This window comes from Symphalangus syndactylus, chromosome 11, assembly GCF_028878055.3.
Source record: "Symphalangus syndactylus isolate Jambi chromosome 11, NHGRI_mSymSyn1-v2.1_pri, whole genome shotgun sequence".
In the NCBI taxonomy this organism is placed as follows: Eukaryota; Metazoa; Chordata; class Mammalia; order Primates; family Hylobatidae; genus Symphalangus; species Symphalangus syndactylus.
Window position 1 is genome coordinate 105918427 of NC_072433.2, and position 455512 is coordinate 106373938.

The 455512-nt window shown below is 37.9% G+C and overlaps 2 protein-coding genes, 1 long non-coding RNA gene, 3 other non-coding genes and 4 pseudogenes across 16 annotated transcripts; 5 read left to right on the top strand and 5 right to left on the bottom strand.

Annotated features, from left to right (window-relative positions):
* Nucleotides 1–16494: 16494 nt before the first annotated feature.
* DTWD2 (DTW domain containing 2) lies at nucleotides 16495–177941 on the bottom strand. Of its 3 annotated transcripts, XM_055298764.2 has the most exons (7): nucleotides 172585–177939; nucleotides 134752–134842; nucleotides 129403–129497; nucleotides 118800–118992; nucleotides 117249–117308; nucleotides 24911–25039; nucleotides 16495–17886 (listed from the first exon to the last, which is right to left on the bottom strand). In XM_055298764.2, the coding sequence occupies exons 1-7, from the start codon at nucleotides 172977–172979 to the stop codon at nucleotides 17716–17718; spliced, it is 1134 nt and encodes a 377-aa protein (XP_055154739.2). In that variant the 5' UTR covers nucleotides 172980–177939; the 3' UTR covers nucleotides 16495–17715. The 3 variants fall into 3 exon arrangements, with proteins under 3 accessions (XP_055154739.2, XP_055154740.2, XP_063469013.1); XM_055298765.2 differs by lacking the exon at nucleotides 117249–117308 and having other exon boundaries at nucleotides 172585–177937; XM_063612943.1 differs by lacking the exons at nucleotides 16495–17886; nucleotides 24911–25039 and adding an exon at nucleotides 109323–111388 and having other exon boundaries at nucleotides 172585–177941.
* On the bottom strand, nucleotides 88441–88601 carry LOC129457960 (uncharacterized; annotated as a pseudogene).
* Nucleotides 177942–179826: 1885 nt separating the features above from the next.
* On the bottom strand, nucleotides 179827–255564 carry LOC129493080 (uncharacterized). 2 transcript variants are annotated; one of them, XR_010114486.1, is made up of 4 exons: nucleotides 255434–255564; nucleotides 222086–222209; nucleotides 203601–203764; nucleotides 190553–191878 (listed from the first exon to the last, which is right to left on the bottom strand). It is a non-coding gene; the product is annotated as an uncharacterized lncRNA (long non-coding RNA). The 2 variants fall into 2 exon arrangements; XR_010114487.1 differs by lacking the exons at nucleotides 190553–191878; nucleotides 222086–222209 and adding an exon at nucleotides 179827–180283.
* LOC129457875 (U6 spliceosomal RNA) lies at nucleotides 190172–190278 on the top strand. Its single transcript, XR_008649423.1, has one exon. It is a non-coding gene; the product is annotated as a U6 spliceosomal RNA (small nuclear RNA).
* LOC129493079 (N-acylneuraminate-9-phosphatase-like) lies at nucleotides 192439–193230 on the top strand (annotated as a pseudogene).
* On the top strand, nucleotides 194009–194768 carry LOC129492695 (cation channel sperm-associated protein 2-like; annotated as a pseudogene).
* On the bottom strand, nucleotides 253882–253983 carry LOC129457946 (small nucleolar RNA U13). Its single transcript, XR_008649476.1, has one exon. It is a non-coding gene; the product is annotated as a small nucleolar RNA U13 (small nucleolar RNA).
* Nucleotides 255565–255641: 77 nt separating the features above from the next.
* On the top strand, nucleotides 255642–440727 carry DMXL1 (Dmx like 1). Of its 8 annotated transcripts, XM_055298757.2 has the most exons (45): nucleotides 255642–256283; nucleotides 282313–282438; nucleotides 285926–285997; nucleotides 289621–289699; nucleotides 294888–295020; nucleotides 299205–299271; nucleotides 300875–301053; nucleotides 303549–303738; nucleotides 305717–305885; nucleotides 319591–319803; nucleotides 323545–323798; nucleotides 323908–324592; nucleotides 324682–324803; nucleotides 334573–334662; nucleotides 335278–335380; nucleotides 337581–337700; nucleotides 337993–338214; nucleotides 339431–341113; nucleotides 342626–342733; nucleotides 355110–355279; nucleotides 355794–355891; nucleotides 357208–357373; nucleotides 358179–358440; nucleotides 360783–361870; nucleotides 362970–363161; nucleotides 366376–366452; nucleotides 368454–368581; nucleotides 369089–369337; nucleotides 369664–369777; nucleotides 380765–380943; nucleotides 384874–385016; nucleotides 387405–387490; nucleotides 388778–388979; nucleotides 394305–394422; nucleotides 397805–397867; nucleotides 407739–407825; nucleotides 411267–411388; nucleotides 411735–411876; nucleotides 415507–415567; nucleotides 424165–424292; nucleotides 428495–428587; nucleotides 430561–430652; nucleotides 431985–432037; nucleotides 435937–436154; nucleotides 438613–440727. In XM_055298757.2, exons 1-45 carry the CDS (start codon nucleotides 256197–256199, stop codon nucleotides 438835–438837), a joined length of 9258 nt encoding a protein of 3085 aa, XP_055154732.1. In that variant the 5' UTR covers nucleotides 255642–256196; the 3' UTR covers nucleotides 438838–440727. The 8 variants fall into 8 exon arrangements, with proteins under 8 accessions (XP_055154732.1, XP_055154733.1, XP_055154734.1 ...); XM_055298758.2 differs by lacking the exon at nucleotides 397805–397867; XM_055298759.2 differs by lacking the exon at nucleotides 369664–369777.
* LOC129493077 (septin-7-like) lies at nucleotides 317011–318823 on the bottom strand (annotated as a pseudogene).
* On the top strand, nucleotides 329284–329390 carry LOC129457857 (U6 spliceosomal RNA). The gene has a single exon (XR_008649409.1). It is a non-coding gene; the product is annotated as a U6 spliceosomal RNA (small nuclear RNA).
* Nucleotides 440728–455512: the final 14785 nt, after the last annotated feature.

Here is a 455512-nt window from a genome sequence, read left to right on the forward strand (position 1 = left end):
AGACTTCAAGGCCAGCCTGGGCAATATAGCAAGACTCCATCTCTACAAACATTTTTTAAAAAATTAATCAAATGTGGTGGCACACGCCTGTAGTCCCAGCTACTTGGAAAGCTGAGGTGGAAGAATCACTTGATCCCAGAAGTTCAAGGCTGAAGTGAGTCATGATCATGCCACTGGACTCCAGCCTGGGCAACAGAGCAAGACCCTAACTCAAAAAATAAATAAATATAACAATGGAAGGTGAGCTGCCTCTGAATCTGGGATCAATTAGATTCAGTGCTTCATAGAGTTTCACTAACCTGCTGCTTCTGTTGTCCCTTATGATAGTACTAATAAACTCTTACAGTGTATTCATTCTTTAGTTGTTTGCTATACATTCCTTAATGTCTGTTCAAGACAGACACTATCCCTTCAAACCAATTTGTTTATTATTCCTATACAATGGAAATTTTCCTCAAGTACTCCAATTGGAAATAAAAGCATGTAAAATGTTTCAAGTGCAGACAGAAGCAGCAGAATGTCTATACTAACGCTGCCTCAGCCACAAGGAACAGATTCTCAAACAAGCAACTCAGTTCAAATTTAACTATTGAAATATGATTTTTTTTCACCAAAAAGACATGTACATCTAATAAACCTCCAAATTCACAGAAAAACTGAAAAAAACCTTAAACAGATACAATATTATTTTATTCCATTTCTGCACCATTAGATCAGACAGATGTGTTGAGAGTAATACATCAGCATCTATACCTACAACAAACAACCTACAGAATACTGTTGGGAGCATGAAAGTGCCTTTCTTAGCATCTTCTTTGACTAGAAGGACCTCCATCTGACTGTTTCCATGAAGGAATATGGGCCCAGTGAGGCCAAATCTTTTAATTTTTGAAAGAAGCCAGAAATCTGGATTTTTAAGGTGAGATTACCCAACATGAAATGCTAGTAACTCATTTTTAAACAATTAAATAAGTGTGCATGTTGCTTTAAAAAAAAATGTTAGTCGATGAGCTACCAGTCTGTCATATCTACTCTAAATAAATTATTCATCATAGCCCTTCCAACTCTATCATCATGGAGCAACTCTTGAATAAGCCTATGATAAAACCAAAGCAAGAATTATGTCCCATCTATCACCTTCCTTAGGACTAATGATTGCATATTTTAGTAAGAGGAATATGGGACCATAATTAGAAGTGGACTGAGGCAACACTCACTTTCTTCTATTTATGATCAACTTAGTGTGTGAGAGATAAAGGTGAAGTAGGCTGAGAATGCAGTGAAGCTCTATAGAAAGGTAGCTGGCCTCTTGGAGAAAGATGATTTAGCAAACATCTGTATAGAATGATGAGGTGATAGAACACAGCTAAAGGCCAAGGTACCACCATGTCATATATCTGTAACCCTAAGGCTTAGATCCCAACTCCTGGTCTTGCCAGGGGAAGGGCTAGTGTTTCCCCCCAGTAATTCATCTTCTAAACCCCACATTCCAAGAGCTGAGTATCTTGCTAGGAGCCTACCATCCAGCCATGTTACATGCCATGTTATATTTCTGCGCACAGTTCCAGAGGTGAAGGACAATGAGGAACTGCATACCTCCTACTGCTCCTCTCCTCTAAGTTTTCTCCAACAGATGTTATTACAAGCCTAGGTGCACTGTCAGGTGACTCAATCTTGCAAGGCCTTTAAACGACCTAGCAGAGGCTTCGGAAAGGAAGCGAGGAGAAGCTCAATATGCCGTTTGAGGCTTTAAATCAGAATGATGAAAGGAGAGTCTTTGTGGTTTGAATATGATCAAGCCCAGTTCCCTAGGACTGAAGGTTAAATGGTGATTAAGGCAGGCCAGAAATACAGCCACAAATGCATTTACTAGCAATTCCCCTGAGTCAGAACTCTCAGTAATAGGTGACAAAACAAAGTCCAATGAAAGGAAAGTGGGCTGGGATTCACAACTAACAGTGGGAAGCTTATTATTTTTATTGTAGAAAAGAAGACTGCCTAAGGCAAAGAATGCCACAACATCACAACCTGCAGCTACATCATCCGCAAAGATCAGTTAGTAAAGTCTTACTATTGTTCTTCTACATTCCTGCTGTTTCGGGTGAGCATAAAAATGACTGATTATAATACTGGTCAAAAAACAGTAAGTTTTCCTTGAAAGATACTTTGTCCTGTTAAAAGCAGTTTATACAGATAAAGTCATGTCAGTGTAGGGCTCTGAGGCTCTCCAGAAGGTTTAAAGTAAGAAGAAACGATGTCCACCAACTAGACATGAACTGGTAAATTGTCTAATCACTCACAAGATGCTTGAAAAATTTTTCTTAATTCGAAATTTTTATATAGTAAAGATGGGGTTTTGCCATATTACGTAGGCCGGTCTCAAATTCCTGTGCTCAGGCAATCCACCCACTTTGACCTCTCAAAGTGCTGGGATTACAGGCATGAGCCACTGCGCCTGGCTAAGATCTGTGAAAATTTTCAACGTGAAAATGTTGAAAAGGTGACTTAGTTCATTAAGACAGATTGGATTACTGATAAAATGAAAATAAAGATGACCGTGAAATTAAAATTAACATGATAAAGATTGGTAATTCCTTTGTCATAGACATTGAGCAAAAAATGAAGACTTGATTTTTTTTGGCCAAAACATTTAGTGGTACAGTATAGAAATTAATCAGTAAAGAAACAAATCAGAATGAATCCCCAATATTCTGAAGTTTTATAATGTTCAAGTGCTAGACTCGTAGGTAGTGTAAATGTTGACTTTTTATTTCAAATCAGTGGAATCCTTCATAAAGAATTCGTGCTACACAGGTAATTAGGCTTGATAGACAGAAATGGTGAAGTGTTTGGGTTTTCTTAGTAATTCAAAAGAAACAAACTGTAATTTCTTCACCACACTTTCACAGTAAAACTAGGTTGATTTCAATTTTCTTCATATTCTGAGCTAAAATTTTTGAATACTTTAATAAACTAAAATGAACAATCAAGAGATAATTTTCTTACCTTTCAAAATGTGAAAAAAGGGGGGTTTGGTTCTGAGCACAATTCCAGGAGTATTACTAAAATATTGCAGAATACGTGTACAACCTTCCAATCTTATTACTCTGATGAGGACGCTGCTCCTTTGGATGTATAAAAACAGATTTTTAAGAAATCACTTTAGGCCGGGCACGGTGGCTCACGCTTGTAATCCCAGCACTTTGGGAGGCCGAGGCGGGCAGATCACGAGGTCGGGAGATCGAGACCATTGTGAAACCCCATCTCTACTAAAAATACAAAAAATTAGACGGGCGTGGTGGCGTGCGCCTGTAGTCCCAGCTACTCGGAGAGGCTGAGGCAGGAGAATGGCGTGAACCCGGGAGGCGGAGCTTGCAGTGAGCCGAGACTGCGCCACTGCACTCCAGCCTGGGTGACAGAGTGAGACTCCGTCTCCAAAAAAAAATCACTTTAATAATTTTATTTAAGATTTTCTACCATGAGTATTTCATAAAGGAATCTGTATGGCTCAAGGAGGGGATGGATATTCTCGAGACCGATGGCTACAGCACTTTATAAGGCTAGAACTCTTCCTTTTCTGAACTACCTTTACGCCCCTCTTCTCTCCTGCTACGTCCTGTTTACGAAGGTCTCTGTAGACTAGTAAACACTTTTTTCTTCATTTGTCATATATGTTTGGCCCTTTTGAGAAAGCGTATTCATTTTTCATCATGAGCTCTAGAGATGCAATGAGGAAATCCCCCCATCTAGAAAGGCAATCCTGATATCATTCACAGGATGTGAGGATCCTGGGCAGCATACACATGATCCCAAGTACCCTTTCTGCATAGTGGGGATCAGTGTTAGCTGCCTGCTCCAGGATCCATGTTTCCACTGTGTGGTTTAACTGCTAATGTAACTGTCAAGTGCCCCTCAGGGTTTCTCTTCTGCTAGTCACAAGAGTTTTCCTAACAGTTCTCCTTGGCTTAGGTTAACTCCCTGAACTCTAACACCATGACAAATCATTAGCTGGTTAATCTTCAACACTCAGCTGGAGATAGTCATAATACACTGTCAAGGGGGAGCAATTGGGGAATGAACAGTATGGCTTCAAGTGTAAAGTCCGTAAGCAATAAATGTGGCCTTTTTCTCAAAAGGCAGCATACACATCTTAAAATTCAGCACATAGCAAGGGCCATTGTTTCTCTTTGCTATTCCTGACTTTTGATCAAGTCAGACAAGTTAAGAGCACAATAGTTGATATTATGATATAGATTTTATCATTCATTTCCTACTTAAAAGGAGTGGGAAGATCCACTATTGACATTACGTTTAAGATGCTCCCACAGAATCTGTTCCAGAATTTCTATCAGAATTTTAAAATCTGAGAATCAGGAGCCCAGTTTGCAATAAAACCAGGCTAAGTTCTCTACAAATTAGAGAGAACTTTGGGGGAACTTTTTTTAATGCATGAGCAAACAAGTTGAAGAGGAGAAAGAAGTTCTCATTGTAGTCTCAGACTCCTGAGAAAAAAAAACCTATAACTTGTGAAATACTAGAATTGTGTACAGCTGATTGGTGGGATCCTAGCAATGCATAATGAGAATTTTATTTGTAAATTAGAAAACTCGGGTTTCATATTTTTATCGTTTGAGAAAATCCTTTGTAAAAAATAAAAAAGACATTAGAGATCTATGAGCCATTCCTTACCTTACTCCTCTTCTTATATACTCCATGCAGGCCTAAGATAAAAAGTTAAAAGCAGCAGTCAGATGTATAATGCCCCATTAATGAGCAATTATTTTAGGATTCTTCATATATCACCCCATTTTAATTTTCCATATTATAACAATATACTTGAGGGCTCTTTATTCCATAACCTAATTTCAGAAATGTTTTTCTGTATGTTTGATAAATATCTAAATCAATTTAAGAAAAAAGATCTCACTATTAGCTTCAAAAAATATATCACTTCCATTGGCGTGTGTGTGTGTGTGTTCATGAACATGTGTGTTTATGCATAGTGCTGTTCTTATAACCAGAAAAGTTTTACCTTTTGGGAAATCTCTGGATTCACATCAAGGAATGCTGGTACAACTCCAGACAGCAAGCTCTCAAGCTCCTTCGGGTTCTATTTTTAAAGAGATTGTTTTGACAGCTCTAATTAGGGCATACAAAAATGCCAGTTCAGTAGCTGAACTTGCATTTCAAAGACTAACCTTCAGGAATGGATTTATTAAATATGAAATATGAGCATTAAGAATATCATACATTTTACATAGAATATTTTGGTTCCAACATGATTTCTTCTCTGGAATCAGTGGTCAGTCCAATCTCTTGCTACTATCTTACCTGAATTAAGCACTAGGTAAGGCATTTTCCTGCAGAAAGCAACAAGTAACTAGAACAACCTCTGTGCAGGAAGGCCCTAACAACATGTATTACACTCCTTTTTCTGAATCATATTCTGATGGTGATAAACGGAAGTAGGTTAAGAAAATTAATTTTATTATAAGAAACACCTAATGAGGCTTTTATTCACTTATGACAGAGATTTACCACATGGTGAGAACATTCTGGGCTCAAAGGAAAATTCAGATTCTGTTCCCCACTCAGAAAGGAAGTAGATGTGGCATGGTTTTTAAGGTGATAAATTAGGGAATTAATGACTAGATCACAAGGATTGAGACAAACATTTTAATCTAACAGGTATATGTAAAATATTACTGTTGTTATATCCTTCCTTGCAAAGACCAAGACAGGATTAAAGGATTTACTAAAGACTACTGATGCCTACCACTGTGATCAAAAGTAAAAGAAAATAAGTCATTTGCCTGGAATTAACATTATGTTTTTTTCGACTAGACATTTATATCTACCAAAAAAGTATTAACTGGACGGTCAAGTCATACAAGGTGGCTTTCTTCTTTTAATACCAAGGTTTATTTTAGGAACAAATATCTATGTGAAAATATCATAGCCCTATTAATTTTTCCTATCTAAACCCCAAATATTGGAAAATTCAAATAGCTAGATTTTTGCATACATCGTTGCAAAAGTAGCCATTTTGATGACCCGGAAACAGTGCTCCAGCATTTCAAAATACAATTTGAATTAGAAAAATACTGATCATGATCGATAACTTTTTAATGTTAAATACATTTAAATTATTTGAAAACGGATACACTGTATGCATCTTAACTCTTAAATAATTAATGCAAATACCAAGAATAATGTTCTCCAACCATTCTAAATAAATGCAAGTTGTACTGTACTTTCAGAGCTGTCAATAAATCTTCAAGAGTGAAACCCAAGGAATTCTCCTTTTGCAAGATTTGTTTTGATGGCTCCCAGTAGATGCACTAGAGCAAAATCCATCTTATGAGATGAAGGAAGGCAGCCCATTTGTTTTATTATTCAGAATAGTCTCTTCTGTATCTTTATCTTAGATGCAAAAAAGTACTTCTGTATCTTACAGAAGAAATTCAGATAATTATTTCTTTGCAGCAGTAAACATGAACTGGCTTATCGTTTCTAATTCATGCTAAAATAAGTATCCCTATTCCATACTAAACATACATGATGTCAAGATATTTTAAAAACCAAGAACAAAACGTCTTTTTAAAAACCATACTATTCCTTAGTTATTCTTTAATTTGACAACTATTCACATTGAATATTAAGGGCCAAGCAATATGGTAGACACGTGAGGAGACAATGGCAAGCAAAAATTTGGCAGAACTTGTACAGTCAAGATGTATATTAATCAAAGTTACCCAAATAAAAAATACTGTACCTGCAAAATGGTATCTGTATTAGTCCATTCTCATGCTGCTAATAAAGACATATGCAAGACTGGGTAATTTATAAAGGAAAGAGGTTTAATTGACTCTCAATTCAGCATGGTTGGGGAGGCCACAGGAAACTTACAATCCTGGTGGAAGGGGATGCAAACAAGTCCTTCTTCACATGGCAGCAGCAAGGAGAAGAATGAGCAAAGAGGGAAAAGCCCCTTATAAAACCATCAGATCTCATGAGAACTCACTATCACGAGAACAACAGCAGGGGAGTAACTGCACCCATGATTCAATTACCTCCCACCAGGTCCCTCTCATGACACGTGGGGATTATGAGAACTACAATTCAAGATCAGATCTGGGTGGGGACACAGCCAAACCCTATCAGTATCAAAGAGAACATAGCTTTACGTAAATTGTATATAATAGGGCTATGTGACTTGATGAAGTTGGTCAGGAAGGTTCTACCAAGAAAATTGTTAGTTACCCAACATCTGAAGGATGTGAGACACTAATCAGGCCAATAATAAAGCAAAAGCATGAAAGAGAGAAAGATACAACATGTGCAAATGTCTTACAGTGGGACGGAACATGGCAAATATGAGGGCCTAAAAGAAGATATTCTATATCTGGGAGAGAAGGGGTAGCAAAGAAGGGAAGAGGGCACATGAGGCTGTAGATGTAGGCTGACCATATAGAGTATTTTAGCACATACTATGCTTTGACTTTGTTTTTATTCAAAGTGCAATAAGTGCAATAAGAAGCCATTAAAGATGTTAGGAGACATACCTCCACTTTCCATTTTTTTTTTTTTTTTTTTTTTTTTTTTGAGACAGAGTCTCACTCTGTCGCCCAGGCTGGAGTGCAGTGGCGCAATCTCGGCTCACTGCAAGCTCCGCCTCCCGGGTTCACGCCATTCTCCTGCCTCAGCCTCTCCGAGTAGCTGGGACTACAGGCGCCCGCCACCACGCCCGTCTAATTTTTTTTTTGTATTTTTAGTAGAAACGGGGTTTCACCGTGGTCTCGATCTCCTGATGCCATAATTATATGAGTTTTTTGAGATCATGGAAAGGAATTAGTGAGTCTTGAATATGGAAAGATGTGAATTGTTGCCCCAAAAGGCAAACTGAGGTAGGTTGTCTGCAAAAATAGCTGCCAAGAATTCCTACCACTCCCATATGTGTATGCCAATCTTTTTGTCAAGAGATCGAGTTTATATCCTTGTTTGAAACTCAGATCCCCTCATAACTTGTATCAACTGCTAGAATATGGCAGGAATTACGTCGTGTGAATTCCAAGACCTCAGCTACAAGAGGACTGGAAGCTTCTGCTTTCATTCCCTTGAGGGCCTGAGACACCATGTCAAGTAGTCTGGCCATCCTGTTCAATAGATCACATGGAAAAAGGCCAAGAGAGCCTCTTTCAGCCATTCCAGCTGAGGCAAAAGACATGTAAATGAAGCCATCTTGGATCACCTAGCTCTAGTCAAGTCTCCAGATATAAGAGCTATAAGAGCAATCCCATAAGACTAGCAGAGGAACAGCATACTCGAGACTAGTCCAACTGAGCGTAATACAGCTATCAAAATAATGAGCAAATAAATGGTGGTTGCTTTGAAGCATTAAGTTTGAGGTGGTTTGTTATAAAGCAGTAGATAACTAAGTGTGATGGTATTTGTGAGCCATGTAAATAACCGCCAAAGAGCAACCTCAGTAAGAAGAGGATCTTAATAATCAGGTGGACAAGATGACACTATCTATGGATGTTAGTCTTTTTCCCCAACCACCCATGCCCTTGCCCAACTGGCCCATGAACAAAGTGACCATAAAGACAAGGATATAAATTACACATGGGCTCAGTAACATGGATTTTCATTTTCCAAGGTTGATCTGACTACAGTCACTGCTAAGTAACCAAAATGCCAATAGCAGAGACGAACATTTAACTCCATACCATTCCACGACTAGATCAGCCAGTCACTTAGTGCCAGGTTGATTATACTGGCATCACAGGAAGCTCAGTGCTTTGTTCTCATTGAAACAGACATTGACCCTGGACAGAAATTTGTCTTCTCTGCCTGCAATGCTTCTGCCAAAACAACCATCTGTGGACTTCAGAGAAACACATATTCACTGCTGTGGTATTCCACACATCATTGTTACTGACCAGGAAACTTCTTTCATAGCAGACAAAATCTGGCAATTGGCTCTTGCTTGTGGAACTCACTGGTATTACCACATTTCCCATCACCCTGAAGCAGATGCCTTGACAAAATAATGAAACCTTTTGAAAATTCAGTTATAGCACAGTGTAGGACAACTGTATGGCTGAGATAATGTCCTCCAGGAGGTGGTACATGTCCTGAATCAGCAACAAAAATATGGTACCATTTCTCCAATTGCTAGGATCCATGGCTCTGGGAATCACAGGGGTAGAAGTGGGAATGGCTCCTCCTTAACCCTTAACCCCAAAGATCAACTAGCAAAATTTTTGTTTCCTGTCTCTGCAATTCTAGGTCCAGCTGGTTTAGATGTCTTAGTTCCCAAAGGAGTGATGCTTCCATCAGGGCATACAACAGTGGTTCCACTGAACTGGAAGCTGAGACTTCCACCTAGCCATTTCAGTTCCTCATGCCAGAAAACCAACAAGCAAATAAGAAGAAGGTTATAGTACTGACTGAGGTAACTGATCCTGACTATCAAGGGTAACTGGTTGCAAAATACAAAATGTGAGGGAGAAAAAGTATGCCTAGAATGAAGGAGATCCTCTACTGTGTTTCTTAGTTCTCATGTGTCCTGTGATAAAAGTTAATGGAAAAGTGGCATCAGCAAGATGACAAAATAGAAGATCCCCCAGTATCACTCCTCTCAAAAAAACAAAAGCAGAAACTACTTAAAGACAAGAATAGCACTCTAAATTAACAAGAACTTATGGGAGGAGCAGAGAAACTCCCTTGGCCCACAGAATGTAGAGAGGCCACGACCAGTAAGAGAAACAACCATTTGAGATTGTGCAGCCCTCTCCCCAAATCCTGTATAACATCACTCACAAAAAATTTCCCTAGACTCATGATTTCCAAAAATTTGAGGTGAACATACAATCTCCCCAATGGTTTGAGAGTGTTTGTGGGAAGTCCACTCCTGCCCACAGGAACCACTGAGAGTACCACGAGGATACTAATATACATTCTGACCAACAGTATCCTAGCTAGTGTTCCACTTCCTCTGCATCTTTGCCAGCATGTTAGTCTTTTTAATAATAGCCATTTTAACTAGGCTGATATAATATCTCATTGTGGTTTCCATTTCCATTTCCCTGATTAGTGATGTTGAGCATTTTTTTTCATTTACCTGCTGGCCATTTATATGTCTTCTTTCGTGAAATGTCTATTCAGTTATTTTGCCCATTTAGTAATTGAATTATGATTTTTTGCTATTGTTTGAGTTCTGTATATATTCTGGTTATCAATCTCTTCTCCGATGGGTAATTTGCAAATATTTTCTTCCATTCTATAGGTTGCTTCTTCACTCTGTTGATTACTTTGCTGTACAGAAGCTTTTTAGCTTACTGTAATCCCATTTGTCGATTTTTCCTTTTGTTGCCTGTGCTTTGAGGTCTTACTCCAAAAAAAGTTTGCCCCAACAGATGTCCTGAAGTGTTTCTTCAAAGTTTTCTCCTATTAGTTTTATAGCGTGAGGTCTGGGGCCAGGAATGTGGCTCATGTACATAATTCCAGGACTTTGGGAGGCCAAGGTAGGAGCACTGCTTGAGGCCGAGAGTTCAAGACAAGCCTTGGCAACATAGCAAGGCTATGCAGCCCAGCAGTTTCCAGCTTGTCCTGACTCTCCTTTCCTTTTCGTCCTGCCTGCTAGTCCACCTGACCAAGAGCAGCACTAGGCCCACTAGCAGATACCTTGACAGGAACCTACAGAGTCAGTAGCTATTCTGAGGCAACATCTCACATTCCCACTTTGGTGGCCAAAAGGGCTTGGCTTCTCAGAAATTTCCTTTAAGATCTCACTTGCTCACCTATGCCAGTGCTTCAGGAGGACTGAGTAGTGACTCCTTTTCTGATCCTCTAATTCCCCCTTTTGGATCTTCACTTTCCTAGTTCCACTCATAATTGTGTAAGGTCTAATACCTACAGTAAATCCCTTTTCCATAACACTCATATTGGTTCTGTTTCCCAGACTAAACCCTAAGACAAGGCCAAAGCATAGAACATATCTTAGTCTATTTTGAGCTGCTGTAACAGAATACCATAAACCAGGTAGTTTATACAGAACAGAAATTTATTTTCCTCATAGCTCTGGACGCTGGGAAGTCCAAGATTGACGAGCTGGCATCTTGTGAGGGCCTTCTTGCTGCATTATCCCATGATGGAAGGCAAAAGGGCAAGAGTGTAACAGGTGAACAAACTCACCCTTTCATAATGGCACCAATCCGCCCATGAGGGGACATTCAAACCACAGTGGATCACTTATTTTAAACTTACCTTTTAATATAGGCATACCTTAGAGATATTGTGGGTTCAGTTCCAGACCATCACAATAAAGTGAATATCACAATATTGATGATTGATTCCTTTGATCTATTATTTCTCTGAAAAGTCACTTCCTCCAGCAAGGCTTTTCCCAACTACTGTGCCTGAAGTTTCATTATGCTCTCTACTATAGGAGCACTTTCATATCAGTTATCAACACCTGAAATTATTTTATGATCAACCATCAGAACTTCAACTTTTTTAACACAGAAATTGTCTTCTACATAATTGTATTCTCTAGTACCTAAAATTGTGACTGGCACATAGTAAGTGCTAATTAAAATATCTATTGAATAAATGCATGGCTTATTGAACAAATTACTGAGAATTACTAAAGAAACTAAAATCTGTCAACTAAACATAAAAGACAGAAGTTACAGAAAATGCTAATATATACTAAAACCTGATATTTTATGGAACTCCAAACTTATTTCACTACTAACATATTACATTCATTATCCAAATTAATGGTACATGCATGGGGAGATAATATTAACAGACTCTGCTCTTTGCTGCTAAATACTAGATATAATTCATATATTTCAAATTAAATATTATATTTTAATAATAGGATTAATGAGAATCATCAATGAAAAACTATGGCAATTACATTTTTAAAAACAATTCAAATAACTGTTATTAACAAATTAATAGCGCATATAACAAAAAACCATTATTAGTGATTTAACTATTTTTAAATGAAAATGAGGTTTAGCATTATATTAGGAATGTACTATTAGATATGAGAAACCACAGATGTTTAGTTCTAAGTAAACTATTACTATATCCCATCAGCAAAGATATTAATGAACTAAGCTAAATGATGAATACTCTTTAAAGAAATGAAATCAATTAGCACAAGTGAAAAGCCAAAAAGTGACACTATAATTCACTTTCCCTACTTTAACTTACTAAACACTTTACAAATTAAAGAATTAGTCACTTTGTTAATGATGTATTTTACTTTAAAGATACTCATTGTGTCTACTAATCTTTACTTTTACCTTATTCACTAAGTGGATTTTTTTTCTTTTATAGGAGACCATATATGTCTTGGATAAAACTATCTATCACTGCTTGCCACACAGAATTTGAATTTGCAAGAGTTCGGAGAGTTGCCAAAAAAGTAAGTATTAAAATATGATGCTAAAACATTGGTTTCCTTTAAATAACTATAGACAATTCTAGAAACGGAAAAAAGGGAAGTATACATTTTAGACTCAAAATCACGTATATTTAAAAATCTTTCTTCATTGATTTTACTAAGAAGCAGCTTTAGAAATAAAGCTGTTTAATAAAGCTAAAATACTAAACAATAAGTTTATAAAATTAAATGATCATATTGTAAATCACTGCCAGTTTTCCTAACAACTGTTTCCCATAAAATTACATTTATACACAAAAAAAAAATCAGGAAATTTTCCCCTTGCAAATAACACATTTGGAGGCAGAAATGAGTAAATGATATTTGTATGCAAAATCAGTAAGGAGTACTCTGTAATGAAAATAATCCTGAGGCAGGTACACTTTTTAAAAATGTTTTAATTCTTTAATATACTTCTAAGAACAATAACAGTAAGTCATATAGTATAATTTCTTATTCAAATAATTTTTTTTAAAAAAACCTTAGATTAAAAAATTTTCTTTTAAAAATGATTCTTAACGTTCTTAGTTCAAGTGAATCTTATTTTTTTTAATTTTATTTTTTTTGAGACATTGTCTCACTCTGTCGCCCAGGCTAGAGTGCAGTGGTACATCTTAGCTCACTGAAACCTCTGCCTCCCAGGTTCAAGCAATTCTCTGCCTCAGCCTCCTGGGTAGCTGGGATTACAGGTGCCTGCCCCTACGCCTGGCTAATTTTTGTATTTTTAGTAGAGACGAGGGTTCACCATCTTGGCCAGGCTGGTCTTGAACTCCTGACCTCGTGATCCACCCGCCTTGGCCTCCCAAAGTGCTGGAATTACAGATGTGAGCCACCACGCTCGGCTCAAGTGAATAATTCTTAAAAACTGAAAGACAATTACTGATTTCTCTAATATGCATTTTAGTAGAGTACAGGAGTTGCTATGGTCTGAATGTTTGTGTCCCCACAAAACTCACATGTTGAAACCTTAATTCCCAAGGTATAGGATTAGGAAGTGGAACCTTTGGGGGATGATTAGGCAATAAGGGTCCCAGAGAGCTAGTTCGACCCTTCCACTAGGTGAAGACACAGCTAGAATGAATGCACCATCTATGAAGCAGTGAGTGGGCCCCTCACCAGACACCAAACCTGCTGGCACCTTGATATTGTATTTCCCCAGCCTCCAGACTTAGAAGAAATAAATTTCTGTTTTTCATAAGCTACCCAGTCTCTGGTATTCTGAGGTAGCCGCCAGAATGGACTAAGACAGGAGTCAAGTGATCAGCATGGTATAAAAAGTCAGGGATTTCCAGATTTCCTGAATAATTTTTAAATATAAAATTGTAAACTGTTAAGACCACTACAGTATCTTTTGTTTAAAAACATGCTATGCAAGGATGTATGAGTATTTGTATAAATAACAACAGCGAGTACATACGATAAGAATAGTATAAAAGGAAGGGGGACAACGTAGGTGATGAAAGAGGGAGAAGACGACCCTGGGAAGGAGGAAAAAAGTGTGAAGAGAAAAGAAAGAGAATATGCTTTAAGTTAATGTAGCTAATAAAAATCTAGATTGGACAATTTAAGAGATAGTAATTCATTCTACAAAAAGCCTACTTATGGGGCAAATTAAATGCAAAGTTTCATTCCATCTATAATGCAATATTATTTATTCATTAAAACATCCATCCCTACCTATTTTAAAGAAATACATCTACATAGTAAAATACAGTTTTGTAAAACTTTTGAGTTTACTAAGTCAGATCTAATTTTTTACTTGCAGCATCAATAAAATTTACTTCTGAACCAGTAACAACTACATACAAGGGTCAACAATTTAGCTCCCTGAAATTCAGCATCCCTGAAATTCAATGGAAAGGATTTTCTAATAACATGATCACATTTTTAAACCTATTTAGGGCAACAGCTGAAAAAAGGTGATGAAGCAACTGAGTAAATTATACAGAAGTGCTCTTCTATACAGTTTACTGAGAGGCCAAGGCAGAAGAAACGCTTGAGGCCAGGAGTTCAGGACCAGCCTAAACAACACAGCGAGACCTCCATCTCCACAAAAATTAAATGAAATTAGTAAAATTTAAAATTAGCTGAGTGTGGTGGCATGGGGCTGAGGTTCTAGCTACTTGGGAGGCTGAGGTGGGAGGAACACTTGAGCCCAGGAGTTTGAGGCTACAGTAAGCTATGATTACACCACTGCACTCCAAACTGGGTGACAGAAGGAGGCCCTGTCTCTAAAATACATAAATAAATAAATCACTAACTGGTGGTATAGTGAGGAGCTTATTCCTTCCAAAATATTTGAAAAATATTACTGGTCATGACTAAGAAAACTGTCTCTGGAGTCTTAAAGTTAGAGAAAATAATTTTTTCCCAATATAATTCTCCTATTCCACATAAGAAGTCTTGTAATCCAACCTGTAGAAAGTTGCCATGCACTGTGACTTACTACTTCGTATAATCTAGTTCTCAACCTTTTATACTCATGTGTGCGAGAAACTCTCAATACCTCTCATTACACACATTGATTTTTAACATACTATAAACGAGCTGATTAAAAGTGAGATCACTTTATGTATAAGGAAATACTATTCTCTGAGTTACATGGTTCAAATAACTCACAAAACCATCTACACGACATCAAAGTGCAGATGGGGTACACAAGTAAAGCCTACTATCAGCTACAAATTCATAAAACTTGGAACTTCCAGGAAAATCAACCAAATATAAAGAATCTGAATTTAAAAGCCAACTAATACAATAAAAAATAATTTTTAAAAGCCTGATTAATTTTTCAGTTAAAATACTCACATAATACTACACACTTGAGAACTTTTAGTAATTAAAATAATGGCTTTTAAAACTTACTTACAACTGTTTAATGAGAACAGGTGACCAGAGAAGCATTTTATACCACAGATGATTAAATGGACTCGCCTTGTTAAGAGGTCAGGAAAAAATAAGTAAAAAACAAGTAAAGTGAGTTAACAGGTCAGTAAAGTAATTTGGAAAACTATACATACTTCAAGAAAATTTTATACATTTCCAAAAACACTAAATTTTAAGCTTTTTAAGTCTTCAAAAATACTCTAAAATGTTTTATTTAAAAGATAAAAGTAGAAATTACTCTTAAAAGTCAATAAAGTAAAATTTTGAGATACAAAATGGTATATTAGGGGGTAGGGGGAGTTTTCTTTTTAAAAAATAATAATGACGGCTGGGCGCGGTCCCAGCACTTTGGGAGGCCAAGGCAGGCGGATCACAAGTTCAGGAGATGGAGATCATCCTGGCTAATACGGTGAAACCCCGTCTCTACTAAAAATACAAAAAATTAGCCGGGTGTGGTGGTGGGCACCTGTAGTCCCAGCTACTCGCGAGGCTGAGGCAGGAGAATGGCGTGAACCCAGGAGGCAGAGCTTGCATTGAGCCGAGATTGCGCCACTGCACTCCAGCCTGGGCTACAGAGCGAGATTCCATCTCACATAGTAATAATAATAATAATAATAATAATAATAATAATAATGATTAAAAGAAACTCATGAAGTTTAATATCAATGTGAAAAATTACTATAAAATGATTTTAGCCCCACTTGTTAAGAAACTATTATACATTATTATATGCTGTTTCTTTTCTAGTACACCAAATAATCATTTGATATTAGGTGCTTTACATTGTAAATGAGCTAGTTTGTTTATCTATTTATTTATTTTAGACAGGTCTCACTCTGTAACCCAGGCTGGAGTGCAGTGGAATGAACATAGCTCCTTGCAACCTTGATGTCCTGGGCTCCAGTGATCCTCCCACCTTAGCCTCCCAAGTAGCTAGGACTACAGGTGCACACCACCACATCTAGCTAATTATTTTTTTTTAATTTTGTATGGAGATGGGGTCTCACCACATTGCCCAGGCTGGTCTCAAACTCCTGGGCTCAAGCAATTCTCACATCTCAGCCTCCCAAAGTGCTGGGATTACAGGTGTGAGCTAATAGGCCCAGCCCTAATTTGTTTTTAAATCCAAAAATAAATCAACAATAGAAGCTAGCACTCTAACTTTTAATATTTTAAAATATTTTCTGCATAGTTTCCCCAAATATTAGCATTCTAATTGTGACCAGCATTATAGCTTTTAATGAGTCTAATCCAAGTAAATAATAAACAAATGAGCATGAAAACTGTGAGAAATAATCATTGGTCTATGCTCCATAAATAGTTATCAAGTTTACCTTTAAATTGCATGTTTAGTTTTTCCTTACAACTTAACACTAGATACAGGAAACTCTAGAAGTCATGAACAAAGACTAAACAAAATCCCCTCTTCTTGCCAAAATATGTACATAATTGCAGTAGACTTGTGCTGAATACACATATATGTTACATACATGTATCTTATTCTATACAAAATCTCAGCAAATATTTTCCCACAGAGCAGGAAGAATTTTTTCTCTCAAACGGAAAGTTTTTGCCCATTAAAAATGTTATCTTAAATAGCCCTAAAGAAATATGTTCCGAAAATAACAATTGTATCACATTCCACTAACTATTTTCCATATGAAAACATCAATAAAATAAGTTTACCAGAGTCAATAAGCCTGTTCAATGAACACTGAAAAATACAAATTTATCCAGAGTGATTACAAATGAAAGTCTGTGCTATTTCAAAATTACATGCACCTCTTTAAAAATCAGGGCAATTAATAGAGCACTTAAATCATATTAGCTGAGTTCAAATTTAGCCCCTAAACCATACTTAAAATTTCCTTATTCCTTTATACTATTTTACAAAATAATAACTTGATTATCATAATTTTCTTTTGCTACTTATTTCAAACTATAAAGTCAGGACTGCAAACTGATGTAGGAATCTTATATTATTGGTCTACACCTAATTATTTATAAACATTAACGGAAACAACACCGTTCCAATCCACTACAACAATTTCCTTCTATTTTACAAGTAAGAACTTCTAACCCATCTCAACAACAAATCATATTTTAAATTTGGGTTTGAAAACATGTATTAGAGGCACATTTTTAAAAACAAGTACAGTATGAAATCCTGCTTTTCAGTGAGCCAGTGAATTTCTGTTTATTTGTTTTTATGAATATTTGGTTTACTTCCTTCTTCTGGGTAAGATTAGTATGCAATTCTCATTCTTCTTTAGCAAGTCAAAAACCTACAGACCTAAACTATATGAAAACTTAATTTGGTATTGTTAGATGAAGACAGTTAAGCTAGCACCAAAAGAATAACTGTACTAAATTTTAACACTATTCATTAACAATTCCATTTTCCTGAGTTTGCGTTTGTTCTTTGGCATTGGTTTAGGATATAATCCATTTTTCAGAAGGTGTTCCTTGCTGAGGCGAATTTGGGCACCATGCTGAAGTTGAAAAGAGCATAAAGCTTGAAGAGGGCGAAGCAAAGTCTGTTAAGAGAAAAAAGACACTAAAAAAGTATCTGTGACAAATCATGATATTCTATCTACATTTTTCATTCAGAAATAGGAGTTATGTTTCTTTTATTAGGATTGGCTTTTAACTATGAGGAACAATAGGCATTATATATAAATATATAATTATTTCTAGATAAATAATGTCTTTAAAATTCATACCTTAATATCACACTACGGAATTTTAGTAAAAAGATACAAATACTGATTTTCCACATAGGTTATAAAGTCTGATATGAGTTTTATACATTAACTTATTCAAACACCAGGAAATATTGTTGCCATTATAATTGAATCCATAACAAGCAGATTAAATGAGACATTTAAATACAAAGATAAGTACACCAAAATAGTCAATTCAGTTTCTATGACAAATTAATGCAAGCTTACTGACACCTGATAACAATTAGACGATGGCAGCAATGGGTAAACGGTTTGCTATTTCTCTCACAATAGTGCCATGGACCACATACAAGTTAGATACTCAGGTCTTGGTGCATTTGAAATCATTCTAACAATATCTGAACCATCTAAATTCAAATACCTATAGGCCAGCCACGGTAACAGAAACAGGTAAACTGGGTGGTTCTTTACAAGCTAACAGAGAATAGTGGCGGTTGTAATACAACTGGAGTATATGCTCTACCTGAAGTTATCCAAATTCAAAAATTAAAAAAAATAACAACACTATGCCAGTGTTTTAAACATATTTTGGGTGAGATTCCTTCCTTGGGCCTGAGACCCCTGATGAAGATGTTTTCAAAAATAATAGCAAAAAAACTTAATTAAACAGATTGTTAAAGGAGCACAAAACAAACAAAGAAAAAACTGATAGGTTTAACTACAAAAAATTCACAATGTCTACATGAAAATGTATTAACCCACAAAGAAAACCCCACATGAATTAACAAATGCAGTAAGGGTTCTCTTACATGCGGCCAAATACCATTCCTAACTAAAACACACACTCTCACATCTGTAATCCCAGCATTTTGGGAGGCTGATGCACAACACAAGTGGTAGAAAAAGGGCTTAATAGCTTTAATTTACAATGAAATCTTAAAAAATTGTGATAGTCACTAGTAGTTCCTTCTTTGTATTCATTATTTTCTCCCTTATTAAAATAATTCAAATTATATTGAAGGTAGCAATGTGTCCAGCTACTAATATTACATTGACTAATGACCCAATCTATCCAAGAAGATGTAACTAGAAGTCCTTTGATGGGGCTTCTAGAGATACTCTTTAAAGAGGACAAACTTAGCAGGCATAGGTTTTTGTCCTTTTTTCCTGCCTAGAAAATAATTGTTGAAGGTAGGACAAGCATCATGTGACTACTAGGCAATAAACATGAAGATTAAAGCCAAATACATAAGATGATGGACAGAAAGAAAAGAAAACTTGTCCCTGAAGTCTTTTTCAAGCTGCATTCCCAGTCAGGACTGCCCACCTCAGCATTTCTGACTTACAGGAGAAAAAGAAAACCCCATGTGAATTAACCACTGCAGTAAGGGCTCTCTTACATGCAGGCAAATATAATTCCTGACTGTAATACACACCCCTACATCTGTAATCCCAGCATTTTGGGAGGCTGATGCAGGAGGATTGCTTAAGCCCAGCAGATTGAGACCAGCCTAGGCAATATGGCAAGACCCTGTTTCTATTAAAAAAAAAAAGAAAATAGAAAAAATTAGCCAGACATGGTGGTGTGCAGCTGTGGTCCCAGCTACTCAGGAGGCTGAGGCAGGAGGATCGCTAGAGCCTGGGAGGTCAAGGCAGCAGTGAGCCACGATCATATCACTGTGCTCCAGTCTCGGTGACAGAATGAGAAACTTTCTTCTCCTTTTTTTTTTTTTTTTTTTTTTTGAGATGGAGTCTTGCTCTGTCACCCAGGATGGAGTGCAGTGGCACAATCTCAGCTTACTGCAACGTCCGCCTCCTGGGTTCAAGTGATTCTTCTGCCTCAGCCTCCTGAGTAGCTGGGACTACAGGCGCCCACCACCACGCCCAGCTTATTTTTGTATTTTTAGTAGAGACAGGGTTTCACTATATTGGCCAGGCTGGTCTCGAACTCCTGACCTTGTGATCCACCTGCCTCAGCCTCCCAAAGTGCTGGGATTACAGGTGTGAGCCACCGCATCTGGCCCAGAATGAGAACTGAAAGAAAAGAAAGAAAAGGAAGGAAAGAAAAGAAAGGCAAAGGGAAGGGAAAGGGTAGGGACAAGGAAGGAAGGATGGGAGGGAGGGAGGGAGGAAGGGAGGAAGGAAGGAAGGAAGGAAGGAAGGAAGGAAGGAAGGAAGGAAGGAAGGAGAAAGAAAAAAGGTAAACATCTTGGAAAGGCTCTGCACAATACTATTATAGAAAACTCCTTATGCGTGTTCCCATAATTTATTTTAATGAGGAAAACAAGAGAGGGAATGCTAAAATAACTATATATGACTTTACGTACTTTACAGAGTCAGCACAGTGGACTGTATTCTGAAACATTGTACCTAGGAAACATACCTAGGATGACATACACACCAAGACAAATGAAGATTCTATTGATATTTTATGACACTTATTATATTCTTGTATTCAGAAGAAAATTCATATTCTTATGGTCAAAAGATTCCAACTTTTACATCCTGAAGATAAGATTCTATCAATTTACTGAGGTAATGAAGAGAACAAATTTTGGAAACAGGCAGATCTGGATTAGATCCCCGCTCCATCTGTTGGTACTCCCTACAGCTGTTCACAAATAGGCCAGACCTCCTTCTTGATACATGAGCAGACTGGTATTTTCTATCCCTTTTTAAATTTAGGCACAGCTATATAACTTCCTTTGGTTAATGAAATGTGAGTACAACTAATATGTGTCACCTTAGGGCAGAAGCATTAAAAGTGGTATAGGATTCACCACCTTCCTTGCTCCTTCCTTGATGAAAGTGGGATGAATTATCTGGATAGTTCCTCCATCAGGTTGGGCGCCTGAGTGACTGCAATCAGCAGAGGTCGTCAGGGTAATCCCATTAGACAAACAGCATGAGAGATGCATAAACTTTTGTCATCTCACGTGATTTCAACTTTAGAGTTTTAAAGTTGTAGCCTACCCTAGTAAATTCTTTTTGCTGCATGTGAAAAGTGACAGTTTTCAAGGAACCATTACTACCAGCTGCAGATATTGGGTAGAGCTAAAACATGCAGGCTATAGCAGGAGGTTTTGCCACATCTATCTTTAAAAATTCCTATGATAAAACTTCGAAAGCAGAAAAGGTTCTGTAATAAAAAAGAACCCCAAGCTAAAGGCTTCCAAGGTATGAAAACTCCTGGTAAATACTGCAGTAGCTAATGAAAGCCACCACCTTTTAGTTCAGACTTTCTTTTGCCAATCTACAGGCAAAAATTAGAGAGGAAAAGACAGGCAAAAAGATTAACTCTTTTTGAGTGCCTGTGTTGACAACTGTGGCAATTACTCATTATTATCTCAGTTCTTGAAATACTATGAGGTAGCTATTTGTATACTACAGATAAGAACACAAGTACAAAGAAATTATGTGGTCTGCCCACTTGCAAAAAGTTATGATAATAAGTTGTAATTCAAAACTACTTCAAAATCCACATCGTGCTACTTTCATGTAGCCATGCTCTCAGGTGCTTGAAAAACTGCTCTAGAATAAAGAGTGAAGATGAGACAACAGACTAACAAAGCTATTCTGTACCAAGTTCTTTATTTTGAGGAGCCCTGCCTCTATAGAATGAAGCCAAGTGAAAATTTACTCTTCTCTGGCAGGCACGGTAGCTCAGGCCTGTAATTCCAACCTTTTGGCAGGCCAAGGCGGGTGAATCGCTTAAATCCCCTAGGAGTTCAAGACCAATCTGGGCAACATGAGACTTCCCCCCGCCTCTCCCATCTCTATAAAAAATACAAAAATTAGCTGGGCATGGTGGCATGCACCTGTAGTCCCAGCTACTTGGCAGGCTGGGGTGGATCACTTAAACCCAGGAGGGAGAAGTTGCAGTGAATCAAGATCACGCCACTGCACCCCAGCCTGGGTGACAGAGCAAGACTCTGTTGGAAAAGAAAAAGAAAAAAGAAAAGCGAAGGAAAGTGAAGCAAAGAGAAGAGGAAAAAGAAAGGAAAAAGAAAAAGAAAATTTACTATTCTCTCCCACCATCTTAAGGTTTTATTAGAACGCCCCTGATAAAAGGTTATTGGGAAAAAGTGTATGTCATCACTTTCCTCCCCAGGAGGGCAAGAAAACACCTATGTTTAGGGCAGACTGGTACTGCATTTCACAAAGATGCTAATTTATTATCGTAACTAGATGCTAATTTTTTTCTCGTAACTAGATTTGAAAAGGCTAGATGTGGGGTTCCCCCACTAAGAAAACAGCTTTTACTATAAATTGTGGCTGGAGGCAATTTTTGCCATCTGTAATAACAAGTAACTTGAGATGTTTTATTATGTATTTCTTCTGCTCACTCTCCCACCATGTTATCAGTACCTCCCAAATCCCAGGTATGACTGCCAAATATCCTTTTTCTACTCCTGGCCACTGCAGTACAATTACTCCTGGCAACCAAAGCAAGCAGAATGAGGGCTCTAAGACCTCACTATTACTTTGGGACTTTATGTTTAATTTTATCTACAGACAACAATAACAAAAGCTGAAGAGATAATGGGTCCTGTCACCATTCTGTTATCTTAAACTTTGCCGTTTGTTAGATATTACACTCAGAATGTATTTTGCAAGTCTCAAGTTGTCACAATAAGGATTCCTTTTTTCTTTTTTTGTTTTTTAAGATATCACATCACAAAGCACAATCTAGCAAGATTCAAGTCAGCCTGTGGCTTTATGTCATCAATAAATGCCTCGGGTTATATAAAACAATAGAAGTAATGAAAGAATGAAAAAATGCTGATGGAGAAGAGGCCCTAAAACAACAGGAAGAAAGTTGTCCTAACCATATAATGTTATATCATTTTTTCAAAAAGTTTCTCATCAGTTAACTTTGAAAGAATTCATTCTATTACTTTGTAGAGTCTAGAACATTTGTAAAATAAAGCCTGAAACATTCTTAGCTAATAGGGTTCCTAATATAATGGTATATTAATTTTTAAATTTATCTTTTTTTACAAGTAGATGGTACATTAATATAACGTACAAAATAATATAAAACTGGAGAGAAGGGAGCACCAGCAGAATTAGTAGTAGTAGTAGTACAAACCCTATCCTTAACTGTAACCCTATTATTCTACAGCTACTATTACCATAACCACCACCATTACTAACCTTAAAGGTTACATTTAGGATTGCAGTAAAAATCCAATTCCAATCGTGGGAATAAGAGATATAAGTCCATAAAGAATTATTTCCAGAACCCAAAAGGGGAGAAAAGTAAGCTTTAAATCTATAGCTAAGGAATATATTTTTCCCTCAAAATTTGAACTTTCAATGGGTCCTTGTTTGGTCTGATGTTGTCTGATCCCAGAGTTTTACATCAACAAAAAAGAAAACGCAGAGACTGTAGAGAAAGAAAGTTTAAACAACAGCACTGGGTTACATAATTCTATTAAGACACCTGTGAAGAGTGTGTATGTATATATATTTGCTTAAAAATATACAGAGATGATGGTAAATAAAACAGAAAGATACATATGGGGTATATAAAGTACTATGTTCATGGCCAGGGACATGGGAGTAGGTGACATGGTTAGAGGAGATGGAAAGGTGTCTGAGAACACTCCCTGCTCATTTAAAGTAAGAAACTATGGTCCTTCATGAATTTTTTTTCAAAGGCAGAGAAAGTGAAATTGCCTAGACCCTAAACAAAGTCTGCTCAAACACATGCACACACACACACACACACACACACACACACACACAAAGCCTACTTCTTTCAAAAGAAAAAAAAAAGTCTCCAACTCTGACATATTCCACAGCTTAGGGTACAAGAGAGGAAAAAAGTAATTCAATGCCTGCTTCTAACATTCTTTGACACTCCTTGCTTTTGATATCTTTTTGTTCTCTTTAGGATTAACATCTTGGTAGCTAATACATTTACTCTGAACTGAACTTTCATCTATTATTGAAATTTCCTTCGTGTTTAAGGCATACTCATAACTGTAACCATAATGGATAATGAGAAAGAAAGAAGGCGGGAAAGAGTACCTCACGTGCATGTGTGTATGTGCGTGTGTGCATGCATGTGTTCATGTTGTGTTTTGAAGGGGGAGCTATAAATCCCTTTTAGTTGTACTCATTATCCTCTGACTTTCTTCATGAGTTGTATTTATCAAAACTTTTCAATAACTAAAAAACCCTAACAATGTAGGTTTTATTTCACTATTTTTTCTTTTGCTACAAATGCTGTTCCTTATATGTTCCAAAAGACTGAGATGTTAGTAAGCACACTGAAACATTATTCTTTGCTGATGATTATTAATTATATATGAAATCATCATGCTTTCATAGAAATTAAATGAAATAATTGCAGGTTATAACATTTTCATATTCTCTAGGCATTTTTTCAAGAAAAATGTCTTTTTTTACATTCTAAGCAAGGTTAACACGAGAAACAGAAAGTTAGTATACCTACTCAAATAACGGCACCAATGCAAAAATAAAAATGTTGCTATAGAATGTTCTTTTAACTAAAAAGAAGAAAAGGCTGAGCACAAGAGAACACAAAATACCAAAAAGAGAAGAGAAAACACTAAAAGAAAAATCTAGTCAAAAAACTACTTAATGTTGTGCTACTTAAATGTAATTTTGCATATTACAAATGCTGTTTGCACAGCTTAGTATGAATATTTAAATAATGCAATCTGGAATGCTAAACACACACAGAAAAACACCACAGGGGAAAGAAGGTTATAAAAGTACATAAATTTCTATCACAGAAGATTCTACTTGTCACATGAGTTACAAATTTAACAAGCATGTCTACATCTTCTATGTAAAATCGAAGAAAACTCCCACTTTCAAAAACTATAACCTTATAAAGACGTACCTCTTGTATGTAATTATTTTTCTCCAAGATGGAAAGAGCAACAGCTGCACACTCCAGTGTAGAAAGGCATCTATTAGTCGGCTGCATCCGAATTACATACTGACTAGAAATGCTAGTTTTTAATTGCACCTGAAATCAAAAACAAAATAGAATGTAATTTTTGTTTTAAATTTAAAATTACAAAGTTTGCATTTTAAATACTAATTACTTTCCTTCCAAAACTGCCAGCAGCTTAGAAGTATTAAATGGATCAGTATCTTTTATGTATAACATCCTTTTGTTGTTATTGTTAAATAGTAGAAACAAGAAGATAGCTATACAGAAGAAGACATATCCACAATATATACAACCAAAGTAAAAAGACTAATAATTCCCTTGCAGTAAAGAGTGAATATACACTTCACAAAAGAAGTTATAGGAATGGCAAACAGGTACACAAAAAAGTGTTCAACATGATCTAATGTAAATTAAAACCACAATGGCGTAACATTTCACACTCAATAGAGTAGCTAAAATAAAAAAGGCTGCAGCTAAAATCAAAAAGGCTACAAGGCTACAGTAACCAAAATAGCAAGGTACTGGTACCAAAACAGATATATAAACCAATGAAACAGAACAGAGGCCTCAGAAATAATGCCACACATCTACAACCATCTGATCTTTGACAAACCTGACACAAACAAGCAATGGGGAAAGCACTCCCTTTTTAATAAATGGTGTTGGGAAAACTGGCTAGCCATATGTAGAAAACTGAAACTGGACCCCTTCCTTACACCTTATACAGAACATTGATGCAAAAATCCTCAATAAAATACTGGTAAACCGAATCCAGCAGCACATCAAAAAGCTTATACACCATGATCAAGTGGGCTTCATCCCTGGGATGCAAGGCTGGTTCAACATACGCAAATCAATAAATGTAATACAGCATATAAACAGAACCAAAGACAAAAACCACATGATTATCTCAATAGATGCAGAAAAGGCCTTTGACAAAATTCAACAACCCTTCATGCTAAAAACTCTCAATAAATTAGGTATTGATGGGATGTATCTCAAAATAATAAGAGCTATCTATGACAAACCCACAGCCAATATCATACTGAATGGGCAAAAACTGGAAGCATTCCCTCTGAAAACTGGCACAAGACAGGGATGCCCTCTCTCACCACTCCTATTCAACATAGTGCTGGAAGTTCTGGCCAGAGCAATCAGGCAGGAGAAGGAAATAAAGGGTATTCAATTAGGAAAAGAGGAAGTCAAACTGTCCCTGTTTGCAGATGACATGATTGTATATCTAGAAAATCCCATTGTCTCAGCCCAAAATCTCCTTACGCTGATTAGCAACTTCAGCAAACTCTCAGGATACAAAATCAATGTACAAAAATCACAAGCATTCTTGTACACCAATCACAGACAAACAGAGAGCCAAATAATGAGTGAACTCCCATTCACAATTGCTTCAAAGAGAATAAAATACCTAGGAATCCAACTTACAAGGGATGTGAAGGACCTCTTCAAGGAGAACTACAAACTACTGCTCAATGAAATAAAAGAGGATACAAACAAATGGAAGAACATTCCATGCTCATGGGTTGGAAGAATCAATATCGTGAAAATGGCCATACTGCCCAAGGTAATTTATAGATTCAATGCCATCCCCATCAAGCTACCAATGACTTTCTTCACAGAATTGGAAAAAACTACTTTAAAGTTCATATGGAACCAAAAAAGAGCCCGCATCGCCAAGTCAATCCTAAGCCAAAAGAACAAAGCTGGAGGCATCACGCTACCTGACTTCAAACTATACTACAAGGCTACAGTAACCAAAACAGCATGGTACTGGTACCACAACAGAGACATAGATCAATGGAACAGAACAGAGCCCTCAGAAATGATGCCGCATAGCTACAACTATCTGATCTTTGACAAACCTGACAAAAACAAGAAATGGGGAAAGGATTCCCTATTTAATAAATGGTGCTGGGAAAACTGGCTAGCCATATGTAGAAAGCTGAAACTGGATCCCTTCCTTACACCTTATACAAAAATTAATTCAAGATGGATTAAAGACTTAAATGTTAGACCTAAAACCATTAAAATCCTACAAGAACACCTAGGCAATACCATTCAGGCCATAGGCGTGGGCAAGGACTTCATGTCTAAAACACCAAAAGCAATGGCAACAAAAGCCAAAATTGACAAATGGGATCTAATTAAACTAAAGAGCTTCTGCACAGCAAAAGAAACTACCATCAGAGTGAACAGGCAACCTACAGAATGGGAGAACATTTTTGCAACCTACTCACCTGACAAAGGGCTAATATCCAGAATCTACAATGAACTCAAACAAATTTACAAGAAAAAAACAAACAACCCCATCAAAAAGTGGGCAAAGGACATGAACAGACACTTCTCAAAAGAAGACATTTATGCAGCCAAAAAACACATGAAGAAATGCTCATCATCACTGGCCATCAGAGAAATGCAAATCAAAACCACAGTGAGATACCATCTCACACCAGTTAGAATGGCCATCATTAAAAAATCAGGAAACAACAGGTGCTGGAGAGGATGTGGAGAAATAGGAACACTTTTACACTGTTGGTGGGACTGTAAACTAGTTCAACCATTGTGGAAGTCAGTGTGGCGATTCCTCAGGGATCTAGAACTAGAAATACCATTTGACCCAGCCATCCCATTACTGGATATACCCAAAGGTCTATAAATCATGCTGCTATAAAGACACATGCACACGTATGTTTATTGCGGCACTATTCACAATAGCAAAGAGTTGGAACCAACCCAAATGTCCAACAACGATAGACTGGATTAAGAAAATGTGGCACATACACACCATGGAATACTATGCAGCCATAAAAAATGATGAGTTCATGTCCTTTGTAGAGACATGCATGAAACTGGAAAACATCATTCTCAGTAAACTATCGCAAGGACAAAAAACCAAACACTGCATGTTCTCACTCATAGGTGGGAATTGAACAATGAGGATTCATGGACACAGGAAGGGGAACATCACATTCCGGGGACTGTTGGTGGGTGGGGGGAGGGAGGAGGGACAGCATTAGGAGATATACCTAATGCTAAATGACGAGTTAATGGGTACAGGAAATCAACATGGCACATGGATACATATGTAACAAACCTGCACATTGTGCACATGTACCCTAAAACCTAAAGTATAATAAATAAATGAAAAAAAAAAAATTAAGATGGATTAAAGACTTAAGCATAAAACCTAAAACCACAAAAACCCCAGAAGAAAACCTAGGCAATACCATCCAGGACACAAGCATGGGCAAAGACTTTATGACTAAAACACCAAAGTAATGGCAACAAAAGCCAAAATTGACAAATGGGATCTAAATAAACTAAAGAGCTTCTGCACAGCAAATGAAACTATCATCAGAGTGAACAGGCAACCTACAGAATGGGAGAAAAATTTTGCAATCTATCCATCTGACAAAGGGCTAATATCCAGAATCTACAAGGAGCTTAAACAAATTTACAAGAAAAAAGCAAACAACCCCATCAAAAAGTGAGCAAAGGATATGAACAGACACTTCTCAAAAGTATACATTTATGTGGCCAACAAACATAAGAAAAAAATCTCATCATCACTAGTCATTACAGAAATACAAATCAAAACCACAATGAGATACCATCTCACTCCAGTTGGAATGGTGATCATTAAAAAGTCAGGAAACAACATATACTGGAGATCTGGAGAAATAGGAACACTTTTACACCGTTGGTGGGACTGTAAACTAGTTCAACCATTGTAGAAGACAGTGGGGCAATTCCTCAAGGATCTACAACCAGAAACACCATTTGACCCAGCAATCCCATTACTGGGTATATACCCAAAGGATTATAAATCATTCTACTATAAAGATGCATGCACACATATGTTTATTGAAGCATTATTCACAATAGCAAAGACTTGAAACCAACCCAAATGCCTATCAATGATAGACAGGATAAAGAAAATGTGGCACATATACACCCTGGAATACCATGCAGCCATAAAAAAGGATGAGTTCATGTCCTTTGCAGGGACATGGATGAAGCTGGAAACCATCATTCTCTGCAAACTAACACAGGAATCGAAAACCAAACACCACATGTTCTCACTTGTAAGTGGGAGTTGAACAATGAGAACACATGGACACCGGGAGGGGAACATCACACACCAGGGCCTGTTGGGGGGTGTGGGGGCTATGGGAGGGATAGCATTAGGAGAAATACCTAATGTGGATGATGGGTTGAGCAAACCACCATGGCACATGTATACCTATGTAACAAACCTGCACATCCTGGACATGTATCCCAGAACTTAAAGTATAATAATAAAAAAAAAGGAAATGAAAAAAAATAAAATAAAAAATAAAAAATGGGGAAGGAACTCCCTAGTCAATAAATGGTGCTGGGATAACTGGTTAACCATATGCAAAAGAATGAAACTGGATCTCTACATATCACCATACACAAAAATTAATTCAAGATGGCCAGGTGGGGTGGCTCACACCTGTAATCCCAGCACTTTGGGAGGCCGAGGCTGGCAGATCACTTGAGGCCAGGAGTTTGAGACCAGCCTGGCTCACACGGTGAAACCCTGTCTCTACCAAAAATACAAAAAAAAAAAAAAAAAAAAAAAAAAAAAAATGCCCGGTATGGTGGCATGTGCCTATAATCCCAGCTACTTGGGAGCCTGAGACAGGAGAATCACTTGAGCTCTGGAGGCAGAGGTTGCAGCGAGTTAAGATGGTACCACTGCACTCCAGACTGGGTGACAGAGCCAGACTCCACCTCAGAAAAAAAAAAATTAATTCAAGACGGATTAAAGACTAAAATGTAAGGCCAAGGACTATAGAAATCCTAGAAGAAAACCTAGGAAATACCCTCTGGATATCAACCTTGGCAAAGAATTTATTGCTAAGTCCTCAAAAGCAACTGCTACAAAAGCAAGAGTTGGCAAATGGAATCTAATTAAACTAAAAAGCTTCTGCACAGAAAAAGAAACTATCAACACAGCAATCCGAAAACCTACAGAATGGGTGAAATTATTTGCAAACTATGAATCCAACAAAGCTCTAATATCCAGAATCTACAAGGAGCTTAAACAAATTTCAAGCAAAAAACAAAGAACCCCATTAAAATGTGGGCAAAGCATGTGAAAATACATTTTTCAAAAGAGGACATACACGTGGCCAACAAGCAGATGAAAAATGCTCAGTATCATTAATCTTTAGAGAAATGCAAATCAAAACGACAATGAGGCTGAGTGCAGTGGCTCAGGCCTGTAATCCCAGCACTTTCGGAGGCCAAGGTGGGTGGATCACCTGAGGTTGGGAGTTCAAGACCAGCCTGGCCAACATGGTGAAACCCAATCTCTACTAAAAATACAAAAATTAGCCGGGCATGGTGATACATATCTGTGGAGAATCGCTTGAACCCGAGAGGCAGAGATTGTAGTGGGCCAAGATCATGCCACTGCACTCCAGCCTGGGCAAAAGAGTGAGACCCTATCTCAAAAAAAAAAAAAAAGAAAGAAAAAACTATTGGGGTAACCCACCCCCAATATTTCAACATAGGTTCTTTCTATTTTCCTTAAGTGTTGGCCAATCTGAAAAATAAAGAGAAAGAGTACAAAGAGAGGAATTTTACAGCTGGGCCACCGGCGGTGACATCACAAATCAGTAGGACCGTGGTGCCCACCTGAGCCGCAAAACCAGCAAGTTTTATTAAGGATTTCAAAAGGGGAGGGGGTGTACGAACAGGGACTAGGTCACAAAGATCACATGTTTCAAAGGGCAAAAAGAACAAAGATCACGTTTCCGAGGAAACAGGACAAGGACAAAATCAGGAACTCCTGATAAGAGTCTATGTTCAGCTGTGCACATATTGTCTTGATAAACATCTTAACAGAAAACAGGGTTCGACAATGAGAACACATGGACACAGGAAGAGGAACATCAAACACTGGGGCCTGTTGTGGGGTGGGGGGAGGGGACAGCCTAATGTTAAATGATGAGTTACTGGATGCAGCACACCAACATGGCACATGTATACATATGTAACTAACCTGCACATTGTGCACATGTACCCTAAAACTTAAAGTATAATAAAAAAAGAAAAAAGAAAACATGGTTTGAGAGCACAGAACAGGTCTGACCTCAAATTTACCAGGGCTGGGGTCTTCCCAATCCTAGTAAGCCTGAGGGTACTGCAGGAAACAGGGCATATCTCAGTCCTTATCTCAACTGCATAGGACAGACACTCCCAGAGCGGTGGTTTATAGACCTCCCTCCAGAAATGCAATTCTCTTCCTAGAGTATTAATATCAATATTCCTTGCTAGGAAAAGAATTTAGCGAGCCTACTTGCACATCCGTTTATAGGCTCTCTGCAAGTAGAAAAATACAGCTATTTTTGCCCGACCCCATAGGCAGTCAGACCTTACGGTTGTCTTCCCTTGTTCCCTAAAATCACTGTTGTTCTGTTCATTTTCAAGGTGCACTGATTTCATATTGTTCAAACACACGTTTTACAATCAATTTGTACAGTTAACGCAATCATCACAGGGTCCTGAGGTTATGTACATCCTCAGCTTATGAAGATAACAGGATTAAGAGATTAAAGACAGGTGTAAGAAATTATAAGAGTATTATTAAGGAAGTGACAAATGTCCATGAAATCTTCACAATTTATGTTCCTGCGCCACGGCTCCAGCTGGTCCCTCCGTTCAGGGTCTCTGACTTCCCACAACAAAAAATCACAATGAGATACCACCTCACACATGTCAGAAGGGCTATTACGAAAAAGTCAAAAAACAGCAGATGCTAGCAAGAGGTTATGGAGAAAAGAAAATGGTTATACACTGCTTGTGGGAATGTAAATTAATTCAGCCACTGTGGAAAGCGGTGTGGTGATTTCTCAAAGAAATTAAAACAACTATCAATTGACCCAGAAATCTCATTATTGGATATATATATATATATATATATATATATCTAAAGGAATATAAATTGTTCTATCATAATGACACAGGTTGTTCTATCATAATGACATGAGTAATGATACTCGTATGTTGATTGCAGCACTATTCACAATAGCAAAGGCATGGAATCAACCATGATGGATTGAATAAAGAAAACGTGGTACATATACATCATGGAACACTATGCATTCATAAAAAAAATGAAATCATGTCCTTTGCAGCAACATGGATGCAGCTGGACATGATTATCCTATGTGAATTAATGCAGGAACAGAAAACCAAACCACATGTTCTTATATGTAAGTGAAAGTTAAGTACTGGGTACACATGGGCATAAAGACAGGAACACAGACACTGGAGACTACTAGAGAGAGGAGAGAGAAATTGGGGCAAGGGCCAAAAAACTACCTATCAGGTATTATGCTCACTACCTGGGTGACAGTATCATTCATACCCTAAACCTCAGCATCACACAATATACCCATGCAACAAACCTGCAAATGTACCCCCTGATCTAAAATACAAGTTGAAACTATTTTTTTAAGTTAAAAAATAACAGATGTTGGCAATGCTGCAGAGAAAAGGAGATGCTTATACGATGTTGGTGAGAATGTACATTAGTTCAGCCACTATAGAAATTAGTTTAGAGATTTCTCAAAGAAATGAAAGTAGAACCACCATTCAACTCAGCAATCCAATTACTGGCTATACACACAAAGGAAAATAAATCATTCTACCAAAGAGATACATGCACTCATATGTTCATTGCAGCCCTATTCATAATAGCAAAGACATGGAATCAACCTAGGTGCCCATCATTGGTGGATTGGATAAAGAAAATGTGGTACATTTGCATTATAGAATACTACACAGCCATAAAAAGAATGAAATCATGTCCTTTGCAGCAACGTGATGCTGTGGAGGCCATTATCCTAAGCAAATTAACACAGAAAACGAAAATCAAATACTGCATGTTCTCTCTTATAACTGGAAGCTAAACACTGGGTACACACAGACATAAAGATAGGAACCACAGACACAGGAGGGAGGAGGGCAAGGATTGAATAAACTTATGTATTGGGTACTATGCTCACTACCTAGGTGACCCCAAATCTAAAAGTCAGCCAATATACCCTTGTAACAAACCTGCACATGTACCCTCTGAATCTACGAAGTTAAAAATTTTTAATAATTAAGTTTAGGGGGTTTTCTGACTTTACTAGGGAAGAAAATGTGGGGATAAGGAGTGGAGAAAGGGACTGTTTAAAAAGGTTAAGGATTTGTGTCTGAATTCAAGCTTACAAAGTTGATAAACAACTACTTTAATCAAGTATTAACTTTTAGTTGGAAAATTTTAAATTGGTAAACAAGTATTATTAGTCATAATTTATATCTTTGGAGGAACTTTGGTAAGTTTATAAAGTGGAGGTAGCTCACTTACAGCATACAAATATTATAAGAATTACAAATTTAAACATTTTTTCACATTATGAAAAATGGAATACATTTCCATTTAACCTGAGAAATCTATAAAAACTGCTTAGACTTTTGATCCAAATAAGAATTGTGTTTAATTTATAAAATATGTCATGCTTATCTAATCCTTTCCTAGGACTAGTAAAAGGATTGCTTTCTTTTATTCTATGCAACTGTAATCTTTTTTTAATAATGCAAAATCTGAAAACCTTATGTCAAAATATTGTCATTAATTTCTCTTAGGATACAGGAAAAATTCAACCAGAGCAAAACTTAGCATGTTATTGAAATCGACATCAAGAATATAAATAAATTATGTTTTCCAAACATTATGCCTCAATTTAAAGTGACATTTTTAGAGTACTCATTTAGAAAAAAAAAATTCTAAAGAGAATAAACATATAATTTTTTAAATTATACAGTCATATAAGAAAAGTGGATGTTAAAAAGACCTTTTCTACAACCATTATATTTGTCTAATCACATACACACAAAAGCAAACACACACAAAAACATCAAAATGGAGATTTATTCTCCCATAAAAATGGAGATATACCATAATCTTCAAGGTAGTCAACTCAAGAAATAGGTGTAAACTTGATACTATGGGAAACTAGTGTTTCATTATCAATTACATCATTGATATGTTTCTAAAATATTTCACATTCTATATAAAGTACTTTTTTAAAGATTTTAAATTAATCATAGAAATATGGTTTTAATAACCATATAATTTATATTTTGTTCCTTTAAAATTAAAATGTTGACTGGGCACAGTGGCTCACACCTGTAATCTCATTAACAGGAGGACAAGGTGGGAAGAGTTTGAGACTAGCCTGGGCAACAGCCCAGTGCCCAGGTATTAGCCATGGTTAGCCAAGTGTGGTGGCATGCACCTGTAGTCCTAGTTACTCGGGAGTCTGTGGCAAGAAGATCACCGGCGCCTGGGAGGTTAAGGCTGCAGTGAGCCATGACTGCACTACTACACTCCAGCCTGGATAACAGAGCAAAACTCTGTCTCAAAAAAAATAATCATCATCATCATTTTCGGACCTATAACTAAGTGTAAATATGTGATTACAAGAAGTTGTGGTAAAAAGTTTTACCACAACTTCTTGTAATCACATATTTACACCAAGTTACAGGTCCTAAAAGAAATTCTAAAAAAAGACTGTCTTGCAGAGGGAGGGTCTTGCAGGCAAGGGATATTTATCGCATAGCTTTTAAAATTAACTTTTACTTAAAGCAAGTGATATGGGACTTTTTAAAATTTTATTTATTTTATTTAGCCCATTCCTGTTGAATGCAGGCAACTATTTAATAATACTGCATATAAACAGATACCAAGTATATTATACCAATAAAGAAAACGCTAACCTAAATTTAGACTTATTAAAATACTGATGAAAGATACAGATGTTCATCTGAAAGTCTGCAATGGGAGTAAATATTGGGCCTGGTGATTGGCAAGAATATCTTCAGTATCAAGACTGACATGACAGCTTAATAGGATAGCATATAACTCAAGGTTACCACCCTTGTTAGAAATATATTGTAAATATTTTGCATTTGTTATTTTACTTTCTATAATTATCTTTTCTAAACATAAAAAAATGCATGTTAATTATTGACCTATAAGATTTAAAAATGCATAATATAAAAAGTGAAGTGCCCTGTATTATCACCAGCCAAAGAAAACAACTATTTACTTCAAGGTATTTACTTTTCCAACACCTTAATTTTCAAAATATGATTATAAAATTTTTAATATTTATAAAATAGAAGAGGTAATAGTTGAGTCAGGAAGTATAAGACTAAAACTGACATCCTTGAATCTTCTAATAACCATTTAAGAAACTGAATATATCCAAAATGATTGACACTGTCAGTATGCTCCTCCCAGTATACTCCAGAGAAAGAGAATCAAGATCCATCCAAGTTCACTTATGAATGTCCATAATAAAACAGTAAAAGTTCTCCTAATAAACCCCACCTTTTCTGAAATAGCCATTACTCTAAATTTTTAATAATTCTCTTACTTTTTGGTATCCTAAATAAGACATGTTCAATTTTGCCTATTTTTGAACTTTATAAAAAGGTTATATATTCTTCTATAACTCGTCTTTTTAACACTGTTATCTCAGGTATTCATCCGTATTATTCCTATAGCTGCAGTATATTTATTTTATTTCTATCTTACAGTATCCCTGTCTATGAATTTGCCACAATTTATGTATTCATTGACATATTTGGGATCTTTAAAGTTATTTGCTATTATAAACAAGGTAATAAAAATTAACATATCTTGGTCTAGAAGTACAAGATTGTCACTAGAGTACACGCCTAGGAGTGGAACTGATTTAAGTACTAGGTTAAGCACATTTGCAATATCATGAAACAATGACAAACTGTGTTCCAAAGTAGTTATATTATATACACCCTTCAGTTCTGAATAAGAGTTCCGTCTGTTCCATGTCATCTCCTACATTTAGTATTAGCAGACTTTTAAAAATGTCTGCCATATTTTGTATTTTTCTTTACTAAATTATTCATCAGTTTATAAAGCTATTTTATATCCTTTACCTTCACTCCAAAGAGGCTTAGATTTTTTTTTTTTTTTTTTTTTGAGATGGAGTTTCGCTCTTGTTGCCCAGGCTGGAGTACAATGGCGCAAACTCAGCTCACTGCAACCTCTGCCTCCTGGGTTCAAGGGACTCTCCTGCTCAGCCTCCCAGGTAGCTGGGATTACAGGCACCTGCCACCACGCCCAGCTAATTGTTTTTTGTGTTTTTAGAAGAGACGGGGTTTCACCATGTTGGCCAGGCTGGTCTCAAACACCTGATCTCAGGTGATCTGCCCACCTCAGCCTCCCAAAGTGATGGGATTACAGGGGTGAGCCGCCGTGCCCGGCAGCTTAGATTTTTACTGTTCATGTTATGAACGAAGAAATGTAGATGCACATGTATACTTCCATTAAAAAAAAGTTTGAAAACTGTAAGCGATCTTAATAGCAGTCTCTACTCGGCCACTAACTAGATGAGTGAACTTTCCTATTCATGTGTGTGGGGGTGTGTATATGTGTGTGCTAAGCTTTTGTGGTTTTTTAAATTAAGTAAAACCTCTATGTGTACATACGTATACATATATAATATAGCGTGTATAAGTCTTAATATGTGTCGCGGTTGATATATTTTACAAAATGAAAATTTTTACTTTGGCCATATGTTGGGGGTTTTTTGCAGTTTCCTAATGACAAATGCTATTAAGACTTTTGTCATATGCTCATTGGCCATATATCGTTTTTTGTGAAATGTCTGTTTAAGTCTTTTACCCATTTTACAAAAATTGGGCTGTCTTCTTATTAATTTTTAGGAGTCTTTATATATTACAAATATCTTCTCACTGTGAATTATGTTTTCACTCTAGCGTCTTTTGATGACTAGAAGTTATTGATTTTAATGAAACATAATTTATAAATATTTTACTTTACGGTTACTGCTGCTTTTCATATTGTGTTTAAGGAATCTTAAACACCAAAGTCAGCTAAAAGAAAAGGAAACAGTAACTAGCAGATACACAGTGCTGGCCATGTGCCTGTTCCCACTAGCCAGAGTAGAAAATCTGATGATTCACATAGTATTGAGTGAAGTACACAGAAGTCTTTCCTCTATAGTAGAGAATAGGTAGCTCTAGAATGAACACTTGAAAAGTGGTTGTGCAACTGGACCTACTGCTTCCTCTTACATATCTGCCATCATCAAGCGACTACGCCTGGGATAGTTTACAGACGTATGAACAGCAAGCAGAACAGAATTGAATCTTATCAGTGGCCTAACCAGCCTGTGCTCGTTATAACAGTAAACCAACCAAGATTAGCAGAACTGCGTAGAAGACACCCAACTGACCCCAATGTGGGAGCAATAAGCTTATTGTTATAATGCTACTAAGATTTTGTGGTTATTTGTCACACAAAAGTATTGTGGCAATGTGTAACTGATACTTTCACGTGGCAAAAAAGAAAGATTTCTGGCCTTACAGCGACTGCAGAGCTTTGCAATACTTCAAAATGAGATTTTCTGTCATTTAAAATAAGAGGGTTGATTTAGAGAAAAGGTACTCAATGGAATTTAAACGTTTCGGAAAAGAATATCTATATTCAGATAAGCTATATAATTTCAATAAAAACTTTCCCCACCCAAGTTTCTAATGTTGACACAGACCAGTACTTTAATAACACAAGAACTGTTTGAGCTGGTGAGAAGTCTCTCAGGAGAAAAGTGTGGTTGTCTTTTCGGTGTCTGTTTTAGAAAATCATGTGAGTTAGAGGTTTTTCACCAACTCTTAAAAACTTTGTATTATTGAACTTTTCAAACATACCCAAGAGGAAAATAATATAATGAAGATCTATGTATGTATTATGCAGCTTCCAGAATTATCAACATTTTGCCAATCCTGCCTGTTGTAACCCCCAGTTCCTTACTATCTTTTTTTAAAACTGTATTAAAGCAAATTACAAACTTCTTGCTCTTTTATTCCTATAAGCTTCTGTATACAAGCATAGGTGATTACTATTTAAAATCATTACCACACTTTTATTAAACCTAACAGAATTAGCAATTATACTCTAGTATCATCAAACAAATTTCTCAACTGTCTCAAAACAAATACAGCTGGTATTTTCAAACTATGTTCCAAACAAGGTCCACACATTGCAGTTAGCTGTTAGGTTTCTTAAGCCTCCTTTATACCATCCAATTCCTTCTTTTAAGCAAGAAAATTTCAAAGGTGATGTGCTGAGTATTTACCATTGTATCACATAATGAGGTACATAACGTCTGGTCATCCCACCTTTAGTGGTGCTAAAATTCATCATTAGTTTGCGTCAACACCCTGACTCCTCCATAATAAAGTTTTCCACTCACTCCACTAATGGTTGCGCATCTATTGATAATCTCTTCCTAAAACTATTATTTCAGTGGAGGACTGCATGACTATAATTTTTCTAAGTCTAGATTTCCTCGGTATCTAGCTGGAATTCTTGAAGGAAAAAAAAAAAAAAAAACCTCTTCAAGTACCTGGTAACCCTGAAGTACAGTTTCTGTAGAAAAGGCAGGATAAATAAAGGGAAAGAATCACATATTCATTATCTTCAGATTAATGAGTTAATAATCTCATAAATGTTAATGAAGATCAATATTTGATTTTTCACTTATTTTTAAAGTATCATTATGAATTCATGGCATATGTTTTACATGTTGCATACAGTATACATTTTTGAAATGTTTTGATCCATTCCAGACATTAACATTTTAGATACTCAAATTATCCCATCTTATGGATCCCTTCAATTGGCTCCTGCAGCCTTTTGCTATAATATCATTAGTTTTGATGTCATCTTTGCCCCAGCACCAATAGTTAGGTTCATCTGTTTCCTTTTATTTTTAATGACTGCCATTTTTATGCAATTATTTATTAATATGAAATAGTCACACAGTTGCATAGTCAAACTGTGTAATAAGATAAGCTTACAGAAGTTTGGTTTCAAGGTCTGTCCCCTCTACTTATTGCTTTCCTCCCTCATAGGTAACATTTTTGGTTTGCCTGTCTACTACTTTTTTCTAAAAATATGAATAAATAATATATACAAATATAGGCCAGATACCATGGCTCACACTTGTAATCTCACCACTTTGGGAGGCCGAGACAGGAGGATCACTTGAGCCCAGGAGTTCAAAACCAGCCTAGGCAACATGATAAATCCCTATCTCTACAAAAAACACAAAAATTAGCCATGTGTGATAGCATGCACCTGCAGTCCCAGATACTTGAGGAGCTGAGGTGGGAGGATAGCTTGAGCCCAGGAATGCACCTGCAGTACCAGCTACTTGGGGAGCTGAGGTGGGAGGATGGCTTGAGCCCAGGAAGTTGAGGCTGTGGTGAGCCACGATCATGCCACTGTACTCCAGCCAGACTACTACAGAGTGAGACCCTGTCTCAAAAAATAAATAAAAATATATATAAATACGTTATATTAGTTATACTGCTATAACTCATTATATGTTATATAAAAGCATAGTATGGTTATATTGTATTTATTAATATTATAATCTTAAATGAATATATAACATATAAATTAATATTCTTTCCTTTCTTAGACAAAATGTATGCTATAAACATTGTTCTGTACCTTGCACTTTTCATTTAAATTACTCTTAAAAGTATCTAAATATCATTCCTTTTCATATTTTTTATATTTCTTTTTATAACAGTATAATACTTGATTGTACAGCTATACCACAGCTTATTCAAGCAGTCCACTTTTTTGATATTTGGGTTATTTTTCTAGTCATTTGCTATTTTAAGAAAAATAATAAATAGCTTTGTGTTAATCTTCCTGCTGTAATCCTAGGGATGGCTGGGTCAAAGGGAAAATCTATGTAAATATTCATTAAATATTATCAAGTTACCCTCAATAGAGTGGTAACATTTTGCATTCCTACAAACAATACATGAAAGCACAAGTTTCCCCATAAGTTCATAATAGAGCATATTGTTTAGGATTTTTGACAATCTGATAGGTCAGAAATGGTATCTCAGTATAATTTCAATATGCAGTATTCTTGTTAGGACAGAGGTTGAACCTCCTTGCCATATGTCTAAAGGCCCATTTAAACTAATTTTTTTCTTTGTCTATTAATATCTTCTGCCTATTCTTTTATAAGATTAATGGTCTTTTCACTTTTAGAAATGATTGCATTATATAAGTCGCAAATTTTTTCCTGGTTTATCTCTTGTCTTTTGACTTTAAATCCACATCCATTTTGGGGTAAGCTAAATGCAAACTGCCTCCATTTCTCAATAGTTAAGTCAGGATGAGAATTCATTTGTAACCATGACTTCATTGCTTTACACTAGAACTGGGCTTTAAAGGACAATTTTCTCTAATTACTAATTAATGTTTGAAAATGCCTTCACATAAAAGGGTTCTAAAAACGAAATGATGGTTGTTGCTAAATGTCTCCCAATGGTTACCTGGATTACAGTTAAATCATTTAAGCAGACATTGTGCAATGCAGTTTTTATTGGTGGGTTCACCTGGAAGTTGCTTAGCCTAAAGTTTGATGTTCTAATGATACCATGAGATTGAAGTTTATGATTAGAGTAAACATTTGGTGAAGTCCACTTAAAAGATTTCCAAACTAAAATAATTTCATTCTTGGGGTTTCATCTACCCATTTCAACAGTTCTGAAAGCAGGTACAGAAATTTAAAAATTTTCCCTGAGGCAAATGTTGGCCCTGCTCAAAGGTAATTAAAGTATTATCTTCATTTGTCCTACTTATAGAGGTAGCATAGCCTTCTACTGCAATAGCTGCCCTATAAGATCCTCAATCTCACCCTCCGTTTGGCTGATAACTCAAATACATAGGTTTTAACTAAACTGATTTTTTTTAAAAAAGAATACTTTCAAACTCACTATTTCTCAGTATTTTTTTCTTTCAATAAACATTTATTGAGTACCAACTATGTGCCTGGTACCTAGAAAAGAGACTGGGATAAGGCAGAGACAACAGGGGAGAAGTTCCCTGTGTCATGGGTCAGTATAGCCAAAAGAGCAGAAAATGAACATAAACGCAAGTAAATAATAGTACTTAGCAGTAGGTCCCAAAAAGAAAATAAAACGGACTGACAGAAAGCAACTGGAGAGGCTCATTTAGCATGAGTAATCAGGGGAAAGACCCTGCTGAGGGAGGTACCAATTGAGCTGAAAGCTGAAGAGCCAAAACCACAGGGATATGGAGAAGCAAGTTCCAGGCAGAGTGAGTAACAACAGTAAAGGGGCTAAGCCAGGGGTCCCCAGCCCCCAGGCCATGGACCGGTACCATTCTGTGGTCTCGCAGGATGTGAGTGGCAGCAGGTGGGTAAGCGGGCATTACTGCCTGAGCTTTGCCTTCTGTCAGATCCACCACAGCACTAGATTCTCATAGAAGCGCCAACCCTATTATGAATTGCACCTGACAGGGATCTAGGCTGCACATTCCTTATGAGGATCTAACTAATGCCTGATGATCTGATGATCTGAAGTGGAACAGTTTCATCCCAAAACCATTGCTCCATTTGTGGAAAAACTGTCTTCCAGGAAACCAATCCCTGGGTGCCAAAAAGGTTGGGGACTACAGGGCTAAGCGATAGTGGCATGTACAAGGAACAGCTAGAAAACTGGAGTGTCTGGAGCATAGTGAGTAAAGGAAGGCATCCTTTTACATCCAGGGAGTTTTAGATATCTATTCCTAGGGTAAAGCAAAAAGAATGTTAGAAATCAGGCAGATATAAATGAGAAGGTATCAAAGCAGCTTTGGTTACTTTATTGTCTTTGTTTATACACAGGTCTTTAGTGTGATTTAAAAATTTTTAAAAAGTGAAGATCTTGAATTTGCATCTCAAAACAGGGAATCCACTTAAAATATTATTTACTTTGAAGAAACACAACATACTATACATATATACTAATTTATACCATTATACTTCTTAGTTGGGAAAACAGTGTTGGTTTCCTACCTAACAATCATTTATCCAACCTTCCTTGCCACCAGAACCCCCAATTTGTTCAGATGTTCAATTAAAAAAGTACTCAGAGAAGGTGGGGCTAGCCTCGGGGAATGAACTGTAAGTAGAAGCAAACTGTGACTATCCCATTATTCTTTCCCAGTGATTAGTTTAGGGGTCATCATATGAGCCAATTTTGGTTAATGAGACATAACAGGAAGTCTGATGTGGCACTTTTGGAAAAGTTTTATCTGATAAAAGGAGAGAGAGATATTGAAAAGGGTATATCCCTTATTCTTCTTGCTTTGGACATTCTCATGTGAAAAGCTGATCCAGAGCCCTGATCTTGCTGAACTGCTGACTTAGCCAACCCTGAACTACCTACCTCTGGACTTTTTATGAGAAAGCCCATATTTTTTCAAACCACGTTTAGTAACATATTCTGTTATATATAGGCAATGGCAACCTCAATAACACAAGTGGACACTGCGTTACGTTTTTCAGTTCATAGTTTTTACTTTAGGTTATTTAACTTTATACTTTGTATTCCCCTAAATGTTCCAAATTGTAAAAACAAATAGTTGTCCCCAGAAAAGGCAGAAGTTCCACAGACTCCACAAGGGAATGCATACTATAAATCAAGTATGCATATATTATATGCTGCCTATATTCTTCTGAATCCTTTCCACTGTGCATTCTGTCTTTAAATTAATTACATGTCATCATGCATCAAACCAAGTAGGCACTAAACCATAGAGGAAAACATCTTATTCAAGAAGTCCTTTCCTATAAGAAGGAATACACATTTCAAAGCACTTCCATTCTTTTGAGTCAACTGTATACCTACTGCATAAAGAAGTCCTTAATAGCAGATACAGTTACTATAATTTCTGTGGGTGAGTAATGTATGTGTGACTTCATATGGAAAAAAGCAATGACTTATAAGTTAATAAAAAAATTTCCATTTCAAAAAGGTTTTGAGTCATTGTATTATAGCATTTTTGGACATAGAAGACAAGCAGCTTGACACGAAAAGGTAATTCTGGACATTCTCATGGAAGGAGCAGATCCAGAGCCCTAATATTGTACATTTACAAAGTACCTAATAGGCCTTTTATAAATACTATTATCTCATGTAATTAGTTTCCAAGTAAATATAATTGTTCCTGTGTCCAAATTAGGAGCCTAAGGCTCAAACACAGACTACACAATATGCCCAAAGCCATCAGCTAATAAAAGGGTTGAACCCATGTCTGTCCAGCCAAGGATCTTTCCCTTACACAATATCGGGCATTAATACCAAAGATGGCATTAAATGGTCCTCCATAATCGGGGCCCTACCTTACTCTCTGGCCTCTTTTCTTGCCATTTCCTTAGCTGCACCTTATTTTGCAAGAACCCTGATCTGCCTGTAGTTTCTTACATATATGATGCTCTTTCTCTCCTCTAAGACTTTGCTCCTACCCTGTCCTCTTTATATAAGTGTCCTCTTTCTCTGCTCATCTTCCCCTGGAAGACTTTTACATATTCTTTAAGTGGGTAACACCCCTCTATTAGGAAACATTCCATAATTTCCCCTGCCAAGATACATAATATTTCTCTTCTCCCAAAATATCTACTACCATTGTTCTTGGCATACTGCATCATAATTATATTCGTGCATTTGTCGCCCTCAACTTGACTGTGATCCTTCAGAATGGAAATGTTCCTTTCCCCCATCTTTGTATTTGCACCTAACAAAGGGACTGGCACATAAAATATGCTGAATAAAATTTGCCTGATAAACACATGTGTAACCAAACAGACTAGCCAACAAGTCACATTCCTTTCACAGGAAAGGCAGAAGCTTTACTTTTTAATTCTTTCTATTTTTTTCCTTGACTCAGAGGAAAGTACCCTGGAATAGGATCTCCTTTATATTGACAGAAAAATACTCAAGATTTATGAAGAATACATCAAATTGGGAAGTACTTTCTGAACTAAAATACTTACTGATAATTATGAAAAGAATGCATATAATAGCATAGCTCTCCAGAAGTGCTTTTAATCATAAAATAATGCATGGCTCCAAACATGTTTCCTATCTCTGTTTCAAGAGTTACTATTAAAAGTAAGAAACATACAAGGAAGCTGGCCTCGTACCAGTCACTAAATTCTGAAATGCAATTTCAACAAGATTTGCTTCAAAATGTTTTACTATAATAGTAAAATAATTTTTTTCTTTTTTTTCCCTTGCTCTATCTTCCGCCGAATAAAATAATTTTTTTTAAGTAAAAGTACTACACAGCTAAAGAAAACATAGAACTGCTTTCCACATTGGTGCTATATTTAATGATCTACCAGAGTTTATATTTTGTGTCCAAGCTTTTATTTGCCTTCTAAATGACTGCTATGCATGAAGAGAAATAAATGAAGTAGAAAAAAAATCAGTTTGAAATGGTTGGTTAAGAGGCTGGTGAAATGGTAACTACTGTGATTTATTTATATTTGGCTCATTTTTAAAGAACTTTTAGCATTAGAACTATGACATGTTCCAAAGTACAGGACAATAAAGCAAAACAAAGTTCCCTAGCTGGATTAGGAAATTACTTTCCGTTAATTAAAAATATGTACTTTTCCTCATCCATAGACTTTAGCATACTATCTCCTTTGCCGTAAGTCAGCCAAGATTAAACAGATAAAGAAGCAGAAAAAAAATGAAAACTACAAAAAGTTACTTCTCTTATTTTTCTGCTTATATTTCATAAACAGTTTATCATGTACTATGTCATTATTTTATGCAGCACTATAATTTTAATAATAATTAATGATTAAAAGCAAGTAAATAACATCCCTGAAGGCGATGAGGAAGAATGGAGATGGTAGAAGCTACTTTGGAAAATGATATCTTAACTGGATACTGTTAGGCTAAAGACACAAATAACTATATATAAACATAGCACTCTAGTGGGTAAATTTGTTTCTTGTGGGGGTAGGCGTTAACAATTCTGAGACTAATTTATATGTATACTCAGTTTGAACACATAAATTATAGAGAATGAGAACCAGGTTTCTCAATGACAGAGAAAGAAATTACACATAAGCAAAGAGAAAAGGCTAGAATGAACCCTGTGGTGCTGGATTAGAGTTTGAGATACCAGTATAAACTCATTTATCTTAATATATGGAAAATATTAATTAAAATTAATAAATTAAATATTAATATTTTAATATATTAATATTTTAACATGTGGACAGCTAGACACAGAAACATTATACATGTATGTATACATGGGTTAGTATACATAGACATATTTCCTAGGACTGTCAACTGAGAGAATGTAGAAGCAGTGACACTCTACATAGCAAGGAAGACACCTAGAGCCCATACCTTGGTTTCTAAATACAATTCATCAACAAAAGGAACCCAGGCTCCTTGGAGAAATGAGTGGTTTTTGGGCTAAAGCAAGAAAATACCAGATAAGCCTGGAGAACCTGGTAGTGACAGAAGGTAAGAAAGTGCTTAAGAAAAGAAACAAGGGGTGGGGCATGTCAAAAGGATCCAGGAACCAACCTGAAAGACCTCCCAGTGACCAAAGCTAAAACAAGTTGAGCAAAAAAAAATATAAAGATACAATTGGATTATAAACCAAAGAATAAAACAAATATCCCTGAGTCAATACTGACATAAATAAATGTTTAAACAATAACAATCGGTTAGATGGAAAGAATTGTTGTAGATACTCCTTAACAAAAAATTCCAAGTAATATATTTACATATTCCTGTTTCCAGGAGGTAGATCTTAATTCTCTCCACCTTGAATGTGGGCTGAATTAAGTGACTTAATTCCAATAAATAGGGAACAGAAATGAAAAATAGTAACTTTACAGTGGAGAAAGATGACAGATATCACCTTAAGCAAGTGATTCAGGTTAACAACACCAGTGACAAGTCATGTTGATACCATGCACCCGAGATGATGAAAAGCACACTTCTGTATTCTTTTATCTTTTCTTTTTTTTTTGAGGCAGAACTCATTATGTTGCCCAGGCTGGAATGCAATGGCATGATCTCAGTTCACTGCAACCTCAGCCTCCCAGGTTCAAGTGATTCTCCTGCCTCAGCCTCCCAAGTAGCTCAGACTATAGACACCTGCCATCAAGCCTAGCTAATTTTTGTATTTTTAGTGGAGACAGGGTTTCACCATGTTGGCCAGGCTGATTTCGAACTGACCTCAAGTGATCCACCCGCCTTGGCCTCCCAAACTGCTGGGATTAGAGGCATGAGCCACCACGCCCGGCCACTTCTGTATTCTGTGTCAAGATCTATAACCCCAATATCATGAGAAGATAGCAGATAAACCAAAATTGAGTACAAAATACTTGACTAGTACTCTTCGTAAGTGTCAAAGTCATGAGAAACTAGAACTATGTAAAACAGTAACTACAAAACTGTCAAAAGTAGAGGAGACTAAAGAAACGTGACTGAATACAACATGCTGTGCTGGGTTGGTCCTGAAATAGAAAAAGAACATTACTGGAAAAACTGGTGATATCTAAATAAAGTCTGTAGTTTAGTTAATAATACTGTACCAGTGTTAATTTGTTAGTTTTGACAAATGTACCATGGTTATTTTAGATGTTAACATTGATACATCTCTGATGAGTGGAGGGACACCAGGGCTCTTGTCTGACGCCTAATCAGATAAAACAACACAGACACATGTGGAGTGGTTTTAAAGAGCAGAGAGTTTAATAGGCAAGAAAGAAGGGAGATGAAAGAAGGAAGAAACTCCCCTATATAGAGACAGAGGGAGGCGGGGGGCTCCAAAGCCAAGAGAGGAAACCCGGAGTGCCAGGCAGATAACAGCCAGTTATATGAGGAGGCTGGAAGAGGTAGTGTCTGATTTGCACAGGGCTCAGGGGATTGGTTTGACCGGGCATGTCACTCACTTAGCCTGAAAAAACTGGCCCTCCCACCCTAGCCTTTTAATAGGCAAATGAAGGGCACCATGATGTTCTACACACGTGGGGATATGTGGGAGCAGCCATGATGCCAGGCACATGTGGAGGCAAGGGCAAGAGGACAACCATGGGAATTGCCATGTTTGCGTGGACCCAGTTTCTAATGGCCTACATTTGCATATCAAAGGTTGCTGGCAAGCTCTAAGAGCCAGGGCTTTCCCACTAGAAAGAAACGTTTCTGGAGCTGCTTTAAAAGAGACAAGAACTTTCCAAGGACCCCTTTTCCTCTCTTAACTGGCTAAAATAATTTCTTAATAACTCCTATAACAACATCAGGGAAAACTGGGTGAGAGATATATAGAAAAGCCCTGTACTGCGTCTGCAGATTTTCAGTGAAATATTCCAAACCAAGAAGGCTTTTTTTTAAGGTGATATAAAAATCAGTGAAATAAATAAGGATAAAGAAAGTCACAGCATTAAAAAAGAAAATGTGGCCGGGTGTGGTGGCTCACCCCTATAATCCTAGCACTTTGGGAGACCAAGGAGGGCAGATTACTTGAGCCCAGGAGTTCGAGACCAGCCTGCACAACAGGGTGAAACCACAGTTCTTCAAAAAATACAAAAATTAGCCAGGTATGGTGGCACAAGCCTGTAATCCCAGCTACACAGGAAGCTGGGGCAGGATGATCAATTGAGCCTGGGAGGTAGAGGCTGCAGTGAGCCGTGATCGCACCACTGCACTCCAACCTGAGCAACAGAACAAGACCCTGTCTCAAAAAACAACAACAACAAAAGAAAATGTAATTACATATGCTGTCATGTCACAAAAAAACTAAATCCATTAAGTCCTTAAGGAAATTAAACTATTTCAATGTCAAAAACTAAGTCTATGTATTGGCACCATTTTTTGAAGCCTTTCCCACTTTCCCCTACAATGGCTTTCTTTTAGTGTTAATTTTACATTTGTTTCAATTTAATAATGCTTCCAGAGATACTCTATACCTAAAGCAAACACATACATATATGGTGTCTCTCCCATCCTCATTTCTACCTAAATGTCACTACACTATACACACTGTACCACAACCTTATTTTTTGTTTTTTTCCCATTCACAATATAGCTTAGGGACCATTCTACAGCTTTTAGTAACTGTCAACTGTATTGAATGCTACTGTTGATGAAGTAATTCTTCAAAATAAATTATGCTCTAAAAATATACAAAAAGACACAGGACTGGGTGGAACTAGCTTATGCAAAAATTAATTGTATGTTAGCAAAACCAAAGAGAATTTCATAAAAATTACTTTAAAAAATTAATACCAAAATAAAAACATTCAAATCTAAAGTGATGTCTCTGCCACCTTTTCCACTTTATTGAATGTGGAAACAAGGTGCTTCAGACCTTTTAAACTACAAAGAAAACATCGCCAGTTAGAGAAAATAAATATTTCCATGAATCTCACAAAGCAAGTAGGTAAATGTTTTTGGATTAATAAAATGTAGACTTGTTTATTGCCAAGCGTAAGAATCTGCAAGAGTTTGAATCATCAACGACAAACTAAACAGATTTTTCTCAACACTGAGGTTACAAATTATATGCTAAAAACATACTCAAATTAACAGAATTTTCTTAATTTACCTAGTTAAAAATCAAAGAAACTGGAAAACACAAATATCATTTGCAATAAACTGTGTGTGTGTGTGTGTGTGTGTGTGTGTACACTGGAAATACAGTAAGGAAAACTTGGAATATGCATAAACACATTTTAGTTCTTTGGCTAAATTGAAAATATACTAGTAACATTAAATGTGAAAAAATATATACTTAACTGAATATGTCCACATTTAAACAAAGAAGAAGGTTTACTTGCTCTAATTACATTTTAATTATGCAGCCCTATTCAGAAGAGGGAAAACGCAAGATACTATTCATTAAGATTTTAATTTTGTATGGGAGAGAACTTCTTTCATGGAAAAAATATAGCAATATTTACATTCATAACTTTGTGAAGACTGTATTTGAGAACTAAAACACCTCTGTTTCAGGTAACACATCCTGCTGCCTCGGCTTACATATATGTGCTTCATGTTTATGTTTACGTTTACATGTTAAAAAATAATTTTTTTCAAATAAGGGCTCAATGCTTTCACTGCTCAGTCTTTAAGTTTCACTACAGGCCTACTAGGCAAAAGATTTAAACCATTTCCTATGTTGCTTTATTTCAAATATAACCAACAGGAACAAAAGATTCAAAAATAATATAATAAATAACATTCTCAAATTATTACAAAGCAAAGAGCTATAATTTAAAATTTTCTATCAATGAGTATTTTTTTATGTTTACTGACCAGTCTCCAAAAGTACAAGTTAACTGCCTATGTTATTTAAAATGTTCCACACTACTGGAGAAGTAAGTATATTAAAAAGAGCTTAAGTCATGTTGAAGAAAAATATAAACAGGTAGGGAGAAAAAAAGGGAATAACCAAGTGTTTAATGGGTCTCATATATACTCTAAGTACAAGAGGAATTGGAAATAAAGAGAAACCAGAAGACTACATGGAAGTAAGGGATATAAAGTTTTATTAGAGGAATCTTTCTAAGAACTAGAGGAATAGACAAAACAAGTAGCTCAAGTCTTAAGCTTATTTCTTAAATACCTATTTGAACTTTTGCTCACCCAGCTTGTAACTAAAAGCATCGAGAGATTATTAGGGCCCATTCTTCTTCATTATATTTTCTGGTATTTAGGCAGTTCAACAGTATGAACCAGTATCTGCAAGGACTCACAGCCTTGCCTCTTATAACATAATCAACTTTAAATCTAAGAACCAAAAATATTTAAACCTTAGTAAAAACTGTAATTTAAAAAAAACACACACACAATTCTTAGTGGCCTATCTACTTCCAACTGAATAAGATTAACAAATATACATGATGTTTTAACTAAACAAATTGTTTTTAAAATACAAACTATAAAAAGAATCACTTAAAATACTAGTGGCAAAACAGAAACGGATGCTATTAAAAATATCAAAGAAGATAAAGCTATATGTTTTTCACCTATTCCTAATTCAAAAATTCTAGCAGACTTATTATGTGTAAAAACTGCACAGTGCTGTTACCACATATCATAATGCTCACTTACAGAACTTTTCTTTTTAATTGCTAGGTTGCCAAAGCCGTATTGCATATTATCTCATAAACATAGAATAGCAGCCCTCCCTCCTCTTAAATGCAAATAAAATCCTTTTTGCCTACAGAAAGTGTTAATGAAAGCAAATATTGTCTGAAAAATTTAAACACACACATACCAACACAAACACACACTGAGCATATAATGTACATGCCTTTCCAATCTCATGACTAATTATTTACTTCATAACCTTACGATATACCCACAAGTGAGTACTTATAATTTCTGAAATACATCTGAATTTGAATTTGAGAAAAAGCATTCCTTCACAACTGGTAACCTTCAATCTAGGCTGATTCTAGCTTCACTAATGATAATCACTTTAAAATGAGATACAAAGCAATGTAAAACATGTTAAATGACATTACAACTGTCTTACACTTAATGCAAATACAGCATAAAGGAATAAAGCACTTGCTGACTCAACTACCACTGCTTTGGACTCATGAGTATAAATAAGTACTTCTATCTTTAATTTCCTTTCAGTTTGTTCCTAAATATACTATATACCAAAAATATGGTCTGTGTAAAAAAAAAACAAAAATATTAGAGAAAAAGAATCATACATATAAATACATACATATTTGAAAAGTGAGCGAAAATAAAGCTTAAAATTTGAAACTTTACATTTTGGCATGGCCATGTTTTCTCAAACTTCCTTTGAAGTTAATTTTTAAAAACTGTCTAAACACATACAAATGAAAAATTTAAGAAAGACAAGAGTAGATGAATAGTGACTATATCTCAAGGAAAAATTACGCTCCTTATTTTGCCTTATTTTAGCCTCATCTTTTAAAGCTAGCAAACTGATGAGAGCAAAAGTGTCCTCATTTTATCTCACTGATTCACAATAAACACTTCAAAAATGGAAATAATGAATTTTCATTTTTTTCATAAAGAATATAACCTACCTCCTTAGGCGTCAATAAATCTAAAAAATAAGAACCACTTTTGATTTGCAACACATACTTAAGCAAGGACCTTACCTCTCTTGTAGACCTTAATATCATCAAAGCTTGCTCCAGAGCAGCTGACAAGCAGTAAAAGTGTATGAAATGTACCAAACGTCTAAAAGAGGTACGTGTGTCTGTGTGTGTGTGTGCGTGTGTGTATGTGTGTCTGTTAGTGATTTCTGGGAAGGAGAGTAACTGATGACCCTTAGAACCAAAATGACTTAACATATTCCATTTTAGAACAACCAGGCATGAAAGTTATGAATCTAAAAACTGCTAAATTGTAACCTGCCTTTAAAAAAGTCTCTCCCACTTAAAATTAATTAGTTGTTTAACGCCAGAGAAGTCACTTAAAGTTCTTGAATTAGTTTCCTCAAAGAGAAATTTGTGAAAGTACCAAAGACCTTACAGTTTAAAAATTTTATGATTCTTTAAAAGAAAAAAAAGATCATCAAAAGCATCCAAACTTTCAAATCGTTTCTACAGACAGCATACTAGTGATTACAGAATCAGACACACAGTATTTCCCATGAGAAAGCCATGGGTCAATTACACTCATAATAACACTGATGCAAAAATTCTGGAGTCTTCATAAGCAAACTGAATCCAGCAGTGTGACAAAAATGGAGTTCAAAAGACGGGAAAACATAAATGAATGTTAATACTCTACAAGGAAACACAAAAGACTTGAAATAAATTGAAAGGTAAAATATGTAAGGAAAGGAAGAATTTTATGTTTTAAAAATATAAATTCTTCTTCAATTAAACTACAAATTCAGGCCGGGAGCAGTGGCTCATGGCTGTAATCCCAGCACTTTGGGAGCCCGAGACGGGTGAATCACGAGGTCAGGAGTTCGAGACCAGCCTGACCAACGTGGTGAAACCCCATCTCTACTAAAAATACAAATATTAGCCAGGCGTGGTGGCACACGCCTGTAATCCCAGCTACTCAGGAGGCTAAGGCAGGAGAATCACTTGAACCTGGGAGGCGGAGATTGCAGTGAGCCAAGATCATGCCACTGCACTCCAGCCTCGGTGACACAGTGAGACTCTGTCTCAAAAAAAAAATAAAAATAAAAACTACAAATTCAATATGATTTCAAAGAAACACCAATAAATACATTATAATTGTTGTTGTTATAATTAGAGTTGAAAAGACATTTTTAGGCTGAAAAAAACCAGGAAAATTCTAACAAATGTAGTAATGACTAATTTACTAAATATTCTACTAATCTACAAAAATATGTTAAAAACTTACAGTTAAAGGAAACTAAATTTATATTGGCCTGAAATGGACAAGCATATTACAAAATGGAATAATGGAATGAGGTAATGATTTATAAACTTTACAGGCAGAATATGTAATATCTTAGTTTAAAATTGAACAGCATACATAATCTAATTTACCTCAAATTAACTGATCAAAAGGAAAAAATTCATTCTATGGATCCAAGATAGAATTACTTACTCCAAAAGACTTTAAAGAATTCCACAGGAGAAAAACAAAATTCCTTACAACTATACTCCAGCTAAACATCTGTTCTCTAATTAATAATTTACATTATCTATCCTCCACCTTTTTAGAAAGACAATTTTTCAAGACAGCAGAATGATTAAAAACTCTTTTGAGCCAGACTGTCTTCGAAACCAGGACTCTCACTTTCTAACAGCATGTCCTTGAGCAAGTTACCTAACCTCTCTAGTCTTCCATTTTCTTAACTAAATATTATGGAAGCATCTCAAAGAAATACATATAGTTAAATCAGGTTGTCAGATTGAGCCCAAGAATGCATTCCCTCCCACCTAAAATGTCTTAAATTGATAGAAAAGAAAAATATACATGAACATGCAGTCATCTATAACACTTAAAACCATAAACCACACTGCTGAAAGAAATTAAGGAAGACACCAATAAATGGAAAAATACCCCATGTTCATGGGTTAAAAGACATAATATTGTTAAAATGTCAATACTACCCAAAGAAATCTACAAACCAATGCAATTCCTATCAAAATCCCAAGTCTTTTTTGCAGAAGTAAAAAACAAAACAAAACAACCCTAAAATTCATATGGAATCTCAATAAACTACAAATAGTCAAAACAATCTTGAAAAAGAACTAAGATGGATATCCCATACTTTCTGATTTCACAACTTAAGCTATGGTAATCAAATAGTGTAGTACTGGAATAAAAGCTGATTAAAACCAATGAAACAGAATAAAGAGCCCAAAAATAAATTCTGGCATAATGGTAAAATGATTTTCAGTACAGGTTACAAGACCAGTCAATGGGAAAAGAACAATCTTTTCAACAAATGGTGTCAGAAATATGAGATACCCACTACGCAAAAGAACGTTGTTGGGCCCTTAGCTTACACCATACACAAAAAATTCACTCGAAATGAATCACGGACTAAAACATAAATGCTAAAACTATAAAATTCTTAGAAAAAAAAAAGGGGGAAATCTTTACAACATTGGACTTGGGATTGCTTTCTTGGATATGACACCAAACGTACAGGCAACAATAACAAAAAACATAAATTATACAACCTCAAATTTTAAAAATGCATCAAAGAACACAATCAAGAAAGTGAAAAGGCAACTCACAGAATGGGAGAAAATATTTGCAAATCATACATCTAATAAGAGGTTAATCTCCAGAACATATAAAAATTCCTACGACTCAACAACAAACAAATAACGCCTCTAATCCCAACACTTTGGGAGGCTGAGGCAGAAGGATCACTTGAATCCAGGAGTTCGAGACCAGCCTGGGCAAGACAGTGAGACTCTGTCTCTACCAAAATAATTAAAAATTAGCCAGTTGTGGTGGCATGTACCTGTAGCCCCAGCTACTCAGGAGGCTGAGGCAGAAGGATCACTTCAGCCTGGGAAGTCGAGGCTGCAGTGAACCGTAATTGCCACTGCATTCCAGCCTGAATGAGAGATCAAGACCCTGTCTCTAGAAAAAAAAAAAAAAAAAAAAGAGGGGGTGGGAGGGGAGGAGATTTTGGCTATGCTACAGCACGGAAAATCTTGGAGAATATTACGCTAAGCAAAAGAAGCTAGTCAAAAAAAGACTAATATTGTAAAATTCTACTCATATGAGGTAATTAGAGGAGTCAAAGTTATAGAGAAAAGAGGCAGAATGGTGGTTCCCAGGCGTTGGAGCACAAAAAAAAGGAAAGTTATTATTTAATGCATACAGTTAGTTTTGCAAGAGAAAAAGAGTTGTGAAAATGGATGGTGGTGGTGGTGGTGGTTGTACAATATGAGTGTACCTAATTCCACTGAACTATATATTTAAAAATGGTTAAGACTGTAAATTGTATAGGTGTATTTTATCACAACCTTTTTTTTACAAAACATTAAAAGAGATATCAGTTGATCAGAAATTGTTGGGACAGAAAATAGCTGGTGAGTGGATGGGATCTGATTGGTAGAAATGAAGTCAACCACAACACAAAACTGCTAGAGAAAACTACAGCAGATCCACAAAAACTCGATGCTCAGAAGAAATAATACAAAGATTGCGGAGGGGTTCCTACTGCAATCTTTAGGATAATAAAACAACACTAAGGAATCTAGACCACCCATACCCATACTAAAACCCTCCCCCATATCCTAAGCTTCAAGGAACACAGAAATTTTTGTTGCCAACCTAAAAAACAAGAGCTGCTCTCTTTAAATATAATAAATAAATAAGAGCATACCATAACATAATGTTCATCCCCCCCAGCAAATCATGAAATGCAAAGTCAGTGAGATCTCTTTCCACAATCAATTTGGTCAGATTTTAATCATTAATTCTGTAGCTATGGAAAAACAGATACTCCAATATGTTAACATAGCCTTTGTTATGGTAACTTTATAGTCTCTATATCAATTTAAATACAAATACTCTTCAACTGAGCCATTTTACTTCTAATTATCTTTTATGGCCTGGATGTGTGTCTCTCCAAATCTCATGCTGAAATGTCTCATGCTCCAGTGTTGGAGGTGGGGACCTAGTAAGACGTGTTGGATCATGGAAGCAGATACCTCAAGAAAAGCTTAGAACCATCCCCTTGATGATGAGTGATTCTTGCTTTCTCACCACTTCGCACAAGAGCTGGTTGTTTAAAAGGAGCCTGGCACCTCCTCCTCTCCCTCTTGCTCCCTCTCTTGCTATGTGACCTACTAGCTTCCCTTCCACCATGACTGTAAGCTTCCTGAAGCTTGCCCTCACCAGAAGCAGATGCCAACACTGTGCTTTGTGTACAGCCTGAAGAACCACGAGCCAAATAAATCTCTTTTCTTTATAAATTACCCAGCCTTAGGTATTCCACATAGCAATGCAAAGAGCCTAATACATTATGTATCACAGATAAAATACTCACATACACATATGCATAATGACGTTTACTATAGCACTGCTTACAGAATAGTAATGAACTAGACATAAACTAAACATACATCAGAATGGCTGAATAAACTACAGTACAACCATTCAATGGAATGTCATGAAACACTTGTTTGGCTGGTTATTTCTTTGTATATTTTAATTTGTCCCAGCATTCTTCAGAGATACAGCAGGTTTAAGTTCCAGACAATGGCAATGAAGCAAATACCATAAACAAATAAGTCACACAAATTTTTTGGTTTCCCAGCACATATAAAAGTTTTGTAGTCTATTAAGTATGCAACAGCATTTTATCAAAAAAATTATATATCCTAATTTTAAAATACTTTATGGCTAAAAAATGCTTACAATCATCTGAGCCTTCAGTGAGTCATCCTCCTTTGGTGGAGGGTCTTGTCTCAATGTTGATGTCTGCTGACTGATCAGAGTGGAGGTTGCTAAAGGTTGGGTAGGCTGTGGCAATTTCATAGAATAAGACAATAATGAAGTTTGCTGCATCAATAGACTCTTCCTTCCATGAAGGACTTCTCTGTAGCATGTGATACTGTTTGACAGCATTTTACACACAGGAGAACTTCTTTTTTTCCACAGTAAACTTTTTTCAAAACTGGAGTCAATCCTCTCAACCCCTACTGCTGCTTATATAATATTCTAAATCTTATATAATAACTTATATAATATATAATGTATATATTATATAATATATAAGATATAACTAAGCTTATATAATATTCTAAATCTTATATAATATTCTAAATTTTAATATTCTAAATCTTACATAATATTCTAAATCTTTTGTAGTCATCTCAACAATGTTCACAGCATCTTCACCAGGAGTAGATTCCATCTCAAGAAACTATGTTCTTTGCTCATTCCTAAGAAGCAAATCCTCATCTGTTCAAGTTAAATTATGAGATTTCAACAATTCATTTGCATCTTTAGGTTCCACTTCTAATTTTAGTTCTCTTGTTATTTTCACTATATCTGCAATTACATCCTCACTGAAGTCTTGAACCCCTCAAAGTCATCCATGAGGGTTGGAATCAACTTCTTCCAAACTCCTGTTATTACTATTTTGACCTCCTCCCATGAATCACGAATGTTCTTAATGACATCTAGAATGGTGAATCCTTTCTAGAAGGTTTTGAACTTACTTTTTCCAGATCCATCAGAGGAATCACTATTTATGGCAACTATAGCCTTATGAAATGTATTTCTTAAATTATAAGACTTGAAAGTCAAATTTACTCCTTGATCCACGGGCTGCAGAAAAGACGTTGTATCAGCAGGAGTGAAAATAACATGAATCTCCTTTATACATCTTCATCAGATCTCTTGCGTGAACAGTAATATTTTGAAAGACATCTTTTTCTCTGAGAAATAGGTGTCAAAAAGGAGCTAAAAATATTCAACAATCCATGCTGTAAACAGATGAGCCTTCATCCAGGCTTTCTTTTTCCAGTTGCAAAGCACAGAGTAGATTTTGCATAAATTTTAAGGACCCTAGGTTTTTCAGAATGGTAAATGACCACTGGCATCAACCTGAAACTCACCAGCCACATTATCCCCTAACAAGCAAGTTGGCCTATATTTTGAAGCTCTGAAACCCAGGCACTGATTTCTCTCTTGCTATCAAAGTCTTTCTAATAGAAGGCTATTTTGTCTACATTTAAAACCTACTGTTTAGTGTAGACACCTGCATCAATAATATTAGCTATTCTGAATAGCTTGATGCAACTTCTACATCAGCACTTGACGATTCACCTTGCACTTTTTTGTTAAAGAGATAGCTTCTCAAACCTCATGAACCAACCACTGCTAGCTTCAAACTTTTCTCCTGTAGCTTCGTCACCTCTCTCAATCTTAACAGAATTTAACAATCTAACTCTCTCAATCTGAACAGAATTGAAGACAGTTAGAGCCTTGCTCTGGATTAAGCTTTGCCTAAGGGAATGTTACAGCTGGTTTGACCTTCTATCCAGACCACTCAAATTTTCTCCCTATCAGCAATAAGGTTATTTTCACTTTTTTATCATTTATGTGTTCACTGGAGTAACACTTTTAATTTCCTTCAATAAATTTTCTTTTGCATTCACAACTTGGCTATCTAGCTTGGTACAAGAGGCCTAGCTTTCAGCCTATCTCTGCTTTTGTCAGGCTGTCCTCAGTAGGGTTAATCATTTCTAGCCTTTGATTTAAAGTAAGTGACATGTGACTCTTCCTTTCACTTGAACACTTGGAGGCCATTCTAGGATATTAATTGGCCTAATTTCAAAATTGTTGTATCTCAGAAAATAGGACAGCCTGAGAAGAGGAAGAAAGAGAAAGGCTAGTAGGTGGAACAATTAAAAGACACAAAACATTGATTAAGTTTGCCATCTTCTGCAGGTGAGGTTTGTGGCACCCCAAAACAATCACAAAAGTAACATCAAATATCACTGATGACAGACCAACACCATAACAGAAATAACACCAACGAAAAGGTTTGAAACATTGTAAGAATTATCAAAATGTGATACAGACATGATGTGAGCACATGCTATTGGAAAAATGGTGCTGACAGATTTACATGAAGCAGAGTTGCTACAAATCTTCAATTTGTAAAAATCACACTAGAAGATGGCCAACTAGACAGAAGCAAGTGGAATAGCTCCCACGGAGGGACTGAAATGACTGGCATGCTTGAAACAGATCTTCAGAGGGATGGCGCTGAGAGTGAACGGAGGGAAGACACAGAAGCTGGGCAGAAGGAGGAGAAAGACAGGAACACTGAAAGGACTCACATGCACTGGGACTCATTTTTGAGCCACAACAGCTCCAGGGAAGCAGGTGAGTTGAAAAGGCAAGGAGCAATCTGCTCTCACCATGGACCTCTGGATCCCTGGCAGGAGGGGACACCTTGATCACCATGGACACTGAAGTAGCAGGAAAAGCTGCTTAGAGAACCTAGAGTGTTTGGTGCAGGAGTGTCTATAGTGGAGCACAGCCCGGAACAGCCATTCTGCTAGGCTCAACTTGCTCCCATACGAGACTTTAGCCCTAGGGGAAATGTCACACCTGAACTCTGCAAGGCAGTCTTGCACACCAGATGAGGCTGGTCTGACCTGAGCAGCCCTCAGTTGGCTGGCCTCTCCCAGGGCCCCAGCCTAGTCACACTTGCTTAAAGAGCAGTCTCCTGTGCCCTGGGGGCCTATACCATACCTTCTGCACAGACAGACTATGCCTGTCTGGTAGAGAGCTTCAGCAAGGCGGCTCCTACAGCCATACATCAGCCTGCATGTGGCTTCTTCATACTGCAGCATACCTGCAAGCCCACAGCAACTCCCCACCTCACTTTGCTGGTACATGTCTGCACGGTGAGTTTTGCTTTACTTGCACCACCAACATGTGAGAGTGCAGGGCGCCCACCGCCCCTGCCAATCCCCATTGATGGCTCCCTTGGCGGGCACACAGCCAGTACAGCCCGCTTTCACCAGCAGCTCACCCTTGCACTAACCCTGATAGAGAACAAGGAATTCTCCCACAACCTGAGAGACACTCCATCTTGAGGCGCACAGAGAAGGCACCTAGACCTGTACCAACCAGCATCCTGCCCCAAGCCAACTCCATCTCAACTGCAACAGAGCAGAGTCTCCAGGAGGAAGCCCCCTCTACTCACCCCACACAACTTGCCTTCACCACTGTGGTGAATGCCAGCAGGGAGGCAGGCACTCCTGCATCCACTAGCACTCTGCTGCAGCTGCTGCACCTCGGACCCCCAAGTGCAGTGGATTCCAAGGCTTGAGGAGCCAGAGAACAAAGTCTGGGTGCAATACAAGTCCCCAGGAGTTACAGCACTCAGTCTAAGAGGTGAGAGTTGAGCACTGGCCCTGTAAAATCTTCCAGAAACAAAACCAGTCGACTGAATCCACCTTATTCCACAAAAAAACCCTCAAGGTCATCAAACAAGATAAAAGAAAAAGAAAACCCATCCAAGGGTGAGCAACCTCAAAGACTGAACATAGATTAGCCCACAAAGATGGGAAAGAATCAGTGCAAGAATGCTGAAAACTCATAAAGCCAGAGTATGTTCTTTCCTCCAAAAGACCACATCACCTTTCCAAAAATGGTTTGGAACCAGGGTGAGGCTGAGATGGCTGAAATCAGAGAAATATAATTTAGAATATGAATACGAACAAAGTTTGTTATCTACAGAAGTACATTAAAACCCAATGAAAGGAAGCTAAAAATCATCATAACACAATGCAGGTGGTGACAGACAAAAGAGCCAATATAGAGAAGACTGTAAGCAACATGATAGAGCTGAAAAACACACCATAAGATTTCACGATGCAATCAAAAGTATTAACAGCAGAATAGACCAAGTGGAGGAAAGAATCTCAGAGCTTGAAGACAGGCTTTCTAAAATAAAACAGGCCGACAAGAATAGAGAAAAAAGAAAAGAAAAGGAATGAACAAAACCTCCAAAAAATATGGGATTACAAAAAGACAACAAATCTATGAATGATTGGCGTAACTGAAAGAAACGAGTAGAAAGGAACCAACTTGGAAAACATATTTCAGGATATCATCCAGGAGAACTTCCCAAAGCTAGCTAGAGAGGCCAACATTCAAATTCCAGAAATGGAGAGAGCCCCAGTAAGATACTCCATAAGAAGATCAACCACAAGACACATAATCATCAGATTCTCCAACATCAAAATAAAAGAAAAAAAATGTTAAAGGCAGTCAGAGAGAAAGGTCAGGTCACCTATAAACAGAAACCCATCAGACAGTGAACCTCTCAGCAGAAACTGTACAAGCCAGAAGAAATTGTAGGCCAATATTTAATAGTTCTTAAAGAAAAGAAATCCAACCCAGAATTTCATAACTACCAAACTAAGATTCATAAGGAGAAAAAAGTAAGATCATTTTCAAACAAGCAAATGCTGAGGGAAATTGTTACCAACTGCCTTATGAGAGTTCCTGAAGGAAGCACTAAATATAGAAAGGAAAGGCCACTACAGCCACTACAAAAACAAACTGAAGTATGCAAACCAGTGACACTATAAAGCAACCCCATAAACAAGTCTGCAAAATAACCAGCTAGCATCATGATGACAGGAACAAATCCATATATATCAATACTATCCTTAGATGTAAATGGGCTAAATGCCCCAATAAAAAGACACAGCATGGCAACCTGGATAAAGAACCAAGATCTATTGGTATGTTGTCTTCAACAGACCATCTCACATGCAGTGATATACATAGGCTCAAAATAAAGGGATGGAGAAAAATCTACCAAGCAAATAAAAAATAGAAAAAAGGAAGAGGTTGCATATCCTAGTTTCTGAAAAAAAAAAAAAAAAAAAAAAAAAAAAGACTTTAAACCAACAAAGATCATAAAAGACAAAAAGGTGCATTACATAATGGTAAAGGGTTCAATTAAACAAGAGCTAACTATCCTAAATATGTATGTGCCTAACACAGGAGCATCTAGATTTATAAAGCAAGTTCTTAGAGACCTTCGAGGAGACTTAGACTTCCACACAATAATAGTGGAGACTTTAACACTCCACAGACAATCTTACACAGACCAAGACAGAAAACTAACAAAAATATTAAGGACCTGAACTCAGCACTGGATCTAATGGACCTAATAGGTGTCTACTCTCTGTGAAAAACAACAGAATATATATTCTTTTCTTCGCCACATAACACATACTCTAAAACTATCACATAATCAGAAGTAAAACACTCTTCAGCAAATGCAAAAGAACTAAAATTACAACAAATAGTCTCCTGGACCACAACACAATCAAAATTAAAATCAAGACAAAGGAAATTCACTCTAAACCATACAATTACATGGAAATTAAATAACCTGCTCCTGAATGTCTTTTGTGTAAATAAGGACATTAAGGCAGAAATCAAGAAGTTCTTTGAAACTAATCAGAACAAAGCTACAACATACCAGAACCTCTGGGACACAGGTAAGGCAGTGTTAAAAGGAAAATATATAGCACTAAATGCCCACATCAAAAAGTTAGAAAGATCTCAAATTAACAACCTAACATCTCAACTAAAAGAACTAGAGAACCAAGAGCAAACAAATTCCAAAGCCAGCAGAAGACAAGAAATAACCACAATCAGAGCTGAAGGAGGCTAAGACATGAAAAACCGTGAACTGAAGGAGACTAAGACATGAAAAAGCATTCAAAAGATCAAGGAATCCAGGAGTTGATGTTCTGAAAAAATTTAAAAAAAACATAGACCACTAGCTAGGCTTATAAACAAGAAGAGAGCTATGATTCAACTAAATACAGTCAGAAATGACAAGAGGGGTACTACCACTGATGCCACAGAAATACAAACAACTATCACAGAGTAGTATGAACACCTCCATGCACATAAACTAGAAAATCTAAAAGAAATGGATACATTCCTGGACACATACGCCCTCCCAAGACTGAAACAGGAAGAAGTCCTTAAATAGACCAATAATCAGCTCTGAAATTGAGGCAGTGATCAACAGCCTACCAACCAAAAAAAGCCAAGAACCAGATGGATTCACAGCTGAATTCTGCCAAATGTACAAGAAGAGCTGGTATTATTCCAACTAAAACTATTCCAAAAGATTGAGGAGGAGGGACTCCTCCCAAACTCATTCTGTAAGGCCGGCATCATCCTGATACCAAAACCTGGCAGAGACACAATAAGAAAAGAAAACTCCAGGCAACTATTCTTGATGAACATCAATGCAAAAATGCCTGACACAATACTGGAAAACCAACTTCAACAGCACATCAAAAAGCTTATCCACCATAATCAAGTAGGCTTTATCCCTGGAATGCAAGGTTAGTTCAACATATGCAAATCAATAAATGTGAAAACAGAACTAAAGGCAAATATACTCACTATCTCAATAGATGCAGAAAAGGCTTTCAGTAAAATTCAACATCCATTCATGTTAAAAACTCTCAAGAGGCCGGGCACAGTGGCTCATGCCTACAATCACAGCATTTTGGGAGACCAAGGCAGGTGGATCACAAGGTCAGGAGATCGAGATCATCCTGGCTAACATGATGAAACCCCACCTCTACTAAAAGTACAAAAAATTAGCCAGGCGTGGTGATGGGTGCCTGTAGTACCAGGTACTTGGGAGGCTGAGGCAGGAGAATGGCATGAACCCGGGAGATGGAGCTTGCAGTAGGCGGAGATCACACCACTGCAATCCAGCCTGGGCAACAGAGCAAGACTCTGTCTCAAAAAAAAAAAAAAAAAGCTCTCAAGAAACCAGTCAATGAAGAAACATACCTCAAAATAATAAGAGCCATATATGACAAACCAGCAGCCAACATCATACTGAATGGGCAAAAGAGGGAAATATACCCCTTGAAAACCAGCACAAGACAAGGATGCCCTCTTTCACTACTCCTATTCAACACAGTATTTGACATCCTGGCCAGGGCAATCGAGCAAGAGAAAGAAATAAAGGGCATCCAAAAAGGAAGAGAGAAAGTCAAACAATCCATGTTTGTAGACAACATATAATATGATCCTGTAGCTAGAAAACCCCAGAGTCTCATCCTAAAAGCTTCTTAAGCTCATAAACAACTTAAGCAAAGTTTCAGGATACAAAATAAATATGCAAAAATCACTAGCATTCCTATACACCAACAGCAGTTAAGCTGAGAGCCAATTCAGAAACCCACTCCCATTCACAACTGCTACAAAAAGAATAAAACACCTAGGAATACAACTAACTAGGGAGGTGAAAGATCTCTACAAGGCGAACTACAAAACATTGCTCAAAGAAATCAGAGATCTCACAAACAAATGGAAAAACATTAAAATGGGCATACTACCCAAAGTAATTTATAGATTCAATGCTATTCCTATTAAATTCTCATTGAGATTCTTCACAGAACTAGAAAAAAACTAATTTCAAGTGCATATGGAACCAAAAAAGAGCCCAAATAGCCAAGGCAATCCTAAGCAAAAAGGACAAAGCTGGAAGCATCACACTACTCGGCTTTGAACTATACTACAGGGCTACAGTAACCAAAACAGCATGGTACTGGTATGAAAACAGACACATAAACCAATGGAACAGAGTAAATAACCCAGAAGTAAGCCCACATACTTACAACTATCCGATCTTTGTCAAACCTGGCAAAAACAAGCAATGGGGAAAGCAGTCCCTCTATTCAATAAATGGTGCTAGGATAACTGGCTAGTTATATGCAGAAGATTGATACTGGACCCCTTCATTATACCACATAAAAAATTAACTCAAGATGAATTAAAAACTTAACTGTAAAACTCAAAACTATAAAAACCCTGAAAGACAACCTAGGTAAAACCATTCAGGACAAAGGCACAGGCAGAGATTTCATGACAAAAATCTTTGTTGACAATGTCAAAAGCAATTGCAACAAAAGCAAAAATTGACAAATAGGATCTAATTAAACTGAAGAGTTTCTGCATAGTAAAAGAAACTATCATCAGAGCAAACAGACAACCCACAGAATGTGAAAAAATTTTTGCAAACTATACATCCAAAAAAGGAATACTATCTATCATCTATAAAGAACTTAAACAAATTCACAAGAAAAAAAATCCTATTAAAACGTGGATAAAGGATATGCACACTTTTCAAAAAAGGACATACATGTGGCCAACAGTCATATGAAAAAAAGCTCAATATCACTGACCATTAGAGAAATGCAAATCAAAAGCACAATGAGACACCATCTCACACCAATCAAAATAGTTATTATTAAAAAGTCAAAAAACAGATGCTGGCAAGGTTGCAGAGGAAAAGGAACACTTATACACTGTTAGTGGGACTGTAAATCAGCTCAATCACTGTGAAAGGCAGTTTCGAGATTACTCAAAGACCTAAAGTCAGAAATATCATTTGACCCAAAGGTCCCATTACTGGCTATATACCCAAAGGAATATAAATCATTCTATTATAAAGATACATGCACATGTATCTTCACTGCAGCACTGTTCACAATAGCAAAGTCATGGAATCAACCTAAATGCCTATTAGTGATAGAGTGAATAAGGAAAATGTGGTACATATACACCATGGAATATTATGCAGCCATAAAAAAGAACAAGAAGGGCCAAGTGAGGTGGCTCATGCCTGTAATCTCAGTGCTTTGGGAGGCTGAGGTGGGCGATCACAAGGTCAAGAGTTCGAGACCAGCCTGGCCAGCATGGTGAAACCTGTCTCTACTAAAAATACAAAAATTAGCTGGGCATGGTGGCGCACACCTGTAGTCCCAGCTACTTGGTAGGCTGAGGCAGGAGAATCACTTGAGCTCAGGAGGCAGAGGTTGCAGTGAGCCGAGATCGCACCACTGCACTCCAGCCTGGGTGACAAAGCGAAACTCCAGCTCAAAAAAAAAAAAAGAATGAGATCATGTCCTTTTCAGGGACATGGATGGAGCTAGAGGCCCTTATCCTTAGTAAACTAACACAGGATTAGAATATCAAATACTGCATGTTCTTACTTATACGTAGAGCTAAGTGATGAGAACACATGAATACATAGAGGGAAACAACACACACTGGGGCCTATCGGAGGGTAGAGAGTGGGAGGAGGGAGGAGATTAGGAAAAATAACTAATGAATACTAGGATTAATACCTGGGTGATGAAATAATCTGTACAAAGAAACCCCATGACACACATTTATCTTTGTAACAAACCTGCCCATGTACCCCTAAACTTAAAATACAAGTTAAAGAACACTTTTAGTCACACTATCTGCAAAGTGCAGTAGAGTGAATACAATACAAAACGGGTATGCCTCTTATGCACCGACACAGAAAGATAACTACAAATAAAGAATTACATTTTGGCAGTTAAAAGAGAGTTTTAAAGTTGAACTAGTGCTCAATTCACATCCAGACTGCAGTATTTTTGTCATTTTAAATAAGCTATTTGACATTTTTCTGTTGCGAACAATAATCTTGTATCTGTCTAATTCTTAGACCCACATTTTCCTCCACATTTTACCATCTCTAAAATTAGGACATGTCTTATAATAAACAGAATTTTAGATTCCCAAACATCAAATACAACCTGTTTTAAAAATTAATGAGCTCAAAAACACTTATCAATCAGATGTGTGTAACAGTTGGGATTCCCTTTGGAATTTTAAAAACTCTCTTTAAAGCATGCCACCTGATTTTCAAGTGGAATGGGGTTTTGTTTTGTTTTTTAATTAGATTCTGGGCACAACAAAACCGTTATTATATTTACTTATTTCCTTTTAGAAAACACATCTCAGCTTTTTTCCATTTACAGATTATCTCAATTCTCATATATTTGTTGGGCTATAGCATCTCTAAAAACACATACCACTGGAAAATACATACTAAAATGCATTTAAATGGTGTTACTCTTCATGTAAAGTGTATTCATTATTCTGAAAACAAAAGGCTATTGAACTAGTTATTTATTTTTTACATATAAAAATAATATTATCTTTCTCATACATTTCATACTCTTTCCTAGCAGGCTAGTCTAAAATGATTAAACATTCAAATAACCATCAAAAGTCATGGCTAAACTTATACATGAACCAAGACCTTAAGCTCTTTAGTTTGAAGAAGTATTTTGTTTGAGGGTTTCTTTAACAATTAAAACAAATACGTTTCTCAATATTTTTATACAGTTTTTTGGAACTCCCTGAAAACTATTTCAATCACCTTAAAGCTCTAATGCTATCAGCAAAACGTGTTGCATGCAAATGATTTGATCTTAACTGATTAGTAACTTCATCCAACAGAATTAAACTCATAGTTTTAGTTTTAGTATTATATATTAGATTTTGAATGCATTCTAATATACATCTATTTTGGAGAAAAATACTTTATTTCTGCAACAAAATACTTAACGTTAGCTACCTTGTGTTTCTCATACTATGTTTAAATTCATACAGAAAAAGCAAATACAGTACTAAAGGTGTAGGTACCACTTTTAAAATATCTATTAAGTAACATGAATTTCACAAGAATTTGATTCAACTGATACCTTTGCTTTCTGTTTTACCATAGGTTAATATGACTCTAAATACCATAATCTAAGATATAATTTTTAAAAATCTTCATTGTTATTTTCAAAAAAATATAATTTGAGTATTTGAAAAGTTCATACACCTAAAAAATAATATGGCTTATATGAGTATTAATAATTTGTAAGTATTATTTCTTTCTAATAGCTATCAGAATTATTTGAAACTGATACATTTCTAGAACCTCAATATTTCTTTTAATAAAGAAATGAAAAACAAATACTACTGGTCTTAGAGGATGTATGAGTCTGTTTACATACTGCTATAAAGATACTACCTGAGACTGGGTAATATATAAAGGAAAAAGGTTTCATTGACTCAGAGTTCCACATGGCTGGGGAGCCCTCAGGAAACTTACAATGATGGCAGAAGGTGAAGGGGAAGCAGGCACCTCTTACATGACAGCAGGAGAGGGAGAGGGCGCACAGGAGAAAACCGCCACTTTTAAAACGATCAGATCTCGTAAGAAATCCCTCACTATCATGAGAATGGCAAGGGAAAAACCAGCCCCATTATTCGATCACTTCCCAACAGGTCCGTCCTCCAACACTGGGAATTAAAATTTGACATAAGATTTGGGTGGGGACACAGAGTCAAACTATATCATTCCGTCCCTGCCCCCTTGCAAATCTCATGTAATTTGCACATTTCAAAGCCAATCATGCCTTCATAACAGTCCCCCAAAGTCTTAACTCATTCCCACATTAACCCAAAAATCAAGCTCAAACCCTCATCTGAGACAAGTCCCTTCCGTCTATGAGCCAGTACAATCAAAAACAAGTTAATTACTTCCAAGATACAATGGGAGTACAGGCATTGGATAAATGTTCCCATCCCAAATGGGAGAAATTGGCCAAAACAAAGGGACCACAGGCCGCATTCAAGTCCAAAGCCCAGCTGGGCAGTCATTAAATCTTAAAGCTCCAAAATATCCTTTGACTCCACGTCTCACATGCAGGGCAAGTTGATACAACAGGAGGGCTTCCAAAGCCTTGGGCATCTCGGTCCCTGTGGCTCTGCAGGGCACAGCCCCTATGGCTGCTTTCATGGGCTGGCATTGAGTATCTGTGGCTCTTCCAGGTGCATGGTGCAAGCTGCCAGTGGATCTACATTCTGGGGTCTTGAGGACAGTGGCCCTCTTTTCAGAGCTCCACTAGGCAGTACTCCAGTGGGGACTCTGTGTGGGGGCTCCAACCCCACATTTCCCTTCTGCACTGCCTTAGCAGAGGTTCTCCATGAGGGCTCTGCACCTGCAGCAGACTTCTGCCTGTACATCCAGTCATTTCCATGCATCCTTTGAAATCTAGGCTCCCAAAACTCAACTCTTGACTTCTGCACACCTGCAGGCCCAAGACCACATGGAAACTGCCAAAGCTTGGGGCTTGTACCCTCTGAAACAATGTTCTGAGCTGTACCTTAGCCTACCCTTTAGCAATGGCTGGGGATGGAGCTACCGGGTGCAGGGCACCAAGTCCTGAGGCTGCACAGAGCAGCAGGGCCCTGGGGCCAGCCCACAAAACCATTCATAGGAAAGTCTGCCACAAAGGTATCTGACATGCCCTGGAGACACTTTCCCCATTGTCTTGCCTACTAACATTCAGCTCCTCATTACTTATGCAAATTTCTGCAGCCAGCTTGAATTCCTCCCCAGAAAATGGGTTTTTTTTTCTACCTCATGGTCAGGCTGCAAATTTTCCAAACCTTTATGTTCTGCTTCTCTTTCAAACATAAGTTAACAAAAGTTCCAATATCAAACCATCTCTTTATGAATACATACATCCTGAATGCTTTGCTGCTTAGAAATTTGTTCTGCCAAGTACCCTAAATCATCTCTTTCAAGTTGAAAGTTCCACAGATCTCTAGGGCAGGGACAAAATTCAGCCAGTCTCTTCGCTAAAGCATAGCAACAGTGACCTTTGCTCCAGTTCCCAATAAGTTCCTCATCTCCATTTGAGACCACCTCAGCCTGGACTTCATTGTCTATTTCATTACCAGCATTTTGGTCAAAACCATTCAACAAGTCTCTAGGAAGTTCCAAATTTTTCCACATCTTCCTGTCTTTTTCTGAGCCCTCCAAACTGTTCCAACCTCTGCCTGTTACCAAATTCCAAGCTGCTTTCACGTTTTCAGATTATCTTTATAGCAGTACCCACTCTGCCAGTACCAATTTCCTGTATTAGTCCGTTTTCACACTGCTATAAAGACACTACCTGAGACTGAGTAATTTATAAACAAAAGCAATTTAATTGACTCACAGTTCCCCGCATGGCTGAGGAGGCCTCAGGAAACTTACAATCATGGTAGAGGACAAAGGGGAAGTAGGCACCTCTTACATGGCTGCAAGAGAGAGAGCACACAAGGGGAGACTGACACTTTTATAAACATCAGATTTCATGAGAATTCCCTCACTATCACAAAAACAGCACCCCCATGATCCAATCACCTCCCACCAGGTCCCTCCCTCAACACATGGGAGTTACAATTGGAGATGAGATTTGGGTGGAGACAAAGAGCCAAACCATATCACAGGATAAAACTTATTTCAAAATCTTTTTACAAGAGAGAGAAAATAAATAAAGCTAACAAAAATGACACTTGAAAATGGCGGGGCTATGAACTTCACAAATATTTATAGCTCTGTAAGTAATGAGCAGAAGAGACAGAATAGTGTAGTTCAAAATTAGCAGATTTTTGTAAATTTGTAAAAGCTCTTTTTCTGTAGATACAATTTTGCAGTTACTAGATTAGAAAGGAACAGGCAAAAAGAAACATGAAGACTATGATGAACATTTCTCATCTCTGTTTAATCAAATCTAGAATGTTCTTAATAAAATTTTTCCAGAAGCACTAACATTTGAGAGTAATGTACACTTCTCACTTCACTAATAGATCTGTGCTTTTACATACATATATACATGTAGTTCCTTTTGTATGTTTTTCAAAAACTCACCCACAGAACCTGAACAATACTAAATTCTTCATTCTCATTGGCTACTTCAAGAAATATTAAGCTGTCTTACTTATCCTGAGTTCTAGAAATGTTAACTTCGTAACATACTATTAACCTCCTACTCTCCTTCAGAAATCATTGTCTATGAACCACATCAGTAACGCTAGAAAATAATTCCATGTCACGTAAGTTTGCTGTAACTAAAGGTGAACTAAATTATCGACACACTCATACACAAAGTTCATCAAATACATATTTAAATTTATCTTAGTACAGGGTACTGTACTACTTTACCTGACTCAAAAAAATTTATCTTCTGAAAATATTTCACACTTTAGCAGATTAAAATTTTTTTTAATCATATGCATAGCTTTTTCCTTTCACAAAAATTATTTCTTCAAATATCCTCTAACACTTTGTATCCTATTTCTCCGGACAGTTAAAATAAGCTTTTAAAAACCTTCCAGGTTGGGGCCGGGCATGGTGGCTCATGCCTGTAATCCCAGCACTTTGGGAGGCCGAGGCAGGAGGATCACAAGGTCAGAAGATCCAGACCATCCTGGCTAGCACGATGAAGCCCCGCCTCTACTTAAAATACAAAAAATTAGCCGGGCATGGTGGCAGTCCCAGCTACTTGGGAGGCTGAGGCAGGAGAATGGCATGAACCCAGGAGGTGGAGCTTGCAGTGAGCCGAGACTGCAACACTGCACTCCAGCCTGGGGGACAGAGCGAGACTCCACCTCTAAAAAAAAAAAAAAAAAAAAAAAAAAAAAAAAAAAAAAACACATCATCCAGCTTGGGTATAGTGGCTCATGCCTGTGATCTCAACACTTTGGGAAGCCAAGGCAGGAGGACTGCTTAAGCCCAAGAGTTCAAGACCAGCCTGGGCAACATAGGGAGATGAAGTCTCTACAAAAAAATTCAAAAAAAAAAAAAAAGATTGGCCGGGTGCGGTGTCTCACGTCGGTAATCCCAACACTTTGGGAGGCTGAGGTGGGCAGATCACGAGGTCAAGAGATTGAGACCATCCTGGCTAACACAATGGAACCCTATCTCTACTAAAAATACAAAAAATTAGCCGGGTGTAGTGGCAGGCACCTGCAGTCTCAGCTATCGGGAGGCTGTGGCAGAAGAATCGCTTGAACCCGGGAGGTGGGGGTGGCAGCAAGCCGAGATCACACCACTGCACTGCACTCCAGCCTGGGCGACAGAGCGAGACTCCATCTCAAAAAAAAAAAAAAAAAAGAAAAACTGGCCAGGCGCAGTGGCTCACACCTGCAATCCCAGCACTTCGGGAGGCCGAGGTGGGCGGATCACCTGAGGTCAGGAGTTTGAGACCAGCCTGGCCAACAGGGTGAAATCTCGTCTCTACTCAAAATACAAAATAAGCCAGGCGTGGTGGCACACACCTGTAATCCCAGCTACTCAGGAGGCTGTGGGCAGGAGAGTTTCTTGAACTCGGGAGGCAGAGGTTACAGTGAGCCAAGATTGTGCCACTGCACTCCGGGCTGGGCAAAAAGTGAAACTCTATTTAAAAAAAATAAAAATAATAAAAAATAAATAAATTAGCCAGGCATGGTGGCATGCAACTGTAGTCCCAGCTACTTAGGGGGCTGAGGTGTAAGGATCCCTTATACCTGGCAGGCTGAGGCTGCAACAAGCTGTGATCACACCACTACACCCCAGCCTAGATGACAGAGTGAGACCCCTGTCGCAAAGAAACACACACACACAAAAAAAACTTTCCTAATCACCACCTGTGAAAAGAATGCGGACTTGGGGGGAACTACCTAATAAGCCAGACCCATAGAGAAACCACTATCCACTTTAATCTGGTTTATGTTTTATTATAAATTGTGCTTATTCACTGGAATTATTATTTAATTAACATACTGTCTATTCATCTCTGTACAATAATTTCTCATCTATCCATCCACCTATCCTCTAATATTTACCAAGTCTCTGTATGTAACAGGCACTGTTCTAGGGCACTGGAAAAAAATAAGTGAAATGTGTGCCTTCAAAGAGTTTATGGTTATTAGAGATTGAGGATGATCAAGAGAGAATTCCTTTCTCAGTTATCTTGTAGTCTACAAAGAAATGCAGGCAACTCAATGGACAATTATTAAAGCATGAAATAAATCCCTGTGAAGGAATATGTTGTGTGTACTATGGAAACAGTGGGAAGAAAAGTCTAACCTTATAATAGCATATCAAGGACATCAAGTAGAGGAAATGCAGTTGAAACCTGGGCTTATGGGACAAATATAAGTTAATCCAAGAAATATGTTTGAGACTTCTAGATATACAGGGAATGGCAGGTAAAGCCAAGAGGTAAGAAAATTCATATAGAAGTGAGGGAATTACACAGTCTATTATTAATGGACATAGAATTTAGGTGGCTAATGGAGAGAGAATGCTGTATACTACATTGTTTAATACAAGTTCTATTATTTATCCATTATTATTTCATCTATATTCACTTTATATTTAAATTATAAAGCTTAAAAAGCTGAATGCTTCTACGAAATATTTCTTACAACTGCATGTGAATCTACAATTATCTCAAAATAAAAAGTTTAATTTTAAAAAGCTAGATGGGGATTTTTCAAAATAGATTAGGATTTCATTTTTAAGCATAATTTCAGTAAGAAAATGTAATCATTTGATTTCATAACTCCAATAATTTTATAAAGGTAGAAAATTTGGGTAAGAAATTATGTCAATAAAGAAACCCAAATTAACAATAGGAAAAATACTGTGTTTATCTATTTTATAATGTGTTGATCCATTCAGGATGCTCTCCCAAAAAGAAGTTAGAAGAAAGCAATTTGAAATTGCTATTACTAGTAAAAAAATTTTTCTGAGTGGTTTGGGTGGCTAGAAACTGTATGGTATAGTGGATATAACGAGTGGTTTATGTCAGTTTCAAATCCTGGATCTGCCACTTTCTTAACTTCCTCGGGGGTCTTTTAATTTAAAATTCATGATAAAAATATTCTATCCTCTAAAAGTCTGTGCAAGAATATCAGATACAAGGATATACCCTAATAAAGCTAGTCCACAGCTCTATAGAGTGATTCACAGAGATTCCCAGTTCATTTGACATTTGTTCTAGATAATTGGCACTATGTTTGGACATGTGCTTGGACCAGGTTTTGATTGTTTGGGAAGGCTAAGGGTGATCAATAAAGACTGTGTACATGTCCAGATGTAAAGATCTACACTATTACAATAAATACTGCTTATCCCTAAGACAGGTGGAGTACACCCAGCCACATGAGATGGTTCCCTCCAAATATCAAAATCAGTATCTTGCCCTAGCCTTCTGTATACAAAAGCGTGGGTCTGAAGGGGAATGGTTGAACTTCTAGATGTTTTCGTTTGGTTGGCTAGTGTTTTGTTTTGTTTAAGACAGGGACTCGCTGTTTTACACAGGATGAAGGGCAGGAGTGCAGTCATGGCTCACCACAGCCTCAAACTCTTGGGCTCAAGCAATTCTCCTGCCTCAGCCTCCCGAGTAGCTAGGACCACAGACATGTGCCACCACACTTGACTAATTGTTTTTTTGTTTGTTTGTTTGTTTTTTAGAAGAGACGAGGTCTCTCTCTATGCTGCCCAGGCTCGTCTCAAACTCCTAAGCTCAAGTGATCCTCCTGCCTTGGCCTCCCAAAGTTGTGGGATTATAGGCATGAGTTACCATGCCTAGCCAGTTCTAGATGTCTTAATGCAACCCTTACTCACCGGACAATACCATCTGCAACTGTGCACACTCCAGCAAGAATTCTGAGGCTGGGGACTATTCCTGATCTCTTTAGCTATGACACACTTTCATCTGTTTCATTTATTTTTTTTAGTACTTTACTAAAATAAAATTGACATAAACTGCATATATTTCAAGTATCTAATTTGATAAGATTTGACATACATACATACCTGTGAAATCATCACTACCATCAAGATAATGAACATAAGCATGGCACACCTAACCCTTTGTAATCTCTACTTCTTGCATCTCTCCTTCTCCTTCCTTCTTCCTTCATCCATCAACGCTAGCAATGATCTGCTTCCTGACTATACATTAGTTTGAATTTCCTACAATTTTATATAAATGAAATTATACATTAGGTACTCATGTTTATCTGGATTCTTTCACTGAGTATAATTATTTTCATATTCACCTGTGTTATAGTGTGTATCAACTGTTTTTTACTACTTAGTAGTTTTTCATTATATGGATATGCCACACTGTTTATCCATGCACCTGTTGATGGACATTTGGGTTGTTCCTAGTTTGGGGCTATTACAATTAAAGCTGTTATGAGCATTTACATGCAAGTCTTTGTATGGACATATACTTTTCATTTCTCTTGGTTAAATATCTAGGAGTGAAATGGCTGGATCACATGTTACCTGTATATTTAACTTTTCAAGAAACTGCCAAAATATGTTTCAGAGTGATACTATCATTTTACATTACCACTAGCTATGTTTGAGAGTTTCAGTTACTCTCCACAGCTTTGCCAACACATGGCATGACAGTTCTTAATTTTAACCATTCTAACAGGGGTGTGATGGTACCTCGTGTGGTTTTATTTGCATTTCTCTAACGACTAATGTTACTAATATCTTTTCGTGTGTATTTGTTTTTCATATATCTTCACTGATAAAGTGTATGTTCAAAACTTTTATGCATTTTTAAATGAGATGTTTACTTACAACTAAGTATGGAAAGTTAATTATACCTTCTGAATACAAGTTTTTTCTCAGATAATTCCTTGAAGACATTTCGCAATATGTGATTTGTCTTTTCATTCTCTTAATGTATGACCTTTGTGTCTTTTGAAGAGATTTTTAATTTTAATGAAAGTCCAAGTCAATTTGTTCTTTTATGGCTCATGCTTTTGGTGAAATCATAGACAAACCCAAGGTTACAGTGAAAATTCCTCTTAGGGCCCTGGCCTGGTCCTTCCCTCACAGGTACTTCCTGCAAATAACAAGCCAAGAAATATTCATCTCATACAAGGATGAGTACTCAATCAATAAATAAAACAGCAAAGAATCCATATAAAGCTAATACCAGCAAATAAGGAGAAAAATAAACTGGAAAAACAAATGGCTAAGGCAGAATAATTTAACATCAAGCAATAAATTACATTCAGACATGAAATTCAAGGCAGCTATAAAAATGAATAAAAAAGCTCTTCATATACAGATACAGAAGAGGCCCTAAAATCCATTATAAATTGAAAAAAGCAAAACAGCAGATACTTATCACATATCTAACAAGGGGGATATGCGTGTATATTTACGTGTATATAAATAAAATAATTTTGAAAAATAAACAAGAGTCTTGATATATAGTTTGTCCCTAAGAAGGAGAACGGGGTAGATGAAGCATAACAGTCAGAGAAAGACTCTTCACTGTATACTCTCTCTTATCTTCCGATTTTTCAGCCATGTAAATATATTACTTTCACAAAAAATTTTAAATCTCAAAAAACTGAATTTTGTTCAATAATTATTTCATTATTGTGATGTAAGAAAGTGATTAAGTCACTGCTTTCTAAGACTAAAATGTATCTCTTAAGAAATACAATTTTTCATCAAAGAATGAAAATCTACTTAGCTATCCCTTGAAACTCAAGATCCTCTGGCTTCAAAAATGTATGCACCATTCTGTTACAATTTGGAAATAATATAATACAAAGTAAAATCTATTAACCAAGAAAAAATAAATTGAAGTGGGTAAGTCCATTTTCTGACAAAAGAAAGTAAATGTCATTATATAAAATATCAATAAATAATACTTGGTGAGTACTCAGTACATCAGAAGCCATCTGAAGTGTTTTGCACGTATTATCTCACAACCATCTGTTAAGTAAATGCTATATTATTAGCATTTTACAAATGAGGAAAATAAGGGCAGAGAGGTAATTTGCCATGTCAAAAAGCAGATAAGCTGAGGAGACAGGAATAAAGTCAGTCTGACATCAAAGCCTGGGCTCCTAAGTATTAAGTCATATTGTTTGTCCTACACATTTCATTACACTAGGTACAATAAAGTTCTAAACAAATAGTCTTATATATACTTCAGTAATTCACATTTTATACATTTTAAGGTTCTTAGATTTTAAATTAATTCATGTAAATTTCTACATATCTTTGAAAACAAGTGGACTTTATTTTAGACAGAATGCAATCCTAAGGACGCAAATTAAAGCAATCAAACTCCTGATTTCATGAGTTTTGTGCTCTAATTACATAAATTCCTCTCTTTATTTCAGAAGTCAAATAAATGTATACGTAAAAAAGTGGGGCTTTTAGGTTTTCCTTTTTTTTTTTTTTTTTTGAGACAGAGTCTCCCTCTGTTACCAGGCTGGAATGCAGTGGCACAATCTCGGCTCACTGCAACCTCCGCCTCCCAGGTTCAAGCGATTCTTCTGCCTCAGCCTCCAAAGTAGCTTGGGACTACAGGCGCATGCCACCACGCCCAGCTAATTTTTGTATTTTTAGTAGAGACGGGGTTTCGCCATGTTGGCCAGGATGGTCTCGATCTCTTGACCTTGTGATCCACCCACCTCAACCTCCCAAAGTGCTGGGATTACAGCCATGGGCCACTGCACCCAGCCCAAAAGTGTGTTTTAAAATGTGCGTAGTTCATTTATGTTAAATAGTTTGGAAGCTAAAATTTTTAAATAAATAAAATGTGCATAGTTCCTTAGTAAGCAGATAGAAGAATAGAGCAGGAATATGATGAGAGCTAAATATAAAATTCTGTAAGGTGAAAAATACGTACATATTTATATAACAACTTTACCAATAAAGAGATTTCATTAGTAATTTCCAGACGCAATGGAAGAGATTTTTTACTATAACTTCTTTCCTCTGATTAAATTTGGCTAAATTTTTCCATTCGTATTTAGGTTGTTTTCAAAATCTATAAGAAAATTATCCTGGTTTTTTAGAAAAAAAAAATATTTCATTATTAGTATGGCAATGTACTAGAAGGTCAAGTTTTTTTTTTAGCCATCTGTTCCCACTATGCAATCCACATCACTCATAAACAGAGGCAGTTTTACCCATGATGCCCTGTAATTGAGGCACATAATCATATCAGCTGACTAACTATGCCAAGCACGCCTGCTATGCAAACAGCTCTTCTTTCTCTGAATTAATTATGACTACTGGACCAATTTAATACAGTGCTTCTCCACCATTACCTTTGCCAACTGTGACAGCTGTGGCAAGAAAGTCTACAAGGCATACACTGCTGCTCACAGCCTACTCTCAATTGTGGCTATGCAAAATATCTCTGAATAATGTACTCCTCTGAAAGAATGTAAGCAATTAGAGGCTTAAACACCAGCAGTCTCATAACATAGCTCACTAGAAGTTACAGTAATTGATATATATAAATATAAAGTCATTTCACTTTATTAAATGCTTTCAGATATGATTGCAACACAGTCATACACAGTCTATAGGATACACTGAATGACAGTACTAATATTTAATAAATAAATGAAATGTATTATAAACCTTTACTAACAACGGTTGAAATAATGAAGATAACTAAGAAACTACTAGTGACTGAATTAAGACCAAACTGTCTTTCGGTCTCTTAACCTCAAACATCCAGAAAGAAAACCCATAAACTTTAATACAAGCAAGAAAATAAAATAATCTAGTTCAATGCTAATAAAATATATCACGTAAGCTATATGTGTAATGTTAGATTTTCTAACAGCCATATTTAAAGGAGAAAAAAGGTGAAATTAATTTTAATAATATTTTATTTAACCTAACAGATCCAAAATAAAATATTTTAACATGTAATCACTACAGATTATTAGTAAGAGATTTTATTTTTCTTTTTCAAAATAATCTTTGATATCCAGTGGTATTTTATCTATACAGAGCATTTTCATTAGGAAGCTCAATTTTAATCAAAAATATTTAACCTATATTTAGATTTTATCAAATACAGTTGAAAAAAGTAGTTCACATATCTAAGTTGTGCCAAGCATACCTCAAATTTTACAATAAGATAATCATGTAAACACCTTCAAATAAATACTTTCCTTTAATATTCACAAACACATTGACAAAATTGGTTCATCTTTTTAAAATCACCAATTTAACTCAGAAGCAAAAGTATATCAGTTTAAAAACTATGCCTGTTCACAGTAAGTAAACTCACTAAAACCATAATGAGATATGATAGAAATTGTTCTACATCTTTACTGAGGATTCTACATTTTAATTGTTGTGATGGTTACATGAAATGTATATTTGACAAAAAACATTATACATTTTAAATAAATTCATTTTATTTTATATAAATTATACTTAAATTAATTTGAAATACCATTTCTCACCTGTCCAACTGACAAAAAACATTCAAAATCTTGACAACAAATTTGTGGGAAAGGCTACTGGGAAACACACATTGTCATAAAATGGCAGAAAATCAATGGAAGGAAATTTTATAGTATTTAACAAAACTACATATGTATTTTCCATCTGATCCTACTTCTAAGAGGTAAAAAAAAAAAAAAAACCACCTCCATAAATATGAAACAACATATGTACAAACATTTTTCAATGCAGCATTATTTGTCAGGGCAAACATTAGAAACAATCTAAACACATTTCTATGGAAACTGGTTGAATAACTGTAGTTTATCCACTTACAGAATGTAAGAAAGAACACAGAGGCTATAAAAAGAATAAGGAAGATCTCTGAACAGATATGGGAGTGGTTACTAGGAAAATATTGTTAAGTAAAAAAAAAAATTTATATATATATATATATATATATATATATGCAAAGGAATATATACAATACTGTACTTCTATATTAAAAAAAGTGGAAATGAAGGGCCAAGCGTGGTGGCTCATGCTTGTAATCCCAGCACTTTGGGAGGCCAAGGTGAGCCAATGCTTAAGATCAGGAGTTAGAGACTAGCCTGACCAACATGGTGAAACTCTGTCTCTACTAAAAATACAAAAATTAGTATGCTCCTGTGGTCCATCTACTTGGCAGGCTGAGGCACAAGTATCGCTTGAACCAGGGAAGTGGAGGTTGCAGTGAGCTGAGATCGCACCACTGCACTCTAGCCTGGGCAACACACGAAGACACAGTCTCAAAAAAAAAAAAAGTGGAAAGGAGACTATAAATGTATACATGTGTATGTGTGTCTCTGCTAGTTTTCTGAAAAATGCAATAGAGGAAAAATAAACAAGAAGCCAATGACAATGATTACCCATAGAGGATATGTGGAAATAAGAAAGAAGGGATATAGAAAGAAATGAAACTTCTGAGTATATATTTTTATAGTTTTTCAATTTTTGTAGATGTGATCAAATTAAAGATGATTAGACGGGGAGATTATACTAGATTATGTGAATGGTCCCCATCTAGTCACATGAGTCCTTAAAACCCTTCCCAGAACTTTTACCAGTAGGGTCAGAAAGAGGAGACTGAAAAAGGAGGAGAAAGTGCGAAGGGAATCAACTCACCATTGCTGGCTTTAAAAATGAATGGAGAGGACCACAAGCCAAGGAGCACAGATAGCCTCTAGAATCCGGGAACAGCCTTCAGCTGGACCCAGCAAGAAGACAGAAATCTCAGATCTACAAGCACAAAGAAGTGAATTCTGCCAACAAGCCAAATGACAAGGAAACAGTTTCTATCTCAGATCCTCCGTAAAGGAGCACAGTTGGCCAACAAACCGATTTTAGTCCGGTGAGAAGGGGAGAATAATAAATTTGTGCTGCACCAGGCACCGAACCTGGGTGACAGAGGGAGACTCTGTCTCAAAAAAAAAAAAAAAAAAAAAAAAAAGAACTGACACAGGTTTCAAAAGTATCTATACTCCCCTATATAACATACCACCAGTGCCTTTCTTCTAGTCTTCACCATCTATTACTTAAACTCTGGCAAACTGCTCTGACTTCAATCCTGCTCTCTTCTAATCCACTTTTAAACTCTGACAGAAGAGCAACCCTTCTAAAATGTAAATCTGATTAGAAAAGGCCACTTCACTCTCTATCCATCCGCACCTGTAATTCAGTATGTACAATCCCAATCCAACTCCTAGTAAGAATTTTGTTGGAAAACAAAAAACTGATTCTAAAATTTATACACAGAAGTGCGGAATAAAATACAGAACAATTTTGATCAAAAAAAGAGAAAGAATAGAGCTTAAGGGACATACTACCTGATTTCAACTCTTCCCACAAAGCTACAATAATCATAGCAGTGTGGTATTGGTATTTAAAGACAGATATACAAATAAATAGAACAGGAAAAAGAACCCAAAAATATACTCACACATATTTCTTCAAGGTATTTTCAAAAAATGAATCAAGGTATCCCTGATGAACACAAATGTAAAAAGTCTCAACAAAATACTAGCAAACAGAATTTAACAACACATTAAAAAGACCATTTACCATGAGCAAGTGGGATTCATCCAAGGAATACAAGCATGTTCAACATATGCAAATCAACAAACATAATACATCACATTATGTTTCAACAGATGCTAAAAAAGATTTCAACAAAATTCAACATCCTTTCATGATAAAAACCCTCAAAACACCTGGTATAGAAAAAACATACCTCAACATGATAAGGGCCATACATCACAAAACCACAGCTATTATCGCACTGAATGGGGGACAACTGAAAGCCCTTCCAGTAAGAACTGGAACAAGACAAGAAAGCACATTTTCACCACTGTTATGCAACATAGTACTGAAAGTCCTGGCCAGAACAATTAGGCAAAGGAAGAAATAAAGAACATCCAAACTGGAAAGGAAAAAGTCAAGTCAAATTAGCCTTGTTTGCAAGACTACATGTCCTTATATTTAAGAAAAATCTAAAGACTCCACAGAAAACACTTAGAATTGATACATTAAGTAAAGTTGCAAGATGGGTACAAAATCAACAAGCAAAAATGATCAGCATTTCCATACACTAGCAGTGATCAACCTGAAAAAATCAAGAAAGCAATGCCATTTATAATAGCTACAAAGAAAAAAACATCGATGAACAAATTACATCAAGGATGTTACAGATCTATATAAGGAAACCTGTAAATCACTGAGGAAAGTCATTGAAGAGGGCATACAAAAAAATGGAAAGATATCCCATGCTCATGGATTGGAAGAATTAGTATTGTCAAAATGATCATACTGCCCTAAGCAATCTTCAGATTCAATGCAATCCTTACCAAATACTAACGACATTCTTCATAGAAACAGAAAAAGGAAATCAATCCTGCAATTCATATGGAACCGCAAAAGATGCTGACTAGCTAAAGCAATTCTGAGCAAAAAGAACAAAGCTGAAGGCATCACATTATCTGATTCCAAATTACACTATAAAGCTACAGCAACCAAAATAGTATGGCACTAGCATAAAAGGACACATAGACCAGTGGAACAGAATACAGTACCCAGAAATATGTCCACACACTTACTTACATACAACTCCTTTTCAACAAAGGCACCAAAAACATACACTGGGGAGAGGGCAGTCTCTTTAATAAATGGTAATGGGAAAACTGGATATCCACATGTAGAAGGATAGAACTATTATATATCCCTATTTTTCACTACACCACCAAGCCTCAGTTCCTCATATAACATGGAACCATTAATAATACTCATTCAAACCACCTTACAATTTGTTTAAGGAATAAAATTATATAATTCATACAAAACTATTTTCTTTTCTAATATGCAGTAATATCCCATGAAGATGTCATTTACTGCTATCAATACCCAAAAATAAACATGATTACTGAATATAAAAAAAATGGTTGAATAACATTCACTCAGGAGTTCTGAACATACTCAAATGTAAAATTATCAAACTATGAGCTAAAATGTGAAACAGCCACTGACAGGATTCAAGGATTTTTCATGTTATTCATAAAGAAGGCTCCAAGGGCTCTTAGGAACTACAAACCAGTGAATAAACAAGAAACATTTCTAATCACAGGATGCAAACTTTCCATATTAAGATTTCCAGTAATAAAAAGCAATAATATTTTCTACAAACAGAATTCATGCTTCCATAGTTCTTCTGGAGAATAAAAATTACAGTACATCCAAGCCTGTAATAAATACTACATGTAGGTCAGATTTTTCATTTGCAAATGAAAAACATGAGTCCGAAAAAGGTTAAGATAAAAACAACTAGAACACACACTCTCTGAGGATAGAAAAGAAAAAATTAATTCTCTTAGAAACGTAAGAGCCAAAAAAAGACGTTACATGTTAATAAAACCAGAGAAGGTATAGATAACATGAGCACAGAATTATTCAAGGAATGAAAAAGAAATTCCTTAACACTTGAAAAAGATGGTTAAGGGAAAAATTCTAAAAACTAACTTAAAATATTTATAAAATATGTGGCCAAATAGGGAGTTCATTACATCAATTAATACAGCTAAGAATAAAAATATGAGCTATTCAGAAGTATAAGATTATTGAACAAATGATCTGCCTAGTCAGGGTAATCTGATTTCTTAAATGGCATTTCAGGGCTCCAATACTGGAGAGGCCACATGTAGGCATTCCAGTTAACGACCCCAGCTGAGTACAACCTTTCACCCATCCCTGCCAAAGTGCCAGGTATGTGCCTAAAGCTGTCTTGGATTCTCTTGCCCAGTCTAACCATTAGACGAAAACCACCAAGTAACCTCTATGGACACCAGATCAAACCATGACTAAACTCTTAACAAATTCATAAGATACAATTAAATGGTTGTTGCTTTAAGACAACATTTTGTGGGAGTTTGTTATGCAATATTTCGGGGGACCCAAGACCACAGTCAGGTTTAGTGATTCTCTGGGACTCACAGAACTCAGTATATAGTGGAACTCATGGTTAATATTTATTACAGTGAAAGAATACAAAGCAAAATCAGCCAGAAGAAAACACACATGGGACACAGCTCAGAGGAAACCAAGCACAGGTTTCCAAGTGTCTTCTCCCAGTGAAATCACGTAAGATGTATTTACTTAAATCTTCTAGTACTGAATTTTAACATGTGTGAAGTGTTATCTACTGAAGAAGCTCATTAGAGACATAGTGTCTCTAATTTGAGGTTTACTGGAGGTTAGTCACCTAGGCACCCTCTGCCTGGCTTGTATCAAAATTTCAGACTCCCAGAAGAAAACTGGTGTTCATATACATAATTCTTTGCACAAATAGTTTAGGCACAGTGAGCCACTCCTATCACTTAGGAAAAGCTTTGTATCAGTGTAGGAAATTTTACCATTCACATTCTCAGATCCCAGACAAAGGTCATCCTTCTAAGCATGTTTCCAAGGAGAGTAGCCTCCAACCTGCTATGTCAATTATTGTGTGCAAATGCAGCAATAGATAACTGCAACAATAGCCACACATCAGTGTTAAAAACAATACAGACCATACAAACCACTGGACAGACCTGATGTAAAATGGCGTATCTCCTGTTCCTTTCGGAAAATTAAATTAAAAGTAATTCAAAGGAATCTTTGTGTAAAACAAATGTACAACGTAATATTATTTTTGAAATAGGTACCACTGCATATAACCTCAGAGTAAAATTAATATTTGAAAATTAAATCATTTCTTTTTTTTTGAGACAGGGTCTCACTCCCACGCCCAGGGTGGAGTGCAGTGTCACAATCATGGCTCAGCCTTGACTTCCTGAGCTCAGGTGATCCTCCCACCTCAGCTTCCCAAGTAGCTGGGACCACAGGCATGTGCCACCATGTCCAGCTAATTTTTTAAACTTTTAGTACAGATGAGTTTTTGCCGTGTTGCCCAAGCTGGTCTCAAACCACTGGACTCAAATAATCCACCTGCCTTGACCTCCCAAAGTCCTGGGATTACAGGCATGAGCCACCACGCCCAGCCGAAAAATTAAATATTAATCCCAGTCTTTTATACTGGTACATTTGAAGTCTTCTAGGTAAAGTTTGATACAATTTTATTCTGAAGAAATTATATTACCCACTTGATATGTAACCATTTAATGGTCACTTGCTATTGGGCAAAAACAAGAAAATTAATGTACAACATTACAATGAATCCCTGATCAGCAAAGAATGAGAAGATAAATTTTATGGCTGAGCGCAGTGGCTCACGCCTGTAATCCCAGCACTTTGGGAGGCTGAGGTAGACAGATCACTTGAGGTTGGGAGTTCAAGACCAGCCTGGCCAACATGGTGAAACCCCGTCGCTACTGAAAAAAAAAAAAAAAATTAGCCGGGCATGGTGGCAGGTGCCTGTAATCTCAACTTCTCAGGAGGCTGAGGCAGGAGAACCGCTTGAACCTGGGAGGTGGAGGTTGCAGTGAGCTGACATTATACCACTGCACTCCAGCCTGGGCAACAAAGTGAGACTCCATCTCAAAAAAAAAAAAAATGAGAATGAGAAGATAAATTTTAAAATCTAATAAAGCTTGGCATCAAAACAGTTACGAAAATCTACAGTATGGTACAAAAAATTTACAAAATTGGCACCCTAGAACTGCTCTAATTTTAATTACAAAAAAATTGTTATTAAAACATTTAGTTTAAGAGGAAAAAGGTTATCCTTAGCCTACTTGCACACTTGATTGAGAAGTAAATATTTACTCAGGTACTGGCAGGTATGTATTTAGATATTATTTGCCAATTCTATATCTGTGAAATCGCCTGCTTACTAAAATTTACATATAACCCCAACATGCACAAGCACAGAACAGCAAAAATTTAGAGTTGCCCAATGCACACATTCCTAGCTGAGGTAGAATTCAGTGATGCTGTGTCTTGTTTCAGCTCTCATACTGTAAATATGGGTCTTTTTCACAGTCTATTTAGTGCCACATTTTTGTACTGTTGTGCTTTTTGTTGGCAATTTCACTACGTGGCCCCCAACTTGTAGCACTGAACTGCTGTCTTGAATTCCTGAGCTCAAGAAGACTGTGATGTGTCTCATGAAGAAACACATGTCAGATAAGCTTAATTCAGACATGAGTTATAGTGCTACTGGGCATAAGTTCAATGTTAATGAATCAATGATATTTATGAAATACAGTGTATGTAAACAGAAACACATGTAAAACAAGGCCATGTTGTACTGCTTGGTTAACTAAAATGCGATCAAAGGCTAGTAGGAACCTACTCCTGTATTTTCCCTAGGGACAATGGTTCAGTATTCACTAACTCAGTGTTCAGAGAAACTTTCTAGAACCTAACTATCACAAATAACAAGCACTGACTGCATACATAAGCTTTTTCTGGAAGTCTAATATATATACCAAAGTGCCGGAATCATAACTGTACAGCTCCATGAATCTACAAAACCAACACACTTGTGTAACTAGTACCCAAGTCAAGAAGCAAAATATAACCACAATCCACAGACCTCCTCATACTCCATTCCTGTCATTATGCCCTCCCTGCAAAAGATACTACCTTGACATCCAAAACCATAGTTTCGTCAGTTTTAAACTTTACATAAATTGAATCATTGAATCATATAAGTCATACTTCTTTTTTTCTTTCTTTTTTTTGAGACGGAGTCTCACTCTGTTGCCCAGGCTTGAGTGCAGTGGCATGATCTCGGCTCACTGCAACCTCCACCTCTCGGGTTCGAGCGATTCTCCTGCTTCAGCCTCCCAAGTAGCTGGGATTACAGGTGCACATCACCACACCCTGAAATTTTTTATATTTTTGGTAGAGAGGGGATTTCACTATGTTGACCAAGTTATCTGGTCTCAAATCCCTGACCCAAATTGATCTGCCCACCTCGTCCTCCCAAAGTGCTGGGATTACAGGCATAAGCCACCATGGACAGCCAAGTCATACTTCTTTATGTCTGGCTTCTTTCGCCAACATTATGTTTATGTAATTCATTCATGTTGTTATCTGCAGTTTAGTTTTTACTGCTGTAGAGCATTCCATTACATATACCACCATTTGTTCATTCTGTTGTTGACAGGAACTGGGGTTATTACAGACAGTGTTGATATGAATAGTGTTAATAACTTGGTAGCTTAATATTTTTAGAAACTTTTTCCCTTAATTACATTAAATGCAAATATTTTCTAAAAAGCTATTTGTCATGTAAACATCCCTAAATAAGTAGATGTAAACACAATAATGCTACAAACCTGCAGGCAAGTTAACAGAGATGGTACAGGAATGAAGAAAAGAAGTGTAAAGTTGTGGCAGTGAGCTAAATAAAAGAGCACTCATTTTATAGAAAAAAAGTATCTAAAACTATAGTCATAATCCTGATATATAAAAAAGATAAAGTATTTTGTCTTAAGATAGACTGGATGACAGAGTTAATAGATTAAACTAAAACCAGTGACGAAAAAATGACTCAAAATCAAGGGCCAGGCGCGGTGGCTCACACCTGTAATCCTAGCACTTTGGGAGGCCGAGATGGGCAGATCACGAGGTCAGGACATCGAGACCATCCTGGCTAACATGGTGAAACCCCGTCTTACTAAAAATACAAAAAATTAGCCAGGCATGGTGGCGGATGTCGTAGTCCCAGCTACTCGGGAGGCTGAGGCAGGAGAATGGGGTGAACCCGGGAGGTGGAGCTTGCAGTGACCTGAGATCACGCCACTGCCCTCCAGCCTGGGCAACAGAGCGCGAGACTCCATCTCAAAAAAAAAAAAAAAAAAAAAAAAAGAAAAAATGACTCAAAATCATATTTCCTGCTCTACTTTTAGTGGAGGTACTCAGTGATAATGATTATCAGAATAATTAGCAATACCCAAATATTTATGTATTCACATATATTTTACATTCTGCAAAGATTCAGCTATATTATAAAATATGTGAATATAATTACATTTATAATTACTTATCACAAAGATTTTTAGAACTTCTAATACCACTCAGTTTATATATTTTATCTAAGATATTTTACCTGTATTTTTTGGTAGTCACAAGACAATCAACACCCTATGATTTCCCTTTACATGATAATATTCTAAATAGTAGAAAAGGGGAGGGGAGAACTCTGAACACACGTAAGTACTTACATTGCACAGTAAGTATGCCTGATAATCCAGGGATTCAACAAACATAATAAAAACAATGAAGCAGCACTGAAACAATCAAATTTGAGAAAAACCAGACAATACAGTTTCACAATCTCTAATTTCATTTTTTAAAATCTGATCTTCTCTACTGAAAATCAAATTAAAACAGATACCAGAATGCCTCTCTGATGATTCTTTTTCTAAAGCTTGCTATCTTGCCTAAGTCACAACTTTCATGTAGTTTAAGAAAATATCATATATATTAGAGTATATTAGAGTATACCACATGGGCTTAAAGGAAAAAGATAATCTCATATCCAGCTAAGAAAGTATCTAGTAAGTGTTACCAGGGGCTACAAGTTAAATCTGAGACCTGTCAATAAAAATTAAAATAATAATTAAATGTGTCCTAACTATCCATAAAGTAGATTATTTCCTCAGATTATCAAAAGATTAAAATTACTTAATTGGCAATTTTTTTATTTTTTAAAGAAATGGTGGTCTCACTATGTTGCTCAGGCTGATCTTGAACTCCCAGGCCCAAGCAATCCTCTTGCCTCAGCCTGCCATGTAGCTGAGATTTCAGGCACAAGCCACTACATCTGGCTCAGAAATGTTTATTTTTAACCCAAGCTAAACTCGTAATTAAATCATTTGATTGACTATAACCTCCAATTCTTTTTAATAATTCATACTTATCTTTTATTAAGTATTTTGAACAATTTACCATTAAACATATTCTAATAATGTGTCTATATAATCACATAACAATCCCTTCTCTCACCTTATATCAACACATATCACTATATCTAGTGATACTGAGAAACAAAATAAGTTATGAAAATATAATTATTTAAACTGAAGTACTGAATAGTGGAAAGCTACAAACGTGCTACTTGAAATATCAGTTATCAAATGTTCAAAGCCAAAAAGAAAAAAATAAGTCCTTGGTGTTAAATAGTACCTGAAACATAGTAGAAACTCAATAAATATGTATAGAATGAGTAAAATATAAGTAGGTACATCTGTGGAAATGTATAGCTAAAATTATAGTGCACATGAATATATAACAACCATAATCTATTTATACTTTAAAATAGATCAAATAATATATCACAAACTGGTAAAAGTACCCAGATTTCTGTAAATCAAATAATTGTATCTTCAGATAAGAGAATCTTTACAGTTAAACTTAGTTATATCCATACATTTATCATAATTATTCTTCAACATAATTATCTCAGTGGGTTTTCTTTACACTTAGAAAATACATATGTTTTTAAAGTTTCTGATCAATGTAAACAGTAAAAGCATGAAAGACATTTTTTCAATTACAACCACCCCTGCAAACACCCATTTGGAAAAAGTAAGCCTGTTACTCTCTATGGTAATCATCATATTATTTACAGTGTTCTTAATAACTACTGGAACTCATATAGCAATTTTTGAGATATCTTCTACAATGTATACACAAATGGTTGCCATATGGATCTTGAGCTGTGGACTATATGCAAAGCTGCTAATGATATCAAAGGACCAGATGCTCTAAGCTTATGAATCATTACAATGTTATTAATATCCTTTTATACCACATAGTTTATACCACATAAATAAATAGATCTTTAAAAATATCTGACATCATATTACCTCCTTTGGGTATATCTATGTTGTATCACATCATAACTAAAACCAGATTTTAGTACTAGTAAATTTCTATGTTTTTAACTTAGTCATTAAAATGATATTGAAAATTACAGTCCCATTGAAAATAATATATCCTAAAATTCCACATTTTTCACCAAAAATTTGTTTATTAATACTCATTGTGCTAAAATGGTAAAAAAAAAAAAAAATTAACTCAGTATGCCTCTAACATAGTGACAATATTGCCTACAAGGTTTTTCTGGGAAAGAAGATAAACATTGAACAGCTGGGAAAACTATAAACTGCTACACAAATGTTAAGCATTATCAATGTGTTTTCCTAAGTACAAAAAATATTGCTATTTCTTTGTCTAAAGAGACAGGGACAGAAATTACACTTGATCTTAGCCAAAAGGCCGAGAAGCGATGCAGAAATTATGAGAGACAAATGGAGAAGGTACACCTTATTAGCTAAGAAGTAATAAATAACCTTCTTCACATAGTTCCACTTCTGCTTTTTCTTGAAATATCAAAACTATAATCCAGTGGGAATATTAATGAGTGTTAAAGAGCTGAAAATATTCCAACTGCACAAAGTGAAAATTAAATTATGCTTGAAGCTGGCTTCAAAATACTATTACAAGTATGATCCAGTCTCCAGAAGCCAAGCAGAATTTTCAAGGAGAATACTGGGATCTCTAAATATCTAGCTAACATGTTAAGCAGATTCTTACCACCCACATATGTTCTTTAAAAGCTCATTAAGTATTACAAACATTATGTTCTGTCATTATGAAGATGAAATCCCATTAAAAATAAAATTGAATTTCCTGGAAATGTAAAAGAAAAAATGTTACAAGGGGCAACAAAAAGGAAATAATAAAATCTCTACCATCTTGATCATCATCATAATCTTGTCTACTTATATATATTTGAAATTCAATCAAATGAAATACAGTTAAAAAGAAATAATAGTTATCCCTAAAAGTAGAGCATTCATATCAGAGAATTTTACATATATATTAGTATGAATTTATGTCAAAAGGATAGAGGATCAAAAGCTCTGTATTTCCTTAATTAGGATTATAACCAACATTTTTAATGTACACTATAGTGTCTGTACTAAATTTAGGGTTACACCAAGATTGGTGATTCAATTAGAAAGACATTTAAAACAATGATCAGATACCACTTCACAAAATTTACAATAATAATAAATACCCAGGGCTATTGAGATTATGAGACCACCTATGCTGTCACAGACTGTTAGTGGACACTGACCTCGCAGAATCCTTCAAGATATAAAATACACACACCTTTTAACCCAAAATTCACTTCTAGAAATCTAATAAAAATACCCACATGTTCAAAAAGTTAATGTTTTCAAAGATATTCACTAATATATACCAATAACATCCTCAGTGTCTAATAAAAAGAATAGCTAAGTGTATTATCATACTTATATACTGGACTGACATAGAAAAATATCCATGACATAGTATAAAAATAAAAAGCAAGTTCCTGAACAATATGTGTAAGAATGGCACCATTTTTTGTATAACATGTGCATGCACACACATGTTTATGTAGCAGGAATAAAACATTTTTTGTCTGTTTTTTAATCGACTGACATTAAGGTTTCTGCCTGTGTTTAGAAAAATTCCTTACATAAGACGGGTATATAGACAGATAATCAAAGACCAGTAGTATCTCTCCTGAATTTGGAAATAGTGGCAAGTTAAGAAGCAAAAGAAAATAAAATAAGAAATTGATAGAAGAAACACACATGCAGAGAAAAAGCGAATATGGCAAGAAACAAGAACTGGTAGCATGTGGATAAAGAACAGGGTTATTAAACATTCAATTTTGAATAGTTCACCTTGTTACAACCCTCTCCTCACCACTTTGGCTACTACAACATTCACTAAAGTCTGCATATACAAACAAAGGCTTTGTGAGAGTGACACTGGGTAAACTGTAGCCAAGGAGCTACATTTCAACTCTGAATAGGCAGGAAGCAGAGAACAGAGAACATTCAGGGAAGGTAAGAGTTTAGCAGCATAAGAACTCCAAGAAAGAGGTGACCCTAACATTTTTCCAAGAAACTTCCAAAGCATATTTGATAAAAACCTTGACACAATTTTATTTAAATCTCAAAAGATAGAGCAACCTCTGCTAACAACTGCATATGTATGTGTATGTGTGGGTATGTGTGTGTGTTATATTAATGTATATGCATAAGCATATGTTTTAAAAATAAAACACTACATTACCCACATTTGATTTGCTAAAATATATTTTCTCTTTTATTTCACATTGTAAATATTTAATGCTCCTTTCTCCAAGGAAGAAATAACTAATGGAATTTCCAGTTTAGCTTTGAGAACACAGGCCCTCCTAATTAGCAACTGGAGGAATTGCTAATTAGGAATTCAGAAAGGAGTCTCAGAAAGATGAGGAGAGATGCTCCTGCTCTCTCCCCTGCAGCTGCAGAGCATAGAACATTCTGAGTAAGAGGGCCTGTCCTGATAAGATATAAAACTGAAAGCATTCACAACATCATAAGTCTAGTATAGAAGCTGTGTGTAAAGTTATAACTCTAATCATCCTGCTCTATTTTCTATGATAAAGCATTTCTTACAAATGTTGTTTCTCAAGCCATCTGGATTCAAAGAATCTTACTACGTCCTGTGATTCTAACCCATATCTAAAAAACTCTGGTTTTTTAATTGGTTGTCTCATTTCAAAAGCGATTGCCCTGGTAAGACTATTTTAATGACATTTCTATTTCTAAAGATAAAAATATCTGTCTTTGGGTAACTATTTTTTTTATAGATATGGCTTTGCTAACCAGAAAGTTTTTAAAATTTTATCTCTTCCCACCCTTCACGCATAAAAGTAAAATGAACTAACTAATCTGGTAGATTCCTTATTTTTTTAAATCATGTATATGACTTTTTAAATTGATTAACTGAATTTCATCAAAATTAAGAAATTCTGCACATCTCAAGAGACTGCTTAGAGGATAGGAAGACAGACTAGGAGAAAACATTTGCAAATCATATACTGAAAACTTGTATCCAGAATATGTAAAGAACTCTCAGGCTCATTAACAAGAAAACAAAACAATATAAAAATGAGCAAAAGATGTGAATGTACACTTCACCAAAGATGACAAATAAGCGCATGAAAAGATGTTCCACATCATTAGTCAATAGCAAATGCAAATTAAAACCACAATGAGATATCTCTACTCAACAATCAGAATAGCAAAAATTTCAACGACCCCCCCATACCAAGTGTTGTTGGAGATAAGAAGAAACAAGATTTCTCATAAACTACTGGTAGAAGTGTAAAATGTTAAATACTACAGCCATTTTGGAAAACAGTTTGGTTTGTTAAAGTTTAAAATGCACCTACCATAGAATTCAGCCGTTCTACACCTGGGTAGTTATCCATAAAAAAAGAAAGCATGCGTCCACACAAATACTTGTATATGAACGTGAATAACCATTTCATTTGTAACAGCCAAAAATAGAAAACAACCCAAACGGTCATTTGCAGATGCCCAGATAAACAAATTGTAGAATATGCAAACAATGGAATACTATTAAGCAATAAAAACAATGAATTTCTGATACACACAACAAAAATTAATTGTCCAATAATTATGCTTAATAAAATGAAGCTATTAAGAATACATAATCTATAATTATATTTATATAAAAGTCTATAAAATTCAAACTAATCGATAGTGACATAAGATCATGGTTGCCTAAAGATAGGGAAAGGGTAGGAAGAAAAGATTACCGAAGGGATAATCCCTTGATAATCATTTAGGGAGCAACAGATACCTTCATTATCTTGACTGCATTAATGGTTTTACAAGTGCGTATGTATGTCAAAACTCAGCAAACTGTACACTTTAAACGTGCAGTTTATTGCATGTGGATTAAAAAAATGGAAAAAGAATTAGAGTCCCAAAATAAATATAAGGCAATGTTACATCACATTTTTAGTAGACTTTATGGAAAGAAAAGGTAATTAAACACTGAATGAGAGGGACAAATTACAATTATCAGGCTTTCCAAAGGCAAAGAAAATGAGACTGGGAATATGATGACAAATTATGCCAACATTTCTTCACCTGGAAATTTTCCTGTTTACTTTAAATGATAATCCACAGAACCATGCTCCAATAGAAACTATGCTTAAAGGTACTCACATCAAATGGACCATGCAGTATGTTACATCATTTCCTACGAATTAGAAAGTTTCCCCACTTCTCCGTTCAAATATAGCTTTGCCATTAACTAGCTGACCCTAATTTAGGAATTCATTTAACTGCACTGGGATTAACTTTTGCTCAACATTTCAAGTGGTTATTTTAGACTTGTATTAGTCAGGGTTCTCCCCAGAAACAGAACTATTAGGATATATATATATAGAGAGAGAAAGAGATTTCTTACAAGGAATTGACACATAATTATGGAGGATGACCAGCCCAAATCTGCAGTGTGAGCCAGGAGGTTCAAGACCCAAGAGGCTGGGCATGGTGGCTCACACCTCTAAACCCAGCACTTTGGGAGGCCAAGGTGGGCGGATCACTTGAGGTCAGCAGTTCAAGACCAGCTGGGCCAACATGGTGAAACTCCATCTCTAAGAAAAACACAAAAATTAGCCAGGTATGGTGGCACATGCCTGCAATCCCAGCTACTCGGGAGGCTGAGGCAGGATAATCACTTGAACCTGAGAGGTAAAGACTGCCGTGAGCCAAGATTGTGCCACTGCACTCAGCCTGGGCAACAGCAAGACTCCATATCAAAAAAAAAAAAAAAAAGTCCAAAGGCCACCCAGGAGTCAGTGGCACAGATAAAGTCCAAAGGCAGTCTGCTGGAGAATTCTTCTCTTACTCAGGGGAAGGTCGGTCTTTATGTTCTATTCAAGCCTTCAACTGACTAGATAAAGCCCACATATATTATGGCAGACAATCTGCTTTACTCTATCAATAAAAATGTTAATCTCCTACAAAATACTTGGAGAAACACTCAGAATAATCTTTAAACAAATATTTGGGCATCCAGTGGCTCACTCAAGTGGACACATAAAACTAACCATCACTGGACCATATAAACTTGCCTTGAAGATGAAGATGCCTTGCACCTCTAAAATTCTTTAATTTCATGTTTATTAAAAATGAGCTCAGGACTTCTGTGTCCATGAAGATGAAACAGATGTAGTTTTCCCTGTTTTTCCTCCTAAGTACAACAAAAAACTCTGGATATTACATAAAAAAAAGACATGAAAAGACTGAAAAGTGACGAGAAGAAAGAAGACCTGCATAGGGACCTCAGGATCCTCAGGACCAAGGAGTGATATGGGTGAGTTCCCTGGATTTTCATTTTGCCTCATATACGCCTGGCTTGGAGCTAAAATAGCTGGCAGCCAGTGTATCTAACACCCTAGATCCATCAATGAGTGCCAAAAACAAAAACAAAAAACCCAAGCTTCATTGCATTTCTGGGTAAACTATGGCTCAGAGAAATTAAATGAGTTGTGTTAGTCAAAGAGCTAGTAATTAAGAAAACAGATTTCAAACGTATATCTTCTAATGTCAAACCATGTCTTATATAGCCTAGAATAAATAACAAATGAGTAAATTCAAATTTGTAGAGACTGAATTATGAACGCAAGATAAACCAACTTCTAGGGAAACCGACAAAACAAATGCACCCCACACCACCACCACCAAAAAAAAAAAAACCCAACTCACTGATACTCATCAAAATGAACAAAAGTAATAGAGAAGAAAACGTAATATGAAGACTGCACCACCCTTCTGGTTAAAACATTTCAGTTGCAGGTGATGAAAAATTAAACTCAAATCACTTAAGCTAAAACACAATTCATCAGGAACAACATCAGTGAGAAGGCAAAGCAGGAGATCCCAACCCACAAAAAACTATTATCCATAAACGAAAATAGCTCTAAAAGAGCTCAGGAGTTAAGGAGCTGCAGCAACACAGTAGAGCAAAAGCCCAAAAATAACTGCCCAAAGATGGTAAAAACAGTCTCATTTCTCCTGAATGAAGCCAACAGTGTTTAGCAATACAAGGAAACTCCCTGACCCAAGTTCCCTTCACAAGAGAAAAGACTAAGGTAAGCACCAGTTTCTCCATCCTTTTAGGGTTCTGCTTCAGTTATACTCCGCCCGGATCAATGGGGAGACCCGCATAGCTGAGTCACCTGGAAACAGCTAGGAACAAAGAAGTGTGTGGCCTACTGGCATCAACCACATGGCAGGTTGTGGCCTTCTCAGCAAAAGACTGTAACACCTTTCAACATGGAGAAACTCAACAGCCCTTGGGGTCACTGCAGATGCCCCACAGCTGTGAGCACTGAGGACCTCAAGTGTTCACAATCATGAACCTCAGAGGCCTGCTTTGCAGAGGACTCAAGAAGCTTTCACCACTGAGGAAACCAATAGCCAGCCAAGCCACTGCAGACCCCTGACAGCTTTTATTATCAAGGGCCTACCAGTTTTTCACTTTCTCAGACTTCACTTGCCTAAGCTACCTTAGTAAGCATCACCATGGGCAACGCAGCCCTGGGAACCAGGGCAGCCACCCCACACATGTCCACTACCACCCCAGGGCCCTGCCAACAGGTTCGGCTTCCACCAGTGTGCACACTGCTGCAATCAGACCCTGCAAGCGCACACATGCAGATTTCAGGGCTGAAGCCACAGTGCCAGATCCACAAGCACAGATAAGAGTCCAAACAGCCCTCACAGCTACCAAAGACCTCCCACAATTCTTGCCACCAATGACTACGTAGCTGACAATAACACAGAGAGCTGCCTGAAATGACGAGACACTATGCCCCTGCCTCAGACCTGGAGCCACTGTATTCCCCCGTACTTAGCACTCCATGCCACTAGACCTGGTTCCATAGCATGCTACAATATGCCCTCCAGTCAGCCCATCTGTGCTCTCCTCCTGCACATAAGATATTCATTTACTGAAGCTTGTCATGGGAGTAGCAGGCCCAGTGGTCTCCAAAATGACTTCAAGGTTATTCTTTCCTTGTCTTGGTGAACAGCACCTGGCTTCTGCCCCTCCATACCGATCTCCTTATAACATGTGAACATTCATTCAGCCATACCCTTGGTGCTCTCTCCCAAACACACTTTTTCATTCTTTAAAACATGGCCAGGGTGACAATTTTCCAAATCTTTAAACGTTCTGCTTCTCTTTTGATTATAAATTCCATCTTTAATTTGTTTCTATCTTTTTGCATTTTACTATAAGCATTTAAGAGAAGTCATGTCTCACCCTCAACACTTTGCTTAGAGATTTTTTCCACCAACTATACTTTTTCACTGCTCAGTAGTACTGCCTTCCACAAATCACTAGGACATGACACAGTTCTGCCAAGGTCTTTATTACTTTATAATAACAATAGGCTTTCCTTTCATTTCCAATAAAATCTTCCCATTTCCATCTGAGACCTCATCAGAATGGCATTTACTACCCGTATTTTTACCAACATTTTAATCATGACCACTTAGGCCACCTCTAAGAAAACTGGGGCTTTCTCTGCAGTTATCTTCTTCTGAGGCCTCACCGCAATTGCTCTTAATGCTCCATTCGTGGCAGTGTAGGCTTTTTCTAGCATGTATGCCAAATTCTTCCAGACTCTCCCCATTACCCAGTTCCAAACCTGCTTCCACATTTTTAGTTATTTGTTACAACAGCACCCCACTTCTTAGCACCAATTTTCATCTCAGTCCATTCAAGCTACTATAACAAAATACCTTAGGCTGGGTAATTAAACAACAGAAGTTTATTGTTCACAGTTCTGGAGCAGAGTCTGAGAAGTCCAAGATCAAGGCGCCAGCAGATCTGGTGTCTGGTAAGGGCTTGTTTCTCAGAGATGGCACCTTCTATGTGCTCTCAAATGTGGGACGGCACACATAAGCTTCCTCAGGCCTCTTTTATAAGGGCACTAATCCAATTCATGAAGGCAGAGGTCTCGTGACCTAACCTCTTCCAAAGATCCCACCTCTTAATACCATCACCTTCGGGGGTTAGCTTTCAAATACAAATTTTGAAGAGACATAAAAATTCGAGCACAGCACCATGTATCTGATCATGACAATCTCCAAAATACATAAGGAACTTATACAACTCAATAGCAAAAACCCAACCCAATTAATAAATCAGCAAATGAACTAAACAGACATTTCTCAAAAGAAGAAATTCATGTAAGTACTACACACTAACTGATTGTGCCACTCGAGCACCCGAAAAGAAGAAATTCAGATGGTCAACGGTATGTAATCTCTAATTATCAAGAAAATATAAAGCAAAACCACAATGAGATATCACCTTACGTCTGTTAGAATAGCTATTAGCAAAGACAAAAGATAACAAGTGTTGGCAAGGATGTGGAGAAAAGTGAATCCTTATACACTGTTGGTGGGAAAGTAAATTGGTATAGTGTATGGAAAACAGTAAGGAAGTTCCTCAAAGAAATAAATATAGAACTACCATATGATCCAGCAATCCTACTTCTGGGTATATATCCAAGGGAATTGAAAACAGAATCATGAAAAGACATCCGCACTCCCATGTTCACAGTAGCATTATTCACAAGAGCGAAGTAATGGAAACAACCTAAATATCCTTCAATGGAAGAAAAGATAAAATGTGGTGTGTGTGTATATATACATGCACACACATACACACACACACACAAATGTAATATTATTCAGCCTTAAAAAAGGATTCTGCCATTTGCGACAACCTGGATGAAACTGGAGAACAACTCAAATAATATCAATAGGACCCAATCTCCTTCTAGCTATTATCTCTGTACTTGGCTCTGCTCTCACAGACCAACTCTCACTAGTGGCAAGATGGCCATCAGCAACTCCAAATTTCTATCCCTACTCAGGGGCATATGTGTGGGTGTGCATTTGGTGCACCACACAAGGTACCACAACAAGTGGGCAAAGGAACTGAATCTAACCAACACGTCACTCAGCTCTGGCATCTATAAGAAAGAGGCATATTTTTCTTCACACCAAGCCATCTTCAGCAAGTTACGCATTAGAGGACACCTTTCTATAATTCATCCATCAGAGGGGCACTGTTTGGTAATTACTCTCACAGAGACATAATGTAAGCTAGCAGAAGCCTGACTCAAACAGAAATCCCAAATTCACTCTGATTAAATGTAATTGTTTTGATTTGGGACACAGATCTATCTCTGAACTAATCACTATAGCCTAGAGCCTAGATTTTAAAAATCTCCACCTGAAGTACTTGGACTGAAAATGGGGTGATTTCCACCCAAAGCAAGATCAGTGTGATGTTTCAAAGGAAGGGAGAACTGTACAGAAGACAGCAAAAACAACAAATGTCCATGGCTTCACAGTACCTTTAGAAAAAAAAATCCAAACTTCTTACTAAGGCCACAAGGCTCTGCATCTGGCTCAAGCCTATCCCTACAAGCCTATCTTGACCCATTCTGTCCCTCTCTCACTAAGCTCCAACCACCCCGGTCTTCATTCAGTTCCTCAAACATGCAAAGCTTTTTCTCACTTCAGGTCCTTTGCCCTTATTGTTTTACTGTACTGGAATGTTTTCCTCAATTTTTTCATGGCTAATTCTGCTTCATCTTTCAAGACTCAGAACAAATGTCAGCTCCTCTGACAGGGCTTCTCTTCTCCAGGTATTCTCCATCTCAGTCCCCTGCTGCTTCCCTTTGAAATATATATGGCAATATTTTATTTATTATGTTTATTTTTGTCTTTTTCCCCAGCTTACTATAAACTCCATGAGAATAACAGTAGAATTCACCAGTAACTTATAGCATTAAAGGAACGTAGCTGAACTGCAAATGAATTGGGTAAATGTATGGATTAATCAGTGAATTAATGGATCTATATTGAAAACAAGAAAAGTCCTAAACACAAACTAAACATACCAAAGCTATCAACAAGATGCAATTTAATTTGATCCACAACTAAAGTCGACAACCAGTGCTGATAACTAGTTTGTAGGTATAGTTAGGGCTCATTACTAAGTGGAAGACATTCTAATTAACCCACTTATGCCTAGCGTTCCATTATTGGGATGCTAAGCAGGTGGGAGTTATTTATATCCTACTGCTGAGGGTCATCGCCAAAGGTCTGATTGCAAAAACTCAAAATATTGCCACCTCAGGTATAAATGGGTTAAACGTTCTTCTAATTGTCCCTAGCTTAGAAGGGTGGGGGCCAGGGACATGGCTCATTAGGGAAGGGTGAAAGTACTCCAACCTGGAGCTCCTTCAACAAGAAGGACTTCTGCCAGCAGATCACCTTTGGACTCAAACAGTAACTCTTCCCTGGGTCTTCAGCCTATTGGTATACTCTGCAAATTTTGATCAAGCTTCCACAATCACATGAACCATATATATACACACACACACACACACACACACACCCGTGTGTGTGTGTGTGTGTGTGTGTCTGTCTCTCTGGAGAACTGACTCATCAGTGAGTACGGTCTATAGAGTTTTAAAATTAAAAAGATGTTAAGTAAGAATCGTATACTAAACCAAACTGTATTTCACTGGTCACAAGAACAAAGATTCCTAAGTATATGAGACTTCAAGAAGTGAATTAAATCTTTGTATCTTCCTGAAGTTTGTGTTAAAAACACAGTCTAGCTAACTGAAGAAGTGAATAACCATAAGAAGTCATAAAAACTGGGAAACTACAGAAAACAGTACCAGTAGTAAGCAATAAGTCAATTTAAACATAATTTAAATAACTGGCAAACATGACTATAAAACCAAACAAAATTGTTTAATCTTTCAAAGAAAGCTGTATCATATGAAAATAATAATGTAATAAACTTGATAAAATACAGCTAACAAAAACTGCTGATTAGGCTGGTAGTATTTTCATTTTATAAGAAGGGAAAAAGCAAAAGAGCATTAAAAAGTGAAAGTTAAACAAAGCATACAATAAAAATAAATGAAATAAATTAATATGTATTAATGTATGACCTTTTCTTTGTATTTTATGTTTATGATTTTGTCTCGCTGACCTTAGATATGCCTTCTTATCAGATATATAAAAGCCTAGGGCAGTTTTGTATCCTTGGTGGTTTCACCTTACTCTGGTTTAAATGTGTCCCCTAGAATTCATGTGTTGGAAACTTAATCTCCAATGTGACAATGTTATGAGGTAGGGTCTAATGTAAGCATTTCTGTCATGAAGCTCCGCGTCATGAATAGATTAAAACCATCATTATTAAAAAGTCTCTAGGAGTGGGTTCTTTCTCCTACTCTCTTTTTGTCCTTCCACCTTTTGCCAGTTGAGGACAAAGCACACCATCTTGGAACCAGAATCACCAAACCTATTAGTGCCTTCATTTTAGAATCCCCAGCCTCCAGAACTGTGAGCCAGAACGCCCAGTCTGTGGTATTCTGCTACAGCAGCACAAACCAACCAAGACACACCTATATCAATTACATTAGTTACTTATTTAAATGTTTATTGAGCACAGGTACAATGCAAAATCCTTGACTACAGTAAATATAATAAGACATTAAAAGTAACAGCAAAAAAGCAATTAATTTTGCACCAACCAATTCCGCTCTCATGGAATTTACAGTCTAATTGGCAAAACATAAAACAAAATATTAGCAAAGATAATCCAGCAATACATTAAAAAGATAACAGTTGCACTCCAGCTTAAGCAGTAAAGCTGGACTCTATCACTTAAAACAAGTAAAATAAAACAAGTAAGGGTGGTTTCTTCCAGGAATGCAGGCACAGTTCAATATTAGGCAGCATTCATATAATTCACTAAATTATTAAATCAAAGGAGTAAGGCCATTTGGCTAGCATCCTGGGTGCTGAATACACATTCTATAAAATTCATCACCATTTCTGGTTTTTAAAAATCCTTATAAAACAAAAATACATTAATATAAATTTAATTTTTCTGGCTCACGCCTATAATCCCAGCACTTTGGGAGGCTAAGGCGGGTGGATCACGTGAGTCCAGGGTTCGAGACAAACATGATAGAATCCCGGCTCTACTAAAAATACAAAAATTAGCTGGGCGTGGTGGCACACGCCTATAATCCCAGCTACTCAGGAGGCTGAGGCACGAGAATCACTTGAACCCAGGAGGCAGGGGTTGCAGTGACCCTACTGCACTCGACCTGGGCTACTACACTCGACCTGGGCTACTGCACTCGACCTGGGCAACACTCTACTGCACTCGACGTGGGCTAATGCACTCGACCTGGGCAACACAGTGAGACTCTGTCTCAAAAAATACATATATTTTTCTTAATATGGAAAAAAAAGCCTGTATCATGTTTAGTGATCAGGTACTAGAAGCCTTTCCATTAAAATCAGAAATAAAAATAAGGATTCCCACTAACCAGGATAAGCCCCCAAAATAACCCATATGTAAGCTAGTCTTTGAACTTTTTTCTTTTTTTTGAGACAGTCTCACTCTGTCGCCCAGGCTGGAGTGCAGTGGTGCAATCTTGGCTTACTGAAAGCTTCACCTCCCAGGTTCACGCCGTTCTCCTGCCTCAGCCTCCCCAGCAGCTGGGAATACAGGCGCACGCCACCACGCCTGGCTAATTTTTTGTATTTTTAGTAGAGATGGGGTTTCACCGTGTTAGCCAGGATGGTCTCGATCTCCTGACCTTGTGATCCACCCGCCTCAGCCTCCCAAAGTGCTGGGATTACAGGCATGAGCCACAACGCCGGGCCTAATCTTTGAAATTTAACTGAATCCAATTAAACTCTTCCCATGTGTAGTGAGTGGAAGCCTACAATTTCAACTAATCACTAAAAATTCCATCTAGGTGTGTGAGTAAAAGAGCAAGAGGCTGATGGTTTTCTAGGTATTTCAGGATCTAGTCCTCTGGTTACCCTTGTCCGTTACCATCACGACTCACTGTGTCTGCATATGGAGGATAATTCTAAAAGTAAGAGGAAGTTCTGATATCCAAATAGGAACTACTCCACAACAGTAATGCAACATGAATGAGCACTCTTAAAGAAGCTGGATATACAACAAAAGGGAAAGTAAATTCCCAATAAGGGATTGGGGTTGAGGGAAGGGTAGCTACTAAGGCCATTAAATGAAGCCACTCACTCACATTTCAAAAACTTGAGAAATTGGTTGAAGATCTGAGCCAACTGGAACACAGACAACCAATATCTCAAGGAAGCATTCAGACCCACAGTATAAAGATTGTTGGATAAAAAGGTTAGCTGTATAAAAATGACAACTCTGTTGCCTGTCTGATTTGCCTGTCACCTTCTAGTGTTTACTCTCACATTTTATCTAAAATCAGAAACAAAGGATATGTGGTCCATGATTATTTTTTTGTTGTTATTTAGTGGCAGTAAATAAAAGAGATCCCATACTCTGATTTATAATTCATCACTAGTCTATTAAAAGACATTAAGGCCAGGCGCAGTGGCTCATGCCTGTAATCCCAGAACTTTGGGAGGCCGAGATGGGTGGATCACATGAGGTCACGAGTTCGAGACCAGCCTGATCAACATGAAGAAACCCAATTTCTAATAAAAATACAAAATTAGCTGGGCGTGGTGGCGCATGCCTGTAATCCCAGCTACTTGGGAGGTTGAGGCAGGAGAATCGCTTGAACCCGGGATGCGGAGGTTGCAGTGAGTGGCGATCGCACCACTGCACTGCAGCCTAGGCAACAAAAGCGAAAATCTGTCCCAAAAAAAAAAAAAAAAAAGACATTAAAAGAAAGTAAATCTAATAAAACAGAAACATAATAGAAATGATTTTGCCTTTCAATTTAATGTGGAAGCTTCCTTACCTATCTAAAATGATACAATTTTAGTCACAGTAATTACTCAGAATAAAATCCAAATAGCCTTTGTCACTAACTTGTCACTAACTCTAGTGTCCAGAGTCTAGTGTCACTAACTCTGGATCAGAAAGATCCAGAGGAATACTTGCTTTTTTTTCTGACCCCATTAGAACTACAACTAATTACAATTATACTCATCAATAAAACTGAACCCCATGAAAATCTATGGAAATTGAGGTTCCTCCCTTCATCCTAACTTGGGTATCACAAAAAGTATTTTAAACTGACAAAAATATAATAATATACTAACCTAGTTTTATTACATTATTTATATGTAGATGCTTATAATTTGACTACCAAACCAAGTAGCAAGATAGTTGAGATAGAGAAGAAATCTCAAATTCGGGTTTAAGTTAACTGCTGATGTGCTATTACCAGACAATGACAGTGCAGGAACTATAATCTTTTTACTTGCATGTCTTAATAACTGAAAGAAAATAAGAAGGACCTTTTACAAAAGGACGTCTTACAAAAAGAGTAGCTCTAACAGGTGATGAGGGTCCCTTTCCCCTAAAATAAAACACATGGAAAGAAACAATAGGGAAGGGAAAAAGAAACAGCCAGGTTTTTGACTCTTAGGTCATATTAAGGATTTATCAAAATAACTGCACCTATGTTCAAATGCAAGAATACAATCCATTTCAGAGACAATATTAGTCCATTCTCACACTGCTATGAAGAAAAACCCAAGACTGGGCAATTTGTAAAGAAAATAGGTTTAATTGACTCATAGTTCCACAGGGCTCGGGAGGCCTTAGGAAACTTACAATCATGGCAGAAGGGGAAGCAAACACGTCCTTCTTCACATGGGGCAGGAGAACAAGTGCCAAGGAAGGGGAGAAAAACCCCTTGTAAAATCATCCAACTGGCCGGGCACAGTGGCTCACGCCTATAATCCCAGCACTTTGGGAGGCCGTGGTGGGTGGATCACTTGAGGTCAAGAGTTCGAGACCAGAGTGCCAAACATGGTGAAACCTTGTCTCTACTAAATTATTAGCCAGGAGTAGTGGTGCGTGACTGTAATCCCAGCTACTCAAGTGTATGAGGCAGGAGAATCGCTTGAACCCAGGCGGCAGAGGTTGTAGTGAGCCGAGATCACACCACTGCACTCCAGCCTGGGTAACGGAGCAAGACTCTCAAAAAAAGGCCGGGCACGGTGGCTCAAGACTGTAATCCCAGCGCTTTGGGAGGCTGAGGCGGGCGGATCACGAGGTCAGGAGATCGAGACCATCCTGGCTAACACGGTGAAACCCCGTCTCTACGAAAAATACAAAAAATTAGCCGGACGTGTTGGCGGCCGCCTGTAGTCCCAGCTACTCGGGAGGCTGAGGCAGGAGAATGGCGTGAACCCGGGAGGCGGAGGTTGCAGTGAGCCCAGATCGCGCCACTGCACCCCAGCCTGGGGGACAGAGCAAGACTCCGTCTCAAAAAAAAAAAAAAAAAAAAAAAGACTCAAAAAAAAAAAAAAAACCATCCAATTTCATGAGAATTCATTCACTATCACAAAAACAGCATGGGGGAACTGCCCCCATTATCTAATCACCTCCCACGAGGTCCCACCCCCAACACATGGGGATTACAATTCAAGATGAGATTTTGGATGGGGACACAGCCAAACCATATCATGGACTAATACATTCATTATTTAGATTTTCAGATGCAGCAGAGAAGTCAGGAAGCCTAAATCCTTTCAGTCTTTTTGTTTGTTCTTCTAAATATACAAGTAATACATTGCTCACTGAAAACGTCTGGAAAATAAAAGAAGGTAAGAAACATCAAATGGATAATCTGACCACCAAGAGATGACATTTTATATCAGTAAAGTTTTTTTGTTTTTTTTTTTTTTTTGAGAAGGAGTCTCGCTCTGTCGCCCAGGCTAGAGTGCAGTGGCACGATCTCGACTCATTGCAAGCTCCGCCTCCTGGGTTCACACCATTCTCTGAACAACAGAGTTAGTGACAAGTTAGTCAGAGTGAGACTCTGTCTCAAGAGAAAAAAAAAAGAACAGGGCTTTATTATGCAGTTCACAAAATCATTGAGAGAATTATAGAAACAGACTCAAACTTAAACTTCCAGAAGCAATATCCAAAGCTACCACAGAAGGCCTGATGAAGATGATGCTTTCTTACTTTTACCATCATCCAATGCCAAGAACCCAACTTTATTGCAACTGCTACTGCCACCAATGCCAACACCACTCTTGCATCAAGAATGTGATCTCAGCCAGGCTTAGTGGCTCACAACTGTAATCCCAGCATTTTCAGAGGCCAAGGCACAAGGATCACTTGAGCCCAGGGGTTCAAGACCAGCCTGGGCAACGTGGTGAGACCCTGTCTCAACCAGGAAAAAAAAAAAGAAAAGGAATGTGACCTCACAACCACTGGAAAACCTATGCTGCTGCTGCTACTCTCATAACCAAAAACAAGACACATTTGCCACCACTCACACATCAAAAATGGAGATTTCACATAGGGCCCCTTCCTGTCACTCGCCAAAGTCTCACTCACAGGTGGCTCTGATCTGAAAAGTAGAGGTCATTTGTCTGATGCCTAGCTGCAAGAGAGACTGAATATTATACACATACATATATTTATTTAATCATCCTCACAGGAAACACAGGTTCTACATCAGAGGCAGACTTTTAATTACTCACAGAGCATCTTATGCCAGTTCCCCCAATTCCCTATGGTGCAAAACAGTGAAAGCAGATGTCATCATCTGCTGGTGCAAGAGTTGGAAACAAAGGAGAGGAACTCTGAAATTATCAAACGCAGAGCTCATATAGGAACTGCCAGCACATGTGCTCCTCCTTTCCTTCACAAAGAATGCAAACAAATCCTTTCTGTGGAGAGAAGAAAATGGTCTCTAGGTTTTTAAAACCCTTGAAGTATGAGCAAATGACTCAGGTTTTATTATCATTAGAATGCAAACTAATGGCTTCTTTAGGCTACCACCTTTAGAATGTGAACAAATGGCTCTGGGTCAACACACAATCTCAAACTTCAAAGGCATGTGTACCATTCATACATCCTTTAATGGAGGGGCCAAGTGTTCCATGCTCAAAAAATCCTGAGTGTGCAGAAACATTCACAGACTATTGTTTCCCAATATGGGAGATTTACAATCTGAGCTGTAATTTGTATCATATATAAGGTTCATAACAAGGGAATTCCCAGAAGATGATTATACTCAGCCATGCATATGACAGCTGTCTACCACACTGCTGTTTAAACATTACGATGTTTATCATTCCTGTTTTTTCTTCTACCATCTACGCTTATATTGAACCAAAGATCATCTCATATTTATACTATATTTGAAATTTTATTCTCATATAACTAAATTGTCCTACAAACAGTGGCATTTCACACTTCAAATAAAATCTTAGGCTTATACATGTAAGATACATTCACCTGAAGATGGATTGTTTGAAACTGTAGTAGAAAACTAGGATCCCCACGAATTAGTCTCCTTTCTTTGTTTCATTGTATATTACAGTGTAATAAAAATAGAAAAAAAGTGCACATTAAATGTAATATGCTTGAATCATCCCAAAACCATCCACCACCCCACCTCCAGTCCATGAAAAAAACTGTCTTCCACAGAACCTGTCCCTGGTGCCAAAAAGACTGGGGACGGCTGGTTTCAGCCACTCAGTCTTTGGTATTTTGTTATAACACCCTGAAAAAACAAAGAGCCCAAGCCAACTAAGACATACCTACATACATTAATTTCAAGGAATGCTCCCATGAAAAGGAAAACTGGGCTATCATATATATTACACTGTCATCCTGTTTCTTTTTTAAAAAAAGAGATAAAGAATACTATATCTGTGAATACATATTATTGTAGTATATACGAACACAGAAAAACTTTTGGAAGCAAACACAACATACTTTTAACACTAAATATCTAAAGGTATGGGTAGGGAAGTACAGGTGTGAGGTTACCTGGAATGGGGGCAGAGATTAACTTTTGCTTTAAACACAGTTCATTTTGTCTCAATGCATAGATTAAGAAAATGCACATCTTCCTAATCCTTTTTTGATTAGGCATTTTTAAATTAAAAATGTACTGTAGATTTTATCTAATTCTTCTTCAGCATCAATCAATGAAATCACAATTTCAAAAATATTGAACTAAATTGTATTTCTATAAAAAATAGTACTAACTCACAAAACATTATGCTTTTATACAGTGATAGATTTTGTGGGCCAGGATACTACTTAGAAATATTACAGCTATATTCATAAGATTAGTCTGTTTATATCTATGTGTTATTGCCAATTTTTGATATTATTATGCTACATTCATAAAGTAAATGGGGGAGCGTTCTTTGTTTTTTCCATGACCTGGGTTAGTAAACTTGGATTCAAGTTTCATATCTGCCACTAATTATCTATGTAACCCAGTAAGAGAAGTGAGTTCACAGTGAAGAATTCAATAAAGAATGGATGGAAGTATGGAGGCAGAGAATTCCATGTCAAGATCTCTGATAACCCTTTTTAAATTATCCTTTTGCATATAGGAAGATCATAGTTCCTATTATATCCTATTCTATCACACAAAATCATACACTCAACGGAAGCAAATGTACCTTCAAGTTAACTCAAGTTCTATTTGTAAATACTATCTACAACCTCAGAGACAAGCCTCCTAGCTGTGAGCACCCTAAAACAGAAGCCAAAACGATCCAGAGGTGTGGATATATTCTGCCAATAAAATTACGAATAATATGCAAAGGTAAAAAAGTAAATCCCTTGAGAGGCTGAGGCAGGGGGATTGCTTGAAGCCAGGAGTTCAAAACCAGCCTAGGCAACATGGCGAGACCCCTTCTGTGAAAAAAAGTGTTTAAAAATTAGTCAGGTGTGGTGGTACACACCTGCTGTCCCACCACTGAGGTCAGAGGCTGAGGTGGGTGGATTGCTTTGAGCCTAGGAGTTGGAAGCTGCAGTGAGCTATAATCACACCCGTGTACTCCAGTCTAGGCAACAGAGCAAGACCCCATCTCTTAAAAAAAAAAAAAAAAAAAAAGAAAGACAAAGAAAAAAAAAAGTAAAAAGTAAATCACTGATTTGTTAGACCATTGGCATTTTGAATTCAACACTCAAGGGTTCTGGCTCTGCCCCAAAGGAGGAAGACATTTCAAAACATGAAATTATTTTGCCGTGGCACTAATTTAAAGCATATTTCCTGGAAGATACAGTAGAAAAGTCACTTAACGAACAGTAAGTAGAATAGCCTATTCAGAATCTACACCTCAATGAGACTGTGTTAAAACGTAAACCAACTCTGAAGGCTGATAGGGATTTAAGAAACTGAAGTTTTGGATAAAATCAAAAGAATAACGATGTGTTTGGCAATAGATCAGATATATAACATAAACCAGTCTGTAAGAGCTCTATGTGGACACAAGAAAAAGTTCTCAGAAAAAGGTTTTACCCAATGAGTGCTCCCAGCAGCGCTCTGCTTACCAAGTGAGAAATTAAACTTTAGTGGACATTTTAACAGCAGTAGAGAAAGGATATGCAACTACTCCATGGAAATATGTTTATGAAGAAAGCCAGGAGCCTCTACAAACATTTCCATATTCACCTTGGATTTATTCCTAGCAAATGTCAAGGGTCTTGTGTGTAAAATTCCTCTGGGAAAGAGATTCACTGCCAAATGGTCTGGATATATTAGAATTCAAGATTAAAAGGAGGCCAAGTTAATGGGTTTGCATTACAATTCTTTCATTCCTCAATTGTATAAGTATGAAGTTCACATATGCTTAGTTATGATTGGGGGGAAAAAACTATATTTCTTCTATAAACACAACACTCTGGACTTTAATTCTGATTTTTGTTTCCTTTCTGCCATTTTTCTCTCATATATTTAGAGCAAAATTTTTACACTATTACAGAAACTGAATGGATCAACTAAGTGATAATAATTCTATGCAAAAAACAGGGGTGGGGGTATATGCATATTGAAGGCATAGTAAGAAAAAATGACACTACATTTAGAAATAAAACCGAATTACTTTAAACAACATTACAGATTTGGGAAACTTATGCAAAAACTGATTTAAATATTCTTTTAACATTTTTACTTTGTAGACAAGACTATAAGAGACAATTGTTAAAACATTTATAAAGAGCCGCTTGAGTAAACAAAAAAAAAATTAGCAAAAGACTATATTTACAAATAAACTATGTATAGTAGACTATAGTATATAGGGAGTTTTTTGTTTGCCTAGTCACACTTTGTTGTTTTTTTTTTTGATGTTAAAAAAAATCCTTTATTTACTGTCATTAGTCAGCATGAATTATGCCTATGCCGAGTGAGTACCTGCCTGGATCCAGGTACTATGAGAGGTGATTTGCATATATCATCCCACTGGTTCTACACATTGAACCCCGGAGGCAGGTATAGCTACCTGAATTCTTTTTTTTTTTTTTTTTTTATACTTTAGGTTTTAGGGTACATGTGCACAATGTGCAGGTTTGTTACATATGTATCCATGTGCCATGTTGGTGTGCTGCACCCATTAACTCGTCATTTAGCATTAGGTAGATCTCCTAATGCTGTCCCTCCCCCCTCCCCCCACCCCACAACAGTCCCCGGAGTGTGATGTTCCCCTTCCTGTGTCCATGAGTTCTCATTGTTCAATTCCCACCTATGAGTGAGAACATGCAGCGTTTGGTTTTTTGTCCTTGCGATAGTTTACTGAGAATGATGTTTTCCAGTTTCATCCATGTCCCTACAAAGGACATGAACTCATCAATTTTTATGGCTGCATAGTATTCCATGGTGTATATGTGCCACATTTTCTTAATCCAGTCTATCGTTGTTGGACATTTGGGTTGGTTCCAACTCTTTGCTATTGTGAATAGTGCCGCAATAAACATACGGGTGCATGTGTCTTTATAGCAGCATGATTTATAGTCCTGTGGGTATATACCCAGTAGTGGGATGGCTGGGTCAAATGGTATTTCTAGTTGTAGATCCCTGAGGAATCGCCACACTGACTTCCACAATGGTTGAACTAGTTTACAGTCCCACCCACAGTGTAAAAGTGTTCCTATTTCTCCACATCCTCTCCAGCACCTGTTGTTTCCTGACTTTTTAATGATGGCCATTCTAACTGGTGTGAAATGGTATCTCACTGTGGTTTTGATTTGCATTTCTCTGATGGCCAGTGATGATGAGCATTTTTTCATGTGTTTTTTGGCTGCATAAATGTCTTCTTTTGAGAAGTGTCTGTTCATGTCCTTTGCCCACTTTTTGACGGGGTTGTTTTTTTCTTGTAAATTTGTTTGAATTCATTGTAGATTCTGGATATTAGCCCTTTGTCAGATGAGTAGGTTGCAAAAATTTTCTCCCATTCTGTAGGTTGCCTGTTCACTCTGATGGTAGTTTCTTTTGCTGTGCAGAAGTTCCTTAGTTTAATTAGATCCCATTTGTCAATTTTGGCTTTTGTTGCCATTGCTTTTGGTGTTTTAGACATGAAGTCCTTGCCCACACCTATGTCCTGAATGGTATTGCCTAGGTTTTCTTGTAGGATTTTAATGGTTTCAGGTCTAACATTTAAGTCTTTAATCCATCTTGAATTAATTTTTGTATAAGGTGTAAGGAAGGGATCCAGTTTCAGCTTTCAACATATGGCTAACCAGTTTTCCCAGCACCATTTATTAAATAGGGAATCCTTTCCCCATTTCTTGTTTTTGTCAGGTTTGTCAAAGATCAGATAGTTGTAGATATGCGGCATCATTTCTGAGGGCTCTGTTCTGTTCCATTGATCTATGTCTCTGTTGTGGTAGCAGTACCATGCTGTTTTGGTTACTATAGCCTTGTAGTATAGTTTGAAGTCAGGTAGCGTGATGCCTCCAGCTTTGTTCTTTTGGCTTAGGATTGACTTGGCAATGCAGGCTCTTTTTTGGTTCCATATGAACTTTAAAGTAGTTTTTTCCAATTCTGTGAAGAAAGTCATTGGTAGCTTGATGGGGATGGCATTGAATCTATAAATTACCTTGGGCAGTATGGCCATTTTCATGATATTGATTCTTCCAACCCATGAGCATGGAATGTTCTTCCATTTGTTTGTATCCTCTTTTATTTCATTGAGCAGTGGTTTGTAGTTCTCCTTGAAGAGGTCCTTCACATCCCTTGTAAGTTGGATTCCCAGGCATTTTATTCTCTTTGAAGCCATTGTGAATGGGAGTTCACTCATGATTTGGCTCTCTGTTTGTCTGTTATTGGTGTACAAGAATGCTTGTGATTTTTGTACATTGATTTTGTATCCTGAGACTTTGCTGAAGTTGCTTATCAGCTTAAGGAGATTTTGGGCTGAGACGATGGGGTTTTCTAGATATACAATCATGTCATCTGCAAACAGGGACAATTTGACTTCCTCTTTTCCTAATTGAATACCCTTTATTTCCTTCTCCTGCCTGATTGCCCTGGCCAGAACTTCCAGCACTATGTTGAATAGGAGCGGTGAGAGAGGGCATCCCTGTCTTGTGCCAGTTTTCAAAGGGAATGCTTCCAGTTTTTGCCCATTCAGTATGATATTGGCTGTGGGTTTGTCATAGATAGCTCTTATTATTTTCAGATACGTCCCATCAATACCTAATTTATTGAGAGTTTTTAGCATGAAGGGTTGTTGAATTTTGTCAAAGGCCTTTTCTGCATCTATTGAGATAATCATGTGGTTTTTGTCTTTGGTTCTGTTTATATGCTGGATTACATTTATCTATTTGCGTATGTTGAACCAGCCTTGCATCTCAGGGATGAAGCCCACTTGATCATGGTGTATAAGCTTTTTGATGTGCTGCTGGATTCGGTTTGCCAGTATTTTATTGAGGATTTTTGCACCAATGTTCATCAAGGATATTGGTCTGAAATTCTCTTTTTTGGTTATGTCTCTGCCAGGCTTTGGTATCAGGACGATGCTGGCTTCATAAAATGTGTTAGGGAGGATTCCCTCTTTTTCTATCGATTGGAATAGTTTCAGAAGGAATGGTACCAGCTCCTCCTTGTACCTCTGGTAGAATTCGGCTATGAATCCATCAGGTCCTGGACTCTTTTTGGTTGGTAAGCTATTGATTATTGCCACAATTTCAGAGCCTGTTATTGGTCTATTCAGAGATTCAACTTCTTCCTGGTTTTTAAATCATCCTTCTGAAAACAACAGCCCATGTCCTCTGAGGAACTTCCTAATTCATGCAGTCTTCTTGTCAATAACGGTATCACTCTCCACCCCAACCTTAATAAAAGGGCCATCCAGGATTCTACTCTGGGAAAGAGAAACCATCTTTCTGTTAGCATAAATAAAACTAAGAGGTTATTTTTCTTCTTTGAGAACTCCTCAAAAGTTTTTATTCTTATTCTTTTTTCTAACCAGCACATTGCCTGGTATATACTGCCCGGTAGGCATTCAATAAGCTTTTTTTTAATAGGCAATTTATAACACTGGGAAAATTTCATTTCAGTGAAATGATAATCATGGTTTTGGAAACACTGAAATGAAATTTCACCTTACTTCACCTTATAAATTGTACCTCATTCTCACCCTGTTACAGGTAGTTAGACAGGCAAGAGCAGGGCAGGAGAGAGCTCTCCCGCTACCCACTAGGAATATCAGGTGAGGTTTGACAATTATCACACTGCCCCCTCTAAAAATGATAATTTGGCAGCTCATTCAGGGCGCCAGAGCAAGGCCATTTCCTGATGATCCACAGCTACTAACATTAAAGTGTTAGTTGAATGCAGATGCCAGGGAGAAAAAACTTCCTGGGCATGCTCACTAAGAGACAAAAAGGCAAAACATGACCTTCCAGGTATACACCACCGGAAAAAAGGGAAGAAAGCCTCAGACAGACATGTATGCAACTTGCTAAACACACTGCATGAGCTCCAAGGGTAAGGGAGGCACTGCGCATGTGGGAAGCCCACCCTAACGGAAGAATCATGGGAAAGAGGTGAGCCTATAAAGCCCTAGGATCAAGGTTAAACATTCTCTTTGACCGTCAGGCACCCTCTTGGATCTCTTCCAAGTAAGCTTTCCTTTCTTTTCTGTTCTAAAGCCTTTTAAATAAACTTCGACTCCTACTCTGAAACGTGCCTCGGTCTCTTTTCCTGCTTTATGTCCTTCAATGTCTTTCTTCTGAGGAGGCAAGGACTGAAGTTGCTGCAGACCCGCACAGATGTGCTGCTGGTAACTCAGGGTAACTTGGATCTCTTCCACCAGTAACAGCCTGACTCTGAATACTAGAAGTTTTGTTCCTGCTTTTCTAAGCCACCTCAGACAGACACTAGAACATGTTAGACAACACTTAAATGCTTCGGAAGGGCATAAAAAATTCTAAAAAAATTCAAGAACTGTCATAATTGCTGGGAAGACTGGCTTCTGCAGCCCAGTGTGGCTTCACACTAGTCAGAAGACACAGATTCTGTATCCCTCCCCTACCTGGGACCTCCAGGAAAACTCCTCTGGTTGATTCTCAAGAGTCTTCCAAAAAGGCAGAGGGCAGACCAACAGACAGGGGCGGTGAACTCCTCTAACAGGCCCAGGTCTCACACACCTGTTTATCAGCAGTTTAGCTACTGAGCATGTCATATCATACTGGAAGTATCTCCTACCAGGAGGATATTAATCTCCTGCTTCCTACAGATCATTTCCAGTACAGGAAAGAAGTCCATTCATAAGAGAAAATCATATCAAAACAAAGAGAAGCATACCCCAAAAACAGAACTGCCTGAGAATCAGATCCAGCAAAGCCTGAAGCCACTCCTACTCACTCTGAACCTCACCGGTACATGATCTATATATGTCCTTAAGTTAGTGTGGGTCGAAATTCTGTCAGTTACCCATGAAAGGGGCATGTTAACTTATTTGTATCCATCTACTAAGGCAGGCCCCTAGGAAAGTCTATTATGTAATTAAATGAATTTATCTTCATCCAGAAAAGCTGGGGAACAGGGTTACTAATTAACTAAATCTTGCAATATACTAAAAATGTGAACAGGCAATTTTTCAAGAATTTAAAAATATATTTAAAAAAAAACTTTTAGTGTTACATAAGGTAGTTTAGAATTCATCATAAAATCACTACAATTGCCACTATCATTTTACAATTTTATAGATGTCTAAAAATAAGCATATACTTTAAAAAATCAATACCTTTCTCAACTCAATTTCTCTATTTATCTGTATATATATATATATATATATATATATATATATATATATTTTAAAGGAGTAAATATACAGATTTCATTGTTTTTGTGCAACAAGTTCCAAAAGCATTTTGTCTGATCAAGCCATACTCATATTTGGGCTTGGTACATGAGACTCTAAAATTCCATAAATAATATTAATTCTAAGATAATCCATATTTCTTAAGTATATTTAGACGAGACTGTACCAAGATATGTAACATTTGGGTTTTTATATATTGGGTGAGGTTTTTAATTACTTTTTTTTTTTATTTCCTACAACTATTTAGGAAAAGACCATCTTGCTGGCCTAGTGCTAGCAAAACATCAATTTCAAAAAAGTGAAATCTCGCCGGATGTGGTGGCTCACGCCTGTTATCCCAGCACTTTGGGAGGCCAAGGCGGGTGGATCACTTGAGGTCAGGAGTTCAAGACCAGCCTGGCCAATATGTGAAACCCTTTCTTTACTAAAAAGTACAAAAATTAGCTGGGCATGGTGGTGTGCACCTATAGTCCCAGCTACTCGGGAGGCTGAGACAGGAGAATCGCTGGAACCCAAGAGGCAGAGGTTGCAGTGAGCTGAGATTGTGCCACTGCACTCCAGCCTGGGAAACAGAGCAAGCCTCCAACTCAAAAAAAAAAAAAAAAAAAGGGAAATAGTCAAATCTGGATATCTATTCCTTGCTCTCAAATGATTCAGAAAAACATAATTATACACATACATACATATATACATAAAGGGAGAGTAAGGCAAATATGGTATGTTAATGCTTGAGGAATCTGGATTAGTGTATTCAAGGGTACTTAGTATTATTCTTGAAACTTTTCTGTAAATTTCAAGTTATTTCATAAAAGTTTACAACTTAGGATCTTGTCATATGATTAATAGGGTAAATGATGATTTTTATAAGAACATTTATTTTCTATCTTGTGAACTTTTTTTCATATCTTTGGCCTTTTTATTTAGATTTTCACGTTTACCTTATTCATTTCTACTAATTCTAAGCTTATGAGGTCTTTATCTTATTTGATAGTTCTTCAGAAAGCCATTTGCCTTTTCACTTGAGTCTATGTGATATTTCGCATGATGTAATCAAATCTGTCCGATGTTTCCATGAAGTATTTTTGCTTTTATCCTATGGCTGTAAAGCATTACCTATCTCAAGTTTAAATATCCACCTGCATTTGCTTCTGGTTTGAAAAAACAAAAAAAGGAGAAGGTGATAGAAATGTATAGTATAGTAGAACTGAGAAATTATTTATATATTTCCTGATCTGCTGCTCAATTTAAATGAGAGAACAATTCTGATGAATTTTGTCTTTTGAAATAGATTTTAACCTTTTTAACGTGACTATGTGCTTCATCTCTGTGATAGCTGTGTAGTTACCACAAAACAAAAGATTAAAGATGTAGACATAACATATGCAGGAAAAAATTTTTTTTCAAATATTTAGACTAAAATGTTTTACAGATGTAACACTTTTGTTAAACTTTCTCTGTATATTGGGTGATATTTAAATGTAATGTGAACGTAAAATTTTATCTGGGATATGCCACAATCTAACAGTATCCATGCCTTTTATGAGTTAGACATAAACTCGTTGTTATGTGGAAGACAACAAATATCAATGAATATTTAGGAAGTCAGAGAAATCTAAAGCTATTCTATGTAAATATCCTGAATCGAAGTTTTCCATTTAGAAACACTATACCACTGTGGTTGAGACTACTGGCTTCAGCTCTAACAAGATGAGTTCAAGTTGCGGCTATGCTGTGAAATAGTTATGAGATCTAAAGCAAGTTATTTAATGTCTCTGTACTTTGGTTTCCTCATCTGTTATCTAAGATACCAATACTTATTACCTCATGGGATTTGGGGAAAGATAATACATGTAAATACATGTAAAACATTTGGAATTGAGCCTGCTCCATCAAAGCACTCAATGCATTAGCTATTTTTTAGAATTGTGTTACATATTTTAGTCTCATCTAAAAACGATGTCTGTGTTTTGGTCAAAGGGAATAAAACTATAAAGAATTTAAGTTTAAAACCTCAGAAGTCAGGGTTCCATTGTTATTTTTCACTAAGTGCATGGCTTGTATGCACCCAACAACAGAGCAGATAACACAAAAACTACTGGGAATGCAGGGATAACATCATTAAAAACACATAAGCACTAAAACTTTTCATAATCCTTTTTCAGTATCAAACAGTCCAAGTATACCAAAAAATAAAAACATAAAGAAAAATACAATTAACAAACTTAAAAGCAATAGTATGAATGTTTACATCCCTAAATAGAGAATGTACATTTTTATGGTAATAGAACATGAACAAAAATCTACCAGGTAACTATTCACACAGAAATCATAAACTTATTCAAAATAGTGTGAGTAATGCTCTTTTATCATGATTCCAAAAATCAGAAATAAAAGTAAAATAATGATGAAAAGTGTTCAAACACTTAAGAATTAAGAACTCATTGACAGTATGGAGATTCCTTAAAGAACTAAAAGTAGGCCAGGCACGGTAGCTCTCGCCTGTAATTCCAGCACTTTGGGAGGCCAAGGCGGGTGGATCACAAAGTCAGGAGATCGAGACCATCCTGGCTAACACAGTGAAACCCTGTCTCTACTAAAAATACAAAAAATTAGCCGGGCACGGTGGTGGGCATCTGTAGTCCCAGCTACTCAGGAGGCTGAGGCAAGAGAATGGCGTGAACCCGGGAGGCGGAGCTGGCAGTGAGCCGAGATCGCGCCACTGCACTCCAGCCTGGGCAACAAAGTGAGACTCCATCTCAAAAAAAAAAAAAGAACTAAAAGTAGATCTACCGTTCAGTCAAGCAATCCCACTACTGGGTATTTACCCAAAGGAAAATAAGTCATTATATGAAAAAGACACATAAACAAAGTGTGATGCCTCATGATTGCAACCCTAGCACTTTGGGAAGCCAAGGTAGGGAGAGGATCACTTAAGCCCAGGAGTTCAAGGCCAGCCTGGACAACACAGTGAGACCTCATTTCAATTTAAAAAGAAAAAAAAAGACACACGCACAGGCATGTTTACAGCAGCACGATTCACAATTGCAAAGACATGGAACCAATCTAAGTGCCCATCAACCAATGAGTAGACAAAGAAAAATGTAGTATATATATACCACGGAATACTACTCAGCCATAAAAATGAACAAACTAAGTTCCTTTTGCAGCAACTTGGATGGAACTGGAGGCCATTATTCTAAGTGAAGTAACCCAGGAATGGAAAACCAAATTCCATTATGTTCTCACTTATAAGTGGGAGCTAAGCTATGAGGATGCAAAGATGTACATAATAAATTTTGGGGACTCTGGGTGGAAGGGGGAGCTGAGGACTAAAAGACTAAATATTCGGTACAGTGTACACTGCTCAGGTGACGGGTGCACTAAAATCTCAGAATTCACCACTACAGAATTCATCCATGTAACCAACAACCACTTGTACCCCAAAAGCTATTGAAATTTAAAAAAAAAGAATTCATTGATAATCCATGGGTAGAAAGAAATCAAAACAACTTATATCAACGTTACTGATAAAAGAACACTTCAACCCAAAATGAGGGGATACAGTGACAGTTATACTAGCAGAAATATTGCATCCATCTCGCCCCTTTTGTTCAAAAAAGAAAGTGATTTTTTTTTTTAGAGACAGGGTCTCTCTCTGGCACCCAGGCTGGAGTGCAGTGGCATAATCACAGCTCACTGTAACCTCAAACTCCTGGGCTCAAGTGATCCTCCCACCTCAGCCTCACAAGTAGCTGGAGTTATAGGTACAAGCCACCAAGCCTAGCAAAACTCAGAAATCTTAATAAAGAAATTTAGTACTTGTTTTAGTCAGCTTAGTCTGTTGTAACATTCATTTCTCACAGTTCTAGAAGCTGGGAAGTCTGAATCAGAGCACCTGCATGGTCACGGTCCTGGTGAGAGCTCTCTTCCTGGCTTGCAAATGGAAGTCTTCTTGCTGTGTCCTCACATGCAGAGAGAGACAGAGAAAGAGAGAGAGAGATAGAGAGACAGAGAGACAGAGAGAACAAAAAGGAAATACCTCTCATGTCTCTTCTTCTAAAGGTACTAATCCCATTATGAGGGCTCTGCCTTCATAATCTAATCACCTCCCATAGGTCCCATCTCCAAATACCATTATACTGGAAGTTAGGGCTCCAATATATGCATGGGGTCGGGGGAGGACAGGGAACACAATTCAGTCTACAGAAGTACTCTTAGTAAAAATCTTATAAAATCAGAAGAATAATGGAAGAAAATAAGCCCAAAAAGATGAAATATAAAATTGGTCAAGAAAAAAGTTCAATGTGATGAAATAAAAATAAACTATAATAGCCAATATAAACAACCTAAAAGCTTATACTTTTAAAAGCTCTATAAAATAGAGAAACCTCTTTTGAATCTGTTTGTGTAAAGAACGTTTGTGTATGTGTGTGTGTGTGTCTACGTCTGTGTGTGTATGATTAAAAACAAGAAAAAATGCATTCCTGAGTAATTAAAATAATTAAGACTGTATATAAGTATATGGCAACCAATCTGCTAACTTAGAGAAAAGAGATAATTCTCTAGAGAAATATAAAAGTTATTAAAAACTGATCTAAACAGAAGTAGAAAGCTTGAATAATTTCCTTAGAAGAGTCTGAAAGAAGGATTTAAAAGCTACCATTTCTAAAGAGAACAGAACCAAGTGATTTCACCAGTGAGTTCCATCTAATTTCTAAGGTGCAAGGAATTCTAGTATTATTTAAACTATTCCAGGTCATAGAAAAATATTAAAATCTCTCCAATTTACTTTGGAACTTAACATTATCTTAATACCCAAACCTGACAGTGGACCAAAAATACACATAATTCAACGCCACTAAATAAAATATAATTTTCAGCAATATATCAAAAATGTTTAATAGTTTACTCAGTCGAGTCCATTATAGGAATATAAGAACGGACCAATATTAAGAAAGGTGTCTTCATAATTAATTACATCAAAAAACTGAAGAATAAACCATATAACTGTAATAAGAAATGACAAAAAGTATTTAATAAAAACTTAGTCATTCCTAGTAAGAACTAGGTAATTCAGTAACCAAATAATAGTATTTAAATAAGATAATGCTTCTTAAAACACATTAATACATATAAAAATCCTTAGACTTCTCTGATTAAATGTCTAAGAGACTCTTAATATAGCCACATGCCTCAACTACAGTAAAATTTGGCAGTAGGAGAGAAAAAATGACAAATTTGTAATTTTATATATATATATATTCAAAATATATACATATTCAAACTCATAAACATAAGCATACGTATATCTAGGTACTATATATTCACACATAGAAATACCACCAAATTCATATATAAAAATGTATGTGTATCCCTTCACAGAAAACATACACAATATACCTAATTATACATTTATATTTATTCTCTGTTAAAATTACTAGTTTACCTGTTTGGGATGTCGGAACAAGGAGTTCTTATAGAAAATATCCTTAGCCTGGCTCCATGTACCATCAATGATGATGATTGTAGAAGGATAAACAGGAGAATCTAATATAAATTCTTCCAAATTAGCAGCTTCAGCCCCTGGATATAATATTAATGTACCAGACTTCCGGCAAACAGTTGAAAGTTCAGGATCTCTGAAAAAGTTTTTTAAAAATATATTTTTATTAGCTTGTGAGGAAAAAAGATTTTATTATGCTTATTGAATTTCCTAATAAAAGTTTCCCTATATCTAGTCATTTGTCTAATCAAATATAGGTATTACTTTACAAAGTATGAATTAAAAAGACTCAAAATTTTGTGTACTCTCTACGGATGTAGTCACCACAATTCTGCCACTCTCCTCTAGGCTTTCCAGTCCTCACTATTCTTCTCTATTAAAGCTTTTCTGTCCAACTGCCAGTGACATAACCTTAGCCCTTCCAAAGAATTCTTCCTTTCCTCACTAATACTTCTTGTGTAATCTGATCCACTTTATCAAAGTAAACAACTGGCACTGCCTAACAATCCTAGCACAAACAATCCTAACAATCCCAAGGCAAAATCTAGTAGCAATGGAAGAACCATAAAGAGAAGTAAGGTTGCACAGGCAAGCCACATGCTCAAATTCACCTTTGTTAAAGCCAACTAAATATGGCCTGAAAAGGACTCCATACTTCTATATTTGAGTCCTTGTGGATGAACCGTAACCTATCTTAATAGACAAGATTGAAAACCTAATTTAGGAGTATCCACCTGTTAACAATGGCTGAGTCTTGGCCACTCACAGACCGCTAAGTGTTCAAACTGTGTTCAAATAAGGTACACCCCAACCTGTAACCAATCCAGCTGTTTCTGTACCTCATTGCTGATTTCTGTACGTCACTTCCCTTTTTTTTTTCTTTTTGTCCACAAATTTGTTCTGACCACGAGGCATCCCTGGAGTCTCTCTGAATCTGCTGTGATTCTGGGGGCTGCCCGATTCACAAATTGTTCATTGCTCAATTAAATTCCTTTAAATTTAATTTGGCTGAAGTTTTTCTTATAACACTGTATATTATCTATTGAAGGAAACCAAAATATTTCACTTCAAAATATACTTATTTGACATATGTTGAGACAGCTGTTTAGAGGGCTTGCAAACAGCAGCAGCCTTGAAAAGCTGTTCCATCTGTAGAGAAAAACACATGGCAGCCAGGCTTTCTCTGAGGACCTTCCCTTGTCCAGATCTAGGAAATAATAACTGAAAGTCTGACAACCTTAATGGTCTGAAAGAAATATTTACCCTGTATTCTCTATGAAGGCTGCTATCAGTGCAGTTTCACTTGCATAACAAGACCACTTTTGCCAGCCAGGCCTCCTCTTCTCCCCGTCCCAGATGTTTTTGCCATAATAAACAGCTTTGCCATGCTCTAAGCCCCTATTCTTTCTGTAAACCTCAAGATGACATAAAAGCACCAACCATCTGGCCATTTCTTTGAGTTCTTATATTTCATAAGACTCCCTTACACGTTAATAAATTTGTATGCCTTTTCTCCCTTTAATTTGCCTTTTGTCAGATGGTTTTCAGCAGACCTTCAGAGGGTGAAGAGGAACGTTTCCCTTGGCCCCTACACCATCATCCAGTTCAGTTACAGAGTTAGTTGATTCAACATTCATTCAAAAATGTGTCAAAGCTTTTTGGTACTGGAGATAAAACAATGAATGAGACACCCTTTGCCCACAAGCAAAAAACAAAACAAAATGCTATTAAGGGGAAAGGAGACAAATTATGATTTTTCTTTGAAATATAATCTGGACTTCCAAATTCAGCTCAGAAATAAAGACTTTGAAAGTCATCAAGCCCATCTTCACAAGAAAAATGCTAACAAACTGAAAATTAACAACTTTTCTTAGATTCATCAGAGAATTGAGGCCCCAGGGCAAACACTCCAAAAACCAGAGGAAAAAAAAAAAAAGTAACCATCTTGAAATAGCCCACAGCATTCTCCATAACAAAGGCCTTTCCCTCAAGGGAAATTACTTACCATAGCTTTTTTGTACCTATTATTTAACCACAAAAAGAAATTAAGTACTAATATATGTTACAAAATACATGCTACAACCTTGAAAACATTAGGCTAAGTGAAAGAAGCCAGTCACAAAAGTCCAAATATATTATTTCATTTATATGGAATATCAGATATCAAATATGGATAACAAATAGGAAAATCAATAGAAACACAGAGTAGACTAGTGTTTGCTTAGGACTGGGAAGGCACAGGGAGTTGGAGAGGATGGAGGGCATAGGGATAGGTAGGTGACAGTTAAAGGTAGAGGGTTTCTTTTTGAGGTGATGACATATTTTAAATTGACTGGTGATGGCTGCAAATATCTTTGGATATACTAGAAACCAATTAATTTGTACATTTTAAATTGGTAAATTAAATGGTAGGTGAATTACATCTCAATAAAGCCCTTTCAAAAAAAGGGGGGGGTGATAAAGATATATGATAATACTAGTCAAAAGATAATTCCAGGCCACGCAGTGGCTCACCCCTGTAATCCCAGCACTTTGGGAGGCCGAGGCAGGAACACTGCTTGAGCCCAAGAGTTCAACATCAGTCTAGGCAACACAGTGAGACTCCCATCTCTCCAAAAATATTTAAAAATTAGCCGAGCATGGTGGCGTGCACCTATGGCCCCAGCTACTCGGGAGGCGGAGGCAGGAGAATCGCTTGAGCCTGGGAGGTCAAGGCTGCAGTGAGTGAACCATGATTGTGCCACTACACTCAAGCTTGGGCAACAGAACGAGACCTTGTCTTAAAAAAAAAAAAAAAAAAAAAAGAAACAAGGTAACTGCAGTCTGCAATAGCCATATTAACTACAGACAAAGCAGACATCAGAAGTAAACTTACCAGGATGATGAGAGGCATTACATAATAACAAAAGAGTCAATTCTCCAAGAAGATGTAACAATCTTTTAACATGTATGTACTTAACAATTCACTGTTCACAACATGTAAGGCAAAAACCAATAGAACTGAAAAGAGAAATAGACAAATACAGTAATACAGTTGGAAATTTCAGTACAACCTTGTCAGTAACTGGTAGATCAAGCAGATAAAAAATCAGTAAGGATATTGTTGGCCTGAACAGCATTATCAATCAACATGATCTAATTCATATTTATAGAATAGTCCACCAACAACAAAATACACATTCTTCTCAAGTTCACATGAAACACTCACCAAAACAGACCACATTCTGGGCCATAAAACATACCCTGACAAATTTAAAATAGAAATCATACAAAGTATGCTGTCAGACTACAATGGAATTAAATTAGAGCCAGAAAACTTGATGGAAAACTCCACAACATTGGAGATTAAACAACATACTTCTAAATAAACCACGGGTCAAGAGATAAGTCCCAAGGGAAATTTTTAAATATTTTGAACTAAACGAAAATGAAAATACAACTTATCAAAATGTGTGGGAAGCAGCAAAAGCACTGCTTAGAGGGATATTCACAGCATTAAAATGCACAATGGGAAAGAGGAAAGACCTGAAAATCAACAGTCTGAGCTTCCTCCTTAAAAACACAACAACAACAAAAACAACAACAACAACAAAAGCTAGATAGGGCCATGCATGGTGGCTCGTGCCTCAAATCCCAGAGGCAGGAGGGTCGCTTGTGGCCAGGAGCTCAAGACCAGCCTGAGCAATGTAGCAAGACTCTGTCTTGACAAAAAAATTAAAAAAAAAAAAAAAAAAAAAAAAAGCTAGAGAAAGAATAGCAATTTAAGTCTAAAGCAAGCACTATAAAAAGAAAAGAAAGAGTAAAACCTAAGATGGAAATCAATGAAGTTCAAAATAGGAAGACAACAGAAAAAAATCAATGAAATCAAAAGCTGATTGTTATAGAAGGAATTGTGTCCTCCCCAAAATTCATATGTTGAAGTCCTAACCCCTAGTAGCTCAGAATATGATGGTATTTAGAGATAGATAAATCACCTTTAAAGAGGTGATTAAGCTAAAATGAAGCCATTAGGGTGGTCCCTATTCTAATCTAACTGGTATGATTATAAGAAGAGGAAATTTGGACACAAAAGAAGAGATGGCAGGGGCACACCTGTTCACAGGGACAACCATATGAACAGGCAATGAGAGGGCAACCAACTGTAAGCCAAGGAGAGGCCTCAGGAGAAACCAAATCTACTGGCCTCTTGATCTTGGAGTTCTAAACTCAAGAACTGTGGAAAATAAACTTCTCTTTGGCCACCCAGTATGTGGTATTTTATTATGGCAGTCCTAGCCAACTAATACAGTGGTTCTTTGAAAAGATCAAGTAAATTGATAAAACTACACCTGAGGTAATTAAAAAAAAAAGAGCAAAGACACAATTACCGATATCAGAAATAAAAACGGTGATCATTACTGATTCCATAGTCATTAAGAAAATAATAAACACTACAAAAAACTCAGTGGCCACAAATTTCATAGTTAGGAGGAAATTAACTAATTCCTTGAAAAACAAACTATCGAAACTCACACAAGGAGAAATAGGAAAACCGAAAAGCTCTAAGTCTATTAAAGAAATTGAATCAATAATTAATAATCTTCTAAAAAAGAAATCACCAGGCCCAGGTGGTTTCAGCAGTGAATTCTCTCAAACATTTCAGGAAGAAATGGTATCAATTCTCTACAATCTCTTCCAGATACTAAAAACAGACAGAACATTGCCTAATTCGTTCTATAAGGCCAGCATTACCCTCATATCAAAACCAAATAAAGGCATTACAAGAAAGGAAAACTACAGATTAATATCCCTTATGAACATAAAGGCAAAAATTCTCAACAAAATATCAGCAAATTAAATCCAATGATGCACAAAAAGTTATCTACCATCACAAATCAGATTTATTACAGGGATGGAAGGTTGGTTTAACATTCAAAATCAATAAATGTAATCACTCACATCAATGGACTAAAGAAGAAACATCAAAGTTTCTTCACAAAGAAAACGCATTTGACAAAACCCAAAGTCTACTCATGATAAAAACTCTCCACAAACTAGGAATAGGGGAGAATGTCCTCTATTTAATAAAGAACATTGGCAAAATACCTATAGCTAGCATTATACGTAATAGTTCTCTAAGACTGAGAACAAAACAAGTATATCCTCTCACCACTGCTATTCAATCCCTAGCTATTGAAATAAGAAAAGGGAACTAAAGATATACAAACTAGAGAGATGAAATAAAACCATATATACTCCTCAGATGACCTAATCATCTATGTAGAAAAGTCCAGGGAACAGACCAAAATAAACAAATAAATAAATAAAAATAACCTCCAAGAACAAGTAAATAAGTACAGCAAGGTCACAAGATATAAGGTTAATATACAAAAGTCAATTGCTTTCCCACATACCAGCAACGAAAAATTCACATTTGTAATTGTTTTAAATACCATTAAAATAGCCCTCCAAAAATGAAATTCTTAGGTGTGAATCTATTAAAATATGTAAAGTACCTGTATGTGAAACACTAAAAAACACTGATAAAAAGTAAAAAGGACCGGGCACAGTGGCTCACATCTGTAATCCCAGCACTTTGGGAGGCCAAAGCAGGTGGATCCCTTGAGCCCAGGAGTTTAAGACTGGCCTGGGCAACATAGTGAGAACTTGTCTCCATTAAAAAAAAAAAAAAAGCAAAGAATATCTAAATAACTGCTTTAGATTTACAGAATTATTGCAAAAATGGTACAGAGAATTCCTATAAACACTACACCCAGTTTCCCTTACTATCTAAAAGTAAAATACATGAAAACAATAACACAAAAAATAGAAAGAGATTGCATGGAATTATATTTTTATAAGGTTCTTATGTTATATACTTAACGTATAACATTATCAATTCAAGGTAAACAGTGATAAAGTAAGAATACATAGTATAATCCAAAGACTAACCACAAAAGGCATACCTAAAAAGCCAACAAAGACATAGAATGGAATGCCAGGAAAAACTTGGTAACCCAGAAGAAAGACATACAAGAGGAACAAAAGATCAAATAACTGATAAGACTAACAGAGGACAAATATCACTATGGTATTCACTGGTAATGTAAAAGAAAACAAATCAATAATTACATCCAGGGAAATGAAATAAACTCTCCAATTAAACAGCAGAGATTGTTTAAATTTCTGCTTAAATTTAAAAACCAAGACCCATACCATATAAACACTAGCACCCACACATAGCAGACTTTAAGACAAAGAGTATTACCAGAGATAAAGACAGACATCTGTGATATTGTGAAATATATATTTGGTCTTCTTTCCGTTTCCTGGCATACAACTCCTAAAATCCTTAGAATCTCCAAAGTGTTGTTTTTTTTGTTTGCTAATATTGACTGACGCTCCAGGGTGGGATTAGTCACTGGAAAGACTAAGGGGAAGGAGAGAGGCTAAAGGTCAAGTTGATCACCAGTGGCCAATGGCTTAATCAATCACGCCTGAATAATGAAGTCTAAATAAAAACCCAAGCAGACAGGGTTCAGAGAGCTGAACATGTGGCCATTCCCGGAGGGTAGTGCACCAGGGAAGGCATGGAAGCTCTGCACCCCTTTCTCTGTACCTTGCATTATGTATCTCATCTGTACCCTTTGTAATATCCTTTATCATAAACTAGTAAACATTAAGTGTTTCTAATTAACTGAACCCAAACCAAGAGTTGTGGAAGCCCCACCTTGAAGCTGATCAGTCAGAAGTTCCTGGGGCCGGACTTGCCAATGGTGTCTGAAGGGGGGAAGGGGAAGTCTTGGGAACTGAGCCCTCATCCTGTGGGATGTGACACTATCCCCAGGTAGGCAGGGTCAGAATTGAACTGGAGGACACCCAACTAGTATTATTGCAAAATTGACTGCTTGCTTGCTTGCTTGTCGGGAGAAATCCTCACATATCTGGGGGTCACAGAAGTCTTCTGTGTTGAAGTTTGTGGTATTGACACCACAGCAGAGGAAAAATGAGAGTTTTTCCAACAACACACAATAATGATAAAAGGACTAGTGCATCAAGTAAACATAATAATACGAAATACATATTCACCTACTTAAAGAGTTTTCAAACAGGAACCAAAAGAACAAAATGTAAAAATAAACAAATCCCTAATCATAGCTGGAGATTTTAACACAATTTCCTTGATATTTGAGAGAAAACATGCTCATAAAATCAGTCAAAATACAGAATATTTGAATAACACTATCAACCATCTTGACCTAATTGATAATTTGTGTAACACTACATCTGACAACTGAGGAATATAGTCTTTTCTTGTGCATATAGAATATTTACCAAAAAACAGGTGACATGCTAGAACACAAAACAAGTATCAATAAAATTTTTAAACCTAAAATCACAGAGTATAAACAAGTAAGAGTAGAAATCAAAATAAACATAATCATGATACATCTAAAACTTCCCCAAATATTTGGAAATTAAGCGACACACCCCTCAACAATCCATGTGTGAAAGAAGAAATCACAAGAGTAATTTTAAAATATTTTGAACTAAACAAACCAAAATCACAATATAACAGAATTGGTGGGATTTATAAAGCAATGGTTAAGAAGAGAAACTTGGCCAGCAATCGTGGCTCTCACCTGTAATCCCAGCACTTTGGGAGGCCAAAGCAGGTAGGTAAGATGCTTTGCAGCCAGAAGTTCGAGACCAGCCTGGGCAACATAGCAAGACCCTGTCTCTACAAAAGAAAACTTTTAATTGAGCCCAAGAGTTCAAGGCTACAGGGAGCTATGAGTGTGCCACTGTACTTCAAGCCTGGAAAACAAAACCCTGCCTCAAAAAAAAAAAAAAAAGGAAAAATTTATAGATCTATTTATAGCTGAAATGTTTATATGCATGGGCCAGGTACAGTAGCTCACATCTGTAATCCTAGCACTTTGGAAGGCCAAGGTGAGAGGATCACTTGAGGCCAGGAGTTTGAGACCAGCCTAGTCAACACAGCAAGACCCCATCTCAATTTATTTTTTAAAAAAATTTATGCTTATATGAATGAACAAAAAGGTTTAAAATCTGTTATCTAATCTTCTACTAAAAAAAGAAAAGAGAGAAATTAAATCCAAAGCAAGAAAACAATTGACAATAAAGAGTAGAAATCAATTAGAAAACCAGAGAAATACACAAAGCCAAATCTTGGTTCTTTAAAGAGATCGACCGAGACAGACTAACAAAAAAGAAAAGACACAAATTACCTAAATCAGGAATTAAAAGAGGTTACCACTACAAATTCTACAGACATGAAAATAACAATAAACAAATGCTACAAGCAACTTTATGACAATAAATTCAACAATTTACATAACTTGTACCATTTCTTCAAAAGGTACAAAATATAAAAACTGACACAAAAATAAATAGAAAATATAAAATGCCTTATGTTTAATAAATGAATTATATTTGTAAGAAAAAAACCTTCCCACAAATTATAATATGACCAGGTGGGCTTTATCTTAGAAATAGAAGGGTTTTAACATGCAGAAATCAATCAATATAATACACTATATTAACAGAATTAAGGAGAGAATCTACATGATCATTTCAATAGATGCATTTCACAAAATTCAACAAACACCCATTCATAGTTAAAACTCTCATCACTTTAGAAACTGATAAATGACATTGTATAACATGGTTATTACAGTTAATGTATTGTATACTTGGAAACAGCCATGAAGGCAGGTCTTAAATGTTATCACTGCAAAAAAAAAAAAAAAAAGTAAAAGTATTGTTATAAATCTGTTTAATACAGTTGTTGCCTTGGCATCCATTTTAGGCCTGACATAAGTTATCTGTAATCCAGCCAATCCTATCATCTTTGGCCTACTTAAAACTTTCCCTCCCTGTGTGGTGTTTGCCATATAGCCTACTTGTTCCTCACTAACCCAAAACCCAACACATCTCATAGCTGCTGACCACAATAAAACCTAAAGGTCAATACCACAGTCATATGAATAAGCTCCCCCTTCACATTGTTCTCTTTAAACTAGCCAGTCTACAACCCACAGGGAAATTCCAAGGGATAATCCCCACAGACCTTAATAAAGGCATAATCCCACAGGTCTCCCCTTCCCACCCACCCAGCGGTTGAATCCCCTGCTGTTTCCAGACTTCCCTTTGGCCTCACATTGGCATCCTAACCTCTCTGGTATCTCTGTGAAATAAACTTCTTTCCTTTCATGCATTTTGGCTTCACTTCCTCATTATGTCTCTCCTGACACAGCCATACTATAGTATTCTCAATATTATTGAACGTTTTGAACAAATCTTAACTATGTGACATGATAAATTTGTTAATTAGCTTGATTGTGCTAATCATTTCACAATGTATACATACATCAAAACATCACACTGTACATGATAAATATAACTTTTATCTATCAATTATACCTCAATAATGCTTGGGGGACAGAAACATACAGCCAATATCATAGTTAATAACATCCACAGAGTTTGGGACCAAGGTAAAGATGTTGGCTTTCACCACTTCTAACAAACATTATACTAAAGGTATCAGTTATTACAATGTGGCAAGGAAAAAAAAAGGATAAGTATCAGAAAAGAAGAAATATAAATGATCTCATTTGCAGATGACAATGCTGCTTACATAGAAAGTTCCAGGGAATCTACAAAACAATTTCTACAACTAACAGATGAATTTAGAAAGTTACTGGATATGGGGTTAATATATAAAAACCAATTGTTTTCTTATATACTAGAGGCAAAAATTTACAAAGGACACCAAAAGCAGTATGTCTCTTAATCATTCCCCCATGATTTCATCATGTACTCTAACAAAAGCCTAAATTAATCATTCAATTACCGCATTTATACTAATAGTTCTAATCTGCTTTAATTTAAAATTCATCAGCAAATAATAATTTACTGGCCAGGCCCAGTGGCTCATGCCTATAGTCCCAGCTGCTCAGGAAGCTGAGGTGGGAGAATCACTTGAGCCCAGGAGGTGGAGTTTGCAGTGAGCCAAAATTGCACCACTGCACTCCAGACTGGGCAACAAAGTGAGATCCTGCCTCAAAACATAATAACAATAATAATTTACTGAGTAAGCACTATATTAGGCACCATAGGGAAAAAAAAAACTGAACTAAATCTAATACAAGAACCCCACCAAAAAAAAAAAAAAAATGTTGTGGAAGATATTTAAGAAAAAAAAAAAAAGAACCCTACCATCTACCAACTGGAAGGCACTTTTAACAAAAATGATATAAACACTAAGTATATTTGCCTTTTAAGTTAAACATACATCACTATGAAATTCAGATAATGCTATCATTCCTTTGCTTATATATTATTTTTGTATTTCTGATTTTGTTTTGTTTTGTTTTGTCTTGTATTATTTTGTGTGGTCAGGGGTTAGCAGAACCTAAATTTTTTGACTAATTTCCACTCTTTAGACTATGAATAAGCTGAAAGAAATAAGCTGAAAGAAACCATTTTTTAAGATCTGTGTAGAAAAGAATTATTTACATTGCCCTAACAGTTAATTTACCTTTCTTCACTGAAGCGACGACCAATCTTTACTTTACACTTGTCCTGGGGGAGGCATGCTGCTAGTAGAGGAACTGTACGCAACACTTTGTTTTCCTTTAATTAAAAAATGAATTGAAACATAGATTTTTACTTAGATATACACACTTTTAAATACTTTATAATGAATATCTGATTCATAACTTTATATATAACTTTCACAAGTCTTTTACTAAAGACTACAGTTTAATAAAAAGAGGTAAAATTTCTCTGACTTATCAGTATTAACCATAACGCAAGCATACATTTTTATTCTATTTGGGTATGTTTACAGGTTTACTGATCAAACAAGATTACATTAATATATATAACGATTAAGATTATTAAAATGTAAACTTGTGCTTAAATTGAATCATTTATTCTGACAAGTTTTTCATTTCACAAGTAATTACATTTTGTACTGTCAGCTTGAAGATAATTGCCTAGATCTTTATGCCCAAAAAGCAAGGAAGTGCTCAGAAAACAAAACAATGGGTTCTTCCCAGCATAGCCTCTTTACTTAAATTAAAACTTTTTTTAAAAAAAGAAAACAAAACAATGGGGTATGTCAAAGGGACACAGAAGCCAATCTTAAAGAGCTCCCAATGGCTAAAATTGAACAATCTGAGCAACAAAATAAATAACACAGTACTGGGTTATAACCCAAAGTACAAATTAGAGTCCAGAATGATAGAAATAAATGACTTAACAAATAAATGGGGGAGAAGAAACAAATCTTCCTTACAAAAGAATTCCAAATAATAAATGTAAATACACCCCCTCCTGAAGGTGGAACTTAATCTCTTCCTCCCACTTCAGTGTGGGCTGGATTTATGGCCTTGCTTCCAAAGAATATAGAGTATGGAAAGAGAACAAAAATAATAACTTTAGAGTGGAGAAATCTGGTGGCCATTTCTGAAAATGCCATTAAGTTAACTGACGTCAGTGGTTTCTTCAATGTCCTAGCTTCCAACACTGGAAACCATCTTTCCTGTTGCCACGAGAATTCTACCTTGAATCCCATAGAGCCAAGTGATTAGTTACTCTGCCTTAGGTGGTTTTAGGACATTTTCCAATGTTTGATATAATGTTCTCTCTTTATCATCACCATGAGACTGTGACACAAACTTAATCAGTTTCTAAACCTTTATCAAAGTAATACATGTATATATGTCAAATTAAGCAGTGCCAAAAGATCTAAAATGCCACAGTTGTTTCCAGATGTACTCCCCAGTACCACGTCCTGGAGGCAATCACTTTAACTCTTTTGGCTATTTCTTCTGGTAGTTATCTCCATATAACCATATAATATATGTTGTTTTTCTATTTCTTGATTTATCAATTTTAGATATTATCCAAAAACTACCAATTATCATCATCATAACAGCTAATATTAAGGCACACAATTCTAAGTACAATACACAGAGAGAGAGAAATATATCTTTTGTCATATCTATTTTACTAATGAGGAAACTGAAACACAGAGATGTTAATTAACTGGCCCAAAGTTCCAGAGTTTATAGAACTATTAAGAATTTGAACTCAGGCAGTCTAGCTCCACAGCCCTTAAGTACTGCCTCTCATAACAGATGAGGATTTAGCTTTCTAACACCACTCCTTCCTCTCACATCTAATATTATTAGTTAAGTCAATAAACAGAGTTTGCATCTTCACGACTAAATACACATTGTTCACAAAGGCCAAATCGTTTAACACAAGATTATTTTCTTGTAAAGCTTTTTGTTATTTTTGAGATAGCTTTTCTATTTTTATCCTTAAGTAATTTTACATATACATATACTTACTCTTTGAAATGCTCCATCACATCACCTCCATATCATCTACTCCACCAAGTCTTCTTTTCCCAAAGCCCCCTCCTAGAGCCTATCTAAATGGTTTTTAATAACATTTTTATGGGAGAGTCAAAAAACTAGCAAATCCTTTTTTCTTTTTTTATTATATATATATTTTTATTATACTTTAAGTTCTAGGGTACATGTGCACAACATGCAGGTTTGTTACATATGTATCCATGTGCCATGTTGCTGTGCTGCACCCATTAAGTCGTCATTTACATTAGGTATATCTCCTAATGCTATCCCTCCCCACATCCCCCACCCCACAACATGCCCCAGGGTGTGATGTTCCCCTTCCTGTGTCCAAGTGTTCTCATTATTTAATTCCCACCTATGAGTGAGAACATGCAGTGTTTGGCTTTTTGTCCTTGCGATAGTTTGCTGAGAACGATGGTTTCCATCATTCAAAGGACATGAACTCATCGTTTTTTATGGCTGCATAGTATTCCATGGTGTATATGTGCCACATTTTCTTAATCCAGTCTATCACTCATGGACATCTGGGTTGGTTCCAAGTCTCTGCTATTGTGAGTAGTGCTGCAATAAACATACGTGTGCATGTGTCTTTATAGCAGCACGATTTATAATCCTTTGGGTATATACCCAGTAATGGGATGGCTGGGTCAAATGGTATTTCTAGTTCTAGATCCCTGAGGAATCACCACACTGACTTCCACAATGGTTGAACTAGTTTACAGTCCCACCAACAGTGTAAAAGTGTTCCTATTTCTCCACATCCTCTTCAGCACCTGTTGTTTCCTGACTTTTTAATGATGGCCATTCTAACTGGTGTGAGACGATACCTCATTGTGGTTTTGATTTGCATTTCTCTGACGGCCAGTGATGATGAGCATTTTTTCATGTGTCTGTTGGCTGCATAAATGTCTTCTTTTGAGAAGTGTCTGTTCATATCCTTTGCCCACTTTTTGATGGGGTTGTTTTTCTCTTGTAAATTTGTTTGAGTTCTTTGTATATTCTGGATATTAGCCCTTTGTCAGATGAGTAGATTGCAAAAATTTTCTCCCATTCTGTAGGTTAGCAAATCCTTTTATTGGAAATGGTGTGCTGAAGTTAAGCGTAGGCAGCCAAGCATTAATAAGTTAGATGAAAACTGGAAAATTCCTTTGCTGAGAATGGCTGGGCACAGTGGTTCACACCTATAGTCCCAGCTCTTAGGGAGGCAGATGTTGGAGGATAACTTGAGCCATGGGTTTGAGACCTGCCTGGGCAATATAGCGAGACCCCGTTCTTAAAAACAGAAAATAATAATAATAGAAAATTCCTTTGCTGAGAAGGAAAAACTGTATCGATGCATTTGTACATGCATAAAATACATCTGTAGCACACACAATGATGAATGAATCATCTAAACCATGGATTAATAATGGTCAAAAATAAATTAAAAATAAGATATTTGAAAACGTTAAAAAAAAAAGGCCAAGCATGATGGCTCGTGCCCGCAATCCTAGCACTGTGGGAGGCTGAGGCAGGAGGATCACTCGAGGCCATGAATTCAAGACCAGCCTGGGCAACATAGTGAGACCCCATCTCTACAAAAAATAGAAAGAAAACATTAATATTGCCACAAATCAATGAAAACACCCACATTAAAAAAGCTGTCTTATATCTGGAACCACACAATAATGAAAAGGCATCATACTGTGTATACTGCAAAACGAACGCAGTATTTGCCATCAAATGTCAAGTGGTTTGGGGTTTTGTTTTGTTTTTTTAAGATAGGGTCTTGCTGTATAGCCCAGGCTGGAGTGCAATGTCACAATCATAGCTCATTGCAGCCTAAAACTCCTGGGCAGAAGGGATCCTCCCACCTCAGCCTCCCAAGTAGCTAGGCCTATAGGCATGCACCACCACACTTGGCTAATTTTTTTATTTGTTTATAGAGATGGCGTCTCGCTATGTTGCCCAGGCTGGTCGCACACTTGTGGGCTCAAGCTATCCTCCTTCTTCAGCCTCCCAAAGTGCTGGAATTACAGGCATGAGCCACTGCTCCCAGCCTCAAAAGTCAGGTTTTAACCAAAATTGCTGTGGCCGGCAAGCTATCATTTTACATAAATCTGAGCTGTACAATGTTTTAAGTTTAACTGAAGTAAAATAGTGCTAGTGACCAAATTGCCATAATCCTGACAAAAACATGATGCTATTAAGACTGAGAAAAAGGTTAGGCTGGGTGCGGTGGCTCAAGCCTGTAATCCCAGCACATTGGGAGGCTTAGGCAGGCGGATCATTAGGTCAGGAGATCGAGACCATCCTGGCTAACACGGTGAAACCCCGTCTCTACTAAAAATACAAAACATTAGCCGGGCATTGTGGTGGGCGCCTGTAGTCCCAGCTACTTGGGAGGCCAAGGCAGGAGAATGGCATGAACCTAGAAGGTGGAGCTTGCAGTGAGCTGAGATTGCGCCACTGCACTCCAGCCTGGGTGACACAGCAAGACTCCGTTTCAAAAAAAAAAAAAAGAAAAGAAAAAAAGGCTGAGGAAAAGGTTGTCTGCCAAATGGAGTAGTTAACAATTTGCAATAAAAGAAAAAATGTTTCAAGGCTGAGGCATGAGAATTGTTTGTACCTGGGAGGCAGAGATTGCAGTGAGCTGAGATTGTACCACTGTACTCCAGCCTGCGTAACAGAGGGAGACTCTGTCTCAAAAAATAAATAAATAAATAAGTGTTTCATCATTTGAAGACAGAAAAGATTAATTTCTTTTATACCTCTGTTAAAGTCTTCAAGTGATCCAGACTTGAGAAATTTAAAAAATAATTATTCCTTCTTAGAAAGCTTGACTGCGTCTATGATGTCCTCAGTTCCTAAATACTGAAAGAGTTTTAACTGCAGTTTACAGTAAATACATCTCATAGTATGCATTGAGTAGTTTTGTATTAATTATAACTTCCTCCCCTCTTCATTATGCAGCTAATCAAGAGTTACAAACACATACACACACTGGCACATATGTATTTTACCTGTACAAGAGAGTGTTAATTTTAAAATCTTTACATATAACATGCATTATAAAATACACGTTTCTTCTATTCATCTAAAATAAACCAAAAATTTATTTATACATTCACTTTGTAAGAGTAAAATGCCAAAGTTACTTCTACTGGAGCAAGAAAAGACATCAAGGAACATAAGCTATGACCAAAATTTAAAAAGCAATGATTTTCTTAGCTCTTTATTCACAAAATCTCACTTTTTCTTCATACAAAATTGTTGGAGTTTTAAATTTCTATACTATTCAATAACATAGATTTTGTGAAATGTTGTCTCTCTCTAGAGCATATGACTCTATACTATCAGATGAAATTAAAAAGAAACTATTTTTTCCAAAAGAGAAAGCATTTATCATCAACTTCTTTTCAGAAATGCTAAAGAGCTGGTAAGGATAAGTATGTTTATCTTTCTGTTTCCTCTTGTGGACTCATATTCTATTTGAAATCCTGTATTTTACAAAATCTTACCTCTGCTGGATGCTGAATTATGTACAAGTGGGTAGAGATATGCAGAGGGTGCGCTGGGAGAAACGGACACAAACACACTTTCTGAGGCCGGCTAAAGGGTAAAAAGAAAAATAAAACTGGTAAGTTTTAAAAATACACTGATATAACAATTTTTTAAAATGACCTTAATCCCACTGCATTTATCCAAAGAGGTTTGCTAAAGCTGCATTCTTTTCAAAATGAAATACCAAGAATGAATTTAATCAATCAGACTTTAGACATGAGAATTTGGAGAAATTCATGTAAATTCTTTACCACTTATATAGATTAAGTACCTCAAAACAAAAATCTTATCTTAGTTATATTTAGAGAAAGAATACCTATAAGTTATCTGGTCCCTTTATTCAAAAAATGACACTTCTGATTTGCATTCCAAATCAAAAAGAGATCTCATATCAAAGAGAAACCTGGCAACTCTTCTATATCACTTTAAGTTGAGTAAACAATAAGATGATAAAATATTAGAATATAATTACCAACTAGAGAAAAATACTAATCAAACTTAGCCATCAATCAATACAGAGAGCTTACCAATTGTGAGAAGAAACTCAAATAGATGCCACCAAATTATATTTGGCTGGAATTATACTAGAAGAGTATTTGCTTTTCCATTTAACTTACCTTTTCTTACTATTTGTCATTTTTATTTTACTTACATTTTAGTGCTTTACTACTGTTTAGGTAACTCTTACACACAATATAAAGTTCAAATAGAATTAAAGGGTATACCTCCTATCTCTGTCCTCCAGCCTACAGTATTCTCTTCCTTTAGGGGCAACCAATGACCGGTTTTTTATGTTCTTCCAAAGGTATTGTATGAATAAACATTTATATTTTACCATTAAATACTATATTTGGTATGTGTACTTACAATATGAAATTCATGACTGGGCACAGTGGCTCATGCCTGTAATCCCAGCACTTTGGGAGGCTGAGGTGGGAAGATCACCTGAGGTCAAGAGTTCAAGACCAGCCTGGCCAATGTGGTAAAACCCCAACTCTAATAAAAATGCAAAAATTAGCTGGGCATGGTGGTGGGTGTCTGTAAACCCAGCTACTAGGGAGGTTGAGGTAGGAGAGTTGCTTGAACCCAGGAGACGGAGGGTGCAGTGAGCCAGGATTGTGCCACTGCATTCCAGCCTGGGCAACAGAGCAAGACTCCATCTCAAAAAAAAAAAAAAAAAAATGAAAGAAATTCATTAAGTGGCCAGATCCCAGATATGGGAGTAAATTTTTCGCAAACAATCACAGGCAGATGTTATATGCCATTACAATAGTATACAAATAAATGTTATATTAAAGGGAATTTCCAATACCATACATACAAGCTGATCACTGTTAACTCTTTCCTCAATTTTACTTATGTGGAATTTTAGACTGAGATTAAGAAATGCTTATTAGTAAACCATACAGTGTGGGTAAATTGGATGAAGAAATTATCTAGATATCTTAGGCAGAAGTAAAATCATATTATACATGACTCCACCTCCTCTTTCCAACCCCACTGAACCTGGAATGGAAGTTTAACCCAAGGAAAATCAATACACCTGATTTCCAGTGACTTCTGAGATGATTTGCTATGATTGTTCTGCCCCACACTGGATTTCCTCTCAGGAATATGAGGAGATTTTTGAGATGCAATGTCTTTTTGTGGTCACAAGAGTAAACACAAAAGAGGGACAGACATCAATTGATGGAACAGGGTGCAATGACAAGCCATGGACTGGGCTGGGTTTTTGTATTTGATGAAAAAAAGCCTAAACACTGACTGATTTGTGAGAGGGTGGATAAAGAAAAAGGAGCATTAACCTTGACTATGCCTTTAGCTCCAGAGACCTCTTTAAGAGGAAATTGTTGGGCAGGTGGGGGAGGGCTACTCACAGAATGAAACTGCAAGCCAGACCGGGTGTGAGGAGTGGAGGTGATAGAAGGATTATAGGGTGGAGGAGCAGAGGCTGAGGAAGAATTGGGACCAGGCTCAGCCTGGCGAGGGGCAGCCTGGGGAGGAGGGGAGAGGTCATACAGGTCTGTAGAAAAGGAGGATTCAAAGGACTCAGAGCTTGGGGTGGAGACTGAAGGAACAGACAGGAGAGAAAGAAGAAAGATTTGGGACGAGTCGCATTGGGAGCAGAGATTAGGAAGGGACTGATGTGAAAAAGAATGCCTCGACGTCAGCCACCTCAGACCACTTGCCCATTTTACGAGAAGAATCATCTAGATCTTGTAGGATGGAGAAATCAAAAGTGCCATTTTCTGGCTACTTGGAAACATTGTCGAGTTTGTGTTGGGGTCAAGTGGTGTTGCATAAGAAAATAAGGCATTTAGGTTTTAGATCAGGTGTGAGTTGAAGAGGTTTTAAGTTTTTGAGAACACAGGCTAAGAGAGAAAGAGGAGGAATGGAGGGTGGAAGATTGCCCATAGTGAAGGAAGCAAGCCCAGAGAAAAGAGAGGGTAGAGACATGGAGAGAAGGGGTGGGAGGGTACTTGCCCCGCCTCGGGGAAGTGGTGCTTGCCACCAACGTGAAGGATCAAGGCAAGCGTCCCCATGGTGATCAGACACCTCTGAAATGTGGGTGAATAATCAGGCAGGCGTCCCCGCAGTGATTAAACACCAAGGGAAGGCTGTCTTCCCAAGTCTGTGGCTGGCACCAGAGTTTTAGGTTCACAGATAAAATGCGTCTTCTCTGTCTCTACCAGAAAAAGAAAGGAACTGAAATTAAGGGAAGGGAGAGATTGAAAGGTGGCGCAGAAATTGAAAGGAGAAAGGGGTTGAGGGATAGTGAGAGAGGACAGAGAAGAAAGTAAAAAGAGGCCGCTTACCCGATTTAAAATTGGTGAGATGTTCCTTGGGCTGGTTGGTCTGAGGACCAGAGGTCATAGATGGATCCTTCTCACGGAGCAAAGAGCAGGAGGACAGGGGACTGATCTCCCAAGGGAGGTCCCCCAATCCGAGTCACGGCACCAAATGTTTCGACACCAAATGTCACGCGCGTCCGTGTGAAGAGACCACCAAAGAGGCTTTGTGTGAGCAATAAAGCTTTTTAATCACCTGGGTGCAGGCGGGCTGAGTCCAAAAAGAGTCAGGGAAGGGAGATAGGGGCGGGGCCATTTTATAGGAGTTGGGTAGGTAGTGGAAAATTACAGACAAAGGGGTTGTTCTCTGGCAGGCAGGCGCCATTTTCACTTGTTGTGTGACTCTTCACTTGCTTCAGGCCATCTGGATGTATACGTGCAGGCTTGGGCTCAAAGACCTGACAGGAACCTTTAAGAACATTTAGAAACTCTATTCCAAAAGTCTATTTAAAAGTTGGTTGTCTGGAACTGGTTAGATTATTAGCCCACAACAGCAAAGCCTTTAACCCATAAATCTGCAATATTTACAATATTATTTTAAGTACAGTATCTAACCAGGACTACATTGTTTATGCTCCAAGACAACGCCTCTCATCTTGTTTGCAAGTCTCTGTTACTCCCAGGGCTGAATTCACTTTCTTTTATTTTAGTCATATGTATTTCCTTTAGATTCCTATTAATACTTCCATTTAAACACTTGAACACATATGACAAAATTTTGTTTTCACATCTTCCTCTGACTTCTAGATGATGAACCCTCTAAGAGCAGGGTTTTCATTTAATTTTTGTATCCCCTAGTAGAGTGATTCCCAAACTTCTGCTGTTATCAGAATCACCTAGAGGACTCATTAAACTAGACAGCTGAGCCACAGCCCTCAGAGCTTTTGATTCAGTAAGCCTGAGAATGTGCATTTCTAACAAATTCCTAGGTGGTGATGATGCTGCTGGTGGGTAAGTAGTGAGAGGGTGAAGAATGTAAGACCACAGTTTGATGTGCAAGGCTCTAGAGGTGTCCGCTCCAGTGGGTTTTATTTTTCAAGTGACTTGAATTCATTCATATCTACATCCTGCCCACTTACCCATTCCTGTCTACATCGGAAGGTTGGCAAAGCTTGATGAACTTTTGTGAGAAGTAGTAATCAAAGAATAATAAACAACAAAGCTATGGACAAAATGGCTTACCTAAAACCCTTCCCCCTGCATGAAAATTTGACCTTCCCTTAATTAATGAGCTCTGTTACCCTGGCAACATGATAACTATATTGCTAAGCAACACAGTATGTGATTTAAATGACAACTGACTGATAGATTGATTGCATATGGACTAGGACCCATAAAGACCCTATGGGGACACCATACTTTGGGCATCCCTAAATTAGAACCCTAGAAACTTGCTAGAGAGTTGTTACAAAAGGTGTTGGCTCCTAAGGGCATAAAGTTATTAGGCTACCATATCTGCCTAGTGTGGAACATATCACCTTCCACCTGAGCTGGACTGCTATGCCAGACTGCCACAAGGACGCCAGCGGAAAAACGTCATCTAAGGTTGCTCTACAATGCCACAAATGCAAGTTTGTGTCTCCTGGCCTATATCTTTCTGGTATTAGGTGTGGCCTAAAGTAGTCTTATGCACCTGAATGTCTAGCAACTGGTGCTCTACCTGGTATCTTATCCCAGATATCTGCGGAGCTTAAAGACTCACTTAGACCAGGTCTTTGCTCCAATGCCCCATTCTAAAATAATCGAAGGCGAGGCATGGTGGCTCATGCCTATAATCTCAGAATTTGGGGAGGCTGAGGAGAAAGGATCCCTTGAGCACAGGAATTCGAGATCAGCCTGGGAAACATAGCAAGACCGCATCTCTACTAAAAACTTAAAAATTAGCCAGACACAGTGGTGCACACCTGAAGTCCCAGCTACGGGGGAGGCTGAAGCAGGAGGAATGCTCAAACCCAGGTGTTTGAGGATGCAGTGAGCTATGATCACACCACTGTACTCCAGCCTGGGCAACAGAGAGAGAAAGACCCTGGCAATCAACCAATCAATCAAATGATCCACCTTTTCTCTCACTATCGCTCTCTATCCCCTTATTCTGACTGATTTTTCTTCACAGAATTTTACTACTATTTGACATTATGTTAGGTGAATGTGGGTTTCCTTCTCTAAAATATAAGCTACAGGGAGGCAAAGACTTAGCCTACCTTTTTCACTACTATATCCCCAGCACCTGGCATAGAAGGCACTCAATAGATAATGCTGAATACATAAAGGAATTTTTTTTTTCAGACAAGTGTCACTCTGTCACCCAGGCTGGAGTGCAGTGGCATGATCTCAGCTCACTGCAACCTCCGCCTCCCGGTTCAAGCAATTCTCATGCCTCAGCCTCGTGAGTAGCTGAGGTTACAGGTGTGCACCACCACACCTGGCTAATTTTTGTATCTGAATAATTAATGTATTTTTGAATTTTTTTTGTAGAGGTGAAGTTTCTCAAATTCCTGGCCTCAAGTGATCCACCCGCTTCGCCCTCCCAAAGCGCTGAAGTTACAGGCGTGAGCCACCGTGCCCAGCCTGAGGGAATATCTTTACGTTCCGTCTTCTCTAAACCTTGGAATGCTTTTCTCCTCCTATACAATTTTCTATCCCATTCGTTCATTTTCTTTTATATATCAAAGTTTGATTTCTTCTTTATGCCCTCTCTGGTACTTAAGTAATTCATTTGTATTACAAATGAAATTCAGAGTGTCAGGTCTTCCTTTATTATACTTTGTGATCATTTTGATAAGTGATCGCACATAAAAGGCAAAAATATTTACTGAAGAAAATAGTTACTAAAAAAATAGCTAAGCAATTTATGTGTAAACACTATAAGCGTGACGTAACCTAAAACTAATTGCTTTAACTCATGATTTTATATGCTCACAAAACATCATTATCTATTTACTTTAAAGCATATTCTCTTTATTAACCTAATTTTAATTACAATTACTTCAAACTAATAAAACTGTAGTTCTTTAAAACATTTCAACTAGCTTTATATTTAGCAAGTTACTTCATAAGACGCATTTCTGCTTACTACCTTACTATCAATCTTTCCTCCCTAACAATGCTCTGCATGTATGGTAATGGTGATTAGCTGACCAACTGTTAAACCACCTCTTCCTAAACTAGTGGGTAAGTGCAGAGTAACTGTTCTCCTCATTCTAAAATCTCTCTAGAAGGTTTAAATATTTAAATTAATAATGAATTGAATAATTTATAAATTCAACAAATTTTTATTCAAATATTTACTGCATACCTAAGTGCCAGATATTAGGCACTTGAGACAATAAAATGAACAAAGATTCCTACCCTCATGGAGCTTATTTGTTCTCACTGTGCCAGAAATAATCTTTTAAAAGTTCCTTGCTTCTCCAGGCATAATAGGGTGCAGCTACTCGGGAGGCTAAGGCAGGAGGATCACTTGAGCCCACTTTGAGGCTGTGGTAGTACACCCAGCGAATAGCCACTATGCTCCAGCCTGGACAACACAGCAAGACCTCCATCTCTTAAAAAAAAAAAAAAAGTTCCTTGCTTCCTATGAACTATTATACTTGACAGGCAAAAAATATCACATAACTATATATCAAAACTGATTATTTGTAAATAATTATTCTTTTTTTTTAAATCAAGCTACTTCTAGAATTTATATAGATATGAGGAATAAAAACTAATAGCTAAAGAAATATAAACTGGTCAACTGGGTATAGGTTTGGGGAATAACTATTATAATGTCACTACCAATGTTATTGTCTTGCTATGTGACTTTGGGCATGTCATAGATTTTCAATTTCCTCCCTTACAAAACTGGTAACAATAAGGCAACAAGAGAGTTCTGGGGAATAACTACTGCATTACAGGCAAACATTCTAGCTATTATTTTGAGCTAATTTATAACAGACTGACCAAAATAGGTGCTGAGATTTTTCCCTTTTCTATATTTATAATGTATTTACAATGTATTTTTCCGCTCAAGGGGGTTTATCTTCTTTAAAACCTATACAACCCAATTAATGTTAATTACATTCTTAAAATATAAATGAAACCTTCAAATCATTTCCCCAAGGAAATTCTGTGAAATAAGCTTTTTCTTCTTCTCTCATTAATGACGTAAAAATAAATACATGGGCTTCCTGTCAGACTACGACTGACTTGCTTCCTAAACAAATGCTGTAATACAAAGGTAATGTGTATCACTCTGGGCATACTATCTCTGACAGCCTGTGGGCTAATAAAATTATATTTGACATATGACTAGAGATGCTAGGACCTACAAAAACATCTTTCAAAGCTTTAATTAAATTTCTTATATAATATTCACTGAAAGCTTTTTTCTCACAGTACTGAGTTTAATCAAGGTAATCTCAAATAAGTAAACTTTAAAGATTAGTGAACAGATTTACAAGAACTCTTTTTAAAGAGTACTAAACAAAAGCAAATGTGGAACCCAGAAAAATAGTTTACCTTAAATTTACCAATACTTAACAAAATTTTTATACTCCTAATACAGTGAAAAAGCAAAGAACAAAAAGTTTCATAGCTTTTCATTCAACTAGTTGAATAGATACACTGCATTACACATAAAAATGGCAACAATTTTCCAATTTTAAAACTGGCTTTGGAAAACTAAATACCATAGTGCCCTCTGCTGTTATTTTAAAGAAACTAAAGTGATCTGTAAGATAAAGTCATTGTCAAATTTCTGAAACTATATATTCAACACAACCAATAAAAGTAGAAACAAGTTTACATTATTAACATTATAATACATTTTCATCTCCAAAATAGAAGTAGGTAACATCTTCCATGTCTGACTGCAAGTACAAATAACAATAATATTCCCATACCCTGCAAAACTGTTTTCCTTACTAGATTCTCTTATAACTGGCTTTAGGAGTGGAGGAAGGATAGATTTAGAAAAAATATACTGTTGTGATTTTTTTTTTCTCGGACATAGTCTTGCTCTGTCACCCAGGCTGGAGTGCAGTGGCATGATCTCGGCTCACTGCAACCTCCGTATCCCGGGTACAAGCAATTCTCCTGCCTCAGCCTCCCGAGTAGCTGGGATTACAGGGGCGTGCCACCATGCCTGGCTAATTTTTGTATTTTTAGTAGAGGTGGGGTTTCACCATGTTGGCAAAGATGGTCTCGAACTCCCAACCTCGTGATCCGCCTACCTCAGCCTCACAAAGTGCTGGGATTACAGGCGTGAGCCACCGCACCCAGCCACTGTTGTGATTTTTAAATCACAGTGTGAAGTTGTCTTATACTACAACAGTGATGTATATAATATATATCTGTTTTAAATATATATATATATGTACATATATATACTTTTTTTTTCTTTTTGCGAATTGGGCAGCCTCCCACAAAGGAATAGATTCAGAGACACTCCCAAGAATAAACGTCTTTAGATGAGTTTCAGAGACCTGTGCCCTGGAGGGCATGCCTAGAGCAGTGAAGAAATTATCAAGTTTATTTAAATTGTGGACTTGCATCTTACTATCCTTAACAGGGAATCTCACCCTAAATATATATTGTGCTTTGAGATAATAAATAATAGTAGTGAGACTCCATTACACTATCGTTACTGACCAAAACATTTTTAACGACTTTATCTCACCAATACTTCTTCCTTTTTTGGTATCTAGTTTTGTGTATGTTTTATGAGGTGCATCATATACTAATATATAATAAGTGTGTGTAATTAGAGAAAAATAAGCCTACCTATTAAAATGCACCCTAATTTTTTTAAATCAACTGCAGTATGTAATCAAAATAATTATATCACTGGCCTAGACATGTTTGTTCCTACTAGATCTATAATTAATATAAGTTTTCATATGAAACCAGAAGTTGGTTATTTGAAAGAATAAATAAGACAGACCACTGGTGGCCAGGCACGGTGGCTCACACCTCTAGTCGCAGCACTTTGGGAGGCCAAGGTGGGCAGATCACGAGGTCAGGAGCTCGAAACCATCCTGGCTAACACAGTGAAACCCCATCTCTACTAAAAATACGAAAAGAAAATTAGCCAGGCGTGGTGGCAGGCGCCTGTAGTCCCAGCTACTCCAGAGGCTGAGGCAGGAGAATGGCATGAATCCGGGAGGCGGAGTTTGCAGTGAGCCGGGATCACGCCACTGCACTCCAGCCTGGGCAACAAAGCAAGACTCGGTCTCAAAAACAAAAAAACAAAAAAAAGACCACTGGCTAGACTAATAAAGAAAAAAAGAAAATCCAAATAAAGAATCAGAAATGACAAAGATAACATTAACACCAACCCCACAGAAAGACAAAAAAAAAAAAGACTATTATGAACACCTCCACGCACATAAACTAGAAAACCTAGAAGAAATGGAAACTATAGGCAAATATCCTTGATGAACATAAATGCAAAAATCCTCAAAAAAATATTAGCAAACCGAATCCAGCAGCACATCAAAAACAAATTCACCGCAATCTGATCAAGTAGGTTTTATCCTTAGGATGCAAGAATGGTTCAATACATGCAAATCAATAAATGTGATTCATCACACAAAGAGAACTAAAAACAAAAACCACATGATCATATCAATAGATGCAGAAAAGGCTTTCAATAAAATCCAGCATCACTTCATGTTAAAAATCTTCAACAAACTAGGCACTAAAGGAACTTACCTCAAAATAATAGGAGCCATCTAAGCCAAACCCACAGCCAACATCATACTGAAAGGGCAAAAGCCAAAAGCATTCCCCTTGAGAACTGGAACATGACAAGTCTGCTCACTCTCACCACTCCTATTTAACATTTTATTGGAAGTCCTGGCCAGAGAAATCAGGCAAGGGAAATAAAAGACATTCAAATAGGAACAAAGAAAGTCAAACTATCTCTGTTTGCAGACAATATTCTTTTTTACCTAGAAAACCCCATAGTCTGCCCAAAAGCTCCTAGATCTGATAAACAACCTCAGCAAAGTTTCGGGATACAAAATCAATGTAAAAAAATCAGTAGCATTTCTATACACCAATAATGTCCAAGCTGAGCGCCAAATCAAGAATACAATCCCACTCACAATAGACACAAAAAGAATAAAAATACTTAGGAATATAGCTAACAAAGGAGGTAAAAAAATCTCTACAACGAGAATTACAAAGCACTGCTCAAAGAAATCAGAGATGACACAAACAAATGGAAAAGCATCCCAAGCTCATTGATAGGAAGAGTCAACATTGTTAAAATGACCATACTACCCAAAGCAATATACAGATTCAATCCTATTTCTATCAAACTACCAATGACATTCTTCACAGAATTAAAAAAAAAAGCTATTCTAAAATTCATATGGAACCAAAAAAGAGCTTAAATGACAATTGCAATTCTAAGCAAAAAGAACAAAGCTGGAGCAAACACATTACCAGACTTTAAACTATACTATAATGCTACAGTAACCAAAACAGCATGGTACTGGTACAAAAACAGACATATAGATTAATGGTACAGAATAGAGTAAAGCCACATACCTACAACCCTCTGATCTTCAACAAAGCTGACAAAAACAAGCAATGGAGAAAGGATTCCCTATTCAATAAATGGTGCTGGGATAAGTAGCAAGCTGTATATAGAAGACTGAAAGTAGACCTCTTCCTTACACCATATACAAAAGTCAACTCAAGATGGATTAAAAACTTCAATGTAAAACCTAAAACTATAAAAATCCTGAAAGATAAACTAGAAAACACCACTATAGATGTAGGCACTGGCAAAGATTTTATGATGAAGATGCTAAAAGCAACTGCAACAAAAATTAAAATTGACAAATGGGACCTAATTAAACTAAAAAGTTTCTGCAAAGCAAAAGATAAGTCAACAGAGTAAACAGACAACTCATAAAATGGGAGAAAATATTTGCAAACTATGCATCTGACAAAGGTCTAATATTCAGAATCTGTAAGAAACTTAAATCTACAAGCAAAAAAAACCCATTAAAACGTGAGCAAAAAACATAAACAGACATTTTTCAAAATAAGACATATACATGGCAAAGAAGCATATGGAAAAATGCTCAGCATCACTAATCACCAGAGAAATGCAAATCAAAATCACAATGAGATACCAGCTCACACCAGTAAGAATGGCTATTATTAAAATGTCAAAAAAACAAGAGATGCTGGCAAGGCTGCAGATAAAAGGGAATACTTATATACTGCTGGTGGGAATGTAAATTAGCTCAGACACTATGGAAAGCGGTTTAGCAATTTCTCAAAGAACTTAAAACAGAATTACCATTCCATCCAGCAATCCCATAAGATCCAAAGGAATATAAACTGTTCTACCATAAAGATCTATGCACATATATGTTCATTGCAGCCCTATTCACCAAAGGAAAGACACGTAATCAACCTAAATGAGCATCAGTGGTAGACTGGATAAAGAAAATGTGGTACATATACACCATGGAATATTATGCAGCCATAAAAAAAGAACAAAATCATGTCCTTCACAGCAACATGGAGCTGGAGGCCATTATCCTAAGTGAACTAACGCAAGAACACAAAACCAAACACTGCATATTCTCACTTATAAGTGGGAGCTAAACATTGAGTACACATGGACGCCAGGAAGGAAACAATAGACATTGAGGCCTAATTGAGGGTAGAGGGTGGGAAGAGGGTGAGGATCAAAAAATTACCTAGTAGATACTATGCTCCTTACCTGGGTGACAAAATAATATGTACATAAAACCTCCATGACACACAATTCATCTATAGATCCAACCTGCACATGTACCCCTGAAACTAAAATAAAAGTTAAAAAAAAAGTTTTATTGAGTGTTATAATTAAGAAAGCTTCAGAGAGGCCAGATGCCTAGAGAACAAACGTCTCGTGTCTAGAGAGATGAATATATACAGCAGCTAGAAAAGCCCCTACTAAAACTGTGATGACAGTTATGGATCAACGAAGACTGAGAATTTTATCATAATCATCTTACTTTCAGTTAACCTATTATTTACTTCCTTTCTTTTTATAGAAATATAAACAAATATAAAATATAGCAAACAGCTTTCTTAACAGGAAATTAATTTAATCACTCTTTCCTCTACAAATTATTATTTTATATTTCCATAGTTTGTCTTAAATATTACTTAGACATGTTTTCTCTCATAATTAATTCACTATATGTTCTAAAGGAAACAATTTCTTAATCATTTTTGTATTATCCCAGCTGTGCCTTTCCTGGGTACTAGATATTGAATAAATAATGATTGGACAAATAAAGAATGTCCACATGATTTATTCAAACTGAACCTCCAGGTCCTCACGCAACAGAATCCTCTGCTCCTTATTCACTGGCTGCATGAACATCCATCCTTATAAGCACGAATCAAAGGTTAAAGTAGAGATATTCTGCATAGAATAGAATGAAAAGACAACGTTATTAGGAAACATACCTATTTTGCTTATTCTCTCATCTCCTTTTCTTATCTAAAAACTGTCTATATTTTAAAACACAGATTTTTGTATACTTGCTTTATTGGGGGGGGCATACTTCCTCATTTTACATCAATGTCCATTTTCTCAAAAAAGCACAAAAAGAGTTAAAAATTTTCTTTGCTACAAAGTAAATATATTAAGATTTAGGTTAGTGTTACCTTACTACATAAGAGAATACAATAGTGCTACGAATAAGCCACTGATTTTGAGAGTTAAAATCTTTGTTGCCGGGCGCGGTGGCTCATGCCTGTAATCCCAGCACTTTGGGAGGCCAAGGAGGGCGGATCACCTGAGGTCAGGAGTTCAAGACCAGCTTCAACATGGAGAAACCCCATCTCTACTAAAAATACAAAATTAGCCGGGCGTGGTGGTGCATGCCTGTAATCCCAGCTACTCAGGAGGCTGAGGCAAGAGAACTGCTTGAACCTGGGAGGCAGAGATTGTGGTGAGCTGAGATCATGCCATTGCACTCCAGCCTGGGCAATAAGAGCGAAACTCCGTCTCAAAAAAAAAAAAAATTCTTTGTTATAAATTAGAGAAAATATATTAAGATTTAGGTTAGTATTACATTACTATATAAGAGAATACAATAGTGCTACAAATAAGCCACTGATTTTGATGTCTTTCCCCTGAAAAAGTGGTTTTCATCAATGCAACACGTATATACAGCTAAGAATTGAGTACAACTGAAAGTACCAGAATGACAAAATTCCCATCACGAGGCAATTTATTTATGGTGACCTGCCGCATTAACACACGAAAAATTATTAATTTGCCCATAACTTCTGACTCTAAAAAAAAATCCTAAAAGAAGCTGGATATTAGCAAAACAGACTAATTTCATAAACAGTAATGATATTTCATGTAGAAGAAAAAGGAAGTGGGATTAGGGAATAAAAACAAAAGAGGGGAGGAAAAGGAGAAGGGAGAGGAAGAGAAGAGACAGATAAAGACAAAGAATTTAACACTTATTGCACACTTTTACGTTTTAGGCACTATGTTACTTTATTTAATTCTCACAAAACCTGTCAGCAGGAGGTAGTATTTTTAGCCTAACTTAAAGATGATGAAACTAAGGCTTAGAGAGGTTAAGCAAATTTTTCAAGAGAAAACAGAGATGGGGCTAGAGCATGGTTTTGTCTGATTCCAAAACGCATGCCTTTAATCAATACATTTGACTGAGTCCATATAAGCAGTTAATGTTCAATGAAAAGTCTTAACACATAGCTCTATCCAGCTGTCCTAGACCCCAGAAGACCTAGCACTAGAATTAAAACATTTGGAGATAAATAAACAAACCTGAGGGTCTAAAGAGGATCCAGAAGCAAAAGATCAAAGCCAAAATATTCATAAAATTCCTCAGTATAAAATGGCTAAAAGCAATTAAGGATAGGTGGTTAAAGATACCGTAAGAAATATGAAGAGGCTGACCCACAGGAAGCTAGCAATATCATAGAGAAAAAAGACAAAGTGAGGAGTTAGAAGAAACTATTCAAACTTGGGAGATAGCTAGAAGGATAAGAAATCGTTTCATGCAAGACATGGAACTTCAGCTGGACCTTGAAATAGATTATGATTGCAGACAGCATAGATGAGGAAGGAGCTTTTCACAGAGAAAGAATAACAGAACAAAGGCATGGAGCCAAGCATTAAAAAGCACCTGTTTTGGGGGAGCAGTTCAGTGTAGCTGGAGAAAGGGGTGTGTGGAGGAGGAAGAGATGAGTGGACAGGCTGAGGACTGACCTGCAGGACTTGAATGTTACACAAAAGATTCTGAACTCCTTTCTCTACCTAAAATATAAGCACTGAAGGTCTCCAGGAAAGGAATAAAATGAGCAGACAGACATGTTAAAAATATAAAGAACTTCATTAAAAGGGAATTGAACAGATGACAAAATGGAGTTTAGAAAACTACTTCAATTAGCACAGGACTGAAAAAATTCATTGCCGAGTGATGGCACAGAGAGAAGCCAGGTACTAAAGAGTAGTTTAAATACTACTTCCCCTGTAAAGTTCCAAGCAGGGGTCCCTCCCACCTCTGCACTTCTAAATCACACTATTCATGTTATATTACAATTATTGGCTTACCTGTGTTTCTTCCCTTAAAGTTCCTTACGGTAATAACCAACTTTCATTCATTTTAATACCCCCAGTACCTAACTTGGTGAAAAAAGACAAATAATAAGCATTCGCAGGCCACGTGCAGTGGCTCACACCTGTAATCCCAGTACTTTGGGAAGCCGAGGCGTGTGGACCACTTGAGGTCAGGTGTTCAAGACCAGCCTGGCCAACATGGTAAAACCTCATCTCTATTAAAAATACAAAAATTAGCCAGGCGTGGTGGCTCACGCTTGTAATTCCAGCTACTTGGGAGGCTGAGGCAGGAGAATCACTTGAACTCGGGAGGTGGAGTTACGGTGGTTGCAGTGAGCCAAGATTGCACCAGTACACTCCAGCCTGAGCAACAGAGCAAGACTCCACCTCAAAAAAAAAAAAAATTTGCAGAATGAAACATCTCAGATGTGTTTACTCATTAATGAGATATGACTGCAGGATGAGATTGGTTCCAAATTATACTTCATATAAGGCACCAAGTTGTGGTCATTTGGTGGCTGAAAGAGATGCCAGGAAGAAGTATCTCTTAATTCCTTGTTTTTCACTTGCCTTGGGCATTATGCATATACCAGTATTTATCTTGAGAAACTCATAAAGATATCAGCTATGGTTTGGGTGCAGTCACGCATTGCCTAGAAAAATACCCTGCCCTAGCTGGGAGCAGTGGCTCACGCCTGTAATCCCAGCACTTTGGGAGGCCAAGGTGGGCAGATCACGAGGTCAGGAGATCGAGACCATCCTGGCTAACACGGTGAAATCCCATCTCTACTAAAAATACAAAAAATTAGCCAGGCGTGGTGGCGGGCGCCTGTAGTCCCAGCTACTCGGGAGGCTGAGGCAGGAGAATGGCGTGAACCCGGGAGGCGGAGCTTGCAGTGAGCCGAGATCGCGCCACTGCACTCTGCCCTGGGCGAAAGAACAAGACTCTGTCTCAAAAAAAAAAAAGAAAAATACCCTGCCCAGAAAAATACCTTAATACTATCAAAATCCCACAATTTCTCCTAACATCTATATTAGTTTCCTAGATGTACAGTGGGATTTGGCCGTTTCTCTATCATTCTGGCAAATTTACAAAAGTAAACCTCAAAAAATATGATAAAATGTTCAAGTTTAAAAAAGCATTCAACAGTTATCTGGTATATGTGGGTGCGCAGTGGTTGTCATAAAGGGTTATGAGGAATTTCTGTATGTTTCATTTATTTCTGTAATGTGTGACTTTTTCTTCTGAGTATACACCTCTTTTGTGTTCAGAAAAAATATATATTTTTAAGAAGCACTGAATAGATGTCACCTCAAAGTTACTCCAACAATCTGTGGTTTTTAGATCTTTTCACCAGAAAAGATGCTTAATATTTTCTTATGATCATACTCAGGCAAATTAGTTGATGATATGCTATAATGCCAGTCTTATATCTTTAGTACAGTACATAAGGCAAAGTAAACTATAGAAGGAAAAGTTGATAGGAATGATACCTAAGTTAATTAAACTGATAAAAGTTATCACTATCGAAATCCATCTCCTGGTATGTTGCTTTCCCTAACAGCTCTCCAGAATTACAAATTAAAAGTCAATCAGAGGCCAGGCACAGTGGCTCACACCTGTAATCCCAGCACTTTGAGTGGCTGGGATGGGGGGATCAACTGAGGTCAGGAATTCAAGAACAGCCTGGCCAATGTGGTGAAACCCCGTCTCTACTAAAAATACAAAAATTAGCCAGGCATGGTGGCAGGTGCCTGTAAGTCCCAGCTACTTGGGAGGCTAAAGCAGCAGAATCTCTTGAACCTGGGAGGTGGAGGTTGCAGTGAGCCAAGATTACGCCACTGCACTCCAGCTGAGCAACAGAGGGGGACTCCATCTCAAAAAAAAAGTCAATCAGTAACTCCATCTCAAAAAAAAAAAAAAGTCGGGTGGGGGGAGGGGGGAGGGACAGCATTAGGAGATACATCTAATGCTAAATGACGAGTTAATGGGTGCAGGAAATCAACATGGCACATGGATACATATGTAACAAACCTGCACATTGTGCACATGTACCCTAAAACCCTAAAGTATAATAAAAAAAAAAATAAAAAAAAAAAAAAAATAAAATAAAATAAAAAAGAATCTAACTCTAAAAAAAAAAAAAAAAGTCAAATAGTAACAGAAGTATGGGTTTGCAATTCCAAAACAACTGTATGGGTAGATTAGGGTTGAATAAATAATCAAACATGTTGTAGATAAAGAGACTCAGGTTTCTTACTGTCAAAGAAATAAACTACAATTAGAGAAGGGAGGAAGGCTAGAATGAACTCTGTGGTATTCGATGAAACTAATGGTTTCTTTACATAAGTGTATGTGTACATACAGATTTAGAAATAGATATAGGTATATGCACGGGTTAGTATATACACAGAAATCCTAGATCTGTCCACTAATAAGATAAACATCTCAGTAGCAATAAGCACACCAAGCACCCGGATCTTGGTTTTGAATATCATTTTACAATAAACCAGGGCTTCCTGAAAAAGTGGTTGATTCTAGGGCTGGGGCAGGGAAAATATAAGATAAGCCTGGATCATCTTACAGCGTCAGAAAGTAAGAAAGTTCTCAAAAAAGGATAAGCATGTCAAAAGGTTCCAGGAACCAACCTGAAAGAGTTCTCAATGACCCAGAAGGGAACAATTTGAGCAATAAAAGAAATAAAAATAGTACTGGATTATAATATAGTAAAAAATAAATATCCATAATTCCATACAAATATAAGCAAATAATTGAATAAATAAATAAATGGGGAGAAAAAGACACAGCTCTTCCATATAGAAACATTCCAATCAATAAATGTGGAAAGAATGGGGAAAACAGAAAATCACTATCAGAGCACCATAGCCATAATTGTTGCCGACAAGATGGATACTAAAATCAGTGGGCAAAAATTTGAGCAGAAACAGTATATTTGCAAAGTCTCAAAGTAAATTCCTCCCCAAGATATTTATTAACTACAAAGGGAACAGGAGTAACTGCATAGAGGAAAAACACAGCAGAGACCACATTAACCAAATGATCTATGTTAATTTCGCCAAGAACAATGCATATTGATATCACGTACCTCTGATATGATATTTGCTAAAAATATAGTATTTTTAGACTAGTAATTTGTAGCTAGTCTTACCAAAAATGTATAACCTTGCTCTAATCATGAGAAATCATAAGTCAAACCCAACTTGAGAGACATTCTACAAAATAACTGACCAGTATTCTTCAAAAGTAACAAGATCGTGGAAAAAAAAAAAAAAAAAACCTAAGGAATCATCACAAACTACAGAGGACTAACAAGACATGAGAATTAATGCAATGTGGGACGCTGAGTTAGATCCTGGACCAGAAAAAATGAACTTGAGTGGAAAAACTGGTGAGTTCTGAACATAGTTAACAGTACTGTACCAGAAGCAGCTGCAGTCAGTGGCTATCACAGAGAAGAATGAAAACAACAAATGAAATTCTGAACCTTCAACTGAGGTATCCAGGTTCTCACCTTGGGACTCACTAGGTGGATGGCTCAATCCACAGACAGTGAGGAAAAGCAGGGTGGGGAGACGGCCCCTTCTGAAGCCAGGGGAGGCCCTACTCCCAGCCAAGGGAGGCAGTGAGTGTGCGACCCCACCCAGGAAACCACGTTTTTCCCATAGATCTTTGCAACCTGCAGATCAGGAGATCCCCCCGTGAGCCCATACCACCAGGACCTTCGGTCCAAAGCATAGAGCTATGCAGAGTATCAACAGAGTGGCTCAGGTATGTACAGAGACCAAGGAATTTTGCATACTCTGGTCCTGGGAATTCCAGCAAGGTGGGAAATCCATCCATGCCTTCCCCTAGGAAGGGCAATGAATCCAGGGGGCCAAGCGGAATCATTCTGCAGGCCCCACTCCCATGGCACCTCACATGTTAACACCCACTGGCTTGAAATTCCAGCTGGCCAGTGGCAGGAGGCTGGAGACTGCCTGAAATGAACCAAGTTCCTGATGGGCTTGGGAGCGGTGGCAGCTGCCATCTCTGTGGTTCCAGCCTGCCAGCTCCTCTGGGGAGTCCAGGAGGTCTGGAATGGGAAGAGTTTTCCACAACACAGCAGACTGCGGTCAGACTGCTCCTCTAACAGGGACCCTGCTTCATCCCTCCTCACTAGGTGGGGCCTCCCTGCAGGAATTTCAGCTACACTAGCCAGAGTTACATGAAGAGATCTCTGATCACTCCCTGGGACTGGGCCACCAAGGGGGGAAGGGCGAGGCGGGGGGAAGCGGTGACCGTATTTGCAGTTCAGCCAACTTAGCCTTTCCAGCCTGCTGGCTCTGGAGAGTCCAGGCAGTCTGCACAAGGAAGATTCCCCTCAGCACAGCACACCCACTCAGCCAAAGGGCAGCCAGACTGCTTCTTTAAGCGGGTCCCTGATCCTGTTCCTCCTGACTGGGTGACAACTCCCAGTAGGGGGCTCCAGACACCTTCTACAGGAGCATTCAGGCCAACATCCGTTCAGTGTGCCCCCGGGACAAAGCTCCAAGAAGAAAGAGGAGGCCGTCACCTTTGCTGTTTTGCAGCCTTCCCTGGTAATATCTCCAGGTGTGGGAGGACCAAGGAGACTAGGGTCTGGAGTGGAACCCCAGCAAACCACAGCAGCCCTATGGAAGAGTGGCCTGTTAAAAGAAAAACAAACAAACAGAAAACAATAACAACAACAATAACATCAACAAAGAAGATCCCACAAAAACACCATTCAAAGGTCAGCAACCTCAAAGATAGAAGGTAGATAAGCCCACAAAGATGAGGAAGAATCAATGCAAAAACGCTGAAAACTCAAAAATCTAGAGTGACTCCAGATGACTGCAACACCTCTCCAGCATGGGTACAGAACTGGACTGAAGCTGAGATGACCGAATTGACAGAAGTAGGCTTCAGAAATTGGGTAATAAAAAGCTTCGCTGAGCTAAAGGAGCATGTTCTAACCCAATGCAAAGAAGCTAAGAATCATGATAAAACAATACAGGAGCTGATAATGAGAACAGCCAGTTTAGAGAGGAACATAAATGACCTGATGGAGCTGAAAAACACAAATTAAGAAATTCACAATACAATCACAAGTATCAACAGCAAAATAGACCAAGCAGAGGAAAGAATCTCGGAGCTGTAAGACTATCTTTCTAAAACAGGACAGAAAGACAAGAATAGAAAGAAAAGAATGAGACTGAGCACAGTGGCTCACGCCTGCAATCCCAGCACTTTGGGAGGCCGAGGCAGGCAGATCACCTGAGGTCAGGAGTTCGAGACCAGCCTGGCCAACATGGCAAAACCCTGTCTCTACTAAAAACACAAAAATTAGCCAAGCATGGTGGTGTGTACCTATAATTCCAGCTACTCAGGAGGCTGAGGCACAAGAATCACTTGAACCCGGGAGGCGGAGATTGCAGTGAAACAAGATTGCACCACAGCACTCCAGCCTGGTAACAAAGCGAGACTCTGTCTCAGAAAAAGAAAAAAGGAAAAAAGAAAAGACAATGAACAAAACCTCTGAGAAACACGGGATTATGGAAAAGGACCAAACCTACAACTGACTGGGGTACCTGAAAGAGACAGGGAAATTGGAAACAAGTTGGAAAACATACTTCAGGATCTCATCCAGGAGAACTTCCCCAACCCAGCAAGACAAGCCAACAGGCAAATTCAGGAAATTCAGGGAACCCCAGTAAGATACTCCATGAGAAGATCAACCCCAAGACACGTAATCATCAGATTCTCCAAGGTCAAAATGAAAGAAAAAATGTTAAGGGCAGTGGGAGAGAAAGGCCAGGTAACCTACAAAGAGAAGTCCATCAGACTAAAAGCAAAACCCTCAGTGGAAACCCAATAAGCCAGCAGAGATTAGGGACCAATATTCAACATTCTTAAAAGAATTTCCAGCCCAGAATTTCATATCTGGCCAAACTAAGCTTAATAAGTAAGGGAGAAATAAGATCCTTTTCAGACAAGCAGATGCTGAGGGACTTCGTCACCACTAGGCCTGCCTTTCAAGAGCTCCTGAAGGAAGCACTAAATATGGAAAGGAAAAATCATTACCAGCCACTACATAAATGCACTGAAGTAGGCAAATCAGTGACACTACGAAGCAACCACATAAACAAGTCTGCAAAACAACCAGCTAGCTTCATGATGACAGGATCAAACTCACACACAACAATATTAACCTTCAGTGTAAATGGCCTAAATGCCCTAACTAAAAGACACAGAATGGCAAGCTGGATAGAGTGAAGATCCATCTGTATGCTATCTTCAAGAGACCCATCTCACATGCAAAGACACATATAAGCTAAAAATAAAGGGATGAAGGAAAATTTACCAAGGAAATGGAAAACAGAAAAATGCAGGGGTCACAATTCTAGTTTCTGACAAAACAGACTTTAAACCAACAAAAATCAAAAAAGACAAAGAAGGGTGTTATCTATGGTAAAGGGTTCAGTTCAACAAGGAGAGCTAACTATCCTAAATATATATGCACCCAATACAGCAGCACCCAGATTCATAAAGCAAGTTCTTAGAGATCTACAAAGAGACTCAGACTCCCACACAATAATAGTGACAGACTTTAACACCCCACTGACAATATTAGACAGATGATCAAGAAAGAAAATTAACAAAGATATTCAGGACCTGAACTCAGCTCTGGATCAAGCAGACCTGATAGACATCTACAGAACTCTCCATCCAAAAATAACAGAATATACATTTTTCTCCTAGACACATAACACTTACTCAAAAATTGATCACATAATTGGAAGTAAATCACACCTCAGCAAATGTAAAAGAACTGAAATGATAACAAATAGTCTCTCAGACCACAGTGCAATCAAATTAGAACTCAGGGTTAAGAAACTCACTCAAAACTACACAACTACATGGAAATTGAACAACCTGTTCCTGAATGACTCCTTGGTAAATTATGACATTAAGGCAGACATCAAGAAGTTCTTTAAAACTAATGAGAACAAAGAGACAATGCACCAGAATCTCTGTAACACTGCTAAAGCAGTGTTTAGAGGAAAATATACAGCACTAAATGCCCACATCAAAAAGCTAGTAAGATCTCAAACCAACTACCTAACATCACAACTAAAAGAACTAGAGAAACAAGAGCAAACAAACGCCAAAGCTAGCAGGATACAAGAAATAACCAAGATCAGAGCATAACTAAAAGAGATAGAGACATGACAACCCCTTCAAAAAATCAACAAATCCAGGAGCTGGGTTTTTTGGAAAAAAATAACAATAAATAGACTGCTAGGTAGACTAATAAGGAATAAAAGGTGGAAGAACCACATAGACACAATCAGAAATGATAAGGGGGATATCACCACTGACCACACAGAAATACAATCATCAGAGAATACTATAAATACCTCAATGCACATAAACTAGAAAATCTAGGATAAATGGATAAATTCCTAGACACATACAACCTGCCAAGACTAACCAGGAAGAAACTGAATACTTGAATAGACCAATAATGAGTCCTGAAACCAAGGCAGTAATTAAATAGCCTATCAGCCCAAAAAGAAAGCACAGGAAAGGACGAACTTACAGCTGAATTCTACCAGAGGTACAGACGAGCTGGTACCATTTCTACTGAAACTATTCCAAACAGTTAAAAAGAAGGAACTCCTCCCGAACTCATTTCATGAAGCCAGCATCATCCTGATACCAAAACCTGGCAGAGATACAAAAACAAAAAAAAAAAACTGCCCTCCAATATCCCTGATGAACATCAATGCAAAAATCCTCAATAAAATACTGGCAAACTGATTCCAGCAGCACATCAAAAAGCTAATCTGTCATGATCAAGATGGCTTCATCCCTGGGATCCAAAGTTGGTTCAACACACACGAATCCATAAATGTAATTCACCACATAAACAAAACTAAAGACAAAAACCACATGATTCTAAGGCCTTGCTTTTGAATCTGGGTGCCCCTGTATTGGGTGCATATATATTTAGGATAGTTAGCTCTTCTTGCTGCTTTGATCCCTTTACCATTATGTAATGCCCTTCGTCTTTTTTTTTATCTTTGTTGGTTTACAGTCTGTTTTATCAGAAACTAGGATTGCAACCCTGCTTTTTTTTTTTTTTTTTTTTTTTGCTTTCCATCTGCTTGGTGAATCTTCCTGCATCCCTTTATTTTGAGCCTATGTGTGTCTTTGCACACGAGATGGGTCTTCTGAATACAACACACCAATGGGTCTTGACTCTTTATCCAATTTGCCAATCTGTGTCTTTTAATTGGGGCATTTAACCCGTTTACATTGAAGGTTAATATTGTTATGTATGAATATGATCCTGTCATTATGATGTTAGCTGGTTATTTTGCCCCTTAGTTGATGCAGTTTCTTCATAGTGTCAATGGTCTTTACAATTTGGTATGTTTTTGCAGTGGCTGGTACTTGTTTTTCCTTTCCATATTTAGTGCTTCCTTGAGGAGCTTCTGTAAGGCAGGCCTGGTGGTGACAAAATCTCTCAGCATTTGCTTATCTGTAAAGGATTTTATTCCTCCTTCACTTATGAAGCTTAGTTTGGCTGCAGATGAAATTCTGGGTTAAAAATTCTTTTATTTAAGAATGTTGAATATTGGCCCCCACTCTCTTCTGCCTTGTAGGGTTTCTGCTGAGACATCCGCTGTTAGTCTGACGGGCTTCCCTTTGTGGGTAACCCGACCTTTCTCTCTGGCTGCCCTTAACATTTTTTCCTTCATTTCCACCTTGGTGAATCTGATGATTATGTGTCTTGGGGTTGCTCTTCTCAAGGAGTATCTTTGTGGTGTTCTCTGTATTTCCTGAATTTGAATGTTGGCCTGTCTTGCTAGGTTGGGGAAGTTCTCCTGGATAATATCCTGAAGAGTGTTTTCCAACTTGGTTCCATTCTCCCCATCACTTTCAGGTACACCAATCAAACAAGTTTCGTCTTTTCACATAGTCCCATATTTCTTGGAGGCTTTGTTCATTCCTTTTCATTCCTTTTTTCTGTAATCTTGTCTTCACGCTTTATTTCATTTATTTCAATTTCTGATATCCTTTCTTCCGCTTGATCGATTTGGCTACTGATACTTGTGTATGCTTCAAGAAGTTCTCATGCTGTGTATTTCAGCTCCATCAGGTCATTTATGTTATTCTCTAAACTGGTTATTCTAGTTAGCAATTCATCTAACCTTTTTTCAAGGTTCTTAGCTTCCTTACATTGGGTTAGAATATGTTCCTTTAGCTCGGAGGAGTTTGATATTACCCACTTTCTGAAGCCTACTTCTGTTAATTCATCAAACTCATTCTCCAACCAGTTTAGTTCCCTTGGTGGTGAAGAGGTGTGATCCTTTGGAGGAGAAGAGGCATTCTAGTTTTTGGGATTTTCAGCCTTTTTGTGCTGGTTTTTCCTCATCTTCATGGATTTATCTACCTTTGGTCTTTGATGCTGGTGACCTTTGGATGGGGTTTCTGTAAGAGACTTACACTCCCACACAATAATAGTGACAGACTTTAACACCCCACCGTCAATACTGGACAGATCAATGAGACAGAAAATTAACAAGGATATGCAGGACTTGAACTCAGCTCTGGACCAAGTAGACCTAATAGACATCTACAGAACTCTCCACCCCAAATCAACAGAATATACATTCTTCTCATCACCACATCACACTTATTCTAAAATTGACCACATAATTAGAAGTAAAACACTCTTCAGCAAATGCAAAAGAATGGAAATCATAACAGTCTCTCAGACCACAATGCAATCAAATTAGAACACAGAATTAAGAAACTCACTCACAACAGCACAACTACATGGAAACTGAACAACCTGCTCCTGAATGACTACTGGGTAAATAATGAAATTAAGGCAGAGATAAATAAGTTCTTTGAAACCAATGACAACAAAGACACAATGTACCAGTACATCTGGGACACAGCTAATGCAGTGTTTAGAGGGAAATTTATAGTACTAAATGCCCACAGGAGAAAGTGGGAAAGATCTAAAATCAACACCCTAATATCACAATTAAAAGAACTAGAGAAGCAAGAGCAAACAAATTCAAAAGCTAGCAACAGACAAGAAATAACTAAGATCAGAGCAGAACTGAAGATAGAGACACAAAAAAACCCTTCAAAAAAATCTATGAATCCAGGAGCTGGTGTTTTGAAAAGATTAACAAAATAGATAGACTGCTAGGCAGACTAATAAAGAAGAAAAAAGAGAAGAATCAAATAGACACAGTAGAAGATGATAAAGGGGATATCACCACTGATCCCACAGAAATACAAACTACCATCAAAGAATACTCTAAACACCTCTACACATATAAACTAGAAAATCTAGAAGAAATGGATAAATTCCTGGACATATACACCCTCCCAACACTAAACCAGGAAGAAGTCAAATCCCTGAATAGACCAATAACAAGTTCTGAAATTGAGGCAGTAATTAATAGCCTACCAACCAAAAACAGCTCAGAACCAGATTCACAGCTGAATTCTACCACAGGTATAAAGAGGAGCTGGTACCATTCCTTCTGAAACCATTTCAAATAATAGAAAAAGAGGGACTCCTCCCTAACTCATTTTATGATGCCAACATCATCCTGATACCAAAACCTGGCAGAGATAAAACAAAAAAAGAACATTTCAGGCCAATATCCCTGATGAACATAGATGAGAAAATCCTCAATGAAATACTGGGAACTGAATACAGTAGCACATCAAAAAGGTTATCCACCATGATCAAGTCAGCTTCATACCTGGGATGCAAGGCTGGTTCAAAATATGCAAATCAATAAATGTAATCCATCACATAAACAGAACCAATGACAAAAACCACATGATTATCTCAAAAAATGCAGAAAAGGCCTTTGATAAAATTCAACACCCTTTCAGGCTAAAACTCTCAATAAACTAGGTATTGATGGAACGTATCTCAAAATAACAAGAGCCATTTATGACAAACCCACAACCAATATCATACTGAATGGGCAAAAGCTGGAAGCATTCCCTTTGAAGACCAGCACAAGACAAGGATCCCCTCTCTCACCACTGCTATTCAAAATAGTATTGGAAGTTCTGGTCAGGGCAATCAGGCAAGAAAAAGAAATAAAGGGTATTCAAACAGGAAGAGAGGAAGTCAAATTGTATGTTTCCAGATGACATGATTCTATATTTAGAAAACCCCATTGTCTCAGCCCAAAATCTCCTTAAGCTGATCAGCAACTTCAGTAAAGTCTCAGGATATAAAATCAATGTGCAAAAATCACAAGCATTCCTATGTACCAACAGCAGGCAAGGAGACAGCCAAATCATGAATGAACTCCCATTTGCAATTGCTACAAAGAGAATAAAATGCCTAGATACAGAGCTAATAACGAAAGTGAAGGACCTGTTTAAGGAGAACTACAAACCACTGCTCAAGGAAATCAGAGAGGACACAAACAAATGGGAAAACATTCCATGCTCATGGATAGGAAGAATCAATATTGTGAAAATGGCCATACTGTCCAATTTATAGATTCCATGCTATTCCAATTAAACTACCATTAACATTCTTCACGGAATTAGGAAAAACTATTTTAAAATTCATATGGAACCAAAAAAGAACCCGAATAGCCAAGACAATCCTAAAGAAAAGAACAAAACTGGAGAGGCATTACATTACCTGACTTCAAACTATACTAAAAGGCTACTGTAATTAAAACAGCATGGTACTGGTACAAAACCAGACACATAGATCAATGGAACAGAATAGAGAACTCAGAAATAAGACTACTCCCCTACAACCATCTGATCCTCTACAAGCCTGACAAAAACAAGCAATGGGGAAAGGATTCCCTACTTTTTTTTTTTAACTTTTTTTTAAGTGGTGCTGGGAGAACTGGCTAGCCATATGCAGCAGAAAGTTGAAACTGGACCTCTTCCTTACACCTTACACAAAAACTAACTCAAGATGGATTAAAGACATAAATGTAAAACCCAAAACTAGAAAAACCCTAGAAGAAAATCTAGACAATACCATTCAGGACGTTGGCATGGGCAAAGATCTCATGACAAAAACACCAAAAGCAATTTTGCAACAAAAGCAAAAATTGATAAATCAGATCTAATTAAACTAAAGACCTCTGCACAGCAAAAGAAACTATCATCAGAGTGAATAGACGACCTACAGAATGGGAGAAAAACTTGGCAATCTATCCATCTGACAAAGGTCTAATATCCAGAGTCCACAAGGAATTTTAAATAAATATATCAGAAAAAAACCAACAACCCCATTAAGAAGTGGGCAAAGGACATGAACAGACACTTCTCAAAAGAAGACATTCATGTGGCCAAAAAACATAAGAAAAAAGCTCAACATCACTGATTATGGAAATCCATACCAAAACCACGGTGAGATTCCATCTCATGACAGTCAGAATGGTGACTATTAAAACGTCAAGAAATGGCCAGGCACGGTGGCTCACGCCTGTAATACCAGCACTTTGGGAGGCCAAGGAGGGTGGATCACTTGAGGTCAGGGGTTAGAGATCAGCCGGGGCAATATGGTGAAACCCCATCTCCAACAAAAATACAAAAAATTAGCTGGGCATGGTGGTGCACACCTGTAGTCCCAGCTACCTGGGAGGCTGAAGCAGGAGGATTGTTTGAGCCAGGAAGACGGAGGTTGCAGTGAGCCAAGATCACATCACTGTGCTCCAGCCTGGGTGACATAGTGGGACTCCATCTCAAAAAATAAAAAATAGAGGCCAGGTGCCATGGCTCATGCCTGTAATCCCAGCAATTTGGGAGGCCAAGGCAGGCGGATCACAAGGTCAGGAAATCAAGACCATCCTGGCTAACATGGTGAAACCCCATCTCTGCTAAAAATACAAAAAATTAGCCAGGCATGGTGGCGGGCGCCTGTAGTCCCAGCTACTCGGGAGGATGAGACAGGAGAATGGTGTGAACCCAGGAGGCAGAGCTTGTAGTGAGCCAAGATTGCGCCAGTGCACTCCAGCCTGGGCGACAGAGCAAGAGTCCATCCCCCAAAAAATAAATAAATAAATAATAAAAAATAAATAAAAGGTCAAGAAACAACAGATGCTGGTGAGGCTGTGGAGAAAAAAGAACACTTTTTTTTTTTTCTTTTTTTTTTTTTATTATACTTTAGGGTTTTAGGGTACATGTGCACAATGTGCAGTTTTGTTACATATGTATCCATGTGCCATGTTGATTTCCTGCACCCATTAACTCGTCATTTAGCATTAGGTGTATCTCCTAATGCTGTCCCTCCCCCCTCCCCCCACCCCACAACAGTCCCCGGAGTGTGATGTTCCCCTTCCTGTGTCCATGAGTTCTCATTGTTCAATTCCCACCTATGAGTGAGAACATGCGGTGTTTGGTTTTTTGAAAAGAACACTTTTATACTATTGGTAGAAGTGTAAATTAGTTCAACCATTGTGGAAGACAAGGGGTCAATTCCTCAAAGATCTAGAAGCAGAAATATCATGTGACCTAGTAGTCCCATTACTGGGTATATTACTAAAGGAATATAAATCATTCTATTATAAAGATATATGCACGTGTATGTTCACTGCAGCACAATTCACAATAGCAAAGACATGGAATCACTCCACATGCCCATCAATAATAGACTGGATAAAGAAAATGCAGCATACATCATGGAATACTATGCAGCCATAAGGAATGAGATCATGTCCTTTGCAGGGACATGGATGAAGCTGGATGCTTTATCCTCAGCAAACTAATACAGGAACAGAAAACAAAACACCGCATGTTCTCACTTGTAAGTGGGAGCTGAACAATGAGAACACACAGACACATCGTGGGGAATAACACACATTGGAGCCTGTCAGGAAGGCAGGGGGCGGGAGAGCATCAGGAAGAATAGCTAACGGATGCTGGGCTTAATACCCAGGGGATGGGTTGATCTGTGCAGCAAACCACCATGGCACATGTTACCTATGTAACAAACCTGCACATCCTGCACATGTACCCTGGAACTTACAAGTTGAAAAGAAAAATAGTACTGTACCAATGTTCATTTCCTCATTTTGGTAACTGAACTTTGGAGGTAATTCTCCATGGGTCTCTTACATTTCTGTATGTTTTGTGACTGAGACAACAACCTTTTGTTCTGGACTAGCTTTTCAAAGGTATCTACATGGTGAACAGCCTTGGAAGACAGATAAGTTCTCCGTCTGGAAAAAGAGCAGGTTTACTTGCAACCCATTATAAAAAATTCAGGAACACACTAAGTTCAAGGTCCTTCAGCCAGGATGCAAACCCACTGTGTGCACAGCATCTACCTAATTGTCTCTGAAATCCCTGTAGGGCTTGGAGTGGGAGGGGACAACAAGAGAAACAACACAAACATGAAGCTCATACTCCCTGTTGTGCCTTCAGTAATAAAGTCCTTTGTCTTTGGCCCAGGAATTTCATGTCTTTTGCCAGTGTCCATGAAACTGTGACAGGCTAACTTGTCCACTTGCAATTCGCCTGCCAAAAGGACTTGAATAGACATTTTTCCAAAGAAGATATGCAAATGGCCAAAAAGCACATGAGAAGATGTTCAACATTATTAGTCAGCAAAATACAAATCAAAATCACAATGAAATATCACTTCGTGCCTCCTAAGATGGGCATAATAAAATTGGTAATAGTAAGTGTTGACAGGAATGTGGAAAAAACAGAAAGCTCATACATCGCTGGTGGGAATGTAGGTGGTGCAGCTACCGTGGAAAATAGCTTGACAATTCCTCAAAAAGTTAAACATAAAACCATATGACCCGTAATTCCACGCCTAGATAGTAATGGCAAAAACCACAATTACTTTTGCACCAACCTAAAATATATATTTTAAAAAAAACTGAGAGCAGGAACTAGAACAGATTATTTGTATACCAATGTTCATTGCATCATTATTGACAATAGCCAAAAGGTAAAACCCACCCAAGTATTCATCAACAGATGAATGGATAACAGATCAACAAAATGTGGTTATATACATAAAATTCAGCCATAGAATTAAGTGAAATTTTCATTCATGTGCTACAATATGGATGGACCTTGAAAACATTATGCTAGCTGAATTTAGCCAGACACAGATAGACAAATAGATGATTCCATTTATATCTAGAATAGGTAAATTCATAGAAACAAAAAGTAGAATAGAGGTTACCAGGGTCTGAGGGGAGGAAAAAACAGGAAATTACAGTATAATGGACAGAGTTTATGTTGGGATGATGAAAAGGTTTGGGGTTTATACCGTTTATATCGTGGGGATGGCTACACAACATTATATATTTAATGTCACTAAACTGTACACTTAAATGATTAAAATGATAAATATTATGTTATGTAAATGTTACCACAATTTTTGAAAAAAGAATTAGACTGCCAAATAAGTTGTCTACATAAACAAACAGATCAGAGACATTTCTATCAGGTCAATTTCTCTACCCTTTGCAAGGTCAACAGGCTCAACACATACCTTTTCAACTAGGTTTCCAACAGTGAAAAATGAAAAACAAGCAAACAAACAATAAACTCAGCAGAAAAAAAAATCCAACCCCTCTCTCTCTCTCTCTTTAAGAGATGGGGTCTTACTCTGTCACCCAGGCAAGAGCGCAGTGGCACCTTCTTACCTTACTGCAGCCTCGAACTCTTGGGCTCAAGTGATCCTCCCATCTCAGCCTCCCCAAATCTGCCTTTCTAACATAAAAGTGAAAAGCTAGCAATAGAAATGAAAATCTCATCACAGACAGACAAAGAATTCAGGAGATGCAGGCTTGACTTTAAAAAATACAATAATTTAAAAATTGCTCACCTCAAAATAATTAAAAATACCCATGGCTAAAGGTAAAGGAAAAGAATCTTTAGATTAGAAGAAGGCAGAGAAACACCTCATGTAAATACTTACTATATGCAAGAAAAACAAATGCAGTCATACTGTTCATTTAAGTATAATTCATTATTATGTGGTGTAGCAATAAAAATATGAAAGCTAAAGCAGCTCTGCCTCTTATTAGTCATCTGACCTTAAGAGTCTATAAAAGAGAATAACACTATTTAAATCATAAAGTTGTCTCATGTATTAAACGAAAATGTAAAAGTACTTTGTAGCCTGTGAACTCTTTTTAAGTGATACCAAATTTTAGGCTAGACTATTTCTGAATATATTATCTAACTACATAAGCACTAATAGAAACTATGAATTATTAATTTTGGGCAAATGAACTCAAGGAATTAATGTGCTTTTACAGTCTTTAAAGAAAACTTCTACCTATCAGAGGGTAAAAATATAATTCCTATTTTTCCTAGGGAAAATAAATCAAACACTTAGAAAGCTCTAATGTGGTTTTTAAAACTGGCCATTCCTCTTTGGAGACTTAATTAAGGTTATGAAAAAATTCCCTCTTGACATATATCATTGCTCAACTTTGGACATACTATTAGCCTGCACAATGATTTGTAAATCAGTAAGCTTTCCACATATATTATGAATGAACTACTTCAGAGAATAAACATATTTTCTATACTAACAGTAAAGAACAAACTAATGTAATAATTTTCTCTTGAGAATATATCTTTGATATATACAAAAATTAAACTTCAGAATACCCAAATTTTTACCCTAAAAATTATCAATAATCTAGCTGATTTTAAATTTACCAAAATAGTTTTTCTTTTTTTTTTTTCAGACGGAGTTTCACTCTGTCACTCAGGCTGGAGTGCAGTGGAGCAATCTTGGCTCACTGCAACCTCTGCCTCCCAAGTTCAACCGATTCTCCTGCCTCAGCCTCCCGAGTAGCTGGGATTACAGGCACTCACCACCACGCCCAGCTTATTTTCATATTTTTAGTAGAGACAGGGAGGGTTTCACCATGTTGGTCAGGCTAGTCTTGATCTCCCTGACCTTGAGATCCACCCGCCTCGGTCTCCCAAAGTGCTGGGACTACAGGCATGAGCCACTGTGCCCAGCTCAAAATAGTTTATTTTCTAAGTGCTGATACTGATTCAACAGTTTCATTTATTCTACATTAACTACCCTAGGAATTACCACTTTTAACTTTTCCCACCAAACTTGAAGACTGATTTACCAGTTGCTCAGTCAGACAACCACAGTCATGTACAGGAGACCCAGAATCAAAACATAAATGCCTATGGGGGGCCAGCAGTTAACCAGAAATGAGTTAAGCAGGAATGACTGGGAGCTACAGTGACCTGGAGAGATCATGCCCAATATACGGGCACAGCCAATAATACTGAGCTTAACCAACTGCTGTTCAGGAAGGTGGTCTCTGAAGCTGTCAGATCTTCCCACTGTCACAAAAGCCAGAAATCTGGATTTTTATATAAAACATCTTGATTTTGGGCCACGCACGGTGGCTCACGCTTGTAATCCCAGCACTTTGGGAGGCCGAGGCGGGCGGATCACGAGGTCAGGAGATCAAGACCACGGTGAAACCCCGTCTTTACTAAAAATACAAAAAATTAGCCAGGCGTGGTGGCGGGCACCTGTAGTCCCAGCTACTCAGAGAGGCTGAGGCAGGAGAATGGCATGAACCCAGGAGGCGCAGCTTGCAGTGAGCCAAGATCGCGCCACTGCACTCCAGCCTGGGTGACAGTGCGAGACTCCGTCTCAAAAAAAAAAAAAAAAAAACTTGATTTTGAACTATTAGCAACTAATTTAAAAGCTGATAAAACACAGTTCAAAGCAAAACATCTGTAGAGTGCCAGTTTCTGGCTCGTGCATTCTTCTTAAACACCTGCACTCTTCCCTTCTCTCTCTCCTTTCCCCACTTTATCTCTCTGTCTCTCTCTTATGATGTTCCCCCCATCACTTTTTCCTCCAGAATATCCAAGCCTAAAGAATAAGGAAAAGGTTATGATACGTGGAATTAAAAAGCCAGAGAAAATACTAAAACTCAACATCCTGTTACTAACTTAAAAAGTTTGGAAATCGGCCAGGCGCAGTGGCTCACGCCTGTAATCCCAGCACTTTGGGAGGCCGAGGCAGGCGGATCACAAGGTCAGGAGATCGAGACCATCCTGGCTAACACAGTGAAACCCCGTCTCTACTAAAAATACAAAAATTAGCCAGGCGTGGTGGCGGGTGCCTGTAGTCCCAGCTGCTGGGGAGGCTGAGGCAGGAGAATGGCGTGAACCCGGGAGGCAGAGCCTGCAGTGAGCCGAGATCCCGCCACTGCACTCCAGTCTGGGCGACAGAGTGAGAGTCCGTCTCATAAAAAAAAAGAAAAAAAAAAAGTTTGAAAATCTTGCAGACTTAGTGATGCCATTTCACCTGGTGATAATACCTACTGTGCAAACAAAATCTTAACGCTTCCTCAGCAAGAAGCCAGGAGTGAGATCAAGTACTTGCATGAGCTAGGGAACCAAGTGGACTGGAGCTAGAGACCCAATTCTGCTACTTGCCTGTTACCTCTATTTCCTCATCATTTAAAAGCAAACAGTAACTGGGCGCAGTGGCTCTCACCTGTAATCCCAGTACCTTGGAAGGCTGAAGCAGGTGGCTCACCTGAGGTCAGGAGTTTGAGACCAGCCTGACCAACAGGGCAGAAACCCTGCTTCTACTAAGAATACAAAATCTAGGATGGCCGCAGTGGCTCACGCCTGTAATCCCAGCACTTCGGGAGGCCAAGGCAGGCGGATCACCCGAGGTCGGAAGCTCGAGATCAGCCTGACCAACATGGAGAAACCCCATCTCTACTAAAAATACAAAATTAGGCGTGGTGGTGCACGCCTGTAATCCCAGTTACTCAGGAGGCTGAGGCAAGAGGATCACTTGAACCTGGGTGGCAGAAGTTGCAGTCAGCCAAGATCACGCCATTGCACTGCAGCCTGGGCTACAAGAGCAAAACTCCATCTCGAAAACAAAATACAAAACTTAGCGAGGCGTGGTGGCAGGCACCTGTAGTCCCAGCTACTCTGGAGGCTGAGGCAGGAGAATGGTTTGAACCTGGGAGGCAGAGGTTGCAGTGAGCCGAGATTGTGCCTCTGCACTCCAGCCTGGGTGACTGAGCAAGACTCCGTTTCAAAAAAAAAAAAAAAGCAGCAATCTAAAAGTTTGTTACAAGAACTAAATAAAATATTATCATATATAAAATATCTAGGCCTGGTATGTGCCTGACAGATGGCCGGTGTTTAGTAAATGGGTGTTAAATATATAGATATGGTTTATTATAATTCTTACAGCTTGTTACTTTTGAAAAGAAAACACTGGAGAGACAAAAACTTCCATCTCAGGGTCTACCTGATTCAGTTTGTGTGCACGGTCTCCCTGCTGTTTCTTCCCTTAAACGGGTTTTAAAACACGCTGTTTTTAGACATTATTCCATTATTCCTATGACCAATGATTTGCAAGTGGTTTATGACTCATCCTCAAATGCATAGCAGTATCTACAGAAGATATAAAAGTACAATTAAGATGCCCAAAATATTTCTGTAATGAGGCCCTAATTCTTCCCAGTCAAGCTTGTACCCTTTTATCACCATCCAGTTGCTTTTTTTATAAAATAAAAAAGTATAAATTATACAGCAAAAGTCACGTACGAAAGTCAAACTTGTCACCACCTTTCAAATATAAAAATATTACAGTGGCTGGCTTGTTGGGTTATAGAGCATTAGGCCCAAACTCCCTGACATAGTTTATTTTGCCCTTCCTGGGGCAACCACCACTAATCTTTGCAGCCTCATCTCTCACCACTCCCTCCCTTCTCCCAAACTCCCCAAATACACTATATATTCTATACACTAAACTCTCGTACATACTGTTTCCTCAACCAGAGCTCACTTTTTCCTCCCTCAAGCCCTCCCTTCATCCCGTCTCTTCCCTAATTAATCCTAAATATTAGAATCCAGATTAAATATTTTGTTATGTCCTTCAGTCTCAGCTTACATGTCACTTCCAAGATTTCCCAGATCTTTTCCTCATCTCCACCATACAAACTTAGGGTTAGGAGAACCTTTTTATATGTTCCTATAACATCTTACATATACCCATCTAAGAAACAAGCTGATGGTATAGAATTCAACAAGAAAAAGACCACATGCTTATGTGCATTATATATATATATATATATATATATATATATATACACACACACACACACACATATACACACATATACACACATATACACATGTACATTTTATTTCCTAACAAAATTAAAGACTCTAGTAAAATCTCAGAAGCACTACTTGGTGAACATGCATCCTTTTGCCTTCTGACTCTTACTCCATGACGGCCTAATTTCGAAGACTGCCAAAGGATATCAAACACATATAAAAAGTGTTTAAATCTTTCCACTCTGATGTCATATAATTTAAATAAGATTGTTTAAATTAGCAAAATGATTTTAACCTGAACAAAGTTATTTTACAAATACTCTTACTTTGAAAAATTCAGAAAACACTTTTTGCTGTTTTCTTCAGAGCTTCAAAAATTTGATGTTTGTCAAACTCTTTTTGAATACATTCTCTATTACATATGAGTGTGCATATAACAAATGTTTCACTGCGGTTCATTACCTATAATTTGAAAAAACTGCTCTACACCATCGGATTTTTAATCTGAGGGCTCCCCATTTAAACAGATACGCCACTTTCCACTAGATCCTGATCTTCAGGAGAACTGAAGTCATCTCTTTTTCATCTTTGTATTTCATAGCCAGACACTGTCTGGAAGTAGGGTCTCCAAAAATATTTGTTGAACAACTGAATTTTACCAAGTAGTTGAACAAATCTCTTTTTTTTTTTTTTTTTTTTTTTGAGACGGAGTCTCGCTCTGTCGCCCAGGCTGGAGTGCAGTGGCGCAATCTCGGCTCACTGCAAGCTCCGCCTCCCGGGTTCACGCCATTCTCCTGCCTCAGCCTCTCCGAGTAGCTGGGACTACAGGCGCCCGCCACCACGCCCAGCTAATTTTTTGTATTTTTAGTAGAGACAGAGTTTCACCGTGGTCTCGATCTCCTGACCTCGTGATCCGCCCGCCTCGGCCTCCCAAAGTGCTGGGATTACAAGCGTGAGCCACCGCGCCAGGCCTCAACAAATCTTTTGTGCACCTACCATGTCCCATGACCCTCAGCCTTCTTATGTTATCTCAAATAATGCTAATGATACATACTCTGGGGAGATCAGCCAAGGTTTTGTCTTTATCTGAAAAAAAATAATTATATACGTTTGGGAATGGGGGATAGGAAAGGTATTCTAAGAGGTAAATGGAATACAGCCAGGTTTTGTAAACAAGACATACATAAAGGACAGAATACATTTATAGAATCTATATCTTGCAATAACAAATTGCAAGTTTGGGATCTTTTAACGAATATTCCATTCATATTTAAGATATGTTATATTTCTAATGAGCAAGACTCTGCTGAAAAGTTAAACTGAGTTTGCACTTCCTGAACAAATCTAATTTCTGGAACTCCCCTAGACTGTGACATTTGTAGTAACGTGTTCAGAGAAATGAATACAGTTTAAGTAAATAGCCAAATAACTGTGACTCAATGATCAATCAAATCTAAGAATGCATTTTTAAAACTATTTTAAGCATAAATGTAAAGAAGTTCACCCAGGGTACTAGCAGAACTCTAATAGCGTAATGAAATAAAATATAAAAAGCCATCAATTCATTTATATTTTATTGACAACACCTAAATATTCTCCATAATTCTAGAATTATATTCTACCTAATTAAAGCAAATAAAATGCATAGCAAGAGGGAGAAGAGTTTTCACAGGTAGCAAATTTCACCAGAAATAAGCAAAGTGTAGAATTATATTCTACCTAATTAAAGCAAATAAAATGCATAGCAAGAGGGAGGAGAGCTTTTCACAGGTAGCAAATTTCACCAGAAATAAGCAAAGTGCAGAAATGTTGGGGAAAATTGTAATACTAAGGTATTAACTAAATGCAACTGAAAAAAAGATAAAATTCAGCAAATCATTTTTTTAAAAAAAGCATCATAAATCTCTGCTAAACAGATTTTTAACTATATATTTATAATTAACAATTCTGAACAGACTAAAAACTACATAATAAAGCTAGCACAGGAATTTAGCCTTTGATTTATATTTGAAACACTTTTCCTCCAGTATCCTACTGAGACCCCTCCAAACATTTTTAAATGTTTCCCCAACCCCCTCAGACGACTTCTTTAAATTAACTGTATTCACAAACCCCTATGTTCAAATTCACAGTCCCTTCTAATCACAAATTTTCCATCCTCCTCAGAGGTTTACACAGTGTCAACTATAGATAGTACATTTAGAAAATATTAAAACATTCTACATTCAAGATCCTTTCCTCTGAAGTCTTACAATCCAGCCCTAGGAAAAGGTCAAAATGTCCAAAGTAAGATACTCCAAGTACTCAAGCAGTAAAGACTTTCAACCGTATTCAGCCCTTCTGTTCCCCTTCTTGGAACGCTTTTCCCCTGGCTGGATTCTTCTCATCTTTCAAATCTCAGATAGTTCATGACACCATCGAGCTATTTTCTACAGTAGCAACCCATTCCTTTCCTTCATTGCTTTTTTCCCAGTTTGTAATTACTTATTTGATTGCTTGTTTGCTGGTTTATTATCCGTGTCCAGTAAAAGAACACTCTACAAAAACATGGACTCCACTGCAGTGTCAGTGATTACCAAAGCACTCAATAAACACCTGATAAATTAATGCATAGGTCTGGCGCTCAGAAGAAAGGTCGGAGCTAGACACACTGGGATATAGATGATAATTTACCATGAAAGCTGATTTTATAAATTACCAGTGGGACGTGTGTAGGGTTTGAAGAGAACTTAGAATGAAGACCTGAAAAGGCCCTATATTTAGAGTTCTGGTAGGATAGGCAAAGGAGACTGTCTCTCTCCTCCAATCCACTTTATGCTTTTTAACTGTGATATGACTACGCCACTTAAGTATGACTGTGTAACTATTTTACAAGTATTATTGTCATCATCCCTTACTTCCCCTATCGGACGCTTAAGTTTCTTGGAAACAGAACTGATGTCTGCTCATCCCATGATACGCTCAGCATATTGCAGGAAGTAAGGTTAAATAATCATGAACCTGGAAAAGGGGCTACTAACTAGGTAGCTGTGCCCGGCATTTCCGAGATTTCCAGCGTGCACCCGCCAACTCCGCCGCCCTAAGCGCAGAGCTGCCCGAGCCGCCGACTCCCCGGCAGGGGGCGTCGCAGCCTCCTCCGACGGCCGCTGCGGGCTGCAGTCCCCGCCCCCAGCCCCGCGGTCACCTGCAGCGGGTGCACTCGGGCCTCCTCTCGGCCGGCTCCACCGGCAGCTCCCACAGCCCGTCCGCACTGTCGTCGTCCGCCTCTGCACCCAAGGCAGCCGCCGCCGGCACTGCGCTGCCCTCCCGCCGCTCCTTGTCGTTCGGCGTCTGAGACCTTGAGGCCCCAGGAGGCCGCGCGACGGGCTTCTGCAGTGTTCGCGCCTCTTTCTGCGACTCCATGGCGGACGCTCCGGTCAGGCCGTGAGCATTGAAGTCTGGCTGCCGCCGGGGGGCGCCACGCGCTGTAGAAACCGGCCCGCGCCGCGTAGCGCCATGCACGCACGCCACGTACGGGGGGCGGTTCTCCGAAGCCCAGGGTGGAGGTCCCACCCTGCCGCTGGGAAGGAACGAGCCCATTGGTCTGTGCCCAGTGGGACCGTTCACCTAGAACCGGGTAGGCAAGTGAGGGCAGTGTGGGAGTGCTGGTGAGGTTAACTAGCGTCATTGGGAGAGGTAAGGGAAACCTCCCCGAGAGTACCAAGCCCGAATTTAACCCCTTTAAAAGTTAAAATAAAATGGAATTCTGCATTTTCTGCCTTGGGATGGCAGTTTAAGAATTTGCAGGATTTCCACGCGTGCATGCATCGCAGGTGCAGCAGCTGATGCACTTATTATTTAAAGGCCAACAAAGGAGAGGTTATATCCACTGGAAACTACTCACAGCTGGTCCATTTCATTATGTGAATTTCCTGCTCTTCTATGTCTTGTGCTAATAAGACATCAAGCACGCTATTTTACATTGGACATCAGATATTTGTTAAATTAGATTTTTAGATCGTCCCGGATCAGGAAGCAATAGGAGAGCTGGCCCCGGGTACCAATAGGTTTTATCTATGAGGAAACAAGCCCTAGAAAGGTAACGTTGCCCAGGTATTTACAACTACTGGATACGGCGTTATATAGCACGGCAGTTGTTTTTTAAAAGCCAAAATGAAATGCATGTTAGAATGAAGGCAGAAATGCTATTTACCCAAAATGGGTGTCGAATTCCTTTTATTTATTAAGGCTTTGTGTTACTTCCAGCAATACACAACATTTAAACAATTAAGCTTGGTTTTCATCAATCATGTGAATTAAATTTAGGAATCACAATTGTCGTAACTCTATGGTTGTAATAGATTAAATGTGAGGCAAAGTAGACAACACAGAGTAACAGCAAATACTGTATTTCTTAAAGTGTTTATTTCATATTAGATTTTTCAGTCATCTTAAAATCAAGTTTGTGAATAAAATACCGTGCTGTTGTTTTCAACTATCCTACATTCTTTCCCCCCGGAAACAGCACCTCTCTTTTCCTTTGGAGCGTCCTGTGTGAGGGATAGAAAAAGGCTGAAACACCCACCTGGTGATGGACGTAGAGTGGGAGAAAGAACTAGCAATTATGCCATTTGGAATTGGAGGATAAACAAAACACAGAAACTGTAGGAAAGGAGATGAATCAGAAAATTCATCTTGGCTGCAGATTTAGGTTGGGGAACCAATTCTTTAACTGCCAAAATTAAATTCTCATGTGACTTATCTTTAAACGAAAGGAAGCTGCTCATCTTTAATTTCAAGAGGTGAAATGTGCTCAAGTCCTGTAAGGTCCCTTGAGACTCCCAGTTGTGTGGTGTTAGAAGACAGATGATAAGGAAAAAAAAAAAACTTTTTATCTAAGGAATGCGAGCAGTCATGTCTTACTCTCCCTTGAGCTAAATAATTACCTCTTGAAGCCACTTGCTATGCAGGCCCTAGACTGACACCAAGTAGCTGTAAAATGCCGTATACCCTATAGTTCAACAATATGTATAGCCAATCACTAGCCAATGTTATTTCTGTAAGTAAATGACACTTCCTGAGACATAGCTTTTGTAATGCCCCCCTCTGCTGATTCGTTCTCTTTTCTTTAAAAACTCCAGCCCGTTTTGTTCTCCAGAGCACTCTCCACAGCAACCTGGAAGTACATCCTAGGCTACAGTCCTCAACGTTGGCCCAAATAAACCCTCTGCTCCTTCCTTTTAGGTTGACGTGAGCCTACTTATTTGGGGCGTCCTTTTTAACACCCCTTATCAGATTGTTGGCTTTACCCTTCAAAGTATTCAAAATCCAAACATTTATCTCACCTACTACTTCTGCCTTGGTTCAAGCCCCCATCATCTCTTGCATAGAATATTGCCAAAGACCTAAGTGCTCTCCTGCTCCATCTCCGCTCCTTATGAAGAAAATCCCCTACAAGTCCATTGTCTCAGAGGTTGACCAAAATCAAAGAAAGCTTCCATCCAGGCAGGACGCAGAGCTGAGAAAGGAGAGCGATTTTCCTCTATAGGAAGCAAGAAATTCACCCAATATCCAGGTTTGTGAACAATGACCTTCAGAAGCCTGAGGAAACATGCAGGTGAGGTTACCACCTTGGGGCAGACCCAGGTATCAGACCATCAGTGACTCAGCTTCTGGGAAGTGCCAAGACACCAGAAAGGGAAGTAAAATATCCTTTATGGGATACAGCCAACTTACCAGTGTCAAGATCATGTATTGAGGTGTTAATGTATGTTTTGTTTATCTCCCAACTTCAGATAGAAAACCAGACTTTTATGCTCCTTTGCCTCAGAGGAGTTTGGGTAGTAAAGACTGAGGACAATCTTAGGTCCACGCCTGGTGTTGTGGGGAAAGGAGATCCTGTTACTGGTAGATGAAAGGGCCTCAATAATGTAAGGGATTGAACATCCTGCCAGGCCTGCAGTATGAGGATTCAGCATTGTATAAGATTTGATTTAAATGAAATAAAAACATGGTATTTTTTGCTATATCCATTTTCTATCACTGTGGAACTAATAACCACAAATTTAGTGGCATTTTCCTTTGTTTTGTTTTTTTTGAGATGGAGTCTCGCTCTGCCGCCCAGGCTGGAGAGTAGTGGCGTGATCTGGGCTCACTGTGACCTCCGCCTCCTGGATTCAAGCAATTCTTCTGCCTCAGCCCCCCGAGTAGCTGGGACTACAGGCTGCGTGCAACCATGCCGGGCTAATTTTGTATTTTTAGTAGAGACAGGGTTTTACTGTGTTGATCATGCTGGTCTTGAACTCCAGACCTCAGGTGATCTGCCCGCCTCAGCCTCCCAAAGTGCTGGGATTACAGGAGTGAGCCGCCACGCCTGGCCACTTATTTTTCTTTTAAGTGAAAACCAAGTTTATGAGGAAAGTAAAGGAATAACAAATGGCTACTCCATAGGCAGAGCAGCAGCTTAGGCTGCTCCATCAAGGATATTTTTTTTTTATTATTATTATACTTTAAGTTCTAGGGTACATGTGCACAACGTACAGTTTTGTTACATATGTATACATGTGCCATGTTGCTGTGCTGCACCCATTAACTCATCATTTACATTAGGTCTATCTCCTAATGCTATCCCTCCCCTCTCCCCCCACCCCACAACAGGCCCCGGTGTGTGATGTTCCCCTTCCTGTGTCCAAGTGTTCTCATTGTTCAATTCCCACCTATGAGTGAGAACATGCGGTGTTTGGTTTTCTGTCCTTGCGATAGTTTGCTGAGAATGATGGTTTCCAGCTTCATCCATGTCCCTACAAAGGACATGAACTCATCATTTTTTATGGCTGCATAGTATTCTATGGTGTATATGTGCCACATTTGCTTAATCCAGTCTATCATTGATGGGCATTTGGGTTGGTTCCAAGTCTTTGCTATCGTGAATAGTGCCACAATAAACATACATGTGCATATGTCGTTATAGCAGCATGATTTATAATCCTTTGGGTATATACCCAGTAATGGGATGGCTGGGTCAAATGGTATTTCTAGTTCTAGATCCTTGAGGAATAGCCACACTGTCTTCCACAGTGGTTGAACTCGTTTACAGTCCCACCAACAATGTAAAAGTGTTCCTGTTTCTCCACATCCTCTCCAGCACCTGTTGTTTCCTGACTTTTTAATGATGGCCATTCTAACTGGTGTGAAATGGTATCTCACTGTGGTTTTGATTTACATTTCTCTGATGACCAGTGATGATGAGCATTTTTTCATGTGTCTGTTGGCTGCATAAATGTCTTCTTTTGAGAAGTGTCTGTTCATATCCTTTGCCCACTTTTTGATGGGGTCGTTTGATTTTTTCTTGTAAATTTGTTTAAGTTCTTTGTAGATTCTGGATATTAGCCCTTTATCAGATGGGTAGGTTGCAAAAATTTTCTCCCATTCTGTAGGTTGCCTGTTCACTCTGATGGTAGTTCCTTTTGCTGTGCAGAAGCTCTTTAGTTCAATTAGATCCCATTTGTCAATTTTGGCTTTTGTTGCCATTGCTTTTGGTGTTTTAGACATGAAGTCCTTGCCCATGCCTAGGTCCTGAATGGTATTGCCTACATTTTCTTCTAGGGTTTTTATGGTTTTAGGTCTAACATTTAAGTCTTTAATCTATCTTGAATTAATTTTTGTATAAGGTGTAAGGAAGGGATCCAGTTTCAGCTTTCTACATATGGCTAGCCAGTTTTCCCAGCACCATTTATTAAATAGAGAATCCTTTCCCCATTTCTTGTTTTTGTCAGGTTTGTCAAAGATCAGATGGTTGTAGCTGTGTGGTATTATTTCTGAGGACTGTGTTCTGTTCCATTGGTCTATTTCTCTGTTTTGGTACCAGTACCATGCTGTTTTGGTTACTGTAGCCTTGTAATATAGTTTGAAGTCAGGTAGCGTGATGTCTCCAACTTTGTTCTTTTTGCTTAGGATTGTCTTGGCAATGCGAGCTCTTTTTTGGTTCCATATGAACTTTAGTTTTTTCCAATTCTGTGAAGAAAGTCATTGGTAGCTTGATGGGGATGGCATTGAATCTATAAATTATCTTGGGCAGTATGGCCATTTTCACGATATTGATTCTTCCTATCCATGAACATGGAATGTTCTTCCATTTGTTTGTGTCCTCTTTTATTTCATTGAGCAATGGTTTGTAGTTCTCCTTGAAGAGGTCCTTCACGTCCCTTGTAAGTTAGATTCCTAGGTATTTTATTCTCTTTGAAGCCATTGTGAATGGGAGTTCACTCAGATTTTTCTCTCTGTTTGTCTGTTATTGGTGTATAGGAATGCTTGTGATTTTTGCACATTGATTTTGTATCCTGAGACTTTGCTGAAGTTGCTTATCAGCTTAAGGAGATTTTGGGCTGAGACAATGGGGTTTTCTAAATATACAATCATGTCATCTGCAAACAGGGACAACTTGACTTCCTCTTTTCCTAATTGAATACCCTTTATTTCTTTCTCCTGCCTAATTGCCCTGGCCAGAACTTCCAACACTATGTTGAATAGGAGTGGTGAGAGAGGGCATCCCTGTCTTGTGCCAGTTTTCAAAGGGAATGCTTCTAGTTTTTACCCATTCAGTATGATATTGGCTGTGGGTTTGTCATAAATAGCTCTTATTATTTTGAGATACGTCCCATCAATACCTAGTTTATTAAGAGGTTTTAGCATGAAGGGCCTTTTCTGCATCTGTTGAGATAATCATGTGGTTTTTGTCTTTGGTTCTGTTTAGATGATGGATTACGTTTATTGATTTGTGTATGTTGAACCAGCCTTGTATCCCAGGGATGAAGCCCAGTTGATCATGGTGGATAAGCTTTTTGATGTGCTGCTGGATTCGGTTTGCCAGTATTTTATTGAGGATTTTTGCATCAATGTTCATCAAGGATATTGGTCTCAAATTCTCTTTTTTTGTTGTGTCTCTGTCAGGCTTTGGTTTCAGGATGATGCTGGCCTCATAAAATGAGTTAGGGAGGATTCCTTCTTTTTCTATCAATTGGAATAGTTTCAAAAGGAATGGTACCAGCTCCTCCTTGTACCTCTGGTAGAATTCGGCTGCAAATCCATCTGTTCCTGGACTTTTTTTCATTGGTAGGCTATTAATTATTGCCTCAGTTTCAGAGCCTGTTATTTGTCTATTCAGGGATTCAGCTTCTTCCTGGTTTAGTGCACCAATAATACTTACAGTTATTTCTTGATTATATGTTAAACAAGGGGTGGATTATTTATGAGTTTTCCAGGAAAGGGGTGAGCAATTTCCAGAACTGAGGGCTCCTCCCGTTTTCAGACCACACAGGATTACTTCCTGACATTGCCTTGGCATTTGCAAACTGTCATGGTGCTGATGGGAGTGTCTTTTAGCATACTAATGCATTATAGTTAGCATATAATGAGTGCTGAGGACAACCAGAGGTCACTTTCTTGGCCATATTGGTTTTGATGCGATTGGCCAGCTTCTTTATCACATCTTTATGACCTGTACCTTGTGCTGACCTCCTGTCTCATCCTGTGACTTAGAATGCCTAACCTCCTGGGAATTCAGCTCAGTAAGTCTCAGCTTTATTTTACCCAGCCCCTATTCAAGATGGAATTGCTCTGGTTCAAACGCCTCTGACATATTTCCCACCTCCCTTTTATACGAGAACCCTTAATGCTAAGGGTTTTAGAGGGACAAAGATCCATCTTCTGTAGCTTCTCCAGGCTGAGTAGGGGTGATGATATTCCTGCCTAACTACTAGGGTCTCTTGTATTTGGGGTAGAGAGGAGCTCAGTCAGAAAGCATCAGTATGGTGAGGGCCATCCATAACTCTGATAAAAGGTGATATCTGGAAGATTAATAGGTGTCAAATTTAAGATAACATTGAGTAAACTTACCCTGAATTCTTACATGGGGAGTACAGCAGCAACATATTCCACAACAGTAAAACAAAATTATCCCAAGTAAACTAGATAAGAAAACTTTCCATTAACTGGGCAATTTGAAACCAAGCTGATATGGTGTCACTACCTGATTCCAATATATTCCCAGAATTACAATATTGATCTATATTTTTACATTATCCATCCCCCTTGTTTCGTTTGAGCAGCAGCCAGAGATCACTGATTGGTTTACAGGGATGAGCAGTCAGTCTAAATTGCAGGAAAAAAATCCCCAAAGACAACTGATGAAGTTAGAATCTAATAACAATTGTACCATAGTTCTTGAAACATAATTTTTCTGTCTTCAATCTCCCATTTTTACTAAATACAAATCATGATAAAACCAATTTGCCTTATTATACTTAGCCTGATCGTTTGTATAAAGTGCAGCAGGAATAATTATTTGCCACGTAGGCTTATTTTAATTAGCTTTGAAGGAACTTTTGTTCCATGAAAGGAATCTTAGATAAGACTTTTTTAAAAGCCCAGCGCAGCTATGAGGTTTTACTGACAAATACCTATGAGTTGGGTAAGTTCCTCTTCTCTTGAGGTCCCAAGATAATTTGGGGCTTCTGGGCCTGTCAAAAACTGACATTGTTTACTTACCACAGGTCTGGAACTCTATACAGGGACTACGTAGACAAGGTATGAGGTGAGGCCAGTTTCCCAAGGGGTTTTTATTGATTTGTGAGTCAAATTTGATTCCTTAAAAGAAAGTGTGCTATTCCAGTCAAAACCTTGGTAAAATAACCGGTGTCTCCAGTTGTGTCCCGTTACAAAAGAAAACAGATTCTTATTGCACTTATGCAAATAACTATATTGCCATAAGTTAAGAATGCTCACAAATAATTTCCAATTCTGGAGAAATCAGGTAGAGAGAAATAAATATGCTCCAAATTTTGTTCACAGGAACAGACTTTACTCAATCGTTAAAAGCTGTAAGTAGCCTGAAAGTTTTCTTGGCTCTGAAAAACAAAACAAAGGATCAGCAATGTTTTAAACAAAAAAGTCAAAGAGATTATTCAGTCTTCTATTAGTTCAGTCTATGCAATTAACTCCTGTTCTGCTTGATATTCATGAACATTTCAGCTCTCCATGAGAGTCCTGAAACTTTTTTCATCTACTCTAATGTTACAATCTCCAAAGCTATTAGAAATGTGCACTTAAGAGCACCTGTCAAAGTCCTGTAGCTGATTATAAACCACCTTTTGAAGAGGATCAAAATAAGACAATTGTCTGTGGATGACAGTCTTAGGACAGCCAGTATTAAGAGCCACAATTGACAAGAAAATTTGGTTACTTCTGTGGCATACAATAATTTTACATAACAATTGTAACTATTAATAACGTACAGTAACTCATATTAGAATTATAAGAGTTTACATGATTTTGGAATACATACCGATTACATTTATACAAATACAGCCCAAAGAAAGCCAAACACCATTTTATATTTGACAACACTTCCTGTATGATTTTTATTTTTATTTCTACTTTTGAGTCAGAGTCTCACTCTGTCACCCAGGCTGGAGTGCAGTGGTGCAATCTCAGCTCACTGCAACCTGTGCCTCCTGGGTTCAAGCGATTCTCCTGCCTCAGCCTCCCAAGTAGCTGGTATTGCAGGCACACACCACCACACCCAGCTAATTTTTGTGTTTTTAGTAGACACAAGGTTTCACCATGTTGGCCAGGCTGGTCTCAAGCTGCTGACCCCAGGTGATCCATCTGCCTCAGCCTCCCAAAGTGTTGGAATTACCAGTGTAAGCCACCATGCCTGGCTCTACATGATTTTTATACCAAATAAGCCAAATATGTCTCTTTTGAACTTTAGGGGACCTAATATCTAAAAGATTAATTAGGTCAGAAAAAGACGTAATTTAGAGTATGATTTTGGAAAGTTTGTCAGACATCAAAGGTTTAAAACACGATATCACAAAATAGAATCCCAGGCCACCATAAGTTATTCATTCAGGCAAAATGATGACTTAAAAATATTTTTAAAGGCAAAAACCTTTATTCATTAAGAGGGAAGACTTAGCTTTCTAAACAATCTGTGTCTTTTTTTTTTCTTTCCTTTCTTTTTCCTATAGTTTATTTAAAAGGCAAACAAAAATCTTTCTTTTTTTTGATAGTACATGAAAATCTTGTTCAAGAGAGAAAGCCAAATTTTACCCTTTGCATTAGTGTACTATTAATGTCAACCCCAATTTTTAATAAAACTTTATAGACAAATCTATCCAATTTTTATGTGTGACCATAAGGTAAGATTCTCATAAACCTTTTACAAATCTTTACAAATTTTTGTTAAAGAACAGATTAGTGCTGTAAGAAAAACCTGTTGTGCTTTTATTCCAATATTCCAAAGGGTATTCCAATGAATAACCTTTTAACTTTAGCCAATATGTTCACACATAGAATTTCTTTTACAAGATTAATTTTTCACAAATCTTCCACAATTTACTCAAACCTCCAGCTTTTTTCTACTTAACTTAAAACAATCCTTTAACCCTTTAGGCACACAAAAAAATCTACATTCTCATGATGTCTTATAATCTTTTACAAAAAACACATTTCACTTTCCTTACACATCTTGCATGTAAAGCTGTTTTTATTTCCAAGATTACTAAGGTCATGTGAACTAAAAGGCATTAAAGTTTTTACTTTTCTGACAAAATATTTGAGTTAAGCATTTATTATTTTTAAAACAAATAAAGCTCCTTCATATGTAAACATCACACACACGGCCAGGCGCGGTGGCTCACACCTGTAATCTCAGCACTTTGGGAGGCCAAGGCAGGTGGATCATGAGGTCAGGAGTTCGAGACCAGCCTGGCCAACATGGTGAAACCCCATCTCTACTAAAAATACAAAAATTAGCCAGGTATGATGGCGGGTGCTTGTAATCCCAGCTACTCAGGAGGCTGAGGCAGGAGAATTGCTTGAACCCGGGAGGTGGAGGTTGCAGTAAGCCAAGATCATGCCACTGCACTCCAGCCTGGGTGACAGCAAGACTCCATCTCAGGGAGAAAAACTAAATAAATAAAAATCACACACACATCACATATAAATATAGACAGAAGAAGATCCAGTAATTTTAAGATTTTTCATTTGCCAAGGTTTTTTAATTACTGACTCCAGGGTGGAGCCCTTGGAGGAACAGGGCCAAGTTTCTATGTCCTAATAGGCAGGCACAGCTGAAAGGCAAAACATCCCTGAAAATTAAGGGTCTCATTTTTTACCAGATCATGGATCCCAAAGAAAGAGAAGTGCTATGGAATAAGACAATGCAGTGATTTTGCCATGCATTTTATTGCAAAGCAATACAAAGCAAATCAGCCCATTCTGTGATTAGCCCATCTTTCGTGAGAGTCTTATCTCTCCGTAGGGGGTAGGGACATTTTCATTTCTTTTAGGTAGCCAAAGGCATGCTTCTCTAATCCAAACATGCAAAGAGCTATCTCCCCATAACTGCCATTAGCCAGCCCCAGAATTACATTTCCTATCTAGTTATTACAACCAAAGCTCTCTCATAGTGTGAAGTAATTTCTGCTAACCCTAAAAGTCAAAACCATGAGATAAGGCAATGCAAAATAGAACAAAGCTTTAGATTTTGAGAAGGATTTATCTGCTTTCAATTCCAGGGGTTTCGTGAGGAAAATAGAGGTCTTTCCCAAAACAGCGTCTGTGGTGCCTCCTCTGTTTTTTCCAAGGAGTCCCGTAAAGCTTGAATATCCACTTTTAAATAAGCTGATGTTTAACCATAGTCCTCTTTAAAAAATCTTTTTAAGTCTCTTATTACATGACTTTAGTCAGGCCAAACAGCCAATACTTTTGTGCTCAGAGAAAGGAAAATTCAAGACAGTTAGTGGAGGGGAAGAGAATCAACAAATAGTGAAGGTCACACAGACAAACCAGAAAGGACTCATTCCCCAAGCCAGGAATTGAACCCTGAACCTGGGCCACCATTAAGAAAAGATAAAGCCTTAGCAACTAAACTATAGCATTGGGCAGTTTCTGATGCTTTTTCCCAGAAGAAGCCTAAAGCAGCCAATTTTATACTTGCAGTGGGTTTTAACTGCTCAAGACAATTTTTAGAGCTAACCATAACATGAACCCTAAAATTCCTGTTCTCTGCAAGGGGGAGACCAAGCAAAAGTACTGCCACATGGTTACAAGGTCAGGCTCCCAAGGACATTTTTCAGTGTGTGGTCTCTGGGAAAGTTGTTTGTCCTGAGTAACAGAAAAGATAAGAAAGGGAAAGGAAAGGGAGAAAAGCATTGCCTGAAGCAGGGTGGGGAAGGCAAGGTGCACAAGGAGGCCAGAGAAAGACCCACCCAATGCAGTGACACTGAATCAAAAGTTCAGGCAGCCACTTGTCAGTTGAGGAGGGATCTTTTCCTGCAGCCCCATCAGCTGTAAAGTTTCCCCCTTTGGGGAGGAAAAAGCTCCCCATGCCCCACAGTCCTGTACATGACTAATCCTGTCACCCATAGCCTTCAGCAAAGAATGCAAGGCAGATTAATCCAAAGAGAATAGTGGTTAACTTCCCATAATACCAAATCTATTTTTAACCAAAAGGGACTTTACTGAGAGGGTGGTATCTAACCCCCTAAATCTTAGGAAGGACTCTAACCTTCCTAAGTTCAGCCTTGACCCTAAGTTTGGTCAAGCATCCTTGCCTTTTATTAAGAGGGGCTTTTAACCCACTCTGTCTTAGGAGAGACTCTAACTCCCCTAAATTGGGCCTCTAACCCAATCCCATCCTTTACCCAGGTACCCCACCATTACCCAAAGTCAGCCAATCAGTGCTGCAGTCTGTTTCCTTTGAGTCCGGGGTCTTCTCAGTATCACCTCTTTGGGATTCGTCAGGAAGATGTTACCGGAAAGGGGTCCTGATCCAGACCCCAAGAGAGGGTTCTTGGACCTCACACAAAGAAGAGTTTGAGGCAAATTCATAAAGTGGAAGCAAGTTTATTAGGAAAGTAAAGGAATAGAGAATGGCTCCTCCATAGGCAGGATAGTCAATTTAGTGGCTTTTTAACAGATACTTTTTCTCGTCCACCCCCTCCTACCAACATACATTATTTATCTTACAGCTCTGTATGTCAGAAATCTGACATAGATCCCACAGGACTAAAATCTAGATGTTGGCAGGCTGGATTCTTTTGGGGGCTCTAAGGGATAATCTGTTTTCTTGCTTATTTAGGTGTTGGCAGAATTCAGTTCCTTGTGGTGGTTATTTTCCTGCTGTCAGCTAAAGGCTAGTCTCAGCTTGTAGAGGTAACCCATGTTCTCTGGCTCATGGCCCCCATCCTCCATCGTGAAGCCAGCAGGGGCATGTTGAGTCATTCTCATGTTCTGAATCTCTCCTGCCTCTTTTTCCATTACATCTTTCTAACCAACTCTCTGCCTTCCTTTTCCACTTCCATTTCTACCCAGATAATCCAGGATAATCTCCCTATTTTAAAATCAAATGGTTAGCAAACCGAATTCCCTTTTGCCGTGAAGTAACATATTCACAAGGCTTTATACCAGAGGACAAAGATCACAGGGGTCAAAATTCTGCCCACCATAAATTTGCTCACCTGAATTCCTGCTTGCAAATTCATACAAACTACATATGAAAAAAATGGAAATATATATACCAAAAAAATCAGTATTTCTATCAAGATACTGAGATTAAAGGTCTGGGTGTGTTTTTCTTATCTCTTACAAATATTCTACACAATGACCATGTAAATACTATTTTTAGAAGAATATGGAACATTAACTAGACATCAACATCTAATAATGGTCTGATTAATACCAAGTTATATAAGTGGAAGATAGTTTGTATTAATTCCATTCTTTGGTTTACTTGCTGACCTTTCCTTAATAATGTATTTCTACTTTTTTTTTCTTTTTTTGAGACGGAGCCTTGCTCTCTTGCCCAGGCTGGAAATGCAGTGGCATGATCTCAGCTCACTGCAACCTCTGCCTCCCAGATTCAAGCCATTCTCCTCCCTCAGCCTCCCAAGTAGCTGGGATTACAGGCGTGTGCCACCACACCTGGCTAATTTTTGTATTTTTAGTAGAGACGGGGTTTCACTGTGCTGTCCAAGCTGGTCTCGAACTCCTGACCTCAGGTGATCTCCCTGCCTCAGCCTCCCAAAGTGCTGGGATTACAGCCATGAGCCACCACACCCAGCCATATTTCTAATTTTTTAATGTGACTTAGTAGTGAGTCCAATGATGCTAATATTTAATGCAAGGTCCTCAAGTACAACTATCATGATTATTTTTATATAAGTTATTCTTAAATGACTTCGTTGATGATACAGAGGTGTCCTTCTTTCTCTCAACTTCCAGGTTGAGATAGTTTTTCTTAGGGCAGGGCCTTCCTTCACAGCTTCATGCCTTTCACCCTTTCACCCAAATTGTCACCAATATGTCCTGAACCATTTCTTTATTAGTTATACCATTGGTATAATGCTTGTCTTTTTGTTTCTTTAAGTTTCCTGACACTAGCTACCTATAAAAATGTCTTTTTCTGCCTGATTTTCCTCAGGGATCTATTCTAATTTTTATATTTTTTGGCTGTGCAGTGTTGCTTTTGTATTTTCTTAAAATTCTAGGTTAATTAAATTGGATATTTATTATTTCTTCTTTTTCACATGTGAAGACCCACTATATTATTTCTTATCCACATATAGAATATATAATCTTAAAATAATCTTAGTCTTCTGCCTGTAGGATTTTTTTTTAGAGGAATGTTGCGTAGGCTGAACTAGAACTCCTGGCCTCAAGCAATCTTTCTACCTCCTGATTAGTGGGAATTATAGGCACCGACTGCAGCAAAGGATTTTTTTTCCTTTTTTTTTTTTTCTCCATCTTGGTGAATACAGGGATTATTTTGTAAAGCACTTTATTTGCTTGGATTTGTTTGTTCGACCAATCAGTTTTGTAACAGGATAGATATATATATATATAAAATATAAATTTATAATTATATGTAATATAAATTTATATATATATATATATTATATATATATATATATATGTATGTATTTCTTTTAGACAGAGTCTCACTCTGTCACCCAGGCTGGAGTGCAGTGGCTCAATTTCCCCTGGGTTCAAGCCATTCTCCTGCCTCAGCCTCCTGAGTAGCTGGGACTATAGGTGCACACCACCATGTCCAGCTAATTTTTGTATTTTTAGTAGAGACAGGGTTTCATCATGTTGGCCGAGTTGGTCTTGAACTGCTGACCTCAAGTGATCTGCCTGCCTTGGCCTCCCAAAGTGCTGGGATTACAGGCGTGAGTCACCACACCCAGCCAATTTTATATTTTGAATTAAATACTCCTACTGGGAGTTAAATAATTAAAATTGTAAAACCCAATTCTGATGACTGGGAATTTAATTTAACTATTTGAATGAAATAAAAATTAACTCTATTACTAGAACCATCTAATTCTCAAGCAAGAATGGAATTTAAAGATTGCGTAGCACAGTACTCCTCTAGCCTGGCTCACATTGGAATCACGTGAGGAACCCGCAGGCCAATTACATTAGAACCTGGTATCAGGGGGAAACTTGCAGGCATCAGTACTCCTAGGAAATCTGTCCTGCAGCTTGAATTGAAAACCGCTGACCTGACCTAAGATTTTACTTCTACAGATGAGAAAGTTAAAGCTTAGAGGAAAACAACCAGGTAAAAAATTCAAGCCTCCTGACTTCAAACCTACTGAGTTTTCTACTCCACAGATTGTTCTCCATCTTTGAGGTGTTCGAAGGCTTCTCTAGAGCCTTCATAACTGTTCATAAAGTCCTAGGTTCTACCTCAAACCTAATGAAACAGAATTTGTCACTCTTTAGGTAATCCAGATGAGTACCAAAGTTGAGAACCATTGCAAGTTACCTAAAGTAATGAGGTTTTTATCATATAAAAACAATATAACTTACATTTCTCTCTTCCATTTTTTAAACTGATGACTCTTTGTTTTTGTTAGATATATTGTTATTGTTTTTTAATGTACCACAATCCAATTTGGGGGATATTTTCACCACAGCAGTAATTCATTACCACAACCACTCTTCTTTCCTTTGTTTTTCCTTCCTTTTTGTAGTCCTAAATTCTACAAGATGTTGAGCTGAGGCAATAAGTAATTGAACTGGAAAAATATGATGCAAAATGATTAAAACTAGAATGTCTAAATAGCTACAAAGGCGTTGGCAGATATAATTGTTTAATTAGTCTAGAAAAATATAATTTAATTAATAGTTCAGTAAGTCTTAGCAAGAAGAACATTTATTGAAAACTCTTCATTTGTCAGGCACTATACTAAGTACTTTACATGTAATCCTAAGACTATCTCATAATCTTAGGATTAACCCTATAAGGTAAATATTATGTTTACCTCTACAAAGAAAAAGACTGAAGCACAGAGAGATTATAACACCAGGCAGAGTGGCTCACACCTGTAATACCAGCACTTTGGGAGGCCGAGGTGGGAGGATCACTAGAGGCCAGGAGTTTGAGACCAGCCTGGCCAACATGGCAAAACCCAGTCTCTACTAAAACTACAAAAATTATCCGGGCATGATGGCAGGCACCTGTAATCCCAGCTACTCGGGAGGCATAGGCAGGAGAATTGCTTGAACCTGGAAGGTAGAGGTTGCAGTGAGCCGAGATCTTGCCACTGCACTCCAGCCTGAGCGACAGAGCGAGACTTCATCTTAAAAAAAAAAAAGAGAGAGAGAGAGATTAAGTAACTTGGTCACGGTCACACAATAGTAACTTTCAGAATTTATAAATTGGAATCATTAACAAAGATGTCCAGTGCCAAGGAACTTGTCTGTCTCCTTAAAAGCACTGAATAGACACAAATAGTTCTAGAAGTTAGCAGTATTGAGTACAAAGAAGAACCACTGAGAAGGCATTGAGCTACTGTCATATCCTATACTTTATATTAACTCAATTTTTCAAGACTGCTGGCTCTCCTCACGATTTTCTGGAAATTTTACCTTCAAAACTTGACAAAGGAACAAAATAGAAGACCTGAATAGACCAATACCATGAAAAATGTGTCAAAGAATTGCCTGCAGTATACTCTAGGCTCAAATAATCATGCAAATGCATAATTTCAAACATTAAAAGATTAAATGTGATTAAAACTGTCATGGAAACATGGAAAGCTCTTCAGTTATTTATTTTATTTTATTTTATTTTTGAGGCAGGGTCTCACTCTATCACCCAGGCTGGAGTACAGTGGCATGATTATAGCTCACTGCAGCCTTAAACTCCTGGATTCAAATGATCCTCCTGCCTCAGCCTACCAAAGTGCTGTGAGTACAGGCATGAGCCACCATGCCTGCCTCAGATCTTGGTTTCTAATATGCTGAAATATATTCGTTTATATTTAATACTGTTTAATTAAAGGAACCAGGGCTCTTTGGAGAAATGGTCAATTCTAAAAACGGGGCAGGAAATAAACAAGATAAATCTTGAGCATCTTGTAGTGCCAGAAAGTAAGGAAGTAAAAAAATAAGCATAATTTTAAATAATTCATAAGCACAATGATGTAGGTACATCAAAGGGACAGAGAAACCAATGGAAAGAGCTCCCAGTGACCAATGCTAGAACAATTTGAGCCACAAAATAGTTTAAAAAATAATGAGTCTGGGCACAGTGGCTCATGCCAGCACTTTGGGAAACCAAGGTAGGAGAATTGTTTGAGCCCAGGCATTCAAGACCAGCCTGGGAAACATAGTGGGACCTTGTCTCTACAAAAAATTTACAAAATTAGCTGGGTGTAATAGCATGCACCTGTAGTCCCAGCTACTTGGGAGGCTGAGGTGGGAGGATTGCTTGAGCCCAGGAGGTTGAGGCTGCAGGGAGCCATGATTGCACCAGTGTACTCCAGCCCGAGCAAGACCCTGTCTCAAAAAAAAAAAAAAGGAAATATTGGATTATAACCCAATGCGTAAAATGAAAACCCATGGGTTTATAGTGGTATAAATAAATACTTGAATAAATAAATGTGGGAGGGAAAACAAACCTCCTATGCAGAAGAATCCCAAGTAATTTATGTAGGTACTCCATTCTCAAGGAGGGGGAACATAATTCCTCACTCTCTAAGAGTGGTCTGTGCATAGTAACTTTCTTCCAAAGAATACAGCATGGAAAGGGGGTGGGAAGAGTGTAATTTTTCAGTGGAAAAATTTGACAAACACTAACTCAAGGTCAATATGAGCAATGTAAGTCATGATGGTAGTGTGTGCCCTTGTACCATGTGATGAAAATGAAAATAACCCCAGCCTAATTATGAGAAAAACACCAGACAAATCCCAGTTGTGGGGTATTTTATAAATTACCTTATCACTACTCCTCAAAACTGTCAAGGTTATTAAGAACAAAGCAAAACAGAAGTCTAAGAAACTGTCACAAACAAGAGAAGCCAAAGAACATGTGATTAGCAAATATAATTTGGTAACTTGGATGGAATCCTGGAACAGAAAGAGGACATTAGGTAAAAACAAAGGACATCTGAATAAAGTATGGATTTTAGTTAACAATAATGTTTTAATATTGGCTCATAAATTATAATGAATGTACAAGACTAACATAAGAGGTTTATAATAGAGAAACTGGATACTGGATATGTAGAAACTTTCTGTACTATCTTCACAATTTTTCTGCAAATCTAAAACCATTCTGAAAAAAATTTATATTTTTAAAGAAGATAATTGTAGGCAGTTAAAACGTGAACTAAAACAAAAGTTGTCTTCCGTAATAGAAACATGAAATACTTAGGACTAATCCTAATATGAAATTAACAAGACCTATGTGATGAAAAGAAATGAAACTTCAGAGTGTGCTCACTTCAGCAGCATATATACTAAAATTGGAATGATGCAGAGAAGATTAACATGGCCTCTGCACAAAGATGACATGAAGGATTAAAAATTTAAAAAAAAGAAAAACCAACTTCACTGGGTAATGTGAACATTTTTAATAACTAAAAATGTATAGCATTTGCCTTTATAGAAAACTGAATATCACTAACATGTTGTTTCTTCCCAAACTATATAATCTTAATTCAAACCTAAAAGGGGCTTATTCACTGCTAGTGAAAATGTAAAATGGTAGTACTATGACAGTTTTTTAGAATTCAAATATATACCTACCTTTGGACCAAGCCCTTTTACTCCTCCTCAAAAGAAATGAAAATATATGTTCACACAAACACTTGTACTTAAATGTTCATAGTAATTTTATTTGCAATATCCTTCTCAGTGGGGGCTGCTATAACAAAAATACCATATACTGCATGGCTTATAAACAACAGAAATTTATTCCTCACAGTTCTGGAGGATGGGAAGTCCAAGATTAAGCCACAGGCAGATTCAGTTTTTGGTGAGGTCCCACTTCCTGGTTCATAGACAGATGGCCATCTTCTCATTGTTTCTTCATACAGCAGAAGAGGCAGAGGAACTCTCTGAGGCCTTTTTTATAAGGACAGTAATCCTATTCAAGAGGCCTCCCACCATATGACCTATCATCTCCAAAGGCCCCACCTCCCAACAACCATGTGACCTATCATCTCCAAAGGCCCCACCTCCAAACACCGTCACATTAAGGATTATTAGTTTTCAACATATGAATTTTGAGAAGACACAAACGTTCAGCTTATAGCAACCTTAAAACTGGGGGAAAAATAAGAAATATTCATCAATAGGTCAGTGGATAAAGAATATGGTATATCTATACAAATGGAATAATACCCGATAACAAAAGAGGAATTAAATACTAATAACTGCAACAATATTGTTGAATCTCAAAATCGTTATGCTGGTGAAAGAAGCCAGACACACCATATAATTCCACACATAAAAAGTTCTAGAAAATGCAAACTAGCATATACTGACAGAGAACAGATCAGTGGTTGCAAAGAGCCAAGGGCAGAAGGGAGGTTATATGCAAAGTGGCTCAAGAAAACAGAGATGACAGAAATGTTCCATACATTGTGTAATACAAGTTTCAAGAGGGTTATACATCTGTCAAATATCACCAAATTTTACCTCTTAAATATATGCAAGTTATACATACATTTGTATGTATGTAAGTTATACCTCCAAAAAGTTTTTTAAAAACCTAAATTGGGTGAGGGCCAGATATGGCAAAATAATTTTTTCTTATTTGAGAATAGGAAAGAAAAAAATTTTAATAAAAGGTAATCAGTGGGTCCTGTCAAATAAAAAGCAAACTCAGACTTAGTAAGGAGAGACTTTGTTGGAAGTTATAAGAGGAAAAGGGTCTCTTTCAATAGGAGAAGGGGAGCTATTGCAATAATAGGAACTCTTTGACCATAATACCTGCAAGCTTCTCAAGAGTTAGGTGAAATGAGTTTTTCTTTTATAGAGACGAGTAAACTAGATTAGAAAGATTTAGATGTGGGCAAGTGGGATAAGAGAATGGAATTAAAGAATGTTTTACCCTGAAGCCAGCCTTCTCTCCAGAGCTGCTGTTGAAGAGGGGTTACATGCTGACTCAGACTGAGGATGGGCCAAGGTTCAGGGACCTGGGGGATAGACAGAATCTTAACCAAAGTGTGATTAACAAGCATTTTGTTCCCACTGATCATTAGTACAAACAAGTTTAGTTAATCATTTATGAAGCAAAGAGTGGGAATTTGGAGTCTGTTTCTGGCCTCGTCATAGGTAAACAAGGCAGTATACATGAGTTTTATCTAAATTATATGGGAAAGGGTGCTTCTTTGCAGCAAGGCCTTTCTGAAACACAAAAGAGTGGGGGATTTCTCTATCTTTGCTCTTTTCCAGGAGCACAGAACTTAGGTAAAATTCAACACTGTCGATTTCTTCTAAAAAAGGCTGCCATGTTGCACAATTCTAGAAGGCATTTTTTCTTTCCCAGATAGGCATGTAAAGATATGATAATTAAGACTAATCAATTGAAAAAATAGATAACTCTTGAAGAGAATTTATTACAGTACATAGAAGAACCTAAAACATGATAAAAAATGTAATACCCATCAATGAAAAAAATCACACATTATTAAAAGTATGACATTGCCGGGACGCCCACCTCACACGTGCGAGGGTGGCAGGAGCCGTCGGGTATATGGGGATGAGCCACATGCTGGCCTCTTTCTTTGACCTGGACAACATGCTCATCAACATGGCCAGGGGGAGCAGGAGAGACCTGTTGGAGGTGAGAAAGCTCTTACAATCACAATATCATTTTAAGAAAAGGCTGAAATCATCTGTGATATAGTTTAAGTTAAACTCAGGGAGGAATGTTTTCATCCTTATAGTACATGCATTACTGATCTAAGGACTTCAGTTGGGAAGATGCAGTCCCGGAAACAAAAGATGGTGCCGCCAATAGAAAATTGACTGAAGAATGTCACTTCCTTTGGAAATCTACATGTTTACAGCTGATGACACTAGCAGAAACTATCAAAGCCATGCTCACCGAACTTAGAAAGGAGGCCTGCCTATTTTTATTAAGGAATGGGGACAGACAGACCCAGAGGGAGAAAATTGAGGCTTGTGCCTGTCGGTCTTATTTCCACGCTATTGGAGGTGGAGAGCAGAGAGAGAAGCCAGCACCATCCATATTTTATTACTGCTGCAATCTTCTCAAAGTACAACCTGAGGACTGTGTGATGGTCAGTGATACGTTAGAAACCGACGTCCAAGGAGGCCTCAATGCAGGATTGAAAGCAACAGTCTGGATCAATAAAAATGGAATAGTGTCACTGAAGTCCTCCCCTGTTCTGCATTACATGGTTTCTTCTGTGCTGGAGTTACCTGCTCTCTTACAAAGTATACACCACAAAGTCAGTATGTCCACTTAAAAGCACATAGAAGGGCATGATTATGAACTTGAGAATCAATTTGCAGAGTTTGAACTAAGAAAAGTTAGGGCATTCCACTTACTATGGTCCAGAATAATTTTACTTATGATTTAATGACCAATATTGCAAAGGTCCTCCCAACCCTATTGCTTTTCAGTTTTAACAAACACCCATGACTGGTATTTATATCTGAAAATTCAGATTGCATTAATACAAGGTAGTATAGCCCAGAAAATGTGAGGAAATATATTATCTGTTAGTCTGTAACAGAAGATTTTTAAAAATAATTTTATTAATCTTTTAATATCTTGGCTGCATGATACCAAGCAGGCTAGCTTACACATGGATACACAAATGCCAGGTTTATCTTCTGGCTTAAAAATAGATATTTTTTAAAAATAGATTTTCTAAAATGCATAATAGATTTATCACAGCAACTGAATCTGGTTAATACGAAATAAGTTCTAAGTCACATGCAAATCAAGGTATTTCATCATGAAATTATTTTGCATGTTTTTAAAACATAAAACGTATTTTTGCCTATTTTGGAGGTATACTTCCTTTTCTATTATGAATCTGATTTTTTTGCATGACCTTTTTTTTTTTTCAGAGGAGGACACAATTTTTTTTGTGGTGTGTGACAGATTCCTCCAGTTAAAAAATAAATAAATAAATAAAAGCTTAAAATCTACACATGGTGGCTGGGTGGAGTGAGGCGGCTCGCCTGAGCGTGGCTGGGCCCAGTCCTGGGCTGCAGCCGGGGCTGGGAATGTGGCACAGTGAGGCTGGGAGCCGGCCCTGAGCCAGCCCTGCGTGGGGGTAGCGGGCCTCAGGGGGTGCCAGAGCTGGAGGCGGAAGCATGAAGTCAGGACTGAGTGGGTGAAGAGAACCTGGGCTGAGCAGACATGGCCACTTATCGCCAAGGAGGGCAGATGCAGCTGCCCCTAGCTGATGCCATTCGTTCATGTCTCATCGATAATTTCTCATCTAGCATTTGCAAGGCTTGAGCCAAGCTGTGCCATGACACACTATCAGGGAGTTACTTGATCCTTCCCACCAGAAGAAACTTATGTAGGGAGATCAACACCAGCTAGTGTGCTTCTCTATAAAGCCTCAAAGTATAGGACAGATTTCACATGCCCAGAGGCTGTTGAGGAGGCTTCGTGTGCGCGGCAGAGGCCACCTCTTTCTTTGTGGGCTGGATGGGTCCTTGAGTGTCCTCTCTTCACAAACTTCGTCATCTTCCTCATCTTTTTGAATACGATCGTATTGATGGTTGAAATAGAATTGCTGGGATCCACAGATACCTAACTGTGGCCATTGAAGCTGACCTTGGAGGTGGCAACTTGGTTTATCTTGTTTATTTTCATCCTGGAGATCCTTCTTATGTGGCTATCCTAGCTTTTCCCTTTTCTAGAAGAGTGTCTGGAATGTCTTTGACTTTGTTGTTACCATGTTGTGCAGGCACTGATGAACTTGGAAGACAAAGCAATGGATGGCTTCAATATCCTTGGGCCCAGCAAAACATAATGAAGGGAATTGTTGGAAATAGAGAATTCAAAACATAAATGTCTGTTCAGATAGAAAAAAATCTACACATGGTCCTCATTTCTCACCTGTGCACAGTGAGCTTGTAGCTTCCTTGTAGTCTTTACCTCTCAAGGAAATGTTTTTACTATCTTTTCCCAGACACACAATGAGGTTGAGAGAGCTAGGCTGTCTTGCTGGAGATAAGTGCAAGCTACATGGCACCAAAAGTCATTTTTCTTCTGTGGATCCATAAAAGCAAAATTTCCTTGGTGCAGCCTAACCATGTAGTCCCCCTTCTGTCCTCTACTGACAGTGGTTTCACCCATATGATGAACTGAATAGAAAATTCGGTTTTGCTATGAGCCATTTCCAGAGTGCCATTTTAATACTTGAGTGACTCTTCTTAGAGTTACCATCTGCCTTAAATCTCCTGTTTTTCACATTTTTGAATATATCGTTGTTTTGCAGATTTCTGTATCTAATTCAGGGTTTACTTGGAGCTTAATTATTAATGGCTCTATAGCAAGGCATCATCTTGCAACCAGAGATTTTTCTCTGGATGATTAGGCTGGACAATCTCATGATTACACTTACCAAACTTGGAGTAAAGTGGTTGATAAAGAATAAAGGAGGTTATTAAAGTGGTTAATAAATATAATTGGATTGGTTTTTGGTGGGTTTTTCTTTTAACTGTTGGATAATAAACTACTAAATAATTACAGCTGTTTGCGGTGGCTCACACCTGTAATCCTACCACTTTGGGAGGCCAAGGTGGGTGGATCACTTGAGGTCAGGAGTTCGAGGCCAGCCTGGCCAACATGGTAAAACCCCGTCGCTAGTAAAAATACAAAAATTAGCCAGAAATCACTTGAACCTGGGAGGCGGAGATTGCAGTGAGCTGAGATCGTGCCACTGCACTCCAGCCTGGGCAACACAGCAAGACTACGTCTCAAAAAATGAAATAAACTCCTAATGGAAAATATTAGATTGTGTGTTTGGATGTATAGCTATGTCTCCAAGATTAATACTCAGAGAATCAAATTGTACATTGTACCTATCTGTGAACTTATTTCTTTAGCCAGTTGTTTTTCTGCCTACTGCCAAGAAACAGGTTTCTCTGCCTTGTGCAAATGCCCTTTTGTGTTTGCTGCGTACTCTTGATTTTTAAAAATGTGATTGTACCCTCGACTGTCCCAAGGTGTTGTTTCTATAACACTGAACATTTGTGAACAGAATATATTTGTAGCTCCAGATACAGTACCTATATGACTTTGATCATATTTTAGCTATTTAAAACTTAAGTTGGAGGATTTTGGCAAAAGTAGTTATATGGATGATTGCTCTAATAGACTGGTTGGCATGTGTGATGCTGTGGGCTCATTCTTTTAGCTGTCCCACAGGATGGATGTAGGCAGTGTCACATTCATTACTCTACGGATAAAGGCTCATCCCTTTTACATAGTGGTGACAAATCTCAACAAGGTAGTTCCTAGGATGTTAAGTGAGCAGTTCTTCAGCAAAAATGATGTAGGAGAAAAAAATGGAATTGTTTAATTTCCTTGTCTTCACAGTTTGTATTCTACATAGTACAGTAAGACAATATTAAATTCCATTTGCACCCTTCCTTATGAAAGAACTTTGTGGTTATCTACCTTCTGAGTGGAATGTTACTGAAGATATTTTTAAATATTGAAATAAACCTATGATTTTATTACTAATTTTTTGTTTTAGACTAAGATCCCTTAAAATTAAAAAACGTTATAACAGTGAAAAAAAAGTATGATGTTGGGAAAATGGAATTTTTTGATAAAAAGTTAGAACTACAAATGACATAAAAAAAAAAAACAGGTCACAGAGAAAAAGTTGAATTTAAAAATGATACCACCAGGCCAAGCATGGTGGCTCAAGCCTGTAATTCTAGCACTTTGCGAGGCCAAGGACAGGGGAATCACTTGAGCTCAAGAGTTCGAGGCCAGTCTGGGCAACAAAGTGAGACCCCTCCATTCTATTTTAAAAATAATAAAAATAAGGGCCGGGCGCGGTGGCTCACGCCTGTAATCCCAGCACTTTGGGAGGCCGAGGCAGGCGGATCACAAGGTCAGGAGATCGAGACCATCCTGGCTAACACGGTGAAACCCCGTCTCTACTAAAAACACAAAAAATTAGGCGGGCACAGTGGCAGGCGCCTGTAGTCCCAGCTACTCGGGAGGCTGAGGCAGGAGACTGGCGTGAACCCGGGAGGCGGAGCTTGCAGTGAGCCGAGATCGCGCCACTGCACTCTGGCCTGGGAGAAATAGCAAGACTCCATTTCAAAAATAAATAAATAAATAAATAAAAATAAAAATAAATAAAAATTTTAAAATGAAAAAAAAAATGGGCTGGGCATGGTGGCTCACACCTGTAATCCCAGCACTTTGGGAGGCCGAGGCGGGCGGATTACGAGGTCTGGAGCTCGAGATCATCCTGGCCAACATGGTGAAACCCCGTCTCTACTAAAAATACAAAAAATGAGCCAGGCATGGTAGCACGCACCTGTAGTCCCAGCTACTCAGGAGGCTGAGGCAGAAGAATTGCTTGAACCCAGGAGACGGAGGTTGCAGTGAGCCCAGATCATGCCACTGCACTCCAGCCTGGTGACAGAGCGAGACTCCATCTCGAAAAGAAAAAAAAACAAAAGTGATATCATCTGTTGTAAATTCAGAGAAAATATACCTTAATATTTGTTTGATATCTCTACAGGAAAGGTCTTTATAAGCCGTAAAGGCAATGCAACAAAAGCATAAATGAAAAATGTTTATTTGATTAATAAAACCATAAAACATTTATATGCCAAGACCAATGTAAACAAAATTTTAAAACACCTAATAAAATCTACTACTAAACCAGGCATTGTGGCTCATATTTGTAATCCCAGCACTTTGGGAGACCGAAGTGGGATGATCACTTGAGCCCAGGAGTTCAAGACAAGCCTGGGCAACAGGGCAAGACCCCATCTCTATTTTTAGTAAATTTTTATTAAAAAGAACTTTTTAAAAATCCACTACTACACTCCCACCCATAGGAGCAGATATATCTTTAACTTGGAAGTGGTTGCTGATATGGAGGAAGAAAAGATTTGGAGAAGTTATATCATGAGACCATTGAGCACAGACCTGATAATCAACGAATGTGCACAGATATGACCAAAAATCCATTAAAATGCTGATTTACAGTATACCCTGCCTGGAGCCCCATTTTTCCTACTTTTGATCCAGCACCAAAGAGGTAGGGTTAGCACAGAAGGAGGCCTCTAGAACCCTGATCCAGCCCTGCTATTTGCATCCATTACAATTGGTCAAATGAGTCCTATGTGATACTGATTCTTAAATATGTTAATATTACTCTTGATTGTATAGCTATCACTCAAGAGCATTTTTAGGACCAGTAGGAAGAACCATCTCCTCCTCCTCTTCCTTCCTCCCACTCGTGCTATGATAGAGCTATGTTAAAGAAGTTTACTTTTGTAAATACCTGGAGGGATGAGAAAGAAAATTATTTACTGAAAATGTTCGGCATTAGGAGACTGGAATAATACTCAATAAAATAATTATCTGTGATGCTAAATAAAACATTTGTCAATAGGGGTGAGAAGTGAGGAGAGAGTGAGAGAAAAGTAAAACTCAAAGACAACGGATGGGAAGGCACCACAAAGAGGTAATCGAAGATAGACTCCTGCTTGTCTGTGGCAACTCACAGTACCTCTCCTCAGGGATTCCAAAGCTGGTATCAATAGTCTAGGCTTATTGATATTGTTCTGTATGTTAAACTATCTAAGGAGATAAAAATCTCAACCTTGGAATTCCTTGAGGAACATCCCCTCCCAAAATTTTGAGCCCCAGGAAGCACCTTGGTCTAACATGTCATCTGTTATCTCCTTATTCTAGCCAATAACTAAAAGTCATAAGCCCTGAACCTATCTCTCCTTTTGAATTATTCTGTTTTGAAATGAAGTGTAGACAGAAGTATAACTTCATTTAAAAGCATCCTGGCAGTTACCTTTTACTCTTTATCCTTAAATCCTTGAGAGAAAATGTTGGAAAATAATTATTAGTAGATTTTGGGCTTTAATGTTCAAGTTCCATAATCAGTATACACAGAGTCAAGATCCTTGAACACAAAGAGGCCACTTTTGCACATCTGCTTCCTCCAGAGCAACAACCCTGTATGTGAGTTTCTGTGGTAGCCTGCAAGAACCTTAAAATTAAGAACTCTCTTCCATCAACCCGCCCTTCATGTAGTGAACCTAACTATTAACAAAGAACCTCAGGATTGTGCTAGAATTCAGTCTGAGACTAAAATATGGGGACACAAACCATCCTTATATAATTATGAAATTCTAGAACCACTGGGCTCCTCAGTGATAATCTTGTATAACCTTATACTTAAAGAAACTAAGAACCAGATATTTGAAGATACTAGTGAAAGATTTGACAGAAGGCAGTGATAGATAGAACCAAGCCCCCACTTCCTTTCATGTATTTTCATAAAGGTACTACATAGGCTGGGCACAGTGGTTCACGCCTGTAACCCCAGCACTTTGGGAGACCGAGGCAGGAGGATCACTTGAGGCCAGGAGTTTGAGACCAGCGTGGCCAACATGGTGAAATCCTGTCTCTACTAAAAATACAAAAATTAGCCAGGCATGATGGTGCACGCCTGTAATCCCAGCTACTCCGGGGGTTGAGGCACAAGAATTGCTTGAACCCAGAAAGCAGAAGTTGCAATGAGCCGAGATCATGCCACTGCACTCCAGCCTGGGCAACAGAGCGAGATTCTGTCTAAAAAAAAAAAAAAGGTATCATATAAATAATTAGGAGAAGTGAAACTATAATGGTGCTATCTTTGAACCAATCATTCTGTGCTACGTATAACACATTGCTTAAGCTTGTTCTGCAGATTTAAGGTAGCTAAAAGTGAGTATATTTTCTTTAGACAATTTGAGATAGCTGAACAAAATCTACAGATTATAGTAGTATATCTATGTATATTTATTTAAAAAATTATAATGGTATAACAGAATGTCCTTGTATTTGGGGATTAAACACTGAAGTATTTAGGGATAATAAAGTATCATGTCTGCAACTTACTCTTAAATGGCAGAAAGTGTGTATGTGTATGTGTGTGTGGAGAGAGAGAGAGAGAGAGACAGACATTGCTTTGTAGTAAGATGATAATAGAGATGGAAAGAAATGCATAGATTAAATATGTTTTAGAGGAAAAGTCAAAAGATTAGCTGATGGTTTACATATATGGGTAAATGAAAAAGAATCATGGGGAACAGATTTTGGACTGGAGTAACTGAGTGTTAATGGTATCATCAAATGAGATAGAGAAGACTGGGGTAATCAACATGTCTGGAGGAGAGGGGTGACAAAATAGGGTACCAAGAATTCTGTTTTGTTCATGCTGTGTTTAAAGTACCACATCAAGATATCAAGTGTTCAGTTGTGTGTGCGTGTGTGTGTGTGTGTTTATATAGAAACATATATGCATGCATATACATATATAAACACGCATACCTATACACATATATCTACATACACACACACACGCACACATATGTGTGTATATATATATGAGAGAGAGAGAGCATGGCTATATTATGAAAAAGTCAGGGATAAAAACAAAGATTTTTAAAAAATGGTAATGTTATTCAATGTGACTTTGATTTTTTTAAAAAACAGGCATTCATCACGCCTGTAATCCCAGCACTTTGGGAGGCCGAGGCGGGCGGATCATGAGGTCAGGAGATCGAGACCATCCTGGCTAACACAGTGAAACCCCGTCTCTACTAAAAATACAAAAAATTAGCCGGGCGAGGTGGCGAGCGCCTGTAGTCCCAGCTACTCAGGAGGCTGAGGCAGGAGAATGGCGTGAACCCTGGGGAGGCGGAGCCTGCAGTGAGCCAAGATCGCGCCACTGCACTCCAGCCTGGGCGACAGCGAGACTCTGTCTCAAAAAAAAAAAAAAAAAAGCAGACATTCAAGTGTATCTTAGAAACACTTACTGTTTGCCTGATTTCAGAAGGGGCAGCAAATAAAATGAGCCATCATTTTCCTATATATAGCCTTTACTAAAGCTAGAATAGCTCCATGAGATCTTTTCAAATCCGTTTGACTGTACTGTAAACTTCTAACACATCTGGAACACAGAAATGACCATTGGTTTTTCTATAAACATCTGTTTTCAGAGCCGGGTGTGGTGGTGCCTGCCTATAATCCCAGCACTTTGGAAAGCGATGGAGGAGGGTCACTTGAGGCTGGGAGTTCGAGACTAGCCTAGGCAACTCAGCAAATCCCTGTCTCTACAAAAACTAAAAAATTAGCTGGGCGTGGTGGCTCGCACCTGTTGTGCCAGCTACTTGGGAGGCTGAGGCAGGAGGATTGCTTGAGCCCAGGAGGTCGAGGCTGCAATAAGCCAAGATTGTGCCACCATACTCCAGCCTGGGTGATAGAGTGAGAGCCTGTCTCGTAAAAGAAAAAGAAGAACATCTGTTTTTAGTTTACTGTTTGAGGGGGTGGGAGTTGGTGGAGAAAGGAATGGAGAACAAATAGGGGAAAATCAAGTAATTCTCAAAACAAAAGTAAATCATTGAAATAGTGTATGTATGAGTTAACAGAAATGAGTCAGAATTCTAAAATAAATATCCTTTGAATTTCATTATATCAACCTAGAAATTCCGGCAAAGATGAATATGATATAGCCTTGCCACTGATGTACCCCTTTCAATAGTCTGAAATAGAGCAGCATTATGTTGAATTCCATGCTGTAGCAAATGGTACCATAGCAAAGCCCTGGTGTTATTTCTGAAATTATAACTTTGCAATTTGTAAAGTCCTTTTACCAACACTATTTAATTTTGTACTTCCCTACAGCCTTAAAATATAAATAAGATATGTATTATCATCTGTATCTGACAGATGAAGACAATGACAGCCTCTGAAAAACGAAATGGCTTGTCTAAAGTAACATGGCAATTTTAAGTGAAAAGAATATATTTAGAAGCCACATCTTCTAATTCCTGGCCAACTTCTCTTTCTGTGACATCATAAAGCCTCTTTCATCCTTCCCACATTGTTGAGTGTAGTTATTTACTAGCAGTTTCCCAAATTTTATGAGGTACAAAATCAAAATAACGTAGAGTAAAACAAATGGCTGACATGACATTACATCAGAAACAGCTAAGATTAAAATTTATATTTCTTGAGTCACTATTTCTTAACCAATCCATTAAATAGTCACTGATGACTCAGCTATAGATGTTTACCATTGTTTCTTTTTTTTTTTTTTTTTTTTTTTGAGACGGAGTCTCGCTCTTTCACCCAGGCTGGAGTGCAGTGGCGCCATCTCGGCTCACTGCAGGCTCCGCCCCCCGGGGTTCTCGCCATCATTCTCCTGCCTCAGCCTCCCGCGTAGCTGGGACTACAGGCGCCCGCCACCTCGCCTGGCTAATTTTTTGTATGTTTAGTAGAGACGGGGTTTCACCGTGTTAGCCAGGATGGTCTCAATCTCCTGACCTCGTGATCCGCCCGCCTCGGCCCCAAAAAGTGCTGGGATTACAGGCGTGAGCCACCGCGCCCAGCCGACCATTGTTTCTTTTGGCAGTAACTATGTAATACCTTGAGCTAAAACTATGGGGAAAATATGCCTGGCATTCCCAGCACTTTGGGAGGCCGAGGCGGGTGGATCACCTGAGGTTGGGAGTTGAAGACCAGCCTGACCAACCGAGAAATCCCATCTGTACTAAAAATACAAAATTAGCCAGGCATGCTGGCACATGCCTGTAATCCCAGCTTCTCGGGAGGCTGAGGCAGGAGAATTGCTTCAACCCCGGAGGCAGAGGTTGCGGTGAGACATTGCACTCCAGCCTGGGCATCAAGAGTAAAACTCCATCTCAAAAAAAAAAAGAAAAGAAAAGAAAAAGAAAGAATGCTTGGGCCAAGGGCGGTGGCTCATATCTGTAATCCCAGTACTTTGGGAGGCTGAGGTAGGCGGATCACCTGATGTCTGGAGTTCAAGATGAGCCTGGCCAACATGGTGAAACTCCTTCTCTACTAAAAATACAAAAATTAGTCGGGTGTGCTGGCGCACACCTGTAATCCCAGCTATTCAGGAGGCTGAGGCAGGAGAATCACTTGAACCCGGGAGGCAGAGGTTGCAATGAACCGAAATTGTGCCACTGCACTCCAGCCTGGGCAACAGAGTGAGACTCCATCAAAAGAAAAAAAAAAAGAATGCTTATAATTCCATTTCCCACCAATTTTACTATATTTTTCCAAGTTTCCAAAGAGATAATGGTTATATTACACAAGCAACATGCATGTTTTTAAAACCTTTTTGCAGGAAGAAGTTTAAAAATCACAAAATTGCTAAAGCAGATGTGACAATTACCAAAAAAACAAAAAAAAAGGAGGAAGTTTAAAGAAAAACTAAATATAGAAATAATGTTAGACTATTAGATGTTAGAGTGCATGAGTGGAGTTATTATGGCAGCCACACATGGGACATCTTAGATTTTACATTTTGGGACATGCTGTGTACAATACCTCTATTCACCGAAAATGCCATTATAGGAGCGTGTGATAGATGATTGATTTTGTTTATTTTAGGAGAGATGTAAGTGTAGGTTAAGAATAGCCCAGAGAATAGTAAGTTGAAATTTTCTCTTCTAGATATCATGTTTCTCTTCTAAAATAATCTTTTTTTGAAAAAAATATCATTTATTCTTATATTCATATAATAGCTTTTGAATACAAGCTCCAAAATTAAAATTAAATACGGTAACAAGTCAGCTGACAACAGTTAATTTTGCCCCAAGTCATATAATTACAGTCTCAATTGACTTGTTATTTACCCTTAGAAAGTCACTCCAAGCTGGCTGTGGTGATTCGTGCCTGTAGTCCCAGGTACTTGGAAGTCTGAGGCAGAAGGATCACGTGAGTCCAGAAGTTGGAAGCTGTGGTGAGCTGTGATTGTGGTACTGTACGCCAGAATGCGCAACAGAACAAGACTCTGTCTCTTAAAAAAAAAAAAAAGTTACTCCTATACTAAAAACACACAGAGTGACCCACAACTGTTACATAAAACAGACTAATAATTGAAGATTGAAAAGATTCATACTCTGCTATACATATATTCAGTTAAACCAGAATTATTCTAAAACAATATAATCCATAATGTGGAAGATCAGTAGTGTATATAATCCAGATAGTCCATAACCCCGAAAGAGAAATTAAGGACATGCATTTTGGTAAGATATGAATATTTGACATCCTGATAGTTCATACCTCCTTAGAAAGATGAAGGTATATTATGAATACTACAGATCTGACTAGATAAGAGCTAAGTTTTATATTCTGGCTACTAAGTACAATATTTCTTTCTTTTCTTTTCTTTTCTTTTTTTTTTTTTGAAGGAGCCTTGCTCTGTCACCCAGGCTGGAGTACAGTGGTGTGATCTAGGCTCACTGCAACCTCCACCTCCCGGGTTCAAGTGCTTCTCCTGCCTCAGCCTCCTGAGTAGCTGGGATTACAGGCCTCACCACCATGCTTGGCTAATTTTTGTATTTTTAGTAGAGACAGGAATTTCATCATGTTGGCCAGGCTGGTCTCGAACTCCTAAACTCAGATGAACCACCTGCCTGGGCCTCCCAAAGTGCTGCGATCACAGGCATGAGCCACCGTGCCCAGCTATCCTAATTACAATATTTTCAAATAAAAAATTATGATAAATAATCTTAAATAGTCTGAAATCAGCTCTGCTATAAATAATTCATAAAGGCTGTCCAGCCCATTTCTGGCTCCTAGTCCAGTTTCCTGCCCCCATACTCCAAAGTCCTCTTCCCAAGACAGAAGTTCTTGATTCCCTGCCTGGCTCCAAGCTTTGGAAACAGTGCTGCCTTTCCTCGGGTAGGACAGCCCAAAAGTTATTTTTTTATTATGCTTTTTTTGTATTTTCTAAGTGTTCTATAATAAACAATTTTAAAACTCAGTTTTTAAGAAGCAATAAAAATATTGTAAGGGATTTACATTGAATATGCCAGTGATTCAGTAATAAGTGATACATGATCTTGCAATTTGTTGCATCCTTGTTCTGATTTCCCATAACAATTACCATACTGATAACCTAGGCCTTCCTGGTTGGAAATTGTCTTGTTCCCTCTGCCACCACAGAGGACTTACAGCCCTTCACTGAGCCCTGCCTCCTGCCACTCTCATCTGTGGAACTGGGACCCTGTTAACTAATGGCTTACTTTTCGCATATTGCATGCCATAACAACACTCACACTCAGGTTAGTCCTGTTACACCTGTGTGAACCTTCCTGCCGGGAACCGCTTTTCTGGCTCACCACTACTACCTGTTGCTGTTTTCCCTAGAGACCAGGTTCTGTAAGTCTTGAGGAGGTTGCAAACTGATGGTGCATAGGGCAAATTTAGCTCACTAACATATTTGGTTTGGCACATTCAATGTTTGAAATGTTTACATATGAATGTCCTTAGGCCAGACATATGTTCCCCAGTTTGCCATAGTCTCCAGTACTCCCTACTGTGTATCTGCCCCTTTACTGGTTTACTTACTTGCCTGGAACATGAAGTCATTTGAGTTAGATCCTTAGGGAGAGAGTCCCTCCACTATCCCTATAGAACTTATCACCTCAGCTGGGCTCTGCTTACCTAGTAACTCAACAGAATGTCTAATTCTAAGTCTCAATTTTGCCTAGTCTCTCTGGCTCCTTTGATGTCAGCAAGTCCGTTGTGTGAAATAACAATACTGCCTCAGTTGCAAGAAATTGAGCCAGGAAGATTATAAGATATTGGATGCTACTCTAGAGTTACTGACTTGTTTACTACATCCCTCCAAATTACAGCTGCTCTCTGAAGAAATCTAAAAAAAAAAAAGAAACTCACCAGAAGAGGGAAGCAAAGAACAGCCCAGATTTGCAGAAGCATACAATTCTGATAACTACTAAAGTGAGCATTACTGCACTTATTGATGACTTTAATCAACTATCACAAGGATGGATGTTCATTGCCCAATCTTTCCATATGTAGTAGGTCCAGAAAATGCACCCAGCCCCAGGCCCACATTCACTATCGATTCAATCCTTTATTCTCTACTGCATATTGAGAATTTGTTGAGTTTGAGAAAACATAGCATATCAGTTAGGGGAAAATTTGGAGGGGGAAAGAGTCCAGACAGGGGGAACGTTGAAGAAGTCAGAATAGAATAAGAAACAAGCAACATGCGTGGAAGTAAAGAGGAAGGGAAGGGCCAGGCATGGTGGCTCACAACTATAATCCCAGCACTTTGGGAGGTCTAGTGGGAGGATTGCTTGGAGCCAGGAATTCGAGACTAGCCAGGGCAACAAAGCAAGACTGTATCTCTACAAAAAGAATTTTTTTAATTAGCCAGGCATGGTGGAGCACACATGTGGTCCCATCTACTCAGGAGGCTGAGGCAGGATGATCCCTTGAGCTCATGAGTTCCCAGGAGTTCAAGGTTACAGTGAGCTATGATCATACCACTGCACTCCAGGCTGGGTCACAAAGTAAGACCCCATCTCTGAAAAAAAAAAAAAAAAAAAAAAAGAGGAAGGGAAGAGGAAAGGCAGGGGAGCAGGAAAGCAAGTTAACAATATATTAAGCATGTACACATGTGTATTTGATCCTTTTATAGATATCATTTCATTTAATGCTCACACCTTACTAAAGGTCACAGGGGCTCAAAGCAACAAAGTTGGAATGTATGTGAAGCCAAATATGTGACTCACAAGTCCATGCTCTTTTGATAACACCGCAACTCTTTCAAAGGTGATTTATTTTAATCTGTGCAGCAAACTTTTACATAAGAGCTAACTCAACAGTACTTCACACGTGAGTTGAATGAATAGATAAATTTAACTTTGAAAACAATCCTGTGAGGTACACTTGGCCCTCCTTATCTATAAGTTTCACATCCACAGAGTCAAACAAACATAGACCAAAAATAGTTTTTAAAATGAAAAATAATATAAATGTTAAAAAATATATATATAGAACAACTATTTACATAGCATTTACATTGCATTACGGATTATAAGTAACCTAGAGATGATTTAAAGTGTACAGGAAGATGTGCATAGGTTATGTGCAAATACTATGCCATTTTATATGAGGGACTTAAGCATCAGTGGCTTTTGGCATCCAAAGGGGTCCTGGAACCAATCCTTCCCCTGATATGAGGGAAGACTGTATCGTGTTTTCCATTTTCACAGATGAGGAAACTAAGGGTCACAAAAGTAAAATATCATGCTGCCTGCCAAGGGCTCTTGCAAACATCTGCAGTATCACTGGGTGTGTATGCTACAGGCAAAAGGTTTACCCCATTCTCTGGGCATCTTGCAAAGAGGTGAGCTAAGTAGGGCCAGGGTGCAGCTGGATGCATAACAGGGCTGTACTTAAAGAGAGGAATCCACCCCTGTTCCTCTCCCCTTTATAGGGCAAGATGAAAGTGGAATTATAAGCAAGGGACATAAAGTCTGTTCTGGGACACTAAATGGTCTGAATTTAGGTGGCAGTCATCTGGCAACACTGCTCATTAGTTCCTATGGAAAGTTGATTTTGGTCACAGCTCTGCCCACTGGGAGAAATGCAGCAACAGGTACCAAGACAAGTTGTTTCAGACATAGCCACTTTCACTGGCAAAAGGAGAGGAGTCCCCAGCTTCAGCTAGTTCATCCAAACAACCTAGAGAGAACTTCTAGTGTCAAGATGTCTTTAATCATTTACCAAAAATAGTGACAGAGCCAGGACTTGAATCCAGGTTTCGTTATCTCAGAATCCAGGTAGGAGCTATAAAGCTATTCCTTCATGAGTGAAGGACAACAGCCAAATCCAATAGCTATAGCAAATTTGAGGTTGTTTCACATGACTTATTTTAGATTTCAGTTGTTCAAATGTCAGGTGAGAGTCAAACAAGGAAATGGTTCCAAGAGAATGATTCAATCATAACACCCCAGCCACGGCTAGGGACATGAAGAGGAAGAAAAGGGTACCTCAGAGATTAACAAAGGAATCACTCAATTTTCTTATTTATTTATTTACTTACTTTATTTTTACTTTAAGTTCTGGGATACATGTGTAAACGTGCAGGTTTGTTACATAGGTATACATGTGCCATGGTAGTTTGCGGCACCTATCAACCCATCATCTAGGTTTTAAGCCCCCCATACATTAGGTATTTTTCCTAATGGTCTCCCTCCCCTTTCCCCTCACCCCCTGACAGACTCCAGTGCGTGATATTCCCCTCCCTGTGTCCACGTGTTCTCAGTGTTCAACTCCCACTTATGAGTGAGAACATGTGGTGTTCGGTTTTCTGTTCCTGTGTTAGTCTGCTGAGGATGATGGTTTCCAGCTTCATCCATGTCCCTGCAAAGGACATGAACTCGTTCTTTTTTATGGCTGCATAGTATTCCTTGGTGTATATGTGCCCCATTTTCTTTATCCAGTCTATCACTGATGGGCATTTGGGTTGGTTCTAAGTCTTTGCTATTGTGAACAGTGCCACAATAAACATACGTATGCATGTGTCTTTATAGTAGAATGATTTATAATCCTTTGGGTATATACTCAGTAATGGTATTGCTGGGTCAAATGGTATTTCTGGTTCTAGATCCTTGAGGAATTGCCACACAGTCTTCCACAATGGTTGAACTAATTTACACTCCCACCAACAGTGTCTTCTTTTGAAAAGTGTCTGTTCATATCCTTTGCCCACTTTTTGATGGAATTGTTTGTTTTTTTCTTGTAAATTTGTTTAAGATCATTTTAGACTCTGGATATTAGACCTTTGTCTGATAGATAGATTGCAAGAATGTTCTCCCAATCTGTAGGCTGTCTGTTCACTCTGATGATAGTTTATTTTGCTGAGAAGCAGCTCTTTAATTTAATTAGATACCATTTGTCAATTTTGGCTTTTGTTGCAATTGCTTTTGGTGTTTTAGTCATAAAGTCTTTGCCCATGCTGATGTCCTGAACGGTACTACCTAGGTTTTCTTCTAGGGTTTTTATGGCTTTAGGTTTTATGTTTAAGTCTTTAATCCATTTTAAGTTAATTTTTGTATAAGGTATAAGGAAGGGGTCCAGTTTCAGTTTTCTGCATATGGCTAGCCAGTTTTCCCAATACCATTTATTACATAGGGAATCCTTTCCCTATTGCTTGTTTTTGTCAGGTTTGTAAAAGACCAGATGGTTGTAGGTGTGTGGTGTTACTTCTGAGGCCTCTGTTCTGTTCCATTGGTCTATATGTTTTGGTACCAGTACCATGCTGTTTTGGTTACTGTAGCCTTGTAGTATAGTTTGAAGTCAGGTAGTGTGATCCCTCCAGCTTTGTTCTTTTTGCTTAGGATTGTCTTGGCTATATGGCCTCTTTTTCGGTTCCATATGAAATTTAAAGTAGTTTTTTCTAGTTCTGTGAAGAAAGTCAATGGTAGCTTGATTGGAATAGCATTGAATCTATAAATTACTTTCGGCAGTATGGCCATTTTCACAATATTGATTCTTCCTATCCATGAGCATGGAATGTTTTTCCATTTGTTTGTGTCCTCTCTTATTTCCTTGAGCAGTAGTTTGTAGTTTTCCTTGAAGAGGTCCTTCACATCCCTTGTAAGTTGTATTCCTTATTTTCTTTGTAGCAATTGTGAATGGGAGTTCATTCATGATATGACTCTCTGTTTGTCTATAATTGGAGTATAGGAATGCTTGTGATTTTTGCACATTGATTTTGTATCCCAAGACTTTGCTGAAGTTGTTTATCAGCCTAAGGAGTTTTGGGGCTGAGATGATGGGGTTTTGTAAATATACAATCATGTCATCTGCAAACAGAGACAATTTGACCTCCCCTCTTCCTATTTGAATACACTTTATTTCTTTCTCTGGCTTGATTGCCCTGGCCAGAACTTCCAGTGCTATGTTGAATAGGAGAGATGAGAAAGGGCATCCTTGTCTTGTGAGTTTTCAAATGCTTCCAGTTTTTGCCTACTCAGTATGATGTTGGCTATGGGTTTTCATAAATAGCTCTTACTATTTTGAGATATATTCCATCAATACCAGTTTATTGAGAGTTTTAGCATGAAAGGGTGTTGAATTTTATCGAAGGCCTTTTCTGTATCTATTGAGATAATTATGTGGATTCTGTTATTGGTTCTGTTTATGTGATGGATTGCGTTTACTGATTTGAGTATGTTGAACCAGCTTTGTATTTTAGGGATGAAGCCAACTTGATTGTGTTGGATAAGCTTTTTGATATGCTGCTGTATTTGGTTTGCCAGTATTTTATTGAGGATTTTCACATTGGTGTTCATCAGGGATATTGGCCTGAAATGTTCTTTTTTTTGTTGTGTCTCAGCCAGGTTTCAGAACCAGGATGATGCTGGCCTCATAAAATGAGTTAGGGAGGAGTTCATCTTTTTCTATTGTTTGGAATAGTTTCAGAAGGAATGGTACCAGCTCCTCTTTGTACCTCTGGTGGAATTTGGCTGTGAATCCGTCTGTTCCTGGGCTTTTTTTGGTGGGTAAGCTATTAATTACTGCCTCAATTTCAGAATTTGTTACTGGTTTATTCCGGGATTCAACTTCTTCCTGGTTTAGGAAATCACTCAATTTTCAACCTTTCAGTTAAACTCATTTTTTGAATTAAAAGACAACTTCATAAATAACTGTACTCACTGTTCTTCACCAAAAGTCTCTTTATGAAGAAAATTTCTATATAAACAAATATAAGAGCTCAAAGAGCATTTCTACTCTACAAGGCTTGGATCTCTCTCACTCATTTATGTCATTTTTGTTTTTAAAATAAAGTTGACTGTATATAAGAAGTCTTATTGTGAATACTCTTGTAAATACCTACTCCATAATTTTTTTTAATTTCCAATACTTTTGCAAATATCTATCCCATAATTTTTTTTTTTTTTTCTTGAGACGGAGTCCCTCTCTGTCACCCAGGCTGGAGTGCAGTGGTGCCTTCTCAGCTCACTAAAACCTCTGCCTCCCAGGTTCAAGCAATTCTCCTGCCTTAGCCTCCTGAATAGCTGGGATTATAGGCACCTGCCACTATGCCCAGCTAGTTTTTGTATTTTTTGTACAGATGGGGTTTCATCATGTTAGGCAGGCTGGTCTTGAACTCCTGACCTCAGGTGATCCACCTGCCTCGGCCTCCCAAATTGCTGAGATTTCAGGTGTGAGCCACCGCACCCAGCCTTCAATTAATTTTGAAATCATAACTGAGCTCTTAAATACAGATTTCTTTATACTATGCTCACAGAGCTCTATGACCATTATATTAGTGTTTTACCTCTGTATAGGTTTGGAACAAAGACTTGCATTGTTTTTTCTTCGAAAGGTTGAGAGGTGTTTTGTTATGTGTTGTGAAGAACTGTTCTTACTAAACTGGTACTGATCTAAGAACGCTCTTGTTTTTATTCCTTTCCATCCCAAAATTGAACCAAAGATGACAGGAAATCAAGTTTTTTCAATTCATTTCTTTATTCACAAACAGCTCATTTGATGAAGTAATATTACCTCCTTTTTGCATGAGATCAAAATGAGGGCCTTAGTGTTCATTTATTCCTACATTTGCTCCTTGGAGGCATGGATCTGTGGATCAAATGACACATTGCTAGTGTTTATGAATCACAAAGGCCATTTAAAAACAGAACATTCACTCTGTATGTAGATTTATTTTTTCTCTCCCTTCTTCTATTTTCTCACCACTTTCTTTCTTGCTTTCATTTTTTTCTTCTTTTAGCTGTACACACTATAATTTAACTCATAAACAAAACTAATATTAATACAGTTGTTTTATGATAAATTGAAATAATTGAGTGTTAAAATATGATCATAAGAAAGTTTTGCTTCCTAGATTTGTACCATATTTTACAGTCTAGATATATCTTATTATATTGCTAATGTAATATTATGCTTTGAATATTTGTAGTTTTTACAAGACCATTTGTATATTTGTAGTTGTTACAAGACCATTTCCTGGTACCTGGGATCAGTAGGTTAGTGAGTGGGGGGTGTGACTTACACGGTGTTTCCCCAGAAGCATATACTGAGACAAGAATTTGAATACAGGTAGTTTACTTCGGAATTGAATCCCAGAAGCACCAGTAGAGGAATAGAGAAGTGATCCAGGCAAGGGAAAAAAGAAAATCAATAATGTTACCTTCATCAGGCAGATTACAGTTGTGGACAATTGAGGCTCAATTCTGTTGATAACTCTGACAGACGGGTAGAAGTGGTAGTTGAGTGATCCCACTGAGAGCCATGGCTCTCCATGAGGGAGAAGAGAGATACAAGTATGGAATGAGGGAGAATAAGAAAGATCCTGTGACATCTGAATGGAATTATTGATATTTGTATGAACTCAACATTTTTTAAAAGCATGTGTGTGAATGTGTGTGTATACGTACACTTACATGTGCACAGAGCGTAACTAGTGGGAGATTGAGGGTTTTGTCAACATTTGGGTCAAAGTTTTAAAGGAAGGCGCCTGTCTCTGAAGGAGACAAGGTAAGTGGTAGTGACCTGAAACAATGAGAAATCCCCAAAGGGGAAACCTAGAGGTAAAAAGTTTCCTCCTCCTTTTTGGAAAATATACTTTAAGAGGTCTCCTCTGCACCGAACAGGAAATACTTTGCATTTTTATTTAATGAGGAGATCACTTAAAAAATAATTTTATTTTCTTTTTTCTTCTTTTTATTTTAATACCACTATACTAATGAGGAAGAAATCACTTTTTTCTTAATCAGTTCAAGAAAGTAGGATAACATTTGCCATAAAATAAGCTTGTCTTCACTTTTATAAAATAAACATAAGTGAATAAGTTTGCAAACTTAATATTTGATTTCTTTTTTTTAAAGAGGGTTGTAGGAAGAGGAGGTGTAGCATTAAGTAAAAGATTTAGGCCAGGTGCAATGGCCCACACCTACAATCCCAGTGCTCTGAGAGGCCAAAACAGAAGGATCACTTGAAGCCAGGAGTTAAAGACCAGCATGGGCAAAACAGCAAGACCCATCTCTACAAAAAACAAATCCGCTGGGCATGGTGGTATGCACCTACAATCCTAGCTACTTGGGAGGCTGAGGCAGGAGGATCACTTGAGTCCAGGATTTCAGCTATGATCTATGATTGCACCACTGCACCCCAGCCTGAGTGACAGAGTGAGTCCACATCTGTTAATAAATCAATCAATTAATTAATTAATTAAAAGATTTGAGTCAGGCATGGTGATTCATGCCTATAATCCCAGCACTTTGAGAGGCTGAGATGGGTGGATCACTTGAGGTCAGGAGTTTGAGACCAGCCTGGCCAACACGGTGAAATCCTGTCTCTACTAAAAATACAAAAATTTGCTGGGCATGGTTGTGTGTGCCTGTAATCACAGCTACTCAGGAGGCTGAGACAGGAGAATCACTTGAACCCAGAAGGCGGAGGTTGCAGTGAGCCGAGATGGTGACACTGCAATCCAGGCTGGGCAAGAGAGCAAGACTCCGTCTCAAAAAAAAAAAAAAAAGATTTGATTCTTTTTTAAAAAAACACACAGTGTGGATATCTGATTCTAATAGTGGCAGACAAAGTGATATAGTTTAAATGTGTCCCCCAAATTTCATGTGTTGAAAACTTAACTCCCAATGCAATAGTGTTGGGAGGTGGGGCCTAATGAGAGGTGTTTAGGTCATGAGGTTGTCAAAACATGCTAGAGAAAATTATCTCTAAATCTGTTGGGTCTACTTGGGAATAGAAATAAGGATTATAGGCCAGGCGCCTGTAATCCCAGGACTTTGGGAGGCCGAAGTGGGCTTATCACGAAGTCAGGAGATTGAGACCATCCTGGCTAACACGGTGAAACCCCGTCTCTACTAAAAATACAAAAAATTAGCCGGGGGTGGTGGTGGGCGCCTGTGGTCCCAACTACTTGGGAGGCTGAGGCAGGAGAATGGTGTGAACCCAGGAGGTGGAGCCAGTAGTGAGCTGAGGTCAAGCCACTGCATTCCAGCCTGAGCGACAGTGCAAGACTCCGTCTCAAAAAAAAAAAAGAAAAAAGAAAAGAAATAAGGATTATAATCTGGAATGTATGGCATGGCAAATCACCAGTGCATTCAGTGAAGAAAGGGTAAGGAGAGCCTTTATTAGCAAAAAAGATTTACATAAGCTGCTTAGAAATCGCTCATTGGTCATGGAGTTTCTAAGCCAGAGTTGCTTTAGTTCATTGATAGAAATGCCATTACTGGGCAAATGTTTTTCCAAAACAGCTTAACTTAATCACTGCAGTCTTGAAGAATGTCTTGTGATAAATCTTTTGGGTTTTTTTGTTTGTTTGTTTGTTTTTTGAGATGGAGCCTCACTCTGTCGCCCAGGCTGGAGTACAGTAGCGCTGTAGTGATCACAGCTCACTGCAACCTTCACCTCCTGGGTTCAAGCAATTCTCTTGCCTCAGCCTCCTGAGTAGCTAGGATTACAGGCGCTTGCCACCACACCTGGCTAATTTTTGTGTTTTTAGTAGAGATGAGGTTTCGCTACATTAACCAGGCTGGTCTCAAACTCCTGACCTCAAGTGATCAGCCCGCCTCAGCCTCCCAAAGTGCTGGGATTATAAGCGTGAGCCACCGTGCCCGGCCATCTTGTGATAAATCTTATCAAATGATGTATGAAAGAAGTGAAAGGATTTTTGGAAAGTTCTTGGAAACAGTTCTTATCTCAGATATGTAAGTATGAGCCTCCTCTCCTTCAGGACTTGCTGTCCCTATTTTGCCCTGTGGAGACACAGAGCTAAACCATATAATTCTACCCCTGGCCTCTCCCAAATCTCATGTCATTCTCACATTTCAACACACAATCATGCCTTCCCAAAAGTCTCGAAAAGAAAAAAAATAAAGAAAATCATTGCCAGTCCCTTGAGCAGATAATATAACTCATACCAATACTTGTATAGAAGAAGCATATTCTGAGTATTTAAAATTGAATCACAGACTCAGAGGTAAAAAGATACAGCTTCAGAAAATGTGGCATACCTAAAATATCCGTGAATCTTCTTACTCATTTAAATAAACTAAATTTGAATTTCAAATTCACTGACTTTTCCTATTACTATGATGTGAGACAGGAAGCATCCTTCAAGATTTATACTTTTTAAAAAATAAATGACTACTATACACTATTTTTCAACAGGACGAATGTTACAGGAAATGAGCATACAAAATAAGAAACAGAAAGTGAGGGCGGTTAGCAATGGCTTTAATTTGGCTCCTTACTTTCACACAGACAAAAACACCTGCAGAGAGCTTCAAATACTATGCATATGCTGATGATTCTCAAATTTACAACTTCTGAAAAAGTCTTTTTTCTTACACCCCCACGTCCTCCTGTTCATTCTTCAAATCTCAGCCTAAAAAAGGTCAATTCCCAGAGAATCCCTTTCCTGAGATCTAAGACTAGGTCAGTTTTAAGACAGGGGTTTTCAATCCTTTTGACCTTGATCTACCATAAGAAATACATTTCATATCATGATCTGGTGCACATACATGCAAATATGCATTCTTTTTTTTTTTTTTTTTTTGAGACAGAGTCTCTCTCTGTCACCCAGGCTGGAGTGCAGTGGCGCAATCTCGGCTCACTGCAAGCTCCGCCTCCCGGGTTCACGCCATTCTCCTGCCTCAGTCTCTCCGAGTAGCTGGGACTACAGGTGCCCGCCACCACGCCCGGCTAATTTTTTGTATTTTTAGTAGAGATGGGGTTTCACCATGGTCTCGATCTCCTGACCTCGTGATCCGCCCGCCTCGGCCTCCCAAAGTGCTGGGATTACAAGCGTGAGCCACCACACCCGGCCACAAATATGCATTCTTAAACAAATGATTACCTATATCTGCCAGTCACTAGTATAAAGCACCAGGGATACAAAGTGAATAAAACATATAAAAACTTTGCTTTAATGGAGTTTACATTCTAGTAATTCTGTTTCTGCCTTTGCCTTCCTTAAAACTATTCTCAATCCTGCAGCCAAAGTGATCCTATTAAAACATAAAACAGATGTCACTCTTTTCCTCAATGCCATCCAATGGCTTCCCATCTCACTCAGAGTCAAAACCAAGGCCCTGCCTACTACGAATCACATAGCCTTACATGATCTGCCCCCCTGACCCTGACTCACCTTCTTTCCTCGTCACCTGCTAGTCCTCCCATTCACTCCCCTTCTGTCATATTGGCCTTGCTTCTCTTCAGAGTGGCCAGCCACACTCAGGGCCTTTGCACGGATTACTCCTTCTGCCTGGAATGTTCCTCCTCCAAGTATCCGTATGGCTAACTCCCTCAATTCTTTGAGATCTTTAACCACAAGGCACTTTCCCAGATAAGTCTTCTCTGGCTACCCTTTTTAAAATTTTAACCCCGACCCTTCACATTTTATATACTCCCCCTTCCTTGCCTTTTGTTTTTCAGCTTCTTGTCATCTTATATATTCTATATTTTACTAATTTATCTTGTTTATTGTCTATCTTTCCTCTTGAAAGCATACTCTGTAAGCCCCTGGATTTATATATTCATTCACTGACAATGTAAGCGGAAATAAAAGTTTCACAAAAGAATACTTATCCTTATTATCTGTGATTTACTAGGACTTTTTATTATTTATTTTGTTAAAAATACTGGTCTTAAGCCACTAGATAGATTTCATGACCCACTCATAGATCATGATCCACAGTTTACACTGTCTTAATGTAAGCTTTCATTGTATCTGACAAATTTGTTTCATAGCACATCACAACTGTGTGTGTGTGTGTGTGTGTTTATTCCCTACCCTACTGTGGGTCCTATGTGGGGCTGAGAAGTCAGGGCTGCCTTACTCACCGCTATGTTTCCAGCACAGAGCATAGTACCATAGCAAGTCCAAGTCATGTGCACACAGAAGTTAAAAGGGAGCAGAAACTGTAAGCAGAAGTTAGCCACCAGGAAGACAATGAACAGAAACACAGAGGGAAGTAGAAACTGACCCATGAAAGAGAGAGATAGAGCTGTAGTTCCAGTTCTCAGTCCATAAGTTTCTTTATCCCCTGTTATTTTAGACTGAGTTTTTGTTTTTTGGAACTAATACTATATTAATAGCAGATGAATTAAACATCTTGATCAATCAGAGCAAACAATCCAAAAACTTCTGTAAAATAAATATCAATAGTTTCTAAATTTTAGGGAAGTGATATTGGGTAAATGGAAGGATTAATTTTGTAGTCTGAGATGCGGAATGCAGAAAACCATGTTTGCTTCTATAGCTTCCATGTCCCTGTACCACCTAGCCAACTTGCTTTGCTCTGCTGCTTAGCTCTGCCACACAAAAGGGCTCCTGACTGGCCCCGGCCCTACAGGAGGAAAGATAACCTATGGTGCTTTAGGAAGATGTTTTCAAAGGTAAATGGAACTCACAGGAGTGATCTCTCACTCGGTGTCTTCTCTTCTAGGAGGCTTAAGTAAAATAGGTCTGATCCTCATTTAGGGAAGTGTCTAGGTTAGTAATGCAGGCCAGCTCAAGTTTAGTTATTTGGACTTGCTCTTTTCCGGTCTAGCACATTTCTCTCTACCTCGTTTTATATAAGAATGGTAGGCCGGTGCGGTGGCTCACACTTGTAATCCCAGCACTTTGGGAGGCCGAGGTGGGCGGATCACAAGGTCAGGAGTTCAAACAGCCTGGCCAATATGGTGAAACCCTATTTCTACTAAAAATACAAAAATCAGCTGGGTGTGGTGGCAGGTGCCTATAGTCCCAGCTGCTTGGGAGGCTGAGGCAGGAGAATCGCTTGAACCCAGGAGGCAGAGGTTACAGTGAGCCGAGATGGCGTCACTGCACTCCAGTCTGGGCGATTGAGCAAGACTCTGTCTCAAAAAAAAAAAAAAGAATTGTAAAATTTGAGATTCAAATTTGACCATTTAGATGGTCCAATCTAACTCACTAGATTCTGTATTGGAGATGGGAGACAAAACCTCACATAGAAATAGTGTTCCTATGAATATGTTGCTTTTTTGTTTCTCATATATATAAATATACATCTATGAAACCACACACACATATACAGGAATATATATTTTTGGTATTATTTTACATTCATTTATTACTTTACTTTCATAAATTTCCTTAGTAGTGGCAGACTTATCCATAAAGCTAACAAACCTTAAGCTTCAGGGCTTTGCATTGCTTGGGCCCCTTCTAAGAAATGAACCTAATTTTGTCTATTATTTTGAAGAGGGCCTCTCAAACTGTATAATCTTCATGCACCATAAAGTCTGGAGCTAACTATACCTTCAGGAATGTTTTTGGCTGTATTGGCTGAGTAGGGTTAAAGGTTTCGGGAACTCAGATTTGACCAGCAGCCCTAGCTCTCATAAGGAAAAAAAAGAGACAATATAATAATAATATATAGGCCAACAACAGAGAATTCCACTCATTTAATGCTTACTATATTTAAGAACCTTCAAATCTGCAAGGCTATATGTTTCTTTCTGAAAGCAAAAATTGGGGTATAAGGTAGGGTTGCTATTTATCCCATCAATTAGAAAATTTTGGTGGCGGGATGAAAAAAAAATCCTTGCCTTTCTCAGGAATGGAAGTGTTCTGTTCACTAAGTTTGCTTCTGGCCACTGCATCTCCAAAGCCTCTGCAGCATATGTGCAGTGAGCAGCCCAGAAGAAGGCTGAGTACAGTGTATGAGACTGCATCGATGCATATAAATTGACTTGAATGATAATTCCAGAGTCTCCCAAGGCAGGCAGATCACCTGAGGTCAGGACTTCGAGACCAGCCTGACCAACATGGAGAAACCCCATCTCTACTAAAAATACAAAATTAGCCGGGTGTGGTAGCGCACGCCTGTAATCCCAGCTACTCAGGAGACTGAGGCAGGAGAATCGCTTGAAACCTGGGAGGCAGAGGTTGCAGGGAACCGAGATCATGCCATTGCACTCCAGCCTGGGTAACAGAGCAAGACTCTGTCTCAAAAAAGAAAAAAAGAAAATAGTACTTCACCTCTGTGGTCTTCTCCGAAAATCGTATAGCTTCAGCACAATCATGAGAAAACAGTCAGAGAAACCTCCATAGAGGGATATGCTACAAACTACTTTACCAGTAGTCAAAATCATCAAAAACAGAATGTATCTGAGAAAGTATCATAGGCAAAAGGAGCCTAAGGACACATAATAACTAAGTGTAATGTGATATGCTTAATGAAATCCTGGGACAGAAAAAGCATATCAAGTCCAAGAAATATAAATAAACCATGGACATTAGTAAAGAACAATGTATCAATATTGGTTCATTAATTTTAACAAATATATCTTTTTTTTTGAGACAGAGTTTTGCTCTTGTTGCCCAGGCTGGAGTGCAATGGCATGATCTCGGCTTACCACAACCTCCGCCTCCCGGGTTCAAGCGATTCTCCTGCCTCAGCCTCCCGAGTAGCTGGGATTACAGGCATGCACCACCACACCCAGATAATTTTGTATTTTTAGTAGAGATGGGGTTTCTCCATGTTGGTCAGGCTGGTCTTGAACCCCCAACCTCAGGTGATCCGCCTGCCTCGGCCTCCCAAAGTGCTGGGATTACAAGCATGAGCCACTGCATCCAGCCTACAAATATACCATATTAATGAATGTGAATAATAGAGAAAGTAGTATGGGGTATATGGGAATGCTGTACTATCTTCTCAATTTTTCTGTAAATCTATAAGTGTTCTTTAAAAAGTCTATCATTTTTAAAAAGTTTTCAGTTATTCTAATAAAAGCATATCATTTACACATTAAATCATACTTTCTGTTTAGTTGAAGTCATTTTAGGAGGCTAATATTTGTGAATCTTTAAAAATTTATGCTACTGATAGGGTTAATTCTACTTTAAAGCGAAATAAGCAACTGATTTAATTAATCTAATTTATGGCATGTTTTTGATATTGTGTAGATGTTTTTAATTAGCTAAAAAACTAAATTAAATTCAACAAGAAATCCTTCTTTCAATTTATTTTATTTAACATAATGACCAGAAACCAACAGAAGCTATAAAATTTCTTAACAAGACATTTCATATGGGAGGAAAAGTTTTTATCCCCTACATAAAAAGGTTATTACAGAATTGATCTGTACCAAAATTAAAACATCTTTTGAAGTTTTATAAAACTATATATTAACGTAAGACTCTCCAACCTTGTAATTTTCTAGCACCTTTTATCCGTGCAGTCAGGCATTTCACAGCACCTTATGATATATTTATAGTGACTTTTCCTAAATGGGAGAAGCAGATGAGTCAAATGACTTACACTAGATTCTCCATGAGTCAGAGGTACAACTGTTCCAATGAGTCATTACCTATCAGTTCTAAAGTAATTGTCAGGAGAATCATTTAAACATAAACCCCAGAAATAATAAAAGGAAAGAACATTTTAAAACATAGCTATTTTCCTACTAGTTTTTAACAATAACTTGTTCGAGAATAAATTTGTAAGGATTCAAATACCTAAAGACATTGTTAAAATGCATTGCAAAGATATAGATTTTTGTTTGCTTGTTTGTTTTGAAACGGAGTCTCACTCTGTCACCCAGGCTGGAGTACAGTGGCATGATCTCGGCTCACTGCAACCTCTGCCTTCCAGGTTGCAGCTATTCTCGTGCCTCAGCCTCCCAAGTAGCTGAGACTACAGGCACATGCCACTACGCCCGGCTAATTTTAGTATTTTTAGTAGAGAAAGGGTTTCGCCATATTGGCCAGACTGGTCTCAAACTCCTGACTTCAGGTGATTCCCAGCCTTGGCCTCCCAAGATACACTGATATCTGTTGCATTTATGATAGTCTAAATAGGAAGTACATTAGACAAGTCAATAGTTTTCTTTTTTCCTTTTTTTTTTTTTTTTTTTTTTGAAAAGGAGTCTTGTTCTGTCGCCCAGGCTGGAGTGCAATGGCATGATCTCGGCTCACTGCAACCTCTGCCTCCCGTGTTCAAGCGATTGTCCTGCCTCAACCTCCTGAGTAGCTGAGATTACAGATGCCCGCCACCACGCCCAGCTGATTTTTGTATTTTTAGTGAAGATGAGGTTTCACCATGTTGGCCAGGCTGGTCACGAACTCCTGACCTCAGGTGATCTGCACGCCTCAGCCTCCCAAAGTGCTGGGATTACAGGGGTGAGACACTACACCCGGTGACAAGTCAATAGTTTTCAACTAATTCATCATTACTATCTGTTATCCTGGTTTGTAAGATAACCACCTTATAAGTAATCTAACAAATAACACTGTGGCAGAAAATATAATTATAAAATTATTAGATGTTATAAAACAAGAATATCTGATCACAGAGTTTTTGCTACTTTGTCCTTTAGTGATAAAGTTTCTTATGAAAACACATACCAGAAATAAAGCACTAATATTTTGTATACAAGTCTGAACTTTTACAATAATTAGTTCTCACATAGACTAAAAAATAGGTTGGGTCCAGATACCCTTATTTTCAAATTATGAAATGTAAGATTGTGCTAGTAAGAGACGTACTTCAGACAACCCATTTAAAGCAGAGTGGTTTTTAAAAGTGAATAATAAGTAGAAAAACACTCGATCTAAAGCTTACTGGGAAAAAGATACGTTAACATAAGAGATCCAATAATTCTAGAACGGTATGATATTGGCATAGGAATCTCTAACCTTGTTGGTGGAGGCCTATGAGGTCAGTAAGATTGTGTGCCAAGCAAACAGCAGATTCTAATCAAATTCCTGGTTGCCTGGTTACAGTACTTAATAATGAAAAATGAAAACCTTGTTCTTTTTAGTTAGTACATGTTCTGTTAGTATGAATTTATAGTGACAGAACTAATAAAACTCTGGGACCTTGCCCTAAGAGTATATGTAACATAATATAAGGTAAGTCCTTGTTGAATCCAGCAAAATGGTATTAACTACAGGAAATACCCAAAAGCCCTCATTAGAAAGGAATCTTGGCCAGGCCCGGTGGCTCACGCCTGTAATCCCAGCACTTTGGGAGGCCGACGCAGGTGGATCATCTGAGGTCAGGAATTTGAGACCAGTCTGACCAACATGGTGAAACCATGTCTCTACTAAAAATACAAAAATTAGCCGGGCGGGGTGGTGGTGCCTGTAATCCCAGCTACTCCAGAGGCCGAGGCTGGAGAATTGCTTGAACCCAGGAGGTGGAGGTTGCAGTGAGCTGAGATCGCGCCATTGCACTCCAGCCTGGGTGACAATAGCGAAACTCCACCTCAAAAAAAGAAAGGAATCTATCTTATTGTGGACCCAATATGTACCCTGAGGACAATACCTTACCTTGTATCTTCACTGTTAATATCCTTTGCAGGGCCCCAGTAGGGAACTCATTGTGGGTGGGACCATGTACCCTCCTTCAGGATCACCTCACAGATAATTTCCCTCGGTAGAGTCTAAAACAGACCTGTATCATCAAGGAAAGTCCAATTTCACTAAATACCTGTACAATTTAAGTTTCTATTTTATGAACCAATTCCCATATCCAAACAAATTACCCATGAATAGTAAGGCAATTTACATGGTTCAACAAATTATACTAAATGGAAAGCGCTATATAAAAGTTTTGTTCCTAAACACCAGAATATCCAACATGACTAGTCTGGAATTAATTCTTTATGCTCTGTGTTTCTATGCTGGGACCTTAATGTGCTGCAAAACAGGAAAGAAGCACAGATAAGTGAGGTAAACAGGAATAGACCCATTGGGCAACTCTAAAAACATGTAAAACACAAATGCTGGCAGGATAGAGGAGCTAGGCTAAGGAAAAGGTTATTGCTTTTTTTTTTTTGAGACTGAGTTTCGCTCTTGTCGCCCAGGCTGGAGTGCAATGGCAGGATCTCGGCTCACTGCAACCTCTGCCTCCTGGGCTCAAACGATTCTCCTGTCTCAGCCTCCCCGGTAGCTGGGATTACAGGCACCCGTCACCACGCCTAGCTAATTTTTGTATTTTTAGTAGAGACAGGGATTTCACTATGTTAGCCAGGCTGGTCTCGATCTTCTGACCTTAGGTGATCCACCTGCCTTGGCCTCCCAAAGTGCTAGGATTACAGGCGTGAGTCATCTCTTCCAACCTACGATGATTGCTTTTAAAGTGCAGGGAGACGTAGAGATAAAAGAAGGGATACTGGGCTGGGTGTGGCGCCACACACCTGTAATCCCAGCACTTTAGGATGCTGATACAGGAGAATCACTTGAGTCTAGGAGTTCCAGACTGGGCTGGGGAACATATTGAAATCCCTGTCTTTACAAAAAATAGAAAAAATTGGCTGGGTGCGTTGGCTCACGCCTGTAATCCCAGCACTGTGGGAGGCCGAGGCGGGTGGATCACCTGAGGTCAGGAGTTCTAGACCAGCCTGGCCAACATGGTAAAATCCCATCTCTACTAAAAATATAAAGATTAGCCAGGCGTGGTGGCAGGCACCTGTAATCCCAGCTACTCGGGGGGCCGAGGCAGGAGAATTGTTTGAACCCAGGAGGCAGAGGTTGAAGTGAGCCCAGATTGTGCCATCACACTCCAGTCTGGGGGCCAAAAGCAAGACTTTGTCTCAAAAAAAAAAAAAAAAAAAAGAAAGAAGAGAAAAAATTAGCTGGGTATGGGCATGGTGGTGCATGCCTGTAGGCCCAGCTACTTGGGAAGCTGAGGGAGGAGGATCACTTGAGCCCAGAAGATTGAGGCTGCACTGAGCTGTGATCATGCCACTGCACTCCAGCCTGGGTGACAGAATGAAATCTTGTCTCAAGAAAAAAAAAAAAAAGAAAGGGCACTGTGCAAATGGATTTGAAGCCTAATCTGACATGAATTTTGTCCCACATGACAAGATTAAAGCAACAACAAAGAATTTCCTGATATAAAAGTCATCCTCTTCACTAACAAACCAACCCAAGAAGACACTTGCTTTATTATATATATATATGTTTTATATGGAGTTTCACTCTTGTTACCCCAGGCTGGAGTGCAATGGCACAATCTCAGCTCACTGCAACCTCTGCCTCCTGGGTTCAAGTGATTATCCTGCCTTAGCCTCCAGAGTAGCTGGGATTACAGGCATGTGCCACCACGCCCAGCTAATTTTGTATTTTCAGTACAGATGGGGTTTCTCCATGTTGTCAAGCTGATCTCGAACTCCTGATCTCAGGTGATCTGCCTGCCTTGGCCTCCCAAAGTGCTGGGATTATAGGCATGAGCCACCACGCCCAGACATTTTATTATTTTTTTAAACCTTTGTGATCTACACTTTTAGCAACTGGCTTCTTTTAAACATTATTTAAAACCAGCAATTTTAACATCCTATTAAGTTTGTTCAAATGGGAGTTTAATTATACTGAATTTTTCCATTTCATAAACTCATTTATAGCAAATGGCCAGTGGGGAGAAACAACTCTTCTAGGAAAAAACTGAATCTGGCATTTAGGGGCTGAGCCAAATGTCTGCTTAGATTAAATGAGATGTGACAACAATCAGTATGAGTCCTTGTCCTTGTAGTGAGAAAAAATAATTAAAAAAAAAATCAATCCAGGCATGATGGCTCATGCCAGTAGTCCCAGTTATTTGGGACGCTAGGATGGGAAGATCTCTTAAGCCCAGGAGTTTGAGTCCAGCTTGGACAAAATGCAAGACCCCATCCATAAAAAAAAAAATAAATCTAAATAAATAAAATGAAAATCAGTATTAGAATATGTCTAGGCCAGGCATGGTGGTTCACGCCTGTAATCCCAGCACTTTGGGAAGCCGAGGCAGGTGGATCACAAGGTCAGGAGCCCAAGACAAGCCTGAACAACATGGTAAAACCCTGTCTCTAGTAAAAATACAAAAATTAGCTGGGTGTGGTGACGCATGCCTGTAATCCCAGCTACTCAGGAGGCTGAGCAGGCAGGAAAATTGCTTGAACCTGGGAGGCAGAGGTTGCAGTGAGCCAGGATTGTGCCACTGCATTCCAGCCTGGGGGATAGAGCAAGACTCTGTCTCATGGAAAAAAAAAAAAAAAAAAAAAAAAAAGAATATTCGAATATGTCTAGAAGAATACCCAAAACAGTGATCACCTCCAGGAACTGGGTGGCTAGAAGACAAGGGCAGGACAAAAACATCTCACTATATACCCTTTTGAATCTTTTGAATTTTAAACCATATGAATGTACTATCTATTCAAAAAAAGGAAATAGAATTTTTTAAATTAAACTAACAGTTTCTTGAAATATTATGAAGACCGATAACATAATCTAGTGGGAAAACCTTATTCTTAAAACAGTAAAATACACAGCAAATGCCATCCTATCCCTCAGGTTAATAAGCTGTGCTATCTTGCAATCAGGAAGAATGCAGTCAATCAAGCGTCTTTTGGAGTCAAAGAACAGTACTCCAAAAAGCCGTATCAACAATTGTATTTCATTGTCTCCCATCATATGTTATTTAATATGCTCCTTAGAGTGGAAAATGGGTGTGGTTCCAAAATTAAATCTTTCACCTTTATGGATAAAAGGGTAAGTTAAAGTACAAAGGGAAAATAATGTTAAGCTTCTTTTTGTTTTTAAACCTCAGAAGGTTTCATTAATCTCAAGGCTGACAGACACAAAAACCAAACTTTGATAAAGGAGATGGACAAGAACATACATAATAGATTATGAATTATTCAGTATAGCCTATTTTAAATCCTGCATTTAAAAATACTTCTGACAGGTGCAGTGGCTCACACCTGTAATCCCAGCATTTTGGAGGCAAGTGGATCACGAGGTCAGGAGTTTGAGACCAGCCTGACCAACACGGTGAAACCCAATCTCTACTAAAAATATATAAAATAGCCAGGCGGGATGGCGAGTGTCTGTTAATCCCAGCTACTCAGGAGGCTAAGGCAGGAGAAGTGCTTGAACCTGGGAGGCGGAGGTTGCAGTGAGCCGAGATCATGCCACTGCACTCCAGCCTGGGCGACAGAACAAGACTGTCTCAAAAAAAAAAAAAATAAATAAATATATATATATACTTTCAGTATTGTTACTTCTGATGGGGATTAAAATGATTGAATCCACTAGTAGCAACAACAAAAAATCCTGGAATTACTTTTCTTTAATACCAGTATCAAGAAATTTGATAGAGACACAAAACTGCAGGCAGCTGGGTGTATGTAAGAGGCAGGAGAACATAATGGCAATATTAGGCCCACTTCTCTGACCCTATCTCTAGCTGTATACCACACACTTTTCATCCCTCCTTCCAATAGATTGCCCCAGGCAGCAGGAATTATATAAACTGTCTCTGGACAGGTATACAAATAACCAAACAAATATCATACAGCTAATAAATGATAAACACCATGAACAAAGCGCTATGGACACACAGAAGCATAGCTGGTGGTATTCTGACCCGGCCACTTTCTAATGCTATGAGTACTGGCGTTGCCATAGCAACATCCTTGACCCACTGTAAATGAAGATAAAGTTTAGCTTAAGGGCTGTGGTAGAGGAAACAAAATTTAATAAACAATCTATTGTAAGTACAGTATATGAATTGGTACATACAACTTTGCTTCCCCTTGGGAATTAATGGCAATTTTTTTTTTTTTTTTGCTAAAATCTATTGTTTTCTCATCTTGGCCCGCATAGAGGAAGTAAAAAAATAAAAGAATATAAAAAAAAGAAAAAAAATTATGTTAACTTATTACAATTTTAAAAAATGTTTCTCTCTTTAAATGATGGGTGGCAATGCTATGAGTATTAGAGGGCAATTCATAATGTAAAACCTCTATTGTGCTTTGGAATGCATTTGAAGAAGAAGGGAGCTAAATACTCACCTTCCTTATTGCATTTTGCTTAAGCTAATACTACAGTTAATTTTAATCTATTAAGACATTAATGATGTTTAAGCTGAGTAAATTGGATGAAGGAAAATGCTAACTAAAATTTCGCAGAGTTGGCCCATACAGAAGGTAATTCAAACTCCAACATACATGTGAGGCATTTAAGTCCAAGAGAAGAATACCTCATTCTTTTCTTTTTTTTTGGACGGAGTCTCACTCTCTCACCGACGCTGGAGTGCAGTGGCATGATCTTGGCTCACGGCAACATCCACCTCCTGGGTTCAAGTGATTATCCTGCCTCAGCCTCCTGAGTAGCTGGGATTACAGGCATGCACCGCCACACCTGGATAACTTTTGTATGTTTAGTAGAGACGGGGTTTCGCCATGTTGGCCAGGCTGGTCTTAAACTCCTGACCTCAGGTGATCCGTCCGCCTCAGCCTCCCAAAGTGCTGGGATTACAGGCGTGAACCACCATGCCTGGCTTCTTTTCTTATTACTATTAAAAATGTTTTCCTAAACCCTCCATACTTTCTCGATGTCTACTCTAATGCCAAATTGCTATACTTCTTTCAGCTGCTTCTAACATTCAGCTCAAGACGAGATTAGATACAGCAGGATCTAGTGATAGCATAAACAACCTCCCTCAGCTAAATTGGCTTGAAACAGTAAGGTAAAACAAAACAAAAATATCTTAGAGACTGAGCTGTGAGGTTCACAGAGAAAAGTTAAACATTCAGTGTACCAACAGGGGAATTCATCAACAATATTTATACGAGTGTCTACTATGGACCAAACTTAGGATTGTTCTAGGATTGTTTATAAATGTCTAAATCTACAATGAGAGGCCCTAATTCTGACTACATTTAAATTTGATAATGATAGTTAAAATGAGAAAATACCAGAAGGGGCTTATATACCTTGTTATTCTATTTATTTGTATTTTTTTTCTTTTGTTAATAGAGAAGAGATCTCACCATATTGCCCAGGCTGGTCTAGAACTCCTGAGCTCAAGTGATCCTCCTGCCTCAGCCTCCCAAAGTACTAGGATTACAGGTGTCAGCCACTGCCTCAGCCACTTTGTTATTTTATTAAAAATAACAATGATAACCATTAACATTTACTATTAATAACATAATATTAAGTATTTACTGTTTCTCAGAAACTGAGCTAATCACTTTACTTATCTAAACCTCTCTTATCTAAATAACTCCATGATGAAGGCACTGGTTTTTGAGACAGTCTTGCTCTGTCACCCAGGCTGGAGTGCAGTGGCACAATCTGGGCTCACTGCAACCTCTGCCACCTGGCCTCAAGTGATTCTCCTGCCTCAGTCTCCTGAGCAGCTGGGATTACAGGCGCTCACCACCACGCCCGGCTAATTTTTGTCGTAGAGACAGGGTTTCCCCACATTGGTCAGGCTGGTCTTGAACTCCTGACCTCAAGTTATTCGCCGACCTCAAGTGTTTTCCGTGCCTCAGCCTCCCAAAGTGCTGGGATTACAGGCGTGAGCCACTGCGCCCAGCCGAAGGCACTGTCTACCATTTTATAGATGGGGAAACCAAGACAAGGACAGATAGTATCATGGCTGACCAAAAAGCCCATGTACTTACCCTGCTGTACAAACTTTTGGGATTTTAGTGATGAAGAGGAACAAATTGGTATGATCTATATGACTATGAAGTGATAAACGCCGGTGGGGGTGGCTCACGCCTGAATCCCAACACTTTGGGAGGCCAAGGTGGGTGGATCACCTGAGGTCAGGAGTTCAAGACCAGCCTGGCCAACATGGTGAACCCTTGTCTCTACTAAATACACAAAATTTAGCCAGGCATCGTGGTGTGTGCCTGTAGTCCAAGCTACTCGGGAGGCTAAGGCGGGAGAACTGCTTGAACCTGGGAGGTGGAGGTTGCAGCGAGCCGAGATTGCACGACTGTGCTCCAGTCTGGGCAAAAGAGTGAGACTCTATCTCAAAAAAAAAAGTAAAAATAAGGTGATACATGTTGGTATCTTAATAGTAACTACACGTATAAATTATTTCAATTTAATTTAATTTTATCTACCAACTTCTACCTTTCAGGTAACCACATTCCAATTAGGCATATAGTTTGGGCTATAAAACTAACAGTTAATATTAATTGAGTCTTTAATATGGTGTAGGTACTGATCTAATTTGTGAGGCAGGTGCTGTTTTAGTCATCCCTAGTAAAGCCCTGAGGGATTAAAGTTACACGGCCAGTGAAGTCCAGAGCCAGGATTCAAACACAGGCAGTCTGGCCCAAGCCTAACCACTGTTCTGTAGAGCCCCTCAACTAAAAGAGGCTAATGAACCAGTAACGATGAATCTTGTGCCTTGAGGAATGAGGGTCAAAGCACAGTTCCTTACAGGAGCCAGGAGTTCCACCATTTTTACAACAAAATCTTTCCTCCTTTGCTTTTAACCCTATGGGGGAGCTAAATTTTAGTCAGAATTAGGCATTGAAAGAGAGAGGAATGGCCGTGGTTATTCAAGTAGCCTAGACACCCCTAATATCAGCTCACCCTGAAAGTCTGGTCATTAGTGCCACCCTCTTCCTAATGGAGCAGCTGGTAATGTTCACTGAGGACTAGTAATTTATTATTAAGGAATAAACATGAACTCCTTCACAAAAGATGAATTTTCTTTCTAGTTGTCCATCGGTTACTTGCTCCTCCTGTCACTGTCTTAACTGAGTCCATAACTTTGGGCGGGTTAAATGCTTTATGCTTGTTCACCTTTGAAATGGCTTATTAATACCTGAGTGGAAGAAACACTATAAACACAAAATATTAATTATACTTACCTTCAGGATTATAAACATAACTAGATTCTTCAGTGAGACGACAAAAATTAACATTGATTTAATGCTTTAAATTTTCACAATCTTATTTATGTACAATTGCAATGCCATTTTCATTCCTCAGTTGCAGAAACAGAGTCACAGTTTTGCAAAGTAACTTGCTTAAAGTTGCATGGCATAATAATAGTTGGGATTCCTAGCCTGGACTACTCTTTGTCCGTATGTCCATACTCAAAGTTCTTTTTTTTTTTTTTTTTCTTTGAGACAGGGTCTTGGTCTGTCACCCAGGCTGGAGTGCAGTGACACAATCAAAGCTCATTGCAGCCTCACCACACTGGACTCAGGCAATCCTCCCACCTCAGCCTCCTGAGTAGCTGGAACTACAGGTGCACACCACCATGCCTAATTTTTTCATAATTTTTGTAGAGGTAGGGTCTCACTATATGCCCGGTTCTGGTCTTGAACTCTTGGGCTCAAGTGATCCACCCATCTTGGCCTCCCAAAGTTCTGGAATTACAGGCATGAGCCACTATATCCAGCTCATATTGAAAATTCAGGGAAAATGAACTCTTAGAGATGTCAAATCATTTTCCTAAGATTATATGTTTATTAAGTGGCACAGAACCTAGTCTCTCTGACTGCAGAGCATTTCTAGGATTTCATTTTGATCTAAACCCTAGGGAATGGGAGAACATATGTAAAATATTTCTCTCACCTAAAACGTAAAACAAATGATAGCAATATGCCATGAACAAAGAACTTAGCTTAAGCCTCTAAACCTGAGATCCAAAACTAATAGGAAAAAAAAGGATATGACATGTTTCTGTTTCCGTCATTAGGTTTTTCATTGCTTATACTCTGAAAATAATATATTTATACTCTTTATAATATTTATATTATTTATAGTAATATGACAATATCTTTATATTACTCAGTAAAAGTACTGAGTAAGGCTGGGTGTGGTGGCTCCCGCCTGTAATCCCAGCACTTTGGGAGGCCAAGGCAGGAGGATCACCTGAGGTCAGGAGTTCTAGACCGGCCTGACCAACAGGGCAAAACCCCAGCTCTACTAAAAATACAAAAATTAGCCAGGCGTGGTGGCAGGTGCCTGTAATTCCAGCTACTCAGGAGGCTGAGGCAGGAGAAGCCCTTAAACCTGGGAAGCAGAGGTTCCAGTGAGCCGAGATTGTGCCATTGCACTCCAGCCTGGGCGACAGAGTGAGACTCTATCTCAAAAAAAAACAAAAACAGTTAAAAAAATACTGAGGAAGGGCATTGAATTATGGTTCAGTTGGCTTACTGTAATGCTTCTCTTCATGTACAGTGTTTACTAACAACAGTGCTACATAACAATAATTAGAAAACCATCCAATGATAGCATGGAATGTTGGGTTTAGGTCACAAAATGATACTACAAAAACAGAAATGATATTTGTGTGTACACATCCACAGATACAAGCACATACCCAGGCACATAAAAAATATGTATTTGTTATTCAAGTATAAGAATACAGGCAGCCAGGCATGGTGGCTCATGTCTGTGATCCCAGCACTTTGGGAGGCGAAAGAAGGCAGATTGCTTGAGTCCAGGAGTTCAAGAACAGCTTGGGCAACATGGCAAAACCCCATTTCTACTAAATATATATAAATTAGCTGGGCATAGTAGCATGAGCCTGTGGTCCCAGCTACTCAGGAAGCTGAAGTGGGAGGATTGCTTGTGCCCAGGAGGCAGAGGTTGCGTTGAGCAACACTGCACTCCAGCCTGGACAACAGAGTGAGAGACCCTGTCTCCAACAACAAAAAAAAAAGAATACAGGCCATCTTTGTAAATATTCTGAATATCAGAACATAACTGCTTTCCAACTGAATAACATCTGGTTAAAAGTAAACACATTCTTATGAATTTATGCTTATCCAGAATCCAGAATGAGGTTTTAAAATATTGCAGCAACTGGGTTATGGTGGGAGAAAGTATGTCATTAGAATTGAATATGTGGCATAATTCTTCAGCTAAGTTTTAGGGCAATTAAGAAATAAGTGAGACTATCAAAATCAAGATATATTTATAATAGTAAAAATCAGAAGCTTTTCAGCTAAAACATTCTATGTACCAATACAAAATTATGCTTTTACCAAATCCTTTCCCTCACTCCAAATTTCTTTATTTATGGTAGGGATCAAGGTACACATATTTTCCACATTTGGAAAATATGTTGTTTGGTAACAAAGAAGAGATAATACAAACTGTTTGTAGATCCCTGGACCTGCCTCACAAACTGTTTGCAGGTCCCTGGACTGGCCGAGCTGCTTCATAAACCTTGCTTATGCTGCCTTTGCTTATGCTACCCACTTGACCTGGAAAGCCTTCCCTTTCCAGAAGAGTCCAGAAGAAACTGTTCCATATCTATTACTATTCCATTCCTTTTCTCAAGAACTGATGGTTTCCTTCATATGGCAAATCCTGTTTGCCTGACAGATTACTTTTGTAAGATTATTTATATTTGTTATTGCATTTACTTGATAAAATGCTTCTCTCACATAGCTGGATTGTGAGCTCTGTTGAATGCTGGCATTTTGCAGACTCCTTGATCCTCTTCAAATATGTAGCTTTTTGAAGTATCATGAGGGCTAAGATCTTAGTTGAGTGCCAGGGCATTCCTACTTTAATAATAGCTACCTCCTTAGGAAACACTAGAATACTCAAAATTATTTAATTAGCTGACCATTCTTTTTGTTTTTGTTAAGACTGGGTCTCATCCTGTTGCCCAGGCTGGAGTGCAGTGACATGATCATAGCTCACTGTAGCCTCAAACTCCTGGACTCAAACACTGTAACCTCAAACTCTTGGACTCAAACAATCCTCCTGCCTCAGCCTCCTGAGTAGCTAGGATTACAGGTGCATGCCACCATGCCCAGCTACTTTTTGAAACATTTTTTTTTTTAGAGACAGGGTCTTACTATGTTGTCCAGGCTGGTCTTGAACTCCTGGTCTCAAGTCATCCTCCCGCCTCAGCCTTCCAAAGTTTTGGGATTATAGGTGTGAGCCACTGCATCCAACCCAGCTGGCCATTCTTAATTGGGCTCCTCCTGAGGTCAAGAACCGTCAGTAGCACTTTAACCCATGTACTATCCCCAAATAGACCTACTTTCTCTGTAAATGTTAACATTCTAATCTAGCTAACAAGCTCTAGTGAGCACAGTGAGTGTAAACCTGTCCTTGTAGGGTTAACAAGAATTCTGGAGAGAAATATAGTTATAATTAAGCATTATTAGGCTGTACTTTGACCCACTTCCTTGTACCCAAAAGTCATCTAACACTAGATACTGACAATTTGCATTCCCGTTTTTCCTGTCAATAGGATTTCTGATGTTAGAATCATAAGGCTTTGTTTAAGAATTGCTTAAGCAGGCCACACGATGGTCACGCCTGTAATCCTAGCACTTTGGGAGGCTGAGGTGGGCGGATCACCTGAGGTCAGGAGCTCAAGACCAGCCTGGCCAACATGGTGAAACCCCGTCTCTACTACAAATACAAAAATTAGCCGGGCGCGATGGTGGGTGCCTGTCATCCCAGCTACTCAGGAGGCTGAGGCAGGAGAATCACTTGAACCCGGGAGGCAGAGGTTGCAGTGAGCGGAGATGGAACCACTGCACTCCAGCCTGGGCAACAGAGAGAGACTCCATCTCAGGAAAAAAAAAAAAAGAATTGCCTAAGGACATCCTGAATTCCAGCAGAACAGCTGATGCCAATGAGTTTAAAGACCCCCCAGGAACCACAGAGGAACTGAATCAGCATGATAATACAGTTTTTTCATCTCTCTGTCACATGACTTCACTCTGCACTCTTTGATCAATCAATGATATCCATACTTCAGCCCAATCTAAAACCCTTAAAATTCCTAGCCCCCTCTTGCCTGCCACCGTGTAAAATGTGACTTTGCCCCTCATTCACCTTCTGCCATGATTGCGAAGCCTCCCCAGCCATGTGGAACTGAGATTGTTTTGTGGGATCAAGCCCTGCTTTTCCCTTTGGTTTCTGAACTGCACCTCCTTGGCAGATTAAAGCAATGAAAGGGATCAGAATCTACTGGTGTTAAGAACTCAGCCTCAGCAGTAAGAGAAGGCAGGCAGGCAGGCAGGCAGGCAGGCAGGCAGGCAGGCAGGCAGGCAGGCAGGTGGGCAGGCCAGCAGGCGGGCAGGCGGGCGGGCATCGTAAGAAATATTTATACGGCAAATGTTGTAGAGAAAAACCTCAAACCAAATTGTATTTCAAAAAATGTTGGAGGAAGTGTTATATATTTTTATGTGCTTAAGAAAACAGTTAAAAAGAATTTCACAGCATTGGGTCTATTAAGTACATTTATTTCAGTGATTTCCCGGATATTTCCAAGTTCCGTTTAAAACAGAAGTCTCAGGCCGGGCGCGGTGGCTCACGCTTGTAATCCCAGCACTTTGGGAGGCCGAGGCAGGTGGATCACGAGGTCAGGAGATCGAGACCACAGTGAAACCCCGTCTCTACTAAAAATACAAAAAATTAGCCGGGCGTGGTGGCGGGCGCCTGTAGTCCCAGCTACTTGGAGAGGCTGAGGCAGGAGAATGGCGTGAACCCGGGAGGCGGAGTTTGCAGTGAGCCGAGACTGCGCCACTGCACTCCAGCCTGGGTGACAGAGCAAGACTCCGACTCAAAAAAAAAATAATAATAAAATAAAATAAAACAGAAGTCTCCTATCAAGCAATCCTTTGAAATTATTTATTCTTTTATGGTTGTAAAGAATGGAAATGTAATGCTTTTAATGGAAACCCTAATAAACAGAAGAAAAAAAATCCTAGCCCCAAGCCCCTTGAGGAGATGGATTGAAGTTTCCTCCAATCTCCTCATTTGGCAGCCTTCTGATTAAACCTCTTTCTCTGCTGCAACATACTGTCTCAGCATATTGACTTGCTGTGTGCATCAGGAAATGGATCTATTATGGTTACAAGTTCTGCCATTTCTGGCAAGGGGTTATATTTTAGGGATGAATTTAGTTATTTTTTTAACAGTGTAGTCTAAGTGACATTTTTCTGTTTTAATGTTAAAATATGAGACACCAACAAACAAGGTTAAGTCTGGATTTTCTAAAGGAATTTCTAATCTATTTAATGCACAGATATTTCATAAACATAGGTTAGACAGTCAAGAGTTTCCTTTTCTTCAGGTGATGGAAGGAAAGTAATAGGATTTTCCAAGATTATAACAATGATTAGAAATATGTAACAGAGAAGGTAATAGGATTTCATAAGAGATAAACTTATTTACTAAGAAATGTTGTATATATTCAGTGAGAACCAAAGATTATACAGCATGAAGGACCATGAAATTTAAAGGGGACTCCAAAAACAAAAACAATTGCTGAAGTCTCTACTAGTTTAGCTGCTGCTGTGGCTACTCAGACAAACCACACAAAGCTACTGAAGGGCTTTTTTTTTTTTTTTATCCTTTGAGACAGAGTCTCACTCTGTCGCCCAGGCTAGAGTGCAGTGGCGTGACCTCGGCTCACTGCAACTTCCAACTCCCAGGTTCACGCCATTCTCCTGCCTCAGCCTCCCGAGTAGTTGGGACTACAGGTGCCCACCACAATGCCCGGCTAATTTTTTGTATTTTTAGTAGAGACGGGGTTTCACCGTGTTAGCCAGGATGGTCTCGATCTCCTGACCTCGTGATCCGCCTGCCTCGACTTCCCAAAGTGCTGGGATTACAGGTGTGAGTAAGGGCTCATTTTTAACTCAAGAAAGACTCGTTCATATTTAGATTCCCAGAAGCGGTTTGTTACAAAGACTGGTTAAGTCATATAGCTTCTTTGAACAGACACTTGTTGGAGCTCACAAAATAATATCTAAGCCAAGAACAATGGCTCACACCTGTAATCCCAGGTCTTTGGGAGGCTTGGGCAAGATGACTACTTGAGCCCAGAAGTTTACAGTTTAAGACCAGACTGGGAAACGTAGTGAAACCTTGTATCTACAAAAAATAAAATAAAAATTTAGCTGGGTGTGGTGGTATGTACCTGTAGTCCCAACTACTTGGGAGGCTAAGGTGGGAGGATTGCTTGAGCCCAGGAATTCGAGGCTGCAGTGAGCAACAGGGCAAGACCCTGTCTCAGAAAAAAAGAAAAAGAAAATGATACCCCAAAATATGGTGCTTTGACATGCTGCAGTGAAGAAGCAGACTTAAAGTCTATCTCTGTGCTACCTCCCTGTCTCCCATTCTCTTTCCCAAAGCACCAAGAGGGACTCTCCTCTGGAATCTTCGTATGGGACTAAGAAAAATTCTTCCAACAGAAATGCAATTGTCCCAGCCTGGCCAACATCTCTACTGAAACCCCGTCCCTACTGAAAATACAAAAATTAGCCAGGCATGGTGGCACTTGCCTGTAATTCCAGCTACTTGGGAAGCTGAGGCAGCAGAACTCTTGAACCTGGGAGGCAGAGATTGCAGTGAGTTGAGATCGTGCCACTGCATTCTAGCCTGGGTGACAGAGTGAGACTCCGTCTCAAAAAAAAAAAAAAAGAAAAGAAATGCAATTGACTTAAGAACCCCTCCCCAGGAATCTCATCAAATAACCAGGAAAAATTAGCCACCTAGAGAGGAGAAGCTACAAGGAATCACCTCACCCAGACAGGCTTTTCGACTATTCATCTGAGTGCAGGGCTCAGAGATTATGTGGAAGACTTTATCTGCATAATGAGACAAGCTTTGTTTCTGTGCCATTCTGTCCCTCACCTTCCCATAGCTTGAAACTCTTGGTCTCATCTACAAAACAGTCTCATTTACAAAATAGTATCTGCCTCCATAAATCTATATAAGCCTCTACCATCTGGCTCCTCTTCTAGTCTCATACTTTGTATATGGTTCCTGTATCCATATGCATGTTAATAAGTTTTGCATGCCTTTTTATCCTATTAATCTGCTTATTGTAAGTTAATTCTCAGTGAAAATGTAGAAGGCAGAGGGGGAGCTTTCCCTTGACTTCTACACACTATTGGGCCCCCACTGCCTGAAAAAGCCAATGTCAACTAGGAGTCCTCTTAATTGTGTCTTAGTTACTGGCTTAGCAAAGTTTCAAATGGCCTCTAATCTGTCAGAAGGATTTATCTCCTTGGGATGTGCTATGGTCTGAATGTTTCTGTACCCCCCAAAAACCTTATATGTTGAAATCCTAAGCCCCAAGGTGATCGTTTTAGAAGATAGGGCCTTTGAAGTCATGAGGTCATGAGGGCTGAGCCCTCATGAATGAGATTAGTGCCTTTTTTTGGCCGGGTGTGGTGGCTCACGCCTGTAATCCCAGCACTTTGGGAGGCCGAGGCGGGCGGATCACAAGGTCAGGAGATCGAGACCATCCTGGCTAATACGGTGAAACCCCGTCTCTACTAAAAATACAAAAAATTAGCCGGGCGAGGTGGCAGGCGTCTGTAGTCCCAGCTATGCGGGAGGCTGAGGCAGGAGAATGGCGTGAACCCCGGGGGGTGGAGCCTGCAGTGAGCTGAGATCGCGCCACTGCACTCCAGCCTGGGTGACAGAGCGAGACTCCGTCTCAAAAAAAAAAAAAAAAAGAGATTAGTGCCTTTTTTTTTTTTTTTGAGATGGAGTCTTGCTCTGTCACCCAGGCTGGAGTACAGTGGGGTGATCTCGGCTCACTGCAACCTCCGCCTCTCAGGTTCAAGTGATTCTCCTGCCTCAGCCACTCGAGTAGCTGGGATTACAGGCACCTGCCACCATGCCTGGCTAATTTTTTTTTGCATTTTTAGCAGAGACAGGGTTTCACTATGTTGGCCAGGCTGGTCTCGAACTCCTGACCTCAGGAGATCCACCCGCCTCGGCCTCCCAAAGTGCTGGGATTACAGGTGTGAGCCACTGCACCTGGCCATTAGTGCCTTTATAAAAGAGACACAAGACAGATGCAGTGTTATGTGCCTGTAGTCCTAGCTATTAGGGAGGCTGAGTCAGGAGGATCCTTGAGCCCTGGAGTTTGAGTCCAGCCTGGGCAAGATAGTGAGACCCCATTTCTAAAAAACTCTATGTAAGGAAAGTTTGGTTTAAAAATAAAAAAAGACACAGAGAGACCCTTACCCCTTCCACCATGTAAAGACACATGGAGAAGGCACTATGAAGTGAAGCGAGAATGAAGGCCCTCAGCAGACACTGAATCTGCCTTAATCCTGGACTTCCCAGTCTCCAGAACTGTGAGAAATAAATTTCTGTTTTTTATAAGCTATCTAGTTTATGATATTTTGTTATAGCAGATTGAACCAGCTAAGGATAAATCATGTCCTTATAGCTAATGAACTTTACTTTTATAAAATTATAACTTCTCTTTCGAAACCTTATGGCATTTCTGAGCTAAAACAGCAAGTAAAGAGACGGAATCAGTCTTAGGATTTACCTCATCTTTAGAACACAACAAAAAGTAATCTACATTTGGGATTTATGTTGTTTATCTTTGTTGTTGTTGTTTATTTGTTTTTTTACTTAGACACAGCATCTTATTATGTTACCCAGGCTGGTCTCGAACTCCTGGTCTCAAGCAATCCTCCTACCTCAGCCTCCAGAGTAGCTGGGACTACCGGCATGCACCACCACACCTGGCTTCTGTTTTGAATATAGGTAGAATCACTGAGAAACTTACATTCTTTGAATTCTTGGTTAAGGAATTGTGAAAAGTAGAACTGTACCTCAATAAAATTCTAGGCGTAATTGCCCAGGACTATTGTTGATTTTCCCAGGAAAAGGCAAACAAATATAAACTCATGATCTAAAATATCAAGGGGCTGGGCATGGTGATTCACACCTGTAATCCCAGTATTTTGGGAGGGTGAGGCAGGAGGATTGCTTGAGGCTAGCAGTTCAAGACCAGCCTGAGCAACCTAGCAAGACCCCCATCTCTATGAAAAAGTTTCAAAAATTAGCCAGGTGTGGTGGCATGTGCCTGTAGTCCCAGCTACTCAGGAGCCTGAGGCAGGAGACTGCTTGAGCCCAGGAGGCTGAGGCTGCAGTGAGCCAAGATTATGCCACTGCATTCCAGCCTGGGTAACACAGTGAGACCCTGTCTCTAAATTAAGTAATTAATTTTAAAAAATAGCGAACAGTGGAATTTCCTGGGAGCACCATCAACTCTTTAATAGAAGTTATCAAATAGCTTACATCCCAAATCTCACCACAAAATTCTTACCTTGCTGTGTCTACCAATTCTAAACTATAAATCCATTTAATCCATGTAATGATCTATATCTAATCCTAATCAACACCATCACACACACTGGAACTAAAAGGCTTGCCTTAAATCAAATTTCAACATCTCAATAAATATCCCAACTCTGTTCTTCCTTCTCTGAGACACTATTAAGACTGTTGAAGTAGTGTTCTCTCTCACTACAGTAAGCAATAAACAACTTTGTCTTATTAACAGGTTGATGAGGTGATTTGGGGGAGCCACCTTTTGACAGTCCCTGGAGATCAAGGATTATTTCTTATTTATTTATGTGTTTTATAACATCTAGTAAAGCATAAGATGCTTACTAAACATTTATTTATTTATTTACTGAGATAGGGTCTCACTCTGTTGCCCATGCTGGAGTGCAGTGGTGTGATCATGGCTCACTGCTGCCACAGCCTCCCAGGCTCAAGTGATCCTCCCACTTTAGCCACCCAAGTAGCTAGGAATACAGACATGTGCCACCATGCCTGGCTAACTTTTTATTTTTTGTAGAGACAGGGTCTCTCTATGTTGCTCAGGCTGGTCTCAAACTCTTGGGCTCAAAAGATCCTCCTATTTTGGCCTCCCAAAGTGCTGGGATTTACAGGCATGCACCAATATGCCCAACCAGTAAACACAGTAAAATGTTGCAAATCAGTATTTGCTGAATGAATGGATGATTGCAACATTTTGAGCTCTAGAATGTTGAGCAAGTTGGCAAGGCTTTCTGAGAGGAGTTGGTTCTCATAAGAGGTGTTACCACTCTAGGAAACCTAAGGATTAGAGCTGTTAGATTTAACATATGAAAATATAGCAAGTTGGAGCAAAGAGGATTTTTAGGGCAGTGACATTACCCTGCATGACGCTGTAACAGTGGGTATATTATCATTATACTGTCGATGAAAAGAGTCAAACTATGTAACATATTTGAAGAGATTTATTCTAAGCCAAGTATGAGTGACCATGGCCCATGGCATAGCCCTTAGGAGATCCTGAGAACATATGCCCCAGGTGTTTGGGGCACAGCTTGGTTTTATACATTTTGGGGAAACATGAGACTTTAATCAAATACATTATAGAATGGCTGGACAGCCTGAAGCAGGGGATCCAGCTTACACGTAGATTTAAAAATTTTCTGGTTGACGCCAGGTGCAGTGGCTCACGCCTGTAATCCCAGTACTTTGGGAGGCCAAGGCTGGTGGGTCACCTGAGGTCAGGAGTTCGAGAGCAGCCTGTCCAACATGGTGAAACCCTGTCTCTACTAAAATTACAAAAATTAACCGTGTGTGGTATCACCCAGCCTGGGTGACAGACCGAGACTACATCTCAAAAAAAAAAAAAAAAAAATTCTGGTTAACAATTTGTTGAGTTTATATAAAGACCTGGGATTAACAGAAAAGAATGTCTGGTTAAGGTAAGAGGTTGTGGAGAGGAAGCCTTCAAATAGTAGGCTTTAGAGAGAATCAGTTGTAAATGCTTCTTATTAGACTTCAAGGTCTGTGTTGTTAATGCCAGAAAGGTATAATGAGGTATGTCCAATCCCCACTTCACATGATGGCCTAAACCAGTGTCTCAGGTTAAATTTTAAGGGTGCCCTGGCTGAGAAGGAAGTCCATTTGGATGGTTGGGGCAACTTAGAATTTTATTTTTGGTCTACAATACATTTGTCCAAACCCGTGGAATGTCTAATACAACACCAAGAATGAACCCTAATGTAAACTATGGTCTCCTGGTGAAAATGATGAATCCAAGAGCATCAGTTGTAATAAATGTACCACTCTGGTTGGGGATATTGATACTGGGGAGGCTGTGCCTGTGTGGGAGAAGGAAATTTACAGCAAATCTCTGTACTTTCCCTTTCAATTTTGCTGTACACCTAAAACTGCTCTAAAAAATACAATATATTTTAAAAATACAGGAGGCCCAGTTAAATCCGAATTTCAGAGGCCGGGCATGGTGACTCACACTTATAATCCCAGCACTTTGGGAGGCCAACATGGTGAAACCCTGTCTCTACTAAAAATACAAAAATTAGCCATTGTGGTGGCGCATGCCTGTAGTCCCACCTACTCGGGAGGCTGAGGCAGGAGAATTGCTTGAACTTGGGAGGCAGAGGTTGCAGTGAGCGGCGATCGCTCCAATGCCCTCCAGCCTGGGTGACAGAGGGAGACTCCGTCTCAAAAAAAAAAAAATTTGAATTTCAGACAAACAACAATTAATTTTTAGTAAGAAGTATATCCCATGCAATATTTAAAACTTATTTAAAAAATTATTCTGGGCGGGGCATGGTGGCTCACGTCTTGTAATCCCAGCACTTTGGAAGCCAGGGTGGGCCGATCACCTAAGATCAGGAGTTTTGAGACTGGCCTGGCCAACATGGCAAAACCTTGTCTCTGCTGAAAATACGAAAATTAGCTTGGTGTGGTGGCATGCACCTCTAGTCCCAGCTACTCAGGATGCTAAAGCAGGAGAATTGTTTGAACCTGGGAGGCAGAGGTTGCAGTGAGTTGAGATCTCACCACTACACTCCATCCTGGGTGACAGAGCAAGACTCCGTCTCAAAAAAAAAATTATTCTGAAATAATCTGAAATTCAAATTTGACTGGGCTTCCTGTATCTTACCTGACAATCTTACTTAGGATATGTGTGGAGCAATTTTGGTGACATATTGTAAGATGGGGGACAGTGGGGTAGTGGAATGTGTGTATGCTACTGGTTATGGACTAGTCCCCACACAGTGAACTGTCCCACCAAAATGCCAGTAGCACCACTTGTGAAAAATGACAAGCTTGTTGAGGAGGATAAAAACTTTTCCTCTATCCTCTTAGGTAAATCAATGGGGACCTTCCTTTGTTTTGTTTGTTTTTGTTTTTACTTTTGCTCCACATGTACAGAGAAGCTTCTCTAGTAATGATCTATAGAAATTATCCCTGATAGCATAGCAATGATCTATAGAAATTAGTAATGATCTATAGAAATTATCCCTGGTAGCATAGTTTTAGGGCCTTTTCATTAGTAATGATCTATAGTAATGATCTCTAGTAATGACCTATAGAAATGATCATTTCTATATTAATGATTTCCAGAAATGATCTATAGAAATTATCCCTGATAGCATATTAATGATCTATATAAATTAGTAATGATCTCTAGTAACGATCTATAGAAATTATCCCTAGTAATGATCTATAGAAATTATCCCTGATAGCATAGTTTTAGGGCCTTTCAATTAAACTGACAAAAGGCAGATTAAGATGGGGAATGAGGCTGGGTACGGTGGCTCACGACTGTAATCCCAGCACTTTGGGAGGCCGAGGCGGGCAAATCACCTGAGATCGGGAGTTCGAGACCAGCCTGACCAACATGGAGAAACCCTGTCTCTACTGAAAATACAAAATTAGCTAGGCGTGGTGGTACATGCCCGTAATCTCAGCTACTCGGGAGGTTGAGGCAGGATTATTGCTTGAACCAGGGAGGCGGAGGTTGCAGCGAGCCGAGATTGCACCACTACACTCCAGCCTGGGTGACAGGGTGAGACTCCGTCTCCAAAAAAAAAAAAAAAAAAAAAGACACATCCCAGGCTAATTTGTTTCAGATGCAGATACCCAGGCTCTTGGCTTCCTGAGCATCTGGGAGAATTCCAGGAAGAGTTAACCACTACTACAAAAAATCTGCAGTCCTCCCAAACTCAGTAGAGCTACCTTAATCAGATTAATTTTCATAACCAGGTTCATGTTTTGGTTTTTGAAGTTTTGCTTGCTATTCAAGTGCGTTACTCAAATCTCAAAGCTTTGTTCTCAGCTTCTGAGCTTTGTGAGTTTAAATGAAATCTGTTCATATGACGTTCCTCAAGCAAATATTTCTTGGTTTTATTATCCTTTTTCCCAATGAATAATACAGCAGACAGTTTGGTTGCCTACCCAACAGCCATTTCCAGCCCCTCCTTTCATGCACTTCTTTTTCTAAGGCTAAAAAACCTAATTTTTCACTTCGCCAGCCACTCTTGAAACTAGGGGTTTGCAATGTGGCCCACTTCTGTCCATTGATGTATAACAGGAAGTTTGCTTAGTAGCTTCCTAGAAAGATTTTTCTTCCTGATAAAAGAAAAGTAGAAAGTGAGAAGCACGCCTTTTTCCTTCCCCACCTTCCTGCTTTTCTGTATGTTGTGTGATGAGAACAAAACATTTAGTGCTTCTATAGCCAATGTGTGCCCATCAGGGGAAAGCCTACACTTTGCTGCTGAACAATTCTGGAACTATCTTTGTTGTATGACTCAATTGTATGTCTTTATTTTTATTTTTCAGAGACGGGGTCTTGCTATGTTGCCCAGGCTGGTCACAAACTCCTGTCCTGGGCTCAAGGGACCCTCCTGCCTCAGCCTCCTCTGTCATACATAGCTGGGAATACAGGCACTTGCCACAGCCTAATAATATTTATAAAATATATATTTAATAATAACATATTATAATAACATATATTTAATAATAAATATTTTTTATTTAAGCCACTGCTACTTGCCTAGTCTGTTATGTACAGCCTAGCACATATAATATAAATATTATTTATGCATTAGAATATTTAGTATAGCCATCATGTTTGCATTTGTTGATTAGTAAACACATGGTTATGCTTCATTTGTTCCTTTTCTGGAATGACTGCTAGAAAGTTGAACAGGTTGTATGGAAACCTTTGGAGCAATCTAATATTTCAATTAAAAAGGAAGAGAGAAACATACAGACTACTACATTCACTCTGTGTAGAAACATCATTAAAGAGATCCATAACCAGGAATTGCCATCGTAATACGAATGTGACTTTTAAACCCAATACTTTCCTAATTCTATTCCATCTCTTATATTCTCTGCTTTTTAAAAATAGCTTTATTGAAAGATAATTCACATACTACACAATTCACAGTTCCTCTTTGAAAAGAATTTGCATCCTACTTTGTAGAATGAATACTATCAAGTTTAACCTTTCTGACTAGATAGTCTCTATCTCTACATTTACCATGTCCGAGACCAATCCCTCCATCCTTGATTCCTTATCTCCTGGGTGTTTACTCCAAGAGTCTTTAATGTCCTTCTATTTATATAAGGAGCTACTTCTTAGATAGGCCTTTCCAAAGGAGGCATAGCAGTGGGGTGTGACACAAATGGGGTTAGCTAAGCCCTGTGGTCAGACAGTAAGAGGTCTGGGCAGGGCAAGATTGCTGACTAGACCCAGGCAGCAGGGCTTGGCAAGTTTAGGAGACCGAGCAGGCTTTAAAGCTTCTTTTAAAGGTAGCAATCAAGGTCAGAGAAGCAAACTAATTAGACTTTTCAAAACAGTGGTCCTGAGCCACTGCTAGAAAGGACTTGTTCTCTGCAGCCTAGGAAGCCACTGCCTTTTTATCTATTATAGTGTAGGTATTCTCCAGTCAGCATCTTTCCCTGTGAGAGCCTTGTAGATATCAGGGCAATTTAAAAACTTCTTAGTCCCTAAAAAACAACCAAACAAATATATTCAAAAAGAAAGATTGAAGGAAAGAAAAAGAAAGATACTGTCTTCATCTATTCAAGAGTTCTCAGACTCCAGGTCAGATTCAAGCCTCCGATTGAGTCCCTCATGGCAAGCTAATTCCTCAGTCTTGTCATTTTCTTCATAGATTTCCTATTTCAGGACCCCGCTTGAGAAAAGGACAAAAAGTAAGTAAGAGGGCAAAGACAATTTACACAGTGAAAGTCTCCTTATGTCTTCATCATCTAATCTAACATTGATAACCTCCACTTTACCAAAGTACATTTCTGACAGTCACTGACTTTCTAAAATCCTAAATGCGATGTTCTCATAGACATCAATTCTTTTTACTCTCTGAGCAGCAACCTTTTTCCCCCCCAGGCACTTCCTAAAACCATTGTTACTCAATGCCCCTCCTATCCACTTGACTACATTAGAAGAGTTGACCCCTTGACTACTAATATTGGGTAGTCACTAAGCTTTAGTTCTTAGTTCTCTACTCCACTTTCTTCACCTTCGACCTTGGAAATCTCCTCCATTCCTGAGGCTAAACTCTTGACAAAAGATAGCTCTTGGTTTTGTATTACCTGCTCTGGCAGCATTCCTGAGCCCCAATCCCACCTGTCCAACTATCTTCTGTAATAGATGCCCCATGATTACTTCAAATTCTAATGCTAAAATTAGTCTTAGCCTTACCTACCCAAAATGGCTTATCCTACTATTTTCTCCCTATCTTATTACATTAGTAAAATACCATTTCCTTAGTCATCCAACCCTGCTAATTAATGGCTAGTTTCCACTACTACTTTTCTTTTCTCTCTTTTTTTTTTTTTTTTGAGACGGAGTTTCACCCTTGTTGCCCAGGCTGGAGTGGAATGGCGCGATCTTGGCTCACTGCAACCTCTGCCTCCCGGATTCAAGCGATTCTCCTGCCTCAGCCTCCCAAGTAACCGGGATTACAGATGCCTGCACCATGCCCTGCTAATTTTTGTATTTTTAGTAGAGACAGGGTTTCACCATGTTGGCTAGGCTGGTCTCAAACTCCTGACCTCAGGTGATCCACCCACCTTGGCCTCCCAAAGTGCTGGGATTTACAGGTATGAGCCACCGCACCCAGCTTCCATTACTTTTCTAAAAGAAATCTTCAAAATGTTTTCCTTCTTTTTTTCCAGGACAAAAACTTTTCTAGAAAAAATATTAAGCAAACAAATGTAATATGTCAGACACGAGACTGCATTATCTATAATAAAAAATTAGAAACATGAAAAAATACCATTATATATTTTAACATTTCATTTTTTAAAAATAGAGACGAGGTCTCTCTCTGTGTTGCCCAGGCTGGTCTTGAACTCCTGGCCTCAAGGTATCCTGCCTTGCCCTTCCAAATTGCTGGGATTATAGGCATGCGCCACTGTGCTTGGTCAAAATATTTCATTTTAAAGAACACAAGCTTGAGGGTGAGATTTTTTTCTCCCAGAAATATATACAGTAGAGCAAAAATTACTTTTTCGCTTATAGCAAAAGACGTGTTTCTTTTATCTACCTTTAGTTCTTTAGATTTAGAGAGCAAAAGACCCTACTTACTAAAAATTATTGTTTAATTAAAGCAGTGTGTGCAAACCTGGAGCTTTCTCTCTTTGGTTGCTTTAAATCCAGGAACTATAATCAAAAGCCTCTGCACAGAGAGTGTGGAAGTGTTCTTCTAGAATACAGGGAAAGGTATTGTGGATATTTGCATTTCTAGCAATTTCAGTGACAGAAACGAGTGTTTTCAGAAAGCTGCTTACTGAATTTCTTTCCTAAGAAAGTTCTCTCTTTTTTTTTCCTTCTGCTGTACAGGGAATGAAAACTCAGCAGGTGAAAGATTAAGCAATTCACCCATTCCTCAACTCTGCTTTCTTCTATTCATTCAGAACTCTGTTACATATTTTTCTGTAGAATTTTCACCTTGTGTCTATACTTTTGTTTTTAAAAATCCTTTTCCGGCCGGGCGCGGTGGCTCATGCCTGTAATCCCAGCACTTTGGGAGGCCGAGGCGGGCGGATCACGAGGTCAGGAGATCAAGACCATCCTGGCTAACACGGTGAAACCCATCTCTACTAAAAATACAAAATACTAGCCGGGCGTTGTGGCGGGCGCCTGTAGTCGCAGCTACTTGGGAGGCTTAGGCAGGAGAATGGCGTGAACCTGGAAGGTGGAGCTTGCGGTGAGCCGAGATGGTGCCACTGCACTCCAGCCTGGGCAACAGAGCAAGAATCTGTCTCAAAAAAAAAAAAAAAAAAAAAAGTTTAAAGATCCTATTGCTGGCAATTAAAGTTAGTTTTGTCAAGTTATGTATTAAGCACCTTTCAGGAATCATATTCTTGCTTTTCTCTAATCTCTGGTGTTCTTCTCTCTGTTAATTCACATGCTTAATACTTTCTAAAGATGCAGGAAAACTGGAACTCTCATGTTGGTGGGAATTTAAGTTATCATGTATTAGTCTTGTGATCCAAAGTGACAGAAATGGAATTCAAGCCAACTTAAGAGAAAAAAAAATATATGTATGTATGTATGTAAAGTAGGTGGGGAGGATTTTGTGCTCACATAATTGGGTAGGATGGACATTCAACAGGACTGGACCAAGAGTTCAAGTGAGGTTGTCATGGCTTCCCTTTACTCCCTGTAGTAAATATCAAAAATGGAGTTCAGCTCTACTTTTCTTTCTTCATTCTTCCTAAAACACTCAGGGGTCATTTATGTTCAGGGACAATGTTTAATTACTTCAAAAATGCAAGAGTTCCCTGCTAGATGCAGCAGAAAATCCTGGAGAAAGATTCTGATTGACCCAGGTGGGGTTCATCCCTGAGTCAATTACAGTAGCCAGGGAAACAGAGGTGAGGCAATATAGACCTGAGTGGGAAAGGGCATGTGGTCTGTGTTGCCGGACATAATGGACTTAAATCCCAGCTAGCTGTGTGACCTTGGGAAATTACTGACCTTTACTGTTTTTGTTTCCTTATCTGTAATCTAGGGATTACACTGTAAAGATTACATTCTGTGTAGAAATACACAGAACAATCCCTGGCAAGCAGAATATATTGCATAAATCTTACCGAGCATTTTTATTATTGGTCATGTGTCTTTCCTTGTGGTTTGAGTGGGAGGGGTTGCTATGAGTAGGAGGCGGTAGTGGAGATGGAGAACAGTGTAGAGTGGTGGGCAACCAAAATAGATTAACTGCTAAATACCTTTCTGAAAGGTAATTTGAAAATATTCATCAAAAATTGTAACAGTGGGGTCAAGCCCAGTGTCTCATGCCTGTAATCCCAGCACTTTAGGGGGCCCAGGAGTTCAAGGCTACAGGGAGCTCTGATAGCAGCACTGCTCTCCAGCCTGAGCAACACAGATCCTGTCTCAAAAAAAGAAAAGAAAAAAATTGTGAAAATATGCATACCCGTTGGAGACTAGTTGCATAGAGTGTGTTATATACACGAAATGGATTACTATTTTGTCATTAAAAATGATGCTAGAGAAGTGTATTTATTTATAGGCAAAGATGTTCACAACAAATTGTTGCATTTTAAAAAAGATTGTAAAATGTCTGTAAGCTATAATCCCATTTTTATTTTTTGGTAAAAAACTGTGTATAAAAGCTTTTTTAAAAATAGAGATGAGGTCTCTCTCCATGTTGCCCAGGCTGGTCTTGAACTTCTAGCCTCAAGCTATCCTGCCTTGCCCTCCCAAATTGCTGGGATTATAGGCATGGACCACTGTGCTTGGTCAAAATATTTCATTTTAAAGAACACAAGCTTGAAGATGAGGTCTCACTATATTGCCCAAGCTGGTCTGGAACTCCTGGCCTCAAGTGATCCTCCTGCCTTGGCCTCCTAAAGTACTAGGATTACAATTGTGAGTCACCATGCCCAAGATTTAAATGAATTTTACCTGCTTTTTTTCTTCTGTATTTTCAGATTTTTCGATAATGCACATTTACATATAGATTTTTTTAAAAATTAAAATAAGTAAATATATTCCATCATTTTAAAGTAATTCTCTTCTTTCCAAGAATTACACTCCCACTTTCCATTTGTAAGACAGATAATACTAATTTTTAAACTCACAATTTACATATTTATTATTGTTCTTCATATTTTATCTTCTTCATTTGCTATCATATTAGTTATCTTTGTAGTTTTACAATTATCGTAAGTTTTCCTTTTACACCAGAAATTTTATTTTCAGCCTGGCACAGTGGTACACGCCTGTAGTCCCAGCTACTTGGGAGGCTGAAATAGGAGGATCACTTGAGCCCAGGAGTTTCAGACCAGCCTAGGCAACATAGCGAGATCCCATCTTAAAGATAGAGATAAAGATAAAGAAAGGAAGAGGTTTGATTTTCAGCCACGCCTGTGTATTTCTTGCTCTAATTTATTAATGTTGTAAAATTATGTCATTGTTTTTTTAGTTCTGAAATCTTCCTTTTCTTCTCATTTTATTATTTTATCATCTCATCTCTGAGGTTTTGTTTAATTGAATTTGTGTTATTACAGTATCATGCAAAGCTACCAGAGGAAATTTTCTTCTTTTGGGAGAGCTATGCTTTGTGTGCTTCTGGATTTTGCATGCTAGATTTTTTTCGTTTTTAACCCTCCTCCTTCCCTTTCTTTTTTTCTCCTGTATAGAGGCAGTATAGCATAACAGTTAAGAACTTCTGCCTCTACCCCTTACTATGTGACTTGGGCTAGCAAATTTACTCTGTCTCAGTTTCCTTACTTGTACAAAGAAGAAAATAATAGGGGAAAATAATGGGGGAGGAGGGAATAATATTATCTATCTTTCAGGTTGACATGAGAATTAAATGAGTCAATACAGAATGCTTAGAATAGTACTTTACTAAATATTCATTTAATGTTAATGATTACAATGATTACATAATTGATATTTCTTTTTAATTTGCCCATGGTATCTAATTGGTGTCTATACTGCTAGACTTGGTTCCCATGTCCCACTTTGTGAAATGTGTAGGATTTATGTAATCTGCTTCTAATGAACTCTCTGATACTTGCCAGACTCATAATCCTCTTCACGTGGGAATTACTACTGGAATTTGGACCATTCCCTTAATTCAGTGTAGGACCCTGGAGCCTATGTGTTTGCTAACGAGAGGTAGCCCAGGTTGCGGTTGTTCATTTCTCTTTTTATTCATCTCTGTTGTCAAACTAAAAGAAAAGAAGCTGAGCCCCAGAATTAATATAGAGTTTATTTGGGCCACAGTAGAGAACAGCTGCCTGGGACACACTTCCAAATTGTCTTGGGAAGTGCTTCGTTCAGACCTTTGCTACAAGCAGATTTTTGACGGCAAAAAGGGGACAAAGAGTGGGCTTATACAAAGTTGTTTGTCAGGAATTCTCATCAGTTCACAGAAATAACATTGCTTAGTGATTGGCTATACATTGTTGAGCTACAGTGTGTGGGTTATACTGTCCAGAATGTGGCATTGTTAGATTAATTTATAGTTACTTGTAGCAACAGCTAATATAGCTAGTAGTTTCTCTTTTTTTTTGAGACGGAGTCTCACTCTGTCGCCCAGGCTGGAGTGCAGTGGTGCCATCTTGGCTAACCACAATCTCCAGCAGGTTCAAGCGATTCTCCTGTCAGCCTCCCCGGTAGCTGGGATCATAGGCGGCCGCCACTACGCCTGGCTAATTTTTGTATTTTTAGTAGAGACAGGTTTCATCATATTGGCCAGGCTGGTCTTCAGCTCCTGATCTCAGGCGATCCACCCACCTTGGCCTCCCAAAGTGGTAGGATTACAGGCGTGAGGCACTGGGCCCAGCCGCGAAAGTGGTTTCAAGAGATTACATAGCTCAAGGAGAGAGATAGGATATGAATGCTGTCTCATTTTAATGCCTTTCTGGGCCTGATATTTTAAAAGGGCTTACATTCCTCATATAAAAAGTGTGTGTGACCAGGCATGGTGGCTCACACCTATAAATCCCAGCACTTTGGGAGGCCGAGGTGGGTGGATCACTTGAGCCCAGGAGTTCAAGACCAGCCTGGGCAACATGCCAAAACCCCATCACTACAAAAAATACAAAAATTTGCTGGGCGTGGTGGCATGTACCTGTGGTCCCAGCTACTTGGGAGGCTGAGGCGGAAGGATCACCTGAGCCTGCTAGGACGTCAAGGCTGCAGTGGATCGTGATGGTGCCACTCCACTCCAGCCTGGGTGACAGAGTGAGATTCTGTCTCAAGAAACCAAAAAAAAGTGTGTGTTTGTGTGTGTGCATGTGTATATAATTCTTCTTTCTTTGTCACTCTCTAGCAGCTATTTCCACTTCCCTCAGGCATAAGAGGGACCCTCATATTATTATTATTATTATTTTTTTTTTTTTTGAGATGGAGTCTCGCTCTGTCGCCCAGGCTGGAGTGCAGTGGTGCCATCTCGGCTCACTGCAAGCTCCGCCCCCTGAGTTCACGCCATTCTGCTGCCTCAGCCTCCCGAGTAGCTGGGAATACAGGCACCCGCCACTATGGCCGGCTAATTTTTTTTGTATATTTAGCAGAGACGGGGTTTCACCGTGTTAGCCAGGATGGAAAAGTTTTTTTTTTTTTTTTTTTTTTGATACAGAGCCTTGCTCAGTCGCCCAAACTGGAGTGCAGTGGCACGATCTCCGCTCACTGCAAGCTCCGCCTCCTGGATTCACGCCATTCTCCTGCCTCAGCCTCCCGAGTAGCTGGGACTACAGGCGCCTGCCACCACGCCCAGCTAACTTTTTTGCATTTTTTTTTTTTTTTTTTTTTTTTTTAGTAGAGACGGGGTTTCACCGTGTTAGCCAGGATGGTCATGATCTCCTGACCTCGTGATCCGCCCTCCTTGGCCTCCCAAAGTGCTGGGATTACCAGCGTGAGCCACCGCGCCCAGCCGAGGGACCCTCATATTATTTTTACGAGATAATGAGGTTGGAATGCTTGTGAAATTCAAGCAACATACTCCCCTTGATTTAGGCTTAGTTATGAGACTAAGAATTTCCCTTACTGCTAACTGCCCTCATTTATAGGTGTTGGCAGTGGGGACTGAAGCCCCTATAGGTGGATCTAGTGACAGAGGCCCTGGGAGAATAGGGATTTTTTTTTTTTTTTTTTTTTTTTTTGAGACAAACTCTCAAGCTGGAGTGCAGTGGAGCGATCTCGGCTCACTGCAACCTCCACCTCCCAGGTTCAAGCGATTCTCCTGACTTAGCCTCCCGAGTAGCTGGGACCACAGGCACGTGCCACCACACTCTGGTAATTTTTTGTTTGTTTATTTGTTTATGAGACGGAGTTTCACTCTTGTTACCCAGGCTGGATGCAATGGCGTGATCTCGGCTCACTGTAACCTCCACCTCACAGCTTCAAGCGATTCTCCTGCCTCAGCCCCCAGAATAGCTGGAATTATAGGCGCCTGCCAGCACTCCTGTATAATTTTTTTGTATTTTTAGCAGAGACAGGGTTTCACTATGTTGGCCAGGCTGGTCTCAAACTCCTGACCTCGCGATCCACCTGCCTTGGCCTCCCAAAATGCTGGGATTACAGGCATTAGCCACCGCCCCCGGCCAAGAATAGGGATTTAGATTGGTCTATTTGGGGTGGGGGAGGAGGGTAATGACAAGGATTTCAAGAAATCAAGAGTGGGCAAGAGGCATGATTATTTCTCAATTTGAGCTAGCTTCCTATATACTCCTTTTCTTTCCAAGAATCTCAGAATCTGGCCTGCTTGGGTTTCTTTACACTATCACCACCCACTGACTCTTATAAAATTCCCCCTCCTCTAGAGATCGCGCCACTGCTCTCCAGCCTAGGTGACAGAGCAAGACTCTGTCCCCCCAAAAAAACAAAAAATTCCCCCTCCTCTTGAAGACTAGTATTGAAAACCGAAACTTATCTTTGGCCTGCCAGTCTCAGAAACCACATAGCACTTCGGTTATGTAAGAGATCTTGCTGTCAGTAATAATGCAAACTATACAAGAAAATACTTCCTTTATTTAATTTTTAATTTTTTATTTGGTTTTTAGAGACGTGATCTCACTATTTTACCTAGACTGGACTTGAACTCCTGGACTCTCAACTGATTCTCCTGCCTTAGCCTCTTGGGTAACTACTGGTGCTGCATACAGCAAGACTTTTTTTTTTTTTTTTTGTAGAGCCATCCTTTCTCTCATTTTTTTTAGAAACTAAAAAAGAAAACTACTGAAGCGGCCGGGAGCGGTGGCTCACGCCTGTAATCCCAGCACTTTGGGAGGCCAAGGCGGGCGGATCACGAGGTCAGGAGATCGACACCATGGTGAAACCCCGTCTCTACTAAAAATACAAAAAAATTAGCCAGGCGTGGTGGCTGGCGCTTGTAGTCCCAGCTACTCGGAGAGGCTGAGGCAGGAGAATGGCGTGAACCCTGGAGGCGGAGCTTGCAGTGAGCCGAGATTGCGCCACTGCACTCCAGCCTGGGCGACAGAGCGAGACTCCGTCTCAAAAAAAAAAAAAAAAAAAGAAAACCACTGAAGCACACAGTCAGTGAGCATTCAAAGGATGGAATGATATAATTCAATTATAGTTGAGGGGATAATCAGACTCAATAATTATCCAGGATTTTTTTTTTTTTTTTAAGACAAGGTCTATTGCCCAGGTTAGAGTACAGTGGCATGATCATAGTTCACTGCAACCTGGAACTCCTGAGTTCAGGGATCTTCCTGCCTCAGCCTCCCAAAGCGCTGGGATTGCAGGAGTTAACCACCGCACCAGGCCCTTCTCCTGGATTTCTTGGATTAGCAGGTGGATTTGTGAGCCTTGGGTAGAAGGAAGGTGGAGACTTTGAGCAAGTGGAATGGAGGCCTGCAGTGCTGCCTTCTAGACCCACAGTAAGGAAACAGGAAGGGGAGGATGAGGGGCAAACAACCTAAAATTTACTTTCACCTCCTCCACCTTATTAATCTTCCCATAAGGTCAGAGTCATGTCAAAGTTGCACAATAAACCAGGAATAGATTTAGGATTCGACAGAACCTTATTAGGGGAATTTTATGACATTAGGAGATGATCTATGAGGAGCAGCATCTTGGAGGCAAAGGGAAGTTTGTTTTTTTTTTTTTTTTTTTTGAGATGGAGTCTCGCTCTGTTGCCCAGGCTGGAGTGCAGTGGCGCAAACTCTGCTCACTGCAAGCTACGCCTCCTGGGTTCACGCCATTCTCCTGCCTCAGCCTCCCAAGTATCTGGGACTATAGGTGCCTGCCACCACGCCTGGCTAATTTTTTTTCTGTATTTTCTGTAGAGATGGGGTTTCACTGTGTTAGCCAGGATGTCTTGATCTCCTGACCTCATGATCCGCCCGCCTCGGCCTCCCAAAGTGCTGGGATTACAGGCGTGAGCCACCGCACCCGGCCTCTTGTTGCTCAGCTTTATTCTAATACGTGGAACGCTCTTCAAAACTAACAACTGGGCAAAATAGAATGAGTAAACATGTTAAATTATGGGCCAGCCACAGAATTTATGTGAGACCCACACAAGTACAACAATCCTGGTTCTGGGTCTAAAATATAAAATTAAAAACCACTTGAAGTATAATTTGAAATAATAAAAGACAAGCCAAACTGTAGGTATGTTAGACCTCAAAAAATAAATATATTTTTAAAAAAGACAAATTTTGTCCCTTATCTTATGAAAAGCCTGGAATACATAATGAAATTCGTTTTTGTTATAAGTTTCGGGTTTTTTGTTTTTTTTTTCCCACATCAGATGGGTAATGTGCAGATGATGGCACAACAAGGTTTGAGGGAGGGACATCTCACACAAGTGTGAACACACAATCACACTTATGAACTACAAAAGTATCTCGTAAGTAGCTTTTTATTGTAAGACAAAGCAAATGTACATTGCAAAAAAGTAGTAAAAATAAAAGGAAATAAATTTACTAGTACTCGTCCCACCCAAGTATTATTATAGTTTGAAGTCTTTATACTACAACAAAAGCATATAAAAAATAAATTTAGCAAAATTTTAAAAACCACTTGTTTCATTTGGGGAGTTTCTTTCTTTTCTTTTTTTTTTTGAGTTTCTCTCTTGTTGCCCAAGCCGGGGTGCAATGGCACGATCTTGGCTCACTGCAACCTCCGTCTCCCAGGTTCAAGTGATTCTCTCGCCTCAGCATCCCGAGTAGCTGGGATTACAGGCACATGCCACCACGCCAGGCTAATTTTTAAATTTTTAGTAGAAACTGGGTTTCACCATATTAGCCAGGTTGGTCTCGAACTCCCAACCTCAGGTGATCCCCCCCCCCCACCTCGACTTCCCAAAGTGCTGGGATTACAAGCGTGAGCCATTGTGCCCGGCCTATTTGGAGACTTTTTTTTGAGGGTTTTTTGTTTGTTTGTTTTGAGACGGAGTCTCACTCTGTCACCCAGGCTGTAGTCCAATAGGGGTCTTGGCGCACTGCAACCTCCACCTCCCGGGTTGAAGTGATTCTGCTGCCTCAGCCTCCGGAGTAGCTGGGATTATAGGTGGGCGCCACCACGCCCGGCTAATTTTTGTATTTTTAGTAGAGAAGGGGTTTCACTATGTTGGCCAGGTTGGTCTCGAACTCCTGACCTCGTGATTCGCCCTCCTCAGCCTCCCAAAGTTCTGGAATAACAGGCGTGAGTCACCGTGCCCGGCCTATTTGGAGAGTTTCTATACACATTCATGCAACATTTACAGAACACCTTGAATAGGTGGGACTGGTGCGGTGCTAGACATTAGGGACAGACTTGTGTCCTGTTCCTCTCTATCCCCAAGAGGCTTACGGTATACAGGGGGAGACATATAAACACATGTTAGTCAATTATAATACAAAACTTGTGTCAAAATACAATGAGAGTTGAATCTCACAATTTGTAGCTGTGACTCTGATCATTCTGGAATTCCTAGGTTCCTTTCCAAAACAAACGCTCAATGCAGGTCTGGTGTGCTGTTATTACCAGCACTATTCCAAATCATGTGTTAAGATAACTTAGGCTAAGAAAATACCACTTTACTACTTGTCAAGTGTTCGAGCCTTTCCAAAACCATCCCGTTTAGGGACTTGGAAACACGCGCAAGGCTGGAGAAACCATTATGCCGCTAACGTAGACGTTTCAAGGGTCACATTTACTTAGAGACACTCTGGCCGCCCGGGGGAGCGGTGCATACTGGGACTTGCAGTCCTACCAGAACCGAGGAAACTGCAACTCCATTTAGGATGCACTTCTCCCCTTCAAATTTTCTCGCCCAACAGTTAGATTAAACCCTAACCTAAATCACAACTTACCACATCTCACTTATTCTGGGTTCATCAGGCTTCTGCCAGGCTTATCAAGTTCAAGCTAAAACGCACGGCGTTCTGCTGTACAAGCCTCAAAGAGATTGGCTTATTCTCGGCGATGGGCGGAGCCCTAGGTGGACCGGGGGTCGGGATTGGCCAGTTTCTGACTAGAAGGGGCGTTTTTATGTTCACTTGCTCTTACGCACGCTGCGGTAAAAAAGTGAATTCTTTACCACAGTAGCAGCTTCCCCGAGCGAAGCCTCGCGATATTTCGGCCGCAGGGATCCGTAGGCGCGTAGTGAGTGGCGGAGGACTGTGGGGGTGGCGGGCACCGGAGCCGGGAAGGGACAGGTCAGGCGGGGAGTGCGAGCGCGTACTGCTTGCGCCACTCGGGCTGGGTCAGGAGCGGCTGCCCAGGTCCAGAGGAAGTGTATGGACAGCGCGGCCTTCCTGGCCGGTGAGTCGGCCCCAGGTCGTGGCCGGCGAGGGGACCCCGAGCTTCACCTGGGCCAGCGCGGGCAGTGACAGGTGCGCGAAGGAGCGCGGCGCTCCGCCCTCTAGCTGACCCGCCCCCTCCGGGCCTCGCCCTCCAGGGCTCGGGATGAGCCACGGGCCCCAGCTGAGCGGCTCCGGCTCCAGGCGCCTGTCGCTGCTTCTGCCGTCGCCACCGAAGAGCGGCCACCGCCCCTGAGGGAAAGAGGAAGGGAAGCAGCCGCTGACCCGTGGCATGAGCTGCATGCGGTGTCCGTTTCAGGACTAGGGCGCCGACATGAACCTGCACCAGGTGCTGACCGGGGCTGTGAACCCTGGCGACCACTGCTTCTCCGTGGGCAGCATTGGCGACCAGCGCTTCACGGTGAGTGAGGGAGGCTCTCGCGTCGCCCGTGGCCCGGCCTTTGCCCGTCATTCTGGGCCGAGCTTGGCCCAGAACGGGGGGCAGAGGCGCGAGCGCCTTGTCGCCCCAGGGGCTCCTTACCACCCAGAGCACGGCAGACCTGGCCCTTGAGAACTAAAGAAGCAAAACCATTTCGGTCAGTGAGGTACTGTATGGAGCCTGAACTCAAGTTAGAATGTTTTGAATGTTTTGTAGGATTTTTAAAGTTTTTGGTCTGTCTTCCTTGGGCCAGGGTACTTTGCCAAAGTCGTTTGTCCAAAAATCTTTGTTGTGTAACGAGTTGGGGGCTTTTTTATACCATTCTATAGGTTCAAATTGCCAAATTTAGGAATAGTGGAGATTGGTTTCATTTTGTATTCTAAGTTAAGGTCAAGTATCTTTATAGTTAAAAAGTGGGTGTCTCAAAACAATTACCAATTGTTTGCTATCAACAACTAGCCTTGAGAACAGTGCTTTCCATTTATTTTCTTTTCAAATTCCCTGGGAAATAACTTCGGAAAGAAAAAAAAGCCTTTTCATTTTTAAAAAATATTTCTTGGATATTTTACAATAACCCTGTAATCCCAGGTTAAGGTTGCTTAACTTGCTTTTCATTGGTCACATATTGACAAGAAGAGGGCACCAAACTTCGGGCTACTTGTCAGTATAGTGACATTTTTCTGCCTTAACTATGTATTTTTTTATAACAATTTCAAAATACAAGTCAGTAATTGCACATGATACTTTCATCTACGTTAATTTAGAATGCTAATGATTTTTGCTACAATTTGTGTGGATACCTCTTTAGTTGTGATTAAAAGTAAAACTTGTCACTGCCTGGGAATACTGAGTGCTGCAGGCTTTTCTTTTAAAAAAAAAAAGTAAAACTTAATTTTGTATAAGTGACACAAAGTAAACAACGTAACCAATGCCCCAGGTTTACGAGTCTTAAATTTCTAATCTTTTTCTCTGCTTTTAATTTTTTTGTGGTCTTTGTTGCTCAGAATAAATAATACTCAGCATTTAACATGGTGTAGGCATTTAATGCCTGAGTTGTACTTTTAGAATTGTGCCAACAAGCATTTTGTTTTCAAATAGAGACTGTACCTCCTCTTTAGATTGACTCATACACGTCTTAATTTATCGGGATTCCAGTTCTAAATGTTTGCCCAGCCTGAATACTTGGGAAAAGAGTGAGCTCTGAGGGTCCCAGTTAGCAACTATAGTTTCCTTACAGCTGAGCACTGCTCTCTGCTCTTGCTGCTTGAGAGGGAAGTAAACATCATCCTTAGAAGGTTTTCCTAGTGGGAAATTATAGGATAATAATGTTGCATTCTCTGTCATTTCCTGAATTTATATGAGTGCTTTCTCCAGTGTAAATTCTAAGAACTTTTGCTTTTTAAAAAATTTTGAAATGAGGTCTCCCTCTGTCACCCAGGCTGGAGTGCAGTGGCATGATCACAGCTCACTGCAGCCTCGACCTCCCCGGCTCAAGCCATCCTTCCACCTTAGGCTCCTGAGTAGCTAGGACTACAGATGCTAATCACCACGCCTGGCTCAGTTTTCTGTTTTTTGTAGAGAGGGGTCTCCTATGTTGCCCAGGCGGGTCTCGAGTTCCTGGGCTCAAGTGATCCTCCCACTTCAGCCTCCTAAAATGCTAGGATTAGAGAGGCGTGAGCCACCATGCCCAGCCCTAAGAATTTTTTCTAAGAAGGCATTCACAATCTATGTAATCAGTGGTGTGAACTTCAAAGCTTATACAGTATGATGGCCTATTTATATACCTGGATGCATTCCTCTATAAAACCTTGGTGAATGTCTATGTATTATTTTTAAGGAAAGATCAGTTAGTGTGCCAAGGATGAGATAGATGGTCATCCTGTACCATCATGTAGCTTGTTGCTCAGTTCTGCTGAATTTTAAAGTTCATTTCCATAGAGTAGGATTTAATCTCCCGCCAAGCCTACTGCAGATTTCTTCCAGGTCTCTGGAAGCATTCAGTAAATAAACTGAAAGTAAATTTTTAAGTATAAAGAGAGCTCAGCTTTCTTTAGTTTTGATGGAATTTTAAGGATTTAACAGTCATGGTTTTCCTTTGCAGCCTATCCATCCTTGACTCTTTAAGTTGATTACACTCATTATCCTGGACACTTATATACACCTTAAATTTATCTCTCTTGAAATCGCCCTTTTTTCTTTTTTGAGACGGAGTCTCGCTCTGTCGCCCAGGCTGGAGTGCAGTGGCATGGTCTTGGCTCACTGCAAGCTGCAGCTCCCGGGTTCACGCCATTCTCCTGCCTCAGCCTCCCAAGTAGCTGGGACTACAGGCGCCCGCCACCTTGCCCGGCTAATTTTTTGTATTTTTAGTAGAGACGGGGTTTCACCGTGTTAGCCAGGATGGTCTCGATCTCCTGACCTGGTGATCCACCTGCCTCGGCCTCCCTAAGAGCTGGAATTACAGGTGTGAGCCACCGCGCCCGGCCAATATATATTTAAAGTACTTCTCTCACGTTAAAAGGCAGAATCTATTGTTTACTTCTTGAGTTGGTATTTTTTTTTTTTTGAGAGAGAGTTTCAGTGTTGTTGCCCAGGCTGGAGTGCAATGGCACAATCTTAGCTCACTGCAACCTCCGCCTCCTGGGTTCAAGAGATTCTCCTGCCTCAGCCTCCCGAGTAGCTGGGATTACAGGCATGTGCCACCATGCCCGGGTAATTTTGTATTTTTAGTAGAAGTGGGGTTTCACCATGTTTGGGTCACGCTGGTCTCGAGTTCCTGACCTGAGGTGATGCACCCGCCTCGTCCTCCCAAAGTGCTGGGATTACAGGCGGGAGCCACTGCACCCAGCCTTGAGTGTTGTTTTTAACCTCTTTTGATTTTGACTTTTCTTTGATAGGAAAACAGTAAACATTAATGGTAGATGGTGTGTGAAGACTAAAATATCCCTCGGTTGCATTTTACTTGAAGTGGAGCATGACATCTTCCTCTTGCAGTTCCCCTTGAAAAATTCTTTTATTCTTTTTGGTACTTTGTGCCTTCTCTTAGGACAGTCCTGTTTTTGTAATTCCTCCCTTTGCATGTTTGCAGATAACTTACGTGTTCTTGGTTTGAAAGATTACAAGATGTGAGATCTTGTTTTACTCATAAAGCCCGACAGGTTTTAAATGGAAATGAAATTGAATGCCACTTCCCCTATTTTCTAGATTTGAAAATATGAAATTACCAACGCAGGTTAGTCTATCTAAGTATTAGATACTTTTTTACTACCTCAACAGGCATCAAGCTGTTTTGACTTTGCTTTTGGTAAGAAAACCTCTTGTGGGCAATGACCATCTCTCCTGTGCTTTCAGAGCACTTTCTTTGCATCTTTATTCTATCATTAACCAGTCTTGCCTTGTGGATTGTATGTGTATGACTTCTCAGGCTTCATTGTGAGCACCTTGAACAGTGATTGAGTGTTTAAACCTAACAGTAAGGTCATTACTTGGAGTTGATTTCCAATGTGGTCCCTTATAATTAGCTGTTTATCCATTAGCAAGTTCTACTCTTTGAATTTCTTTTTTTCTCTTCTGTAAAATGGGACTAAAATAGTATTATTCATAGAGTTGTTACATGAAAAAGTGCTAAGGTGTAAGTCCGTGGTTTAGCACATGTAAAACTCTCAAAAATGTCAGTTTTCATAAAACTAAGGTTATATTTATTGTAATGCGTAACAGTAGAAAGTACTCCATAAATCATGGTTGAATTAATGAAAAATGGATAGAGAAACCTTATAGTAATATAATTATTAATTGCTGTATTTAAAAATAGCTTTAATCATTTAGATTTGAGTCCAGATAAAATATTCCTGTTAGTTTCTTTTTTTTTTTCTTTTCTTTTTTTTTTTGGAGACTGAGTATCACTCTATCACCCAGGCTGGAGTACAGTGGTGCCATCTCAGCTCTTTGCAACCTCTGCCACCTGGGTTCAAGCTACTCTCCTGCCTCTGCCTCCCAAGCAGCTGGGATTACAGGCTCACACCACCAAGCCCAGCTAATTTTTGTGTTTTTAGTAGAGACGGGTTTCATCATCTTGGCCAGGCTGGTCTTGAACTCCTCACCTCAAATGATCCACCTGCCTCGGCCTCCCCACATACTGGGATTATAGGCGTGAGCCACCGCGCTCTGCCTGTTAGTTTCTAAGTCAGTTGTTAGGCATTTTATCATCAACATCAAGTGAGCAACTAGGGGAGACTTCAGGTATGCTAAGCAAAAATTATTTATTTTTTCCTTATTTACTGGAATGCTTCTTTCATACCTTTTTCCTTGTTAATTTCCTACTGATCTTAATATGTGAGAAATGTGGTCTTTTTTTTTTTTTTTTTTTTTTAAAAAAAAAAAAAAAGAGACGGGAGTGTCCTTATGTTGGCCAGGCTGGTGTCTAACTCCTGGGCTCAAGTGATCCTCCCGCCTCGGCCTCCCAGGGTGCTGGGATTACAGACGTGAGCTGCCATGTCCAGCCTGCAATTTTTGTTTTTAGAATTAAATATATTCTGTTTATAAAAGGCAACAAGTTAAAAAGAAGACTAGTTAATTAGAATCTACATTTCTAGATTCTATTGTTATGCATACTGTTCATATGATACTTTTTTTTTCTTTTTCTTTTGTGGTTTATCCATACTTAGGGTTGAAACTGTGATTTGAATGATATGGAAAGTTATGAATGATATGCCCAAGAGACAGAAAGATTATGCCAATATATAAGACTTCCTGTCTCTGATTTGGAATTTAAACATCTTAGCTATGGGAGGGAAAGCAAATGTGTTATAGCTCCAATTTCCCTTTAGTATTAGAAAACTCAGTGTTTCTAGCTAAGGGAATCTAGATTAGAAATTAAAAGACTGAAATTATATGAGTGTCATTAGAGAAATAGGGCTGAATAAGTAGTCGTCGTCTTCAGCTTTCTGTAATAAGCATCATTGAGTTTAGCTCTGTTTTGTTCACTTTAAGGAAACCTTTATTGGTAGAAGTGTGATTGCCAAATTGGGAGGATGGGAAGGTGTTTTTTTTTTTTTTTTTGAAAGGGGGCGTGTGAATCTTTGTGGGTGGGGAGAATATAGAAGGGGAAAGATTGCTACTATTCACATATGAAGAAAGAAAGATGTTTATGGTGCATATAATATTACAAGTACTAAATTGGACTTTAAAATATGTTGGCCTGTTTTAAAACATAAAGTTTTATGATGTTTAAGTACCTTTAAAATCATTGAAATGATACTAGTTATCAATACTTTATTATATTTTAAAGATGATAATTTCTGCATGCCAAACTTAAAACCTATGTCATTTAAACAGGACATATACCAGAAAGGAATTTTTTGGGGGTGTTTACCTGGTATTGATTAAAACTAGAATACTGACTGTTACAGCCTTGAATTTTATTGAAATTTAGAATATTTGAGAAGATTCTCTGCCAAAATTTAAAGTTGAAAGTTATGTTTTGATTGTATATTTGATAGCACACGTGTGACTCAGTTCTTCCTGTGCATCGTGTTTAAAGTTGATAAACCTAATGTTGTATGTGCCTAATAGAAGGATTTTCATTTGTCAATTTAATTTTATTGGTTAGTAATAAATTATTCTGATTACAGGTCTTTTATTATTTTTTAACTAAAACATTTTTAAATAAAAAGAGATGGGCGTCTCACTGTATTGACCAGGCATGACCGGGAACTCCTGGCCTCAAGTGATCCTCCCATCTTGGCCTCCCAAAGTGCTGGGGTTACAGGGGTGAACCACCAGGCCCCGTGCTATTTTATTTTATTTTTTTGAGGCGGGATCTTGTTATATTGCCCAGACTGGTTTGGAACTCCTGGGCTTAGGTGAGCCTCCCTGTGATTACAGGTGTGCCCCACTGTGCCCAATGATTATAGATCTTTTGACAGAAGCAGCTGGTCACATCGACAGTTTATTTGATAAGCTAGTGCCCTTATTATTGTTTTGATAACCTTCTATGTTATAGTCAGGGCACCTTGAAATGAGTTTTTGTGAATAACTTGTTTTACACATCTGTAAAACCATTTTACATTTTGATTTAGAAGTTTCAGGTATTGTATTACATCTTAATCTTAGGGTTTTTTTTTTTTTTTTTTTTTTAAGACAGGGTCTCATTCTGTCACCCAGCCTGGAGTACGGTGGATCTCAGCTCACTGCAGCCTCTGCCTCCTGGCCTGAAGCGATCCTCCCACCTTAGTCTCCCAAGTGGCTGGGACCACAGACACGTGCCACCATTCCTGGCTTTGTTTTTTTTTTGTATATGTGTGTGTGTGTATATATGTGTGTGTGTGTATGTGTGTATATATATACACTTAAAATGTATATACATATATATTTTAAGTGTTTGTGTGTGTGTGTATATATGTACCTATATACATATATACATACATACGTATATACATATATACATATACGTATATACGTATATACATATACGTATATACATATATACACGTATATATACATATATATGCATATATACATATATATGTATATATACACGTATATATACGTGTATATATATACACACACACACACACACCCACACACACACATATATGTAATTTTTAAGTACAGATAGGGTCTCGCCATGTAACCCAGGCTGTTCTCAAATTCCTGAGCTCAAGCAATCCACCTGCCTCAGCCTCCCAAAGTGCTGGGATTACAGGTGTGAACCACCATGCCTGGGCTATTTTAGGTTTTTATTTAAAATCAGGTAGCTGGATTATTTTTATTTAAGAATTTAGTGTTACAAGGATTATTTTAAAATCATGCACAGCCCATTCTGTTTCATTTATTTATTTAAAACAATTTTTTAGAGATGAGGTCTCGCTGTGTTGCCAGGGCTAGTCTGGAACTTCTGGCCTCAAGCGATCCTACTGCCTCAGCCTCCCAAGTAGCTGGGACTACAAGCCTGTGCTGCTGCACCTGGCTCGTATTTTCACTTTTATTTTCAGAAACTTTCTAGTATTAAGGAGAACATTGAAACCGGAGATTTAGTATGTCCTTTTCTTTTAGAAATGAGACCACTTATATGGACTTGGAGCTTGAATTATTTGTCCAGCCACTGATGCCTCTGTTCTTAGCACATATTTGTGAGATATTTATTTTATTTATTTTTTTGAAACAGAGTCTTGCTCTGTCACCCAGGCTGGAGTGCGGTTGTGGGATCACGGCTCACTGCAGCCTCAGTCCCCTGGGCTCAGTATTCCCACTTCAGTCTCCCAAGTAGCTGGGACCACAGGTGTGTGCCACACCATGCCCAGCTAATTTTTTATTTTTATTTTTTGTGGAGATGGGGTCCTACTATGTTGCCCAGGCTGGTCTCAAACTCCTAGGCTCCAGTGATCCTCCCACCTTGGCCTCTCAAAGTGCTGGGATTACAGGCATGAGCCACTGCACCCAGTCTGTGAGATATTCAGATCAAGGAGTTAATATCATGCCTGTGTTGCAGGATGAAGATAACTCTATGGAAATCAGACTTTAATTCTTGACCTTGTTACCTGTTGTTTCACAGTTATTGCTACACATTTTAACTTTATAATTTACATAATTTAGCATGAGTTAATTTAGCAATACTCTTAGTTGCCAGTATCCTTTAACTCTCTGAACCCTTTTTGTTTGCGCCAGTCTGATGAAATTCCACACACTTGATCGGTCTAATGTTCTTTCTTGTTCCTGTATATCTCGTGAGCACTACTAGACTATGTAAAAAAATTCCTGTGGAAAATAAAGTCATGTTTGGCAACTTCCAATGGGACCTCAAAGCTTTCCAGGAATCCTCCCACCAGTCTGCTCATTTTTCCTTTCTTGCGTCTTCTGAAACCTCCCACCCCAGTGCTCTCTTAACTCATATAAACTTGCCCCCTGAAATCATTCAGATGGCAGCTGCCTCATTTTTGACTACAAGCTGAAAAATCCACTTACATCAGCATCCATTCATTCCTTCTCTCCTCCTGGTACAATAAAATAAATGTCCCCCAGAATCGTCCAGGGTTAATTGGTCTTCCTGGTGCCCTGGATCTTATCTATTCAGGCTGTCTCTGGGAGTTCAGCCCTAAAGTTATCTCTACTTTTTTCTTTCTAGAGGTTCTAAGACATGCTTAAAACTCTCATCTTGAAAAACAGCCAACCAGAAAATCCTTTGCTGCCACATCCCTCTTTGTCTTTGACTTCAAAGTCCTTGAGTTGTCTTTATTTGTTGCCACTTTTATGTCCTGCTCACTTCTTAACTCACTATACTTTGGCAGCTTTTTTCTCCTTAGTCACCAGTAACCCCATTGATACTAATTTGAATCAACAGATCTCCTTTGTATCTTGCTTTCTCTTTGGCATTTGTTGTGTTGATCATTTTCTCCTTCACTTTCCTTGGTTCAGTTATACCGTACTCGCCCCCCAATCCAACCCCCTTAGTCATTCTCAATGTTCTTTGCAAGATACCTTTCTTGTCTATCCCTTAAATATTGGTGACCATGAGGCCTACCGGGCCTTTGTCCTCTTCTCGTTTCATTCTACGTGCAGCTCCTGGTGTACAGTCTGTGATGGTGAGATCCCTGTCTTGAGCTTCGTATTGATAATTTTAAATACCTCTTGGATTGTTCCACTTGAAGTTGCTACACATAATCAATTTTAAAATGTTCTGCATGCCTGTAATCCCAGCACTTTGGGAGGCTGAGGTGGTGGACTGCTTGAGGTCAGGAGTTCTAGGCCAGCCTGGCCAACCTGGTGAAATCCTATTTCTACTAAAAATACAAAAAATTAGCCAGGTGTGGTGGTGGGTGCCTATAATCTCAGCTACTCGGGAGGTTGAGGCAGGATAATCGCTTGAACCTAGGAGACAGAGGTTGCAGTGAGCCAAGATTGCCTTACTGCACTCCATCCTGGGCGACAGAGCAAGACTTCGTCTCAAAAATAATATAAGTAAAATAAAGTGTTCTATACTCAGTCGACTCCCCTATCTTGGTGCACCTTCCAACCCACACCCCAATTTGTTTTGTTTGTCCTCTTGTGTGCATTATCTCTGTGAATGGTTCTATTATTCAGCTATTTTTTTTTAAGCCAAAGATTTGGAAATATCCTTAACACCTAATCCTCCCAGATTTTTCTGATACAATCAATCAAGCCCTGTAGATTCTGTCTCCTGAGTAATTTTAATATATTTCCCCTTGGCTTTTCAGTAGTGCAGTTACTCTGTTGAAATAGCCTTTTAACCTGTGTCCCTGTATTTAATCATACTTGTCTTCAACTTAAACAATATTGCCAGAGGGATCATTTTAAAAGGCAAATTAGGATAAAGTGTGAATTCTTCCCAGTGCATTTTACTGTACTTTTCTAGTCTCTCATCACCTTTCCTCCTCTCTGCAATAGCTGCCTCCCTAAACTTTAGCTATATCTAACGTCTTTCCATTTACACAGTAAGAAACGCTTTCTTATTTTCAAGCCATTTCACAAGCTCTTCAGGCAACTTTTCAATTACCTCTCCCTATGCAAAAAAGATGTAAATCTGGCTAACTCATCCCTAAAGCCTTGGTTTTGATGTCCCTAGTCAGACTAGATGATCTTCCTATTTGTAGCCTATCTTATAATTCCTTTTTTAGTTGTTACCCACTAGAATTGTACTACCTCTAGGGGCAGTGACTTCATGTTGCATTCCAAACAGCTGGCGAGGTAGGGCCTAGTAAATACATGAGGACAAATGGGACAAAGAAAACCTGTGCTGGAGTCAGAAGAGCTCCAAGGACTAAGCTGTCTGTTCTGGGCAAGGCAAAGAAGACAGCTGCGTTTGGGCTGTCTCCCCTTCTTCACTCTCAGCTTAAAATCCTCAAAAAGTCAAATCCAGATGACTTCTTCGAAGGCCTTAGGGTAAGAACGTGTGATTTCAGCTTTCCGTTCACTCCCCACAGAAATAGCACTCTTCCTTGATTCATGTAACTAACATTTATTGATGCCATATGTGTGCAAGGCATTGTTTATTGGTAGCTAAAATCTTTACCTGAGTCAGAACCTTTTTAAAATAAAACATATTTTAATGTGTTAAAACTGCTTGAGAACATACTTTGACTCAAACATCTTCACACTTAAGTCAATTAACAGGTATATATAGTTGGCTTCTGGTTAAGTTTTGTTTTTATGGGAGGAATAAGAACTCCTAAGTATTGGATGCAAGAAGTGTAGATGAGAAGTTAATGTGAAGAAGATACAGAGCTGCAGAAACAAAGATTGAAGACCAACTTAGACTTTACCAATTCTAACCAGAGGTACCCTTGCTTAACCTTTTCCTTTTAAATAATGGGGACAAATTGAGTCTGTGCGTGGAGAATTTTGTTCTTATGTGTATTCAAAGGTAGTTTTTGTCCATAAGTTATAAAGGATTTAAGAAAAGCATTCCTTTGGAAATAAAAATTGAGTTTTTACTGCATTTGGGGTCCTACTATCTAAAAATATGAGAAAGAATTATGAATAAACATGATTCTTGCCCTTCAGGAGCCTAAGTTTATTGTTGTCTGAATTGATTGCTGACTGTCGTAATTATTTGCCAGAGGAAGTTTTCTTAAGGTAATACACACACACACACACACACAGACACACACACACACACATGTTCTTAGAATGTTTTATAAAATCAATTTTTATTTTATTTATTTTTAATTTTTCTTAGAGACAGAGTCTTACAGTGTTTCCCAGGCTGCAGTGTAGTGGCGCAGTCATAACTCACTGCAGCCTCAAACTCTTGTGTTTAAACAGTCATGCTACCTCAGCCTCTTGAGTAGCTGGGACTACAGACATGTGCCACCATGCCTGGCTTATTTTATTTTTTTAGAGACTGGGTCTCACTCTCTTTCCCAGGTTGGAGTGCAATCATGTGAACACAGCTAACTGCAGCTTCAACCTTCTTGGCTCAAGTAGATCCTCCCACCACAGTGTCCCAAGTAGCTGGGACGACAGGCACGTCCCACCATGCCTGGCTAATTTTTAAAATTTTTTGTAGAGTGGGGTCTCACTGCATTACCTAGTCTAGTCGTGAACTCCTGGGCTCAAGCAATCCTTCCGCGCTGGCCTCCCAGAGTGCTGGGATTATTTATAGACGTGAGCTGCCATGCCTGGCCTTATTTTATTTTTTAATTGATGCATAATAGATGTACATACTTTCAAAGTAAATGTGATAATTTAATACATTCTTATAATTTGTAAAGATTAAATCATTGTACTTGGCATATCCAGCACCTTAAGTATTTGTGTTTATGTTAGAACTATTCCAATTCTTTTTTGAAATATACAATAGATTATTGTAAACTACAGTTACAGTCCTGATCTGTCCAACACTAGGTCTTATGACGTCTATCAAACCGTTTATTAGTACCAATTATTCAACTTCTCTTTGTCGTCTCCCCCAACCTCCTTAGCCCTCTGGTAACCCTCAGTCTACTCTCTATGAGATCCACTTTTGTAGCTCCCACATATGAATGAGAACATGTGATATATTTGTCTTTCTGAGCTTGGCGTATGTCACTTAGAATGACCTCCAGTTCCATCCTTTTTATTGTTTGTTTATTTTTTTTTTTTCAGAGTTTCAAAAAGGCTGGAATGCAGTGGCCTGATCTTGGCTCACTGCAACCTCTGCTTCCCAGGTTCAGGCGATTCTTGTGCCTCAGGCTCCCCAGTAGCTGCGATTACAGGCATGTGCCACCATGCCTGGCTAATTTCTGTATATACATATATATATATTTTTTAGTAGAGATGGGTTTCACCATGTTGACCAGGCTGGTCTCAAACTCCTGGCCTCAAGTGATCTGCCCACGTTGACTTCCCAAAGTGTAGTTCCATCCTTGTTGCTGCAAATGGCAGGATTTCATTCTTTTTAATGGCTGAATAATATTTCAGTGTGTACATATACTACATTTTTTTCATCCATTGATGGGCACTCACTGAGGTTGATTTTATTATCTTGGGTACTGTGAGTAGTGCTGCAATAAAGATGGGCACACAGATGTCTTTTTGATGTATTGAATTTTATTCTTTTGGATATATACCCAGTAATGGAATTGCTAGATCATATGGTTGTTCAGTTATTAGGTTTTTGGTTTTTTTGAGATAGTCTTGCTCTGTTGCCCAGGCTGGAGTGCACTGACACAATCTTGGCTCACTGCAACCTCCGCCTCCTGGATTCAAGCTATTCTCCTGCCTCTGCCTTGGAGTAGCTGGGATTACAGGTGTCTGCCACCACGCTTGGCTAATTTTTGTGTTTTTAGTACAGATGGGGTTTTATGTGAGACAGGCAGGTCTCAAAATCCTGGCCTCAGGTGATCCGCCTGCCTTGGCCTCCCAAAGTGCTGGCATTACAGCCCTGAGCCACCACGCCTGACCAGTTACTAGGTTTTTGGGAACCTTCATACAGTTATCCATAGTGGTTTTACTAATTTCCATTCCCACCAACACAGTACCAGGGTTCCCCTTTCTCTGCATCTTTGAGAACATCTGGTATTGCCAGTCTTCTTGTTAAAAGCCATTTTAACTGGGGTGAGATGATACATATTTATAGTTTTCATTTGCATTTTTTCTGATGATTTAGGATGTTGAACATTTTTTCATTTACCTGTTGGCCATTTGTGTGTCTTCTTTTTAGAAATGTCTGTTCATATATTCCCCCCCCCTTTTTTTTTTTTAGGACGGAGTCTTGTGCTGTTTCCCAGGCTAGAGTGCGGTGGCTCGTTCTTGGCTCCCTGCAACCTCTGCCTCCTGGGTTCAAGTGATTCTCCTGTCTCAGCCTCCAGGTAGCTGGGATTACAGGTGCACACCATCACGCCCGGCTAATTTTTGTATTTATAGTAGAAACGGGGTTTTGCCATGTTGTCCAGGCTGGTCTCGAACTCCTGACCTCAATTGATTCACCCACCTCGGCCTCCCAAAACGCTGGGATTTCAGGCGTGAGCCACCGTGCCTGCCCTTTTCCCCAGAAGGGTTCGTTTTGCTTAAAATTGTTTTGGCTATTTGGGGTGTTTGTGGCTCCACTTAAATTTTAGGGTCATTTTTTCTATTTCTTTGAAGAATGTAATCTGTATCAGAATACCAAAGATAGTCTTCACAGAAATAGAAAAAACGATCCTTGGCTCGGTGCTGTGGCTCATGCTTGTTATCCCAGCACTTTGGGAGGCTGAGGCGGGTGGATCATCTGAGGCTGTGAGTTCAAAACCAGCACGTGACCAACACGGAGAAACCCCATCTCTACTAAAAATACAAAATTAGCCCGGCATGGTGGCACATGCCTGTAATCCCAGGGACTCGGGAGGCTGAGGCAGGAGAATCGCTTGAACCTGGGAGGCGGAGGTTGTGGTGAGCCAGGATCATGCCATTGCACTCCAGCCTGGGCAACAAGAGTGAAACTCCATCTCAAAAAAAAAAAAAAAAAAAACTCTCCAAAAAAAAAAAAAAGATCCTAAAATTGTCTTCTGTGTGGTCATTTTAACAATATTAATTCTTCCAATCCATGAGCATGGAATATCTTTCCATTTTTTGTGTGTCTGCATCAATTTCTTTCATCAGAGTTTTATAGTTTTTGTACAAATCTTTCACTTCTTTGGTTAAATTAATTGCAGCTGGTCACAGGGGCTCACTCCTGTAATCTCATCACTTTGGGAGGCTGAGGAGGGCAGATCACTTGAGGCCAAGAGTTCAAGATCAGCCTAGCCAACATGGTGAAACCCTGTCTCTATTAAAAATACAAAAAAATTAGCCAGGCATAGTGGTGTGCACCTGTAGTCCTAGCTACTCGGGAGACTGAGGCATGAGAATCGCTTGAACCTGGGAGGCAGAGGCTGCAGTGAACCAAGATTGGTGCCACTGCACTCCACCCTGGGAGACAGAGTGAGACTCTGTCTCAAAAATAAATAAATAAATAAAATATAATAATAAATTCCTGGATTTTTTCTGTTCTTTGTAGCTGTTGTAATGGGATTGCTTTCTGATTTCTTTGTAAGATTGCTCACCATTGGTGAGCATACAATGGTGTATGCTATTCTATACACCATTGATGTATAGAAGTGCTGCTGATTTTTGTATGTTAATTTTGCATCCTGGAATTTTACTGAATTTGTTTATCTCTTCTAACAGGTTTTTTTGGTGGAGTCTTAAGGCTGTTCGTTTGTGAACAAGGCTAATTTGACTTTTTCCTTTCCAATTTGGTTACCCTTTATTTTTTTCTCTTGCTTAACTGCTCTGGCCAGGACTTCTAGTACTATACTGAATAAAAATGGTGAAAGTGGGCATTATTGTTCCAGATCTTAAAGGAAAAATCTTCAGTTCTTCCCTATTTAGAATGACGTTAGCTGTGGGTTTTTCATAAATAATCTTTATTATTGTGAGGAATGTTCCTCCTATGCCCAGTTTGTTGAGGGTTTTTATTATAAAGTGATGTTGAATTTTATCAAATGCTTTTCCAGGATCTGTTGAAACTATCATATGGTTTTTGTTCTTGGTTCTGTTAAGCTGATATATCACATTTATTGATTTACATATTGTATTAGTCTCTTTTCATGCTGCTGTTAAAGACATACCCAAGACTGAGCAAGTTACCAAAGAGGTTTATTGGACTTACAGTTCCATATGGCTGGGGAGGCCTCACAATCATGGCTGAAGGTGAAAGGCACATCTCACATGGCGGTGGCAAGAGAGAGAATGAGAGCCAAGCGAAATGGGTTTCCCCTTATCAAACCATCAGATCTCTTGGGACTTATTCACTATTGTGAGAACAGTATGGGGTAAATCGCCCCCATGATTTAATTTTCTCCCACCTGGTCGCTTCCACAACACATGGAAATTATGGGGGTACAATTCAAGATGAGATTTGGGTGGGGACACAGAGGCAAACCATATCACATATGTTAAACATCCTTGGGTCCCTGGGATGAATGCCACTTTATCATGGTGAATGATCTTTTAATGTGTTGTTCAATTTGGTTTGCAGGTGTTTTATTGAGAATTTTTGTATCTGTCTTCATGTGTGATATGGGCTTGTAGTTTTTTTTTGTTGTTGTTGTTGCTTTGTCTGGTTTTGGTGTCAGGATAATGCTGGTCTCATAGGATGAGTTTGGAAGTCTTCCTTTCTCTTCAGTTTTCTTGAAGAGTTTGAATAGAATTGATGTTAGTTCTTCTTTAAATGTTTGATAGAATTCAGCAGTGAAACCATCAGGTCCTGAGCTTTTCTTTGATAAAATACTTTTTATTATGGCTTCCATCTCATTACTCACTATTGATTTGTTGAGGTTTTGGATTTTTTTTGAAGAGTTTGAGTAGGATTGGTGTTAGTTCTTCTTTAAATGTTTGATAGAATTCAGCAGTGAAGCCATCAGGTCCTGAGCTTTTCTTTGGTAAGATACTTTTTATTATGGCTTCCATCTCATTACTCATTATTGATTGGGTGAGGTTTTCTATTTCCTTATGGTTCAATCTTGGTAGGTTGTATGTGTCCAGGAATGTATCCACTCACTTCTGGATTTTATTAAATTTGCTGGTATGTGGTTTTTCATAAGGATTCTTTTTATTTCTTCGATCTAGTTGTTATGTCTTCTATTTAATTTGTTGCTTATTTGGGTCTTCTCCTTTTTCTTAGTCAAGCCAAAGGTTTGTTGATTTTCTTTAACTTTTCATTAAAAAGTTTCATTTCGTTGATTTTTTTTGTCTCTATTTCATTTATTTATGCTCTGATCTTTGTTTTTTCTTCCTACAAATTTGGGTTTGATTTGTTCTTGTTTTTCAAGTTCCTTGAGGTGCATTATTAGGTTATTTGAAGTCTTTCTACTTTTTTTCCTTTTTCTACTTTTTTAATGTAAGCATTTATTGCTTTCAACTTTTCTTAGTACTGCTTTTGCTGTATCCTATAGATTTTCTTATGTCGTATTCCCATTTTCATTTGTTTTAAGAAAGTTTTAATTTCCTTCTTAATTTTGTTATTGATCCATTGGTCGTTCAGGAGCATATTTGTGAAGTTACCGAGGGTTTTCTTACTGATTTCTAGTTTTATTCCATTGTAGTGAGAAAAGATACTTGATATAATTTCTGTTTTTAAAAAAATTGTTCAGACTTGTTTTGTGACCTCAGATATGTCTATTCTTGGGAATAGTCTATGTGCTGATGAAAATAATGTGTATTCTGCAGTGGTTAGGTGGGTGTTCTTTAAATGTCAGGCCTGTTAGATCTAGTGTATCATTTAACTGATATTTCTTTGTTGATTCTTCTGTTAGATGATCTGTCAGTTACTGAGAGTGGGGTGTTAAATTCTCCTACGTTATTGTATTGCATTCTATTTAGATCTATTCATGTTTGCTTTATTTTTATTTATTTATTTTTTTGAGACAGAGTCTCGTTCTGTTGCCCAGGCTGGAGTGCAATGGCGCTATCTCCGCTAACTGCACCCTCTGCCTCCCAGGTTCAAGCGATTCTCCTGCCTCAACCTCCCGAGTAGCTGGGATTACAGGCACCCCCCACCATGCCTGGCTAATTTTTGTATTTTTAGTAGATACAGGGTTTCACGATGTTGGCTAAACTGGCCTCGAACTCCTGACTTCAGGTGATCTGCCAGCCTCGGCCTCCCAAAGTGCTGGGCTTACAGGTGTGAGGCACCACGCCCAGCAGTGTTTGCTTTATATGCTTGAGAGCGCTGGTGTTGGGTGATAGAGATATTTATAATTGTTATACCCTATTTCTGGATTGACTGCTTTATCATTATATAGTAATCTTTGTCTCTTTATAGTCTATCTTTGATTTGTAGCATATTTTATCTGATGTAAGTATAGCTAGTCCAGCTATTTTTTGGTTTTCAGTTGCATGGAATATCTTTTTCCACCCCTTTAGTTTCAGTCTGTGTATGCTTTTATTAGTGAGGTGGGTTTCTTGTGGGCAATATAGAGCTGGTTCTTTTTTCTTCATTTATTCAGCCACTCTGTGCCTTCTAATGGGAGAATAAAGCCCCTTTACATTGTATTATTAGGTTGGTGCAAAAGTAATTGTGGGTTTTGCCTTTAAAAAAGTATTATTGGTAAGTAAGGATTTGCTACTAGCATTTTGTTGTTTTTCTGGTTGTTTTTCTACTCCTCTCTTCCTTTCTTACTGTCATCCTTTGTGGTTAAATGCTCTTCTCTGATAGTGTGTTTTACTTTGTTACTGTTTATTTTTAAAGAATTTACTATTGGTTTTGGCACTGTGGCTACCATGAGGCTCACATAAAACATCTTATTGAAGTGCATTATTATCTTAAAGATATGACAGCTTATATCTCAAAGAATAGAAACAAATAAAAATAAAATTATATACTCACATTTTTGGCTTTCAGTTGTCTTTATTTGCATGTTTTTATATTGCCTATCTCTTATAAAGTTTCTGTAGATATTGTTTTTGATAGATTTGTCTTTTGGGCTTCATAATAGAGTTATGAATAGGTTACACACCACAATTACAGTATTCTTCTAGATTTGTCTGTGACTTAATTTTTCCAGTGAGTTTTATATCTTCCAAAACAATTTTTTTTTGTATGTTAGTGGGTGTTTTTGTTTCATATTGAAGAACTTCCTTTAGCATTTTTGCAAGTCTTAATGGTGGTGAATTTTGTCAGCCTTTGTCTGGGAAGTACTTTATCTCTCCTTCATATTTGAAGGATAACTTTGCTGGTTACAATATTTATAGAAGACAACATTTTGTCTTTTAGCATTTTGAAAGTGTCATCTGGCTGTCTCTTGGCCTATGTGGTTTCCCTTGATGAATCTTTGCCAGACAAATTGGAGCTCCTTTATAGATAGATATAAAGATATATATATCTTTAGATATATATAAAATAAATATTTTTTTTTTTTTTTTTTTTTTTTTTTTGAGACAGAGTTTCACTCTTGTTGCCCAGGCTGGTGTGCAGTGGCACAATCTTGGCTCACTGCAACCTCCGCCTCCTGGGTTCAAGCAATTCTCCTGGCTCAGCTTTCCTGAGTAGCTGGGATTACAGGCATACGCCACCACACCTGGCTAATTTTGTATTTTTAATAAAGATGGGGTTTCTCCAGGTTGGTCAGGCTGGTCTTGAACTCCAGACCTCAGATGATCCACCCACCTTGGCGTCCCAAAGTGCTGGGATTACAGACTTGAGCCCCTGCACCCAGCTTTTGTACTGCTTTTAGGATTTTCTCTTTGTACTTGACCTTTGAGAGTTTGATTATTTTATGCTTGGGTTAGTCTTTTTTTTTCTTTTTTTTTTTTTTTTTGAGAAGGACTTTTGCTCTTGTCGCCCATGCTGGAGTGTAATGGCGAGATCTCTGCTCGCTGCACCCTGCACCTCCCGGGTTCAAGCGATTCCCCTGCCTTAGCCTCCTGAGTAGCTGGGATTATAGGCGCCCACCACCACACCCAGCTAATTTTTGTGTTTTTAGTAGAGACAGGGTTTCGCCATGTTGGCCAGGGTGGTCTCAAACTCCTGACCTCAGGTGATTTGCCTGCCTCAGCCTCCCAAAGTGCTGGGATTACAGGTGTGAGCCACTGTGCCTGGCCACTTGGGGTTAGTATTATTTAGGTCAAATCTGTTTGGGGTTTTCTGGCCTTTGTCTACCTAGATATTTATGTCTTTCTGAAGTTTTGGAAAGTTTTTTGTTACTTCTTTGGATAAGCTTTCTACTTTCTCTTGTTCAAATCCCTCTTGAATGCCAATTCTTAGATTTCATTTTTCGAGGTAATTTTTATGTCTTGTAGGCAACTTCATTACTTTTCTTTTTTGTTTCTTTCTCCTCTGTGTGTTTTTAAATAGCCTGTCTTTGAGCTCACTGATTCTTTCTTCTGCTTGGTCCATTCTTCTGTGGAGAGCCTCTAATGAATTTTTCAGTTCAGCAAATGTATTTCTCAGTTCCAAGATTTCTGTTTGATTTTTTAAAAATATTTCAATCTGTTTATTAACTTTTTCTGATAAATTCCTGAATTGCTTTTTGTGTTATCTTAGAGATCACTGAATAGTTGTTTCCTTAAAACTATTTTGAATTCTTGGTCAGAGAGTTCACATATCGCCTACTGGTTAGGGTCAGGTACTGGTTCCTTGCTTTGGTGAGATCATGGTTCCCTGTTTGCTGCATGCGTGCGTGCATGCATTTATTTATTTATTTATTTATTTATTTATTTATTTATTTGACAGTGTCTTGCTCTGTTGCCCAGGCTGGAGTGCAGTGGTGAGATCACAGCTCACTGCAGCTTAATTTACCAGGCTCAAGTTGTCCTCCCATCACAGCCTCCTTAGTAGCTAGGACTATAGGCACATGCCACCACACCTAGCTAATGTTTTTATTTTTGTTTTTTTGTAAAGGCAAGTCTTTCTGTGCTGCCTGGTTTCAAACTCCTAGGCCCAAGGGATCCTCCTGCTTTGGCCTCCCAGTGTTGGGATTACAGACGTGATCCACTGTGTTTGGCCTGCTGTTTCTTGTGGATGCACACCTATGTCTTTGCATTTATGGATTAGTTATTTATTCTAGTCTTTGGCTTGTTTTGGTTTATATTGGATATCTTTACTTGGAGATTCTTCACTGCTAAGCCACTGCCCCTTTTTAGGTTCCAGGTGTTGCCTTAAGTCCAGGTTCACCTTGGCTCTTGTAAACCGTCAAAGGGCTGCCCTTCCTAAAGTGAGGAGATCCCACAGGAGGTATCTCAGCAGAGGGGGAATGCTGGCTAAGGGTTCATGTGCTGGAAACCTCGTGGGACAAATCTCCTACAGGGTGGTGTTACTACTGAACAGCCTCTCTCATGTGGCATCTCCTTTGGCTGAGTTATGGAGCAGTATTTTCAGGGATGCGGATGATAATACTGCCTGCCCTCTTTGTTTCTCCCTGTCCTCAGAGATATTTCTTTAGGCACTTGTGATGCTTCTTATGGGCTAGGGCTGGGACAGATAACCTGCTAGAGAACCCAAGATGGTGGGGAAGCTGGCTGTTCACCATTATCTCACTTTTTCCAGTGTAGAAACAATGTTTGGGGAAATTTTCTGTGCCCTAGGTGCTGGGCAGAATTGGGGGAGGGGTGTTGTGAATGTGGAAGTCTCTGTCTTTTTTCATTTCCGAAAATTGTCTTTTTTCATTCCTGTGGCCCCAGGAACTGTCTTGTCTTCATATGTGAGTTCTGGGTTATTTCTGGTGATACTTTCAGCACTGTATATTTGTTTCAGGTTTTCTTTTTCTTTTATTTAAGAAAAATTCTTTTTCTTTTTTTTTTCCATGTAGGGTCTTGCTGTGTTGCCCAGGCTGATCTCAAACTCCTGGGCTCAAGCGATCTTCTCTCCTTAGCCTCTCCTGATTAGGCGGGATTACAGGTGCGGTGTTGTATGAATCTGTTTTTCATTTTCTTTGGAGGCAAGTGAAACACCACCTTTTTGGAGCCACAATTATTGTTTTTTAAATAACAGCATTATTGAAATATAATTTACATACCATAAAGTTCACCCTTTTAAAGTGTGTATTTTAGTGGTTTTAGTGTATTAACAATGTGTGTTACCATAATCTGATTATAGAACATTTTCTTCACCCCCAAGAGAAATCCCGTGTCTATTACCAATCACTGTCTATTTGCCACTACCCGTAGCCACTGGCAGCTGCTATCTTACAGCCACTTACATCGCTTGTTTGCCTATTTACACCAACTACCTTACTGACTCTATGGATTTGTCTATTCTGGACATTTCATATAAGTGAAATAATAAAATATGTGGTCTTTTGTAAAGTTCTTCCATGTTCTAGCACTTATTAGTACTTTTTGTGGCTTAATAATATTCCATTGTATGGATATATACTGTATTTTGTTTAGCCATTGACAGTTGATGGTCATCTGAGTTGTTTCCCTTTGTGGCCATTGTGAATAATGCTGGTATGAGCATTGATGTACAAGTTTTTGTGTGGACATGTTTTCAGTTTTCTCGAATACAGGCATATCTTGTTTTCTTGCTCTTTATTGCACTTCAAGTATTATGATTTTTACAAATTGAAGTTTTGTGGCAACCCTTTGTTGAGCAAATCTGTCAGCACTATTTCTCCAACTGCATGTGCTCACTTTGTGTCTCTATGTCGCATTTTGGTAATTCTCAGAATATTTCAAACTTTTATTATTATTATTTTTGAACAGTCTTGCTCTGTCGCCCAGGCTGGAGTGCAGCAACACGATCTTGGCTCAGTGCAGCCTCTCCTCCTGGGTTCAAATGAGCATGTCTGGCTAATTTTCGTATTTTTAGTAGAGACTGGATTTTACCAATGTTGTCCAGGCTGGTCTTGAACTCCTGACCTCAAGTGATCTGCCTGCCTTGGCCTCCCAAAGTGCTGGGATTACAGGTGTGAGCCACCATGCCCGGCCCCTTTTAAAATTATTATTATATCTGTTATGGTGATCAGTGATCTTTGTTACTATTTTAGTGGTTGTGGAGTGCCAATGGACTGCACTCCTGTAGGACAGTAAACTTAATAAATGTTTTGTGTATTGTGACTACACTACCAATTGGCTTTTCTCTCATATCTCTTTTCTGCTCAGACCTCCCTATTCACTGAGACACAATGATATAGAAAATAGAATAGTTACAACCCTACAGTGTCTTTTAAGTGTTCAGGTGAAAGGAAGAGTTACACATCTCTTTCTTTAAATCAAAAGCTAGAAATGATTCAGTTTAGTGAGGAGGGTGTGTCAAGATGGGCCAGAAGCTAGGCCTATTGTGCTAGTTAGCCGTTGTAAATGCAAAGGGAAAATTCCAAAGGAAACTATTAATAAAAGTTCTGCTCCATTGAACACATGAATGATAAGGAAGCAAAATAGCCTTATTGCTTATATAGGGAAAGTTTGAGTGGTCTGGCTAGAAGATCAGACTAGCCACAACATTCCTTTAAGCCAATGCCTAATCCAGAGCAAGACCCTAACTCTTCTCAATTCCATGAAGGCTGGGAGAGGTGAGGAAGCTGCAAAATTAAAGTTTGAAGCCAGCAGAGGTTGGTTCATGAGGTTTAAGGAAAGAAGTCATCTTTATAACCTATAAGTGCAAGGTAAAGCAGCAAGCGCTGAGTGATGTAGAAGCTTCAGCATGTTATCCAGAAGATCTAGCTGAAATAATTGATGAAGCTGGCTATGCGAAAGAGCAGATTTTAAAGTAGATGAAACAGCCTTCTGTTGGAAGAAGATGCCATCTAGGCCTTTCATAGCTAGAGAGGAGAGGTCAATGCCTGGCTTCAAAGCTTCAAAGAACAGGCTGACTCTTGTTAGGGGCTAATGCAGTTGGTAACTGTAAGTTGAAGCCCATGCCCATTTATCATTCTGAGAATCCTAGAGTCTTTAAGAATTATGCTAAACCTAGTCTGCCTGTGCTCTACAAATGGAACAGCAAAGCCCGGAAGACAGCACAGTTTACTAAATATTTCCAGCCCACTGTTGAGACCTACTGCTGAGAAAAAAGATTTCCTTTCAAAATATTGCTGTTCATTGACAATGACCTGTGCTCTGATGCAGGTGTACAAGGATATTAATGTAGTTTTTATGCTTGCTAAAACATTCATTCTGGAGTCCATGAACCAACAAATGCTTCCAACTTTTAAAGTCTTATTTAAGAAATACATTTCATAAGGCTATAGCTGTTATAGATAATGATTCCTCTGATGGATCTGGACAAAGTAAATTGAAAACCTTCTGGAAAGGCTTAACCGTTCTAGATGCCAGACTTGCACAATCTTTTTTTTGTTTTTTATTTTATTTTATTTTTTCTTTCTTTTGAAGACGGAGTCTCGCTCTGTCACCCAGGCTGGAGTGCAGTGGCACGATCTCGGCTCACTGCAAGCTCCGCCTCCCGGGTTCACGCCATTCTCCTGCCTCAGCCTCTCCGAGTAGCTGGGACTACAGGCGCCCGCCACCATGCCCGGATAATTTTTTGTATTTTTAGTAGAGACGGGGTTTCACCATGGTCTCGATCTCCTGACCTTGTGATCCACCCGCCTCGGCCTCCCAGAGTGCTGGGATTACAAGCGTGAGCCACAGTGCCTGGCCTTAATTTTTTATTTTTAGACAAGGTCTCACTCTGTTGCCTGGGCTGGAGTGTAGTGATGCTCACCACAGCCTTGACCTTCTAGGCTCAGGTTATCCTCCCACCTCAGCCTTTTGGGTAGCTGGGACTACAGGTGTGTGCCACTGTAACCAGCTAATTTTTTGTATTTTCTGTAGAGCTGGTTTCGCCATGTTGCCCAAGCTAGTCTTTAACTCCTGGACCCAAGGTTCTGGGATTGCAGGTGTGAGCCACCACGCTCAGCCAAGTTCAATAATTTTATTTGATTTAAAATTTACCAAGACTACGGAGACTGCTTTGTAACTTCTAGTACCATCGCTGAGAAAAAGTCAAATAGTAGTAGTATGATGCAGCAGCAGCAAAAGAAGGGTAATTCAGAACTAGATAAGGAATGATGAAGTGGTAATTGTGTTATTACTTGGTGTTTTCCTCTCTATTGTACTAAGTGTTTATTTCTGGGATTACTTTACATTTCTCAACTCTGCAAGTGTGATATTTGTATTAAATAGTAATTTGTGTGGGCTTTAAAATTAATATAGACTTGATGTGGGAAAATTTTGGGTCATGTTTGACAAAATACTTGCAATGTAATATCTGAAATTAGGTAGATAATTTCGGGTATAACAAAGGTGAAGTTATGAAGACATGAGTTTTTTATTCTACTGAAAGGAAACTGAAAATGTTGTTTAGAAGGGAGCAAATCTAAATTGTAAACATGTAAAATTCAACACAATATTTTGAGAAACAGTGGCAATCAGTATTCCCAAAATTTAATATCAAGGAGAAAAATTAGTTTCTAAATTATTTGAAAGACAACTTCTCTTAAAATTAACCTTTGGAGTTTATTCTTGCTAATGGTCTTATGAGAAGCCTTATGATCCCATCATGGATATTTATATAGGAGAGGAGATCATCATGTGATTTTTTTGTTTGTTTGAGCCAGTTCTTTTCACTTTGTGAAACTAGTGGAATCGTACTTGATTATTCTTTCTTCTTTTTTTTTAATTTTATTATTTTTATACTTTAAGTTTTAGGGTACATGTGCACAATGTGCAGGTTTGTTACATATGTATACATGTGCCATGTTGGTGTGCTGCACTCATTAACTCGTCATTTAGCATTAGGTATATCTCCTAATGCTATCCCTCCCCCCTCCCCCACCCTGATTATTCTTTCTTATTTTTAGGTAAAATTCCAGGCAAGCATGTTAACTAGGGAAGGCCCTGTTGGTACCATGGAAATAGCAGGAGACCAAGAATCAAGATATCAGGTTCTGAAGCCCACTTTGCCACTGAGACGTTATCAACTTATTTGGGCCTCGATTTTCTTTTCCATATAGCACATTCATTTGTATGTTCTCTCAAGTACCATTTTTAATATTTTTTGATAGAGTGTACAGAATAATTTTGGTTTTGGTAGGAATTAAGGTAAGGTATATATGAAGTATAATTTTTTTTTTTTTTTTTTGAGACGGAGGTTTCCCCTTTTACCTGGGCTGGAGTGCAATGGCATGATCTCAGCTTGCTGCAACCTCCACCTCCTAGGTTCAAGCAATTCTCCTGCCTCAGCCTCCCAAGTAGCTGAGATTACAGGCATGCACGACCATGCCCGGCTAGTTTTGTATTTTTAGTAGAGACAGGGTTTCTCTCCATGTTGGTCAGGCTGGTCTTGAACTCCAGACCTCAGGTGATCGGCCTGCCTCAGCCTGCCAAAGTGCTGGGATTACAGGCATGAGCCACCACGCCTAGCCTGAAGTATAATTTTTAAATATATGTGCTTGTGTAAAAATGAGGAGCAAGTAGAGAGTTGATAAAAACTTTACAAACTCAGTTTGGAAAACAGTTTGTGTTAGATGTCTTATTGTTGTAACGTGTGCCAGTCTATAATATGAATCCTAGGAGAACAACCATGTACCCTGTAATGGAAGAAACTCCTGCGATCAAAGAAGGTGGTAGGGAAAAGGACACACAAAAGAAGAGTTCTAGTTGGGAGGGTTATGCTAACTGTTGTAAAATTGAAAAAGAGCTATGAAATGCTTGCCAACAAGTCTTGAACTATGTATACTTTCTTTTATTGTGGTGACCGTTTTTGTGAAATTAAATGCTTCATTTATTCCGTTTATAAATTATTAGCTGCATTCTAGGCCCTCGTGTTAGAATTGAGGACTAGAGTAGAGAACAAGATAAACTTGAATCCTTCCTTTTTGAAATGTAACTTTTAATAATAGATATGGACAAAAAACATTTAAAAATTGTAATATATGCCGTGAAAAAAATAAACAGTAATGTGATAGAAAGTAATGGGAGCGGTAGTGGTTGGGAATTGTGACCTGAATGTTGGAAAGCAGCTAACTAGAAAAGACCAGGCAGATAAAAGGCAGATAAACACCTTGAGATGTAAAAAGGAACAGAAATAAGAGCGAACTGAGAGAAGGAAAGAATAGCCTGAGATGGGTTTATAGAAGGACCACCATTTAGAATTATTGACCATGGTAAGGTGTTGAGATTTTATTCCAAGTGCAGTGGAAAACTATGGAGGGGTTTAAGCACGGAAAATTACTTGGTGCAATAAACATTTTTCAAATATCATTCTTTGTGGAAATGCATTAGAGGGAGGCAAGAATGGAAGTTTGCTATTAGTAGAATAGGAGAGAGATTGTCGTGGTTCGGTTTAGACAAGGGTGGTAGCATTCACTGGAGATGAAAAAAGTGGACAGAGTTGATGCATATTTTGCAGATAGGACTGACAGAATTTGCTAATAGGCTGTATATGGGGAGGTAAGGGAAATAGTGCCAAATGTAGATTTTTTTTTTAAGAAAACACCTAAAATTGGTCTTTTAAAACATTTATTCTCCCTGCCTTAAAACATGATAGTTAATACTAGTATTCTACCTGGTAAATGTTTCCTTGACACTTTTATCATTTTTATTTATTTATATTTTTTAGGCTTATGCATCTGGATGTGACATTGTAATACTGGGAAGCGATTTTGAAAGATTACAGATAATCCCAGGAGCTAAACATGGAAATATTCAAGTGGGATGTGTAGACTGTTCAATGCAACAAGGCAAGGTTTGTAATCTTCTAATATACAAATTTGTTTGGAATATGGTTTTTGTCAGGATAATCTCTGAAGTGTGTATTTCCTATTGAAGTAGAGACTTGGCTTTGTTTCAAAGATAGTGTAGATAGAAAAATTTTTGGCTAAGATGCATTCTATAGAGTGCCAGAAATTCTATTCTTCTATAATTTTAAATTATAGCATCATCTTCTCTGTGAAAGAAATATAATACTTACTGATATAGAATGAGTCTAAAGCTTGCGTATTTAAAAGGTCGTTGGATGGGGGGAAAGGAGTAACAATAAATCTTCAATATGTACAAATAAACTAAAGGAAATGATTTAGAGTATTTTTTTTTTTGTCTGTAAACAGGTAGTTATCTCCTTGTAACTTCTGTGTAACAAGGGCTGTGTCACTTTTTGTGGAAATGAAAAACTCTTCGAGAGTTTATAATATTCTAAGCCCATAAGAAAAGTGAAAAACTTTATCTGGACTTCTATTTGCATATGAAAAATTGAAAGGTAACCTTGAAAGTAAAATAGCAACAACATAAACAAAAGAAACAAAGTATAAAATTCTTCTAGATCAGGTTAAATACAGTTCCTGTAGTACCAGAATGAGAAAGTCATACTGCTAGGCAAGGCAGCATAATATATAGCTTAAAATAACTCCATATAGGCATAGATGGTAAGGCCTATATATAGTTGTAGCTAGATTGGACTGAACTTCACAAATATACTCATATGATTCCGCTAGAACATTTTGTGTAAGGAATCAAAATGATCATATAAGAGTCCATGGACCCAATCATTTGTTTTTAAATCTAATCTTCATTTGAGGTAAACTTTCTAGGATTAAAAGTTGCCACCTGGGACTTAAAGATATTAATTATAAAAAGAGTTTCTGTTTTCTGAATCTTTACATATTTGTTGGACTACTGTTCTTTTTGTTAACATGGTATTCCTTCCCTTTAATATAGTTACAAGTGTCCCCTATCTTTTGTTGAGGCCTCTTATGACTTCTCACTATACAACAAAAATGATCTTTATTATGGAATGCTGAAAATCGTTGAGTTTTTTTTTGTTTGTTTGTTTTGTTTTTTGTTTTTGAGATGGAGTCTCGCTCTCTTCCCCAGGCTGGAGTGCGGTGGTGCAATCTCGGCTCACTGCAGCCTTTGGCTTCCAGGTTCAAGCAATTATCCTGCCGCAGCCTCCCGAATAGCTGGAATTACAGGTGCCCACCATCATACCCGGCTAATTTTTGTATTTTTTAGTAGAAACGGGGTTTCATCATGTTAGTAAGTCTGGTCTCAATCTCCTGACCTCATGATCTGACCTCCTCAGCCTCCCAAAGTGCTGGGATTACGTGAGCCACCGCGCCCAGCCTGTCCTTCAGATTTTTATTTTCATTCTCTTCATGTTTGTTTGATCTCCTAGCTCTTTTGTTCTGTAATCTTTCTTAACTGTATAAAAACTTGCTTAATACCATCTAGACTCACATGGAGCTGGTTAATGTTAAAAATCTAATTTAATACTTTGCAATATGAGCTATCTGTTTGTGATAGACTATATGACAGTCCAGGTTAGAATGAAGAAATCATGGCCAGGTGTGGTGGCTCATGCCTGTAATCCTAGAGCTTTAGGAAGGTCAAGGTGGGCAAATTGCTTGAGACCAGGAGTTTGAGACCAGCCTGGGGCAACCGTCTCTACAAAAATAAAAATAAGAAGTAAATAGCCGGACGTGGTGATGTGCTCCTGTAGTCCTAGCTACCCGGGAAGCTGAGGCGGGAGAATCACTAGAGCCCAGGAGTTCAGGCTGCAGTCAGCTCTGATGGCACCACTGCACTGCAGCCTAGGTGACAAAGCAAGGCCCCATCTCTACAAAGAAAAACAAAAAGAGGAATTAAGTCATTTGGTTTTATAATCATTCTAATGAAGAAATATTTTCTTCATTTACAGATATCAGTATTATCATTGTGGTTCCTTAAAGTATCAGGAAGAAAATTGGCAGGTTCTTGTACCTGGGGATTTCTGAGTGTTTGCATTTAAGAAGGAAATGTTCTTTGGGAAGCTGAGGCAGGTGGATCATGAGGTCAGGAGTTCAAGACCATTCTGGCCAAAATAGAGAAACCCCGTCTCTACTAAAAAATACAAAACAAAAAAAATTAGCTGGGTGTGGTGGTGGACGCCTGTAATCCCAGCTACTCAGGAGGCTGAGGCAGGAGAATGGCTTGAACCTGGGAGGCAGAGGTTGCAGTGAGCTGAGATCATGCCACTGCACTTCAACCTGGGTAACAGTGTGAGACTCTGTCTCAAAAAAAAAAAAAAAAAGAAGGAAATGTTAACATCATAGGCATCTGTATTTTTATTATTACTGTTTTTTTCTTTGTACTGTACCTACCACCTAATTCATTTTTCTGAGAAAATTAATCCTCATTTATCCTTTTATTCATCAGCTTCAAAGTATTCTTAGCCTATTACCTTGGAAAAGTTCAAATTGTTCACCTTGGTGTGAGGCCTTTTACAACCTGGCTCAGATCTGTTTTTTTAGTCTCAGGTACACTGTTCTGTTATAAGGAGCACTCTCTTCTTGGTGGGGTGCTGGTCATTCACTTCTAAACATACATTGCCTCTTTTAATCTTTACACCTGTTTTCATACTATGCCCTATTTATAAAGTTGAATACTCGCTGCTTTTTGAAATCCCACCCATAATTAAAGGCCCAAACTAAACAGTTCCTCCAGATCAATGCAGCACAAGTGACATCTATATCATAAGAACTCAGAACGCTTAAAATATCCATTCACGGTTTTTTCTCCATGTTGGTTGTGTCCTCATTTCTTACCTTCTCTTTACTAGATCATATGTTCTTTTTTCTATCCCTGATTCATTCATTTAATCTCTCTCTGTTTGATTTCCAATATTTTGATATTCTTTATATGAGACTCACTCAAGTTATAGTAGTAGTTACCTTATAAAACAGAGCCAGGAAAGGTTATGATCCATCAATTTAAAGAGTAAATTCAAAGGATAAAGTAGAATATGTTTTTAAAATGTTCTCAGGGAGTTTCCAGAGGAATAGACCTAAGTTACGTTTTTGAAAAGTTAATGTACGCTGGCAGAATTGTCAATTTAGAGGATGGATGACGACAGTTAACATTTACTGTGCATATTGTATGTCACTTAGTATATGCTAGGTGTTTTACAAATGTTATTTCAACCCTCAAAATAATGCTGTTAGGAAGATAGTGTTGTACATACTATGAACGCTGATAAGGAAACTAACGTTTGGAGAGATTAAGTTGCTAGTTACATAGTAAGTAGCAGTTCTAGGATTCTAATGCAGTTGTGATAGTCTTCAAAATTGACATTCTTAAGCATCAGTGAATGAAATTGTGTGTATTGGCATATTTAAAGTTATAGTATTCATTTCTTTGCTTTTTTTGATTCATAAATAAGTTAACATATCCCTAATAAGTTCTTCTTTTCTTTTTAAAAGATTGCAGCATCTTATGGAAATGTTATCTCCATTTTTGAACCAGTTGACCTACCGAAACAAAAGAAAAATTTGGTCAGTAATTTATGATTTCTTCTTTTAGGAATTGAAATGTTTTAAGTATTAAAAAAGTGTAAAATCAGAGTGATCATCGAGTAAATCGGTATAACTTATATACTGTAATTGAAGCTATATGTTAAATTCCATTTTGATATTAAAAATATATTTAAATTTTCCAAAATAGTGTAAAATCAGAGTGATCATCGAGTAAATCGGTATAACTTATATACTGTAATTGAAGCTATATGTTAAATTCCATTTTGATATTAAAAATATATTTAAATTTTCCATTGGAATAGAACTAAAATAAATTGTGCCAATGAATTGTTGAAATGCTTTATTTTATTTCTGACATTTTTAATTTTATAATATTTCAAGAGTCAGTAACCTAAAGTTTGGCACTACTTTACTGCTATTATCAAATACCGTTGTCGAGCCATATGTGGTACTTTTTCCTTTGTTTTATAATCTACCTTTATACAGGTTTTCTGCCTCTTCAGGGCTTAACTTTCTTGCATTACTTAGATCATGTAATACAATCGTTAACAGGTCAATGAATGTTTTTCTTTATAAGGAAGCTGTACTCAGAAATAGTTCTGAAAACTGGTTACCGAATAGTTTATAAATATTCGGATCATGTTAGCAGATTTTATAGGTTCTTTAATGCTTGTGCCTGTATTCCTCTCTATTTGGGAGGCTGAGGCAGGAGGATTGCATAAGGCCAGAAGTTTGAAACCAGCCTGGGCAAGATTTTAAAAAAAGTTTAGCCAGGCATGGTGGCGCATGCCTACAGTCTCAGCTGCTCAGGAGGCTGAGACAGGAGGATCGTTTGAGCCCAAAAATTTGAGGTTGCGGTGAGCAATGATCACACCACTGCATTCCAGCCAGGGTGACACATAGAGACCTTGTCTCTAAAAATAAAAATAAAAACAAACCATCTGAAAGAAGATAAGTATAGTGTCATTGAAAGAGCAGTGTAAGGAAGCTAAATGATGAGAAATTATGAACACAAAGAAGGAAACAACAGACCCTGAGGTCTACTTGAGGGTGGAGTGTGGCAGGAGGGAGGGGAGCAGCAAAGATAACTATTGGGTACTGGGCTTAATACCTGGGTGATGAAATAATCTGTACAAGAAGATCCCTTGACACAAGTTTACCTGTGTACCAAACCTTCACATGTACTCCCAAACCTAAAATTAAAAGATTTTTAAAAAGAAAAAAAAGAAAAAAAAAAAAAGAAAGAGCAGTGTATTGGGAGTCATAGGACTGGTTTCTATTTCTGGGTCTATCTAGCTAGTTGGTCTTAGGTAAGTCAGCCTTATGAAATTCTTTGCTTAACTCTCAAATTGATTAATATCTATTCAGTCTTGATGGGAATATTATTAGGCTAACATGTCAAAGACGGTTTAGGAATGTATTAATTATAAAGGACTGAACTCTTTTAATAGCAGACTTACCTTTATGTATCTTTTGGTAGTTTTCATATCATCTTCACTTAGCTCATTAGTATTTTACAAATTACTTCAAACCTAGTTTGTACAGCTATTATTTCTTCTTTTTACGAATAAGGCAGTAGAGTAGGCTCAAAGAATATAGTGACTTGACCAGTGAATCAGCTGTTAAGCCACAGAACTAAGAGTAAAACCATCTGTATTGATTCCTAGGTGTGAGTGTTCTTTCCTTACCTTGTGTTAATGAAAACTATTTTCTGAGTTAATTGATACTTACCTTTAAATTTCATGGAAATAGTGTTCACACTTCTGATTTCTGTTTGTTTTTTTAGATTGCCTAGTGAATCCAATATTTGAGCCTCTTAAAGCCTTAAGAATTAGTAATTGGCAGTACTAAAAAGAATTTTTTAAGGTGATTACCCCACCCAGCCCAGAACAGTGTATTTCAATACTCAATAAATATTTATTAAATAAGTAGCTTTTGAAAATCAGTATGTTATGTTCAAATGCCTTTATTGGGAAGGATGGAATAGAGAATTTCAGTGTTTGCCCATTTTCTCTTTTACTGATTATAATTGATGAATGTAATGTATAAAACTCAAAAATTGGCTGGTTTATTGGCTTATCAGCACTGACTTTGAAGAGAGGATAATAAAAAACTTGATGAAGAAGGGCAAAAGTGGATCAAATGGTAAAGTTACAGACTTGAAAGATGTATAAAATCTATGATTCTAAAATACAGTCTCAGAATCTTTAGATCCTTGTAAAAATATATTCTTTCCTTTTCTTTGTATATTATGGAGTATTCTTGTAAGGTGGTGGTCTTCATGAGAGTTGCACATCACAACTACCGTTGGATACATGTGCCCAGATCCTGCCCTGGGAATTTCTAAATCTGTAGCCGTAGGATTGTGTCTATGCACTTATATTTCTTGTTCTAGAGAGGGTTCTGGTATGTACTGTGATTGAAAGACATTCCTGCAAGGCAGTGTTTCATGAAAGCATATTCTGTAGGTCACCTATGTCAAAATCACCTGGGGTGTTAAAGTACAGGTTTCTGTGCCCCATCCTGAAGCTTTTGAACCTGAATTTTTGGGCACTGGTCTTGGAAATTTGAATTTTTAGTAACATCTCAGGCTATTATTTGTTGTACGAAAGTTTGAGAACCACCACATTAAGAGGGTATGAATCTAAATCTGTAATTGGGCTGTGAACTCAACTTAGTGTAGGCCACAACCTGAATTTAAAAAGTCTATGAAATAGAGAAAATATCAGAGTATATCACATGTAATAAGCACAAACGTAGGTTGTATTTATTTGTGTGTGTGTGTGTGTGTTCTGGGTCAGGGTACATTGTGTATTTCTTACTGATTTGCAGGCAGAAAGAAAGGGAAAAATTTCACTTTAAGAAGTTGTAAGCCCATAAATTATATAGTATTATCAAAATGTTTCATCTTTTATTCTGAATTTTCCCACATACTATTATGATCTCAGATGGGACAAAACAGTAAAAGAGAAGGAAACGTCAAATAGTAAAGCCACAGACACATTTAAAATTAAATTTTTAACTATAACTAATAATAATAAAGTAATAATTAAATCTGAGGTTAATAAGACTGCCATCCAAGGTAGCATATGGTTATTGATTGTTTTTTTTTTTTTTTTTTTTTTTTTGAGACGGAGTCTTTCTCTGTCCCCCAGGCTGGAGTGCAGTGGCGCGATCTCGGCTCACCACAACCTCCACCTCCTGGGTTCACACCATTCTCCTGCCTCAGCCTCCCGAGTAGCTGGGACCACAGGCGCCCGCCAACACGCCCGGCTAATTTTTTGTATTTTTTTAGTAGAGACGGGGTTTCACTGTGTTAGCCAGGATGGTCTCGATCTCCTGACCTCGTGATCCACCCGCCTCGGCCTCCCAAAGTGCTGGGATTACAGGCTTGAGCCACCACGCCCGGCCCATGGTTATTGATTGTTTATACTAAAGATAGAATTTTGACCACCAGTTATGGATATTCTCTCACATATCTTTATCATGTGTTCTCTATTTTTGTTGACTGAATTGAACATTTTGTTATCTTCAAAATTGACTGCCTGTGTTATTGTAAGAATAACAAGCATAAACGTACACATTTGACCGAGAAAATATGCCAATCATAATGGGCTAAATGACTCTTTTCTTAATTTTAGGAATTATATAGTCAGTGGCAGAAAAGTGGCCAATTTTTTCTGGAATCAATAGCACACAATATAACCTGGGATCCCACAGGTAAGAAAATAAGCAGGATTAACTAAAATGAAATATCACTTGCCTAGTTGTTCTTATTTTTATTACTCGCGTGTATTTCACTTCGGCTGTGTGTGAGATTGTGGGGAATACCAAAGAAGTAAAATGGATTATGCCTTTTTAGAATTTATACTGAAATGAAGACAGATAGGCACTGTAAGAAATGAGAGAATGTTCTAAGTGCTATAACAGGATACCCATTGTTTTTGGAAAGAGATATTTCTCTGGAGAATTAAGGTTTCACTGAAAAGGAGCCTTTGGACCTGAGAGTAAACAGACTTTAGCAATGAGAATTGGGTAGATGGAACAGGAAAAAAGTGAAATTTAAGAAAATATATGCCGGGCGTGGTGGCTCACGCCTGTATTCCCAGCACTTTGGGAGGCTGAGCCGGGCACATCACCTGAGGTCAGGAGTTCAAGACCAGCCTGACCAACATGGAGAAACCTTGTCTGTACTAAAAATACAAAAAATTAGTCAGGCGTAGTGGCGCATGCCTGTAATCCCAGCTACTTGGGAGGCTGAGACTGGAGAATCGCTTGAACCTGGAAGGTGGAGATTGCGGTAAGCTGAGATCATGCCATTGCACTCCAGCCTGGGCAACAACAGTGAAACTCTGTCTCAAAAAAAAAAAAAAAAAAAGGAAGAAAATATAATGAATACATGTATCAGTTGTCTATTTCTGCATTAGAAAAGCATCCTCCAAAATGATGGATGGCTTAAAACATCCATCATTTTACTGCTTATGATTCTGTTGATCAGGAAGGCTCTGTGGGAATGGCTTATCTGTTGTTCCATGTGGTAGTGACTGAAGCAGTTAATCTGCAGCTAAAAGATCCAAGAAAGGCCTTGTTCACGTATCTGGGCCTTGCTGCTTGCTATCTACTGGAATGCCTTTGTTCTCCTCCACATGGCCTCTTCTATGGCCCTCTCTAGCAGGGCAGCCTGGTTTTTACGTGGTGGCTGCATTCTGAGAGTGAAAGTAGAAGCTGCAAGGAAGTCCCAGAATGTTATTGCTGCCACATTATATGGTCACAAGTCCAGCTAATATTAAGGGATGGGAGACATAGACTCCACCTCTTGATGAAAGATATGGCAAAGTCATATTACATGGAGGCATCAACACAGGGAGACATAATTTATTGGGAGCCGTTTTTACCATTCTACGAAAGTGAGGGAAGGCACAGAGAAAGAAAGCATAAGATACATTATAATAAGGATTAGTACTTCACTGGGCTGAGTCTCAGTGGTGGTAAGGAGATAAGACCTTACCATGTTATAGGAGACCTTTAAAGTCATGCTAAAAAGTTTGAATTTAATTCTTTATGGTTGTCTAAAAACTATATATTTTCAAAAGAGGCTAGTGATATAAGATTTATGGTTTTGCGAGATTCGTCTGCTAGCAGTGAGTTAGAAGGGTCAGTGGCAAATGGAACAGAAGGAGTGACCTTTGGAGAGGTTGTATTCTGATTAGTCTGGATGAGAAATAAGAGCTTATTTCCATAGTAGTTGCTCAATTAATATTAAATGAATTAATGAATAGTGAAAGATATACATGGATATGAAATGTGTTCTGGCAGTAGAATTGACATTACCTGACAACTGGATTTGAAATTACTTTGAGAGTATCTATGACCACACAAAGAGTAATATGTAGGAGTTAGAGGTAGTGGAACATAAGGTATTAATTGGATATGTGGACCTTGAGAAGCTTGTATATCATAAAGCAATATACAGACATTTGAATCTAGAACATAAAAGTTATCTTTGGAGCAGGGCACGGTGGTTCAAACCTGTAATATCAGCACTTCAGGAGGTTGAATGGAGAGAATTGCTTGAGCCCAGGAGTTTGAGACCAGCCTGGGCAACATAGGGAGACTCCACCTCTACAAAACAATTTCTTAAAAGTTAGTCAGGCTTGGTGGCTGGCATCTGAGTTCTCAGCTATTCAGGAGGCTGAGGTGGGAGGCTTGTTTGAGCCCAGGAGGTTGAGGCTGCAGTGAGCCATGATTGTGCTACTGCATTCTAGCCTGGGTGACACAGCAAGACCTTGTCTCAGAAAAAAATTAAAAAAAAAAGAAAAGTTATCTTTGAGACATAGAAATAGAAGTCATCAGAGAGAGATATAAAAGTATTGGTAAACTGATTAATGCCTTTCTTTTGTGTCCAAATTTACTATTGTATCTTGCCTAAATCATAAGATTTTCTGTTTTAGACTTCTTATGCTTTTTTCCTGCTTTACTATCCATCATATCCTGCTTTAATATCTGTAATTTAATATCTGTAATATCTAATTCTTAGAGTTTGAAATCAGTGTACCATATTATATCTTACCTACTTTTCTTCCATTCCATACCTGGGATTAATTTTGTATTCTGTTTTAAATTCTTAATCTTTTATGGGATATCTTAATTTTATCTTCAGTTTATATTAAGCAAAAGAAAACTTGTATCTGTTGGTAAGTTCAAAAGTGGAATAATCAACATATTTAAATGAATTGTTTCATTACTTGTTGTGCTTTTCTTTCCCCGTCTATGAAACCTTCTATCTATTGCTCTACTATTCATTGAGCTTCTGCTTAGTGCCTGGCCTGTGCTGGAGACTTTGTGCATATTTTATAGCTAATCCTTACAACAACTGTATTTAAGCCTCAAATTTTTTAGATGAGAAAATTGAAGCTCAGAAATTACCCATCTAGATCAAATTCACATGGCTAATTAAGCATCTTACTTGGGATTTAGACACAGGGATTTCTGATCTAAAGTCTATGCCAGAGATCCACTTTCCTTTTGAAACAAGAAAACGAGAGCCAAGCATGCTGGCCCATACCTGTAATCCCAGCAGTTTGGGAGGCTGAGTTGGGAGGGTTGCTTGAGCCCAGGAATTTGAGACCAGCCTGGGCAACATAGCAAGACCCCGTCTCTGCAAAAAATTAAAAAAAGTGATTATTCTAGAAATACACAAATCTATAGTCTTTAATTGCCAAGGTGAATGCCATCTTTATTGTCAGCTTTTTTGCCAAAATTGCTTGTCTTTTGTATGGATGATAGCACGACCTTCTACTTAATTGCCAAGTCATAGAGTTGGAATCTGTCCTTTAACGGCTTGTTTTTTCTCTGTATTTATTTGGCATCAAATCTTGACAATTCTTTTTTTCATTTTTTCGTGAGACAAGGTCTTGCTCTGTTGCCCAGGCTAGACTGCAGTAGCTCAATCATAGCTCACTGCAGCCTTGACCTCCCAGGCTTGAGTGATCCTTTCACCTCAGCCTCGCTGGTGTCTGGTAGTACAAGTGCGTGTCTAACTAATTTTTGTAATTTTTTTCTGTAGAGACAGGGTTTCACTGTGTTGCCCAGGCAGGTCTTGAACTCCTGGGCTCAAGCAGTCCTCCCCACTAGGCCTCCCAAAGTGGTGGGATTACAGGTGTGAGCCACTGCACCCAGCCTTGACAATACTTGTTGAAACGGCTTTCAAATGCCTGCTTTTTAAATATTTGGTTGAGATCCTCATTATTTACCATCTGAATTTTTTTTTTTTTTTTTTTGAGGTGGAGTTTCACTCTTGTTGCTCAGGCTGGAGTGCAATGGCGTGATCTCAACTCACTGCAACCTCTGCCTCCTGGGTTCAAGTGATTCTCCTGCCTCAGCCTCCTGAGTAGCTGGGTTTACAGGCATGCTCCACCATGCCCGGCTAATTTTGTATTTTTAGTAGAGATTGGGTTTCTCCATGTTGGTCAGGTTAATCCTGGACTCCTGACCTCAGGTGATCCACCTGCCTTGGCCTCCCAAAGTGCTGGGATTACAGGTGTGAGCCACCGTATCTGGCCTACCATCTGAATTTCTATAGTTAATTAAACAGGTTTAATAGTTTACTAGTTGGTTAACCGCACACTTATGTTTTCCCTGATGTTGTCTGTCTCTAGAGTTGTTTTCTAAAAAGTATTTTTTTTTTTTTTTTTTTTTTTTTTGAGACGGAGTCTCGCTCTCTCACCCAGGCTGGAGTGCAGTGGCGCGATCTCGGCTCACTGCAAGCTCCGCCTCCCGGGTTCACGCCATTCTCCTGCCTCAGCCTCTCCGAGTAGCTGGGACTACAGGCGCCCGCCACCACGCCCGGCTAATTTTTTTGTATTTTTTAGTAGAGACAGGGTTTCACCGTGGTCTCGATCTCCTGACCTCATGGTCCGCCCGCCTCGGCCTCCCAAAGTGCTGGGATTACAAGCGTGAGCCACCGCGCCCGGCCCTAAAAAGTATTTTTAACCTTCTTTGTATACTAGAGTCTTTGAAATTTCGATGAAAGTTACAGATTATCTTTCTGGAAAAATGCACATATTGTATATGTGATTTTTGTATGTTATCTCAATAGAGGGAGATTCACAGGCCTCTCCATCTGTTGACTGCCCCTCTTCCAGTTAAGCCCTCTTGTTCTAAAATACAGATCCAATTTTGTAACAACTCCCCCAACAATCCCCCACTGCCACTTGAAAATCTTTTACTCCCAACTACCTATAACAAAGTCCAAATGCTGTAAACTTGAAAAACTCTTCACAGTCTCACCTTGGCATTTTTTCCATAGTTAATTTTTTTCTAGCCTTTCCATGTACGGTATTCGTTAACCTATACCACATGAAGAGGCATTCTTGGGAAAATATATGAACTTATATGTCTTCATGCCTTCGTTCATGTTAGGTTTCCTTTCTGAAATGCCTGTCTCTTTTACTTACTCATCCATTAAGGACCAGGTTGCATTTCGTCACTTTTCCTGGCACTTTTACTACAGGTACACATTAATGTCTCCTTCCTGTGGGCTTCCATAAAGCTTTGCACACATTTCTATCATGTGTGTAACACTTTTACATGGTATCATATTTCCATGTCTTTCTACTGAAATATGAACTCATGAAAAACGACAATGTTTTATTTGTCATTGTATTTCCAATGTCTAGCACAGTGGCTGGGACAAAGAAGATGCTCATTAAATACTTGTTAAATGACAGATTATAAGATCTCAAGCTATTTTAACAAAATTAAAATACAGCCTTCTCCTCCGTTCTTCAAATTTTTTTTTGATATTTGACTTTTTTTTAGAAGTTGTTTTATATGAAATTCTTGAGCATGTAAATTAAATCACTATTAAATACCTAAATAATAAATGATGAATAATATTTTTTTTTAGGCAGTCGTCTTTTAACTGGTTCCAGCTATTTGCAACTCTGGTCCAATACTAACTTGGAGAAGCCAACTGAAGATGAAAATTTAAATAAAACAGATCTTAACTTTGGAGATTGGAGATGCATTTGGCATTGCAAGTAAGCAATTAATCAGGGGAGAAAACTGATAAACCTGTTGTTCTGTGTGGTTTTATTATAAATGTATTTTAGTTGTGTAAAGCCACACTGACATAAAAAGTACTGATTTTTGGTCTATGGTATGCTTTTTCTTATACACAGATAATTCTGTATTTCCTGTGTTCTACAAATACATTTTTTAAAAATGTCAAATAAAATAGGAAGAAACATAAACGTTTCAGGCTTACATGAAGACCGTTAAATACAAACTTGCCAAATTATATGAAAAGATAGATGACTTTCATGCTTTTGAACGGAAGACTTCCTATTGTGAAGAAATCTATTTTTCCCACATAATCTATATATTGAACATAATCCTTGCCAAAATCTGAGTGGAATTTCTATTAAGCATAATTCTAAACTCTACTTAAAAGGATAAATATGGGAAAGTCAGAGAAATTCTGAAAGAAAAGAAGAATAAAGATATACAGTATAGTAAAATGAATTCTAACGCCACAGATGATCAAGCATTTTGTTGTTGATGTAGGAACAGACAGATTAGGATCCAGGATTAGACTCTGGAGTGCAATGATGCGAGGCTCACTGCAACCTCCACCTCCCTGGTTCAAGCAATTCTCCTGCCTCAGCCTCCTGAGGAGCTGAGATTACAGGCACATGCCACCACACCTGGCTAATTTTTGTATTTTTAGTAGAGACGTGGTTTCACCATGTTGGCCAGGCTGATCTTGAATTCCTGACCTCCGGTGATCCACCCGCCTCAGCCTCCCAAAGTGCTGGCATTACAGGTGTGAGCCACCGTGCTCAGCCTTAAGGTAGTCTTTTATAGCGGGGAAAACTAGCTAGCTCTGTAGACGGGAAATTAAGTTAGAGTCTTTCATACCTGATACCAAAACAAATGTGAGATGGAGGAAAAAATTCTATAAAATGGAACAAAAATATTAGAGGAAAATACAGGTGAAATTTTATATTTTAGAGCTACATTGTCCAGTATGGTAGCCACTAACTACATGTTATTATTGAGCATTTGAAATGCAACTAGTCCAAATTGAGATGTGCTGGACTTCAAAAATTTAGTATTAAAAATAGTGTAAAATATCTCTAACATTTTTAAAAAATATGTTGAAATGATATTTTTATATATTAGGTTAAATAAAAAATATTAATTTCCCCTGTTTTAACTTTTTTTAAAAACGTGGCTGATAGGAAATTTAAAATTACATATTTGGCTAACATTTGTCATTTACGTTATATTGCTGTTCGACAAGAAATGCTGCTTTAGAGTTAGGGAAAGACTAAGAATGACACCCAAACTGGAAATGGATAGGATAGGAAAAATTAATAGTTCTAACCGTATCAATAAAACGTTTCTATAAAGCAAATTGTCCACAAGGAAAGAAACACAAACACGAGGAGAAATATGTGCAGTTTTGGGCAAATGCGTTTTTAAAAGTAGGCCTTAAATTAGTTAGAAAAGAACAGGTATAACAATAGTAAGCAACACTGGGCAATGGAGAGAAATTTTTAACAAGGTATAGAACATATTAAAAATAAGTGCAATAAGAGGTGATCTCGCTTGAAATCAAGAATGTTTGAAATGTTCAGAAAAAGGATGAATCTTACCTAATAGTGTTTAGAGAAATAGGTGCTCTCGTATACCGTCAATAAGGGAGTACAGTTGATATTATGTTTCTTTTTTTTTTTTTTTAGATGAAGTCTCCCTCTGTCGCCCAGGCTGGAATGCAGTGGTGTGATCTTGGCTCACTGCAATCTCCGCCTCCCGGGTTCATACCATTCTCCTGCCTTGGCCTCCCGAGTAGTTGGGACTACTGGCACTCACCACCACGCCTGGCTAATTTTTTGTATTTTTAGTAGAAATGGGGTTTCACCATGTTAGCCAGGATGGTCTTGATCTCCTGACCTTGTGATCTGCCCGCCTCAGCCCCCCACAGTGCTGGGATTACAGGCATGAGCCATGGTGCCTGGCCTGATAATATCTTTCTGGAGCACATTTTGGAAGTATGATTCAACAGGCTTAATTTTTTTCATATCCTTTAAATAAGGTTTCCAGGTTTCATTCATTCATTCAACAAATATTTGTTGAATGGTTCCAGGCAACTTTAAAGATGCTTAGAATATTGCAGTGAACAGATAGGGGTAGATAGGAAATAAACCAGTAAACTGGTATAAAAGGATTTAAGTGAAACTGACTAGGTTTATATGAAGTGGTGATAGCATAAATATCACATACCAAAGTAAGGCAGACGTTCCATATGTAGAATTTACAGAGGATATTTCAAAGGAGCAGGTTCCATGTATTTTGCACCCCTCAGATAGGTAATGGGTTAACATGTAGAAAGAGAATATAATTTTGCATAAATAATTCTTTAGAAAGAGCTGTAGGCCGGGCACGGTGGCTCACGCCTGTAATCTCAGCACTTTGGGAGGCCGAGGTGGGTGGATCACCTGAGGTTGGCAATTCAAGACCAGCCTGGCCAACATGGCGAAACCCCGTCTCTACTAAAAATTACAAAAATTAGCCAGGCATGGTGGCACATGCCTGTAATCCCAGCTGCTTGGGAGGCTGAGGCATGAGAATAGCTTGAACCTGGGTGGCAGAGGTTACAGTGAGCCAAGATCACACCACTGCACTCCAGCCTGGGCAATAGAGTGAGACTCCATCTCAATAAAAAAAAGAAAAAATAATAATAATATTTTGTCTTAAGGATATCCTTAGGATTAACCAGATGTTTTAAAAATGTGTGTGCAGGCATGTTCACCTTTTTGTTGTTGTTGCAGCAAAAATTAGAAAACAGCAGTGAAAAATTATTTGAAATCCTTGTATGTATATATATGTAAACATATACAATGGAATATAAGCCAATAAAGTAATAATGTAGATCTGTACACCTGCACACATATACACATCTTTTGCGTCTATATACAGAGATGTTCACGACATATTTTTGTTGTTGTTGTTTGAGACGGAGTCTTGCTCTGTCACCCAGGCTGAGTACAGTGGCGTGATCTTGGCTCACTGCAACCTCCACCTCCTGGGTTCAAGCAATTCTCCTGCCTCAGCCTCCCAAGTAGCTGGGATTACAGGGGCGTGCCACCAGGCCTGGCAAATTTTTTGTATTTTTAGTAGATATGGGGTTTCATCATGTTGGCCAGGCTGGTCTCGAACTCTTGACCTTGTGGTCTGCCCACTTCAGGCTCCCAAAGTGCTGGGATTACAGGCGTGAGCCACTGTGCCCGGCCCGTGACATATTTTTTAATGGGTGATAAGTATGACTTCAGTTTCTAGCCCTACTTCTCCCACCTTTTCCTGCAGAAAGTAGAGAGTGGAGGGAAGGATTTGGAAGTTTATGTATTAAAATGTTAACATTGGTTTTGTCTGAGGAAAGGATGTGGTGGTATTGGTGAAAAATGTAAATGATTTCATTTGCTTTTTATCTACCTGTATCAACTTCAATGTATTATGCTTAAAATCAGAAAAAAAAGTTATTTGTATCTGAAATGAAATGTGACAGAATTCCTCTTTGGATATCTTTACAAATAAATTTAGTACTGACCTATCTAATCATGAATTTGGGCAAAGAAAAGGAAAGCAGTGATAGTGGTGAGTGTCTTGAGATCAATATATATGAGTAGCTGTAAGGGAAGGCAATGAAGAGAAATGAACCAAAGTTCCTTTGAGAAGAAAAGGCAAGTATGTACCAAGTATATAGGTGAAGCTGATAGGCTGAATCCCTAATTGCTGCAAGTCCCCTGTTAACCCACACATAATCTTTAATTAGGTAAGTATTACCCTAAGGCAAACTTATTATATATTATCCATGAAAATATATGTTGGCATATAGGGATCCATGGTTCTGGAAACTAGATTTCCAGATTTAAAAAATGAAATCATTGTCTCTCATTCTAAGGGAATGAAATTTATGACTTTTGTTTTAGGCCTTAAAGATTTTGACAAGCCATTCCTTCCATGAGTCTATGGATGTATGTTTTTATATTTAAAGTTTATCTTACTAACTAGTTCATTTTTCAGGTACACAAAGATGTGAGTGTGAAACTTATAACATTTTCTGTCTTTTGAACCAATTGCTGATTTATAATTTTGAGAATATTGAACTTTTTCTTTTTAGTTTTCATTGCAAATTATTCCTTATCTGTTTAATTTACAGAACTGCTTCCCAAGTTCATTTAATGAAATTTTCACCAGATGGAGAATTTTTTGCCACTGCTGGGAAGGTAAATTGTGAAAATGCTATTGCCAAATTATGTGTTTATAGTTTAGTTTGAAACTTTAAAAACATTAACTGGCTTCATTCTTTTATTGATTTAACTTGAAAATAATAGTTTCCATTAAAAATTTGTTTTTTTGTTTGTTTGTTTTGAGATGGAGACTCACTCTGTCACCCAGGCTGGAGTGCAGTGGCGCGATCTTGGCTCACTGCAGCCTCCGCCTCCCAGGTTCAAGCGATTCTCCTGCCTCAGCCTCCCGAGTAACTGGGACTATAGCTATACACCACTACACCCGGCTAATTTTTGTATTTTTTAATAGAGACAGGATTTCACCATATTGGCCAGGCTGGTCTTGAACTCCTGACCTCGTGATCCGCCCACCTCGGCCTCCCAAAGTGCTGAGATTACAGGCGTGAGCCACCATGCCCGGCCATTGAAAATTTTAAGTAGCAGAAATTGACTCCATTATTGTGGTGTTAAAATACTGTGTGATGTAATTGAAATAACATAGACTTAGGGGCAGATCTGGATATAAATCTGCCATTTACCGGCTTTATCATCTTGGCAAGTTAATCTTCTTGAGCCTTTCATTTCTCATGTGTAATATGAGGATAAAAACATCTACTTCATAGGTCATTAATCATAGGATTAATTTAGACAATATATGCAGTATAGAGTGACCGGCACAGTGCCTTTCATGGCTTCGATTTATATTACCTTTTAGCTGATGTATGTTAGGCTGTTTTTAATATATAAGACTTCATAGGCTTTCTAGAAAGATAGTAGTAACCATTTCTTTAGTGTGCATACATTATTACCTGTTTATTTTAAAGCAATGTATTTATTTGAAGTTACTTTTATTCATTGGTTCATAGAGCATTTCATGAGCTACTAATAAGTCAAATTATTGTTTTTACGGCTCAAAGCCTTCTGCAAACTAAGAGTGTAAGATACTCCAAAACCACAGTAAGGTTTTTGTTTTTTAGGAGAGAAGTAGAGCTGTTTATTCTGGGAACTCAGTTATAGCTTAAAAGCAGTACCTGGTACATTCTAGTCTCCTTTGCTTTTCCCTTATTTCCTATATTAGGACTATAAATTTGATTGTACATGGAATATTTCATATATATTTATATATTAACGCGTTATTTTCATCATCAGCATTTTCTTTGAAAAGTCACATGAAAATTCATGAAAAGTATCTTTTTTTTTTTCAATAATTAGCAGTCTTCATAAGTCTGCTAGTGGTATTAATTTCTTATTTAATATTTGGCTTACTGGAAAAGAAGTCCTTAATTTTATCTTTGAGTCTTTCCTGAATGACTCCATTTCCCATACTCTAGTAATTAGCAAGCATTTTTCTTGAACACAGAATACGCACATTCACACACTTCAGTTTTTAAAGCACAGTTAGGCAGTGCTAATAGAAAAGTGCCGGCATCAGAATTTTCTTAATTCCTCTGTGCCCAACGTCTCTTCCCATCACCAAGTTCTTGCCACTGGGGAGAAAATTCTTACTTTTGCTATTTGATTTAATCTTTAATTCTGATCTGTATGTTTTTCTGTTTTTTTTGTTTGTTTGTTTGTTTTGTTTGTTTGTTTTTTTCCATAGGATGACTGTCTTTTGAAGGTATGGTATAATGTAGAAAACTGGCGGACAGCTGTTACTTCTCCAGATAGAAGTTCAGAAAAACAATCCCAAGGAGAAATTGACTTTTCTTTTGTGTATCTGGCCCATCCTCGAGCAGTAAATGGATTTTCCTGGCGTAAAACAAGCAAATATATGCCTAGGTCAGTGGATTGGTCATTTCCCCCCACATATTAAGGGAACATCATCTCTGTTACCTTGATTGCTTCTCTCACTTTTGAGAGTCCATAGTTACAGGACTTCTGAGCCTGTGAAGATTAGAGTAATATTAAATAGTCTCTGGCCTGCACATATCTGGCTGTGGGTCAGCTATGTTTGATGCCTAGGATAAGAGCCATATTAAAGGAGTTTAAGCTGGGATAGTTTACTCCATATCAGATGTCTTTAAGTTGCAGAGTTGTACATATTTTCTTTTTCTTTGTGTTTTGTGTCTAATTCTGTCATCTTTTTTCTCCGGATTGTTGTTTGTTTATATTTTTACATAAATACTCTGTTGTCTTGTACCTTCTAGTGTGTCTTCCCTGGTTTTCTTCTTTTAAAAAATAGCTTTATTAAGAGGATATACCATGAGTTCTTGTATGTTTATTTGACTGCACCCAGCATATCTGAGGAAAAGAGAGAGTAGGTTAATACCCTACATTATTCTTCTTTGAAACAGATATAAGTTTAACCACAAAAGCACACAGTGACACACACATGCATACCCTCAGTACCTTCTTTTTTTTTTCTGTATTTCTGGAAAGAGTTAATATAATACTGAATTTTAGTAGGTTATAGAGACCTATTACTTAAATACAGGTATAAATTCCCTATTTTTGTTTGTTTTTTATGTGTTTTTGTTTTGTTTAGTTTTGAGACAGGGTCTTGCTTTGTCACCCAGACTGGAGTGCAGTGCCCCAGTCATGGCTCACTGCAACCTCCACCTCCTGGGCTCAAGTGATCCGCCCGCCTCAGCTTCTCAAACAGCGGGGACTAGAGGTGTGTGCCACCATGCTGGGCTAATATATTTTTTTCTTTTCGGATTGTTTATAGAGATGGGGTTTTGCCATGTTGCCCAGGCTTGTCTTGAACTCCTGAGCTCAGGCGATCTGCCTGCTTCAGTCTCCCAAAGTGCTGGAATTACAAGCATGAGACGTGTGCGCAGCCAGAAATCCCATTTTGTACCATATGGCCATTTTCAATTTGGCCAAACCATGTGGCATTTTTTTCCTACCTTTTCACTGTTTTATGAATTTTGCTGACTAGATGTTTTGAGCTATAGTGTAGCTGTAGCCAGGACAGGGATAGAGAAAAGAGAGTGAGAAAAAATGGAGGGAGATGGTTGTGAGGATGGGGAAAGGAGGAGAAACAAGGGGTTGGGGAAGGAAAGAAAAAAAAATGCTAGGAAGGGAGAGGTAGGGGACAGAAGGAGAGAGGTAGAAAGGGAGGGTGGCCTGGAAAGGCTGTGAAAGCAAAGAATGGTGGGAGAGGGAAGCCCGGAGAGGAGGTAGAAAGGGAGAAGAAGACAAGGAAGTAGACAGAAAGAGGAGAGGGAATCAGAGGGAGAGAGATGCAAGAATGGAGGAGGGAAGGAGAAGGAGAGAACAACCAGTACAAATCATGCTGTTCTCCCTTCTCTTTTGCAACTTCTTTTTTAGTCAGGTGGGTATGTTTAACAAAGTGGCTACTAGGCAGTATTTTGATTTCTTTTCTCATTTACTTTAACTCACTGAGTTGCTGATAAAACCTGCTGATTGTTGTGTTTTTAAAAATCAGATATGTATGCTGGAACAAGTTACTACTACAAACTATTGTGACTTTTTCATTCTTTCTTCTAAACTGACTGAATTCCCTGGTGGAAGGTAGTCCTTGTTGATAGGGTTTCAGCCTTTGAGCTCTTGATGCTTATGGGACTTATTAACATATATGTAATTGATTTTTGCTTTTATTTTAAGGAGGTGGCAAAAAGGAAATTAACTGAAAGTCAAGGATGACTAAGGAGGGGGAAGTGTTTAGTACTTACTTTATCATGAATATTCAATTCTTGAATTTCACTGCTTTGGGCATCTGTTAGGCAAGGAGAGAATAAGTGTACCCAGTAGTTACTGTAGCTTTTTGTGACAGTGTGGAGGTGCCTTTATAGAAAGTAGAAATGAAGCATATGATATAATTCAAAGAACTATCCACTCAATAAATCAGAAAATTTTATTAGAAGATGTGGTTATTTCTTGTGTGTCAACTGAGAGATTGTGGCTTAATCTCAGTCTTTGTTTTTTTAGATGTGAAAAGAATCTAATTGAGAGCTGGGATGGTGGCACACACCTGTAATCCCAGGATGAGGCGGGAGGATTACTTGAGCCAGAGGATTGCTTGAACCCAGGAGTTTGAGAGCACCCTGGGCAACATAGTGAGACCACATCTCTTAAAAAAAAAAAAAAGAAAGAACGTTTGGCAAGATTATTGAAACAAGAACTACTGAATTCTAGGCAGAAAAGAAATAGGTTGGCGAGCATTTGCTGTGATGAAATCTGTACATACTGATATTTTCTTCATTGGTACCTTAGTTGGTACATTTAAGTAATTACAGAATCATTGTAGAATTGTCTGTGATACTATGTGAAATTTGTATTTTTGCTTCTAAAATCTTTTCATTCCTTAGGGCTTCTGTGTGTAATGTACTGTTGACTTGCTGCAAAGATAATGTGTGTCGTCTTTGGGTAGAGACATTTTTACCAAATGATTGTTTGCTATACGGAGGTGACTGCAGCCATTGGACTGAATCAATTAATTTAACAAATAACTTCAAGAGAAATACTTCCAGTAAAGAACGAGTTCAAAATGCTTTAGAAGTGAGTGTTTTTGTTACATTACTTACTACAAGTTTTAAAACCTTTGGTACATTGCCTTTTTGGTAACAAAGTAATGTTATAAAAAATCTATATCCTAGGAAAATAATTCTTAGAAAATTTTCATTTCTATTTGGTTCAAAAAACATATTTTTATCTAGATTTTGTCTGGAACACAAAACTACCTATAATTATGAAGTTACTCTTAGGTTTACTGATGATGATAAAAGGATGATTACGTTTGACTTAGCTGAAGTAACATGAAGTAAAATCTGAGAATGCAAAGATTTGACTCTAGAAATAACTTATTTTGTCTTTCTTAGAGCTTGAGTAGTTTATCCTATTCTGTTCTTCTACATTTTTATCTTTAGAAACCCCACCCCACCCCCAGAACTTGGGGTCTTTACAAATTAATATTGAAAGTAAAAGTCAATTTTTGGTTTTTGGACACACTAAAGGTAGAATAGTAATACATTTGATCATAGCCTAAAGGCTGAGAAACAATAGTAGGATAGTAATACAGATTCTTCTAATTTTTTTTTTTTTTTTTTTTTTTTTCTGAGACAGATTCTCACTCTGTCAACTAGGTTGGAGTGCAGTGGCATGATCTTGGCTCACTGTATTCCTGGCCTTAGCCTCCTGAGTAGCTGGAATTACAGGTGTGCATCACCGTGCCCAGCTAATTAATTTTTGTATTTTTAATAGGGAGAGGGCTTTACCGTGTTGGCCAGGGCTGGTCTCGAACTCTTGACCTCAAGTCATCTACCTGCCTCGGCCTCCCAAAGGGCTGGAATTACAGGCATAAGCCATGGTGCTCGGCCATTTATTTTCTTAATACTGAAAAGAAGAAGTGATTTTATTTTTTGTGGATTTTTTTTTGCGGGGGGCGTTGTTTTGTTGTTTTTTGAGACAGAGTCTCTGTCTGTCACCCAGAATGGAGTGTAGTGGGGCGATATGAGCTCACAGCAACCTCTGCCTCCCGGGTTCAAGCAGTTCTCCCTCCTCAGCCTCCCGAGTAGCTGGGATTACAGGTGCGTGCCACCACGCCTGGCTAATTTTTGTATTTAAAGCAGAGATGGGGTTTTGCCATGTTGGCTCAAGTAATCCTCCCACCCAGGCTGGCTCGAACTCCCGGCCTCAAGTGATCTGCCTGCCTTGGCCTCTCAAAGTGCTGGGATCACAGGCGTGAGCTACCATGCCCGGCCCTGAAAACAGAAGTGATTTTAAAACAATTTATCTTTGAATGCTTTGTATGATTATGCAGCAACTATTTTTCTAATTTGAATAGTATTCTGATGGCTCAGAATATAATAAATTCTGTATTGATTCAACAACGAATAGAATGGTTACATGTAGTAATAGCTGAAAGAAGTTGTTGACCAGGAATCTGAAGACTTGTTCTACCTTTTGCCCTGCCTCTTCTTAGCTAGATGATCTTGGGTTCTATATAGACTATTTTATCATACGAAAGATGAGAATAACAATATTTGCACTGCCTGCCTCATGGCATCAAATGGGTTGATCTCTATGAAAATGCTTTGTAAATTATGAAATGTCCCATGTGCAGTGGTAATATTATTTAATACTATGTGGTCACAAGGAGTTAGCTATAGATGAAAGAGGACAATGTATGTAGAGATATCATTCACAAACAATAGTATTGGAAAAAAAATTTTTTAACATTTGATTTTAGGAAATACATTTTAAGAAAATAAGCCTAATAAAAATTGCAAAATACTGTATGAGGGTTAAGAGAACAGCCAGGTACTTTAAGTCATAAATTTATTCTTCAGGATTCAAATTTGCTGTACTGAAATACTGAAAGGTGTTTTTACATATAAAATGTTAAAAGACATTTTTACTTATAAAACATATAAAATGTTCTAAACTAGGATATATGTAACTTCTGACAATCATTATGTAACCTATACATAGATAACTTTTGACAATATAGGCATTAGTTTTGTTTCTATTCACACAGGTAAATCTGAGACATTTTCGTAGAGGTCGGAGGAGATCACTTGCGCTTGTAGCACATACGGGATATCTGCCACATCAGCAGGATCCTCATCATGTTCACAGGAACACTCCACTGCATGCCAATGCACTTTGCCACTTTCATATTGCAGCCAGCATCAACCCAGCCACAGGTAATGAAACATTGTTCAAAACAAGTTTCTGAAATTGAATAGATTGATTTTATAACAAGTAAGTTATACTTTCAGTTTTCAAATAAGTAAAATATTGGAGGTGACTTTCTTAGCCCACTTTTCGTTGTAGCAAGCTCACTGATTTCTGTTTGTTTGCCCTTTAAGGCCATGATTTTACCTGTGATTTAGGATCTTGATAAGGCATTGAAGTTCATTGTTAGTTTATTCAAAAATTGATATTTGAACTGTTACTTAATAAAGGTCAGTACTACAGATGTAGTATTGTATTTTTTTAATTTTTATTTTTTATAGACATGGAGTCTCACTGTGTTGCCCAAGCTGGCCTCAAACTCTTGGCCTCAAGCAATCTTCTTGCCTTGGCCTCCCAAAATGCTGGGACATTACCAGCATGAGCCACCATGCCCAACCTCTAAAAGTAGTATTTTATAATTATCGTATAGTTCTTAAAATCTTTGTGTTTGGTACTTGATCTTTGGAGCCAATTCCATAAAGAGGGCAGAAATATGTAAAAGTTATTACTGGGAGAATTAAGAAACTTATCTCTGTAGTCAAATATGTACTATTAGACTAAGAGATCTAGAATATCTGGGTCTGCCTATGAATTTGAAGATTTAAGTACTTATTATTTTTGAAATGAGGAATCACTCCCGTTACCCACGTTGGAGTGCAGTGGCACGAACACAGTTCACTGCAACCTCGACTTCCCAAGGCCAGGTGATTCTCGCATCTCAGCCTCCCAAGTAGCTGGGACTACAGGTGCATACCACCATGCCCAGCTAATTGTTTGTATTTTTAGTAGATACTCAGTTTCACCATGTTTCTAGGCTGGTCTCGAACTCCTGAGCTCAAGAGTTCCACCTGCCTTGGCCTCCTAAAGTATTGAGATTACAGGCATGAGCCACTGTACCTAGCCAGGCCTTATTATTTTAGTAATTTTTTAAATTATACTTTAAGTTCTAGGGTACATGTGCACAACGTGCAGGTTGGTTACATACGTATACATGTGCCATGTTGGTGTGCTGCACCCATTAACTCGTCATTTACATTAGGTATATCTCCTAATGCTATCCCTCCCCCATTCCCCCCACAACAGGCCCTGGTATGTGATGTTCCCCTGCCTGTGTCCAAGTGTTCTCATTGTTCAATTCCCACCTATGAGAGAGAATATGTGGTGTTGGGTTTTTTGTCCTTGCAATAGTTTGCTGAGAATGATGGTTTCCAGCTTCATCCATGTCCCCAGAGAGGACATGAACTCATCCTTTTTTATGGCTGCATAGTATTCCATGGTGTATATGTGCCACATTTTCTTAATCCATTCTATCATTGATGGACATTTGGGTTGGTTCCAAGTCTTTGCTATTGTGAATAGTGCCGCAATAAACATACATGTGCGTGTGTCTTTATAGCAGCATGATTTATAATCCTTTGGGTATATACCCAGTAATGGGATGGCAGGGTCAAATGGCATTTCTAGTTCTAGATCCTCAAGGAATCGCCACACTGACTTCCACAATGGTTGAACTAGTTTACAGTCCCACCAACAGTGTGAAAGTGTTCCTATGTCTCCACATCCTCTCCAGCACCTGTTGTTTCCTGACTTTTTAATGATCACCATTCTAACTGGTGTGACATGGTATCTCATTGTGGTTTTGATTTGCATTTCTCTGATGGCCAGTGATGATGAGCATTTTTTCATGTGTCTGTTGGCTGCATAAATGTCTTCTTTTGAGAAGTGTCTGTTCATATCCTTTGCCCACTTTTTGATGGGGTTGTTTGTATTTTTCTTGTAAATTTGTTTGAGTTCTTTGTAGATTCTGGATATTATCCCTTTGTCAGATGAGTAGATTGCAAAAATTTTCTCCCATTCCGTAGGTTGCCTGTTCACTCTGATGGTAGTTTCTTTTGCTGTGCAGAACCTCCTTACTTTAATTCTATCCCATTTGTCAATTTTGGCTTTTGTTGCCATTGCTTTTGGTGTTTTAGACATGAAGTCCTTGCCCATGCCTATGTCCTGAATGGTATTGCCTAGGTTTTCTTGTAGGGTTTTTATGGTTTTAGGTCTGACATTTAAGTCTTTAATCCATCCTGAGTTAATTTTTGTATAAGGTGTAAGGAAGGGATTCAGTTTCAGCTTTCTACATATGGCTAGCCAGTTTTCCCAGCACCATTTATTAAATAGGAAATCCTTTCCCCATTTCTTGTTTTTGTCAGGTTTGTCAAAGATAAGATGGTTATAGATGTGTGGTATTATTTCTGAGGGCTCTGTTCTGTTCCATTGATCTATATCTCTGTTGTGGTACCAGTACCATGCTGTTTTGGTTACTGTAGCCTTGTCATATAGTTTGAAGTCAGACAGCATGATGCTTCCAGCTTTGTTTTTTGGCTTAGGATTGACTTGGCACTGCGGGCTCTTTTTTGGTTCCATATGAACTTTCAAGTAGTTTTTTCCAATTCTGTGAAGAAAGTCATTGGTAGCTTGATGGGGATGGCATTGAATCTTTAAATTACCTTGGGCAGTATGGCCATTTTCACGAATTGATTCTTCCTATCCATGAGCATGGAATGTTCCTCCATTTGTTTGTGTCCTCTTATTTCATTGAGCAGTGGTTTGTAGTTCTCCTTGAAGAGGTCCTTCACGTCCTTTGTAAGTTGGATTCCTAGGTATTTTATTCTCTTTGAAGCAATTGTGAGTGGGAGTTCACTCATCATTTGGCTCTCTGTTAGTCTGTTATTGTTGTATAAGAATGCTTGTGATTTTTGCACATTGATTTTGTATCCTGAGACTTTGCTGAAGTTGCTTATCAGCTTAAGGAGATTTTGGGCTGAGATGATGGGGTTTTCTAAATATACAGTCATGTCATCTGCAAACAGGGACAATTTGACTTCCTCTTTTGCTAACTGAATACCCTTTATTTCTTTCTCCTGCCTGATTGCCCTGGCCAGAACTTCCAACACTGTGTTGAATAGGAGTGATGAGAGAAGGTATCTCTGTCTTATGCCAGTTTTCAAAGGGAATGCTTCTAGTTTTTGCCCATTCAGTATGATATTGGCTGTGGGTTTGTCATAAATAGCTCTTATTATTTTTAGATACGTCCCATCAATAACTAATTTGTTGAGAGTTTTTAGCATGAAGGGCTGTTGAATTTTGTCAAAGGCCTTTTCTGCATCTATTGAGATAATCATGTGGTTTTTGTCATTGGTTCTGTTTATTAGACGGATTACATTTATTGATTTGCGTGTGTTGAACTAGCCTTGCATCCCAGGGATGAAGCCGACCTGATCGTGGTGGATAAGCTTTTTGATGTGCTGCTGGATTCAGTTTGCCAGTGTTTTATCGAGGATTTTTGCATCAATGTTCATCAGGGATATTGGTCTAAAATTCTCTTTTTTTGTTGTGTCTCTGCCAGGCTTTGGTTTCAGGATGGTGCTGGCCTCATTAAATGAGTTAGGGAGGATTCCCTCTTTTTCTATTGATTGGAATAGTTTCAGAAGGAATGGTACCAGCTCCTCCTTGTACCTCGTAGAATTTGGCTGTGAATCTGTCTGGTCCTAGACTTTTTTTGGTTGGTAGGCTATTAATTATTGCCTCAATTTCAGAGCCCATTATTGGTCTATTCAGAGATTCAACTTCTTCCTGGTTTAGTCTTGGGAGAGTGTATGTGTCGAGGAATTTAGCCATTTCTTCTAGATTTTCTAGTTTATTTGTGTAGAGATGTTTATAGTATTCTCTGATGGTAGTTTGTATTTCTGAGGGATCGGTGGTGATATCCCCCGTATCATTTTTTATTGCGTCTATTTGATTCTTCTCTCTTTTCTTCTTTATTAGTATTGCTAGTGGTTTATCAATTTTGTTAATCTTTTCAAAAAACCAGCTCCTGGATTCATTGATTTTTTGAAGGAATTTTGTGTCTCTATTTCCTTCAGTTCTGCTCTGATTTTAGTTATTTCTTGCCTTCTGCTAGCTTTTGAATGTGTTTGCTCTTGCTTCTCTTGTTCTTTTAATTGGGATGGTAGGATGTCAGTTTTAGATCTTTCCTGCTTTCTCTTGTGGGCATTTAGTGCTATAAATTTCCCTCTACACACTGCTTTAAATGTGTCCCAGAGATTCTGGTATGTTGCGTCTTTGTTCTCATTGGTTTCAAAGAACATCTTTCTTTCTGCCTTCATTTTGTTATGTACCCAGTAGTCATTCAGGATAGGTTGTTCAGTTTCCATGTAGTTGAACAGTTTTTAGTGAGTTTCTTAATCCTGAGTTCTAGTTTCATTGCACTGTGGTCTGAGAGACAGTTTGTTATAATTTCTGTGCTTTTACATTTGCAGAGGAGTGCTTTACTTCCAACTGTGTGGTGGTCAGTTTTGGAATAAGTGTGATATGGTGCTGAGACAATTGTATGTTCTGTTGATTTGGGGCGGCAAGTTCTGTAGATGTCTGTTAGGTCCGCTTGGTGCAGAGCTGAGTTCAATTCCTGCATATCCTTGTTAACTTTATGTCTCGTTGATCTGTCTAATGTTGATAGTGGGGTGTTAAAGTCTCCCATTATTATTGTGTGGGAGTCTAAGTCTCTTTATAGGTCTCTAAGGACTTGCTTTATGAATCTGGGTGCTCCTGTAGAGGGTGCATATATATTTAGAATAGTTAGCTCTTCTTGTTGAATTGATCCTTTTACCATTATGTAATGGCCTTCTTTGTCTCTTTTGATCTTTGTTGAAGTCTGTTTTATCAGAGACTAGGATTGCAACCCCTGCCTTTTTTTGTTTTCCATTTGCTTGGTACATCTCCTCCATCCCTTTATTGTGAGCCTATGTGTGTCTCTGCACGTGAGATGGGTCTCCTGAATACAGCACACTAATGGGTCTTGACTCTTTATCCAGTTTGCCAGTCTGTGTCTTTTAATTCAGCATTTAGCCCATTTACATGTAAGGTTAATATTGTTATGTGTGACTTTGATCCTGTCATTATGATGTGGACTGGTTATTTTGCTTGTTAGTTGATGCAGTTTCTTCCTAGCATTGATGGTCTTTACAATTTGGCATGTTGTTGTAGTGGCTGGTACCTGTTGTTCCTTTCCATGTTTAGTGCTTCCTTCAGGAGCTCTTTTAGGGCAGGCCTGGTGGTGACAAAATCTCTCAGCATTTGCTTGTCTGTAAAGGATTTTATTTCTCCTTCACTTATGAAGCTTAGTTTGGCTGGATATGAAATTCTGGGTTGAAAATTCTTTTCTTTAAGAATGTTGAATATTGGCCCCCACTGTCTTCTGGCTTGTAGAGTTTCTGCCAAGAGATCAGCTGTTAGTCTGATGGGCTTCCCTTTGTGGGTAACCCGACCTTTCTCTCTGGCTGCCCTTAACATTTTTTCTTCATTTCAACTTTGGTGAATCTGATGATTATGTGTCTTGGAGTTGCTCTTCTCGAAGAGTATCTTTGTGGCGTTCTCTGTATTTCCTGAAGCCGAATGTTGACCTGCCTTGCTAGATTGGGGAAGTTCTCCTGGATAATATCCTGCAGAGTGTTTTCCAACTTGGTTGCATTCTCCCTGTCACTTTTATGTACCCCAGTCAGACGTAGATTTGGTCTTATCACATAGTCTCATATTTCTTGGAGGCTTTGTTCGTTTCTTTTTACTTTTTTCTCTAAACTTCTCTTCTCATTTCATTTCATTCATTTGATCTTCAATCACTGATACCCTTTCTTCCAGTTGATCAAATCGGCTACTGAAGTTTGTGCATTCATCAAGTAGTTCTCGTGCTGTGGTTTTCAGCTCCATCAGGTCATTTAAGGATTTCTCTGCATTGGTTATTCTAGTTAGCCATTTGTCTAATCTTTTTTCAAGGTTTTTAACTTCTTTGCGACGGGTGCGAACTTCCTCCTTTAGCTTGGAGAAGTTTGATTGTCTGAAGCCTTCTCTCAACTCCTCAAAGTCATTCTCTGTCCAGCTTTGTTCCATTGCTGGTGAGGAGCTGCATCCCTTTGGAGGGGGAGAGGCGCTCTGATTTTTAGAATTGTCAGCTTTTCTGCTCTGTTTTTTCCCCATCTTTGTGGTTTTATTTACCTTTGGTCTTTGATGATGGTGACGTACAGATGGGGTTTTGGTGTGGATGTGCTTTCTGTTTGTTAGTTTTCCTTTTAACAGTCAGGACCCTCAGCTGCAGGTCTGTTGGAGTTTGCTGGAAGTCCACTCCAGACCCTGTTTGCCTGGGTATTGGCAGCGGAGGCTGCAGAACAGTGAATATTGCTGAACAGCAAATGTTGCTGCCTGATTGTTCCTCTGAAAGCTTCGTCTCAGAGGGGTACCAGGCCCTGTGAGGTATCAATCTGGCCCTACTGGAGGGTGTCTCCCAGTTAGGCTACTCGGGGGTCAGGGACCCACTTGAGGAGGCCGTCTGTCCATTCTCAGATCTCAAACTCCGTGCTGGGAGAACCATTACTCTCTTCAAAGCTGTCAGACAGGGACATTTAAGTCTGCAGAGGTTTCTGCTGCCTTTTTTTCAGCTGTGCCCTGTCCCCAGAGGTGGAGTCTATAGAGGCAGGCAGGTCTCCTTGAGCTGAGGTGGGCTCCACCCAGTTCTGGCTTCCCAGCTGCTTTGTCTACCTACTCAAGCCTCAGCAATGGTGACGCCCCTCCCCCACCCTTGCTGCCTCCTTGCAGTTCGATCTCAGACTGCTGTGCTAGCAAAGAGTGAAGCTCCTTGGGCGTGGGACCCTCTGAGCCAGGTGCAGGAGATAATCTCCTGGTGTGCCATTTGCTAAGACTGTTGGAAAAGCATGGTATTAGGGTGGGAGTGACCTGATTTTCCAGGTGCCGTCCGTCACCACTTCCCTTGGCTAGGAAGGGGAATTCCCTGACCCCTTGTGCTTCCCAGGTGAGACGATGCCTCACCCTGCTTCAGCTCATGCTCAGTGGGCTGCACCCACTGTCCTGCCCCCACTGTCTGACAAGCCCCCGTGAGATGAATCTGGTACCTCAGTTGGAAATGCAGAAATCACCCAACTCCTGTGTTGCTCACGCTGGAGCTGTTCCTATTCGGTCATCTTGGAATCCTCCTCTTCTTTTTGAAACGGAGTCTTGCTCTGTCTCCCAGGCTGGAGTGCAGTGGGGCAGTCTCGGCTCACTGCAAGCTCAGCCCCCCAGGTTCACGCCGTTCTCCTGCCTCAGCCTCATCAGTGGCTGGGATTACAGGCGCCCGCCACCATGCTGGGCTAATATTTTTGTATTTTTTAGTAGAGACGGGGTTTCACTGTGTTAGCCAGGATGGTCTCGATCTCCTGACGTCGTGATCTGCCCACCTCGGCCTCCCAAAGTGCTGAGATTACAGGTGTGAGCCACCATGCCCGGCCTTTTTTGGACAGGGTCTTGCTCCATTGCCCAGGCTGGAATGCAGTGGTGCGATCTTGGCTCACTGCAACCTCCATCTCTCGGGGTCAAACGTTTCTCATGGCTCAGCCTCCCAAGAAGCTGGGATTACAGGAATGTGCCACTGTGCCCAGCTAATTTTGGCATTTTTAATAGTGACGGGGTTTCGCCATGTTGGCCAGACTGATACTGAACTCAAGGCCTCAAGCATTCTGTCCACCTCAAGTAAATAGTTTTTGTGAGTATAAGAACTAGTTGTCACAATTGGAGCATTTAAAGTAGAGCCTGGAATATTACTTGAGGAAAATATTAAAGGCAATATTTGCATAAGGTGTTATTTGTACAAAAAGTGAAAAGTAAAAGCCTCATTTCACCTCTCCTCCACCTTTCTCCCTCTCCCTAGAAGACAACCACTAACAACTTTTGATGAATTTTTATTACGGAATATTCTTTTTCATTTTTTGAGACGGACTCTTGCTCTGTTGCCCAGGCTGCAGTGTAGTGGTGTGATCTCAGGTCATAGCAACCTCCGCCTCCTGGGTCAAGCAATTCTCCTGCCTCAGCCCCCTGAGTAGCTGGGATTACAGGCACCCACCACCACACCCAGGTCATTTTTTATATTTTTGGTAGAGACCAGGTTTCACCATGTTGGCGAAGCTGGTCTCAAACTCCTGACCTTGTGATCCACCTGCCTTGGCCTCCCAAAGTGCTGGGATTACAGGCGGGAGCCACCGTGCCTGGCCTTTCTCTACCTTTTATTTTAAAACATAGATTTGTTTTGGAGAAAATTGTTTACACTCCTTGAGTTCATTCTAGCCTTTACAGTTTAGCAGACACCAACATGATCCAGGTTTCATTTAATGTGATACTTAAATTTTTGCTTAGTTCTACTAATTAGGGATTATTTGCAGCAGCTCACTGGATTTGTACTTCAGTATACTCAATTTAACATTCATATCAAAAGTAACACCAAGGAGCTGGGCGTGGTCACTCATACCTGTAATCCCAACACTTTGGGAGGCTGAGGCAGGCAGATCACCTGAGGCCAGGAGTTCAAGACCAGCTTGGCTAACATGGTAAAACCCCGTCTCTACCAAAAATACGAAAAAAAATTAGTCGGGTGTGTTGGCAGGCGCCTGTAGACCCAGCTACTTGGGAGGCTGGGGCAGGAGAATTGCTTGAACCTGGAAGGCAGAGGTTGTAGTGAGCCAATATTACACCACTGCACTCCAGCCTGGGTGACAGAGTGAGACTCCATCTCAAAAAAAAAAAAAGTAGGTAATACCAAGGAACAAATACTTTTTTAGCTCAGTTGACTGTCTTGAATGCTTTTCTTGAGCTTGAGAAGGGAACTTCAGCTTCAGTCTTGATGCTAACAAACAAGTAGTCCATCTTAGAATTAGCTTATTAAAGAGGTTGATAGGTCAGTCTATTAAGTAAAAACTAATTGTTGTTGATATTAAGATACATATGTTACTAGTTGCTTTGACATTGTGGTGATTTTTTTTTTTTTTTGTGAGACAGAGTCTCGCTCTGTCGCCAAGCTGGAGTGCAGTGGTGTAATCAAGGCTCACTGCAACCTCTGCCTCTAGGGTTCAAGCAATTCTTCTGCCTCAGCCTCCTGAGTAGCTGGGATTACAGGCACGCGCCACCATGCCTGGCTAATTTTTGTATTTTTAGTAGAGACGGTGTTTCACCATGTTGGCCAGGCTGGTCTTGAACTCCTGACCTCCTCGTGATCCACCTGCCTTGGCCTCCCAAGGTGCTGGGATTACAGGCGTGAGGCACTGCACCCAGCCAACATTTTTTTTTTTAATTGTGGATCAGTTTAAAATTTGCTTGTTATCAAAATTTGTTATAAATTAAGATATTTTTATTTTTTTTATTTTTTTATTTTTTTTATTTATTTATTTTTTTGAGACGGAGTCTCGCTCTTTCACTCAGGCTGGAGTGCAGTGGCGCGATCTTGGCTCACTGCAGGCTCCGCCCCCCGGGGTTCACGCCATTCTCCTGCCTCAGCCTCCCTTGTAGCTGGGACTATAGGCGCCTGCCACCTCGCCCGGCCAATTTTTTGTATTTTTAGTAGAGACGGGTTTTCACCGTGTTAGCCAGGATGGTCTCGATCTCCTGACCTCGTGATCTGCCCGCCTCGGCCTCCCAAAGTGCTGGGATTACAGGCGTGAGCCACCGCGCCCGGCAAGATATTTTTATTAACAGAGCTACAAATTACAGACATTTTATCATGTGAATGTTTTTCAGTGTTAAACATTTATGATTAAATAAATTATACTATATGACCTAGAATATGTAATTTAATCTCCTTTGCAGTAGATACATTAAATTTACTGTTTAAATCTGTTACCATTAATAATACTGGCAAACATTATGTTGGAAGTCTTTTACATCACAACATTGTTATGTGAATTTTTGACAGTAGAAACAAAAATACAGAAATACAATATATAAATATAGCTAAATACAGAATGGTGACTTTTTTCTCTTCAAGGGTAAAAAGACTTCTTTTCTCTTCTAGTGAAATAGACTGCATAAGCAGAAAAAGATTGGTTCGTTAGCTTTACAGTTTTGCCTAGAAATGATCTATAGATGCATTTCCCCCCCCCGCTACTTACCAAAAGTATAAAAAGGAAGTTAAAGGAAAGTTTCCTTATTGGTTACTACCATAAGAACGATGCTATATTCTATTTTAGCAAGTATTATTTTTGAGATGGAGTCTCACTGTGTTGCCCAGGCTGAAGTGCAGTGGTGTGATCTCGGCTCACAGCAAACTCCACCTCCTGGATTCATGCCATTCTCCTGCCTCAGCCTCCCAAGTAGCTGGGACTACAGGCGCCTGCCACCACTCCTGGCTACTTTTTTGTATTTTTAATAGAGGTGGGGTTTCACTGTGTTAGCCAGGATGGTCTCAATCTCCTGACCTCGTGATCCACCCACCTTGGCCTCCCAAAGCACTGGGAATACAGGCGTGAGCCACCGCGCCTGGCCAATATATATTTAAAGAATCCACAACAAACAAAGGTTGCTATAAAAAAGCTCTGTATGCACTGTAAGCATATAGGTTTTTTTCTTTTTTCATGTGTATTTTTAAACAGTGGAAGAGTCAACTGTGTTAGACTAAATTATGTTATTGGCTGGGTGCGATGGCTCACGCCTCTAATCCCAGCACTTTGGGAGGCCGAGGCAGTGGTGAAGTCAGGAGTTTGAGACCAGCCTGGCCAACATGGTGAAACCCCGTCTCTGCTAAAAATACAAAATTAGCCAGGCGTCGTGCCGCATGCCTGTACTCCCAGCTACTTGGGAGGCCGAGGCAGGAGAATCACTTGAACCTGGGAGGCGGAGGTTGCAGTGAGCTCAGATTGCACCATTGCCCTCCAGCCTGGGCAGCAAGAGTGAAACTCTGTCTCAAAAATAAAATAAAAATAAAATAAATAAAATAAAATATTATTGTATATGCTGCATTGAATGGAATCTTTATAATTATCGAAAAAGTTTGCGTCATAGCAATTTATCCTCATTGAAAACCTTGCAGCATCCTTTTATTTTGGAATATCCTGTCAACAGTCATACCGCCAGGACATGACTGTGTAACAATAAAATGTTCTCTTGCATTAAATTGAAGATATCTGTTCAATAAAAGACAAAAAAGAAAATGTAGGAAATGTACTTAGAGATGTTACTTTCTAAGTGCACAACACTGTGGACAATTCAAGGCATCATAATCTCCATCAATAACAATAACACAATTTTTGTCCTGCTGTTAAAATCCATCGTTATAGACAAAACTGGTGAAGATTGATTAGACAGATTCATCTAACAGTGATGTCCAAGCTGGCGTTGGCAACTAATGCATAACTGGTGGTCAGTAGAGAGTTTGAAAGATCTTCACTTTCTACTATTCTTTTCCAGGGGTCTTGAAGAGTTCTGTTCTAAAATATGTTGTTGAGTTGAGCTTCTCAGTTTGCTTTCTCATTCTCAAACTGATGACGTTTTTCCTCTAGTTCTTTGTATTGTGCTTAAATTCGTTTTTGCTCTTGGCACCGTTGAAGCTCAGTTTCAGAGCCCTTCAGTTTTTGAACTTTTTTTTTTTTTGAACTTCATCTTGAACACCTGCTTCGTCTCTGTCTCCATCTTCTTCATTTTAGCTACATGCTCTCTTCTTTCCTCTTCCATTTGTGCCAGAGGGCTCTTAGTAAGCTGCCCTTTATTCTTGTTGTTATCAACTCCTTTGTAAGTCAGCTGCCAGTTTCCTACTTCTTTGGTTTTCATAGTGGGCATTATCAGGAACATCTTTCAAGTCTTGTATGTGTGTTCCTATCAAGATATTCCTTAGAATTGTAAAATTACAGTGTTCAACATATTCAACATCCGCAACACCCCTAGGATACTGCCTTCCTCTGACTCTCTTGCCATTAACTTCAGTGGTAGTATTACTGGCTACCACAGCAAGTGGTAAACAGTCCTTTATCTTTTTTTTTTTTTTTTTTTTTTTTTTTTTGAGTCACAGTCTCGCTCTGTCACCCAGGCAAGCCTAGAATAGAATTTTAGTTCAACTTTAAACTTACAGAATTACTCATAGAATTACTTGGTCTGGTAATCTGGTGTGCAGTGACCGATAGCTCACTGCAACTTCTGCCTCCTGGCTTCAAGTGATTCTTGTGACTCAGCCTCCCAAGTAGCTGGGATTACAGGCACACGCCACCATGCCCAGCTAAATTTTGTATTTTTAGTAGAGATGGGGTTTCGTCATGTTGACTAGGCTGGTCTCGAACCTCTGGCCTTAAGTGATTTGCCTGCTCCGGCCTCCCATAGTGCTGGGATTACAGATATGAGCTGCTGCAGACAGCCAGTCCTGTATCTTTTTAAGAAGTTTATTTTCTTCATCATGTGTTTTTGGAAATTCATGTATTTAATTTTATGTTCTTAGATTTCTTTCATTATCTGTTTTGAAACTCTGGCATTTCTTTGATATCAGCATGTCTGCTTTGGCAATAAGTGGGAATGATACTCACTTTTCCAGCAAAAGCTTCATAAACTTAGTATCCAATGGTTTAAGTCCATGTCCTGAAGGAGCAATGAAGTATAAACAACACTGCACCCTGTTATCAGGCATCTGACATGTGTTTTATCATGATTCTGCATTTAGGTGGTCCACAATTTACTATCAGTGTAGTCAGTAACCAACAATTACTATTACCCATTGCAACTGTAAATCATGGGATATCAACTCTTGTGAGCAGCAGCTGAACACCACCTTCTTTGATTAAAACTTTGCATAGTTCCACCTGCACAGTCTTTTTAATTCTATGAGAAGGATCTGGATACTCTGGAGAAAACAAATCTGTGAGAAATAATGAGTTGATTAATGTAAAGTTTCCGAATCCAGATTTACCCACTACCATAAGTATGAATTCCAACCCTCTCTTCACTGATTTTCTGGATATTTGATTTGGGAGATTGGAAAATCCCACACTTCAGGCTTCTTCTGTTGAGCTACTGTGCTGCTGTTGATGCTTCTCTCCTCAGCAGCAGATCTCTTGCTGACTGACATCCCCTCCCCACTCCATGACTAGCCCCAGCTGGAAATCTTATTTAGAGGTTAAATAAAATGTGTTCCAGAGATTTAAAGATAAATGAAATATTATAAATTTGTTCAGACCCGTAGAATGTACAACACCAAGAATGAACCCTAAGGTAAACTATAGACTTTGCGTGATAGTGATGTGTTAGTGTAGATTCATCAATTGTAATAAATGTACCACTTTGGTAGTGGATATTGATAATGTGGGAGGCTATGTATATGTAGGATGGGGAATATGGCTGTACCTTTGAATTTTGCTCTGAACTTAAAACTACTCTAAAAAATAGTATTTAAAAAATCTCAAAATAGTCCAGGCGCAGTGACTCACGCCTGTAATCCCAGCACTTTGGGAGGCTGAGGCAGGTGGATCACAAGGTCGGGAGATCGAGACCATCTTGGACAACATGGTGAAACCCTGTCTCTACTGAAAATACAAAAATTAGCTGGGCGTGGTGGCGTGTGCCTGTAATCACAGCTACTCGGGAGGCTGAGGCAGGAGAATGGCTTGAACCAGGGAGTTTGCAGTAAGCCAAGATCGTGCCAGTGCACTCCAGCCTGGCAACAGAGCAAAACTCTGTCTCAAAAAAACAAAATCTCAAAATAAAATTAAAAAATGAAAGAGGAAGACTTTCAGGCAAACAAAATATAAATGTAATAGTAATAAAAATTTGAAACATGGATGTTTTATATGCTAGAAGGTAAAAACTTTAATTTTATAATTTTTTTTTCTCTTATAGACATTCCACTTCTTCCATCTATTACATCTCTGAGTCTAAATGAAAATGAAGAGAAGACTGGACCTTTTGTTGTACACTGGCTAAACAATAAAGAACTGCATTTTACTTTATCCATGGAAGTTTTTTTACAGCAACTTAGAAAAAGTTTTGAACAACCATCTTCTGAGGCCAGTGTAGAAGATTCTCATCAGGCAGATGTAAAATCTGATGAAGGTAAAACTTTAAGAAGAAAGAAAAATTTAAAGTTTTGTTCAAAATAGCAAACATTTTCATATTAGGGTAAAACTAGCTTCTTGTAATAAACTTCAAAATTGCAATGACATGATCCAAACATGGACTAGCTCATTTAATAATCTAATGTAGGTATTTCTGTTACAGGTGGCTTTCTTCCACCTGGTTATTTAAGGACTGGGGATTCTCATTCTTCTGGTTTTGTTAGCCCTTAGGACTTTCCTATATAAAGGACTGTCTGTAGACTAGTAGCATTGGTGTTACCCAGGAGCTTGTTAGAAGGCATGTCTCAAGGTCCACACAGACCCACCAAACCAGAATCTGCAATTTAATGAAATTTCCAGGTGATTTGTATGTACGTTAAAGTTTGAGAAGCGGTGGAACTAGAACATTAAATTTCTCTGGCTTTGGCCTTCAGTTGGTGTAGAGAGAGAGGCAGAGAGAAAGAAAGCATAGCTATTTTTCAACTACCTTCATTGACACGTATCACTTACACTGTCATTCAGCTGGCAAGAACTAGTCACAGGGTCAGTGTAGTTCCTGACTCTGCAGGCTTTATATACTGAGAAATGGGAAGTAAGAAACTGTGGTGGGCAGCTAGCCATCTGTGTGACAGTCTGTGGTTCATAAATGTGTTTGATTTTTTTTTTAAAGTTTTGTTTTAATTTGTTTAATTTTTAATTTCAAGATTGTTATGATCATTAGGGAAGAAAAATCAAACAGGTACCCAGAGTTATAAAGTTTCCACATTGTTAAGTCTGATAAGTATCCTTCCAGTTTGATTCTTTTCTTGTGCTCATACAAACATCTAAATACAGACACTTAAAAGTTGTACTATGGATGTTCATTTTTATACAGAAATAATGTTCTGCACTTTGTGTTTTTTTGTTTGTTTGTTTTTGTTTGTTTGTTTTTTTATGGGGTCTTGCTCTGTCACCCAGACTGGAGTGCAGTGGCGCAATCTTGGCTCACTGCATCCTCCACCTCCCGGGTTCAAGCAATTCTCCTGCCTCAGCCTCCTGAGTAGCTGGGATTACAGGCATCCGCCACCACGCCCGGCTAATTTTTGTGTTTTTAGTCGAGACAGGGCTTCACCATGTTTGCCAGGCTGGTCTCGAACTCCTGACCTCAGGTGATCCATCCACCTGGGCCTCCCAAAGTGCTGGGATTACAGGCGTGAAACACCATGCTCGGCCTGTGCTTTGTTTCAATTCAGTCAGTAATGGGCAGTTTTTCATTTCATTGTATTTAACGGCTGCTGAGTATTCCATGTCTAAGAGAAATGTCTAACAGGTCTTCTATTGATAGACATTCAAATTAATTTAAATTGTTTTTCATTATTCTAGGTACAATGACTTGTCTTTTTCTTTTTTGTGTGAGTTTTTCTATAATCTTGATTTCTATATGTGGAATTTCCAGGGAGTGTACCAATTTTAAATATCAATAACTTCTGACAAATTGCCCTCCAGAAATGTTTTACCAGTTTATACTTCCTCTAAGTGTATCTAAATATATGCTTTACATCCTTATCAACACTGCATGTTTTCATTATATTACTTTTTTTTTTTTGCCAGTCGAAAAGGGCACAATGGACGTCTTGTTTTACTTTGCATTTTCTTGATGCAAATTAAGCAGCATATCTTTTATTGTATTTTTGCCCTTCTGTGGCTTGCCTTTTAATACCCTTTATCTAATTTCCTGCTGATTTTTTTTTTCTTATTGATTTGTATATCTTGACCTACTTTTTAAATCTGGTAAGCAGTCAAAACTTAAAAAAAATGTATCTCTTCAGAGAAAGGCTCTATATTGCTAACCAGGAATTGGGGGATGGTGAGGGGACTGGGATTTTTGAAAGAGGAAAGAATATACATATTTACCTGTATTGATAAGTTGATATACAGTTTATTTTTTATTACTAAGGTGTTGAAGGAAACCTGGAAATTGGCACCATAAATGCATTCCCTTGAAATGGTTTTTTTAAGATGCCATACCAGTTACAAGTCCATACACCTAGAGGATAACTAATGTAGCATACTGAGGTTTGGATAAACCTGGGACTTTCGAGAAAGTACAAATTACACTCAAATAATATATTTTAAAAACTCAGTCCCAATTTTAATTCCAATTCCCTCTTTTTACCATGAGCAAAACTGAGGTACAGAAAAGTAGTGTGTGTTACTAAAGGTTAGCTGAGTGGTTAAGTATAGAACATCTGCATTGAGAAGCCAGTTTACTTTTTTTTCAGTTTAATATTAGGTATTCTACCAGTAATCCGCTGACTCAGTCCTGTATGGCTACTGATTACTCAGTGAACTTCAGTGACCTTGTATTTCTGGAGCAAAGTTACTTTTAATGCAGAGCCCATTTCTTATTAATATGAAAACTGTTATGTTTTTCATCTTGAATCCATTTATAAAGATGTTTATTTGTGTGTGTGTTTGTACTAATTGTATTACTTTTACTAAGGCATTTTATGTTCCTCACACTCAAGGCAAAGAAATAAAACATAATCTGAAGAAAAATATATACTTCTTCAAGATAAAAAGAGTCTTCTTCATTATGCAGATCTGGGCATATTGTACAATACTTAATGGCTCAAGGGGATCAAAGTACCAGTTTGATGCTGATCCACTAAATAGAATCTCATTCATATTTGATGACTGGACTAACTCTTTGGGGGCTGTGATAGATGGAACCATTCTGGTGATATCCCCAGATCTCACTGAATAAGAAAAGGCTGTACACTAGAATATGTAACAATTGATCTGGCTATAAATTATATCTATAGGCTCTTTATTATTATAAGATGGCGAAAGAGACCCCTTTCTTGAGCACATGGTTAATAAAAGTATTATTGTCGTCTATAGATTGATGGATTGATTTTGTGTTGTTACAATGAAGATAAGGTGCATATACCACTGTCAGATTAAGAAACTTCCATGGCTTGGCCAGGCGCAGTGGCTCACGCCTGTAATGCCAGTACTTTGGGAGGCCGAGGCAGGTGGATCACAAGGTCAGGAGTTCAAGACCAGCTTGACCAAGATGGTGAAACCCCGTCTCTACTAAAAAGTACAAAAATTAGCTGGGCGCGGTGGCAGGCACCTGTAATCCCAGCTCCTTGGGAGGCTGAGGTGGAATTGCTTGGACCCGGGCAGCAGAGGTTGCAGTGAGCTGAGATCACGCCACTCTACTCCAGCTTGGGCGAGAGTAAGACTCCGTCTCAAAAAAAAAAAAAAAAAAAAAAAAAAAAAAAAAAAAGAAACTTCCACAGTTTGTCTCAGTTGTTCAAATAATGGAGCAAGTCCCTTTTCTGGGTTGACAGTTAGTCCTATATTGGCATTGCTGCTGGCTATGAAACTCACCACCAAAGGTAAACGATTAAATTGAACTACTTGGTAGGTGTTATAGTAACAAATGATACTTTTATTTTTTGAAAGTCCAAGTTTTCTCCTTTCATCTATGCAAGGGCAAAAGTAGATAAGAAAGTATGCTCTGGAGCATTATCATTAAGCATTACGTTTACTGGTTTATAATAAAGTATACTGCAAAGGATACAGATAAAGAGATGTGTAGGGTGAGGTATGGCGGCAGGAGTATGGAGCTTCCATGCTCTCCTTAGGGGTGAAATCTCCATGTGTTCAGCTATCCAGAAGCTCGGTAATTCTTAATTTATAGTAATAACCTGTTTGTATTTACTTGGTTCATGAACTCTTTTGCTTATAGACACGGATGATGGTGTTGATGATTCCAAAATAAATCCCGAAAAGAAGGAATTAGGCTGTGATAAAATGGTACCAAACTCAACTTTTACGTCATTATCGTCAGCTGCCATTGATCATCAGATTGAAGTACTTCTGTCTGAATGGAGTAAAAATGCAGATATGCTATTTAGTATTCATCCCATGGATGGTTCTTTGCTAGTTTGGCATGTGGATTGGCTGGATGAATACCAGCCTGGTATGTTTCGTCAAGTACAGGTACTACTATTATTTCTGGAGAGCTACTTCCTTGTTTATGTGGGTACTGTTTTCTAATACCTCTTTATATAATTTTATATGTCCTAACACTTGGCTTTCTTAATTCTAGGTGTCCTTTGTTTCCAGAATTCCAGTAGCTTTCCCCACAGGTGATGCAAACTCTCTCTGTAAAAGCATAATGATGTATGCCTGTACCAAGAATGTTGACTTGGCTATTCAGCAGGGGAAACAAAAACCTTCTGGCCTCACCCGTTCCACATCAATGCTTATTTCTTCCGGTCACAATAAATCATCTAATAGTTTAAAATTAAGTATTTTTACCCCTAATGTTATGATGATTTCAAAACACGCCGATGGTTCTCTGAATCAGTGGCTGGTCAGTTTTGCCGAGGAATCTGCTTTTTCTACTGTTCTCAGTATTTCCCACAAATCCAGATATTGTGGTCATCGTTTTCATCTTAATGATTTAGCTTGCCACTCAGTATTACCATTATTGCTGACAACATCACACCATAATGCATTAAGGACACCAGATGTTGATAACCCAAAGCAACCTTTTGATTCTCTAAATGTTGAAGAATGCGCTTTGACACAACAAAATAAAAGCACTGTTGACGTGGCATTTCAGGATCCCAGTGCAGTTTACAGTGAGCTTATTCTTTGGAGGGTTGACCCAGTTGGGCCATTGTCTTTTTCTGGAGGAGTTTCTGAGCTTGCCCGGATTAATTCTCTTCATGTTTCTGCCTTTTCCAATGTGGCATGGCTGCCCACTCTTATACCCAGTTATTGTCTGGGTAAGTATTCTGGTTTTTATTACAGTAATTTGGATTTGCTGACATTATCATTAAAGGGTGAAATTTTAATATTTGTAAATACTTTCTAGGTGCATACTGCAACTCTCCTAGTGCATGCTTTGTAGCCAGTGATGGACAATATCTGAGATTATATGAAGCAGTTATTGATGCTAAGAAACTTTTATCTGAGCTTTCTAACCCTGAAATTTCTGTAAGTAATGTCTTTTAAAACAGCTTAAGTATATAATATTATGTTTTTAGATAGTTTATATTTATTGGGCATGTTCTACAATTGTGACCTATAATTTGTAATAAGGATTCGTATCTGTTTTATTTTTTCACATTTGTATTGTACTCTTGTAATGATTCAAAGCTCCTTTAAAAGGAAATCATTTTTTTCACTCTTTGAAAGAAAGTAGAGTCTAGTCTCCTGTAATATGTTTCTATAACACTTCTTTCCTCATAGATAAATGAGGACTACTGACAGTATAATGTAGAAGTTATATCGGCCCCCCTGCAATTATTTTATAGGCAGGAGGAGCTGGAACAGCAGGAATAGAATTTTAATCTTAAACATGAAAAGAAAGAGGCCTTAGCTTGGTTACAGTTCAGGCAAGAGTTCTTTCAGTATTGTTTTAAGGCTTTTGCCTTATGACAGGCCACATTTGTTCTCATACCCACCTAATAGCAGCCTTCTAACTGCATTGTCTTGGAACATCCAACAAGCAAGCATTTCCACTTTTCTGGTTTTGGCGATTTTTCTTTTGGTATCCCCAGAGGCAGCCTTCAGCTGTACCAAGCTTTCTATTTAGGAGATTCAAGCCATCTTCGTGACTACTAATTAATGTATTTGTTAATGCTCGGCTTACAGAGTTGCATAAATGTCAGTGATCTGTTCCAATCCTGTTCTTTTCTGTAAGTTAATTTTAATGCATAATTTTGTGGAACACAAGGTTTTCCAAAACATGTATATAGTATTACAGTAGAAATGTATATATTTTGGGGGGGGTCTTCTATTTATCAGGCATTTTTAAGTAATGGGAATTTCGATGTGAAGAAAAAGGTAAAAATTTGTATCATAGAGCTTATATTCTGGTGAAGGGAGATAGGAAGAAAACAGATAAAAATTTATTAATTAAAAATACTATGGATAGAAACAGTGTTGCAGAGAATTAGGAATTGCCAAGTAAGTTGCTGGTCAGGGAAAATTTCACAGAAAAAGTACCATTTGAGTAAAGATCTGAAGGAGATGTGGGAACTAACTATGTAGATATTTATTAAAGGGAGAGTGATTTGGGAAAAGGGACAGCTAGTTCAGAGATCCCAAGGCCAGAGCATGTTTGGTATGTGATAAGGTTTGGCTCTGTGTCCCACCCAAATCTCATCTTGAATTATACTCCCCACATGTTGAGGGAGGGACCTGGTGGGAGGTGATTGGATAATGGGGGCAGTTCTCCCATCCTGTTCTCATGATAGTGAGGGAGTTCTCACAAGATCTGATGGTCTTAAAAGTGGCAGTTTCCGCTGCACATGTGCCCTCTCCTGACACCTGTGAAGAAGGTGCTTGCTTCTCATTTGCCTTCTACCATGATTGTAAGTCCTGAGGCCTCCTGAGCCATGTAGAATTGTGAATCAATTAAACTTATTCATAAATTACCCAGTCTCAGATATTTCTTCATGGAGTATGAAAACAGCCTAATACAGATAATTGGTACCAGTAGTGAGGCACTGCTATAAGGATAACCCAAAAATGTGGAAGCGGTGTTGGAACTGGGTAACAGGCAGAGATTGGAATAGTTTGGAGGGCTCAGAAGAAGACAGGAAGATGTGGGAAAGTTTGGAACTTCCTAGAGACTTGTTGAATGGTTTTGACCAAAATGCTGATAGTGATATGGACAATGAAGTCCTGGCTGAGGTAGTCTCTGATGAAGTTGACGAACTTACTGGGATCTGGAGCAAAGATCACTCATGTTAATGCTTTAGCAAAGAGGCTGGTGGCATTTTGGCCCTGCTCTAGAGATCTGTGGAACTTTGAACTTGAGAGAGATGATTTAGGTTATCTGGCAGAAGAAATTTGTAAGCAGCAAAGCATTCAAGAGGTCACCTGGCTTATTCTGAATGCATTCAGTTGTATGTGTTCACAAAGAGATGGTTTGAAATTGAAATTTATGTTAACTTATGTTTAAAAGGGAAGCAGAGCATAAAGGTTTAGAAAATATGCAGCCTGACCCTGTGGTAGAAAAGAAAAACTCATTTCTGGAGAGGAATTCAAGGGCTACAGAAATTTGCATAAGTAACCAGGAGCTGAATGTTAATAGCCCAGGCAATGGGGAAAATGTCTCCGGGACATGTCAAAGATCTTCATGGCAGCCCCTCCCATCTGAGGTCCAGAGGCCTAGGAGGGAAAATGATTTCATGGGCCAGGCCCAGGGCCCAGGTGCTCTATGCAGCCTTGGGATTCAGTGCCCTGCCTCCTAGCTGCTCTAGCTCTAGCCATGGCTAAAAGGGGCCATGGTACAGCTCGGGCTGTTGCTTCAGAGAGTGCAAGCCCCAAGCCTTGGCAGCTTCCACATGGTGTTGGGCCTGTGAGTGTGCAGAAGATGAGAGTTGAGGCTTGGCAGCAACCACCTAGATTTCAGAGGATGTATGGAAACACCTGGTGGATGTTCAGGCAGAGGTCTGCGGCAGGGGTGAGGTCCTCATGGAGAACTTCTACTAGGGCAATGCAGAGGGAGAAAGAATGTGGAGTTGGAGCATCCCACAGAGTCCCCACTGCGGCCTGCCTCATGGAACTGGGAAAAGAGGGCCACCATCCTCTAGACCCTGAAAAGGTAGATCCACTGAGTTTGCACCATGTGCCCGGAAAAGCATAAGCACTCAACACTAGCCTGTGAAAGAAGCCACAGGCACTGTACCCTGCAAAGACACAGGGGCAGAGCTTCCCAAGGCCATGGGAACCCACCACTGTGTCAGTGTGCCTTAGGTGCAAGACATGTAGTCAAAGGATATTTTGGGGCTTAAGATTTAATGACTGCCTGGCCAGGTTTCAGACTTTCATGGAGCCTGTGGCCCCTTTGTTTTGGCCAGTTTCTTCTATTTGGAACAGAACATTTACCCAATGCCTGTGCTCCCATTGTATCTTGGAAGTAACCAACTTGCTTTTGATTTTAAAGGCTTATAGGCAGAAGGGACTTCCCTTGTCTCAGATGATACTTTGGACTTGGACTTTTGGGTTAATGCTGGAAGGAGTTAAGACTTTGGGGAACTATTGGGAAGGCATGATTGGTTTTGAAATGTGAAAAGGGGATTTAGGAGGTGCTTGGGTGGATTGATATGGTTTATTGCTGTGTGCTCACCCAAATCTCATCTTGAATTATAATTGCCACATGTCAAGGGAGGCACCTGGTGGGAGGTGATTGGAACATGGAGGCCATTTCCCTTATGCTGTTTGCATTATAGTGAGCAAGTTCTCACAAGATCTGATGGTTTAAAAAGTGTCAGTTTCCCCTGCATGCTTTCTTTCGTGCCACCTTGTAAAGAGGATGCTTGCTTCTCCTTCATCTTCCGCCATGATTGTAAGTTTCCTGAGGGCTCCCCTGCCATGCAGAACTGTGAGTCCATTAAAATTACCCAGTCTCAGGTATTTATTTATAGCAGTGTGAAAATGGACTAATACAGTATGTAAAGGAACAGCAAGAAGGCCACTGTGGCTGGAGCAGAACATGTGAGGTGGAAAATAGTCAGGGATAAAGTCAGAAAGTTAGGCTGGCCAGGTCATATGAAGCCTGATAGGCCATTGTGGTAACTTCAGCTTTTACTCTGAATAACATGGAAACTATAGAAGAGGTATGAAATGATTTAGGTTTTAAATGATTCCTCTGGTGGCTATATGGATTAGACATGAGATGCCAAAGTAGATCCAGAGAGACCAATTTAGGAACCAATTACAGTAGTCCAGGAGAGGGAAAAAAGGAGCTTAGAATGTAGCAAGTGGTAATGGCAGAGATGATAAGAATGGCCAAATTCAAGATGTTGTTTAGAACATTGAATAGCTGTGAATGGACTGGATATGGTATGTGTGTGAGAAAAGAAGAGGACTCCCAAGGTTTGTGATTGAATATTAGGAAGAATAGAATTGCTGTGAATTGAGATGTGGAAGAATGTAGAAGTAGCAGGTTTTGAGGGGCAGGGAAATTCAAGAGTCTGGCTTTGGTCATGTTAATTTTGAGATGCCTGTTTGACATCCAAAAGACATAATAGGTTAGTATCTGGAGTTCAGAGAGAGGTCTGGCCTGAAAATATGCAGTAGTTGTCAGCATATAAATTTGAAGTTGTGGAAGTGGATGAGACTGTCAAGGGTGAGACTATAGTTAGAAAACAGAAGTGTTAGGCCAGGAGGGATGGCTCATGCCTGTAGTCCCAGCACTTTTGGAGGCCGAGGCAGGCGGATCACTTGAGGTCAGAAGTTTGAGACCAGCTTGGCCAACATGGTGAAACCCCATCTATTAAAAATATAAAAATTAGCCAGATGTGGTGGCAGGAACCTGTAGTCTCAGCTACCTGGGAGTCTGAGGCAGGAGAATCACTTGAACCTGGGAGGCAGAGGTTGCAGTGAGCCAAGATCACACCACTGCACTCCAGCCTTGGGCGACAGAGAGAGACGCCATCTTAAGAAGTAATAGATGGAATGTGTGCTCACTTCAGCAGCACATAAACTGAAATTGGAATAATACTGAGAAGATGAGCATGGCTCCTGTGCAAAGATGACATGCAAATTTGTGAAGTGTTCCATATTTCTCCAGAAGAGACTGGGGACCTATATTCAACATCCTTGAAGAAAAAAAAGTCTTCAACCAAGAATTTCCTATCTAGTCAAAGGAAGCTTCCTAAGTGAAGAAGAAATAAGATCCTTTTTAGATAAACAAATGTTGAGGGAGTCTGCCTTACAAGAGGTCTTGAAGGGAGTACTAAATATTGAATGGAAAGATCACTACCACCTAATATAAAAACACGCTTAAATACACAGACCAGTAACACTATAAAGCAACCACACAAACAAGCCAGCATAGTAACCAGCTAACAACACAATAACACAATCAGATCCACACATACCAGTGCTAACCTTGAATGTAAACAGGCTTAATGCACCACGTAAAAGGTATAGAGTGGCACACTGGATTTAAAAAAGAAAAACCATGGGCCGGGCGCGGTGGCTCACGCCTGTAATCCCAGCACTTTGGGAGGCCGAGGCTGGCAGATCACGAGGTCAGGAGATCAAGACCATCCTGGCTAATATGGTGAAACCCCGTCTCTACTAAAAATACAAAAAATTAGCCGGGCGAGGTGGCGGGCGCCTGTAGTCCCAGCTACGGGGGAGGTTGAGGCAGGAGAATGGCGTGAACCCTGGAGGGCGGAGCCTGCAGTGAGCGGAGATCGCGCCACTGCACTCCAGCCTGGGTGAAAGAGCGAGACTCCTTCTCAAAAAAAAAAAAAAAAAAAAACAATGGTGTGTGGTCTTCAAGAGACCCGTCTCACATATAATGACACCCATAGGCTCAAAATAATGGGATGGAGAAAAATCTGCTAAGTAAATGGAAATCGGAAAGAAGTCGGGTTGCCATCCTGATTTCAGACAACGCAGACTCTAAATCAACAAAGTTTAAACAAAGACACAGAAGGGCATTACACAATGGTAAAGGGTTCAATTCAACAAGAAGACCTAACTATGGTAAATATATATGCAACCAACACAGGAGCACCCAGATTCAAAAAACAACTTCTTAGAAACCTACAAAGAGACATAGACTCCCACACAATAATAGTGGGAGACTTCCACACTTCACTGTCAGTATTAGACAGATCATCGAGGCAGAAAAGTAACAGAGATATTCCGGACCTGAAGTCAACATTGGACCGAATGTATCTGACAGACTGCTGCAGAACTCTCCGCCGAAAACAACAGAATATATATTCCTCTATTGCCACATGTCACATACTCTAAATTGGACCACATAATTGGACATAAAACAATCCTCAGCAAATGCAGAAGAACCAAAATCATACCAAACACACTGTTGGACCACAGTGCAATAAAAATAGAAGTCAGGATTTAAAAAGTAGCTTAAACCAGTCAATTACATGGATATTAAAAACGTGCTCCTGCATGACTTTTGGGTAAATAGTGAAATTAAGAGAGAAACCAAGAAGTTCTCTGAAAGTAATGAGAATAAAGATATAACATACCAGAATCTCTGGGACACAGCTAAGGCAGTGTTAAGACGGAAATTTATGATACTAAATGCCCACATCAAAAAGTCAGAAAGATCTCAAACTAATAACCTAACCTAACAACTGAAAGAACTAGAGAAGGAAAAACAAATCAACCCCAAAGCTAGCAGAAGATAAGAAATAATCAAAATCAGAGATGAACTCAAGGAAATTGAAACGCAAAATACCATTCAAAAGATCAACAATTCCAGGAATTGGCTTTTTGAAAAAATTAGTAAGATAGATACGTTGCTAACTAAGCTAATAGAAAATCCAAATAAACCCAATTAGAAATTACCAAGGGGATGTTTACCACTGACTCTACAGACTTAAAAACAATAATTAGAAACTACTACGAATACCTCTATACACACAGACTACAAAACCTACAAGGGATGGATAAATTCCTGGACATACACCCCCTCCTAAGACTGAACCAGGAAGAAATTGATTCCCTAAACAGACTAATACAAGCTCCGAAATTGAGTCAGTAATAAATAGCCTACCAACCGAAAAACCCAGGATCTGAGGGATTCATAGCTGAATTTCACCAGATGCACAAAGAAGAGCTGGTACCATTCCTACTGAAAGTATTCCAAAAAATTGAGGAGGAGGGACTCCTCCCCAACTAATTTTTTGAGGCCAGCATTATCCTGATACCAAAACCTGGCAGACACACCCAAGAAGAAAACTTTAGCCCAGTATCCTCTATGAATATCAATGCAAAAATCCTTGACAAAATCCTGGCAAACCAAATACAGTAGCACATCAAAAAGCTAGTTCACAGTGATCAAGTAGGCTTCATTCCTGGGATGCAAGTTTTGTTCAACATACGAAAATTAAATGTGATTTATCACATAAGGAGAACTGAAGACAAAAAACACATAATTATTTTGATAGATGCAGAAAAGGTTTTTGATAAAATTCAACATTCCTTCATGTTAAAAACTCTCAATAAACTAGGTGTTGAAGGAACATATCTCAGAATAATAAGAGCCATCTTTGACAGACTCACAGCCAACATCATACTGAATGGGCAAAAACTGGAAGCATTCCCCTCGAAAACTGACACAAGGCAAGGATGCCCTGTCTTGCCACTCCTATGCAACATATTATTGGAAGTGCTGGCCAGAGCAATCAGGAAAGAGGAATAAAGGGCATCTAAATAGGAAGAGAGGAAGTGAAACTATCACTGTTTGTCACATGACATGTTTCTATATCTAGATAACCCTATGTCTCGGCCCAAAAGCTCCTAGATCTGATAAACAGCTTCAGTAAAGTTTCAGGATACAGAAATCAATGTACAAGAAATGACTAGCATTCTTACACAGCAACAACAGCTAAGCTGAGAACCAATTCAGGAAGACAGTCCCATTCCCAACCGCCACATAAAGAATAAAATACCTAGAAATACAGCTATCCAGGAGGGTGAAAGATCTCTACAATGAGAATTACAAAACATTGCTCAAATAAATCAGAGAAGACACAAACACATGGGAAAAACATCCTATGTTGATGGATAGGAAGAATCAGTTTCATTAAAATGGCCATACTGCCCAAAGTAATTTATGGATTCAATGCTATTCCTATCAAACTACCAACAACATTGTTCGCAGAACTAGAGAAACCTATTTTAAAAGTCATATGGAACCAAAATAAGAGCCTGTGTAGCCAAGGCAATCATAAAAAAAAAAGAACAAAGCTTTGAGGTATCATGTTACCTGACTTCAAACCATACTACAGGAATACAGTAACCAAAACGCATAGTAGTGGTACAAAAACAGGCACATTGACCAATGAAACACAATAGAGAATCCAGATATAAGACCACACACCTACAACTATCTGATCTTTGACAACCCTGACAAAAACAAGCAGTGGGGAAAGGTTTCCATTAATAAATGGTGCTGGCAGAATTGGCTAGCCATATGCAGAAAATTGAAACTGGATCCCTTCCTTACATCATATACAGAAATCAACTCAAGTTGGATTAAAGACTTAAATGTAAAACCTAAAACTCTAAAAGCCCTGGAAGACAATCTAGGCAATACCATTCTGGACATAGGAATGGACAGTGATTTCATAACAAAGACATCAAAAGCAATCATAACAGAGTAAATAGACAACCTACAGAATAGGAGAAAATATTTGCAAACTGTGCATCTGAGAAAGGTCTGAATATCCAACATCTGTAAGGAACTTAAATTTACAAGAGAAAAACAGCTCCATCAAAAAGTGGGTGAAGGACGTGAGCACTTTTCAAAAGAAGACATACATGTGGCAACAAATATGATTGAAAGCTCAATATCACTGATCGTTACAGAAATGCAAATAAAAACCGCAATGTGACACCATCTCACACCAGTCAGAATGGCTATTATTAAAAAGTCAAAAAAAAAAAAAAAAAAAAGATGCTGGCGAGGTTGCAGTGAAAACGGAACACTTACGCACTGTTGATGGGAGTGTAAATTAGTTCAACTGTTGTGTAAAGCAGTACTGTAATTCCTCAAAGAGCTAAAAACAGAACTGCCTTTCGACCCAGCAATCCCGTTACTGGCTATGTACCTAGAGGAGTATAAATCATTCTATGGTAAGAGCACATGCATGCAAATTTCGTTGCAGCATTATTCACAATAGCAAAGACATAGAATCAACCCAAATGCCCATGAGTGACAGATTGGATTAAGAAAATGTGGTCCATACACACCATGGAATACTGTGCAGCCGTAAAAAAGAATGAGATGATGTAATTTGCAGGAACATGGGTGGGGCTGGCATTCATAAAGCAACGTCTTTATGGAGGCCATTCTTTAAGGAGGCCATTATCCTTAGCAAACTAACACAGGAATAGAAAACCAGATACGGCATGTTCTCACTTATAAGTGGGAGCTAAATGATGAGAACTCATGAACCCCAAGAATGGAAAAACAGGCACTGGGGACTTCTTCAGGATGGAAGGTGGGAGGAGGGAGCGGACCAGAAAAAATAACTATCAGGTACTAGGCTTAGTACCTGGATGATGAAACAATCTGTACAGCAAAGCCCTGTGACGTGAGTTTAGCACACGTACTCCCAAACCTACAATGAAACTTAAAAAAAATTAAAGATTGAATGCTGGAATGCTGTGTTAAAAGTAGGGTGGAAATACAAGGGTGAATGTGGTGTATAATGGAAGGCAAAAGGAAAAAAGTATTTCAAGGAGGAAGAAGGAATGATTACCAAGATCAGATACTGCTGATAAAGCAAGTCTGATAAAGATTTGAAAATAGACTACTGAATTTAGCAGTGTGACCTTGACTAAAGCAGTCAGGACATAAATGGCTCAAGAAATCGGCATATTTGAATAGTATGTAATCTTGTTTCTTTAGCTCTATCCTTCCTACCTCAAAATTAATGTTTGAAAAGCACTAATTATTAGAACATTTCCAGGAGGTTTATATCAATTTTTCACATTTATGGATGTAATTTTTTTCCTTAACAGTTACCAAGCATTGCTTTTATTTTTCTCTGTACCAACTGAGCTGTAATGCTTTTTCATTCGTATGTTAATTCCTATAAAGACTAAAGACCTAGCATTTTTATAGTTGAAAGGGGCTATATTTAGGCCTACTTGAATTTTATTGTTATTTATCTGTTATGCCTGAAATTTTGTTATTTACTCTTATTTGCATATGAATTGTTTAGTAAATTATCAATTTTTTTTAAAAAAACAGAAATACGTTGGTGAAGTCTTTAACATTGTCAGTCAACAATCAACAGCCAGGCCAGGATGCATTATTGCATTAGATCCCATTACCAAACTTGTAAGTATTAATTTTTGGGGGGAGGTATATTAAAAAAAAGTTTATGAAAACATTTTGCATAAAATCTGTATATTAATGTAATTTGAAAATTTGCTATATATTTACAGGTAAAGTAGATTCAGTAATTAACTCATCACATAATAGATAACATACTATTGTATATTTTACTTCCTAGACTTCAAACTAGGAAACAAATTATGCTCATTACGATATTCACAACCAAATAAATTTTCAAACTTTGACTCAAACATATTATAAATATTAATATTATCATATTACCATTAGATTTAATAAAGTGGTGTTAGGTTCCTCATCCATGGTTATGAAAATCACTGAAAAGAAAACTAGGTTCCAATTTGTGGCTAAATTAAAAACATTGGTGGATATTATTTCTTACTTATAAAGACTCATTGTAATGAAAGCAAATCATCTTGACCTAAATTTTTATATTCATCTGTTTAATCTAATGGAGGTGCCACACACTTATGTTCTACTGAACTTTTGACGTCTTATTCTGCCTTTAAATATCTCATTATGAAGTATTATTTTTCTGGCTATTTAGCATTAGGTAAATAACACATAGGTCAGCTTATGTTGATATTTATTTATATTCAGCATGGCAGAAAAACCCAACTACTTCATGTTTTTCAAGAAGAGTTCATTTTGAATAACCTTGAGAAGAAAAGCCTTGGCAAAGACAGCATTCTATCTAATGCAGGTAAGGAAGAATTGTTTATGGAATGAGAAATACTATGTACAGTATGTTAGGCAGTTAATAAAGATGAATTGGTAAAATGCCTTACATTATCTATTTGAAGTAAAAATTGTTTGGAGTAGGTTTGTTTATTAAATATTCATCATAAGTATGAGCATCTTTTTATTCTTAACCAGGTAATAAATATGAACAAAATTAAAGGGGCATCTTGGTTGTGTGTTTTTTAAACTGCATAATAGAAATGCTTTATTATTAACATGTGAGAGGTTTTTGCATGGATGGGGTCCTACCCATCCATTTGGATATTATGGACCTCCTGCCTTTTGAAAATTTATAATTTAAAGAAGTAGCTTAAAACTTCAAGCTAGAAGGTCCTTAATTTAAAAACTAATTGTCTTAATTAATGCTTTTATAATAAAACAGTTTTTAAAATGTTAAACTCCTCTTATCAACGTAAATTATTACTTTACATGAAGGCACACTGAGTAAAATAAAGCTAAGATCTCTTGGTCATCACTTGAGATTACAGAGCCAAACCAAACTCCAAAATGGCATTCTTGAATATCACAATCAATTTTACAGTATGTGCCCGTTGCACAAAGAAGTTATCAAGATTCATATGTTAAATATCTTCTCCATTTGTTCAGACTTTTTTCTTCTCTTGTACATCATGTCCTTCTGCCACTTTTTCCGTTTTTCTTTTTTTATGAGAAGTACTCCTTAGAGTTCTGCACTTTTATGTTGACATCTAATTTCTTACCATTGCTTTTAGTCTTCTATCAGTTTTCCCTGAGTTAATGAGCTGTGCAAATATACTTTATTTATGTGTTTTTTAAAACTCTGAACATGTTGGAAGTATGCTAAAAATGGGGATTAAAGATATCAGGCGCAAGAGATAAGATTATTTCTGTATAAACAAAACTATCCTTTTCATATTAAAATATTAATGAACATGTTAATGTTATTAACAGTTTAAGTCTCTAAAACTTTTAAAAGAAGTTACTCTCGTTTGCATAAGGTTGAGTTTTTCTATGTTCTTCTTGTATTCTAGCATTTTCTTTTTTCAGATTCTTCAATTTTTAATGTATTTTTATTCTCTTGAAGGCTAAGATTTTTCTTAAAATATTCAGGAAATTTTTACTTTTACCCAAAAACTATTATGTTCATTATTAGAGTTTCCTAGAAAATACCTTAAGTGTTATGGTTTCATTTCTTTTGCTCTATTATGAAGAAGAAAAATGTTTTACATGTATGTTCATTATTGGAGCATTTTTTGTTGTTAGTGAAATTATCAAAACTAGGATTGATTTCTATTCTTTTTTATTATAATCTTAATCCTTTTCTCTTAATTTCTGTATTTCGGATGCCTAACTTAGAATACATTACCACAGTTAGCTTTTCATTTAGTCTCTCAATACAAGATGATTTAAAACATTTATGGTTACCTTTTTTTATTTTTTTCCTATGCAAATTTATAAAAGGGCAAAGTCTTTGTGCTCTGATAATACCTGCTTTCTCGTGTTTTACATGTTCTGTGATTTATTTTGTTTTTATAATGTAATTTTCATTTACCTAATTGTGCACATAGTGAATAATAGATTATAATGAAGAAAGCTTGGATTAAAATCTATTGTTAAAAAGGTTTTTCAGGCAATAATAAATCATTGATTTTTCTGATGTATTTTAAAAAGCTATGTTTATTTTGAGCAACTTGTGTGCTGTTTATGCAATTTGGGCAAAGACAAATTTTCTTGAATGATATGTTTTATAATGAAAACTTACAGTTTTGCCATTGGATAAATATCATGAAGTCATCCATTATAGAACTTATTCATTTGAAAAATGTTTGGCACCACCATTTCATCATGATATGTTGAATTGAAGTATATATTATATAGTTCCTATCTGTTTAGAAATTTCCTACTTCTTATGGTTTAATCTTTGTGAACAATTTGATGATGATGACTTTAAACCTATCAATTCGAACATGAAATAGCATACATATTATTGTAAAAATTTTAAGTTAATGCAAATTCCTGTGGTAAAGGATTTGAATATATTTTATAATACCACTTGTGTTTGAATCCTTAGGTAAAAGTTTTTAATTTTCTTTTTTTAAAGTCCAATTATTTTCACTTGGCATATTTAGCAAGTTGTCTCTTTTACACATATTAACAGTGAAAAATATCATTAATACCAACAGGCAGCTCACCTAATGGATTTTCTGAGAAGTTCTACCTAATTGTAATAGAATGCACTCAAGACAACCGTTCACTGTTACACATGTGGAATTTACATCTAAAGTCAATTCCTGTCTCATTAGGTGAGTCTTTTGTGTGTGTGTTTGTGTAACTTTAATAGGCGTAAGTTAACAAATTACACAAAATTAGAGAATTTGGGACATATTTCTTAAAGCCATTCTCATTAAATGGTGATAACTGTAGATTATTCATTTAATTCAAAAAGCTTTTCTTATTTTCTTTCTGTGAAGAATCACATTAATATGTTTACTATTTTGTCTTTTACAAGGCAGTTTTGGATTGTAAAATGTAGCAATCGTAATATTTATAGGGTTCCCCTGCCTCAGTTTTTGGTTCTTTTCTTATGTTTTGTAGATGAAAAAGTAGATACAAAATTATCCGAAGCAGTTTGGCAACCAGAAGAACATTATTCTTCTTCTCCAGAGAAGATCCTATCTCCTTTTTCACAAAAGTATCAGGCTTGCAGAGCAAATCTCCAGAGTACCAGCAAGTTGACTCTGTTTTCAGAAATGGTTTATAGCCAAGAATTACATTTACCAGAAGGAGTTGAGATAATAAGTATTAAGCCATCAGCAGGTTTGTAAATTTTATGAAAAGAGGCTAATTTTGTAACACATGAGTATTTACCAGGTATTTAAAAATAGGTGCTGCAACTACCTCTTAAATCCACACAGAACCAGAAATGGAAATAATATATTCAAGTACCCTAAATTGAAGACTTACAGTTCTCATTATGTTTTCAGATTACTCTGACATTTATCAGCCAGCTCTAGTCTTAAATATTGATTTCTAAAACAAATTTTCTTTGTCTTTTTGGGAAGACAAAGGGACAGTTTCTAGAGCGGAGATGGTAACCAAGTTGTACCTTATTTGCAAACTTTGATGGTATTGGCAATAGCTGCCTGGAGCCGTGATTCTGATTGTGTGGTTTCTGCTATATATTTATTATCCTTATTCTAGAGCAGTGGTTTTCGAAGTGTTCCCAGGCCAGCAGCGTCAGTGTCCTGGAAACTTGTTAGAAATGGGCCACTCCATTTCTTGGGCCACCCAGAGTTACTGAATCTCAAACTCTGGGATGGGGCCCAGTCTTACAAACCTTTAAAGTGATTCTTATGCATGCAAAAGGTCAAGAACCACTGTTCTGGAGTATCAAGAATACTAATCAAAAATAAAAATCAAGGCTCCTGTTTTAGGAAACTAATAGTGCATGATTACTTCAAGTCTAAGCAAATGTTAAGTTGTAGTTAGGAATTTTCTCAGCATTTGTTATGGCAAATATACCTCGATCATGAAGGGCCCTGTAAAGTGACCATTCAGTACTTAAGTAAACATAGGCCATTCACATTTATATTGAAAAATGTGAAAGAGAAGGAGCCAGTGAGTGTTGACAAATTAAAAGAAAAATGCATTGATACCTTTAAAATAGATTTATAATGTATAAAACTAGCAAAGAGCTGTGAAACAAATTCTGGATTAACTAGAATTCAAGTTTTTAAATTCTGCCTATGCCTAAGTTGTTTGATTTAGGCCCAAGATGTTTAACCTTCAAGAATTGAAGTAAATTATCTCAGAGTTCCCTTTGAACTCTGGGTTTTGGTGATCCTTTCTTTTTATATACCTTTCTGATGTCATTAAAAGCCTCTTACTATTCTTGCTGCCCCTTCTTAACTTAAATAAATATAGGCTGTCATGTTCTTAATAGTAGTTAATACAAAAAGACTAAAATCGTAAGTACATAAAAACAGTATTTAACCAAATTTAACATTTTGTTAATGGATTATTTTTATTTTAGGACATCTGAGTTCATCTTCTATATATCCTGCATGCAGTGCTCCTTATTTATTGGCAACTTCATGTTCAGATGAGAAAGTAAGATTCTGGAGATGCAGAGTAACAGATGGAGAATCTGCCACATCGAAGAATGGAAAAATTGATCTTGCATACATTTGGGAAGAATGGCCATTACTTATTGAAGATGGACTTCAGAGCAATAGTAGTATAACTGTACCTGGTAGGCCTGTAGAAGTTAGCTGTGCACATACAAATCGTTTAGCAGTAGCTTATAAGCAGCCTGCATCTAATAGTAGATCTTCCCAGGACTTTGTGATGCATGTAAGTATTTTTGAATGTGAGTCAACAGGAGGTTCATGCTGGGTGCTTGAACAGACAATTCATTTGGATGAGTTAAGCACAGTATTGGATTCTGGCATTAGTGTTGATAGCAATTTAGTGGCCTATAATAAACAAGAGATGTATTTATCTAGTAAAGAGAATATCACATCAAACACAAAGCATTTAGTTCACTTAGATTGGATGTCTAGAGAAGATGGTTCTCATATCCTGACTGTAGGAATTGGATCAAAACTTTTTATGTATGGACCCCTGGCTGGCAAGGTACAAGACCAAACTGGTAAGGAAAGCCTGGCATTTCCTCTCTGGGAGAGTACCAAAGTTGTGCCCCTTTCTAAATTTGTACTATTACGAAGTGTGGACCTGGTTTCTTCTGTAGATGGCTCCCCACCTTTTCCTGTTTCTTTATCGTGGGTCCGGGATGGCATCCTTGTGGTAGGAATGGACTGTGAAATGCATGTGTATTCCCAATGGCAGCCATCTTCTAAACAAGAACCTGTTATAACAGATTCGTACAGTGGGAGCACTCCATCTATAACAAGTTTAATAAAACAGAGTAACTCCAGTTCTGGGTTACATCCTCCAAAGAAAACTCTGACTCGATCCATGACCAGTCTTGCACAGAAAATCTGTGGAAAGAAAACTGCATTCGATCCTTCAGTGGATATGGAAGATTCAGGTCTTTTTGAAGCAGCTCATGTGCTTTCCCCGACTCTACCTCAGTATCATCCCTTGCAGCTTTTGGAACTCATGGATCTTGGTAAAGTTCGGAGAGCCAAGGCCATCTTGTCCCATCTTGTTAAGTGCATTGCTGGGGAAGTTGTGGCTGTGAATGAAGCTGAATCTAATCATGAACGCCGCCTTAGGTCTCTCACAATCAGTGCTAGTGGAAGCACTACCAGAGACCCCCAGGCATTCAACAAGGCTGAAAATACAGATTACACAGAAATAGATTCTGTTCCTCCACTTCCTTTATATGCCTTACTTGCAGCAGATGATGATAGCTGTTACTCATCTTTGGAGAAATCTAGTAATGACAGTACCTTAAGTAAATCAAACCAATTGTCAAAAGAAAGTTATGATGAGCTTTTTCAGACTCAACTTCTAATGACTGATACTCATATGTTAGAGACAGATGAAGAAAATACAAAGCCTAGAGTTATTGACCTTTCACAATACAGTCCAACTTACTTTGGACCTGAGCATGCACAGGTTCTTTCTGGCCACTTACTTCATTCCAGTTTACCAGGACTCAGCCGGATGGAGCAGATGTCTTTGATGGCCTTAGCAGATACAATTTCAACTACAAGCACTGATATTGGAGAAAGCCGAGACAGAAGCCAAGGTAAAACTAAACTCCATACTGATAACATTTTTACTTATTTTCACAGAAAATAATTTTAAATAATTTTTATTAAAATGATGCCATTAGCTAGGCATGGGGGCTTATGCCTGTAAATTCAGCTCTGGGAGGCTGAGGCAGGAGGATCACTTGAACCCAGGAGTTTAAGACCAGCCTGGGCAACATAGTTGAGACCACCATCTCTATGAAAACAAAAAAAAATAGCCAGATGTGATGCCTCATGCCTATAGTCCTAGCTACTCAGGAGGCTGAGGTGGGATGATGCTTGAGCCCAGGAGGTTGAGGTGGCAGTGAATTGATTGTGCCACTGCACTACAGCCTGGACAATAGAGCAAGACCCTGTCTCTTAAAAAAAAAAAATACCGTGAAGGTTTTTTTTTTTGGAAACATCTTTGCTACCTTCACAACAGTTTTAACTTTTTTCCCCGCAAGACTATCATAAACAGCAAACTCTTAATATGCACTGTTTATCCCATAAATCATAGTACTATGAGCAAGTGCACAAAGACTTGTTATGCCGGTCATTTTTTCTAATTGTCTGCTTAATAGTATAAAAGATCCAACTCAGTCTTTCTGGGTTTAGCAAAATTTAACAGATTCTTATTAAACAATTATTTTAGGTACCTAAAAATAAAAGGTGGCTTCTGGGTTTTTTTCCTCTCATTTTGTAATAATCCACTATTAACAATTATAATTTGGTTTTTAAAACATTGAGTTTTTTTTTTTTAAATTAGCATTAGTGTATGCTCCTACCTAGAAAAGCATAATGTGATTAGGGTCTTTTCCTCACCCAGAGAGCATTTTAAAAAAAATACTGCTGAGTTATGAACAGTTTCCCATAAAATCTCAAGTAGGTTCTGAAATGAACAAATTGAGCCTTGTGGACCATATATATGTCAGTATCCCTTTGAACGAAACTTGAAAGGAAAATATAGGGTAAATTTAATAAAAAAAATTAAATTTAAGAAAAATTAAATTGGTTATGAATCTTGACACTTTTATAGATATTACTAGTAGATACTATTTTTGATGTGAATATGTTATAGGTGTTTTATGTTTTTAGTTTTTGCTTCAAGGAAAAAATATCAGGCCCTCCCACCATAGAACTTTTTCTTCCAGTGTTAACAGCAGATTACTGGGGTGGATGTATGATTCAAACAAGCCATATTGATTAAAGATAATACTGTACATGTGCCACAGAAAAGGTTAAACTGTTCAAAAATCAGTCACATTTTAATTTAAATACGATTTCAATCAGAAGAGGTCAGATTATAATGAGTATCAGATTCTCTTTATTCTCTTCTTATTTTTCCAATTGTTTATACTATTTTTTCTGTAATGTAAAATTGTGTAGAAAAAGATAAATGTTAGAAAATATTTTAGACTGATAACTTTTTTTGGGTCAGGTTAAGAATATTATATGCCTATATTTGGTGTTCTTTTGCTTACAATTTTTTTTTTTTAATACATTGCTTCCCCTTTCTTTCATTGCAGGTGGAGAAACTCTTGATGAATGCGGGTTAAAATTTCTTTTGGCTGTTCGGCTCCATACCTTTCTTACAACTTCCCTTCCAGCCTATCGAGCTCAACTCCTTCACCAAGGTGATTTTGATAGTAATAATCTATTAAAGGGAAATAAAGCGAGTAGAAAATGAGAGACTTGAGAGTTTTTAAACTTGTTTTTACCCAAACATGATAATGATGACAAATTTAACACATTTTAAGTTTCCTTTATTTGTTAAAATGTTTATTTCCTCATAATCTTCTTTGCTTAAAACATTGGAATTTTTAATGGTAGGCAAAAGGAGTTAATGAAGAAACAGATACTGGGGATATTCTGTGTTACGTTTTTAAATGCATGATATGTTCAAGGCAAATTAGTATTGTTTCATTTTCTTTAATTTCTTCTTTAGATTGTCTTTTTTCTCCTTTTTTTGACATTTATCTAAATTCAGTTTTTCCACCAAACTTTGAATAACATTTTTGTTATAATACATTCTCAAATTTTAAATGTTTCACAGAGTACAGAATATTGAAAGTGTAAATTTACCCACACTTAAAACTACTGATAAAATATGTATTTCAGATATTAGTTTAGTATATTTCATGTATTCTGTATTTAGTGCTGTATTTCAGATACTGTTAGTTCTCTTACTTTGAACTATCTTAGACTTTGAACTGTCTTAGCATAACTTAATAGATTCTTATTAAACGATTATTGTAGGTACCAGAAAATAACATTGTCTTAGCGAGTTCAAAGTAAGAGAAATCTCACTTAAGTTCACTTAAACAAAACAGCATGTTTTTTGGCTCATCTCCCAGGAAGTTCAAGAAATAGAGCTGGCTTTCAGCATTATTGGAACTATAGGTTTAAAAAGTGTTATTGGGACTTTGCAGTTTAGCCTTTTAGCCTCTGCTCCTTGGTCTCAGTCTCTTGCTCGTACCTTTTGTCTCTGTCTCTTTGTTTCTCTCTCTTATTTTCTTTTTCTCATTTTGCATATAGCTTTGAAAAAAGTAAAGTTGAAAATTCTAAATCAAATTCTTTTTAGTTTTTTTTTTCTTTTGGAGATAGAGTCTTGCTCTGTCGCCCAGGCTGGAGTACAGTGGTGTGATTTCTGCACACTGCAACCTCCATTTCCTGGGTTCAAGTGATTGTCCTGCCTCAACCTCCCGAATATCTGGGACTACAGGCGCACACCACCACGCCCAGCTAATTTTTGTATTTTTAATAGAGATGGGATTTCACCATATTGGCCAGGCTCGTCTTGAACTCCTGACCTCAAGCGATCCACCTGCCTCGGCCTCCCAAAGTGCTGAACATTACAGGCATGAGCCACCTTGCCAGGCCAAATTCTCTTTAAAAATTTTAAATTGTAATTTAGCACATTAAAATTGTATATATTTGTAGGGTACAAAGTAATGTTTGATATATGTATACAAAGTGGAATGATTAAATCAAACCAAACATATCCGTCACCTCAGATATGTAACATATTTGTGGTAAGAATATTTGAAATGTACTCTCTTAGCAATATTGAAATATACAATACACTATTATTAAAGGTAGTTACCATGCTGTGCAGTAGATATCAAAAATGTATTCCTCCTAACTGAAACTTTGTACCCTTTGACCAATGTCTCCCTTCTCATCCTGTCCGCAGCCTTGGGCAAATACCATTTATTCTCTGTTTCTTTGATTTCAATTGTATTCGATTCCACAGATAAGTGAGATCATGCAATATTTGTCTATGACTGGCTTATTTCACTTACTGTAATTCCAGGTTCATCCATGTTGTTGCAAATGACAAGATTTCGTTTTTTAAGGCTGACTGGTGCTCCAGTGTATATACAGGCATACTCCTTTTTATTGTATTCTGCTAGGTTGCATTTTGCAAATTCAGCAGTTTTTACAAATTGAAGCTTTGTGGCAACCCTTTGTTGAGCAAGTCTGTCAGCACCATTTTTCCAACAGCATGTGTTCACTTCATGTCTCTGTGTCTCATTTTGGTAATTCTCCAAGTCTTTCACACTTTTTCTATCATCTGTGATCAGTGATCTTTGTTACTGTTATAATGGTTTTGGAGTGCCATGAGCTGCGCCTATGTAGGGCAATGAATTTAATCAATAAATGTTGTGTGTACTGTGGCTACAACAGTGATCAGCCATTCCTCTGTATTTCTCCCTCTGCTCAGACCTCCCTATTCACTGAGACATAACAATATAGAAATTAGGATAGTTTAACAACCCTACAGTGTCTTCTAAGTGTTCAAGTGAAAGGAAGAGCTGCGTATCTCTCGCTTTAAATCAAAAGCTAGAAATGACTAAGGTTGGTAAGGAAGGCATGTCGAAAGCCAAGACAGGCTGAAAGCTAAGCCTCTTGTGCCAAACAGTTTACCAAATTTTAAATGCAAAGGACAAGGTCCAAAGAAAACTAAACATTCTCCATTGAACACATAAATGATAAGAAAGCAAAGTAGCCTTATTGCTTATGTGGAGAAAGTTTGAGTGGTCTAGATGGATCAAACTAGCCACAAGATTCTCTTATGCCAAAGCCTAATCCAGAACAAGGCTGTAACTCGTCTTAATTTCATGAAAGCTGAGAGAGGTGAGGCAGCTGCACAATTAAAGTCTGAAGCTAGCAGAGGTTGGTCCATGAGGTTTGAGGAAAGAAGGCTTCTCCGTAAACTACAAGTACAAGGTGAAGCTAGGTCTTCTGGATAACATGCTGAATCTTCTATGTCATTCAGCACTTGCTTCAGCATGTTTTCCAGAAGATCTAGCTAAGATAATGGATGAAGGTGGCTACACAAAAGGACAGATTTTTAAAGTACATGGAACAGCCTTCTGTTGGAAGAAGATGCCATCTAGGACTTTCATAGTTAGAGAGAAGTCAGTGCCTGGCTTCAAAGGACAGACTGACTCTTGTTACGGGCTAATGCAGCTGGTAGCTAAGTTGAAGCCAATGCCCATTTACCATTCTGAAAATCCTAGCGTGTTTAAGAATTATGTGAAACCTATTTTCTGCCTGTGCTCTGCACATGGAACAGCAAAGCCCAGTGGCAGCACCTCTGTTTATAGCATAATTTACTGAATATTTTCAGCCCACTATTGAGACCTTCTGTTGAGAAAAAAGATTTCCTTTCAAAATATTGCTGTTATTGACAGTGACCTGTTCACGCAAGAGCTCTGATGCAGATGTACGAGGAAATTAATATAGTTTTTATGCCTGCTAACACAGCATTCATTTTGCAGTCCATGAATCAAGGAATGCTTCTAACTTTTAAGTCTTATCATTTAAGAAATACATTTCATAAGGCTATAGCTGCTATAGATAATGATTCCTCTGATGGATCTGGACAAAGTAAATTGAAAACCGCTGGAAAGGCTTCACCATTCTAGATGCCGTTGGGGACATTTGTAATTCATGGGAGGAGGTCAAAATATCAACATTAACAAGAGTTTGGAAGAAGTTGATTCCAGCCTTCACAGATGACTTTGAGAGGTTCAAGACTTCAGTAGAGGAAGTAATTGCAGATATGGTAGAAATAGCAAGGGAACTAGAATTAAAAGTAGAACCTGAAGATGTGACTGAATTGCTGCAATCTCAGGGTAAAACTTCAGCAGAGCCAGGCACGATGGCTCATGCCTGTAATCTCAACACTTTGGGATATTGAGGTGGGAGGATCGCTTGAGGCCAGGAGTTTAGGATCAGCCTGGGCAACATAGACCCCATCTCTGAAGAAAATTTAGGTAGGTTTAGTGATACGTGCCTGTAGTCCTAGCTATTCAGGGAGCTGAATAGGAATATCACTTGAGTCCAGGAGGTCAAGACTGCAACGAGCTATGATCACACCACTGCACTCCAGCCTGGGCAACAGGAGGAGACCCTGTGTCAAAAAAAAAAAAAAAAAAAAAAAACTTCAGCAGATGAGGAGTTGCTTCTTAAAGGAAGAGCAATGAATGTGGTTTCTTAAGGTGGAATCTATTCCTGATGAAGATGCAGTGAACATGGTTGAAATGACAACAAAGGATTTAGAATAGTCTGTAAACTTAGTTGATAGAGCAGTGGCAGGTTTGAGAGGACTGACTCCAATTTTGAAAGAAGTTCTAAATTATATCAAATAGGATTACATGGTATAGAGAAATGTTACATAAAAGGAAGAGTCCATCTATGTGGCACACTTCATTGTTGCCTTATTTTAAGAAATTGCTACAGCCATCCCAGCCTTCAGTAACCTCTACCCTGATCAGTCAGCAGCCGGTAACATCAAGGCAAGATTCTCCATCAGCAAAAATTATGACTTGCTTAAAGCTCAGATGATTGTTATGTTTTAGCATTGATGTATTTTTTAATTAAGGCATGTATACTCATTTTAGACATAATGCTATTGCACAGTTAATAGACCACAGTATGATGCAACCATAACTTGTATATGCACTGGGAAACAAAAAATTGTGTTACTCATTTTATTGCACTATTTGCTTTATTGCGGTGGTCTGAAATCGAACCCATGGTATGCCTGTATATACGACATTTTCTTTATTAATTTATTGATGGATACTTAGGTTGATTTGATAACTAAACTATTGTGAATAAAGCTGCACTTAACATTGGAGTGCAGATATCTCTTCAACATACTGATTTCACATCCTTTGACTATATACACATAAGTGGGATTTGTGGATCATGTGGTAATTTTGTTTTTAAATTTTTTCTTTCTTTTTTTTTAGTTAAAGTTTTTTTTCTTTCCTTCTCTTTTTAGTAAAACATTGTCCCAGAAAATTTTTAGATATTTGAGGAACCTTCATACCCTCCTTCATAATGGCTGTACTAATTTATGTTCCCACTAGCAGTGTATCAGGCTCCCCTTTTCACCACTTCTTTATGAAAACTGGTTGTTTTTTTCTTTCTGATAGTATACATTCTAGCAGGTGTGAGTTGTTATCTCATTCTGGCTTTAATTTGCATTTTCATGATTATAGATATCAAGCACTTTTTTCATTTATCTGTTGGACATTCATATGTCTTCTTTTGAGAAATAGCTGTTCAGTTCATTTTTCCCCTCTGATTTTTTTTTTTTCTTCCCCCCAAGAGTTGAGGGTCTTACTCTGTTGCCCAGGCTGGAGTCAAACTCCTGGCCTCAAGCCATCCTCCTGCCTCAGCCTCGCAAATAGCTGGGACTACAGGTCTGCACCACTTGTGCCTGGCATGCCCATTTTTTAATTGTGTTGTTTTCTTGCTATTGGGTTACTCGAGTTCTTGATATATTTTGGATATTAACTCCTTATCAGATATACAGATTGCAAATATTTTTTCCCAATCCATGGCTTTTCTCTTCACTCTGCTAATTGTATTCTTTGCTATGCAGACATTTTCAGTTTGATGTCATCCCATTTGTTCATTTTTGCTTTTGTTGCCCGTCCCTTTGGTGTCATATCCAAAAACATCATTGCCCAGACTGATGACATGTAGTTTTCCCTCTGTGTTTTCTTCTAGTAGTTTTATAATGCAGGTCTTATGTTTAAGTCTTTAATCCATTTTGACCTATTTTTGTATATGGTGTAAGGTAATGGTCCAATTTCATTCTTCTATGTGTGGTTATCTAGTTTTCCCAGCACCATTTTTTGAAGAAAGTATCCTTTCCCATTGTGTGTTCCTGGCACCTTTGACAAAAATCAATTGAGTATAAATGCATGGGTTGACTTCTACACCTTCTATTCTGTTCCATTGGTCTGTGTTTCTGTTTTTACACCAGTACCATGCTATTTTGATTACCCTAGGTTTGTAATATAGTTTGAAATCAGGTAGTGTGATGTCTCTGGGTTTGTTCTTTCATCTCAAGTTTACTTTGAGTATTTGGTGTTTCTTGATATTCCTAATGAATTTTAGGGGTTTTTTTTTCTATTTCTGTGAAAAATGACATCAGTATTTTGATAGAGATTGCATTGAATCTGTAGATCATTTTGGATAGTTTGGACATTTTAACAAATTAAAAATTTAACAAATTAATTTTTCTGATCTGTGAACACTGGATATATTACCATTTATTTGTGTCTTCAAATTTCTTTCATCAATGTTTTACAGTTTTTATTTTAGAGCTCTTTTACCTCCTTGGTTAAATTTTTGTTTTTAATGAGATGGAGTCTTGCTGTGTTGCCCAGGCTGTTCTTAAACTTAAGGTTTTTTTTTTTTTTTTTTTTTGTAGCAGTGATTAATGTGGTTGTTTTATTTATTTTTTAAATCAGATCAGATAATTTGTTGTTACTGTATGGAAATGCCACTGCTTTTTGCATTTTACTTTTGTATCCTTCATGTTTAATGTAGTTGTTTATTAGTTCTGTTTCTTTGGTGGAGTCTTTTGTGTTTTCTGTATGTAAGATTGTGTTGTTAGCAAACAGTGACATTTCCACTTCATCATTTCCTATTTGGATGCCTTTTTATTTCTTTCTCTTGTCTAATTGCTCTGGCAGGGACTTCTAGTACTATCATAGTTGAGTAGAAGTTGTGAGAGAGTGCATCCTTGTCCTCTTTCTGATCTTAGAGGAAAAGCTTTTAAATTGTCACTGTTGGGTGTGATGTTTAGCTCTGGGCTTGTCATTTATGGCCTTTATTGTGTTGAGGAACATTCCTTCTACAACTAATTTGTTGAGAGTTTTTGTCATGAAAGGATGTTGAGTTTTATCAGATGCTTTTTTTGCATCTGTTGAAAGAATCATATGGTTTTGTCCTTAATTTTGTTAATATGAACAAAATGACATCAGTTAATTTGCACATGTTGAGCTAATCTTTAATCCATGGTATAATTCCTACTTGATCATAGTGGGTGATCCTTTTATTGTGCTGTTAATTTGGTTTGCTAGTATTTTGTGGAGGGTTTTACATTTGTATTTATCGGGGATAATGGCCTATAATTTTTTTTAATTCATTTTGCCTGGCATTGGCATCAGGGAAATCCTGGTCTCATAAAAAGAGGAACTTTTCTTTCCTTTCTGTTCTTTGGAAGAGTTTAAGAAGGATTGGTGTTAGTTTTTCTTTAAATGTTTAGTAGAATTCACCTGTGATGCGATCAGATTCTAGGCTTTTCTTTTGATGGATTGATGGGAGACTTTTTTTTTTTTTTTTTTGAGACGGAGTCTCGCTCCTGTCATCCAACGCTAGAGTGCAGTGGTGCAATCTCGGCTCACTGCAACTTCTGCCTCCGGGTTTCAAGTGATTCTCCTACTTCAGCCTCCTGAGTAGCTGGGGTATTTTTAGTAGAGACAGAGTTTCGCCATGTTGTCAAGGCTGGTTTGGAACTTCTGACCTCAAGTGATCTGCCTGCCTTGGCCTTCCAAAGTGCTGGGGTTACAGGCATGAGACACCGTGCCCGGCCTGATGGGAGACTTTATATTACTGATTCATGTCCTTACTCATCATCAGTCTGTTCAGATATTTTATTTTTTCATATTTCAGTTCTGGCAGGTTGTCTGTGTCCAGGAAGTTATCTATTTCTTCTGGGTTATCCAATTTGTTCGCATATATCTGCCTATTAATCGCTTATGATTATTTGTTTGTGGTATCAGTTGTAGTGTCTCTTCTTTAACTTCTAATTTTATTTTTAGTCTTTGGTTTATTTATTTATTGAGATAGAGTCTTTCTCTGTCGCCCAGGCTGGAGTGCCGTGGCGCCTCGCAGCCCACTGCAACCTGTGCCTCCTGAGTCCCAGTGGTTCTTCTGCCTCAGCCTCTCAAGTAGCTGGGATTACAGGCTTGCTCCACCACACCCAGCTAATTTTTGTATTTTTAGTAGAGACAGGGTTTTGCCATGTTGACCAGGCTGGTCTCGAACTGCTGACCTCAAGTGATCTGCCTGCCTCTGTCTCCTAAACTACTGGGATTACAGGTATGAGCCACTGCTCCTGGCCCTTCTTTTTCTTAATCTTGCTAAGGAGTTGTCAATTATATTTATCTTTCCAGAAAACTGGAAAGTTTTTAGGTTTTTTTCCCTGTCATTTTTCTAGTTTATACTTTAGTTATTTCTCCTCTGATCTTCATTTCCTTTCTTCTGCTAACTTTGGGCTGAGTTTCTTCTATTTTTAGTTCCTCGATGTATAATAGTAGGTTGTTTATTTGACAGAGAGAGAGATATATATATATGGGGGGAGGCATTGAATGCTGTAATTTTCTCTCTTTGAAATGGTTTTGCTGCGTCCCATAAATTTTAGCATATTCTGTTTTTGTATTTGTTTGTCTCAAGATAATTTTTAATTTCTCTTTTGATTTCTTCTTTGACTCGTTTTTTTCAGGAGCATGTTGTTTAATTTCCACAAATTGGTGACTTTTCCAAGATTTCTCCTGTTATTTATTTCTTGTTTCATACTATTGTGATCAGAAAAGATACTTGATATGATTTACATACACTTGAATTTTTTAAAACTTGCTTTGTAATCTAACATAGTATCTATTCTGGGGAATATTCTTTGTGTGCACAAAAAGAATCCGTATTCTCTTGCTGTTTGGTAGAATGTTCTGTTCATGTCTTTTAGGTACATTTGGTCTAAGAGACTAAATATTCTGTCTGGATGGTCTGTCCTTTGTTAAAAGTAGGGTATTGAATCCCCCTGTTATTACTATATTGTAATCTATCTCTCCCTTTAGTTTCTTTAATATTTGCTTTCGAAGTCTAAGTGACTCTGATGTTGAGTACATATATATTTATAATTATTAATATCCTCTGGATGATTTGACCCCTTTATCATTATGTAACATACTTCTTTGTCTCCTTTTACACTTTTTGACTTAAAGTCTATTTTGTCTAAGTATAGCTACCCCCATTCTTTTACGGTTTCTATTTGAGTAGGATTTATTTAAATAAGAATAAACTTATTTTAATTTTCCTCTATATATTCAGGTAGTTCACTGAACTTTTTAAGTGGATTATTCCAAATATTCGTCAGTCATTTCATAGATCTGTTTCCTTTGGGTTCATTATTGGAAATGTATTAGTTTGTTTTCGAGATATAATGATTCCCTGATTCTTCACCATTCTTGTGTATTTGCTTTGGGGTCTGCTCATTTGAGGAGACAGCAACCTCTTCTGGGCTTTATAGGTGATTTCTGGCCAAGATAGAGCTTCACTATTAAATCTAGCCTCTGATTATGCGTGGTTCAGCATGAAATGACCCCAGGGAGGCAGGGCTTGCAGTTGGGTTCTCTGTGTGGTAAGGCCCCTGCCTTTAGGTTCTGAGGTTGGATGTTGCTGCTCTCTAGGTTCTGCTGTCTGGCAAGACCACTGGCTGGTCTCTGCAGTCAGTCAGAGCTGCTGGCTGGGCACTGCGATAGCCTCTAATTGGACTGGGTCACAGGATGTGTTCTCTGGCCAGGCAGTATTATCGTTTGGGTTCTGAAGTTGGGCGGGGTTGCAGGCTGGCCCTGAGGTTAGGCAGAGTTGTTACTCCAGATGGACAGATTGAGAGGCTATGTTTTATAGAAATGCGTGTTTGAAGCTCGCCCTCCTGCCTGAACGGAACCTTGGTGTGAGGTCTGGGGCTGGGCCAAGCTCCTGTTTCGCCTCCCAGGTTGGGCAGGTCTGTCTTCTAAGGAAATACACAGTGATCGGTGTCTCCCTGCCTGGGTAGGACCTGGGAGTGGTGTTTGAGGCTGAGCCAAGCCGCTGTTTGAACTCTGTGGTTGGGCAGGTCTAGCCCCTGAGCTTTGCTGAAATATGCTGAGGTAGGTGTCTACTAGTCTGGGCTGGGCTTTGGGGTGGGCTCTGAGGCTGGATGTGGAGGTTGGCCATCTAAGGACTGAAGCCAGGTTGAATTTTTTTACCATGCTTCTGGAAGCAACTGGCTTGACTTTGCAGGTAGGATATGCTATTGGCTGTTACCTCTAATTGGATGCTATGACTGGCAGGAACACAGAGCTACCACCAACATCTGTAGGCTAGTTGCTATAAGGTCTGCCTCCTTTTCTTTGTTTCTACCCAACACCTGATGATCTAGCTGTGACATTGCCCACATTGTTTCCCCTTGAGGTGAGACCAGCGTGAGCTTCCTGGGAAACATTTTAGAACAGTGGGGAAGCTCAGTGTCTGACCGTGGCTTTCTTTTCCCACTGTACAAACTGTGGATCTAGGGAATTTTCTTCTTGTACCACAAATCAACTTGGATGGGAACAGATGATGTGCTCAAAGTGAGACTGTTACTCTTACCCTTCTACTGCAGTTTTTGTTTGGTTCTGTGATCCTCACAGGTGTCTCAGCTCATTCTCAAGTTTGGGGGTAAAATGGCATTTTCTAATCTGTGGCTAGTTGCTACTTAAACTCTCTTTGTGCAGGGGTGTCTGTCTTTTGGGGCTTCTATAACAAATAGACTGGGTAATTTATAAATAGGAACAATTTATTTTTCATATTTCTGCAGGCTGGGAAGTCCAAGATCAAGGCACCAGCAGATTTGGTGTCTGGTAAGGGATTGATCTGTGCTCCATAGTTGACACCTTGTTGCTACGTCCTTAAATGATGGAACTGGTAAAAAGGACTACCTATTTCTCTTGATCCCTTTTATAAGGACGTTAATCCCATTCACGAGGGCAATGGCTAGTTATCTCCTTAAGGCTCTGCCTGTTAATGCTGTTACATTGCAGGTTAAGTTTCAACATGAAATCTGAAGGGATATAAATATGCAAATCATAGCAAGGAATGAAACCTGGGACTTCTATTCCTGCCATCTTACTGATGTCTAAATCAGACTCTTTATTTGTGAAAATGTATTGAAGTTGCTGGAGAGATAACAGGAATCCAAAAATTTGATTTAGAATAATAGTCCATTCACAATGTAGGGTTTTTTTGTTTTGTTTTTACCTTTCATTTATTTTCAAAGTGTTCCCTATAGAAAGCATTTCACATTGCTTGGCATGGGAGGTGATTCCTTGCTTGGCTTAGGTTAAAAATTTGAGGCCATATATCTCAAAGCCACATGCTATAATTAATCATTTACTTTACCTAGCAATGCTAAACAAAATGTATTATGAAAAGTGAAAATAGAAGCTGAGCAATAAACATGTGTAGGCCACTGGGTTGAGAGAATTACTGACATAAATGATGTATAAATGTACAACTATCTTATTAATGTGATATGGAGTAATAATTACTGTGTGCCAGATTCTATTATAAATTTTATAACTATATTAAATTATCAAAACTATGTTATTAGATAGTTCCATGATTATTTGTATTTTTACATACAGAGAAATTGAGGCATTAAAAGACAACGTAACTTATCCAAAGATTATATGAATATATTATGCTGGTACAAAAGCAATTGCAGTTTTTGCCTTTTTTAATGGCAGAAACCACCTGCAATTACTTTTGTACCAACTTAATAGTCAACAATAGAGCTGGAATTTATTTTTATCTTTATTTTCATTTTTGAGACAGAGCCTTACTCTGTCGCCAAGGCTGGAGTGCAGTGGCACGATCTTGGCTCATTGCCACCTCTACCTCCCCGGTTCAAGTGATTCTTCTGCCTCAGCTTCTTGAGTAGCTGGGATTACAGGCACATACCACCATGCTCGGCTAATTGTATGGTTTTGTTTTGTTTTGTTTTCGAGACAGAATCTCACTCTGTTGCGCAGGCTGGAGTGCAGTGGCACAATCTCGGCTCACTGCAAGCTCTGCCTTCTGGGTTCATGCCATTCTCCTGCCTCAGCCTACCGAGTAGCTGGGACTACCACGCCCGGCTAATTTTTTGTATTTTTGGTAGAGACAGGGTTTCACCGTGTTAGCCAGGATGGTCTCGATCTCCTGACCTCGTGATCCGCCCGCCTCGGCCTTCCAAAGTGCTCGGATTACAGGCATGAGCCACCGCTCCCAGCCTAATTGTACGTTTTTTAAGTAGAGACGGGGTTTCACCATGTTGGCCAGGCTGGTTTCGAACTTCTGACCTCAAGTGATCACCCACCTAGGCCTCCCAAAGTGCTGGGATTACAGGCGTAAGCCACCGCACCCGGCTGGAGCTGGAATTTAATGTATGCATTATGATTCTGGAGTCTTTGCAGTGCTATACCTAATTCGTCAACCTGAACTGCTTACTTGATTTTTTTTAATTAATTCTGTGGAATTACATCCACAAAACAAATGTTGACCAAACGAAGGTGAAAAGCAGCTTTGAAGATAGAAATATATCAACATAAAATAATGCTTTAAGCGTTTCTCATTTTTTAAAAAGGGTCAGAAATACATCAGCACAGTGGAATTTGCCATAAGTATTTTTTCTTTTCCTTTCAAAAAATACGCTATTTTTGCAAAACATATATATGGTCATTGGAGTGATATAGTCATTTGAAGAAGGAAAAATTTAAAAAACCCATATTTCCAGTCTTAAACTGTGAGTCTCATAGAAGTTTACACATTTATATTGAAAACATGGAACATACATTTCTGATAATCATATAAACATATTTATAATTCTTATAAACATCATTTTTTACATTTCTTCAGGCCTGTCTACAAGTCATTTTGCTTGGGCATTTCACTCAGTAGCAGAAGAAGAACTGCTCAACATGTTGCCAGCCATGCAGAAAGATGATCCCACTTGGTCTGAACTAAGAGCTATGGGTGTGGGGTGGTGGGTCCGGAATACCCGCATCTTACGCAAATGCATAGAAAAAGTAAGTGTTTTATTTTGGTATAAGTGAATTAATATTTTTTTGACATTTCTTTAAATGGCGTTTCATATATTTTCTGCCATTACTCCCTCTTGTTTCTGAAGCAGCAAAAGCCTTTTGAATAGTCTTTATATTTCATTTATAATGTGTTTCAAAATATCTGAAGTTTTAAAATGTATATTCTAATTCCCAAATTTTTAATTGACACACTTGTTGGTAGTATATGTCTGGTTTTTACAAAATAATACATGTATGTGTTTAGAAACATTTAAAAATAGTACAGAACAACTTGTAATGAAAGGCAATAGTCCTATTATTTCTTCTCTGTATCCATTGAAGCCACCACTGTATAAGTCACTTTTGTTATTATTTTATATATGCATGCACACATTATTCATATATATATTTTTAAAATTTTATTAAACATTCAGTGGATATGTGCCAGCCTTGCATATGAAAGAAATTACTTGTTCAAAACTGTTTCTGTGAAATTTTGATCAATATTTTTTGATTATAGGTAGCTAAAGCAGCCTTTTATAGAAAGAATGATCCTTTAGATGCTGCCATTTTTTACCTTGCAATGAAAAAGAAAGCTGTGATTTGGGGATTATATAGGTAGGTAAAAAAAAAAAAAAAAAAAGGGTACTTCAATGTGAAAACCTGTTTGTAAGAAGTAAATGAATGAAGTAAGATTTGTTGTTCTTGTTGATGTTGATTCATGTAGATTCTTAGTTGTTTTGTATTTAAAAGAGAGATTTCATAAGGGAAAAGCCCCAAGTGTTTGAATCAGAGTGGAAGAAACCTGATGAGGCCAGTTTAATTTGTTTTCAGATTTATCAATCCAGAAACAATATTTTACTTAAGAACTTCTCATTATGCTCCTTTAAAACAAAGGTAATGTATTAGTCCGTTTTCATGCTGCTAATAAAGACATACCCAGTACTGGGCAATTTACAAAAGAAAGAGGTTTATTGGACTTAAAAGTTCCATGTCATGGCAGAAGGTGAAAGGCATGTCTCACATGGCAGCAGACAAGACAAAACAGAGCTTGTGCAGGGAAACTCCTGTTTGTAAAACCATCAAGTCTCTTGAGGCTTATTCACTATCACAAGAATAGCATGGGAAAGACTTGCCCCGATGATTCAATTACCTCCCACTGGGTCCCTCCCACAGCACTTGGGAATTCAAGATGAGATTTGGGTGGTGACACAGCCAAACCATATCAGGTAACTAAACCAGAAACTTATCCTTGGGACAGGGAAGATGAATTAAATGGTGGAGTCTGGAACAGGCATCTACCTCTGCACTATGTGTCAGCCTACCCCACAAAAGTATCTCCTTCCTGTGGGCCCCACCTTCTTTCTGAGCTGAATTCACTTAGAATTTTTCTCTCTCACTTCTGAGCAAGACTGGTGAACATGATTATCATAAATAGTTCATCATTTGTTTTGAGTTTATTTCCAGATGACTCACATGAACAGCAACCTTTGGGGGAAAAATCATGATAACAAATCGGTTTTCTAAGAGACTTGATGATTTACGGTTCTTTTGATTCAAGGCACATTGTTTAGATTTTTATCTCTTAGGTCATTCTCAGATGGCAGGGGTGAAAAGATACTTATGAGTTTAAATGGTGGCACACAAGTTAATATAAATCAAACATTTTGCATGGATTTAAAAGTAATTTTCACAGTGCTGCTAATGTAGTTTTCTTTGTATTTAGAAAGAAAAATTTTTTGTAATCTCTGAGACTTATATAACAAATGCTTACCTAATATAATTTTTACTGGGAAAAGAAGCAGATACATAGTAAGTTATGAACTGGCAGATGTTTCTATTGAGACTTAGCCAAATCCTAACTTTAGAAAATTGATTCCGACGTGAAAAAAATTGTATTCCAAAATTTTCACACCGTTTTTTTTCCTTTATAGAGCTGAAAAAAACACCAGGATGACACAGTTTTTTGGACACAATTTTGAGGATGAGAGGTGGCGTAAAGCAGCTTTAAAGAATGCTTTTTCTTTGCTAGGCAAACAAAGATTTGAACATTCTGCAGCATTTTTTCTTTTAGCTGGTTGCCTCAGAGATGCAATTGAGGTAATGAGTGAAATTTAAATAACAAAGAATAGCAATATCATCTTTTAAAGCTCCATAGTGCTTAAATTTTTATTTTTTTAATTCAACTTTATTGGAAATAACACAAGGCCAAATATCTAAAATACCTGTTAATATTTAATAAAGACATTTAAAAATTTGACTGTTAACTTGAACGGTATTTATACAGAATTAAGATTAACCAAATGGTGTTTGTTAGTTGGTAGAAATAGGTAATTGATTTGACTCTTAAGAATATTCAAAAAATTAAAAGGTTTGTCCTACCAGTTTAAATGTATTTGAACCCCATATCTGGCTCTGTATTATTTGATGAATGTTAGAAAATCCTTAACTGATTATTTCTTAGTAAACCTTAAAAAAATTACGAATATTTAAGATACAACATTTCTGTCTCAAATTGCCCTTTTGCTCAGAGTTTCATACAAGTAATTCAAAACAGCCTTTTAATATGGAGACTAAAGTCTCCAGGGACGGATGGAGAATAGTAGAGGTTCAAGACAAAAATAAAATAGTATAGCTTAAATTGACATCATTTAAATTATCCATTGTTTCCTCATTTAGTTTAATTTTTGCATATATATATATATTTAGTACTAGAAGGTAGGTTTGCAGTTATTAAATGTCAAGTAGATTTGCTAAAAGCAAGTAGCATATGTTTTGTTTCTTTCTTTGCTAAATTTGGATATTTATAAGGCTTTATATTTTTCTAGTTATTAGTGAGTTAGCTGAATTTATCCTAAAATGAAACCTGCTCCTGCTTATTTAAAAACAATATTTTTTTTTAAAGGTATGTCTTGAGAAATTGAATGACATTCAGTTGGCTCTTGTAATAGCAAGACTCTATGAGTCTGAATTTGATACATCTGCAGCATATAAATCTATTTTACGTAAAAACGTTTTGGGAATCGATTCTGCTGTCAGTGAGCTGTGTTCATTGAACATAAATATGCATCATGATCCTTTTCTTCGGAGCATGGCATATTGGATTTTGGAAGATTATAGTGGTGCTCTGGAAACATTAATAAAGCAACCTATCAGAGAGAATGATGGTAAGCTGCACTTGTAAGATGTTAATGATTAAGAGTATTATTGGTAATTGCTACGTGTGCAGATCACTCTATTAGGTGGTAAGGGTAATACCAACAAACTGAATTCATGGTCTTTATAACAGTTTTTGGTTGGTTGTTTGGTTTTTTCCTCCAGAAAGATAAATCCTTTGAAAACAAAAAACGTTGGATTTTCTGTTTTTACAAAATAGGTTTACATAAATATTGAACATAAATATTGTCAACACTTGAATATAAACATTTTGAAGAAATACTGCTATAAAGCCAGTTTTTAAATCTTAGGTTGAATTTAGTGTGTTTGTCAATCAGTTTTAGAATTCTTACAGTGAAAAATGTGTTCAGTGTAAAAAAAAGTTGACTTAAGTGATGTGATTAGAAAATCTTTAGCTAGGTAAACTTTTGACTGTCTTGTTATGAACTGGTAGAGCTTATGTACTCTTTTGAGTCTAGTAGTACCTTTTCTTTTAAAAATCCTCTTTGCTAAAGCTTTCTTAGAGGCCAGTATAAAATGGAATTCTTTATATAGATGCATATAAAAATGAGATTTGCTTTTCAGATATTTTTTCGTAGATTGAATTGTGTTTGGTAGCTGATAAAATACGTATTATATTATTTGGAATACTAATTGGAAAAGGGTCTAGTTCATAGATTTTTATGTGCTATCATTTAATCAGGAAGTGGCGTTTGCCTTACTTTCTAAACCTTTGAGAAAGCTGTGTGACTCATTTGTTTAAGTCTCCTAGCCATTTAAGCTAAAGATTTTCAAACTAGCCTCTATGTACTGAAGGGAAAATGTAAATGCCTTTTCCAACCACTTTCTTTTTTTAGTGTTTTTATTTAAAAAAAAAAAAAATCTTAGACACCGTATCTTGCTTTGTTGCCCTGGCTCATCTCAAACATCTGGTATCTAGCTGTCCTCCCACCTCAGCCTCCCAGAGTGTGGAATTACAGGCATGAGCTACTGTGCCTGGCCCCCTTTCCCTTTCCCTTTCCCTTCCTCTTTCCTTTGCTCTTTTCTTTTCTCTTTTCTTTCTTCCTTCTTTCTTTTTCTTCTTTCTTAAGATGGAGTCTCACTCTCACCCAGGCTGGAGTGCCATGGTGGTATCTCAGCTCACTGCAGCTTCCACCTCCCAAGCTCAAGCAATGTTCCCACCCCAGCCTCCCGAGTAGCGGGTACCACAGGTGTGTGCCACCGTGCCTAACTAATTTTTTCGTATTTTTGGTGGAGATGGGGTTTTGCCATGTTGCCCAGGCTGGTCTTGAACTCCTGAGCTCAAAGTGCTGGGATTGCAGGCATGAGCCACCACACCCGGCCCTGGCCCACTTTCTTATACTTACACATATTCATGTAAAAATTGTATTTTGATTTGGGACTAGTACATTTTTACATACTTTTATTATGAATTAAACTTGTATTCTTCTAGAAGAAAATTGCAAAAAATAATAACGGCTTGGACCAGAATGATTGGAATGGAGGCAGAAAGATGTGGTTGGATTTGGGATATGATTTTAAGATTGATTACATAGGACCGGATTTGATAAGGAGTGTGAAGGAATTAGGAGTCAATGGTAACTCTTGGCTTTTTAGATTGAACAATAGGTAGATGATATGGGGAAGAATTGTTTTAGATCATGAAGCTTTCTCTGATAAGGTGAACTTTGAGCAGAGAACTGGTTGAGATGAGTGAGTTAATCAGTGTAGATATAGGTAAAGAGTGGTTTGGTCAAGGGCACACTAAATAAAAAGGCCCCGAAGCAAGAGTTTATACCCGTAAGTAAAAATGAAATGTAGGCCTTTGGATATAGGAGTTTAGGTTTTCAGTATGAAGTTGGGACTGGAGATAGAGATGATGTCCAAGTTATCAGCATGTAGATGTTATTGAAAGTCATAGGACTGTATGAATTCAACTCAGGGAATATAGATAGAAAATAAGTCAGCAGCTGAACCCTAGGAGACTCTCAGCGTTCAAAGGTAGAGAAGATGGGGAGGACTAGCAAAGCAGACTGAGGAGAAGTGTTCAGGGAAGTAGGAGAAAAAGAACTAAGAGTCTGTAACTGGATGTTTTAAATTATCCTAGAATATTACCTGAAAAGATTTGTTTCAATGGGAAAGCAGTATAATCTTTGTTTTCCTACTTTGTTAGAACATGTTCATTATAAATGTGTTGTTGTCTCTTCAGTGCCATGGATCATTGTGGCCTATTAGTAAAATTTTGTCAAAAGACTCTGTAGATAAAGGTGTCATAGTAGAGAGAGAAAAGACACTACAATACAAACACACAGTTCATAACTTTTCTTGGCTCATAAAATGAATTTACTTTCAGATCAAGTTTTACCAGCCTGTAATCCTACAGTTTTTAATTTCTACAATTATCTAAGAACACATCCTCTTTTGCTGAGACGTCATTTTGGATCATCTGATACATTTTCCACACATATGAGTCTAACAGGAAAGAGTGGACTGGCAGGAACAATTAATTTAAGTGAAAGACGATTATTTTTTACCACTGCCAGTGCTCATTTAAAAGCTGGCTGCCCAATGTTGGCTTTGGAAGTATTATCAAAGATGCCTAAAGTCATCAAGAAAACGAGACCTTTTTATAGAGCTTCTAGTTTTCTGGATACTAGTAAAGACTGTTCTCCTTCTCCATTAAAGTTGGATGCAAGGGAAGATAAGTCTTCTGCTGTTGATTGGTCACAGTCACTGATAAATGGTTTTGGATCTTCTTCAGAGGGTTCCTCAGAGAAGCAATCAAACTCCACTCTTTCTTTTGACTGGAGCCAACCAAGTGTTGTGTTTCAGGATGACTCTTTAGAGTTAAAATGGGACAGTGATAATGATGAAGAAAATGAGGATGTCCCTATTTCAATGAAAGAACTAAAACCTTTACAGAGAAAAACAGTTAAAAAGTTGGATGACATAAGTTCTAACTACACAGACTCTTTCAGCACACTAGATGAAAATGACCTTTTAAATCCATCAGAAGATATAATTGCAGTTCAATTAAAATTTAGAGCATGTTTAAAGATTCTCACAGTAGAACTTCGTACTTTATCTACCGGCTATGAAATAGATGGTGGAAAATTGCGTTACCAACTGTACCACTGGCTTGAAAAAGAGGTGATAGCTCTTCAGAGGACTTGTGACTTTTGCTCAGATGCTGAAGAACTACAGTCTGCATTTGGCAGAAATGAAGATGAATTTGGATTAAATGAGGATGCTGAAGATTTGCCTCACCAAACAAAAGTGAAACAAGTGAGAGAAAATTTTCAGGAAAAAAGACAGTGGCTCTTGAAGTATCAGTCACTTTTGAGAATGTTTCTTAGTTACTGCATACTTCATGGATCCCATGGTGGGGGTCTTGCATCTGTAAGAATGGAATTGATTTTGCTTTTGCAAGAATCTCAGCAGGTATGTAATTTACTTGATAGTCAAAAATAGTACATGTCTAAAACTGTTTTTGGTGTTTCTTTTTTGGTTTTGAATACTAAGACTTGATTTTCTTCATTACAGTTGCTTTAGGGAATGCTCTCTTTTGTGTGGTCCTTCATATTATGAATTAGTAGAGTTGTGTATTTATAGTAGTTTCAGACGATTCAGTATCAGGCCTTATGACCTGCTTAATTCAGACACTCCCAAGTGTTTTCTGAATGCCTTGTAGGGTAACAGACTTCTTATTTTTTTTTTTTTTTTTTTTTTTTTTATTATACTTTAGGGTTTTAGGGTACATGTGCACAATGTGCAGGTTTGTTACATATGTGTCCATGTGCCATGTTGATTTCCTGCACCCATTAACTCGTCATTTAGCATTAGGTGTATCTCCTAATGCTGTCCCTCCCCCCTCTCCCCACCCCACAACAGTCCCCGGAGTGTGATGTTCCCCTTCCTGTGTCCATGAGTTCTCATTGTTCAATTCCCACCTATGAGTGAGAACATGCAGTGTTTGGTTTTTTGTCCTTGTGATAGTTTACTGAGAAGTCAGTGTGGCGATTCCTCAGGGATCTCGAACTAGAAATACCATTTGACCCAGCCATCCCATTACTGGGTATATACCCAAAGGACTATAAATCATGCTGCTGTAAAGACACATGCACACGTATGTTTATTGCGGCACTATTCACAATAGCAAAGAGTTGGAACCAACCCAAATGTCCAACAACGATAGGCTGGATTAAGAAAATGTGGCACATATACACCATGGAATACTATGCAGCCATAAAAAATGATGAGTTCGTGTCCTTTGTAGGGACATGGATGAAACTGGAAAACAGACTTCTTATTGCAAGAGCATATTGTCTTATTTTTTTTCCCTATCTGTGCCCCTCAATGTGTTATTTTTAAATATGATTATTGGAATGCTGACTTCTTCACATCTCTTCTAACTCTAAGTTTCTATTATGCTTTTATTTTTTAATTGTTTCGAAGTGTTTTAAAGAGCCCTTGATTTACTGAAGTAATGGTTTGTGACTGTAAATAGTTGGTTAACCTTTTATCCCTCTTTGTTTTTAAGGAAACGTCAGAACCACTATTTTCTAGCCCTCTGTCAGAGCAAACCTCAGTGCCTCTCCTCTTTGCTTGTACAGCCAATGCCAAAACAGTAGTTGCCAATCCATTATTGCACCTTAGTAATCTGACACATGATATTCTCCATGCCATAATAAACTTTGATTCACCACCCCACCCTGATATCCAAAGCAATAAAGTAAGTATGCTTGGTTTCAAGCTTTTAATTCATCTGTACAATGATAAAACTACAAGATAAATATTAAGGTTTTTTTTAAGTAATTTTAAACATCAGACTAAGCATAGCAATTTTTACATTGCCAAGTTTATGTTGATTCCTATTAAAGAAATCTTCTGGTTGTAGACTGGCTTATCTTACTCATGTTACTTAGACCCAATAGAGTTCTTGAATTTGTTATCACAGTGCCTAGTTATTTAGTCTAGCTGCTTTAAGAAAAATAGGTGCGTATGAGTGATTCCTTTAGTAGTACATTTAACCAAAAAGCTCATTGTTTTTTAAATATAGAAACTTAATATTTTAATGTAAAGGCACTAATATGTAAATGAAGTTTTCCCTTGTTAATATTAAAGAAATCCACATTTTAAGGATAATATGAACTATTTGCCCCTGTCATTCTTCTAGGGTAGGCAGTACTTTGTGAACCAGCTACAACAGAATCAGCTGCAGTGCTTGTTAAAAGTCTGGATTCTCAAGTTCACTCCAAACTTATTCAATCAGTTTGTGAGAGTATGTCCCAGGAATGTGTATTTTTAAAGAACCTCCTTGTGTGATTCTAATTAGTTAGATTAGTTGATTAGTTAATTAGTTGATTAGTTAATTCTCTAATCAACCAAAGCATCCTATTCATCATTACTTTTATCTGCTGTTAATGTCATATTTTATCTTTACTTTTCAGACATATCGAAATCCTTTGAAGTATAACTGACTTTGACCATTTTCATATATCCCTAGTGGTTTTTTTTTTTTTAATAGTCTAGCATGTAGCTCTCATCCACTTCACAGGTTGTATCACACCAATTCGATTTTCTGTTTGCCTGATGGTGGACTCTCCTACAAATTTACCCTCTTTAGTTACCTTAATCCTTGTAATTAAATTTCACTACTTATTTTTCTGTACTGCTCTGTAGTATAAATGCCCATAGTGCTTATTATACAGTTTGGAATTTAATTTCTTTCAGATTGTGCTCATTTTAGCCAAACTATATTTCATATTTAAAACTAATTATAGCATACCTGTGGTTTATCAGTTACCTTTTGCTGCTTAAGAACTGTCCTGAGGCCAGCATGGTGGTTCACGCCTCTAATCCCAGCATTTTGGGAGGTCGAGGCGGGCAGATCACCTGAGGCCAGGAATTCAAGACCAGCCTGCCTGACCAACATGGAGAAACCTTGTCTCTACTAAAAATACAAAAAATTAGCCAGGCGTAGTGGCACATGTCTGTAATCCCAGGTGCTCGGGAAGCTGAGGCAGGAGAATCACTTGAACCCGGGAGGCAGAGGTTGCGGTGAGCCAAGATTGCACCATTGCACTCCAACCTGGGCAACAAGAGCAAAACTCCGTGCCACCCCCCACCAAAAATAATAATAATAATAATAATAACTGTCCTGAAACGTTAGTGGCTTAAAAAGTCATCATTTATTTTGCTTATAATTCTGTGGGTTGGTTCATTAGTTCTTTGGTTTGGGCCAGCTGTACTAATGTCTGGACTCTCTCATTCATCTTTGGTCAACTGGTGGGTTAGTCGGGTTCTAGATGATCTAAGATGGCATCATTTACATTTCTGGTGGTTGGCACATGTTGACAGCACTGACAGGAGAATCTGGGTCATATGTATCTCATCCTCCAGCAGGCAAGCCTAATATATTTGTCTGGATTCACCAAAGAAACAGAATCAGTAGGATGTATGTATGTATATGTGTGTGTGTGTGTGTGTGTGTGTGTATATAAAATGAGAGAGAGATTTATTATAAGGAATTGGTTTATGTGGTTTTGGAGGCTGAAAAGTCCCAAGATCTGCAGTTGGCAAGTTGGAGACCCAGGAGAGCTGATGGTGTAGTTCCAGTCCAAATCAGAAGGCATGAGAACTAGGAGAGCTATAATTTAAGTTCAGGTCAGAAAGTCATCAGGCTGAAGACCCAAAAACAGCTGATGTTTTGGTTCAAGTCTGAAGACAGGAAAAGCAGTGACCCAGCTCAGTGCAGTTAGATGTGAGTTACTCAGCCTTTTTGTTCTGTTCAGGTCTTGCCAACTGAGTCTACTCACATTACAGAGCACAATGTGCTTTAATCAGTCTGATTCAAATGTTTGTCTCATCTGAAAACATCTCACAGACACGCAGAATAATGTTTGATCAAATGTCTGTGCACCCCATGGCCCAGTCACACCTAGATTTTTTTCAAATGGTGGTTTCAGGGGTTCAAGAGCAGCAAGTAGAATTTGCAAGGCTTTTTGAGGTGTAGATTCAGAACTCACACTTCACTTCTGTTGGGTCGTCTTGGTCGAACAAGTCAAGCCTAGCTCAGATTCAGTGAGTGGAGAAGTAGGTCCAACTCTCTCTTGCAGAAGCTGCAAAATACTGTGATCATTTTTGCAAGCTCCCATACATAGTTTTTGTCATCTTCAATTATATAATATCTTTTAATTCATACCACGTTTTATTGACATTTGAAGGAAAAATTAGCAATTAGATTTGATCTGTCATTCTTCATTTTTATCTACAAAAAGACTGGCATACTTCACAATCAGATGAAGAACTAGTCTAGTCTAGTTTGCTTTCTTACCTAGCTGGAGCTTCTCCTTCATCCTCAGTTCTGCCTAATGTTACGGCCCTTGCCATGCCATGTTTAGAGTCTTCTCTTCCTTAAAACAAATGCCTGACTCCACTGCCTTTCAGTTACTGCCATTCATACCTTATATCCTTTCTCTTTTCTCTAGTTTCACTCTCTTCAAATTGTTTTTAAGGTAACTAGAATATGTGGTAGCATATTCTTCAGTGACCTGTCCATTGGTGAACTGTCAGTTTTCAGGCTCTCTCTTCATATTTTGGTTGAGGAAAAAGCAGATAAAGTGTTGGAGGGCTTACTTTAATACATGATTCATGCTCTACTGGAGAGCTGACGTCTGTTCCCCTTTGCTGTAGAAAAAGAAATTAGGTAGCAAATGTGTGTTTTATAATTTCTGCTGAAGAGTTTAGCGTGTTTTCTTTAAATTTTCTGTAGTAAGACTCATGTAGATAAAAATGAGTGTTGTAGAAAAAAAGGAAATAGTTTATGAAGGCAAAGAATCAAAAATTTTTTCATTCTTTTAAAAATGCTGATTATATTAGGTCTTGAAAAAAAATCTGTACTTTAAAAAGGTTATACTTAAAGTCATTTTGTTTTTGTTTTCCAGGTGTATGTAATGCATACTTTAGCAGCCTCACTTTCTGCTTGTATTTATCAGTGCCTTTGTGGTAGTCATAACTACAGGTAACTATCTTTTTATGAAATTTAAGAATACTTACAGTAAGCAATGAGGTTTCATATTTTGTATGTTAGTGGTTTAGAACTATATATGTCTATTCTAAAATTGCAAAAAGCATGTGGTTGAGGGTTTGAGTACTTTTTGTTCGTATTTGAAATTTTTATGGCAAATGAATCTCAAACCCTTATTCTGTATAACTTATTTAGCAGCCTATTACTGATCACTGCCTTATGTCAGACATTGTGATTGGCACTGAGAATTTTAACGCAAATAATATGATAAGGTCTATTTCTTAGGGTCAGTCTAGTTAGAGACAAACATGTGAGTTGATAAATGATATGTGTGTAATATGGCATAGTACTAAAATGGTAACTATAATAAAACAGTAGATAGTAAAAGGCTCAGGGAGCACAGGGGAGGGAGTAACTTGGAATTGAGAAAAATTTTACCAAATAATTGATGTATAGGATATTTCTCTGTATTTCTCTTTATGTTATAAAGTTTTACTGTAATTTGTCTAGGCTTTAAAAAAATAGTTTGTTACCCTCTGGGATCTTTCTATATCTTTAATTCTTTGAAATACTCTATTTCTTCAAGTATTGTGTCATCTCTCTTCTATCTTTCCTATTAAACAGATATTTCAACTTCTTAATGTTCTTTTAACTTTCCCATCCTGTGTTCCTTTTCTTTATCTCTTTTGTTTCATTTCAGGAGAAATTCTAGCTTCATTTTCCAAACACGGATTCATTATTCAGCAATGTCCTGTCTTATTTAGCAAGAATTTATATTTTAGAAATTCTGTTTTTCATTTTCAGGATCTCGTTGAATTTAATATTTGCTTCTGTTTCTATAACATTTCTTGATTTAAAAAGTTTTTTTGAGTATGAAGTACTTTATTGATAAGTTGGGTTTCTCAGGTGAAGATCTTTTGTTGAGTTTGTTATTTCTTACATGGTGTCAGCCTTTCTTGTTAATTTTTGGTTGTCTGTCCATTTTGTGTTTTTGAATTTTCTATCGGTAGCCTTACTTACCACTCTGGTTGTATATTTCCCAAGGTAGCTTCAACTTGATTTCTTTAACCCTGATCCTTCAAGAATTCACTTTCTTATTATTTAGGCTTTATTTTCATTAACTTCTTTTTATCTTTCATATCTATGATTTCTATAGGAATGAGGGAGTTTTTTTTGTTGTTACTCTGCCATCTTGAAACTGGAAAGTAAAGCAAGAGAAACTACAAAGGCATCAAAATGTTATAACCAATGAGATTTGCCAATCATAACACATTCACACCAATAAATGTGCTATATTTAAGTATTATATTCATGTACTTAATGTATGATATAGGAATTTCTAAAAGAAATTCCGTATATCATTTTCTGTCAGAATTATTTCATAGTTTATGCCAAGCTACAAGTGTTTTTGTTCATTCATCTGTTAGTCTTCGCTTTGCATCTTTTACTTGGGGAAGCTTTTCCTGAATTCTCAAATTGTGTGAAATACTCTTCTGTTTTGCCTTGATAGCATCGTATGCATAGGTTTCATCTTTTAAGAGTAGTATGATAACTTTATTTGTGTTTTGTTCCCCTATTAAATTTTATGGGGACAGAAACATTGTTATTCCTTATATGCCTAGTACCTGCTACAGTGCCTGATGTAGTGTAGGCTAGCCATTTTACATAAAAGTGAGCCTAAACTGACTTCATTTTCAACCAGATAACTACGTTTTTAAGTCAAATATGTAAGCTTGCTATTTGTGGTATATAGCGATTTAGTTTTCTCATTTGTACTTATTCTGTCCCTTAAAATGTGTTTTAATTTAGAAAATGTGTATATTTACACTTAAAGGATACTTTGTTTTTATATAGCAGTAGACTGTACATTATACTACTTAGATGTACTAGCAGTATAATTAATAAACAAAAATTGATACTATTGAAATTAGATCTGAAACATGAAAATATTATATAAAATTGATCATAGATTTAAATATTGTTTTCTTCTCTTAGTTCATTTCAAGCAAATCAGTTTACTGGAATGGTATATCAGACAGTACTGCTTCCTCATCGACATTCTTTGAAAACAGGAAGCTTAGATGAAGCATTAACTCCCAATACATCACCAGCTCAATGGCCAGGTATAATTTTTATGTATAGATCAGTTTTTTCATAGTCTTATTTATAATCTTAGATAAGTAAAAAGACTATTTTAGTTTTGCCACATGATAATCATTGTTAAATATTGTTAGAATTGATACCAGTTAAGTATTCACCACTCATTCTGAATTACAGTTGCTTAACATTAGTATTCCTTTGACCATTATACTAATATAACTCAAATGTTTTGTAATACCATTTTTTAAATCATTTTGCTTTCGACATACTAGAAAAACCCGTCTATGAAAATTTATCTATGAGATCTTAGTCATTAAAGATTTTAATGTTTAATATTAAAGATTTTTAATGTTTCTCTCAAATAGCTCATTTGTGCTTAACTGTAATCGCTACTAGTCTGTGAATTTAGGGAAGAAAATACAGTATTAAATCCTGATGCAATGACATTTTTTCCTAAAATTAGAAAAATATAGTTAATTTTTAAAATTTTAAAAATTTATAGTCAGTGACGGCTATGTTTGTTGTTCTAGGAATAACTTGTCTCATTCGACTTTTGAATTCTTCTGGCGAGGAAGCCCAGTCAGGGCTTACAGTCTTGCTCTGTGAAATTCTCACAGCAGTGTATCTTAGTCTCTTCATCCATGGCCTGGCCACACATTCAAGTAATGAGCTATTTCGGATTGTGGCCCATCCTCTAAATGAGAAAATGTGGTCTGCTGTATTTGGTGGTGGTGCACATGTTCCTAGCAAAGAACAGACACATTCAAAAACTTTATCTGGTGAGTTTAAAAAATTTTTTTAAGACTGAAGCTTTATTTATCTGAGTGATATCATTCTCGAAAGTAATTACATTTTAATTTAGTTATAGAAAGTTCTTGTTACAGACCATTTGCGAAAAGCATAAACAAATAGTCATACGGTGAAAATGCAGTATTGAAGTTTCTGGTGCAGTTTTTAATCTTTAAGATATTCCTGTACCAATAATTAGAACGATCTTATGTAAACTTATTAAATATTTTACTGTTGAAACTTTCGTTTTGAAACACACTGTAATATTGGTTTTTGTTCTATCCCAAATACAGATTCTTTCTTCTTTCTTTGGCAGGAAGGCACTTTGCTATGCCTAGCCCCCACCAGGTAGTGGCATTCTCCATGGAATGTGTGGGCTTTTCCAAAGCTCTTTCAGCCATCAGTTCTCATAGCCCTCCCAGTCTTGCAGGCAAGATATGAGCTTTAGAAATAGGCTTTTATCATTCAGCTTGCTTTGTGTTGTTTTGAGGGGTTGGGGTACAGTGGGCCAGTTTTATTTTGTTTGGCATTTATAGAAAACTGAGAAGTTTCCTTTGATCAAGCCATATTTTTGATTTAAAACGATGATTAGCAGTTTGGAAAACTATCTCTGCTATTTTATTCTGCTTTTAAATTCTTTGTTTTTTATATTTCTGTCCTACTTAGACTTTAATATTTTAAAGTGTGTAAAAATAAAACACTGTCAGTGCTAATCATAGAAAATCAGACTATGGCTTGAAATGACTAGAACAACATTTCAAATTAGGCTGCTTTATGATTTGCATATTATGATTCCGGCCATTGGAGTTTTTGGATTTCTAAGTGTTCATGATACCAAGAAAAGTAAATATTTTAAACAATTGTATCCCCTTTTAAAAACTTTCTAATGTTAAAGCTGTATTTTTTTTCATGTATTAGCCCATGTGTGATAATCTTGGTTTTCCAATTATGGAGGGCATGAGGAGTAGGTTTATTTTTAATATATAGTACTTGAAAACTTATTTCATTCTATATTGATGTTGAATAAATTGAAAATGTTAAATGTTTTTCAAAAAAAAAAAGCCCTATGCATACATTTAAGAGAGAAGCTCAGCAAGGTTATTTATCTCTTTATGAATTTTCGTTCACTTCTTCTTTGATGTTTACACTGAACATATACTTGTACATGTAGGTGTGTGTGGGCTTGGATATATATGTTTTGGGAGGTCAAGCAGTTGGTGAGGGACATGAGAGAATAAGAAAAACTTGAATTTGGCTTCATTATTTGGGAAAAAAATTATTACCAAAATCTATACCATGATTGATGAATATTCTTTGAACAAAGCTATATTAAAAAGAAGTTAGAAAAGTTATTATCTTGTTAAAATATTTAAAAGTTATTAGTAGCAACGTTGGCTTACATTATACTTTTCAAAAGCAGTTTCCACTAACCTGTGGCCCTGCATGACCATATAGCAAAAAATCATGATGGCCTAGCTTCTACTTCCTCTCCTTAATTGAAATTGTTTCTTCAGTTACCTAGGACTCTCATACTTTGTAGGCTGGGTCCTGCCTCTTTCTTCCATCAAGAAAAAACAGGCAGGAATTTCTTTATGTATAATACTTACCATGAGGCAAATTCAGTTTATAACTTTCAGCAGAGTTCAACTAGCTTTTTCTGTAAAAAGCCAAATATGTATTTTAGGTTTTGGAGTCCATTTCGTATCTCACAACTATTTAGTTCTGCCCTTGTAGCACAAAAGCAGCCATAGACCATTTGTAAACAGATGAGTATAGCTGTGTTCTAATAAAACATTATTTATTTGTTGGATTGCAATTTGCCAACCCCTGCTTTACAAGTAGAAGCATTTTATTATTGCTCTATTTGGAATAGAATATTTGCCTTCCCTGTTAAAGGAATTTCAGGTTGTAAGAACAACTGAAGTTAATATTTTGGGATGTAGAGTTCACTGTGGGTCTCTTAAAGTATTTGACCTAACCACAAATTGTACTTATGAAATAGTATAAGTGGCATCAGAGGGATAATTTGTAATCTTCCCTGCCATGGCCCTTAGCTTCCTTGAGCCAGTCTAGGGGCTAATTCAGTTTTCGCTGTTGTAAAATACTGAAAATGTAGAATGCTAACATGACTTCTCCAGAAACCTGGTACCATCCTGCCTATTACTCATCCACCTACTACAATTCGCTTACTACTTTGATGGCTGTTTTATCTCTCTGGTCCCTGCCATTTGCCTTAATTAAACTCATTTACTTCTACTTTTTCTTCTTATGTACTTCAGATTTCATATGCAAATTTACCTTATTTGCCAAATTTACCTTTGCTTATTAAATTATTAAGTATTTTGTTTTTGTAACATTCCTTTTCTGTTTTTTAAAAAGTTGTTTATTGTGCTTTTTGTATAGATTTTTTTAAAAGACTACTTTCACATGAAATTTGCCTTGGGCTATATTTATACTTGAGATACCTGAATTCAATTAAGGAAAAACTTTCAAAGTCTAAGGGAAGTAAGATCCATAGCTCTGTTGAGTTTAATTTTAAATTAAAAATTGGTAAATTAATTTTGACCATGTTTTTAAAATTCATTTGTTAAGACTCTGATCTTGTTGATGTAAAATGTTAAAAAGGGATGAATTATTGCTAAGGAATGTCCAGATGTCCATAAAAAAGAAAATGAAAAATACATTCTTACTAGCCATCAGGTCTCAATTTCATCCATTCTTCCTGAGCACAGATACATGTAAGGAACCTTACTGAAAGTCCAGGTTGATCTTTGTATAAGGTTGGTGCAAAAGCAATGGCAAAAACGCAGTTACTTTTGCACCAGTCTTACTAACCACTCTAGTTGTTGGTTGTAGGCAAAAATACCATTACATAAATTATTTTGAGGGGGCCATTATAAGTCCGTCATAAGCTGTATCCTACCACTTATTTAACCCCAAGTAAAAAATAAAGTGACTTAAAGTTATTTGCATCTATATGTTTAACCTCAGCCAATAATAAGGAATACTTAAAACGTATTGTTCACTTAGTGGTAGGGCTGGATATAGTCATATCCAGGTTACATGGTGCTCATCTGTCCTTGAGTACCCAGAAAGTATTCTAAATACAATCATGGAAGTAACTGAAGGAGTACTTAAAGAAAACAAGAATGGTACGATTTGTCCATTTGCTAACCAGAAAAAAAGGAATATATTCACTGAATGATGAAAACTAAAGACCTACTGGTTTCAAAGCCAAGCTAATTTGAAAAGGAGCAGGAGGGCTGGGCGTGGTGGCTCACACCTGTAATCCCAGCATTTTGGGAGGCCTAGGTGGGCAGATCACCTGAGGTCAGGAGTTTGAGACCAGCCTGGCCAACAAGATGAAACACTGTCTCTACAAAAATTAGCCAGGCGTGGTGGCATGCGCCTGTAGACCCAGCTACTCGGGAGGCTAAGGCAGGAGAATTGCTTGAACCTGGGAGGTGGAGGTTGCAGTGAGCTGAGATTGCGCCACTGCACTCCAGCCTGGGCGACAGAGCGAGGCTCCATCTCAAAAAAGAAAAGAAAAGGAGCAGGCAGAAAGAGAAAAGGAAAGAAGCGAAGAGAACGGGAAAGAAGCGAAGGTCCTATGGAGTAAGGATCCACTGAAAACTAGAGAGAGAAAGTCTCAGAACAGAAAGTCAACCAAGACAAGGAGCTACTAGCAGCATTGGCTTTCAATATAAAGTAACATTCAGAAATCTCAGTTTTTTTAAGACATTAATATGTTTCCCTGAAAACTTACCGAGGCAGGACAGACCTGATAAATTTTAGGTTGTAGGTAAGCAGTCCTGTGTGTTTGGATTACTGCTAATCATAATGATGATGTATCAAGAATCTAATTGCATTAAGTAATGTTCAATATACATTGTTGACCAAGGGAATAAAACAGTGTATTTTACAAAAGTTGACTTGAATCCAGTTAAAATTAATGTGTATTTAAAAATTTTTATCTTTTAAATTTGGCCAATGAAAGCTGACAAATCTAGAATACTTCATTTTCCTGACGACTCAAACCAGTGTCAAAGCATTGTATATTGAAGATGAAATACATGCATATTGAAATACATTGTATATTGAAGATGAAATACATTGTATATTGAAAATCACATACCCTTAAACATGTATTCTAAAAGTGTTCCATAAGTTTAGGTACTGTATTATGAGAGGTATTTGAAAGCCATCATTTGTTTTCCTTGTTCTGTTATAAATTTGGATTTAAATTTTCTTTGCAATGATGGCCTCATGAACTAGATTATATTTCTTTCTATATATCTATTATATACTTGATGTATTCTTGTAGTAACATAATATTTAAAGATAACTTAAGCTTCATAACTGAAGAAAATGATAGATTTTTATTAGACTCTGGTCTGGCAGGTCAAAATTCTTAACAAAAATGTTAACGTACATAAATTAATTTTTAATCAAATTATGTTTCTGTGAATTCTACATTATATAAATGAAGAGTTTGATTTTTCTAATTAACTAAAATTGTAGTGCAGGTATATGTTCATGGAGCTCTGAATTGTTTTGTTATGGTCAGTTTTAAAGAAGAGAACCAGCTAAGCAATAGCAATTTTCAAAAAATTACTTTTTCTGCTAACAGTTAGAAATCCATACTTTTGCTTTTTATTCTATATTATAAATAAAGCAGTGTTTTTAAGCATTGTTATTGTGTTTTGTGATACTTGCATTTATAAGAACTGTGAATTATCTCTTTATCTTAATAAATTCCTAGTAATGATTTTTTTATGTCTCCAAATTGAGGAATGGAAATATAAAATGAACATTTTATTTGTGGTAAGCATGTCATATATTTTTTACTATGAGATTGCTGATGATATTCTAGACATAAAGTCTATTTCTGACTTATTACGCTAAAACAGATCAGAAAATCCATTTTTTGCTTTTTCTTATAAAACTTGTGTAAAAGTTCTGTATTCAGTAGTCAGTGATTATCATGTCATTGCTAATATTCCTTTAGCAAAATAAGCAAAACAGCAAAATATCTTGACCAGAAAAGACTTGAGCATATTAAAATATAAAACAAAATAGGTGATTTAAAATATAATTGAATATGCCAAACATTTAACTGGTGGTTTATTATAAGGAACTTTTAAAAGACTGCTGAACTTCAAAGTAACTAATTCTGTGGAAGGGAATACTTTCCTTTTCTTTTCTTTGTGAGACAGAGTCTCGTACTGTCGCCCAGGCTGGAGTGCAGTGGCGTGATCTTGGCTCACTGCTGCCTCCGCCTCCCGGGTTCAAGCGATTCTCCCACCTCAGCCTCCCAAGTAGCTGGGATTACAGGCGTGCACCACCACACCTGGCTAATTTTTGTGTTTTTTGGTAGAGATGAGCTAGGCTGGTCTCAAACTCCTGACCTCCAGTGATCCGCCTCCTAAAGTGCTTGGATTACAAGTGTGAGCCACCAAACCTGGCCAGGAGTACATTTTTGTTAGACTTTTCATTGAAGACCATATAATATAAATTTTAATTTAAAGTTTAAAAAGTATTCTATTCATTCATTTTACAAATGATTCAGGAAGGCAAATTTTTATACAAGAGCAGAGAAAGCATAGAAGATAAAAGAAACTCCAAGAAATGTGCATGTATAGATTTTTACATGTAATTATTCTTTTATTTCACTGCTAAAGCCTGATGACAAAAGAAGAAACTAACCTTATAAGAAATACAACATTCATTTATCTGACCTAGACTCCCTCATCCAATGTTTTCTTCTTTTTTTTTTTTTTTTTTTTTTTTGAGACAGGGTCTTGCTCTGTCTCCCAGGCTGGAGTGCAGTGGTGCAATCACAGCTCATTTTACAGCCTTTCCCTCCTGGGCTCAAGTGATCCTTCCACCTCAGTGCCCTAAGTAGCTGGTACTACAGGTGCAGGCCATCATTGATTAACCTAGTTTATTTTTTAAGTTTTATTTTTGTAGAGACAAGGTCTCACTATATCCAGGCTGGTCTTGGACTCCTGGACTCAAGTCATGTTCCCACCTCAGCCTCCCAAATTGCTGGGATTACAGGCATGAGCCACCGTGTCCTGCTTAATTCAATATTTCTGTGTACCTTACTCAGACCAATCATGTGATCTCTCTCTTCAACCTAGTTTTCTAATATTTCTAAGTCCTAAGTCGTGTAGCAATATGGCTTGAATATATTTTCTCCATTCTAGTTTTTTTATTATGACTAAAAACACATGATATAAAATTTAGCAAGTGAACCATTTTTAAGTATATAGTTTAGTAGTAAGTCCATCATGTGGTGAAACAAATCTCCGGAACTTTTTCATCTTGCAAATCTGAAACTATACCCATTAAACAATTCCCCCACTTCATACAATCCCTGGTAATCACCATTCTACTCTGTTTCCAGGAATTTGATTACTTTCTATACCTCATATAAGTGGAATTATATAGTGTTTTGTCTTTTTGTGACTGTCTTATTTCACCTAGTATAATGTTCATCCATGTTGTAGCTTGCGACCGAATTTCCTTCCTTTTTAATGCTGAATGTTCCGTGGTGTATGTATACTCCATTCACATTTTCAATAAGTTTGTTGAGTTTGGGTTGAAATCTTATATACAGAACCGTGTTGTGGCATTCAGGGTAATTGAAAAGTAAGTACTACTCTAGGGCAGTGACTTCAGGCTTTTGAATACATTACCTTATCCATAAAACATGCTTGACCAAATTCTCAATATATGTATATTCATGTCTACTACTATCGATCCAGATGTTAAACATTGACAAAATTTAGTTTCTTCTCCTTACTTTCCTTCTTCCCCTTCTTTCCTCTGCTTTCCCCTCCCCCTGCCCCCATCTCTCCTTTCTTCTTGTCCCTTCTCCTTTCCCTCTACTTCTTCCCCTGTTCCTTTCTTCTCCTCTACCTCCTTCCCTTCTCCTTCTGCCCTTTCCCCCTATTTATCAAAAAATGTAAATAGAAGTTGTAGTATTTTCCTTCCATATTCTGGTGAATCATTTTGTACACCAACTACCGTGGAGACTGCCTTGCTCTGTGGTTTGGAGACAAATCACCACTTTCTATTAAGATATTTATTATTTCATTTTTATAGATATTTATGGAGCCGTGTTCAAGATACTGTGTATGGTAATGATCCTAGGAAGACTTTGAGGGTCAGTCTTTCTAAAAGCTGGATAGTATCATCTTCCAGACTTTTTTGTTTGTTTGTTTGAGACAGAGTCTCACTCTGTCACCCAGGCTGGAGTGCACTGGCATGATTTTGGCTCACTGCAACCTCTGCCTCCCAGGTTCAGGTGATTCTTGTACCTCAGCTTCCCAAGCAGCTGGGACTACAGGTGCACACCAAGACACTTGGCTAATTTTTGTATTTTTAGTAGAGATGAGGTTTTGCCATTTTGGCCAGGCTGGTCTCAATCTCCTGGTCTCACATGGTCTGCCTGCCTCAGCCTCCAAAAGTGCTGGAATTACAGGCATGATGCACTGTTCCTGGCCAGACTTTTTTTTTTTAATCACTAATCTTATTCTTTGACGATTAAGAAGTACCTTCAATTAATTGCTTCTTTAATCCTTTTATTTTTGGAATATTTGAAGTTTACTTGGAAAATCATGTTTTACATTTAATTTTGAGGATTTGTTTTATACTTAGTGTTCACGTACATTTGTAGTTCTCACACTTTTTACCTGAAGATAAAGGTTAATATATACCTCTTAGGAGACTGAGGACTTAGACTGAATTGGTTTGCTGAAAGCAGGAAATAAATTTGAAATCTATTTGTCTTAAACTTACATTACTTTTATCTTTTCCATATTTGCTGGGCTCAGTTTGAAGGTCCAGACTAATGTGCCTCCTGAAGCTTCGTGTATACTGTGGCACACTCATGAATAGCTCTATGGATATGGGGGCCTTAGATTGAGAAATAGAAAGTGAGACCTGCTGGTTCAGTTATTTTGTTGTTTGTTTTGTTTTTTGAGACAAGGTCTTGTTCTGTTGCCCAGGCTGGAATGCAATGGTGTGATCTCAGCTCACTGCAACCTCCACCTCCTGGCCTCAAGTGAGCCTCCCAAGTAGCTGGGACTGCAGGCATGTGCCACCATGCCCAGCTAATTTTTGTATTTTTTTGTAGAGGCTGGGTTTCACCATGTTGCCCAGGCTGGTGTTGAACTCTAAGTTCAGTTTTTAAAGAAATGACATTTAAATCTACATTCAGAATATTAATTTCATTGTGCTGATTTTAAATGATAAGCTGAAAAATAAATATTAACTTAATAACCTTCCCCTTATAAATAGTTTTAATCACAGCAATATACGTTGTGGTAACAAGTCTAGTAGTACAGAAGAATTTATAGGAAGGAATGTTGTCTTATTCCTCTGCTCCTCTCCTTCCCTGTGTGTAGCCTGTTAGCCATTTCTCCATTTCTGTTTTGGGTTCTTAGGGGAGTTACTTTTATAATTCTTAGAAAACCACAGTGCAGATATTCTGAGAGTGAGGAAAGGATTCTTAAGGGAAGGAAGGTGTATTTGTCTGTACAGTCTACTGTCTTGACGTGGAAGCTTTCTTTTAAAAAGTACAGGAAGGGGAACATCACACACTGGGGCCTGTCGTGGGGTGGGGCGATGGGGGAGGGATAGCATTAGGAGATATATCTAATGTAAATGACGAGTTAATGGGTGCAGCACACCAACATGGCATATGGATACTTATATAACAAACCTGCACGTTGTGCACATGTATGCTAGAACTTAAAGTATAATTTAAAAAAAAAAGTACTTCCTGGGAAAGCAACTGAAACTTATTTTTAAAATTTATGTCAGGACATGATTGTTTTTCCTGTGAATGCCTTAGTTTTTCCTCAGCCACTTTATAGCCTCTCTATACCTCTTAAAATTCATAAACTCTATATTGAAGTTGCTCTTAATTTCTCCCTAATACTATTTTCTTTCTTCTGTTACTAATAAAGTAGCTGTTTTCCCATAATAATAGAACCATAGGGTTAGTTTGCACCCAAGGAGTGGCAAACGTTCTTGATACTTGATTATTAGCATTTTCAAAAACAACCAGTTGAGCACCCAGCAGCTATAGTTTTTATTGGCGCCCCTAAGCTTCACGACCAATCTGACCCAGCAGGATTTAAGCATAAAATTGCCTTAAGTCTTCCTACAATTGGAGGACAAAGAAGAGGGAGTAACTACCCTATTGACAAGTCACAGGTCATTTCTTGTTTACTGGGTAGCATCGCTAAGGTCCTTTTAGTTAAAGCATCTAAAGTAATACACATTCATTACTGTAAAACTGCCAATTTTTTTCCTTTGGTCTTGCTTCATTAAGAGTGTTGTTGTTGTTTTCGTTGTTGTTGTTGTTGTTCGTGAGACGGAGTCTTGCTCTGTTGCCCAGGCTGGAGTGCAGTGGTGCAATCTTGGCTCACTGCAACCTCCCCCTCCCAGGTTCAAGCAATTCTCCTGCCTCAGCCTCCCGAGTAGCTGAGATTACAGGCACATGCCACCACGCCTGGCTAATTTTTGTATTTTTGGTAAAGGCAGGGTTTCACCATGTTGGCCAGGCTGGTCTTGAACTCCTGACCTCAGGTGATCTGCCCGCCTCTGCCTCCCAAAGTGCTGGGATTATAGGCATGAGCCACCACACCCAGCCAGAAAGTGTTCTAATAAGTGGTTTTATATTTCCTGGTGTTGAGTCTGTAAATTTTAAACATTTCCTCCCGGTGTGGTTAATATTTTCATGTCACGTGACTGGATTCACAGCTTATAGTTTCAAATGTTTCTGTCTTTAAAAACTCTCTTATATTTTACTTTTAAAACTATTTTTATCTACCAGTGGGTCAGTAAAAGAAAAAAAGAAAACTGTTTTTATGACACTCTAATCTTGGCAAAAATCTATTAATTTAACATTGTACGTTTTATTTTTTTCAGAGATTGTCTGTACTTCTTGGTTCACATGCTTTTTAATAGCATAAAAACAAAAACAGCCAGGTGCAGTGGCACAAGCCTGTAGTCCCAGCTACTCAGGCATCTGAGGTGTGGGTATCCCTTGAGTCAAGGGATTAAATCCAGCCTAGGCAACATAAGGAGACCTCCATCTCTTAAAAAAGACAAAACAGTAATGTTAAAGTCAAATGATAAATTGATAAATTTATCTTAAAACTTAGCATTAAGTTTTTGAAAGGTAAAAAAGTACCTTTATAGTTTCTCACTTTTCACTTGATGAGAAGTTGGTAAACTACCGTTTAAGTTTTAGAATGTGTGTTAATGTATGCAGCAGTAATACTGGAAACTTGATTGTTGGTTATCAAATGTTAGTAAGAACAAAGAAAAAAATTTGCACATTTAATCTCGCAGTTCCTTTTAAAATCATTTGAAAGATTAATAATCATGCCACTTTTTAGTAATCTCTTAGAATACTAATATTTTATTCATCTTTCCCTTTTTCTGAAATAACCAAATTGCTGTGTTAAACTCAGCTTGACTATAGCTTGTTATAATGCATGTGCATGCTGTGTCTGCAAGCTGAGACGCTTCAAACAATAAAACCAAATTGTATTACAGCACAAGTATTTGCATTCCTTTGGAAGGTGAGTAAAATCTCATCAGAACCATTAAAGGAGAATATTAGTGTGCCTTAATGTGGAATTGTTTGCCTGTGTATTAGATCATGCCTTTGTCTGCAAAATCCTTGATTGTCTACTGGTGATTTGCACTTTGTAACTCAACGTTGATTAAAGATTTGTATAACTTTTTTAATGCTAATGTCTTTAGTATTCTGAGGTAATATACTAAAAAAGTACTATCTAATTGTAGAGTGTCTACAAAATAAAACAACAAAGATTGCATTATTTTCTTCTTTGTAATTCCATTGACTAGAAAATTCTATCTCTGAGCCATTTCCAAAAGTTTGAATCAGTTTAAGTAGTTATGGTGCCTGAATTTTGTTTATGTTTTCTAATGAAAAATATAGTTTTAGATATAAGGCCACATCATTACTGAAGAATCTCAGAAGGGAGTTGTTGCTTTTAATTAACACTGACATCCCATGATAATCTTTAAAAAACGCAAAGTAGAAGGATGTTGGAAATTTCCTATCGTGTTCCTAGTTAAATTGTGGACTGATTTATGGGCGGATATTACATCCTTTTATTTTTCACATACAATAGATAAGTCAGCATTTAGAGAGTGAGGAACAAATTGAGGAAAAAGCAGAGGTTGCTAGACAGAAATGATTTTTGTCTTCCTCTACTTATTTTCTTACCTGCTGTGTACTTTCGTAATCTTAATCTTACTTTTTTGTGTGTGCTTATTTGTAGTTAACCTTAGATCTTATATAAACACAGGTGAAATAAATGCAGTGAAAATAGTACTTCAGTAACATTTTATTTTCTTTTTGTTAGTTTCTTCACTAGTTGAAGAAGGAGAAAAACAGAACAAACGTTTTAGGTCATCAAAAATGTCTTGCAGAGAATCTGCCCCACTGACCCCTTCCTCAGCACCAGTAAGCCAGGAGTCACTGGCAGTTAAAGAAAAGTTCATCCCACCTGAACTCAGTATCTGGGACTATTTCATAGCTAAGGTAAATAAAATGCTATCTAGATCAATATTTTCATAGTCAAATAGAAATGAGAATATCAGAAATAAGTGTCATTTTTGGTGCTTCCAAATGTTTTCCCACTTTGGTTTAGAAAATTTTCATTAGTATCAGGCTACACTGCAAAAATATATACCCTAGAATATTTTGACCATATTTCATATAGTTTTTAAGGCACTTTTTTGGTAAATTAGGACGTTTGCATTTTAAACAATAGCTTTTGCATTTTATTATATTTCTTATAAAAGAGAATTTGTGTAACGTCTTCATGTTAATGTACTTGATAGTGATTAAGAAATCAAAGTGCTCTGGTCATCTATCTTTCATATACTTTTTTTTAATACTACAGCAGTCTCTCATTATTCTGAAATGCATAAATTTCAATTACCAGTGTTAAGTAATATTATTCCCTCAACAACATGGTTCAAATTTGTTACCACAGTATATTAAATATGAGTAAACTTCCCTGTTAGCACTTCATTCTGGAAATCACTTTGTAAATATGCACTTTTTGATCAGTGACCAATCATGTCAGTTCTTTTAAAGTCTTTCAGTGATTGATTATGTAGCACCTGTTATTCAGTTCATACACAACAAAGCATGCAGTTGTTTTGCTTCATCTCCTGTGATAAACCCATATGATAGTGTACAAAATTGGATTTGATCAAAGGAGGGAAGTAGCCAACTAAGATGAAAGTGCATCCATAAAAAAAGTGATAGTACTGAGAGTGAAATTCAAGTTGAACATAAACGAAGTTAGACAGAAAATAGCCAACTGTGGGTATGTTGACAGTGCTGCCATTTGAAAGACTCTAGATGAACAGCCAGAGGAATTTAGTGAAAGTGAACTTACAAATGTAGAAAGTAGTTGTGATAAAATGATGAAGATGTTCAGAGATAGTGACTTTGCCAAAAAACTTTACATTAAAGGGATTCACAACATTGAAAATGCAAAGAACAGTATGTTGGAAGCTGATAAAATCTTAGAAATGTGACAGTTTGTTTAAGGCACAGAAGAAATGCTTGCTTCATATCCTAAGTTACAGAGATAGAAGGCAATCGCTATTCAAACTACTCTTGATAAGTTTTTTACAAACAAAACAATTTTGTTTTAATTTTTATGTTTTAATTACAGTATGTTAAAATTAGTTTATTTAAAAAACTTTTTCTATACATTTATAGCTGATGGTAAGAGTTTTTAGTGTTTTGACAAATATCTTTAAAGGTCACAAAACATTTGTAACTTTTCCCATTGATTATTATTGCTCTGTATAGTTTCTGCATGCATGGTCATTTTTATAGGCATGCAATACTGTGCAAAACAAGGACTGCCTATATAAGTATCTTTCACTTTTTGTGTCATCAGCCACATCCCTCACATTCTCAATTTCCAGACGTTCTCCTGCACAAATTGACATCTAACTCTAACTGTTCTCTGGTGACACAAGTCTCCCAGGCCTGCTAAGCTATGGCTTTTATTTTTCTCATATCCTACATTCTTAAGGGTAATGAAGGGAGTTTGTGTCTCCTTGTTCCTCACTGCCCTTTTTTGAGTCATTTATTCATTCATATATTCAACAAATGTTTATTAAGCACTTCATTTATCTAGGAATATCTTTATTTCCCCTCCATATTTTGAAGGAGAGTTTTGCTGGATATAGGATTGTTGGTTAGCAAGGCCTTCTTTAGCTGTCTTTTTTCTGAATCGTTTTGTTAAATATCTAGGGTCTGCCCTTACACCCAATCAATATCACAACTTCAAAGTAGTTGAGATGTTACCTTCCCTTATTGTTTGCTACTGAGATCTCTGTTACTTTTGATACTGCCTGTGGGTGTAGAATTTTAAAGACAATCCTGTCTGGCAGGGCATCAGAGCTCAGTCTTCACAGCCTGTCCTGCTGACCCTGGTGGAACACCTACACCACAGAGATTGGGGTGAGATGGGAACAGCTCCTGACCAAGTTATCACTGTTTTACCCAGATCAGGTCCCATAGATTTTTAAAAATAAATACTTCTCTATGTGTTATATGCATGGGTCAACCATTGCTTGTTTTATACAATTTTGTTCAATTTTATTGTTGCTTTTTGGAGAAAGGCACTTACAAAGCTCTTTACTCAGCTGTTGGCAGAAGTTCCACTCTCCCTGCTATGTTTCTTTGTTGGTCTTCCAAGGTTTTACAACTTTTTTTTCAAACTTCCTGCATCTCCCCTTCCATCCTATCCTCACTCTTAATTGATGACCTCACCTTGTAAGTCACTGAGAAAAATAAAATCAGACAAAACTTTTTCATCATCCCAATTTAAAGTTACAGATCAATTACATTTGCTCCTGTCTTATTTCCTCCTGTTAGAATGGAGGAAGAGTCCTTCTATCAGAGACCTTTTCTTGAGTTTTACTCTGAATCGCATTCTTTCTTTTCTTCTCTACTCTCCCCTGTGTTTTCATTTCTCCTCCTCTCTGTTGAATCCTTCACATCAGGACCGAAATGTGCTTTAGTATCTCCCATTCCAAACCCCTGCTTTGACCCTGAAACTTTCTCCAGCTGCTGTCCCATTTCTCTGTTCCCACTCACATTCAGCTTTTCAAAACTAGACACATTTGCTTTCTACTGCCTTTTTTCCCTTTCGTACTTACTTATATAACTTTCTGACCCATTTACACCCATTAAAACTGCTCTTGCTGAGATTCAGGTGATATCCATGTCAAATGTAGTAGAAACTTTTAAATTATTTTCTTATCTGTCTTCTTAGCATCATTCAGCATTCTTCACTACTCTCACATTGAAATGCTTTTCTCTCTTTTTCTCTTGATGCCAGTCTCTTTTAGCTTTTCTTCTTAAACTTACTATTTATTCCTTATAATCTTCTTTCTTCATCCTTCCTCTTCTGACACATGAATCTTGGTCTTCTTCGTGATTTGGGCATTTTATATCGATTTTCCCCTAAACCTTCCCTCTCATACCCAGTCTTTCCATTTTATGAAATTGTATATTCATCCTTATAGTTGCTCAGGCCAAAAACCTAGGAATCATTCATTTTTACTCACCTTCTCTTGTTCTCCAAATCTATCAGCAGACCTGTTGGTGCTTTCTCCAAAATATATCTGAAATCTACTACTTCTCTCTAGCTTCATTACTAACCACCTATATTCAACCTGCCAACTCTTGTTTTAGTTACTGATGTCTCCATTTCTACCCTTGCCGTTTAGCATTTCTCTCATAAGTGAGTGATCATAGTGATATACTTAGCATATAAACCTCAGTACCTGTCTTCTGCCTACAACTTATTGGTGGCATTCCCTTACATTCCTTTACTATGGCCTACAAGACCCTGTCTGAGCCATCATTTGCTATTCTCTCCAACCTTTCTCCTAACATTTATCTTTTTGCTTAGCAGACTCGATCAAACTAGTATTTTCAAACCAAACTCTTTCTGCATTATTTTTCCCGTCTAAAATGCTTTTCTTCCCTCTTGTTATATGGCTTGTTCCTTCTTGTCATTTAGTTCTCATACTTTTCAAAGAGGCCTTCCATGATCAGCTTATCTCAATTCTCCTTATTCTCCATTTCTTTTCTTTGTAGCACATAATAAAGTTTGTATTTAGTTTTCTGTTATTTGCCTATTTTTTCCACTAACATGTAAAATGTAAATGAGAGTGGTGATTGTATCTGTCTTAAAAGTCCGGTAGAATTCTTGCCACACAGTGGATACTTAATAAGTTTTTGTTGAATGGATGAATAAATAATGGAATCGTATCAAGTGATGTCAAAGGCATAGGATGGTAAGATAATAGTTACTTAACTCTCTTAAAATGAAGTATCTGCAAATGAGATGAATTAGTACCATTAGACTATATGTTTGAATGTATTAAATTAGATATTAGGCTGCTAAATTTCATGATTTCTTTATTTTAGCCTTTTCTACCCCCTTCTCAAAGTAGAGCCGAATATGATTCAGAGGAGAGTCTGGGAAGTGATGATGATGACGACGATGATGATGATGATGTTTTAGCATCAGATTTCCATCTCCAGGAACATTCTAATTCAAATTCATATAGGTACAGAATATTTTATTTTAAATTTCTTTTTAAAAATAATGGCGTATATAAATAATATTTTTGAAAAAAATACATGCGAAATTAATAGCTTGTTGACTTTATAACACGTTATAACCCAGATTTCTTTAGTTGAAATTGTTAAATTCCTTTCCTTAACAGTAATTTCTCTCTTGACTTTATAACACATTGTAACTCAGATTTCCTTAGTTGAAATTGTTAAATTCCTTTCTTTAACAATAATTTATCACATACCTTTGGTTGTCCATTAATGGATCATCCGTAATCTGCATCATTCCTTACAAATCTTGCTCCAAGATTGTACCTTGCATTTTGGGCTCTAACATAAACAAGTTCTACTGTTTTAGTCTAGAAAATATAAAATATTTTCAGTAGAACACTAGTACTATAAGATGTCAATAGGTACTGTCTTCAAAAAATACTCTGTATGTCATATAAATGTTCTAAATGGTCACCTCTAGCGCCAATACTGCATTATTCTTACATTCATGAATGATGGAATATTACCTAGTCTCTGTTGATATGTTTACATCTAAAACATATATATGTTTTACTAAAACATGGTATGTTAATGGTGTGATAAAAAATGTAAATTTTCCAAAAGAAGTAAATATATGAGGGACATTGAAGTCTTTCTTTATTTAAAAGTTACCATGAGATTTTTACTTCCTGGTTTATTGAGGTTTTTTTTCCCCCTGCTGAATGAATTTTACTTTTTGAATATATAAATCATTTAAAAGTCAAACTGCACAACTCAACAACAAAAAGACAAATAATTTTAAAAAATGAGCAGAGGGCTGAGCGTGATGGCCTATGCCTGTAATCCCAGCACACTGGGAGGCTGAGGTGGTCATATCACTTGAGCCCAGGAGTTCAAGACCAGCCCAGGGAGCATGGCAAAACCCCATCTATATTTCTAAAAAAAAAAGTTTTAATGAACAAAAAACTTGAATAGACAGTTCTCCAAAGACGATATGAAAATAGCCAATAAGCATGTGAAAAGATGCTCAATATCATTAATCATTGGAGAAATGCAGATCAGTTTCCCAATGAGACAACATCTCATACGCATTAGGATGGCTACAAAAAAAAACACAAAATAACAGTGCTGGCAAGGATGAGGAGAAATTGGAATCTTTGTGCACTTTTGGTGGGAACGTAAAATGGTGCAGCAACTGTGAAAAACGGTACACTGGTTCCTTAAAAAGTTAAAAATAGAATTAGCATATGATCCAGCATTTCCACTGTGGATCTATACCTGAAAATATTGAAAACAGGGACTGAAACAGGTATTTGTACTTCCCATGTTCTTAGCAGCTTTATTTACAGTAACCGAGGGGAAGAAACAATCATGTGTGTTTTAACAGATGAATTACTAAACAAAATGTGCTATGTACGTTCAACGGAGTATTATTCAGCCTTAGGAAGGAAATTCTGACACATGCTACAACATGGATATAATGCTAAGTGAAATAAATCAGTCACAGAAAGGGTTATAGTATGTGATTTCACTTATACAAAGTAGCTAGAATAGTGAAATACATAAAGAATAAAAATAAAATAGTGGTTTTCAAGGGCTGGCAGTGGGGGGAGAATGGGTAATGAATTTAGAGTTTCAGCTTTGCAAGATGAAAGGAATTCTGGAGTTGGATGGTGGTGGTGGTTGCACAGCAATGTGAATGTACTTAATGCCCCTGAACTATAAACTTAAAAATGGCCAAAATGGTAAATTTTATGTTTTTGTATTTTACCATTAAAAAATAACTAAAAATTCAACACTTTAAGAAATAAATATGTTCCACTTGAAATAACAGAAGCTGACATTTTTTTAAATCAAACTATATAAAAATGTGAAATCACAAGTTTTACATAAACTTCTCTTTACTCCTATTTCTTCTCCACATCCTCTACAGCTAACCACTTTTATTAGCTTCTGGTTTATCCTTCTGTTTGCAAAAATAAGCAAAACATCCATCTAAACTTATTCCGCCTGCTTTCTTGCAGAGGGGGCAGCATACTACATACAGTGTTCTGCTACCTGCTTTTTATTTATTACTACATACCAAAACTTACTCCATATTAACACTTAGAGATCCTTCTTCATTCTTCCTTATGGTTACCCTAATATTCCACAGGTCAAAAATAGTTTTTCAACAAGTACTCTCCTCATGGACAATTTTGGTTATTTCTACACTTCTGCTATTGTGGATAATGCTGACATGACTACCTCTATGCATATATTATTTTGTTTTCGTAGAGGGATATGTTCAGGTTGATTCCTAATAGTGGAATTCGTTGAGTCAAAGGGTAGTATACTCTTCTAAATCCTTATAGAAATCGTTAACAGATCCATCGTTGCTTTATTTTTAGTTGGTCCTTGATGCGGTTGGCGATGGTGCAGTTGGTGCTCAACAATTTGAAGACTTTTTATCCCTTTGCAGGTCATGATCTTGCAGGTAATAAATAGTTCAACATGAGCTAATGGTGCCGTTCCTTTTGACTTACTACTCTGTTTTTTGTGTTTTTTTTGTTTTTTGTCTGGACTGGGGGAAAAGTTTAGTGATTTCCTGTTACAGAAGTTAGATTTCTTTTAACTAAACCAACCATCTGTAAATGTATCTGTCATACTGTTGGGTGCTTGAGGATGGCAACGTCCAAGAAATCAAGGGCACTGAATGTGATGTGATTGACTATATTGAGACTGTATACTCTAGCCAAGTGTTGAGGGATTTTACAATGGAGAGAAAACTAAGCAAATGCAAAAGCTAGCAATTATTAACTTCAAAGGAGGAAAAGATTGTACAGGAAAGAAAGGGACATGATAACATACTAAGTGATTCTGCTGTGAACTATGGTTCTGTATATATAAGGTAAACACGATACCAATTTAACCAAAGATTTTTATGAGACTCTATCATAATGATGGACAGAGGAGTTTATTCTCATTATGCGTAGTAGTAAATAAGTAGATCATTTCTAAAATTGAAAAATTAAGTATTAAGCATGTTATTTAGATATAGGGAGGTAAGTAGTAGGAATAACTAAAAGTTGAAAGTGAGATCAGGACTCAAGAGTATGGATGGGCAGAACTGCAAAGTGCTGAGTTCCATGGCAGGTACTATTTAATTTTAACTTTATGTATTGTTTTCATTTTCTATAGATCTTAAAGAGTTATATGCCATACAGAAATTAGTCTGATACAAATTAAAGCAGGGGTGTCCAATCTTTTGTCTTCCCTGGGCCACACAGTAAGAATAATAATTGCCTTGGGCCACACTTAAAATACATTCATACTAACAATAGATGATGAGCTAAAAAGAAAAATCACAAAAAATTTCATAATGTTTTAAGAAAGTTTATGAATTTGTGTTGGGCTTTATTCAAAGCTGTCTGGGCCGCGTGCAGCCTGTGGGCCATGGATTGGACAAGTTTGATTTAAAGCGATTAATTTTCTCCACATACATATTTTCATAATCTTCAGATACATTTTTCTTGTAATATTAAAGTCAGAAGCAGTAATGTTGAAATACTTACACAGATTTATGGAATACCTTTTGTAATCCACTGGGTTTTTTTGCCCACCTTACCTTGCACATCTTCCCTGCCAAAGTGTATGTTAATATTTCATCTCAGTCTTTTTTTTTTCCTGCATCTGCTCTCCCCTCTCTCATTTCAGTCTTTCTTAAAATTGAATATGGCATTTTACTGCATAAGATTAATATGAGTCAATGTTCCCATTTTAGAGCTTCCAGTTAGTTCACCTCTTTGTCATGCGGTTCTAAAAACTCTTCAGTGTTGGGAACAAGTTCTTCTCCGACGACTTGAAATCCATGGTGGGCCACCTCAAAATTATATCGCAAGTCATACTGCCGAAGAGAGTTTGTCTGCAGGTCCTGCAATTCTTCGCCACAAAGCTTTACTGGAACCTACAAACACTCCTTTCAAGTAGGTTTTCTTATGAATGCTATTTGGATTTGTTTGTTTGTTTGTTTGTGTTTGTCTGTTTTTTGAGATGGCATCTCGCTCTGTCATCCAGGTTGGAGTGTGGTGGCACAATCTCAGCTCACTGCAGCCTTTGCCTCCTGGGTTCAAGCAGTTCTCCTGCCTCAGTCTCCCGAGTAGCTGGAATTACAGGCGCCTGCCACCACGCCTGGTTAATTTTTGTATTTTTAGTAGAGGTGGGGTTTCACCATGTTGGCCAGGCTGGTCTCAAAGTCCTGACCTCAGGTGATCCACCCGCCTCGGCCTCCCAAAATGCTGGGATTACAGGCGGGAGCCACCGCACCCACCCTGAATACTGTTTTTAAGATAGAAGTTTTACTTTTTGGGCTGTATATTCTTGTCATAACTACTCAACCCTGCCATTGTAGAGTAAAAGCAACCATAGACAACATGTACACAAATATATTCAGTTGTACAATAAACTTTATTTCTTAAAATGGTAGGTAGGCTAGATTTGGATTGTGAGCTGTAGTTTATTGATGCCTACTCTAGAGCTATGCTGTTTAAAATAGCTGGTCACAAAAGTGTTAAGAGGAAAGTTTATAGCACTAAACAAGAAGCAGTCAACAGATTCAGCACAATTCCTGTCAAATTACCAACATCATTCTCTTAACAGAATTAGAAAAACATTATTCTAAAATTCACATGGAACCGATAGAGAGCTGGAATAGCCAAAGCAATCCTCAGCAAAAAGAACAAGGCATCACATTACCTGACTTCAAACTATGCTACAAAGCAACAGTAACCAAAACAGCATGGTACTGGTACAAAAATGGATAAATAGACCAGTGGAACAAAATAGAGAACCCAGAAATAAACTCACATCATAAGGATTTGTTCTACAAATTATTTCATCACTCAGGTAGTACTAAGCCTGGTACCCGGTAGTTATTTTTCCTTTTTTGGAGACAAAGTCTTGCTCTATTAACCAGGCTGGAGTGCAGTGGCACGATCACAGCTCACTGCAGCTTCCACCTCCTGGGCACAAACAGTCCTCCTGTCTCACCCTCGAGTAGCTGGGATCACAGGCATACACCACCGTGCCCAGCTAATTTTTTGTATTTTTTGTAGAGACAGGGTTTCACCTTATTACTCAGGCTGGTCTCAAACTCCTGTGCTCAAGCAGTCTGCCTGCCACAGACCCCCAAAGTGCTGGGATTTTAGCTGTGAGCCACCATGCCTGGCCCCCAATAGTTATTTTTTGATCCTCTTTCTCCTCCCCCCTTCCCCCTCAAGTAGACCCCACTGTCTGTTGTTCCCTTCTTTGTGTTCACGAGTTCTCAACATTTAGCTGCCACTTATAAGTGAGAACATACAGTATTTGGTTTTCTGTTCTTGTGCTAGTTTGCTAAGGATAGTAACCTCCAGCTCCATCCATGTTCCCACAAAAAACGTGATCTCATTCTTTTTTATGGCTGCATAGTATTTCTTGTGTCTGTACCACATTTTCTTTATCCAGTCTGTCACTGACGAGCATTTAGGTTCTATGTCTTTGCTATTGTAAATAATGCTGCAGTGAACACTTGTGTGCATGTGTCTTTTATAGTAGAATGATTTATATTACCCTAGGTATATACCCAGTAATGGGATTGCTGGGTCAAATGATAGTTCTATTTTTAGCTCTTTGAGTAATCACCATACTGCTTTCCACAGTGGTTGAGGTAATTTACATTCCCACTGACAGTGCATAAGTGTTCCCTTTTCTCTGCAACCTTCCCAGCATCTGTTATTTTTTATAAATAATCTGTTATTTTTTAATGATAACCATTCTGACTGGTGTGAGATGGTATGTCATTGTGCTTTTGATTTGCTTTTCTCAAATGATCAGTGATATTGAGCTTTTTTCTTAGGCTCACTGGCATGTACATCTTCTTGTGCAAAGTGTCTGTTCATGTATTTGCCCGCTTTTTAATGGTGTTGTTTTTCTTTTGTAAATTGGTTGAAGTTTGTTATAGATGCTGGATATTCGACCTTTGTCAGGTACATAGTTAGAAAATATTTTCTCCCATTCTATAGGTTGTCTGTTTACTCTGTTGATAGTTTCTTTTGTTGTGCAGAAGCTCTTAAGTTTAATTAGATCCTATTTGTCAATTTTTGCTTTTGTTGCAATTCCTTTTGGGGTCATTGTCATAAAATCTTTGCCTGTTCCTATGTCCAGGGTGGTATTGCCTAGGTTGTTTGGTAAAATTTTTATAGCTATTGGTTTTACATGTAAGTCTTTAATCCATCTTGAGTTGATTTTTGTGTGTGTTGCAAGGAAGGGGTTCAGTTTCAATCTTCTGCATTTGGCTAGCCGGTTATCCCAGCACCATTTATAGAATAGGGAGTCTTTTCTTGATTGCTTGTTTTTGTCAGCTTTGTCAAAGATCAGATGGCCAGAGGTGTGTCACCTTAATTCCCAGTTATCTCTTCTGTTCCGGTGGTCATTGTGCCTGTTTTTGTACCAATACTGTTCAGTTTTGGTTACTGTGTTTTTGTAGTATACATCGAAATCAGGTAATGTGATTCCAATTTTGTTCTTTTTGCTTAGGATTGCCTTGCTATTCAGGCACTTTTTACGTTCCATATTAATTTTAAAATAGGTTTCTCTAGTTCTGTGAAGAATGTTGGTGGTGGTTTGTTAGGAATAGCATTGAATCTGTAAATTGCTTTGGGCAATATGGCCACTTTAGTGATATTGATTCTTCTTCTCCATAAACATGGGATGTTTTTTCCGTTTGTTTGTGTGTTATCTGACTTCTTTGCACAGTGTTTTGTAATTCTCATTGTAGAGATCTTTCACCTCCTGGTTAGCTGTATTCCTAGGTATTTTATTCTTTTTGTGGCAGTTGTGAATGGGTCTGCCTTCCTGATTTGGCTCTCAGCTTAGCTGTTGTTGGTGTATAGGAATGCTAGTGATTTCTTGTACACTGATTTTTGTATCCTGAAACTTTGCTAAGTTGTTTATCAGATCTAGGAGCTTTTGGGCTGAGACATGGGGTTTCCGAGATACAGAATCATGTCATCTACAAACAGGCATAGTTTTACTTCCTCTCTTCCTATGTGGATGCCTTTTATTTCTTCCTCTTTCCTGATTGCTCTGGCCAGGACTTTCAATACTAGGTTGAATAGGAGTGGTGAGACAAAGCATCCTTGTCTTGTGTTGGTTTTCAAGGAGAATGCTTCCTGCTTTTGCCCATTCAGTATGATGTTGGCTGTGGGTTTGTCATAGATGGCTCTTACTATTTTGAAGTATGTTCTTTCAATACCTAGTTTTTTGAGAGTTTTTACATGGATTGATGTTGATTTTTATCAAAAGCCTTTTCTTCATTTATTGATATAATTATGTGGTTTTTGTCTTTAGTTCTGTTTATGTGATTCATCACATTTATTGATTTGCATATGTTGAACCAAACTTGCATCCTGGGAATTAAGCCTACTTGATCATGATGAATTAGCTTTTTGATGTGCTTGTTTGGTTTGCAAGTATTTTGTTGAGGATTTTTGTGTTGACATTCATCAAGGATATTGGCTTGAAGTTTTGTTTTTTTGTTGTATCTCTGCCAGGTTTTGGTATCAGGATAATTTTGACTTCATAGAATTAGGTGTGGAGGAGTTCCACCTCCTCAGTTTTTTGGTATAGTTTTAGTAGGAATGGTACCGGCTTTTCTTTGTACTTTTGGTAGAATTTGGCTGTCAGTCATCTGGTTCTGTGCCTTTTATGGTTGGTATGCTGTTCATTACTGATTGAATTTCAGAGCTCATTATTAGTTTGGTCAGGGAATCATTTCTTACAGGTTCAGTCTTGGGAGGGTGTATGTGTCCAGGAATTTATCCATCTCTTGTAGGTTTTGTAGTCTGTGTGCATAGAGGTGTCCATAGTAGTTTCTGATGGTTATTTTTATTTCTGTGGGGTCAGTGGTAACATCTCCTTTGTCGTTTCTAATTGTGTTTATTTGTATCTTCTCTCTTTTCTTTTTTATTAGTTTAGCTGGCAGTCTGTCTTACCAATTTTTTCAAAAGACCAACTCCTGGATTCGTTGATCTTTTGAATGGTTTCGTGTGTCTCAGTTTCTTTCATTTCAGCTCTGATTTTTGTTATTTTTTATCTTCTGCTAGCTTTGGGGTTTATTTGTTCTTGTTTCTCTGATATTTTCCATTATGATGTTAGGTTGTTAATTCGAGATCTTTCTAACTTTTTGATGTGGACATTTAGTGCTATGAATTTCCCTCTTAATGCTGCTTTAGCTATGTCCCAGAGATTTTGGTAAAGCATACCTACTTTTGTTAGATCCTATGGCCCTAGGTTAGGGATCAACAAACTATGGCCATCCCCACAGGTGAAATCCAGACCTCTCCATGCTTCTTTAAATAAAGTTTTATTGGATTATAGCCATAAATGCTCTCAATTGCATATTGCCAGTAGTTGCTTTCCCACTGCAAGTTGACAGTCTCTAATTCAGATCTGAAATGCTCCAAAATTCAAAATTTTTTGAGTACCAACAAGATGGTGTAAGTAGAAAATGCCACATATAACTATTTAACACAAACTTTGTTTCATGCACACAATTATTAAAAATATAATTTCTCACCTTCACTGCCTGTAATCCCAGCACTTTGGAAGGCCGAAGTGGGTGGATCACCTGAGGTCAGGAATTCAAGACCAGCCTGCCAACATGGTGAAACCCTATCTCTACTAAAAGTACAAAAATTAGCTGGGTGTGCTGGCAGGTGCCTGTGATCCCAGCTACTCGGGAGGCTGAGGCAGGAGACTCGCTTGAACCCAGGAGGTGGAGGTTGCAGTGAGCCAAGATCACCCTGTTGCACTCCAGTCTGGGCCAAAGATTAAGATTCCATCTCAAAAACAAACACAACAACAACAACAACAACAACAAAAATATATATATATAATTTCTTACCTTCAAGTTATGCATATATATATATGAAACATAAATGAATTTTTAACTTAGACATATATATTCATATATTTCAAAATCTGAAGATACATGAAATTCAAAATACTTCTGGTCCCAAGTATTTTAGATAAGGGATACTTTACCTGGACAATATCAGACTTGAGTAGTTGTGACAGAGACCATATGGTCCACAAAGCCTAAATTATGTACTAATCCTTTCAGGAAAAGGTTGGCGATATGATCTGCCTCCAGTCATACAGTCTGATTGCAGTTAATTTATTATAATAAACATTTATATGGCACCAAGGAATTGTTATCAAGTTAATCAGAAATTTCTGAAGTTTCTAATTAAATTTGCTGTCTCTCTCTGTAGATCCAAACACCATCTGGCACTGTCTGTGAAGAGGCTTTGGCAGTATTTGGTGAAGCAGGAAGAAATTCAGGAAACCTTTATCAAAAATATATTCACAAAGAAACGGTGTCTAAATGAGGTCTGTATAAGTTAAAACCTGTTTACTATTTTATTATTGTAGTCTTTTATATTATCATGTAACTATTAAAATGAGTTGTATTTTACAGATTTTTTGAAAACACATTTTATATCATAAACATAGGCAATTAATGCTTAGAAAAGTGTAATTTAGAAGAGGGGCAGTATTTTCATAAATCAATTTAATTTAATTAGTTCAAATGTATTTGGGACTTTTTTCTCGAAAAAATGTTTAATATTCCACATCTTGTTTCTTGTATTTTGAATTGTCATGATCATCAATTTAAGAGACAAGATAGAAATTTTCTATGATTTTCATGTGACAGTTAAAAGAAGTCTATCTTAGAAGTTTAATTGTAACTAGGTTTGTATACTGAAAATTTTTTATTTATTTATTTATTTTTTTTTTTCATTGGAGATAGAGTCTTGCTCTGTTACCCAGGCTGGAGTGCAGTGGTGCGATCTCGGCTTACTGCAAGCTCCGTGCCTCCCAGGTTCACACCATTCTCCTGCCTTAGCCTCCCGAGTAGCTGGGACTACAGGCGCCCGCCACCATGCCCAGCTAATTTTTTGTATTTTTAGTAGAGACGGTGTTTCACTGTGTTAGCCAGGGATGGTCTCAATCTCCTAACTTCGTGATCCACCTGCTTCAGCCTCCCAAAGTGCTGGGATTACAGGTGTGAACCACCACACCCGGCCTGAAAAATTTTTATTGTATTTATTTATCTTTTTTGAGATGGGGTCTCACTCTGTCACACAAGTTGGAGTACAGTGGCACCATTTCAGCTCACTGCAACCTCTGCCTCCCAGTCTCAAGCAGTCCTCCCACCTCAGCCTCCCTAGTAGCTGGGACTGCAGATGCACACCACCATGCCCAGCTAATTTTTTGTATTTTTGGTAGAGACAGGGTTTCACCATATTGCCCAGGGTGGTCTTGAATTCCTGACCTCAGGCGATCTACCTGTCTTGGCCTCCCAAAGTGCTGAGATTACAGGCTTGAGCCACTGCACCCAGCCAACTTTTTAAATATGTACATTTTCTTTTCTGTGGATTATGCTTAAATTAATGAAATTTTACAAACCCAAATTAACCTGTAGTGTAACTGGTTGCTTATACCTTGATATTATCATAATGTTTTGTTTTGTTTTTTGTCATTTAGTTTAGTGCTAGTAATAAGTATTAGTTTGATGATATGGGGAACTTGCTTCTTTCGTTGGGAAAGTTTTGTTACTAAAAAGTTCAGGTGAACTAAACAGTAGATGCAGTGATGTAGTCAATTCTTTTTGTCTCCTGGACTGGTAACGAAGAGTTCAGAACTGACATTTGGTATGTGAACCACATTTTGAGTAGCATTGAACTAGTCTGAAAGCAAGCTTTGTACGGTTTTTGAAGTTGGAGGAAACAACTGAAGATATTTCAGGTGAAGAAATAAATTGAATGGCTTCACAATAGACAAGTAAGCAAAAAGCAAGATTGACATCTAACCTTTCTGCCTTAAAGGAAAATTACATGTATATCTCATTGTCTCTCAATTTAAGCACCAATTTTAAGTGGAAACTGTATATGCTGTTATTTACTATTTGCCTCATTTTGTAAATGTATTCAAATCGACCAAGTCAGGAAATAGTATGTAGTATTCTTGCTGACTTAGAAGACTTTTGACCTGAGTACCTTGGTGTAATATTGAAATTTAGACAAATATGAATGTATTTCATTTGTTTATTTGATCTTTTTTTAAAAAAATTGACATATTTGATTAATCTTACAAAAATCTCATTTTTCTGATGCTGATATATTTGGGTATTTGGGAAATGAAATAATTCTGAAAACAATACAAAAAAACTGTTGAGCCATTAGATTGTCTAGCTGATTCAGGAATAGACTCATTAAGGAAATAGAGTAGTATAGTCAAGCCAGAATATGTAAACATAGCAAATAATAAGTATAACTACACATTTTAAAATTTCCGTTATTCTTTGGAGTTTCATATCTCGAGAAAATTTTTAAATTATTTTTATTGTAATTATTTTAATCAGAAGCATGAATATGAATGTTAGACTAACAGTTTTGTGACTATCATTTTCTCTGAATTTTGTTTTTTTAATGCAAAATGACACTTTGCAATGTTTTGATAAATAGATTTAACTTATTTAAACCTTGACACTATTAATGGTAGTTATTAAAAGTTTGTTGTTATTGCTTTGTTGTTTTATTCTTGATAGTGATACTCTTAAAATAGTGTCTTTTTGATAAAGAATGTGAAAAGAAAAATGTTATATAGTAAAGCACAGATTTGAATGGAATTAAACAGAATATAGAGTTAGTGTGAAATTAATCTTTACTGGAAAGGTTACTAGGCTATTTTTAGTCTTAACAAAATCACCTTCCATCTCTTATTTTTCTAAAATGATGATTATCCTTAAATATTTTAGTCAAAGTCACTGTGATTTTCCAGATGGTTAGGAGATACATATATGATAGGCGCTGTATTTTGGATGGCAGGTGATGGGAGAATATTGTGAGAACTGCTCTTTCTTTATTTCTTTATGTGTTTGAAAATGAAATTTTACAGTTTCTTTATCTGACCCTAAAATCCTGGTTTTCTCAGATCTTTTCTTTTCCTATTTGGTAAAGTTTACTGGTACCTGTGTTTTAAAATAGAATGTCTTCTCTCTTTGTATTTAAATAGAAAGTACAGACAACTGCAGTTAGATTAAGTCATTCTTAATAAAAAATTGGGACTCAACAACTCCCATCATTGTTCCCAATTCCTTCTTCTGTTTTTTTGTTTTGTTTTGTTTGACTTTCTGAGAAGAACTAAAAGTCTTGGAACAACTCTTTCTTTAACACGTACTACTATTCCTTTTTAAGAAGTATATGTGCTTCCCAGCACTTTACTGACTATTTCTGGCTTCATCAGTGGAAGAGAATTAGATAAATGTAGAAATTGAAATTTTCTAATCAAGAGATTTTCCTGAAGGTTCAGATGTGGAGATAAGACATAGCAGCGAGTAAGAGAATAATTCGACTTTGTTCATAGTACTCTGACACCAGTAGCTCTGATTATTTTAATATAAAGTATTTTGGTTTCAATGGTGCTTTAATGTCAACTTTTCGAAATTGAGTAAAAACCTCTTAGGAATAGAATAAAATTTATAGTGGTAGTTAATGAGTTCTGAGGGATTAAGTTTTGCTCATTCCCTAACCATGCACCCTCAAACATGCTTTTTATAAGGTGTATGAAATTTTAAGAATAGTAACTCCATATAATGTTCTTTTCTAGTAAATTTGGTTTGAAATATAACATTTAAACAATCCCCAATATTTTGCATGTTACATCTCATCTTTACTCTTTGTCATGTGGTTATTCTTTCTTGATGAAGTCATTAGAGGACAACAGTGAAACCATCAAAAATTCTATGATGGAGGAGCCAAACATCAATAAGGTACAAAATATCATTCAACTGAAATTAGAAATTGCATTCTTTCAGAAAAGAACAAAGCATTTGCGTTTTAGGTTTAAACTGGTCTTTGTTTCCAATGGATTTAAAGTATTGTTCCCTCAAATTATTCTCCTTTTATTTTAGCAGCTTAAATACTGCAGTTGTAAAAGTGGTTTCTGTTTTGTTAAATAAGAGAATGCAGTTTTAAAGGGAGTTGAATGTATCTTGTTTTGGCTACAAATTTTTCTGAGTAAATACAAGTAAAGTTCTTAATACATGTGATTACAATAGCAATTGTTTAGTAGTGTTTTAATTCTGCACATATCACTTTTGAAGTTAAAATTCTCTCCTATGATATTCATTCTTAAAAATATAGTAAATACTGTTACATAGTGTTTATTTTACTGGTAGCAATAGCATGTAGCAAAGTGCCTTAAGGATACATAGTAAGTACTCATGGTACTTGAGAACCAAAGCACAAAAGATGAGAATCTGTATAATTATGAAATAACTCCTAGATGTCCTGTGATTGCATATTCAACTATGACTTCATTTTATTTTATTTTTGAGACGGAGTTTAGCTCTTTTGCCCAGGCTGGAGTGAAGTGGCACAGTCTCGGTTCACTGCAACCTGTGCCCCCCAGGTTCAAGCGATTCTCCTGCCTCAGCCGCCTGAGTAGCTGGGATTATAGGCGCCCACCACCACACGTGGCTAATTCTTTTTGTATTTTTAGTAGAGAAAGGGTTTTGCCATGTTGGCCAGGCTGATGTCAAACTCCTGACCTTAGGTGATCCAGCCGCCTTGGCCTCCCAAAGTGCTAGGATTACAGGCGTGAGCCACTGCGCCTGGCCAATTCAACTATGACTTTATGAGGTTAATATTTAACTCATGTTTTTCATATTCTGTATTTAAAACAATCTCAGTAGTGATTTTTAAGTGAAAAATGGCTCAAAAAAATTTTTAAGGTTACTAGTTTCTACCCCTTATTCTTTCCAACGGGAATCCTTTGGTAAAATAGGAGAAATAATTCTGTGCAATTAATTAAAAAGCCTGATTTGATATCAGGTGTATATTATAACTAAAACTTTTGCAAAATAAGTCTATATGTCATTCAAACTTTGCAAATATCTAGTGGCCTTTGGGGGTTTTGAGGGAATACAATTCAAACTTCTAATCAGTAAACAATTTTCCTTGCCTGGGTTTTGATGATTACTTATTACTGTCTACACATTATCCGGAATTTTTTTTTTTTTTTTTGGAGACGGAGTTTCGCTCTGGTTGCCCAGACTGGAGTGCAATGGTGCGATCTCAGCTTACTGCAAGCTCCGCCTCCCGGGTTCAAGCGATTCTCCTGCCTCAGCCTCCAGAGTAGCTGGGATTACAGGCATGGGCCACCACATCCAGCTAAGTTTTGTATTTTTAATAGAGACAGGGTTTCTCCATGTTGGTCAGGCTGGTCTTGAACTCCCAACCTCAGGTGATCTACCTGCCTTGGCCTCCCAAAGTGCTGGGATTACAGGTGTGAGATACCGCGCCCAGCCGCATATCACGAATTCTTATACAAACATTTTTGTTTTGATACTGTTTATAAAATGTTAATAATCATAATGTTGTTATTTCTATAGTCAGCTTCATGCTACGTCAAAATGAAGTCTTTTTAGGGGGAGGGTTGACGTCATTTTGGCCAGCATTTTTCCAAGCCCACTGCTATGTAGTTTTAAAAAAAATCTTTGTAAGGTATGCCTGACCTAAAATAACTACATATATTTAAAGTGTACAACTTGTTCAATTTTGGCATGTGTATACACTAGCGAAGCCATCACCACAACCAGGATAATGATTATATCCATCAGTCCCCAGAATTTAATCCCTCCATTTTTTTTCCTCTCCCACCTGTGCCCTCTTCCCCAGGCAGCTACCAAATTTTTTCCTGGTGTTAAAGATTAATTTGTTGTTTTCTGGAATTTTATGTAAATAGAATCATATAATACGTCATTTTTGGTTTATAGTCTGTATCCGTTGACTTAGCGTGATTATTTCAAGATTCATCTATGTTGTGTGTTTTAGTAGTTCATTCTTTTTATTATGATACTTACGACATTTTATGGATATACCATAGTTTATTTACCTGTTAATGAACACTTGAGCTGATTTTATTTGGGACCTGTTCCAAATAAGGCTGCTTTGAATATTCATGGAAAAGTCACATTTTATGGAAAAATGCTTTCATTTCTCTTGTGTAAATGCCTAGGAGTAGAAAGACTGGATCATGTGTAGGTATATGTTAAACGTTTTGTGAAACTATTCAAATAATTTCCAAGGTGGTTGTACCATGTATATTCTCAATGGATGGTGTACAAAATTCCATTCTATTTTTTTTCTTTAAAGGCAGAATCTTGCTGTGTCTCCCAGGCTGGGTGCAGTGGTGTGATTACGGCTCACTGCAGCCTCGACCTCCTGGGCTCAAGCAGTCCTCTTGCCTCAGCCTTCTGAGCAGCTGGGACTATAGGCATGCATCACCACGCCCAGCTCATTTTTATTTTTTGTGACATGGGGTTTCTCCATGTTGCTCAGGCTGGTCTCAGACTTCTGGGCTCAAGCAGTCTTCCCACCTCAGCCTCCTGAAGTGTTCGAATTACAGGTGTAACCCACCATGCCCATCCTTGCATCACATTCTTACCAACAGCTGGTGTAGTCTATATTTTCATTTTAACCATTCTAGTAGGTATGTAGTAGTAGTTCATTGTGGTTTTAATTTGCATCGAGCATCTTAACACATGCTTATTTGCCATGTGTCTATCTTTCTGCATGAATTGCCTTCAAATCTTGTGTTTATTTTGTGTTAGGTTGCTTGTTTTCTTGATTCAATTTTAACAGTTATTTGTATGTTCTGGATAAAAGTAATTTATCAGAAATGTGACTTGCAAATATTTTCTCTTACTCTATGGCTTGTCTTTTCATTCTGTTTACAAGGTCTTTTCATTTTACTTATTTATTTTTTAAGCAAAGTCTTGCTCTGTTTCTTAGGCTGGAGTACAGTGGTGTGATCTTGCCTCACTGCACTCTCCATCTCCTGGGTACAAGCAATTTTCATACCTCAGGTGTGCACTACCACACCCGGCTAATTTTTATATTTTTAGTAGATGAGTAGACTGGGTTTCACCATGTTACCCAGGCTGGTCTCGAACTCCTGGCCTCAAGTGATCTGCCCACCTCGGCCTTCTAAAGTGCTGGGATTAGGAGCGTGAACCACCGCAGCCAGCCACAAGTTCTTTTGAAGTTCTTAATTTTGATGATGTCTAATGTATTAGTTCTGGTTATTCACTTTCTTATTTGGTGTTGTATTTAAGAAATCTTTGCCTAACCTAAGATCACAAAAACTTTCTCCTGTTCTAAGTGTTTTCGAGTTTCAGTATTACATTTAGGCCTATAATCCATTTCAAGTTAATTTGTTTACATGGTGTGAAGTATAGACCTCAGTTCTTTGTTACTGTTGTTGTTTTTGCATCTGTATGTCAATTGTTACAGCATTATTTGTTGAAAAGATTATCTTTTCTTTCACTAAACTACCTCTTTCACCTTTTCAAAAATCAGTTGACACAGATGTGTAGGTCTAATTCTGGAGTCTATTTTGGGCCATTGATCCATCTTTATGGTAATAGCTCACTGTCTTTATCACTATAACCTTATAATAAATCTTGAAGTCATGTACTGTAAGTCATTCAAATATATTCTTCTTCTAAGTTCTGTTCTGTTCTTTTTTTTTTTTTTTTTTTTTTTGCCTTGTCATTCTGACTTAGAACTTCCAGTCCAATGTCCAGTCCAATGTTGAATAGAAGTGATCACCAGCAGACATTATTATCTTGTTTCTGATCTTGGGGAAAGCAGTCTTTTATTATCAAGTATAATGTTTTCTTTAAGTTTATTGTAGATGCATTTTATAAGTTTGAGGACGTTTCTTTGCATTCCTGCTTTGTTAAGAGTTTTTAATAAGGAAAGGATGTTGGATTTTATCAAATGATTTTTTTTTTTTGCCAACTATTGAAATGATCATCCTTTTTTCTTTTATAGTATGATAGGTTAAGGATTTTTTTTTTAAAATGTTAAACCAATCTAGCATTCCCAGCATAAGCTATACTTCGTCATGGTGTGTTATCCTTTTTATATATAGTTACATTTGGTAAAATTTTTAAGAATTTTTACATCTGTGTTCATGAGTGATATTGGTTTGTAGTTTTCTTACAATGTTGTTTGTGTTGGTCTCAGATTAATGCTAGACTCTTAGAATGAACTGACAAAGATTCTGTCCTCTTTAATTTTTGGGAATAATTTTTGTAGAATTAGTGTTATTTCTGAAGTGTTTGGTAGAATCCTGAAGTTTTTTAAATGACAAATTTAATTTCTTTAACAGATGTAGGGCAATTCAGGTTTATCTATTTCTTGAGTCAGTTTTGGTACTACATGTCTTTCAAGAAGTGTGCATTTCATTTATGTTGTCAAACTTACTGGCATAAAGTTATCATGTTGCCCTATTAAAATATGTGTAGAATCCATGCTGATGCTGCCTCTCCTTCTGCTATGACTTTGAAAACCAAATTATGTCTTCTTTAGTATTTATATTCCCTAATATTTGGGGTATTGACACCATTTTATGTTCACCTGATTGCTTCCTATTTTCTTTCAGTTATGCCTTCAATATTCTTTAGATATCATTTTACTTGATATTTGTGTCATTAGAGTGGCAATGAAGTATTCCAAATACACAACCTTATATTGTAGGTTTTAGTAAATGAAAATCACTACTGACTACCCAGGGTGTCAGTCACTTTTTCCATGGATCTGCTGTATGACCTTTCACTTCTTCCACTCTTGGAGCTTCATTTACTGACATGTAAAATTATGGCTGATAATTTTAAACCTGTTGCTTCTCTAATTAAAATATTTCGCAGGATCCTGGTGTTAATCTATTTTACAATTATCCCTTTCTCCTCCAGCCTCTAAGGGCAGCTCTGTGGAACCCAAGCAATGTTCAGATCAGTTTCTGCATAATTCCTTTTTGTGGTAAAATATAAATAACATAAAAGTTACGATTTTAACCATTTGTAAAGCAGCCCGGTGGCCATAAGTACATTTACACTGCTCTGCAACCAACACACCATCCATCTCCAGAACTTTTTCGTCCTCTCCAAACTGAAACTTTGTGCCCACTAAACAATAGCTTCCCATTCCTCTGGCCCCCACTCCAGGCAACCACCATTCTGCTTTTTGTATCTATGAATTTTACTATCCCTAGGTACCTCATGTAAATGGAATTGTATAATAGTTATCCTTTTGTGACTAGTTTATTTCACCAAGCATAATGTCTTTAAGATTCATCCATATTTTAGCGTGTGTCAGAATTTCCTTCCTTTTTAAGGCTGAATAGTATTCTAATGTATGTTCATACATTTTGTTTATCCATTCATCAGTTAGTGGACATTTGAGTTGTGTCCGTCTTGGTTATTGTGAATAATGGTGCTGTGAACATTGATATACAAATATCTGAATCTCTGCTTTCAGTTTTTTGGGATATATACAGAAGTGGAATTGCTAGATCATATAGCAATTCTGTGTTTAGTTTTTGATCTGCATAATCTCTTTAAATCTCTTTTAGCATTAATATTTGGGTTCTTTTTTCTTCAGATGTCCAGCCCAATCAAAGCATGACATCTTTACAAAGTGCGACTTGAAACTTTAGGAGATCTTTTAAGACCATCTTTGTTGTGATTTTTTTAACTATAATGTTATGTTGTGAGGCCGTTAACAAATAAAATTACATTCATGGCACACGCAAGTTCTGTCTCTGTTTTTAGCTGACTGTTTCATGTTCCTACTTCCTTCCCTTACCAGCTTAGATTTCATGATCCATCATGGAATCAATCAGTCACTTGCAAACATCCTTATCCCTGTTCTTCCTACTTGCCTTGAGAATTCCCAAACCTTCTTAAACCCAACTCTTTGTCCTATTCTGTGCCTGCACTCAAGCAGCTGAACATGTTTGGAGGAAAAGCACAAACCCTGGAGCTTGCCTCACTTTAAATTTATTAGCACAAATCCCAAATTAACATAAAACTACCCTGCAGTCATAATAAATTGCTCTATAGCAAATTTGTTTTTTCATTTTCATTTTCATCCTTTTTCCCCGTTTCCTCAAACTTCCAGTATTTGTTTCCCACTCCCCACAGATCAATATATTTGCTGTCAAAATAAGTGCAGTCAGCAGTGATTTAGCCTAACCTGCCCATCATCATCTAATTTCTGCTGTGTATGCAGATATTTTCTTCTGCCTCCTCTAACAGTGAGTGAACTGTCACCCTTTTATTCAAGGCCAGAGCTTTCACTTGTACACAGATCTTATCTGCTTTCACCTACCCAAGGACTTGTCTTCAGTTCTTAATAACCGAAGCCCATCTCCCTCTCTCCTTGTCAATAAATGTTTACCTCTCTCAAATTATTCTGATTAACATGAGCAAATATATTTTAATGTTTTCCCTTAAAAAAATACTCCATTTCTCTAGTCTCCTATGTAGCAAAATTCACTTAGAGTTGCCTATAAAGTCATTCAAGATTTAAACAGTAATGTTGAAACACCATTAACAAACCAACCAGCTTAAGAAATAAAACATTATCAATTCAGTTGTCTGTGTGATGCTTTCCCAGTGGACTCGCCTTCTTATTCACCAGATACCACATTCTCTCTAGTTTAGTTATTATCTCCAGGCCACTCCACTGAGACTGTCCTAGACACAGTCACCATTGACTTCCAGTGTACTAAATTTAGTAGTCAGTTATCTATCTTCATATGATGCAACTTCTTAATAATCATTTGGTAGTGTTGACCCACAGTATTTTTCTAAAATTGTTTCCTCACTTACTTTCCATAATATCAAACTCTTGTCTTTCTTATGTTAGCTAATTGGTAACTACTGAATTGTCCTTTTTCCCATCCTTGAAATATTGGTTCCCCCAGAATTCAGTTCTCTAACTTTTTATCTTTCCTATCTTTACTCTCTCCTTGGATTATCTTACGCTTTAAATATTAATATAATCTGTATGCTGACAACTCTCAAATCTCTCTAGTCCCAACTAATTTCCCGAACTCCAGACATTGCCTGCTCCGAACCTACTCCCCACTGTTTCCTTCACTTCTGTCCATCTCAGTAAATGGTACCTTTACTCATGCACCTGTCAGGCCTGACAACTAGGATTCATCCTTTTTCTTTCCTTCTTTTATTCACACTATGATTACAGTCCATTAACAAAATGTATCCCAATTCCAGCCACTTATCACTATCACCATTCCTACTACCCTAATCCAACTATCCTACTATCCTAATCCCACTATGATCTCTCACTTCAGCTACTGTAGTCACCTTTTAACTGGTTTTCTGATAGTCATTCTCAAACCCTTTATGTTTTATCTCACAATAGCCTGACTTTTCAAAATCTACCAGTGGTTTCTCTGCCTTAGAACAGGATTTGAACTCTTTATTATGTCTTTTAAGGCCCTGCAAGAGCTGCACCTCTACCTTTATCTCCAATCTTACCTTCTGCCACTTATGGTCATTCACAAATTTAATTTAAGACTTCTGAGATACCACTATTTCTTTGACCCACCCCCATGACATTCTGATTATGTATCTGACATGGGGTTCAGAGTATTTGTATTTTAAAAAAAATCACCTCAGTTGATTCTTATTCCGGTTATCTTGACACCACCTTATTGAGAAACAATGTTTTTAGTAAATAATGAGGACAGGAATGTATTCCTACATAGAGAAAGGTTTTTTGAAGTTCACACCTGCAGAAGCTTTCTTCCCATATATGTAAAGTTTGAAAAAGCTCCCCTGGTGAAACTGGTATGATCCCCCATCCAACCGTTACCAGCAAGTGGCACATCCCTCTATTCCATGGAGCCATCATCTTTCTCTGTCGCCAATTTCTTCAAATCCTGAGAATGAACATTTAGTATACTTTAGATACCAGGCAGATTGGTGGGTAAGTTGGAATTTTGTCATAAAATTATGGAATTTGACTTGTACATCATTAACAGATGATCAGCCTTTTGTAGTCAGAGCTGAGACCTTCCTTAGAAGACAGGTTGATCCTCAAGTCAGCCAGAATGTTCAGCGAATACTGAAATTCTTCCTAAGCAAATTATACTTTAGGATACATTTGACTCTTTATATCTGGCGACTGATTTTTGTTTGTTTGTGTAGGGGTATTTTGGTTTGATTATCTTGTAAGTCTCTTTGAACTTTCCAATTGAACAGTCATCTTAATTGCCTTTATTTTATTTATTTTTTTGAGACAGAGTCTTGCTCTGTTGCCTGGGCTGGAGTACAATGGCTTGATCTTGGCTTACTGCAGTCTCTGCCTCCTGGGTTCAAGCAATTCTCGTGCCTCAGCCACTCAAGTAGCTGGGATTACCGACGCGCACCGTCACGCCTGGCTAATTTTTGTATTTTTAGTAAAGGCAGGGTTTCTCCATGTTGGCCACTCCAGACCTCAAGTGATCCACTCACCTCAGCCTCTCAAAGTGCTGGGATTACAGGCGTGAGCCACCACACCTGACCTTAGTTGCTATTTTGAAAACACTGCGTATTCTGATCAGTTCTATGGTCAATGGCCAGGCATTGGTGATATGTGTATCAAAATTTTGAAGTAAGTAAATTTATTGTATGCTGATTTCAGATAATTTATGCATTTCACAGTAAGTTGGTAAACCTAATTCATTTTAAAAGTTTGAAAGTTAGAATGGCTGGGCGTGGTGGCTCACGCCCATAATCCCAGCATTTGGGAGGCCAAGGCGGCCAAATCACCTGAAGTCTGGAGTTCGAGACCAGCCTGGCCAAAATGGTGAAACCCTGTCTCTACTAAAAATACAAAAGTTAGCGCGGTGTGGTGGCAGGCGCCTGTAATCCCAGCTACTTGGGAGTCTGAGGCAGGAGAATCACTTCAACCTGGGAGGCAGAGGTTGCAGTGAGCTAAGACTGTGGGCCACTGCCCTCCAGCCTGGGTGACAAGAGCATCCGTCTCAAAAAAAAAAAAAAAAAGCAGGATAGTATGAAATAATGTCCTATATTAGGCAACATTTCAACTCTTTAATTGCCTCCTCTTTTCAGCTTATTTTAGTAAGTGTTGATTTTATATAGTATTCTTTTCTAAGTCCAAAGATGTATATACTTTGTCTGGAGTAAGCAGAAGGTCAAATATATGTCCCTCATCTAAAGTACTTAGAATGGTGGTTTATTTAGCTACTAAAATGATTACTCACTTGGGCGAGTTACATTGCCTTTCAGGATTTCAGGTTTCTCTATAAATCAAAGGTTAACTACAGCCATCTGGCCAAATCTCACCTGCTTCTATGTAGTCCATGAGCTGAGAATTTTTAAAGGGTTTGGAAAAAATGCAACAGTGACCCTTTGTGGTCTGCAAAACCTAAAATATTGACTATCTGACCTTTTAAATTTTTTAAAATAATACTAAAGAATTATAATGCTAAGAAACTTGGTAAATACATTTTGCTTTAATAATTAGAATGTGTTGATCCTTTAAAGTTAATTAACTGTATCTCGGGAGGATAGCCACTTAATGAAGTTGTATGTTGTATCAGCTGTTTTTTTATGTGTAAAAAAGCAAGTTGGAAGAAATTTAACTTTCCCTTGTCAAATTTTGTTTTAGGGATAATTAGCATATACAATAATACCTTTAGAATTGAAATATCTAGTTTCTTAAAATAATTTATGCAAGTACTAATTTATAGATTGGCATATATTATTAGTTCTATTACTAAAATCAGTGCATTTTTGTATTTTGTTTCCTTTTATTTAGATAGAAGCAGATTTGGGATATCCTGGAGGTAAAGCAAGAATTATTCATAAGGAATCTGATATCATTACTGCGTTTGCTGTTAATAAGGTAAGTACTTAGACATTCTTTTGTTTATTAAGTATTTATAGTTGGATAATATCTTCGGTTTTATCAGTTTATCCAGTATTTCTTTCCCAAAGCTGCTTCCAGTTCCTTAAATTGCAATCTGGATACTTTTTTAATTTTATAAAATGATATTATTTGATAATGTGATTTTGTTATTATATGATTTTGGAGATACAGCTGATAAAATACATAATGTTTTATTACTATGCAGAGAGAAGTACCAAATATATAGAAATCACTTTAGAATTTATACAATGTAGTATAGTAGTTAACCCACAGAAAAAGTTTTTTATATTCCTTATGAACATGTCAAATGTGGTTCTGAGTATTTGGTAAGATTTAAGCTTATATGTGACTCAAATTCTCCCTGTTTGATTTATACCTCCAATAGTTGCCCAAAGTGTGTATTTTCTTAGTATTTCCTAAATTTCTACTTAACATCCTCCTTAGATGTCTGTATGCTCCTCACAGAAGAGGTGGCCTTAGGTACTATAGTCCGAGATTGAAATCTGTCTTAATCATTTTCCCCTTCTATCTCCCCTAATTGCCTTACTGTATAGTTCCTAATGACTTCTAGTTATTCTTTTGTTTTCCTTCCGTTAACTTAAGGGATATGTGTATCTTCTTTTTATGTATTCATAGAAGATACCTAAAGGAGATATTGTATACATATATATAAAATGTTCATATCTTCCTAATTTTAAAATAATTGTTAAATGTTATGTAGATACATGCCCTGTAATATATACAGGGAAGTGTGATATACAGGGAAATTACCCATTTAGTAATCCTTTCACCAGCTGGTTTTCTATCTTTCTGTGCTATGTGTGTCTTCTCTGAATTCTTCTGGACAGTATCTTTGTTTTTCTGTGTCCTTCACTTCATTTCCTTGTTAAGACACTGTTGAGCAATGACTGGCTAAGGGGCTGATTCCAGATTTGCCTGCTTCAGACAGTTCTGTTGTCAAAGAAACAGTTCTGTTTGAAACAGGCAAATCTGGAATCAACCCCTTAGCCAGTTGTAATATCTATATAACATGATATTATATATACATGTCAAATACAAAATTATTGGCCAGGTGTGGTTGTTCACACCTGTCATCCCAACACTTTGGGAGGCCAAGGCAGTAGGATCACTAGAGGCCAGGAGTTTGATACCAGCCTGGCAACATTGTGAGACCCTGTCTCTACAAAAAAAAATTATTATCTATACCTGCATTACCTGCTCTTTCTTGAAGAAAATGTGATTTAAAATATTCTGTGCTATAAAAGAAACTAGTTGTTTTCTTCTTGAGGGTTTATCTATAAGTACTGGTAATGAATAGTTATTCACATATATAAAGTCTACAGGTTACTGTCTATGAATATGCCTGTTTAATTTTTATTTCCCCAGATTTGCTATTTTTATTTATTTTATTTTATTTTATTTTGCTATATTTTATTTTATTTTGAGACAGAGTCTCGCTCTGTCGCCCAGGCTGGAATGCAGTGGCGCGATCTTGGCTTACTGCAACCTCCGCCTCCCGGGTTCAAGTGATTCTCCTGCCTCAGCCTCCCAAGTAGCTGGGACTACAGGTGTGCGCCACTACACCCAGCTAATTTTTGTATTTTTAGTAGAGACGGGGTTTCACCATGTTGGTTGGCCAGGATGGTCTCGATCTCTTTACCTTGTGATCCGCCTGCCTCAGCCTCCCAAAGTGCTGGGATTACAGGCGTGAGCCACTGCGCCCAGCTGATTTGCTATTTTTAATACCCTTACTAAATTTGCAGCTGAGAAATAATACCTTTTGCTTTAAGTTGCATTTTTTTAAATGCCATTGAGATTTTTTTGCCATTTGTTTAGTTGGGAAGTACCTGTTCGAAAACTATGAAGGGTCTCAGATTTTACCTTAAGTTAAAACTAACAGTTAGCTTTTTGTTTCTGTTAGTTGCCACAGAAACAGTTCTGTTTGAGGCAGGCAGTGGATTGTTTAAACAGTCCATTTAATTGATCCATTAAACAGTTTAGTGGATGCTGTTAGAAGACATATGACTCTTGGATCAGAGACAAAGGACAGTTTATGTCTAACAGCAAAAGCAATAACCAGAAAATCAGCACTTTACACTGGTTACCTGAGCCACAATTTCCAGAGAATGACGGGAAGAGGGCCAGATGACACCTACCTTACCTACACACATAGTAGGTTATATTACAGGAGAGGGTCACTGAGTTTAGGGAACCCAAATTTTTTATAATAGATAGTAAGCATACTTGCCCTTTGCTCTGGAGGGAGAGACGATAGTTATACAAACATCCTGGCAATTATACTGCAGAAAAAAGGGCAGACATGACTCACTTATAAAACGTGCAGAATTTGGGATACCCATGGAGAATTACCACCCAGTAATCTAACTATATCATTTTTTAATTTATTTCTAAGGTCTCAGTTTTTTCTTAATAGAATCTAACATAGCAGTAATGATAATCCTATTTTCTCTTTGCTCCTGTTTTCTGTTTCAAAGATACACATTTAATTAATTTATTTATTTATTGAGACAGGGTCTCATGCCTGGTGCCCAGTGCTGTGGAGCAATGTCAGCTCACTGCAGCCTCGACCTCCTGGGCTCAAGCAATCCTTCCACCTCATTCTCCCAAGTAGCTGGGACTACAGGTGCATGCCACCATGCCCAACTAATTTTTGTATTTTTTGTAGAGAGAGTGTTTTGCCTGTTGCCCAGGCTAGTCTCGAACTCCTGAGCTCAAGCTATCTGCCTGCTTCAGCCTCCTAAAGTGCTAGAGTTATAGACGTGAGCCACCGCCCCCAGCCAAGATGTACATTTTTGATTCGTAGGCATTTAAAATTTCATGTCATTTAACCTTAGCAACTTTTCATTTGTGATCTTTTTCTGGCATACTTCTCCCACTATATTTCTGCCCCTACACCTTTTTTCTGTGACCCTTTCCCACTTTTTCTTTTTTTTTTTTTTTTTTTTTTTTTGCCTAAGATTGAAAAGCTTTAGGAGAAAGTTGTTTTATTTAAATAATTAATAATTATGTTTTTAGTTTGGAGTTCCTTATTGCCCTCACCTTTCTGTACCCTACAGGTTCCTATCTTTTTCAGTATCTTCCTCCACATTTCTGAATTGTGCAAACCTTAGAGCGATCATAGCATTCTAGCAGTCTAGAAAGACAGTACTGGGAGAGGAAATAAAATGCTGCATGTATTGCCATTTATACTGGCTTTCTATTGGATGTACTTTTCCTAGAACCTAAACATATCTCCAAACTGAAGCTTATTATTTCACTAAAAGTAAGAATGCTGTATATCCTGTACGTTAGTTATTACTGCTAGAGGTTATTTTAAAACTACCATTTTCAAAAGCAGCTCATATACTATCTCTTTTGCCTATTTCTTTTAAAATTACCGTTTGACTTATTTTTCAGGCAAATAGAAACTGCATAGCAATCGCTTCCAGTCATGATGTTCAAGAACTGGATGTTTCTGGAATTCTGGCCACACAGGTCTACACTTGGGTAGATGATGATATAGAAGTGGAAACCAAAGGGTACCTTCATACTTTGTTTTTATTTAGTAATGTTGCAATATGAGTGACTATATTTACTGAACTAAAACTTTCAAAAGATTCTTTAAAGCAATTTATAAATTGTAAGCAGAGTAGAAGCTGATGTGCTAAATGAGGGGTGGCAAGAGCTTTAAATAAGGGAATTGAGAGAAGAGTAAGTGAAGGGAGCAGAAATTCTTCAGGTATGAGGTCATTGTGTGTGAGTTACAAATAAGAGCTGAAGAAAATTAATTTTAAAGGGAACTATAAATTCAAATTTTAGACCTTTCAAGTGTAAAAAGGAAAGAAATGATGAGTTGTTTTTATTCTGGTTGACATTCCTTTATAGATCAGAAGATTTCTTGGTTATACATGCTCGTGATGATTTAACAGCTGTTCAAGGTACAACTCCATATACACATAGCAATCCTGGCACTCCAATCAACATGCCATGGCTTGGTAGTACACAGACTGGCAGAGGAGCATCTGTGGTATGTAAAGTTAAAAATAAATTTAAGTTATATGTACCTTATTTTTCCCTCTACGTTAATGGATAAAGGATGATTTAAAACATTTTTCTTAATTCCTAAAGTTTTAGTAAGTCTTACATGTTGGAAATTGTAAATTTTGATAATGAAGAATAGTATGTTTTCATTTGAAAGGGTAATAATAAGTTGTTTTAAAAATATACTTTGCTTGAAAACCAAAGAGCTATATTTTAATTAAGAATTATTTGAAACATGGTTCAGATCAGGCTTCAGCAAGCTATTCCCCATAGATCAAATACTACCCATGACCTGTTTTTATGTAGCTAATATGCTAAGAATGGTGTATACATTTTAGTGAAATGGTGTATACATTGTTTTCTCAGTGGCTGAAAAAACAAACAGTATTTTTTGGCACATGAAAATTACATGAAACTTGATTTCAGTGTCTTTTTATAAATAAAGTTTTATAGGAACACAGCCATAGTCATTTGTTTCTATTTTGTCTGTGGATGCCTTCACACTACAGTGGCACAATTGAGTATATGCAACAGAAAGTAAATGCCCATAAAGCCAAAACACTTGGTATCCAGTCCTTTATTAAAAAAAAGGTTTGCTAACTTCTTGTCTAGGTATCTTTTAATGGATATCAATTAATAACTATATCCATATTAAGTATCACTTTTTAAAATTTCAGGACAAATATTCTTTTTTTTTAAGAAAAACAATTAAATTTTTTAAGTTAAGCAAAAAGCAATATAATGATGAACTGAAACATAATTTTTCTGTAGTGATGGAGGATCTGTTTTAGCCCTGGTTACCTAGAGATGTGATTCATATTTGTACTTCCAAGAGTTTCCTTTATTATTACTTAGGGTATAGGAACTAATGAACAGATTTGAAGAAGCAAAGAAAGGTGGTAGGGTTTTTCAGAATTTCGTTAAGTCCTGTAGAATACTTTCCTTGGCCAAAAAAAAAATTATTTTTCGTTACTTAGTATGAGTAATTGTTCAAGTAAAAGCTCAGTTATCTTTAATAATACCTTGTAATATTTTGTACCTAATGTGGTTCCTTTATAGTTGATATAACCTTATAATTTGCAGTATCTGTTGTAGTTGTTATTTGCTCGTACTTAAACATTCTTCAGATGAAGCTTGAGATCCAGAAAAGTCTAGTGGATCAACTTATGTCACTTTGTTAAATGTATGGTAGAGCTTGTTTTAAAGCCTTCCGTTCTCCTTAGTTCAGTGATTTCAAGTAGCAGTGTTTTAAGGATTAAAATGAACTTGAAAAGCAATCTAGTAATTATTCAAATGAAATGACTTGCTCAGTAGTGGTTAAATTATTTTTCCAGCTGACAGATATGTTGCAATTCATTGGTAAAACTTACTGATATTATATTCTTTTAAAGGAGAACTCAAAGGGAATATATGCCAAAGAAGTGAATAGGACTAATAGGCACTTTTTTGAATTCCAGCCTCAGAGATTACAATATAGTTCTTCCTGTAACATGTTTCTTGTTAGTCTCTTCCTCCTTCTATTCTTTACACAGCAGCAGCCAGTTACTCTTTTCTAAAACATCATTCAGATTATCACTCACTTTCTAAAAAATTTCAGATTTCCCAGTACAACTTTTAAATAACAAGTCATTAATAGGGCCCTACAAAATTTAACCGTCTGTCATCTCATCTCCCTTTATTCTACATCTGATTCTCTTTGCTCTAGTTACACTGGCTTCTTTCTGTCTCTTGAACGTATTAAGCTCATGGTTATGTCAGGAGCCCTTGCCTTTCCTTCTGCGTAAAATGCTCTATCCCTCTGTTTTACCATTCACATCTCAACTCAAATCCCCCCAGATTTCCCTGGCTTCCCTAATTAAGGCATTTGCCCCTAACCACTCTACCCCCAGTCACCTTATATTTTATCATCTTTATTATCCCTTGCACTTACCAGTTATTGAAATTATTCGTTATTTAGTTGTCTTTTTTTTTTTTGAGATAGAGTCTTGCTCTGTTGCCCAGTCCACAGTGCAGTGGTGCAATATTGGCTCACTGCAATCTCCACCCCCACCAGGTTCAAGCAATTCTCCTGCCTCAGCCTCCGTAGTAGCTGGGATTACAGGCATGCACTACCATGCCCGGCTAACTTTTGTAATTTTAATAGAGATGAGGTTTTGCCATGTTGGCCAGGCTGGTCTTGAACTCTTGGCCACAGGTGATGCACCCGCCTTGGCCTCCGAAAATGCTGGGATTACAGGCATGAGCCACCGTGCCCTGCCTTAAGTTGTCTTTTTTATATGCCCTGGAATCTAAGCTCTTCGAGAGCTTGGGTTCTGCCTGCCTTGCAGATTGATGATTTCTAACTAGAATGGTATTGGACATATAGTAGGTGTTCAGAAAAATGTGTTTATACTCCAAAGCATTGTAATACAGAAATCTACCATAGGCGTAACACTAAGGATTGAATTTTCTTCCTACCTAAATCTTAGAAGGACATCTTTTTATTTCGAGTAACTGATTTGTTAACATAAGGGTTGGGATTGCCTCACTCTACCCTCAACAAAAAGACACCAGTAGAATAAGGTTGTTCTTTTTTACATAGATCTTCTAAAGTAATGATTTTACATATTTTGCATATGCTTTCAGAAACTTTTTTAAACCTGTGTTTGTGTATTTTTTTACTCATGGTTCTCCTTTGAATATTACAAAAAGGAGACAAAAGCAAGAATAGGAACCTTCAGGCATTTCTTTAATTAAGAAGAACATGGAATTTAAATATGCAGTTTACTAAACAGAAGTCATATGCAGCAGGTTTTTATTTTTTCTAGAGAATTGATAAAATATTTTCTTAATCCTTTCAATTTATCAAATGATAAAAACTAATAGCAAAAAAAAAAATCATTATGACCAGCTTCTGCTGTTTTGGAGTATAACTGCATCCATATATGTGTTTCAGTTTTTTTTATCCCTCATCTCTTCGCTAGCCTAGTCTCTGTTCTCCCTACCAACTCCCCACCTTCTCCACAACTGTAGGCTAATTGAACCATTTAAAATCCAAAAGAATAACAATAACAAAACCTACGTGAGAATGATGCTACAAATTTAAGATAACATATATTTGTAGTTATGATGCTATATAAATCGGAAATGTTCTATAAATTTTTCCTTTAATTTTATGTATTTGTTTTACTCCTATTTGACAGGCTACTTAAATTATTCAAAGCATTACTTTAAAATGAGTAAATACATAGTTCCAAACTATCTGTTTTTAAATTTATTTAATTTTCTCTTCTTTTATTTTCTCATGCTCCTGTCTTTTAAACTTAGGCTATTCAGGATTATTACTGAATAATAAATTTAATGGGATCAGAAAAGAATTGACAAGAAAGGAGGGAAGACTAAATTCTTCAGAGGAATTTATTTTTAGATCCTAGTCAGTAATGCCCAAAATATATGTGCAAATATAAGAGCTGCACTATTAAATTTCTGTTATCATGTTTAGTATTTTTAGCACCCATAATGATAGTTATGAACTCATGTAAAAATAAATAAATGAATGTTATTTGAATTTCCTGTCACAATTTAAATGTTTAATCCTTTTTATTATGGCTATAAAATAATTTTTCTATTTTACCAGATGATTAAGAAAGCCATTAATAATGTTAGAAGAATGACTTCTCATCCAACTCTTCCTTACTGTAAGTTGAATAATAATTAACAATTGTCCTTTCTTATTCTTAAATCTATTTTTGGTAATTTTATTATAAGAAATATATGGGAACCTTTTTGTTTTAATTGAAAGCATTTATTTGACTTTTTTTCTAGAGAATATTTGCCAGTAAATCTTGATTTCAAAACTGGGTAAAAATACAAAAAGATATTTCCGTAAAAGAGAAGGCTGATTTAATGAAGTAAATTTTTTGACATTTTGACTACCAATCAAAATTTGCGACTACCAATACACAAAATTTGTGTATTTCTAAGTTAACACATTTTATCTTTGAACATTTCTGGATTTCTTTGATCGTGCTAAATTATAGTGAATAATTATTTTAATAATGGAACCACTGCCAACCTTTACTACATAAGCCACAACCATACCTCAATTATTTATTACCTTATTATACTCAGTTTGTATTTTATTACTTTTTTTCAGTTGGTCTTTTGTGAGACACATTAATAGTAAACATAGGAAATTATTATTAGTAAGTTTTTATATTCTAAGGCAGAATATATTTGTTATCAGTTAATCTTCCTAGGAACCTTAAAAGTTTCTCTTCCTTCAACCAAGAACTTAATTAATGGGGAATTTATTGGAGGTATTGAATCTGGTGGGTTGGAATCAATACTCATACTGGTGTGTGAGTATTCCAAGTTTTTTAATATTTTTTTAAGTTAGGCCCTTCGTCAAGTTGTCCTACTACATATAACAAGAATAATGCATGTTAATTAGTGGGTATTCATGTCCCCCCAGTTTAATAGCCTATTAAAAACTTTAGAAACTTTTTTCTTGGGAGATATTCTGATAAAATGCAGTTAACAAAATCAATATTCTTTTCTGCTTCATTTATGATAAATGCTCAAATAACCTATTATCAAAGTTGTATACTCTGTACAAAACAAGGCTCCAGAGAACCATATATGTAAAATGAAGAGAATAACATCTGTTACTTATGCTAAAGGTATAAAATAATATAAAAAATTTGTCTGTTTTCACTACATCAAATTCATTCATCGCTAGAAGTGTGTATTTTTTACCCACAAGTTTAATGTCAAGTGAGAACTAAAAAACAGTCATGAAGCCTATAGTGTACGGAGTCAAGATGTGTTTTATACATAAAATTTAAATAGTATTATTCCACATCAAGAAATACTTGATATTGCTTAAAACTACCCTATTCTATGCAGTCTGGTTTGGAAGTTTTCTGAGATACTGAAGGGACCTCATTTTTCTCTCAATCCCATACCATGTGTCCTGGCAAGTGTAAATATCCTATACCTCAAGCCCATAAACTTAAAGAGGCCACGCTCAAAGCTTCAAAGGTAATTGATGGACCTATTGTCAGAGGTGTTAGGTAGCGTCAGTTACTGCTGTCTTGAGAGATAAATACTTTCTGGGTTTAGAGAGCTGCTATAGCTAGCAGATAAGACACCTGAAAAATTAAAAGCTAATTTAATTACTGGATTTTTTTTCCAGTATATCTTTTCATGTCACAAACAAGTCCCACAGGTAGTAATTTAGTTTGGTAACAAACACTTTTCGTGTTGTGAAAATGTTATGAGACAGGATTTTTAAAAATATTAGTCTGAAGTTCAGATACCTCAAGATAGCTGTTTTCTTTCCTTGGAGTAGATCTTTTGAAAAATTCTTAAAGAACTTTTTAGAAGTTAGCCTAGTACATTTCATAATTTTCTGAGTAGAAAACACACTGTTTGTCTACGCTGTCATGTACACTTCTGATACCAGTTGTGTTGGCTTTTGTCCACCCCAAGCCATTCTCCACCTCTCCAGGTACTGCCTGGGTGCCTTATAATTTGGTTTAATTATGACAGTCTACCTGGAGTCAGAATCATATCCTACAGGTTAAGGGCTCAGTCCAACAAAACTGCTCCTTACTTCAGACACCACTCACAGGTTATCAGTTGTCACCTACACATCTGACATACTGGCTATAAATCAGGGTGCCCACAGCTCCCTCCTTGGGTTTGATTAATTCGTTACACTGATTCACAGAACTCAGGGAAAATGCTTTACTTACATTTATCAGTTTATTATAAAAGATAATCATAAAAGAAACAGATGAAAAGTACATAGAATGAGGTCTGTAAGACTCCTAAGCAGAGGAGCTTCTGTCCCCTTGCAGTTAGGGTGCACTACAAACCTGGCACATGGATGTGTTCACCAGCCAAGAAGCTCATCAAATCTCCTTGTTTAAGAGTTTTTATAGAACTTAATCTCCAGCTCCCTTTCCCACCATTTTCTGGAGGTTGGTGAGTGGAACTGAAAGTTTCAATGCTTTAGGCTATCGATGGGACCCCATCTAAGTCACTGCATTAGCATAAATTCAGGTGCTCTTCCATGGGTTTTAGTAGCTGTATGCCAGGATCCAGGGACAAAGACCAAATATGTATTTTATGTCAAACTGGGTCATTTTTTTTTCCCTTCTAAAATGTTTAATGTGGTTTCCCTTTTTAATTTTTTTCCCCTTCTAAAATGTTTAATGTGTTTTCCCTTTTTAATAAGTATTTGTTGAAATCCTACCCTTGATAGGTTCTATATAAGCCTAGCTGAGTAAAAGTGAAGTCTGCTCTGCTGGAGCATTAATAAGGAATCTCAGATAAGACTTTTAAAAACCTCTTGAGGCTCAGAAGCCAAGCCAAGGACTTGCCATCTGACTTCACCTGCAGTCTTATAGATTTGGGTGAATTCCTCTTTTCTTGAGGTCCTCAGAAAATCCTGGGGTTCCTTTGTCTGCCAGGAAATGATAGTCTTTACTCTTCTGTAAGGCAACCATGTAAGGGACTATATATGTACAGTACCAGGCCAGTTTTTCTGTTTTTTGGTTTTTTTTCAAGGTGTCATATTTGCTCTGTCAGCCTTTGGTTCCTTAAAACTGTCTGGTTCATATCTGATTCTGTGCATAGTCTCCAATATGATATATGAGTCAAAGCCTTGGTAATATGACCGATGTTTCCAATTATGTCCTGCTGTAAGAAGGACAGGTTCTTTTTGCTTTTACTCCTGGCAAGCTGTAAAGAACAGATTCTTATTGAACTTATGCAAATAACTATATTGCCATGAAAATAAGAATACTCACTAATAGCTTCCAAATTCTGGAGGGATCAGGTAGGGAGAAAAAGTAATTGTTTTATCTTTGTTCACGAAGGCATACTTTGCCAAATTTCCATAAACTATTGAATAGCTTAAGAGAAAAGAAAAAAGTTTTCTTAAATCTGGAAAACAAAATATTAAAGAACTAGCAATGTTTCAAAACCGTAATCCTTAAAAAACCGTAGATTTTCTTCAATAAGTTATTCAGCCTCTCATACTTAATTCTTGTTCGGCTTAATCTTGGTTAGCAGTTTAATGAATTTATAAGTTTTTTCCCTTAGAGTTCTGGAAGTTCTTACACTGTCCAGTGATAGGATCTAAATGTTATCAGAAACCAGTACCTTTCAGAGTCTTTTCTATGAATCTCCTTAAAGACAGAGCACTTTAGGATTATAGTTACTTGCAAACACTTTCAGTGAAGATCAGGAGAAACAATAACCATCTGTCAGTGACAAAAGACTTAACATGGCCATGGCTAAAGATCAATTCATTATCATAATGCACGATTGACAAGTAAATTTGATTGCTTCTGTAGCATACAATATTTTAACAAAATAACTGAAAGTATGGCTGATAACATTATACAAGGACACATCAGATTTTTAGAAACTTCGTGCCATTTCTGGAATACTTATTTAATAGTATATACCCATACAAATATAAGAAGGTATCACCTTTATTTGACAATGCTTCCCATGCAATTTAACATACCAGTTAAGCCTAATTAGTTTTAACAAAGCCTAATTATTTTAACATTCTTCTTTTTAGAGGGAGCGAGAACAAATTTTTTTTTAGATATTCCAAGGGCCCTTTGGAAACTCGCAAAGTTAGAGTGAGGTCAAAAGTACTTCATTTATAATGTATTTTTGGGAAATTTGTCAAAAATATCAAACAGTTTAAAACACTTGATTATAATAAGGTTACTGTGGAAAAATATTTAACCAGAGTGATAATTAAAAGACTTCAAAGGCAAATACAGAAAGTTATGTTGTTGTTGAAAAATCCTTAGCTATTTTAATGTTGTAGAAAAAAACCTTATATTTTAATATTGAAATAGAGCTAATTTAATAATAATGTTAATATTAACATTAGGTCTTAGGTAATCAAAGACCTAAAAAGACATGAAGCACAGGAAATTATCTTGATAAAACAAAATCTCAATTTTGTAGTCTGATTGCTTAAAAGGTAAAGGAAAACCTTTCACAATCTCTTGTCAAGAGAAAACCAACACTCCAGTAAAACTTTGCACCAATGTGCTTCTGATATTAAGACTCATTCTTTTAATAACATATGTAAGTACACACATATTAGCCAGCTTGGCCACACATAAAATTATTTTTCCAAATTCCTCTTACACAAACCCTGTATAGCATTCTTGTATCCATGCATATTTTGTTTTGTACTCTTCCTCTTTCCCAATATGGAACAGTCTGCTTTAGGACAAAAATTATTCTTTTTCCCATAAGAAAAACATCCTTCATACCTCATAGCTTCACATTCCAAAAACATCCTACTTTCCTGACATACAAAATTATTTATCTATTTTCAGTAGTTTTAATTACATATATTGATTAGAATTCTTAACTGTTAGTGATGTTAGTTTCTAGTGAAAACTAGGTAATAAGCAGTTGTGCACTGTCAGTCACGCCAGCATTCTATAGACTAGCAAATCTATATCTTTCATAATTTACAGAAGCATGTTCTTTTTCGTAGTATAGTTTTTCAAAGTGTCGCAGGACACCTTTACTAACAGACCCAAATATCTTTATTCTTCTGCAATAAGAAGCCAAAAGTAGATAAGCTTATGTTTAGCAATTAATGTTTTAGTATTTTATGTAATTTGGAAGTGATCTGGATATTCAATTAATATCCGTCATTTAATTTAACTTGATGAAATACTAAGGGTATAAGTTGTCAAAGGGATTTGGAAAACTGTTTTGAAGTAGACATAACACCAGACAAGGCCAGCCATCAAGTTAGTTATTATTTATTTTTTGCTGACAAATTTTGTAACAAAGATAACATGAGTGTATTTGACTGGTAAGCCTAAGTAAAATAAAAGTTGTATATCACATTATATTTAGTGCTGGCAACTCTAAGGATATGCCTGCTTTAATTAAACCAACAAACTTAAATTACCTTTCATTTACCAAAGATTATCCCACATCAGATGAACTTGAAAAACATTTGGGTCTGTTTCTATCTTTCTAAAAGTTTAAGGAATACTTAATTTATATAAGTGCTTATTTTAAGCCCATTATATATAATTATTAAAAATTAATTTTGACAATACCATCTGGTGATGGAAAAAATTACATATATTTAACATATATAAAGTCATACACAAACATACAGGCAGAAGCAGATTCTATAGTTTCCTTCTAAATTTTAGTGATCTGCCAGATATAAAATATCAAACTCAGTCATTTATAAAAAGGATATCTGGGCCGGGCACAGTGGCTCACGCCTGTAATCCCAGCACTTTGGGAGGCCAAGGCGGGGAGATCACAAGGTCAGGAGATTGATACCAACCTGGCTAACATGGTAAAACCCCACCTTTACTAAAAATACAAAAAATTAGCTGGGCGTGGTGGCACGCACCTGTAGTCCCATCTCCTCAGGAGGCTGAGGCAGGAGAATCACTTGAACCCAGGAGGCGGAGGTTACAGTGAGCCGAGATCGCACCATTGCACTCCAGCCTGGGCAACAGAAGGAGACTCTGTCTCATAAATAAATAAATAGGATATCTGGATCCAAATTGTGTTTCTGAAAATGGGACAAGATTACCCACCCAGATTGCTAAAACTTTACTAGTATTTGTTGAAGACTTTTAAGATTTCTCATTTGTCTTTTGTAAAGACTCTTTTAGAGAGACAATTTGCAATTCATTTAGTCTTCTAGTAGCCTCTGCATACCAATCAAAAAATGTCTCCCACTGTTTGTGAAGCATTAGAGAGTCCCTTTTATTTAGTGCTTCCTGTAGATGGACAATTTTGTGTAAATTAAAAACTTCCCTGTTGGCCGGGCGCGGTGGCTCACGCTTGTAATCCCAGCACTTTGGGAGGCCGAGGTGGGCGGATCACGAGGTCAGGAGATCGAGACCACGGTGAAACCCCGTCTCTACTAAAAATACAAAAAAAAATTAGCCGGGCGTGGTGGCGGTCACCTGTAGTCCCAGCTACTCGGAGAGGCTGAGGCAGGAGAATGGCGTGAACCCGGGAGGTGGAGCTTGCAGTGAGCCGAGATTGCGCCACTGCACTCCAGCCTGGGTGACAGAGCGAGACTCCGTCTCAAAAAAAAAAAAAAAAAACTTCTCTGTTGTGGCCACCATAATTCTAAATTGTCTTTGGTAAATATACTAATTTCTCTAGGAAAGCACAGGTTCTGGGTCCATAATGTTTATACATAAAATTAGCTGGAGTTCCAGTTGGAGGAGTTTTTGAATTCCTTAAATTCAGGTGAACCCATGATTTCTTGTCCTTCCAAAATCTTATCTACGTGAGGCCTCTGACTGGACCCAATCCAGTCAGGTTCAGTCTGACTTCTAGACCTGATCTGGATGAAAAATGCTTAAAGGATAAAAGTTGCACGTTTCAGGTCAAGTGGTAACCTTCAAATGCACAGTGAGAAACAGTAAGCACAAGGGGCCTACCAGGAGGTACCTATGCCTGGTTACTTGTTGCTCCTGGAGGTCATCATCAGGGGGTCTCCTTCATGTTCCTCTGCTGAGAACTCTTAAAACATAGGTACATTAAGAATTTAATGAGTTTATTTGAGCATTCAGCTCAAATTCATGAAATGGGCAACACCAGACCAGAAGCCGTCAAGGCTTCACTGAGGTGGCATGAGGGGAAAACTTTTATAAGGTGTTCAAGGAAGCAAAACAAAGACAGTATTTGATTGGTTAAGTGAAAAGTCCTTAGTTAGAGGTTAGTTGGGGGTTTCTAATTGGAAGTTAATTGGTGGTTTTTGATTGGTTAAGCTTAAGCTTCATTTTACTGTTTACATTGAATTGAGTTTTGATTTGCTCATATAGGCATGCAAGGCCCTGGAGCAGTCTTAGCCTAATAGCCTCCCTATTAATTTCTTTTTTTTTTTTCTTTTTTTTTTTTTTTTTAAGAGACAGGGCCCAGGCAGGAGTTTTATGGCTACTTACAGCACAATCAAGGCACACTACAGCTTTGAACTCCTGGGCTCAAGTGATTCTTCTGCCTCATTCTCCTGAGTAGCTAGGACTATAGGCGTGTGCCACCAAACCCAGCTCTTAATTTTTTAACATCATAAAAAATAATAGAAAAGTTGAGCGATTTTAGTGCAACCACCCCAATTTATTTTTCTGATTAAGCTATGCAAGTGCATTGGGGGAAGGGGAGTAGAGCCAGTCAAATACCTAGTCTCAAAAAACTCTATCTACCCTCCTACCGCTGCCCAATGGTAAAACATTTCAAACCAATTTAAGTTCATTTATTTTAAATATTTGATAAAGAATGAGGGAAACTTGACTGATATGTGACTAGCAAGTGCTAGATGTTTTATATAAATGTAATTTTTTTACTACCTCCATACCACGTTAATATTGATAATTATACTCTATAAGTTGAGTGTTATATGTTAAGCCTATTTCTGAGTGCCTTATATATGTGATCTCATTTTCTACTCACAACTGCCCAGTGACTTATATATCATTAGTCCCTTTTTACAGGAAGGAAATAGTCTCAGAGAGATTAAGTAAATTTCCTACTATAACACAAATAATAAATGGCAAAGTGAAGAATTAATAGTCATTTATCTTATTCATATTTCTCAGTGAAACAACAAGTCTGGTGCAGTGACACGTGCCTATAAATCCCAGCCTCTTAGAGGCTGAAGTGGAAGGATCACTTGAGGCCAAGAGTTAAAGACCAGACTAGGCAACACTGCAAGAACCTGTCTCTAAAAAAAAAAAAAAAAATTAACTACAAAATAAAAAAAAACAGATAATATATATTTGAGATATTAGGCCAATCAGGATAACTTTTAGAACTGATTTTTTTCTTTAGCATGGCATTTAAAACCTTCTTTAATCTGATTTTTTTCAAAGAAAAATGTATATACATCTAAACAATAGTATGATAAGGATTGATTCTAATCTAAGAATTTGTTGTAATGAGTAATAAATAATTTATTATAAAAAATAAAAGGCTGTTAAGACATCATTGAGATAACTTTAAAGGGAAATAAAATTTATGGAGCTATAATCTAAATGCTCCTATCGTATTTGAGGATGTGTTCTTAGTCAAATGAAAGTGTATTGTATAACTATTTTTATGATGAAGAGTATTCAACTGAAATTTCATACAAAGGTAAATTTATATAAGTTGATTTAGATGTTTCTGTCATAAAGATTTTCACAAAGGATTAAGAAATAACTTTTCTCAAAGATTCTTGAAATAAATATGCAATTTTTGCCCTCTTGTAATGCAGATCTGACAGGAGCTCAAGATGGAAGTGTCAGAATGTTTGAATGGGGCCATTCTCAAGAAATAACCTGTTTTCGATCTGGTGGCAATTCAAGAGTTACAAGAATGAGATTTAACTATCAGGGAAATAAGGTATTATATAAAAATGTAAATGTTAAAAAATTTATTGTGTTGGAGGTTCATAAATATCACTAGTTTGGGTTTCTGAAAAGAACAGCTCAGTGGGTAGTAGTAAAGTATTGATCTATATAGATTTTTTAAAATTCTTCTCAAAGAACACTTAACTTCACTTGTTCTTCCTAGAAGTATGTTATATAGGTGTCCATTAAAACTCATTTAAGTGATTCTTAATGACCAAATGATTATAAGTTCACCTTATATTACACACTTTTTATTACTAAATGCTCCTACTCTCTTTATCCCTTGGAACCTACTCAACGTGTGATCCAGCAGCAAGTAACATCTAGAGCTTATTATAAATGCATATTATTGTTCCTTCTCCAAATGTACTGAATCACCATCTGCATTTTAACCCAATATTGTTGTGATTTGTACAAATATTAAAGTTTTTTAAGAGGCACGCTCCAGAACAGAACATCAGCAAACTACATCCTAGCCACCTGTTTTATAAATAAAGTTTTGTTGGACCACAGTTACCCCCATTGATTATTTTTCTTTGGCTACATCCTACTACAGCAGCATAGTTCAGGAGGACAAAGACCTTATAGCTGGCAAAGTAAAATATTTATTATATGGCCACCTAAGAAAAAGTTTGCCAGACCTGTTCTGGAGCATCCTTTACTGTCTTCACTTCTCATAATCCTTTGTTCAAACTGCACCCCCCCTTTTATGTTAGACAGCAATCTTTTATTGAACAGTACTGCTCCTTGTGAAGCAGGGCTAGTTCAGAGGCAGTGCACCCACAGCCAGCCCAAACTGCCTCTTTTTGCTCCTAATATCTTATTAGCCCTTTACAAAATAATTAAAGGGTAAATCAATCTTCTTTTTGTCTTCAGAGCCATGCTGCACTAAAAATTACTCTCACAGACTCTAATGGTTCACCTTGCCTTTTCTTTCCCCTTAGCCTCCCTCACACGTTAAATTCTCCTCACACATTCCTTTTATCGTTGTATGCTGCAACGTCTTTTGTCTACCATGTTTGTCACATGGCTCTATTTTCATTTCACAAAAGTCGATATAGTTTTATGTAGTTGTGAAACAAAATTTTGAGAGCTTGTTTCTTAATACTAATTAGCAACATTCTTAGCCCCTTAGTGGGTAATTAAGGGAACTTAGTACAGATGCCTGTATAATTGTACTGTAATTTGAGTTGTATTCTCTATCAATGTGCTTTTTGTGGTCATGCATTTCAACTTTGGATGTCAGTTTTATATTGCTCCTAACTAATCTCTATACCTGAACCCTTATCTCTCTAATGCATCTTGCCAACAGTATTATATAACAAAAAACGTAGCTATATGATTACAATATAGGTGACATCACATTATTATTTTTTTCAAGAACCCTTCAAGGCTCCTCATGTCAACTTCTTTAACAAGTGTTTAAGACCTTCTATAATGTGACTTTATTTTTCGGCGTTAACACTCACTACTGCCTTCTGCATAGGCTATTTTAAGGCACGAAAAACTGCTTGTCTTTGCCTGCCCAAGTATCTTTGACAGGCAGTCAACTTACTATTCATTCACCTTAGCCTTGATGAAGTCTAATAGCACAGCCCCTAAGCATGCTATCTCTTCTAGTAGGGAAGTCTCTTAAGGTAAATGGAAGAGATGACCCACACTGTATCACAGTAATTCTGATGAATTTGATATTCAATTATGATTAGAAATACACTATCAAAAGCCAGTGAATATTTCAGAAAAACTAAGTGTCTGGAAAGGGGTATTAAGCAGAATAAATAATAAATAACCTATGAGGACTAATTCCTCAGATATTCAAGAATATATTACATTTATAAAACAAGAACACTCTAGCATTAAACAAGGACAGTAGGAAAACAGAGTTATTGGAAATTAAAAATACAATTCCCAAAAATGTGGTCAGTGGGGGAACTACTTATTAGAAAAGCTGACCAGGAGAATGGAAATAGTTGAAAATCAGGTTTGTTGCTGGGAAGCACAAATTAAGAAATTATCCCATGATGATGATAATTTAGGAAATATTTTAGAAGAAAAAAATGGAGGAAAAACAATATTCAAAGGAATAATAGATATTTCCCCAAAGCAAAGAATAGAATATTGTAAGAGAAAGGGCCTACCAAGTATTGAGAAACAACACCTACCTGAACACATCCTGTTTGTGTTAACTTTTGGTTTTTAGAGTTAAAGAGAGAATCCTATAAGGTTCTAAAAAGGAGTGAGAATGAAAAAGGTTACTTACAACCCACATCCCACCCTGCCACTAAATGTCGTTGGCCTATTACAAATAGATAGGAGAACAATATCCACAGAATTCTGATGGACAAGGAATGGGAACTGAGTCAATGTGCATCCAAACTATCATTCAGATTTGCTAGCAAAATAAACATGTTTTTAGGTATACAGAGACCACACATTCCATGTGTATACCCTTTCTGAAGAACATACCTAGATCTGCTCCAGAAAACGTAAGATAAACTAGAAAAAGGAATAGACCTGGGAAGATATTAACAAATATAAAAACAATAGGTTAATATTCATAATACTCATATCAGTCAAGTTTTTTAAAAGACAAATAGTAGAGAAATAGATAAAAGATATTAATAGTCAGTTTACCAAGAAACTATGCCTGGCCAATAGCCTCCTACCCTCACTAATAATTGAAGAAATGCAAATAAATTGAGACTTATTCTTGTCTGCATAAAATTAACAAGTGTTTTAAATTTTAAAAATACCCCATGTTAACTAAAGTATATGAAAAATAACTATCAATTTATATTACCATGTAAAATTTAATTTTGGCATAGTCTATTAATTTTAAGTGATGCTCTTTAACAAAACTTTCCCATTTCTAGATGTCTATCCTACATAATTATGCAAAGGTATATGTATATATAGGAATGTTCAAAGCAGCCTTTTTTATATTACAGAAAATTGAAAACGATATGGGGAAAGTTTTAAATTATAATACCACTGTACAGTGTAATACTACACACAGCACAAGAATGAGCTAAATTTATGTGTAATTACCTGGGAAAGATAGCTATAATAAATCAAAAATGTAGTTGTGGCTCAAATGGAGGTGGCTCAAAGGAATATTATTATGATCCCAATTTTTTAAATGCTATATTGTGAATTTTTGGATTTTCATAGAAACAAATCTGAGGCCGGGCGCGGTGGCTCAAGCCTGTAATCCCAGCACTTTGGGAGGCCGAGGCGGGCGGATCACGAGGTCAGGAGATCGAGACCATCCTGGCTAACACGGTGAAACCCCGTCTCTACTAAAAAAAAAAAAATACAAAAAATTAGCCGGGCGTGTTGGCGGGCGCCTGTAGTCCCAGCTACTCAGGAGGCTGAGGCAGGAGAATGGCGTGAACCCGGGAGGCAGAGCTTGCAGTGAGCCGAGATTGCGCCACTGCACTCCAGCCTGGGGGACAGAGCAAGACTCCGTCTCAAAAAAAAAAAAAAAAAAAAAAACAAGAAACAAATCTGAAAGGAAACATATCAAATTGTTAATAGATGTTAGATCTAGAGGCAGAGGAGGGTAGGAGTCCAAAGCAGACATTTGTTTTATTTTATATACTTTATAATAAGCTGCATTATTTTTATAATCAAAGGAAAAAATTTTAGCTGTCATACTCATCCTTCAAGATCTGTATCACATACCTCCTTTAGTGGATTATGTTGACATCTTACCAGTCAGACTTGCCCTGAGCTCCCATAGCAGAATTATTTTACTTTGATAATCCTTATATCATTGTACTTTGTACTCTTGTTCATGTGTTTTCCTTATTGTTTGTTTCTGAAAATCCTTATTTTGTCTTTTTGGAAATGAACAGTCTTCTTTCTTATATGTGATAAAGTTCTGTCATATAGCATAATCGGTTAATCCAGTATCCTGTTTTTGTAATACTTACAGAGAATATATAGACTATGCTAGAGGCTACTGTAATAAAATGGGTGTCTGATGTTTGTTCTCTTTATGTTCACCCTGGGATTTTTAAAGTAGTAGCTGAATGTTTTTCTGAAATAGATCCAGGTATAGGTGAAGTGAAAAATCAAATGACATTCAATCAAATGTTTACGAGTCAAAATATGGATGTCACACTGAGGGTGAGGATAAATATATGCTTTTATATTTATATTAAATACTTTTAAATATTTTCTTTCTCTAAGTTTGGAATAGTTGATGCTGATGGATATTTAAGTTTGTATCAAACAAATTGGAAATGTTGTCCAGTTACTGGAAGCATGCCTAAGCCATACCTGGTAAGCCAAGAATTTCTACCTTTAAATAAAATTTGAATTTTCATTTTAAATAAACCAAGAATATGTATTTGAGACAAGAAATACAGAACTAATAAATAAAATGTAGTCCTGTGTTCTCAGTCACTTTACTGTAAGATTCTGTCCTTGTGTTATGTGAAAATTACTCTGAAGCATAAAATTCCTTAGTCTCTGATAATTTGGAAAGTTGACATGTATAGAAGCAACATGATACCCCAGATACCTATACATCCTGTGGATTACTAGAGCCCTTTTGTAACCTCACTAAGCTGGTTATTATATTATGCCTAAATAGAATGATTACCAGACCAATGCGTCTGGTTATTTTTCTGCAATTATCTCTTATGAACAAACAAAGTGAAAAGGACATCCTATAGCTGATACTGTTGTTTTCTTGTTCATCTCTTTTTTTTTAACAGAATATTGATATGGGGATTATGCAGGCTTTTATGAACTTTCTGTGGCTTCATAGAATACTGAATACTGAATTTATATTTTATATTCTTCAGTGAAGCTCTTTATAGGACTAAGCAATTCCTATCAGAAAAAAAGTTAAGAATATAGATTAATCGCTTCTTGGCTTTTTGGCTAGGATCAAATGAAGAATATAGGCTAAGATTGTGGTAATTTGCCCAAGGTTAATTGCCGGAATACAGTACTGATCTAAGTAAAAGCAAGCAAGCATGGGAGGATTGATTAGGGTACCTTGAAAGAATATTAACTGTGGCCGGGTGCGGTGGCTCACGCCTGTAATCCCAGCACTTTGGGAGGCCGAGGCGGGCGGATCACGAGGTCAGGAGATCGAGACCATCCTGGCTAACACGGTGAAACCCCGTCTCTACTAAAAAATACAAAAAAATTAGCCGGGCTTTGTGGCAGGCGCCTGTAGTCCCAGCTACGCGGGAGGCTGAGGCAGGAGAATGGCGTGAACCCGGGGAGGCGGAGCCTGCAGTGAGCCGAGATCGCACAACTGCACTCCAGCCTGGGTGAAAGAGCGAGACTCCGTCTCAAAAAAAAAAAAAAAAAAAAAAAAAGAATATTAACTGTTTCTCGTATTTTTATTAAACCTAAAGATTTAGCTGTATAAGTTTATGTTCTCTAAGGGACTGTTTTTTTTTTTTAACTTTTAAAAAAATGAGTTGGTTTAAACTGTGAATAACTGGCTTTTGGAGATTAAGAGGATTTTGTCTGTTTTCAGGATACATCATCTAGCCCAGTTCCAGTAGTGTTCCAGGGGAAATGGGGAGGTGGCTCAAAGGAATAATCTTTGGTGTGGTGATTTTGGGATACTTAAAAAAGAGTCATTTTTTATTAAAGAGAAGTATCTAAAACATAATTTTGAAGCTTTTATAAATGAAGAAACCTCATAATTAAGTGTACTGTTTGGTAGAATATTGAAAAATGCTATATGTTTTCTAATTTTGATGACTATTAGTAACTTTTTCATGTCTTGAATTTTTAAAAGCTTAAATATTTTTGAAAAATATATGTCACTTATTTAACGAAAGTCTGGTATCATCTAAAATTCTAGTTTCTGTCTTTTAAAACGGAAATTTTCACTATGCTAGGGGAAAATCTGTAAGTTTAACCTCCTTATGTTTTCCTTTGAACTTTTGGTTGAACTTAAGCAAAGAGATTCATAACGGGTCATGATATATGCAGCCTAATTAAATAGTTCAGGAAAAGTGTGTGTATGTGTGGGTGTCTACAAATATGAAAGAGAAGTAGAGGCAAAACAAATGTGCCAAAATGTTAAAAAGTTGCTGCATCTGGGTAAAAGATACATGAAAGTTCTCTGTATTACTTTTACAATTTTTCTAAAGTTCAAAGGAAAAAAAAGATACAGAGGATTTAAGAAAGCCAGAAACTACATGATCACTTTTTGAAGAATACATTTACTTGGTTATGACATTTTTAGTGAGAGCAGTAACACGTATTGTTTGTAACCATTCCAGACCTGGCAGTGTCATAACAAAACAGCCAATGATTTTGTCTTCGTTAGTTCCTCCTCTCTGATAGCTACAGCTGGTCTTTCAACTGACAATAGGTAAGAGATGATAGCTAAAATTGAAGTATGAGAAAGTATAGCTGAACTTTTTTTTATTGTTTCTGTCCTTTGTTTGACTAAAGTTTACTTACGGCTTTAGATACAGTATTTTTGTTCTAAAAACTATTATTTATTGGCCATGTTATTCCAGCCCCACCCCCAAAAGCTGTGGTTGTAAGGAAGTGTCATCTCCTGCCCCAATGTCTGTCTGCCTCTTTTGATTTCTGTCATATAACTGAATTCTCTGATCAAGGCCCACTGAGTTTGCTTAGCTTTTATATTTACCTGTAAGGCCACACTTTGCACTAGAAACAGGATTCTAAGACTATAGCTTCTTCAGCTCGTCTTCCGTAGATATTTCTTATGTATGTTGGTCCCCCTACACAATAGAAATAAGTTTTCTTTGTGCTCAAGAAAATTCAGCATCTCTCCTATTAATATATGTCAGTCCAACTGTTAAGAGATTCAGTGAATACAAAAAGAAGTTTCCATATTCAGCCTTCATGTATTATTAATTGTAAATGCATGTTAATCTAAAGTTACTCAAATTTTTAAGCTATAATAGTAGCTTTAAATTTTCTGTAAAAATTGTGGGTCAGACACAGTGGCTCATGCTTGTAATCCCAGCACTTTGGGAGGCCGAGGTGGGCGGATCACTTGAGGCCAGGAGTTTGAGTCCAGCCTGGCCAACATGGTGAAACCCTATCTCTACTAAAAATACGAAAGATTAGCCAGGCGTGGTGGCGGGTGCCTGTAATCCCAGCTACTCTGGGGGCTGAGGCAGGAGAGTCGCTTGAACCTGGGAGGCAGAGGTTGCAGTGAGCTGAGATCACACCGTTGCACTCCAGTCTAGGCAACAAGAGTGCAAAACTCCATCTCAAAAAAAAAAAAATTGTGGCCAGAGCATGGTGGCTCATGCTTGTAACCCCAGTGCCTTGGCAGGCTGAGGCAGGAGGATCATTTCAGCCCAGGAGTTTTGAGACCAGCCTGGGCAACATAGGGAGACCCCATCTCTACAAAAAATTTTAAACATTAGCCAGACATGGTGGCACACGTCTGTAGTCCCAGATACTCGGGACACTGAGGTGGGAAGATTGCTTGAGCCCGGAAGGTCGAGGCTGCAGTGAGCCAAGATTCCACCACTGCACTCTTTTTTTATATAAAAATTAATTTCATATAAATTTGTTGGTTACTTGTATTTGTTACTTTTATAAATTTAAGAACCTTCTGTGACAGCAAGGTTTAAAGGTCACACAGTCATATATGACATATTTTTTATTCTGTTGTTAGCTTTTTGTGTCACTCAGAAGTAATCTTTTTTTTTTTTTCCAGAAACGTATGTTTGTGGGATACTCTTGTAGCACCTACCAATAGTTTAGTCCATGGTAAGTTTTCAAAGCATTTTATAAATTTTGAAAGTCAGGAAATTCGTAAGCTAAATATTATTTATAAATGGATTTGTTACTAATGACACATATATTTATTAACCCATGAGATTTCTTTTGCCCGTGATGGCAGAATTTGAAAGCAAAAAGATGCAATATACGTAATTAACTCTTCACTGTACCTTAATGGGGGACAGTGAGACATCGATAATATAAAAATCATTTGTCTTTACTTTGAATCTGATAGCCACAGGTTATCATTGTAAACATGATGTAAACTCAATATTATGTCCCCTCTCACCACTGCTATTCAACATTGCACTGAAAGTCCTAGCTAATGCAGTAGCACAATAATAGGAAATAAAATGTACATAAATGCAAGGGAAGAAATAAAACTGTCCTTATTCACAGAAAACATAATATTCTGTAAAATATCCCAAAGAATCTACAAAAGAAATTCACAAGTATAGCAAGGTCCCAGGATACAAGGTCAATATACAGTTGACCCTTGAACAACATAGGGATTGGGATGCTGACCCCTGCACAGATGAAAATTCTAATATAATTTTTATTCCCCCCAGAATTTAACTACTAATAGCCTAGTGTTTACTGGATACCTTATTAATAATATAGTCAATTAACACATATTTTGTATATGTGTTACATAGGAAGCTAGAAAAAAGAAAATGTTATGAAAATCATGAGTACATACAGTAGTGTACTGTATTTATTGATACCATAAAGTTTATGTCATCTGTTTACAAGATGTATTTTCTGTCTGAGGCCGGGCGCAGTGGCTCACGCCTGTAATCCCAGTGCTTTGGGAGGCCGAGGCAGGTGGATCACGAGGTCAGGAGATCGAGACCATCCTGGCTAACACGGTGAAACCCCATCTCTACTTAAAATACAAAAAAATAATTAGCCGGGCATTGTGGCGGGCACTTGTAGTCCCAGCTACTCGGGAGGCTGAGGCAGGAGAATGGTGTGAACCTGGGAGGCAGAGCTTGCAGTGAGCTGAGATCGGGCCACTGCACTCCAGCCTGGGCGACAGAGCAAGACTCCGTCTCAAAAAAAAAAAAAAAAAGATGAATTATCTGTCTGAAATGGCAGGCAACTACAGCTGCAGACCTCAATTTGTGGTGCATATCAAGCAATTCAACTTTTTTCTTGTAATGTCTTGACTTTTCTCTGCTTTTTGGGAGCACTTCCAGCATTACTAGTGGCATGCTGTATGGTTCCCATGGTGTTATTCAAGGTTTACACTGTTGCACTAAATACAATGAAAAATTCACAAGTACCACAGCAGATCACTTTTCACTGCAATATATAGTTTACTGGAGACAGGACCTGCTCACATGGAGATGGTTAGCATCACACAGCATTTTAAGTGTATACTCGCAACACTTGAGCTAACTGCAATAGCAGCAGGAGGTGGCTACTAAATTATAACAGTAGTACAGTATGTACTGTAATTAATTTTATGCACTTATGATTTCATACTGTCTTTATTTTTGTTTACATTTCTCGACTGTCAGTGGCACCACTTACAATCTGTATTTGTGTGCGTATGTTTCAATAAATTTAACTTTTTATAATTTGTGTATATTTTATGGTAGTAAATGATAAAATAGACTAGTATCTACATATATTTTATGCATTCATGGCATGCTTTTTCTTAATTTTTTGGTATTTCTTGGCTATGTGGGTTGTCTGCAAGTTTTTTCAAATTATCTCAAATCTTTAAAAAATGTTCCCATATATCTGTTGAATAAACCACATCTAAATGGACCCACACATTTCAAACCACTGTTTTTGAAGGGTCAGCTGTACTAAATTCAGTTGCTTTTTGATGCATCAACAATGAACAATTGCAATTTGAAATTTAAAGAATATTACCATTTACAGTAGCACCCAAAATAATGAAATACTGAGGCATAAATCTAACAAGATATGTACAGGGTTTGTATGCAGAAAACTATGAAAATGATTTAAATCAAAGAAGATCTAAATAAAAGTGATACTCCACATTCACAGATTAGAAGACTCAATATTCTTAAGATGTCAGTTCGTCTTGATTTTATAGATTCAACACAATCCTAATCAAAATTCCACCATGCTACTTTGTAGATACCAACGAACTGATTCTGAAGTTTATATGGGAAAGCAAAGGAATAGCCAACCAAATACTAGAGAAAAACACACTTGTGGGACTCACATTATACTACCTGATTTCAACACTTATAAACTACAGTAATCAAGACATTGTGATATTAGCTTAAGAATATACATATAGATCATAGAACAGAATGGAGAGCCCACTAATAGACTCATATATATAGTAGACTTATCTTTAATATGTCACAGAGGCAATTCAGTGGAGAAACGATAGTCTTTTCAACAAATAATGCCAGAACAATTTAAAGTCAACATATAAAAAATCGAACCCAGATACAGACCTCACCTTTGATAAAAATTAACTCAAAATGGACCATAAACCTGCATGTAACATACAAAATAATAAAACTTCTGGAATGAACTAATTAGATAGAAGGCAGAATAGTGATTGCTTTTGTTGGGAAGGAGAATCAACTATGAAGGGGCATGAAGGAACCTTCTGGGATGATGAAAATATTCTGTACCTTGATCTTAGTGATGGTTACACAGATGTATTCATTTGTCAGTGCTCATCAAGGTATATACTTAAAAAGTGTGCATTTTCCTCTAGGAAGTTATGTTTCAAAGTGCTGGTCAAAGTTCCTTCTCTATAATTAATTTTATTTAAAGTCTTACAATAATAACTAAGTGTTTAGTTTATGCCATGGACTACACATGATCTGCATATATTAATTAATTTAATCCTCAGGCAACCCTATTAGGTAGGTGATAATCTCTTTTACAAATGATGAAACTGAGACTTAGGTAAGTAATTCAGCAGAAGTACACATTTAATCCCACACAGAAACCAGGATTGAAACCCAGGCAGTCTAACTCCAGAATCTTCACTGTTCATTATGCAATATTCTCCTTGAGCTATATGCAGATTTTTTTCCCTAAAATTTGTTAGGCTGGACTCTTTTTTAAAGAAAAATAGTATCGTATTTTTATATTTCTGATACTGCTGTGTCTTCACATTCATGAATCTTTTATTTTGCAAGGCTTAATCTGCTGTTAATCCTATCTAGTTCCTTCATCTTGAGCCTTGCTGTTTTTAATCTGTTAAATTTTGATTTAGGCCTTTCATGCCTCTACTTAACTTACAATTATAATGGACTTTTAATTTCCTTACCTACTAATTCTGTCATCTCTGTCATTTCTGGGTTAGTTTCAATTGATGGATTTTTCTTCTCTATGGGTTATATTTTCTGCTTTATTACATTCCTGTTAATTTATTATTAGATGGCAAGCATTGTGAATTTTACTTCATTAAGTGCCTATTATTTTTGTATTCTGTAAATGTTCTTGAGCTTTGCTAGGGGAGAAGTCTAACTTACTTGGAAACAGTTGAATCTGGGGGACCTTGGTTAAACAGGACCAAAGCAGCATTTGGTCTAGGGCTGATTTTCCTCTACTACCGAGTCAAATGCTTCTGAGTACTCCACCGAGGCTGGTATGGAACCAATTCAACCAGGGTTCCTCTCCTGGTGCCATGGTCAGAAAACTCTAAGTAGTAAGCTAGGGCAGTTTTATGACTCACCCAGTTTGTTTCCCATCTCTCAGAGATCATTCTTCATTACCTTATATCCAGTGTCTCAAATCATTGGTTTTTATATTTCATTTGATTTTTTAATTGTTTCAGGCAGGATTGCAAATCTGGTCTATTATTTCACCTTAGCCAAAAGCCGGAAGTCTATTTCTTTTATTGTTAAGTGTTTTTGTTTTTTTTTTAAATTTACTTTCAGCATTTACCTGCCATGACAGCGGAGCCACAGTTTTAGCATATGCTCCAAAACATCAGCTACTAATATCAGGTGGCAGAAAAGGTTTTACATACATATTTGACCTTTGTCAACGACAACAGAGGCAGCTTTTCCAGAGCCATGATTCTCCTGTTAAAGCCATTGCTGTTGATCCAACTGAAGAGTACTTTGTTACAGGATCTGCCGAAGGCAATATAAAGGTAAACATAGTTCATGCCACAACATCTACAAAATAAAAAGAAATCTTCAGAAACCTTAGCTCTTTAATCGTATCGATGACATCAGTCTATTTAAATAATAGTTATATTCCTTTGTAGTCAGCAATGCTAATTGCTATTTAATCTTTCAATGAATGGAATATTTAACTTGAAAATTTTCTGTTTTTCAGTTGTTTGAAAATATGTTTAATTCATACTAAAACACCAAATTTTCCGTAGATATAAACGTCATTCAGATATTAGAGTTTGTCTTGATTCCATGTTCAGGTTACGTAATTTACTGGATTTAATTTCCAGGGGCTGAGAAATGTACTGATATTTTCTTTTATCCCACATTGCTCGCTACTTTTTCATATATATTATTATCTAGTCACTTAGTGCCTAATTCAAGAATTCTGGATAAACCTTGCCTTTAGCAGTCCTTTTCAGAGTCCATTGTGTTGAAAACTTAAGACAGGTTGTTTCAAATGTTAAGCAGCTTATTAAAAATGTTAAACAGCTTATTAAATATGCAACTTGCTGGGTCTCATCCCAGAAATACTCAGTTGATAAGTAAGTCCAAGACTCAGGGATCTGCATTTTAATAACACTTACCTAGTAATTTTAATGGAGGGTCTTTTGGCCCTGTTTGGTCATTGGTAAATCAGTTTAGACTAATCTCTGTGTTATTTTAATGGTCAGCAGCCCTAGACTAGGGGGGTTTAGTTTCATCGAATTTATTAATTTAAGCACTTATTTAGTAGAATCAGATGGGTTTTTAAAACCAGCAAATTGTTTTCATAATTCCCAACCAGGAAAAGACTAGAATTATGGAATTTTTAAAAGCCTTTTTCTTAAAATCAAATATATATACACCAACAGAATTATTTTCCTTCAGTTTAAATCTACTTTCTTATTTGGACTGACTCTCTGGTTTAGAATATGCCGTAGTTAGGTTGGTTCTTTTTTTTTTTTTTTTTTTTTTTTTTTTTTTTTTTTTTTTTGAGACAGACTCTTACTCTGTCGCCAGGCTGGAGCGCAGTGGCAGCATCTCGGCTCACGGCAACCTCCGCCTCCCAGGTTCAAGCGATTTCCCTGCCTCAGCTTCCGGAGTAGCTAGGACTACAAGCGTGCGCCACTACACCCTGCTAATTTTTTGTATTTTAGTAGAGACGGTTTCTCCATGTTGGCCAGGATGGTCTCGATCTCCTGACCTTGTGATCCGCCTGCCTGCCTCTGCCTCCCAAAGTGCTGGGATTACAGTTGTGAGCCACCGCGCCTGGCCTAGATTGGTTCTTTAGTTTGTACTTTGATCCTGTGGTTTATTGTTTAATCAAGGTTAAAAAAAAAAAAGACTTGAAAATATACAATGTATTCAGAAGCCCCAATTTAACAAATTCATATGCAGGGTTGTATGAATTAATGAATTTCTTAGAGTAAATAAACGTTTAGAAAAATGATCTCCAGTAAAACCAGGAAATAAGTTGGTTTCGCTAAACCTAAAATAGATGTCCTGAAAGCATTTAAGTTCTTCACATAAGTAAAGATGCTTATAATTTGCTTTACAAACAGACACATTTATTTTGATAAGGACTGGAAATAGAAAATCTTGGTGAATTAAGTATCCTGAAATTGTAATAATTGACTTTGTCTTATAGTTAAAATATAGCTTTGCCTGGTCAGAGGGCCTCTAGGTGTCAAGTACTTCCCTCTTTCTAGCTGTTCTGATCCCTGGTGAGCATTCAATAATATAAAGAAGAGATTACCTTACTGTACAACTATACAGCAAAAGCTTTGCTGAGAGATAGGAAACCTTGATTTTAATCCCTATAGTATTATAAGTTTCTGTAGCGTTGTACACTTAACCTCCTTGTTACCTACATTGTCTCTCTTACTCTCTTACTGGATGGATTTTTAAGTATTTTGTGTTAAAGCAATCGGTAAATTACAACACTGTATACAGAGTCAAGGTGTTATGATCCTAGGCCTGCACAGATTTTTCTCTATTTTTGTTTTGGAAATTCCTTACTGCACAGGAATGCAGGCCTAAAATTTTCATTTGGTTTCTTTTCCTTTTTTTTTTTTTTTTTTTTTTTTTTTTTTTTTTTTTTTTTTTTGAGATGGAGTTTCACTCTCGTTGCCCAGGCTGGAGTGCAATGGTATGATCTTGGGTCACTACAGACTCCACCTCCTGGGTCCAAGCAATTCCCCTGCCTCAGCCTCCTGAGTAGCTGGGATTACAGGCATGTGCCACCTTGCCCGGCTAGTTTTGTATTTTTAGTAGAGATGGGGTTTCTCCATGTTGGTCAGGCTGGTCTTGAACTCCTTACCTTAGGTGGTCCGCCCGCCTTGACCTCCCAAAGTGCTGGGATTACAGGCATGAGCCACCGCACCTGGCCTCATTTGATTTGTTAAGGTCGTCATCAACCCTAATTTTCCGTTTGTTCTTAATATCTTTCAGATTTGGAGTCTCTCTACCTTTGGTCTTCTCCATACTTTTGTCAGTGAACATGCTCGGCAGTCCATTTTTAGGAATATTGGAACTGGAGTGATGCAAATTGAGACAGGGCCCGCAAATCACATTTTCTCCTGTGGAGCTGATGGAACAATGAAAATGAGAATACTGCCAGATCAGTTTAGCCCTTTAAATGAAGTGTTGAAAAATGATGTCAAATTTATGCTATAACATTTTTACAATAAGATGTACAATTTATTACCTACATAGAAGTGGCCAACAGATGTAATATACAGTGATCATTCTTTATGCCACAAATTAGCTAATGCTTTCTTGTTTTTTATTTATTTTATGGAGCTTTGCCCTTGATGCACTGATGCCTTAAAAATTAACAAGGTCATTCAGAAGTAGATTACATTGCCTAAAGTAGAATGTGTAAGTAATGCTATAATAATACATATCATAGTATATTATAATCAGTATGTCATAGTGTTAAAGGTGTTTTGTTTTCTTATTGATACTTTTCCACAGGCATCTCTGCATGAATTTCTTCCACAGTAAAAATACCTTTTTTGTAAAGACAATTGTACATAATACCCATCACTTAATTCACCACACTCTCATTTCCTTTATTAGCGTTGTGCATCTCAAACTCTTCTCTTAATTAATGATAGATATTTGAGTAAGAATGAAAAAAATAATGAACATCTTCATTAAAATTGTCATTGAGATGTCAGTGATAAATGAGCCAGATGGCTCATTATGTAAGGTTTTCAGTAGTTTACCCTCTGGAACCCAAGTTATATGTATGTATACGTGTGTGTGTGTGTGTGTGTGTATCTTACACATCTTATTTGAACTTAGTTGTATATATTAGTGAAAACTGGTTTTTCATGTGTTTTGTGCCATAACAACTATTGCCACCAGAATAAATTTTTTTTGCAACTGTGCTTTTCATTTTTAAAAAATTTTTGAATTCCCATCCTAATTTTCAAATAAGTTTCAAGGAGACTGTCAGGACTATTATTTTAAAGATTAGATTTAGTCAAATAAGTCTTAGCAGGCAATAAAGTTTCTGTGGTGGCATATATCATATAAGACACTTAAAGTAAGTTTGTGAATTTGTCAGCTTTTCGAGCATCAAACAAATATTTTACTTAAATTTTATTTTGTCTTATTTTTAGGTGCTTTTAATCTCAAAATTCTGAAAAGCTAATAGCAGTGTTTTCAGAAACAAATGTGAAAGCAGTCAAATTAAGTAGATACTATTTAGAAATGTAAAATACTTTCCAGATCTACCATTAATAGAAAATAAACTAAACCTTATATTTTATTTTTGCCAAAATATTTTATTATAAAATATGACCAAAATATTTAAAATGCACAGTGCTTTTAACTTAAATGTGCTAACCCTGTTTCTGTCTGTTTTGTGCTGTATCTTTTCTGATTCAGAATTATAGAAAACTTGATAAATACTTGATTTTAACCAATGAGACTACAGGCAGATGGGACTAAGTGTTTATGGGACAATTATATACTATTTAACTTAAATATATTTTGTTTAATAGGAAATATATAATAAGAGCATTTTATGTAATAAAATGTGGGCAACGATTATCTTGGAAATTAAAGAGTCAAAGCAAAGAAATGAAGGGCTGGTAAAATGAATTTTGTAATATCCTCAGGATACTTTTATCTTAAAAGTATGTTGTTAAAGATTTTGTAAATTGTATTTCAACAATTTTAAATGTGTTGAGCAAGTTGCAGTGAAAACACTGTCATTATGTAGAGATAATAACCTGTACCTATAAATTGTGCAATAACCTTATGTGACTATTTTGCCATGGAGAAATCTGACAGCACCGCAAACAATAGTATTGTTTGATGTAGTTAACCTTAAGTTATTTTTAAGTAATTTCTTCACAAATCAAGATTCAAACAGCTTTAAACACTTCCAATGAGATAAAATATTTACGATTATGCTTATTAGAACAAAAGGTGTTAAGGATGAACTAAATATTTTAATTGAGCATTTATATGGATAATCATACATTATGTAAGCCCATATGTATTTACATCCAGAGTCATAATATTTTAAATAAACAATCATGCAGAAACTTTTTTAGGGGGTATACTATTGTTTTAGTATCTTTGCCAATTTAGCTGACTTAAAATATGTGACATTTTAAAATCAAGAATTTCTGTATTTGTATTTGGTTAATGTAAGGAGGATGGAATAACTTTCCCAAATACCCTGTTCTTTTCTACAGTCTTTTTAAGTTGATAGGTAAGCAGCATTCAAGGAAGGTGGGAATAAAAATTGTTGAAATGTTTAAGAATAGAATGATGTACATATATGTAAAATTTCATTATCCACATTAATGGAGTGGATACATCAAAATACATTTTTTAATTGTGTGTTTCCTAAGAATGTGGGTTCGTGATCATATAAGGATTCACAACATTAACAAATCTTATTTTCTGATATCTAGGATTTTTCTTAACTAAAACCATAGACCAGTCATCTCCATCCTCCTTTCTTGCTCTTTGCCCTTGCCCTCCCTTCTTTGAAAAAAAAAATTTTTTCTTTTAAATTGCAGAAATTTCTCACATTGGTCTCAACAATGGAAACACAATACAAAGACACATTCAAAGAAAAGTCTATACAACCTTAGGGTGGAAGTGATCTTTTTAACAAGATTGGAAACACAGACATATTTTACTTAATAAAAAACTTTAATGTCATATAGCAGGGACCACCATCAAAGTTAAAACAACAAGTAGACTAGAAGAAATATTTGTATAGTAATAGAAAACATGTCAGTGTCCCTGTATACAAAGAGAAGGTTAAGTTATTGGAGAAGTAGTCACACTGTGAATAAGCAATTCACAGAAGAGGACATTGAAAAAGTCAACAAATATAAAGTACGTTCATCTTAATTATAAGGGTTAATGGAATGTTTTCTAAAAAGGATTACCGTAATACTAGTTTTTATCAGATTGGTTTAAGGTTAAATAGTGACAATATCCATTTTGGTGAAGATGCAAGGAAATTGGCAGAAACATTGCTGGCAAAGTTATCTGGGTGTGAATTAAAATCGAATACAGATAACTTTCAGTGAACAACTTTCTGAGAAATTATAAAAATAAAAGCTTCCATGCACAAAAATGTAAGCACACAGATGTTTTTTGAAACATATTCTAGAGGCCGGGTGTGGTGGCTCACACCTGTAATCTCAGCACTTTAGGAGGCTGAGGCAAGCACAGATCACTTGAGGTCAGGAGTTTGTGGCCAGCCTGGCCAACATGGTGAAACCCATCTCTACTAAAAATACAAAAATCAGTGTAGTATGGGGTTGTGTGCCTGTAGTCCCAGCTACTCAGGAGGCTGAGGCAGGAGAACTGCTTGAACCTAGGAGGTGGAGGTTGCAGTGAGCCAAGATCACACCACTGCACTCCAGCCTGGGTGACAGAGCAAAAGTCTGTCTCAAAAAAATAAAAATAAAAAAACTGGAAATCTAAATGTTAATTAGCAAGTAAATGGTTGAATAAATTGTGGTACATACATGTAATATTATAGAATAGTCTCTCACCACTAAAAAGAATGTTAGGTATGTATCTGTTGGCCTGAGAAGAGGTTGATAAGGAAAAAAAATTACAGAGCAAAAGATACAATATCCTATATTGTTTAGATTTTTTTAAATACATATGAACAAAGAAATGCGTGTGGAAAAAATACACAAAACTTTTAGCATTGGGAAAAGGAATAAGGGTGTAATATTTTTCCAAACTCCTTTAAACGTCACTCATTAAAGTAATACCAAAGATAGTTTTGTTGAATGTGTGTACGTGGGAAAAATAACTTTATTTTTAAACCAAATAGTACTTCATGACTTCGGGAGCTGCTCTGTTGAATAAAGTGATCTGGTGTCAGGAGCACTCCTCTTTGAATTGTTGAGATATTTTTGGTGAAATTTATTTAAGCTGAATGTTAAAATGTTACCCTTTGGAGCGGGAGTGCCCAACCCATGGGCCACAACTGGTACCGGGCTGCACAGCAGGAGGTGAGTGTTGGGCAAAGCTTCATGTATATTTACAGCTGCTGCCCATTGCTTGCATTACCACCTGAGCTCCACCTCCTGTCAGATCAGTGGAGGCGTTCGATTCTCATAGGAGCAGGAACCCTATTGTGAACTGTGCATGCAAGGGATCTAGGTTGTGTGCTCATTATGAGAGTGATGCCTGATGATCTGTCACTGTCTCCCATCACCCCCAGATGGGACCATCTAGTTGTAGGAAAACAAGCTCAAGACTCCCACTGATTTTATGTAATGGTGAGTTGTATAATTATTTCATCATATATTACAGTGTAATAATAAACTGCACAACAAGTGTAATGCACTTGAATCAACCTGAAACCATCTGACTCCGCGGAATAATTGTCTTCCCACAAAACCAGTCCCTGGTGCCAAAAACGTTGGGGATTGCTGCATTGGAGTACCTGGAAAAAGTTGATCATAGATTATTTGAATGTGCCTGTTAGTATTCTAGAAATGTCTGTAGATTTTAGTACAGTTATTTTCAAAGCTGAATCTGCTTTTGAGCTTTTCAAGATGTTTTTTCTTAACGCTTGGCTGTCGTTGCATATATATATATATGGTCCATTACTCAAAGAACACTGAGAGTGTCACATTGTTTCACAGGGGTCCTTGGAACAAAAACACTAAGTTCTTCCACTGCAAATACAGATGAGTAATAGAAACAATTGGTGTGACAACACATTTCACTCCACAGTGGAAAAAATGCTTTATTCACGGACAAACAATTTTCTATTCAATGTACAGGTATGACCTGTGTAACAGAACTCAGCCAGTATGGTGTATCCCTGGACATACGTTAAATAAGTTTTAAAAATCCTTTGGAATCTACTCTTAGCATCATTTCTGAAATTGCAGCATATTTATTTTTTGAAGCCATACCTTTTTTTTTTTCCAGTTTTTTCTGAACACAAGCAAAGATAATTCCTTAAAATAAAATCTGGTTGTCTGTATTTGGGTTGTTTCATTCTGTGTTTTGCAGAAAATGCATCAGATTACTATGGCCATTCAGACATAAAGATAACTAAGCAAGCTACAATACTTGCAATGTATTTTAAGATCTCATAGGGCTTTTTCCTAATGAGAAGCTTTATGACCGGGGAGAATGCCCCATCTGGAGTTTACATTAGACAAAACTTCATGTGTAAATGGATGTAGCCCCACAAATGAGGCATTTCTTCTGATAATGCAGTTCCACAAGAAACAGCTTAGCAAATGAAGCTAGGGCTAGACTTCACCCCAACACATCCCCCTAATAAGTTATATAAGCATTCACCATGGCCCTGTACCCCATAGTCAGAAGCCCAAGATTCTTACACAGTAATGACAGTCACCTAAATTTCAACTGTTCCACAAATTTATTTAAAGAAGAAAAAGAAAAAATCACTTAGATACCATACCTAAGCATATTAGATGGCAGAGAAGGCAGCAACCTTTAAATTACATGTAATTTAGGAAATAAATATCTGAGTCTCCCAGACCCCACACTGTAGCAGAAAATGATTGGAAGAGGGGTACATAGAAGAGTGCAGAAGGATTCTACTGGTACTGACAAAATATGAACTGGAGTTTAGAAGGAGAGGGTCTCATTCTGAATGGTGAAATAGAACAAATAACTGGCTACTGAAAAATAGTAAGAGTTGGAAATTGTATGTGATTAGATGTGAATATTTTGGGAAATTAGTTCTGAAATAGGCCATCTTCAGAGGAACTGATGTCCTTTGGAGGCTTATTGGTGAAGGGGAAAAGGGAAGTAAATGAAGGTAAGTGTCATTTAACAAGATATCAAAGAATCCAAAAATATCCTCCATAAAGGGGTGTGATTTTATTAAAGGAAATCGTGATTCACTTTACAAATAAAGCACTGTGCTCCTGAATGTAAAAAACAGCCCCCATATTCTTTCCTACACTTGTCCATAAGATTGTTTACTATTATAACGTGAATAGTTTACACCACATGTGAAAAAAAAAATCCATACAAATTTACTCTCAAAACATTTCTTTGAACATAACAAAAACACTCTAGGCCAGGTGCAGTGGCCAGTTCCTGTAATCCCAGCACTGGGAGGCCCAGGCAAGAGGATTCCTTGAGCCTAAGAGTTCAAGACCAGCCTGGGCAACAAACGGAAGACCCCATCTCTACAAATAATTTAAAAATCAGCCAGACATGGTAGCACATTCTTGTGGTCCCAGCTACTTGGGAGGTTGAGGCAGGAGGATTGTCTGAGCTGGGGAGGTTGAGGCTGCAGTGAGTAGTGATCACACCACTACTTCAGCCTGGGTCCAGAGTGAGACCATATCTCAAAAAAAGCGGGGGAGGAGGGGTGGCTCATGTCTCTAATTGCAGCACTTTGAGAGGTCAAAGTGGGAGGATTGCTTGAGTCCAGGAGTTCAAGACCAGCCTGAGAAACATGGTGAAACCCCTTCTACAAAAGAAAAAAAAAAAAAAATAGAAAAATTAGTCATGCGTGATGTCACGTGCCTGTAGTCCCAGCTACTCAGGAGGCTGAGATGAGAGGATTACCTGAGCCTGGGGAGACCAAGGCTGCAGTGAGCCATGATTGTGCCACTGCACTCCAGCCTGGGTGGACAGAGTGAGACAGTCTCAAAAGTAAAAATATAAACCACCCTCAATAATTTCATGAAACAGAGGAAATCAGTAATTCAAAACATTGTAACTTATTAATTGATTGACAGGGTGTCACTCTTGCCCAGGCTGCATTTACAGGACCTGCATTTACTCAGGAATGAAAATGGCAAAATTATCTCATAAATCAAGGCTAAATTAGAGATGGCCCAAGGGAGGAGAGATATGACTGAAAGCACACACATAACAGGACAGAAATTAAATGAGCCAAAAAATGAAGTAAAAAATTCTTGTAGAGAACATAATAGATACAGAACACAGACAAATATGCAATGTTTATGGGAAGGCAGAACTCTGGGTGCAGAGCCACGAGTTGCAAGCCCAGAGAGCAGAGCTTTGAATCACAGGGTTATTCTCAGGCCTTGAAGCTGAATGGAATTTTCCCTGCTGTACTTTGAAATTGCTTGGGACAATGTCAGCACCCCATCAAAAATTACTGGACAGGAACAAAAGCTGAAAAGTGTGACTCATATGAGAGAAATATCAGTCAATAGAAACAGAAAACATGGGCCAGGTGCGGTGGCTCACGCTTGTAATACCAGCATTTTGGAAGAGCAAGGCGGGTGGATCACGAGGTCAGGAGATTGAGACCATCCTGGCTAACACAGTGAAACCCCGTCTCTACTAAAAAATGCAAAAAAATTAGCCGGGCGCAGTGGCGGGCGCCTGTAGTCCCAGCTACCCAGCTACTCGGGAGGCTGAGGCAGGAGAATGGCAGGAACCCGGGAGGCAGAGTTTGCACTGAGCAGAGATGGCGCCACTGCACTCCAGCCTGGGAGACAGAGCGAGACTCCGTCTCAAAAAAAAAAAAAAAAAAAAAAAAAAAAAAAAACCATGGCGGACTAGAACTTCTGGTCCTTGTCTGTCTCACAAGGACAACCAAAACAATGAAAACTACATTTTAGTCTGGGCATGGTGGCTCATGTCTGTAATCTCACTACTTTGGGAGGATGAAGTGAAAGTATCACTTGAAGCCAGGAGTTTGAGACCAGCCTAGGCAACACAGCAAGACTCCATCGCTACAAAAAAATTATTTAAAAATTAGCCAGACGTAGGTGTTGCATTCCTGTAGTCCTAGCTACTAGGGAGGCTGAGATAGGAGTATTGCCCAGAAGTTTGAGGTGTATCACAGTGAGCTATGATTGCACCACTGCACTCCAGCCTGGACAACAGTGAGACCCTGTCTCAAAACAAAACACTACATTTTAAAAACAACAAACAGAAATAAAACAGAGGGAGAGTGCCAAAGTGTCTCAGAGGAGTAACATAAATCTGGATGGGAACGGAAACAGATGGCCACATAGAAAACAGAAGAAAACATTGGGCCTCTACCACCCCATTCCCCAACTAGGATTGGCTGAAAACCAGGGGGAGCTTCTCCTTTCAATAAGGAGGTAGGAATGAGGATTGTAGCAACTCCCATCAATAACTAGAATACCAAAAAAAAAAAAGGATAGGAGGCAGGACTAAATCACAGCTCCCACTCATACAGAGAAGTGGGTGGAGATACATTGTGAACTCTTGCTCCAAGAACTAATGCAGGAATATACCAGGAAAGATGAGCGAATTCACAGACCCTTTGAAGGAAGTGGATTGCTCTTGTAGGACCCAGGAAATAGCCCAAATACTGTGAGTGCCCAAACTGTGAAAGTGGGAAAGAGGGATCATCTGCCCCTGAACACACACCCTCACTGGGGAACTCGAATGTTCAGATCACAGGAGAAGGATTTGACCTTACCAGGAGCTGAGACAATTTAGAAAGCCAAGCAAATTACATGGGTAGAGGAAGCAGTGGGAAAAGCCCTGTGGGCTCTCTGGGTCCCCACGAAAGCCATTTCTGACTTGTCTCACAAGGATCCTTGGGGAGGTCTGCCAGAGGAACAGGGAAAAGACCACAGGGAGAAGGAAACCTCCAGCTGAACTTTGTAACAATCCCAACTAAACACAAAGTCTCCTGGCCAGAACTCTGGGGATGGTGTGAATCCTGTGCAGACCAATAGGTGGGGAGGGGCGAAAGCCCTGCTTGCTTCCTCAGCCAGGAGGCTGGTAGCCTGGGGCAAGTTCTCAGCCCTGCTTGCCCACTGCCTGGAAACTAACTAGGTGCTGTTGGTTGGGGGGCACGGTGAGCATGAGATCAGCCTTTTCAGTTACATGGGAACTGGGTGAGGCCTGTAAATGCCAGCTTTCCCGCACTTCCCTGACAACCTGCACGACCCAGCAGAGACAGCCATAATCCTCCCGGGAACATAACTCCATTGACCTGGGAGCCACACCCCCATCCCCAACAGCCACCACAGCAAGCCCCGCCCAAGGAGAGTCTGAACTCAGACATGCCTAACCCTGCTCCTACCTGATGGTCCTTCCCAACCCAACCTGGTAGCTAAAGAAAAAGGTCATACTCTCTTGGGAGTTATAGGGCCCTGCCCACTGGCTGATGCTCTCTTGATAGCACCACCTCCTGGTAAGAGGTCAACCAGCACAAAACTAGTGCATTAAACAACTACAGCTAAAGACACTCAGAGTCCATTTTACTGCTGCCACCTCCACAAAAGCAGGTACTGGTATCCATGGCTGAGAGACCTGAAGATGATTCACATCACAGGACTCTACGCAGACAGCCCCTAGTAGCAGCCCAGAGCCTGGCAGCCCTGCTGAGTGGCTAGATCCAGAAGAGAAATAACAATCACTACAATTTGGCTCTCAGGAAGCCACATCCCTAGGAAAAGGGGGAGAGTACTACATCAAGGGAGCACCTCATGGGACAAAAGAACCTGAATGGCAGCCTTGAGCCCCAGATTTTCCCTCTGACATAGCCTACACAAATGAGAAGGAAACAGAAAAACAATTGTAATATGACAAATTAAGGTTCCTTTACACCCCCCAAAAGTCACACTAGCTCACCAGCAATGGATCCAAACCAAGACGAAATCCCTGAATTGCCAGAAAAAGAATTCAGAAGGTCAATTATTAAGCTAATCAAGGAGTCACCAGAGAAAGGTGAAGTCCAATTTAAGGAAATAAAAAAAATGACACAAGATATGAGGGGAAAAATCAGTATGTGTAATTGTGTCAATTAAAAACAATAAAAGCATAAAAGAAAAAAGACACTCAGAAATGACACATAATGGAATTAATAGAAAAGGGCTGTAAAACAGCTATTGTAAATATGCACAAGATCTGAGGAAAAACATTAATGAAAAAAGCAGATGGTAGAAAGAATTATATTGAACTTTTAGAGATGAAAAATACAATATCTGAAATAATTAACTGGATGGGCTTAATTCTAAAACACTTTTGAAGAAAAGATCAGAGAATTTAAAGACATGGCAAGTGAAGCTATTCAAGAGAAAGCAAACATAGTAAAAAAAAATTAGAAAAAATACAAGAGAGCAAGGAACACTGATCAATTAATGATGCTATTATACCAAGTGGTATGATACACGTACTTAGAGTCCCAGGAGAATGAAAATAAGAGGAAGAAAAAATACTTTAAAAAATAGCTTTAAAATTTTCCAAACTTGATGAAAACTATAAATCTGAAGATACAGGAAACTCAAAAACCCATAGTTGAGGCAAGATCTGGCTCTATTGCCCAGGCTGGAGTGCAGTGGCATGATCTCAGCTCACTGCAACCTCCATCTCCCAGGCTCAAGTGATCCTCCCACTTCAGCCTCCTGAGTATCTGGCACTACAGGCACACACCACCACGCCTGGCTATTTTTTTTTTTTTTTTTTGTATTTTTGGTAGAAATGGGGTCTCGCCAGTTGCCCAGGTTGATCTCGAGCTCTTGAGCTCAGCGATCTGCCCACCTCAGCCTCCCAAAGTGCTGAGATTACAGGTGTGAGCCACCGTGCCTGGCCTCCATAACTGGATTAACACACATACGTACCGCCATGATACCTCACAATGGCATTGCTGAAAATCAGTGATAATGAGAAAATGATAAATGTAGCCAGAGAAAGCAATATATTATGCAACGAAAAACAATATAAACCAGTCTTTTCTCAGAAACTATGCAAGTCAGCAGACAATGGAACAATACCTTTAAAGTGCTGAGGAAACAACAAAGACAAACAAAAAATCCATATCCAGCAAAAATATCCTTCAAACATGAGGGCAAAACAAAGCCCTTTTAGACAAAAGAAACTAGTGAATGTGTAATTTGTTGCCAATGCATCTGAACTACAAGAAATATAAAAGGATGTTTTTTAAAGATTCAATGCTATTCTTGTCAAACTACCAATGACATTTTTCACAAAACTAGAAAAAAACTATTTTAAAATTCATGTAGAACCGAAAAAGAGCCCAAATAGCCATGGAAATCCTAATCAAAAAGAAGAAAACTGGAGGCATCACATTACCTGACTTCAAACTATACCACAAGGCTACAGTAACCAGAACAAGGGAAAGTACTTCCCATCAATAAATGGTGCTGGGATAACTCGCTAGCCATATGCAGAAGATTGAAGCTGGACCCCTTCCTTACACCATATACAAAAATTAACTCAAGATGGATTAAAGACTTACATGTAAAAATCAAAACTATAAAAACCCTGGAAGAACCTAGGCAATATCATCCTGGATATAGGAATGGGCAAAGATTTTATGACAAGGACACCAAGAAGCAATTGCAACAAAATCAAATATTAACAACAGTGATCTAATTAAACTTAAGAGCTTCTGCACAGCAAAAGAAACTATCCACAGAGCAAACAGACAACCTATAGAATGAGAGAAAATATTTTCAAACTATGCATCTGACAAAGGTCTAATATCCAGGATCTATAAGGAACTTCAACAGATTTACAAGAGAAAGACAAACAACCCCATTAAAAAGTGAGCAAAGGACATGAACAGAGACTTTGCAAAAGAAGACATACATGAAGCCAACAAGCATATGAAAAAAGCTCAATATCACTGATCATTTGAGAAATGCAAATCAAAACCACAATGAGATACTATTATCATTTTTTGACTTTTTAATAAAATCAAAAAACATGCTGGCAAAGTTGCAGAGAAAAGGGAACACTTATACACTGTTGGTGGAAGTGTAAATTAGTTCAACCATTGTGGAAAACAGTATGGCGATTCCTCAATGAGCTAAAAACGAACTATCATTTGACCAAGCAGTCCTATTACTGGGTATATACCCAGAGAAATATAAATTATTCTAAATAAAGACACATGCACATGTTTTCACAGCGTGTGAATTATTCACACAGCAGCATTATTCACAATAGCAAAGACATGGAACCAACCTAAATGCCCATCAATGACAGAATGGATAAAGAAAATGTGGTATACATATGCCATGGAATATTATGCAGTCATAAAAAAGAATGAGATTGTGTCTTTTGTGAGAACATGAATGGAGGAGAAGGCCATTATTCTTAGCAAACTAATGCGGGAACAGAAAACCCAATACAGCATGCTGTCACCTATAAGTGGGAGCTAAATGATGAGAACACGTGGACAAGAATGAGGGGAACAACAGACACTGGGGCCTACTTGAGGGTGGTGGGTGGAAAAAAGGAGAGGAGCAGAAAAAAAAAAAACTATTGGGTCCTAGACTTAGTACCTGAGTGATGAAATAATCTGTACCACAAACTCCTGTGACACAAGTCTGCGTATATAACAAACCTGCACATGTACCCCTGAACCTAAAATAAAAGTTAAAAAGGAAATGTTAAAACAAACAAAAAGAAAAGAGTTCCTTTTTTTTTTTTGAGATGGAGCCTCATTCTGTCACCGAGGCTGGAGTACAGTGGCATGATCTTGGCTCACTGCGACCTCTGCCTCCTGTCTTCAAGCGATTCTTCTGCCCCAGCATCCTGAGTAGCAGGGTCTACAGGCACGGGTCACCATGCCTGGCTAATTTTTGTATTTTTAGTACAGACGGGGTTTCACCATATTGGCCACGCTGGTCTCGAACTCCTGACCTCGTGATTTGCCCGCCTCAGCCTCCCAGAGTGCTAGGATTACAGGCGTAAGCCACCGTGCCTGGCCAAGAGCTCCTTTTTTTAAGGAGTCAAATTTTTTTAAAAAACAAAATTTAAAAAGGAATTTCTTCAGGCTAAAGGCTAAAAGGAATACCTGATGGAAACTTGGATCTACATTAAAAATTAAGAGTCCCAAATATACTAAATAAGTGAGCATATATTTTTAAAACTTTTCTTCTGTTTTAACTTCTTCAAAAGATGGCTGGGCATCGTGGCTGGAACTGGAACCCAGGAGGCAGAGGTTGCAGTGAGCTGAGATCGAGCCACTGCAGTCCAGCCTGGGTGACACAGTGAGACTCTGTCTAAAAAAAAAAGAAAAAAAAATATATATGTATACATATATATATATTTGTTTAAAGCAAAAAATAACTATGTTTACAGTTATATGCATAAGTAGAAGTAAACTGTATGACAATCATAATACAAAGGGCGTTATTTTTAATATCCTTTATGAAGATGATTGTTATGGCTTGAATTGTGTCCCTGACAAAATTCATATATTGAATCCCTAAGCCCCACTGTGACTGTATTTGGAGATAGGCCTTTAAAGAGGTAATTACGGTTAAATGAGATCCTACAGGTGGGGCCCTAATTCAATATGACTGATTTCCCCGACAGAGTGAGACTCCGTCTCAAAAAAAAAAAAAAAAGAACAGAGACTGAAGAGAGAGAGATATTTGATATGTGCATGCACAAACCAAGACCATGTGAGGATACAGCAAGAAAGTGGTCATCTGCAAGCCAAGTAGAGAGGGCTGTACAGAAACCAGATGTATTACCTCGATCTTGGACTTCCAGCCTTCAGTACTGTGAGAAAATAAATTTCTGTTGTTTAAGCCACCTGGTCTGTTGTAGTGATCATGTAGTTTTTTAGTTGTGCCAGAACAAACCAAAAGCATTTCCACTGGTCAAATTTACAATAATTTGATCATCAAATGTAATGTTAATTAAATGTTAAACTTTGTATGCTGTGTAACCAACTACTCCCTAATTTAGTGGTTTAAAATAGCAACCATTTGATAATGTAATGTTCCATGGCTTTGTGCGTCAGAAATTCAGAGGACTCATCTGGATAATTCTGCCGCTCCATGTGGCATCAAGTGGGGTCACCCAGTAATATTCAGCAGGCAGCATAGCTAGTCTGGAGTGCCAAAGACAGGTTTACTAACACACCTTAGAGGGCATGACTAGAAGTATGGGCTCAGGCGGAACTCTCCCTCTACATGTAGTTTCAGGGCCTTTCAATATTGTCTCTTTGACAGGGTCCAGACATCTTACACGATGGCTTAGGGCTCCAAGAATCAATGTCCCAAGAGATAGTTGAAGATAACAGTCTCTTAAGGTTGGACCTAGAAACTTGCACAATGTCATTTCTATCATATTTTATTGGTCAAAACTTCACAGAGCCCATCCAGCTTTAAGAGAGGGGGCCGTACCCTCCATCTCTGATGGGTAAAAGTGTCAAAGAACTAGTTGTGTCCACTTAAAATCTACCACAGTCCACCCTCTGTCCATAAGTTATTTGTGTTTCTGTTACATATAAAATAAACTCCCTCCTTATAAAACTCTAGTAGTTTCATCCTACTACGTCATCAGGACATTAGGACCAGACTCAAGCCTCAGGATCCCCATTATTTTAGTCAGGTCCAAGTATCTAGTAGGCTTTTTTTTTTTTTTTTTTCAGACGCAGTCTCGTCGCCCAAGCTGGAGTGCAGTGGCGTGATCTCGGCTCACTGCAACCTCTGCCTCCTGGGTTCAAGCGGTTCTCCTATCTCAGCCTCCTGAGTAGCTGGAATTACAGGTGCCCGCCACCACACCTGGATAATTTTTGTATTTTCGTAGAGATGGGGTTTCGCCACGTTGGCCAGGCTGGTGTCGAACTCCTGACCTCAAGTAATCCACCCACCTTGGCCTCCCAAAGTGCTGGGATTGCAGGCCTAAGCCACTGTGCCCGGCCTCTACTGGGCTTCTTAAATGAGGTTTTAAAAGTATGATACCTCTCATTCTGGAGACCGATGAACTAAAGAGACAAATTGTGTGCCTCCTACACACCAAGCATGCAGCGATGAAACAAAGATAGAAGAGCTCTCTCCCATTCAAAAAGGAGGAAACATTAGAGTTACATAGCAGTGCCTGGTCCATAGAGATTCTAAAATTTAGATAGGCACGTGTTGCCAGTTCCTTGAATAACCCTTTACCCTGGGAGTTACTCTCCACAGATCTTGGCTCCTCCCTCTGGGCTTCCCGCCACCCCATCCCCACTCCCAGTCATTCTTCCTTTTCCATAAAGGTGGACCATGGTTTCAACTGATTAGTCTTCTCAGTCTGATTTCTGGCCATAGAAGTTTGAAGGTTCAAAGGCTTTTTAAAATTTTATACGGTTGCTGTCTTTTACAGTTCAATCTAGTAAAATTATTTTTAAAACTTTGTGGATGTCTTATATATTGAATTATAAACCACTCCACTTGACAAAAGCCACACCAGTATTTTTTTTTTTCTGAGACAGGCTATTCTTTACCTTGGGCCACCTGTGAGATTGCTGTGGTGTACCACCTTCAGATTCTTAGAAATCCTGGTGCCTCACAGAAAAGGTCTACATGGCACACCCCTAAATCCTTCTGAGATCTTAACAAAGGGAATAACAACTAAAATCTTGGCTCTATCTTTACTTTGAGATCTTTTTTTTTTGAGATGGAGTCTCGCTCTGTCGCCCAGGCTGGAGTGCAGTGGCGCGATCTCCGCTGACTGCAAGCTGTAGCCTCCCGGGCTCACACCATTCTCCTGCCTCACCCTCCTGAGTAGCTGGGACTACAGGCACCTGCCACCACGCCCGGCTAATTTTTTGTATTTTTAGTAGAGACGGGGTTTCACTGTGTTAGCCAAGATGGTCTCGATCTTCTGACATCGGGATCTGCCCACCTCTGCCTCCCAAAGTGCTGGGATTACAGGCATGAGCCACCACGCCCAGCTGAGATCATTTTTAATCCACAACGATGTTGAGTAAATTTTTGAAGTCCAGGAGGCCATTGCTATGAAGAGCGAGAACTCACACATGATAGTAAGCAGTATACCAACTCTTTACCCTGAGGATTGGTACTTACAATGAAAGAAGTAAGGCTATTGAAAGAGAACAACATGGAAGTCAAAATCTACTAGGTATGGGTGCTGTGCTTGGAGCAATACAGGACCAAGATGGGAACTTGTCTTGCTTAAAATCAAGTAAAGCATTCCCAACGTGGACTAGCATTTGATGAGTGGAGGTATACAAGATAGATCTATCAATAGAGCCAGGACTTTAAGCTATATTTATTTATTTTAAAAGGCCTTAAAAGGAGTTGAAAAAGTAAAATTGTGTCTTCAAGAACAAGACAAAACAAAACTGGTCATTGTGGTACTTGGGATAGATTCACATGATATTTGAGTTGGTCCAAAAGGAGAAAATAGTTCAGGTGGGGAAGAACTCACGCAGAGAAATCGATGGTGCAATCATAGAAAAATAAGGATTCTGGCTAGAGACAACACTGTAATTCCTAAGAATGTCTTAAGGGGTGGCCAATTAGAAACATGCAAAGAACTTGGTTTCAAGGGGAGTGTGGCTGATCCAGTTGGGGACAGTTGTAGATAAAGTCACATTTTGAAGCAGCCTATAGTTCTAGCAAGCTTTCCTAGGAAGAGATGTGTTTTTGTGCCTATGTTATCATAGGAGGTAAATAATTCTGCTTAAAGAGTGAAAAATACTCTAAAATGGAGGTACGGCCACTAGTGATACGTAATAGCCATGAGAGATGATTGAGGTCTATTAAAGCAATGGGAAAAGATCAGTATCTTAAAACCTCGATTCTTATTCTATCCCAGAGTTTCTATTATTTATAGTAGAAAAAGCTGTACTCTTTATCTCACTCATCTGGTTACTTTGAGGAAAAGATAAGATTTTACGATAATCCTCCAAAAATAAATAGGACTTGAAAGATAGAGTTGAAACAGTGGACAATTAAAGAATAATTTGGAAGAATGGTGAAATTACAGCCATGCTTTGAATCAGGCATGTTCATTGGCACATTCCCACAAAGATGTAGTTAAGGCACAAAAGCTACATAAACCTTTCTGTGGGCTGCATTTAAGTTGCACATCTTTGCTTCAGTACTTTGCAGCTTGCTGAAAA

What these genes read in the sequence shown, in the direction of transcription:
- DTWD2 (XM_055298764.2), bottom strand. Translation starts at nt 172,979, where the DNA reads ATGGGCTCGTTCCTTCCCAGCGGCAGGGTGGGACCTCCACCCTGGGCT. An exon ending in CCCGAGTGCACCCGCTGCAG is followed by an intron (nt 134,843 to 172,584) that starts GTGACCGCGGGG and finishes TTTACCCTTTAG; the next exon opens with CCGGCCTCAGAAAGTGTGTT. An exon ending in TGTTCCGACATCCCAAACAG is followed by an intron (nt 117,309 to 118,799) that starts GTAAACTAGTAA and finishes GTGAGGACACAG; the next exon opens with CAAGAAGACTTCCATTTGCA.
- DMXL1 (XM_055298757.2), top strand. Translation starts at nt 256,197, where the DNA reads ATGAACCTGCACCAGGTGCTGACCGGGGCTGTGAACCCTGGCGACCAC. An exon ending in TACGCAAATGCATAGAAAAA is followed by an intron (nt 355,280 to 355,793) that starts GTAAGTGTTTTA and finishes TTTTGATTATAG; the next exon opens with GTAGCTAAAGCAGCCTTTTA. An exon ending in TGCAGGTCATGATCTTGCAG is followed by an intron (nt 387,491 to 388,777) that starts GTAATAAATAGT and finishes TTCCCATTTTAG; the next exon opens with AGCTTCCAGTTAGTTCACCT.